The following is a 576,716-nucleotide window of genomic DNA, read 5'->3' as shown; positions in this document are numbered from 1 at the left end:
ACGGACGCAGCTGTAAGAAAATCTGTAGACAAGTCACTAAAACCAGGACAAATATCAAGCACTCCTGCTATAAGTGAATACTTTTCTACCCTCTCCAAGAAAAAGTTTCTTTCCCCAAACTCTAATGATGATCAAAATAAGTTGGTTGAACCTGATCCGTTACATTTTTCTGACCAGAAATCCAACAAACAAGGTCAAATAACAATAGAGAGTAATTTGGCAAATTACTCTCCTTCGGAAGAATGTCAAAAATCTCGTCTAGTTGTGTCTCAAATAACAACTATAACACCTATAAAAAATCAGGACAACGACTTATTTTTCGACGTATCCGCAAATCATAATTCAAAGACCGAAGAAGAAAATAAAGAAATATTGCTAAGTCAAAGACATCCCCAAACCAGTTCGCCAGAAAAATCACCTAACCTTTTTTCTAATCTGACCAATCTATCAGACCCAAATTTTATAAACCAAAACTCTGGAAATACTGCCTCTCCCATATCAAAAGCACTCTTCTCACTGCAAGAAATTCTGGATTCAGTACTAACACATCTTGGACACATTTTAGCTAACTCAGACGATACTTTAGACGTACAAATAGGAATACTTAAATTCCTGGTTGAAGAAAAAAAGAAAAAAGATCTAACTAAAGTCTCATCAAAACAAACCGGAGAAGTCGAATCACAACAAACAGATGAATTTCATAAAAATGGAAGTGCCACCCCAAAACAACAGGAAGCAAGCACACAAACGAACGACGTACTAATAATCAACAATAAAACTAATGGATCAAAAAACAAAGAAAAACCTCCTATCACATATTCACTTAAAAAACTGTTCAATGAAGAATTGGAAACCAAAACTGGAAATAATACCAAACACTATCCGATTTTTTCGAATAAAGTATCCGATAACAATCGCGATCAGATTATCGGAAAAAATAAAACTGAGCTATCGGGTGTTACTGCTGAACAGGACTTCAACCAAAGAGAACAGTCTGAAAAAAGTAATACTAGGGAAAAAGTAAAGGGGAAGAAGAAGAGAAAACCTATGAGGAGAATACAGAGGAAAAAAGGGAATAGGCTCAAATTCCAAAAATTTAATCCTGTAAACCTGGTGAACACTCCAGTAATTCAAAAAACATCATCAGAAAAACCCTTAAATCCTGAAGCAGATGAATTTTGTCCTCCGTTAGAAAATAGACCTACATTGCAAAATAACATGGACATAAAAGATCCATATGACAATAATTTCCAATCATGGGAAATAAATCCATCCAAACACATAACTATTGAAGAGCTATTTCCCTCAGATAAGGAGCCGTTTAATCGCGGTAAAATCATCAATCTATTACAAGAAATTCCATCCTTGAATTCTCTGACCAGCAAAGAAATTGACTTAGTTCTGTTTCCAATAAAAGAAAATAACAAACTAGTACAGGTATCCTTTTATTCACCGGTTTTGCCTGGAATAATAATCAGAGAGAAGGAAATTCTTCACAAAAATGGCTATGATGTAATCTCGGTGGAAGATTTCAAAACCAACAACTCAAATAATGGTATAATAGGACAAACCCACAGAAGAAAAGAAAACAACAGTTCTAATTGGGGAGACCTAGCATCAAGTACTATGAGGAAAGATCTACTTAAAATACAAGTAATTCAAGGAGAGAGGTCAGTCTGGTCTCGGAATCCCACCTTTAGCAACACTGAGAACTCAATAAAATCATGGGCATGGTTATCAGAAACCTTAAACAGCAAAAAAATGGTAAATTCACAACAACGCAAAGTTTAGCAAAGGTCTGACGCTATTGTCCTGGAACCTGGCAGGGAAAACTGATATAAAAATGAAACATTCAATTAAAAATTCCCCTGATATCATCGCCCTCCAGGAAACATGGTTAATCAATACCTTTACTCAAAGAGGATACTATGTATACGAAACATTGGCAAAAAGATCAAGAAGGGGACACGCCAAGGGTGGTCTGGCAATATTATTAAAAGAAGATCACTCTTGGTCACAGGAAATAATTAACACAAACACAGACAATCTACAATGTTTAAAAGTATCCCTTAGAACCCATGCCTCTGCCAAACTAGAAAAAATATTACTTTTCAATATTTACGCACCTCCCAGTAGTAATAATAATGATTTGCTGTTTGACCGCCTAATGGAAATTATCACTCATATAATTGATGATCAATCTCACTTGCCATACCTCATAATGGGGGACTTGAATGCTAAAATTTCTAACTGCGAGATAAAGACATGGGCTCGTCTCCTCAAAGAGGAATCTCTGGAATCATCACTCCCTGAATTCCCAAAAGGAACTAAATCGGATAAGAGGGGACGCGCACTACTAGCTTTCCTCTCTGGCATTAATGGGATTATATTAAACGGTAACATCAATGGTGATATACCAGCAACATACACACGGCAAGGAAATGGAACTCCTTCAACTATTGATTACTTTATATGCGTGATCGAAGGAAAAGAACAAATGAGTCAACTTTCGATAATATTCACTGCAGAAAGTGATCACGCTCTTTTAAACCTTTCAACCCACTGGATTGCATAGTCCTCTTTTTATAACCAGCCACTATTTCTTACAGAAAAAACGGAAGTAAACACAACTAGGCGTCGCATTTACTGGGGGACAGAAAATCTGGAATATCTGCGGCAACTAATTACTGAAACCAATATATTGACCAACATATATTCAGATGATCCTGTAAAGAACTTTGAACATCTAACGAATAATCTCAAACAAGCTCTGCAAAGTAAGCTAGAATACCACAGACCAGCAAAAAGAAAATGGAAAAACAAGAATAAAAACTGGAATCAACCAGTCGTAAAACAAATCAATAGACTGATACGCGCCCAGTATCTGGAATTCTCGTCAGTAAACAAAAAGGAAATCAATAGATTAAAGAATCAAATACGACGAGAAAAAACTAAACAGAAAAAACTGAAGCAGGACTTTAATTGGACTGAAATCCAGCTAGCAGCTAAACATAATAATCAACGTAAATATTGGTCACTGATCGCAACAATGACAGGATCCAAAAAAAAAGCTGGAGGCTACACCAGTATCAGAAGAAAACTGGGACATATACCTACGTGAGCTATACAAACAGAATGAATATATTAAAAATGAAGAAGTGGGAGGAGAAAACGTGGAAACTAAAGATATTAAGATTAATAAAACGTCGGCAGTGTCAGTCTCTATGAATATCAGGAAGGCAAGGAGTACAGGTGCATCTGGCCCCGATCAGATTCCTGTCAAGGTCTACCAAATAGACCATAAAGAGTGGGGAACGGTGCTCTCGCCGCTATTTAACTATGTATTCGACAGTGGTCAAATGCCAAATTCCTGGAAAGGAAGTATCATAATCCCGATTTTCAAAAAAGGAAAATGAAACACACCGGGAAATTATAGGCAAATTGCCCTCATGGACGCTGCTGGGAAGATTTTTGCAGCAGAAATCCTGGATAGGCTGAAAAATTGGGCTTTCTCATTAGGTCTAATTCCTAAATTTCAGTACGGATTTCGCCCACACCACTCTGTCACTGACAACGTAGCAATCTTCCAAACTATATTAGATAAGTACGCAACAGGGAAAAAACAAACTATTTACGCAGCGTTCATTGATTACTCGACAGCCTTCGATCGAGTGGATAGACCGACCCTGTGGTCAAAATTGAGAATAATGGGGATCCCGGAGCAGCTATTACATCTGATAGTGAATCTACACAGTGACACCTGGTGCCGCGTCCAAATGGGAAGTGACAAGGGCCTATCGAAGGTAATACGAACATCAAATGGCCTGAAACAAGGGTGCCTCTTGGCTCCAATTTTATTCTCACTGTATTTAAGTGACCTACCTTCCCAACTGCAGCAAGGGATATGTAATCCTCCTAAGATAGCCACTGAATATATCCATTCCCTGCTGTATGCAGACGATATAGTCATGTTTGACCTAACACCTTTCGGACTACAAAATCTTTTAGATATTTTATATAAGTATTCAAGGAAAAATTACCTAATCCCAAATACGAACAAAACAAAAGTGGTTGCCTTTTCAAATCAGAAGAAAAGGGTACGGTACGAATGGAAGCTGGGAGGTGAGAAACTAGAACAAGTAAAGGAGTATACATATCTGGGTAGAATTTTCTCACAAAACATGAGCAACATCAATCAAATCAACCACCTGAAAAGGAAAAGTGATCTGCATGCTGGGGCCTTGTCCCGCTTATATTCGGCCACTGGACATAGACATTTCTCTGCACTGATTCAAGTCTATCGAGCTAAAATCACACCGGTCCTGTCCTATGCATCGGAATATATACCTCTAAATCAATGGTCATATATGGATTTAACAGAAGGAAGAATATTGAAAAAACTATTGAAGATTTCAACATCTACCCCAGTACAGGCATTGAGACTGGAATGTACCATCACGAGCGCATATGCTACAGCTATAGCGAGCATCATAAGGTGGGCCCATAATCTTCTTCTTTCAAAAGAAGGTACCTTAAGAAGATTGTTAAAAGTAGAGACATTCGAGAGCAGCTCTACTCATACTACCTTTACTAAAAATATGCGAGAAGCTCTACAGCTTGCAAAAGTCAATGTGGAAATTTTGTCTACGTGGTCACCAGCTCAACTCAAACTTTTTCTAAAAAACTTCACTCCCAAATTGAGCTACGAGATTGATCACTCTCATTGTAATAGACTATCGTCATATAAATTTTATGTAGCCTTGCAGGAATACAAACAACGTCAGCCTTACCTAGAGTATACTCTTCAACATGGCGCAAGGCGTGCAATTATGATGTTGCGCCTTGGAACACTTCCTGTACAAACCTTTACTTCCTCTTGGAGGCCCGACAGCTCTGCCCTTTGTACCCTTTGTCAAGGAGGCAACCAAAATTTGGAACACTTATTTTTTATATGCCCTAATGCAGAAATTGTAAATGCAAGGTCAACATGTCTTAAGCCCATCTACCGGTCCTGCAGGATCACTAGCTCACAAGACTTTTTATCACTATGTAAAAGCCCCCCTAATGAATTCGTTTGTTACAGAATTTTTAAGTTTTTGAAAATCTCATTGAAAATGTATTAATATGGAATGTATAAATGTATATTTTATTTGTGGTCCTCGTAAGAGTACCGTAACAAAAATAAAAACTTTGAACTTCACTCCTAAATGTGGACTCACAGCTTTTCACAGGGGTATTGGTGGCTCGATTGGTGCCTCTGCTATGGAGATTAATTGGGCCAAATCAAGCGGGATTCATCCCACATAGTCAATGCTCGGACACTACCAAGAGAATACTACACCTGATAGATAAAGCCTCCCGCTTTCCACAAGAGACAATGCTTTTCTGTCAAGTCCCTAGAAGCCTTACCGTCTGCCTGTAGAGTAGTCTCGCAGGGGTGACATGAATACCCTCACCCGTCTCCACCCTGCTCCCTTGTCCTACCTCAATATTACCAGACCGGGGCGTGGTGACAGCCGGGGGAAGGAATCCTGGTAGGGATGTGCTTGAAGGTATGGAGAAACAATAACGGACCCTCCTGGGTGATATGTCTTCCTGCCTTGAACCTGAAGGAAGGATAACCCACAACAATCACTAGCTGTAAAAATCAGCACGCACACTCATTCTCGTGCGTTCGCTAAACAGGAAGATATACTGAAACAATAGTCACCTGAAGGAAGGGAAGAGTCCAGGTATTTCCTGATTGTGGTAGGAAGAAAGTAACAACGCGCTCCTGCGCTTGGTATCCGGTATAAAGGCAAGGAAGTATAGGTGAAGCGCCCCTGCGCTCACTGTGATGAAACAATCAGGGCAAGAAACGGTAACACGCTCCTGAGCTTACCGGGGGAAAACAGGGCTAAGAATGGTGACGCGCTCCTGCGCTCACCAGAAGTAAACAGAAATGCAAATGTGCAGTGTTGCGCTCCTGCGCTCACCGTGAGGTCTGAAGAGAAGGAGAAGTGGTAACGCACTTCAGGGCTTACCAGGGGAAAGCAGGGCTAGGGATGATGACACGCTCCTGCGCTCACCATGGGAAACACTACAGGGCAAAGCTACGGTGTTGCACTCCAGCGCTCACCGTGACGTCTGAACAACAAGAAAGGAACGGTAACGCGCTCCTGGCTTACCCTGGAAGTCTCGGGAAACAGAGCGTGCGTCGGCACCAGCAGAGCTCCTCAGCGTCCGAAGCAGTATCAGAAGCGCCGGCGTGAGGAAGTCATCGGGTTTTAATGGTGTCAACCGGAGGTGGTCGAGTGGTGACCTGCGATTCTGCGTTGCTGCATAGCGCTAGACCGCCAACCTGCCGCGTGCATTCCTCGTTTGTTCGAGGACGTGACATTTCCTCTATCGACTCCAAAAAAGCGCTTGATCGAGTGCATTGGCCTTACCTAGCTGAGATGATGAAACGTTTTGGTATTGGGGATCGCTTCTGTTCCTGGATCCTGGCTATGGCACTCCGATTGCAATAGTCTGAGTGAATGGCACAAACTCCAAACGCTTCCCGATATGGAGGGGCACGTGGCAGGGGTGCCCGCTTTCCCCCCTTTTGTTTGCTCTCTATATGGAGCCCTTTGCACAAAGAGTTCGGGATGGTGATGAGATTACGGGCATACGGTTTGGAGGGGAGGAGCACTTGATAACGCGTCATGCTGATGATGTGATAGTGGCCTTAAAACACCCAAGGGATACCCTCTCGGCTTTTCTGGTGATGTTTCTGGCTTCTGCACCAATCTGGCTAAATTCCAGGCAATGAGCCTTACAACGACACCAAACACTAAAGAACTTTCAACTCTAGACCACTCCACATGCAGGGCACCAGGCCCCGTCACAGATCTGGGCATCCAGCTGGCCCTCTCCACACGGGAGATTGCCTCTTTTAACTATCAAGAGCTACTTGGGAGAGTCCAATTGGACTTAGCGCGCTGACAGCGCTATCCACTCTCATGGATGGGCGGGATAGCGGCACTGAAGACGACGGCCCTCCCCAGAATCTTGTAAAGATTTCAAATCTTGTCGATACGACCTACAGGGTACACTTGAGACCCTACAGAGGGCTCTCCCAAATTTTGTGTGGGTGGGTAGGCAGCCTCAGACGAGTCGAGGCCATAGCTGGCGGCCCCGGAGGAGGGAGGTTTGGGCATCCCATGCGTTGCCCAGTATTTCCAAGGGTCACAACTTAGATATTTGGTGGAGCGGTCCAGGCCTGAATCTGAGAGGGGATGGTTATTCATGGATAGGGCTCTAGCTCACACGGCGCTGTGGAAGGTTTCCTTTCTTGCCAGCCCCCTCCACCAGACGAATCTTTATTAATAGTTTTGGCAGTGCCCACTTTAAGGGTCAGGGACACGGTGGCAACTTCCTTTCTGTCCCCCCTCACGCCAAAGTGGAAAACAGAGAGTTTACCCCAGGGGTGGATAGTACTGCATTCTCTGTAAGGTGGACCAGGAAGGGCTCAAGACATTCAAGGATTTGAAAGAGGATCCCGGAGAGGGGATACCAGGAAGGGCTCAAGACATTCAAGGATTTGAAAGAGGATCCCGGAGAAGGAATTCCAGGAAGGGCTCAAGACATTCAAGGATTTGAAAAAGGATCCCGGAGAGGGGATACCAGGAAGGGCTCAAGACATTCAAGGATTTGAAACAGGATCCCGGAGAGGGGATGCTTCAGATACACTCAGATAGGACACTGGGTCAGGCAACCGATGGTGAGGGAGGCGGCACAGCGACATCTTACTGGCTTCCAGAAGTGGTTTCTCCTGAAAGATTCAGACAGACGTCTGACCTCAGAGCTGTATGGACATTTGGGTGGTGGGGGGTCTGGAGGCTAAGTCTCCCTCACAGCTCCTTTGGGAGGGAGAGCTGAGAAGATCACTCTCCCAGAAAGAGTGGAGGGATATATACTACAGAGCGAGGCACCCCCCAAATGTAGCCATTATAGAACCAGCAACGAAGTGGGCCACATATTGGTATAGTACCCGGTACGCTTTAAGAAGGGGAACCCGGGGAGGGATGACAGATGCTGGCGGGGGTGCGATGGACAGGGAAACCTGGTGCACATTCTGTGGGAGTCTCCCCGATTCGATGGGTTTTTGTATCAAATCTTATCAGACATTGACACGCAATGCAACACCCAACTCCCTAAGTTCCCCTCATTTGTGATACTGGGCCTCCCCAACCCACCACCTACCCCATAAATCCCAACGAGGCGAGCATATAGCGCTAGCATTGGGGGCAACTCATCGATCGATCGTGGCACTCTGGTCCCCACTCGTGGGCAGTGGATCCATTGAGGGCAGCTCATCGATCGATCGTGGCGCTCTGGTCCCCACTCGTGGGCAGTGGATCCATTGGGGCCAGCTCATCGATCGATCGTGGCGCTCTGGTCCCCACTCGTGGGCAGTGGATCCATTGGGGCCAGCTCATCGATCGATCGTGGCGCTCTGGTCCCCACTCGTGGGCAGTGGATCCATTGTCCATGGCATCTGTTGGTGAAGGAAAGGCTCTCAGCTGCTCCTAACCAGCAGAAAGACACATTCAGAGAGGCCTGCAATCCATTTATAGATCGACATTCCCAGGAATGTACTGAATGGACTCGCCCTAAATACTTACGAATATTGAGATTAACCGACCGACTGCTTGACAGAGAAGTCTCACCCCGACGAAGGAACCGTGGATTGTTCACTAGAAGTATTTAATGACCCAATTCCTAAATAACCCAACACCCCCCCTCCCCAGTCCCTCCCTCATCCCTTGGACCCCAGGGAGCAAGAGGGGGAAGGGAGGGTCCAATTGGGTGTGGGGGGATCCTGGGAGAGGCAGGTGGGGGTTTGGTATGGCACAGGAGGTGTGTGGTGGCATGAATCAGAAGTACAGAGGAGATCGTAAGCGAGTGTAAAGTCGTGGGCCTTAGGCCCACATACTTTGGAAATAAGCATACAGACACTTAGTTTAGAGTACTGGAGCTGGCCATGGGCACGTGCACGTGCCCCCAGGCCCTTTTATTCACAGGCTCGCGTCACTCGTGATGCCTGTAATGGATGGGTGTGGGGTGCATGTGTGCCCACTCCCCCAAGGGAGTGGTTAACAAACTCAATGTCTGCTGAAACACCAGAACGTGCCCAGCAAGACATAACATTCCTCCCAAATTGTAATGAGAACAAAATAATCACTAGTCCAACTAGTGGGGGTAAACAACAATTAACTATACACCACAGGGTCCATCCGCTTCTTGTGGCAGGCAGCAGGAAGACTGCAGACAGGGGCCGGTGTCTCTGACTGCAGCAGGACGATCTCGGCAGGCAAACATAATTTAACCTGAGTGCTTCAGGACACGAACGCTGGCTTGGAGACATCAGCTGCACTCTCGTACCATGCCGGTGGAAACAATGTCTTTTGGCCAGAGGTGACTCCCCTTCGCTGACGTTTAGGATGGTCTGTGGTGGGTAATAACAGTTCATTAAACTGAGGGCGTCAAGAGCATGGTTGGAGTCCATGGTGAAAGTTCACAAAAGTGGTGCGGAATCGACTGATGCCCCTGTTAGACTATCTTGCTGTATCCAGTAACCTGTCGGTGGGGCAATGTCTCGTCCAACTCTCCCGCCTGGGCAGGCCCCTTGTCGGGTTTGCTATGGGACTGCTGTTGAGCTGCGCTGGGGTTGCTTGTGTGCTGACGTGGGGGCAACTGCAAGACCACTGAGGAGCCAGTACCTAGTCGCTCACACAAACCTCAGGGGTGGATCATTCTTAGTCAAGACGTGCTCTCGCTGCCACAGTTTAGGTGTAAGCCAGGTTAGCAGGTAGTCGCTGGGTCTCCTTGTCGGCTGGGTTAGCAACGGTGTAGGACTCCAGTCCATCGTACTCTAGGGATGGTAGTGTTTAACGCATTCGATGAGGACTGGCGTGATGGCATTGCCAGCCGTGTGGTGAATCTGGACAACGGTTGGTGATGACTTGCCGTGATGTTTGCAGACCATCAGTCGAGAGTCGATCACCTGGAGCGGGGGTGGCCAGGTGCCTCCATTTTCTTTGGGAAGGCAGTTACATCTGTCCACTTGGACTTCTTGGGCAACTAGGGCGTTGGTGTATTTTATTACAGTTTGCAATTGCTCTTTATTACAATGTTTTTACATATACTATACAGTTTTGATGGTTGCTTGTACCATTTCTTCCTTTGCTGTTATTCACTTTAGCATAGTTTTGTTATAACATATTTTTTATTCCCTCCCTCCCCCTTTCCCCTCCCCTTCTTTTTTCCTTGAAAATCCCATAAAATGCTTTTCTTATTTAGTTTTACATTAGCGCTGTTATGACTTTATTCTGATTCATTAGGTCGAGGACCAGTAGGCTGCGCTTGTGCAGTCTCAATCCGAGATTTAATGTTTTCTAGAAGTGGAGCTTGAACCCGCCCCTCTTCTCCATTGGCTGGCTTCCTAAACGGAGGCCAGCCATTTGAGGAGAGGGGCATCACTCCGTTCAACCCCGTCTTTTTCAGATTCGGGAGGCGTCTTTTTTCACTTCTTTCTTGTTTTCTTTTTCTCCTCCTCCCATTGGCTGGAATTTTACATTCCAGCCAATGGGAAGAGGAGAGAACGAAAACCACGCCCCCGAATCTGAAAATCACGGGTCGTTTCTCCGCAGCATTTCTGCTTCGCCTCGGAGAAACGTTGTAGTGTTCGACTGCCCTCCTGACGGCTTGTTTTCTCAGGGACAGGCCTGTGGCGTTTTGTTTTATTTTTTTGCTGTGGCTTCATTAGAAAATATTTTTTTGAAAAACATGATGATTTTGCATGTTTGTTGTTAACTGCATTGGAATACTCGGAGCAGGAGGACTGCAAGTACAAGACGACAAGGCCCGAGGATTGAGGGCATCGAAGGCTCTGGAGATGCCAAACTATGTGTTTGTGAAACCTTGGGAACAGATGAATGAAGATAAACACACACGCCCCTTGAGACCCGAGAACCAAAAGGTTCAACTTCGCCCACTGGCCCCTCACCTCCGACACGCTCTTTAAACCTTGGGCTATCCCTCTGGCGTGCATGGCTGCGACATCTTCAATCTGACCTGGCAGCCACCGCCATCTGTTAATGACCCTTGTGAACAGCTTTAAACATCTCTCGCTCCTCAATGCCCTGATCTGTGCGTCGCCCCCAGGTCCCCCAGTCTTCCATAAAGTGCACTCCATCTTTCCTCTCTTTCGTGTGCTTTGAGGGGCAAACGGAAGCGATCGGAGCGCCAAAGAGCCGGAGCTCATGAATAATGCATGCCCCCCCCATGCGAGAGTCCGTTACCCGCGGCGGCAGCTTTAGGGATTTAGATGCCTCGCTAATGACTCGAGGCATGCATTTATCCCCCTGTCTTGCCATGCGATTAATTGGGCTAGCAGGATCTCACAGTGAACAGCCATATACCATCGACCCCCCCGCCCCCCTGCGGACACTGACCAGCTCATTGCCTAGATAGACTGTAAGTAATAAAATGATCATTGCTGGCTATCATGGAAACAGAAGGTTGCTACAATTCTTGTTCCATTTGAGTACCAACTGCTTAAATGGGAATATTGAGGCATGAAAATCCTCTTTGCGCAGTTTAATTTCTCAGTTTTGAAGTTTTTTGCTCATTACCACCCGTGAACATCAGAGTTTCCTCTGTGCTGTACATTTTAACTAGAGTCGAGACAGGCGCGGCACCGCATTCGTCAGGGTGGAAAAGGCCCGTGGGTAGAGAGTTACCAACGTCCCGGAGTGCCAGGGGCTTCTGGCATCGGGAGGCGGTGAGACCGTGCCCTCAGAAGGACTCTTGGCGGAAGAGACAGGCCAGTCATTTTCCTGTCCAACCCCTCTGATGTCTTCCATTAAAGATTTAGGCTCCCAATTTTATCTGCACCGCCGCCCCTCGCACAACCACCCGCAGGGGCTGTTGGCTTTAAAAGGTGAGGGGAGGCAGAAGCTTCACAGCGATTAGGGCGGGTGTATCCTTTGAACTTGTTTGTGCACCTGAAAATGATTTTTTTTATTAGGGTCCGGGGAGTGCTCCAGCTGCGAAATGCTATTTTCTACCATCACAATGACTACCTGTGGGTCCTGACAGTTCCCTCTCATCCTTTGAATAGGGAGTCTTTATAACCTTTGACGTTAAAAATACACCTCCTCCTGTCACCAATTTTCGGCCGCTTTGCAGCACTTTTAGACCCGCATCAGCGGCGCGGCAGCTTGTCTAAAAATGTCCGATGTGGCATTTTACAAGTAGTGTTTTACACAACAACTTTCTTTTCATTTAGTCTGTTTTCTGTAACACTTGTAATGCTTACTCTTTTGTTGTGCGTTTTGTCACTTCATCACTCAACTTGTACGTTATTTTACTACTGTTTTTCTTGCCAAATTTACATTTGTTTATTATTTTTCATCCAGTTTATGTTTTCTGCCATTTAGGGTCCGATGTAGGTAATTCCATTTTACCGATTCATAAATACCGATTGATACCGAATCGGTATTTATGAATCGGAAAAGAGTATGTAGGTAAAAAATGGTAAAAAATTACTGATTCGGTAACAGTCGGAATCCTGACTCGCTAAATATCGAATCAGTAATGTCCGAATCGGTATTTACCGAATCGGTATCTCCCATTCATCCCTATGGGCCTCCATGCCCTTAGGAATGAATGGGAGATACCGAATCGGTAAATACCGAATCTGACATTACCGATTCGGTATTTACCGAATCGGTAAAAGCCGATCTCGAAAACTCGAATGGAAGACATGTGAGCCACTCAACCAATCAGGGACACCCATCACACCCCACAACAAAGGCAATGTGAAATCAACCAATCAGAAGCAAGTACCACAGCCAGTACCTGGAGTTGGCCACACCCATGTAGGTGCAGAGCCACAGAACTGTTTGGAGAGCTGGAGGGGAGACAGAGGAGCAGGCTGCACTGAGCCCAGCAGAGCATCACCATGGAGTCCCAGGAAGCCCAGGAGGAAGGTGTGGACCGAAAAAGGAAAATCAAATTCAGCACAACTGAGCTCCAGGTGCTGGTGGAGGAGGTAGTGCAGCATTACAGCCAGCTCTTTGGGAGACAGTCCCTGCAGGTGGCAGAGTATGTAAAAAGAACCACCTGGCTGGCCATCCAGAGCAAAGTCAATGCCCTGGGAATCACACATTTATTTTATTTATTTATTTATTTATTTATTAATCTTATAAAGCGCGACAGCTACCCGTAAGGGTTTCCCGGCGCTGATTGACAGTGATAGCAGAATAAATCCAAGGGGAAAGTTATTGGGCAAAAAGCCAGGTCTTTACGGCTTTACGGAAGCGGAGATGACAGTGCTCCACACGTAAGTCCAGGGGAAGAGAATTCCAGAGTTTGGGTCCTAAAGTAGCAAAAGAGCGACCACCCACTCTGGAAAGCCTGAACTTAGGCACACAGAACAGATGTTGGGAAGAAGAATGGAGAGAACGTGCAGGTACATAAGGTTTAACGAGGGATTGGAGATAAATGGGGGCGGCTCCAATTTTAATCTTATGCATAAAGCATAATGCCTTAAATTTTACCCGGTTGTCAAGATTGAGCCAATGCAGTTCCTTGATGCGTTCTGTAATTGGATCGTATTTCCGGCAACCACAGAGAAGCCGTGCGGCGGCATTCTGAACTAGTTGGAGACGGCGCATGACCGCCCTGGTAGCCCCCAGATAGAGCACGTTCCCGTAGTCCAATCTAGAGGTCACCAGGGCCGTCACGACAGATCTCTGGGTGTCGGAAGGCAGAATCCAGAAGATTTTTCTCAGCCATCTTAGAATAGTAAAACAGGTGGCTGCGACTTTATTGGCCTGATCTTTCATCGATAGATCCCTATCGATAAGAACCCCAAGATTTCGCGCTCGCTCAGAAGGAATGGGTAAGTCGCCCATGGTCGAAGGCCAGTGTCTCGAACTCCATAGATCAGGCTTGTTATAAAAGACAAGCACCTCCGTCTTGTCGCTGTTTAGCTTGAGAAAGTTGCGGCTCATCCAACGAGAGATATCACTAAGACCTGTTTGCAAAGATGAAGGTGAGGAAGGATCTGCTTGGGATAGGGAAAACGGATCTATGACAGAATTTCGACCTACAAGAATATCGAGTCAACAATATCGAGGGCAAAAATATCGACATCCTATCTACAACATGGTAAGTACAACAATATCGAAAAAATAATATCGTTGTAAAAAATATCGATGTTAAAAATATCGTTTTTTTTTTAATATATATATAAATGTAAAAGTAAGTATATAACACTAATAAATAAAATATACATATTTAAAAGTATCTAATAATGTTTAAAATTAATAAATAAAACATATATATTAATAATACATTAATTAAATATATACAGTAAAGATATAATATATATGTACTGAACAATAAGTATTAATAATAATTTACTAATTTCTAAATTAATGAAATATATTCTAATTTACTAATACATGTACAAACATAAAATAATAACATACATAAAATGTAAGTAATATAAAAAATAAAATAAACATGTGATATTTTAACAATTAATTATATAAATCGTTGGATAGCGTAAGGGTAAAAATTACTATTCCTACTCCAGAGAGTGGAACAGTAGGGAAAGCGTTTGATAGCGTAGGGATAAAATTACTATTCCCACTCCAGAGAGTGCAACAGTCGAGAAAACTGACCCTGAACCCAAAAACCACCCCTTTACCCACGAACTGAAAACTGACCCTGAACCCTAAAAATACCCCTTTACCCAAAAACTGAAAACTGACCCTGAACCCTAAAAATACCCCTTTACCCAAAAACTGAAAACTGACCCTGAACCCTAAAAATACCCCTTTACCCAAAAACTGAAAACTGACCCTGAACCCTAAAAATACCCCTTTACCCAAAAACTGAAAACTGACCCTGAACCCTAAAAATACCCCTTTACCCAAGAACTGAAAACTGACCCTGAACCCTAAAAATACCCCTTTACCCAAAAACTGAAAACTGACCCTGAACCCTAAAAATACCCCTTTACCCATGAACTGAAAACTGACCCTGAACCCTAAAAATACCCCTTTACCCAAAAACTGAAAACTGACCCTGAACCCTAAAAATACCCCTTTACCCAAAAACTGAAAACTGACCCTAAACACTCAAAATACCCCTTTACCCAAAAACCCAAAAATGACCCTGAACCCTAAAAATACTCCTTAACCCAAAGTTAAATAATATGATTTAATTAGCAATTAATAATTAATTAACAATAACAATAAAGTAAATATATTAGCACATAAGCTGTAATTAATATAATTTAATAATTAATATCATTTTTCCCCAATTAATTAATTAACAGTAACTAAAAATTATATATATAAATAAATTACTCTAATAATGTAATTAACTAACTAATATTATTTAATTACCAATTAATTACTAATTTAAAATATGTGCAAAATTATATTAATTAATTAACTAATTAATATTAATTATTTGCCAATTAATTAGTTATAAATATTTAAAAACATATATTAATTAATTAATTATTATTAAATTACTCCCCACCCTATTCCCCTATAAACCCACATCCCGCTACAGAAAATATATATCAATTAATCAATTAATTATTTCCCAATTAATCAATATTAATTAGCAAATAATTATAATTAATTAATTAATCCTACTAATTATTAATCAACTTACCATAATTAAATTACTTCCCACCCTATTCCCCTATAAACCCACAACCCGCTCCGGTACTAAAACATCAAATTTCCTTATAAATTTCTATATTATTATAGAAAATGTATACACATATAATAGTAATTATTTTAAATACTTAAATTAAACATATAACACATACATAATAAAAAACTATAAAATAATACAAATATCGATATTAGTGTCATCGAAATTATTAACATCGATATATATGCTATCGATATTACTAACTTCGATATTACTTACATCGATATTAAGTAATTCGATATTACTTACCTTGGGTCGATATTCTGTCCTACGATATTCTTGCCTTCGATATTATGCTCCTTCGATATTTCAGACTCGATATTATGGTAGGTCGATATTTCCAACTCGATATTTTGACTGTCTACCAGGGAAAACACAATCTGGGAGTCATCAGCGTAAGTAAAGAGATTAAGACCAGAGTGATGTGCAATATGAGCCAGAGGAACAACATAGAGATTGAAAAGAAGAGGACTAAGGATAGAACCCTGGGGCACACCATGTGGAGAAAGGTAGGTGTTGGAAGTGGATGTGTTAGAAAAGATTTGAAAAGTCCGGTCAGTGAGAAAAGACGAGAACCAGTGTAAGGCTTTATCACATATGCCAAAAGAGGCAAGGTTACTGAGAAGGATACTGTGCGAGACAGTATCAAAGGCTGCACTGAGATCAAGCAGTATCAGTTCAGCGGTTTCACCTCGGTCAAGTAGTAGGCGAAGATTCTCAGTTACTCCTAGTAGAGTGGCTTCAGTGGAGAAGCCTTGACGAAAGCCTGACTGGGAGGGGTGAAGAAGATTGTTAGTGGTAACAAAGCGTGATAGATGTAAATGAATGTGCCTTTCCAGAATTTTTGAAAAAGCCGGCAACAGTGAAATAGGACGAAAATTGGAAGCGACATTGGGATCCGCAGTAGGTTTCTTAAGTAGCGGAGTCACCATTGCATGCTTCCAGCAGTTGGGAACCGTGGCTGAGTCAAGAGAAGAATTAAGTAAGGTACAGATCACACTGAGTTGTGGGAGCTCGAGCTTACGTAAGATAGAAATAGGTAGGGGGTCCATGGGGGAACCCGATTTAATATTGTTTAGAATTTCCAAAAGGGTAGCAGGTACGAGATCGGGCCAAGTCGTCAATGAGGCCGAGGGTGGACAAGAAGTAGTGGGGGATGGACAAAGAATGGCACCAGTATGCATGGTCGAAGATGAAGTAATAAGAATATCAGATTTATCATGGGCTGCTATGTCTTGGTAGATTTTATCAATTTTGGATGTGAAGTACTGGGCAAGTTCGTCACATTTCTTGCTAGAAAGAGGTGGGGGTATAGCAGTGGTCTGTGAACCAGCAAGATCTTTTACTACATTAAATAAGACATTGGACTTATTCATGGCTTCAGTGATCAGGTTATTGACATAAGCGGCTCTGGTATGAGCACAAGCCTTGTGATAAAGTTTCAGTTCTGTTCTGTACGTAAGTCCAGCAGTGATGGAGTAGTCTTTCCTCCAGGCACGCTCTAGTCTTTTGCATTGAGATTTATGTGAACGAAGGGTTTCATTGGACCAAGGGGCAGGAGATTTATGAACATTATTCTTCTTATTTGTGAGAGGGAGGCAAGTGTTTATAGCCTCAAGAAGCCAGGAGTTCACAGAGTTTGCAGCTGCATCTATGTCATCCAGGTTGAGTGGATATTTAGGCATGAGATCGCCCAGGTTTTTATTAAATGCTGCGATGTCCAACTTTTTCCAAACTCGCTTCTTGATATTCCTAGAAGGAGTGGATATGGTCTGTGTTTTATTATTTGTTACAGTGAATTTAACAAGGTAATGATCAGACCAAGAGACTGGCAAGGCAGGAAAACATATTATTTGTAAGGAATTAGAAAAAATAGGATCTAAAAGATGCCCACCCTTGTGGGTTGGACCCTTGTTGTGTAAGATTAGATTCATAGCGGTAAGATCAGCAATGCAATTTCTTGCCAGATTATCATTTGGGTTATCCAAGTGTAAATTTAGGTCTCCAATAATAAAGAAATTGCTAGATGAAATGAGCACCGATGCGATATAATCCAAGAATTGGGTATACCAAGAGTTTACAGTGCCCGGGGGACAATACACTAGGAGCCCTGTAAGGGTGTTATTGGGATTTAGAGTAAGCTTGAAATGCAGAGCATCACATCCGCTCAAAATGACAGGGTCCGAGTGACATTGATATTTTTTATTAAATATAATCGCCACACCACCCCCCGTCCTTCTAGGACGGTCATTTCTGACGATAGCATAATCAGTAGGCAAAGCTTCGGCGATATCAGGGCCGGAGCTGTCATGAAGCCAGGATTCTGTGATGAATAGCGCATCCGGCGCTTCATCAATAAGCAAGTCAAAGATGTTACGTTTATGTTTGGGCAGAGAGCGACAATTGTGACTTATAAATACAAATCCAGGAGGAGAAGGAATAGTAGTTTGTTGTTGTTGACTGTTGCAAAGGAGAGGAGTATCCAACGAAAATGGGCAGTCAGGGCAGTGCTGAGGAAAACGGTCGAGCATGTCAAGAGAAGGCATGACATGCGTGCTAGACGGTCTTAAATCAAGTAATTGTTTGGCAGTGTATGAGCGATGTACCGCAGGGGAAGGACCAGGGGTTCTGGCCCCTGGGCCCGGTTGGGCGCGGACGGGCGCAGACGGGCACGCCTTTGGCGCGCCTTCGGCGCGCCAACGGCGCGCCCGCTGCGCGGACGGGAAATGACACACATTTATACAGGAGGAGGATGGGAGGGTCTGAAAGCCTAGACCGCGATCCCTGCACCTCCCTAAGATGGCGGCTGACCCCCGGCTCAAGCCGCGACAGCGTTGAATTGGCTGTGCGGTCCGAGGTGGTAAGCGGAAATGATGTGCAAATGTGCAATATAGCAAGATTAAAATCAGGAGGTTAAAAAACACAGGTTAACACACTATACAATTCGCCTAAATTTCCCGGCTTTCCGCCTCAGGAAAAACACGCTGGTATCAATCACCGAGCAGTGTCAAAATGCAGTTTAAATACCCGGGAGGGCGGGAGGGTCTGAAAGCCTAGACCGCGACCCCTGCACCTCCCTAAGATGGCGGCTGACCCCCGGCTCAAGCCGCGACAGCGTTGAATCGGCTGTGCGGTCCGAGGTGGTAAGCGGAAATGATGTGCAAATGTGCAATATAGCAAGATTAAAATCAGGAGGTTAAAAAACACAGGTTAACACACTATACAATTCGCCTAAATTTCCCGGCTTTCCGCCTCAGGAAAAAGACGCTGGTATCAATCACCGAGCAGTGTCAAAATGCAGTTTAAATACCCGGGAGGGCGGGAGGGTCTGAAAGCCTGGACCGCGATCCCTGCACCTCCCTAAGATGGCGGCTGACCCCCGGCTCAAGCCGCGACAGCGTTGAATCGGCTGTGCGGTCCGAGGTGGTAAGCTGAAATGATGTGCAAATGTGCAATATAGCAAGATTAAAATCAGGAGGTTAAAAAACACAGGTTAACACACTATACAATTCGCCTAAATTTCCCGCCTTTCCGCCTCAGGAAAAACACGCTGGTATCAATCACCGAGCAGTGTCAAAATGCAGTTTAAATACCCGGGAGGGCGGGAGTGTCTGAAAGCCTAGACCGCGATCCCTGCACCTCCCTAAGATGGCGGCTGACCCCCGGCTCAAGCCGCGACAGCGTTGAATCGGCTGTGCGGTCCGAGGTGGTAAGCGGAAAGGATGTGCAAATGTGCAACATAGCAAGATTAAAATCAGGAGGTGAAAAAACACAGGTTAACACACTATACAATTCGCCTAAATTTCCCGGCTTTCCGCCTCAGGAAAAACACGCTGGTATCAATCACCGAGCAGTGTCAAAATGCAGTTTAAATACCCGGGAGGGCGGGGGGGTCTGAAAGCCTAGACCGCGATCCCTGCACCTCCCTAAGATGGCGGCTGACCCCCGGCTCAAGCCGCGACAGCGTTGAATCGGCTGTGCGGTCCGAGGTGGTAAGCGGAAATGATGTGCAAATGTACAATATAGCAAGATTAAAATCAGAAGGTTAAAAAACACAGGTTAACACACTATACAATTCGCCTAAATTTCCCGCCTTTCCGCCTCAGGAAAAACACGCTGGTATCAATCACCGAGCAGTGTCAAAATGCAGTTTAAATACCCGGGAGGGCGGGAGGGTCTGAAAGCCTAGACCGCGATCCCTGCACCTCCCTAAGATGGCGGCTGACCCCCGGCTCAAGCCGCGACTTCGTTGAATCGGCTGTGCGGTCCGAGGTGGTAAGCGGAAATGATGTGCAAATGTGCAATATAGCAAGATTAAAATCAGGAGGTTAAAAAACACAGGTTAACACACTATACAATTCGCCTAAATTTCCCGGCTTTCCGCCTCAGGAAAAACACGCTGGTATCAATCACCGAGCAGTGTCAAAATGCAGTTTAAATACCCGGGAGGGCGGGAGGGTCTGAAAGCCATGACCGCGATCCCTGCACCTCCCTAAGATGGCGGCTGACCCCCGGCTCAAGCCGCAACAGCGTTGAATCGGCTGTGCGGTCCGAGGTGGTAAGCGGAAATGATGTGCAAATGTGCAATATAGCAAGATTAAAATCAGGAGGTTAAAAAACACAGGTTAACACACTATACAATTCGCCTAAATTTCCCGGCTTTCCGCCTCAGGAAAAACACGCTGGTATCACATCGTGAAATAGAAGACATTAAAAAATGTTGGTATGATCTGAGGATCACCACCAAAAAAAAGATAGCAAGCCAGAGGAAGGAAAGTGCAGCCACAGGTGGAGGGAAGAACCGTGCACCAAGCCTCACAGAACTGGAGCAGATGGTGGAATCCACAATGGAGCCCGAAAGCATACACGGGATTGGGGATGCTGACAGCTCAGCCAGAGCTGCAAGAAAGAAAGGTAAGATGCATGGACATGAATCCCCACCCATTCCCTGGGCCCTTCCCCAATGTGGGTTCCACATGCACAATCCATAACACATGTCAGTACTCACCAGCAATGCATCATGGTAGTTGTAGTCATAGGATCACTCATGCATGCAGCCAACACAGAACACTGCATGCCATGCCACACTCCCCATACACAAGCAGTTGCAGCTCAGGAAACTGTGTGACAGGAACATGTCCAATGGAAACACACAGGTGATCATTGTCCATGTCTTCCCACAGGAGAGTCATCGCGCAGTGCAGAGCAGGGAGGGGAGGCAAGTGCACCAGCAACAGCTGCGAGGGAGAAGCCCACTGACAAAGCAGGACCCAGCACTGTCCCTGAGGACACTTACACTGCGCAGGCACCCCCAGCAATGGAGGAAGACACCACAGCACAGCACAGTCACCCCTGCTGTTTGAGACACAGACTACGGCAGTACCTGCAGGTGCCACAACACCAAGCTCAGGGTCCTCTGTGCATGTGAGGCCAGGGAGGCTGGGCATACCACCACTCAGGATCCTGGAGAGCAGTGATGAGGAAAAGGTGGGGGATCAGACACCTAGCAATCAAGCACTGCCTGGGACCGCAGGACAACAGGGATCAACAGGATCTGGGCGTGCAAGTGCCCGTGTTTGTAGGGCACGTGAGCAAGAGGAGGGACATGAAATGCAGGGGGTCTTTGCCGGGTTGGAAAGCACCATGGTGAGGATTCAGAGCATGCAGGCCAAGGGTATCATGGCAGTGCACAGACAGGTGCGCATCCTCAATAGCAGGATGTCTAACATTGATAGGGGGATAAGCTCCATGGCCAAAGGAATGGAGTCCATGGCAGAGGTGGTGAGGGGCAGGGGTGTGCGCATGGGGACCCTCTGTGACAGGCTGGAGAGTGACCAGACGGAAAGGCGCAGGAATAGGCACGAACTCAAACAGCTTAACAAATCCATCAACCAGCAGCACAGGTTGAAGGGGTAACAAGGTCACAAATCCTTAATAACCAATTTTAATGAGCTCCCAATCTGTTTGAATTTCAGCCCTCAGCAGGGGGACACCCCTCACCCCCTCGTTTGAATAGAGAATAGAAAAGGTTGTGCTAGGGCTTGAAGATTTTAATCTTTTCTTCTTTGGAATAATTCCAATAAAATCACATGAGTTGGTGCAGAGCGTGTTTATTAGCACATCAGAGTGAACAGCCAACACGTGTTCCGCCCCTAAGCGGCCAACAGGCCTGGGGCTTCTTCAGGGCGATATTGTTATACTTATATAATACTTATTTAATTCCAACTTGTAGTAAGTTCATCAAGGAAAACGGTTATTCAGGTAGTCACGGCGCAGTGCTTAGTTACTCCTCTATCGAGTCGGATAGCAAGTAGGTCCTTGTAGCTTAACAAATCCATCAACCGCCTGGCAACTGCAACGACCCTGCTATGCCGCCGGTCTGTAAACATGCAGACAGACATTGTGCACTGCTGCACTGACTTGTCCAGGGGGATGGGGAGGGTGACCTCTGCTATGGAGGTACTGCTGACACAGCAGACTGCCACTGCTGGTGACACGGGTGTCGTGGACACGGAGGAGTCCACAAGCAGGAGTGGATCCAGCACGCCTGTCCAGGATGTTCGCCGGAGCACCAGGCTACATGCTGATGACCCAGGCACCACTGCGCAAGTTGGCCCCCTGCCCCGTGGCTCCCACAACATCATGCGTAAACGCAAACATTAACATTTCATCCATAACACAGGACAGGTCACAGTGAAGTGAACTTTGGCCACCCAGTATGACAAGTGGAATTTATTTTGTACATGTGCCATTCAATATTTGGAGTCCGGTTGTGCAAATTAAACAGAGTGCTCCAAGAAGTAATACTGCCTGTGATTCATCAGTCTATTAGAAATATCTGTTTGTGATTTCTGCGCGTCTCAGTCTGCCATCTCTTGCTGGTGCTGCACTGCTGCATTGTCATCGGCTTGTTCTGTGCCATCATCCATGTCTTCATGATATGTGAGTTCTTCCTCTGTGCCCTCCTTGGTGGCAAGATTGTGCAGCATGGTGCAGGTAGCAATTATTTTGCAACAGATCACTGGCGTGTACTGCCGTGCACCTCCACTCTTATGGAGGCACCTAAATCTGCTTTTCAGCAGTCCAAAAGTGTGTTCCACAACGCAACGTGTTGTTCTGTGTGTCACGTTGTAGCGCCTTTCGCTCTTGGTGGATGGATTCAGGTAGGGTGTGAGTACAAATGAACGCAGGGCATATGCACTGTCACCTGGGTGGAAAAGGAAATTTTGTTTAGTCACATTCTCATGTTTGTTCCTTATGCATCGACTATCAGGGTGTCTCACACATACTCACCTAGCAGATATCCATCCCCCAAATCACCAGCCACGAGGCGTCTGTATATCCCACTGTTCTGGAATATGTAGGAGTCGTGGGTACTCCCTGGAAATTTCGCTGCAATGTCCGTAATCATGTTGGCAGCATTGCAGATCACCTGCACATTGATAGAATGCGTAGATTTTCGGTTTCTATATATGTGTTCAGTTGTTGCTGGTGGGCATAGTGGGATGTGTGTCCCATCAATACAGCCTATGATGTGCGGGAACTGAGCTCGGTGATAGAAATCGGTTTTTGTCTTTGCTAGTTCAGCAGGTGTGTCAGGGAACTCTATGTAGTGTTCCATCCTCTGCATCATGGCGTCAAAGAATTTTCTAAAGAAACGTGACAGGCAGCTCTGGACACCCCACCTATCGCAGCAATCACATGCTGGTAGCTACCAGAAGCAAGAAGATGTAGGCAGCACAGCACCTGCACATGGGGTGGGATAGCGTGTGCTCTTGGGGTTGGGTGTTCCAGATATGGGTGGAGGTCCCTGATCAAGTCCAGGATGGTTCTGGGGTGGAGTCTGTACATTTGCAGGATTTCAGGTTCAGTCAGTTGGAAGAGGGTGATCTTCTGCCTATACACCTGCTCCTCCCTTAGCCAGACCCTCTCTCCTGCAGCCTGTATCCGTAGCCGCCTTGCAATGACATAGAAAGCCACCATTGTGGTTGCAGTGTTGCATTTTGGGACCTTCTTTTGTAACCTGTACCTGCTTTCAATCCATGGTAATTACCGACTCTTAAATACCGATTTTCATGAAATTCAGTATTTTTTAAGTTTTCTACATCTCGATATGCCTTTTTTACCATTTCTTATTTACCGATTCAGTAAATGAGGAATCGGTAAGTTCCGAATCGGTAAATTACTGTTTCGTGTTTACCGAATCGGAAAATGGAAATTCGGTATTTTACGAATCGTCAAATTCTGAATCGGTATTTTACAAACAGGATTTTACCGATTCGGTACATTTGTGGTCACATACATCTCGATTCTCTTATACCGGTCGGTAAGGGTCGATTTTACCGATTTTCAGCCATTACTGACCGGCATTTGGCTACCTACATCGGGCCTTAGTCTGTTATTTCACTCCTCTGCTGCTAGCTAATTTGACTATATTTCTCCCAATTTGTACGCAGTATTTTTTTGCTTCTTGTGTATTTTGATGTGTGGGGGCTCTGTGTGTGGGGAGGGCTCTGTGTGTGTATGTGGGGGGCTCTGTGTGTGTGTGGGGGCTCTGTGTGTGTGGGGGGACTCTGTGTGTGAGGGAGCTCTGTATGTGTGGGGTGCTCTGTGTGGCTCTGTGTGTGGGGCTCTGTGTGTGTGTGTGTGTGTGTGCGTGGGGCTCTGTGTGTGTTGGGGGCTGTGTGTGCGGAGCTCTGTGTGTATGTGGGGGCTCTGTGTGTGTGTGTGTGTGAGGGGGGCTCTGTGTGTGTGTGTGCGGGCTGTGTGTGTGTGTGTGGGGGGGGGGGCTCTGTGTGTGTGGGGGAGCTCTGTGTGTGTGGGGGGCTCTGTGTGTGCGTGTGTGGGGGGCTCTGTCTGTGTGTGTGTGGGGCTCTGTGTGTGTGTGTGTGGGCTCTGTGTGTGTGTGTGTGGGCTCTGTGTGTGTTTGTGGGCTCTGTGTGTGTGTGTGTTGGGGGCTCTGTCTGTGTGTGTGGGGCTCTGTGTGTGTGTTGGGCTCTGTGTGTGTGTGTTGGGCTCTGTGTGTGTGTGATGTGCTGTGTGTGTGGGGGTGGCTCTTTATGGTTGTGTTGGGCTCTGTGTGTGTGTTGGGCTCTGTGTGTGTGTGTGTGTTGGGCTCTGTGTGTGTTGGGCTCTGTGTGTGTGGCTCTATATGGGTAGCTTTTTTGTAGGTGGGTCTGTGTGAGGGTGGCTCTGTGTGTGTGTAGGTGGCTCTATGTGGGTGGTTCTGTGTGTGTGGGTGGCTCTATGTGAATGACTGTGTGGGTGGCTCTGTGTGGGTGGCTCTGTATGTGTGTGTGGGTGGCTTGGTGTGTGTGGCTCTGTGTGTGGGTGCAAATGCAATAGGTCTCCCATTTGCGAGAGATTAAGCTAATGGCATTGTAAATGACAATGCCATTTATTTATATGTTTTAAAAACAAAAACATAAATAAAAATAATGTCATGAGCAATGCCAATAGCTCTAACTTTAACAATGCAAAGACCATTGCATTGTAAATGCTTGTTATATATATATAATCTTCTTTGCTGATGTCAATTTGTTGTGCTTATATTATTCTTAATAAAGCTTTTCAAACAGAAAAAAAACTAGGGCGTTGGTGACAGTGGCGTGATTGACACACTGATAAACGTGAGGCATGAGACTCTGTTCTAGCAGGCTTACAGCTTACTCTGGGTCTCCCGCTGGGCGGTCGCCAGTTCATTCTCTGGTTGTCACCCCCTTCACTTGCTGTTGGTGTGTCGGGATGCGCTCCTTTAGCATCTCGGGTTCTCTTCACAGTCCGGCCTGGCCACTCACGACTTCCCCTCCTGAACTTGGTCGGTTGTCCATTTCTTGGTGTAGACCCTCCGGTCACACTTCCACCTTTCCTGCTGAGTGCGGTGTCATGCATGTGGCAATAATGACGTAGTTGCCATTGGACCCGGATGACAGGTGGTGGCGATCTTCTAGGAGAGGCGGCTTCTGAAGCTGCATGTCTCTACCTTGCTGAAGCTGTTCTTTCACCGCTGGCATCTGTGGTCAGGAGATGGGATGCCATCCAACTTCAACTGCTGACACTCGGGAATGGACGGTCACACTGGGAAGCTTTGGGGAGAGATGTTTGGTTCTCCCAGGGGGCTGTCCTCAGGGACGTCGTTCCGCCTTGGTGGCTGTCTGGTGTCTCTGGGTGTTTCCCCTCTTGTTTTCCTTAGCGCACCTGTGTTTGTCCAGCTCTTGCTGAAGAAAGGAGTGTCACTCTTCTATTCGATTCTTCTTTCCGGGTGCATTCGCATGCACCATGTTTCAAAAAGGCCAACAGGGCTTATCAACTTCAAAGGTCTCTGGACCATGCAGGCGAGACTTCTGTCGCTCTTTTCTGCTGCATGGTGAGCAGCCACTTGTCTCGGTGCTCCTTCTTCAGGCAGCTCCTTGAAGCTCCTACTCCGGGTGCTCCCTCTTCTAGAATGACTCCCACGGGCACTAGGGAGCTGTGGTAGTGGCTGGCCACTTGGGAAGGAGTGTGCGACTCCTCTTGCCTTTATTGGGCCGATGTGCGGAAGTCTTAAGGTAGTGTTGGTGGCACCCCCTGAATAGTCTCTGGCAGGGCAGTGGAGATGGGTAATCACCCATTACTACGGAGGCTTTGCTCCGCATACCATTACTTTGCAAGCGTTAAATTGCATGCGATGTAACAACGTGTTGCCTTTACTACGCAAGTTGTTACATTGCATGCGTTGTCACTACGCATGCGTTTTAATGGATAAACAACGGCGCACCCGAAGCAACGCTGTACAGGCAGACCCGGATGAGCGCACACAGAAACCCACCATCCACCCTCGATTCAAGGCCTGTTCTGCCAGCTCCGACTCCTGGGCTCAGGGCCTAAAATGAGAACTTCACGCTTGTGGACCCCTTCAGGGCGAAAGACAGACCTCATCAGTCTTGAATGCTGACTACGCTGGATGGGACATGCTGGAACATTGAGAGACATAGGGAGCATCGAGGTGAAGGTAAGGGCACTTGTGTTAATCACCCCCCCCCCCATACGTCCTCCTGTTCTGCCAGCTCCTATGCAACTTCCGAAACCCGGGCTCAGGGATAGGGAGAGCAGCCCTCTGTCGTCATAGAGTGAGGGGGTCATGGGCACCACGGAGTCCCCCTTAGGGTTCCTCACCTACGAGGAGGACGTCAGGAGAGGTAAGCTGGGGGCGCTGTCCTAGGGGGAGGGACGTGCAGGGGGTAGTTTTTTAGGTTTTAGGGTAGTGCAGTTGTGTTTGTGTAGTGTGAAGAGTAGTATATTTGGGTTTAGGGTAGTGTTGGGGGTCATGAAGGGTATTGTGTGGGAGTAGGGGCAGGACTGGGGGTTGGGGCAGGGTCGTGTTTTAGGTTTTAGGGTAGCGTAGTTGTGTTTGTGTAGTGTTGTGTATTTGGGTTTAGGGTAGTGTCGGAGGGGTGTGAAGGGTAGTATTTCAGTGTAGGGAACAGACTGGGGGTAGGGGCATGGTTGTGCTGGGGTAGTGTTTTAGGGTTTAGGTTAGTGTTGGTGGGTCGTGCAGTGTAGTGTTTGAGTGTAGGGAGCGGGCTGGGGGAAGGAGGAAGGTGGTCCATGGGGTAGTGAGTTAGGGTAGTGTTGTTGTGTATGTGTAGTGTTTAGGGGTTTGGGTAGTGTTTTAGAGTTTGATATGTGTAGGGTAGTGTATTTAAATTTGGTATTTAGTGTAGTCTTGGGGTAAATATCTGTTTTCATTACTAGGCAAGTTTTTAGTTTGCATATATTAACACTTGCAATGTAAAGGTTTGCAAACTTAAAACGTGCGTAGTAATGGTAATTGCTAAGTAAAAACTTTGTAGTAAAAAGCTGCGAAGTAATGGTATGCGATATCCCGAGTCATATTCATGGAGATGTACAGGCTCTCCCTCCTGCACCCGGGCCATGCTAGGCCTTTCCGTTCCTCTTGTCTCTGTGGAGCGCTGGGATGTGTGTGGGGCCGATGGCAGGCAGCTCCTTACTTGTCTTGTGGGAAACAGTGCCAGTCTTCTTCCTTATGGCATCAGCGGCAGCGTCCCTCCTGCAGGCACCAGGCAGGCAACCAAACCCTTTCTGCAACTGGCATTGTCTCTTTAGGGATGCCCTCAGCTGGCTCCCTGTGCGTCTGCGTCTTGTTTTCTTCCCTTGCAGAGGCAGCAGACAGCCGCTAGGGGGCGTGCGTGGTACTCTCCTCGCCCTTCTAGACTTTCTTTGTGCTGAAGGTACCTGGGTCTGGTGGGGTAGTACTTGCAGCCTCCTCTCTGGGCCTGTCTTATTTCCTTTGTCTCACATACTTTGGGCCAGGGCCGGACTGGGAACCACAACCGGCTCTGGCAAAGTGCTCGGCCGGCCCCCCTCCCCACTTTGGGAGGGGGGGATTGGGGTGGTTGGAGGTGCCGCCGAGCTCTTTGACGAGGCCGGTTTTCGGCCGATTTTGGTACAGGGCCGATTTCGCAGCTATGCTGCAAAAACGGCCCTGTACCAAAAAGACCCCCAGGGGCCCGAAACTGGCCCCCACCCATGTGGCGCACCGGGGGATTGCCCGGTGCCCGCTATGGCCAGTCCGGCCCTGCTTTAGGCACACCTTCTGTCTGGATGTTCTTGGTGCTGCGCTGGTGCCTTTTGCCGAACTCTGGCTGCTCCCGGTGGGGCAGTGCCTGCTGGGTTTGACAGTCTATGTTTAGACATTCCTGCTCTGGTTGGGGGGAATGGGGCAGCCTTGCTGATGCCTCTGTGGGCTGCGCTGCAGCCTGTGGTTCGTTGACTCACGCTGTCTGGCTCCTTTTCCTCCTCTGGGGGTGCAGTCTTCAGGCTAAGTCTTGAAGGAGTGTAAAGCAGCATGCTTTACCAGATTAGACACCAAATGAAAGGACACCACACAAGGTATATATCAAATATATATGTATTTATTACTAACACAACCCCTCTGCACTCTTTATGAGGTCAAAGTTCGAGATAGGTTACAAGTTACTCATTAAGCATACTATAAGTTGCACAGATACAACTCTTCCCTAGGGGCCTCACGAACCATATACTAAGTAAGTGGTATAAGAGCCACTTCAGGAAAGGTGAATAGGCCTAGGGCCTAGGGAATCGCCTAAATGTCTAAATGAAAGGAGAACCACATCAGGTATATATATAAAATATATGTATTTATTCTAAACACACCCTACTAGTCCTTTTATGAGGCTAGAGGGAAAAGTACACAAGGAAAACTTAATAGCACACAGTAAATTAGCACAATATACGTTGAGCCCTAGGGGCGTACCAAACCATATATTAAGAAAGTGGTATAAGAACCGTGACTTGCATAGATATAAGATCTAGAGCCTATAGAACCGCTAGGGCCACCAGGAACCACACAAGGTAGTGACACAGGGGACCCAGGGGGGGTGCATGCAGTGTCTAAACACAGACGCAAATCACCATTAACTTCTAAGGGGGGTGTCGCGGTTGGAATTTTAAAGATTAAGGACACTTAGAAGAGGACTTGGAGCAAACCCCTTTAGAACTAGGAGGTTCTAGAGTAAATACCCCCGGGAGCACCAGAGTACTTGAGTTACCTCACCTAGAAAAGCCGGGTGCATAGGTGTCTTTTCGTGTCGGTTTCGTCGTCGTTTTCAATGGTGATCTGCTGCAAAGTGCTGCTGGCGTTCAAGTGGAAAGTGTCTGGAGGGATCCAAGTCTGGATCCGAGATGTGAAGAACCTGAAAGCAGAGGGGACAGAGTCTGGGTCACTTGCCAGTAACCAGGAAGGTGATAAGCGGATGCCCACCGATGTCGGGTGATTTCAGATGAAGGAGGTGAAACTTGATGTTGGAGAGTAGGGCCTGCTTCCTATGGTCACCCACACTTTTTGTTGTGATTTTCTGGTTTTTCGACGTTAGTGTGGCTGTGGGCCTGCTAATCAGACCCACAGTCCAGCTGTTCTCTCTCTAAATTGATACCATGTACTTTAGGTACATACCTGATTAGGGATTGAGTCACCTTGTGAGCCCCTGTATATTGTACCAAAGGTACCCAGGGCATAGGTGCATCCAAGGCCTACCAGGGGCTGCAGCATGTATTGTGCCACCCCTGGCTGACCATCTAAACTGACACGACAGGCTGCACGACAGCTGGGGCAAGATGGTGTAATCACCCCTTGCTTAGATATAGTATACCTATATCTAACCTTATATCTAGACAGATATACTCCTATATGACACTCCTATGGCAGGCCTTAACAATCCTGGAGGCAGAGTGCTTGGTTCTATCTGAGATGAGGCTCTAGCATGAGATGAGCCCCTCTGCAGCTTTCGGAACCATGTCCTTATAGCTGTTCTATGATATAGCCATACCATATACTCTTAAGTGCATTATAATCCTCGCGGTTAATGCTAACTTTGGTTTGGCTTTATCAAAACATGTCGTGTAAGGTGTCAAACACTTTGGAATACTACCCCCCCCCCCCACCCCCACCAATTCTGGTGGCAGGGGTAGCATTTCACCCTTCTAGAGGGAGAAGACATGTAGTTACTGCTTTACCCGGTTAAAGTTAAACAGAGCCTCAGCATCACAAAATAGATGCTGCTGCTACAGACACGAGTTTGACCTCCTGCTGCTGGACGAAACTCCGGCAGGGGATGTCTGGACAATAGGTTTCCTGCCTTGGGAGTTGCTACCACCTCTCCAGGCAGGCGTTTAGTGTATTGGCGCAGGGAGGGCTGCAAAATGAGACACTGCCTGGGGCACACAAGGTGCTCCATGCATAGCCTGGATCAAACCAGTTGCTGGGGCACTCCAGCCCCAGCTCTGGCACAAAACTGGACAAAGACAAAGGGGTGTACCACCCCCTTCTCAGGGTTCACTCATAGGAGGGACCTAGCAGGTAATCCAGACCCTTAGTTTGGTACAAAGTTAGGAGCTGTGTCTAGAGACATCAGATTACCCTGGAAAGATACTACGACACGAAACTCTTGGACTTCGACATTCTATGCTGACTAGAAGACTGAAGAAGATCTCCCTTGTGGTCAAGGAGTGACCACCCTGTTCAAACAGGCACCACCAGTAACTTGCCGGTTTGCTTTGTCGGCGCTCCCGACGACTCAGCTACTCAGGACTGGACTTCCAGACTTCTTGGACTCCGACCCACATCCACAGCAAAGCTGCGACCCATGGCGGACACGAGAGACGTGGGACCGGACTCCTGGACATCCTGCAAATTGCTAACTGCATCGACTGCTGAGGTAACTCACAGTTGTGCCTTGGGGCACGAGAAGCCCCAGACCCGAGCAACATCTGCACCACAGCTCAGCCCTCCACACTCCACGAGTGCCGCGTGGGGCCGGCTCCTGCATTGCAGCTCAACGCGTCTTCCCGGTTGCTAGCCCGTTGGCTAGTGAGCCCCCTGAAGATGATCCTTTGAATTTCCAGTGCTTGCCTGGTTGCTCTGGGCTTGCTCCAGCTTCCTTCCAAAAGAGAAGCTCCTCAGACCTTGCTGGTCTGAACTGAAGCGAATCTTCATATCTTGCGTGGGTTGCGGTTACCAAGGCTTGTTGAGTCCGATCCGGATACCAACACTGCAGTCAACTAGAGCCTTCGTGTGACAGCTCGACTTCAGCTCCTGGTCATCGTCGACACCTCCTGGTCCTCGTGGCTGCAGAGACAAGCTTCACCTCTTCACCTGTTTGCATCGCGACATCACCTGGTTCCATCCTGGTTCCCTCCTGGTCACTGGCTAGTGACCCAGACTCTGTCCCCTCTGCTTTCCGGTTCTTCAGCTCTTCGATCCACCCTTGGATCCACCTGGACACTCTTCCTTCGGCCGCCTGCCGCACTTCTTTTGCAGGTCTCCATTGAAAGCATTGACGAAACCCGACACGAAAAGACACCTATGCACCCGGCTTCCCTGGGTGAGGTAACTCGAGTACTCTGGTGCTCCTGTGGGTATTGACTATCCAAGTGTCCTAGTTTAAAGGGGTTTCACCGTAGTCCACCCGGAAGTGTTCCTAATCAGTAACTTTGTGACTTCTTCATTCTCCATTGTAAGTCAATGGTAGCTCGCGACTGTGTTCCCACACTGCACGCGTCTCCCGTGGGTCTCCTACTTCCACACCTTTGGCCCTGTAGTGTACCCCCAGCAATTCCCTAGGCCCTAGGCCTATTCACCTTTTCGGAAGTGGCTCTTATACCACTTACTTAGTATATGGTTCGTGAGGCCCCTAGGGCAGAATTGTATTTGTGCAACTTATAGTATGCTTAATGAGAAACTTGTAACCTATCTCGAACTTTGACCTCATAAAGAGTGCAGAGGAGTTGTGTTAGTAATAAATACATATATATTTGATATATACCTTGTGTGGTGTCCTTTCATTTGGTATTCAAGGGATTATAATTGGTAAAACAGCGTGCTTTACATGCTCTCTGAAGTTTTAGCCTAAGACTGCTGGTCCATGCTACCACTAGGATAGCTTGTCTATAAGGTTGACTTTACAACCATCACCATAAGGGTCGTTTGGACTGGTGCAGGGTGCCCACTAGAATAGTGGACATCATATACCAGGCCAACTTCTCACATTTGACTCTTCAGCCACGAGGTCCCGGAGACGTTGAAGGCAACCAGGAGCTGGATTCGAGCTGTCCCACGAAGGATGTCGAGTGCTGCAGTGTCGGTGCCCGGATTAGACCCAAAGAGCCTTGGCAACAGCAGCCCACGCAGAAAGCAGAGATAGGCTTCGGTGCAGACCAGCAAGGTCTGGGTGTCTCACCACTTGGTAGGGAGTCAGGGTACGCCTGGAGCAATCAGGGAAGCCCAAGGAAAAGTAGAGTTGCCTTCGAGGAGACACACCAGTCTCCTCGAAGGATCGGGAAGGAGCCTCAAGCGGAACTACAAGAAGCAGGCTCACGGAACACTCGTGGAGTGTAGGCCCACAATCTTCGGTGCAGATGATGCTCGGGGCTTGGGCTACAAGTAACCCAAAGCACAACTTCAGGAAAGATCGAGAAGTCAATGCACTTAGCAAATGTGCACGTGTCAGGAGTTCCAATTCCACATCACTCGTGAAGGCTGCGGGTCTCAGCTTTGCTGGGGACTGGGGTCGGCCTTCCAGAAGTCTGGAAAGTTTCTTCCTGGGCTACAAGTACTTCGGAGTCCGGCGGGAGATGCTTTGTTGGTGCCTGTTTGAACAGGGGAATCACTCCTTGACCCCAAGGGAGATTCTTCCATCCTCTAATCGTTAGCAGAGTGTCGAAGTTCCAGGATTCAGTTTCAGAGTTTCGTCCAGGTGTAAACTAAAGTCCTGTTGCCAGGGGTCCCTTACTTATACTAAGATAGGGGGTTGGACATACTCTGGGGACCCACCTTTGGGAGGGTTTGGAAAGAGGGGTGGCTACACCCATTTCCTTTGTCCAGTTTCGCACCAGAGCAGGGGCTGAGTGCCCCTGCAACCGGTTTTGTACTGGACTATGCACAGGGACACCAAGTGTGCCCCCAGTGCAGACTGCAAGGTACTCTCACTCAGCCCCAATACACTAAACCCTGTCTGGGAGGTGGTTACACCTCCCTGTGACAGGAAACCTATTGTCCAGGCCTCCCCTGCCGGAGTTTCATCCGGCAGCAGAGGCCAGACTCGTGTCTGTGGCTGCAGCATCCATTTCCTGATGCTGAGGCTCTTTTAAACTAATACTGGTTAGACCAGTGTGTACATGTCCCTCCCTCTAGAAGGGTGGAATTCTACCCCTGCCACCAGGACTGGTGGGGGGAGGATTCCAAAGTGTTTGGCACAAACACAACATGTTTACAAGCAGCCATCCCAAAGTTAGCATTTACCGCGTTATAATGCACTTAAGAGTATATGGTTTGGCTGCATCACAGAACAGCCTCAGAGAATAGACTCAAGCTGCAGAGGGGCCCAGCTCATGCTTGGGCACCCTCTCACACAAAACCAAGCCCTCTGCCTTCAGGATTGATAAGGCCTGCCTTAGGAGTGACTGATAGGTTTATATGTGTCAGTGATTGAAGGTAGATATAGGTAACCTGTATTTTAGTAATGGGTGCATGCACCACCTTACCCAGACTGCAAAAGCAGACCTGTGGTGCCATTTTGGAAGGCTTCCCAGGGGTGGCATAATACATGCTTCAGCCCCTGGTAGGCCTCTGGAGTACCTATGCCCTTAGTACCTAAGGTACCATATACTAGGGACTCACAAGGGAGACCCAGTAACGAATCAGGAGTGTACCTAAAGTACATGGTATCAATTTAGAGAGGAAGCAGCTAGTCTGGGGCCCTGGTTAGCAGAGCCCCAGCCAGACTAAAGTTGAAAAACAGTGAAACACCAGCAAAAAGTGGGGGTAACCATAGTGAGCAGATCCTACTCTCCTACAGTGGTGAGGTAATATGAATTTTTATGCTCAATTGTGTCCCCTACTACGTACCCCAACGGCTACATGTATGTGCTTCAAATGCATGTAATTTCCCTCTACAATTGAATCTGAAGACGCAAATACATATGCGTCCACCGTTAACATGTCCTCTTTCAGATCCGCCATGAATGGATCGACAATTCAGTTCCTAAGTATGCCTACCCAACGTCTCTATATGGTGCATGTATGGTCAAATTGCACCCGTTTCTAAGGCTCCGCAAGGCCCAGATGCAAGTCCAGGCCTCAAGCCTCCTGAAACGCTCCGAAGCTGCAGCCCCCACCTGCATCTCTGAACTCTGCCTTCCTTCCTGCCAAGCAGCGCGGGGCCTGGCTCAGTCCGGCCTGCCTGCCAAGATGGTATTTTGCCTTTATGTTATCAGTTCTGCTCCGTGAATCCACATTCCTAGCTAACGAGTAGGATAAACATATCCTGCCTGCAATAGATACAGTCCAGTCTTTCCGTCTCCATGCAAGTGTATTACTGTACCAATTTCCATAGAAAACTCCAGTTACTTAAAGAAATATATGCATCTCCTAGCCTTAGTGACAAGTATCCTCTGTCCCGATACCCTTTAGTTTCCAGCAACATGTACTCCAAACACAAGATACCAGATATGATTTAGGAACAAGTTGATCTGACCCACCAGACTTCTGTCTCTAATCCTAGCGCTAAATGCCAAGTCCCCTGCACCCTCCAGTTTCACGTCAATCACACGTCATGCAGCTGCGCGCGCATCCATGCCATAGTTTCTGCTGACACTGCAAGATTCTGCTATGTATCCACCCACTTGTGACACTTTTATGTGACGTTTCTAGTACACACCCCCGTGTACGCCCTAGTGCACGCCTTCTGATTACGTATTGCTACGCACATGTTTCCTATCTCGCTTCTCTCAGCTGTTACGCCTTCTGCATGAATGAACTATAAATATTGTACCTTGTTAATAAAGCATTGCTCTGTCCCTTCCTGAACCCCAGTGGTGAAAGGAACATGATATCCTGGTCCGGACCATACAATTCCATTTTATGGAATAAAACCCCTTAAAACTCAGATGCCACGGACTCTGTGTCTCTTATTTTGATTGAGCTATTTTATTGAATTTTACCGCATAGAAATTAAGTACTAGGTAATTTTATTTACCACAGTGGGGTGCCACAATCAGCTATAGTCAGCAGACAGGATGGCTGTCCATTGCCTATGCCCTGAGCCTTTGCTTCTTGAGCACCTGCTGGTCTTGTCCTGAGTGTGTGCTGTGATGTGGTGCTGCCGCCCTCTCGTGGCGTTTGCTGGTATTGCCTGCCTCTCTGTCCACAGCAGCTCTGCTCCCTCGGGCTTGCAGGGTTTCAGGGGTTCCCGGTCATGCTTCTTGGGGCCCAGGGACATCTTAGGGGTTTGGGGGGCCCTGGGCCATACATATTTTTGGGGCTCCTGTTCAGAACAGCTTTGAATTCATGATCCAGCTTCAGCTCTTTCATGCCCGCTTTGGCCAGGTCTCTGACACTGCACAGGCACACTTGGTTCAAACTCTAAATGTATTTGCATCTCATTTTCAGGGAGAGTAGGATGTGTTTACAATATTGTAACACGTCAGCAGCTCACTAATATTACTGCAAATAAACTCTGCGACACTCCCATTTCGCATATGCGAGAGCCTGTTTTGATCAAAAAGCAACTATTTTGCATGAAACCTAAAAACAACTTTTTTTCCGTAAAAGTGCTGTTTTTATTCATTTGTATTTATTTATTTATGCGTTTTTATATAGCGTGGACTTTACACGAAGGTGTCAGAGCGCTTCACAATAGGAGCAGTAGCGGAACATGAGGAAAATTGACAAGTCAGCAAATTACAAGAGCAGACGTTACATTACAAGGCAACAGTGCCAAGTGCGCAGGTGTCAAGAGCAAACATAATACAAGAGGTAGCAAACGAGACGTTACAAGAGGAAAAAAGTGACATGTGTGAAGGTTACAAAAGTGTACAAAGTACAAATAGAGGTATAATACTGCACTAAATGGCAGACACTCCAGCACAAGAACAAACATTACGTTACATGAGGCAATGGTGGCACTTGTGCATGTATCAAAAGTAAACAAAATACAAGAGGTAGCAAATGGTGCGTCACCAGAGGGAAAGTGACGTGTGCATGTTACAAAGTAGAAGTATAATACTGTAATAAATGGCAGACTCTCAAACCACAAGAACACACTGGGAAGGCACTTTTATAGTCATGTAGAACAGAATTTCCTAAAAAGGAGGGGCTTCCTTCAGATAATAGAGAGGGTAGAATTAAGTTTGGAAGTGTTTTTGAAGGCGGAGAGCTTTGAGGTCAGTTTTGAAGGACCGAGAAGAGGTGGTGGTCCGGAGCCGAGGCGGGAGTGAGTTCCAGATTCTCACTGCGTTGCCTGAAAAGGATTGGGCCATCGTTCTTTCCTTCTCGAAAGTGGGAGGTTCAAACAGTAGATTTTCCGCTTTACGTGATGGTCTAGAGCCTCCAGAGGGTTTCAGTTTATTCGACAGGTAGCGAGAAGAGGAGGAGTGCAAGGCTTTGTGGGTGATACAGGCAGTCTTGTAGATAGATCTTGCCTTGATGGGGAGCTAGCGGAGGGTGGATAAAATGGGTGTGATGTGGTCGCTTCTTTTAGCCCATAAATGAAACGAGCTGCTGAATGGAGAACAGATTTAAGGGGGGACAGGTGGGATTTGGGGAGGCTAGCAAGAAGAGAGTTGCAGTAGTTCAGTCTGGAGAGAACCAGCGATTGCACAAGGGTTTTAAGGTCCTGCTCCGGGAAGAAGCGGCGGATTCCCCAAAGAAGGCGCAGTTGGTATCGGGCAGACTTTGCAATCGAATTAATGTGGGAGAGTAGATTAAGTTTTGTGCTGTTGACAATGATGGGTTTATTGTTAAGTAGATTCATCTGGTCCATCCATGATTGAACCGGGGGAGGAGAGAGTGAGGAGGAGAGGAGGAGGGATTCAGTTTTGGAGGGATTCAGAATCAGTTGATGAGTTGATATCCAGTTTTGAATGGAGTCGAGAGTAGAGCTTAGGATGGAGAGATTGTGAGTGAAGGCAACCTTGAGGTAGATGTGAGGGTCGCCCGCATAGAGATGATAGTGGATCCCGGATTTACTTAAGAGGTCTAATAGCCTCTCACACATCACCCATATTACAAATAAATTAAAGAAAAACGTAATTTACAACAATCTGCTGCCGAGCTGTAGGCGTCTCATGTGTGCACGCAGCTGGGTGGCACAGCAGGCTCTGAAGATCGACGGGTTCGGGTGTGGGGGCTCCCTGGACGGGTTCGGGTGTGGTGGCTCCCTGGACGGGTTCGGGTGTGGGGGCTCCCTGGACGGGTTTGGGTGTGGGGGCTCCCTGGACGGGTTCGGGTGTGGGGGCTCCCTGGACGGGTTCGGGTGTGGGGGCTCCCTGGACGGGTTTGGGTGTGGGGGCTCCCTGATGAGTTCTGGTGTTTGGGCTCCCTGGACGGGTGTGGGGGTCCTGGACGTTGTTCCTCTTGCTTGTGGGCGCTGCAGAAGCAGTCTTTGCGCCAGGCTGCTGCCAGGCCCCCGTCCCCTGCTTGCAGCACCGGTGCTTCGTAGGTATATGTACCTCAGGGATTCAGTATATGTGTCTATGCTTGGGGCAAGGTAGCAGGGCACTCTAGACCGGTGATGCAAGGCGGCCAATACTCACTCCACAGATGTCCCCTCCTCCGGTGGGGCTGCTGCTGCATGGACCAGGCGAGGCTTCGCCGCCTCCATGCTGCTCTTCGTGCAGCTGGACTGATGCCCTCTGACCCTGAGGGGTTCTGCCTTTTCTCCAGGGTGGAGTCTCACAGCAGGCGGGGGGCAGCATGTCTACTGAGCTGCTTGAGGTGATCACCCTTTCCTCCTCCTCGAACATGGAGAGGCGGCACCCTCATATGGCGACGACGTGTTTGTGTCGCAGCAGCACATACACAGCTGGTCAGGCGCAGCACGTGGGGTCACACCTCCCGTTGCCATTGTAAACTCCTGGGCCCAAGTCCTCTGGAAATAAGTGGCCCTTTTATTAACAGGCTAACGTCACTCGATAACGTCACTCGTGACGCCTGTGTAAATGTAAATCCGTATTTGTAAAGCTCAACTACTCACTTTTACGGGGTTCATGGAAATTAAGTGAGCTATTGCACAGGGTCACATGGTGCTTGGCTGAGGTGCCTCTGGAGCCTGGAATCGAACCGTGAACCCCGTGTTGCGAAGTCAGCTGCCCTGGCCCCTGCGCCACACTCTCTGGGTGAGGTGCATGTGTGCCCCTGTGTCTGCTGAGACACAACAGCCAGATGGCAGCAATGCTGACAATAATCTCTATGTGCAGCGCTCAGGGAGGCCTGGTGAGCATAGATTGTGTCATAATTGTGGATTGGTGAATACCATTGTGCTGGGGGTGAACGGGAGAAGAATAGTATGTTTTGTTAAATTAGGAATAAAACAGACTAAGTATATAAATAGAGCATAATATACAAATTTGTACAATTAATATTTGTGGTCTCAGTGATGCGGGCAGAGACAGCAACAACCTTAAAACATCTGGCCTGTGCGCAGGAGGTATTATCAGATCATAAGCCTCTAATGAGCTGACTTTTAGGAAGGGCCTCAAAACTTGGCTTTTTGCCCCTTAGTTCGCTCCTCTTTATTTCTGCTGGTCCGCTTTTTTTTTTACTGTGTTGTGTTACTCTGCGACTGGTTTTCAATAAAAGCGCCGGGACACTCTATGGAGTAGCCGTGCGCTATAAAAGACAAAATTAACATAACATAACATAACATAACATAATCCTTGAATCCCGGAGCGGCCGAGCGAAGACCAAGGAGGGGGGGGGGGCTGGGGGGGGTGTCACATTTAACATGAAGTTATGACTCAATCCAGAATATCTGGAGCACATGAAGGAACATGGGGGCATATTATCAACGGCCAGCGATAATCATCGCTGGCCGTGCTTAGCGATAAGTTAATTATCGCAGGCTGTCTCTGGAATTTATCGCCCTTTATTAACAATGCGTTACTCCAGGGCGATAAAAATTCCAGAGATGGCGAGGTTATCACCCTTTTGCAGGGAACATCACTGGTTTTATGGCAATATTCCCTGAAAAACGGCGATAACCTTGCTGATACATCCCACAGGGTCTTATCAGCATAATACACCCCCCATGTTGGGGATAGTTTTTGGAGAAAACAGCGGTTTTCTCCAAAAACTAACGTGTGCTAAAATGCTGGTGCAGCCTTGTAAATATCACAATGTGAACATCAGCGATATTTGCATGGGTGTCCACCTGGGGTACGCCCAGTGATGCCCACTTTGCATCTCATTGGAGATGCAAAGGGTGCTAACATGCAGTTATGCATGCGCACCCTCTTGTAAATAGGGTGATAGTGGAGATAAAGCCCTTGTAAATATGCCCCCAATAAACCTATTCATGGTGATAAATTGGGGACCCCGGCAGCAGAGATTGTTTGGGAATCGATGAAAGCAGCGAGCCCCTCCCCCCCCCCCCCCACCCCCTTTGATCGCTTCCCGAACAATCCCAGTTGCCGATTTTATGAGTCCCTGGATCAAGAACACCTGGAAAATCCCGAAAATAGGTCTGGCACCTTCTTTCAGGGCCTGCAAAGGGGAGTTCTCAGTAAAGGTGATCACGAGGCCTTGGGTCTCCCCATCTCTCTGGGGGGTCTCCCAAGCTCTAAACTCCTCATCTATTGAGACGGCTGCGGCCCGCTGCGCTCCCATTGGACCTTTTCAAAGTGTTCTGTCGCGGACTGAAGCAGGATATGTTGTCAACCTTTTTAGAAGCGCAGCGGGGTTCGGCTCCCCCTTTTGGGCAGAGGACAATATTGTAGTTTTAAAAAAAAGATAAACCACCTCTTTTACCTGGCCCATTTAGACCCATTTTACTCCTGAATTGCAATCGGATGCTCTATGAGAATATTAGAGTCAAACTACAAGAAAACCAGATTTAAGGTCTTAGAAGCCGCTAATAAAATGTGGTCTTATCTTAGACGACAACTGCCGGTTCCTAAAAAAAACTTTTATACTCCAGTCTCTGCCACCGCCAACTACCTTCTATTTTTCAATAATCAGTGATGGATGTGGAGACAGAAAGGTATCGAGACAATGAGACTCAACAATGCTCATTCACAGAATTACAGGAGAGGCTCGACCTGCCAAAGAGAGATTTTTTAAAATTCCTACAGATGAGGAATTTTCTTTTAAAAAAAGAAGCATGGATTCTGCATAATAGAGAAGATCCCTATCGCTGACACAGCTGGATACAGCTGCAGGATAAGGGCCAGATATGGTCTTTTCTATCCTTTAGAGGCTCAAGACTCTAAGTGGAGGACCAGGCTCGACAGACGACAATATGTCTCAGGAGTCGCTTGAGACGATTCTACGAACAGCAAATCAAAGAGTCCGTTCTTTAAGGCCATCTCCAGTTTGACGATACTCCTGCTAAAGTGTCTCAATGGGGTCCTAAACGAGGTGGAGCCGATCAAGCTGAGATTGTGCATATGTTTTACTCATGCCTTGAGCTATTGCCCTTTATTAAAGGCATAGAGGCTTTTTTGAGCCATTTCACAAAAAATGTAATAAAATTCACTTTGACAACAATGTAATTAGAACTGGTAGATAGTACAGGATCTGACATCAGGCTCAGGAAGGAATGTACCTGATTTTTGTGGCTGCAGAGGTTGCACCTTTATGTATCGCCTCGGATTGGCAGAACCTGACCCTCCAACACTTGTATTGTGAAGGAATAGATGTATGTCGATCAATAAAATGGAGGTTAGCTGATTGTGATCGGGTGTAGTGGGGAGGGGTTACCCGGTGGTATGAGAATTGGTTCCAGGTCAGGACTGCTGGGCAAACCCGGTAGAGAATCAGAAACTGGATGGACAGCAGGTCTTGGAAGTAAAGAGGGTTTATTGGTATTGTACGTTTAGGGTTTGGTTGCACAGTTCTCCGGGTCCTAAACGTAAGTCTCTCCCTAGCAAATTGACCGGGATCCATCTTTGGACCGGGGTGGTCTCCTTCTCTCGGGTCTTTGGTCTTCCGGTCTTGGCCTCAAGGTCTGGTCAAGGAGGTGTCTCGTCACTCCGGAGCCCATGAAAAGGAAGACCAACAGAGAGGGAACCGTTAGTTCTACAGTCTTTTTGGGGAACTGCACCTTGGGGCCGTGTGAAGTGGGGGAAGGAGGGCACCAGTGTTGAACTTGCTGCTATTCAATCGGTGACATGAGGAGGGTACAGAAAGTGAGGGATAAACACGGGGTAATGAACACAAGAGGTAGGGGAATACGAGGAAACACGAACGGGGTTTGCTGTACACTATTTACATGCACGCCGTCTCCCCACCCACACCGCCATACGCTCCCGTACCTGGGATAGCCACGCTCCTCCCCCGGGAGAGTGGCACGGCGGCTCACAGGGTCGTTGGCCTCCTGGCTCTCCGTGTGGCTCGTCTCTTCCGGCCTGTTCTTTGGAATTCCTTCGGTGTCCTTCTTTACCGACTTCTCCGCTTCTTTCCAACTGCTCTCCGACGCCGCTCCTCGCCTTCTCCTCCTCCAGGGTGATGTCACACGCTTCCTGCAGTACTTCCTGCTCTTTATCCAATCCGAGCTTGCAGACGTATACAGGAGGAGTGGTCACCTCCTCCTCTGAGTACGCCCAATTAAAGGCGCCGCGCTCCTCATCTAAGTCGTCCAGTCCTGTATCCCAGGGGTCAGTCTGTAAGGAAGGAGGCATGACAGGGTCAGTTATGAAAGTCCACCATTCCTCGGTAGCACTCCGCCTCGCACTGTTACACTGATACAAACTAAAAGGACATAAAAAGAAAAACTGGGCGAGATGATATGGGCCGCAGTTACAAACTGGGTGGCAGGGCGTTTATTCGAGCTAGAGTCAGCAGCTCTAACTGTTATAAATGAGATAATAACCGAAGGATCACGAGCAGCATTCAAGCTACCATGCGCCAGGACCCCACATCAAGGTCCATTCCTGAGATTACCTCTGTCGCCCATAGTGGATTATACCGCCGCCAGCCATTGCGTGATTGCAAGCAATTGACTGGATTCCTATTGAGGAAGCCAGCCCCTGAAGTTATCCCTTCGGTTATTAATCCGTTGATCTAGGCAGGACAATTGATTTACCTTGCCTTGTGACTACTCACTTACAAATAACGATTCGTAAATTGCTGCTAAAGGTTCTCAGAGAAGAATTATGTACTGTCTTGAGCACAAAGTATACAGGCATGAATTATCTAATGTCCTGAAGATGATCCCTTTATACTGACATAGGGGTCGAAACGCCGCCAATGATTTGTACACCATATGCATGTTAATACACTGTATACCTTCCCCAGCAATGGTGTCTCCATGCTATTTAAGTCTACTACATTTTTAAATTCACAGACTTTCTCGCTTTGCCTGAACCTTTTTCCCTTAACCGTTTTGTCCGAAAGTGCTAGTAGGACTCAGGTTGTGTCCCGCTTGAATTCTGTATGAATGTTGCTCTACGTACTTACTGAATATTAAATTCTGTCCGGCTGGACAAAGAATATAGAACCTATTTAATCTATATTTACTACTTGCAATATCTAGAAGTTGTCTAGGTACCTCTGTCTTTAGAAACTATATATGTACCCAAGGTCCCTGACCAATTGCATATTGGGTTTCCCTTGCCCTATGAAAAATGCTAAATGCTGAAAGGCATTTGACAGGGTAGACTGGATGTTTCTCTTCTCTACCCTTCACCTCTCCGGACTACGGGGTAACTACCTGTCGATGATTCAAGCTAACTATGCTAACCACCGCTCGAGGGTCATGGTCAATGGGACAGTCTCTGAATCGTTCTCCCTAGCAAGGAGTACATGGCAGGGGCGCCCACCCCTCCTTTGATTTTGCTTTAAGCATAAAAACCTTAGCAGCAAACATAAGGGCCAACCAAATTTATCTGGCAAAATTGTAGGGCCCATATTTCTAATAAACTACTAAGACTTCCTAAACAGGAAGGGGGGTCTCGCACTCCTGAATTTCGCAGCCTACTATAGAGCAGCACAACTCCAGGTGATTTCTAAATGGCGCAGTCCGACTATGTTGTACGTCTAACGTAAGGGATTTCTGCGAGAAGGAGGAGGGCAGCCCGGAGACGCCGCGGTAATGGTAAGTGCGCTTTTATTTACCTTAATTGTAATTTTTCTGAGATACATAGTAATTGAGGAAAGGCGGGAGGCGGGAGTGTCCGGGGCTGAACTCCGCTCTGCTGTGGAGTCGAAAGTGTTGCAGGAACTTCATGTTCTCCGCGGAACGCAGAGTATGAAAAAATTCGCAAACTCCCCGGGTGTTTCGTTTTTAGAAATATCTTGTTTGGTAGGTACCCCTGGGTACCGGCTGAACTAGGGCCTGAAAGCTGTAGCTATCAAAGTTGCACAAAAGATGCGGGGTTTGAGCAGGACGATTGGATGTGTCCAGCAGAGCGGAGTTCGTAGCCCAGGGTTAATATTTTACCCACATTACTGTGAAGAAAAGTTCTGGAATCTATGGGGAGCTACAGCTTTACCTAAGCACAGTATTCACACATGCCTCCCAATAAAAATTGTGTGCCACTTGTGTGTGTGGGCCTACCACCCACAACAGGAAAAGGCCCAAAATGCACCAGGGACACATCACATTGTCCCACTCAAACCAAGCACCTTTTTTGAAATTTGGATTGTACTTGTATGGATCTCAACCAATTTTTTTTTACCCAGAAGCCGATGTAAACCTCCAAGTTTTGGCTAAAAACAAATATTTTGCTCACATTTCTGTGAAGAATAGTGCCGTAATCTGCAGGTACCCACAAATTTCCTTCAACCCACCATTCCCACAATCTCTTGATAAAACCGGTCTCCACTGTATGATAGGGCCTAGCGCCCACAGCACCGAAGGATGCAAAACGCAATGTGGAGTCGTCAGCAATGGCGATAACTGCAATAATTGGGCCAGGGCTCAGCCACCACCCGGGGAAACCTACCCAACCCAAACACTTCTGAAAACTAGATATCCCAGGGGAGTCCAGGGTGGTGTGCCTAATCTGGACCCCACTATATTTTCTTAATCCGCACAGGGTGACTCTAATTGACACTGATTTGATCCAAACTTGTCGCGATCTCCAGGCTCAGCCACACAAGTAGGGCAGCATTATTATCATGACAAGTGGTGGGACTGTGACTGGTAGGAATATTGCGGATCCGTGCAGATTCCAGGAGATTACGTCACATAAATACAAGGAAAATTAGTGCAATCATAACACCCTTCACATAGGGCCACAGCCCTCAACAAGGAACAGCTCATTACGCTGCAATCATAAGGACCCTTCACATATGGCCACAGCCCTCACCAAGGAACAGCTCCTTACGCTGCAATCATACACCCTTCGCATATGGCCACAGCCCTCAACAAGGAACAGCTCATTACGCTGCAATCATAAGGACCCTTCACATATGGCCACAGCCCTCACCAAGGAACAGCTCCTTACGAGGCAATCATACACCCTTCGCATATGGCCACTGCGGTCACCAAGGAACAGCTCCTTACACTGCGATCATAACACCCTTCACATATGGCCACAGCCCTCACCAAGGAACAGCTCCTTACGCTGCAATCATAAGGACCCTTCACATATGGCCACAGCCCTCACTGAGGAACAGCTCCTTACGCTGCAATCATAAGGACCCTTCACATATGGCCACAGCCCTCACCGAGGAACAGCTCCTTACGCTGCGATCATAACACCCTTCGCATATGGCCACAGCCCTCACAGAGGAACAGCTCCAGACGCTGCAATCATAACACCCTTCACATATGGCCACAGCCCTCACCAACGACCAGCTCCAGACGCTGCAATCATACACCCTTCGCATATGGCCACAGCCCTCACCAAGGAACAGATCCAGACGCTGCAATCATAACACCCTTCACATATGGCCACAGCCCTCACCAAGGAACAGCTCCAGACGCTGCAATCATAACACCCTTCACATCTGGCCACTGCGGTCACCAAGGAACAGCTCCATACACTGCAATCATACACCCTTCACATATGGCCACAGCCCTCACCAAGGAACAGCTCCTTACGCAGTAATCATAACACCCTTCACATATGGCCGCAGCCCTCACCAAGGAACAGCTCCTTACGCTTCAATCATACACCCTTCGCATATGGCCACAGCCCTCACCATGGAACAGCTCCTTGCGCTGCAATCATACACCCTTCGCATATGGCCACAGCCCTCACCAACGACCAGCTCCTTACGAGGTAATCATACACCCTTCACATATGGCCGCAGCCCTCACCAAGGAACAGCTCCTTACGCTGCAATCATGCACCCTTCACATATGGCCACTGCGGTCACCAAGGAACAGCTCCAGACGCTGCAATCATACACCCTTCACATATGGCCACAGCCCTCACCAAGGAACAGCTCCTTACGCTGCAATCATAAGGACCCTTCACATATGGCCACAGCCTTCACCAAGGAACAGCTCCTTACGAGGCAATCATACACCCTTCGCATATGGCCACAGCCCTCACCAAGGAACAGCTCCTTACGCTGCAATCATACACCCTTCGCATATGGCCACAGCCCTCACCAAGGAACAGCTCCTTTGGCTGCAATCATACACCCTTCGCATATGGCCACAGCCCTCACCAAGGAAAAGCTCCAGACACTTCAATCATACACCCTTCACATATGGCCACAGCCCTCACCAAGGAACAGCTCCTTATGAGGCAATCATAACAACCTTCACATATGGCCACAGCCCTCACCAAGGAACAGCTCCAGATGCTGCAATCATAACACCCTTCACATCTGGCCACTGCGGTCACCAAGGAACAGCTCCTTACACTGCAATCATACACCCTTCGCATCTGGCCACAGCCCTCACTAAGAAACAGCTCCTTACGCTGCAATCATAACACCCTTCGCATCTGGCCACAGCCCTCACCGAGGAACAGCTCTTTACACTGCAATCATACATCCTTCACGTATGGCCACAGCCCTCACCAAGGAACAGCTCCTTACGCTGCAATCATACACCCTTCACATATGGCCACAGCCCTCAACAAGGAACAGCTCCTTACGCTGCAATCATACCCCCTTCACATATGGCCACAGCCCTCACCAAAGAACAGATACCTTACGCTGCAATCATACACCCTTCACATATGGCCACAGCCCTCACCAAGGAACAGCTCCTTATGAGGCAATCATAACACACTTCACATCTGGCCACAGACCTCACCAAGGAACAGCTCCAGACGCTGCAATCATACACCCTTCACATATGGCCACAGCCCTCACCAAGGAACAGCTCCTTACGCTGCAATCATACACCCTTCACATATGGCCACAGCCCTCACCAAGGAACAGCTCCAGACGCTGCAATCATACACCCTTCACATATGGCCACAGCCCTCACCAAGGAACAGCTCCTTACGAGGCAATCATAACACACTTCACATATGGCCACAGCCCTCACCAAGGAACAGCTCCTTATGAGGCAATCATAACACACTTCACATCTGGCCACAGCCCTCACCAAGGAACAGCTCCTTACGCTGCAATCATACACCCTTCACATATGGCCACAGCCCTCACCAAGGAACAGCTCCAGACACTGCAATCATACACCCTTCACATATGGCCGCAGCCCTCACCAAGGAACAGCTCCTTACGCTGCGATCATAACACCCTTCGCATATGGCGACAGACCTCACCAAGGAACAGCTCCATACACTGCGATCATAACACCCTTCACATATGGCCACAGCCCTCACCAAGGAACAGCTCCTTACGCTGCAATCATAAGGACCCTTCACATATGGCCACAGCCCTCACCGAGGAACAGCTCCTTACGCTGCAATCATAAGGACCCTTCACATATGGCCACAGCCCTCACCGAGGAACAGCTCCTTACGCTGCGATCATAACACCCTTCGCATATGGCCACAGCCCTCACAGAGGAACAGCTCCAGACGCTGCAATCATAACACCCTTCACATATGGCCACAGCCCTCACCAACGACCAGCTCCAGACGCTGCAATCATACACCCTTCGCATATGGCCACAGCCCTCACCAAGGAACAGCTCCAGACGCTGCAATCATAACACCCTTCACATATGGCCACAGCCCTCACCAAGGAACAGCTCCAGACGCTGCAATCATAACACCCTTCACATCTGGCCACTGCGGTCACCAAGGAACAGCTCCATACACTGCAATCATACACCCTTCACATATGGCCACAGCCCTCACCAAGGAACAGCTCCTTACGCAGTAATCATAACACCCTTCACATATGGCCGCAGCCCTCACCAAGGAACAGCTCCTTACGCTTCAATCATACACCCTTCGCATATGGCCACAGCCCTCACCATGGAACAGCTCCTTGCGCTGCAATCATACACCCTTCGCATATGGCCACAGCCCTCATCAACGACCAGCTCCTTACGAGGTAATCATACACCCTTCACATATGGCCGCAGCCCTCACCAAGGAACAGCTCCTTACGCTGCAATCATGCACCCTTCACATATGGCCACTGCGGTCACCAAGGAACAGCTCCAGACGCTGCAATCATACACCCTTCACATATGGCCACAGCCCTCACCAAGGAACAGCTCCTTACGCTGCAATCATAAGGACCCTTCACATATGGCCACAGCCTTCACCAAGGAACAGCTCCTTACGAGGCAATCATACACCCTTCGCATATGGCCACAGCCCTCACCAAGGAACAGCTCCTTACGCTGCAATCATACACCCTTCGCATATGGCCACAGCCCTCACCAAGGAACAGCTCCTTTGGCTGCAATCATACACCCTTCGCATATGGCCACAGCCCTCACCAAGGAAAAGCTCCAGACACTTCAATCATACACCCTTCACATATGGCCACAGCCCTCACCAAGGAACAGCTCCTTATGAGGCAATCATAACAACCTTCACATATGGCCACAGCCCTCACCAAGGAACAGCTCCAGATGCTGCAATCATAACACCCTTCACATCTGGCCACTGCGGTCACCAAGGAACAGCTCCTTACACTGCAATCATACACCCTTCGCATCTGGCCACAGCCCTCACTAAGAAACAGCTCCTTACGCTGCAATCATAACACCCTTCGCATCTGGCCACAGCCCTCACCGAGGAACAGCTCTTTACACTGCAATCATACATCCTTCACATATGCCCACAGCCCTCACCAAGGAACAGCTCCTTACGCTGCAATCATACACCCTTCACATATGGCCACAGCCCTCAACAAGGAACAGCTCCTTACGCTGCAATCATACCCCCTTCACATATGGCCACAGCCCTCACCAAAGAACAGATACCTTACGCTGCAATCATACACCCTTCACATATGGCCACAGCCCTCACCAAGGAACAGCTCCTTATGAGGCAATCATAACACACTTCACATCTGGCCACAGACCTCACCAAGGAACAGCTCCAGACGCTGCAATCATACACCCTTCACATATGGCCACAGCCCTCACCAAGGAACAGCTCCTTACGCTGCAATCATACACCCTTCACATATGGCCACAGCCCTCACCAAGGAACAGCTCCAGACGCTGCAATCATACACCCTTCACATATGGCCACAGCCCTCACCAAGGAACAGCTCCTTACGAGGCAATCATAACACACTTCACATATGGCCACAGCCCTCACCAAGGAACAGCTCCTTATGAGGCAATCATAACACACTTCACATCTGGCCACAGCCCTCACCAAGGAACAGCTCCTTACGCTGCAATCATACACCCTTCACATATGGCCACAGCCCTCACCAAGGAACAGCTCCAGACGCTGCAATCATACACCCTTCACATATGGCCACAGCCCTCACCAAGGAACAGCTCCTTACGCTGCAATCATACACCCTTCACATATGGCCGCAGCCCTCACCAAGGACCAGCTCCTTACGCTGCAATCATACACCCTTCACATATGGCCATAGCCCTCACCAAGGAACAGCTCCTTACGCTGCAATCATACACCCTTCACATATGGCCACAGCCCTCACCGAGGAACAGCTCCAGACGCTGCAATCATACACCCTTCACATATGGCCACAGCCCTCACCAAGGAACAGCTCCTCACGCTGCAATCAAACACCCTTCACATATGGCCACAGCCCTCACCAAGGAACAGCTCCTTACGCTGCAATCATACACCCTTCACATATGGCCACAGCCCTCACCAAGGAACAGCTCCATACGCTGCAATCATACACCCTTCACATATGGCCGCAGCCCTCACCAAGGAACAGCTCCTTACGCTGCAATCATACACCCTTCGCATATGGCCACAGCCTTCACCAAGGAACAGCTCCTTACACTGCAATCATAACACCCTTCACATCTGGCCACTGCGGTCACCAAGGAACAGCTCCATACACTGCAATCATAAGGACCCTTCACATATGGCCACAGCCCTCACCAAGGAACAGCTCCTTACGCTGCAATCATAACACCCTTCGCATATGGCCACAGCCCTCACACAGGAACAGCTCCTTATGAGGCAATCATAACACCCTTCACATATGGCCACAGCCCTCACAAAGGAACAGCTCCTTATTAGGCAATCATAACACCTTTCGCATATGGCCACAGCCCTCACCAAGGAACAGCTCCTTACTCTGCAATCATAACACCCTTCATATCTGGCCACAGCCCTCACCAAGGAACAGCTCCTTACGCTGCAATCATACACCCTTCACATATGCCCACAACCCTCACCAAGGAACAGCTCCTTACGCTGCAATCATACACCCTTCGCATCTGGCCACAGACCTCACCAAGGAACAGCTCCAGTCCAGACGCTGCAATCATAACACCCTTCGCATATAGCCACAGCCCTCACCAAGGACCAGCTCCAGACACTGCAATCATACACCCTTCGCATATGGCCGCAGCCCTCACCAAGGAACAGCTCCTTACGCTGCAATCATACACCCTTCGCATATGGCCACAGCCTTCACCAAGGAACAGCTCCTTACACTGCAATCATAACACCCTTCACATCTGGCCACTGCGGTCACCAAGGAACAGCTCAATACACTGCAATCATAAGGACCCTTCACATATGGCCACAACCCTCACCAAGGAACAGCTCCTTACGCTGCAATCATAAACCTTTCGCATATGGCCACAGCCCTCACCAAGGAACAGCTCCTTATGAGGCAATCATAACACCCTTCACATATGGCCACTGCGGTCACCAAGGAACAGCTCCATACACTGCAATCATACACCCTTCACATCTGGCCACTGCGGTCACCAAAGAACAGCTCCATACACTGCAATCATACACCCTTCGCACATGGCCGCTGCCCTCACCAAGGAACAGCTCCTTACGCTGCAATCAAACACCCTTCACATATGGCCACAGCCCTCACCAAGGAACAGCTCCTTACGCTGCAATCATACACCCTTCACATATGGCCGCAGCCCTCACCAAGGAACAGCTCCTTATGAGGCAATCATAACACCCTTCACATATGGCCACAGCCCTCACCAAGGAACAGCTCCTTACGCTGCAATCATACACCCTTCACATATGGCCACAGCCCTCACCAAGGAACAGCTCCATACGCTGCAATCATACACCCTTCACATATGGCCGCAGCCCTCACCAAGGAACAGCTCCTTACGCTGCAATCATACACCCTTCGCATATGGCCACAGCCTTCACCAAGGAACAGCTCCTTACACTGCAATCATAACACCCTTCACATCTGGCCACTGCGGTCACCAAGGAACAGCTCCATACACTGCAATCATAAGGACCCTTCACATATGGCCACAGCCCTCACCAAGGAACAGCTCCTTACGCTGCAATCATAACACCCTTCGCATATGGCCACAGCCCTCACACAGGAACAGCTCCTTATGAGGCAATCATAACACCCTTCACATATGGCCACAGCCCTCACAAAGGAACAGCTCCTTATTAGGCAATCATAACACCTTTCGCATATGGCCACAGCCCTCACCAAGGAACAGCTCCTTACTCTGCAATCATAACACCCTTCATATCTGGCCACAGCCCTCACCAAGGAACAGCTCCTTACGCTGCAATCATACACCCTTCACATATGCCCACAACCCTCACCAAGGAACAGCTCCTTACGCTGCAATCATACACCCTTCGCATCTGGCCACAGACCTCACCAAGGAACAGCTCCAGTCCAGACGCTGCAATCATAACACCCTTCGCATATAGCCACAGCCCTCACCAAGGACCAGCTCCAGACACTGCAATCATACACCCTTCGCATATGGCCGCAGCCCTCACCAAGGAACAGCTCCTTACGCTGCAATCATACACCCTTCGCATATGGCCACAGCCTTCACCAAGGAACAGCTCCTTACACTGCAATCATAACACCCTTCACATCTGGCCACTGCGGTCACCAAGGAACAGCTCAATACACTGCAATCATAAGGACCCTTCACATATGGCCACAACCCTCACCAAGGAACAGCTCCTTACGCTGCAATCATAAACCTTTCGCATATGGCCACAGCCCTCACCAAGGAACAGCTCCTTATGAGGCAATCATAACACCCTTCACATATGGCCACTGCGGTCACCAAGGAACAGCTCCATACACTGCAATCATACACCCTTCACATATGGCCACAGCCCTCACCAAGGAACAGCTCATTATGAGGCAATCATAACACCCTTCACATATGGCCGCAGCCCTCACCAAGGAACAGCTCCTTACGCTGCAATCATACACCCTTCACATATGGCCACAGCCCTCATGAAGGAACAGCTCCAGACGCTGCAATCATCCACCCTTCGCATATGGCCACAGCCCTCACCAAGGAACAGCTCCTTACGAGGCAATCATACACCCTTCACATAAGGCCACAGCCCTCACCAAGGAACAGCTCCTTACTCTGCAATCATAACACCCTTCACATCTGGCCACAGCCCTCACCAAGGAACAGCTCCTTACGCTGCAATCATACACCCTTCGCATATGGCCAAAGCATTCACCAAGGAACAGCTCCTTATGAGGCAATCATAACACCCTTCACATATGGCCACTGCGGTCACCAAGGAACAGCTCCATACACTGCAATCATACACCCTTCACATATGGCCCCAGCCCTCACCAAGGAACAGCTCCTTATGAGGCAATCATAACACCCTTCACATATGGCCACAGTCCTCACCAAGGAACAGCTCCTTACGCTGCAATCAGACACCCTTCACATATGGCCACAGCCCTCACCAACGACCAGCTCCTTACGAGGCAATCATACACCCTTCACATATGGCCGCAGCCCTCACCAAGGAACAGCTCCTTACGCTGCAATCATGCACCCTTCACATATGGCCACTGCGGTCACCAAGGAACAGCTCCATACACTGCAATCATACACCCTTCACATATGGCCACAGCTCTCACCAAGGAACAGCTCCTTACGCTGCAATCATACACCCTTCGCATATGGCCACAGCCCTTACCAAGGAACAGCTCCTTACGCTGCAATCATAAGGACCCTTCACATATGGCCACAGCCCTCACCAACGACCAGCTCCTTACGAGGCAATCATACACCCTTCGCATATGGCCACAGCCCTCACCAAGGAACAGCTCCTTATGAGGCAATCATAACACACTCCACATATGGCAACAGCCCTCACCAAGGAACAGCTCCTTATGAGGCAATCATAACACACTTCACATCTGGCCACAGCCCTCACCAAGGAACAGCTCCTTACGCTGCAATCATACACCCTTCACATATGGCCACAGCCCTCACCAAGGAACAGCTCCAGACGCTGCAATCATACACCCTTCACATATGGCCACAGCCCTCACCAAGGAACAGCTCCTTACGCTGCAATCATACACCCTTCACATATGGCCGCAGCCCTCACCAAGGACCAGCTCCTTACGCTGCAATCATACACCCTTCACATATGGCCACAGCCCTCACCAAGGAACAGCTCCTTACGCTGCAATCATACACCCTTCACATATGGCCACAGCCCTCACCGAGGAACAGCTCCAGACGCTGCAATCATACACCCTTCACATATGGCCACAGCCCTCACCAAGGAACAGCTCCTCACGCTGCATTCATACACCCTTCACATATGGCCACAGCCCTCACCAAGGAACAGCTCCTTACGCTGCAATCATACACCCTTAACATATGGCCACAGCCCTCACCAAGGAACAGCTCCTTACGCTGCAATCATACACCCTTCACATATGGCCGCAGCCCTCACCAAGGAACAGCTCCTTACGCTGCAATCATAAGGACCCTTCACATATGGCCACAGCCTTCACCAAGGAACAGCTCCTTACGCTGCAATCATACACCCTTCACATATGGCCACAGCCCTCACCAAGGAACAGCTCCTTACGCTGCAATCATAAGGACCCTTCACATATGGCCACAGCCCTCACCAAGGAACAGCTCCTTACGCTGCAATCATACACCCTTCGCATATGGCCACAGCCCTCACCAAGGAACAGCTCCTTACACTGCAATCATACACCCTTCGCATATGGCCGCAGCCCTCACCAAGGAACAGCTCCTTACGCTGCAATCATACACCCTTCGCATATGGCCACAGCCCTCACCAAGGAACAGCTCCTTACGCTGCAATCATAACACCCTTTGCATATGGCCACAGCCCTCACCAAGGAACAGCTCCTTATGAGGCAATCATAACACCCTTCACATATGGCCGCTGCGGTCACCAAGGAACAGCTCCATACACTGCAATCATACACCCATCACATATGGCCACAGCCCTCACCAAGGAACAGCTCCTTATGAGGCAATCATAACAACCTTCGCATATGGCCACAGCCCTCACCAAGGAACAGCTCCTTACTCTGCAATCATAACACCCTTCACATCTGGCCACAGCCCTCACCAAGGACCAGCTCCTTACGCTGCAATCATACACCCTTCACATATGCCCACAGCCCTCACCAAGGAACAGCTCCTTATGAGGCAATCATAACACCCTTCGCATATAGCCACAGCCCTCACCAAGGACCAGCTCCAGACGCAGCAATCATACACCCTTCACATATGGCCACAGCCCTCACCAAGGAACAGCTCCTTACGCTGCAATCATACACCCTTCGCATATGGCAGCAGCCCTCACCAAGGAACAGCTCCTTACGCTGCAATCATACACCCTTCGCATATGGCCACAGCCTTCACCAAGAAACAGCTCCTTACACTGCAATCATAACACCCTTCACATCTGGCCACTGCGGTCACCAAGGAACAGCTCCATACACTGCAATCATACACCCTTCGCATATGGCCGCAGCCCTCACCAAGGAACAGCTCCTTACGCTGCAATCATACACCCTTCACATATGGCCACAGCCCTCACAGAGGAACAGCTCCAGACGCTGCAATCATAACACCCTTCACATATGGCCACAGCCCTCACCAACGACCAGCTCCAGACGCTGCAATCATACACCCTTCGCATATGGCCACAGCCCTCACCAAGGAACAGCTCCAGACGCTGCAATCATAACACCCTTCACATATGGCCACAGCCCTCACCAAGGAACAGCTCCAGACGCTGCAATCATAACACCCTTCACATCTGGCCACTGCGGTCACCAAGGAACAGCTCCATACACTGCAATCATACACCCTTCACATATGGCCACAGCCCTCACCAAGGAACAGCTCCTTACGCAGTAATCATAACACCCTTCACATATGGCCGCAGCCCTCACCAAGGAACAGCTCCTTACGCTTCAATCATACACCCTTCGCATATGGCCACAGCCCTCACCATGGAACAGCTCCTTGCGCTGCAATCATACACCCTTCGCATATGGCCACAGCCCTCACCAACGACCAGCTCCTTACGAGGTAATCATACACCCTTCACATATGGCCGCAGCCCTCACCAAGGAACAGCTCCTTACGCTGCAATCATGCACCCTTCACATATGGCCACTGCGGTCACCAAGGAACAGCTCCAGACGCTGCAATCATACACCCTTCACATATGGCCACAGCCCTCACCAAGGAACAGCTCCTTACGCTGCAATCATAAGGACCCTTCACATATGGCCACAGCCTTCACCAAGGAACAGCTCCTTACGAGGCAATCATACACCCTTCGCATATGGCCACAGCCCTCACCAAGGAACAGCTCCTTACGCTGCAATCATACACCCTTCGCATATGGCCACAGCCCTCACCAAGGAACAGCTCCTTTGGCTGCAATCATACACCCTTCGCATATGGCCACAGCCCTCACCAAGGAAAAGCTCCAGACACTTCAATCATACACCCTTCACATATGGCCACAGCCCTCACCAAGGAACAGCTCCTTATGAGGCAATCATAACAACCTTCACATATGGCCACAGCCCTCACCAAGGAACAGCTCCAGATGCTGCAATCATAACACCCTTCACATCTGGCCACTGCGGTCACCAAGGAACAGCTCCTTACACTGCAATCATACACCCTTCGCATCTGGCCACAGCCCTCACTAAGAAACAGCTCCTTACGCTGCAATCATAACACCCTTCGCATCTGGCCACAGCCCTCACCAAGGAACAGCTCCTTATGAGGCAATCATAACACACTTCACATCTGGCCACAGACCTCACCAAGGAACAGCTCCAGACGCTGCAATCATACACCCTTCACATATGGCCACAGCCCTCAACAAGGAACAGCTCTTTACACTGCAATCATACATCCTTCACATATGCCCACAGCCCTCACCAAGGAACAGCTCCTTACGCTGCAATCATACACCCTTCACATATGGCCACAGCCCTCAACAAGGAACAGCTCCTTACGCTGCAATCATACCCCCTTCACATATGGCCACAGCCCTCACCAAAGAACAGATACCTTACGCTGCAATCATACACCCTTCACATATGGCCACAGCCCTCACCAAGGAACAGCTCCTTATGAGGCAATCATAACACACTTCACATCTGGCCACAGACCTCACCAAGGAACAGCTCCAGACGCTGCAATCATACACCCTTCACATATGGCCACAGCCCTCACCAAGGAACAGCTCCTTACGCTGCAATCATACACCCTTCACATATGGCCACAGCCCTCACCAAGGAACAGCTCCAGACGCTGCAATCATACACCCTTCACATATGGCCACAGCCCTCACCAAGGAACAGCTCCTTACGAGGCAATCATAACACACTTCACATATGGCCACAGCCCTCACCAAGGAACAGCTCCTTATGAGGCAATCATAACACACTTCACATCTGGCCACAGCCCTCACCAAGGAACAGCTCCTTACGCTGCAATCATACACCCTTCACATATGGCCACAGCCCTCACCAAGGAACAGCTCCAGATGCTGCAATCATACACCCTTCACATATGGCCGCAGCCCTCACCAAGGACCAGCTCCTTACGCTGCAATCATACACCCTTCACATATGGCCATAGCCCTCACCAAGGAACAGCTCCTTACGCTGCAATCATACACCCTTCACATATGGCCACAGCCCTCACCGAGGAACAGCTCCAGACGCTGCAATCATACACCCTTCACATATGGCCACAGCCCTCACCAAGGAACAGCTCCTCACGCTGCAATCATACACCCTTCACATCTGGCCACTGCGGTCACCAAAGAACAGCTCCATACACTGCAATCATACACCCTTCGCACATGGCCGCTGCCCTCACCAAGGAACAGCTCCTTACGCTGCAATCAAACACCCTTCACATATGGCCACAGCCCTCACCAAGGAACAGCTCCTTACGCTGCAATCATACACCCTTCACATATGGCCGCAGCCCTCACCAAGGAACAGCTCCTTATGAGGCAATCATAACACCCTTCACATATGGCCACAGCCCTCACCAAGGAACAGCTCCTTACGCTGCAATCATACACCCTTCACATATGGCCACAGCCCTCACCAAGGAACAGCTCCATACGCTGCAATCATACACCCTTCACATATGGCCGCAGCCCTCACCAAGGAACAGCTCCTTACGCTGCAATCATACACCCTTCGCATATGGCCACAGCCTTCACCAAGGAACAGCTCCTTACACTGCAATCATAACACCCTTCACATCTGGCCACTGCGGTCACCAAGGAACAGCTCCATACACTGCAATCATAAGGACCCTTCACATATGGCCACAGCCCTCACCAAGGAACAGCTCCTTACGCTGCAATCATAACACCCTTCGCATATGGCCACAGCCCTCACACAGGAACAGCTCCTTATGAGGCAATCATAACACCCTTCACATATGGCCACAGCCCTCACAAAGGAACAGCTCCTTATGAGGCAATCATAACACCTTTCGCATATGGCCACAGCCCTCACCAAGGAACAGCTCCTTACTCTGCAATCATAACACCCTTCATATCTGGCCACAGCCCTCACCAAGGAACAGCTCCTTACGCTGCAATCATACACCCTTCACATATGCCCACAACCCTCACCAAGGAACAGCTCCTTACGCTGCAATCATACACCCTTCGCATCTGGCCACAGACCTCACCAAGGAACAGCTCCAGTCCAGACGCTGCAATCATAACACCCTTCGCATATAGCCACAGCCCTCACCAAGGACCAGCTCCAGACACTGCAATCATACACCCTTCGCATATGGCCGCAGCCCTCACCAAGGAACAGCTCCTTACGCTGCAATCATACACCCTTCGCATATGGCCACAGCCTTCACCAAGGAACAGCTCCTTACACTGCAATCATAACACCCTTCACATCTGGCCACTGCGGTCACCAAGGAACAGCTCAATACACTGCAATCATAAGGACCCTTCACATATGGCCACAACCCTCACCAAGGAACAGCTCCTTACGCTGCAATCATAAACCTTTCGCATATGGCCACAGCCCTCACCAAGGAACAGCTCCTTATGAGGCAATCATAACACCCTTCACATATGGCCACTGCGGTCACCAAGGAACAGCTCCATACACTGCAATCATACACCCTTCACATATGGCCACAGCCCTCACCAAGGAACAGCTCATTATGAGGCAATCATAACACCCTTCACATATGGCCGCAGCCCTCACCAAGGAACAGCTCCTTACGCTGCAATCATACACCCTTCACATATGGCCACAGCCCTCATGAAGGAACAGCTCCAGACGCTGCAATCATCCACCCTTCGCATATGGCCACAGCCCTCACCAAGGAACAGCTCCTTACGAGGCAATCATACACCCTTCACATAAGGCCACAGCCCTCACCAAGGAACAGCTCCTTACTCTGCAATCATAACACCCTTCACATCTGGCCACAGCCCTCACCAAGGAACAGCTCCTTACGCTGCAATCATACACCCTTCGCATATGGCCAAAGCATTCACCAAGGAACAGCTCCTTATGAGGCAATCATAACACCCTTCACATATGGCCACTGCGGTCACCAAGGAACAGCTCCATACACTGCAATCATACACCCTTCACATATGGCCCCAGCCCTCACCAAGGAACAGCTCCTTATGAGGCAATCATAACACCCTTCACATATGGCCACAGTCCTCACCAAGGAACAGCTCCTTACGCTGCAATCAGACACCCTTCACATATGGCCACAGCCCTCACCAACGACCAGCTCCTTACGAGGCAATCATACACCCTTCACATATGGCCGCAGCCCTCACCAAGGAACAGCTCCTTACGCTGCAATCATGCACCCTTCACATATGGCCACTGCGGTCACCAAGGAACAGCTCCATACACTGCAATCATACACCCTTCACATATGGCCACAGCTCTCACCAAGGAACAGCTCCTTACGCTGCAATCATACACCCTTCGCATATGGCCACAGCCCTTACCAAGGAACAGCTCCTTACGCTGCAATCATAAGGACCCTTCACATATGGCCACAGCCCTCACCAACGACCAGCTCCTTACGAGGCAATCATACACCCTTCGCATATGGCCACAGCCCTCACCAAGGAACAGCTCCTTATGAGGCAATCATAACACACTCCACATATGGCAACAGCCCTCACCAAGGAACAGCTCCTTATGAGGCAATCATAACACACTTCACATCTGGCCACAGCCCTCACCAAGGAACAGCTCCTTACGCTGCAATCATACACCCTTCACATATGGCCACAGCCCTCACCAAGGAACAGCTCCAGACGCTGCAATCATACACCCTTCACATATGGCCACAGCCCTCACCAAGGAACAGCTCCTTACGCTGCAATCATACACCCTTCACATATGGCCGCAGCCCTCACCAAGGACCAGCTCCTTACGCTGCAATCATACACCCTTCACATATGGCCACAGCCCTCACCAAGGAACAGCTCCTTACGCTGCAATCATACACCCTTCACATATGGCCACAGCCCTCACCGAGGAACAGCTCCAGACGCTGCAATCATACACCCTTCACATATGGCCACAGCCCTCACCAAGGAACAGCTCCTCACGCTGCATTCATACACCCTTCACATATGGCCACAGCCCTCACCAAGGAACAGCTCCTTACGCTGCAATCATACACCCTTAACATATGGCCACAGCCCTCACCAAGGAACAGCTCCTTACGCTGCAATCATACACCCTTCACATATGGCCGCAGCCCTCACCAAGGAACAGCTCCTTACGCTGCAATCATAAGGACCCTTCACATATGGCCACAGCCTTCACCAAGGAACAGCTCCTTACGCTGCAATCATACACCCTTCACATATGGCCACAGCCCTCACCAAGGAACAGCTCCTTACGCTGCAATCATAAGGACCCTTCACATATGGCCACAGCCCTCACCAAGGAACAGCTCCTTACGCTGCAATCATACACCCTTCGCATATGGCCACAGCCCTCACCAAGGAACAGCTCCTTACACTGCAATCATACACCCTTCGCATATGGCCGCAGCCCTCACCAAGGAACAGCTCCTTACGCTGCAATCATACACCCTTCGCATATGGCCACAGCCCTCACCAAGGAACAGCTCCTTACGCTGCAATCATAACACCCTTTGCATATGGCCACAGCCCTCACCAAGGAACAGCTCCTTATGAGGCAATCATAACACCCTTCACATATGGCCGCTGCGGTCACCAAGGAACAGCTCCATACACTGCAATCATACACCCATCACATATGGCCACAGCCCTCACCAAGGAACAGCTCCTTATGAGGCAATCATAACAACCTTCGCATATGGCCACAGCCCTCACCAAGGAACAGCTCCTTACTCTGCAATCATAACACCCTTCACATCTGGCCACAGCCCTCACCAAGGACCAGCTCCTTACGCTGCAATCATACACCCTTCACATATGCCCACAGCCCTCACCAAGGACCAGCTCCTTATGAGGCAATCATAACACCCTTCGCATATAGCCACAGCCCTCACCAAGGACCAGCTCCAGACGCAGCAATCATACACCCTTCACATATGGCCACAGCCCTCACCAAGGAACAGCTCCTTACGCTGCAATCATACACCCTTCGCATATGGCAGCAGCCCTCACCAAGGAACAGCTCCTTACGCTGCAATCATACACCCTTCGCATATGGCCACAGCCTTCACCAAGAAACAGCTCCTTACACTGCAATCATAACACCCTTCACATCTGGCCACTGCGGTCACCAAGGAACAGCTCCATACACTGCAATCATACACCCTTCGCATATGGCCGCAGCCCTCACCAAGGAACAGCTCCTTACGCTGCAATCATACACCCTTCGCATATGGCCACAGCCTTCACCAAGAAACAGCTCCTTACACTGCAATCATAACACCCTTCACATCTGGCTACTGCGGTCACCAAGGAACAGCTCCTTACGCTGCAATCATACACCCTTCGCATATGGCCACAGCCTTCACCAAGAAACAGCTCCTTACACTGCAATCATAACACCCTTCACATCTGGCCACTGCGGTCACCAAGGAACAGCTCCTTACAAGGCAATCATACACCCTTCACATATGGCCACAGCCTTCACCAAGGAACAGCTCCTTACGCTGCAATCATAACACCCTTCGCATATGGCCACAGCCCTCACCAAGGAACAGCTCCTTACGCTGCAATCATAACACCCTTCACATATGGCCGCTGCGGTCACCAAGGAACAGCTCCATACACTGCAATCATACACCCTTCACATATGGCCACAGCCCTCACCAAGGAACAGCTCCTTATGAGGCAATCATAACAACCTTCGCATATGGCCACAGCCCTCACCAAGGAACAGCTCCTTACTCTGCAATCATAACACCCTTCACATCTGGCCACAGCCCTCACCAAGGAACAGCTCCTTACGCTGCAATCATACACCCTTCACATATGCCCACAGCCCTCACCAAGGAACAGCTCCTTATGAGGCAATCATAACACCCTTCGCATATAGCCACAGCCCTCACCAAGGAACAGCTCCTTACGCTGCAATCATAAGGACCCTTCACATATGGCCGCAGCCCTCACCAAGGAACAGCTCCTTACGCTGCAATCATAACACGCTTCACATCTGGCCACAGCCCTCACCAAGGAACAGCTCCTTACACTGCAATCATACACCCTTCGCATATGGCCACAGCCCTCACCAAGGAACAGCTCCATACACTGCAATCATACACCCTTCACATCTGGCCACAATCCTCACCAAGGAACAGCTCCTTACGCTGCAATCATAAGGACCCTTCACATATGGCCGCAGCCCTCACCAAGGAACAGCTCCTTACGCTGCAATCATAACACCCTTCACATCTGGCCACAGCCCTCACCAAGGAACAGCTCCTTACGCTGCAATCATACACCCTTCGCATATGGCTGCAGCCCTCACCAAGGAACAGCTCCTTACGCTGCAATCATACACCCTTCGCATATGGCCACAGCCCTCACCAAGGAACAGCTCCTTACGCTGCAATCATACACCCTTCGCATATGGCCGCAGCCCTCACCAAGGAACAGCTCCTTACGCTGCAATCATACACCCTTCGCATATGGCCACAGCCTTCACCAAGGAACAGCTCCTTACACTGCAATCATAACACCCTTCACATCTGGCCACTGCGGTCACCAAGGAACAGCTCCATACACTGCAATCATAAGGACCCTTCACATATGGCCACAGCCCTCACCAAGGAACAGCTCCTTACGCTGCAATCATAACACCCTTCGCATATGGCCACAGCCCTCACACAGGAACAGCTCCTTATGAGGCAATCATAACACCCTTCACATATGGCCACAGCCCTCACAAAGGAACAGCTCCTTATGAGGCAATCATAACACCTTTCGCATATGGCCACAGCCCTCACCAAGGAACAGCTCCTTACTCTGCAATCATAACACCCTTCATATCTGGCCACAGCCCTCACCAAGGAACAGCTCCTTACGCTGCAATCATACACCCTTCACATATGCCCACAACCCTCACCAAGGAACAGCTCCTTACGCTGCAATCATACACCCTTCGCATCTGGCCACAGACCTCACCAAGGAACAGCTCCAGTCCAGACGCTGCAATCATAACACCCTTCGCATATAGCCACAGCCCTCACCAAGGACCAGCTCCAGACACTGCAATCATACACCCTTCGCATATGGCCGCAGCCCTCACCAAGGAACAGCTCCTTACGCTGCAATCATACACCCTTCGCATATGGCCACAGCCTTCACCAAGGAACAGCTCCTTACACTGCAATCATAACACCCTTCACATCTGGCCACTGCGGTCACCAAGGAACAGCTCCATACACTGCAATCATAAGGACCCTTCACATATGGCCACAGCCCTCACCAAGGAACAGCTCCTTACGCTGCAATCATAAACCTTTCGCATATGGCCACAGCCCTCACCAAGGAACAGCTCCTTATGAGGCAATCATAACACCCTTCACATATGGCCACTGCGGTCACCAAGGAACAGCTCCATACACTGCAATCATACACCCTTCACATATGGCCACAGCCCTCACCAAGGAACAGCTCATTATGAGGCAATCATAACACCCTTCACATATGGCCGCAGCCCTCACCAAGGAACAGCTCCTTACGCTGCAATCATACACCCTTCACATATGGCCACAGCCCTCATGAAGGAACAGCTCCAGACGCTGCAATCATACACCCTTCGCATATGGCCACAGCCCTCACCAAGGAACAGCTCCTTACGAGGCAATCATACACCCTTCACATAAGGCCACAGCCCTCACCAAGGAACAGCTCCAGACGCTGCAATCATACACCCTTCACATATGGCCACAGCCCTCACCAAGGAACAGCTCCTTACGCTGCAATCATACACCCTTCACATATGGCCGCAGCCCTCACCAAGGACCAGCTCCTTACGCTGCAATCATACACCCTTCACATATGGCCATAGCCCTCACCAAGGAACAGCTCCTTACGCTGCAATCATACACCCTTCACATATGGCCACAGCCCTCACCGAGGAACAGCTCCAGACGCTGCAATCATACACCCTTCACATATGGCCACAGCCCTCACCAAGGAACAGCTCCTCACGCTGCAATCATACACCCTTCACATCTGGCCACTGCGGTCACCAAAGAACAGCTCCATACACTGCAATCATACACCCTTCGCACATGGCCGCTGCCCTCACCAAGGAACAGCTCCTTACGCTGCAATCAAACACCCTTCACATATGGCCACAGCCCTCACCAAGGAACAGCTCCTTACGCTGCAATCATACACCCTTCACATATGGCCGCAGCCCTCACCAAGGAACAGCTCCTTATGAGGCAATCATAACACCCTTCACATATGGCCACAGCCCTCACCAAGGAACAGCTCCTTACGCTGCAATCATACACCCTTCACATATGGCCACAGCCCTCACCAAGGAACAGCTCCATACGCTGCAATCATACACCCTTCACATATGGCCGCAGCCCTCACCAAGGAACAGCTCCTTACGCTGCAATCATACACCCTTCGCATATGGCCACAGCCTTCACCAAGGAACAGCTCCTTACACTGCAATCATAACACCCTTCACATCTGGCCACTGCGGTCACCAAGGAACAGCTCCATACACTGCAATCATAAGGACCCTTCACATATGGCCACAGCCCTCACCAAGGAACAGCTCCTTACGCTGCAATCATAACACCCTTCGCATATGGCCACAGCCCTCACACAGGAACAGCTCCTTATGAGGCAATCATAACACCCTTCACATATGGCCACAGCCCTCACAAAGGAACAGCTCCTTATGAGGCAATCATAACACCTTTCGCATATGGCCACAGCCCTCACCAAGGAACAGCTCCTTACTCTGCAATCATAACACCCTTCATATCTGGCCACAGCCCTCACCAAGGAACAGCTCCTTACGCTGCAATCATACACCCTTCACATATGCCCACAACCCTCACCAAGGAACAGCTCCTTACGCTGCAATCATACACCCTTCGCATCTGGCCACAGACCTCACCAAGGAACAGCTCCAGTCCAGACGCTGCAATCATAACACCCTTCGCATATAGCCACAGCCCTCACCAAGGACCAGCTCCAGACACTGCAATCATACACCCTTCGCATATGGCCGCAGCCCTCACCAAGGAACAGCTCCTTACGCTGCAATCATACACCCTTCGCATATGGCCACAGCCTTCACCAAGGAACAGCTCCTTACACTGCAATCATAACACCCTTCACATCTGGCCACTGCGGTCACCAAGGAACAGCTCAATACACTGCAATCATAAGGACCCTTCACATATGGCCACAACCCTCACCAAGGAACAGCTCCTTACGCTGCAATCATAAACCTTTCGCATATGGCCACAGCCCTCACCAAGGAACAGCTCCTTATGAGGCAATCATAACACCCTTCACATATGGCCACTGCGGTCACCAAGGAACAGCTCCATACACTGCAATCATACACCCTTCACATATGGCCACAGCCCTCACCAAGGAACAGCTCATTATGAGGCAATCATAACACCCTTCACATATGGCCGCAGCCCTCACCAAGGAACAGCTCCTTACGCTGCAATCATACACCCTTCACATATGGCCACAGCCCTCATGAAGGAACAGCTCCAGACGCTGCAATCATCCACCCTTCGCATATGGCCACAGCCCTCACCAAGGAACAGCTCCTTACGAGGCAATCATACACCCTTCACATAAGGCCACAGCCCTCACCAAGGAACAGCTCCTTACTCTGCAATCATAACACCCTTCACATCTGGCCACAGCCCTCACCAAGGAACAGCTCCTTACGCTGCAATCATACACCCTTCGCATATGGCCAAAGCATTCACCAAGGAACAGCTCCTTATGAGGCAATCATAACACCCTTCACATATGGCCACTGCGGTCACCAAGGAACAGCTCCATACACTGCAATCATACACCCTTCACATATGGCCCCAGCCCTCACCAAGGAACAGCTCCTTATGAGGCAATCATAACACCCTTCACATATGGCCACAGTCCTCACCAAGGAACAGCTCCTTACGCTGCAATCAGACACCCTTCACATATGGCCACAGCCCTCACCAACGACCAGCTCCTTACGAGGCAATCATACACCCTTCACATATGGCCGCAGCCCTCACCAAGGAACAGCTCCTTACGCTGCAATCATGCACCCTTCACATATGGCCACTGCGGTCACCAAGGAACAGCTCCATACACTGCAATCATACACCCTTCACATATGGCCACAGCTCTCACCAAGGAACAGCTCCTTACGCTGCAATCATACACCCTTCGCATATGGCCACAGCCCTTACCAAGGAACAGCTCCTTACGCTGCAATCATAAGGACCCTTCACATATGGCCACAGCCCTCACCAACGACCAGCTCCTTACGAGGCAATCATACACCCTTCGCATATGGCCACAGCCCTCACCAAGGAACAGCTCCTTATGAGGCAATCATAACACACTCCACATATGGCAACAGCCCTCACCAAGGAACAGCTCCTTATGAGGCAATCATAACACACTTCACATCTGGCCACAGCCCTCACCAAGGAACAGCTCCTTACGCTGCAATCATACACCCTTCACATATGGCCACAGCCCTCACCAAGGAACAGCTCCAGACGCTGCAATCATACACCCTTCACATATGGCCACAGCCCTCACCAAGGAACAGCTCCTTACGCTGCAATCATACACCCTTCACATATGGCCGCAGCCCTCACCAAGGACCAGCTCCTTACGCTGCAATCATACACCCTTCACATATGGCCACAGCCCTCACCAAGGAACAGCTCCTTACGCTGCAATCATACACCCTTCACATATGGCCACAGCCCTCACCGAGGAACAGCTCCAGACGCTGCAATCATACACCCTTCACATATGGCCACAGCCCTCACCAAGGAACAGCTCCTCACGCTGCATTCATACACCCTTCACATATGGCCACAGCCCTCACCAAGGAACAGCTCCTTACGCTGCAATCATACACCCTTAACATATGGCCACAGCCCTCACCAAGGAACAGCTCCTCACGCTGCAATCATACACCCTTCACATATGGCCGCAGCCCTCACCAAGGAACAGCTCCTTACGCTGCAATCATAAGGACCCTTCACATATGGCCACAGCCTTCACCAAGGAACAGCTCCTTACGCTGCAATCATACACCCTTCACATATGGCCACAGCCCTCACCAAGGAACAGCTCCTTACGCTGCAATCATAAGGACCCTTCACATATGGCCACAGCCCTCACCAAGGAACAGCTCCTTACGCTGCAATCATACACCCTTCGCATATGGCCACAGCCCTCACCAAGGAACAGCTCCTTACACTGCAATCATACACCCTTCGCATATGGCCGCAGCCCTCACCAAGGAACAGCTCCTTACGCTGCAATCATACACCCTTCGCATATGGCCACAGCCCTCACCAAGGAACAGCTCCTTACGCTGCAATCATAACACCCTTTGCATATGGCCACAGCCCTCACCAAGGAACAGCTCCTTATGAGGCAATCATAACACCCTTCACATATGGCCGCTGCGGTCACCAAGGAACAGCTCCATACACTGCAATCATACACCCATCACATATGGCCACAGCCCTCACCAAGGAACAGCTCCTTATGAGGCAATCATAACAACCTTCGCATATGGCCACAGCCCTCACCAAGGAACAGCTCCTTACTCTGCAATCATAACACCCTTCACATCTGGCCACAGCCCTCACCAAGGACCAGCTCCTTACGCTGCAATCATACACCCTTCACATATGCCCACAGCCCTCACCAAGGACCAGCTCCTTATGAGGCAATCATAACACCCTTCGCATATAGCCACAGCCCTCACCAAGGACCAGCTCCAGACGCAGCAATCATACACCCTTCACATATGGCCACAGCCCTCACCAAGGAACAGCTCCTTACGCTGCAATCATACACCCTTCGCATATGGCAGCAGCCCTCACCAAGGAACAGCTCCTTACGCTGCAATCATACACCCTTCGCATATGGCCACAGCCTTCACCAAGAAACAGCTCCTTACACTGCAATCATAACACCCTTCACATCTGGCCACTGCGGTCACCAAGGAACAGCTCCATACACTGCAATCATACACCCTTCGCATATGGCCGCAGCCCTCACCAAGGAACAGCTCCTTACGCTGCAATCATACACCCTTCGCATATGGCCACAGCCTTCACCAAGAAACAGCTCCTTACACTGCAATCATAACACCCTTCACATCTGGCTACTGCGGTCACCAAGGAACAGCTCCTTACGCTGCAATCATACACCCTTCGCATATGGCCACAGCCTTCACCAAGAAACAGCTCCTTACACTGCAATCATAACACCCTTCACATCTGGCCACTGCGGTCACCAAGGAACAGCTCCTTACAAGGCAATCATACACCCTTCACATATGGCCACAGCCTTCACCAAGGAACAGCTCCTTACGCTGCAATCATAACACCCTTCGCATATGGCCACAGCCCTCACCAAGGAACAGCTCCTTACGCTGCAATCATAACACCCTTCACATATGGCCGCTGCGGTCACCAAGGAACAGCTCCATACACTGCAATCATACACCCTTCACATATGGCCACAGCCCTCACCAAGGAACAGCTCCTTATGAGGCAATCATAACAACCTTCGCATATGGCCACAGCCCTCACCAAGGAACAGCTCCTTACTCTGCAATCATAACACCCTTCACATCTGGCCACAGCCCTCACCAAGGAACAGCTCCTTACGCTGCAATCATACACCCTTCACATATGCCCACAGCCCTCACCAAGGAACAGCTCCTTATGAGGCAATCATAACACCCTTCGCATATAGCCACAGCCCTCACCAAGGAACAGCTCCTTACGCTGCAATCATAAGGACCCTTCACATATGGCCGCAGCCCTCACCAAGGAACAGCTCCTTACGCTGCAATCATAACACGCTTCACATCTGGCCACAGCCCTCACCAAGGAACAGCTCCTTACACTGCAATCATACACCCTTCGCATATGGCCACAGCCCTCACCAAGGAACAGCTCCATACACTGCAATCATACACCCTTCACATCTGGCCACAATCCTCACCAAGGAACAGCTCCTTACGCTGCAATCATAAGGACCCTTCACATATGGCCGCAGCCCTCACCAAGGAACAGCTCCTTACGCTGCAATCATAACACCCTTCACATCTGGCCACAGCCCTCACCAAGGAACAGCTCCTTACGCTGCAATCATACACCCTTCGCATATGGCCGCAGCCCTCACCAAGGAACAGCTCCTTACGCTGCAATCATACACCCTTCGCATATGGCCACAGCCCTCACCAAGGAACAGCTCCTTACGCTGCAATCATACACCCTTCGCATATGGCCGCAGCCCTCACCAAGGAACAGCTCCTTACGCTGCAATCATACACCCTTCGCATATGGCCACAGCCTTCACCAAGGAACAGCTCCTTACACTGCAATCATAACACCCTTCACATCTGGCCACTGCGGTCACCAAGGAACAGCTCCATACACTGCAATCATAAGGACCCTTCACATATGGCCACAGCCCTCACCAAGGAACAGCTCCTTACGCTGCAATCATAACACCCTTCGCATATGGCCACAGCCCTCACACAGGAACAGCTCCTTATGAGGCAATCATAACACCCTTCACATATGGCCACAGCCCTCACAAAGGAACAGCTCCTTATGAGGCAATCATAACACCTTTCGCATATGGCCACAGCCCTCACCAAGGAACAGCTCCTTACTCTGCAATCATAACACCCTTCATATCTGGCCACAGCCCTCACCAAGGAACAGCTCCTTACGCTGCAATCATACACCCTTCACATATGCCCACAACCCTCACCAAGGAACAGCTCCTTACGCTGCAATCATACACCCTTCGCATCTGGCCACAGACCTCACCAAGGAACAGCTCCAGTCCAGACGCTGCAATCATAACACCCTTCGCATATAGCCACAGCCCTCACCAAGGACCAGCTCCAGACACTGCAATCATACACCCTTCGCATATGGCCGCAGCCCTCACCAAGGAACAGCTCCTTACGCTGCAATCATACACCCTTCGCATATGGCCACAGCCTTCACCAAGGAACAGCTCCTTACACTGCAATCATAACACCCTTCACATCTGGCCACTGCGGTCACCAAGGAACAGCTCCATACACTGCAATCATAAGGACCCTTCACATATGGCCACAGCCCTCACCAAGGAACAGCTCCTTACGCTGCAATCATAAACCTTTCGCATATGGCCACAGCCCTCACCAAGGAACAGCTCCTTATGAGGCAATCATAACACCCTTCACATATGGCCACTGCGGTCACCAAGGAACAGCTCCATACACTGCAATCATACACCCTTCACATATGGCCACAGCCCTCACCAAGGAACAGCTCATTATGAGGCAATCATAACACCCTTCACATATGGCCGCAGCCCTCACCAAGGAACAGCTCCTTACGCTGCAATCATACACCCTTCACATATGGCCACAGCCCTCATGAAGGAACAGCTCCAGACGCTGCAATCATACACCCTTCGCATATGGCCACAGCCCTCACCAAGGAACAGCTCCTTACGAGGCAATCATACACCCTTCACATAAGGCCACAGCCCTCACCAAGGAACAGCTCCTTACTCTGCAATCATAACACCCTTCACATCTGGCCACAGCCCTCACCAAGGAACAGCTCCTTACGCTGCAATCATACACCCTTCGCATCTGGCCACAGACCTCACCAGGGAACAGCTCCAGACGCTGCAATCATAACACCCTTCGCATATGGCCACAGCCCTCACCAAGGAACAGCTCCTTATGAGGCAATCATAACACCCTTCGCATATAGCCACAGCCCTCACCAACGACCAGCTCCTTACGAGGCAATCATAACACCCTTCACATATGGCCAAAGCATTCACCAAGGAACAGCTCCTTATGAGGCAATCATAACACCCTTCACATATGGCCACTGCGGTCACCAAGGAACAGCTCCATACACTGCAATCATACACCCTTCACATATGGCCCCAGCCCTCACCAAGGAACAGCTCCTTATGAGGCAATCATAACACCCTTCACATATGGGCACAGTCTTCACCAAGGAACAGCTCCTTACGCTGCAATCATAAGGACCCTTCACATATGGCCGCAGCCCTCACCAAGGAACAGCTCCTTACGCTGCAATCATAACACCCTTCACATCTGGCCACAGCCCTCACCAAGGAACAGCTCCTTACACTGCAATCATACACCCTTCACATATGGCCACAGCCCTCACCAAGGAACAGCTCCTTACGAGGCAATCATACACCCTTCACATATGGCCACAGCCCTCACCAAGGAACAGCTCCAGACGCTGCAATCATACACCGTTCACATATGGCCACAGCCCTCACCAAGGAACAGCTCCTTACGCTGCAATCATACACCCTTCCCATATGGCCGCAGCCCTCACCAAGGAACAGCTCCTCACGCTGCAATCATACACCCTTCACATATGGCCACAGCCCTCACCAAGGAACAGCTCCTTACGCTGCAATCAGACACCCTTCACATATGGCCACAGCCCTCACCAACGACCAGCTCCTTACGAGGCAATCATACACCCTTCACATATGGCCGCAGCCCTCACCAAGGAACAGCTCCTTACGCTGCAATCATGCACCCTTCACATATGGCCACTGCGGTCACCAAGGAACAGCTCCATACACTGCAATCATACACCCTACACATATGGCCACAGCCCTCACCAAGGAACAGCTCCATACACTGCAATCATACACCCTTCGCATATGGCCACAGCCCTTACCAAGGAACAGCTCCTTACGCTGCAATCATACACCCTTCGCATATGGCCACAGCCCTCACCAAGGAACAGCTCCTTACGCTGCAATCATACACCCTTCACATATGGCCGCAGCCCTCACCAAGGAACAGCTCCTTACGCTGCAATCATACACCCTTCACATATGGCCACAGCCCTCACCAAGGAACAGCTCCTCACGCTGCAATCATACACCCTTCACATATGGCCACAGCCCTCACCAAGGAACAGCTCCTTACGCTGCAATCATACACCCTTCGCATATGGCCACAGCCCTCACCAAGGAACAGCTCCTTACACTGCAATCATAACACCCTTCACATCTGGCCACTGCGGTCACCAAGGAACAGCTCCATACACTGCAATCATACACCCTTCGCATATGGCCACAGCCCTCACCAAGGAACAGCTCCTTACGCTGCAATCATACACCCTTTGCATATGGCCGCAGCCCTCACCAAGGAACAGCTCCTTACGCTGCAATCATACACCCTTCACATATGGCCACAGCCCTCACCAAGGAACAGCTCCTTACGCTGCAATCATACGCCCTTCACATATGGCCACAGCCCTCACCGAGGAACAGCTCCAGACGCTTCAATCATACACCCTTCACCATTGGCCACAGCCCTCACCAAGGAACAGCTCCTTATGCTGCAATCATAACACCCTTCGCATATGGCCACAGCCCTCACCAAGGAACAGCTCCTTATGCTGCAATCATACACCCTTCACATATGGCCGCAGCCCTCACCAAGGAACAGCTCCTTACGCTGCAATCATAAGGACCCTTCACATATGGCCGCAGCCCTCACCAAGGAACAGCTCCTTACGCTGCAATCATACACCCTTCGCATATGGCTGCAGCCCTCGCCAAGGAACAGCTCCTTACGCTGCAATCATACACCCTTCACATATGGCCGCAGCCCTCACCAAGGAACAGCTCCTTACGCTGCAATCATACACCCTTCGCATATGGCCACAGCCCTCACCAAGGAACAGCTCCAGACGCTGCAATCATAACACCCTTCGCATATGGCCACAGCCCTCACCAAGGAACAACTCCTTACGCTGCAATCATACACCCTTCACATATGGCCGCAGCCCTCACCAAGGAACAGCTCCTTACGCTGCAATCATACACCCTTCGCATATGGCCACAGCCCTCACCAAGGAACAGCTCCAGACGCTGCAATCATAACACCCTTCGCATATGGCCACAGCCCTCGCCAAGGAACAGCTCCTTACGCTGCAATCGTACACCCTTCACATATTGCCACAGCCCTCACCAAGAAACAGCTCATTACGCTGCAATCATACACCCTTCACATCTGGCCACTGCGGTCACCAAGGAACAGCTCCATACACTGCAATCATACACCCTTCGCACATGGCCGCAGCCCTCACCAAGGAACAGCTCCTTACGCTGCAATCAAACACCCTTCACATATGGCCACAGCCCTCACCAAGGAACAGCTCCTTACGCTGCAATCATACACCCTTCACATATGGCCACAGACCTCACCAAGGAACAGCTCCTTACGCTGCAATCATACACCCTTCACATATGGCCACAGCCCTCACCAAGGAACAGCTCCTTACGCTGCAATCATACACCCTTCACATATGGCCACAGCCCTCACCAAGGAACAGCTTCTTACGCTGCAATCATACACCCTTCACATATGGCCACAGCCCTCACCAAGGAACAGCTCCTTACGCTGCAATCATACACCCTTCACATATGGCCACAGCCCTCACCAAGGAACAGCTCCTTACGCAGCAACCATACACCCTTCACATATGGCTGCAGTCAAGTCAAGTCAAGTCAGGGACATTTGTATAGCGCACAAATCACATCCTAGGAGTCTCATGGCGCTTGCAGCAGTCTCTGACAGAGAAGATGGAGCAATTAGTTTGCAAAAAGCCAGGTCTTTAACCTTTTATGGAAACAGCCATGTTCAGGGGTGCTACGGAGATGAAAGGGCATTTTGTACCATAAAGCAGGAGCCCAAAACTAGAATGCACGACCACCGTTTCTGGAGGTTCGAATTCTTAAGGGCGTCAGCAAAAGTTCGTTTCTGGATCTAAGTTCCCTTTGGGGCTGATATCATACCATCTAAGTTTTTTGGACCAATATTTAAGGCCTTTATCATACATCTGTCTATGGGCCAGGCACAGCATTTTTAAGAGAATACGTTTTTTTACCGGCAGCCAGTGGAGGCTTTTTAAACAGGCAGCAGAGGGAGTTTTTCGCGGGAGGTTGAGAACCAACCGGGCTGCAGTGTTCTGGAGAACCTGAAGCCTCCTCAGATGATGTTCATTTATGGAAACAATCAATCAATGGGGGGAGGTAGAGTGCTGATCCATTCAGTCTCCTGTTGGTTATTCAAGAATCATGGGGGAAGGATCACTTGTCCTGCATAACCAGGGTATGCAGGTCGGTATGGGGTGTCTCCCAAATAAAAGACCCTCATGCACGTGTAAATTAGGATCTCGTAGCGGTATATGTTGTCTCCCCGCTCTTGTTAACACGTGTATGCATAATCCTTGGGTCAGTATTTATGCAGCCTCCGCCAGGAGGTATTTACCCTTAGTTAAAACAGTAGTGATCGTGAATAATGGGTGATAAGTGCTCAAGGGAAGTTTTAAGATACCCGAATAAACAGACTGAAACTTTAATTGGTCTGGGTTCGAGTAAACTGAATTGAAAAATTGGTGTGCAGCTATGGAATGATAAGGGATTCAAGGGCACTGATATAGTGATTTAAAATACGGTCGACATGTTTCAGCCCTGTTCGCCTATATAGGTCAGTGGGCTTTCTTCAGGACCGGTGCAGGGTAGTGAAAAAAGTGAAAAAATAGGTAATTATGACCTGTTTCTTCAGTGAATGGGAGGTCGCATTGTACCTGTAAGGAAAACATATACGTACAAAACAGATAGGGGCCAGTACCACAAGGCAGTGAATCGAGGGAGCCCCAATGTACTCCAAAAGCGGAACACTCTGCACCTGCAACCTGGCTCGACCAAAAAGGAAGGGAGGGCAGTTTAGGCCAAGCAGGGGCTGGTGACAGCGCGCCAGCCAAACTGGGACACATTCGCCTGCATTTCTCAGTTTCCAGAGGGCAGGCTGTTGGCCCCTCAGGACAACTTTGGGACACCCTAGACTGTAAACAAACCCAGGTGGAAGAAGTTATCACTCACCTTCTTGTTGACGGGGTGCCAGCTTCGGCCTAATGGACCACTCTCTCCTCACCCCGCCTAAGAGGACTCTGGGGCAAAGATCTGCAGGCCTCATTCAAGTGCACTCAGCTGTAAAAGCATTGCATTTTAAGCAAAACTTGGATTTTCAAAACGCCCGACACATTTCTTTGTCAAAGAGAAATGTAAAACTACAGCTTTTTACAGTAGCTATCAACTTACATGATCCACGCATGTTTGCACAACTGTATTTTTTCACGAGGATTAGCTGTGAGTAACTGCTTTTTACTAGGTTAGTGGCCTTCTATTTCTGTTGTGTTACAACTGTTTTAAGATATTAGAGTTTCTCGTTCCTCAAAAGAATGTAATTTCTTATATTTAAATGTTTCTCTCATCTTTATGCTTTATTTTGTTTTTGAGGAAATGTCACACATAATTGTTGAAATGTTACTCATAATTAAACTGAAATTATGAAAAGGTCACACGTGGCAATCTGAAACCTTGGCAGGTATGGGCAGTGGCCCTATGGTTAGACACGTTATATATTAGGGTATCATGGGAAATGTTTTAAGTTTATTGTTATTGGCTGCTGTGTAAAGTAGTAAAGAATGGAGAAGCATAATCTAAGCCTCCGGTTTTGACATAGAATCCGTGTAACAGCAAAATAGGTGAAGAAAAGGCACTTATCAGAAGCTGCATGAGCATCATGTGATGGGCTGTAAAGCGCTCACGCATGCTTACGCACCACTGCCGCATAAATTAGACACGGGACACCGCACTGTGGTTCCGCGTGGTCCCGACTGACTCTGTTGGCCACACCTCCTTTATTTATTTCCAGTGCGCGTGACGTCACGCGTCAACGCTGGCGTGCCCCGCCCGGTCGGCGCGGGTAGACTGGACCGCTACCCGGCGCCCCAGGACACTACATTCCTTCTAACCTTTAATAATGAAAAATTGTGGATCTGTTACCAGTCTCTTGTTCATTGTCCTTGGATCATCACACCAGGAAGTCCGCCAGTTGGGAGGATGGCACTGGATTCTCTCGCAAACCATACCGGGATAGTGCTCCTCTGGAAGGGGGCATCCGCGGTGTTGCCTGTGGGGGTGTGCTACTTCCCCGGCTGGTGGCCGGAGAGTTTGGCATGCTCTCCCCGGGAGTTGTCGATGGTGATTGGATTGCGTGGTCCATCAGGTCCTCCACTTCGGGGGTGTACTGCTCCGGCAGCTCTAATTCGTCAGTGTCCCTGGTTTGATTTTGACTTGTTTTCAAACGGTCAGATCCCTGGGGAGGGGGCGTACCTGGGTGCACCTTCTTGAAGAACGAAATGTTGCGAGTGACGGTTTCAGCTCCCCTCTGAGCTGTCACCATGGTGCCAGTTCGGCGGAGGACAGTCCACAGCCTATGCTCGAACGGGAGTCGGAATTTGCTCCCCGGATATCGATCTTTGACGTAGACCTGGTCTCTTGCCTGGATATCAGATTCTTTGGCTCCGCGCCGATGACTGGCCTGATTATTGGAGTGAGTTTGATTAGCCAGGATCCATTCCGCGTCCACTTGGGCTGGGGTCCAGGTTGGGTGATTCGAGATAGTGTCTCTGACCACTCGGCCCATGGTCGCTGGGCCCGGCGCTGCTTCAGTCGTGAGATGTGGGGTCAACGGTACTCCTGCAGGAAACTGTAGATGGCCCTCTCCAGCAGTGACCCGTCTGCGTGTGCAATGCGTATTGCTTTGTTCAGCGTGCGTGTTAGAAATGGGATCCCTGGCTGGCCAGGGCTCGCTCCAAAGTCAGTGAGAGACCATCATTCCTAAGTCAGGGCAAGGGAGTTACACGCCAAGATAACCCCGGCTCACCCTCTAGGTAACGTGACGCGAGCAGCAAGGCTAAACATGGAGGCTATATAGGTTAAGTGTTTGCGCACGCACCCAGCAACAACACCCAAGGCCCACCACAAAGGAAACTCCACACAAGGTTATATATAAAAATAGCCTTTGTATTATACCAAAACACATTAGATAAAAACACATTAGGTATTAACACCAGAACTGTCCCAAATGTCAGGGGCCAAACATAGCAGCTGCCCACTAAGTGCTGGGCAGCTATAGAGACACTGATGGGGCCAACGTTGGAGCCTCGCAGGCTCTGAACGCAGCACTTGTGTCCCCCAAAAGCCTTGTGGCTCTAAACAAACAGAATGGCACTCCAGAGCCTCTTTTGGCTCTTAAGAACAAAGAAAACGCCCCCACGAGCCTCTCTGGGCTCGCAACTTTAAGGAATGCCTCCACGAGCCTCTTGTGGGCTCTAACACAACTGTGGGGCCCTGGAGCCTCGGGGCTACGAATTACCAATGCCCCCGGGGAGCCTTCGTGGCTCTCAATCAACAAATGCCCAGGAGGAGCCTCCGCTGCTCTAAATTGCAAATGCCCTGAGCCTCTCCGGCTCTTAAACAAGGTGATGCCTCGTCGTTGGAGTCCCCCTCCTGGGGACTCGAGATAGAACGGTGCCTCCTTTAGGCACTCAGGCTCACGCACAGAACTCCCCCCAGCCGGGTCACTCATCGGGCTGTTCTCTCCGGGGACTTCGCTTCTCTTCGGAGCTCCGCTCTTCCTCTCTCGGCGGCGGCTCCTACCGGCGACTCGGGCTCTCTCTCCTGGGCTGCGGGGGCTCTGCCCTCACTAGGGGAGCCCCGGGAGATGATGCCACACTCCTCCTTGGAGCACAGGAGCGCGGGGTGAGCTCCCGTCCGCTGCCTGTTTGCAGCGTCTGCACTTCCGGCTGCACTTCCGTCTCGCGGGCCCACCCACAGTCAGGCACCCTAATTTACTTCCTGCTCCTCTGGCTGCTGCGCTGATTTCGAGGGGTAGGCTCCCTCTCTAATTTAAAGATAAAGCGAGGTGGGCACTCGCTCGGGCAACCAAAGTCAGCAAAAGTGCGGCAATGAGCGGGGTGGGCACCCGCGCCGCTAAGCCCCGCAAAACACGTGGAAAATGCTGGGTGGGCACCGGCTTTGGCAGATGAAGCGCTCCCTGCGCTATAAGTAAAAGACAGCGCTCCCAGGCGCTATAAGCAAAACAAAGTGCTCCCAAGCGCTACGGCAAGGTCCAGTAAAAGTAAAGCTCTTTAGGCAGGCAGGGGGGCAAGGCTGGGCCCAGGGGCCAGCTCACTGGCCCTCCAGCCAGGGAGGCAGTCCAAGTGGCGGTTCCTCCTGGCGCCCAGCAGCAGCAGCCCCCCTCAGACAGGGTCCTGGAAGAGAACAGTTTGTGTGGGGACACGGCCTCTTTTTATATTGATAAATCCTTTGTCTGGCTTCAGGGTGAGGCGAAAAACCAGTTGCAGCTGGTTTGTGAGCACTCTTGATGTGCTCAGCCCCTCACTCTATTCACTGGCAGGGCTAGGGACATTAGACATACCACAGGGGGCGGAGACAGCATTGTGTGGGGAACGCCTAGCCCTATTCAGGACCCAGGTGCACCCCTCCCTCACATCAGCATGCTAATCTCTCCACTCACCACCGGGCAGACCCATCCAGACTCATGGAGCCAGGCTCACCAGCCAGCTCCAGCCAATCACACGCCAGCACACTCACTGCACATGCACACCCATGTCTAGAAGTGGCACTTCCAGACTAGACACATACACGCCGCATACATCATTGCGCAGCATTCAATCACACGAGTCTGCACATACCAGACTCGAGCCTGCACACCTCTCGCATCAGGAACTACCAGGGACACAGACATTCCCTATGCATTCCTATGGAAGGGCAGGCCAATCTTACTCCACGCACTCAGAGGCGCTCGCACTTTCCACTGGGACACAGTGAAAGTGCGCAGAAACCAAAAATCACTACCACCAATTCACATTCAAAAAGTTCAGGGGTGAACCTGCCAGAAGGGCCAAGTCCAACAGTGCGCATAAATCTTTCCATTTCCCCATTGGCTTGGGGCCAGCGAGGAGTCACTTTACGGTGGTGGATCCCCCAGCTCTTTAGGTAGTCTGCAAATTCCTGCCCCTGGAAGGGGGGACCTTTGTCCGTCTTGACTACTTCGAAGATCCCATATGTGGTTATTGTCTTCTCAAACTTGGCGATGACCTCCATGGCTGTCTGGCTTTCGACAATTTCTACCTCCGGATACTTTTTGAAGTTGTCAATGAAAACCAAGGCGTAGCGTACATCCGGAAGGTGCCCAAAATCTGCGCTCACGCACTCCCATGGTCTCTGTGGGTTGTCTTCCGTGATGACAGGGTGAGGGCGATCTGGTTGCCCCGCTGCTTTGCACCAGGTGCACGTTCTGACGGTCTGTTCCACCATCGTGTCCATTCCGGGAAACCACACCTTGGCTCTTAGTCGGCTCTTGGTTTTCACCATGCCCTGGTGACCTCTGTGTGCCAGCTCTACTGCCTGTTGTGTCAGGCTGGCGAGCATTGTGAGAAGGTGGCCTGATATGCAGTGCTCACTATTCTAGTGATCACTATGTATCAGTCCAACAACCCTTATTGATGATTGGTTGTAAGTCAACCTTATAGACCAGCTATCCTAGTAGCGTGGATACGAGCAGCCTTCGGGCTAAACTCTAGAGGGCGTGTTAAGCCAGCTGTTATACCATCACATATACCCCTTGAACACCAAGTGAAAGGACACCACACAAGTGTTATGAAAATAAACAGTGTATTTATTTAGATCACAACAGCCATGTACCCCTTATGAGGTCAGGGTACTAAGCACACAACAAAACTCTTACGAAAATACTTGAGTTCGCACAATTTACACAAATGCCCGAGGGGCACGGAAAACCATATACTACAAAAGTGGAATGCGAAATTACTAACAGGTAAGTACTGTACTAATAGGCTTTGGAATCGCTAGGACTTGACAACTGAACCTTCAGATTACTAGTAGGAGGCCTAGGGGACTCGGGTGCAGAGTGTGCACTCTCACGCGGGATGCGGGACAAAGTCTATGGGAGCTAGTAAAAGCAAAAGTTAGTGTTCTCGGGCGAACCCGACCTGGTAGGAGAAAAACGAAAGTGGATCTGGACCCTTAGATAGTGAGGCTATGCTGGGGCACCGAAATGCCGAAGTTACCTAGCCCAGGGCCTGCAGCTGCATAGGTCTGAAAAGACATCGGGAATCCTCGTTGACGAACCAGGAGCCTGAAGAAAAGAAGTTGCTGGCAGGCGACCAGTGAAGAGAGTTCGAGTAATCCAAGCCTGGATCGATGATGGATGACACCTGAAAGTAGAGGGGACCAAGTTCGTGACTACTAGCCAGTAGTCAGGTGGCACCAGGAGGGCACCGGATGGTAGTCACCTCGACTAGGTGAGTGGGTGACGCTGGGCTCTGCAGTCTCACGGACCAGGAGGCGTTGTCGGCGACCAGGATGGAGGTGCGAGCTGTCCCACGATGGATGATGCTGTCGACGTCGCTGGACCCAGGATTGGGCAACAAGTCTTGGCAAATTCAAGCCCACGCGGTGGACTCAAAATGGCGTCTGGAGTGGACCAGAAGGGTCCGGGGTGCTCCTCTTTTGGAAGGGAGCAAGGGCCAGTCTGGAGCAACCAGACCAGCAGCAGTGATGTCGTTGGGCGTCGTTAGGAAGGCCACGAGCCAGCGGGCTAGTAGCCAAACAACGCGGTGAGCAGCAAACAGCAGAAGGGCCCCACGCAGATCGTGGAGATGCTGGGGGGCTGAACTTCGGTGCTGGAGCTGCTCAGGGTCGGGGCTTCTCGGACCCCAAAGCACTCGCCAGAGGATCCCTCGGCGGTCGTGCTGGAAAGAAGTTGTGCAGTCTTGAAGATGGCCGGTCCCTCGAGGTCTCGTCGCACCCACGGTTCTCAGCTTAGCTGTAGAGGTGGGTAGAGGTCAGAGGTGCCAGGGAAGCCGGGTCTCGTCGAGCTGGTCAGTCGGATTCCGGAGGAAGGACTTGCAGCAGACCGCAGTGTTCTTTAGATGGTGCCTGCGGGTGCATGGTGACTACTCCTTAGCCACAAGGGAGAAATCTTGAGAAGAGTCTTGAGTTCCTTTCGTAGAAAGTAGTTCTTGATTCAAAGATGATCTAATTTGGAAGGGGGCCCGCTCCTAACTTTATACTAGGAAAAGGGGCTGACCCGGTGACTAGGTCCTGCCTATGGGTGGGAATAGGAGGGGGGTGGTTACACCCCTCCCCCATGCCGGACTTTCCCCAGGCCAGGGGCTGGTGTGCCCCTGGAACTGGTTCTAGCCGGCAGATGCGTAGTGAGCACCGGGGTGCCACTCTGCAGTCACCTTCCTGTAAAGCCCTGCCTACCCAGGATACACAAAACCCTGTCTGGGATGGTGCTAGCACCGCCCCTGACAGGAAACCCTTTGTCCAAGCTCTCCTCGCTGGAAGGACTCCCAGAAGCAGGAGGTCAGACTCGTGTCTGTGGTGGCAGCATCCATTTTGTGGAGCTGAGGCTTCAGTTAACTTTAACCGGGGTTCACAGTTACATACATGTCGTGTCCCTCTAGAAGGGTGGAATGCTAACCCCGTCACCAGAATTGGCGAGGGGTTAGTATTCCAATTCGTATGACACCTTACTCGACATGTTTTGATAAAGCAATACCAGAGATAGCATTTAACCACGAGGATTATAATGCACTTAAGAGTATATGGTACGCGTTATCATGGAACAGCTATTAGGACTTGGTTCCACAAGTGCAAACGGGCTCAGCTCATGCCAGAGCACCATTTCACACGATTCCAGGCACTCTGCCTTCAGGATTGTCAAGGCCTGCCATAGGAGTGACTGATAGGAATCTGTGTGTCCATTTCTAGGGTTAGATGTGTAAATGTAAATGTAAATGTGCTGGACTTGTAAAGCACACAGCTGCCCGTAAGCGTCCCGGTGCTTGCTTAGGGAACCCGTCCTGGTATTCCCCTGTGAGAAACCACGGCAGGGTGTCCACAAGGTGAAAGCCAGGCATCCCGCCGCGAGGGGCCGTAGTGGAGATTAAGCAAGCTATTGCCCAGAGTCGCAGAGTGTGACCCCGTGAGTTGAGTAGGCACCAGAGCGAGAATTGTCGAGTCCGTGGAATTTTGAGCCCGAGACCCGCCGAGGCGGGGAATCGAACCCTGGTCCATGGTCGATCTCAGCTTCCGGGTCTGCCGCCTCTAACCACTGAGCCACGCTTCTCCACTATAGATATAGGTATACTATATCTAAAGCAAAGGGTGATTACACCACCTTGCCCCAGCTGTCGTGCAGACAGTTGTGTCAGATTTAGATGGCCAGCCAGGGGTGGCATAATACATGCTGCAGCCCCTGGTAGGCCCTGGGTACACCTATGCCCTGAGTTACAGGGTCTGATAAGGTGGCCCAGTACCAATTGGATATGTACCTAGGGTACATGGAATCCATTTTACAGAGAGAGCAGTAGGCCTGGGGCCCTGATTGGCAGGGTCCCAGGCCAACTAAGTCGGAAAACCAGCAAAACACCAGGCAAAAAAGTTGGGGGTAACCATAGTCAGGTATCTACCATCCTACACAACCCCTCCCCCCCCCCCCCCCCAAACGAAAGGAGATAAGGCTATCCTTGACCAGGTAAGCCTATATTGCCTGAGTGGCCATATGAGGTGGTACATGCACTGGCATGGTTATCCCCTGTATCATGGTCCACTAAGCAACCCCTCACCCTAAGGGTATCTGAGGGTTTCCACCATAGGGAATCACTACCTGTGGTGTGCTTTGGCAAAGTAAAAGGCTGGTGTGGGAATGGAGTACTGAAGTGAGACTCCACTACTGTTGGGCTCAACTTCCTCCAATCACTATCCACCATATGTGCCTTTCTTTCCAGTACTGAGTTGCTATGAGCTCTCAGGGTCAACCTCTGGCTACCTAAAGCTGGAGGCTGAGTCCCTCTGTTTGGCTTACTGGAGGGACAGGTCAGGTTTGGGGTTTTTAGGCCCCAGGTTTGGCTGTGCCCAGCAGTGTCCAGCTGTGGGAGTTCCCTAACTAAGTTTAAAGGGGATCCCTCAGGAGTGTGTTTTATTTTCACTTGGCTAGGACTACTAGCTTCAGTGATCCTAATCGGCTGATTGGGGATTTTTGGACAGGGAGCCCTTTGGGGTCCACCACTGGCCTCCCTGACCTCTACAGCCCTGGGCTGACTGAGGCAGGGTTGAGAGGTGCAGGCTACCTGCTCCAGACTGGATCCCACCTGGGAAGGGTCCACTGCCATCAGGGGCTCTGCCAGGCTAGGCCTGACTACCTCTGGGGCAGTTCCTTCACCAGGGGTAGAGTCAGTTCCCTGAGGAGGCTGGCTCTCACCTAGTGTCTGGGAGGGGGAAGACTTTTCTTCCTCCTCAATGCTCTCAGTTTGGGTGGAGTGATTCATTGTTTCAGGCTTCACAACCCCACTATCTGTCTGAGTAGAGGCTGAGACCATTTCAACCTTACCAACCTTTTCAGGAGGGCACTCAGTCTGTGTTTGGGCTGTGACTATCACAGCCCTCCTATCCTGTTCAGGAAAGTCTGTCTGAGCCTGGGCAGTGGCTACCACTGCTCTTCCAACCTTTTCAGGGAGGAATGGTGCTTGGACTGGGGCTGTAGCTATTACTGCCCCACTAACCTTTCTGGGTAGGCCTATCATTCTGGAGTGAGTTTCTTGCTCCACCTCAGCCCATGCTGAGAGTTCCAGGTCATTCCCCAGTAAGCAATCTACAGGTAGGTTATCTGTCACTGCCACTCTCATGGGCCCTGTGACATTACCCCAGCTGAGCTCGACTACTGCCATGGGATGCCTTCTTTTCACTCCATGAACGTCTGTCACCTGATAAAGGAAACCAGGGGTCAGTTGAGCAGAGGGGACCAGATGGTCAATCACCATGGTGATGCTGGCCCCTGTGTCTCTGTAAGCCTCAACTTTCTGACCATTGATAAAGGGCTCTTGTCTATACTTTCCCAAAATGTGGGAACCAGTAGTGAAGTTGGCAAACCCCATGCCAGTCTCACAGACAAGAGTGTTGTTAGGGGACCTGGCTAGGCCATAGTCCACCTGGTTACCCAAAGTAATGCCCACCACATTCTTGGGGGCACTCCCACCACCTGGGGGATTACCACTAGTGGTAACAGGAGGTCTGGGAGTATTACCTGGGGGTATGTTCTCCTTATTGTTGTTGGCCTTGGGACAACTGCTGTCAGTTTTGTAATGGCCTACCTGTTTGCAGGTATGACAATAAGGTTTCTTTTGGGTTTTGGGAGAAGTTTGGGACCCACCCTTTTCAGAGGAATTTTGGGGCCCTGTGGTTTGATCAGAAGATTTATTCCCACCCTTCTCTTGAGGCTTGGTTGATTCCTTCTTTTGGTCACCACCCTGGTTCTTAGGCCTGACCCTGGTTCTGACCCATTTGTCTGCCCTCTTACCCAATTCTTGTGGAGAGGTCATATCAGAGTCTACCAGGTGTTGGTGTAATAACTGGTTCTGACAATTACTTAAGATTTGCTCTATCATAATTAGATTGTACAATCCTTTAAAATCAGTAACCTTACTTCCCAGTAGCCAGCCTTCAAAAGCCTTAGTGGCACAATCAACAAAGTCAGTCCAATCCTGAGGCTGAGTTTTCTGGGTGTCTCTGAACATCAAACTGTACTGTTCAGTGGTTAAACCAAACCCATCAACCAGTGTATTCTTCAGGACTTGGTAATTGTTAGCATCCTCAACTCTAGTAGTGAGGAGCTTATCTCTACCTTTGCCTTCAAAGGAGAGCCACAAGATAGCTGCCCACTGACTCTGGGGGACACACTGTACAATGCAAGCCCTCTCCAAAGCAGTCATCCATTTGTGGATGTCATCCCCTTGTTTAAAGGGGGGCACTATCTTACTCAGGTGTCTAGTGTCTAAACTCCTGTCTTTTTCTCTTGGGAGAATGCTGCCACCAGTGGAATCTTGTCCACTCAACTTTTGCTCTCTAGCAAAGGCAAGTCTCTCTTTGGCCAGGGCAAGTTCTTCCCTTTCAATCCTCAGATTGACTTCCCTTACTTTGGCTTCAAACACTCTCCTCTGAGGGGATGTCATCCCTCTTTGAGAAGAGCCCTGAGAGCCATTGGTTCGAATAGATCTGTTAGAGCCTCTGGATAGAGACCTAACTCGTCCATTCCCAATGTTATTCTGGCCTGAGAGGGGTCCCAGGGGTCTCCTAGTACCATTCTCATGCCTGCTTAAGTTGTCCCTAGTTAGCTGACTAACTACTTCTGGACCTTTGTCTGCCTCATCCTCAGATGGCTCTAGATCCTCATCCTCCTCTTCACCTTCTGCAGAGAGATGGATAAGGTCAGGGCCACCTGAGGTACCCTCTAGGGGAGGCATGTTCCCATCTGGATGAGAAGGTTCTGTGTTACCAGCCCTCCTTGTATCATAAGTCTCTAAGAGACCAATCAGAAAAGGAATTGTAGGGTTAGAACCATGTTTTAGCTTCCTGGAGGTACACACTTGTCTCATCTCCTGGAAGCTAAGAGCAGCATATCTGGAAGTGACCTGTGGAAGGTCCACTGACACAAGGGTACACTCAGAGTTTACTCCTTTGTCTGACATGCTGATTCTAGTGTGGTGTAAGTGATGCACCTACCTACACTATTTGTTTGCCTACTGATCCCTTGCTAAGAGTTGTAGCCAAGGTGTGCTAAGCCTTGAGGAGCTACAACAGCTGGTTCAGTAGAACTCAGAGTATTCTAAGCTAAGTTATATGTACCTGGAGTACTTATGTGATCTTTCACAAGATATTCTTAGGATACGTGTGGTAAAACAACAGCAAGCTCAAATCCCACCGCTGCCACCAATGTGAGAAGGTGGCCTGATATGCAGTGCTCACTATTCTAGTGATCACTATGTATCAGTCCAACAACCCTTATTGATGATTGGTTGTAAGTAAACCTTATAGACCAGCTATCCTAGTAGCGTGGATACGAGCAGTCTTCGGGCTAAACTCTAGAGGGCGTGTTAAGCCAGCTGTTATACCATCACATATACCCCTTGAACACCAAGTGAAAGGACACCACACAAGTGTTATGAAAATAAACAGTGTATTTATTTAGATCACAACAGCCCTGTACTCTTTATGAGGACAGGGTACTAAGCACACAACAAAACTCTTACGAAAATACTTGAGTTCGCACAATTTACACAAATGCCCGAGGGGCACGGAAAACCATATACTACAAAAGTGGAATGCGAAATTACTAGCAGGTAAGTACTGTACTAATAGGCTTTGGAATCGCTAGGACTTGACTACTAAACCTTCAGATTACTAATAGGAGACCTAGGGGACTCGGGTGCAGAGTGTGCACTCTCACGCGGGATACGGGACAAAGTCTATGGGAGCTAGTAAAAGCAAAAGTTAGTGTTCTCGGGCGAACCCGACCTGGTAGGAGAAAAACGAAAGTGGATCTGGACCCTTAGATAGTGAGGCTATGCTGGGGCACCGAAATGCCGAAGTTACCTAGCCCAGGGGCTGCAGCTGCATAGGTCTGAAAAGACGTCGGGAATCCTCGTTGACGAACCAGGAGCCTGAAGAAAAGAAGTTGCTGGCAGGCGACCAGTGAAGAGAGTTCGAGTGATCCAAGCCTGGATCGATGATGGATGACACCTGAAAGCAGAGGGGACCAAGTTCGTGACTACTAGCCAGTAGTCAGGTGGCACCAGGAGGGCACCGGATGGTAGTCACCTCGACTAGGTGAGTGGGCGACGCTGGGCTCTGCAGTCTCACGGACCAGGAGGCGTTGTCGGCGACCAGGATGGAGGTGCGAGCTGTCCCACGATGGATGATGCTGTCGACGTCGCTGGACCCAGGATTGGGCAACAAGTCTTGGCAAATTCAAGCCCACGCGGTGGACTCAAAATGGCGTCTGGAGTGGACCAGGAGGGTCCGGGGTGCTCCTCTTTTGGAAGGGAGCAAGGGCCAGTCTGGAGCAACCAGACCAGCAGCAGTGATGTCGTCGGGCGTCGTTAGGAAGGCCACGAGCCAGCGGGCTAGTAGCCAAACAACGCGGTGAGCAGCAAACAGCAGAAGGGCCCCACGCAGATCGTGGAGATGCTGGGGGGCTGAACTTCGGTGCTGGAGCTGCTCAGGGTCGGGGCTTCTCGGACCCCAAAGCACTCGCCAGAGGATCCCTCGGCGGTCGTGCTGGAAAGAAGTCGTGCAGTCTTGAAGATTGCCGGTCCCTCGAGGTCTCGTCGCACACACGGTTCTCAGCTTAGCTGTAGAGGTGGGTAGAGGTCAGAGGTGCCAGGGAAGCCGGGTCTCGTCGAGCTGGTCAGTCGGATTCCGGAGGAAGGACTTGCAGCAGACCGCAGTGTTCTTTAGATGGTGCCTGCGGGTGCAGGGTGACTACTCCTTAGCCACAAGGGAGAAATCTTGAGAAGAGTCTTGAGTTCCTTTCGTAGAAAGTAGTTCTTGATTCAAAGATGATCTAATTTGGAAGGGGGCCCGCTCCTAACTTTATACTAGGAAAAGGGGCTGACCCGGTGACTAGGTCCTGCCTATGGGTGGGACTAGGAGGGGGGTGGTTACACCCATCTCCCATGCCGGACTTTTCCCAGGCCAGGGGCTGGTGTGCCCCTGGAACTGGTTCTAGCCGGCCTATGCGTAGTGAGCACCGGGGTGCCACTCTGCAGTCACCTTCCTGTAAAGCCCTGCCTACCCAGAATACACAAAACCCTGTCTGGGATGGTGCTAGCACCGCCCCTGACAGGAAACCCTTTGTCCAAGCTCTCCTCGCTGGAAGGAATCCCAGCAGCAGGAGGTCAGACTCGTGTCTGTGGTGGCAGCATCCATTTGGTGGAGCTGAGGCTTCAGTTAACTTTAACCGGGGTTCACAGTTACATACATGTCGTGTCCCTCTAGAAGGGTGAAATGCTAACCCCGTCGCCAGAATTGGCGAGGGGTTAGTATTCCAATTCGTATGACACCTTACTCGACATATTTTGATAAAGCAATACCAGAGATAGCATTTAACCGCGAGGATTATAATGCACTTAAGAGTATATGGTACGCGTTATCATGGAACAGCTATTAGGACTTGGTTCCGCAAGCTGCAAATGGGCTCAGCTCATGCCAGAGCACCATTTCACACGATTCCAGGCACTCTGCCTTCAGGATTGTCAAGGCCTGCCATAGGAGTGACTGATAGGAATCTGTGTGTCCATTTCTAGGGTTAGATATAGGTATACTATATCTAAAGCAAAGGGTGATTACACCACCTTGCCCCAGCTGTCGTGCCGCCAGTTGTGTCAGATTTAGATGGCCAGCCAGGGGTGGCATAATACATGCTGCAGCCCCTGGTAGGCCCTGGGTACACCTATGCCCTGAGTTACAGGGTCTGATAAGGTGGCCCAGTACCAATTGGATATGTACCTAGGGTACATGGAATCCATTTTACAGAGAGAGCAGTAGGCCTGGGGTCCTGATTGGCAGGGTCCCAGGCCAACTAAGTCGGAAACACCAGGCAAAAAAGTTGGGGGTAACCATAGTCAGGTATCTACCTTCCTACAGGCATGACTAGTCTCGGTCCTCGTGGTAGGCATCCTTGGCTGTCGAGAGACCCTCATTAATGGACTCTAGTGTTGCCCTGGCTTGCTGTGTCCTTTTGCTCAGAGTGGCTTGAATGGGGCGTCAGTCATTAGATCGGACGGCATCTGCCGCCAATTGTAGGCATTCATCACTCTGGGTGGCTGCCACGATCGTCTCTAGACTCATGGGTAGAGGCCGTGACCTTTCTATCACCATTCAAACGTATTCCTCGGTATCCTCCGCCTCTTCTTTCTCCGCTTTTGTGGCCGCTCGGGGGTGCCTTGAGAGGTAATCTGCGAGATTCGTTGATCCGGGTCTGTACTCCACCTTGTAATCATACCCTTGCAGTTGAAGTATCCACTTCTCTCTTCTCGGTGGCGGCTTTGATACTGAACCTTGAAACAGGGGTATGAGAGCCGTGTGATCTGTACATACCGTGAAGGGATGGCCATATACGTAGACATGGAAGTGCCGGCAGGTCCAGTGAATTGCGATCGCTTCCCGCTCTATTTGCAAGTATCTCTGCTCTGTGTCCGTTAGGGAGCGGCTGGCGTAGGCAATGGGTGTCCATTCTCCATTGCTTTAAATCTGAGTTAGCACTGCCCCTAGCCCGTAGGGGCTGGCGTCCACGGCGACATTGGTGGATCTGGTGGGGTCAAAGTAGGATAATGTCATATCCGCTGACAGGGCGGCCTTTGTGGCTTTGAATGCATGTTCCTGCTGCTGGCCCCATTGCCACGTGTTGGTGGACTTCGTCAGTTCCCTGAGGGGTTTTGTGAGGTTGGATAAGTCGGGTACGAAACGCCCGCAAAAGTTTACCATGCCCAGGAAACTTCTCATTTCCGAGATGTTGGATGGGGCTGGGGCTTCTTGAACGTCCTTTACCTTATCAGGGTCCAGTGCTATCCCTTGGTCCGAGAAGGTGTAACCGAAGAAGCAGATTTTGTTCTGTAGGAACTGGCATTTCTCGCGGTGTAGGGTCAGACCGGAGTCTTTGATTCTTTGAAGGACTCCCCTCAGTCTCTGGTGGTGTTCTTCTATTGATGAGGCATAGCTCAACAGGTCATCGCTCACGTTTAGGACTCCTGGTAGTCCACTGAAGACTTCTCGGATGGTATTCTGAAATACCTCCGCGGCACTTGAGATTCCGAAATTTAGGCGCCGGTATCGTCTGAGGCCTATGTGCGTGGAGAAGGTGGTTAGGTAGTGGGAATCAGGGTAGAGTGGTAGTTGATGATAACCGGAGCGAAGGTCCATCTTCGAGAACCATCTTGCGCCGTTCAACTCTGCCAGGATGTCGTCTATGGTGGGGGTCAGGTGTCGTTCCCTCTTCAATGCTGCGTTAGGGAGGCGCATATCCACGCAGATACGAACTTGCCCAGGCTGCTTCGGCTTGTGGGCTACCACGATCAGGGACACCCACGGGGTGGGCCCGCTGACCTTCTCGATGATACCTTGCTTTTCTAACGTCTCTAGTTCTTCTTTGACTTTTTTTAGGTCTCGCCTGTCAATGCGCATACGCATTGAGCTTGCGACACTATAGGGGCTTAAACAGACTTTAACTAGACTGGCGATTTGATGCAGTGCATGTGCGCTTTTAGCTCAATGCGCAAGCGCAATGAGTTAAAATGCGCGTGCACAGCATGAAATCGCCAGCCATCTGTTGCCCAGCTTGGTGCCGCCAGCAGCTCTTCCCGCTCCACCCCCTGCTGCATCAAAGGCTTTCACGTCAGTCCGGCTGTGCTTTCAGTTTCACGGCCGCCAGGCCGTGTCTCCTTATTTAACTTGTGCCGCCAGCAGCTCTTCCCGCTCCACCCCCTGCTGCATCAAAGGCTTTCACGGCCGGCCGGCCGTGATTTCAGTTTCACGGCCGCCAGGCTGTGTCTCCTTATTTAACTTGTTTCTTCCATTTTTATCAGAAGCTAAGGTCTGGCCCCAACAGGTAACTTAGTCCTTAATTTCTGTTTCATTTATCCTTGTACGTTTTTATTTCTCAATGTCAAAGTAAAAATAAAAAAGTGTGAAGATCCTGAAACTCGCAATTTGAAGAAATTCTGTAAGTCGTTCCATAGGTCAATGATGCAGTGCAGGCTTGGGTGTCAGCATATTTCTTCACGTCACCTCTGCTCTTCCACCCTACCAGGCCAGGGTTTGATATGTAACACAGTCCCTTTATTACCATCACTGAAAGCGTTTGCAGAGTAATTATTTTGAGGACAGCAGGTCTGCGTTTGCAAGGTTTGTACTTACTTTGATATAAAAGTGCGCAGTTTTGAAGATTAGGTTGCGACCGATTCCAGGGTTGCGGCCCCAGCTCATCCATTCTCGTCCCAGAAAAAGGACCTGGTGCGTACTCAGGTCATTTGTTTGCATTAATCTACCCTCCTTCCTGTTTCTTTTCCTTAAGCGCATGCTGCTTCCTCCAAGGTGCTTCGAGGGCCATGACACCCACGTTAAAACATTGCACCGCCGGGCGATATTCGACGCAGCAAGTATTCTACAGAGTACTCGATTGCCAAATTGCTGATAGTACAGAGACCTCGACTTGGGATGTATGAAACATGAGAAAGGTTTTTGGGATCTCACAGACCAGTAGAGCTCTAGACTGACTGCTGATCTCCCATGGGGTTAACTTTAGGGGTGGGCAAAACTGCAAAATTGTGTGCGTGTGAAATATGCGTATTTCATTCATGACAATTTGGATTATTACTCGAAGTGTGCTCCGGGTTGTCTGTCCATGTGAATATTTGCTCAAGGCTTGCTGGTGGGTGCAAAAGTGATGCGAGTAATTTCCATGCAGTTTCTTCACGTACTCAGTGAATATTGCTAGCGGCGTGCATGTAGCTGCAGTTCATACGCCATTGCACAGCTACTACACGACTGTTTTTGATCGAACCAGTCTCCCGGCGAAAGCATTATGCAAAACAAAATCGTAAGCAGAAGAAAATCAAAAAGCTCCCGAAATATGAAACCCAATAATTGTTGTTGGACAGGCCACGTGAAGGGCTTGCTCCCTCCCCGCATGACAGGGCCCGAGCCCCGGCCCTCCAGGTGTTACCCACGGAAGCGACCCGCACCCCGTCCCCTACGGGACTCCTGACCCCGGACATCTCCGTATCATGGGGCCGAGCCACTACCAGCTTCATCGCCCGGCCCGGCCGCCATCTTGGACACTGCACCACGAGGCCACGTGGCCTCAGCTCGACCCTAACCCTGGGCCTGACCAGGCCCCGACATCCCGGCACCACCATCCACCCAGGAGGTGAACGGACCACTTGGCAGGTCAATGGGAGAAAGAAGTGTCGATGGCTCTCCCCCGCCAGGTGCCGATCGCCCCCCAGCTCCCCCGGGCGCTGGCTCCACCCCCCCTGCTGGGTGTCTGGACTCCCTCATCCCGGACCTCCCGACCTCCAAGTGCGAGGGTCCGGACATCAAAGGGCACCAGACCTATAACTGGGGCAGCTTCAGAGCAGGAAGGCAGTTGTATCCTGGAGTCGAGAGACACCGTGACGAACTCATCCTTGACGGACTACTGGCGCTGCCGTAGCCCTGCCTTGTGAACTATTGTCCTGCCTGCTGGCGCTGCCGCAACCTACTGCATCCTTCATCCACGTCGGGACCTGCTGGCGCTGCCGCGGACCGTTGCAACTACCACCTTCACCGGGACCTGCTGGCGCCGCCGCGGACCGTCGCTACCTACGATCATCTCGGGACCTGCCGGCGCTGCCGCGGCCCGTCCACCTAAGAACGCCGAGCTCGAGGATTGTGAGCTATCCATCATATCATCGCATCTACCAGATTGGTAACAAGACTGTCCCGCTACCCCCTTTCCCATCTAAGAGACTAGAATCAAGGGGACCCCTGAGTCCTGACCTTCTTGTACCATCCTATCGTACCTAAAGATTGCTGATAAAGAACGTTAAACCTTATCTTTGTGTGGTGTCCATCTGTGGGGGGGAAGTTACTTGTCTGTACGATCGCTGGAGACGGCTCTCCCTGGAGACCTCTCCCCTTGTCCTCGGCCGACCCTCCCGGTCCGTCTAACAATTGTGAATAGACCATTTAACACTTTCTATATAAAAAAAGGTTCCTTTGGCCTAACTAAAATTTGAGCTAGCATGCTTCCCCTGCACAGTCCCACTCAAAACAGTTTCAACCTCTTTTGTCGAGAACCATTATCCCCTATTAGCCATGGCCACATCTGGGGGGTCTCCCCACAACCCCACACACACCCACAGCACCCTACACACAACCCCCCACACACAACCTGTTGTAATTTGACGGTGATCGGGTTAGCGTTAAGCTTTGCTACACAAATTTCCCCTTAACTTGACTATGGTATTCGGAAGCCATTTTGGAAACACTGGCGTCCATTTTATATGAACGCGTTGCCTCGTGGTCAGCATGCCCTTTTGTCCTTTCTCTGTACCACTGACCACTTAAACTTGCCCAGCAACAGGCTATTTTTAGTACTGGTCAAGCTCGCACATGCACAGTTAAACCCTCTGTACTAGTGGACAGTCATCGCTTAGGAATGTTCTCCAAACTGACAAGTGGTGTTGTAACTCCTCCCATAAGCTGGCTGTGTTCCAAAAATGCCCTTATATGTACCTAAACTGAGCAAATGTGTTCCGCCTACTCTTTTTATTACTGTAAAACTGTATAAAAGAGGTCTCACATCGATGTTCGGTGTGATACTTCTTGCATTACCGAAGGGTGCTGTAGGAATGTACCACCACCCCATGGGGTCCTAATAAACTTGTCTTTTGCATTTCCAGTTTCCGTGCCAACGTCTGTTTTATGGTGTAGCGGGTTTTGCGGAATATGTAGGCCTGAAGAACCCAATACCACAAACCCACACCCCCATCCCACACACACACACACACAACCCCCCACACACACCCACCCCCCCACACACACACCCACACACACAACCCCACACACACAACCCCCCACAAACACAATCCCACACACACACAACCCCCACACACAACCCCCACTCACACAACCGCACTCACCCCCCACATACCCACCCCACCCCCACACACACACACACCCCAAACACACCCAACACACCCACACCCCCTACCCCCATACCTCCACACACACCCACCCACCACATCACTATGCGCTACCACAGCATCACTGAACGCTACAGCATCACTCGCCACCACAACAACTGGCACTTCTTGGGTTGCCTTGTCCTACAGCTAAATTCGAACTGTTCTGAACTAGAGTCTCATAATTTTCACAATTTTGCAGTAAAACGATCAAAGAGGTACTAACTTAATTTCGACATCATTATTGAAGTGCAGTTTATCTTGTCTTCCTCAGTACTTCGTACATCTCTCTAGAGATGTGGCCTAACGACCAGAGCTGCCATCTAAGTCACGTACATACAAAACATGTTGCATTACAAATGCTATAGGCGTCATATTCGTGAAAGTTATAACTATTGGCATTGTAAATGACAAAGCTATCAATTTAGCTATTTTAAAAACCAACACATAAATAAAATATTTGTCATTTACAAGACCAATAGCTCCAACTTTTCTAATGCAACACCTATTACATTTCCAATGCTTGTTCTCAAGTGGAATGCAATGCGCCTATGCCTCAGTGCCACAGGTTGGACCGATGGGTCGATATGGAGGGAGACTTCCTTCTCTTTCAGGCATCCGATACCTTTGAATACTTCGCCAAACTCTTCCATGATGGTGTCTAGTTCTTCTTCTAGCACAGCCATGGCGAACGATATTAGCTTCAATTCTTCTGCTGACTGCCCACTGATTAGCATGCCACTGCCCTCTTTGGTGACATATACAGTGGTGGGTACTTTCAGCTCTTGGTGCTGTAGCTCTGTCTTGAAACATCCTATGAGTGGAATAGGCGTCTTCTGTCCGTACGCAAACACTCTGATTCTGGCTTCGCGTAGGGGAGGCCGGGCACTTAGCTGGTTGTACACATTGGCGGCCATCAGCTCAATGGATGCTCCTGTGTCAATGGTGGCTCTCACTTCTTGCTGATGGATCTTGATGCAGCATTTAGGGAGGCGTAGCTTTTTCCGTTGTGGCTGGTCGATTGTGAATACGTAGTGGACCGGGTAATCACTTGTGTCGTCGTCCATATCTTCGCTGTCACGTTCTTCCACCACAGAATGTGCCGCTTCCCTCTTGGCTTTCGTCTTTCGTCGATCTGCATACCGCTGCAAAGTGGTTCATCCACCCACATGCGCTGCACTTCTTCCCTTTTGCCGGGCAGTCCTGCATGCGGTGGGGCTGGCCCCCGCAGTATCCACACTCCTTGCGCTTGTCCTGCTGTTTCCTGTTCGCGTATTGGCGCGCTTTTGGCCGCACGACGTGCGCTTTCTCCGCCATGTTGACCTGCTCCTTTTTGATGGAGCTGGGAAGGGCTGCTTCCATGTGGGATGCTCTGGCCTGCGACAGTTCTTTGGAGCTCCCCAGCTTGAGGATGTCCGCTAGCGGCTTGCCGTTTTCCTGGAGGATGGTGACCCTAAGTTTGGAAGAGTAACACCCTTAGATTATCTGCCCTCGAATTTCTTCCTGCTCGTCGGGGAATCCACACGTGCTGGCCAGCTCCTTCAATCTCCTGTGGAATGCGTCCAGTGATTCCTCAGCCTCCTGCTTAGCTTGACGGAAAATGAATCTCTCATAGTCTTTGCTCGCCATAGGTTCTAAGTGCGCGTTCAAAGCGTTGAGGAGGGTGAGGTATGTTTTTGGTGTGGCTTCCACTAGCGTTTTATAGATTCTGTGGATATCTTTACCTCCGAGATGGGGGAGCAGGGCTCTGTGTCTTTCCCTGGCGGTGCCCGCCCCTTCAAAATAGATCTGCAGGCGATCTGTCCAATCTTTCCATCGTGGGGCTAGGGATGACGGGGCCCCGTCAACTATGAACGGTTCTATGGCGGGAATTGACGCCATTTTGATATGTGTGTAAACCCTCTTTGAGGCACGTGCGCAGCCGCTTCTTTGGTGCACCTAACGGGGTTGTCCCAGGTGTCAAAATGGTGTTGGGGGCTCCTCTATAGTCGGCCTTCTTTCCCTCTTCTTCCACTGATCGTCCGTCTGGCTGCACAGACTTGTGCTTTGCCGCAGGCTCGTGTGGTTTTCGGTTGTGGGCCAGCGTACTCTTTCCCCTCCTCACTGGACGATAGTTCGGTCACTCTGACCTGTATGCTGATGCAGGTTCATGGGGTACCAGGACGTGGGTACGTTCTTCGGCGCGGTGGGGTTCGTCTTTGTGCTTCACGCCACACCTCTTCCTCATTCAGGCCTTAGCAGAGGCTCTGGGGGTCAACTCTTGCCGGCACCACTCAACTGGAGACACTCCCTCTGCTGGTGTACTGCCAGTGCGATCTCCAGGGGCTCATGAGGGCCGGTACATTGAGGGTGGTTTTAGCGGTGGGGGCGGGGGTGTCAGGGCACACCATGGGTTCTTTTAGCCGTCGTCGGCAGTGTGATGCGCTCGCGCATGCTTACGCGGCGCCGCCGCATAAATTAGACACAGGACACCGCACTGTGATTCCGCGTGGTCCCGACTGACTCTGTCGGCCACGCCTCCTTTATTTATTTCCAGTGCGCGTGACGTCACGCGTCAACGCTGGCGTGCCCCGGTTGGCGCAGTTAGACTGGACTGCTACCCGGCGCCCCAGGACACTACACATCACAGAGGACTAGCAGAGGATGCAGCCCTGTTATATACTGCTGTGGGCATTATTATTGGCTGAAGGAATCAGGTGTTATGGTTTTACATGGTTGACATGATGGGTGACCACCAAAAGCTGGTTATTAAAACCCTTGTCAGTAAATACTTCAAACAGTGAATGTTAGAGGGAACGCTTTAAATGTGTCCAGTTCCCTAAGGAGCCCTGACTGATAATGAAGGCAAACAGAGCCAGGGAGGCCATGTTAAGTGCAGACACTGGAGGTGCAGAGTGCCTGTGGGGCTCCAGGGGGCGCTGCAGTGGCCCCCATGCTCCTGCATGTGTCCATTCCAACGTCTTCACGCGCACGTCTGACGTCACTGCTGCTGGGACGCAGGACTCGTCCTACTTCTGTTTCTATGACGCCTGTGAGCGTCGCCGCAGCCGCGCGTCACCGTGACTGTCTCTGGTCCTTCGTCAGTGTCTACGCCCCGCAGGTCAGCCTGACGTCACGGCTCACGGACCCTCCTCTGTTTCCGCGCTCGGCCTCTGCTGTTGTCAGTCTTCGCTGCAGCTGCTGGGTAGGACGCGGAGCTCGAGACACCGACGCCGCCTGGACGTACTGTGCGCGAGCCTTCGCTGCAGCTGAGGACGCTGAGCGCGAGCCGCCGCCGCTGGACGTACTGTGCGCGAGCCGCTGTGAGCCTTCGCTGCAGCTGAGGACGCTGAGCGCGAGCCGCCGCCGCTGGACGTACTGTGCGCGAGCCGCCCCGACGCAGAGGGCGCGAGCCGCTGCTGTTGCCAGAGCCTTCGCTGCAGCTGAGGACGCTGAGCGCGAGCCCCCCTGACGCAGACGGCGCGAGCCCCCCAGTGACCCGGATGGACGCTGCCCGCGGGCTGTGATGGCGCCGAGCTGTGCTGGACAGAGCTAGAGACCGGAGCCCCCTCCCCCGAGACGGAGCGCGAGCCCTGCCGGTGAGAGGGGCCCCGGGGGAGGGGAAGGGGGCGGGGCTGCCACGACCCCGGGGCTTTTTAAAGCAGGCCTCTGCTACCGTCCCGGTGCATTCTGGAACTTGTAGTTTTGTATGTCATCTCATGCGTGGGTGCAGGTCATTGGCCGGGCTGGGTAGGGAGCTCCTGGGAGTGTCATGGGTAGGACTGAGGTCCGCAGGGGGTGGGGGGGCAGCCTGGATCGTTTTGTACTCGCTCACACGGTGCATTCTGGGACTTGTAGTTTTGTATGTGCGATGCATGGGTGGGTGCAGGTGTCTTTGGCAGGGGACGGGAGGTGGGTAGGGAGCTCCTGGGGGTGTCAGTGGTGGGGGTGAGCTGCAAGGGGGGGTTCAGTATTAGGAGTGAGATTCTTTCGTTGAGGTATTTGGGTCTGATGTTGGAGGGATTGGTAGGTGTGGGTGAGTAGCTTGAAGGTTACTCTCTCCTCGTCATGGTGCTAGTGGCGGTCTTGCAGGTGCGGGGTCCTGCACTTGTGTCGTGGGGCTCCGAGAACGAGTCTGGTAGGTGCTGGGTCGTGCGCTTGTGTCGTGGGGCTCCGAGGAAGAGTCTGGTAGGTGTTGGGTCGTGCACTCTTGTCGTGGGGCTCCGAGGACGAGTCTGGTAGGTGTTGGGTCGTGCACTCTTGTTGTGGGGCTCCGTGGAAGAGTCTGGTAGGTGTTGGGTCGTGCACTCTTGTCGTGGGGCTCCGAGGACGAGTCTGGTAGGTGTTGGGTCGTGCACTCTTGTCGTGGGGCTCCGAGGACGAGTCTGGTAGGTGTTGGGTCGTGCACTCTTGTTGTGGGGCTCCGTGGAAGAGTCTGGTAGGTGTTGGGTCGTGCACTCTTGTCGTGGAGCTCTGAGGACGAGTCTGGTAGGTGTTGGGTCGTGCACTCTTGTCGTGGGGCTCCGAGGACGAGTCTGGTAGGTGTTGGGTCGTGCACTCTTGTTGTGGGGCTCAGAGGACGAGTCTGGTAGGTGCTGGGTCGTGCGCTTGTGTCGTGGGGCTCAGAGGAAGAGTCTGGTAGGTGTTGGGTCGTGCACTCTTGTCGTGGGGCTCCGAGGACGAGTCTGGTAGGTGTTGGGTCGTGCACTCTTGTCGTGGGGCTCCGAGGACGAGTCTGGTAGGTGTTGGGTCGTGCGCTTGTGTCGTGGGGCTCCGAGGAAGAGTCTGGTAGGTGTTGAGTCGTGCACTCGTGTCGTGGGGCTCCGAGGACAAGCTTGGTAGGTGCTGGGTCGTGCGCTGTGTGGGGCTCCGAGGACGAGCTTGGTAGGTGCTGGGTCGTGCACTTGTGTCGCGGGGCTCCGAGGACGAGCCTGGTGGGTGTTGGGTCGTGCGCTTGTGTCATGGGGCTCCGAGGACGAGCCTGGTGGGTGTTGGGACGTGCGCTTGTGTCGTGGGGCTCCGAGGAAGAGTCTGGTGGGTGTTGGGTCGTGTGCTTGTGTCGTGGGTGCTCCGAGGAAGAGTCTGGTGGGTGTTGGGTCGTGTGCTTGTGTCGTGGGTGCTCCAAGGACGAGTCTGGTTGTGGTGTTCTGGATGGTTTGGAGCTTGTGTGGCAGGGTTCTGTTTGTTCCGGCGTAGAGGGCGTTACCGTAGTCCAATCTGCTGGTTATGGGTGCGTGGCTGGCGTATTTTCTGGCTACGGGTGGGATCCACTTGAAGGTCTTGCAGAGGGAGTTGACATAGGCGGAGGTGGCGTTGTTGACCTTGCGAGCCATGGTGAGAGAGGAATCTAGAATGATGTAGAGTTTCCGGGCGTGGTCCGTTTGGGTGGGTGGGTTTCCGAGGGCGGAGGGCCACCAGAAGCTGTCCCGCTTGGTGAGGGAGGGTCCAAGGACGAAGACCTCTGTCTTCTAGTTGAGCTTCAGGCAGCTGTTTTTTTCATCCAGGCGGCTACGTCTCTCATGCCTTCCTGGAAGCTGAGATTGGTGTCTTCGGGGTTCATCGTGAGGGAGAGGATGAGCTGGGTGTCTTTGGCGTAGGATACTATGCTGAGTCCATGCTGTCTGACGGGGACCATGTAGATGTTGAGGAGCGTGGTGCTGAGGATCCTTGGGGTACTTCGCAGTTGATCTCAGCGTTCGGAGAGGAAAGGAGGGAGTCTGATCCATTGGGTTGTGCTGGTGAGAACGGAGCAAATCCAGTCGAGGACGAGTCCTTGTATGCCAGAGTCGTGGGGTCTGGTTGCAAGTGTGCGGTGGGAGACCGTGTCGAAGGCAGCGGAGAGATCTAGCAGGATGAGGGCCGCAGTGTGTCCCTGGTCGAGTAGAATGCGTATGCGTTGGTGGCGGCTAGGAGGGCAGTCTCTGTGCTGTGGTTGCTGCAGAATGCGAACTCGGAGGTGTCTAGTATGGCGTTCTCTTCAATGAAGATGGTTAGCTGGGCGTTGACAAATTTCTTGGTGACCTTGGCTGCGAAGGGAACAAGAGATGGGCCAGTAGTTTTTCAGCCCTGTTGGGTCAGCCGAGGGTTTCTTGAGGAGAAGCTTGACCTCGGCCCGCTTCCAGTCGGGAAGATACCGTATTTGAAGGAGGGTTTGATGGTGCAGCATAGTTGGGGCGCAATGGCGGCTCTGTGGAAGATGTGCGGTGGGCAGGGGTTCGTGGGGGCTTCTTAGTGGGTGCTTTTCATGTTCTCAGTGGTTTTTTCGGTGGTGAACAGTTTCCATGTGTTGATAGTGGGCTAGCTGTCATTGCTGGAGGGGAGGGTGGTTTCTGTTCGCTGAAGTTGTAGAGGGTCTTGATCTTTAGGTGGAAGTAGGAGCTGAGCTTGTTGCAGAGGTCCTGGGACGGTGTGCTGTCCGTGGCTACCCTGGGGGAGTTTGGTGAACTGCTGGATGATGTTGAAGAGTTCCTTTGAGTTGCTAGCGTTGGTGAGGAGTTTGTTCCTGATGAAGGTCCTCTTGGTGGGTCTTAGGAGTTGGTGGTATTCGGTCATGGCGTGCTTTTAGGTTGACTGGTCTTCGGTTGTTTTGCTGTTTCTCCATCGTTTTTCGAGGCGTCTGCAGGAGCGTGTGGCTGCTTGGAGGTTGGTGGTGCACCAAGCGGCCTTCAGAGGGCGTTGTCTGTTGGGGCATCGGAGGGGAGCAAGCTTGTCTGCGCAGCTGGAGATCCAGCGGTGTAGTTCTGTGGCTGCAAAGTTGACGTCGGCCGTGGCAGAGGGGGGCTTGTGGACGAGGGTAGCACAGAGGTGTTCCTCTGTGACCTTGCTACTGTTCCTTCATGGTGGGGAGGGCATGTGTGCGGTGTTACTGCTGATGGAGAAGTGGTGGGAGTGAGCTGCAGCGGGAGGGATGTCAGTGGTGGGAGTGAGCTTAAGCGGGTGAGAAATGTCAGTGGTTGGAGTGAGCTTAAGCGGGGGGAAATGTCAGTGGTGGGAGTGAGCTTCAGCGGGGGAAATGTCAGTGGTGAGAGTGCGCTTCAGCGGGGGATATGTCAGTGGTGGGAGTGAGCTTTAGCAGGGTAAATGTCAGTGGTGGGAGTGAACTTCAGCGGGGGGAAATGTCAGTGGTGGGAGTGAACTTCAGCGGGGGGAAATGTCAGTGGTGGGAGTGAGTTGCAGCGGGGGGATGTCAGTGGTGGGAGTGAGCTGTAGCGGGGGGATGTCAGTGGTGGGAGTAAGCTGCAGCGGGGGGATGTCAGTGGTGGGAGTGAGTTGCAGCGGGGGGGATGTCAGTGGTGGGAGTGAGCTGTAGCGGGGGGATATCAGTGGTGGGAGTGAGCTGCAGCGGGGGGATGTCAGTGGTGGGTGTGAGCTGCAGCGGGGGGATGTCAGTGGTGGGAGTGAGCTACAGCGGGGGGATGTCAGTGGTGGGAGTGAGCTTCAGCAGGGGAAATGTCAGTGGTGGGAGTGAGCTGCAGCGGGGGGATGTCAGTGGTGGGAGTGAGCTTAAGCGGGGGGAAATGTCAGTGGTGGGAGTGAGTTGCAGCGGGGGGGATGTCAGTGGTGGGAGTGAGCTGTAGCGGGGGGATGTCAGTGGTGGGAGTGAGCTGTAGCGGGGGGATGTCAGTGGTGGGAGTGAGCTGCAGCGGGGGGATGTCAGTGGTGGGAGTGAGCTTCAGCGGGGCAAATGTCAGTGGTGGGAGTGAGCTTCAGCGGGGGGAAATGTTAGTGGTGGGAGTGAGCTTCAGCGGGGGGGAAATGTCAGTGGTGGGAGTGAGCTGCAGCGGGGGGATGTCAGTGGTGGGAGTGAGTTGCAGCGGGGGGGATGTCAGTGGTGGGAGTGAGCTGTAGCGGGGGGATGTCAGTGGTGGGAGTGAGCTGCAGCGGGGGGATGTCAGTGGTGGGAGTGAGCTGCAGCGGGGGGGATGTCAGTGGTGGGAGTGAGCTGTAGCGGGGGGATGTCAGTGGTGGGAGTAAGCTGCAGCGGGGGGATGTCAGTGGTGGGAGTGAGTTGCAGCGGGGGGGATGTCAGTGGTGGGAGTGAGCTGTAGCGGGGGGATGTCAGTGGTGGGAGTGAGTTGCAGCGGGGGGGATGTCAGTGGTGGGAGTGAGCTGTGGCGGGGGGATGTCAGTGGTGGGAGTGAGCTGTAGCGGGGGGATGTCAGTGGTGGGAGTGAGCTGTAGCGGGGGGATGTCAGTGGTGGGAGTGAGCTTCAGCAGGGGAAATGTCAGTGGTGGGAGTGAGCTTCAACAGGGGAAATGTCAGTGGTGGGAGTGAGCTGCAGCGGGGGGATGTCAGTGGTGGGAGTGAGTTGCAGCGGGGGGGATGTCAGTGGTGGGAGTGAGTTGCAGCGGGGGATGTCAGTGGTGGGAGTGAGTTGCAGCGGGAGGGATGTCAGTGGTGGGAGTGAGCTGCAGCGGGGGAAATGTCAGTGGTGAGAGTGAGCTTCAGCGGGGGAAATGTCAGTGGTGGGAGTGAGCTTCAGCGGGGGGGAAATGTCAGTGGTGGGAGTGAGCTTCAGCGGGGGGGATGTCAGTGGTGGGAGTGAGCTTCAGCGGGGGGATGTCAGTGGTGGGAGTGAGCTTCAGCGGGGGGGTGTCAGTGGTGGGAGTGAGCTTCAGCGGGGGGATGTCAGTGGTGGGAGTGAGCTGCAGCGGGGGGATGTCAGTGGTGGGAGTGAGTTGCAGCGGGGGGGATGTCAGTGGTGGGAGTGAGCTGTGGCGGGGGGATGTCAGTGGTGGGAGTGAGCTGTAGCGGGGGGATGTCAGTGGTGGGAGTGAGCTGTAGCGGGGGGATGTCAGTGGTGGGAGTGAGCTTCAGCAGGGGAAATGTCAGTGGTGGGAGTGAGCTTCAACAGGGGAAATGTCAGTGGTGGGAGTGAGCTGCAGCGGGGGGATGTCAGTGGTGGGAGTGAGTTGCAGCGGGGGGGATGTCAGTGGTGGGAGTGAGTTGCAGCGGGGGATGTCAGTGGTGGGAGTGAGTTGCAGCGGGAGGGATGTCAGTGGTGGGAGTGAGCTGCAGCGGGGGAAATGTCAGTGGTGAGAGTGAGCTTCAGCGGGGGAAATGTCAGTGGTGGGAGTGAGCTTCAGCGGGGGGGAAATGTCAGTGGTGGGAGTGAGCTTCAGCGGGGGGGATGTCAGTGGTGGGAGTGAGCTTCAGCGGGGGGATGTCAGTGGTGGGAGTGAGCTTCAGCGGGGGGGTGTCAGTGGTGGGAGTGAGCTTCAGCGGGGGGATGTCAGTGGTGGGAGTGAGCTGCAGCGGGGGGATGTCAGTGGTGGGAGTGAGCTGCAGCGTGGGGAAATGTCAGTGGTGTTTAGTGAGCTGCAGCGGGGGGATGTCAGTGGTGTTTAGTGAGCTGCAGCGGGGGGATGTCAGTGGTGGGAGTGAGCTTCAGCGGGGGGGAAATGTCAGTGGTGGGAGTGAGCTTCAGCGGGGGGATGTCAGTGGTGGGAGTGAGCTTCAGCGGGGGGGTGTCAGTGGTGGGAGTGAGCTTCAGCGGGGGGATGTCAGTGGTGGGAGTGAGCTGCAGCGGGGGGATGTCAGTGGTGTTTAGTGAGCTGCAGCGGGGGATGTCAGTGGTGGGAGTGAGCTGCAGCGGGGGGAAATGTCAGTGGTGGGAGTGAGCTGCAGCATGGGGAAATGTCAGTGGTGGGAGTGAGCTGCAGCATGGGGAAATGTCAGTGGTGGGAGTGAGCTGCAGCGGGGGGAAATGTCAGTGGTGGGAGTGAGCTGCAGCGGGGGGAAATGTCAGTGGTGGGAGTGAGCTGCAGCGGGGAAATGTCAGTGGTGGGAGTGAGCTGCAGCGGGGGGAAATGTCAGTGGTGGGAGTGAGCTGCAGCGGGGAAATGTCAGTGGTGGGAGTGAGCTGCAGCGGGGGATGTCAGTGGTGGGAGTGAGCTGCAGCGGGGGGAAATGTCAGTGGTGGGAGTGAGCTGCAGCATGGGGAAATGTCAGTGGTGGGAGTGAGCTGCAGCATGGGGAAATGTCAGTGGTGGGAGTGAGCTGCAGCGGGGGGAAATGTCAGTGGTGGGAGTGAGCTGCAGCGGGGGGAAATGTCAGTGGTGGGAGTGAGCTGCAGCGGGGGGAAATGTCAGTGGTGGGAGTGAGCTGCAGCGGGGAAATGTCAGTGGTGGGAGTGAGCTGCAGCGGGGAAATGTCAGTGGTGGGAGTGAGCTGCAGCGGGGGGATGTCAGTGGTGGGAGTGAGTTGTAGCGGGGGGATGTCAGTGGTGGGAGTGAGCTGCAGCGGGGGGATGTCAGTGGTGGGAGTGAGCTGCAGCGGGGGGGATGTCAGTGGTGGGAGTGAGCTGTAGCGGGGGGATGTCAGTGGTGGGAGTAAGCTGCAGCGGGGGGATGTCAGTGGTGGGAGTGAGCTTAAGCGGGGGGAAATGTCAGTGGTGGGAGTGAGTTGCAGCGGGGGGGATGTCAGTGGTGGGAGTGAGCTTCAGCAGGGGAAATGTCAGTGGTGTTTAGTGAGCTGCAGCGGGGGGATGTCAGTGGTGTTTAGTGAGCTGCAGCGGGGGGATGTCAGTGGTGTTTAGTGAGCTGCAGCGGGGGATGTCAGTGGTGGGAGTGAGCTGCAGCGGGGGGAAATGTCAGTGGTGGGAGTGAGCTGCAGCATGGGGAAATGTCAGTGGTGGGAGTGAGCTTCAGCGGGGGGGATGCCAGTGGTGGGAGTGAGCTTCAGCGGGGGGATGTCAGTGGTGGGAGTGAGCTGCAGCGGGGGGATGTCAGTGGTGGGAATGAGCTGCAGCGGGGGGAAATGTCAGTGGTGGGAGTGAGCTGCAGCGGGGGGATGTCAGTGGTGGGAGTGAGCTGCAGCGGGGGGATGTCAGTGGTGGGAGTGAGCTGCAGCGGGGGGGATGTCAGTGGTGGGAGTGAGCTGCAGCGGGGGGATGTCAGTGGTGGGAGTGAGCTGCAGCGGGGGGATGTCAGTGGTGGGAGTGAGCTTCAGCGGGGGGGATGTCAGTGGTGGGAGTGAGCTGCAGCGGGGGGAAATGTCAGTGGTGGGAGTGAGCTGCAGCGGGGAAATGTCAGTGGTGGGAGTGAGCTGCAGCGGGGAAATGTCAGTGGTGGGAGTGAGCTGCAGCGGGGGGAAATGTCAGTGGTGGGAGTGAGCTGCATCAGTAGAGGGAAGGGAGCTCCCGGGAGGGGGGGGGGGTTAGTGGTGGAAGTGAGCAGCATCAGGAGATGGCTCTGTATCGGGAGGTTGACTCGCAGTTTATTTTTTACATTAAAAGTGAATTAACAGTAATTAAAAACATAACAATATTAAGGTTTAAGAATTTTAGAGCCGGGATCCGGTTACTTCATTTTTTGAGGGATCCGGTTACTTCATTTTTTGATTCTTGTGCCCTTCGCTCTCTGCCTAAATCTCCCTTTCAACAAGAAGTTGCTAAACCTCCTTGAGTTCCTTTTCTTATATTGTCTTTTTTTATTTTTTTTCTCTTTTTCATAATATTCACAAAATTGCTATGTTGTTTAATATTATATTTCATAGTATTGTATTACTCTTTATCTCCTAGCTGGTATTTTTCTTTTTAACCTTTTGTATTTATCTCATATGAACTGTTTTTTCTTATCTATTTTGGATTTTTTATTCTTGTTCTCATGTTTCATTTATTCTTTCTGTATCAATTTTATGCATTCGTGTATTTAAATTGTTTATCTGACTTTTTCAAAACTTTCAATAAAGCTTATTTTGAACTTAAAAAAAAAAGAATTTTAGAGCCACGTACACGTCTTCCTTGCACTTTGTATCAACTTGTACAGTTTGTATTAATCAAAGATGAAATTACCTCGTAAAGATTGTCCCATGCAAGCCAAGGGCCCCTACTTTGTCCAAGTGCGTTTACTCTGCAACTCATTAAGTGTGTTGTCACTAGTGAAGCTAGGTCGGCTGATCGGAGGTGTCTCTTGGGTGCGAGAGATGGTGGCCAGAGAGGGGTGCGTGGGATGGTGGCCAGAGATGCCGGCTGATCTGAGGTGTCTCTTGGGTGCGTGGGATGGTGGCCAGAGAGGTCGGCTGATCGGGGGTGCGTGGGATGGTGGCCAGAGAGGTCGGCTGATCGGAGGTGTCTCTTGGGTGCGAGGGATGGTGGCCAGAGAGGTTGGCTGATCGGAGGTGTTTCTTGGGTGCGAGGGATGGTGGCCAGAGAGGTCGGCTGATCGGAGGTGTTTCTTGGGTGCGAGGGATGGTGGCCAGAGAGGTCGGCTGATCGGAGGTGTCTCTTGGGTGCATGGGTTCTCTCGCATAACAAACTGGTTGGGTTATATCTAGTGCTAACAGTGACATAAAACCAGTCTCGAATCTCGTAACAGTGAGATTTGAAAATTATAAATTAAATTAGCAAATGAACTATGGAAACATTTTTTAAAGCAGTATTATTGTTTTAGAAGGGAAAACAATTGCACCGTAAAAAAACGCACATGGGAGCAATTGTAGTGTTTGTACATGTGATGTAAGTCTTGCATATCCACAATACATTTTGGAGAAATGATTGATTACATCGCAGACCGAGACACCTGATGGCAAAGTTACTAACATGTTACTGCCACTTTGGTTTATCGATTGCAACTCCCAAGTAAGTGTATTAGAAACATGTTCCCTAGTAGAACAGTCCATACCCAATTAAAATGCCGGTTTAGAATGCCACAAAAGGCTGAGTTTTTTGCTAAGTTACTCCTACGTCTGTTGGTCTTGTCATATTCTTAAACCTGTTGACTTGTTTCTGGGCTTCAGGGTTGGTTGCTCGGGGATTGTCTTCAGTGCCTCGGGTTTGGTTGATTGGTGACAGTCTTTGGCGCTTCAGGTTTGGTTGCTTGGTGATCGTCTTTGGCGCTTCAGGTTTGGTTGCTTGGTGATTGTCTTAGGTGCCTCAGGTTGGTATGTTTGCATCTCACTCATCAAGGCCACACCTCTTGGGTCACACATAGTGCAGGGTGTTTCTCTTTCTGACTAACTTGTTTTGCCAATCAGTTTTCATAAATCACATGTGAAACACATTCCATTAATGGGACAAAATACTTGTTCTTTTACTATAATCCTGTGGATTTTATAGACCAGTTCAGTCTACATGGAACGCTACAGGACTAAAGGCATGAATTTAGACACCTTGCTAAGCAGGCTACTTTTGTTTGGACTAAAACAGCGCAAGACAGCCTCCGAGTCTGTCCTTGCCCCATTCTGTGATGGTTGGCTTATGATACTTAGTTCTTAGGTCTCACTCTACGTGTGAAAAGTACAGTATGCCATCACTAGAAACTATTTCCATCTGACATTAGGAGACACTGCAGTAAAGGTGACATTGCTGTCTTCTAGTGTCGCTCAATTTGTGAAATGGGTAAATATAGCATCCTATAAAATAATAATTACATTTGAGGTTATGTGTATCAATCAATCAGGGGTTTATCAAGCATGCATTCACCAGTGAGGGTCTCAAGGTGCTGAGGGGCCGGGGGGTGCAGCTCCGGATTAGTTGAGGAGCCAGGTCTTGAGTCTCCTGAAGGTGTGCAGAGTTGGGGAGTGTCTGATGCTGACTGGGAGTTCATTCCAGGTCTTTACTGTGATGTAGGAGAAGGCTCCCCCGACGGTTCTGCGGATGCGTGGCGTCTCTGCCAGGGCAAGGTCCACGGAGCGGAGGTTCCTTTTGGGTATGTGGACGGAGTCTCTCGTTAAGGTATTTGGGTCCACTGTTGTGGAGAGATTTGTAGGCGTAGGTGAGAAGCTTGAATGTTACTCTCTTCTCGATGGGGAGGCAGTGGAGGTCTTGTATGTGCTGGGTCATGTGCTCGTGTCGTGGGGTTCCGAGGACGAGTCTGGCTGCGGTGTTATGGATAGATTGGAGCTTGTGTAGCAGGGTTTTGTTGATTCCGGCGTAGAGGGTGTTACTGTAGTGCAGTCTGCTGAGTGCGTGGGTGACTGTCTTTCTGCGTTCGGAGGGTATCCACTTGAAGGTCTTACGGAGGATGTGGAGGGAGTTGAAGCAGGTTGAGGCGACATCGTTGGTCTGGCGGTTCATGGTGAGCGAGGAGTCTAGAATGATGCAGCTGTTCCAGGCGTGGTCTGTCAGGGTGGGTGGGTTTCTGAGCGCAGGGGGCCGCAGTAGATGCTTTTACATACCTTGACCGGTGTAAGAGTGAGGGCACTCTAACTTGAACAGCGATTGTTCATGAAGTAAAAATACTGTGTAGCCATGAATCCTGTAAATACATTCAAACTGGTTCATGGTAGGAATCCACCTGGTTAAAGACCAGATGAAAACTGGCTGATATTGCGCACATCACCCGACTACAAATTTACCATACTCACCCGGGCCCATAATCCTTTCCACATTTACTTAATCAGGTAACCTTCGCTCTACTACCAGATATTTTATTCTACTAGGTCCTATACCCATGACTTACCAATCCTTGTCACTGGTACCTATAACCTATTGGATCAGGGAGTTAGAATAATAGGTAGCAAATAACATATGCACTCATATAATAACCACAGACTCGGGAAAGTTTAAACTCTTTATCTAAATTTCATCATAAGTCATGATCCAGAGATTAAAAGCAACAAGACTGTCAATAACCAAGATTAGAAACGGTGTATAACTATGCAAAATATATATTATGCCAATAATTTAGCAATGTAAAGGGAAGGTAAAAATAAGGAACATGCTATTTAATTCAGACAGACTTGCACAATTTGTCTAAGGGTAGGTAAACAAATGGAACTTACTAAATTACACCGCTTTAAGCAAGTTATCAAAGGGTGGGTAAAAGAGGGATTGTGATATGCAATAACTAAAACAATTTGAGCATAAGACTATAGGGAAGGTAAGAAAAGGAACACACTATTAATATAAAGACGATTTAATCATTGAAAGGGAAGGGTAAGAAAAAGGAACATATGAAAATCAAGGCTTCATCGATTTAAGGAAGGTAAAGAAAAGGACACACAGAAATATAATGAAAAATACCCACTCAGATTTATATTTACCTAGAATGGTGTGAAGACCAACCCTGGCCACGGGTCAGTTGAAAGGACAGAAACCCCGAAAGTTTCCGTTGGCAGTAGGCCAGCAGGTGCAGATCAGAATCCGGACAGGATAAGCCAGATTTGGATCAGGACCGGACCACCAAAGGTTAAGACCAGCACCCGCAGTTCAGTTGCAACGCCTGCGCTACTCCCTCTCTGCAAGGAATCAGTCAAAACCCTGATTGGGTTACAGCATATACCAGCAAAGCGCTTCATCAGCACTTCAGCTTCCCAGAACCCCGATTGGGTCAGCGAATCTTCTGGCAGAGTGCTCCGCAGCCCTCTGCTCTTAATCACCTATTGAGTGCGTTGGGTCAGTGACAGGTCAGCTACTCGGACAAGTCAGACAATTTCTCTAGCTAAACCTAGGCTAGTTATACTGTTTTCCAGGTCAGTGTACCACCCCCCAATGCTGTAAGTATAAGGATCCCCAATTTCGATTTGCCAAAAGAGGGGGAGAGGTCATCACACCATACCAAATTGTAGAACTTTGCCGTCTCTTATTCAAATTTACGTTCCCGCCCATCAAATTCAGGTTCTCATGCTGGTTTATTCCACCCAACAATGGATGTTCTATTGAAAAATACACTGTTTATACATTGTATAATTTTGAGTTCATAGGGCCAAGTTCCCAGGAGCATCTTCTAGTCAGTCAGCTCCTTGGCTGCAGTCCAAAGGTCAATGTTCCAGAGACTTGCGATTCTCGCGCAGTCACAGTACAGTACGAGACAGGACAGTTTTCAAAGTGTAACATGAAATGGAAAAAAACAGTTTTAGAACACAGAATAACTGAATAAACTGTATACCATGTATTTCTACTCTATACACATTATCTTAATTTTAACTATAGCATTAGGATTAGGCAAAACTAACAGCTCGGCAAAAGCAACAGTGCAAGCTTCTCGCACGTGAGAACATAGAGCAGCCATCTTAGCCCTAGTGCGCAGAAGCGACAGCTTCCCTCCAAATAACGAATACGTCATATCACACGAGTATGACAGATGCATGCGCAATAGAAACCTTCGCGTAGCAGCAGCCATGTTAACTGCAAGCGTATTAGGATTAGTAAAACACATTAGCAAGCTTCACTCGGACACCCCGTGTAAATGTAAAATATGCAAAATTAGTAAAACAAACAAGTTGGTTACTTTATTAACGTTATTCGAGGTTCATGAGTACAAGCAAGTCGCTTCATGTGCAAATTCTTGCTCCATCAAGAGGCCTGACAATTTGCGGATTTTTCCTGATCTGCAGGGATTTCATTGCTTCAGTAGCGTGGAATTCTTTCCACAATGTTGACCTAACGGTGGGTAATCCAATCTTGACCATTTCCAGGATTGTAGACTTGAGGTAACTCACTGGTTCTGAGCTTTGTTTACCGAAGGCTGTACATTTCCCATGGAAATGACAGAATCCAGATTGCTGACCCTTTCACCTGTTCAAATGTCTACCAATAATAACGTGAATGACTCTGTCTTGGCAACTATGGGACCTCTGTATTCAGAACATTGCTTTGGATCAGAAGAACCATGAAGTTTTTGCAGCAAACATCCAATTGGATTCAAACAGGTTTGTCCTCGTTAATGACGGAGTTTCTAGAGGTCTGTCTAGGTCAATAAGCAATACTGCTTAGGATTGGTGAAGCTAGAATCGTTTTTAACTAGAGATTTTAAAAAATCCCTGCATATCATTTAACTTTATCAATTCTTGTAAGGACAAAATCCCACCATTGGGGGCTTTGATCAAGAACGCAGTTCAACAAAACAAAACTTAAGACCAAGTAATTAAAATCAGCTCAATTAAACCTCTATTTTGGAAAGTTTTTCTCTAGTTCAATGCGGCGCATCAGCGATACTGAAAAATAGGTGCCCTGCATGTCTGTGAGTCTTGTATGTACATTGGCTTCTAGTTGTAAATTTGATATCTAATCTGTTGCTTTAAATCTGCAGGATTTCATATCAAAAGCTGCGTCGTCAGGATTTTAAAAATTAAGTGTCTTGCAGGTTCAAACTCCATAATATTTGGATGTGTCTTAAAATAGCCTTAAGGCAAGTCCAAGACTTGGTTGTAGTAAGCAGCAGGACACACCCTGTCAGAAGCCTTCAGATGAGTTTATTCCTATGTAATTCCCTACTTTGAATCTTAAATCTGTCGTGGATTACACATCTTGGTTTGTTCCATTCAAACATTCCCGGAACATACTCCTGGTGGTTGGTCTCGGTGCCATACGAGCTGAACCAACTCTAGAGCGACTCCTCCAGACGCATGAGCTGCTGGTAATTGAAATTGAAGGGATGGGTCCAGTGGCTGCTGATCCATCAGAACTGAGGTCTGATGGAAGGTTCCATTGCCAGTTCATACTACAGATCATTGGAACATTCCAACTCCGATGGACACTAATTCCTGTCTCAAAGGAGGCTATTCAGTTTCTCCAGCTGTTGGGGAGTGCACGCGCTGCTCTGCAAGACATGCAGTATTGAGGTATGGAATAAAAGCTCTGCCCATTTCCCACCCATCTTTTCAATTGGCTCCTCTTACAGTCTTTTCAAAATTGTTGCTTTTCATTTGTGAATAGGCTTAGTAGTCCCTCCATGGTACCGCCTCGTCTGCATTTAAAACCTCCCTTGAGAACTGCACAGTTTACTTGTGGTCTTACACAATCTACTTTATCTAGTCCGTGAGGACTAATTTCTTCAATGTCTCTTCTAGCAGCCGCAACAGGCTCTCCCTAACCCACCGTATTTCCTGACAGCGCTGCGCACGATCATGGACGCTGAGGATTATTTTAAAAATGCTCTCTGCACTGCGCGTCACATTTGCATGCGCTGTGCTGCTTAACAAATGCTTTATTATTTATTTGACGCATCAGTTGCAATGCTTTCACTTTAGGATCATCCACGCACCTTTCTTTACACAAGCCCTGTCTAAAGGAAGGGGCGTGGCCAACATTAAAGTGAAAGCACAGCATGGGGCGCTTTAACCCCCCCAAAAAATGTTTGCCACTTTCTAGGTGACTTTGTTTCACCCAGCACGTTTTCTGATGATTGGAACTTTGAGGCTATTAATAGTATGATGTTAGATTTAGAGATGTCTGCAAAATTCACAAAACATGAATACTTGGAAGGTTCATCAGATTATGCACAAATGTATTGTTATAATCATTATGGCCATCATTATTTGTACAAATCTGCGGACCCTAGAAATGGTTATACCTTCAATCAATGGGAACATTGTCCAACGCCCCCAAAAGGTAGCTCAAAAACATTCTATGAAAAATGTCCATACTTCTCAGGTTTAAAATACCACAAATCCGGAACCGTTTTACTTTAAAAATGTTAATAAGACAGGAATGAAAAGTATGTTGACTAATACAATGCAAATTTATTCAGCAGCCTTTTATACCCAGCTGTCCCCGTTAGGTTTTGACTTTTGAAGTGACCACATAGAAACAAAAACTGTCTGGGGCTCAAAAGACTGGCAAGTGCAGGGAATAGAATCTTTATTTCGAGCCTGCATTATCCCTGAACAAATAATGTTTTGGAACGACACTGTGCAACAGACATCCTGTCTTGGCCTAGTCAAGATAAAAGATTTGAACAAACCGTCCGTACCTACACCTGATAGCAAAAACATTTCAGTAGGAGGTTCTACACATAAAAACTATTTTATTTAAAAACAGAACTAATCCTGATTGGAAATAATGGTTGATCTGGCCCACAGACACGAATAACTGTCAAGGTAGATTCCTGAACAAAACACAAGGGTTTACAGTATCAAGGCCAGATCCAAGATATGTCCACAGACCACATGCAGGGATAGTAACAACTTAGTGGCTACAAAAATCCACACTTATAGAGGTTAAACAACACTTATCTTTACTTAAAGATGGCGTTGATTTAAGGGACTTCTTATCAGGTCCAGCAAAACGACATCATAAACGCAGGTATGTATGCCATTTATAATTAAGCTTGGAAAGCGACACAGGCAGAGACTGCAGAAAGAATACGAGAAACTGATCGTATTAATTTAGAGAAAGCACTCTCTGTAGTTGACAATGGGTTAACGACTCTGTCATCCAGAAAGTATACTTCGGACAGCATAGTATCCTCTGCCATTGACATAATGGAACAGGACTTGCTCATGCTGCAGCATGGACAGTCGCAATTACGTTCTATAATGCTTTTAGGCTGGATGTTGCAAAATCTTCGTTCTGGATATGTGCCATGGCGTCTAATCAACACAACGTCATTGTTTTCTGTATTTAACCCTATAGATAAACAAATAACTCTGGCACAAAGAGGAGCAGACTATACTGTGCTAAGCCACATTGACTGTTTCAGAAAACCCTGCAACAGAATGGATAATGCACGGGATAATCACTCTGCCTGTCACAATTTTCAATACTGTTTAAAACATATACCAGTGGCCGTGTATGAAAGGTTGGGTAAGGAATACATAAAGTCAACCTGGGAATTACCATACACACACAAATGTTGGAGTGGGGGAAAATAAGTATTCCTTAGTGGTGGTACACAATGTAAGAGCGCACCAAGCGGTACACTTTTATGCCAGGGTATTAATTTACCTGGAGCCTGTGAAGGTTCTTCGAACAACTTATCCTCCACCTACAAGGTTCTCCAGCAGCAGTGATAGATCCAATTTTTAGGCAGCTGTTAGAAATGGGATTTCCGCTTGGCTGAGGGTTGCGCCAAAGCCAGGCAGACACCACCACCACTCTAGTCAGAGCAAGGGAGTTACATGCCAAAGATAACCCCTGCTCACCCTCTAGGCAACGTGACGCGAGCAGTAAGGCTTATCCCGGAGGCAACGCAAGTTAATATTTGCGCACGCACCCCCAGCAACAACATCCAAGGCCCACCACAAAGGAAACTCCACACAAGGTTATTTATAAAAATAGCCTTTGTATTATAGCAAACACATCAGATAAAAACACACACTTTACAATGTGCCAACAGGCACGGGCAGACTTTACAGGGGATGTATGTACAGCACAGAGCCACATGGACCACTGTCAGGAATAAGCACCTTTAGAACTAGAATACTTGTTAGAAATAGCACTTTGTAGAACATAGAATACTAATAACTGTAGCACAAAATAGCAAATGTAGCACACAACCAGTAACCACTGGTAAGAGGTAAGTACCACCTACGCAACCCTAACCACCTTAGGAGAATATCACGCAGGGAATCATGAACTCACTAGCATCACTATACAAGGCAGAACTACCTCCTAAGCATCACAATACATTCAGAGGTATAGGCACAAAGACATTACACATGATGCAGCAATGACATTAGGCAGGTATCACGATTGCGCAAAGATCACATAGGGCCAAGGACATGTACCCCACGCAAGGGCACATCACCAGAACTGTCCCCCAGACCAACTGGCCTCTCAGGGGCTACAAACGCCCTTTGTCCAGAAAAGTCAGGGCAGGCAGCCAAAGGAAGGTGCACCAGGGGCCTAAACGTAGCAGCTGCCCACTAAGTGCTGAATTTACAAAAAAATTGGTACCTTGGTGTAAGGGTTGCGACTGCTGGGTTTAGCAAGCAATGAGGCAAAACCACAGAGGAGTGTATAGTGGTACTGAGGGATTTATTAAAGTTCATAAGACAACAGAACTGTAGGTTGAATATAAAGTAGTTTCCTCCGTCAGGCCAGGGTTCCCGGATGGTACGTCTGTAGGAGGATCTTCTTACTCCCAGGGGGCGTGGCGCGGAAAGGAAAAGAAAGAAAGAAAACGCCACATTACTGGACTGCGTTGTTTATCCGATACGTGCAAAAGGGTAGGGTAGGGGAGTGAGGGGGACACCAGGGACAATCACCTTTTGTTGTGTTTCTCTACCAAGGCGGCACCTTATGCACTCCCGTCCCTGAGTCACTCTCACCCGCCCCTTAACCGTTTCCTCCCTCCGACTGAAAGAGTCCCCATATACGAGCTCGTACCTTGCGGTGCCACACTTCTCCAGGTGAAGTGTGGCTGGGCGAAGCGTGGTTCCGTTGGCCTCCTGGCTCTCCTGCTGTCGGTCTCTCCCCGTCTCCTGCTGCAGTCTCCTTGAGCAATCCGGTTCCGGGTTCCTTCCGTCCAGCGGCGAAGACGTCCGATGCTTCCTGTGCTGCTCCGGCGTTCGCGCCCTCCTGTTCGAAACCTCGCGTTATCAACACCGTCGTGGAAGATGATTGGGCATCAGGGTACGACGTCACCGATGAAGGCCCCGCCTCCGGGTAAGCCCAGGCGGCCGTGGAAGGTGCATGAACATCCTGTGTGTGCCGAGGCGGAAACGAAGAGGGACAAACATCAGCAGCAGAGTTGTGGCAGGTAGAAACCCCCTGACACATCCCCCCCCCCCCCCCCCAGGATTTCCCCGATCGGGGGAAAGAGGAAACCGGGACAAGAAGTCAGCGTTGCCCTGATCACGACCCTTGCGGTGTCGAACTTCAATCTGAAAGGGCTGGAGAGCAAGAAACCACCGAAGGATGCGGTCATTATGGCCACGGTTGCGTTGCAGCCAAGTCAAAGGGGCATGGTCCGTATACAGGACAAAAGGACGGCCCTCCAGATAGTACCGGAGTTTTTCCACACTCCAGCGGACAGCCAAACATTCTTTTTCAATGGTGGAGTAAGCCTGTTCTCTGGGAAAGAGTTTGCGACTGATGAAAAGAATCGGTCTCTCGAGTCCATCAGAATCCTCCTGGGAAAGGACAGCCCCTATACCCACCCCAGAGGCATCAGTCTGAAGAATGAAAGGCTTCCTATAGTTAGGCGAAACCAGAACGGGCGAAGTCGTAAGGACAGTTTGTAAGGCCTGAAAGGCGGCCGACTCCTTAGGTCCAGGGGCCGGTAGCCTTGGGGACGACTGCGTCTTCTTCAACAAGTCCGTGAGAGGACCAGCCACTTCAGCGAACTGTGGAATGAAGCGCCTGTAGTAGCCCACTAAACCCAAGAAAGCCCTCAACTCCCTCTTGGTTTTGGGATAGGAAAGGTCCAGGATAGCCCTTACTTTCTCAGTCTGGGGCTCAATCAGTCCATTGCCGAGCACGTACCCCAAGTACTTAACCTTTTTGAAGGCTACTCGGGCTTTCTTGGCATTGATGTGAAACCTGTGGTGCGTAGACTAGAGAGTATGTTCTCAAGGTGTTCTTTGTGTTCTTCCCATGTTTTACTAAAGACAACAATGTCGTCCAAATAAGCGGAAGAATACTGCTGGTGTGAAGAAAGTACTGTGTCCATTGCTCTTTGGAATGTGGCCGGTGCTCCATGGAGGCCAAAAGGAAGAACAGTGAAGTGAAAATGGCCTGAGGGGGTGGAGAAGGCCGTTTTCTCCTGATCTGCTGGGTGTAGGGGAATCTGCCAATAGCCCTTGGTGAGATCAATAGTTGTAATGTATTGTGCCTCACCAAGACGCTCCAGCAGTTCATCCACACGAGGTAGCGGAAAAGCATCCTGTTTTGAGACCCTATTGACAGCTCGAAAGTCAATACAAAAACGGATACTACCATCCGGTTTGGGGACAAGAACAACCGGAGAACACCAGTTGCTTTTCGAGGGTACAATAACTCCAGAACGTAACATCTGGTCGATTGCGTCCTGAAAGGCCTGTCTTCGGGCTTCCGGAATTCTATGAGGTTTTTGTTTCACTACAGTCCCCTGGGGAGTGGGAATCGTGTGAACCGCTATGTTGGTTTCCCGGGCTGGTCAGAAAAGATGTCCTTATAACGGAGAAGTAGGGCCAATATCTCTTCTCTTTGAGTCTCCGTTATTTCAGGGTTGACAGGGGTGTTGTGCACTGTATGAGGAACGGTCTCAACAGTTTGTACCGACTGGGGAGGTTTTCCCAACCATTTTTTTAGGAGGTTGATTTGGTACATTTGGGTCTTATTCCCTTTTACACGCAACAGATAGGTGGTCTTCCCTATTTTCCTGAGAATCTCAAAAGGTCCTTGCCACTCTTTCTTGAGCTTGTGTGTAGAGGATGGCAACAATACTAAAGCCCAGTCGCCCACATCTAATTCCCTCCACTTCTTTCCCCTATCGTAAAAGGTCTTTTGCTTCTTTTGGGCTACAGCTAGATGTTCATGGGCCAGCGTTCCTACTTTGTGGGGTCTCGACTGGAGTTGTCGTGTATAATCCAAGAGAGCCTCGGCCTCTTGAACTCCCTCTTTTTCCCAACTGTCCTTCGTAATCTTCAGTAATGTCCTGGGAGCACGACCGAATAGCAACTCAAACGGGGATGTACCCAGGCTAGCTTGTTTTTGGCTACGAAGGACAAAAAGGGCTAATGGCAACAACTGGTCCCAATTCTTACCATCCCCTGACAGAAGTTTCTTTAGTGTAAGTTTTAGACTACCATTATATCGCTCGACTAAGCCATCTGTCTGGGGATGGTATACAGAGGTTTTGATATGCTTGACTCCCAGTTGTTTACATACTTGGGCCATGAGTCGTGATACAAAGGGGGTTCCTTGGTCAGTAATGATTTCCCGAGGAAAGCCCATTCGGGAAAAGACTTCTACCAACTTCTGAGCGATGGCTGTAGAAGTGGCTGCTCTGAGAGGGAAAGCCTCGGGGTACCGAGTAGCATAGTCGACTAAGACTAGGGCATACAAATGTCCCCGTGTCGACTTCGGTAAGGGCCCAATAAGGTCCATTCCTACCCTATCAAACGGCTTTCCGATGATGGGTAGGGGGTTCAATGGAACCGGTGGGGGAACATAAGGATTTCTTCGCTGGCAAATTTGACACTCCTGGCAATAACGTTGTATCTGTGCATATACTCCAGGCCAAAAGAAGTGTTTTAGAATAGCCTGCCCTGTCTTTTCTGCCCCTGAGTGGCCTGCCAACAAATGTGCATGTGCGAAAAACAGTATTTGGTCTCTGAAGTCGACAGGAACTAAGAGTTGTGGGGTGTCATCGGGTTTGGCTAACCTATACAACAACCCGTTTTTCTCAATAAAAGTGGGGAAGGTTCTCTGTGAAGGGTCTTGACTGGACCGGGCGATTTGCCAAGCATTGGAAAGCGTAGCGTCATTCAACTGCGCTGTTCGAAAGTGTGTATCTCTGGCCCAGGGCTCGGGAACAAGCAGCGCATTTCGTGGATCAGTCTGCAAGGCATCCTTTAACAAGGCAGAGAATCCAGGGTTGTCAGTGCCTATGATCACGGGTTCCGGCAGAGAAGGCATTACTCCCACCACTACCTCCGTTACAGTTCCTGCAGCAGTACACAAACTAACAGTGGCTAGGGGGTATTCCCTAACGTCCCCATGAACACAGCGTATATGTACAGTTTTTCCCGCCATTAAACACGAGGGAGGTACTAGTTCTTGGCGGACTACCGAGTGTTTACACCCAGAGTCTAGTAGGGCCCTTACTATCTTCCCATGTATGGTGACACTTACGTAAAACACCAGTCCAGTTTCTTCCGCAAAGAGAAGAGAATACGGTGCATAACTGACATCCATGGGCTCTTCCTCCCTTTCTTTTGGTTTTTTTTCTACAAAACCTCGCTATATGTCCCCACTCTCCGCAATCGTAGCATTGAGGACCGGGAGTAGGTTGTACCTCAGGCTTGGGATAGCGTGGTCGCTGAGGTTCAAACAGAGGTTTTACGTACTTTTTCTCGACTCTCACTGGTACGGGTTTCAGAGGCTTTTCCGGTTCTTTTACCGGGGGTCGACCCTGAGCACGGGCATAAGAGGTGGCCATTTCAATGGCATGTTCGAGAGTTAGTCCTGCGTGCTGTTTCAACCAGCGTTGTGTGCCGTAAGGGAGTGCCTCTAAAAATTGTTTGAGGTAAATTTTATTCATTACATCGTCTATGTTACCTTCCTGCGGTTTCAACCAGAGGTCTGCGGCTGCTTTTAGTTTGTAAAACAGAGTTTTAGGAAGGTCTCCGGGGGCGCCACGTTCTTGTCGGAATTTGAGTCTGTGAGTCTCTTCATCAACACCCAGCCGATCCAAAATATACTTCTTCACGACGGCATATACTGCAGTGCCGTCTCTGTTAACCGTTTGGTAAGCGGATTGGGCTTCACCAGTTAGCAAAGGTGCAAGGTAGAATGGCCACCTATCCCCCGGCCAAGCACTGGCTCTGGCAGCTCTTTCAAAGTTGAGGAAGAAAGCCAAAGGATCGTCACCCGGAGTGAACTTTTGTAGCGGAACAACGGGACCGGGGGCGTTTGTTCTACCTTGTCCCAACACAGCTAATAGTTGATTCTGTCCCTCAGCCAGCTTCACCAGATTATCAACTTGAGCCTGTATGGCGTTGGAGAACGTTGTGCGGTCAGTGTCAGCCTGGGTAGCGGTCTGACCTTGTTGCAGGGTTTCCGTTCTCCCACAGAACTGTGCATAGAGATCTAGAACCTCAGTGAGTTAGGATGATCCAAAAACTCATCTCAGTGTCAGAAATCTCGTTACCTAGCTAGCTACAGTGTCTCATGGATCATTATGGAATGATCCATGTATTAGACAAACCAGAACATGATCTTTAGAATACCTCAGGAGTCGTGGAACACATGAACACTCTTTCGTTATATAATCATTTCAAACCAAAACTGAGAGTCAAAGAACACAAGTGCAAGTTTGAAATATTTATTATTCAATGCATAGTTCTCAAACGCAGTATCTTGTATAATACCAAAATGCAGATTATAAAAATCAGAGTCAGCAGCATAGTCACTAATCCATAGTAAGCAAAAGGTGCTAGCATGTTATAATGCAATTTCTATAGAAATCTGTATCACCTATATTTCGCGCACCCTATCTAGCATATTATATTATATCTAAGAAGGTCTCATTCGGGTTTTAGCAGGGCGGCCCCATACCTCTCAATGTCAGTAGGAGCAGTTCACATCAACCGCTACCAGCTCTCTTCATGCGCAGCACCAAGTGTCTGCGTTTATTCCGTGTAACTCTATCTTAAACCCGCGTAGAGCCCAAAATGTTAGCATCAACATTATTTGTGTTATGTCTAATGTCTAATGTGGTGCGAGGATCAGACTTCCCAGCAACCTTGTGTTAGGTTAATCTTAGAGTGTGCAGCTCTCTGTGTGCAGACAGTTGTACCAAGTGTACAAGGCAAAGCTGATAGCATAGGAATAACATATTATTCTCAAATAAAACACCTCACCACTTCTAGGCTGAAAGCTACAACAACAAGTACGTGTCGTGTGCAAAACTGAAGCCTGAAGGCAAAACGGCTGTTTAAACATGTAATACACTCATGCTAACTTAACGCAATATATGTAATGAAGTATCCATATGACACCCCCCCATTGGTCCGAGCACCGCCAATCATAAGGGAAAAGGCAATACTAAATCAGATACACAATTTGAAAGCAAAATTCAATAGTTTTGAGCTAAAATAAGCTAAAAATATGTATGAATGAATATGTATGAATGAATATGTATGAATGCCTACAGTGGCATCAAATCTAAAAAATATCAAAAGTCTTGAACCAAAAGTCTTCCGCCCGGTTCAAAAAATTATGAAATGTATGACCAGGTCGCATCCTTTCAAATGTTTGTAAGAGAAAAAACCAAGGCACTCATCCGATATCCAAAGTCATGTGCCACTTAGACGTTATCTCCAGCAACATCACGTGAGCGAACTCTCCATCAGCTGAACATAGTCCATCCCTCCAATTCAGCGAGGGGAAAGTTATATTTCACAACAAAGCATTCCTTCCAGGCATCTCACGATTGGAAAGTATATGCAAAGAAAGTTGCAACAGCCTCCAGTATGAAATCACTGCCATCATCCGAAAATAGTTCAGCCATCCAATTTAGCAATGGGAAAGAACATACGTGCTCCTCCAGCATCGGATCCTCCTGCAACGTCAGAGGACAACTCGGTGGGTTCACCAGAACGCTGTGTGTCAGAAAGGCATTCGCCGCTGCAGAGATCTCCCATTGGCCCAGAACTCCATTTATCGCTGCCAAGGCCATAACTCTCTCGCCAGAACAGATCAGCTCGTGAGCCACAACGGGACGCATTAGCTGATCAAAATCGACGTCAGGAGCAGTCCTCAAGCATAGGCACAAATCAATGGCCCAATCGAACTCGCAGTTCAGGCAGTGAAACACAGGTTGGACACACGTGAAGTCGGTGAACCGAAATGACAATCTATAGGCCGTGCTTAATGCTGCAAGCGGCAAACTTCCATAGTAATTGAGCATCCGATTACGGCACAGTGTCAGGAGGCGTTGAACGGCGTCTTGTGCAGGATGGGCATCCATGTTTTATGAAGAAAAACACCAACAGAAAGCCTGCGGCCACAGCCAGCAATACAGGTATTCCACCAAACAAACTCCCAAAAATAGTGTGGAAAAACGTGGGAATGATACCAAAAACTTTTTCAAACGTAGTCACGAGGCCACTGCTTACTAGTTTAAAAAAATGTGCCAGCCCAGTCGTTGAAGAAGCATTAAAAATCTGGTGTACCAGCTCGCAGAAATGAAATGGCAAATCAGTGTTTAAAAGCGCCTGCACCTCTGTGCGGGTGTTAGCTATGTGAAGGACATAAGTTTCCCGGGCCGAACTCAGGGTCACTTGTTTTTGAGACAAAAGAGCCCTTATTCTGCTTAAACCATTGAATTTCGCTTCCAAGGTTGGGATCCGAGGCCAGATGGAGACATCTAAAGAGCCATGCGTGGGTGGGTATAGAACATTCTTGCAGCACACTACACGCTCTGATACAGTAACTATATAAGCCACACCAATTAATAAACCACAACATAATTCGTTGTTTAAAAGCAAATAACTACCATTAGCTAATAATGTAAATGTGGGCACTACTGCTGGAACTGGCGTGCCTTTTAAAACACATGCTAAATTTGGGCGGTCCTGATTACAAGAACCGTGTAACTGAATGTGTCTGCATATTAATGAATGGTCAGGTGACTGTGTGCATTCCTCACCATTAAGATTCACTTCTTTTCCATCTTTCAGACATCTGTATGTGTATGGTAATGACCATGCCTCATGTAGGAATGCATTGCCTAGTGGCTCATATCGTCCTATAGCAATATACCGCATACAGTTAGTAAATTTATATAAGGGAAATGGTAATGTAATTAAACCATGAATAAGCCACGTGGCAGTGGTGGTTTCAGCAACAGAAAAAGGTAAGGATTCTAGCTTCTCAATATGTAACATAGAAAACGATGCATCACGCATTGAAAGCATGCGCTGTTTATCAGTAAGATTAAAAGGGGCAAAAAGTGATGAAACGTTCAATGAGGTCCAGGGAACTCGACCAGCCTTAATTGTCTGTAGAGTCCAGGCAAACTGCATTACAGAACGTAATTGATTTTGACCATGGTATAACGTGGACACTTCATCATGTACAATATCGACAACAGAAGAAACAATATTATCCAATGTGTAAATTCTGGAAGAAAGCGTGTTAATACTATTATCGACCACTGCAAGCACTTTTTCCAAATTGGCTTGATCAATAGCCCTCAGGCGTTTAGCTGCTTCGACTCTTGAAAATTTCCAAATTTCATTGTAAATAGCATAAATAAAGCGTTTAGACCTACCCATAGTTGGGCCTTTTATAAAATCATTTAACTCTATGTTTTCATTCAACTGGGACAGATGCAGTTTAACTGCAGCTAAAGTGGAATGTTGTAACCAGTTCTGACACAATTTGCCTACTGAATAAGTTGTAACAGTGTGATCTTGGTCAAACCTGGGATCTGGCCTGATGCGTGTAAAACCCTCAGACAAACCCAAAAAACGACTTTGGCAAGAATCAGAGCTTCTTTGCCATAAAAGCCACCCATCCGGATCAAAACTGGAAATATTAAAGGAGGAATTCTGCAAAAGTGCTTGTATCTCACTTATGGACAATGTAGTGAAATTACTCCAACCTGAATATTCTTCCAAATCAGGGATAGTAGGGGTATTTAATTTTTTAGATGTAGCCAATCCAAAACATGTTGTTTGGGAAATAGTCGAATTTAAAAACAACATGTGATTTGGGATGAGACATGCACGATGCAAAGCCTCAGTGCCTTGTACCTGCCAATCTTTGGTACCCCAAACCGATTTAAGGTCAATAACATCCTTCCATAACTCATAGCCATCCACAGATAACCTTTCTAGAAAGGACTTTGAATAAAACAATTTTGTGTCAGTCAGTCTAACTTTTGGCATTGATTTCTGTTTCACCTTGAAGTAAAAAGACTCAGGATTTGATTGATTAAAATCTGTAAAGTAAGAGTATTTTCCCAAAAAAGTACTTGAGCTCCCCTGTAAAGGAGCAGGGCAATGTTCCCACTGAGTGTAATTCACAGGAACCCGCCTGGAACTTGTCTTGTGCAAGAAATGATTTCCATAATGTTGGTAACAAAATAAATCACCATAATTGACAGAATCTAAATACAAATCCTCATCATCAAAGGCCGCATAATATTTCAAATCAGAGAACAATGCTTCTACTGCCTGAAGATCCCAATCATCAGAACGAATATTTTGCTTAATCACATCTCCCATGTTTACTCTAAGCACATTAGGAACATTAATAACTTCTGTGGGGCCATGTATCTGAAACCTAACCGCATCCCACACAATCCCATCAAGGACAGGCCAAGCAGTAATTTGTACTGAATGTAAGTCTCTCTTTAGTCTGTGTGCTGAATGCGAGGAGGAGTGAGGGGCCAATGTTCCATTAAGGTACCGAATTCCTGTTCTTTCTTTCACATAATGGCCATCAATCAGGCGGAAAAAATAAAACACAAAACCAATTGACATAAAAAGATAAAACGAAAATAGTATCAGCCAAACGTATGTCCAAGGCGGAATTAAAAAATGTTTTTTAAACAACGTGGCATATTTTGCAATAGTTGATGGTTTCTTTGAAAGTTCCGAAACAGAGTCAAAAGAGAATCTGGACTGGTTAGCCAAACGTGCATGTAAATCGGACATGGATAAATCAGCAGGATCTGCATAGGTCACCTCATCAATGTTAGTAATAGGAATAGTATTTAATAAAGGACTTGATATGGCAGGCATCTCGAGGGACACCTCCTGATCTGCACCGGATGTAATAGCCAGCACAGAGTGCCTCACCATGGAAGGACAGGATACAGCCGGTGTCATGCTATGAAGAATCGGCCACCCTGTGTGTCTTGACATTGTCAATAGAAATAAATCTGTTTTCTTTACGACCTGGAAGTGGTGGTAAAATGACTGTTCTTGTGCCCTTCACTCCAAGGACCCGAACTGGCGCTCGATATGAGGGACCAAATTCCTTTTTGTTATCGATCTTCTCTCGAACCAGTTCTCCAACTTGGGGTAGCCAGCCAACTACCGGGATCTGCAACGCATCATCCGACGTGGAGGGCAAGTGTTCCTTTGCAAGACTGTCTCTGGTCTTTTGTAGATCCTGTAAAACATTGCAATGTTCATCTACGTCAAAGGCCGCGGCCTGGGCCTGGCAGTCTGCACCATCAAGGTCAGGGACGTACATCTTGATACCAAAGAGCATTTCGTATGGGGTCCGCCCACCCAGAGACCTTCTAGGGAGATTATTAAGCGCACGCTGCACGCCATAGAGGTGGGTCAGCCAGTTTCTACCAGTGCCTATAACTCGGGCTGTCAAAGATTGCTTTAAGTCGCGGTTCATTCTTTCTACCACAGAATTGCCCTCAGGCCTGTAGGGGCTTGAAAACTTCACCTGTACTCCCAACGAAACCATAGCATCCTTATACGCCTTAGAGGCGAAAGCCGGACCCTGGTCCGAATGGAAAGCACCACAAGCAAAGATTCCCACAAAGACACGCACATCCTTAATGACAGTCCGTGAATCAGCGCTGCGATGCGGCCATAACCACACAAAGCGTGTGCATGAGTCAACTGCTACTAAGATGTATTTATACGCAGTATCAGAAGAGAAAGGACCGCAGTGATCCAAATAAACACAACCAAGCGGTTTATTAGAAATGTACAACTTTGTCTGAGGCGGACGCGCAGCAGTAGAAGGCTTAATCTGCTGACAAATGTCACACATAAGGACATAATCGCGCGTCTGTTTGTACAGTCCCCGCCACCAGAACCTCTGTTGTAGCTGTGATACAGTGGCTGAGACGCCCGCATGCGCAGACGCCACACCTTCATGAGCCGCTGTAATCAGAGAAGCTCTGCGATCCGAGTTGGGAATTAGACGCTCTCCAACTTCAGGAATTTTCACATAAGGAACCTTATCGGGACTTAAGTGGTATGTGTATTTCGAAGGGAACCCCGCAGGATATTTACCTCCCTTCGCCGTGGCAGCAACAGCCGCCAAGATGTCGTCATCTATTTTGCTCTTGGACCTCGTGACCGCTGCAACTAAGTATTTTGATACCGCAGACTTCGCTGCCTCATCAGCAAGCGAATTGCCAACAGCGTGGACTCCCACGCGCTGGTGGCCGAGAGTATGAATCACAAACACGAGCGGCAGCTTTTCTTTAAGTTCCGCCACTCGGACCCAGATCATTTTATGTTTTATTGTGCTACCTTTGGAATCACGAAAATCATTCTGAATCCAAAAGAACAAGTTCTCATTGTAAGACTGGACACAGTAGTAAGAATCACTTACGATTAAAGTTGTCACACTAGGATCTGCGTACTCCAATGCGAGCATAAGAGCACGGAGCTCTGCTAATTGTGCGGTGCAGTCTCCAAGTGTCTGCGTGTGCACGACACTGGACTTGAACTCATCGTTCACCATGGCACCGACCACAATGGCGCAAGCGGAAACGTAGGCATGTTTAGAGCCATGCGCAACCTGCGCCGAACCATCCGTGTAAATGATACAGTGGAAATCCTCCAACGGCCGCATTGCTAAAGGAGCAGGATGAACAAATTCATACTGTAAATACTCCTGTGACCGTAAAGCGGCGTCAAAAATAAACGTGACATCCTGAGATGTCAAGGATGTAGCCCACTGAATCCACCGAGGGTGCAAAGCTTTAGAATTCGGTACACTGGCTTTCGTGACCGCCTCCAATGCAGGACACGGGGTAACAACCAACATGCGCTTTCCCTGCGACAGGGCACGTTCTTTAAGAATTGCCATCTGCACAGCCGTTAACACTTTCTCCACAGTGGAAAAACGCAGTTCAGCTGAAGTGTACAAGTGTGACTTGTAAGCAATAGGTACAGTATCCCCCTCATTAAAAGTCAGGTACGTGAAACCCACCGTCCCAGGGATTATTCTTATCACCAGGTTGGTCTGGTTATCACGGGTCTGTAAGTAGTCAGAAGTGAGCAAATCAGCCTGCAAGGACTGCAGAATGGCTGAATGTTCAGGCAGCCAGCAAGATTTGGAAAAAGATGGTTGTACCAAGGCATATAAAGGCTTGATACGCTGGGCATATTCCGGAATGTATGTCCTCCCGAAATTTAAAAAACCCAGTAAAGACTGTAATTTTTTCAGTGTTGTCGGAGAGCGCAACTGCGCGCACTTCTCCAGGAAGTGAGGAGCCAATCCCTTTCCTTCATGGTTAAGTTCATAACCTAGAAACAACACTGTGTACTCCGCAATGTGTGATTTTGCAAAGTTAAACTTGTAACCCATGTCTGCAAAGTTACAAATTATGCTGTTTACTCGACACAGATGCACCCAAAGCTCGTCGTCTGTGAGATAAATGTCATCCACATACGAACATGCAACTGGATCGAAACTCTCCAAAAGAGAGACAATGCGGGCGGAAAACACTCCAGGACTATTTTTATATCCCATTGGGAGTCGTTTAAACATTTTTTGTACGCCGCCGCATGTAAAACTGGTCCATTGGGAACTTAGACCATCTAATCTATGTGCATAAAAACCATTGGAAATGTCAAGCGTGGTTTTGAACCGTTTACGCTCAAGACTATTCACTAGGGCAGAGCCGTGAGTATTCTGTACCGCACAGTTACGGCAATGCGAGTTCAAATGCCGGTAATCCAAAACTAGACGATAAGAGCCGTCCGGCTTGTTAACAGTAAAAAGGGGATTATTCATTGGTGACACACGTTTCAATTACACCTTGATATTCCAATTGTTCAAGGATAGCCGCGACCGAAGCTTTAGCTTCACGCCGTATGGGGTACTGGGGTTGTGGCTGAGGCTGTGACCGTAAAGGAATCTCATGGCTAGGGGACAATTTATCCCAGCCACACTGATTTCGGTACACAGCCGGCGCAAGCGCCAGAGCCCACTCTTCTGCAAAATGCAGCGCTTCCACTCTCGGTACAGTGTGCGCAAAACTGGGGAGGATTACCTCCTCCCCTCGCGGAGCTGCGAGAACAAAAGGTGGGGGCCAGTCAGCCTCCGAAAGCAAAATGTCATACGTATCTGAAAGGTTTTCCCAGAATACCCCTTTTACAGTTCGCTGCATGTCACCTTCAATTAACAGGACAATTTCAAAAAGTCTTTCAGGGGGAGCAACATGTGTATCAGCTGTTTCGATTACAACATAAGTGTCAGTCGCTGTCACCTTCAACAGTGGACGGAGGGCCTCTCTCACTATGGTAATCTCCGCCGCGCTGTCCAGCAAGGTCAGAGCCCACGTCAGATTCCGAAGCCGCGTTCTCACTATCTGGGGCATATCGATGCGCCGTTAAGGCTGCGACTTTCTTCTTGGCAAACTGCGGTCTCTTTGGCGTAGAGTCGTCCCGCTGGTCCCCTTCACTTCGCGTGCGGGGCTGGCCACGTCCTTGCTGACCACCCCTGCCCCTGCCGCCCCCTCCACCACCGGTTGACGGAGCCGATGAGTCCTGAAAGGAACGAGGAGAGCGTTGGTCAGATGCCTGATATCTGTCAGGCGATTTAATCGTAGCGCGATCGCGCAATTCATAAACTCGCTCTGACTGCGCAGGTTGTGAAGGCGCCGGACTAGAGACCAGTGTCTGTTGTTGTTGTTGCTTACCCTTATTCTGCTTTTTAGGCCAAGTTTGTTTTTTGGACTTGGGCTGTCCTCCTGTTTCCGAAGACTGCCCCTGGGGTTGCTTCTTTTCTTTTTCAAGAAAAACCTTCGCACCCCTTGAATTGCGGCCAACCGTTTTATAAGCCGCCACAATAATTTTTGCCAGCTGACGGGGTTTCTCGGCATCGGGTACTAACGCCAGACCATTGGCCACCTGAAAGTTCATTGCATCCCCTTTTACATTGGCAAGGATAATACCGCAAACTGTCTCAAATGAACCGTTCAGGCGCATACCCAACTCAACCGCCGACTCAGGTCCGTGATCATCCTGAACACGCTTGAGGATCGCAGACAGGTTCGAAACTGACGGTGTGCCAAAGCACCTCGAGTAAACCGCTGCAAAAGTCTTACCCCATGTCTCACAGTCAGCAAGGTCCGGGGCTATTTCCTTCGGTAAACTAAGCGTAAGAATCCGGTGTTTTTCACTCGGAGTCGTATTAGGAAACACAGCCTCTAACTGGTCGAATTTCTCGGCAAGCCAGTAAGGAAATTCATCCGTACAATCTGGCTTTCTGCCCATAACGGAATTCACCAAGACAGGACTGATTTTCAAACCAGCCTGTTCTGCTCGAAGCTGCGCACCTGCGGGGGCTGCGCCTTGAACATTACGACTAATGTAATGAACAAGCGCTCTAATCACACCAACCGAGACCTCATGAAGACGTCTCAGGTCGGCTACGTTACACGTGGCGCGATTAGGATGAGGAGTAAATCCACCCAAGGCGGGCCAATTTGTGCCCGGAATGGACAAAGGACCTAACCTCGTAGCGTTCAAAGTATGGGGTAGGGCGCCACCAAACCAAACACCGTGCTGCCATGCGTCAATAGGTACTTCCAGTGCCCTGTACGGAGCATAAGCTGCCGGTACTGCTGAGGCAGTGTATGAATGATAGACACCCGAATTAGCGTCTACTTCCGGAAATGTCACCCAGGAATAAAACAATTCGTACGGGTACGCATGTTCCGCACTCACAACTAGAACCACAGCTAAGCCTTCCGCGGGTACATTATATCCCCGCAAGTGATCGCGAACCGCGACGCGGCTATGCTGCGCTATTTCCACTGCCATGTTAGCACAGGAAGAAGAAAAACCAGACAAAGAACTGTGTGTAGCACAACTGGGTAGTGATTCAAAGAAACCGTTTTTTGAAGAATTCAAGCTTGAAAACACCTATCACATAAATAGGTAGGTTTTTCCGACACCACCGTTTTCCGGAAACGGGAATGAAGGTGTCAAGGTTTGAATGATATACTACTCGAGTGTCATGAAATACGGCCAACCAATCCGTTGGGCGCCATGTTGCAGGGTTTCCGTTCTCCCACAGAACTGTGCATAGAGATCTAGAACCTCAGTGAGTTAGGATGATCCAAAAACTCATCTCAGTGTCAGAAATCTCGTTACCTAGCTAGCTACAGTGTCTCATGGATCATTATGGAATGATCCATGTATTAGACAAACCAGAACATGATCTTTAGAATACCTCAGGAGTCGTGGAACACATGAACACTCTTTCGTTATATAATCATTTCAAACCAAAACTGAGAGTCAAAGAACACAAGTGCAAGTTTGAAATATTTATTATTCAATGCATAGTTCTCAAACGCAGTATCTTGTATAATACCAAAATGCAGATTATAAAAATCAGAGTCAGCAGCATAGTCACTAATCCATAGTAAGCAAAAGGTGCTAGCATGTTATAATGCAATTTCTATAGAAATCTGTATCACCTATATTTCGCGCACCCTATCTAGCATATTATATTATATCTAAGAAGGTCTCATTCGGGTTTTAGCAGGGCGGCCCCATACCTCTCAATGTCAGTAGGAGCAGTTCACATCAACCGCTACCAGCTCTCTTCATGCGCAGCACCAAGTGTCTGCGTTTATTCCGTGTAACTCTATCTTAAACCCGCGTAGAGCCCAAAATGTTAGCATCAACATTATTTGTGTTATGTCTAATGTCTAATGTGGTGCGAGGATCAGACTTCCCAGCAACCTTGTGTTAGGTTAATCTTAGAGTGTGCAGCTCTCTGTGTGCAGACAGTTGTACCAAGTGTACAAGGCAAAGCTGATAGCATAGGAATAACATATTATTCTCAAATAAAACACCTCACCACTTCTAGGCTGAAAGCTACAACAACAAGTACGTGTCGTGTGCAAAACTGAAGCCTGAAGGCAAAACGGCTGTTTAAACATGTAATACACTCATGCTAACTTAACGCAATATATGTAATGAAGTATCCATATGACAACCTATTGCCCATTAAAGTTTAGTTTGAGCCTCTTTCATTTGTTGAATTAAAGCTTCCATCTTGTATCAGAGGGCGGTTCAAAGGGGGATCCGAGTCACGGCACCACTTGTAAGGGTTGCGACTGCTGGGTTTAGCAAGCAATGAGGCAAAACCACAGAGGAGTGTATAGTGGTACTGAGGGATTTATTAAAGTTCATAAGACAACAGAACTGTAGGTTGAATATAAAGTAGTTTCCTCCGTCAGGCCAGGGTTCCCGGATGGTACGTCTGTAGGAGGATCTTCTTACTCCCAGGGGGCGTGGCGCGGAAAGGAAAAGAAAGAAAGAAAACGCCACATTACTGGACTGCGTTGTTTATCCGATACGTGCAAAAGGGTAGGGGCGTGAGGGGGACACCAGGGACCATCACCTTTTGTTGTGTTTCTCTACCAAGGCAGCACCTTATGCACTCCCGTCCCTGAGTCACTCTCACCCGCCCCTTAACCGTTTCCTCCCTCCGACTGAAAGAGTCCCCGTATACGAGCTCGTACCTTGCGGTGCCACACTTCTCCAGGTGAAGTGTGGCTGGGCGAAGCGTGGTTCCGTTGGCCTCCTGGCTCTCCTGCTGTCGGTCTCTCCCAGTCTCCTGCTGCAGTCTCCTTGAGCAATCCGGTTCCGGGTTCCTTCCGTCCAGCGGCGAAGACGTCCGATGCTTCCTGTGCTGCTCCGGCGTTCGCGCCCTCCTGTTCGAAACCTCGCGTTATCAGCGCCGTCGTGGAAGATGATTGGGCATCAGGGTACGACGTCACCGATGAAGGCCCCGCCTCCGGGTAAGCCCAGGCGGCCGTGGAAGGTGCATGAACATCCTGTGTGTGCCGAGGCGGAAACGAAGAGGGACAAACATCAGCAGCAGAGTCGTGGCAGGTAGAAACCCCCTGACACATGGCTCTACAGTTTATATTCTTAATTGCAGTAATAAGGAATAAAGACACAGTATTCCCTATTCAGTATTCATATTACTGTGACCACACTTTATATATTTTTTCTTACAATCTCCTGTCTCATCATGAACCACACCACGTCTTAGAATTTCACTAAATGATTCTTTATTTTATCCAATGAAGCGATTTTTTTACTTTATATATTTCATTTTCAATTTCAAACACATTTGTATATACATATGTTCTTTAGATATATACAAGAAAAGCCCTTCGTTTCCAAGCTAGGATGTCTCACTGAAAAAATAAACAAGACATTCCTATAGAGATCTACCAGACTTTAAAGAGACACCAGATTTTTAAAAAAAACTTGATTTATTTAAATAATTTGTTGTGGGATTCAAAAGATACTGGGTTTGAATAATATATACCTGTGGTTCCCTCACACAAATCTGGTAGATCTCAACGCGCAACTGATCCAAAAACCTTCGGTATTTGTACCTACCTTGTTCAATGTCTGTCTCCTCTCTGGCCCCAGTCATCCGCTCCCATGGGTTTGAACTTACATCGTACGCAGATGACACACAGATTGTGGTGTCACTGCTACCAGGGAGGGAGACCGATGTGGCCAGCAAGTTCCAGGAGTGCATGAAGGCTGTGAACAAATGGATGGCTAGAAACTGTTTAAAACTCAATTCGGCTAAAACCGAAGTGATACTGTTTGGCTCTATGGTCAATTTTTGGGGCCAGAGTTGGTGGCCAGAAGAGATGGGAAGTCTTCCCGTTCCAGTCAATAAGGTCAAGAACCTGGGGGTCATTATAGATGATAGACTCTCCTATGGACCCCAGGTAAATGCCTTGGCTTCATCTATCCATTGGACACTGAAAATCCTCCGGAAGGTTCTTCCGTTCCTCCCGGGGGAATGCAAAAAAACAGTCGTGACGGCTTGGTGCTCTCACGATTGGATTACTGCAACACTTTGCTCCTAGAAGCCCAGCAGGGAATACTTGACAAATTACAGATACTGCAGAATGCAGCAGCGCGCCTACTCACAGGCCTGCCTAAGTTTGCATCCATCTCCCATGAACTGGTGAAACTACATTGGTTGCCAGTAAGGAAGCGGATCCTATTCAAAAGCATGTGTATTGTCTATAAGGCGACCCATGGTATAGGCCCAGCATTCCTGGGGCAACATTTTCCCCTTTATAAACCAGGTAGACTATTGAGGTCAGCCAATTTGGGACTGATCAAGACCCCCACGCATCAGGAAAGTTTGTTGGGGAGGCAGGAGTTTTAGCCGAGGGGCGGCAGTGGCCTGGAACGCTCTTCCTGTGGCACTCCGATTGTGCCCTGAGCTGATGACCTTTCGGAGAAAGCTAACAGATCTCTACGTTCCAAGGGAACAGGTCTGCTCAAAACAACGTTCCCTAAAAAAGCTAGATTGGGAGGCAGGTCCTTCCGCACTCTTGCAGCTAAAAAGTGGAATACCCTCCCCATGAACATCAGACAAGATAACAAGCATTGGAAATGCAATAGGTCTCGCACCATTAGAGTTAGTGCTTTTAGAATTGTTTATGGGTTTTTTTTGTAAATGTTTAGCATTTTTGTTTCCTGTAGCCAATGCTAAAGTATTACAAATAAAAAAAAGCCATAAACATTTCTAAAAGCTCTAACTGAAATGGTCTGAGAACTATTGCACTGTGTGAGGGTGAGGGTGAGGGTGAGTGTGAGGGTGAGTGAGGGTGAGGGTGAGTGAGGGTGAGGGGTTGAGGGTGAGGTGTTGAGGGTGAGGGTGAGTGAGGTGTTGAGGGTGAGTGAGGGTGAGGGTGAGTGAGGGTGAGGGGTTTTGGGTGAGTGAGGGTGAGGGGGAGTAGTTGAGGCTGAGTGAGTGAGAGTGAGGGTGAGTGAGAGTGAGGGGTTGAGGGTGAGGGGTTGAGGGTGAGTGAGGATGAGTGAGAGTGAGGGTGAGTGAGGGGTTGAGGGTGATGTTCGCGCTATAAAAGTCGCATTAAATAAATAAATAAAAACGCCATTCGATCGCTACTCTAAAGAAAGTCTCTCTTCTCTGACCACGGCACCTCGCTCCATGGTTCATGTGAGTCTGTCTTTTGTGTCTATGACGGCAATCTCTAGCCCGGAAGCGTTACCAAGGAGACGATGGAAGTTTGTTCCTAGAAATGGAGAAGTACGAGCGGATCCGGGTAGTGGGCCGCGGGGCTTTCGGGTGAGGAGAGCTAAACTTGACGGGCGGGTGACTGAACCAATCGGCGGGAGGGATACTCTATGCTATTTGGAGCAGGGTTACGGACATTGGGTTGAAAGGGTGTTCTTTTCTGCCCTAGGGCGCTCTATTTCTGACAACACCTTGACCCCGCCCTGTTCTTTAATGTGTTGTGTACATCTGACGACGGTAAAATTATTATTTGTTGAGGGATGGGTGAGACCGTAACATTATAGTACACAATATTTCAGAGTATACATTTCCCAAGTATGGTGACATTGGCCGAGGGGAGAGACCGAGAGTAAAGCTGTGATGGTATTTTGTCATCAAAATTCTACCTCCTAACGCGCTCTTTGTATCAGATGATACTATGTCATGGCATGGTTTCTCTGTTTGCCAGCTCAATACGCCGTATGACTATACAATCCATGCAGAACTACTAGTGGCAGTAAAAGGTAAGCTAGATGTAGTGACTGGAATGCAGGGTAAGAGATCACACGGACAACATTACAATACTAAGTTAAGCTTTATTATACTTGCCCTTGCTTTTACATGTCCTCTGCTGCCACAGGCTGCTAAAGGCCAGTAAATGGAGGGAGAGCGGGCTTTAGCACGGCGTCAGTGTTGGCATTGATGGGGGGTAGGGGGGAAGTGGGGATTTAAAAAAAAATGCGACACGGCGGGCAGGGAAGGGGCGGAGCGGGTGATATAAACAAACGAGACGGAGGGAAGAGAGGGGAGGAGAAATGCGACACGGCGGGAAGGGGAGGGGGCGGAGCGGGTTAAATTAAACAAACAAGACGGACGGAGGAGAGGGGAGGGGGGATGAGAAATGCGACACGGCGGGAAGGGGAGGGGGCGGAGCGGGTAAAACAAGACGGACGTGCACGCGCTTTTAAGCTCAATGCGCATGCGCATTGAGCTTAAAAGTCACGGGCACTGCAAGGAATCGCCACGATTCCTTGCAGTGGATAAAGAGTGGATAAGCCCCCATAGTCTCGCTTGCTCGATGCGCATGCGCATCAACAGGCGAGACCTAAAAATGAGGCATCCTTCAGAAAATAGTTAAAAACTTATCTCTTTACTCTTTAAATTGCTTGTCTTTGTGGCTCCACCCTACTAAAACTCTCTCTCCACAGCGCGGGGACACGCCGGGAGGCGTCACCAGGCGCTTTACAAACCCCTATAATAATAATAATAATAATAAAAACGTGGCTTTTTGTAAACTAGTTCCGGGGATATAGTTTAGGAGTTATCAGGATAGCGCCAGGACACCGTAAGGTAACAGTGCGCTCTACAAATGTCACAAATAAATAAATAAATATCTTGTACCTGTGTCAGCCAGGGTCACTTGTTGTATGCAAGTATTGTTTCCTAAAGCTTAGACAGACGGGGAGTCGCCGTTATGGCCTTCACTGAACATCTCTTCTATTCGAATTGATACTTTAACCCCTTCGATGCTGATGACGAGCTCAGTTCGTCGTCAGCTACGGGGGGGGGGGGGGCGTGTGCGGATGACGAGCTGAGCTCGTCATCTAATGCGGCTTTTTGAAAAAAGCCGCGTAGCGTAAAAATTACCGCCGCAGCGATGCGGTTAAGCAGAATGAAAGCCATTCTTTTACAAAAAACTGTACCACTGACCTCGTCCAAAGAGACGTATGAACTACAAGTTGCAAGGTCCTCTGCAGAGATGCATGCCCTTTTATACACAATTAATTTTAAAATACAGCAATAGCTAGTGCCAAAGGATTTTTAGACTGAGAAACCTCATTAAAATAGAGCATTCTGATTGTCTAAAACCCTGAGACCGGTTCTGCGGGCCAGAGTGCTATGATTGGCTGACCGCAAGATAAAGAGAAATGTTGCGACCACCATTACAGTAGACTGCGAGTCCCAAGAATACATTTTATGAAAGGATATAACTGGGCAGAGGAGAGACACCCTGCCTCACTCACCCATTCTCTTGGTGGGAGGGTCCTGTAACGACCGGGTTCTCGGACCAGATGGGATCAGCTCCTGAGAGCCCCTCCAACCCAGCCGGAACGTAACCACCTCCCTCCTCAGGACCCATCTATCCAGGCACCTGGGTACCTACCTGAGGATGGGGAACTTAGCAATATACAAGCTCATATCATCAGAAACACTACTAAATCTATTGGGTTACTAGGAATACTCACTGATTACTAAGGACATCCATGCCCTACACCACACTCATACCTCATAGTCTCGCGACCACATGGGTCCAGACTAATCAACCCTGGGGCAGTTCTGATTATCTACCATTACACACTGATCTCCCTCAGTGCTCACTCGACACGCAATCCGGCGTGTCTACACACTGGGCTGCAGCCCCAGTGCTCTGTTTATCCGGTCCACAATCCGGCGGACCTACACACCGTATCCTCCCGGTGCTCGCTCACTTACAACATGATCCACAATCCGGCGGATCTACACACTGACTACCCTCAGTGCTCACTCAAGCCGCAATCTTGCGGGTATAACACCACTTACCAATGACGACCACTTTCCTATGAATACCTTCAGCTCTCTCTCTATGTTGGGAAGTCTCTCTCACTATTCACTAAGGGTTCGCTACTACAATAATATTATGGGGTGGCCGAATCACTTAGTGTCAATAATTCCCTAGCTCAAGGGCTCCTCTCTCTCCCTAATTATTCAGGCTACTTACCGGATCAGGGGCAGCATCTGTTCTGGCTGTAACACCTGACTAGAAGAAAAGGTTACCTGTGCTTTAAGAATGATAGACACTCACTGTATGCAGGAGTAAAAACGCTCTCGATCATAAGAACAACACATGCACACTAGTTCACTAAGAACTGGTGTATCTTTATTACAATAATCATAAAATACACATACACAGATCTGCGGGGTCTCTAACTAACAGGAACTTTAACACACCGCTGAAAGAAAAGGGATTAGACATACAATAGCCTAGGGAATAAAGACAATTAAGGTGTAAGTGTAAAGCAGACTAGTTCAGACTACCTCACCTATTAGAAGGAAGATTTCTCTCTCTCTGGTGGGATCAGGACTCTCTCTGTCTCTCCCTCCGTCACCACAGCTACACGCCTCTGGCTCAATTACTTCAGCTGACAGCCTCAACTCCTCCATCTGCTTTAATGCGTTCTGATAGTCTCTCTCTCCAGCATCTGCCTTCGTTCTCCATTCCAGAAAACCAATAGAACCGCACTGCACTCGGCAGCTCCAGCAGACATCCTACTCCACTCTTCAAGAGCCAAACTGACCACTCCTCCTCTTCTGCACTTCGCTGATATGGATTCCTCTCTCCTCATGGAAATTTCCAACAGAGGGCTGCCTCCCACCGAATTCCTGTGCTAGCTCCAGAATTCCACACAACCGCAGTGCGCATCTGCATGTTACGTCTGGGCCCAAGAGACAAACACATTCCTCGGATAAGAACCAGTCCTGGCTGGTTTTCCTCTAGCACACAACAGCCTTAACTATAAACATTCCTTTCCCCTTCAAGCATCTCAGCTCTGCAGGGATAGAAAGCAAAATGGAGTCTCTCTAGTTCTGGCCTTGTAGGCCTGACAAGGATGAAATAACCCTTAGCTCTGTCAGAGTACCTACACAAACCATAAGATAAAGTCAGGACCACAGGATCCACCCTCTACTATAGGCAAAATAATGAAAGGCAAAGCCAATAGGCAATAGATGGATTAGAGTAAGGGATCTATCATCATATAAAGCAGCTATCCTCTTCTAGGTCTGGAAGAAAGGGCTTAAAAGAGCCAACACAAGCTAAGAATACATATAATGGATGTGAGCAAGTTTATAGTCTTTATCACTCCGAAATAGAGCCAAAAAAGCCTGTCAAGACAGGTCCCCCCCCCCAAAAAATGGAGTCCTCACAATTCCGTGGCAGCCTGCATGGCGCAGGAGTTCTACTGTACCAGACGAAAAAGGTCTTTCCCGCGGTTGTAGGCTGCGGAATTACTTTAATAAAATCTTACTTTCTGTCAAACATTGAAATTTACTGAAAACCTAGGTTAAAATATAGTTATATGTAGGTCTTCTGATATTAAACAACAACACTGCCTTGTTAGATCCAAAAGAAATCGATATTTCACCAGTCTTGGTGTGTGAGACTGGTATTGTCTGGTGCAACTCATCACTGAGCATCCAACGTCCTCGGATTGCCTGGGTGGGTCTTGGATCGACATGTTGGGGCTCAGTGCCTTTCCTCTCGAGAGACTTCCCCACTACCTTCCCCATTCATCGCTTGTTCGTTTTGGACCCTCAGTTCATCGGAACAATTTCCCTCTCCTCACCGGGCCCGACTAATTTGTGCGGCAAGGTATTTTTGCCCGGATTTCCCTCAAGCAACATGCCAACCAGGTGGTGGGATCCTGCTTCCACATAATCGGCATGCTACGTAAAATCTTCCCCCTCCTGCCAGATGCCAGTAGAAGGACACTGGTTCAAGCCCTAGTCATGAGTCGTCTAGACTATTGTAACGGCCTGCTGCTGGCTGCCAATGAGGGAGTCATGACAAGACTGCAGGTAGTCCAGAATACGGCTGCCCGTCTGGTCCTAAATGCGCCCCCCCGTTCACCCTCTAAACCCCTACTGGAAAAACTCCATTGGCTACCTGTCAGACAGAGGGCTAAATTTAAGGTATGCTGTACCATAAATAAAAGTCTTAATAGTATGGGTCCTGCATATCTGGCCACCAAATTTGTCCCCTACAAACCCTCCCGTTCACTTTGCTCGAGCGAACAGGGCCTTCTAGAAGTACCCAGGGCAAAGAAGGCAAGACAGGGCAGCAAAGCTCTCTCAATAGCAGGCCCGTCTCTCTGGAACAGTCTTCCAAACACTCTGAGGCTATGTACTGAATACCTTCCTTTCAGGAAAATGCTAACGACACTCCTTTTCAGTTCCTAGACAGCTTACGTTCTCCTGATCGCAATGTGGCAGATGTCAAAAGCGCGGAGATGCTCCTATGGGAGTCGACGCCAGTGCTATACAAGCCTGTAAAATAAATACATAAATAAATAAATAAATAAATTGGGCCTGGGAAGTGAGAGTGGCTGACCGGGTCAAAGGGGCACTTCTGAGAATGATTGGAAGTAGATCAAGAGACTGCATGTCGACCTCACCCACCCCTCCTTGCAGAGCTTGGCTGGTACAAGAAGGCCTCTGTGGAACCCTTTTGAGTGCCAAACTTTTGCCCTCATTCTGCTCTGCATTCTGTTTGTGAACTTCTCGAGAGGTGAGTAATGCCCCCCCCCCCATCCCCTCTTGATGACTGCCTCCTAATTAGTCCTGCTACCTACCCCAACCTTCTTCCCTGAGACCCTGAACTAAGTGGGACTTCGGCCGCGAGTGGCTGAGTATTCAGGGAGAGTCTGTGGGTGTTTGTGCAGTCGGGTGAGTTGGACAGGAGGTTTGGGCCATGGGGGTCTCTGCAGTGTGTTACCACTCGACCGGCAGGACATCAGTTGCACCGCATTATGCTACTGTGTGCGTATGCGTTCAAGGGCGTTTCACGCAAACTTGCCTGATATCTGTTGCACCGCATATCTCTGCTAAGTGAGTATGCGTGGGAGTGACAGTCTGAGGACCACCTGTGATTGATGACACTGGCCGTCGGTGCTGCGTTACATGTTCCTTTCTTGACAGAAGAACACTATGTTTGACATTGTGTTTACCTGTGCGACCTCTTCCTACGGTGCTGCCAAAAAGTGTTATAATTTCTTGTATATACATATTTCCGATATTGTGACCTAGGGTGCACCCTATAACTGTGTGGTGTTGAATTATACGAGTTACACGGGTGGGCCTAGGTTTGATCATGTGTTGGGCGACATAATTGTGTGTTGGGAGGTAAAGGGGGGGGGGGGGGGCAGTGTAGGGTATTTACCAAGTGTGCATAGTACTGAGGTCATTTCAACACTGTTAGGCATAGTATTGTTGGTTATATTTCCAAGTGTGATTATGCTCAGAAGTACATTGTTAATGTAGTGTTGACTGTTTTCAATATAAATATTATTTACATACATTGTGTGAAGTCTTGTTCGTGTCGCTCCGTATATTTATTGTGAGTGAGTGCTGTGCCAATACTTTACACATTGCCTCTGTGATAAGCCTGACTGCTCAGTGCCACGCTACCCAAGGGTGAGCACAGGTTCTAAAGTGAGTGTAATCACCCACAGTTCTGCCTGGTTAGGGCCTTGCCTCAGCTAACCAGAATGTGCCAGTTCCAACGGGCTCAGTACTTTTCATATGGTTTTCTGGGGTATTTGGGGTGCCTTAGAGTGTGTGTGGGCTGATTGACGGTGCAGTGTGAAAGGTTTTGGTTGGCTAGCTTGAACACTAGTTCTGCAGGAGTCCAGCTGTGTGCTTGATTGTTCTCTAGTAGCCCCAGAGAGGCAGACGCAGGGTGAACCTCCTTCGAACGTTTCATTAGAAGGCACTTCATTCCAAAGGTTTGCATTGGTTTTTAACATTGAACCCTTGTTTTCCAGATTACCTGCTGAAGTGCTGTCCAAGGTTCACGCTTCTTCAATGAGGAACTACCGGCTCATCTTTTGCCACAATCTCAAACAACCATAAATGCCGAGAGCATGCTTGCTGACTGAGGGGAGCTGGCACACAAACCTTTCTTTCACATTGGTCTTCAGACTCCGGTAAGTCTCCTCAACCCACACGTGCAACTGGCAGTGCGTACTTGCGTCTGGTGTTGGACTTAGTTTAATCAGCCTGATCTGGCACCACTTGATGGGTCAGCTTGAATGGTGCTCTGTCTTGGCTGTGTTTTATTTTTTTGTGTGTTTTTTTTTTTGGGGTTGCATCATGGCCACAGGGACCAAAAAATGGCTCAAACACTGGCCCTGTAAGACTGGCCTGTGTGGCCGTACCAGACTGAGCAGCCAGTCCACCTCTCCTTTTGTCAAGTTTTAAAAATCAGTTTCTGGGTAATTTGAAACTTCACTCATTCTCGTATTTGCTGCATGTTTTCCATTCCAAACGGTCATGACTGAGACCTTTTTTTTTCCATGACTAATGGGAGTTCTTCCGCTTTTGAAACGTTTTTTTCTTTTTGTTGCAGGACTCCACAAGTGTGCATGTGTTTTGAGGATGTTTCCCTCCCTGTGCTGCTTTCCATTTCTGCTTTCACCCACCCCCTCCTGTCCCGCTGCTTGCCCCTTAGTGTGTTGTTGGCCTCCCGTCTAGTTGTTTGCCCCTCATACACTCCTATTCTTCTTGTTGTAGTTGCTACTCACTTCCTCCCCCCCCCCCCCCATCCCTCTTCGTCCTGTTGTTAAGGTCTACATTTCAACAAAGACATCAAAGCTCGGTTCCATGTCCACCGTTTGAAACCAGCATTGGGAAAGCCAACATGTTAAGTCTGCACATTATTGGCTTTGGCAATGCTTTTTTGAGTGGCTGCTGTGCCGCACGGCTGAACGTTGACTCTACCCGCACTGGCCATGTCATAACACTTTTTAAAAATTGGCAGAAGGTCAGGGTGGTTCTGAGCCACTTGACTGAAACATTGCCAAAGCCGATAAGTTGCCTAGGCATGACTTATTGCCTTTGTCAATGCTTGTTTTATTTTTTACTTTATTCACATTCTCCGTCGGAAAGTGCCCCTTTTTGCAGCGTTGCCCCCAACTTTTTTGCCTGATGTTGATTCTCTTTGACTAAGTGTGCCCTGAGTTCCTGCTAAGCAGGTACCCAGGGCCTATGTTTATTCCCTAAAACTGTACCTTTGTATCCAATCTCTGGTCACATGTCAGCCCCCTGTAAAATGTACTATGGGTACCAAGGGCACTATGACCAGGGATTGCCTCTAAGGGCTGCAGCACTCATTGTGCCATCCTTGGAGGCCCTGTACCTTTACACTCACTCACTGCCTTTACGAACTGCCTGTCCTGGTGCAGAACAAAGTGAAGTCAACATCCCTGTGTGCCATGCCCACAAACCATGCCTATGGTATAGGTCAGTCACCCCTCCAGCTGGGTGCCCTATACCAGTGGTGAGGGTACAGGTGCATGAGCCCTGTACCCCTACAGTGTCTAAGTCCATTCTTAGACATTGTAAGTCCAGTGCTGCCATTAAGAGTATATGGTGCTGGGAGCTTGTCTTTACGAACTCCACAGCACCATAATGACAACATTGAAAACTGGGAAGTTTGGTATCAAACTTCTCGGCCTATTAAACCCACACTGATGCCAGTGATTCCAGCAACTGGCCCTCTCCGGTTCTTACCCCCCACTTTGGATGGGAGAACCGGTGGGAAAATCACAATCTGAGGAGAGGTGTGCCCACCTTTGCCAAACCCACACCTCCGATGGGGGAGGCGAGGTGAAGCACAACTCTGCCCCACCATCATGAAGATGAGGGTGGGGGGGGGGGGGGGGGGGGGTGGCCCAGCCAACCAACCAGAGTGAGGCTAATGCCACCCTACCAAAATAGTGGTTGTACCCACCCCACGGGAGGGAACAATTGGTCACAGCTTGTACCTACCTGAAACACCCCTAAATGTAGTGTTTAGGGGCAACTCCAAACCTTTCCTCAGACAAGCAAGGAGGAGGACTGAAGAGATGTGCTGAAGGAAGTAGAGGACACCAACTGCCTTGGCCCCAGCCCTTCTAGCCTGTCCTGACCTCCACCTACTCCAGCAGCCCCCAGCACCCGGAGGACCTGCCCTGCCTTCCCTACAAAGACTTTGACTCCTGTGTACACTGGATTTGGTCAAGAACCACACTCTGGCCCAATCTGTGAGTCTGCACCTGACGCCTACGGCCCGCTGCCCGAGTTCGAGTGGCCCAACACCGCGAGGAGATTCCCCCCCACCAGTGATCCTGACCTGGGCCCTGGTGATCCCTGATCTACCACAAGCCTCCCAACGACGCCTACAGCCTCCATTTGGAGGGTCCCAACGTCTCTACCAAGGGTCTCTACCGGAACTGGTGAGGAAAACCCAATGCATCAAGGCACCCATCTACCCGGCGCCCCACAGCCTTGTGTTGCCCAAACTACTGTGTCCAGGCAACCCCCAGCATCCCAACTTACTTCTCCAAATGGTGGTCACCTCCTGGAAGCCTCCTTGCTTGAACCTGTAGTGTTTGTTCCAACCGGAGATCTCCTCATGTAAACAGAGCCCCTGACGCCGATCATGCACGCCCCTGTGGGTGCACCTTGTGTGCTAACTAGGATTCCCCCTTTACCCTCAGTTTAACCCTAGGAGCTTTGCTCCCTTAACCTTGTGGCTTGCTTGAGAGCAGCCACAAACTGATGGCCCTAGAGTCCCACAGGCTACTGTTGGGCCTCCGCACCCGGCCACCCTAGTGCCGCTCAGGATGTAACAAGAGTGCATCCTTGGCCCTGGGGGAACCCTTGTTCTAACCCAGGAAACTGAACACCCAAGACCGTTTACTTACCTGCAAACCTCATTTTTTCTCCTTAAGATTGTATTGACTGTTTTCCTCTGCAAAACCTTTAACTAAACTGTTGCGAGTGTTTGCATAAACGCCTAAAACTGTGTGTTAAGTGTTTTAACTGCCTTTTATCAGGGGAGTGCTCCAGTGTGATATGTAGGCATATGACTGAGCAGAAAAAGTAATTCAAGTCGTTCTTGTTGATCATTCTGTCTTAAAAAGTACCTTTCTATTTACATGTACCAAGTACTGATTGATTCCAAAAAATAAAATACAACTAAAGAAATATGTTTAATACAAACACTTGATCAGGGTTCAGTCTTTGAGTGTGTGCAATCCTTTCTCACCTGCGTGTGTGCAACAAATGCTTAACACTGTCCTCTGATAAAGCCTTACTGCTCGACCACTCTACCAGAAATGGAGAGTGAGGTGCTATCTAACGTTACCTCTGCTGACCTTTGTGGTTCCACTGGCCTCTGTGCACACTATACCTCACTTTGGTACAGTATATACAGAGCCAGCTGCCTCCAGATACCCCTCTTGTGAAGGACCTTGAATGAAAGAGCAAACTCTGTTAAGTACATTTTTGCACTTGTACGATCTCTGTAAATCCATTTCACAACCAATTAAGTTAAAGTATGAACATGTGCTTTCCAAAACTCACCAACTAAATCAGTCAGGCCCCCACCCTGAAACTCCTCTGGCCCTTAGCCGTTCTAGAGCCTTGTCTGAACCTCCGTGTATTTTGTCTTGTCCCTATATGCTTTGTGAGTTTCCAGATGAGATCTTGATTTTAGATAAATCTCAAACCTTCCTGGGTCCTGTAACTGGTTATTTCTCTTTCCAAAGTGAGAAGTATTTTTATTTAGAAGGTACTTATCTTATTGTGAAGATCTTGATCTTAAAATGCGAAGTATTTTCTAAGGTTGGTCTGGAACTCCTTAGGTCATGTGTCCACTATTGATCACTGCTGTGCAATGTCTTGCGCTCCTCTGTTAGGCCTAAGGCTGCTCGCCCACACTCCCACTAATAGAGCACTTTGGGTTTTACATGAAGCACCGGGCACTTTTGGGAAACCCCTGCGTAAGAAACTGGCTCTATATACACTGCACCAAAGTGAGGTACAGCGTGTATTGAGTCCAAGGGTCTCCGGAGGTTTGGCAGAGGCTGAAGTTAGATATATCCTTTCTCTCTAAAGTGGTAGCTGGGCCGAGCAGTAAGGCAGTATCAGAGGACAGTGTAAAGCATTTGTTGTACACACTCAGTCAGCAAAAGGTTTCACACACTCCAGAACTGAGCTCTAGGCCAATTGTTTTGTATAAAAAAATACTGTTTTTTTTCTAGAACCAAGAAGCCTGGTTCAGGTAAGCATAAAAATACTTTTCAGTAGTAAATTACTTGTATGAACACAGTTCATAATTGCAGTGTAACTTGTACTGGTTTTGGTTACATTTCTAAGAAAGCAGTTTGCAACACCTTGCAGGCAGGTATAGTATATTCAATTGAATGGGCTTTTTAAGTAAAATGCAGTTAATTACTTTTCAGATTACTTTGGCTAACACAGGACTGGATCCTAGATTCAGCCCTGGGACATTTCCTGAAAACAGGTGAGTAAATGCGTTTTAGTTAGAGGTACGATTTTTAAAGAATATTATTGCATTTCAAAAATTGACACTTAAAAACTTTTTCACATAGAATCACCAATGTTCTCCTAAGGGAGGAAATTCACTTAGCAGGTAAGTTAGGTTATTGTTACTTTTTCTTACTCAGTGCTGGGTCCTGGATTCAGCACTGGGACATTTCCTGAAAACAGTTGAGAACATGCGTTTTGGTTATTAGGCTGATTTTTAAGGCATACTTGTAGTTTTCAAAAGTCGACACTTAGAAACTTTTTGGGAGAAAAGTGTCAATGTTATTCTATGAGGAAAAAGGTTATCGGCTTCAAGGTAAGTAACGGTCTTTTGAGGTAGGGTTCTGGGGTTAGACTCGGGGTCTCCCAGGGTCGGTGATGCACAGTTGTTGCACCCTCAGCGGTGCTCGGGTGGCCGGGTGCTATGGAGGATAGGGGTCTCCGGTTAGTGGCGGCTGGCAAGCAGGCCACAGGGTTGTGGGAGCAAAGCTCCTAGGGTTTAGCTCCGGGCAAGTTGGGTCCAAGTTAGCACCAAAGGGGCACCCTCAGCGGCACTAGGGCGGTTGGGTGCAGGGTGCTGTTTTGAGGTCGGGTGCCCTGTTGTTTGCAATGGAGATTCTCCGGGACAAAGAAACACTGCAGGCTCGGGGACCAGTATCTTCCTGGAGTGACTACCACTTCAAGGGGTAAGTTGGGATGTCGAGGGATGGTTGGGCATCGCTGGGTTGGACATACAAGGCCGTGGGGCGTCTGGTGCAGGGGTCCCTTTGGACGTTGGATTTACTTACCCGCTCTGGTTGCAGTAGGGGGGTCCTCTGGATTGAGGCTGCAGGTGTTGTCTGAAGGCCTCAGGCAAGTCAGGTGTCTCTGGATCGCAGGTCAGGATCGACGGGGGGGACGGACCTCCTTGTAGTGTTTTTCCACTCAAACTCTGGCCTGACACAGAGTGGGCTAGATTCATAGTTTCTGGCTGGCACCAGAAGCTGCAGTTCAAACCAGTCCGGTGTTCACGGAAGAACCAGCTTGGAAAGTGAATGCAGACCAGTCCTCTGGGGTTTTTGAGGTTGCTCTCTGCTGGACACGCCGGGGTTTTGCAGTAGCAGGTTTGAGGGGAGACCGGCCTGGGTCCAAGTCAGTGGGCATCGTCCTCTTGTTAGCTCTGCACGGCTCTTTGTCCTTCTAACCTTCTTTTCTTGTTGTAGGACCTGAGGAAGGAAGGTTCAGGGTTCCCCCTAAATACTACATTTAGGGGTGTTACAGGTAGGTAAGGGGAAGGGATCAAGGGGTCCCTTCCTTGGGGTGGGTACACCCTCTATTCTGCCACTCTCCAGTGGGAGGGGGGCAGGAGCCTGTCCCTGGTTGGCTGGATTTCCCCCCCATCCTCAAGATGGCAGGGACTCTAGTTGTGCTTCACCTTGGCTCCCCCACCTTACGGGTGGAGTTGGCAGAGGTGGGCACACCTCTTTTCCTCACTTTGTATTTCCCGCTGGGTCTCCCGCCCAAAATGGGGGGTAGAACTAGTGGGAACCAGTTGCTGAGTACAGCGAGTGGTCTGGAGAGGCTCACAAAGGAAGTGTGCCTTTGAAGCTTCTCCTTCTTGAACCCTGCCCATCCTGGGGGAGGAGGCTTGGCACCTTGTCCCAGGATGTGCATTGTTTCAGGCCCCCGAGAGTGGCAAGCTCTTGACCCAGGGGTCCAGAAACATGTCTGGTGGTGGCAGCCTAGGCAGCCACTCAGTCCGGTCACTGGAAGTTGGTCGAGTTTCAGGGGGCATCTCGAAGATGCCCTTTGTGGTGCATTTTACATTAAATCCCACACTGGCTTCAGTGTGGGTTTAATGTGCGGAGAAATTTGATACCAAACTTCCCAGTCTTCAGTGTTGCCATCATGGTGCTGTGGAGTTCGTAATGATAACCTCCCAGCACCATATACTCTTAATGGCATCACCGCACTTACAGTGCCTAGGAATATAGGTAGGGGTACAGGGCTCATGCACCTGTACCCTCACCACTGGTATAGAGCACCCAGCTAGAGGGGTGAGTGATCTATGCCAGGGCAGTGGGTTGTAGGCATGGCACACAGGGATGTGTGCCTTGTCGACTCTTCACTTTGTTCTGCACCAAGGCACGCAGCCTGCCAAGGCAGTGTGTGAGTGTCAGGGTACAGGGCCTCTAAGGGTGGCACAATAAGTGCTGCAGCCCTTAGGAGTCTTCTCTGGTCACAATGCCTTGGGTACCTGTGGTACCATTTACCAGGGGCTGACATGTGGCCAGAGATCCCAATTGGGTTTAGGCTTCAATGCAGTTTTAGGGAAGGAACACCGGCCCTGTGTATCTGATTGGCAGGATAGTGCCCTGGGCAGGACCCCAGGGCACACTCAGTCAAAGACCATCAGCAATTCAGCAAAAAGTGGAGGCAACCATGCAGAAAGTGGGCACTTTTTCACATCCTGGACTCATAACCACTAGGTGGTAATACCATATACAGAGCCAGCTTCCTACATTGGTGGCATCCTGAAATTCTTCAGACAGATTTTTTTATTGATTTTCAAATTGTTCAAAATTTATTAAAAATCGTATTAGTGCCTTTGGTTAAATCCCTCACTGTTATCAAACTTTCAGCTATAAAGAAGTTGGCCCATAGAAATACCTAATTTATTTAAATCTCTAATACGACCCCAGCTGCTTTAAACACCATGACTCATACTGCAGGGACCAGCCAGGAGCTCAACCTAGGGGCCCGTGCACATCTTAAAGTTTATCACCTTAAATATTCGTGCAAAGCCTGGAGTCTTGCCTAAACCCACAAAAGCCCATCTGCAGCAGTTGCTGGCATATGACATGACCCTGGCATGTCATTTGGACCCCTGTGGGGTGAAGGTAGAGGAGCAGGTGGGGTGGGAGTACACTGACTCCATCACTACCCCCACAGATAGCCCTAGAAGCTAAACTCTTGACCATAGAAAAAGAAAGAGCTGAGATGGGCCCAGGGCCCATCTCTGGTGCAGCAAAATAATAGGGAGGTAGACTTCTCTGACTCCAAAATCCCCAGAGGGATTCTCCCTAAATACTTTGAGGGTGATGATATCACTAGAGACATTCATTGCATTTGAGAGGGCTTGTCTTGGTAGACAGACCCACAAGACGCTCTATTTTACCATCCTGTGGGTAATATTCTCAGGAAAGTGCAGGGATAGACTCCTGATACTCTGAGAACGATGCTCCATCCTATGACCTCATGAAGGGTACCGGGCCTGGGTGCTTTGGATTCAGCATTGAGGGATCTTGGACCAGATTTGGGAAGGCCAAAAAACCCAAGGCCAATCCTGGGTCGATTTTGTAGACTCCTCAGTGGAAACACTCGGAGGTTGGTTGAATGGTAATCATGTACATGATTATGAAGGGCTGAATAACTTAGTGACAATTACTTAAAAGGTGCTCCTTCATAACCAAGAGAAACAGCTGCACTAGTGGACCTAGTCTACCAGGAAGTGATGCAGAGGGTGTAACAAGAGTGCACTCTTGACCTTGAGGGAACCCTGGTTCGAACCCCAGGATACCAGCTCCCACAAATAAGTACTTACCTGCAAACCGTTGACTTCATTTCCTTCAATAGGATTGCATTGACTGTTTTTCCTTGAATTCTTCTAAATGTGAACTTTGTTTGAAACATTGAAAAACTGCAAATGTACTAAAGAACAAGTTACTTACCTTCGGTAACGCTTTTTCTGGTAGATACAATATCTGCCTGTGGATTCCTCACCTTGTGAATATCCCCCTGCGTCAGCAACATTCGGAAATTCTTTTGTAGCTTCGCGCCGACGTGGACCCACGCCGGCGTGATGACATCAGTTCCGCCCTTTTTTCCGTGCCTTCGAGGCACACGGACGGACCAATGACAGTAGACATAAACACAGTATACGCAGTACCAATATCAAGGTAACACACACAGTGTGAAGTAAATGCAATAAAACATTTGACAATAAAATAAATACATAATAGAAACACTGGCATAGAAGAGTGGACAACGGGGAGGCGGGTGGGTCAGTGAGGAATCCACAGGCAGATATTGTATCTACCAGGAAAAGCGTTACCGAAGGTAAGTAACTTGTTCTTCTGATAGATACATCTGCCGTGTGGATTCCTCACCTTGTGAATAGAATCCCACAGCAGTCCCCACTCCCGGAGGAGGGTGTCCACTCCTCTAAACCAGGAAATCCTGAAGGACAGAGTGCGCAAAGTGGCCGTCCCTCCTCACTTCGGTATCCAAGCAGTAATGCTTCGCGAAAGTGTGGAGGGAAGACCAAGTCGTCGCCCTACAAATATCCTCCACAGGAACACCTCTAGCCAATGCAGAGGGTGACGACTTAGCTCTTGTAGAATGAGCCCTTATACCCTCTGGAGGTTCATTACCGGCCAAAGAGCAGCAGATCTTATACAGAGGACAATCCATCTTGATAAAGTTCTTTTATGGACCGCTCTTCCTTTCTTGCAGCCAGCAAAGCCAATGAAGAGCTGGTCATCCAATCGACAGTCTTTAGATCTGTCCAAATAAAAGGACACTGCCCTCTTGGGGTCCAGATGGTGCAACCTCTCCTCCTCCTTGGAAGGGTGTGGGGGAGGATAAAAGGGGAGGATAAAAGGTAGGGAGGGTAGGGAGGGTAACAGATTGACCAAGGTGGAAAGGAGTTACCACCTTAGGCAGAAAAGCAGCCCTGCTCCTAAGAACCATTCTATCAGCATGAATGGACAGGAATGGGGGCTTGGAACTAAGAGCTTGAAGCTCACTTACCCTCCTTGCCGAGGTTATTGCAACGAGGAAAACTGTCTTAAAAGTCAAAAGCCTCATAGGACATTTGTGAAGAGGCTCAAAGGTCAAGACAAGATTTAAGTTCCACTGAGGCACAATAAAAGGAGTAGGAGGGAACTTATTCGTGAGGCCCTTCAAAAACCTAAGAACAACAGGAGACTTAAAAAGAGACGGCTGGTCAGGCATGCAGAGAAATGCCGACAGTGCAGAAAGATAGCCCTTCGCTGTGGCAACAGCAAGCCCTTGCCGCGCCAGAGAAAGAGCGAACTGGAGAACATCAGGCAAATGAGCTCTCAAAGGATCTATAGACTTCTCTCCACACCAAGTGACAAATTTAGACCACCTATAAGAATAAATGGACTTAGTGGAGTCACGCCTGGCTGACAAGATGACATCCACCACGTCAGGCGGGAGAGAAAAAGAACTCAGGTTGCCCCGTTCAGTCTCCAGGCATGAAGGTGTAAGGTCTGGAGGTGGGGGTGTAGAACCTGCCCCTCCATCTGGGAGAGGAGATCTGCCCTGTGAGGGAGACGGAGCGGCGGGTGAGAGGAGAGGTGGAGAAGGTCTGAGTACCACACCCATCTTGGCCAATCCGGGGCGATCAATATGACTTGGGCCCGGTCTTGCCTAATTTTCCTCAGAACCCGAGGAATCAAGGGTATGGGAGGAAACGCGTAAAGGAGCTTAGAGTCCCAACTCAACTGAAACGCGTCCCCCAAAGCTCCTCGCATCGGATACTGGAGACTGCAGAATGACAGGCAGTGAGCATTCTCGCGAGTGGCGAACAGGTCCACCCGAGGAGTCCCCCACATCTGAAAGATGTCGAACAACCTCCGGGTGAAGCCTCCACTCGTGGCCAAGGCCAATCCTGGGTCGATTTTGTAGACTCCTCAGTGGCCTGAGAACGTTCTGAACTCCGGCCAGATTATTTGCCATCAGACAAATCCGATGGTCCTGAACCCAGGACCAGAGACGTAGAGCCTCTCTGCAGAGACACTGCGACCCCACTCCTCCCTGCTTGTTGATGTACCACATCGCGGTCGTGTTCTCCGTCATGACTTGAACCGACTGACCGCAAAGGGAAGGGAGGAAGGCCTTGAACGCCAGACGTATCGCCCGCAACTCTAGAAGGTTGATGTGAAGCAACCTTTCCTCTGGAGACCAAAGACCCTTGACCTCCAGGCCCCCCAGATGAGCACCCCACCCCAGAGTGGATGCATCCGATATTACTGTGGCCACCGGATGAAGCAGCTGAAAAGGTTTCCCTTGAGACATGTTGCATCTACGCTCCACCAAGATAGATCCGCAGCAGTTTCTCTGGAGATCCTCACTGACTCCCTGAGATCCCCGTTGTGCTGATACCACTGCCTGCGGAGGCACCACTGGAGTGCCCTCATGTGCCAGCGTGCATGGTTGACCAACAGAATGCAAGAAGCCATCAGACCGAGCAGACGTAAGACCTTCAGGACTGGAACAACCGCTCCATTGAAGAATAAAGGAATCATTTACTGAATGTCGCGAATCCTTTGAGGAGGAGGGAATGCGCGACATACAGTAGTGTCCAGTACCGCACCTATGAACAGTTTGCGCTGGGAGGGCACCAGGTGAGACTTGGGTACATTTATCGAAAAACCCAACCTGTGCAACAACTGAGTTGTCTCTTGCAGATGATGGAGCACTATCTCCGGAGATTCCGCTTTGATCAGCCAATCGTCCAGATACGGGAATACAGGTATCCCTGACCTTCTTAGATGTGCTGCCACCACAGCCATCACCTTGGTGAAGACTCGAGGCGCAGTAGTAAGACCAAACGGAAGGACCGCAAACTGGTAGTGTTGCGACCCAACCGTGAAACGGCGATACTTTCTGTGCGACTTCAGGATTGAAGAACCTGAGCAAGGGTGAGCATCTTGGAACTTCTCCTGTTTTCAGGTAAAGGTTCAAGATCCTGAGATCCAGAATCGGCCGAAGACTGCCGTCCTTTTTGGGGATCAGGAAATACCGGGAGTAGCATCCCTGACTCCTCTCCTGCTCCGGAACCACCTCTATCGCACCTTTTCGAAACAGTGCCAGGACTTCTTCCTGCAGGAGAAGCAGGTGGTCCTCCGAACAATAACCCTGGCAAGGAGGATAATTTGGGGGAAACTCCCGAAAGGGAAGAGCATACCCATTCTCTACAAGATTGAGAACCCAAAGATCCGATGTTATCAATTTCCAATCTTGAAGAAAATGGGTAAGCAAGCCCCCCACTGGGCCCACATGAACCGGAATGGCGGATCTAGGGCTGCTTTGCTGCGGAGGCTGGGGGCTGGGAAGGGGAAGAGGAGGACGAAGAGGATGCGTTACGGCCCGAGCCCGGGACCTCTGCTTGCCTCGAAGATCTATTCTATACAATGTGTTTTGCTGTTGCTGCGGCTGCTGCTGGGTTGTCTTATAGGTTCGAAAAGAAGATCTGCTAAATCCTCCTGAACGTCTACCAAAAGTGCCCCTGGACTGAAGGTCCAACGACTTCGCAGTCGCCCTGCTGTCTTTAAAGCGCTCCAAAGCAGTGTCCGCTTTTTTCCGAAATAATCCAGACCCGTCAAATGGAAGATCTATCAATGCCGCCTGGACATTTGTGGAAAACTCACTTGACTTCAGCCATGCAGCTCTTCTTGTGGCTACGGGAGATCCCATGACCCTAGCCACAGAGTCTGCCGTGTCTAATCCACTTTGAATGACCTGCCTTGCTGCAGCTCGAGTATCAGAGATAACCTCTTGGAAGTCTTTTCTATTCTCCTCAGGCACCTTGGGCACCAACTGCTTCACAGTGTCCATAAGGGCGTGGATATAACGCCCCATCAAGCAGGTAGCATTAGTGGATTTCAAAGCCATTCTGGCAGAAGAGAAAACTTTCTTAGCAGCCTGATCCTGCTTTCTCGACTCCTTTTTCGCTGGGACCTGCGGAAAAGCACCCGTAGATCTTTTGGAACAGGCAGCCTGCACCACCAAACTCTCTGGTAGAGGATGAGAGGTTAAAAACTCCGGGTCTTCAGGAGCTGCCCTATACCTCCTAGCTACAGCCCTAGATACAGCAGGAGCCGATACAGGTTTTTTCCAAATCTCAAATTGGATCCTTTAAGGCATCATTAATAGGCAGCAACGGTTCAGTCACTGAAGAAGAATGAAGGACCTCCGTGAGCAGATTAGCTTTAAATTCCGCAGTTGGTAGAGCAATGTTCAACAAACCTGCAGCCTTCTTTATCACTACATGATAAAGCGTCACATTCCTTGAGGGTTCATCAGAAACTGAAGTAAGGTCCCAATCAGGTGACAGTTCCAGGCCACTAGCCACAGACAGGTCCTCAAAAGGGTCCTCAGAATCCTGTAGTTCGCCTTCCTCACAAAATCTTTCCTCCTCCATCAACCTCTGGGCCTCACGCCTTGATCTTTGCTTCACATTTGAAGCCGACGGATCCGCAATCGACTCCGAAGGAGCCGGAGCCGGCGTCGAACCAGACGTCGGACAAAGAGAACCACGACGTCGATCAGGGTTCGGCTTCAAAGTTGGTGGGACTGGCGTCGACTGAATCGGAGACGCCGACCTCGGCGTCGAAGGCTTCGGAGTCGAAGGCCTCGCCGGAATCGGATAATGCCAATGCGGCATCGGAGCCGGCATAAAGGGCATAAAGGGAGCAGGTGCATAGGATTGAGGAACACCCAGACCATATGCCATCGGACCCATGGGACCAGCAGGAGCCCCAGAGGGATACATAGGCCTTGAATAAATTCTGAACATCGCATTCAGGAAATGCGAAGGATCCTGACCTGGACCTGGGAAGGCTGGATACGAACCCCCAGGCGGATCTCGAGGGCGCGGAGTCGAAGCGGCGTCGACCTCCTCTTCAGGCTGGTGCACCGGAGTCGACTGACCTTCAGGCAACGGAGCCTCTCCCTCTCCAACCACCTCCTCCTCACCTTCATCCTCCCGACCTGAAGGATGGGATGGGTCCGGAGATGGAACAGCTTTCTGCTTCGGCGAACTCGGTGAATTTGCATGCGACGCCTCAGCCTCGGCATCCTGTTCCTCTGAAGCCGAAGATACCACCACCTTCTCGACCAGCTTCACCTGCGACTTCGGCTTGGAACCAGACTCCTTTCTCGGTCGATGTTGGGATTCATGGGTTCTCTTTTTATGCTTCTTTCTCGAAGACCTCGAAGCATGGGCTGAGGACTAATCCGATCGCGACCTCGAGTGAGACCTTGACCTCGAGCATCGAGTCCGCGATCTTGATTTCTTCTTTTCCTTTCCTTCTTTAAACTTGGCAACCAGAAGTTTTGCTTCCCTTTCCCGTAGGGCCTTTGGTGTCCTCTTCCTGCAGGATTGGCAGTCCTCGACGTCGTGGTCGGAGCTCAGACACCACAAACAGCATTCATGTGGATCTGTGATGGACATCACCTTATTACATTCCCCGCAGGCCTTAAACCCGGTCTTCTTCGAGGACATGTCGAAAGAAAGTGAAGACAAAGAGACTAGAAACAAATAGCAAGTAACAAAGTTACAGCCAAGGCTACAGACGATCCCAGAAAACAGTTAGCGTCGACGACGCGGAAAAAAGGTAACTGATGTCATCACGCCGGCGTGGGCCTGTTATAGGCGTCTGTGACGTCAGCGGAGTCGCGAGCGATGCCGTGCCTCTATGACGTCTGGGTCCACGTCGGCGCGAAGCTACAAAAGAATTTCCGAATGTTGCTGACGCAGGGGGATATTCACAAGGTGAGGAATCCACACGGCAGATGTATCTATCAGAAAAATAATTACTGGCCTTTTGTCTAGGAAATGTATGTGTGATATCTAGGCCATTCATACTGATTAGCAAAAGTAACGTGCACAGTAAACTGAAAAGTAATTTCAAACTGTTGACTTCACTGCAATTCAACCAACTGCATTGCACCTGCATTCAACTTTAAATCACTGCATAAGATTTTGTAAAGTATTATTTCACTTAACTGCACCAGGCATGACTTTGTTTTTTGTTCTAGAAATAAAATAAATATTTTTGATACAAACAAATGGGTCTGAGTTAAGAATGAGTGTGAATCCATTTGCTGACTGAGTGTGTACATCAAATGCTTACACCGTCCTCTGATACTGCCTTACTGCTCGCCCGCACTACTCCAAATAGAGTGAGGTTCTATCTAACATTACCTCTGCCGACCTTTGGGGTTCCACTGGACTCTGTGTACACTATACCTCACTATGGTATTGTATGTAAAGAGCCAGCTTTCCTACACCCCCTCCATCCCTCCCAGGGCAGTAACACCGGACACTTAAACTCTTACCCTTACTGCCTTCTTGTACCCATAGAACGGCCTAGTCTAAACTGTACACTGCCTTTCTGAGGGCTCGAGAGGTTCTCTGTGTTTTTTGCTGTTTAGTTGGATTTTGTCTTTGGCTTTATACTGATTACTTGTTTTTGCTTTACTACCCCAGCAGCGTGTAAAGCAGTACGTCTCCACGCACTGCACCGCTCACTGTTCCCAATGAAGCGCCACGCCAGGACGCGGCACTAAGCAACGTCCCTTCAAGTAGAAGAACACTTGGGTAAGTTGAACAGTCGTTTGTTTGATTCCAGCCATCCACAGGTTGGTCTGTATGATGTTATTGTGGGGCAGTGCTTGCTGGGACCTCTTGTTTGCATTTGCTTGCTGCTAATTTCTTTGTTCAGGGGAATCCCAATCCCATTGTGTGACCAGAGTACATGGGAGTTAACGTACATTCCTTTGCTTGTCTTGTGAATAGTGTACCAGTGCCTTCTCTAAAGAATGAGGCATGTCCTCTTGTGCCATGAGACAAAACACTCAAGCTCTTACTTGTGTGTACATTGGAGGAGGCAGGACGCAGGCGGGTCATTGTGATCATGAGTGGGAAATAGTGGCATTTTTAGGTCTCGCTGAGCCAGCGCGCATGCGCTGATCGCAAGACATTTAGTAAATGGGTTTTCAGAGTGCTACCGCTGGCATAGAGCTACAGTGCATGAGGCGTTCACTACAGTTCACGTGCGCAAAGCAGCCATATGGCTTTACGTGGTTCCCCCTCAGAGCCTCCTCTACGCCCCCTTCCCTGCTCCTTTTTCGATTTTGCAGCCCCGTGCTTGAGTGCATGATGGCGTGCATGTGCACAGCTGCTGCTCTCATCGCACTCCCTCTTCCCTTCTTCCCCCTCCCTTTTTGTCCGCTTTAATCCGGCTCCTCTGCTGCTGGCATTCCCCCCTCCCTTCTCACCCAGTCCTTCTTGACACCTCGTGTGCACTCACCCCTCTTTCTTCCCTTTCGGCAGCTTTGATGTTCTCAATGAGCCACGCGGCCAATGCTTGTTTTATTTAAGTTTTCGCCCAGTTGTCTGCTTTTTTATCACCCCCACACCACCACCTTTAGAATCTAATTACTTTACTCTTTCTGCGGCACACATGCTGTGTCTTGTTTACTTCTTTCTGCCGTGCTGTTCTTCTCATATTGACCCGCCCTTTTCTCTCTGTTTTCCTTCCGTCCTCTCACCTGCACCAATATTATTTTTTTTGCCAGAACCCCATGAAGTGCCTCATCTAATTTCCCTATTCCTCGTATAGCTCAGTGGCAGCGTCCGCCTGCTGCAGTCGCGTGTAACAGTTTGAGAGTGCTGACTGATAGCATCACTTCACTGGTTTAACCACATGGCTGCTGGGCGTTTTCCCCCCCAGTGCTGGAAAATGCCATTTTAGTGGCACTATGACGAGCTCAGCTCGTCATCAGCACACGACACCCGTGGGTGATGACGAGCTGAGCTCGTCATCAGCATCGACAGGGTTAAATGAAGGTGGGACTGGCTCAGCATTTAATTTCATTCTTTTGAGGTGGATAAAATGAGAATCCTTTTGGTGGCAATACCAGCAACGGCCAGTAAAGCATCAGAAGCACCGCGCAGTGTCCTCTACATCATTCTTTAAAATTATTATATTTACTCCTGGCCCATAACACTCCGACCCAAATACACTAGACATTATCAATGTAAGCACCGGGTTTAGGCATTAGCAAATATAGTTGAAACATATTGTTAGACAGCGGACAAAAATATATGTGCTGCAGAAATCTGGAAAACCAACGCAGTGGTTGTGACAGCCTCACCCCAATAAAATGCAAGCACAACCGTGTTTTAAAGAGACCATAATTGTGTGCAGTTTTATTTTTGGTGGATTTGACTGTTTAAATTTCCAGGGTTTTTTGCGCTTCCTATAAATTTCCTCCAGTGGTTGAACTAAATTGAGAGCATGCGGGGGCACACGATTTTAAGTTACCTACGAAGCACACAAGGACAAGTGTAATTAGCCCAATAACACTGCGAAATCTGGTTGCATGGTGAAGAAAACAGGATCTTCCAAACACCGCTAGTGCAGGGATTCTCTGTACAAAATCGAACTCGAGGACTAAAACACACTCTGGCACAGGGAAATGCGTGTGTAACACACACATCTGGGATTCGCTTATGCGCAGCCGGACAGGGGAACCGTGCTTGTACCACAGATACCAGATAATAGGAAACTCAAAAGACCCAGCGAACCTGCACGTTTAACGCAAACTTCAGCAAATAACAAAAAAAACTGGGCAGAAGAAACAGTGTACGTAACACAAATACCACAAACTAAAAAACAACAGAACAAGGGCAACTGTGTGTACAGCAAATACAAAACAAGCAATGGCATAGCTAAAATGTACCCAATGACAATGTCTTAGTTGGCTACAGTTTGTTGCAGGGGATTACCATTGGGTGTCCCGGTGCACTTCTGGTCCTAATTCTGTGCACAAGGTACTAGCACCAGGAAGAAATGGAGCAGCCGGGGTACTGCAGAAATCAGTATAGCAACATGGCACCCCAGAAATCAAGATGTTTGTTTTGGTCGATGGGCATATCCTGTGACGTAAAACCCTTTTAAACTAGTTGGCATTGGAACATTTTTTTCTAGCATTAATCTAGGATCTCTTCGATGTAATGCATTGTGAGCTTTCTGATAAGTTATCCTGAAAACAGCTCACCATGACAACTCCCTTGCCCTGCCGCTGGTCTCCTTGCTAGGGGTTCCCTTCACTAAACCATCCCCTTCTGCATCGGGTTGCTGTGACTGCTGCACTCTGTACTCACTCGCTGACCTTTCTAATGAACGACCATACGCACTGCTCTCCTGTCCTCACTTGCTGACCTTTTTACTGCACCACCATATGCACTGCACTCCTGTCCTCACTCGCTGACCTTTCTACTGCGCCACCATACGCACTGCACTCCTGCACTCACTCGCTGACCTTTCTACTGCGCCACCATACGCACTGCACTCCTGTCCTCACTGGCTAAGCGTTCTACTGCACCACCATACGCACTGCACTCACTGGCTGACCTTTCTACTGCACCACCATAGGCACTGCACTCCTGTCCTCACTGGCTGACCTTTCTACTTCACCACCATACGCACTGCACTCCTGTCCTCACTCGCTGACCTTTGTACTGCGCCACCATATGCACTGCACTCCTGTCCTCACTCGCTGACCTTTGTACTGCACCACCATATGCACTGCACTCCTGTCCTCACTCGCTGACCTTTGTACTGCACCACCATATGCACTGCACTCCTGTCCTCACTGGCTGACCTTTCTACTGTGCCACCATACGAACTGCACTCCTGTCCTCACTGGCTGACCTTTCTACTGCGCCACCATACTCATTGCACTCCTGTCCTCACTCGCTGACCTTTCTACTTCACCACCATACGCACTGCACTCCTGTCCTCACTCGCTGACCTTTCTACTGCGCCACCATACACACTGCACTACTGTACTCACTGTCTGACCTTTCTACTGCACCACCATATGCACTGCACTCCTGTCCTCACTGGCTGACCTTTCTAGTACACCACCATACGCACTGCACTCCTGTCGTCACTGGCTGACCTTTCTACTGCACCACCATACGCACTGCACTCCTGCCCTTACTCGCTGACCTTTCTACTTCCTCACCCGACACCCTGCACTCCTGTCCTCACTCGCTGACCTTTGTACTGCACCACCATATGCACTGCACTTCTGTCCTCATTGGCTGACCTTTCTACTGCGCCACCATACGCACTGCACTCCTGTCCTCACTCGCTTACCTTTCTACTTCACCACCATACGCACTGCACTCCTGTCCTCACTCGCTGACCTTTGTACTGCACCACCATATGCACTGCACTCCTGCACTCACTCACTGACCTTTCTACTGCGCCACCATACGCACTGCACTCCTGTCCTCACTGGCTGACCTTTCTACTGCGCCACTATACTCACTGCACTCCTGTCCTCACTCGCTGACCTTGCTACTGCGCCACCATACTCACTGCACTCCTGTCCTCACTCGCTGACCTTTGTACTGCGCCACCATACGCACTGCACTCCTGTCCTCACTCGCTGACCTTTCTACTTCACCACCATTCGCGCTGCACTCCTGTCCTCACTGGCTGACCCTTGTACTGCACCACCATACGCACTGCACTCCTGTACTCACTGGCTGATCTTTCAACTACGCCACCATACGCACTGCACTCCTGCCCTTACTCGCTGACCTTTCTACTTCCTCACCCGACACCCTGCACTCCTGTCCTCATTCGCTGACCTTTATCCTGCACCACCATATGCACTGCACGCCTGTCCTCACTGGCTGACCTTTCTACTGCGCCACCATACGCACTGCACTCCTGTCCTCACTCGCTTACCTTTCTACTTCACCACCATACGCACTGCACTCCTGTCCTCACTCGCTGACCTTTCTACTTCCTCACCCGACACCCTGCACTCTTGTCCTCATTCGCTGACCTTTGTACTGCACCACCATATGCACTGCACTCCTGTCCTCATTGGCTGACCTTTCTACTGCGCCACCATACGCACTGCACTCCTGTCCTCACTCGCTGACCTTTGTACTGCACCACCATATGCACTGCACTTCTGTCCTCACTCGCTGAACTCTCTACTGCGCCACCATATGCACTGCACGCCTGTCCTCACTGGCTGGCCTTTCTACTGCGCCACCATACGCACTGCACTCCTGTCCTCACTCGCTGACCTTTGTACTGCACCACCATATGCACTGCACTTCTGTCCTCACTCGCTGAACTCTCTACTGCGCCACCATATGCACTGCACGCCTGTCCTCACTGGCTGGCCTTTCTACTGCGCCACCATACGCACTGCACTCCTGTCCTCACTCGCTGACCTTTCTACTTCACCACCATACGCGCTGCACTCCTGTCCTCACTGGCTGACCCTTGTACTGCACCACCATACGCACTGCACTCCTGTACTCACTGGCTGATCTTTCAACTACGCCACCATACGCACTGCACTCCTGCCCTTACTCGCTGACCTTTCTACTTCCTCACCCGACACCCTGCACTCCTGTCCTCATTCGCTGACCTTTATACTGCACCACCATATGCACTGCACGCCTGTCCTCACTGGCTGACCTTTCTACTGCGCCACCATACGCACTGCACTCCTGTCCTCACTCGCTTACCTTTCTACTTCACCACCATACGCACTGCACTCCTGTCCTCACTCGCTGACCTTTCTACTTCCTCACCCGACACCCTGCACTCTTGTCCTCATTCGCTGACCTTTGTACTGCACCACCATATGCACTGCACTCCTGTCCTCATTGGCTGACCTTTCTACTGCACCACCATACGCACTGCACTCCTGTCCTCACTCGCTGACCTTTGTACTGCACCACCATATGCACTGCACTTCTGTCCTCACTCGCTGAACTCTCTACTGCGCCACCATATGCACTGCACGCCTGTCCTCACTGGCTGGCCTTTCTACTGCGCCACCATACGCACTGCACTCCTGTCCTCACTCGCTGACCTTTGTACTGCACCACCATACGCACTGCACTCCTGTCCTCACTCGCTGACCTTTCTACTGCGCCACCATATGCACTGCACGCCTGTCCTCACTGGCTGGCCTTTCTACTGCGCCACCATACGCACTGCACTCCTGTACTCACTGGCTGATCTTTCAACTACGCCACCATACGCACTGCACTCCTGTACTCACTCGCTGACCCTTCTACAGTAAGGTCTCCTTGGCGCTAGCTGGATCCTGCGCCCTTGGTAGAAGTTACTTGAAGAGAGGGGGGGGGGGGGTGGTGGTGAGTTGAAGGCTTGTCCAGTTTCCTCAGTAAATCACTTCAGGTGGTCCCTGGGTTCCCCTCCCGCTGGGCCAGATCAGTGGGCTAGTTCAGTGTTCCTCACACAGCTTGGTGGGCAGCGCCTAAGCCCTGTCACCCCCAGTGGCATAGGTTCCGGACTAGGCCCTACCGCCTAAGTCTCCTGCGTAGGTTCCCCCAGGTCAGTGATGCCCCAACTACTCTCTCTCAGGAAAGTTTTCCTCCCTTTCCTTATATAGCGGCAGTTGACAGTGGCAGTTGGTGTCACCTCCCCTGTTCTGGAAGGTTCCAGGAGCTTCCCTCATTCTAGCTATGGCAGGCTAGCATTGCAACATTGTTTAAGGGTTCCAGCCAGCTCCTGGCTACTAGAGTGTGCCTAAATGGTGGTTTCACTCGGAGGTGGCCCGTGATTTCACTTGGGGGGGGGGGGGTTCTGAAAGATCACGCATGACAGGGCCCAAGTCATGCTAGTGGCTCCCGATTGGGCGAGGAGATTGTGCTTCCCTGTAGTACTGTCAGGTGCGAACCTTGGTAATATGATGCGGGGGGTTGAGCTTCAGATTTCCCAAATATCACTCTGGGATGTTTTGTTAAAACACAATATGAGCAGCAGGACATGAGGAATGCTTAACGAGCAGTGGAAAGAGAAAGGAGGGTGTTTTTATGGGCTTCAAAATGGAGACGTGTTTGTCAATGTGGTCATGTAAAAGTCTCTGGTGAAATCAGACACTTCACCATACACAACTGAAAGCACTTGTAACCAACTATTTATAACTGAATACATTTGGGGGGGTGAGGGGGTAACGCTCCCTGAAACTACCTTCCTTTCACAGCAGCCGGCAGGGTCCTGCACCTCCGTGATTGGAGATTCAGCAGCATTCGCTGATGGCTTTCAGTCTCCCTCTCAAAGTAGTTGGTTTGATCTTCGCCACCAGGCGTCCTCCCACCAAAATGGTTTTTGTGGCCTCTGGAAGCAGTCTGCTGTAGGGTATTTTTCCTGCAGCCCCCAGTCTCTACAGGCGCAGTTTGTGTGACGTAAAATTTCGGCTTTCGATAGCCCAGCAACACCTTGCTATGGCTGCAGATAAAGGTTACTTATCATTGTTCCGTCGACCCGATCAGCCATAGTTATTCAAATCATCTATTGTGATTCATTTTTTGGAAGAGCTGATCGGCATGTTCCAGCCAACACTTTGTGATGCCTCGGTGGGATCTTAATGTGCCCCTTACTTACCTCACTTGGGCCCCTTTTGTACCAATGCACTGCTGTTCATAGGTATCACCTCGGCTCGTCAGTGAGTGAGTTACAAATGCGGTCTGTTCAGCTGCTTTACATCACTTTCTTTCCCAACAAACTTGTATTGAGGATCCCAAGAAAGCCTTGAGCTTCTACATCGATAGCATCAGAGTACATCGGGAAGATGATCAGCTTGCTGTGGTTTTATTCTGGAGAAAGCTGTACTGAAGATGATCTCTAGATGGATTGTCTTCTGCATCAATATTTATTGCGGACTGGCTAAAAAACATCCTCCGGAAGGTGTACAGCTCATGCCATCCATGCAAACGATTCTACCACTGCGTTGGAGCGCGGTGTCTCACTCTTATCTGCCAGGCAGCTGTGTGAGCATCAATTCATAAGTTACCAAAGCGCTACTGCCTGGATAGCCTGGTCTGGTAGAAAGGGCGGGTAGCTCGTTCTATCCTGCAGGATTTCTTTGGATGAGTCATTCCACAGACCTGCTGCCTAAACAGGTACTGATTTGGTATCTATTCACAAGGTGAGGAATCAATGGTTAGCATCTATCGGAAGAAAGTTACCTTCCGTAACGCCTTTTCTTGTGGATACCCTAACCCCAGATCCTTTGCTGGCTCGAGCTCCTCCCCATTCTGTCTAATGGAATCATTTTAATAAGATTCCAATCTATAAATCCGATTGCTGGTGGAGTCCGATTTTTAAGGACTTCACATCCGACATATCTGAAGGGCTTGATGTCACTTCTGTGGCGTGGCGGACCTGATGCCAAACCTACCGACTCGCTAGAGTTCCGGTGAAAATCTTCCTATTCAGTCTTGTGACGAGGGTGTTCACAAGATGAGGACTCTGCACCAAAAAGAGCGTTACCAGAGGTAAGTAACTTTCTTCTGCACTACTGGTCTGTCCATGCAGTGGTATAGTGCTGTGATCAGCTGTGTGCACCGAACGCGGCACCTCACGAGCTCATCTGTATGCTGCTGATCTGCTGTCAGTGCACCGTTGTGTGATGCACGTTGTGGTCTGTAATGTTCTAAATGTACGGTTTGTGTGCTCTGTTTTACAGAAAAGGCAGCTGTGACTTCGTGCGGCAGCAGAGATATGAGGAAGAGCTCCTCCCCTTCCTCTGGTAACGTTAATGCCGGCAAGATCTTTGGGATTCCGCTCGATGAGCTTCAGCAAGAACGACAGGCCGACAATGAGGTTCCATTCATTATCCGACACATTGTGGACTATATTGAGGAACACGGTAGGACACACATATTAAATCATTTCAAACTTTAAACGTATCCCCTGCAATAGGAATTCGATCCCACAATATGGGATGGACCCATGTGGTGCAAAATCAACAAATGTTAAACGAGACACCGTCCCTTTTTACCTTTGCAATGCGGGAGCGGATGGAAAGAATTATTAATGCATCTTTGTCGCCTCTTTCAGCCTCATTAGTTCCCGGTACCCTCCGCCAGGCCTCATGTGAGGCTATCCTTTTCGCCTCCTCCAGGCCTCATGTGAGGCTGTCCTTGTCGCCTCTTTCAGCCTCATTAGTTCCCTCCTCCAGGCCTCATGTGAGGCTATCCTTGTCGCCTCCTCCAGGCCTCATGTGAGGCTATCCTTGTCGCCTCCTCCAGGCCTCATGTGAGGCTATCCTTGTCTCCTCCGCCAGGCCTCAAGTGAGGCTATCCTTGTCGCCTCCGCCAGGCCTCAAGTGAGGCTATCCTTGTCGCCTCCGCCAGGCCTCAATTGAGGCTGTCCTTGTCGCCTCCGCCAGGCCTCAATTGAGGCTGTCCTTGTCGCCTCCGCCTGGCCTCAATTGAGGCTGTCCTTGTCGCCTCCGCCAGGCCTCACGTGAGGCTGTCCTTGTTGCCTCCGCCAGGTCTCACGTGAGGCTGTCCTTGACGCCTCTGCCAGGCCTCACGTGAGGCTGTCCTTGTCTCCTCTGCCAGGCCTCACGTGAGGCTGTCCTTGTCTCCTCTGCCAGGCCTCACGTGAGGCTGTCCTTGTCGCCTCCGCCAGAACTCAAGTGAGGCTGTCCTTGTCGCCTCCGCCAGGCCTCAAGTGAGGCTGTTCTTGTCGCCTCCGCCAGGCCTCAAGTGAGGCTATCCTTGTCGCCTCCGCCAGGCCTCAAGTGAGGCTGTCCTTGTCGCCTCTTTCAGCCTCATTAGTTCCCTCCTCCAGCCTCATGTGAGGCTATCCTTGTCGCCTCCTCCAGGCCTCATGTGTGGCTATCCTTGTTGCCTCCTCCAGGCCTCTAGTGAGGCTATCCTTGTCTCCTCCGCCAGGCCTCTAGTGAGGCTATCCTTGTCGCCTCCGCCAGGCCTCTAGTGAGGCTATCCTTGTCGCCTCCGCCAGGCCTCTAGTGAGGCTATCCTTGTCGCCTCCGCCAGGCCTCTAGTGAGGCTATCCTTGTCGCCTCCGCCAGGCCTCTAGTGAGGCTATCCTTGTCGCCTCCGCCAGGCCTCTAGTGAGGCTATCCTTGTCGCCTCCGCCAGGCCTCTAGTGAGGCTATCCTTGTCGCCTCCGCCAGGCCTCTAGTGAGGCTGTCCTTGTCGCCTCCGCCAGGCCTCAAGTGAGGCTGTCCTTGTCGCCTCTGCCTGGCCTCACGTGAGGCTGTCCTTGTCGCCTCCGCCAGGCCTCACGTGAGGCTGTCCTTGTCACCTCCTTATTAGTTCCCGGCACCCTTCTCCTGGCCTCATGTGAGGCTATCCTTGTCGTCTGTTTCAGCCTCATTAGTTCCCAGTACCCTCCGCCAGACCTCATGTGAGGCTATCCTTGTCGTCTGTTTCAGCCTCAAGTGAGGCTATCCTTGTCACCTGTTTCAGCCTCATTAGTTCCCTGGATTAGTAAATTGGTCACAATTAACTTAGTGAATTATCTATGTATAAATACTGTTTTTTATTTTATTTTTCAGGTTGTTGCTTATTTTTTAACATAATTGCTTGTCCTGAAGAAGGTGGAGAGAATAGTCAAAACCACCGAAACGCCGAGCCGGCATTTTTTTGTGCTATAATTTAGATGTAATTTGATATTGAATATTTGTCTTACTGATTTTTAAATTATGAATGCATTTTAATGTTATAGAATGGTTAGATTAATGAATTAAACTGAATCCATGGTTTTATCTGTGAGGAAATTATATCTTCGAGAATTTGAATCAAGTAAGGATCTTTTTCTTTTAATTCAGCACAATATATATTGTATTTATATTTATGAAAGACAGTGTAATAAATCTGACTTTTACATGAATACAAGTATGAGTGTTCAGTGATACATTTTTTGTTTATTAGTGACAAAGACTTTCTTATGCCCATTAGCCATATGATGATATGAGCCAGTGAATGTGTACTAAGGAAAGGGAGATATGTTTTTATTGGCTAATCTACTCTGTGACCCTGTCCCTTTTCTTAACAATAGGGTCCCGCTCCCATTTCTGTGGATTGTCCTTTACAACGCCAATAGCTTAAACTCTAGGAAATGCGAGTCCTTTTGCATTGCAAATGCTTGTTCTATTTGAGTTCAATGTTCATGCTCGCAGTGTTGTCAGTCCAGTGCTGTGACCTGTTGAGAAGCAGCAATTTGAAAACGCCTTTTGCTTTGCAGTAGTCTCTGGTACACCAGGTTGAAGTATTATCTTTTCTCTAATTAGGACATCTGGACCAAGAGGGCCTGTTTCAAGTGAATGGAAATGCGGAGACGGTAGAGTGGCTTCGCCGTAGGTACGATAGTGGAGAAGAGGTGGACCTGGTCAAGGAAGCAGATGTTCCTTCAGCCATAAGTCTTCTTCGATATTTCCTTCAGGAACTTCCAGAACCTGTCATTCCCGCCACCCTGCACACCCACTTAATGCAGCTTTCACAAGGTATGCTTGGTATTTGGCTGTCGTCGTGCACGCCTGGTATTTATAGCATTGTGTTGGTGCAGACCAGGATCTATTGGGGACCTGCCAAGTTAGAGGGTGTATCCCTGGAAACCTATTACTTCAAGAATACTTGTGAAAAACGGAGCTTAACTGCTGGGGCTGCATTTCTTCTCTGAGCTGTCTTATGCAGCAAATTCACTGATGTGAGATAAAAGTATTGTTCTCCAGGTGTTTTATCTGCACAGGAAAACGTCATTCATTCAAAACTATATTATGGCAATAAAGGAACATTTAGGATAAGCTATTTAAAAGCAACTAATCTGCTTAAGTAATGAGAGGTAGACGTGTGTGAGGCAGAGTCAAACCCGTAGCCGAGCCAGATGGTATACACCTGTTACAACGCATTTGTTACAACGCAATACTGTTACAACGCGACTTTTACAACGCATACCATTACAACGCATTGCGCTGGGGGGCGCTCTAGGATAGGGAATAAGTATAATTTACTATCCAACACCTTCCCTAGGGTCCACGGGGACTGGAGTTAGAATAGTAAATTATACTTACCACTATCCAGCACCTCAAAGCGCTATGCGTTGTAATGGTATGCGTTGTAATGGTCGCGTTGTAACAGTAGGTAGTTGTAATGGTATGCGTTGTAACATGGTACATCCGAGCCAGATTCACGTCCACTAAGCTGTTCTTTCCTGCCCCCTGCCTCAATTGGTTCGTGGTCCTGGCCCGAGCTTGGTTGGTGTGCTGTGCCATGATGGAGAGTCTAAGATACTAGGGCTGGTTGACCAGTTCAAGCTTTCTTTCTCCTCCTCTCACTGTTTCTCTTTTTAATCTGTTGTAATGAGGAAACAAGCTACCAAGGACCGGTTTCAAGCAAGCCGGGCTGAAGACGGCTGAAATACCAGAAACCAGTCCTCTGAAGCTTGTTTCCGGTCCAGGGAAGGCATGGCTTGGCAGTTCGGGCTGGACTGTTCCCATGAGGCACAGGGTCAGACTGATTTGCATATGGCCTTATCCGAACTGGGGTGGCAGAGTGGACTGATGAACAGTGATGGATTAAACCCAGATCTGTTGACTGGGTGTGAGTGTTTGATTGGTTCAGATGCTCTGTCCATCTCCACCCCCTTTTGTACCACTTTGTTCACCATAAGATGGCAGGGTATACTCAGACGTGAGTCCCTTGCTCACTTTGCCACTGGATTCAAGCAAGCCGGGCCGAAGACGGCTGAAATACCAGAAACCGGTCCTCGGAAGCTTGTTTCCGGTCCAGGGAAGGCATGACTTGGCAGTTCGGGCTGGACTGTTCCCATGAGGCACAGGGTCAGACTGATTTGCATATGGCCTTGTCCGAACTGGGGTGGCAGAGTGGGCTAAAGAACGGTGATGGATTAAACCCAGATCTGTAGACTGGGTGTGAGTGTTTGATTGGTTCAGATGCTCCGTCCATCACCACCCCCTTTTGTACCACGTGGTATAGCATGGAGCATGCCACTAATTAGTGGGTGAGGGCAGTATTTACAACCTTTTGGGTTTTCCGAAGAGATTCTCTCTTTAATTCCTATGCTATACCCTTTTTTCTTTTTTCCCCCTTATCCATTTGGGGCCAACAGTCCCAATTTTAGTGGGCGATTGATAATTTCTTTATCCCATGTTCGGGGTCCTTCTCGTAAAGTGAGTTCTATAGATTTGTTGGGAGAACGAGGGAAGGCATAATCTCTCAACCCTTCTGTTTGTGGATTTACCCCCTACTTTTTGCCTGATATCTGATGCACTTTGACTGAAAGTTCACGGGGTCCCTGCCAATCAGGTTCCCAGTGCCGGTGTTCTTTTCCCAAACTGTAAATTTGTTTCCACAATTGGCACACTTCTAGCCCACATTTAATTCCCCTGTAAAAGGTGCCATTGGTACCAAGAGTCTTGTGACCAGAGAGGGCCTCTGAGGGCTGCAGCATGTATTGTGCCACCCTCAGAGACCCCTTACCTAACACATACACACTGCCATTGCAGACTGTTTTGGTGCAGACAAAACCTAAGTGAGAGGGTGTTGGTAGAGGCACACGGCCATGAAACCGCTGGGTAAAAGTGCGCTGAATAAATGTTTTTAAATTCAAATACACCTAAGGCTTAAACTGTGGTTCAGAAATTTAAGTTGAGATTCTGTGTGCCACCAGGTAATCACTTGACTGATCACCGGCATAATCGAAATGAACTGAGAAAGCGTTCTCACCAGGTAACGTCCCCTGTATGCACAGCCAAACCCCTGAAGGAGCTTCATCCAATCTTGATCAGCGAATACACAGCAGGTGGTAGTCAAATGATGTTTATTTTACAAGATATTGAAGATCAATTTCAAATTCTTTCAGGTCACAGACGAACCAGACTGCGTAAACAAAGAAACAGAAACAAGAATAGACCCCTTGTCCTCCAAGAGAATAACCAGGAGCCAACTAACCTAACAAAGCAAGAATTAGTCATCAATATTTCCTCTTATCCCTGGAGTCCAGCAGAAATCCGTACTCTCCAAAGGGCGCATCATTTGTCCCTTCCTTTCAATTTAACCCACTTGAAATGGAAGTCTGCTCCAAGTTCATGCGTACCCTCCGCCTCCATCAACCACGCCAAGAACAAGGAACACTCAAAGTGTGGTAAATAAAATTACCAGGACTATTTTTCTATACATTAATAACAATAAGAATAGCTCATAAAATGAGAGGCAGAGTCCGTGGTATCTGAGTCATACGGGCTTTAATTAAAATGACTCGAGTCAACGAGAATCGGGTTCCATCACCACTAAGGTTCAGGAAGGGATATCTAACGTTTTATTAACATCACACATTATATATAGTAAAATCGTACAATTGCAATGAATACAGTAGGCGTAACAAGTGAAAGTAGAGAGAGATCAGGACATATGGGCGTAAAAGAAGGCGGGTAAGGAGGCGTACACGGAGGTGTGTACCAGATGAGTCACAGAGGTGTCATAGGTGGGTGGATGCATAGAGAAAATCTGCAGGGTCAGCAGAAACCTTTTCCCTACATGTGCGCGCAACTGAACATGACGTGAGATTGACGTGTAACTGGGGAGAGCTGGGGGGTTTGACATTAGCACTAGTAGAGGAGACTGGAGTCTGGGATGTCAGAACGACCTGCACCTTTGGCATATCTGATATCTTGTGTTTGGAGGATGTATTATCTGGAGTAAAAGGTCTCTCGGGCAGAGGCTGTTCATCACTGAATGCTAGTGAGTGCATATATTTCTTCGTGCAATGAAAGGGCCGTATGCCTACTATGGCAACGGGTTCAGTAAATCACTTGCATGGAGACAGGAAGGCTGGGCCCTATGCTCTGCAGGCGGAAATATGTTTACCTATTTCACTAGACTGGAATGTGTTTTTGCGGAGGCTGAGCAGATAACTGTAGGCAAAATACCGTCTTGGCAGGCAGGCCAGGCCGGGCCGGGCACCGCTCGACTGGGCAGGGAGTAAGGTAGAGTTCAGGGATCCATACCTAAACTGCAGCTTTCAGAGACAGAAGAGGCTCGGAGCCTGAATTCAGGACCTGGCTCGGCTGAGCTACAAAAACGTGTGTTTCTCGATGTTAAAACGTGTACCATGTGAATGCATTGGCAACGTAGGTTTTAAGGCTGAATTATCGTTTCGTTCATGGAGGACCTGGTAGATGACATGTTAACGTTGGACGCAAATGCTAATGCGTCTTCATTTCGGCCATAGAGGGAAAGTGCATGGGTGTCATGCATATATACTACACGTTGGGGTACACGGAGGGGATACATATATCATATAAAATTCCATTTTCCTCATTCCCTCCTTGTCCCCTACGTTCCCTTCAGGATATATCTATCTTCATGAGACCGTCTATTTGTTCATACAGCATCATTTGCTCGTCCCTTTTTATTCGAGCACGGGAACTGGGAATACAGGCAGTGGCGCACAAGCCGCAAATCGCTGGACCACATTGCAGACAGAGACAGCAACTGAATACTATGAGCAGTATTATTCCTAGGAAGCAGGGCTCTTTTTCGAGGAGGGGGGCAGGCACCGACCACGTACCTCGATGCCCCCTCCTCTCTCACGACGAGGGGCCCGGGACTTAAAGGCACCCTCTGCGAGGCTTCAGGCACAAACGGGGCTCTCTCCAGAGCACAGGGGGCCCCGCACCGGTGCCTCCTCAGCTTCACCTGGGCCCCTCCTCTTCCTCACGGGAACCCGGGGCTTCTGTCGGCCTCCTCCGGCGGGGGCACTCACCGGCGGGGTGGGCACCCGCTCCGGTTCACGGGCACAATCGGGGATCCCCCTCGACCACGGGGACCCCGCACCGGCGCTTCACCCGGGTCCCCCTCCCTCACAGGGACCCAGGGCATTGGGTCGGCTCCTCTTCTCTGGCTGCCGGCCGGCAGCCAATCGCTGCGCGGCCTTTCCGGGCACGGCCGCGCGTGCCAATCCGTGCTTGGCGGGGGCTGGCCGATGACGTGGCCGAGCCCCCGTCACGTGATGCGGGTGACGGGGGGCCTCAGGGCCTAACTCGGCCCTTTCTTCACTTTGGCGGCCCTCTCCTGGCACCAGGGGCTGCGACGATAACCACCCCAGTGGGGGGTCCCCACGACAGCGCCGGGCCGCGGCTGTGATTTTCAACAATCTACCACCGGCGCAAGGCAGCGCCAACACTCCTCGGCGGCAATAAGGGGTAGGCTCCCTTCTATTTAATTATTTATATGGCGCTATTCACAGCGCACCGCTCCTCCCTTGGCCCACATAGTTCTCAGGGCCAACAGCACTTCGGGGGCCACACCAGTCACAGGGCATAGTGCCACAGTCCCTCGGGGGCACAATCCCCCCCGGGCAGCTCCACAGGCAGCAACAGTCTTTGGACCCACAGCGCTTAGGGGCAATATCGCAGTTTATGCCAGTCAGCCATCCACAGTCCCTCGGGGGCACAATCCTCCCCGGGCAGCTCCTCACGACCCAGCACTCTTCCACAGGGCCACAGCTTCACAAGAGGGGGTAGACAGTCCCACTCCTCACCTCCTGGGCGCTTCTTCCACGCAACGCTGGCGTCGTACCCGGGCCAAACAGCATCAGTGACCTGGGTAGGGGCCCTCCTTTGTCAGGGGACCGGGGGACAGCAGAGGGGGGGGGGTGCAGGGCCCAGCTCACGGGCCCAGCTCACAGGCCCATGTGGCGGTAGCACCTCACCTCATGGGCCTGTGAGCTGGGCCCTGCACCCCTAAACACCCCCCTAACCCCCCCTCTGCTGTCCCCTAGGCCCCTGAAGGAGGAGGGCCCACCTAGGTCCCTGTCACTATTGGGACCTATTGGGACCTTGAACCACGCCAGGTGAGGAGTGTGCCCCAGTGGCTGGCTGTGGAACTGTTCGCCCCCTGTGAGGTGTGCCTGCCAGACGCTGTGCTGCGAAGCGCTGTATGGGGAGGATTGTTCCCCCAAGAAGCTGTGCTGTGAGGAGCTGACTGTTAAGCGCTATAGCTTCGAAGCGCTAGAGAAGTGAAGTGCTGCTGGCCTTTCAATTGCGATGTGATCGGCCTTCCAAGCGCTGTCCTGAGCGCTGTGCTGCGTGGGACTTTCCTGCTCCACCCCGCGCTGTGATCCCTTGAAGCGCTGGGGCTGTGTGGCCTGAAGGAACTGTGAGGAGGATAGCGCCACGGGAGCCTACCACCTAGCATTCAGAAAGCAACTTAAAACCTGGATATTTGACAAGTAATCCCCCACCCTTCCTCAAGCGCCTTGAGACCCTCTGGGTATGTAGCGCGCTATATAAATTATTTGACTTTGACTTTGTTTTGGCGCGCTTTTGACCCGTGAACAGGGCGAGTGTCACCCCGCAAGATAAATAATTAAATAAAAGGGAGCCTACCCCTTATTGTAGCCGAAAATCACCTCCGTGGCCCGGCGCTGTCGAGGGGACCCCCCGCTGTGGTGGGCATCGTTACGGCGGCCCCCGGTACCAGGAGAGGGCCGCCGAAGTGAAGGGAGGGCTGCGCTAGGCCCCGAAGCCAGCGCGGCCAGCATCACGTGGCGGGGGCGCCGGTGACGTCACCCGCCACACCCCCGGCCCGCCACGCACGGATTGGCCCGAGCGGCCGTGCCCCCGGAAGGCCGCACAGGGATTGGCTGCCGGCCGGGCAGCCTAACTAGGCCGGAAGAAGCTCAGTCAGAGCTGCGGGGCTCCCGTGGTGAAGAGGGAGCCCCGTTTGTGGTGGAAGAGATGCCTGCAGCCTCTCGGAGGCTGCCTTAAAGTCCCGTGTGCTTGGGAGGAAGGAGGGGCCCGGCTGTTGCGAGGATGGGGCATCGAGGCACGGGTTCGGTGCCTGCCCCGCCTCTGCCTCAGAATCCCGGTGAAGCGCTGCTGCTGGCGGGGCTCTCCTGAGCTGAAGAGAGCCCCGCGCGCCCAAGCCGGCTGCAAGACTGCCCTGTCTGTCTGTGCTCCGCGAGGAGGAGCAGCACCGGAGGAAAGCCTCGGCAGTGGGGAGGCCAGAGCCCCTGACGTCGGCAGAGCCTCGGGACAGCCCGGCGATGGTATGCTGTGTGGAGCGTGGAGACGCCAACGGGACACAGGGTTGGTGTCCGCAGCCACCCAATACCCCCCCCCCCCCCCCCCCACCTCCCACCACCTGGTTAACTGATAAGGGCCCGAGTACCCAGAACACAGGTAAAGGCCGGCCCCGTTTGTGCTGGAAGTACTTTGCACTGGGCTAGGATACTACCTAGGCCCCACTGAACTGCCTACAGAGACCCCGGTTCATCATAAATGCCACATGGGAAATGTTTGATGCACATGGCCAGGTGATATGCCTAATGAAATGCACATTTTTACCTGTTGCCTGATGTTGCCTGAAATGTTTAGGCCTGATGATGGCGTAAACCTGTATGTACCCTTTTAGTACAGGTGTCCTGCCCCTTGGCTGTCCTGACGGGTTATTCCAAGCCCCATGTTATATCCCATGTTAAAGAGCAAGCCTTGCTGCGTTATTACAGGTGCTCCTGTCTGTGTTATCGTGCTGTGGTGACCTGCCTACGGTTATGCCTAAGCTAGGGGGATTGATGCCCCAGGTGCAATGGGAATCAGGCCTGGTCTAACTTAGGGGTAGCCCCTGAAGCTAATGTTATTGATGCCAATGTACTGCCTGATGTTGTGTTGCGGGTTGGGGGCTAAGGAGTCGTGCTCCCCAGGTCTTTTCCCTAAGGCTACAGCACTGGGGTTCTGCATGCCCTGTAGATCTTGCGAAGGCGGCCTAATGGTCCTTTGGTTATACCCGCCTGCTATTAGATGCTGGGATGCCATGATGTCTTTCCTTACAGGGGATATGCTGAAGTTATAATGCCTGATGGGGGGGTTATGTATGATGTTGTATTTTGTAATTTCAGCCTCCTACCAAGGAGTAAGGCCTGAGCTGGCCCTGCCTGACGCGTACTTCCCATAGGTGGATGGTTGAAGAAACCTTGTTGTGTTCTATTACAGGTGTTCCTGCCTGATGTTAATGCAGGGTGATTCCTATTCTTTTTGCAGGAGTCGCCAATGCCAGCTATTTTGGGTTCTTACCCCTAATGTTTGATGTCATGCTTAATGGGCGTCCACGGCAAGTGTTTTCTTCCCTCATATTGATGTCGCTGATGTCACATGCCAAGTGTAACCTTTTTATATTTCAGCTAGACACTATGGACTTATTTACAGTTTCAGTCTTGTTCCCAATTACCTTGTAAATAATCCCCCGGGCATACACTGCCCTGGCGCTCGCTAGCGCCTTGTTGTGATCGCGGCCTATGTTATGTTTACCCTTGCAGGTTGGAGTCCATAGAGAACTTACTAATTTTCCAACTCAAGCTGGTGTCGTGCCTCTTTTGTGGTGTGCCTGGTGTGTCTGTCTGTGGGTACTACGTGAGTGCTTCCCATGTCCTCCGAAGTTTGGCCTGCCCGCTTGGTTCCGTGCTACCCCCCTGGAGATTTGGTAACCCCATTTCTTACAGATTGCAATTGTAAATGTACTTTGATTTGATAATAGTAGAGTTACTGATAATGCAATGCTTTTCAAGTATAGTATATACTTTGAATGAGCTTTTGAGTAAAATTACAGGTATGTAGCCTTGGTTGTGAAAAAAAAAAATTACAGGTATGTAACTTTTGAGATTACTTTTCTACACTGGGACATTTCATGCAAACAGGTAAGTAAAATCGTTTTTGTTAGTACAATTTTACAGAATTTCCCTAGGTTCCAACTCCACACTTAGAAACTTTTCATAGAAAAACAGTCAACGTTCTCCTATGGAGGAAAATGGTGTTATTCGTTTTAAGTTTTACTTTGTTGTAGGAATTGGTATTCTGGGGTTAGACTCCAGGGTCCCCTAGGGTCAAGGATGCACTCTTGTTACACCCTCAGCGGCACTAGGGCGGCCGGGTTTAGAGTTCTGAGGCCCAATGTTATCCAATAAGGGATAGGGAGCCTCCGGTTGGTGGCTGCTGACTAGCAGGCCACAGGACTGTGGGAGCAAAGCCCCTGGACTTAAGTTCATCTTGTAAACCACCCTTTAATTTTAGAAATCCATGAGATTACAATTGTTCTAATCATTCATTTTGTGCGTCTTTGGTCAGACATTTAATCGTTTAGGACACTGACAATGTATAATATATATATATATATATATTCCCTAATACGAAGTATGAATGTATGGATGAATGATTGTACTTAGAATGTTGTATAGCTCTTGTTCTGTGATCTAACAAAATGTCTTTAAATATATATTGCAATAAATAATTTTGTATTTTCCTATCCCTAATGTCACTACTTTCATTTTATATAAAGTTGCTTAGATTGAAGTAGCCTTAGGAACTTCACTGCATGTAGTTCCCTGCCTAGGTGTACTTCTTACTAGTTTCAGGAGACCCCTAGTCTTTACACTTTTTTACGAGCAGCGCATCAAACCATTTCACTGTTTGACAAACTTGCAGCCTAAATCCATCGCTGTGCTGCGTGACCCACATCAGGACTTCCGACTGGCTTATTGGGGGTGGTCTTGAAGGAATGTCCCACAGTGACACAATTATATTAAGTTCATAAGAATCCATTCTCAAATGCAACTTTTTTTGCAAGGTTCTAAATGTGTTTCATAGGATTTCAGTTTTAAGCTCTTAATAATTTAATGTCCTTCCTTGTAGATTTTACTAATGAAGATGAGTTTGGGAAGAAGTTAAAGTACCTCCTTCTGCAGCTTCCAGCCCAAAACTTTAGTTTGCTGAAGTTTCTGTGCCGATTTCTCTCCAACGTGGTGTCTCAGAATGAAGAAGTGTGGTCTCCGAGTGCGGTGGCAGCGGTCTTCGGTCCAGATGTCTTCCGGTAAGGAGGTTTCCCACTTGTTGTTTGGTTCTTTACACAATGAGGTATAAGGAAGGATTAAAGTTTGAAATTGTGAACCGCTGGTAAAACAAGTAATCCAATCATTCATTCTTGGGGACACTTGAAACATGAGAACTGTGCCTCTAGGTGAGCCGCCAACTGCTGGAAATTGGACCTCTGCACGCCTGGTTGTGGGAAGGTTTGTATGCTGCCGCCTCCCTCTGCATAGGGGGTGAGTGCCTGTGCCTTTTGTTCTCCTGCAGGATTGATCCTTGAACACAGAGAGGCAATATTAAGCCAGCGCTTCACAAAACAAACATGCGACATTGGATCTTACGACAAATGTCAGCATTTTTAAAAAACTTTGCCTCGTCAACTTGTTATTCATGTGCAGAGGATCTAAATTCTCACCTCCCTTCTCCAAGAAGACCCATTTCACGAATCCTAAGGAATTTGAAAACCTATCCTAGCGCTGCTGTAACCTGGCCATGCTTCCAGAAGTACGTGCAGACATGTTTAGGGAATTCTTAATCACGCTTGCATGGTTGTACGTCGTGTACGATTGTACACAAAGGTGGCCTCACATTATTAAAACAATCAAAACAAGGGTAGCAAGTCCAGTCGTAGGCCTACCTAATATTTTGCAGTGACCACCCAAAAACCACATTTATAAATTAAATATACATATTTATTGTTCATCTGTACACAATACAATTTAAAAAAATCAACCTACTCCACACACCGTGTGTACATAGTGGACTATTCAAAAACAACAGTTGATGGACAGAATGCAGAACAATGCCATACATTCACCCCAGTACAGAGATCTGGGCCTAAATCCATCGCTTTTTTGCTCACCATGCCACTGGAGTCCAGCTATCCTGGCTGAAGACGGCTGATAGCCAGAAACCGGTCCTTGGATGCTTGATTACGATCCAGGGAAGACATGGCTTGGCAGTTTGGGCTGGACTGTTCCTATGAGGCAAAGGGTCAAGACTGATTTGCATATGGCCATATCTGAACTGGGGTGGCTTGGTGAGCAAAATAACGATGGATTACACCCAGATCTGTGACTGGGGGTGAATGTTTTGCCTTTGTGCAACATTCCGTCCATCACCTTGTGTGTTTTTCCATAGTGGACTATTCTCCTGCTCAGCATATGAGCCAAATCAAAGTCGATTTTATAATTTAAAAAAAGACAATCTTTTGAGTTTGCGCCCTGTTTCTGTCTACAACCGTTCATTTACATTTTTAAGATGAGCTAAGTTCGAACATATTTAAACATGAGCCGATCCAAAAGTTACATGAGCCGGCTCATGTTTCACGGTACCCGCCGCTTTTAGTGCGAATGCAGATCCTTTCATTTAATATTTTTATACATTCCTCAATATTTAAAATCTGTAGCAGAGGGAGGGACAGAAAGTGCATTTTTATTTTCATTATACACTAACTAGCCGTGCCACATTTTCATTCTGTCCCAATACTCCTCCACGCAGATGATGCGGTGTTCAGAGCAAGAACTGATGGACCTGCACAGACCAGCCGTGGAGTTTACAAGATTTATCTATAATTTGGACCTACGGGTCAATGAATGGTGACATACGCACTTCCAAAGAAGCTCCCAAATTTTAGATTGGGTTTATGTAGTATGAAGGTTGTAGACGCCTTCTCCTACCTGGATATCTTGTTTGACAGAAAGTACTCCAGGAAAAAAACATGTTAACCAGTAGAATACTCCAACTGGAGAGGAATAGAACATCCATTTTATCTTTCTTTTTTTTTTTTAAAGCTGGGATCTAAACTCATTCCTAGACCTTTGCACTATACGGCTACGGCTATTTCAGTAGCCACAAATGGGGCAAGGGTATGTTGAAATCTCACCCCTGTAGCGAGAAGATGCCTTTTTTGAAAAGCTGTTGGCTCTTCAAGCAGTTGCTCACACTACACCGGTTACACAGAGCTAGAGGCCCCATCTCTTTCTGATACGCTCCACCTCTCACCCATATTCTTGCGGTGTTCTATGTGGCTCAGGACGATGCTTAGCCTGAAACAGGATATTCTGATGGATTTCCTAGAGTGTCTGAAGTATGTGAAGCATACTCTTAGAGTTCTACGTCTGCTAGATTTGTACGAGAACCCTTCTGATGGTGTGTTCATCTCTAAAGCTTGTATCAAATACATTTTCCTTCAGAAAACAGTTTGGTAGAAGTGATGTTAACGGCAACAAAGTAACAGTGAAGCTGCATCGATTGTCCCCCCTAAATCCCTCGATTATCTACTTAGTTGGCTACTGTGTCTAATCCTCAGCACAAGTTCATTCTATCGAGGTTTCATTTAAAATATGTTCCTTTGATTTCGGGATATCCCAGCAATGTGTATCCTGCCGATGACTTTCCCTTCTGCCCTTGTGATGTGATGTCTTCACACACAGACCTGCACATACTCTTTTTCTGCTCCCTCTATACTGTTCAGAGGAAGAGATTTATAATCCCCATCTTGCTCAGATTTAATTATGGGAGTTGTAGGCCTGCCTGGACCTCTTTCAAATGATGGGAGATCCTGAGGAGTTTGTCATTGTTGTAAATTCCTTTCGCAGATTTGTAGAAAATGCGAGCTCAGTTACTTCATTTCACTAGCTTGAATCCTTCCCCATCGCCAAAATGGGATTCCCTGGTATATCAAAATAGCAATGCAAAGCTAGTTCAAACTGGAAAACCTGGGCCGAGGCCCATTTCAGTTTAACACCCCTCTCTCCAAAAGAAGTCCTTGGTGTGAGAAAATGCCCTCTTTCTTCATGGTTGTCCCCATTCTTTGATGGATTGCTGATGTACTTTGACTGAGTGTAACCTCGGCTCCGGCTAATCGGGTACCCAGTGGCTTTGGTTCTTTCCCTAAAAACTACATTGAAGCCTAAACCCAATTGGCATCTCTGGCCACAGGTCAGCCCCTGGTAAATGGTACCACAGGTACCCAGGGCACTGTGACCAGAGAAGACCCCTAAAGGCTGCAGCACTTATTGTGCCACCCTTAGAAGCCACCCTTAGAAGCCCTGTGCCCTGACACACACACACACTGCCTTTGCAGGCTGCGTGTCTTGGTGCCGAACAAAGTGAAGTCAACCTCCCTGTGTGCCATGCCTACAACCCACTGCCCTGGCATACATCAGTCACCCCTCTAGCTGTGTGCACTATACCAGTGATGAGGGTACAGGTGATTGAGCCCTGTACCCCTACAGTGTCCAAGTCAATTCTTCGACACTATAAATGCAGTGCTGCCATTAAGAGAATATGGGGCTGGGAGTGTGTCATTATGAACTCCACAGCACCATAATGGCCACACTGAAAACTGAGACGTTTGGTATCGAACTTATCAGCACATTAAACCCACACTGATGCCAGTGTGGGATTTAATGAAAAATGCACACAGAGGACATCTTAGAGATGCCCCCTGAAAAACACCCTAACACTAGTGTCGGGGCTGAGTGGCTGCTTTCAGCTGCCACCACCAGATATGTTTGTGGACCCCTGGGTCGAGATCCTGCTGCTCTAGGAGGCCTGAAACAATGCACATCCTGGGACAAGGTGCCAAGCCTCCTTCCTCCAGGATGGGCAGGGTCCATGACATACCTGTAACACCCCTAAATATAGTATTCAGGAGCAACCTTGAACCGTGCCTCTTCAGACAAGAATCAACCAGAAGAAGAAAAGGCACAAAGAAGCTGGGCTGAACTAAGAGGACAACCCCCACTGACTTTGCCCACACCCCTACTGGCCTGTCCCCACCTCAAACCTGTTCCCGCGATATTTCGGTCCTGCCGCCAGCAATCTCGAGAACCTGGAGGAACTGCCTGCCTTCTATACCAAAGACTTTATCTCCCATTAGCACTGGATTTGCTCACCCACAGACTCCGGCCCCAGCCGAAACCACAAGTCTGCACCACTCTGCACCCGATGCCCACAGCCTGAGTTCGAGTGGCCTATGGCCACGAGTTGGTCTCCCTGGTGATCCTGACCTGGGATGTTGAGATCCATGACCTGCCTTGAATCTCCAATCGACGCCTGCAACCCCTTTCTGGAGGATCCCCCTGAGCACGACCGGAGTCGGTAAGAAAAACCAGATGCCTAAAGACCACTCTGCACCAGACATCCCACTACCTTGGGTGGCCCAACCGACGGTGTCCCGTCATTCCAACTTAACTCTCCAACCGGTGGTAACCTCCAGAAGATCTCCGTCCCGGAGCCTGCAGTCTTTGTTGGAACCAGGGAATCCCCATTGAAAACAGGGCACCCGACGCCAAAATAGCACCCTGCACCCAGCCGCCCCGCTGCGGGTGCACCATGTGTGCTAACTCGGATTCTCCTTTGCCCTGATTTAAACCCCAGGAGCTTTGCTCCCACAACCCAGTTGCCTGCTCGTAAGCAGCCACCAACCAGAGGCCCCTATCCCCCATTGGATAAAATTGGGACTCGGCACCCGGCCGCCCTAGTGCAGCTGAGGGTGCTTTGAGAGTGCATCCGTGACCCTGGGGGCACCCTCGTTCTAACCCCAGAATACCAACTCTCACAACAAAGTACTTACCTGTTAATCGAAAACCTCATTTTCTCCATAGGAATACATTGACTGTTTTTCCTTGAAAATTAAAGTGTGGAGTTGGTTTTGTATGAGAATTTGAAAAACTACAAATAAATTAAAACGGACTATGGGCTTCCAGTGACCTAAAGATAATGGAGGTGAATGATTAATTATGTCGACCCATGCCATGAAGAAATCAAGGGGACATGTTCGTTATAAAGGAGCATCTTTCCTGGTGATTTTCAGGAAGAAACAGAAGTAATCAGTGGTTTCAAGGATGAGTCATCGCAGTTGTGTGAATCTAAATATAAAACCTGTGGGTCGAGTGAGTCCAGTTTAATTTGAGGGACAAAGTAAAAGGTCAGAGGAGCGGGCAAATTAAAACAAATGGGTCAACGGGGACCTGGCTTACCTCGATCGAGTAGACACACAGGCGGCCGTGATTAGCCGAGGGATAAAGCAAAACCAAATTGAGTTCCCCAGAAGCGTGCTGGTCACAAATCCTGCAAATGACAAGGCGTAATTAAATTAAACCCTCAAAAGGAGAAGAGTGAGTTCTGGGAGGCCAGGAAGCTATCCCACGTACCTGACAACGTTTCTTCGTGTCGCTGCAGTCTTGAATGAGATTGCCCAGCTCCTGGTTAATTAAGGGACCGATTCCGTCTGATGTATGACAACGCGCACGGGCAGCGTGCACAGCGTGTGGCTGCATCTTTAGGTCACTGGAAGCCCATAGTCAACTAGGCCATTCAAGGGGAATTCACCCCCATGATAGATGAGTAGCTCTGGTCCGCTATCCTTTTCATTTGGTACCTTTGATTGGTTTGAACACTCCTTCTGTAGTAGGGGATCTCTGTGTATAGTCATAATCTAGTGAATAGTCCCGCTCATGAGCGTGGACCCCGGAGCAATCAAAAATCTCTTAAGCTGTCTAAAAATGCAGTCCTGCACAGACACTCAAGAGAGAATTTAAAGACCTATAATGCAACCTATATCCACAGGCTACACTGTCCAGTACTTCAGCTAGACATTCCACATTCCACCAAAAAACCACAACCAGCACAGCTTGCCAAGTTTTCTTCACAGAGAAAAACTTACCCTTTTACCAGTAAAGCCTCAGGAATGATAGAGCGGAAGGGGAGGACAGACAAGCCCCATAGGCTGCTATTATGTGGCTCAAAAAGGGATACCGTGCCTTTAAGAAAACATTCTAGAACTTTCTCCGTATCCCAGAATGCCCTGCAGGTCCCATTTACTGTCAGTTCTTTTTTCCGGCTCCTGCTAGCAGGACCCTGGAGCATTGAGCTCTCCCTTTTTTGGGTGTATTACAGAATTTTTTTGCACTTTTAAAGTGAGTTAGTGTCTACATTCGACGTATTTTGGTGCCCTCTTCCTCTTCTAGTGTTCTGAGCAGTTCTTTTATCAAAAATGCCTGCATTATTTGATAAATGCCCGGAGTGCTCGAGGAAGAAGGCCAAGTCGGACCCACACTCTGTGTGTATCCTGTGCCTCCCTTCTACTCATCTCCCTGAGAAGTGTGAGATTTGCCAGACCTTTCCCCCCAGGACCCTGAGAGACAGAAAGATGATCAGGCTCCAAGGACTGGAAGAAAGAAGACTACAGGGTCAAGGTAGGTCTGGGCAGGCTGGATCTGCTTCCTCTGCCCATGCTGAGGCCTCTGGGGGGCTCCCCAGCATCAAGAAGGCCAGAAAGCGTCGCCGTTCTCCGTCGACATCGATACCATCATCAACGACGGCGTCGAGAGGCATGACGGCGGTCTGCTCCCCTTCTCCCCAGGGATCTGGGTTGAGGCGGCGTCGACGTTTGGCGTCGAGGGGATTGACGAGACTGCCGTCTAGGTCGCAGACTTAAGACGTCGTCATCATCATCATCATCATCATCATCATCGGCGTCGTCGTCGTCGACACATCGACGTCGTGAGGACTCCAGACGGCGTCGGTGCTCGCCGTCGAAGCAACACCGCCGTTCACCCTAGACGTCGACTCGACGTTCAGCGTCGAAGGAGACGTTCGGCGTCAAGGCGCAGATCTTCAGCGTCGAGGCGGCGAAGCCCGCCGTCGGGGTATAGGTCGTCGACGCCGAGACGGCGTTCGTCGGCGTAGAGGGGCGTTCACCGCCGCCGAAGAGGCGCTCTGCGCCTAAGAGGAAGAGATCAGCTTCCAGGAGGCGTTCTGGAGCCAGAAGGACTTCCAGATTCTCAGGGGCACGACAGCGATGTCGGTCACCGACAGGGGGCGCTGCCTCTCGATCGCCTACGCCGAGGAAGATGATGAGGGAGTCACCGGGCTCGGTGTACTCTGTGGTGTACTCTCCTCGCAAGCCGAAGTCACCTCCTCCTTAACTGCCGAAGGAGCCGCCTCCGCACACTCCTCCGCCACTACCTCCTCCTGTTCCTCCACACGCACCGCCACGGCCTCCGAGGTCGGTCTTCTTGATGCACCGCCCTACGCCACCTAAGGGGGCACCTAGGCCGAGGTCCTCTGTCAGGCCGCTGCCGCAGGTGCCGTCGCAAGCACCCAGGGAACGTCCAAAGCCTAGAAGACCCAGATCTCGCTCCGGACGGAGAGGAAGGTCAAGGAGTCGCCGGCGCTCCTCGACGAGATCCAGACGACACCGTAGGAAGGGTCGGTCTAAGTACAGCACTGATTCGTCCAGCGCAAGAGATTATTCCCCAACGCTTTCAGAATCTCCTCGGACGAGGGTATTCCCTGTGGACGACGTGGTCTCCTTTCAGGAAGTCTTGCTGAGGGGTGCGGCCAAGCTGGGCATCCAACTGACTATGCCTACGCCTACGACCTCCGTAATATTTGAAACTCTCCACAAGAAACACCTATCTAGGCCTCTGTTGCCCTTGGTGCCTGGCTTATTGGAGCCCGCCATGGAACTCTTTCTCACTCAGGCGGTGACGAAAGCAGCCCCCTCCAGGCTACTTAAGAAGTACAAAGCTCCTGAGGCGGACCTGGCTTTCCTCCGATTGGATCCAACCCCGGATTCCGTGATTGGGACTGCAGCGAGGAAGCAACACGCCACCACCCCGTCCTCCAATGTGCCTCCAGACAAGTAGTCGCTGGTTGGATTCAGCGGGCAGGAAGGTGTGCGGGACGGCCGCTACATCTATGAAGGCTGCCAGTGCATTGGCACTGTTGGGGCGCTATGATCGGGCACTGTGGGAGTCCCTCCAGCAGTACGCAGACCTCCTCCCACGGGAAAAGGAGGAGGATTTCATGGGGATCCTGAATGAGGGATTGCTGGTGTCCAACCAGCTGATCAGCGCAGCTGCAGACTCGTCGCTCCTGGCAGCCCACGGGTACTGCCATGGAGTTAATCAGAGGCGGCACGCTTGGCTCAGATTGACGTCACTGAAGCCCAGCAGAGGGTGGCCAACCTGCCCTTCTCGGGCGAGACCCTATTCGGGAAACACGCCGACGATGAGATGGCCCGCATGAAGGCGGAGGCAGAGACTCTCACGGCTGTGGGCTTGGAGAAGCCCAAGGACCAGAAGAACTACCGCCTGTTCCAGAGACGGTACGGGGCGCAGGGCGCAGGGTGTGGTCAACAGTCTGGACAGCAGCAACAGTTCCAGAGGAAGCCCTTCCAGAAACGTCAGAGGGGCAGGGGTGGACAGCAGTCTGCCGCCGCGACCAAAGGCCCGGCTGGGGATAGGCCCTGAGCGATTACTTCCCCGTCATCCGTTACCCGCTGCGGTGGGGGGAAGCGTTCAATATTTTCTGGCAGAGTGGAGAAAAATAACTCAGGACAAGTGGGTGCTGAATATTGTTTGCAATGGATACAGTCTTCGGTTCATCAGCCCGCCTCCAGCGATTCCACCGGTTCGCTCGCAGTTTCAGCTGCGCGAGCTGCCGATACCCTGTTAAGGAAAAGGGCGATAGAAGACGTCCCTCTGTCCCAAAGGGGAAGAGGTCTGTACTCGCGGTTCTTTCTAGTCTGCAAAAAGGACAAGAACGAGTTCAGGCCTAGTCTGGATTTGAGACAAGCAAACAAGTGGATTCGCAGCGAAAAGTTTCGCATGCTGTCCTTACACCAGATTGCCCCTTAACTGCAAATGGGAGACTGGCTGTGCGCGATAGACCTGCAAGATGCATACTTCCACGTGCCCATTGCACAGAAACACCGAAAGTTCCTGCGATTCCAAGTCGGCACCAATCACTATCAATACACAGTGTTGCCGTTCGGGCTGAAGTCAGCGCCCAGGACCTTTTTCAAATGCATGGCAGTGGTAGCAGCACACCTGAGAAAGAACAAGGTGTTTGTCTACCCGTACCTGGACGATTGGTTGATCAAAGCATCCTCCTTCGCGGAAGCACAAGTGCATTTCCAGAAGAGGTCCGTTCTCTTGAGCAAGCTGGGGTTCCACATCAACATGTCCAAGTCTGTCCCGACTCCGGTCCAATGCCTACAGTACTTGGGAGCATCCATCAATACGCTGTCTGCAAGCGTGTCTCCTTCTGAGGAAAGACGTTTATCACTCCTTTAGAAGGCTCAGGATCTTATGACCTCCCATCTACAACAGGGAGGACGGTGTCTTCTCTACTGGGGTCGATGGCCTCTTGTATCTTCCTCACGCGCGGCTACACATGAGACCGCTGCAGGAGTGTCTGGAGGATCAATGGGACCAGAGGAGAGGAAACTGGGACGACAAGATAAGACTGTCTCTACATGCTCTACAGTCTCTGAAATGGTGGTGGTCAGCGGAGAATCTCCTCAAGGGGGTTCCCTTCCACAACGACACTCCCACTCAGACCATCGTGACGGATGCCTCTCTCCACGGCTGGGGAGCGCATTCCGGAGAGTTACAGATACACGGGACGTGATCCCCGCCGGAGTAAACGTATCCTATCAATTTCCTGGAACCGAGAGCGTTTCACTTGGCACTGAAGGCCTTTCATCCGTCCTTCCAGACCAACTTTCTGCTTGTACAGACGGACAATACGACCACGGTGTATTACCTCAACAAGCTGGGGGGCTCGAGATCGCGCACCCTGTCGCAGGAGGCGCAGGCGATCTGCAACTGGCTTCTTGCCAGAGGACTGGCGATAACAGCTACTCATCTGCCAGGTGTGCAGAATGTTGAGGCGGACGCACTGAGCAGGCTGATCCAGGAAAACCACGAATGAGTCATAAACGACGAAGTACTCGGAGACATCTTCGACAGGTGGTGCACTCCAGACGTGGATTTGTTCGCCACAGCCGAAAACGGCAAATGCCGAAACTTCGCATCCAGGTACTTCCAGCAGGGAACGCTGGGGAATGCGCTATGGATCGACTGGTCGAACAGCTTTCTGTACGCTTTTCCACCCATTCTCCTGATTCCGGCGGTGATCATCAAGCTAGCCCAGTCCAGGGCGCGGATGATCTTGATTGCTCCGGAATGGCCCAGGCAGTGATGGTTCACGGACCTGCTTCACCGGTCTCTCCTTCCTCACATTTGGCTGCCGTGCCGGCAGGACCTTCTCACGAAGTTCGGGGGCGGATGGTGCACCCCAACCTCTCGTCTTTGAGTTTGGCGGCATGGCTCCTGAGATAGTGCAATATGGCCATCTGAATCTCCCTGCAGATTGTATGGACATACTGAAGGAAGCCAAGAGATCTTCCACTAGGACCTCTTATGCGTACAAGTGGAAGAGATTTTGCATCTGGTGCAAGTCCAAGAACTTTGATCCAACGACATGTAAGGAAGAGGTCATCCTTCCATACCTTTTTACATTTGGCGCAGGCTGGCCTTAACTGTCATTCCATTAAGGTTCCTCTCGCCGTGCTTACTGCCTACAGGAAATGCCCTTCAGAGACTTCCTTCTTCCATATCCCGGTGATCAAAGATTCTTTGGAAGGCTTGTTGAAAGTGTTTCCTCCTGTCCGGCGTCCTTCGCCTTCATGGGAATTGAATGTGGTGCTGTCCAGACTGATGAAGGAACCTTTTGAACCTATTCATAAGGCTTCGCTACAACACCTGTCCTGGAAGGCGGCGTTCCTCGTGGCCATTACATCGGCCCGCAGGGTGAGTGAAATTCAGGCGTTGTGTTGCCAAGAACCTTGTACAGTATTTCATGCTGCTAAGGTTGTTATCCGTACTCACCCTAAATTTCTTCCTAAGGTTATCTCTTATTTCCATGTTAACCAGGCCATAACTTTGCCTATGTTTTTCAGAATCCTTCTTCACCAGCGGAAAGGTCTCTTCCTTCCCTGGATGTCAGGAGGGTGTTGAAATTTTATCTGGATAAAACCAAGGATATTCGTAGGTCAGACCAATTGTTTATCAACTATGGGTCAGTCAGGACAGGTCTTGCGACCTCGAAGCAGTCCATTTCGAGTTGGATTGTGTCCTGTATTGTGTTATCAAAAGGCTAATAAGACCTTAGGGGTTAAAACTGAGGCTTATTCCACCAGAGGCAAAGCGGCCACGACTGCTTTGCTACGTAATTTTCCCATTGCAGAAATCTGCAGGGCCGCCACGTGGAAGTCGGTCTATACCTCTGCTAAGCATTACTGTCTGGACACTGATTCCAGGGCAGATACTCGGGTTGGGCAGGCTTCGATGCGAAATCTGTTCGCACAGTAGTGGTGTTGTACTCTTTTTCTCCCCCGCTGCTATGGTGCGGGATGGGCTTGCCATTCTATTCACTAGATTATGACTATACACAGAGATCCCCTACTACAGAAGGAGTAGTTTCTGTCCTGTAACTCCAGTTCTGTAGTAGGGGTATCTCTGTTATAGTCATAAGCGCCCTCCTTCCTCCCCGGTGGAGACAAATGTTTATGTTCGGAATGCTACAGGTGTGGCGTTATACGCCTTCAAAAAGAACTGAAAGTAAATGGGACCTGCAGGGCATTCTGGGATACTGAGAAAGTTCTAGAATGTTTTCTTAAAGGCACGGTATCCCTTTTTGAGCCACTTAATAGCAGCCTATGGGGCTTGTCTGTCCTCCCCTTCCTCTCTATCATTCCTGAGGCTTTACTGGTAAAAGGGGAAGTTTTTCTCTGTGAAGAAAACTTGGCAAGCTGTGCTGGTTGTGGTTTTTTGGTGGAATGTGGAATGTCTAGCTGAAGTACTGGACAGTGTAGCCTGTGGCTATAGGCTGCATTATGTCTTTAAATTCTCTCTTAAGTGTCTTTGCAGGACTGCATTTTTAGACCGCTTAAGAGATTATTTTTGATTGCTCTGGGGTCCACGCTCATGAGCGGGACTATTCACTAGATTATGACTAACAGAGATACCCCTACTACAGAACTGGAGTTACAGGACAAACTACTCCTTTTGACACATCCCTCTCGTTTTCAGGCTGTCCTCTTTGTCTGTAGTCCTGATGAAGACACGCTTTGACATTTACATAACAATGCTGTTGTCAGGGTCGAAACATCGACAATAGGATTTGGCTCAGCTATACCTAGTCTCTCGGTCCTAAATGATAAACAATTGTGCTATTCACCGGAGACATGATCTTTTACATTGTTCTGACCGCTTTTTTCATTCGAATACCTTTTGATTACTTGTACATATTCCACTTTCACACTTGTATATAAGACACTCATGGAACCACAGTCACTGAGCACTTCTTTTCACTGTGCTACTTCACTATGATTTTGCATTAATTAATGACTGCCTTGTAAATGCATATTAAGATTGTCCTGCTTAACAATTATGTTGGACAGGCCACATGAAGGGCCGCTCTCCCCCAGCCCAACCAGGCCCGAGCCCGGTCACGCAAGTACCACACCCCACCATTGCACGTCCTCCGTCCCCTCAGGGACCCCTGCCCTCGAGCATGTCGACCTCGTGGGGCCGATCCACTGCCGGCCCACGCGCCCATCCTGGGGCGCCATCTTGGACACTCCACCACGAGGCCGCCTGGCCCCCGATCGACCTCAACCCTGGGCCTGGCCCGGCCTCAGACATCCCGGCACCACCATCCACCCAGGAGGTGAGCGGGCTACTTGGCAAGTCAATGGGAGAAAGAGGTGTCGATGGCTCTCCCCCGCCAAGTGCCGCTCGCCCATCGCCTCCCCGGGCGCTGGCTCCACCCCCCTGCTGGGTGTCTGGACTCCCTCATCCCGGACCTCCCGACCTCCAAGTGCGAGGGTCCGGACATCAAAGCCCACCAGCCCTATAACTGGGGCAGCTCCAGAGCAGGAAGGCAGTTGTATCTTGGAGTCGAGAGACGCAAAGAGGAACTCATCCTAGACGGACTACTGGCGCTGCCGTAGCTCTGTCTTGTGCACCATCGTCCTGCCTGCTGGCGCTGCCGCAACCTTCGCAACCTTCATATCCTTCATCGTCGTCGGGACCTGCTGGCGTGGCCGCGGACCGTTTGTAACCATCATCTTCACCGGGACCTGCTGGCTCCGCCGCGGACCGTCGTTTCCTTCGTCCATCTCGGGACCTGCTGGCTCCGCCGCGGCCCGATCATCTAGAACGCCGAGCTCGAGGATTGAGAGCTATATCCATCTTTTGGTAACAAGACTGTCCCGCTACCCCTTCTTCCCAAACCAGAGACCAGAATCGAGGGGACCCCTGAGTCCAGACCTCCTTGTATCATTTCATCGTAACTTAAAGAATTGCCTATAAAGTCTCGTTGAACTTTAACCTTGTGTGGTGTCCGTCTGTGGGGGGGAAGTTACTTGTCTGTACGGTCGCTGGAGACGGCTCTCCCCGGAGACCTCTCCCCTTACTCTCGGCCGACCCTCCCGGTCCGTCCAACAAATTAGAAACTGTTTTTTGTTTTTTTTAGAAGCACATACTTGTCTGTGTTTCTACCATATTGCATATGTATAATACTTTATGATTTATCTATTTTCCGTGAAAAAATTGTTTATTCCCAACAGAACCATTGTAAGACTGGTTTTTGAAGGCAGGCTCGACCGAAGAAGTTCCCTCCCACCTCCAGACTATGGCTGACTTCATGAATTCGTCCGGGTTCACTATCAACGTGCCACAGTCACACCCGACTCCCTCTCAGACGCTCCCTTTCGTTGGAGCTGTACTGGACCAAGTGCAGTTCAGGCCTATCCCCCTGGGCAACGAGCCTTGGCTATTCAGGCTATGATGATGCTGATGTTTCAGCCTTATCCTGAACTTCGGTGAGACGGACTCTGCAGTTGCTGGGCCTCATGGCCTCCTGCATTCTACTGGTGAATCATGCCTGATGGGACATGCGGGCTCTGCAGTGGGGCCTGAAGTTCCAGTGGCTCAGCATCAGGGAAGTCTTATCGACCCGGTACAGATCTCCACAGGTTCTGCGAACGATCTGCAGTGGTGGGTGACACCGTGTTGGGTAAGAGGCAGACCCCCCTCGCTTCAGCAACCAGATCTCACAGTAGTGACATATGCGTCACTTCTGGGATGGGGCCGCAATCTGGGATCAGATCAGAGGACTCTGCTCTCCGCGGAAGTCAAGCTCCTCATCAACTTGTTGGACGTTCATGCGAACTGATTGGCACTGGAAACCTTCTTACCATCTCTCAAGGGGAGGCTAGTTCGGGTGTTCACACACAACACCACCGCCATGTGATCCTGCAACAAACAAGGTGGGGTGAGGTCGTGGATCCTTTGTCAGGAGGCCCTCCACCTCTGGGCTTGGCTGGAACTGGGCATTTTCTTGGTGATTCAACACCTGGCCGGTTCCCTGAATGCCAGTGTGGACAAACTCAGCCACCGGTGCCGAGTTGATCACGAATGGCATCTCCATCCAGAGGTGGCGCAAGGTCTTTCAGCAGTGGGGAGGGCCTTGGTTAGATCTACTCCGCTCCTAACAGAATGTGCAGTGTCAGCAGTTTTGTGTGTTGTTTCCAAGGCGGCTAGCGCTCTGCGGCGCTTTTCGTCTTTAGTGGAGCGTAGGCCTCCTGAATGTTTTTCTGCCCATACCAATCCTATCCATAGTGCTGAAGATCAAGAACGACCTTGCTCAAGGAATTCTTGTGGCTCCGGACTGGTCAGAGTTTAGTATCCCTAGCTTCAACAGATGATCATCGAACCTCCGATCAGGTTCCCCTTTCAGGAGGACGTTCTGTTGCAGCAGCAGGAGAGGGTGCTCCACCCGAACCTGTCCACCCTCCGCCTCCTTGATTGGAGTTTGTGCGGCGGCAGTTGACAGCTTTTGACCATTCCTCCTGGAGGCTGTAAATCTATTCTGGCAGCCATCTCTCGGGTTATCCTCTGCATAAAAATTAGGTCCACTTTGGCCAAGAAACAGCCTCCTGAAGGCCTTAGAGCTCATTCCACTAGACATAAGGCAGCTACCATGGCTCTCCAGCGTGGTGTTCCAGTGCTTGATACCTGCCAGGTGGCCACGCTGGCACCTCTGCACAGATATTCCAAACAATATTGCCTGTATAATCAGGCCCATAGGGAATACCTCTTTGGCCGTTCGCTCCTACAGGACTTTCTGGTCTAACACTTTTCCGCAGTTCTTCCTTGGGGGTGGCATTGCTTGGGTTTCTTTTCTAAGGTAAGGGGTCTGCGGCTAGATGTCTATCAGATGGGCAAGTTACTTATCTCCGGTAACTCCTTATTTGGTAAAGACTTGATCTAGCTCCAGATTCCTTACCGATTCACCCATCCTCCCTGCATTGCGGATCAGTTTTTAGTGTCCGGGCTGTTCCCCTTCAGGGCGCTATTTTTATTTTTTCTTTAACACCCCATGGTCACTTCATCGCTCTGCGCTTCTGGCGTGTAAAGTCGTGGAAAATAAGGACGTAAGCATGCCAAGATGGGCCTATATAGACGACGCAGACGTCATGACGACTAGGCAGATGCCTACAACGTCAAGCAGAGTCTACCGACGCCACCTATCAGCGCACAGGGGAACTGCTATGAAATCTTCCGGCTCAAGCCTGATGCCTGAAAGTTCTAAGGTAAGGTATCTGCGGCTAGACCATGTCTTTACCAGATAAGGCAATACCAAATGTAAGTAACTTGTCCTTTAGGGCACCTATTAACAGAATTTTTCTATGGTCGATGACTAAAGCGGACATGGAGTCTGCAGGGAGTAGTGGGAAGTGTTGTACATGGCCTAGGGGTCTATACACCACCGAGCAGATGAGGGGAGGAGTCAGTCAACCAGAGGGTTAACAAATGGTAGAAGGCTTTAGAACCTATGATGCTTTTTAATTATAGCAGCTACTACTACTCCTATTTCATCTGTGGGCATGTTCATTTGGATAAGGTAATAACGTTCAGGAAGAGCTGCTAGGATCTCTGGGGTATATTCGTCTGTTAGCCAGGCTTCCGTTAACCATAAAATGTCCGGGGATTCAGTCGAGTTGGTGAAAGATTTCGATCTGGTGGTTGACTATGGTTCTGGTGTGGAGGTACCTGCCCCTGATTTCATCCATTTTAGGTTTGGGAGGAGTGGGGTTCATAGATGAACCTTTGATCGATTCAGTCCGCTGAATCCAATCTCAAGCGACAATCTTATCATGTGGGAGGTTTAGCTTTTGCGGCTTAGCCGGAGTATAGGGGGCTAATTGATTGCTTATTGAGTACAGCTTTTTAAGCACCACTGAGGAGTGCATGGTGACTGGCCCCTGGCCACGGATTGGCACAGACTGGCTTGGCTTTGGCGTGCCCTCTGCGCACGCACATTACTGCCGGCATGAAATAGGCTACGAGCTCTAACAGTCTCTGCCCCCTTCTCTCCTGAATCCAATCAGCAAGGTCAATGGCCGTAAACATCCTCCACCCCCGTCCCTGAACAGGTCTGCACATCTTCCCCACAAGTTTGGCGATGAGATGCTCAATTGTTTGTTAAAAAGGTGCTCAAAGTATTAAGACCTGTACAAGGAGCGCAATTACAGTCTTATTTACAGTTTTATTTGTTATTGTTTCTGTAACTTCTTTTTTAATAATTTCATGTATATGCTTTTATGGCCTTAAGCCAAATAAATAAATGTGACTAATGTGCAGCAGGGCGGCCCCATACTGAGAGGGACTTCTCATTTACCTGCAGCAAGGCAGCCTGCAGGAACCGAGAAAAGAACATTTTCTTGGTGATGGCAGAGTGCCTATGTTGTCATTGTACACTGAACGGCCAGTTGATTGCATTCTGTTTTTGTTTTAGCATATACACAGATGTGGAAGATGTGAACGAGCAAGATGCAGTTAGCAGGATAGTGGGATGGCTCCTGGAAAGCTACTTTGAGTTCTTTGAAGCGGAAGAGGATGAGTTTTCATCTACTAATGATTTAAGTTCGATCACTGAACAGGTGAGGTTTACCTTTTGTATGTGTGATGCTTAAGCTTGTTGGCTGACCTGTGTTGAGCTAAACGTGCAGTCATGGCTTGTAATCCTGATTTTAAAAAAAACAAACATTTTTTAAACTTATTTTCTGCATTGAACTCTACAAATACTGAAGCTCGCATGAAGGGGTAAATTGAGTCTTCGGTTCCTTGTAAGAGATGTCCTCGGACTAGGGAATACCTAAAGTGCACTCTCAATGCTGGCCGTGCTTCACCGGGCAGCAGTCTTAGTTAAGGGAAAATCCTTTTTTGTTGTGACTCCATCAGAGAGACTGCCTATTGCCGGTAGAGTCCTCTAATCCACTGTGCTGCGTTTCTTACGTTTGTGTCACGGGCATGTTTGAAATGCAGTTGGGTTGGCCCACGTGCTGTATGTGCTCAAACGTGAGGCTGTTAACAGGAGGAAGCTGCAGCCTGGACTGTTTTTGGTGACATTGGGGGTGTGCTAATCTGGCATTGTGTAGCACTGCACCATATATGCTTTGGAGAGACGTTCTGGTTTAACACTGCTGTTCCTTTTCAGATCGATGACTTGCTAGAAGAAGACGAGGATGACAAGATTGAGTGCACTGATGAACTTCCCGAGGATGTCGTTGGCCAATCCAATGAAATGCAGGAGGTGCTCAACCAGGGAATGAACGATGATCTTTTGGAAAGCAGCAGGTAACAGTCACTCCATCGTCTCTATGAGGAGGTTTGCTTAGGTTCCCTATGTTCAAAAACAGAACACTGTGTGCTGTCGGTTTTTATGTCCATCGTTCCTTCTGTTTGGATTCCAACATAACCTTTTTGGTTCTTGTATTTTGGTGCATTTGACTCTGAAATCTTATGTCCTCGCTTGTTTTGGAGGTCCACCCTGCGAGGTGGTGTGATCCCTCCTGCAGTCCTAGTAGAGCATTCTGCGTATGGTGATGCAATGCTTTCTTTGTATCTGTTCTACTCAGGTGAGTCTTAAGCGCAACTAGGACTTGTCTAAAGTGCGACTGTTTAGGAAGCTGGCTCTTCATATGATGCATCAATAGTCTGGTATACCGTGTAGTGTCCAGTGGTTCCCTTATGAATGGACGGGGCTTGCGATACAATCCCATAGGGTTCTATTAGTGTGTAGCGTGGTCGAGCATCCTGAGGCTTAACACAGGAGTGCAAGACATTTGCAAATCCACACAATGATCAACAAATGTCACACACGACTCTAGGAGGAAATCCGCACTGTAGGAAGGTTGGCTCCTGCTAGCACGGTTACCCCCACGTTTTGCTTGGGGTCCGTGTTTTTGACTACTCGTACATTTGATATTAATTTTTTTTTTTTTAACATGTATTTTTATTTACCTGATCAATTGTTTTCTTACTCTGCCATTCGATACTTTGACTAATGAAATGAATGGTTCAAAATCTCAATTACGGATTTGCACATAAAATGTTGTTGATATTAAGGATATAATTTTTAATATATTCCTTGGGGTTTGCTCTTCATGTACCTATTTTGTTGTATTGACAATAGTGTACAACCTTCGTGTTCCTCTACACTATATTGGATGTTGACATGCTATTTCAGACAATGTGATTACTATCATTTTCACAATCAATGTATATATTTAACTCCATATGTGTTCAGTATACTTACCCTTACGATGAACATTATATTGTTTCGGTTATTTGTTTGAATTTTGTCATCATGGTCTTACCTATGTTTTTTTTCTCATTTACTTGCACCTAATATTTTCATGTTATTTATACATTCCAAGTATTATTTTTAGCTTTTGCTTCTGTATGCATTATCCTTGGATAAAGCCCCAGGCCTGCGCGACGCTAAAGCGGCGAAACACGTGTTGGCTGTATCTTCGGATCTAGTGATTCTAACTCTATAAGAATCACGTTGGAGCTTTGATTTACCTTTTAAATTAAAGGCTCTAACATTACATTGCCTGTGACTACATTAACTATTCAGGATTAGAAGGAAAACAATTAAAATGCTCTCCTCTCCTGGTTCATATTCATCCTGCCAAGTACATTGTCCTCCCTGCATCCTCTGCACTGTGGACCTTCCTACTTTGTGAGCTGCTCGGGGTCCTCTTGCAACTCCTGTGCCTTCAGCCTGTGGGTCCTCTTGAGGGTCTTCTCCTCCTGTGGGCTCCCCTGCTTGCTCGGGCCTTCTGACTCTTGCTTGTGGTGAGTCTCTTGGACCCTCCTGGTCCCAAACCTTGCCCCTTCTCTTTTCTTCACACCATAGTCACACTATGCTGTGCATTATTCCGCCATCAAGTGGTTTGGTCCAGAATTGTAGTATTTCGTCTTTTTTTTTTTCTCTCTTTTTTTTTTTGCTGTTCGTGGGCATCAACGACATAGTACCATTTGGTGCCCTTCTGTGACGTTGAGGGACTTCCTCCGGAAGCTCCCACCTAAGGCATCTTAAGATTCTTTTTTTCCGCCTTTGGGTCTGAATCGATACTGAGAAGCTCCGAAGATTGGAGAGAAGAATCATGAATAATCGGGGGGAAAAAAACAGCAGAACAGTGTTAACACTTCCAACTTTAAATCTACGACTACCATAGTTCGACGAAGGGAAGAAATAAAGAACTTCGTCGACAAGCGGAGTATGCACATGCAGGGGGCTCCCTGGGCGCAGTAATAAACAAGACCCTGTTCAAGTTCTGTAAAAACTGCCACCACAAATACGCTCAAAAGGATCAGCACCCGGTCTGTAACCTGTGCCTGCCGCTGGATCATCAAAGCGACAACTGTAACGCCTGCTCAGTCTTCACCCCAAAGACGTTTGGGGTAAGAGAAAGGCAGCGACGAGCCAATTACAACAGGCTAGGCCATGCACTACAGCCATCGCTGCGAGACCTGGGAGCTTCAAGTGAGGAGGAAGATAACATCGCTGAAGGACCAGAAGTCTTGGTCGTGGAAGTAGAGGAGACTTCAAAGGAGGTAAGATTTGTCAACCTAAAAAAAAACTAGTCTAGAAAATCAGGCTCTAGACCTTCAAAGGGATCCTTTGCGTCAAAGCATTCGACGACCGTAGCTGCAAACAAACAAAAACAGACGGTTGGATCCTTGGATAAGGACTCTGGAACGGCAAAGGTCATCAAATAAACAACTACGTTGAAAGACAGTCTAGGAAAGGACGCCTCGGCCGAAGAGACTGATACAAACCTCAACGACCGGTTCGGCGTCGTAAGCCAAAAAACGGAATCTCTATGTTGCCACACACGAGGCTGAGATTGAGAAAAAGAGAAGGCTCGAAGCCGAAATGACTAATACCCTGAAGCGCAAAAAAGACTTCAAAAGCTTGAAGCAATTCAAGATACCGTCACAACCCAGGGAAACGGAAGCCAAAAGGGTTGTCGAAGAACAATGGCGCCAAGAACCCCCGAACAGATCGAAGAGGAAGGTTTGTTCTTCTGAGAAGACGTCGAGGGAGACTAACTAGCATACGCAGGATCGTCGAAGTCAGAGAATCGAGAGCTCCAATGGCAAGATCTCAAGGCTGAATCACCGGAGGAGGCTGAGGAATCCTATCCTTCGAGGCCCTAAATGAAATTGGCATGTATAATCAGATGGTCAAAAAAGCTGCAGAAACTTATGGGGTTCAGCTAGAGCATGAAAAACCTCAGTCATGTTTTTTATTAGAGACTCTGATGCCTACACAATCTAGGAATCCATTCCTACCAATGCTGCCTAGTGTCTTAGACCAGGGGAAAGGCATTCAAGGAGCCTGCTGCATGCAAGGCTATGACACCAAGGGCAGGAAAGAAGTATAAACACTCCTCGAAAGACCCTACATGCATCAGGGAAAAGAGGCATTCAAGGAGCCTGCTGCATGAAGGCTATGACACCAAGGACAGAGAAGAAGTGTAAACACTCCCCTAAAGACCCTACATACATCAGGGGAAAGAGTCATTCAAGGAGCCTGCTGCATGCAAGGCTATGACACCAAGGGCAGAGAAGAAGTGTAAACACTCCCCTAAAGACCCTACATACATCAGGGGAAAGAGGCATTCAAGGAGCCTGCTGCATGCAAGGCTATGACACCAAGGACAGAGAAGAAGTGTAAACACTCCCCTAAAGACCCTACATACATCAGGGGAAAGAGGCATTCAAGGAGCCTGCTGCATGCAAGGCTATGACACCAAGGACAGAGAAGAAGTGTAAACACTCCTCTAAAGACCCTACATACATCAGGGGAAAGAGGCAGTCAAGGAGCCTGCTGCATGCAAGGCTATGACACCAAGGGCAGGAAAGAAGTGTAAACACTCCTCTAAAGACCCTACATACATCAGGGGAAAGAGGCATTCAAGGAGCCTGCTGCATGAAGGCTATGACACCAAGGGCAGGAAAGAAGTATAAACACTCCTCTAAAGACCCTACATACATCAGGGGAAAGAGGCCTTCAAGGAGCCTGCTGCATGAAGGCTATGACACCAAGGACAGAGAAGAAGTGTAAACACTCCTCTAAAGACCCTACATACATCAGGGGAAAGAGGCATTCAAGGAGCCTGCTGCATGCAAGGCTATGACACCAAGGACAGAGAAGAAGTGTAAACACTCCCCTAAAGACCCTACATACATCAGGGGAAAGAGGCATTCAAGGAGCCTGCTGCATGCAAGGCTAGAACACCAAGGGCAGAGAAGAAGTATAAACACTCCTCTAAAGACCCCACATACATCAGGGAAAAGAGGCATTCAAGGAGCCTGCTGCATGCAAGGCTATGACATCAAGGGCAGAGAAGAAGTGTAAACACTCCTCGAAAGACCCTACATACATCAGGGGAAAGAGGCATTCAAGGAGCCCTGCTGCATGCAAGGCTATGACATCAAGGGCAGAGAAGAAGTGTAAACACTCCTCTAAAGACTGTACATACATCGGGGGAAAGAGGCATTCAAGGAGCCTGCTGCATGCAAGGCTATGACACCAAGGACAGAGAAGAAGTGTAAACACTCCTCTAAAGACCCTACATAAATCAGGGGAAAGAGGCATTCAAGGAGCCTGCTGCATGCGAGGCTATGACACCAAGGGCAGGAAAGAAGTATAAACACTCCTCTAAAGACCCTACATACATCAGGGGAAAGAGGCATTCAAGGAGCCTGCTGCATGCAAGGCTATGACATCAAGGGCAGAGAAGAAGTGTAAACACTCCTCTAAAGACTGTACATACATCGGGGGAAAGAGGCATTCAAGGAGCCTGCTGCATGCAAGGCTATGACACCAAGGACAGAGAAGAAGTGTAAACACTCCCCTAAAGACCCTACATACATCAGGGGAAAGAGGCATTCAAGGAGCCTGCTGCTTGCAAGGCTATGACACCAAGGGCAGGAAAGAAGTATAAACACTCCCCTAAAGACCCTACATACATAAGGGGAAAGAGGCATTCAAGGAGCCTGCTGCATGCAGGCTATGACACCAAGGACAGAGAAGAAGTGTAAACACTCCTCTAAAGACCCTACATACATCAGGGGAAAGAGGCATTCAAGGAGCCTGCTGCATGCGAGGCTATGACACCAAGGGCAGAGAAGAAGTGTAAACACTCCTCTAAAGACCCTACATACATCAGGGGAAAGAGGCATTCAAGGAGCCTGCTGCATGCGAGGCTATGACACCAAGGGCAGGAAAGAAGTATAAACACTCCCCTAAAGACCCTACATACATCAGGGGAAAGACGCATTAAAGGAGCCTGCTGCATGAAGGCTATGACACCAAGGGCAGAGAAGAAGTGTAAACACTCCTCTAAAGACCCTACATAAATCAGGGAAGAGGCATTCAAGGAGCCTGCTGCATTGCCTTTCCTGTCTAAAATCCTGGAGGCACATGTTACTACTTGCCTCTCGCAATTTATCGAGGAGTCCAACTTCCTGGAAATAAACCAGGCCGGCTTTAGACCAGCCCATTCCACTGAGGCTGTGATTCTCGCCGTGCTGGACAACCTCAGAAGCAATGCTGACAGAGGACTCCCCCAGGCATTAGTCCTACTAGACTTATCGGCGGCATTCGACACGGTGGATCATAACATCTTACTCCACCGTGTCGAGGCCGCCGGAGTCTGTGGGCCTGCCTTGTCCTGGGTCAAATCTTTCCTAGAGGGTAGATCTCAAGCAGTGAGCTTGGGTCCCTTTAGCGCCACCAGTGTTCCTTCATCCTGCGGGGTTCCCCAGGGATCTTCTCTGTCCCCCCTCCTTTTTAATTTATACCTTCAACCTCTCCTTCACTCCCTAGGTAGGTGGGACGTCACAGTGTTCAATTACGCGGACGATTTACAAATTATTTTCCCCCTCACCTCCCCTGACGCTGTCACCAACTTCCAGGCGGTCATGACACACATCCAATACTGGATGAACCAAAATCAATTAAAGCTCAATCCTGGCAAAACTGAGCTTCTCCTCCCTGGGAGAAGTGCCCCCCATTGGGGCCCTCAGTACTGGCCAACTGAGCTTGGGTCACCTCCCTCTCCCGCTTGCTGCGTAAAGAGTCTCGGGGTCATTATTGACTCTGAGCTCACTCTCAAGGCCCAGGTGAGTGCTGTAACATCCTCCTGTATGTTCCAGCTATACAGGATACGGAAAGTTGCCCATCTTCTGACTTCCGAAGCCCTGCTACAAGTCTTAATAGCTTTGGTGCTGTCCCGTTTGGACTTCTCTAACGCCCTATACCATGGCCTCCCCAAATCCCAGCTGGCTAGGCTACAGATCATCCAGAACCAGGCTGCCAGACTGGCATTTAAAATCCCTAGATGGCAGTCGGCCAAACCTCTGTTACATCAACTACACTGGCTACCAGTCAGTGAAAGAATAGCCTTCAAGGTCTGTTGCCTGGTCTTCAAAGCCTTAACTGGTCCCTTCCCTGCTTTCCTGAAGTCCCTGATCACCCCTTACCGTCCTCCCCGCACCTTGAGGTCCACCCACCTTCAGCTTCTAGTTATCCCCCGGTTTAAACTCACTAAATCTGGCGGCCGCAGCTTCTCTCACCTGGCTCCCAAGCTATGGAATTCTCTTCCACTGTCACTCAAGACCTCTTGCTCCCTCCTATCTTTTAGGAAATCTTTAAAAACACTGCTCTTTTCATATCCCCACTAAACTCCTCTTGCTCAACCTCAGTGTCCTATCAGCGCCAGGAAACTCATGGTGACAGTGCGCTCAATAAATTTCCCTTAACATTAACATTAACATTAACATTAACATGCAAGGCTATGACACCAAGGGCAGGGAAGAAGTGTAAACACTCCTCTAAAGACCCTACATACATCAGGGGAAAGAGGCATTCAAGGAGCCTCCTGCATGAAGGCTATGACACCAAGGGCAGAGAAGAAGTGTAAACACTCCCCTAAAGACCCTACATACATCGGGGGAAAGAGGCCTTCAAGGAGCCTGCTGCATGCAAGGCTATGACACCAAGGGCAGAGAAGAAGTGTAAACACTCCTCTAATGATCCTACATACATCAGGGGGAAGAGGCATTCAAAGAGCCTGCTGCATGAAGGCTATGACACCAAGGACAGAGAAGAAGTGTAAACACTCCTCTAAAGACCCTACATACATCAGGGGAAAGAGGCATTCAAGGAGCCTGCTGCATGCAAGGCTATGACACCAAGGGCAGAGAAGAAGTGTAAACACTCCTCTAATGATCCTACATACATCAGGGGAAAGAGGCATTCAAGGAGCCTGCTGCATGAAGGCTATGACACCAAGGACAGAGAAGACGTGTAAACACTCCTCTAATGATCCTACATACATCAGGGGAAAGAGGCATTCAAGGAGCCTGCTGCATGCAAGGCTATGACACCAAGGGCAGAGAAGAAGTGTAAACACTCCTCTAATGACCCAACATACATCAGGGGAAAGAGGCATTCAAGGAGCCTGCTGCATGCAGGCTATGACACCAAGGACAGAGAAGAAGTGTAAACACTCCTCTAAAGACCCTACATACATCAGGGGAAAGAGGCATTCAAGGAGCCTGCTGCATGAAGGCTATGACACCAAGGGCAGGGAAGAAGTGTAAACACTCCTCTAATGATCCTACATACATCAGGGGAAAGAGGCATTCAAGGAGCCTGCTGCATGCAAGGCTATGACATCAAGGGCAGAGAAGAAGTGTAAACACTCCTCTAAAGACTGTACATACATCAGGGGAAAGAGGCATTCAAGGAGCCTGCTGCATGCAAGGCTATGACATCAAGGGCAGAGAAGAAGTGTAAACACTCCTCTAATGACCCAACATACATCAGGGGAAAGAGGCATTCAAGGAGCCTGCTGCATGCAGGCTATGACACCAAGGACAGAGAAGAAGTGTAAACACTCCTCTAAAGACCCTACATACATCAGGGGAAAGAGGCATTCAAGGAGCCTCCTGCATGAAGGCTATGACACCAAGGACCGAGAAGAAGTGTAAACACTCCTCTAAAGACCCTACAATCATCGGGGGAAAGAGGCATTCAAGGAGCCTGCTGCATGCAAGGCTATGACACCAAGGGCAGGAAAGAAGTATAAACACTCCTCTAAAGACCCTACATACATCAGGCGAAAGAGGCATTCAAGGAGCCTGCTGCATGAAGGCTATGACATCAAGGGCAGAGAAGAAGTGTAAACACTCATCGAAAGACCCTACATAAATCAGGGGAAAGAGGCATTCAAGGAGCCTGCTGCATGCAAGGCTATAACACCAAGGGCAGAGAAGAAGTATAAACACTCCTCTAAAGACCCTACATACATCAGGGGAAAGAGGCATTCAAGGAGCCTGCTGCATGCAAGGCTATGACATCAAGGGCAGAGAAGAAGTGTAAACACTCCTCTAAAGACTGTACATACATCGGGGGGAAAGAGGCATTCAAGGAGCCTGCTGCATGCAAGGCTATGACACCAAGGGCAGAGAAGAAGTGTAAACACTCCTCTAAAGACCCTACATACATCAGGGGAAAGAGGCATTAAAGGAGCCTGCTGCATGCACGGCTATGACACCAAGGGCAGGAAAGGAGTATAAACACTCCTCTAAAGACCCTACATACATCAGGGGAAAGAGGCATTCAAGGAGCCTGCTGCATGAAGGCTATGACACCAAGGGCAGGAAAGAAGTATAAACACTCCTCTAAAGACCCTACATACATCAGGGGAAAGAGGCATTCAAGGAGCCTGCTGCATGAAGGCTATAACACCAAGGGCAGAGAAGAAGTATAAACACTCCTCTAAAGACCCTACATACATCAGGGGAAAGAGGCATTCAAGGAGCCTGCTGCATGCAAGGCTATGGCACCAAGGACAGAGAAGAAGTGTAAACACTCCTCTAAAGACCCTACATACATCAGGGGAAAGAGGCATTCAAGGAGCCTGCTGCATGCAAGGCTATGACACCAAGGACAGAGAAGAAGTGTAAACACTCCTCTAAAGACCCTACATACATCAGGGGAAAGAGGCATTCAAGGAGCCTGCTGCATGCAAGGCTATGACATCAAGGGCAGAGAAGAAGTGTAAACACTCCTCTAATGACCCAACATACATCAGGGGAAAGAGGCAGTCAAGGAGCCTGCTGCATGCAGGCTATGACACCAAGGACAGAGAAGAAGTGTAAACACTCCTCTAAAGACCCTACATACATCAGGGGAAAGAGGCATTCAAGGAGCCTCCTGCATGAAGGCTATGACACCAAGGACAGAGAAGAAGTGTAAACACTCCTCTAAAGACCCTACATACATCAGGGGAAAGAGGCATTCAAGGAGCCTCCTGCATGAAGGCTATGACACCAAGGACCGAGAAGAAGTGTAAACACTCCTCTAAAGACCCTACAGTCATCGGGGGAAAGAGGCATTCAAGGAGCCTGCTGCATGCAAGGCTATGACACCAAGGGCAGGAAAGAAGTATAAACACTCCTCTAAAGACCCTACATACATCAGGGGAAAGAGGCATTCAAGGAGCCTGCTGCATGAAGGCTATGACACCAAGGGCAGAGAAGAAGTGTAAACACTCCTCGAAAGACCCTACATAAATCAGGGGAAAGAGGCATTCAAGGAGCCTGCTGCATGCAAGGCTATAACACCAAGGGCAGAGAAGAAGTATAAACACTCCTCTAAAGACCCTACATACATCAGGGGAAAGAGGCATTCAAGGAGCCTGCTGCATGCAAGGCTATGACATCAAGGGCAGAGAAGAAGTGTAAACACTCCTCTAAAGACTGTACATACATCAGGGGAAAGAGTCATTCAAGGAGCCTGCTGCATGCAAGGCTATGACATCAAGGGCAGAGAAGAAGTGTAAACACTCCTCTAAAGACTGTACATACATCGGGGGAAAGAGGCATTCAAGGAGCCTGCTGCATGCAAGGCTATGACACCAAGGGCAGAGAAGAAGTGTAAACACTCCTCTAAAGACCCTACATACATCAGGGGAAAGAGGCATTCAAGGAGCCTGCTGCATGCAAGGCTATGACACCAAGGGCAGGAAAGGAGTGTAAACACTCCCCTAAAGACCCTACATACATCAGGGGAAAGAGGCATTCAAGGAGCCTGCTGCATGAAGGCTATGACACCAAGGGCAGGAAAGAAGTATAAACACTCCTCTAAAGACCCTACATACATCAGGGGAAAGAGGCATTCAAGGAGCCTGCTGCATGAAGGCTATAACACCAAGGGCAGAGAAGAAGTATAAACACTCCTCTAAAGACCCTACATACATCAGGGGAAAGAGGCATTCAAGGAGCCTGCTGCATGCAAGGCTATGACACCAAGGACAGAGAAGAAGTGTAAACACTCCTCTAAAGACCCTACATACATCACGGGAAAGAGGCATTCAAGGAGCCTGCTGCATGCAAGGCTATGACACCAAGGACAGAGAAGAAGTGTAAACACTCCTCTAAAGACCCTACATACATCAAGGGAAAGAGGCATTCAAGGAGCCTCCTGCATGAAGGCTATGACACCAAGGACAGAGAAGAAGTGTAAACGCTCCTCTAATGATCCTACATACATCGGGGGAAAGAGGCATTCAAGGAGCCTGCTGCATGAAGGCTATGACACCAAGGGCAGGAAAGAAGTATAAACACTCCTCTAAAGACCCTACATACATCGGGGGAAAGAGGCATTCAAGGAGCCTGCTGCATGAAGGCTATGACACCAAGGGCAGGAAAGAAGTATAAACACTCCTCTAAAGACCCTACATACATCTGGGGAAAGAGGCATTCAAGGAGCCTGCTGCATGAAGGCTATGACACCAAGGGCAGGAAAGAAGTATAAACACTCCTCTAAAGACCCTACATACATCTGGGGAAAGAGGCATTCAAGGAGCCTGCTGCATGAAGGCTATGACACCAAGGGCAGATAAGAAGTGTAAACACTCCTCCAAAGACCCTACATACATCAGGGGAAAGAGGCATTCAAGGAGCCTGCTGCATGCAAGGCTGACACCGATGGCATAAAAGAAGTGTAAACACTCCTCCAAAGACCCTACATACATCAGGGGAAAGAGGCATTCAAGGAGCCTGCTGCATGAAGGCTATGACATCAAGGGCAGAGAAGAAGTGTAAACACTCCTCTAAAGACCCTACATACATCGGGGGAAAGAGGCATTCAAGGAGCCTGCTGCATGCAAGGCTATGACACCAAGGGCAGGAAAGAAGTATAAACACTCCTCTAAAGACCCTACATACATCAGGGGAAAGAGGCATTCAAGGAGCCTGGTGCATGCAAGGCTGACACCGATGGCAGGAAAGAAGTGTAAACACTCCTCTAAAGACCCTACATACATCAGGGGATCAGTGACAGCCGACTCCATCATTGCCTCAACAGCAAGAAAAAGAACAAATGTACTGACTACAGTGGGACCACCTCCAGACAAGAGGATGGACCTCGTAGGAAGGAAGGTGGAGAGAAGTGCAGCTAATCAATGGCGCATAGACCTGCTTACCAACATTGGGAGGAGGTAGGAGAACAATTTCAGAGAAGAGCTAGCCACCGGGTGAAAGTGGGTAAAAACATTGGTAATACATGTTTAAAATCAGCCCTTGATGCTGCTGAAACGTCAAGCAGGCAAATGATGATTGGCATCACTGAACGGAGGAACGCGTGGCTTAGAATCTCAGCCTTCAAGCCAGAAGTGCAAATAATTCACCATTCAATGGAGAACAGTTGTTTGGAACGGTGGTTGATGATAAAGCTAAATCGACTAAAGGACAACGACACCACAAGATCCATGGGGGCTTTGCAGTTCAGAGGCATGCGTAGAGGCACACCAACAAGAAGACACGCCGACCTACTACCTCACATCAAGGTTACCAGCAGACATACCAAGCTGGAAACCAGGGCACACAACAGGACAGCAACAAAGCTGGCAATATCAAGGAAGAGGATCCTTTCGAGGGTGTTCCCGTAGCAGAGGTCAGCCACAAAGAGGTGGACAACAAACCTCTACCAAGTGACTGCACTCACAAGGAGGTACACTCACAAACCGCAGCAGTCAGAGTACACACCAAAAAGAAGCAGTTACCAAAACAAGAGAACTAGTTTACAGTTCCTCCAACATAGTACTCCAGTTGGAGGCAGACTAGGACTCTTACAACAAAAGTGGAGAGAAATAACCAGAGACAAGTGGGTTTTAAACATAATGCAGTACAGTTACTGCATAGAGTTAACAAGACCACCTCAATACAGGAAGCCAAAGCCAAGGACCCATTCAAAAGAAGAATTATCTCACCTACTCGGAGGTGAAAGAACTGCAGGAAAAACATGCACTAGAACACGTTCCACACAGGGACAAGAACAACCATGTTCCTAATTCCAAAAGTGGATGGAACATTACAGCCAATAGTAGACCTAAGTTTTCTAAACAAGTTTATAAAAACTTAAAGATTCAAGATGACTACACTACAAGAGGTGCCACCTCCGTTGCAAAAGGGAGATTTGTTGTTAACAAACACTATTAGTTCAAAGGGCTCGCTTTCCATCTAAAATCAGCAGCAAGGGTGTTCACAAAGTGCCTGACGGCAGTAGCAGCACATCTCAGAAGGCAGGGGATTCATGTTTACCCCTACTTAGACGACTGGTAAGTAAGAGCAAACGCATACAACCTATGCCAACAGCATATACAACATGTGATAGACACTAGTTCAGCAGGGCTGCTCCATACAGGGGGAACACTCCTCAATAGAACCAGAACTCATAAAGGTCTTCTTGGGCGCAGAGATACAGTGTGTTTGGGAAAGCATTCCCGAGCGAGAAAAGGAAATCAGCGTTATTGAAGGGAATCACCTGCACCAGAAGCGGCATCATCTGACCCTGAGGACACGGGGGAAACTACTAGGAATTATGGCCTCCTGCATTCATTTAGGTCCCAATATTCCTCTGCACATGGGACCGTTCCAAGAATGGCTGCTGATGTGGTCACAGGCTACAGGGAGTTGGGAGGATCTAGTGGTTGTCAGAGTTCATCAAGAGATGGCATGGTGGAACAAAGCAAACCTAGCACAAGCAAGACCTTTCACATATACAAGGCGGCCAGAGAGAGCGCAGAACACTTACGCTCCAAGGGCACACCAGGCCATCGGAAAACCAACAGCACCCATGCGCATTGACACAGCTCGCCCCTAATAAGGAGTGCAACTCATGATGGCTGCAACAGAAAACATTGAAAACCACCAAAAGAAACATCTAAAGAATCACCCAATCATTTACTAACAACAATGAATTACTTCCTAGAAATAAAAAGCAGGTTGAAGGGGAAATGAATCATATAGGAGCAATATTGGGCTGTTATCATTCTCTCATATTGACTGTTCAGGAATTAATAATTTGTTAATCAAGGCAGATTATTTTGTTTCAAACCCCTCATCAAGTGTATAATCCGAGAAGCATTTGAGAGCTCTTGTTTTGTACGATGCACACGGGGAAAGTCGCCCTCCTACTCTTGCTGTCCGTATCCATCAGCTGAAGTTCACTTTGTTGGTGATGTTTGTTGATTTTGGTTTCTAGGGAGGCGTTAGCGGGAGGTGTCAACACTGGGCAGGACAGCACTCGGAGGGTGACGCGCAGTGAAGGTGTAAAGGAGGAACCAGAGGAGCCAGAGAACAGGAGACCACAACAGGTGAGAGCCTAACTTCATCATTTCATGGTCCTTTCACACCCTGAGCGTCGTGTCACCTGGGAAGGGCCCAATTTAGGAAATAATTGTACGCTTTGTCTGTGTTCATACTGCATGGATTTGAAGTGAACTTTTCTGTCATTTTCCTCCTGGTGTCCTTTCCAGAGGGTTGAATCCTGCAGCATGTCCTGCCCTACCCCATCGGACTGCCCTGAGTTGTCCTTCCCCTCCCATTGGATTCTGTCCTGGGGTATGTTTTCCCCCTCCATGCCTGCATATACCTCCAGGGGGGATTCTGTCCTGAGGGATCACCACCCCTCAGTGTATCCTGTCTAGAAGTGTGAGCTTCCTCTCTGCCCTCCTTTAAAGATTTTCGTGAGGGTCCAATCCTCCCCCCCCCCCCCTTTTTTGGAGGGGGCAACTTGCGCTCCCTGTTGGGGTCTTTTGCCCTAGAGAATTTTCTCCTGCTCTAAAGGGAGATAATTGTGAGAAAGTGCCCTGTTTCTTGCATGGTATGCCCCACTTTTTGTTGAATTGCTGATGTTCTTTGACTGAGTGTGCCCTGGGCTCCTGCCAATCGGGTGCTCAGGGCCTGTGTTCCTTCCCTAAAACTGCATTGAAACCTAAACCCAATTTGCATCTCTGGTCACATGTCAGCCCCTGGTAAATGGTACCATAGGCACCCAGGGCATGGTGACCAGAGAAGACCTCTAAGGGCTGCAGCACTTATTGTGCCACCCTTAGGTGCCCTGTACCCTGACAGACGCACTGCCTTTGCAGGCTGCGTGACTTGGTGCAAGACTAAACCGTCGACATGGCACACATCCCTGTGTGCCATTCCCACAAACTCACTGCCCTGGCATTCCTCAGTCACCCCTCTAGCTGGGTGCACTATGACAGTGGTGTGGGCACATGTGCTTGAGCCCTGTGCCCCTACAGTACCCAGGGCCACCATTGGGCACTGTAAGTGCAGTGAGGCCATTAAGAGTATATGCTGCTGGGAGGTTGTCATTATGAACTTCACAGCACCATAATGGCTACACTGAAGACTGACCACTTTGATATCAAACTTCTCAGCACATTGAACCCACACTGATGCCAGTGTTGGGATTTAATGTAAAATGCACTACATCTCATCTTAGAGATGCCCCCTGAAACCTAAACTACAATCCACGTCTTGTCTGAGAGGCTGCCTAGGCTGCCACAAAGCAGACATATTGCTGGACCCTGGGTGGAGAACCCCCCGCTCTCCTGGGCCTGTAACAATGCACATCCTAGGACGAGGAGCTAGGTCTCCTCCCCCAGGATGGGCAGGGGAAAGCTCCAAAGGATGCCGCCTTTGTGAGCTTCTCCAGGCCACTTGCTGTACTCAGCAACTGTCCCCCACCGGTTATGACCCCCACTCTGGCGGGAAACCCTAAGTGAGGAAAAGGGGTCTGCCAGCCTGTACCAACCCCACCCCTCAGGTGGGGGAGGCGAGGTGAAGCACAACTCCAGGCTCCGGCCATCTTGAGGATGTGGAGCCCTGCCCAATCAGAGATGGGCTCCTGACCCTCTCCCATAGGAGAAGAGCAGAATAGGGGTGTACTCACCCCAGGACAGGGACCCATTGGTCCCAGCCCTTCCCCTACCTGTAACACCCCTAAATTTAGTATTTAGGGGCACCCTGAACCTTCCTTCCTCAGATCCCGATTTGAAAACAAGAAAGAAGATCAAGAAGACCTGCCGTGCAGCTGCTAAGAAGAGGACGACACCAACTGACTTGGCCCCAGCCCTACAGGCCTGTGATCCTTGAACCTGCTCCTGCTAAATCCCGGCGTCTCCTGCAGACAGCAACCTCGAGAAACCCGGAGGACCTGCCTGCCTTGACCCTCTTAGAGACTGGGACTCCCACGAGCAGTGGTTCGGCTCCCAGCAATACCCCTGATGCCAGCTAGGAACCGCAAATCCAGCCCATTCTGCACCCGTCGAGCCCAGCCTCTGCCCGAGTGGACAAAGACCCTGAGGATGTCCCTCGGAGATTGTGACCTGAAATCCAATCCTCAAAAACCCTCCTTGACAACGCCTGCAGACTCAGAACCAGGGACCCCTCCAACCGCAACCAGCAGAGGGTAAGATTTCCGGAAGTAAAAAAAAACACTCCTGCACCCGGTGCCTCCCCGTGCCCCTGTGCCCAACTCCTGGGTGCCTACCTATCCTCAAAGATCCCAACCTTGGGCGTCCGCAGACATTTTCCAGGGGGAGGCAAAATGTTAACATCATCACCATCCTCCGACATGATGTGTGCCAGGTGGGGCACAAACACTGGGGCGCAGAACTGGGATCGACTCAATTAAATGCCAGGAATCCAGGACATGTGACTGACCCTGCCACAGGCCAACAAACACCACCTGTAGGGAAAACGCTAAACTTTCTGACAAGGTGCTTTATTTCTGTCTCCTAGGTGTGCAGACTTCCGGGTCCTCGATCCAACACCAATCAAGGCTGTCTTCAGCACGATTCGATTTTTATCAGAATACTTTGAAACAGCCTATGATTAAAGCACCAGATAAAATATACTGTCTGCACAGTGTATGTAAAGGATTATTTGTAGCACACATATTTACCAATATTGGCTTCTTGGTGCTAGAATTCATGATAACTCAAACATATCAAAAGTTAATATAAAATGTGACTTGTGTTACTGCGGAGTGGATGGCCTATTGTAAAGGTTGACTGGTCACCTTTCTCACTGCTGCGTTTGTATGTTACACTGGTACTAATAAGGCAAAATCTTTCCAGAGACTGTGTACACACAGATGTATGACGGTACAACGCAGTAGAAAACACTGCAGACCATCACAACGCAGGTTTTACAACTCAAGTCGTTACCGCGACTTGCGCTGTAGGGTGCTGGACTTAGGAATAGTAAGATTTACTATTCCAACACCAGCTTACGTACAGTAGGGAAGGTGCTGGAATAGTAAATCTACTATTCCTTATCCTAGAGCGCCCTCCAGCGCAAGTCCTGGTAACGACTTGCGCTGTGAAACCCGCGTTGTAATGGCACTGCTGTGTCATTACCGCGTTGTAAAGGATGTTCCCCGTACACAAGTCAAAATAATAAAATATCTGAAAATATATTGCATTACGCTGCATCCTTTTTTTAATGCATAATTTAGTCAACACTACAGCATAATGTTGTCATCCCTTGCGGCATAATGAATTCCAGTGGCCCCACAGCAGGCAGCACATGTTAAAAGTGCTTGTGAATGAAGCCGGGTGACTGTAAGTTTGCAAACTTAGTTTGGTGTGCGTGCAAGTGCTGCATTGCCAATACCTGGTGAGATGCAGCTACTGCTGCTGAAACCAGGCCAATGGAGGTACCTTTAGGTGAGGCAGACTGGCCTCAAGGGCAGGGCCAGCCATAGCACTAGTGGTGTCCTGTGCATTAATGTTTGTTAGTGCCCCCCAATGACAACCTCTGCCATGGATTCCCTCACTACCACCCTTTAACTGTGCCCCCAAGTTTCCATAACCACTCTCTCGCAGATGCATTTAATTTGATTTACAGCGCCACTTATACCATTGTAGGGTGTCAGAGCCCTTTACATCACACACAATACACTGAGACAATCTATATGTGTGTAAATCACTGTATAGAAAATGTTACATAAGACTAAGGACTACAAGGTGTAGGAGTCACATGACAGCCATACTAGTAGCCCGTATAGTTTTATAGTGATTGGTCTGGAGAAACACAATACCAGGAATTTAAAACGTGATACCATGGTTGGGGGTTCTCCTTAATAATCAGAATTGATTTCTGTCCTAAAGAACACTTTTTGGGACATTAGGATAATCAAAGACTGGGGTGTGTGTGTGGGGGGGGGTGGGGTGGTAGGGGGGGATGGGGACATAACGCTCTAATTTATACCTTGCCGTTTGTATGCAGCTCTTAGATGATGGTTAATAGCTCACTGTTCCAAGTTAGGATTTTAAATTATAAACTGCAAGTAACAAAAGGATCTCTGACAAAAGCAGTACCCACTGACCTATTTACATTATGTGCACTTTGTGATCTGCATGGCGCATGTTCTTTGCAGCCGGTACATTAACTCTCTGAGCTACCTTTCCAGGAGTCAAAACTTCCACTAGACAAAATTCTGATCTCTCTCTAGGAAGAACATTAATCACCAGAGTCATCACAACATTTTTATTGTTGCCGAAAATTGCTGGAGGCCAGGAATGAGGCAGCAAGCGTTTTTAAAACCATAATATACTTGCAAACATGATGCCTCCACCTAAAGTCAGCACCCGGTGCAGTCACACTGGTTGCACCGCCCTAGAGCTGGCCCTTCTCAAGGGTCCTGTGACCTCGGTGACTGTTGTTCTAGGGCGTGCTGCTTCATAGGCCTGCCCGCAAGACTGGAGGTGAACTTCAGTATGGATAGTGGTGGACAAGCCTTGAAGGTTAACCTACACTTGTCATTCTAGGGTCCACCTGCTGGTGCGAAGACACCAGGGCTCCTAAGGTGTTGCGAAGCCTTCTAAGGTCTAGCATGTGATTGTGCTCTCGCAGGAGAGTGGTCTGGTGGGCTGCTTATTAAGGCTGAACCTGGTTCCCAGTTCCAAATTCAGCAGCTCTGACCATAGTGCCACATCCTCTCCCCCACTGAACACCGTACTGCCCCACTGAGAAAAACTCCCACTGTCTTCAACTACAACCCAATTGTTGCCTCTATAAACACCTGGATGCGGCTCAATTTAAATTACGCACTAGACAAGAGCAATATGCGGCCTACAAAAAAAAAAAGTTACAACATCCTGGAAAAAGCAAACACTTATAGGGAATGCAAAATTTAGCAAACCTTGGGAAATGTAAGCAGGAACAACATGGTTACCTTAATGCTTTTACACTCACTATTCAGAAATCAGTGAGTGCTTTTGCCTGAAAAGTTAAGGACATGACTACAGGGCCCTGAATGGACCCATTTCAATATCTATTGCTTATACCCTTACAAAAGGTAAGAAGTATGGTAAAAAGACCACATCCCTGGACGCAGAGCCGCAGTACACATTTTGTTTTCCAATTCACACATTGCAGTACCTCCAGGATTGGTGCACCAGTTCCAAGTCCAGGGAAAACAAAGACAAGAAAACAAAAATAGCGCTTCACTGGCAAACTCTGTATAAGTGGCGCTAATGTGTTTCAGTCTGAATAAAATCAGTTTGGCCAGTTTGCTACCACTCTGTCTTACTTTATTTAGTTTTTTATTTATTTTTCATATTTTTAGCCTTTTATTCCTAATGCTGCACTTTGGAATTAAAATGTCAGAAAAATATGACATTTCCAGCAAAAGCGTCTTTCTTTTTTAGATACATTTCACAGGGAAGCAAATAAAAGAAAGGAGAGGAAAGAGAGTGAGAACCCCGTCTTGAAGTCACGGTTTTCATGGGCATCCGCAGGGGGGGGGCAAGGAGGGTTGCTCCGCAGGGGGGAGGGGGGGGGGCAAGCGCCCCTTCTTGCCCCCCCTGCGGACGCCCATGATCACAACTTACCCCTCGAAGTGTTGATCGCTCCTGAAGAGTCTCCGTCCCTGAGCCTGCAGCCTGTGTTCACCTTCTAAGATCTCCATTGACTAACATTGAGCGCCTGACTGCTCAAAAGCACCCTGCCCCCTGTAGGAAGGTACATCCTGACTATGGTTGCCCCCAACTTTTTGCCCTGTGTTTTAGCTGGTTTTTGACATAGTCGACCTGGGATCCTGCCAATCAGGACCCCAGGCCTACTGCTCTCTCTTTAAAATGGATTCCATGTACCCTAGGTACATTTCCAATTGGGACTGGGCCACCTTATCAGACCCTGTAACTCAGGGCATAGGTGTACCCAGGGCCTACCAGGGGCTGAAGCATGTATTATGCCACCCCTGGCTGGCCTCCTAAATTTGACATGACAGCTGGGGCAAAGTCGTGTAATCACCCTTTGCTGTAGATATAGTATACCTATATCTAACCCTAAAATGGACACACAGATTCCTATCAGTCACTCCTATGGCAGGCCTTAACAATCCTGGAGGTAGAGTGCTTGGAATCGTGTGAGATGGTGCTCTGGCATGAGCTGAGCCTGTCTGCAGCTTGCGGAATCAAGTCCTAATAGCTGTTCCATGATATCGCATACCATATACTCTTAAGTGCATTATAATCCTCGCGGTTAAATGCTATCTTTGGTATTGCTTTATCAAAACATGTCGAGTAAGGTGTCATACGAATTGGAATACTAACCCCTCACCAATTCTGGCGACGGGGTTAGCATTCCACCCTTCTAGAGGGACACGACATGTATGTAACTGTGAACCCCGGTTAAAGTTAAACGAAGCCTCAGCTCCACAAAATGGATGCTGCCACCACAGACACGAGTCTGACCCCCTGCAGCTGGGAGTCCTTCCAGCGAGGGGAGCCTGGACAAAGGGTTTCCTGTCAGGGGCGGTGCTAGCACCGTCCCAGACATGGTTTTGTGTATCCTGGGTAGGCAGGGCTTTACAGGAAGGTGACTGCTGAGTGGCACCCCGGTGCTCACTACGCACAGGCCGGTCAGAACCAGTTCCAGGGGCACACCAGCCCCTGGCCTGGCGAAAGTCCGGCATGGCAGAGGGGTGTAACCACCCCCCTCCTAGTCCCACCCATAGGCAGGACCTAGTCACCGGGTCAGCCCCCTTTTTTTTAGTATAAAGATGGGAGCGGGCCCCCTGTTCAAATTAGATCATCTTTGGAATCAAAACACGACTTTCTACGAAAGGCATCAAGATTTCCTTCTTCAAGATTCTCCCTTGTGGCTAAGGAGTAGTCACCCTGCATCCGCAGACACCATCCTAAGAACACTGCGGTCTGCTGCAAGTCCTTCTTCACGAATCCGACGACCCAGCTCGACGAGACCCGGCTTCCCTGGCACCTCTGACCTCTACTCACCTCTACAGCAAAGCTGAGAACTGTGAGTGCGACGAGACCTCGAGGGACCGACGATCGCCAAGACTGCACGACTTCTTTGCAACAAGCCCACCGTGTGCTCCACTGGTGAGTGCTTTGGGGTCCGAGAAGCCCCAACCCTGAGCAGCTCCAGCACCGAAGATCAGCCCTCCAGCATCTCCACGATCTGCGTGGGGCCCTTCTGCTTTTGCGTGCTCACCGCGCTGTGTGGCTACTAGCCGGCTGGCTTGTGGCCTTCTTCACGACGCCCGACGACATCACTGCTGCTGGTCTGGTTGCTCCAGACTGGCCCTTGCTTCCTTCTTCAAGAGAGGCACCCCGGACCCTCCTGGTCCACTCCAGACGCCATTTTGAGTCCACCGCGTGGGCTTGAATTTGCCAAGGCTTTGTTGCCCAATCCTGGGTCCAGCGACGCCGACAGCTTCATCCATCGTGGGACAGCTCGCTCCTCCATCCTGGTCGCCGACAACGCCTCCTGGTCCGTGAGATCTGCGAGCACAGCGTCACCCACTCACCTAGTCGAGGTGGCTACCATCCGGTGCCCTCCTGGTGCCCACTGACTACTGGCTAGTAGTCTCGAACTTGGACCCCTCTGCTTTCAGGTGTCATCTTCCTTCGATCCAGGCTTGGATCCATCGAACTTTCTTCACTGGTCGACTGCCAGCAACTTCTTTCTTCCAGGCTCCTGGTCCGTCAACGAGGATTCCCGACGTCCTTTGAGTCCTATGCAGCTGCAGCCCCTGGGCTAGGTAACTTCGGCATTTCGGTGCCCCAGCATAGCCTCAGTATCCAAGGGTCAGAATCAACTTTCGTTTTCTTCCTACCAGGTCGGGTTCGCCCGAGAACACTAACTTTGTCATTACTAGCTACCATAGACTGTCCCGCATCACGCGTGAGAGTGCGCACTCTGCACCCGAGTCCCCTAGGCCTCCTAGAAGTAATCTGAAGATTCTATAGTCAAGACCTAGCGATTCCAAAGCCTATTAGTACTGTACTTACCTGCTAGTAATTTCGCATTCCACTTTCAGAGTATATGGTTTTCCGTGCCCCTCGGGCATTTGTATATACTGTGCTAACTTAAGTATTTTCGTAAGAGTTTTGTTTTGTGCTTAGTACCCTGTCCTCATAAAGAGTACAGGGCTGTTGTGATTCTTAATAAATATCTTGTTTATTTTCATAACACTTGTGTGGTGTCCTTTCACTTGGTATTCAAGGGGTATATGTGTGGTAAACAGCTGGCTTAACACGCCCTCTCGAGTCTTTAGCCTTAGACTGCTCGTATCCATGCTACTAGGATAGCTGGTCTATAAGGTTGACTTACAACCAATCATCAATAAGGGTTGCTGGACTGATACATAGTGTTCACTAGAATAGTGAGCACTGCAGATCAGGCCACCTTCTCACACCCCCCGCCGGCCGAGTGCCCCTGGCAGTGCAACCTTTGTCCTAATCTACTTCCCCATTTGCCCTGAGCAAGTGACCAGGAGCCCAGCTCCCACAGCCTGTGGCCTGCTAGCCAGCAGCCACCACCGAAGGCCCCCTGCCTCTCATTGGATGACATTGGGCCGAATTACCTCTGCACCCGACCGCCTCTGTGCCGCTGAGGGTGCAGCAACCTGTACCTTTCCGACCCTGGGAGACCCCCGAGTCTATTTCCCAAAACCTTAACTTCACCAGTCGAGTACTCCCCTAAAATCTGATAACTCACTTTCCTTCCATAGGCTAACATTGACTGGTTTCACTTGGAAATTCTTCTAAGTGTGGAGTTTTGAAACTTGAAAATATTCAGAACCCAGTGCTGCATCTTTCAGCCCAGCACTGACCCTGAAAAGTAATTTTAACATAACTTGTATTTCCTTCCCTAGGAGCCCATTGCCTGGTTTTCACCAGAAAAGGTTCTAAGTGTCGATTTTCACAAATTACAAATATTCCTCAAAAATCGCCTGTATGACTGAAACGCATTCTTTCAACTGTTCACAGGAGATGCATCAGTGCTGGGTCCAGAATCCACCACTGAGTAAGAAAAAGTAACGATAACACTCTGTGCTCAGTGAATTTCCTCCCATAGGAGAACATTGGGGATTCTATGTGATAACGTTTCCAAGTATCAGCTTTTAAAATCCAATAATATTCCTTAAAAATCATGACTGTAACCAAAACGCTTTCACTCAACTGTTTACAGCTCATGTCCCAGGACTGAATCTAGGATCCAGTCCTGTGGTTAGAAAAGTAATCCATAAAGTAACTAGTTACATTTAACTAGAAATGTCCATTGAGCTCAATGTTGCATTGTGTTTAAAATTGTGTTGCCCATTGCAACAACTGTAAGTACTGTACTTAAAGTCTATTGCCTATTACCAAAGTATTTAAACTAAATTAACTCATTCTGAGAAAGTATATTTTGATACCTATTGTTGGTTCTAAAGTAAAACACCTATATATATTTTTATATACAAAAACAATTGGCCTAGAGTTCAGTTCTTGAGTGTGTGAGACCATTTGCTGACTGAGTGTGAACAACAAATGCTTTACACTTTCCTCAGGTACAGCCTTACTGCTCGACCAATTTACCACTTTGGAGAGTAAGGTTATATCTAACATTAGCCTCTGCCAAACCTCTGGGGACTGTGGACTCTGTGTACTCTGTGCACACTACCTTACTTTGGTCCAGTATATACAGAGCCACTTTCTTACAATAGTGTACGAAGCTGGCTCTGTATATACAATACCAATATAATGTATAGTGTGCTCAGAGTCCAGGGGATCCCCACAGGTATAGCAGAGGTTACATTAGACCTCGAACAGCTCTTTGTGGTAGTCTGGGCGAGCACTTGGGCTTATCCAGAGTGGGTTAAGCATTTATTGTATTCACTCAATCAAGGATGATGGCACACTCTCGCAGAGCAGACCATTAGGTATGTATAAAAAGATATAAGTGTATTTTATTTCTAGAACCAAGCAGGACTTAGCACGGGTAAGTGAAATATACTCTCAAATGCAAGACTTTACGAGGGAATGGAGTTGTGTTTGAATTTGCAATCATTCCAGGTTTGTATTTGATTTTGGAACAGTTTAAAATACATAGATTACTTTGGAATAGTTTGTTTACTATTAGATTACATTGACTACTCGGCATGATATGCCTGGATATCACTCGGTGGATCCTTCAATACAAAGATAAGTAAGACACGTTTTGATTTAAAGCAGAGTTACTTTTCTTTCATACAAAATACCGGTTAACACAGATGTTTTTAGGAACAAACTTGTAACATTGGTTTCTATGGGAAAAATAATGTTAACGGTTTACAGAGAAGCACTTGACCTTGGTCCGAACCTTTGGGAGTTCGGACCAAGGTCCAGTTAGGCACTCAAATTGCACCACCAACGGCACTGGGGCGGCCGGGTGCAAATTGCAGGGGCCCAATGTTAGCCATTGGGTCTAAGGGGCCCTTTGTGTCATAATTTTGGTCAGGGGCTTCTTGCGAGCAGGCCACTCGGGTGTGGGAGCAGAGCTTCTGGGGCTGGACTCAGCACTGCAGAGGCAAAGAATCCGCACAGGAGCTGCACCATCAGCAGCACAGAAGCGGCTGGGTGCAGAATGCCAAGAAGACGACGTGGTTTACAATAGAGATCTCCGGTTAAGGAAAGGCTGCAGGCTCGGTCAGGAGGCGACCACCGGCAAGCTGGGTTCTTGGGGGATGCCTGGACTGTCGGTTGGACCACCCGAGACTGAGGCATCGGGTGCAGGGCCCTTTTGGCATTGGAATTTTCTTACCAGCTTCAATCGGAGGGGACCCTTCAAGTTTAGGCTTCAGGTGTCTGCTTGAAGCTCAAGGTAGGCTGGGGATCACCAGATCCCTGGTCGGGATCGCTGACTGGTGCCTAACCGTGGAGCTGCCTGGGTCCGGGTTCTGTGTTGGAGTCTTTGTTGAAGAAATCCAGTGCTCACGGGTGACAGTCTTTAAGGTGAGTGCAGGGCAGGTCCTCCGGGTTCCGGGGGCTGCTGCATACACTGGGATTTCCTCTAGGCAGGTTGGATTGGGGCCGAAGCAGTGGGCGTCCTCTTCTTCATTGATCAGCACGGATCTTCGGACCTTCTTTCTTCCTTTAATCTGAGGAGGCAATGTTCAAGGTTGCGCTTTAATACTAAATTAAGGTGGGTGACAGGGTTGTGCAGGTTTGGACCAATAGGTCCCTTCCTCGGAGTGAGTACAACTCCCCATTATGTTGCCCTGCAGTGGGAGGGGGCATGAGCCTCTCCCTGATTGGCTGCGCCCCTCATCTTCAAGATGGAGGGGACTGAGATGTGTGCTTTGCCTCCCTCAACTGATGGGTGGGGTTGCCAAAGGTGGGCACACCTCTCCTCCCGATTCTCCCACCCAAAGCGGGAGTCAGAACCAGTGTTGGCCAGTTGCTTCAGGCAGAAAAAGGCAGGGACCGCTTACAAAGGCAGCAAACCTTTGAAGCTTCCCCTTTGTGGACCCAGCCCATCCTGGGGAAGGAGGCATGACCGCTCTGCCCAGGATGGGCTTTGTTTCTGGGTACCAGAGAACAGAGTCCCTCTACCCAGGGGTCCAGAAAGCTGTCTGGTGGTGGCAAATGGCGGGCAGCCATTCAGGAACCACATCAGGGCTGATTGTTTTTCAAGAGGCATCTCTAAGATGCCCTCTGAGTGCATTTTACATTACATCCCGCGCTGGCATCAGTGTGGGTTTAATGTGCTGAGAAGTTTGATACCAAACTTCCTAAGTTCAGTAAAGCCATTATGGAGCTGTGGAGTTTGTAATGACAAACTCCCAGCACCATACACTCTGGGTTTACTGCTCTTACAATGTCTAAGAATGGACTTAGACACTGTAGGGGTACCGGGCACATGAATCTGTACCCTCAGCTAGGGGCTAGCCCACCCTGCTAGAGGGGGGACTTACCCAGACCCCAGACAGTGGATTACAGGCATGGCACACAGGGATGTGTGCCATGTCGACTCTTCACTTTTCTCCCCACAAAAACACGCAGCCTGCAATGACAGTGTGTGGGTGTTAGGGTGCTAGGGTGCAGTGTCCCTAAGGATAGCGCAATAAGTGCTTCAGCTCTTAGAGGCCTTCCCTGGTCACAGTGCCCTTGGTACCCATGGTACCTTTTACAACGGGCTGACCTGGGGTCGGATGCGCCAATTGTGGGTACAAAGGTAGAGTTTTGGGAAAGAACACAGGCTCTTGGAACCTAATTGCCAGGGACCCAGGGCACATCAAAGGCCATCAGATGTGAGGCATAAAGTGTGTGTGGGGGTAACCATGCAAAAAGGGGCACTTTCCTCCACATTGCATTAGGTGAGCACACGAGTCTGGGAATGCCGCCGGTGTTGTAGTGTTACTAGGTGGTATCTCCTGTTTCTAGATTTGTGCTCTAGAGGCAGGAGTTCAGTGGGTGAGCACACGGTCTATTTTAAAATGGTTCTGGTGTCCTGGGATGTTCCTAGGTGGTACTACACTCCAGATCAGCTTCAGTGACTAACATGTCACAGTCCTTGCACCTGGAGGTGAGTGCTGCTTGCTGAGGAAGTCCTAACTAGGGCGACCGGGAGCAGTCCTCTTTACATCCAAAACCCCGCTCCTTCACTAGTGTGAGACAGTACCGTATCTGGGTAAACTCTGGAGTCGGTAGCATGTGTAAACAAACCGCTTTGACATCCTCCCCTTCACCACAAGCTAAAAAAAAACACAAACAAGGTTTATGTGAGAGCAGCTGTGAGTGAACCCCAGGAGGATCCTCAACCTGGGAATTATAATCTACTTAACGAAGGACTCTCGTCTGTAATTAAATCCTGCATCCCGTGGAGTCACTCGTCAACATTGCATGGTTTCATCATATGTTTCTAGGCAGGTCAGTTTGTAACCTCAGGCTCCCTTGTTACTGAGTGAGGGCAGCTGCTTGTGTACAGCAATGCTATCAGATTTGGGGCAAGATTGTGGCTACACAGAGCAGCGCTGTATGTTCTCTTCAGGGGACCGTCCTCAATAGCCATAAGCACTGAATATTCCCGCCCACGTGCGGGGACCCTGGAAATAATATAAAATGATATATGGAAATCACATATCTAGCTCCACATATATGTATGTACATATATCACTTTTTCTCACACCAATGCAGCCCCAAAACTGAGGCTAAACAATGTAATTACCCATACATGGAATGTATTAGCAAGCATATAAAACACACATTAGGTCAAATAGCACTTGAACTCTGTTTTAATGAGCACAACACTCATAAATCTTGAAAATTGCTAATAAATAGACAGTCAGCCCACAGGCTGCATTGTAAAGCAATAGCATAGAAAATGGAAGCATTCTCAACAAAAACTGGCACCGTGCCTTTAAGGCAGCCATGATATGATATGATATGAATAGGCTTTTGTAAAGCACGACTTACACTCCATGGAGCATATTGGAGCTAGTCAGATCGTGTCCAGAGGGGAAGATAGGGAGAAAAACATACAGCCAGGAGAGGAGGAAAATTAGTGGATCTGAAAGGGTTTCAGGGGTGTAGGGGTTAAATAAGCGCTAGACAGAAGGTGTCTGAGGCATTAAAAATCCAGGTTTTAAGGGCCTTTCGAAACCGGTTCTCTGAGGGGATCAGACGCATGTGGGCTGGGAGCTTGTTCCAGGCTCTGGCTCCCAACACTCCTAGGGATTTTCCTCCCTTTGTGGTGAGTCTGAACCTGGGGACCACTAATAGGTTTAGGTTGGAAGATCTGAGTGAGCGGGAGGAGTATATCTTCCAAACCTTTGGGACAGGTATGTGGGGCCCGACTGGTGGTAGGCCCTGAAAGTGATTAGTAGGACTTTAAATAATACTCTCTTGTGGATAGGTAGCCAGTGCAGGGCTCTAAGTGCTGCCGAGGCAGATGACTTCCTAGGCAGTCTCAGCACTAGGCGGGCGGCGGCGTTCTGAACCATCTGCAGTTTGTGCAGAACAGCCTTGTTGGAACCTGCATAGATGCTGTTACAATAATCTAGACGGGATGTGATGAGGGCCACTGCTACCGTCTTTCTAGCTGTCAGGGGGAGGATGTCAAAGAACCTTTTGAGGCCCTTGATAATGTTGAAGCAGGACCCTGCCACAGTACCTGCTTGTTGTTTGAAAGATAGGGCTTCATCAAACCTTATCCCGAGGTTGCGGGCCGACTTGATGGTGTTCGGCGGGACTTCGGCGTCTTGGGGCCACCAGATTTTGGGGGAGAAGAGATTGTCTCGGCCAAAAGGAAGGATTTCAGTTTTGCCTGAGTTGCACTTGAGGTGGTGGGTTCTCATCCATTCAAAGGTTGCGGTAAGGCAGTCCCTCAGATTTTCTTCTGCTTTAGTCGTGTTGTTGTCCAGAACAAGGATGAGCGGAGTATCGTCAGCGTAGGATATCGTGCTGATGTTGAAGGATGTAATGAGCTCAATCAGGGGGGTCATATACAAGTTAAAAAAAATTGGGCTCAGACTGGAGCCCTGTGGCACCCCTGTGTTTAGTGCTTTTTCGTCTGAACAGTGGCTTCCTAGTATGGTAACTTGTTTCCTATGGCTGAGGAAGTTTTTCAGCCATTTGAAGGCAGTTCCTGTTAGTCCCGATTCTACCAGGCGGCCAGTTAATACGGGGTGTGAGACCGTATCAAAGGCCGCCGAAAGCCATGACCCCTGGCTTCCCATCATGCCTCAGGGGTGACAGTTAGTTCAGTTGTTCTTTCCGGCTCCTTCAGTCAGGACTCTGGTTTTACAGCTCCTACCTTTTTTGACTTTGCTGTTGCTGCCTTTTTTGTTCTTCAGAAAAGGTTTATTTTTGTCAAAATGCCTTTATTTTTCGATCCTTGCCCCTCCTGTGGCAAAACGGAGGCCAGGACTGACACTCACCCTGTGTGTATCCTTTGTCTCCCTGAGACTCATAATGCAGACAGCTGTCAGCATTGTAAGAACTTATCAAGGAGAACCCTCAAGGACCGAGAGAGAATCAGAATTTATAGCCTCTCTGAAAGAGGTAGGTCTCCTAAAAGGCAGCAGAAGAGGAGAACGCGGTCGTAGAGAGAAGTCCCGACCTGTTCTCCATCTGGATCGGCATTGAAGTGCCTGCGACCGCAAAAACCTCTTCAAAGACGCATTCTTCGAAGGAGAAGACTTCGGCGAAGACTCGGGTACCTCCGTTGACGTCAACTAGGCAGCATTCAACATTGAGAAACAGGCCTCTGTCGTCGCCCGGGTGGGCATACGATGTCGAGGCAGATCACTCAGTCGTCGCCACATCGATCGACGTCGAGACCCAGCGCTCTGTCGTCGCACCAGCGATCGATGTTGAGGCAGAGCACTCCGCCAAAGCATCAGCGTTCGACGTCGAGGCATAGGCGTTCGCCGTCGAGGCACGCTTTGTCGACGCCTCATCACCGGCGTTCGACGTTGGGACACTCTTTGTCGACGCCGCATCACCGGAATTCGACGTCGAAGCATGTTGCTCCGTCTGCATCTCAACGGCGTTCGACGTTGAGCCACAGGTCTCCGCCAAGGATGGGTCTTCAGTCCCCGGCATCGAGACACCAGCTGCCACCTCCAGTGTCGAGACTGGCGTTGGGCCCAATGTCGACACAGAAGACCCCTGTAAGGTCGACATCTAGTTTGCGATCTCCGTCACAGGCCAGCGTCGATGCAGAGATCTCCAAAGTAGACGCAGAGAAAGAGGCGTTCCAAGTCAAGTGGACGTTCTGCCATACTTTCGAGCCCACCTTAAAAAACAGAAGAGTATTTCTCTATGGCAGTCTCCGCCAAGACACCAGGCATCAGAGTCGCTCCAGATCTTGCTCTAGATGTCCTTCAGGAGACGTCTCTCCTGCGTTGAGCCGATCGTCCTCTCCCTCAGGCTCTCATGTCTCCCACCGGGAATCAGCATCTAATACCTCGGATGTTGTGATCTATTCTTCTGATACTGCATCAGAGCATTTACCGGCTAGATCGCGACACGAAGAGGTGGAACCATCTCCGCCAGCACGTTCTCCGGAGAGGAGAGCAAGGCAAAAGTTGCCTTCTATCAGGCTGTCTCCTAGGTGGTACAGACCATTACACCACTGGGCCCCCGACAAAGACACAGCCGCTCGATTACCGCAGCAGGTGGATCGGGATCATCCTCCTTCCAGGCCCAGAGAGCGAACGCGCACCCCAGTGCGCTCAAGCAGGCGAAGATCCAGGTCAAGAAGCAGGAAAAGGGAGCGCAGATCTCCTACCTATTCATCTCCTACTCCATCTCATAGAGACTATTCTCCCACACTGACAGCCCACCGTCGAGAATCTCTCAAATGGACGACCTCTTCACTTTCCAGGACATCTTAAACAGAGGGGTGCTTAAGCTTGGGATTCCCATGACAGCGCGCCAGACCAAGTCTTCCGTGATTTTTGAAACGCTGCATCATAAGACAGCGGCCAAACCTCTGCTTCCCTTAGTTCCAGGGATAATAGAACCAGTCATGGACGTATTCCTCACGCCTGCGACCATAAAGTCAGTACCGCCGAGGATTCTTAAAATATATCGGTCTCGAGAGGAGGATCCACTATTCCTCAGAGCCAACCCTCCTCCGGATTCAGTAATCATCGCAGCGGCAAGAAAGACCCATGCCGTGGCATCTTCTCCACTGTCCCTCCAGACAAGGAGAGCAAGACTCCTGGCTACGAAGAGTATGTGGCACCTCAGCCTCCTGCCTGAGGCGCCATTGGGCCGCTATGATAGATCGCTGTGGGATTCCCTGCAGCACTTCGTGAAAAACTCCCTCAGGAAGATTGAAGGGATTTCAAAGAGATCCTTACGGAGGGCAGCCAAGTCTCCAACCAGATTATTAGTGCTGCAGCGGATGGGGCTACCCTGTCGGCGCATGGATATGCTCAAGGGGTATGCGCAAGGATGTCTTCGTGGTTGCGCCTTACCGCCCTGAAGCCAGAAGCTCAGAACCTGTCTTTCTCTGGAATATCTTTATTCGGATCACACACAATGAGGAAATGCAGCGTATGAAGACTGAATTAGACACGCTAAAAGCCTTGGGGCTTGAAAAGAAAAAATAATTCCGTAAAAGGTTCCGCCCCTACAATAAGCAATCCTCCCAACAGAGGGTTCAAACCCCTCAGTGGCAGAAGGGTCAAGATCAACAGGGCAGCAAAATCCCAGTACGAAGTTTTGCATGTTGGCGCTTCATCAAATATATCCACATCTCAGGCAGGGGTATTGAATGTGTTTGCTGGACCTACAAGATGCATACTTTCATGTACCAATAGCTCACAGTCACAGGAAATTCCTCAGTTTCCGGGTAGGGGCCTCTCATTACCAGTTCAAAGTCCTCCCATTCGGGTTGAAGTCAGCTCCCCGGGTGTTCACAAAGTGCATTGCAGTGGTAGCGGCCGCACTACGCTGCAGGGGTGTCTTCGTGTACCCATATCTGAACGATTGACTGTTGAAAGGTCCTTCATCAGATGGTGTAAGGAACCATTTTCTGAGCTGCATCGATCTATGCCATTGGTTGGGTCTGCATGTGCATTTCAACAAGTCATCTACACAGCCGACGCAGCAAATACAATTCCTAGGAGCTCTGCTAGACTCCGAGGCAGGAAAAGTGTTTCCTTCGGTGAAGAGTCTTTCATCACTCAAAAATGCCAACTTGTTCTCCGGAAGGATTGCCTCCCTGCTAGGGTCGATGGCATCCTGCATTTTTCTGGTCCCCAATGCCAGACTAAGGATGCGTCCTCTTCAGCAGGATCTGGATAACAAGTGGGACCAGCAGTCAGCTCGCTGGGCCGACAAGATAACTTTGTCAAGCACAGCGCGAGCGTGCATACCTTGGTGGATGGAAAGGCGAAATATGCAAATCGGCATTCCGTTCCATCAACCTCCGCCTGCCCAGACAGTGATAACAGATGCCTCTCTACAAGGTTGGTGGGCTCACATGGGTCATCTCCAGATGCAAGGACTGGTATCCCAAAGAGCGGTCCTACCACATCAACATGTTGGAGCTGAGGGCAGTCCATCTAGCCCTCAAAGCTTTCCTGCCCTCGATTCAAACATCATCAGTGTTAGTACAAACGGACACCACCACCACCATGTACTACCTGAACAAACCGGGAGGAACACGCTCACGTACCCTCTCACTGGAAGCACAAAATCTGTGGCATTGGCTCCTGGCTCGGAATCTGTCAGTCACAGCAGTCCACCTCCCAGGAGAACAAACGTGAGAGCGGACACCCTAAGCCGGCATCTCAAAGACAAAGAGGACTGGGTTTTCACTGACGAGGTAGTCGAAAGCATCGTCCCACAATAGATCTCTTTGCGGACGATGAAAACACCAAATGCAGAGACTTTGCCTCAAGATTCTGCCGACCAGGATCGAAAGGGATTGCCCTTTTGATAGACTGGTCAGGGGAATTTGTGTATGCCTTTCCACCCCTTCCGCTGATCATGACGGTGGGGAGCAAGCTGACTCACTCGCACACAAGGATGATCCTCATTGCCCCGATTGGCCGAGACAGTGGTGGTACATCTGTCAGTGTCTTCACAAGAGTCTGCCGTGCAGGCCGGACCTGCTATCCAAGATAAACTGGAGGATTCATCATCCCAACCTTCTGTCACTGAACTTGGCAGCATGGCTCCTGAGGTCATACAATACGGCCACCTAGGACTGCCACAGGACTGCATGTCCATTTTGAAAGAGGCGAGACGGCCTTGCACAAGGCATTCATATCCATGCAAGTGGAAGCGTTTCTACATGTGGTGTATGCAGAACAATTGTCATCCTATCAAGGGTCAGGAAGAGGTCATTCTCCCTTACCTATTACATCTGGCTAAAGCAGGGTTGAAATTTAATTCCATAAAGGTGCACTTAGCAGCTATAACAGCTTATAGGCGCTCACCTTCCCAACCTTCTTTTTTTTCCAGTTACAGGCTGTGAAAGATTTTCTACAGGGCTTGAAGGAGGTCTACCCTCCGTTACGCCCTCCGTCAGCCCCCTGGGAGTTGAACCTGGTGCTATCGAAATTGATGGGTTCCCCTTTCGAACCCATTCATAAAGCAACCTTGCAGCATATTTCTTGGAAGGCTGCTTTTTTGGTGAGTCACGTCAGCTCGCAGAGTGAGCGAGATTCAAGCACTCTGTTCCAAAGAGCCTTACACAGTGTTCCATCTAAATAGGGTGGTGTTGAGGACACATCCCTCTTTTCTACCCAAGGTGGTGTCAGAGTTCCATGTAAACCAGACCATCTCTTTACCCACCTTTTTTCCCGATCCCTCCACTCCAGCTGAGAGGGCATTGCATTCTTTGGACCTGAAAAGGGTTTTAAAATTCTATCTTGATAGGTTCAAATCTATACGCAAGTCTGATCAACTGTTTGTCAACTATGGTTCGATGCAGCCTCGAAACGTTCCATCTCAAGGTGGATAGTTTCTTGTATCAAACTTGCCTTTCAATTGGCGCAGAAGACCCTAGGGTTTTCTTCCAAAGCACATTCCACCAGAGGGAAAGCGGCTACTACAGCTTTTCTTCATAATGTGCCCATGTCTAAGATTTGTAAGGCGGCGACCTGGAGGTCCGTCCATACATTTACCAGACATTACTGTCTAGATTCTGACACTAGAGCAGATACCCAGGTAGGCCAGGCCTCCTTGCGGAATCTGTTTAATGGCTGATTTTTCGGCTGTTACAATCTTTGGTTGGGTCATGTACTTCTCATTTACCTGCAGGTGGTGTTTGGGCTTGCTATTCTATTCCGTGCTTATGACTATTGATGAGGATCCCCTGGAAGAGAAGGATAAGTTACTTACCTGTAATCCTAGTTCTCTTCCAGGGGTATCCTCATCAAAGTCATAAGCAACCCACCCGCCTCCCCAGGTAAATGAGATGTGGTCAACAAGTTTATAGTTTATTGTTGAGCCCTGACTTCAGGGTTATGCAAAGAACAACTAACCTAACTGTCACTCCTGAGGCATGATGGGAAGCCAGGGGTCATGGCTGCCTTAAAGGCACGGTGACGGTTTTTGTTGAGAATGCTTCCATTTTCTATGCTATTGCTTTACAATGCAGCCTGTGGGCTGACTGTCTATTTATTAGCAATTTTCAAGATTTATGAGTTCAAGTGCTATTTGACCTAATGTGTGTTTTATATGCTTGCTAATACATTCCATGTATGGGTAATTACATTGTTTAGCCTCAGTTTTGGGGCTGCATTGGTGTGAGAAAAAGTGATATATGTACATACATATATGTGGAGCTAGATATGTGATTTCCATATATCATTTTATATTATTTCCAGGGTCCCCGCACGTGGGCGGGAATATTCAGTGCTTATGACTTTGATGAGTTTACCCCTGGAAGAGAACTAGGATTACAGGTAAGGAGCACAGCTGAACCCAGCAGTGCTATCCAACATAGGGTAAGAGTGTGCCTCCACACCCCCACAGGGCAGGGGCGGGTAGAAAGATGGCACACAGTGGCAGAGCTGAAAAGAAGTTGGGGTGGGTAAGTGTAAGAGTGTGTGTGTGTGGTCACGTGTGGTCACTACGTGTCTGTATCAGAGCACCTCTAAGGGAAAGGAACCCCGCCTGAAGAATTGGTCAGTGTGTGGCTGCAAGAAAATTGGTTGTGGGAGTGGTCCGTGTCCTTGCAGGAGCGCTCCCTAAGGACAATGTCAATGTGTGACTGCAGGGCAGTGCCTGGGGACTGATAAATGCATGGCTGAGGGAGGGGTCAGCGTCTGGCTGTGCTGGACCCCAGCCCTCCATGAGGGAGGGGTCAGCGTCTGGCTGTGCTGGACCCAAGCCCTCCATGAGGGAGGGGTCAGCGTCTGGCTGTGCTGGACCCCAGCCCACCATGAGGGAGGGGTCAGCGTCTGGCTGTGCTGGACCCCAGCCCACCATGAGGGAGGGGTCAGCGTCTGGCTGTGCTGGACCCCAGCCCTCCATGAGGGAGGGGTCAGCGTCTGGCTGTGCTGGACCCCAGCCCACCATGAGGGAGGGGTCAGCGTCTGGCTGTGCTGGACCCCAGCCCTCCATGAGGGAGGGGTCAGCGTCTGGCTGTGCTGGACCCCAGCCCACCATGAGGGAGGGGGTCAGCGTCTGGCTGTGCTGGACCCCAGCTCTCCATGAGGGAGGGGTCCACGTGTGGCTGTGCTGGACCCCAGCCCTCCATGAGGGAGGGGTCAGCGTCTGGCTGTGCTGGACCCCGGCCCTCCATGAGGGAGGGGTCAGCGTCTGGCTGTGCAGGACCCCAGCCCTCCATGAGGGAGGGGTCAGCGTCTGGCTGTGCTGGACCCCAGCCCTCCATGAGGGAGAGGTCAGCGTCTGGCTGTGCTGGACCCCAGCCCTCCATGAGGGAGGGGGTCAGCGTCTGGCTGTGCTGGACCCCAGCCCACCATGAGGGAGGGGTCAGCGTCTGGCTGTGCTGGACCCCAGCCCTCCATGAGGGAGAGGTCAGCGTCTGGCTGTGCTGGACCCCAGCCCTCCATGAGGGAGGGGTCAGCGTCTGGCTGTGCAGGACCCCAGCTCTCCATGAGGGTGGGGTCAGCGTCTGGCTCTGCAGGACCCCTGCCCTCCATGAGGGAGGGGTCAGCGTCTGTCTGTGCTGGACCCCAGCCCTCCATGAGGGAGGGGTCAGCGTCTGGCTGTGCAGGACCCCAGCCCTCCATGAGGGAGGGGGTCCACGTGTGGCTGTGCTGGACCCCAGCCCTCCATGAGGGAGGGGTCAGCGTCTGGCTGTGCTGGACCCCGGCCCTCCATGAGGGAGGGGTCAGCGTCTGGCTGTGCAGGAGCCCTAGGGAGCGGTTTGCGTGTGGCCTAGAGTTCAGTTCTTGAGTAGGTGAATTCATTTTCTGACTGAGTGTGCACAGAAAATGCTTTACACTGTCCTCTGATACTGCCTTACTTCTCGACCACTCTACCACTTTAGAGAGTAAGGTTCTATCTAACTTTAACCCCTGCCTACCTCTGGGGTCACCTGGACTCTATACACACTGTACCTCATTTTGGTGTAGTATATATAGAGCCAGTTTCCTACACACCCTCCCCAGCTCACAGTTAGCTCAGAGCATCTAGAGATGGACCATCCCTTGCAAAGTATATGTCCTTGAGGAACACCTTCCAGGAGTAAACAACCAGATTGCAGATCTGCTCAGTCGTCAACAACAACAGATCCACGAATGAACTCCACCCTCGGGTTCTCCTCCCGTTCTTTCCGATGTGATGCTTCCCAGACCTAGATCTGTCCACTACCCACTTAAGGCCAAAATGCCCAAACTTTGCATCCAGGTGAAAAATGAAATGAAAATGAATTTGTACAGCGCGATTGCTGCCCTGGGGCGTTCAAGCGCTAAAGGAACCAGAAGGAGGTGTAGTGAGGATGACAGAACTGGGAGAAGGGGAAAGGGGCTGAATTGTTTACGGGGATTTGAACAGATGTGTTTTAAGTTGCTTGCGGAAGGAGGCGAGGTATCCACACCCATTGTCTAAAGACCATGCACTATGGAAAAACTGGTCAGGGATATTTGCTTACGCTTTTCCGCCTCTCCCACTCTTTCCATAAGTGGTTCGTAAGCTCAGGCAGGCATCCCTGACACTAATCCTAGTTGCTCCCACATGGGCCCGGCAACCATGGTTCACAACCCTCTTGGAGTTGTCAGTAGTTTTGCAGGGTGAGTCTTTCTGGATTCGTTATGCTGTGCATTATTAGTAGTTCCCCACCAAAAACTACACCTTCCTCCTTATCTTCTCACTCAGAACCATGGAGAGATGAGATCTCCAGAGCCCAGTCATCTCAACCTTGCGTCTTGCACCTGAAATCCTAGTTTGGCTACCTTAATCTTCCCCCAGATTGTATGATTATCATTAAGGAGGCTCGGCGTCCTACTACAAGAGCATGCTATGCAGCAAAATGGAATCAGTTTGTGGTTTTACTGCAATAACAATCAAATCAATCCGCTTAACGCTTCGATCCAAAACATCATTTGTTATCTATGACCTCTACAGCGTTCCAATTTAGCGTATACATCCATACGCTTACATCTTGCTGCGATAGCTGCATATCTGCAGAACTGACATTTGTCTGTTTTTAGAGTTCCAGCAATTAAGGCTTTCATGGAAGGACTCTAGTCATTCCCCCCCAGACTTCCACCTGCTCCAGTGTGGAATCTCAACATCGTTCTTACAAGACTCATGGGTCCGCCTTTTGAGCCATTGCACAGATGTGAACTGCAATTTCTCACTTGGAAGGTAGCTATCCTCATAGTTATCACATCACTGAGGAGAGTGGGTGAGCTTCAGGCACTAACATTAGAAGAACACTTTTTGCAAATATCCCAAAACAAAGTGGTTCTTGGGACTAACCCCAAATGTTTACCTAAAGTCATTTCTGCCTTTCATATCAACCAATCTGTTGAGTTGCCTGTGTTCTTCCCTCAACCAGATTGTGGCAGAACCTGCTCTTTACACCTTAGATGTAAAAAGAGCGGTAATATATTCCACCAAAAGAACAAAACCTTTTAGAAAGACTAAGCAACTTTTTGTCGCTTTTGCTTCACCACATAAAGTCAATCCAATATCAAAATCGGGTATTGCAAGGTGGATAGTTAAGTGCGTTCAAATATGCAACAGTTCGGCTAGAACACATTATAGACTTAAACTAGGGGCTTCTATGGCATTCTTCGGGAACATACCCATAGATGACATATGTAAAACTGCAACATAGTCTACACCTCACACATTCACTCAACACTATTGTGTCGATGTGTTAGCAAGACAACAAGCTAGTGTGGGCCAGGCAGTTTTAAGTACACTATTTCAAACCACTGCAACAGCTACAGGTTAGCCACCGTTTTGGTAGAAACTGCTATATAGTCTGTGCACAGCATGTGAACTACAGCTCATATGCCTTGAACGTAAAATTCTACTTACCCAGTATGCATCTGTTCTTTTCATATAGAGCTGTAGAGTCCTATGCGCCCACCCGCCTCAACGGGTACCTTTACCTGTTGCAGTAACATCTTATTTAGCTACTATATACTATATGGGCTTCTCTCTTTACTACTCTTACTAACTCCATTATCACCCTCTGTGGGAAAACAATGGAGTCGATGCCCATGCGCACGGTCACCGAAAAGAGAAGTGACCTAACTCATGACCGGAAAGACAAAGTGCAAACATCCGGACCCAACACTAGATGGCGATCTATGCATAGCATATGACTCCACAGCTCTATATGAGAAGAACAGATGCTTAGCGGATAAGTAGCATTTCCCTTATAAATGCAGACTGAATCCTCGCGTATTGGCACAGTGATTAATGGCCTCAAGGGGGCTTTTGGCCCAAAGGGCATTCACAAACGTCCTACTGCTACGCAGTTTAAAGGAACACAAAAAGTACGTCAGTGGCAGAACAGAGGAACACAGGTCCAACTGCCCTGAACATACGACACCAGGATTCCAAGCTAAAATCTCCGAAGGCAATCTAGAACTATGCAGCAATAGCAGAGGCCGCACAATCGTATCATTCCAGTGGCCCTTTATACAACCCACCTAGGACTTGAAGAGTAATCCCACGTCACTAATCCAGCTCTCAGAGCAGATTCTGGAACTTGTCTTTACTATGGACAGACCTAGGCCTTGATTCACACCCTAGATTAGCGTGTTTACTGGGCAATTTAAAAAGTCGGGATACCACTTTCACTCGGTGCAAGGGCATACAGCCATTTCCATGCAAGGTATATTCTGGTCTTGGCACCAGTGGTGTCCATCTGTCTAGGGGCTGCCTTGCAGGGCAGACACTGTGCACTGTGACCATGTGTCTTTGTGGGTACAAATGAACTTTACAAGTGGTTTTGTTTTTGAATTTACAATTTTCAAACAAAGTATTCCATCAGTTGGGAATATTGTAAACCTTGAGACTCAACAGTTTATACTTTGACCCACAGGAGGAAGATATTTTGCTGGAACTCACAAATGTGGATACAGATAAAGATGCAGAAAACAATGTTAAAATTAAAAGGTAAGTGTCACAGCATCGTTTGCAAAATCCAGTTAATTGTCCAGTGGGCTGTTAATATTGTACTAAGCGCTTCAATCTTTCAAAGACTTACAGCGAAACCTCGTAGTCCATAGGGGGCATCATTCTTGCTTACTTATTTTCTTTAAAGAAATTCCTGAAAACACTACTGATTTGGTCTTTAATCCTCTTCTGGAATTGTGACCTGTGTTTGACTGCTCTGGCGCAGGATTTGTGCCCCCAACAAATCTCAAAATCAAACCATTGCATGGGATGTCAAAACACATTTAAAGACGCCTTCCGTAGATGTGTGGCGTGAAAAAAATGTGGATTCCTCAAATAACCCTTTATGTACTTGGGAACAAAACACATACACAGGTATATATCACCCCATTGCGATACGTTGGCAGTTAATCAAAGAGCAATAGATTAAATAATCCCTAGTACATGTGACTGAATCAAGCTCAAATGACTTCACCTGCTTCATACAAGCGTTGCCTTTCGAACCAGGAACTGTAATAATCTTCACAATATATTCATATTATTCAATGGAATTTATATGTTGATTACACATTTAATTGTAAACAGATGCATTTCCTGCGTGGGTATGCAAGAAGTCAAAGTGAGACTCGTCTGTCTCACCAGGGATCTGCCGCTTGGTGCACTCTGTGTCTGACTGAGCCTTTCAGAGGCTCGTCTGAGTGCCCTGAGTTCATCAGCCTGACGTCCATCCCACGGAAGATGGAGGCCTCATGAAAGAGCATGCTGCAAATGTTCAGGACATTTCCTATTTCTTCTGGAGCTCCCTCAGGCCCCATGCATTCCTGGCCGCCCACACTACCACCACCAAGAGAGTTTGAGATGAATTTAAGCCAATAAGAGTCATGTAGACTTTCTACATAGTATACCTCATGTTGGCACACTACATAAAAATTCAGCTTGCTACACTGTAGAAAAGGACGTGTGATAGGGGGGGGGGGGAAGGGGGCTGATACAGCCTGTGCACTTCCTCAGCCGGCATGATGTTCCTGTTGATCTCATATTCTGCCGGAGTCCTTCGAGCTGTCCTCATGTAGGACTTCTGCCCAGCTCCCTGTTTTCTTGGCGGACACTCCTTTAAGAAGCCAGATGAGTATTATTTGAAGTATACGGTGGCAACGAACCTCATGTATACTCTATAGCAGGGGTCTCCAACCCGGTCCTGCAGGGTCGGATCCATGCCAGATACATGTATCTCAATGGGGATATCCAAAAAAGCTGGAATGATCCGGCCCTCCAGGACCTGTTTGGAGACCCCTGCTCTATAGGATGAGAGGGACTTTGAGGCTCCGCTGGAGTGACCCGATGGAGGCGCTGCACATCGCCAAGCACTGCTTTAAATAACGCTCAAGTTAGTGTTGGTTATTTACCATGGCTTTTTAAATTAATGTATGTTGCTTTTGCTGAATGTTACTTCTCCACTTGAGCCTTAAAGCTGTAGATTTATTCATTCACAGATTTAATCTTTATTTTTAGAAAGCCAAATGGATGTTCGGTGGATCGTGACACGTTTTCTTCCCGTCTGATTCTGGTAAGAACTTTCTCATCTGTTATTGTCGCACTGTGAAATTGATTCATACTTTTGGCTCAATATTGAAACGTAACCTGTGCAAGCTCACACCCTCTCTGCCAGGTATACCTTTGGACATGCCCACACCCTCTCCGTGCCCACACCCTCTCCGTCCCCAGACCCCCAGCGCCTTGAGAACTTCATGGGTGAGTAGCGTGCTGTTCGAGGCATGTGGGCTGCTGAATTCATATCTGTGCATAGATCGCACCCTAGTGTTGGGTCCGGATGATTGCACATTGTTGTCCTGGAAAAGTCTTCGAAGTATCACGAGATAGGTGGCTCCTCCCCTGAACTACAGTGCGCATGGGCATCCTCTCCATCCTCAGATTGTTTTTTTCCGCCATTGGGTTCGGATGTACTTACTCGACTCTAGTTCAGAAACTTTGTATTACCCATTTCCTAAGGCCAAAAGGCCTTTGAAGAGTCGGTATTGTCTCGTTCGGTGCCTGTTAATTTCCAGTTCCTTGAACCGGACGTCGAAAGCTGATTCTCGACTTCGGCACCAGGCCCAGACTACGACGATGATAGACCGGAGCCCATTTAAACGATGCCCCGTCTGTAATTCCAAATACCCCCACATAGATGTGCACCCAGTGTGCAATAAATGTTTGTCCCCCGAACATGACGAGGCCAGCTGTATGGCCTGCTCGAAGTTCCGCTCCAAGAAGACGCTTAAACTTTGGCGCGCAGCGAGGCAGTCGGTGCAACAGTCGGCACTAGAGCCGGTCAACATCTTCGAGGCCGGTGACGAGGAAGGCGTCGAAGATGAAGAAGTAGAAGAAGAGGTTCCCGAAGAACGGGCGGAACCTGCGTCGGAGCATGACTCCAACTTCAAGATGGACGAGCAAGGCGAAGGATACGTCCACGAAGACATCGTCGAGGTAGGGGACGACGAAGGGGCCATCGGAGCCGTCGATGACGACTCCAGCGATGAGCCTGGCCCAACCGCAGTAGCGGGCCTATTACTGACATTACGCTCCCTTCGGCTCAGGTCGAGGCATCGCCGAAAGGCCTTAGCCAAGATCTTTCTACCCATTCTGTAGCCCCGCATCCAAGCCAGGCTAAGAACACATCAAAGGAGCCATCGGTCGATTCCTCAAAATCGAAACCGAAACCATCGGAGCAGAAATCGAAACCGAAACTACTCAAAATGGTGGTCGGTTCGGCGTCGACGTCAAAGACTATCGACGACCCTTCGGCGTCGAAAGTGCCTGTCGCCTCGAAGGCTGGAGCGTCGAAGCCAAGCTCAACCAGCAAACACATCACCTCGACGACATCGGCATAGACGCCGACGTCTACGCACAAACATGGCGACAGGGCCAAAGGCCTCCAGGAGAAGAAGGCCGTCGAGCCGAAAATCTCTGGACTCAAGCCGCTGCTCAGCAAGCACCTCGAGCCGAAGGCCGAAGCCGACCCAAAGCAGCAAGTCTTGTCGACGGCCAAGGCTGCAGATGCTCCACACCAGGAGCTAGGGTCGACGCCATCAAGCAAGCGTCCTCCTCCAGTGCTAAAGCAGCCTGAGTCGACTACCTCATCAAGCTCCAAGACCGTCGAAGCCCCGATTAAGTTCGGTCTTCCGCCAACGGCTCGAGCAAAGCAGCTCGAACTCCATAAAGGCGCCAAACCTTCCAAGACATCGTCGACTCCTTCGAAGCCCGCCACAGAAGGGGTGGTTTTCCACGAACCCTCTTACGACAACCAGTCAACTTTTTATCGACGCGGAATCAGGCAGATTCACTATCCACAAGCGGAAGATCGCGCCTGAACGTCCCTTGGAGAGTTACAAAATTCCTCTCAAGCGGAAAAAGGACTCGGCCACCTCACCAGTTCTCTTCGAGCACGTTCAGGACTATTCACAGCAAATGTCATATTCTCCAGCACAGAGTGAGGAGGACATGGGTGATGACTATGGTCAAGCGGCCTACGCTTATACTGCGGACGCTGATCAGGATGAACCACAACAGTTGTCTGAGGCTATAGATCATTCTGTGGACCCTGATAATCCACATGCTGCACCGGACGCTCAGTCCTATAACGTCAAAACATCGCCTACAGAGGACACTGCGGCGTTAAACGCTTTGATTGAAAGGGCGTATGTATTATAAAACCGGGTTAAACCCAGAAGTCAAAGGGACCTGGGTAGTTAATTGTTATAAACAGAGGGGTCCCCCACTTATATGGAGTTGGTAAGAAAAAAGGAAAATCAACAAATATTTCAAAAGGTTAAAGAGAAAACAATCAAAAAGGTTCTGGAAATGCATTGTTTTATTCACTATGCATCCATATCGTCACAAATACTATGGAACAGATCTGAAATCAGTTTCAGGTTTCAGATCTGTTCCATAGTATTTAACCGCCATGTTGGCAGGTTCATGCTAATTATCTCAATTCAACTTCTTAACTGTCGGAATGTCCAATGTAGTAACTTATATATCTGTCAGATATTCGACCATTAGTGTGTTATCGTATTTTATTTGACTTTACCATCAAATCCAATATAATGAAGTGACCCAACCTTTGATCATGCATTTGACCGCCTTGTCGGCAGGTCCATGCAAATAAGGGGTAATTGAGTCATATGTCCTACTCGCTTTAGCGAATACAATGTACATTATGAATACACATGGTGTCTGAGATCAATACTTTCGCTGTATGGCATGCTAAATCATGGACTTCGTTTATATGCATTATGTTGAGAATACACATATTATCATTATCCATACAATGTTCAGTGCGTTGGTCCGCTATTTGTTTACACTAAGACGGTTGCTAGGTTACTTATTTTAAGTCCTTCCTTTACCTTGCTAACTCCGTATATATTGAGTTGCCACGCCCCCCGCCAGGACACTTCCTGGTTACGGAGCTGTGCCTGTCCGCGAGGTATCCCGGTCACTGCAGAGAGAATTGCACTAAGAGGTAAATGCTCTAAACAATCACGCTTCCATGAGGAGCCCCTTGGTTAATTTAATTAAATCTAACCGCTGATTCACTTTACCGATTCAGATACAACGGCGAAGTTACTCGAGACCGCCCCACCCCCGCCCCCTCCAGGCTCGAACACTTTGGAGACGCACTCAGAGGTAAATGCTTTAAAACTATCACGCTCTCTCAAAAAACCCCTGTTTACTTTAATATTAACCGCCGATTCACTCTACTGACTCAGATACGACGGCGAAGTCATTCAAGCCCGACCCACCCCCGACCCCTCCAGGCACGAGCACTTTGGAGACGCTCTTCTGAGACACCCGTCCCACGCTGAAGGACCGGTTCTCATGGGTAAGACACCCCCCTATTTCTTTGGACATCTGCCACCATTATAGTATTCACGGTGGGGCAGTCCATTTATCAAATCAGTCCCCCGTGTTCTCTTTATTTTAGATACGGTCCTTTGTTTTACGGACTCGGAAATTAGTTGAGCCGTTTTTGAAACACAAAGGTAGTTCCTCTCTGCACTACTTGAAACTTCTAACTAAGGTATGACCGGATATAATTGGATAAGAGTGAATAGCATGGTTTGTTGCTCTTAGACAAGAGTGAATAGCACTGTGTGTTGCTCTAAGTGGTGATCATTTTTTTAAAAATTCTTATGTTCCTCTTCAGATATGGATCTTACTATACCGATTTAATTCTGATACCCACAAACCGTAACCCTACGACTTGTTTATGACCGTGCTGGTCATACTCTGACCTGCAATACACAGCAGGTAATAGTCCTTACAGACAACCTCTATAGTCCTCAGTATGTTTTTAACGTTGTTCCCGGGCGGCCTGTCACTTTCCCCGCTACGGTTATCTTAGGTACATATTGCCCTACATAAAGTAAAGTCTGACTCTGTTCTCCTTTAACCCTAGGAGGTTTGCCCACCCCCCCACCCCCGTATGTCCTGAAGAAGACCCTCCCTGTAAGGACCAACTATCCTACATCGATTCCTGGGTCGAAACGTAGACTGTTCCTCTACCCACCTTCAACTCCTAGTACCAGCATGATATACACGGCTTTATAGGAGCTTGAACTTTTCTGAACAAGTACCAGACATTGTGGACATTGTATATGACCCTGTTGTGGATAGGGATCATTTAGAATTCATACATGAATTTCAATGTAATTTTGTTTCTATTAAATGTATAGTGAGTCACAATTCTATGCTAACTTTACTACCTTCCTTTCCCTTTTCCTTCTCCCTATGGGCACATAAACTCATGACAATTAAGTGTGTATTCTGATATTCACAAATGAATTACGTGACTGTGACGATATGGATGCATAGTGAATAAAACAATGCATTTCCAGAACCTTTTTGATTCTGTTTTCTCTTTAACCTTTTGAAATATTTGTTGATTTTCCTTTTTTCTTACCAACTCCATATAAGTGGGGGACCCCTCTGTTGATTGAAAGGGCAGCACTCAACCAGGACGTGGACGTGGAGATGCATGCGGAGCCAGCTGACGAAGATTTCTTGTTTGACACCATCTCCACCTCTGAACGTTTCACTAAGACTTTGCCTATGCTTAAAGGGGTCCTCAAGCATGCTGCGGACATCTTCAAGGAACCCACGAAAGCTAGGGTTATTAACCCCCGTATTGCTCCAGTGGATCCCACCTACATCAAAGGCCAGCTCCCCTTGGACTCACTTGTAGTGGCCAATGCCCGCAAGAGGGCAAATTCACAAACCAGTGGTGACGCTCCGCCTCCGGACAAGGAATCAAAGATTCTGGAGGCGTCGGGGATACACAGGCCCTGTTGGCTAGATACGACAGGGCACGCTACGACACCCTAGAACAGTTGTTGCAACACCTGCCTGATATGTACGAGGAGGGAGCAGAGATGATTATACAAGAAGGAAAACTGATCTCTAATGCGTCCATCAAGTGCGCACTGGACGCAGCAGACACAGCGGCTAGGGCCATAAACACTAGTGTGATGCTAAGACGTCACGCATGGCTCCGCATCTCTGGTTTCAAGCCAGAAATTCAAACTACTCTGCTTAATCAGCCGGTTAACCCGGACTTCCTTTTTGGTCCCGAGGTAGACACCACACTCGAGAAAATAAAGAGACACTGAGACAGCCAAATCCATGGGGGCTCTGCAATCTCAGCAGTTTCGGGGCAGTTCCTTTCGTCGCTCCGGTAATAGGGGAGCCTCGAGAGGACAGGCTTTGCAGCAGGCGCAGTACACCAAAGGCAGCACGCAATCCACCTACACAAAGAATACCAGGAGTGGATACCGTGGGAACTGCGCCAAGGGCAGGGGACGTGGCAATAACCACGCCAGATCCTCCGCCCCCAACAAACAGTGACACCCTGTCACTGCCCCCCGACCATCTAACACCTGTTGGGGGGAGACTCCAGCAGTTCCTGCCAGTCTGGGAAAGCATTACCACGGACAGGTGGGTGAGACAACTTATCCGTTAGGGCTATTGTCTAGAACTAACCTCAACCCCCCAACATTCCCCCAAGGCACCGTCCTATGTCCGCAGAGCACACGCACTTCTTGCAGCAAGAAGTACTCGCCATGCTGCAAAAAGGGGCAATAGAACTCGTGCCTGCAGAAGAGCGAGGTACAGGGATGTACTCGCTGTACTTCTTGATCCCAAAGAAGGACGGATCCCTGCGGCCCATTCTAGACCTCAGACCCCTCAACCAATACATCCTTTCAGAACACTTTCATATGTTAACCTTACAGCAGGTCCTGCCGTTGCTCAGTCAGGGCCACTACCTAGCGACCCTGGACCTCAAGGATGCATATTTCCACATTCCCTTTCACCCAAGTCACAAGAAGTATCTACGGTTCACCATCAACAATCGGCATTACAGATTCAAGGTTCTGCCTTTTGGGGTCACCACTGCCCCCAGAGTGTTCACCAAGTGCTTAGCGACCGTGGCTGCGCACCTTCGCAGACAACATATTCACGTCTATCCCTACCTGGACGACTGGCTCGTTCAGGCCAAGTCAGCCCAGCAGTGTGCCAGCTACATGTCACGCACAATTTATCTCCTTCACAGTCTGGGGTTCTCACTCAACTACACAGTCACACCTGCAGCCAGACCACGTGCGACAGTACCTAGGGGCAACCTTGAACACTCTGACGGCGACAGCGCAGCCGACCTCTGCCAGGGTCGACAGCATGCAGCTGCTCATTCGGAGGTTCCAACCTAAGCGATCCCTCCCAGTGCAAGTTTTCATGCAACTGATCGGCATGATGGCATCCTGCATATTCATTGTCCCGCACGCAAGGCTGCACATGCGACCCCTTCAAAAATGCTTAGCCCGTCAGTGGAACCAGGCTCATGGCCATCTAAAAGACCTAGTGTTGGTGACCGGTCGTGCTTACAACTCTCTGCATTGGTGGAACCCACAAAACCTTTGCAGGGGACGACCGTTCCAAGAGCCTGTCCCACAGATAGTGCTAACGACGGACGCATCTCTCCAGGGTTGGGGAGCGCATGTCCTCCACTACACAGTGCAGGGACTATGGACAGCACAACAGCAGAGGATGCACATCAATCTGTTGGAACTGATGGCGATCTTCATGGCACTGAAGGCATTCAAGTTGCACCTGTGCAACAAGGTCGTGTTAGTCCGGACGGACAACATGACTGCCATGTATTACATCCAGAAACAGGGAGGCACACACTCCCCGCAGCTATCTCACCTAGCACAGAGCATATGGAAGTGAGCCATTCAGAGGAACATCTTCCTCATGGCAGAGCATCTCCCGGGAGTAGACAACCAGATGGCGGACCTGCTCAGCCGGCACAGTCATCAGATGCACGAGTGGGAAATCCACCCCTCCGTACTCCAGCCATACTTCCAGCAGTGGGGTCATCCAGAGATAGACCTGTTCGCCACAAAAGAGAACGCAAAATGCCAAAGCTTCGCTGCCAGGTTCCCACACCCGCAGTCTCAGGGCAATGCGATATGGATGAACTGGTCAGGCAGATTTGCGTACGCTTTTCCCCCAGCCCCACTCATACCGCTGGTGGCGCGCAAACTGCGGCAGCACTCCATGACGCTCATCCTGGTTGCTCCAACGTGGGCACGGCAGGCTTGGTACACCACGTTCTTGGAACTTTCAGTGGTGCCTCACCAGCGGCTGCGCCTTACTCCCAGCCTCCTCACTCAGAGCCATGGAGACGTTCAGCACCCAGATCCTCAACAGTTGAGCCTAGCGATTTGGCTCCTGAGGTCATAGTTTGGCTACCTCAACTTGCCCCCTGAGTGTATGAACATCATCAAGGAGGCAAGGCGGCCTACAACCAGGGCGTGCTATGCGGCCAAATGGAAACGATTTGTAATTTACTGTTCCAACAATTACATTAATCCGCTGGATGCATCCAGGCAGAACATCATGTTACCTACTGCACCTGTACCAATGCAACCTAGCATATAGTTCCATCAGGATACATTTGGCTGCTATAGCCGCTTATCTTCAGAACAGACAGCACCTTTCACTTTTCAGAGTGCCTACCATCAAAGCCTTTTTGGAGGGGCTTAAAAGAGTAATCCCTCCCAGACACCCTCCTTCGGCTGTCTGGAATCTAAATATCGTTCTCACCAGGCTCATGGGACCCCCCTTTGAGCTTCTCCATTCTTGTGAGATACAGTTTCTAACTTGGAAAGTGGCTTTTCTGATAGCCATCACATCGCTGCGAAGAGTCAGCGAGCTTCATGCCCTCATAATTCAAGAGCCCTACCTTCAAATTCATGCTAATAGGGTGGTGCTGCGCACCAACCCCAAGTTCATGCCAAAAGTTATCTTGCAGTTCCACATTAATCAAAACATTGAACTGCCTGTTTTCTTTCCAAACCCTGACTCAGTGGCAGACCGAGCACTGCACACTTTAGATGTCAAAAGAGCTCTCCTGTATTATATCGACCGGACAAAGGACTTTCGCAAAACTAAACAACTGTTTGTTGCCTTCTCCCCACAACATAGTTCAAGTTCGTGGATTTATATAGCGCACTACTCACCCAGAGGGTCTCAAGGCGCTTGGGGAAGGGGGGGGTTCAATTTTTGTCGAATAGCCAGGTTTTAAGTTCTTTTCTGAAGGAGATGTGATTCTGAGTGAGATGGAGGTGGGTGGGGAGTGAGTTCCTGGTCTTGGCCGCCAGGAAGGAGAAGGATCTGCCACCCATGGTGGATATTCGGATGCCCGGGACTGCGGCGAGGGCTTGATTGGACGACCTGAGTTGGAGGGAGGGTGTGTAGGACAGTTGAGTGCTGAGGCATTCGGGTCCTAGTTTGTAGAGGGCCTTGTGTGCGTGGGTGAGAAGACGGAATGTAATTCTCTTGTTGACGGGAAGCCAGTGGAGGTTTTGAGGTGTCCGGTGATGTGATCTTGACGAGGGATGTCCAGTATGAGTCTCGCTGATGCGTTTTGGATGCGTTGGAGTTTTTTCTGTAATTTTGCTGTGATTCCGGCGTATAGTGTTACCATAATGCAGTCGACTCGTGACTAGTGCGTGGGTGACAGTCTTTCTTGTTTCGAGGTTGATCCAGCGGAAGATCTTTTTGAGAATACGAAGTACGTTGAAGCAGGAGGATGAGACTGCGTTGACTTGTCTGGACATCGAGAGAGAGGAGTCTAGGATGAAGCCCAGGTTGCGAGCGTGGTCTGTGGGTGTGGGTGCTGTGCCCAGGGCGGAAGGCCACCAAGAGTCGTCCCAGGCAGAGGGAGAAGATCCTAGGATGAGCACCTCCGTTTTGTCTGAGTTGAGTTTTAGGCGGCTATGCTTCATCCATTCGGCTACTTCTTTCATGCCTTCGTGAAGATTGGTTTTGGCGGTGTTAGGGTCTTTGGTGAGGGAAAGGATTAACTGGGTGTCGTCGGCGTAAGAGATGATGTTAAGGTTGTGTTGACGCGCGATGGAGGCGAGTGGGCTCATGTAAACGTTGAAGAGGGTGGGACTGAGTGATGATCCTTGTATTCCACAGATGACTTCCGTGGCCTCTGAGTTGAATGGGGGAAGTCGGAATCTTTGAGTTCTCCCAGCGAGGAATGAGATGATCCAGTCCAAGGCTTTTCCTTGTATGCCGATGTTGCTGAGGCGTTGTATAAGGGTGCTGTGGCAGACTGTGTCGAAAGCGGCGGAGAGGTAGAGTAGAATGAGGGCCACTGTTTCTCCGTTGTCCAGTAGTGTTCGGATGTCGTCTGTCGCTGCAATGAGGGCGGTTTCGGTGCTGTGTTTGGCTCGAAATCCGGACTGAGAGGGATCGAGGGACTTGTTGGATTCAAGGAAGGCGGCGAGCTGTCTGTTGACGGCTTTCCCAATGACTTTGGCGGGGAAGGGGAGGAGGGATATGGGTCGGTAGTTTTTAAGTTCAGAGGGGTCTGCTGTGGGTTTCTTTAAGAGGGCGCTGAGCGCGGCGTGTTTCCAGCTTTCTGGGAAGGTGGCAGAGTTGAACGAGCAGTTGATGATATCACGGAGATGGGGTGCGATGATGGAGTCTGCTTTGTTGAAGATGTGGTGGGGACAGGGGTCGGTTGGCGAGCCAGAGTGGATTGAATTCATTAGGCGGATGGTGTCTTCAGTGGTGATTGGGTTCAAGGCGCTGAGGTTAGTTGGTGCTGTATGGTCTGAGGGGGGTGGGGAGGGTTGTTCGCAGGGAGTGTTCTTGAAGCTGTTGTGAATGTCGGCAATTTTGTTGTAGAAGGAGGATAACGCATCGCAGAGGTCTTGGGAGGGAGTGATGCCGTTAGATGCTGCGGCGGGGTTGGTGAATTCTTTGACAATGTTGAAAAGTTCCTTGCTGTTGTGGGCGTTGTTGTTGAGACGTTCCTTGAATGCTGATTTCTTGGTGGATCGAATCAGTTGGTGATGTTTGCGGGTGGCTGCCTTGAAGGTGGCCATGTTTACGGTGGTTGGGTTTTTTCTCCATGTTTTCTCTAAGGTTCGGCAAAGCTTCTTGGATTTTTTAAGGTCATCATTGAACCAGGGAGCTTTTTTGCTGTCTGAATTGATCTGGTGCTTTTTCAGGGGTGCTAATTCGTCAGCGCTGTGGGTGATCCATTGCTTGAGTTTGGTGGCCGCTTGGTTTGGGTCCAATGAGGGGGTGGGAGGGTTTTGGTTGAGTGATGTGAGGAGTGGGTCGGAGGTGATTTTGTTCCAGTTTCTCTGAGGAATAGGTTGTGAGCGGTTGTGGGTCAAGGTGGTTTTGTAGCTGAAGTGAACACAGCTGTGGTCCGTCCAATGGAGAGCTGTGGTACGGTCGAAGGAAATGTGGTTGCTGGAGGTGAAGATAGGGTCGAGCGTGTGTCCGGCTACATGGGTGGGGGTGTCAACAAGTTGTTTGAGTCCGAGATTAGCCAGGTTGTCCAGAAGGGAGTTGGTGTTACTGTCGTGTTTGTTTTCAAGGTGGAAGTTGAGGTCTCCTAATAGAATGTAGTTCTCGGAGGCGAGGGCATGTGGGCTGACGTTGGCTCCCCGTCAACAAAAGAATCACCTTCCGTCTCCTCACCCACGCACACAAAGCCCTACACGATCAAGGCCTGAGCTACCTCAACAACCGCACCAACTTCTACGCTCCCAAACGTCATCTATGATCAGCCAGCCACGCCCTCGCCGCCGTCCCCCGCATCCGAAGAACGACAACAGGAGGAAGGTCCTTCTCCTACCTGGCCGCCAAGACCTGGAACTCCCTCCCTCCCGACCTGCGCCTGACCCAAGACCACCTCTCCTTCAGAAAGAAGCTCAAGACCTGGCTATTCGAGCAGTAGCAGCACCCCCCCCCCCCCCCCCCACCCCCCAAGCGCCTTGAGACCCTCCGGGTAAGTAGTGCGCTCTATAAATGTCTGTGATTGATTGATTGTTTGAAATCCAACTCCACCCTCCAAATCCAACTCCAGCCTCCAACTCCACCTTCCAAATCAAAATGCTAATCTGCTGCTCTCTTCCACCCCACCTCCTTCTTTAACTCTGTTCTTTTCTCCTGTGCTAATCTGCTGCTCTCTTTCACCCCTGCCTCCTTTCTTTAACTCACTATTTTCTTCTCCTGTGCTAAACTTCTGTTCTCTTCCACCCACCTCTTTCTCTAACTCCCTGTTCTCTTCTCCTGTGCCGATCTGCTGTTCTCTTCCCCTACACATCCTTATTTAAATCAGTGTTCCCTTCTCCTGTGCTGATCTGCTGCTCTTTTCCACCCTGCCCCCTTCTCCAAAAACCTGTTCTCTTCTCCCTTGCTGATCTGCTGTTCCCTTCCACCGCCTACTTCTCTAACTCCCTGTTCTCTTCTCTTCTCCTGTGCTGATCTGCTGCTCTCTTCCACCCGCCTCCTTCTTTAACTCCCTGTTCTGTTCTCCCATCCTGATCTGCTGCTCTCTTCCACCCCGGACACCTTCTCTAAAACCCTGTTCTATTCTCCCTTGCTGATCTGCTGTTCCCTTCCACCGCCTACTTCTCTAACTCCCTGTTCTCTTCTCTTCTCCTGTGCTAATCTGCTGCTCTCTTCCACATACATCCTTCTGTAACCCCACACTCACATACATACAACCATGCACGCACACACATACAACACACAAACAACCACACACATCTATCGCCCTCACTCCATCTGTCTATCGCACAACAACAGCATCACTCAGGGGCACCACAACATCACTATGCGCTACCACAGCATCACTGAACGCCACGGCATCACTTACCACCATAACATCACTCTGCACCACCACAGTATCAATCTGTGCAAACATTCAACAACAACTGGTTCAAATATGTTATCTCAATATTTGAATCTTTATTACAAATGTCACAAAAAAAATTGATATTTCACTTCTGTTCTTATATTTTAGTCATGATAAAATACACTGAACATAATCTTCACAAAAGTTATTTACAAAAGTTAATGCTATTGCCATTATAATTTACAATAACTTTTATTTAAGTATTAATTATTTAAAAAAAAACATTATTTGTAAAATCAATACTTCTAAGTCATGTAAGTACAAAACATGTTGCATTAAAAATGCTATAGGTGTCACGTTGTCAAAAAATAAAAGTATTAGCATTGTAAAGGACAAAGCTATTAATTTCACAATTTTCAAAACCAACACATAAATAACAAATTTGGCATGTACAGGACAAATAACTCAAACTTTCCTAATGCGAGACCTATTGCATTGCAAATGCTTGTTGAATCATGCTGCTCTTCTCTGAATCATTGGAGCAGTGCACCGAAGGAGTCTCTGCTGCTGCTCCTCTTTTGAATCATCGGAGGAGTGCAGCTAATATTAGTCTCCACTGCTCTTCTCTGATCAGTGCCCTCCTGCGCAAGTTCCACTAAACTACCGGTCGGGGGTAGGTTGAGGAAATCTTGAGGGAAACTTTGTGTAAACGTTTAAAAAAAAAAAAAATCCCTCTCTAACACAATTTCCTTTGACATCTAGGACTCGTACAGTGAAGTTTGTGATCTCAACGCTAATCCCGAGTCAGACATGCGTGCCGGGAGCAGTCTCTACATGGATGAAGATGCCGTCCGCATTCAGATTCCACATTTAGAGCTGAGGAGCGTTTCCAATGATGAAAGCTGGGAAGGTAATTTCAATCCAATTTAAATGTGCTTTCTGTTGATGTTTTCTTTAAATTCGCAGGAAGTAAATACTTAACACTTCTCCTTTCTGCTTGGGTGTCGGGGGGAGGGGAGGGGGTATTGTAGTAGCATTTTGCTACTTCAGTTGTTTTCGGTAAAAAAGAATGAGACACAAGAGATGGGCTTTCGATCTTGCCACATGGAAGTAGGCGCAGTCACTCTGGTGCTACTATACCGTCCCCCCCACCCCATGCCCTCCTTCCCTTCTTCTTTTATCGATCAGCTGACCAATATTGCTACCTGCTCCCCCCGTATTGTCATCGTCGGTGACTTTAATTATTGGTTCCAGCATGAGGACGCCGGCTCACATGCTATCGAACTATTCGAGGGTCTCTCGAGCCTGAATTTTACCCAACTAATCAGGTCAGCCACCCATAAGGGTGGCCACATCCTCGACCATATCTGGACCCATGGAGTCACATCCTCCCGCCCACTTATAACTCCCTGTGTGTGGTCAGACCATCTTTTGATCGACACCACATTCTCAGCGGTTGGTCAGATTAGAGCACCCCTACGGGAGGGTGGCATGGCTCGCAAGTGGAAGGCTGTCGACCCCCCCCAAACTATTGGATCATCTCTCCCAAACGCCCCCCCTGCTACCCGATGACACGGGCACCGACGAGCTATGCAGACTCGTGACAGACTGGCTCACCACAGCCAGTGACATTTTTGCTCCCCTTACTAAGTTTCCCCAATCCCGCCACTGCCATTCTCACAAATGGTTTACTCCCCTTCTAAAAACCCTTCACTTAGAACTCCGCCAGTCTGAACGCAAGTGGAGGAGGGACTACTGCTCCACAAGCAGAGTCGCCTATGTATCTGCACGCAATAGGTATAAACGTGCCATCCTGGATGCCAAAAAAACCTATGCTTCTGGAAAAATTCTGTCTGCCCCCTGTCAGTCTAAGGAAATCTTTAAGGTGCTTACCGAATTCACTTCCGACCCCAGAACGCTCCCCACTCAGGCCCCCACACAGGAAGCATGTAACACTCTCAGCACCTTCTTTATCGATAAAATCGTATCAATCAAGGACACCATACCCATTATGATTCCTGGCGCTGGATCTGTCTCCCCTCCTCACAATTCTTCCTCTTTCACTCAATTTCCTCTCTTAGATTCTACATCTCTGGCGACTCTTGCCACCCGCGTCAAGTCGGGATCTCCAGACGACTGCTGCCCTCCCTCCATACTCCGGGACATCTGCCATTCTTTACCCGACTGCATCCTCCCTCTGTTAAACTCTTCTCTTTCTTCTGGTATGGTGCCGGGTTCCTTCAAGGAGGCCGTGCTGGTGCCCCTCCTGAAGAAACCGGGGGCTGACCCCGCTGTCCCGGCAAACTACCGCCCTATCTCTCTCTTGCCTTTCTTTTCAAAGATCCTGGAAGCCCACGTCACCTCCTGTCTCTCCCTGTTCATCGAGAAATCCAACTTCCTCGAGACCAACCAGGCAGGCTTCAGACCCGGCCACTCTACGGAGACAGTGATCTTGGCCGTGCTGGATGCCCTGAGAGACGGTGTGGACAAGGCTGCTCCCCAGGCCCTGGTATTATTAGACCTGTCAGCCGCCTTCGACACGGTGGACCACAACATCCTTCTCCACCGTGTCGAACAGGCTGGCATCCAGGGCCTGGCGCTGGCCTGGGTCAGATCCTTTCTGACAGGCAGGTCCCAGATCCTCAGCCTGGGCTCCTTTAGAGCTCCCAGAGAGCATTCGCTCTGCGGGGTTCCCCAGGGTTCTTCTCTGTCCCCTCTTCTTTTCAATCTCTATCTTCGCCCCCTTCTTTTTTCTTTGAGGCAGTGGGACGTTACCGTGTTCAACTACGCGGACGACCTGCAACTCATCTTTTCTCTTAACTCCCCTTCTGCTATCCCCAACTTCCAAGCAGTTATGTCCCACATTCTCCAGTGGATTGGCCACAATCAGTTAAAACTGAACCCCGGAAAGACGGAGCCTATTCTCCCCGGCAAGAGTGCCTCCTTCTGGGGGCCTCAATTCTGGCCGGTGGATATGGGCCCCCCTCCCACCCCTGCAGCTTCGGTGAAGAGTCTGGGGGTCACCATTGACTCCGCCTTATCCCTAGGGCCGCAGGTAGGGACCGTGGTCTCGTCCTGCATCTACCAACTGCGCAGGATCAGGAAAGTGGCATACCTCTTCACACCTGATGCCCTCCTGCACGTCATCATGGCCCTCGTCCTCTCCCGCCTAGATTTTTCCAATTCAATCTACCACGGCCTGTCCAAAACATCGATGGCTAGACTACAAGTGGTCCAAAACCAGGCGGCGAGACTAGCTTTAGGGATCCCGAAGTGGCAATCTGCCAGGCCCCTCCTTGTCAAGCTCCACTGGCTCCCTGTCGTCTCCAGGGCAGCCTTCAAGACCGGCTGCCTTGTCTTTAAGTCACTACTCGGCCCCTGCCCTGCTTTTGTCAAATCCCTCATCAGTCCCTACTGTCCATCCCGTACCCTGAGATCTTCTCACCTTCATCTTCTGACTGTCCCTTCCTTCAAGCTCTGTAGATCTGGAGGCCGGAGATTTGCTTACCTGGCCCCCAAGCTTTGGAACTCTTTCCCTCTCCCCCTCAAAATCTCCAACTCTCTAACCCTCTTTCGCAAGTCTTTAAAAACCTGGCTCTTCCCCCAATCTGTCTAGTCTCTCTGTCTTCTGTACTCTCTACCAGCGCCAGGAAACCCATGGTGTCAGCGCGCTTTATAAGTTCCCCCTACGATACGATACGATACGATGGAATTGCTGTGGCCTCTCCTTCCTTCCCATCCCTTTTGTTCTCCATGCCACTCCAAACAAGGACCAGTCAAGTGGAGCTTGGGCTCAGTCCTGACTGAACTGCCAAGCCAGATGCTCGCTCAACTGGGACCCAAACTCCCAAGCTCGAGGCCTATTCAGGCTTTATAAGGCCTCACGAGAGGTGTTTGAGTCCTGTGATTGAATGAGCATGGGACCCAAGCTTAGTTCTAACGTCTTACACAAGGTGGTGTTTGTACTTTTCCTGCGTACATCTTTTCTGGATTCACATGCTTTGCATTATTCTGCCATCTAGTGGTTGGGTCTGGAATTCTCCAGTGTACTAGTAGTTCTTCCCCTTAATTTGTTTTTTTGTTGAGCAACTGTCCCACCATTTAGTGTTTAATCCAGCCTTTCCTGATGTCATTCTCGCCATCTTCAGATGGTTCTTCAAGCTTAGATGAAGGCTCTCCAGTCTACGAAAAGAGGCTGTCTTGAGAAAACACTGAGGAAGTCCACCGAAAAGAGGTACAAAATAAGAATTTATTGAATTTAAACACTGAGGGCAAATCGGAGCATTCCTGTGACAGGGGCCCCCCTGTCCTGTGTGATAGAGTAGAGACTTTTCCAATTTTGCCCAAAGGGCCACCCTAAATATGCTCAAAGACAACCATCAGATGTGCAAGAGAGGAGTGACTGATAGGAATCTGTGTGTCCATTTTTAGGGTTAGATATAGGTATACTATATCGAAAGCAAAGGGTGATTACACCACCTTGCCCCAGCTGTCGTTCAGCCAGTTGTGTCAGATTTAGATGGCCATTCAGGGGTGGCATAATACATGCTTCAGCCCCTGGTAGGCCCTGGGTACATCTATGCATTCCACCCTTCTAGAGGGACACGACATGTATGTAACTGTGAACCCCGGTTAAAGTTAACTGAAGCCTCAGCTCCACAAAATGGATGCTGCCACCACAGACACGAGTCTGACCTCCTGCTGCTGGGAGTCCTTCCAGCGAGGAGAGCTTGGACAAAGGGTTTCCTGTCAGGGGCGGTGCTAGCACCATCCCAGACAGGGTTTTGTGTATCCTGGGTAGGCAGGGCTTTACAGGAAGGTGACTGCAAGTGGCACCCCGGTGCTCACTACGCATCTGCGGGCTAGAACCAGTTCCAGGGGCGCGCAGCCCCTGACCTGGGGAAAGTCCAGCAGGGGGAGAGGGGTGTAACTACCCCCCTTCCTGGTCCCACCCCTAGGGCAGGACCTAGTCGCGTACCCACCCCTTTCTTAAGGATAAAGGCAGGAGCGGGGACCCTTCCAAATTAGATAATCTTTGAATCAAGAAACTACTTTCTACGAAAGGAACTCTCGACTTCTTCTCAAGATTTCTCCCTTGTGGCTAAGAAGTAGTCACCCTGCATCCGCAGGCACCATCTAAGAACTCTGCGGTTTGCTGCACGTCCTTCCTCCGGAATCCGACTGCCCAGCTCGACGAGACCCGGCTTCCCTGGCACCTCTGACCTCTAGCTACCTCTACAGCTAAGCTGAGCACCGTAGGTGCGACGAGAACTCGAGGGACCGGCCATCATCAGAACTGCACGACTTATATCCAGCACGACCGCCGAGGGATCCTCTGGTGAGTGCTTTGGGGTCCGAGAAGCCCCGACCCTGAGCAGCTCCAGCACCGAAGTCCAGCCCCCCAGCATCTCCACAATCTGCGTGGGGCCCTTCTGCTTTTTTTGCTGCTCACCGCGTTGTTTGGTTACTAGCCCGCTGGCTTGTGGCCTTCCTGCCGACGCCCGACGACATCACCACTGCTGGTCTGGTTGCTCCAGATGGCCCTTGCTCCCTTCCAAAAGAGGAGCACCCCGGACCCTCCTGGTCCACTCCAGACGCCATTTTGAATCCACCGCGTGGGCTTGAACTTGCCAAGACTTGTTGCCCCAATCCTGGGTCCAGCGAGGTCGACAGCATCAACCATCGTGGGACAGCTCGCACCTCCATCCTGGTCGCCGACAACGCCTCCTGGTCCGTGAGACTGCAGAGCCCAGCGTCGCCCACTCACCTAGTCGAGGTGACTACCATCTGGTGCCATCTGATCACTGGCTAGTGGTCACGAATTTGGTCCCCTCTGCTTTCAGGTGTCATCCATCTTCGATCCAGGCTTGGATCACTTCGAACTATCTTCACTGGTCGCCTGCCAGCAACTTCTTTCTTCAGGCTCCTGGTCCGTCAACGAGGATTCCTGACGTCTTTTGAGACCTATGCAGCTGCAGCCCCTGGGCTAGGTAACTTTGGCATTTCGGTGCCCCAGCATAGCCTCACTATCCAAGGGTCAAGAGTCACTGTCGTTTTCGACCTACCTTATTGGGTTCGCCCGAGAACACTAACTTTGCTTTTACAAGCTCCCATAGACTTTGTCCCGCATCCCGCGTGAGAGTGCACACTCTGCACCCGAGTCCCCTAGGCCTCCTACTAGTAATCTGAAGGTTCAGTAACGTAGTCCTAGCGATTCCAAAGCCTATTAGTACAGTACTTACCTGCTAGTAATTTCGCATTCCACTTTCATAGTATATGGTTTTTCGTGCCCCTCGGGCATTTGTGTAAATTGTGCAACTTAAAGTATTTTCGTAAGAGTTTTGTTGTGTGCTTAGTACCCTGTCCTCATAAAGAGTACAGGGCTGTTGTGATCCTAATAAATACACTGTTTATTTTCATAACACTTGTGTGGTGTCCTTTCACTTGGTGTTCAAGGGGTATATGTGATGGTATAACAGCTGGCTTAACACGCCCTCTAGAGTTTAGCCCGAAGACTGCTTGTATCCACGCTACTAGGATAGCTGGTCTAAGGTTGACTTACAACCAATCACCATAAGGATTGTTTGGACCGATGCATAGTGATCACTAGAGTAGTGAGCACTGCATATCAGGCCAACTTCTCACAGTTGTTATTACCTATTTAAGTTGGATGCGAGGAGTTACCTCCGCCCACTCGTGCCTTGCGCTGTTGTTTTCTTTTTCTCCATAGGGTTCATGGGTCGTGTAAGGGGGTGTTTGGGGTGGAGGTATGGAGAACTGCATTGCATGAGGCCATGTTGGGGGCGGTCTGCTGTGGTTGGGGGGGGGGGGGGGGAGGGGGGGAGGAGGTTGTGCCACAGGGGAGGGCATGGTGTGGATGTTTGTTCTGGGGAGGTTTGATGCAGCACGGTACATCTACGTCCCATAGTTCACAATTTGCTTCATACACGCAAAACACTACAAACGGCAGATGCGCAACTTGAGGTTCGGGGACGGGGTGGAGAGCTAAGGTCCTTGTCCTGGAACGTTGGGGGACTCAATGACCTCTGGAAAGTTTTGAGCTACTTTAACAGGCAGAATGTAGATTTGGCCCTGCTGCAGGAGACTCATCTCCCTCAATTGAGTCCCTATGTTAAAATATAGGGGGCTGGCGGGTAAGGTCAACTCGGCCGGTTTTACCACGCATGCTAGGGGTGTCCTGAACTGGGTTAACCCCAGATCTTCGCTCACACTCGCGCACCTTAAAGGGGGTCCAGAAGGTAGATATGTCGTCTCCAAATGTGCGGGCAGGGGTTAGACTTGCTTATAGTTAATGTTTATGTCCCGAACTTTGACTGCCCTGAATTCTTTAAGGTTATAGCTGTGATTGATGCCCAGTGGGGGGATGCTAAGATCCTTTGAGGAGGAGACTTTAACTTGGTCAGAGACCTGGACAGGACCATATCTGCCGGACCTCTTAGGAGGCCATCGGCGGCCGCCAAGAAGCTTGATGAGGTATTGTACATTTAGATGTGTGTGACGTATGGTGTGAAAGGAATGCAGAGAAGGGGGTCTACGCTCATTACTCGGCATATCACAACATACATACTCTGATAGATTATTGGATGGTTACCAATGCACTGATACATAAGGAGCGGCACTGCATAGTGCTGCCATGCACGTTCTCGGATCACTCCCCGTTATTGTTGGTGTTAGAGATCTCGGGTAGGCGTCCGCCTCCATTTACGCGGAGGTTTCCTCCTTACTCCCTACTAGATCCGGTGTTCAGGGAGGAGATGGCAGACGCCATTGACACTTTCTTCGACACAAACACTGGCTCTGTAGACGATTTCCAAACACTATGGGAGGCGTTTAACCCCTTCGATGCGGCCGCGATTCCCCTGGTGTGCTGTAAACAGCACGAACAGGGGCGGGCCGTGACGAACCCCAGCTGTCATCAGCACACGAGCACCGTAGTGCATGACGGCTGGGGTTCGTCATCAGCATGGAAGGGGTTAAGGTTTACGTCCGAGGGGTTGCCATGGCTAAACATTCGGGGGTCCTTAGAGCATTACGCAAGACAGTGACGGATCTAGAGGCGAAACTAAAAGATCTAGAGCAGCAACGACTTGTAGGGGGTGGTGAGCTACTTGACGAGGAAATTAAAGTGGTGCTGACGGAATACCATGCAGCAGCGGATAGTGAGGTGAACCATCTAGGCAAGTACTCTACTGTGCGTGTGTGTACGGAGAAAGGGGGGGGGCCGAGATCTGTCTTGGCCCGATTAATGAAGGCGAGAAGAGGCAAAACGCTAGTCATTGAGCCTGATAGTGGGGAGCATTTGACAGAAGAAGCGGAGGTGGCTGAACGCTTCCGTCAATATTACACAGAGTTATACAGTTCACAATCGACTGAAACTGATGAGCAAATAATGGAGTATCTGGAGCATAAGCAGCTTCCCTTTCTTCCAAATGCACACAGGGAGCTGCTAATGCACCCAATAGAAAGGGACGAGATAATTGAAGCAGTGGGTAGTCTGAAGGCGGTCGGATGGTTTAATAGTAGCCTTTTATAAGGCATTTCTGGAACAATTGCTCCCGTATCTTGCAATCCTATTTGATGACATGTGTGAAAAGGGCACACTGCTTCCAACTATGAGGGAGGCCATGCTGATGGCTATTCCAAAACCGGGTAAACCGTTGGATGAGTGCGGTTCGTTTTGTCCGTTGTCTCTCCTTAACGTTTATGTTAAAATATTCGCTAAGGTCATGTCTACTAGGCTGGCTCTGATGGCACATCTTTTGGTTGCTCCCGAACAGGCGGGATTTATTCCATCCAGGAATTTAACATATAATCTCCGTACAATCTTTGGAGTAATGCAGCATACCCGACAGGACAAAAAGGCGGTAGCAGTTTTTCCTAGATATGGAAAAGGCGTTCGATTCCGTGGAATGGTCCTTTTTAATGCGAGTGCTGCAAAGAATGGGGCTGGGGGGTAGGGGGATTTACAAATGCTAGGGACACTCTATCACAAGCCAAAGGCCAGGGTGCGATTTGGGGATACGGTCACGGCCCCTTTTAATCTCTCCAGAGGTACCAGACAGGGCTGCCCGCTGTCACCACTGGTGTACGCTCTAGTGGCGGAGCCATTGGCTTGTGCTTTGAAGGAGTATTATGGGAATGAAGGCATCGGATTTCCAGCGTACAGAATAGTAGTATCCACATACGCTGATGATACACTGTTGTACGTAAGGGACCCGGAAAACAACTTAGCTCCGATCATTAGGGAGGTAATCCGATTTGGTGCATTGTCTGGACTTCGGGTGAACTGGGGTAAATCTCTGGTGTTTCCATTGACGCCAATCACTACAGAATTTGACATGGAATACCCATTATTGTGGACTACGGACTCTGTTGGATATTTAGGCGTGAGACTACACACAGATGCGGATATAGTCTTAAGAGAAAATTATGGCACGGCCATTTCTCGGTTAGAAGACGAGGTTGACTTGTGGTGCCATCTGCCATTGTCTCTGATGGGGCGAATCTCCATTATGAAAATGGTGGTGCTGCCCCGCCTCTTGTTTTTCTTCACGAATATCCCGCTGGTATTGCTGCGCATATTCTTTCATAAACTAAGGCAATTGATGTTCAAGTTGGCATGGGGAGAAAGGCAGGCTAGGGTGAAGTGGGGAGTGCTAGTGCTGCCATATAATTCAAGGGGTCTGGGTGTGCCCGATTTCTAATTGTATTACAGAGCGGCCCAGGGAGCGCAGCTGGATTCACGGTGCTGCAGATGTCCCGTATTTGCGACTAGAGAGGCTCTTTGCTGATCCAATCCCACTGCCAGCTACTATTATGGAGCCTGTGGATCGTAGAAAGGGCATTTTAGATTCAATAAATACTACTCTGCACGCGTGGAATTGCCTTGTACAGAATCAGGAGGGTGCATTGCTCTACTCTCCGATCATGCCTTTAGAGTGGATGAGATGGATAGGACCCTGCACTGAACGGGGTGTCGTACAAGCATTAAGTGACCTTCAAGCTGGGGTGGCTGGTGATCTGTTCCGCGATGGAGTAGCACGCACGTTGGAGCAGGTGAGGGGCGACACAGAAGAACCCTCCCTGTTGACTAGATTCCAATTCCATATAGTCCGTAGGGCGCTTAGAGCACAATTGGGTGACAGCATGGAAGAGCCAGCGGAGGCTCTCGAGCTGACGCATGTTATCAAAAGCGTTTCACCCCGGAAGCTTATTAAGTCTATCTGTAAGATTGCAATTTCTCATAGATCCCACAAATACCCTGCAGCTAGACTTGCATGGCAACGTGACTTGAAAGTACAATTGGAAGATGACAAGTGGTTTTATTGCTGACTAACACTAGGAAAGTGTCACTACATGGACGGCATAGATTAGTGCATTTTAAGTTTTTTAACAGAATCTACTATATTCCTGAACGGTTGTGCTGATACGGCTTATGTGACAATGCCAGGTGTGAGAGGTGTGATGCGCCAGTAGCAGACTTTATGCACTTGGCATGGACGTGCCCGGGAGTTCATACTTACTGGGAAAGTGTGTTTGAGGAATTGAGTAGAGTGGTCGACCTGAGTCTCACACTGGACCCCCTGATGGCGCTCTTGGGATATACCAAGGCGCTGCCCAAGGCGGTGCGCAGATTGGTTGATATGGGGCTACTGGTATCCAAAAGGCGAGTGGCGTTGTATTGGATGAGGGGGCCTCCCCAGACGCTGCGGCAATGGTCCCGAGGTATGATTTACTGCTCCACACAGTCGGAGGTATATAGTGAGCTTCTGCCCCCCAGAAGTAGACCAAAAAACTTTTGGGGTCTTTATCTCACTTACATGCAGCTTGAGGAAAGGAACGCAGATGTCAAGATGGACGGCTTAAATGTCGAAAGGCCGGAGAATGTGCATGAGCCAGCGGGGATTGGCTGAGGCATTGATGATCTCGTAGGGTGATGTTGGGGGGTGATAGTGCAGTGATGGGTAGGTGTTGGTATTGTGCGAGGCTCATGGGGTGGGTGGTTCTGACTCTGGGGTGTGTGGGGAAGGTGATTGCTAAGATCTTGGGGCCGACGGAAAGACCTGCAAGCTCAACTTTAGAGGGTTCTTCTCCTCATGCGGCACTGGGTTCAACTGACTGCTTGCTCATTTGTGTGGTTCCCTGGCCCCTATCCCCCTGATTTGCTGAAAGGTGCCGCCTGCCCAAGTAGGGTTGTTGGCTAAAAGGCTGTGTAAACCTGATAACTGTGTGTATTGCAAAAAGCAGGAAAGCGGCAGCGGGCCTTTAGATGCCGCACCTTGGTCCCAGTTCAACAAATGAGTTGGAGAGTTTCGTGAACACAACCCCTGCCCTGCGTCAGCTGCTGAGTGACACAACAGAGCTTCAGATCACTTAGATATTTGAAAGTTTGGTTGGGGGTGCACGTAATAAGAAAAGAAGAGTAGTATTTGTATGCAAAAAGTATCTTACTTATTCAAATTTTTTTGTTTTTCAAAAAGTTCCACATTTGTCAAAAAACATCAGCCAACGTGTTTCTCTCCCTCACTGGGAGCTTCCTCAGGGCAATTGTATTTGTAACGAGCCTTCAGAGTTGAAAATGCTTGTAGTTAATTGAAAGTCTAAGCGGACGTATTCTTTGCCCGGAATTTGGTAGGTGTCAACCAGCCGAGATCTTTGGCTCGGTAATTTACTAATGCTTTTGGACTGTGCAGCGATACGTATTTCTTCTCAGTCAGCGGTTTGTCGATTCCTTTTGTTCAAGGTCAGGACCCAGACGTTACCATACGACACGCCGCTCGGAAGACCGCTGATCTTGAAACTCGGTTCGTATATATGGGACCGGGTTGGAGACAACCTACGCACACATTGGAAGAATTACGAGGCGGCATCCTGTTGGATCCCTTGTAACCAAGAACTGACCTCTTTTGAATAAATTTTACTGTCAGTCATCTACAGTAGACTGACCTTGAACAAACGAACCCCCAACCAAACTTTCAAATAACTGTGTGTATTGCATCTAATCTGTTATACTGGACTAAATGTGGGACGACGTGCTGTGTCATTGTTAAATATTGAATTTGAAATAATAAAAACATTTAAACAATAATTTTTTTTTTTAATTGAGGAAGTGATGGGGAGGACACCGACTAGAAGAGCACCCCCAGGGTCAGTACTTCATGATAGATGGTTGAGGTAGTGATGGGGAGGACGCCGACTAGAAGAGTACCCCCAGGGTCAGTACTTTATGATGTTAGCTGGTTGAGGTAGTGATGGGGAGGACGCCGACTAGAAGAGTACCCCCAGGGTCAGTACTTTATGATGTTAGCTGGTTGAGGTAGTGATGGGGAGGACGCCGACTAGAAGAGTACCCCCAGGGTCAGTACTTTATGATGTTAGCTGGTTGAGGTAGTGATGGGGAGGACGCCGACTAGAAGAGTACCCCCTGGTTCAGTACTTTATGATGTTAGATGATTGAGGAAGTGATGGGGAGGACGCAGACTAGAAGAGTACCCCCAGGGTCAGTACTTTATGATGTTAGCTGGTTGAGGTAGTGATGGGGAGGGCGCAGACTAGAAGAGTACCCCCACGGTCAGTACTTTATGATGTTAGCTGGTTGAGGTAGTGATGGGGAGGACGCAGACTAGAAGAGTACCCCCAGGGTCAGTACTTTATGATGTTAGCTGGTTGAGGTAGTGATGGGGAGGACGCAGACTAGAAGAGCACCCCCAGGGTCAGTACTTTATGATGTTAGCTGGTTGAGGTAGTGATGGGGAGGACGCAGACTAGAAGAGCACCCCCAGGGTCAGTACTTTATGATGTTAGCTGGTTGAGGTAGTGATGGGGAGGACGCAGACTAGAAGAGTACCCCCAGGGTCAGTACTTTATGATGTTAGATGGTTGAGGTAGTGATGGGGAGGACGTCGACTAGAAGAGTACCCCCAGGGTCAGTACTTTATGATGTTAGCTGGTTGAGGTAGTGATGGGGAGCACGCAGACTAGAAGAGTACCCCCAGGGTCAGTACTTTATGATGTTAGCTGGTTGAGGTAGTGATGGGGAGCACGCAGACTAGAAGAGTACTCCCAGGGTCAGTACTTTATGATGTTAGCTGGTTGAGGTAGTGATGGGGAGGACGCAGACTAGAAGAGTACCCCCAGGGTCAGTACTTTATGATGTTAGCTGGTTGAGGTAGTGATGGGGAGGACGCAGACTAGAAGAGTACCCCCAGGGTCAGTACTTTATGATGTTAGCTGGTTGAGGTAGTGATGGGGAGGACGCCGACTAGAAGAGTACCCCCAGGGTCAGTACTTTATGATAGATGGTTGAGGTAGTGATGGGGAGGACGCCGACTAGAAGAGTACCCCCAGGGTCAGTACTTTATGATGTTAGCTGGTTGAGGTAGTGATGGGGAGGACGCCGACTAGAAGAGTACCCCCAGGGTCAGTACTTTATGATGTTAGCTGGTTGAGGTAGTGATGGGGAGGACGTCGACTAGAAGAGTACCCCCAGGGTCAGTACTTTATGATGTTAGCTGGTTGAGGTAGTGATGGGGAGGACGCCGACTAGAAGAGTACCCCCAGGGTCAGTACTTTATGATGTTAGCTGGTTGAGGTAGTGATGGGGAGGACGTCGACTAGAAGAGTACCCCCAGGGTCAGTACTTTATGATGTTAGCTGGTTGAGGTAGTGATGGGGAGGACGCCGACTAGAAGAGTACCCCCAGGGTCAGTACTTTATGATGTTAGCTGGTTGAGGAAGTGATGGGGACGACGCAGACAAGAAGAGTACCCCCAGGGTCAGTACTTCATGATAGCTGGTTAAGGTAGTGATGGGGAGGACGCCGACTAGAAGAGCACCCCCAGGGTCAGTACTTTATGATGTTAGATGGTTGAGGTAGTGATGGGGAGGACGCAGACTAGAAGAGTACCCCCAGGGTCAGTACTTTATGATGTTAGCTGGTTGAGGTAGTGATGGGGAGCACGCAGACTAGAAGAGTACCCCCAGGGTCAGTACTTGATGATAGATGGTTGAGGTAGTGATGGGGAGGACGCAGACTAGAAGAGTACCCCCATGGTCAGTACTTTATGATGTTAGCTGGTTGAGGTAGTGATGGGGAGGACGCAGACTAGAAGAGTACCCCCAGGGTCAGTACTGGATGATAGATGATTGAGGAAGTGATGGGGAGGACGCAGACTAGAAGAGTACCCCCAGGGTCAGTACTTTATGATGTTAGCTGGTTGAGGTAGTGATGGGGAGGACGCCGACTAGAAGAGTACCCCCAGGGTCAGTACTTTATGATAGATGATTGAGGAAGTGATGGGGAGGACGCAGACTAGAAGAGTACCCCCAGGGTCAGTACTTTATGATGTTGGCTGGTTGAGGAAGTGATGGGGAGGACGCAGACTAGAAGAGCACCCCCAGGGTCAGTACTTTATGATGTTGGCTGGTTGAGGTAGTGATGGGGAGGACGCAGACTAGAAGAGCACCCCCAGGGTCAGTACTTTATGATGTTGGCTGGTTGAGGAAGTGATGGGGAGGACGCTGACTAGAAGAGTACCCCCAGGGTCAGTACTTTATGATGTTGGCTGGTTGAGGTAGTGATGGGGAGGACGCAGACTAGAAGAGCACCCCCAGGGTCAGTACTTTATGATGTTAGCTGGTTGAGGTAGTGATGGGGAGCACGCAGACTAGAAGAGTACCCCCAGGGTCAGTACTTGATGATAGATGGTTGAGGTAGTGATGGGGAGGACGCAGACTAGAAGAGCACCCCCAGGGTCAGTACTTTATGATGTTAGATGGTTGAGGTAGTGATGGGGAGGACGCAGACTAGAAGAGTACCCCCAGGGTCAGTACTTTATGATGTTGGCTGGTTGAGGTAGTGATGGGGAGCACGCAGACTAGAAGAGTACCCCCAGGGTCAGTACTTTATGATGTTAGCTGGTTGAGGTAGTGATGGGGAGGACGCAGACTAGAAGAGTACCCCCAGGGTCAGTACTTTATGATGTTAGCTGGTTGAGGTAGTGATGGGGAGGACGCAGACTAGAAGAGTACCCCCAGGGTCAGTACTTTATGATGTTAGCTGGTTGAGGTAGTGATGGGGAGGACGCCGACTAGAAGAGTACCCCCAGGGTCAGTACTTTATGATAGATGGTTGAGGTAGTGATGGGGAGGACGCCGACTAGAAGAGTACCCCCAGGGTCAGTACTTTATGATGTTAGCTGGTTGAGGTAGTGATGGGGAGGACGCCGACTAGAAGAGTACCCCCAGGGTCAGTACTTTATGATGTTAGCTGGTTGAGGTAGTGATGGGGAGGACGTCGACTAGAAGAGTACCCCCAGGGTCAGTACTTTATGATGTTAGCTGGTTGAGGTAGTGATGGGGAGGACGCCGACTAGAAGAGTACCCCCAGGGTCAGTACTTTATGATGTTAGCTGGTTGAGGTAGTGATGGGGAGGACGTCGACTAGAAGAGTACCCCCAGGGTCAGTACTTTATGATGTTAGCTGGTTGAGGTAGTGATGGGGAGGACGCCGACTAGAAGAGTACCCCCAGGGTCAGTACTTTATGATGTTAGCTGGTTGAGGAAGTGATGGGGACGACGCAGACAAGAAGAGTACCCCCAGGGTCAGTACTTCATGATAGCTGGTTAAGGTAGTGATGGGGAGGACGCCGACTAGAAGAGCACCCCCAGGGTCAGTACTTTATGATGTTAGATGGTTGAGGTAGTGATGGGGAGGACGCAGACTAGAAGAGTACCCCCAGGGTCAGTACTTTATGATGTTAGCTGGTTGAGGTAGTGATGGGGAGCACGCAGACTAGAAGAGTACCCCCAGGGTCAGTACTTGATGATAGATGGTTGAGGTAGTGATGGGGAGGACGCAGACTAGAAGAGTACCCCCATGGTCAGTACTTTATGATGTTAGCTGGTTGAGGTAGTGATGGGGAGGACGCAGACTAGAAGAGTACCCCCAGGGTCAGTACTGGATGATAGATGATTGAGGAAGTGATGGGGAGGACGCAGACTAGAAGAGTACCCCCAGGGTCAGTACTTTATGATGTTAGCTGGTTGAGGTAGTGATGGGGAGGACGCCGACTAGAAGAGTACCCCCAGGGTCAGTACTTTATGATAGATGATTGAGGAAGTGATGGGGAGGACGCAGACTAGAAGAGTACCCCCAGGGTCAGTACTTTATGATGTTGGCTGGTTGAGGAAGTGATGGGGAGGACGCAGACTAGAAGAGCACCCCCAGGGTCAGTACTTTATGATGTTGGCTGGTTGAGGTAGTGATGGGGAGGACGCAGACTAGAAGAGCACCCCCAGGGTCAGTACTTTATGATGTTGGCTGGTTGAGGAAGTGATGGGGAGGACGCTGACTAGAAGAGTACCCCCAGGGTCAGTACTTTATGATGTTGGCTGGTTGAGGTAGTGATGGGGAGGACGCAGACTAGAAGAGCACCCCCAGGGTCAGTACTTTATGATGTTAGCTGGTTGAGGTAGTGATGGGGAGCACGCAGACTAGAAGAGTACCCCCAGGGTCAGTACTTGATGATAGATGGTTGAGGTAGTGATGGGGAGGACGCAGACTAGAAGAGCACCCCCAGGGTCAGTACTTTATGATGTTAGATGGTTGAGGTAGTGATGGGGAGGACGCAGACTAGAAGAGTACCCCCAGGGTCAGTACTTTATGATGTTGGCTGGTTGAGGTAGTGATGGGGAGCACGCAGACTAGAAGAGTACCCCCAGGGTCAGTACTTTATGATGTTAGCTGGTTGAGGTAGTGATGGGGAGCACGCAGACTAGAAGAGTACCCCCAGGGTCAGTACTTGATGATAGATGGTTGAGGTAGTGATGGGGAGGACGCAGACTAGAAGAGTACCCCCATGGTCAGTACTTTATGATGTTAGCTGGTTGAGGTAGTGATGGGGAGGACGCAGACTAGAAGAGTACCCCCAGGGTCAGTACTTGATGATAGATGATTGAGGAAGTGATGGGGAGGACGCAGACTAGAAGAGTACCCCCAGGGTCAGTACTTTATGATGTTAGCTGGTTGAGGTAGTGATGGGGAGCACGCAGACTAGAAGAGTACCCCCAGGGTCAGTACTTTATGATGTTAGCTGGTTGAGGTAGTGATGGGGAGGACGCCGACTAGAAGAGCACCCCCAGGGTAATTACTTTATGATGATAGATGGTTGAGGTAGTGATGGGGTGCACGCAGACTAGAATAGCACCCCCTGGTTTAGTACTTTGATAGATAATCGAGGAAGTGATTAGAATCCATGCGACGGTGGAGTACGTCTGGCCCGTACAGAACGATTGGGGTTGTCTTTGAGATCACAAAGGCCAGTTGAGCCCACAGTGGTGATATTTTATGTTCTAATATTGGGGAAGCGTTCGCAGACTCCTGGAAAGCAGCAGACTGGTTCCTAGGTTTCTTCTGGTTGAAACTTGTGCCTGACATGTAGGTCATTAAAGGAGTTTAATATCTTTTTAGAAAAAAAGTTACACAGTGACTTTGCACTGTTTACATACTGCAGACTACTCAACAAAGAGGTTATTAACATCTGGTGTGAGGATTCAAGACTAGAACTTGAAACCAGAGCATCAGAGCAGGTGACTCCTGGAAGAAGCTCAACCCGGCATGGCCTCCGCCCTTGGGTGATATGCGACTGTAGCACGAGTAAGACATGGTGATCCCGTAGGTGGGGAGACACGGCTGGCCGCCTTGAGCGAGGAGATGCAGTTCCACTTTGGCACCACATTTCCCTATTGTTTATTAAGACTTTCCAGCTGTATGAACATCTTGCTTCCTGAGTCTTATTTGAGGAAGATGAGCAAGTTGTGCTGTGTGCGGTTTGAGGCTTCGGTTTTATGGGATTCTCATAGTGCAGTACATTTTTATGAGTGCTGATGTCATGTAGCTTTCCATTGGTTGAATCTGTGGTTATGTTTGCGTCTTCTGCATTTGTGGTGATTCCTGCCAAATGTTACAATTGGTCTTGTCTTGTTTGTATTTTCTAGAACCATTTCCTGCTTTTAAAACCTGGCAAGGGGATACAGAAACGGGCGAGGCTCAGCTGTCCCCGCAGGCTGCTCGACTGAAGCACTCGATGGAGGAGGATGTTTTCCCAATGCTATCCCATCGCTGCTTGGATTTTGGGCAGAGCCAGCGATTTCTGCATGATCCCGAAGTGGCAGATTCATCAAAAGCTCTATCATTTGTTAGGTAAAGATTCCTGCCTTCCATCTTTATTACAGCAAGTGACTTCTCTGGTAAACCCTGCCACGCATTCCTCGTGTCCCTATTCATTGGTTACTCCGCTGAGCCTCCATGAAGCCTCTCCTTTTACAATTTGATTACTGAGGCACTTACCTTGACCCTTATCAGTGCCTCTCCTCATTCTTCTGTTTGGCTTGTTGTGTTTCAAGTGCCCATTGTTTTAATGAGATTGATGCCTCTTCACGAAAGAAGCGCACATGTCTTGGGTTACAGATGGCAATGGCCCCCATGTCCTCATGCTGTTTTTCTTCTTTGCATCTTGATTCATAATCATAATCAATTTCAAAAAAACTTTGTTTGATTAAAAAATGTCAATTATAAAAGCACAATACATTACAAAACATTTAAAAAACACATTAAAAATGTGCAATAAATCATAAAAAAGCTATAATTCATTTGTTACCTACATTTTAGTAATGACTTCTGCCACAACACTTAGAATATTAGCCAGTGCACATTAAAAGACATGCAGTGATTTGTAGATTTATAGAGGGAAGCTTTACATAGTTTTCTACAGCGCAGAACTCCTTTCAAGAACTTGGCTATGTGATCGATGACTCTTTCATCATCTAGAAGTTGTAATTTGCAGAAGGCTGGTCGGCATAGTCTAAGGCCTAGCACTTTTAAAATAATCAGGATCCACCTTTTCCTTAATAAGGAGTAAAATGTACAACAAATCATTGTGAATAGTGGTCTGAGCAGATAGATCATCAGATGGGCACGTGCACGACCAGTCGTTCAGTTAGGAATGTGACCATGGTATGACAATTGCCCAGTCAAAATAGTGTCAGTAACATCCTTCCGTAACTCCCTTGTGTAAACGTTAGTTATGGCTGTATCTCTACTTGCGTCAGAAACAGTTGGTTTTCTATGACCGAGATTTTGTTGTTGTTACTTTGGAATCTATCTGTCTCCAAGAGCTTTGCGCAAGCTGTCTTGAGGTCTTTCGTGGTAATGGATCCCATGGACACTGAATTACTGAAATATTCCGAGGAGCCTGGCTTGGACACAAGATCTTTAACAGGGTTCAGCCAAGGGATGCGGTTTGCCCGCTGCATATTAAGGCAATCGTTGATTATTTCCCGGTTAAGACCGGTGGCTGTACTGGTCCATATTTTATACCACAAAAGCACAGGTTGCATTTTGATCGTCTGTCAGATAAGGCATTCCCAGCTCAGCGTGGTAAATATACGTCGCCGTACTGTTTGGGGCTGCCAGCAGGTATATCAAGAACTACAGCCAAATTGGCATCTCTGGTCACAGGTCAGCCCCTGGTAAACCGTCGGTCAGCCCCTGGTAAATGGTACCTAGGTACCCAGGGCACTGTGACCAGGGAAGACCCCTTTGCTTTGCAGGCTGAGTGTTCTGGTGCAGAACTAAACAAAGAGTCGACATGGCACACATCCCTGTGTGCCATGCCCACAAACCCACTGCCCTGGCATACCTCAGTCACCCCTCTAGCTGCGTGCCCTATGCAAGTGGTGTGCGCACAGGTGCATGAACCATGTGCCCCTACAGTACCCAAGGCCATTCCTGGGCACTGTTAGTGCAGTAATGCCATTAAAAGTATATGGTGCTGGCAGGTAGTCATTTCAAACTCCACAGCACCATGATGGCTACACTGAAGACTGAGAAGTTTGGTATCAAACTTCTGAGCACATTAAACCCACACTGATTGCAGTGTGGGATTTAATGCCAAATGCACGACAGAGGGCATCCTAGAGATGCCCCCTGAAACTCGACCAACTCCCAGTGTATTGACTGCGTGGCTACTGAGGCTGCCACCACCAGACATGTTTCTGGACCCCTGGGTCGAGGGCTTGTTGCTCTCGGGGGCCTGAAACAATGCACATCCTGGGACGAGGTGCTAGGTCTCCTCCCCCAGGTTGGGCAGGGGAAGCTTCAAAGGCACGCCGCCTTTTGGGAGCTTCTCCAGGCCACTTTCTGTACTCAGCAACTAACCTCCCCCGGTTCTGACCCCCCACTCTGATGGGAAGACTGGTGGGAAACCCTAAGTGAGGAAAGGGGGTGTTCCAGCCTCTGCCAGCCCCACCCCTCAGGTGGGAGAGGCGAGGTGAAGTACAACTCCAGGCTCTGGCCATCTTGAGGATCGGGAGCCCTGCCCAATCAGAGATAGGCTCCTGCCCATCTTCCACAGGAGAGGAGCAGGATAGGGGGTGTACCAACTCCAGGACAGGGACCTATTGGTCCATGCCCTTGCCCTACCTGTAACACCCCTAAATTTAGTCTTTAGGGGCACCCGTAACCTTCCTTCCTCAGATCCCGATTTTGAAACAAGAAGACCTGCCGTGCTGCTGCTAACAAGAGGACAACGCCAACTGGCTTAGCCCCAGCCCTATAGACCTGTCGATCCTTGAACCTGCTCCTGCTAAAACCCTGGGGTCTCCTGTGATCAGCAACCTCAAACCCCGGAGGACCTGACTCCCATGCTCAACTAGAGACTAGGACTCCCACGACCAGTGGTTCTGCTCAAACCGCAACAACCCCTGGTGCATAGTGCCGCTGAGGGTGCTTCGAGAGTGCACCCTCGAACCTGGGAGATAGACCCCCCCCCCCCCCCCCCCCCCCCCCCCCACCGAGTCCAACCACGGAAACCGAACTTCCACAATAAAATACTTACCTCTGAAACAATAACACTATGTTCAAGGCATATGAGCGGCAGGTTCTACACTTTGCATTAGATCGCCACCTAGTGTTGGGCTCGGATGATTGCATGTTGTTGTCGTCTTGGAAGAAGTCTTTGTAGTCACGAGATAGGTGATTCCTCCCTTGGACGATAGTGCGCATGGGCCTCAGCTCCATTGTTAGATTGTTTTTTTCCTCCACTGAGTTCGGATGTAACTTATCCGCTCCGGTTTGAAATCTACCTTTAATAGTAGTTTGATGCAAAAAAACGGTACAAAACAACTTCTGAAATCAACAAACATTGATTCGACTTCATCAGCTCGAATCCGGTTGTCGACGTGGGCCATTGGGCCTATCCACACCGTGAGGCCTACAACTCATAGAAAGGACGCCATTCAAAAGATGCCCAGAGTGTGACGCAAAGTTTCCACACCGTGACCATCACGAGGTCTGTAACCTGCGCTTATCACCAGAACACAACGAGTCAAGCTGTAAAGCCTGTGCATCCTTTCGATCTAAAAAGACTATTCGAGATCAGAGGGCCCGTCGACACGACATGCCGAGATCGGCTCCGGAACTGGTGGATAGCTTCTGGGACGAGTGGGACTTATTCGTCGAAGAAGATTCAGACGATCTCCAGATCGTATCTGAGGCAGATGACTCCATACCATTGGGTCAACGCGTGAGTACTACTGCCCCTGCCCTATACCCAGCACCTAAATCAAAGGCAAAGATTAACACTCCACCTCCGGGGCCTAGTCACGACTGAAAGAATACTTCGAAAGCCCAGCCATCGAGCCTGGCTCCGAAGAAAAGCTCCATACCGAGCAAACCGCATGTGCCGATATCTCCAGCTCCCTCTGCACCAAAGCCGAAAGAAGTCCCGGTTCCGAAACAGTCTACTTTGAAAGACAAAACGGCTCCAATGAAGCCTGCTTCTGACGCTTCGTACCCGACTAAACCAGCTTCCACTCTGAAGCCAATATCTTTGGTACCGAAACCTACAAGGCCTGATTCCGTTGCTCTCAAGCCCATGAAACAGCCTTCGGCTCCAAAGACAATACCTTTGGTGCCGAAATATACGCCAAAGGACCCTATCCGCTCCTAAGGCTAAAGACAAGCAACAACCACGCCTGGAACCGGACAAATTGTCGCCAGCAGTGGTTCCGCAAGGAGAAGACCTTTTCCAACCTGATCCTCTACAAAAGATCTACATTGATCCAAAGACAGGTCATGTATCCAGTACACCACACAGGAAGATGAAGTCAGACACAGCACCTATACCTCCAGTGCCTGTCAAGAAGGACTCTGCCACATCTCCTAAGCACCCTTCTTCTGCTGTACTTCCTTCTCCTTCACTTCCTCCTCCTCCTAACATTTCACCTCCAATTTCTCCTCAAAATTCTCCTCCTCATTCTTCACCACATACACCTCAGAATGATGATTAGTATAGCATAGGGTGAGGGATAGACCCCGATGAGCCTTTTCCCTACCCAGGTGATGATCCAGACCGGGAGTACCCAGACCTGCAGGATGCGCCAGATATTCCAAGCCTTCTCCTCCAGATGACAATGTTGGGTTTGGACACTTACTTAATAGGGCTGCCATCTATCATGGGGTCACCAAGCATTCAGATGAGGCAGAGGAAGACTTTTTATTAGATACTTTTGAACAATCACAAAAGTCTGTTCAAATACTACCCATGATTAAGGGGGTCATTTTCCAGAAGTATTTAAATATCCTGTACATACTAAATGTAAAAAAAAAATGTAAATTGATACTTGTATAGCGCACTACTCACCCGCAAGGGTCTCAAGGCGCTTGTGCGAATACCGCTGTGGAACCCATCCTGGCTTTTCCCTGTCAGGCGTCCACTCCTGGGCACCCCCAAGGTGGAGGCCAGGCATCCTTAGCGTTGTGGGGGCCGTTGTGGAGATTAAGCCAGCTATTGCCCAGAGTTGCAGAGTGGGACTCCATGATTGGAATAGGCACGAGGCGAGAATTATCAGGTCCGAGCTCAGCTCGTCAAGGCCGTTGGAACGTTCGCACGCGGGGCTAATTTCCCCGCTGTGCTGAACGTTCCAAAAACGGGTGCGGCCGTGATGAGCTGAGCTCGTCATGAGGACAGCTCCGCTGTACTCGGTGACGAGCTGAGCTCGTCACCAGCATGCGGGCGCTGCGCGCGGCCCCCTCCCCTCGCAGCGAAGGGGTTAAGGGACAGCTACCCTTAGATTCCTTAGCGTTGTCAAACCCTAGGAAAAGGGCAAACTCACAAACATCAGGCGAAGCACCACTGCCTGATAAAGAATCTAAAGTAATCGATGCTTCAGGCAAGAGAATAGCTGCTCAAGCTAGCAATACATGGCGTATAGCTAACACACAAACCCTCCTCGCAAGATGCGACAGGGCTCACTATGATCAGTTAGAAACACTACTACAACATCTACCTGACCAATATAAAGAGCAGGCAAACAACCTTATACAAGAAGGCAAGCTAATTTCAAATGACTCAATCAAATGTGCACTTGATGTAGCAGACACTGCAGCTAGAGCTATAAACACTAGTGTCCTACTTATACGTCACGCATGGCTACGCATTTCCGGATTTAAGCAAGAGGTGCAAACTACTATCTTAAATCAGCCATTCAACCAACAACAACTGTTTGGCCCAGAGGTAGAGACAGCACTTGAAAAAATGAAAAAGCCACTGACACAGCCAAATCTATGGGAACACAACAATCCACCCAAGCTAGAGGCTCTTTTCGTCACTCCTTTTATAGAGGAGGCTCCGAACAAGCTCGAGCAGACAATTCAGCTTCTTTTAAATCTATTACACAAACATCCTCCAATAGAGGATGTTTTAGAGGAGGCTACAGAGGGAACAATAATACGGGTAGAGGACGAGGAAATAACAATAGTCGAACCTCCCCCACCACAAAACAGTGACTTTCTTCTGCTCCCCCAACAGCATTCCACTCCTGTGGGGGGCAGACTAACACAGCTCCTACCTGTCTGGAATTCCATCACAACAGACAAGTGGGTAAGACAGATTATCCAGTATGGCTGCTGCATGGAAATTACAGTTACCTCTCCACACATACCACCCAGGCAGCGTCCAATGTCTGCAGAACATCTTACACTGCTCTAACAAGAAGTCCTATCACTACTTCAGAAAGACGCAATAGAAATTGTTCCCTTACAAGATCAAGGAACAGGGGTTTACTCACTGTGTTTCCTAATACCCAAAAAGGACGGGACACCAAGACCAATTGCGATTCTCCTATTAACATGACCAGAGAATCTGGATTTCATTAAAGACACGGAGGCTGACATTATGCATTAATCCTTTAAAGCAACTCACAAACAGCTGCTTACATCATAAAGATAAGAACTAGAATGTGATGACAACATGGCAACAATATAAGGCATGAGCAAGAGCAGAGCTGCCTCTTTTAAATGCAATGAAGCAAGGAGAAAGTCAGCAAAATCGAGGTGCAACTTGGACCAGAAAGCGATGAAGGAGGTGAAAAGCAAGGAAGGAAATGAAGGCAGATCCATGAAGATCCGTTAGGTCGAATCATCTTAAAATAAAACCAAAAAATTAAAAGGTTGAAAGAACCTTGCAAAGAAAAAGCAAATTGTAAACGTGAATATGACCAAATAACGAAAAACCAAAGGAAATGATGGACGGAGCGTTGACAATACAAGCACTCTCCCCCAGTCTACAGATCTGGGTTTAATCCATCACCGTTCTTTAGCCCACTCTGTCACCCCAGTTCGGACAAGGCCATATGCAAATCAGTCTGACCCTGTGCCTCATGGGAACAGTCCAGCCCGAACTGCCAAGCCATGTCTTCCCTGGACCGGAAACAAGCTTCCGAGGACCGGTTTCTGGCATTCCAGCCGTCTTCAGCCCGGCTTGCTTGAATCCAGTGGCAAAGTGAGCAAGGGAATCAAACGTCTGAGCATACCCGCAGAGTATGCTCAGACGTGAGTCAACACGTGCACTATCAACATATGTGCTGCTAGGGATACCCGCCAATTTTGTGCCTCTAGGGACACCCATCCTAGTTGTGCCGCGAGGGGCACCAATATCTTTTGAGGCGTAGGGGCCTCCCATAGAGCAAGAGGTGCTAGGACTTCCGAGGTCAAGTGAGGTATCGCGACCTCCAGTAGTGCCTTGACAGTGTGTGACTTTTTTGGAAGATTTTAAGCATACAGCTTCAGGATCACGAGAAGTGACGTCATCTTGTAAGAAGGATCTCTTATGTGACATGACTTCCTTCAGCGTGTCCAGCATGCAGGATCTCATCTCTTTCTGTAGGAATATTTTAAAAGAATCATTGGTTGGGGGAACTAGCGACAGCGTCATCTGACTCCATGTCAGACATGACAGGTAAGTATATAGTAAGTGGATAGATTAAGGGAATTTTTTTGTTAAAATGATCACTTTTTTAAAAAAAAATTTTTTTTACATTTATATGTAAATTCAATCAAATTCCACCTTTTTTTATATCTAAGCAAAGGATTATGGGGTCTAGAAATATTTAGATACATAAAAAGGTAAGTTAATGAGTTTTTGTAAAGATATGGGCTAAAGAAAAACAGTAAGTTTGATTGAATGGGTCCAAAAAAGTCAGTAAGGACCCAGAGGAAGTAGAAACCGGTGATCGGTAATCCGGAGCGGCTGAGAAGCGCAACTGACTCGCCCGAGAAAGTCGTTCTCTCAAGACTAGAGGAATGGACCTTAGGAGGTAGGTCAATTCCTCGGCGTTGAAAAGGGGAGACGCGGTCGTGCGGCATAAGCGAGCGCATCCAAGGTTCTGCGAGCGCGCCCAAGGTTTAGCCAAAATAGGGAGGCGGTATGTAGATAGCAGACATCCTGGGCCATCAATGGAACCGGCCATCCAAGGGGAAGGGCACCTTCAGACCATTTCTTGACGTCAGGCCCCACAATCACTATATACACTCAGATCATTTTCATATGATCACTTTACAACAGGGGCTCCCATTGCTGCAACAAGGCGACTTCCTTACTGCACTAGATCTAAAGGATGCCTACTTCCACATTCCTATACATACTTCTCACAGGAAGGACAGCATTATCAGTTCAAAGTCCTTCCATTCAGGGTCGCAACTGCAACAAGAGTGTTTACAAAGTGCCTAGCAGTAGTAGCAGCACATCTCAGAAGACAACACATTCATGTCTTCCCATACTTAGACAATTGGCTCATAAAAGCCAAGTCATGCAATCAGTGTGTCCAACACACACATCAGACAATTCAAACATTGCACGACTTAGGGTTCACAATCAACTACACCAAGTCGCATCTCCAGCCGTCTCATGTACACCAATACCTAGGAGCTACAATAAACACTTCTACAGCTCTAGCGTATCCCAGTCCAGCCAGGATAGAGCATTCAAGCCTTAGTCACAAACTTCCAACATCAACACTCTCTCCAAGCCAGAGTGTTCATGAGACTAATAGGCATGATGGCATCTTGCATCTTCATTGTGCCATATGCAAGACTGCAGATGAGTCCGTTACAGGAATGTCTAGCACAACTGTGGAATCAGGCTCAAGGGCAACTAACAGACCTGGTGTTGGTAGACAGCCGCACACATCGCTCTCTGCAGTGGTGGAGCACCAAAAGTGTGTCCAGAGGGCGGCAGTTCCTCGAACCTGTTCCACAAATAATACTTACAACAGACTCATTGTTCGCAGGATGGGGAGCCCATCTCTTACACCATAGAACTCAGGGAAGTTGGACCACTCAACAAAGCTCGCTCCATATCAATCACCTAGAGCTGCTAGCAATATTCTTAGCGCTCAAGTCTTTCCAAGTACAAGTACAAAACAAAGCTGTCTTAATCCGGACAGACAACATGACAGCCATGTACTATATACAAAAACTGGGGGGGGACACATTCTCTACAACTGTCCCAGCTCGCACAGAACATTTGGAGATGGACCATTCCACAAAAGATATATCTACTAGCAGAACACCTTCCAGGAGTTGACACTCAGAAAGCAGATCTGTTAGGTCGACAGACACACAGATTCACGAATGGGAACTACATCCAGATGTTCTTCTACCATTCTTTCCCAAGTGGGGTCATCCAGACATAGATCTGTTCGCCACACACGAAAATGCAAAATGCCCAATCTTCGCCGCCAGGTTTCCACACCCGCTGTCCAAGAGCAATGCAATATGGATGAACTGGGCGGGCAGATTTGTGTACGCTTTCCCACCAATCCCACTAATACCACTAGTGGCACGCAAGCTCCGACAACCGTCTCTCAAACTAATCCTAGTAGCTCCCACATGTGCACGCCAACTGCGGTTCACCACACTGCTAGAGCTCTCTCTAGTTCCACACCAAAAACTATCTCGGACGCCATCCATGCTAACGCAGAACCATGGAGACATCAGGCATCCAGATCCAAGTCAACTGAATCTGGTGATCTGGCTCCTGAAGTCTTAGAGTTTGGTTATCTTAACCTGCCACCAGACTGTATGAATATCATTAAAGAGGCCAGGAGACCTACTACTAGAGCTTGCTATGCTGCTAAATGGAAAAGATTTGCCATTTACTGCAACCATAACCAAATTGAACCCTTAGATGCTTCCATCCAAAATATTATCTGTTACCTTCTCCATTTACAGAGATGTAATATAGCATATTCATCTATACACTTACATCTTTATTTATTTATTTATTCAAGAGTTTTATATAGCGCTGGCTAGACCCGGAGGTATCGGAGCGCTTTACATGAGGTTCCACAAAAATTACGTTACAAGATTAAATCACTTCCAATTTACATCAGTTGCTAGACAAACAATAACAAGAGCATAGGAGATGAGATAATTGAGGTGTACAGGGGAAGTGGTAAGCGTAAAGGGGTGGGAGGGTGAAGTGGCAGAGAGACTAAAGGAAAGTCTGTCCAAGGTCCGGCTGGGTAGGTGACGGTCTAGGGGGGGAAGTCCCAAAACCCATCTCCTCTATAGCTACAGGTAGCTCCACCGGGCATTGGCCAAATAGCTCGGTCTCAGTGGTAAAAATATTTAATGAGATGTGGAGGGCAAAATAGATGGAGGGTAGAGGGGAGGGGAAATGGAAGTAGAGAAAGGGGGGATAGGGGAAGAGACAACAAGTGGAGACTAAAGAAGTCTGTCTAAGGGCCGGCTGGGTACGATCAAGGAGGTATTCCAAGGCCCATCTCCACTATAGCTAAACCTGGTAGCTCCATCGGGCAGTAGACAAAATAGTTCAGTCTCAGTCCATTGAGAGAGGAGAGAAGGAGAGACAAAAATAGGGAGAGGGTGCGGGAAGGGGGCGACAGGAGAGATGAAAAGAAGTCTGGCTAAAGACAGACTGGGTAGGTGACTTCCAAGGAGGAGATCCGCGACCTGTCTCCCCTATAGCTAAACCAGGTAGCTCCATCGGACTTCAGGCAGAATAGCTAGATCTCTGATGGCGAGGGAAAATTCTCAGTTAAACCAGTTGGGGGCTAAGGGCCAGGACAGGCGAAGGCAGAGGTCAGTAGCAGGAAAGCGGAGAGGAGTAGAGCTGGGAGGGGTAGGGGAAGGGTAGTCCGGTGAAAAGTTCTCATGGATCAGGTGGGCTATCGTTGCCAGCTTAGCCAATGTGCGGGTACTCTGCAGATTCTCCGGTGCCGTCTCAGGTACAGTCAGGTTCTGCATGATTTTTGATTTCCCCATTCTGTAGGCTGGAGTGGTTCTTTGCGTGCGGGGTGTTGCCGGTGTCCGGGATATGCATAGGTTATCTGTGCTGAAGCAGAATGGGTGCCATTTTGTGGCTAGGGGGCTTACACAGGGGTCGCATAGATGGTGGTAAAGACGATCGTGGCGCTTCGGTGAACCCGCACCAGGATTAAGAGAGCAGCAATTTATTATCCCCTCTAGAGCAGCACCTGGTAAGTTGTAGGAATGGGGTCGCGAGTTTCAGTGCATTCATGGTTTTCAATAAATAATTGGCATGGAGAAGTGCTCGACAGTTCCCCTGTGAGGTAGCTTGCATTTTGGATACCTCCACCATGATGAGTGTTGAGTCAGATTCTTTCTGGCAAATCTTTATGCAGCCTATGTTGTAACTGCAGAGAAAGTAGCATTATCCAGTATTAGGGGTGTCTTTCATAGATTCACATGCCTGAATCATTCCCCGTCGTCGAGACGGGAGCCTCCGGTACATAGAAAAGTAATGTCCCATAGACATACATATAGAAAATAGGCCTAAGGGCCTCACCTTAGTAGCCTATCCTTGTCCTTATGTAAAAAGGACCAAACTTTTAGACCCAGCCAATCAGCTATGACCTCCCTCTAGAACCTTCCTGGCAGAGCCTCAGTCCCTCAGATTTTCTACCGCGCGTTGTGCTAGGGAGTCTCCAGCCTGAGTTCTCCTCAGGATCTCTTCAAAACCAGCTACTTCACTTTTAAAAGTGATTTCTTCAGTCTACATCTCGTCAAGACTTACTTCAGTCCACTTATTTCTGCAGTAAGTGCTTTCTTCCTGCCACTTTCTACAATGTCTGAGTCCCAGAAGAAAGCCCTTTTCAGGGCCTGCTCTTCATGTGGGAAGAAAAGGCTCCATGTGGAGGATAAGCATGCCTTGTGCTTATATTGCCTTTATCCAGACCACGTCCCTAAAGACTGCAAAATATGTAGGTCTTTCCCCAACAAAACCTTGAGGGACAGAGAAGGTTGCCTGCTCATCTGGCTTGACAGGCTTAAGGAGAGAGACAATCTTGAATCTTCGGAGGGTAGCGTTTCAAAGACCTCAGAAGTCTCTCTAAAGAGGCCAAGGGTAACTTCCCCTGGCCCCTCAGACATCCTCCTAGGAAGGCGCTAAAGAAGTCTTCAGAGGCAAGATCTACGACATCTTCAGTGTCTGCCAAAGATACCCAGACTTTTAAGAAGCCTGCTCAGTCATCTAGCAGGCATGCGCAAAGGATTACCACAGCGACGACGACTGTGTCGACGACAGCGTCGTCGGCTTCTCCAATGACGACAACAACTCCCTCATCGTCGTCGGCAGGTAAACCTATTACGTTTATTATCCTGCTGAAGCCGTCGTCGACGTCGAAAACCTCGTCGACGAAGATCACACCGTCGACTACGGCGGCGTCGATGAAGAGCCCGCCGTCGACGTCGAAGACGTCGACGAAGGCATCGACGACGAAGACACTAACAACGAAAGCGTCGACGACGAAGACGCCGACGACAAACTTCGACGACTAGCTTGCCGTCGACGAGAAATGACGCGCCGACGACCGCACCAACGACTAGCGCACCAACGTCAAGGACGTCGTCGACTATCAAAATACCGTCTATGGAAAAACTGTCGACGACTACTTTACCGTCGACGGAGGACTCGTCGTCGACACTGGCCTTTTCTGAGCCGTGGAAGAAATCCAAGCTAGTAGAGATGTCATCTCTAACACTGCCACCGTCGACGACTCCAGCAACGACAGCACAAGCTTCTACAACAAGTTTTACGTCTGGCAAAATTGCCAAACAGCAAATTACGCCAGAAACGACGTCTCCGAGTAAAGTGCAAACTCACTTGCCTACAGAAATCTTCCAGAGCGAAGAATCTGAGGAAGAGGACCTCCTGGATCCTGCAACTTCCATTTCAGACCTTAATGTCAAATGCCAGAGCACAGATGAGAAACAGGAGGACATAACTTACCAGGAACACTCGATCCACACCAGTGTTCGCACGGAGGTCACCCCGATGGTATGCCTGCCGGTTTCTATTGTCAATGACCTGAAATATCTAATACAGGATTACAAGCAACGCTTCCCGGAAACACCGGCAACGGAAAGTGGGAATCAGACGCCTGCAGCAAACAATCCAGCGTCAGCCCCAAAACAGTCTCGACCTCTCCCTCAGGCCCACAATGAGAGAATACAACCTCAGGTGGTAGTATCGTCAGACTATGATGATGATGAGGAATTGGAAGAAGGAGAGGTCCAGGAAATCCACTCGGCACATGATGAGGAGGATGAATATATAGCATCTTCCCCAGCTTCACCCCAACCACGCCAAGCAGATTCACCACCTGTGGATATTGGCGGCTTCCATAAAATTGTGGAAAGGGCGGCAAAGCGATTCCATATGGTTATGGAATCAACTGAAACTGAATGCTTCTTACACGATTTGAAGGAGCAAACGCAGAAGTCAACGAAATCTATTCCAATAATAGAATTCCTGTGGGAGCAGGGCAAGAAACTAATGCTGACACCCGCTTCTGTACCTGCGGTTGTTCCACGCCTGGACAAAAAATATAAAGCCCCACTTACAGCGGCAGCTTGCCTAAATGGACACCCGAAACCAGATTCAGTAGTTACCCAGGCGGCCCAGAAGAACTGCTGCAACCCTTCCTTCCCTCTGTCAGCACCTCCGGACAAAGAAGGCAGGAAGTTGGACACCATCGGGAAAAGATTTACGACAACATCGGCCATGACCATCAAAGTGGCCAATTCCATAGCTCTGTTGGGGCGCTATAATCGCCAACTCTGGGAAGACATAGTCCCCTATTTAGCAGAACTGCCTGACACAGTTCAGGGTGAAGTCAAGGCACTGCTTACGGAGGGTCAAACCTCAGCAGCGGAAATAATTGATTGTGCCATTGATGCAGCCATGACAGGTTTTCGTCAACTTGCTGGAGCAGCAGTCCTACGCCGTCAAGGATGGCTTAAAGCAACGTCGTTCCGACAGGAAGTGCAATCAAAAGTGCTAGACATGCCCTTCGACGGCCAGCACCTTTTTGGGGACAAGATCGATGAGGCACTACAAACCATAAAGAAGGACACCGATACGGCCAGAGCACTGGGTACCTTGCAGGCGCGGAACCAGTCCTTTCGAGGCAACAGATCCAGGGGACAATCCTCTTACAGAGGTTCCTATCAGAATAGGTCCTCGTATTCCTACCAAAACAAAAATCAATACCAGAAGAAAAACCAACAGTCGTCAGTCTTCATATGGAAGATCAAGCTTCAGGGGCAAAAACCAGAAGAGGGGCACTGGCGGCCGCCAGTGACCTATTACTCCAGCCAGTCCAGCCACCCTCTCCCTCATTACAAATTGGAGGAAAATTGACCCATTTCCTAACAAATTGGCAACTCATCACCACGGACCGGTGGGTTCTCCAAATAAGATTCGGCCATTCCCTGGAATTCACCACCATCCCTCCTACAACACCTCCCCGCAGACGGCCACACAAACATCTACGCCTGCTTCTCCAAGAAATTTCTGTGATGCTAAAAAAAGGGGCAATCGAACGAGTTCCATCACCTCTGAAAGGAAAAGGCTTCTATTCCCACTTCTTTCTTGTACGCCAGAAGGAGAAAAAATGGAGGCCCATTCTGGACCTCCGAGCGCTCAACGCTTTCCTACGGAGCCAATCATTCAGGATGGTGACGATTCAAGAAATACTAGGCATGCTGGAAAAAAGAGATTTCATGACATCATTTGATCTCCAAGATGCCTACTACCATATCCCCATCCGCAAGTGTCACAGAAAATTCCTGAGGTTCGAAGTCGCAGGACAACATTACCAATTCAAGGTCCTGCCGTTTGGCCTCAAGTCCGCGCCGCGGATTTTCACAAAGTGCCTTGCACCGGTGGCAGCTTTTCTGCGTCAAATGGGTCACCAAGTCTTCCCCTACCTAGACGACTGGCTGGTGAAGGCACCCTCCGCTATCGGCGTGACCGAATCCTCCAACGCCTGCACCAATCTTTTTCAGAATCTAGGATTAACTCTCAATCTCAAGAAATCCTACATGATCCCTACATCAAACATCACCTTCCTCGGGGCGACCTTGGACACGGAGCGCGCAAGGGCCTTCCCCTTGATGGAAAGGACAAACAAGATAATATCTCTGGCCACGGCTGTGGCGTCAAGGAAGACCCTAAAAGTACAGACCTACAAGTCTCTCCTGGGCATGATGTCTTCCTGTATACTCCTCATCCCTCACTGCAGACTCAGGATGCGCCCATTGCAGGAGGCCCTCACGAACCAATGGACACAGAGTACAGGTTCTTTCGAGGACATTGTAAAAAATAACACCAAAAATATCCAAGAATCTGAACTGGTGGAGGTGTCGCAAGAACCTATCTATAGGGCTGCCATTTCTACTTCCGGCAACACCTCTGGTGATCACCACGGACGCCTCCCTGGAAGGATGGGGCGCTGTCCTCCAAGACCTTCGAATAAGCGGCAAGTGGACCACTCAGGAAAAACAGCTCCACATAAACCTTTTGGAGCGGAGGGCTGTATATCTGGCACTGCAAGCATTTTTACCATGCATCCAGAACTCCCAGGTGCTCGTCAAAACGGACAACACCACGACGATGCACTATCTCAACAAACCGGGAGGAACGCGTTCGCTCACTCTATCACGCGAATCGCAGAAGATCTGGAACTGGCTAGTGCTACATGGAATCACGCTCAGGGAGGACTATGTACCAGGCAAGGACAATACCATTGCGGACGCCCTAAGCAGGCAAAGATCCCTCTCCCACGAGTGGGAACTGAACGAAAGCGCACGGACTCACATATTCTCACAATGGGGAGTACCAGGAATCGACCTGTTTGCCACCAGGGGAAACGCCAAATGCCCAAACTACGCAAGCTGGCATCCCCAACAAGGGTCACTCGGAAATGCATTTTCCATCGGTTGGTTCGGCGTGTTTGCGTGCGCTTTTCCTCCGTTTCCGATGATCCCAAGGGTCCTCAGGAAGATGAAGGCGGAACCTTGTACCCTGATCCTAATTGCCCCGTTCTGGCCGAGGCAGCACTGGTTCTCGGATCTTCTTCGCCTCTCCATCAGGACACCGATTCGTCTGCAGCAGCACCCGAACCTGCTAACAATGTCCAACGGGCAAGTACAACACCCGAACGTGCCATCGCTCAGGTTATCGGCCTGGCTCCTGAGCACAGAGAGTTCTGTAGCCTGAACATCCCGCAGGACTGCAGAGACGTATTGGCAAAAGCGAGAGCAGACAGTACCAACAAAACCTACACTCTCAAATGGAAAAGATTCTGCATTTAGTGTTCAGAGCAAGGCCTGCGACCGCTGCATATCACACCCGAACAGATATTGCCATATCTCCTGCATTTGGCACAGTCAGGACAGGCGCATGCATCCATTAAGGTTCGCCTGGCGGCTATCTCACGGTTCACCAGAACTTTCACAGGACCCTCTCTGTGGTCCAGTAGACTGGTAAAGCAGTTCCTAAAGGGACTTTATAGATCCTTCCTGAGACCTTGGAAGGTCCCTCCGACATGGCATCTCAACCTAGTCCTCAACCAACTCATGAGGCATCCATTTGAGCCCATTCATCGAGCATCCATCAAGTAAATCTCATGGAAAACTGCTCTCTTACTCGCTCTAACATCTGCCAGGAGAGTGAGCGAGCTACAGGCTCTGTCCATCCAGGAACCATTCATGCAGTTCAAACAGGACAGGGTGGTGCTGAGACCTAATCCTAAATTCATACCGAAAGTGCCTTCAGACTTTCATCTCAATGAACTGATAGTCCTTCGGTCTTTCTTTGCGAATCCTTCCACCGCAGCAGAAAGAACACTACATTCTTTGGATCTCAAGAGGTGTCTAAAGTTCTACATTGACAAAACTAAGACTTTCAGAAAATCATCCCAACTCTTTGTGGCCTACAGCAGACCGAGAATGGGTCTGCCTCTCACGAAACAAAGCATCTCAAGGTGGATCTCCTCAGCGATTTCATTCTGCCATGACAAGGCCGGACGGCCTTTGGGTGATCATGTCACTGCACATTCCACCAGGGCGATGTCCACATCGGCAGCACTGTTTGCTGGAGTGCCGATTTTGGATATATGCAGTGCGGCGACCTGGAAATCGCCACACACTTTCTCCAGACACTACTGCCTGGATCTCGAACTTCAGAAGGATGCAGCAGTGGGCCAGGCAGTGCTTCGCCATCTATTCCAGTGAGGTGAGCCTTCCTACATCCCGCGATCCGGGTATGCCTATTCCTTGTCTTTGATATTCTGCTTTATGCTATCATTCCAATGTTATATGATGATATGTGTATTGTCGAACATGCCTGTAAGGCAACATTACATCAGAAATGTGCATAATGTATTGCTAACTACTCTGATTCAGGCATGTGAATCTATGAAAGACACCCCTAATACTGGATAAGAAATGCGTTACTTACCTGTAACAGCAGTTATCCAGTATTGGTGTCTTTCATAGATTCACATGCAACCCTCCCGCCTCCACTGGAAGGACTCGCATCTCTCTCTCTAACTAACTAACTAACTACGTCTACCTAGCTGGGTGCGTACGAAAATCTGAGGGACTGAGGCTCCTGCCAGGAAGGTTCTAGAGGGAGGTCATAGCTGATTGGCTGGCTCTAAAAGGACAAGGATAGGCTACTAAGGTGAGGCCCTTAGGCCTATTTTCTATATGTATGTCTATGGGACATTACTTTTCTATGTACCGGAGGCTCCCGTCTCGACGACGGGGAATGATTCAGGCATGTGAATCTATGAAAGACACCAATACTGGTAACTGCTGTTACAGGTAAGTAACGCATTTCTTAACAAACAACACTGAGGTTAAGTTAATGTGGCGACTGTAAATTTCCTAGGATATGTTTGGCAGTGGGAGTGTAGGACACAGGCTAAGTTCGCTCTGGGGAGCAGTGGTATGCCTTTAATTTCCAATCCTGTGGCTGCATGCCACACTCTGCAGAAGCCTACCATAAAGATGTCCAGTGCATAAGATCCCATAAAGAAGAACAGGACGCGCTTTACCGCACAGTCTTCGTGAACCACAAAGGTTTTACGGGGAGGCTGCAAGGTGCTTTGGAATCTGATTGCTCCGCGCCCAACTAACAGATGTGGTATGGGGCAAGTAAAGCAATGATGAGGCCAGGCCGGGATTGGAAAGGTCTGCCAGAGTGAGGTAGAAGAACACTTGTCCTGAGAGGACGTGAGATCCATCATGTACACTGAAACAGTGAAACATACAGATTCTGGCAATTCTCAGAGCAAGACTTGACACACGTTCCTTGATGGTAGTTATGGCTTCAGCAAGACTCATCCGCACGGCGAAACTCCTATGACTCATGTCAAAAGATTGGATTCTCTGCACACGTTCCACGATGTCTAATAATAAATAAAGCAAGTGAGAAGAAGGGGTAGATACTCGTACACATTCATCTAAGTCTACTATAAATGATTCTGGTTAGGAAATTGCAGGTGGGTGGGGTCAGTGGCTTTCTACATTAACCAGCAGTTTCCTTGACACCCTGCACCTCCACCTTCTTACACATAGAACGCCACAACACACTCAAACCCGCATGGTCAGACTCATTTAATGGGCTTGGGGCTAAGATGGTAGTATCTTCAGTAAATACTGAATGCATTAGAACAAACGACGCTCCGTGAAATCACTACTCAAATGTTGATAGAGCAGATGTACGGAATGGATTTTCAGTCAGTGAACCTTGAGTTTGCAAACTGCATTCTTTGAATCTTTTTTTTCTTTTTTTACAAGGCTTCGCTCTTAGTTTTAGAGAGCGCAGCCCTGGGAATTAAGAAAAAAATTGTCTAACTTAAACTTGCAGAACATCTTCCTGCATTCAACGTAATTGTATGTCGGTCACACACACCAGAGGTGACAGAATAAATAAATCTTTCCAAAAATCACCTGGTGTAAGATTCTAACTTTTCTTTTCACCCACTGTGCCACTCCAGACAAAGGCCCACCGTATGCACGTCCGCAACCCCCCTGCTCCTTATTGGAAGAGCTCATCCTTGTTGCGCCTCATCGGTGAGGTAGAGGTGGGATCCTATTGGACAGTGAACTTGGGACATCTGGGCATTAAATCACACAGAATGTGATAGTGGGAATGACTGCCAAAAGTCTACTCTAGCCACTTTAGTGTTTCCGGGGTGTAAACGTGTATGTATATATATTGTAATTGAATAAAACAGAGCATCTCCCGGTAAAAGAAGCACTGGAGATGTATATATATATCCAAGGTTTCTTTTACAGTGAGATATCTGGTTTTATCCAATTGCAATATAATGCTTGTTATACAGACTTCTGGTGAGGATTTGCTTCTTCCACGGCTCATCTCTTCGATTACTGTGCATTTGTTCTCGTTTTTCATGTCATTTGTTATTGTCCAACTAATCCTACAGTAAAGTTGAACTGCGCTCTATCCACCGGCCCTTCTCGCATCCCCTGGTATGCGACTCATCCAACCCCATCCATTACACACCCAGCGTAACAATGCTTCCCTCTGACACTGCACCACTCTCAGACGTACTCGCACTAGATCCCCTGGTATGCGGCTCATCCAACCCCATCCATTACACACCCAGCGTAACAATGCAGCCCTCTGACACTGCACCACTCTTTCAGAAGTACTCGCACTAGATCCCCTGGTATGCGGCTCATCCAACCCCATCCATTACACACCCAGCGTAACAATGCAGCCCACTGACACTGCACCACTCTTTCAGAAGTACTCGCACTAGATCCCCTGGTATGCGACTCATCCAACCCCATCCATTACACACCCAGCGTAACAATGCAGCCCACTGACACTGCACCACTCTTTCAGAAGTACTCGCACTAGATCCCCTGGCATGCGACTCATCCAACCCCATCCATTACACACCCAGCGTAACAATGCAGCCCACTGACACTGCACCACTCTTTCAGAAGTACTCGCACTAGATCCCCTGGTATGCGACTCATCCAACCCCATCCATTACACACCCAGCGTAACAATGCAGCCCACTGACACTGCACCACTCTTTCAGAAGTACTCGCACTAGATCCCCTGGTATGCGACTCATCCAACCCCATCCATTACACACCCAGCGTACAATGCTGCCCGCTGACACTGCACCACTCTTTCAGAAGTACTCGCACTAGATCCCCTGGTATGTGACTCATCCAACCCCATCCATTACACACCCAGCGTAACAATGCAGCCCACTGACACTGCACCACTCTTTCAGAAGTACTCGCACTAGATCCCCTGGTATGCGGCTCATCCAACCCCACCCATTACACACCCAGCGTACAATGCAGCCCGCTGACACCGCACCACTCTTTCAGAAGTACTCGCACTAGATCCCCTGGCATGCGACTCATCCAACCCCATCCATTACACACCCAGCGTAACAATGCAGCCCACTGACACCGCACCACTCTTTCAGAAGTACTCGCACTAGATCCCCTGGTATGCGACTCATCCAACCCCATCCATTACACACCCAGCGTACAATGCAGCCCGCTGACACCGCACCACTCTCTCAGAAGTACTCGCACTAGATCCCCTGGTAAGCGACTCATCCAACCCCATCCATTACACACCCAGCGTACAATGCAGCCCGCTGACACCGCACCACTCTCTCAGAAGTACTCGCACTAGATCCCCTGGTATGCGACTCATCCAACCCCATCCATTACACACCCAGCGTACAATGCAGCCCGCTGACACCGCACCACTCTCTCAGAAGTACTCGCACTAGATCCCCTGGTATGCGACTCATCCAACCCCATCCATTACACACCCAGCGTACAATGCAGCCCGCTGACACCGCACCACTCTCTCAGAAGTACTCGCACTAGATCCCCTGGTAAGCGACTCATCCAACCCCATCCATTACACACCCAGCGTAACAATGCAGCCCTCTGACACTGCACCACTCTTTCAGAAGTACTCGCACTAGATCCCCTGGTATGCGGCTCATCCAACCCCACCCATTACACACCCAGCGTAACAATGCAGCCCACTGACACTGCACCACTCTTTCAGAAGTACTCGCACTAGATCCCCTGGTATGCGACTCATCCAACCCCATCCATTACACATCCAGCGTAACAATGCAGCCCACTGACACCGCACCACTCTTTCAGAAGTACTCGCACTAGATCCCCTGGTATGCGACTCATCCAACCCCATCCATTACACACCCACCGTACAATGCAGCCCACTGACACCGCACCACTCTTTCAGAAGTACTCGCACTAGATCCCCTGGTATGCGACTCATCCAACCCCATCCATTACACACCCAGCGTAACAATGCAGCCCTCTGACACTGCACCACTCTTTCAGAAGTACTCGCGCTAGATCCCCTGGTATGCGACTCATCCAACCCCATCCATTACACACCCAGCGTAACAATGCAGCCCACTGACGCTGCACCACTCTTTCTGACGTACTCGCACTAGATCCCCTGGTATGCGACTCATCCAACCCCATCCATTACACACCCAGCGTAACAATGCAGCCCACTGACGCTGCACCACTCTTTCAGACGTACTCGCACTAGATCCCCTGGTATGCGACTCATCCAACCCCATCCATTACACACCCAGCGTAACAATGCAGCCCACTGACACTGCACCACTCTTTCAGACGTACTCGCACTAGATCCCCTGGTATGCGACTCATCCAACCCCATCCATTACACACCCAGCGTAACAATGCAGCCCACTGACACCGCACCACTCTTTCAGAAGTACTCGCACTAGATCCCCTGGTATGCGACTCATCCAACCCCATCCATTACACATCCAGCGTAACAATGCAGCCCACTGACACCGCACCACTCTTTCAGAAGTACTCGCACTAGATCCCCTGGTATGCGACTCATCCAACCCCATCCATTACACACCCAGCGTAACAATGCAGCCCACTGACACTGCACCACTCTTTCAGAAGTACTCGCACTAGATCCCCTGGTATGCGACTCATCCAACCCCATCCATTATACACCCAGCGTAACAATGCAGCCCACTGACACTGCACCACTCTTTCAGAAGTACTCGCACTAGATCCCCTGGTATGCGACTCATCCAACCCCATCCATTACACACCCAGCGTAACCATGCATCCCACTGACACTGCACCACTCTTTCAGAAGTACTCGCACTAGATCCCCTGGTATGCGGCTCATCCAACCCCATCCATTACACACCCAGCGTACAATGCAGCCCACTGACACCACACCACTCTTTCAGAAGTACTCGCACTAGATCCCCTGGCATGCGACTCATCCAACCCCATCCATTACACACCCAGCGTAACAATGCTGCCCACTGACACTGCACCACTCTTTCAGACGTACTCGCACTAGATCCCCTGGTATGCGACTCATCCAACCCCATCCATTACACACCCAGCGTAACAATGCAGCCCTCTGACACTGCACCACTCTTTCAGAAGTACTCGCACTAGATCCCCTGGTATGCGGTTCATCCAACCCCATCCATTACACACCCAGCGTAACAATGCAGCCCACTGACACCGCACCACTCTTTCAGAAGTACTCGCACTAGATCCCCTGGTATGCGGCTCATCCAACCCCATCCATTACACATCCGGCGTAACAATGCAGCCCACTGACACTGCACCACTCTTTCAGACGTACTCGCACTAGATCCCCTGGTATGCGACTCATCCAACCCCATCCATTACACACCCAGCGTAACAATGCAGCCCACTGACACTGCACCACTCTTTCAGACGTACTCGCACTAGATCCCCTGGTATGCGACTCATCCAACCCCATCCATTACACACCCAGCGTAACAATGCAGCCCTCTGACACTGCACCACTCTTTCAGAAGTACTCTCACTAGATCCCCTGGTATGCGACTCATCCAACCCCACCCATTACACACCCAGCGTACAATGCAGCCCGCTGACACCGCACCACTCTTTCAGAAGTACTCGCACTAGATCCCCTGGTATGGGACTCATCCAACCCCATCCATTACACACCCAGCGTAACAATGCAGCCCACTGACACCGCACCACTCTTTCAGAAGTACTCGCACTAGATCCCCTGGTATGCGACTCATCCAACCCTATCCATTACACACCCAGCGTACAATGCAGCCCTCTGACACTGCACCACTCTTTCAGAAGTACTCGCACTAGATCCCCTGGTGTGCGACTCATCCAACCCCATCCATTACACACCCAGCGTAACAATGCAGCCCTCTGACACTGCACCACTCTTTCAGAAGTACTCGCACTAGATCCCCTGGCATGCGACTCATCCAACCCCATCCATTACACACCCAGCGTAACAATGCAGCCCACTGACACTGCACCACTCTTTCAAAAGTACTCGCACTAGATCCCCTCGTATGCGACTCATCCAACCCCATCCATTACACACCCAGCGTAACAATGCAGCCCACTGACACCGCACCACTCTTTCAGAAGTACTCGCACTAGATCCCCTGGTATGCGACTCATCCAACCCCATCCATTACACACCCAGCGTAACAATGCAGCCCACTGACACCGCACCACTCTTTCAGAAGTACTCGCACTAGATCCCCTGGTATGCGACTCATCCAACCCCATCCATTACACATCCAGCGTAACAATGCAGCCCACTGACACCGCACCACTCTTTCAGAAGTACTCGCACTCGATCCCCTGGTATGCGACTCATCCAACCCCATCCATTACACACCCAGCGTACAATGCAGTCCACTGACACCGCACCACTCTTTCAGAAGTACTCGCACTAGATCCCCTGGTATGCGACTCATCCAACCCCATCCATTACACACCCAGCGTACAATGCAGCCCACTGACACCGCACCACTCTTTCAGAAGTACTCGCACTAGATCCCCTGGTATGCGACTCATCCAACCCCATCCATTACACACCCAGCGTAACAATGCAGCCCTCTGACACTGCACCACTCTTTCAGAAGTACTCGCGCTAGATCCCCTGGTATGCGACTCATCCAACCCCATCCATTACACACCCAGCGTACAATGCAGCCCGCTGACACCGCACCACTCTTTCAGAAGTACTCGCACTAGATCCCCTGGTATGGGACTCATCCAACCCCATCCATTACACACCCAGCGTAACAATGCAGCCCACTGACACCGCACCACTCTTTCAGAAGTACTCGCACTAGATCCCCTGGTATGCGACTCATCCAACCCTATCCATTACACACCCAGCGTACAATGCAGCCCTCTGACACTGCACCACTCTTTCAGAAGTACTCGCACTAGATCCCCTGGTGTGCGACTCATCCAACCCCATCCATTACACACCCAGCGTAACAATGCAGCCCTCTGACACTGCACCACTCTTTCAGAAGTACTCGCACTAGATCCCCTGGTATGCGACTCATCCAACCCCATCCATTACACACCCAGCGTAACAATGCAGCCCACTGACACTGCACCACTCTTTCAGAAGTACTCGCACTAGATCCCCTGGTATGCGGCTCATCCAACCCCATCCATTACACACCCAGCGTAACCATGCAGCCCACTGACACTGCACCACTCTTTCAGAAGTACTCGCACTAGATCCGCTGGTATGCGACTCATCCAACCCCATCCATTACACACCCAGCGTAACAATGCAGCCCACTGACACTGCACCACTCTTTCAGAAGTACTCGCACTAGATCCCCTGGCATGCGACTCATCCAACCCCATCCATTACACACCCAGCGTACAATGCAGCCCGCTGACACTGCACCACTCTTTCAGAAGTACTCGCACTAGATCCCCTGGTGTGCGACTCATCCAACCCCATCCATTACACACCCAGCGTAACAATGCAGCCCACTGACACCGCACCACTATTTCAGAAGTACTCGCACTAGATCCCCTGGTATGCGACTCATCCAACCCCATCCATTACACACCCAGCGTAACAATGCAGCCCACTGACACTGCACCACTCTTTCAGAAGTACTCGCACTAGATCCCCTGGTATGCGACTCATCCAACCCCATCCATTACACATCCGGCGTAACAATGCAGCCCACTGACACTGCACCACTCTTTCAGACGTACTCGCACTAGATCCCCTGGTATGCGGCTCATCCAACCCCATCCATTACACACCCAGCGTAACAATGCAGCCCACTGACACTGCACCACTCTTTCAGAAGTACTCGCACTAGATCCCCTGGTATGCGGCTCATCCAACCCCATCCATTACACACCCAGCGTAACAATGCAGCCCTCTGACACTGCACCACTCTTTCAGAAGTACTCGCACTAGATCCCCTGGTATGCGACTCATCCAACCCCATCCATTACACACCCAGCGTAACAATGCAGCCCTCTGACACTGCACCACTCTTTCAGAAGTACTCGCACTAGATCCCCTGGTATGCGACTCATCCAACCCCATCCATTACACACCCAGCGTAACAATGCAGCCCACTGACACTGCACCACTCTTTCAGAAGTACTTGCACTAGATCCCCTGGTATGCGACTCATCCAACCCCATCCATTACACACCCAGCGTAACAATGCAGCCCACTGACACTGCACCACTCTTTCAAAAGTACTCGCACTAGATCCCCTGGTATGCGACTCATCCAACCCCATCCATTACACACCCAGCGTAACAATGCGGCCCACTGACACTGCACCACTCTTTCAGAAGTACTCGCACTAGATCCCCTGGTATGCGACTCATCCAACCCCATCCATTACACACCCAGCGTAACCATGCAGCCCACTGACACTGCACCACTCTTTCAGAAGTACTCGCACTAGATCCCCTGGTATGGGACTCATCCAACCCCATCCATTACACACCCAGCGTAACAATGCAGCCCACTGACACTGCACCACTCTTTCAGAAGTACTCGCACTAGATCCCCTGGTATGCGACTCATCCAACCCCATCCATTACACACCCAGCGTAACAATGCAGCCCACTGACACTGCACCACTCTTTCAGAAGTACTCGCACTAGATCCCCTGGTATGCGGCTCATCCAACCCCATCCATTACACACCCAGCGTAACAATGCAGCCCACTGACACTGCACCACTCTTTCAGAAGTACTCGCACTAGATCCCCTGGTATGCGACTCATCCAACCCCATCCATTACCCACCCAGCGTAACAATGCAGCCCACTGACACTGCACCACTCTTTCAGAAGTACTCGCACTTGATCCCCTGGTATGCGACTCATCGAACCCCATCCATTACACACCCAGCGTACAATGCAGCCCACTGACACGGCACCACTCTTTCAGAAGTACTCGCACTAGATCCCCTGGTATGCGACTCATCCAACCCCATCCATTACACACCCAGCGTAACAATGCAGCCCTCTGACAGTGCACCACTCTTTCAGAAGTACTCGCACTAGTCTTCCTTCCCCTGGTGTGCAGCACTGCATGGCCGCAGCACACAGCGCACTCAGCCTTACCCGAAGAAGCCATTGCGGCATATCTGTGGTTGTTTAGAGTACCAGCAATAAAAGCTTTTATGGAAGGATTAAAAATAATTATTCCTCCCAGGTTACCACCCTCTCCAGGGTGGAACCTAAACATTGTTCTTACCAGGCTCATGAGACCCCCCTTTGAACCTCTACACAAATGTGAACTGCAATTTCTCACATGGAAAACTTCTTTCCTTATTGCTATTACCTCTCTTAGAAAAGTAAGTGAGATTCAAGCTTTCACTATACAGGAACCATTCTTACAATTACACCGTAACAAAGTAGTTCTAAGGACTAATCCTAAATTCCTTCCTAAAGTGATTACTCCTTTTCATCTAAATCAATCTGTAGAGTTACCAGCGTTTTTTTAAAACCCAAACTCTGTAGCAGAGAGCTCTAGACACTAGATGTCACAAGTTATTACATCGATAGGACCAAATCCTTTCGCAAAACAAAGCATCTATTTGTAGATTTCTCTCCACCACATAAAGTCAACACCATTTCTAAATCTGGAATTGCAAGCTGGATTGTAAATTGTATCCGTTCTAAAAACTCTTTCAAACTTCTGCAACGGATACAAGCGACCACCGCTAGGGGATACACTGCTGCACAATCGATGCAAAGTGTATAATCTGCAGCTCCTATGCCTCGAACGGAAAATGCTACTTACCAGTACGCATCTGTTCTTGGCATGTAGAGCTGCAGATTACTTCACGCCCTCCCGTCTCTCCGGGACCTGTATCGGTTCCAGTTTTATCTTAATTAGATGCACACGCATGGACATCCTTTTCTTTACTTCTGCTAACTCCATCATTTCCCATCATGGCGAAAAACAATCTAAGGATGGAGCCGATGCCCATGCGCAGTATTGTCCCAGGGAGGAGTCACTTATCTCGTGATTACATAGACTTCTTCCAAGACGACAACATGCGATCCTCCGAGCCCAACACCAGGTGGCGATCTAATGCAAAGTGTAGAAATCTGCAGCTCTACATGCCAAGGACAGATGCGTACTGGTAAGTAGCATTTTCCTTTCTCCCATGGGATAACATTGACTGTTTTTGTATGTAAAATTTTCTAAGTGTGGATTTGGAAAATCTATACATGTCTCTAAAACTGTAACCAAATAACCAAAACGCTTTTCCTTCCCTGTTTACAGGAAATGTCCTAGTGCAGTATCCAGCTACACTGCACTGCGCAAGAAAAGCAATCTGTAAAGCAATGTACTTGACATCCCATTGAAAAGTCAATACAAAGTATATGTACAATATCTTACAGTATTGCATTATCAGATATTATACTATATACCAAAGTATATATACAACTGCAATTCCAAACTGTATTACTGCAAAGTATACATCTCGTATCTGTGCCAGGCTTGCTTGGTTCTAGGAAATAAAACACTGTCCTCTGACAGTGCCTTACTGCTCGACCACGCTACCAATTTAGAGTGTAAGGTTCTATCTAACTTAAACCTCTGCCAAACCTGTGCACACTGTACCTCACTTTGAAATGAAATGAAGGAGCATTTATAAAGTGCATGGTTACCATGGGGCCTCCTAGTGCCACTTTGGTATAGTATATACAGAGCCAGCTTCCTACAGACCCCCGGCTCGCTGCTGGGACTGGGACAGAAGCACTCTACTGGCCATGTCTTAGGTTGTTGGGAGAGCCAGCTTCCTACAGACCCCCAGCTCGGTGCTGGGACTGGGACAGAAGCACTCTACTGGCCATGTCTTAGGTTGTTGGGAGAGCCAGCTTCCTACAGACCCCCAGCTCGGTGCTGGGACTGGGACAGAAGCACACTACTGGCCATGTCTTAGGTTGTTGGGTTTCCCAGGCTCCTGAAGCTGCCGCTCACCTTTTCCAGAAGATGATCCATGCGAGAGAGCAATGAACGGAGTCCAAAATGTCTCGTCATTGACTCCCCTGGCAGGCTTCTTTGGAAGTGGTCTCACTATGGCTGCCTTCGAAGCGCTAGAGAAATGCCTTCAGTCAGTCGGCGCATCTGACATGTCTTAAAGGAATGGCCTTAGAGCGTTGCTGGGCACAATCATTTGTGGAGCCTGAAGGCAGCCGTTACTTGTGGTCTGCAAGAGTTTGTGTGTTGTATGTGTGAACGATTCTAGACCTTCCGGTCTGCAAAATAACTGTAAATGGGTAATCGGACAAACCAATGGGATTGTTGGTCGTGGATAGTAGGGGTTTTCTCTGAGCGGGTAAAGAGGAAGATTGTCACACAGGGCAGGTCATGACGGTGTCTCCGAGTTTATTGCTGCACTATTTTGACGTTCATACACCACGTGGAGAGTTCTTTCGATGTTGAATTGTTTTGTGTGAGATCATTCCTGCGTGATGCACCAGCCTGTCTGATGCTGAATAAACCAGCCCTTCTCCTGAAAGCTCTCCCAGCTTCCGGGTAGTTTTTACTGCATCTACTGGCAGTCTTTCATTCAGGGTTGCAAAGAGTGAAGAGTTGAAGGATGAAGCCGGGTATTAGACCTCGAGTCCATGGGTGCTGCGCCTAGTATGATGTATGTGATATTTCTGGAGCAAGACCTGAGCCAATAGGCCTCCATGCTTGTGTTTGATCATGTACAGCGCTTCAAGTCACGAGTGATGGGGGGGGGGGGGTGGGGGGGGGGAGCTGGGCTGTGGGTGGACACTCATTGTAATGTAGTCTTCTTTAGAGGCAAGTCTTAAACTCTTTCCAACATTGGAGCAGCAGCAGTGGGGCGTTCCTGATTTTCAGAACCTGGGTCCTGTTGGCCCTTCCTGGGCCTAAGGTTTAATTCTGCTGCATCTTGGTGTGGGGTGACGAGCTTCCAGCTGCTGCGCCTCCTGTGGGACACTGAGGGGTTAGGGGTACCAATGGGATTCTGTGGCTTTATTTAGAGTGCAATTCCAAAGAGGAAACGCCCGATTAGGAGGTGGTTTTATGCTCTGTAGTTAAATCATCTCAGACCAAAAGGACATTCAGCGCGTGGCCTACAGGGGCTCGTGGGCCTCTGGTTTAGTCATGAGCGTGCCATGATCTGAAGTTTGCCACATCCACTCCTTTCTGGCCGATGCTCCGGTGGTGCTCTCTCTGGCTCGAACCCCAGAACCCCTTTAAGACACCCCGGGCTGAAGTCGGCATCGCACCAGGCCTGTCTCACTGCTGGATCACCAAAGCCTAGCCCGGACTGTGGACGAGCCCAGGCTCTGCGTTGTTCAATCCTCTGCTTCATTCGCCCTCCTTGGGATGAATGTGCCCAACAGATCCTTGCTGAGCCTTTCATTGTGGGATGTGGCCGTTTACGAGCTTGCTTGCTGATATAATCTGGCGGGAGGCGTCTAGAAAGATGTGCATTACCTCCTCGTTAGTCTTTCTCGCCACATGACTTACATAGTGAGCTTCAGCTCCACACCAGAACCCTCCAAAGCAAAAAGTCAGCCTCCCATGCCTCCCATCCCTTCCCAAGATGGCCGACCCATTACCACCTGACCTCTATAAGAGGCGGGCGGGCCCAACCCTTCAGCCTGAAACAACCAAGCACAAACATGAAGCCGATAGCCAGACAGGGAGGGAGGGATGGGAACTCATGTGGCGAGGAAGACTATACTCGGAGTAATGAAGATTACCGGTAAGTAACCGGAGCATTATCCTTGCAAGCAAGTCTGGAACATTAATCAGAAGAAAACACTTTGTGTTTAACATCAGAGTATGATTCGGGTTGGTTGTTGATTTTCGTTCAAGTTTAACCCATATTGGGGAGCAGGTGTATTCTGGGCCTGAAAAATGTTTCCCTGCAATACTACTTTACCTTTAGTGAATTCCTTTCTCAAGTGTTTCTCTGAATGTTGAATTTATTCATGATAAACGTTTTGTTTTTATATACCTTATTTGTTGTCTTCTCGTTCAGCGATAGCTTAATGAAAAAACGTATTTTTCTTCATAAAGAACTAGAAGAGCTTCTTTTAGCTCGAAAGATGAAAGGAAGGATGACAAGACCCCTCATCAGCTGGTCAAGAAGTTACAGAAAAAAATGAGGCAGTTTGAAGAGCAGTTTGAAAGAGAAAACAAAACCAAAGTAAGTTATCTACTTGCAATATTCCACTTTGAGAGCATGGCTCAGTTTAGTCCTGAGTTCGTCGCCATGTTTGTAATGCACACGGTTTCCTCTGCAGAGTCTTAGAACTACCCCGAGAAACATTCCACGCGTTGCAACAGCGCTTGGTCATGGCACCTCTGCACATGTATTGCTCTAACATTCCTCCATGCTGACTGGGTCTAATGTCAGAGTACATAAATGCACAGCCTCTCCCAAGCCCTTCAGTTCCTTTCACCCTTGTGCCTAGGTGCCCAGGAGCCTGGATTGGTGGCCAAGTGTCTGAGTTCTGTTAGGTTCATTTTGTTCACACTTTGGTTCTGCTCACCTCGCCGTAGTCCAAAGACTTAGTCTGCTTATGAGCCTGTGAGAAGTTGGCCTGATATTCAGTGTTCACTATTCTAGTGATCACTATGTATCAGTCCAAACAACCCTTTTGGTGATTGGTTGTAAGTCAACCGATAGACCAGCTATCCTAGTAGCATGGACAAGAGCAGTCTTCGGGCTAAACTCTAGAGGGCGTATTAAGCCAGCTGGTTCGAGGCATGTGGGCTGCTGAATTCATATCTGTGCATAGATCGCCGCCTAGTGTTGGGGCGGGATGATTGCACATTGTTGTCCTGAAAGAGTCTTCGAAGTATCACGAGATAGGTGGCTCCTCCCCTGGACTACAGTGCGCATGGGCATCGACTCCATCCCCAGATTGTTTTTTTCCGCCATTGGGTTCGGATGTGTTTCGGTTCCCTCTGTCGGAATCGATAGTTGTTTAACTTACTTTGCTCGAGACCAAAAGGTCTTTAGGACTCGCGTCGGTATTGTCTATCGTTCGGGTTCGTTTGTTTCATCGGCTCCGAACAAACACTGCCCTTCCGCGTGCTTTCGGCGCGGACTGGCCTACACGACGCTCCAACCTACTTTCATCATGGAACGAAGTCCATTTAAACGGTGCCTGGTGTGTGCCTCGAAGTACCCACATATCGACGTGCACCCGGTGTGCAATAAGTGTTTGTCGCCGGACCACGACGAGGCCAAGTGTATGGCCTGCTCCAAGTTCCGGTCAAAGAAGACACTCAAGCTCCGCCGAGCTGCGCGACTGCAGGCCCAGCGATCGGCACCCCCTCCGGCAGACATCTTCGACACGGAGGATGTCGGCGACGACACTATCCAGGAGATCACAGAATCTAACCCGGCGTCGGAGGTCGAGGACGACTACGACGCGGAAGACGAGGATTTCGATGAAGTCGTCGAGGAGGTAGGGGACGACGACGGGGCCCTTGCCACCGTAGAGGATAGCTCGGACGAGGAGCTTCCTCAAACTGACTCCGGGGCCAGCCACCATTCTAAGGCCCAGGCCGAGGGATCGCCTTCGGGCCTTACCCAAAGCCTTGATTTCCATCCCACGGCTCCGCCTTCCGGCCCGGCCACGGACATTGATACGGCACCACTCACGGTACAAAAACCGAAAGTGAAACCATCGATCTCGACGCCAGACGTATCGAAACCAAAAGCGCTAGTCGCGCTGGTCGGGTTGAAGACTTCGGAGGCCTCGGCGCCGAAGAAATCCAAGATGGCCGTCGAGCTCAAGGGCCACGCCAAAATGGCCGACCTGAAGACTACGGTATCGAAGCCGAAGGTTAAAAAGACCGACGCGACTGCGTCGGCGCCGAAGACAGTCGACGCACATAAGAGTCGACTCGATCCCATCAAGGCCGACGACCATAAGAAGGCCACTCTCGACCCGAGGAAGCGGCAGGACAACCCCAAGTCTCTCACTGCCTCGCTTACACTCGACAAGGCCAAGGGGGCGACTGCGTCGGCTCCGAAGACTCCGTCATTGGTCGCCATCCCAAAACCAGCTTCAGAAGACTCTCTCGAGCCGGTGCGTCCCTCCGCCTCGTTCACTAAGAAGGTTACGGAGTCCCTTCAACGTATTAGGGAGGGGGCCGCAGCAGTCGAGCCTAAGGACCCTGTGCCGCCCAAGCCTCTTCAAAAACCGGCAAAGACGCCAACGCCGATTCTGTTCACGTTGCCGCCGAAGACGGCGCCGAAGGCTTTTACAGCTAAACCTGGGGCCGGAGTGCCCGTGAAGATATCTTCGATGCCGAAGGCATCGTTAGTGGTTCCAAGCCCACGGCACCAACCGCTGGCAGAAGAGGAGCGTCGAGAAGTGATCATCGACGCCAACACAGGCAAACTCTCTCTCCTTAAAAGAAAGATCACCCCTGAACCACAATTGGAGCATTTCCAAATTCCACTTAAGAAAAAGATGGACTCTGCTGGTGCCTCTGCCCTTATGGAGCCCGTATCACCACAAGCACATGAACTTTCACCCACTCATTCTAATGTGGAGGAGGGTGATGGCAACAACGAGGATGAGTAGTCCTATCCAGTCTACTCAGACCCAGAAGATGTAACTGAGCCATGGTCTGCTGGGGGCGATCCTGGGGACCCGCATTCAGGGCAGGAGCCTCAGCTTTTTTCAGCCAAGACTTCCCCAACAGAAGACTCTGCAGCTTTCAATGCACTAATTGAAAGGGCGGCAGCCAATCATGACGTCGATCTCCATGCTGACCCAGTAGACGTCGACTTTCTCTTTGACACCTTTTCTGTCGCTGAAAAAACTGTTAAGACTTTGCCAATGCTAAAAGGGGTGTTGAAACATGCGGCTGAGGTCTTCAAGGAGCCCACCCGAGCAAGAGTCGTCAACCCACGTATCGACAAGAAGTACAAGGATCCTACTTATATCAAGGGACAGTTGCCTCTGGATTCCCTGGTTGTCTCCAATGCACGCAAAAGGGCCGACTCACAAACTACGGGTGATGCTCCTCCCCCAGACAAGGAATCAAAAGTGTTTGAGGCTTCGGGGAAAAGGGTGGCTGCGCAGGCAGCCAACATATGGCGCATATCCAACACACAGGCGCTACTGGCGCGTTATGACAGGGCACACTATGTATGACACTCTAGAGACCCTTTTACAGCACTTACCCGATCAATATGAGGAAGCAGCAGAAATGTTGATACACAGGAGGGGAAGCTTATCACCAATGCTTCAATTAAGTGCGCTCTGGATGTGGCTGACACCGCCTCAAGAGCAATTAACACTAGCGTTCTGCTTCGTAGACATGCATGGCTCAGGATATCCGGTTTCAAACCAGACATTCAAACTACCATCTTGAACCAAACAGTCAACCCAGACCACCTGTTTGGCCCAGAGGTTGATACCACCCTCGAGAAGATGAAGAAGGACACCGACACTGCGAAGTCTATGGGTGCCTTGCAGTCCAAGCAGTTTCGGGGTGGTTCCTTTCGTCGCTCCAATAATAGAGGCACCTCGAGGGGTCAACTGTCAGTCGACGCAATTCAACAAGAGCAACACCCAACCTTCCTATACCAACAAGGGTCGGGGTGGATACCGTGGCAACAACGTCAAAGGCAGAGGACGTGGAAATAACAGCTCCAGGTCCTCCACCGTCAACAAACAGTGACGCCTTGTCACTGCCCCCCGACCACGCAACACCGGTCGGGGGGAGACTCCAGCAGTTCCTGCCCGTGTGGAAGTCCATCACCACGGACAGGTGGGTCAGATCTCTTATCCAATACGGTTATTGTCTGGAGCACTGTTAGACGGACCGGGAGGGTCGGCCGAGATTACGGGGAGAGGTCTCCAGGGAGAGCCGTCTCCAACGACTGTACAGATAAGTAACTTCCCCCCCACAGACGGACACCACACAAGATTGAAGGTTAACGAGACTTTATATGCACTTCTTAGGTTACGTTGATATAATACAAGGAGGTCTGGACTCAGGGGTCCCCTCGGTTCTGATCTCTGGTTGAGGAAAAGGGTAGCGGGACAGTCTTAGTTACCAATGAGTTCAATAGCTCTCAATCCTCGAGCTCGGCGTGGTTGCTGATCGGGCCGTGGAGGAGCCAAGCAGGTCCCGAGATGGATGAAGGGTGGTCGGCGGGCCGTGGAGAAGCCAAGCAGGTCCCGATATGGATGAAGGATGGTCGACGGGCCGTGGAGAAGCCAAGCAGGTCCCGATGCAGATGACAGTTACAACGGTCCGCGGCCTCGCCAGCAGATCCGGACGACGGTGAAGGATGAAGGTTACGACGGCTGTGGCAGCGCCAACAGGCAGGATGATGGTGCACAGGACAGAGCTACGGCAGCGCCAGTAGTCCGTCCAGGATGAGTTCTTCTTTCGTCTCTCGACTCCAAGATACAACTGCCTTCCTGTTCTGGAGCTGCCCCAGTTATAGGGCTGGCGTGCTTTGATGTCCGGACCCTCGCACTTGGAGGTCGGGAGGTCCGGGATGAGGGAGTCCAGACACCCAGCAGGGGGGTGGAGCCAGCGCCCGGGGAGGCGATGGGCGAGCGGCACTGGCCGGGGGAGAACCATCGACACCTCTTTCTCCCATTGACTGGCCAAGTAGCTCGCTCGCCTCCTGGGTGGAGGGTGGTGCCGGAATGTCTGAGGCCGGGCTAGGCCCAGGGTTGAGGTCGATCGGGGGCCAGGCGGCCTCGTGGCGAAGTGTCCAAGATGGCGGCCCGGGCTGGGCGCGTGGGTCGGCCGTGGATCGGACCCACGAGGTTATCATGCTCGAGGGCAGGTGTCCCTGAGGGGACGTAGGACGTGCAATGGTGGTGTGTGGTGCTTGTATGACTGGCTCGGGCTTGGTCGAGCCGGGGGAGAGCGGCCCGTCATGTGGCCTGTCCAACATGCGTCCCCCCCAGCTGAAGGCGGGGAGAGTTACCCATCCTCTTGGGGACTCTCTTCGTCGAGGCGGAAAAACCGGGACAGGCCATCCGCGTTGGCGTGGTCAGACCCAGGCCGGTGTTCAACGGTAAAGTCCATACCTTGCAAGGAGATGGACCAGCGTAGCAGTTTTGGGTTTTCCCCCCGCATATGCATCAACCACTGCAGGGGTCGGTGGTCAGTCTGCACCCGGAAGTGGGTGCCAAAAAGGTAGGGTCGGAGCTTCTTGAGGGCCCATACCACAGCGAAGGCTTCCCTCTCTATGGTGCTCCAGCGTTGCTCCCGTGGTAGGAGTCTCCGGCTGATGAAGGCCACCGGTTGATCAAGGCCTTCGGTGTTCACCTGGGACAGGACCGCCCCAATGCCCTGGTCGGAGGCATCCGTCTGGACGACGAACTCCCGGCTGTAGTCTGGGGCCTGGAGTACAGGAGCGGAACACATGGCGGCCTTTAGCTGTTCGAAGGCCGCTTGACACTCTGGGGTCCAGTTCACCTTCTTGGGCTGATTTTTCGACGTGAGTTCGGTGAGAGGCCCCACGATGGTACCATAGTCTTTCACGAACCTTCGGTAGTAGCCCGTGAGGCCCAGGAAGGCTCGCACCTCAGTTTGAGTGTTAGGGGGTTGCCAGTTCTGGATGGCGGCAATTTTCAGTTGAAGAGGGGCCACTAGACCGCTTCCCACTTGGTGTCCGAGGTAGGTCACTGACCCTTGTCCAATTTGACATTTGCTGGCCTTGATCGTGAGGCCAGCTCGCTGAAGGGCTTGCAACACTGCTTGGAGGTGGTGGAGGTGCTCGGTCCAGTGGTGGCTGTACACAGCGATGTCGTCCAGGTAGGCGGCGCTGAACTCTTCGAGCCCCGCCAGGACCTGATTGACGAGCCGTTGGAACGTCGCTGGGGCATTTTTCATGCCGAAGGGCATGACCGTGAAGTGATAGTGGCCATCGGGGGTGGAGAAGGCAGAACGTTCTTGTGCTCGGGGTGTGAGGCCGATCTGCCAATATCCTGCCGTTAGATCGAAGATGCTGAGGTAGCGGGCAGCGCCCATTCGGTCGACCAGTTCATCTGCCCGGGGGATGGGGTGTGCGTCCGTTCTGGTGACTTCATTCAGGCCCCGGTAGTCGACACAGAACCGGAGTTCGGGTGTGGTTCCGGGGGCGGCTGCTTTGGGGACCAGTACGACCGGGCTGGCCCATGGACTGTCGGAGGGCTCGATGACCCCGAGCGTGAGCATCTTAGTTACTTCCGCCTGGATGCAGGCCCGTACCCGATCAGGTACGCGGTAGGCCCGGTGGCGGATAGGAGGGCTGTCTCCGGTGTCCACATCGTGCACACACCAGGAAGTGACACCTGGGGTGAGGGAGAACAGGCTGGCAAACCGTGATAGGAGGGCTTGGCACTCTTGGCGTTGTTCCTGGGAGAGGGTCTCCGAGAGTCGGACCCCATCCACGGAGCCGTCTTGCTCCTGGGTCCGCAAGAGGTCAGGGAGAGGCTCGGAGTCGTCCTCAACCCCGTTGTCTGTGGCCATCAAGAGGCTGAGTTCTGTTCGTGCAAAGTGGGGTTTCAGTCTGTTGGTGTGGAGGACTCGGAGCGGATTCCGGGCGGACTCCATATCGATCAGATAGGTGGCGGGTCCCTTGCGCTCGATTACTTTGAAGGGTCCCGTCCATTTGTCTTGGAGAGCGCACGGTTCTGTGGGGGACATTACCCAGACCTGTTGCCCCGGCTCGAATTCAATAGATGAGGCGTTCTGGTCATACCATCTCTTCATGTCCTCTTGACTGGCCTCTAGGTTGGCTTTCGCTAGGTCTCTGAACCGCTGGGACTGGTTGCGGAGGGTGAGGAGGTACCGGAAGACATCTGGAGGACTCTTGGCCGGAGGCAACTCCCAGCCTTCTTTGATCAGGCTGAGTGGCCCCCGTACTGGGTGCCCATAGAGCAGCTCGAATGGGCTGAAGCCTAGGGACTTCTGTGGGACCTCCCGGTAGGCGAAGAGGAGGCACGGCAGCAGCACGTCCCACTGGCGACGGAGGGGTTCTTCCAATCCCCCGATCATCCCTTTTAGAGTGCGATTGAACCGCTCAACAAGTCCGTTTCCTTGGGGGTGATAGGGGGTCGTGAAGCGGTAGGTGACCCCACACTGTTGCCAGAGGGACTTCATGTATTTGGAAATAAAGTTCGTGCCTCTGTCACTGACGACTTCTCGGGGGAACCCCACACGGGAGAAGATCCCCATCAGGGCCCTGCCGACCACTGGGGCTGTGACGGTCCGGAGAGGAATAGCCTCAGGGTAGCGGGTGGCGTGGTCCACTAGTACTAGGATGAAGCGATGGCCTTGTTTGGTACGTGGGTCTAGGGGTCCCACAATGTCTATTCCGACCCTCTCAAATGGGGTCGTGACTACGGGAAAGGGTTGCAGGGGGGCCTTTAATTTGCGGCCGCTCTTCCCACTGGCTTGGCACGTGGGGCAAGATCGGCAATGCTGGTGCACATCGTTTCTCATTTTTGGCCAGAAGAAGTGGGTCACTAGGCGGCTGTAGGTTTTATCTTGTCCCAGGTGCCCTGCCAGGGGGACATCGTGGGCCAGATTTAGCAGGAAGTCTCTAAAGCGGAGTGGCACCACTAGTACTCGGTTGGCCCCCAGCTCGGCGATTCGTTGCTCGCTGTACAGTAGGTCATTGTCCCAGTAGACCCAATGAGTTCCGGAGGTATCCCCTGCGCTTTGGGCGAGCGCTTGTTGTCGGAGTCCCTCAAGGGAGGGACAGGTTTTCTGCTCCTGACGAAATTGTTCTTGTGTGGGCCCCCCTTCTTGAGCCCACTGGTCGAGATTAGCAAGGTCGGAAGGTTGAGCAGGTTCGAGGGGGATGCCCTGGTCGGGGGTCTCGGCGGGGGCGACCGGAGGCGGAGGCGCCGGCCATTCTGGTTCTTCCGGGTGATGGTTGGCACGGGCGGCCATAGACCGGGTGGTGACGCACGCCCAGTCTGGGACGCCCAACATCCCCAAGTGTTCTTTTCGCTCCACGGCTGCCCACGGGGAGCTTTCCAGGTCATTTCCGAGGAGGCAGTCCACGGGGGCGTCGTCTCGGACCGTTACTTTCAACATGCCGGAGACCCCTCCCCACTCAAAGGGGACGCAGGCCATCCGACACAGACTCTCCGAGTTGTCGGCTGATCGTACAGGGCAGAGAATGTTCGGTAGATATTGTTCTGGGGTCACCAGATGACAGCGGACGGCTGTCACACTGGCCCCGGTGTCTCGAAGGGCTTCGGCCCGTTGTCCATTGATGCTCACCCATTGGCTGTACTTCTGGGTGTTAGCGGGTAGGGGGACCCGCGGGACCATGTCTCTTCCCCCTAAGCACGCGAGAGTCATGGCGGCTGGCTCCCACCCTTGATACTCTTGCTCGTCTGTTTCTGGTTCCTCGGAGATCTGTTCTTCCCCTAGTGCCGCGGCGGCCACCTGGCGGGGTCTTGGGCTCGGATACTGCGGGCAGCTTGGGTCATTTGCATAGTGGCCTACTCGTTGGCATCGGTGACATGTAACATTGGCTCTGTATCCCGGTCGCGCCGGGGTGCTGCCCCGGTTGGCCGGGGGGGTGGTGCTGGTAGTGGGGGCGGCCGGAGTGTTGTCTCTTCCTCGTCCTTGGCCCCCTCCTCCTCCTCTGGATCGGTGGTGACCATTGTTGTTCCTGTTCTGCTCGTAGGACCCATTCCGGCCCACTCGGGTGATCTCCCACCGGTCAGCTTCGGCTGCGAGCTGCCGGGGATCGGTTAACTTGCTGTCGAGGAGGTGTTGGCGTAGTTCAATGAAGCAGTTGTTGGACAGATGCTCCCATACCATCAGATTGAACAACTGCTCGTAGGTCGTGACGTTGTTCCCTCTGATCCAGCCTTCGAAGGCTCGGCTGAAGTACGTTACATAGTCCACCCAAGTTGTACCTGGAATGCGTGTGCAGTCTCGGAACCTCTGACGGTACATCTCGGGCGTGAGGCCATAGCGAGTGAGGAGGGCCGCTTTCATATGGTCGTAGGAGGTCATCTGGTGGTCTGGGAGCTGTAACAGAGTATCGCGGCCCTCATTGAGGAATTTGCCCCATAGGCCGGCTCCCCAGTCGGCTCTATCGATCCGGTGCGCAGTCATCGCGATTTCATATGCCTTAAACCATTGCTGGATGTCGTCTTCTCGAAAATATTCTCGGACCACATCCTTGGGGATGTGCACTTTTTTGTCCGTGGTCCCGGGGGTGGACGGTCTGTCGGGCACCCCTAATTCTTTATTCTGTTTGCGCAGGTTGATCTCGGCTAGGTTCCGCTCGTGCTCGTACGTTAGTCTTTTTTCCTCGAGCTCCCTTTGCCTCTGTTTCTCCTCTCTTTCTTCTCGGAGGCGAAGGTGCTCTAAGTTTATTTTTTGCTCGGCCAATTTGAGTTCTATGTCCATCTTGAGTCGGGCCATTTCAAGTTCGTGTAGTCGGGCTTTTTCTCTTTCTTGGATCTCGTCTTGCGAGAGACCCGTTCTTTGCTCTTCAGGGGCCGTGTTGGTCTTTTTCGCGGTGCTTTGCTCCGGGGCTTCGACATCCCCGGTCTCTGCCCAAGATTCTAGGGCATGCTTAAAATCGTCCTTGGTACTTAGTCCGGTGGTAGCGATACCTAGTTCGATGCAGAACTGCTTTAGTTCACGATGGCTGTATTCCTCTAGCTTTTCCATTTGGAACTTCTCAGTTGATCCGCTCTCTTTAGTCGACATTGTTGTTCGTTGTGGGGTGAGCTACTCTCTGTACGTTATGCGGTGATTCGGATCGCGCCGCTGGCCACCAATGTTAGACGGACCGGGAGGGTCGGCCGAGATTACGGGGAGAGGTCTCCAGGGAGAGCCGTCTCCAACGACTGTACAGATAAGTAACTTCCCCCCCACAGACGGACACCACACAAGATTGAAGGTTAACGAGACTTTATATGCACTTCTTAGGTTACGTTGATATAATACAAGGAGGTCTGGACTCAGGGGTCCCCTCGGTTCTGATCTCTGGTTGAGGAAAAGGGTAGCGGGACAGTCTTAGTTACCAATGAGTTCAATAGCTCTCAATCCTCGAGCTCGGCGTGGTTGCTGATCGGGCCGTGGAGGAGCCAAGCAGGTCCCGAGATGGATGAAGGGTGGTCGGCGGGCCGTGGAGAAGCCAAGCAGGTCCCGATATGGATGAAGGATGGTCGACGGGCCGTGGAGAAGCCAAGCAGGTCCCGATGCAGATGACAGTTACAACGGTCCGCGGCCTCGCCAGCAGATCCGGACGACGGTGAAGGATGAAGGTTACGACGGCTGTGGCAGCGCCAACAGGCAGGATGATGGTGCACAGGACAGAGCTACGGCAGCGCCAGTAGTCCGTCCAGGATGAGTTCTTCTTTCGTCTCTCGACTCCAAGATACAACTGCCTTCCTGTTCTGGAGCTGCCCCAGTTATAGGGCTGGCGTGCTTTGATGTCCGGACCCTCGCACTTGGAGGTCGGGAGGTCCGGGATGAGGGAGTCCAGACACCCAGCAGGGGGGTGGAGCCAGCGCCCGGGGAGGCGATGGGCGAGCGGCACTGGCCGGGGGAGAACCATCGACACCTCTTTCTCCCATTGACTGGCCAAGTAGCTCGCTCGCCTCCTGGGTGGAGGGTGGTGCCGGAATGTCTGAGGCCGGGCTAGGCCCAGGGTTGAGGTCGATCGGGGGCCAGGCGGCCTCGTGGCGAAGTGTCCAAGATGGCGGCCCGGGCTGGGCGCGTGGGTCGGCCGTGGATCGGACCCACGAGGTTATCATGCTCGAGGGCAGGTGTCCCTGAGGGGACGTAGGACGTGCAATGGTGGTGTGTGGTGCTTGTATGACTGGCTCGGGCTTGGTCGAGCCGGGGGAGAGCGGCCCGTCATGTGGCCTGTCCAACAAGCACACATCCACTCCGCCCAACATACCCCCAAAGAGCCGTCCCATGTCCGGCGAGCACTTGCACTTGTTGCAGCAGGAAGTCAACGTCCTGCTGCAAAAAGGAGCAATAGAGCTCGTGCCCCTGCAGGAAAGAGGTACAGGAGTTTACTCCCTGTACTTTCTGATTCCAAAGAAGGACGGATCCCTCAGGCCCATCCTAGACCTCAGACCTCTCAACTTTTACATTCTGTCAGAACATTTCCATATGCTCACGCTGCAGCAGGTTCTCCCACTGCTTCGGCAAGGGGACTTCCTAGCAACTCTGGACCTCAAGGATGCGTACTTCCACATTCCACTGCATCCTTCACACATTCACAACCAGCACTACCAGTTCAAGGTTTTGCCTTTTGGGGTCACCACAGCGCCCAGGGTTTTCACAAAGTGCCTGGCGACGGTGGCGGCACATCTGAGACGTCAAAACATCCACGTCTACCCCTATCTGGACGACTGGCTCATTCAGACGAAGTCGGCCCAGCAGTGCGCCAACCACGTGTCCCACACATTCACCTTCTGCACGATCTGGGGTTCTCACTGAATTACCCAAAATCCCATCTCCAGCCCGCCCACATACGGCAGTATCTGGGTGCGACCATAAACACTCTGGCGGCCACAGCACAGCCGAATTCAGTGAGAGTCAACAGCATTCAGTCGCTGATCCAAAGATTCAGACCTCAACACTCGCTTCCAGCAAGAGTGTTCATGCAGTTGATAGGCATGATGGCCTCCTGCATCTCCATAGTCCCACACGCGAGACTACATATGCGTCCGCTTCAGGAGTGCTTAGCACGTCAGTGGACTCAGGCTCACGGGCAGTTGAAAGACCTAGTGTTGGTGAGCGTTCGGGCATACAACTCTCTGCATTGGTGGAATCCACTAAACCTTTGCAAGGGCCGACCGTTTCAAGAGCCTGTGCCGCAGATTGTCCTGACAACGGACGCTTCTCTCCAGGGATGGGGAGCGCATGTACTCCATTACACTGCGCAGGGACTATGGACACCACAGCAAAGGAAGATGCACATCAATGTGCTAGAACTGATGGCAATCTTCATGGCCTTGAAGGCATTCAAAGTACATCTGTGCAACAAGGTCGTGTTGATCCGGACGGACAACATGACGGCCATGTACTACATTAAAAAACAGGGAGGCACACACTCTCCGCAGCTGTCTCATCTGGCTCGGAGCATGTGGAAGTGGGCCATTCAGAGGAACATTTTCCTCATGGCAGAACATCTCCCAGGCAAGGACAATCAAATGGCGGACCTGCTCAGCAGGCACAGCCACCAAATGCACGAGTGGGAGATACATCCATCAGTACTCCAACCGTACTTCCACAGGTGGGGTCATCCAGAGATCGACCTGTTCGCCACAAGGGAGAACGCAAAATGCCAAAGCTTCGCTGCCAGGTTTCCACACCCGCAATCGCAGGGCAATGCGATATGGATGAACTGGTCAGGCAGATTTGCGTACGCTTTTCCCCCAGCACCTCTGATAACGCTGGTGGCGCGCAAGCTCAGGCAGCACTCAATGACCCTCATCCTAGTTGCTCCAACGTGGGCTCGCCAACCATGGTACACCACGTTTCTGGAACTTTCCGTGGTACCGCATCAAAGGCTTCATCTCACACCCAGCCTTCTGACGCAGATCCAAGGTGACATTCAGCACCCAGATCCGCAACAGCTCAACCTGGCGATCTGGCTCCTAAAGTCCTAGAATTCGGCTACCTCAACCTTCCTCCCAATTGCATGGACATCATTCGGGAGGCTAGAAAGCCCACTACTAGAGCATGTTATGCGGCAAAATGGAAACGGTTTGTCATCTATTGCTCAAACCACAACATTGATCCATTAGATGCTTCTATTCAGAACATCATCTGTTACCTGTTCCATCTATACAGGTGTAATCTGGCATATACTTCCATTCGCATTCACCTGTCTGCAATGGCGCATTACTAGTAGGAGGCCTAGGGGACTCGGGTGCAGAGTGTGCACTCTCAAGCGGGATGCGGGACAAAGTCTATGGAGGCTAGTAAAAGCAAAGTTAGTGTTCTCGGGCAAACCCGATAAGGTAGGTTGAAAACGAAAGTGGATCTGGACCCTTGGATAGTGAGGCTATGCTGGGGCACCGAAATGCCGAAGTTACCTAGCCCAGGGGCTGCGGCTGCATAGGTCTGAAAAGACGTCGGGAATCCTCGTTGACGAACCAGGAGCCTGAAGAAAGAGTTGCTGGCAGGCGACCAGTGAAGATTGTTCGGGGTGATCCAAGCCTGGATCGAAGATGGATGACATCTGAAAGCAGAGGGGACCAAGTTCTTAATCACTAGCCAGTGATCAGATGGGCACTAGGATGGCACCGGATGGTAGTCACCTCGACCAGGTGAGTGGGCGACGCTGGGCTGTGCAGTCTCACGGACCAGGAGGCGTTGTCGGCGACCAGGATGGAGGTGCGAGCTGTCCCACGATGGTTGATGCTGTCGACGTTCCTGGACCCAGGATTGGGGCAACAAGTCTTGGCAAATTCAAGCCCACGCGGTGGACCTAAAATGGCGTCTGGAGTGGAGCAGGAGGGTCCGGGGTGCTCCTCTTTTGGAAGGGAGCAAGGGCCAGTCTGGAGCAACCAGACCAGCAGTGGTGATGTCGTCGTTTGTCGTCAGGAAGGCCACAAGCCAGCGGGCTAGTAGCCAGACAACGCGGTGAGCAGCAAAAAGCAGAAGGGCCCCACGCAGATCTCGTGGATGCTGGGGGGCTGGACTTCGGTGCTGGAGCTGCTCAGGGTCGGGGCTTCTCGGACCCCAAATCACTCACTCGAGGATCCCTCGGCGGTCGTGCTGGATAGAAGTCGTGCAGTTCTGATGATGGCCGGTCCTTCGGTCTCGTCGCACCTACGGTTCTCAGCTTAGCTGTAGAGGTAGATAGAGGTCAGAGGTGCCAGGGAAGCCGGGTCTCGTCGAGCTGGTCAGTCGGATTCCGGAGGAAGGACGTGCAGCAAACCGCAGAGTTCTTAGATGGTGCCTGCGGATGCAGGGTGACTACTCCTTAGCCACAAGGGAGAAATCTTGAGAAGAAGTCGAGAGTTCCTTTCGTAGAAAGTAGTTTCTTGATTCAAAGATGATCTAATTTGGAAGGGTCCCCGCTCCTGCCTTTATCCTAAAGAAAGGGGTGGGTACGCGACTAGGTCCTGCCCTAGGGGTGGGACCAGGAAGGGGGGTTGTTACACCCCTCTCCCATGCCGGACTTTCCCCAGGCCAGGGGCTGGTGTGCCCCTGGAACTGGTTCTAGCCGGCAGATGCGTAGTGAGCACCGGGAGGCCACTTGCAGTCACCTTCCTGTAAAGCCCTGCCTACCCAGGATACACAAAACCCTGTCTGGGATGGTGCTAGCACCGCCCCTGACAGGAAACTCTTTGTCCAAGCTCCCCTCGCTGGAAGGACTCCCAGCTGCAGGGGGTCAGACTCGTGTCTGTGGTGGCAGCATCCATTTTGTGATGCTGAGGCTCGAGTTAACTTTAACCGGGGTTCACAGTTACATACATGTCGTGTCCCTCTAGAAGGGTGGAATGCTAACCCCGTCGCCAGAATTGGCGTGGGGTTAGTATTCCAATTCGTATGACACCTTACTCGACATGTTTTGATAAAGCAATACCAAAGTTAGCATTTAACCGCGAGGATTATAATGCACTTAAGAGCATATGGTATGCGTAATCATGGAACAGCTATTAGGTCTTTGTTCCGCAAGCTGCAAACGGGCTCAGCTCATGCCAGAGCACCATCTCACACGATTCCAAGCACTCTGCCTTCAGGATTGTCAAGGCCTGCCATAGGAGTGACTGATAGGAATCTGTGTGTCCATTTTTAGGGTTAGATATAGGTATACTATATCTAAAGCAAAGGGTGATTACACCACCTTGCCCCAGCTGTCGTGCAGCCAGTTGTGTCAGATTTAGATGGCCAGCCAGGGGTGGCATAATACATGCTTCAGCCCCTGGTAGGCCCTGGGTACACCTATGCCCTGAGTTACAGGGTCTGATAAGGTGGCCCAGTACCAATTGGTAAATGCACCTAGGGTACACGTTGTAATTTAGTGAGAGAACAGCCAGGCTGGGGGTCTGATTAGCAGGCCCACAGCCAGAGAAAGTCGTAAACCAGTGAAACAAAAGCAAAAAATCTGGGTGATCATAGGATTGCAGACCCTACTCTCCTACATGACCCCCCCCCCCCCCCCCCCCCAAACTTTGGGACAATAAACTAACCTTGACCAGGTGAGTCTTCTTGCTCTAAGTGGAAGTACCTGGAGAGCCCATCTGCATTGCCATGATCAGTGCCAGGTCTATGCTCCACTGTGAAGTCCATCCCCTGTAGGGAAATGGACCACCAAAGCAGTTTAGGGTTTTCACCCTTCATCTGATTTAGCCATAAGAGGGCCTTATGGTCGGTCTGAATCTTGAAATGAGTGCCAAACAAGTATGGCCTCAGTTTCTTCAGGGCCCAAACCACAGCAAAGGCCTCCCTCTCAATAGCTGACCAATTTTTCTCTCTCTGGGTCAGCCTTCTGCTTATAAAAGCAATGGGCTGGTCATGACCATCAATATTCAGTTGAGATAGAACAGCTCCCACACCCAACTCAGAAGCATCTGTTTGGACAATGAATGGTTTGGAGTAGTCTGGACTCTTGAGGATAGGTGCTGTGCACATGGCCTGCTTTAGGTCATCGAATGCTTTTTGACAGCCTGCTGTCCACTGAACTTTCTTTGTCATCTTTTTACTTGTCAGTTCATTAAGTGCAGTCACAATTGATCCATAATTCCTGACAAACTTTCTGTAGTAACCAGTCAGGCCCAAGAAAGCTCGAACCTGAGTCTGGGTGGTTGGAGGAGCCCAGTCCCTGATTGACTGTATCTTGCTCTCCAGTGGCTGAACTTGGCCTCCACCTACAAGGTGGCCCAAGTATACAACCTGTGTCTGCCCTATCTGGCACTTTGTGGCCTTGATAGTGAGACCTGCTGCTTGCAGTGCCTCTAACACTTTCCTTAGGTGGACAGGTGATCCTCCCAGGTGGAGCTAAAGACAGCTATATCATCAAGATATGCTGCACAGAAGTCTTCCAGCCCAGTGAGAACATGATTCACCAGCCTTTGGAAGGTGGCAGGTGCATTTTTCAGACCAAAGGGCATTACCACAAATTGATAATGTCCACCAGGGGTTTAAAATGCTGTCTTGGGCTTGGCATCCTCAGCTAACCTGATTTGCCAATACCCAGCTGTCAGGTCAAATGTACTTAAGTAGTTGGCAGAAGCCAATCTATCTATAAGTTCATCTGCCCTTGGTATCGGGTGGGCATCAGTCTTAGTGACTGCATCGAGACCTCTGTAGTCTACGCAGAACCTCATCTCTCTCTTACCATCTTGGGTGTGAGGTTTTGGCACTAGAACTACTGGACTAGCCCAAGGGCTATCTGAGGGTTCAATGACTCCCAACTCCAACATTTTCTGCACTTCAGTTTTGATGCAGTCTCTAACATGATCAGGCTGCCTGTAGATTTTACTCTTGACTGGCAAGCTGTCACCAGTGTCAACCTCATGGGTACACCAATTGGTTTGACTGGGTGTTAGAGAGAACATAAGCCTGAAGGATTGAAGAACTTGTTTGCAATCCTTCTGTTGATGTTCAGAGAGGCTGCCACAAAAGACAACACCATCTACTGATCCATCATCAGGATTCTGAGTGAGCAGGTCTGGGAGAGGGTCACTCTCTTCCTCCTGTCCCTCAACTATGGCCATGAGCAAGCTCATGTCCTTTCTGTCGACATATGCTTTGAGCCTATTCACATGGAGCACCCTGAGGGGGCTCCTGGGAGTTCCAAGGTCCACCAGGTAGGTGACCTCTCCCTTTTGCTCAAGGATTGTGTGGGGCCCAGACCATTTGTCTTTGAGTGCTGCTGGGGCCACTGGCTCCAACACCCACACCTTCTGTCCAGGCCTGTTCACAGTCAGGACAGCCTTTTGGTCATGCCAAGCTTTTTGGAGTTTTTGGCTTGCCTCAAGGTTTTTAGAAGCCTTTTCCATATACTCAGCCATCCTGGAGCGGAGACCAAGTCCACTATGTTGGTTGCAGGCTTTTTGAGAGGTCTCTCCCATCCTTCCTTCACCAAACACAGGGATCCCCTTACAGGATGCCCATACAGAAGTTCAAAAGGGCTGAAGCCAACCCCCTTCTGTGGGACCTCTCTGTAAGCAAACAAAAGGCAGGGAATCAGGACATCCCATCTACGCCTGAGCTTTTCAGGTAGTCCATGAATCATCCCTTTTAGGGTCCTGTTGAACCTTTCAACAAGCCCATTGCATTGTGGGTGATAGGGTGTGGTGAACTTGTAGTTGACACCACATTCCTTCCACATAGCAGTTAAGTAGCTTGACATGAAGTTTGCACCTCTGTCAGAGACAACCTCCTTAGGGAAGCCCACTCTGGAGAACACTCCAACTAGGGCTCTTGCCACAACAGGTGCTGTAGTGGTCCTAAGGGGAATAGCTTCAGGATACCTGGTGGCATGGTCCACCACTACCAGTATAAACTTGTGCCCTGATGCTGTCTGGGGTTCCATTGGTCCAACAATGTCAATCCCCGCCCTTTCAAAGGGCACCCCAGGCATTGGTATAAGGGGGGCCTTTGTTGTGCCACCTGACTTACCACTGGCTTGGCAAGTGACACAGGAGCGACAAAACTCCTTGGTATCTTCATTCATGTGGGGCCAGTGAAAGTGTGAGACAATTCTGTCCCAAGTCTTGTTCTGGCCTAAGTGACCTGCAAGGGGAATCTCATGGGCCAAGGTGAGAAGGAAACCTCTCAGAGACAAGGGGATGACCAGCCTCCTGGTTGCACCAGGCTTGGGGTCTCTTGACTCAGAGTATAGGAGTCCATCTTCCCAGTATACCTTGTGGGCACCTGTGGCGCTCCCTGCAGCCTCAGCAGCAGCAGCTTGCTGTCTGAGGGGTTCAAGAGAAGGGCAGGCTAACTGTTCCTTCCCCAGGTCTGCTCTGGAGGGTCCCCCTGAGCCCAGAAATTCAACTTTATCAAGTTCAAATTCTTTAGGCTCAGTTTCCCTCAGTTCCTGTAGGTCAGCCTCCTCTGAGACTTGATCCTCAACCTGGGGCAAGGGGGAAGGCAATGCCTTAACCCGACTGCTCTTCTTCTTGGGAGGTGTCTGGTCCATTGTTCCAGGATCCAGCACCTGTTCAGTGGGGCATTTTCTGGCCTGTGACCTAGTCACAGCAAGCACATGTGCTGGCAAGCCTAACATCTCCATGTGAGTCCTCTGCTCCACTTCTGACCATTGTGATGACTCCAAATCATTGCCCAACAAACAATCCACTGGGAGGTCTGAACTAACTACAACCTTCTTTTGGCCATTTACCCCTCCCCAGGAGAAAGCAACAATCGCCATACTATGACTGGTAGTGACGTTGCTGGCATTGGTCACCAGGAAATCTGTACCTGGCATGATCTGTCCAGGGTCCACAAAGTTAGGTGTCACCATTGTGACACTGGCACAAGTGTCCCTATAGGCCTGAGCCATTTTGCCATTTATCAAAGGTGTCTGCCTGTATTTGCCCAAAGTATTGAGACTGACATCAGGGGATATATCCACATCCCCTGTACAGAGAAGGACAGCCTGAGTGAGTGTGCCAACTAAGTTGTCATACCCCTCAGAACCCAAGGTTAACCCAACTAATCCCTTGGGAGGTGCACTACCACTGCTGACTGTACTAGGGGGCACAGGTGCCTTAGGGGCTGCAGTGGCAGGAGTCTGCCCTCCTTTCTTGGTGCACTCACTAAACCAGTGAGTTTTACTTTTACAGTACTGGCACCATCTTTTGGATTGGCCTTCTTTCTTCTTTTGGGGAGCCTGACCCCCACCCTCTTTGGGTTGTTGGGGACCTGTCGAAGACTTCTGGTCATTTTGTTCCCCCTTAGAATCTTTACCCTTCTGGTCTGCTTTCTTCTGACCACCTTGATTCTGGCCCTGGTTCTGCTTAACCCTTGTTCTGACCCATCTGTCTGCCTTCTTTCCCAATTCTTGGGGAGAGGTCAGATCTGAGTCAACAAGATGCTGATGCAACAACTGGTTCTGACAATTGTTTAAAATCTGTTCCCTCATGATCAGATTGTACAATCCTGTATAATCAGTAACCTTACTGCCCAGCAACCAGCCCTCCAAAGCCTTAGTGGCACAATCGACAAAGTCAGACCAATCTTGAGACTGCGTTTTCTGGGTATCCCTGAACAGCAACCTGTACTGCTCAGTGGTTAAGCCAAACCCATCTATCAGTGTATTCTTCAGGACTTGGTAATTGTTAGCATCCTCAGCTCTAGTAGTGAGGAGCTTATCTCTATCTTTACCTTCAAAGGAGAGCCACAAGATAGCTGCCCACTGACTCTGGGGGACACACTGTACAGTGCAGGCTCTCTCCACAGCAGTCATCCATTTGTGGATGTCATCCCCTTGTTTATAGGGGGGCACTATCTTACTCAGGTGTCTAGTATCTAAACTCCTGTCTTTTTCTCTTGGGAGAATGCTGCCACCAGTGAGATCTAACCCACTTAATTTCTGCTCTCTAGCAAAGGCAAGCCTCTCTTTGGCCAGGGCAAGTTCTTCCCTTTCAATCCTCAGATTGGCTTCCCTCATCTTAGCTTCATGCTCCCTTCTCTTAGGGTATGACATCCCTCTATGAGAAGAGGTCTGAGAGCCATTGGTTTGAATGGATCTGTTAGAGCCTCTGGACAGAGACCTAACTCGCCCACTCCCAATGTTAAGTCTGCCTGAGAGTGGCCCTGGGGGTCCCCCAAATCCATTCTCATGCCTACTTAAGTTGGTTCTAGTGAGTCTTCTGACTTCTACCTGACCTGTTTCTGCCTCATCCCCAGATAACTCATCTTCCTCCCCCTCCTCAGCACTGTCTGCTGCCTGGAGGTGTCGGTCAGGGTCACCCTGGGTTCCCTCAAGGGGAGGCATGTTCCCATCTGGATGAGAAGGATCTGTGTTAGCAGACCTCCTAGCATCATAAGTCTCCAAGAGACCAATCAGAAAGGGAATGGTAGGGTTAGAACCCTGTTTTAGCTTCCTGGATGTACAGATTTGTCTCATCTCCTGGAAGCTAAGAGCAGCATATCTGGAAGTGACCTGTGGAGGGTCCACAACCACAAGAGGGGTCTCTGAAGACTCTCCGTGGTTAGACATGCTTCTAGTGTGGTGTAAGTGATGCACCTACCTACACTATGTGTTTGCCTTCTGATCTGCTAAGAGTTGTAGTCAAGGTGTGCTAAGCCTTGAGGAGCTGCAACAGCTGGTTCAGTAGAACTCAGAGTATTCTAAGCTTAGTTATATGTACCTTGGTACTTATGTGATCTTTCACAAAGATATTCTTAGGATACGTGTGGTAAAACAGCAAGCTCAAATCCCAACCGCTGCTCACCAATGTGAGAAGTTGGCCTGATATTCAGTGTTCACTATTCTAGTGATCACTATGTATCAGTCCAAACAACCCTTATGGTGATTGGTTGTAAGTCAACCAATAGACCAGCTATCCTAGTAGCATGGACAAGAGCAGTCTTCGGGCTAAACTCTAGAGGGCGTGTTAAGCCAGCTGTTTTACCATCACATATACCCCTTGAACACCAAGTGAAAGGACACCACACAAGTGTTATGAAAATAAACAGTGTATTTATTAGAATCACAACAGCCCTGTACTCTTTATGAGGACAGGTTACTAAGAACAGAACAAAACTCTTACGAAAATACTTTAAGTTGCACAATTTACACAAATGCTTGAGGGGCACGAAAAACCATATACTATGGAAGTGGAATGCGAAATTACTAGCAGGTAAGTACTGGACTAATAGGCTTTGGAATCGCTAGGACTACATTACTGAACCTTCAGATTACTAGTAGGAGGCCTAGGGGACTCGGTGCAGAGTGTGCACTCTCACGCGGGATGCGGGACAAAGTCTATGGGAGCTAGTAAAAGCAAAGTTAGTGTTCTCGGGCAAACCCGATAAGGTAGGTTGAAAACGAAAGTGGATCTGGACCCTTGGATAGTGAGGCTATGCTGGGGCACCGAAATGCCGAAGTTACCTAGCCCAGGGGCTGCGGCTGCATAGGTCTGAAAAGACGTCGGGAATCCTCGTTGACGAACCAGGAGCCTGAAGAAAGAGTTGCTGGCAGGCGACCAGTGAAGATTGCTCGAGGTGATCCAAGCCTGGATCGAAGATGGATGACACCTGAAAGCAGAGGGGACCAAGTTCTTAATCACTAGCCAGTGATCAGATGGGCACCAGGATGGCACCGGATGGTAGTCACCTCGACCAGGTGAGTGGGCGACGCTGGGCTCTGCAGTCTCACGGACCAGGAGGCGTTGTCGGCGACCAGGATGGAGGTGCGAGCTGTCCCACGATGGTTGATGCTGTTGACGTCGCTGGACCCAGGATTGGGGCAACAAGTCTTGGCAAATTCAAGCCCACGCGGTGGACCTAAAATGGCGTCCGGAGTGGACCAGGAGGGTCCGGGGTGCTCCTCTTTTGGAAGGGAGCAAGGGCCAGTCTGGAGCAACCAGACCAGCAGTGTTGTCGTCGGTCGTCGTCGGGAAGGCCACAAGTCTGCGGGCTAGTAGCCAGACAATGCGGTGAGCAGCCGAAAAGCAGAAGGGCCCCACGCAGATCTCGTGGATGCTGGGGGGCTGGTCTTCGGTGCTGGAGCTGCTCAGGGTCGGGGCTTCTCGGACCCCAAAGCACTCACCAGAGGATCCCTCGGCGGTCGTGCTGGATAGAAGTCGTGCAGTTCTGATGATGGCCGGTCCTTCGGTCTCGTCGCACCTACGGTTCTCAGCTTAGCTGTAGAGGTAGATAGAGGTCAGAGGTGCCAGGGAAGCCGGGTCTCGTCGAGCTGGTCAGTCGGATTCCGGAGGAAGGACGTGCAGCAAACCGCAGAGTTCTTAGATGGTGCCTGCGGATGCAGGGTGACTACTCCTTAGCCACAAGGGAGAAATCTTGAGAAGAAGTCGAGAGTTCCTTTCGTAGAAAGTAGTTTCTTGATTCAAAAATGATCTAATTTGGAAGGGTCCCCGCACCTGCCTTTATCCTAAAGAAAGGGGTGGGTACGCGACTAGGTCCTGCCCTAGGGGTGGGACCAGGAAGGGGGGTGGTTACACCCCTCTCCCATGCCGGACTTTCCCCAGGCCAGGGGCTGGTGTTCCCCTGGAACAGGTTCTAGCCGGCAGATGCGTAGTGAGCACCGGGGTGCCACTTGCAGTCACCTTCCTGTAAAGCCCTGCCTACCCAGGATACACAAAACCCTGTCTGGGATGGTGCTAGCACCGCCCCTGACAGGAAACCCTTTGTCCAAGCTCCCCTCGCTGGAAGGACTCCCAGCTGCAGGGGGTCAGACTCGTGTCTGTGGTGGCAATATCCATTTTGTGATGCTGAGGCTCGAGTTAACTTTAACCGGGGTTCACAGTTACATACATGTCGTGTCCCTCTAGAAGGGTGGAATGCTAACCCCGTCGCCAGAATTGGCGAGGGGTTAGTATTCCAATTCGTATGACACCTTACTCGACATGTTTTGATAAAGCGATACCAGAGATAGCATATAACCGCGAGGATTATAATGCACTTAAGAGTATATGGTATGCGTTATCATGGAACAGCTATTAGCACTTGGTTCCGCAAGCTGCAAACGGGCTCAGCTCATGCCAGAGCACCATCTCACACGATTCCAAGCACTCTGCCTTCAGGATTGTCAAGGCCTGCCATAGGAGTGACTGATAGGACTCTGTGTGTCCATTTTTAGGGTTAGATAAAGGTATACTATATCTAAAGCAAAGGGTGATTACACCACCTTGCCCCAGCTGTCGTGCAGCCAGTTGTGTCAGATTTAGATGGCCAGCCAGGGGTGGCATAATACATGCTGCAGCCCCTGGTAGGCCCTGGGTACACCTATGCCCTGAGTTACAGGGTCTGATAAGGTGGCCCAGTACCAATTGGTAAATGCACCTAAGGTACACGTGTCAATTTAGAGAGAGAACAGCCAGGCTGTGGGTCTGATTGGCAGGCCCACAGCCAGAGAAAGTCGTAAACCAGTGAAACAAAAGCAAAAAATCTGGGTGATCATAGGATTGCAGACCCTACTCTCCTACAGAGCCTTTGGCTATTGCAACAGGTGTTCACCTTTATCGAGCATATTTTGCACTTTTAACTATTGCGCATGTTATGCCTACTGTATATGTTTCTACAAAAAGTAAAAGCAAAAAAATTAAGTTGGTCTTAAGAAGGTCAGGCCTAGTGGCTTTGCCAGGGTTTATTTTTTAATTGTAACTTTTCTCAACATGAGTAGCCTTAGTTTCATAACATGCAGCACTTCTGGCAAGTAATGTCGCCTTCAGAGAAGCAACTGGCGTTCATTCTGTTGGAGCCGGGATGAAACGCACGCCAGTCATTAAGAGTGACACCGGCTTCAGGTCTAGAGAAGGGAACGATGGCTCTGGTGGCATTGATCTGAGAGGGCTCCAGAGAGCAAGCTCGCTTGACTGGGACCCACCTCTTCAGAAAGGGTGAGGCCTCGAGCAAGCCGCAGCCTTCAGACCCATCTCCAGGCTCGCCACAAAGAGACCAGTGCGTGTGAGCCCAAATCCGATGACCTGCTCCAGGCCCAGGACCTACTTCCTGAATCTTCTAAGCCTCAGTTGGCAGCTTTGATAACACAGACTTGCTTTTTATGTGGCACTACTGTTCGTGCTGCCCACTGTTCCGGTGTTTGATTTACCACCAGTGGAAGGGCGAGTCTGCCGGGACCTGCAGTTATCCGCTCCTCCAGGATGAATCACCGCGCAGCCCGCAGGCTTTCATTCCAGGGTGGCCTTCGAAGAAGAGGGTATTGATGGCTCGAGGGCTGCGCGCAGTTGTCCTCCTCCTGTGCCTGTCCACAGCCGAGATCAAGAGAGGGGGAGGCTGCAGTGAGCCGGAAGATGTGAACCCGCCTCGACTCACTGTTGAAGAGGCAGTGGACCATTACCTTCTGGACATGGCTCGCAGAGGCAACTCTCTTCCACCTGTGGTGCTGGAGGGGAAACATCCTAAACAACGAAGAATCACCTACCACGAAGAATCACATACCACGAAGAATCACCTACCACGAAGAATCACCTACCACGAAGAATCACCTACCACGAAGAATCACCTACCACGAAGAATCACCTACCACGAAGAATCACCTACCACGAAGAATCACCTACCACGAAGAATCTCATACCACGAAGTCCAGAACCACGACTTTGCGGAACAACGACTTAGAATATTTGAAATGTTCAGAATGAATTTACCTTTTAAAGCCAGTAGAGGGCACTGTTGGTTACCATTTCACTATGGCAAAGCCTTTCTCTTCCCGACGCGAGTAAAAACTCAATGGCTGACACATTTGAAATGGCATCAAGGAGAAGCAAGCATGGAATTCTCGAACATTGAAATGATTTTTAAAATACTTATAATTAAGTTTAAGAGTATTATTTAAAAAAAGAGATGTTTAACATTTGGATTTGATTTGAAGTAAAAACACTAACATATAAACACGCTAATAAGAGATTATTGGGGGATGTGGGGGGGTGGGGGGGGTTCCCCCCCAAAAAATAAAGACTAAGGAAAGGAATTTCGTTGTACAGTAAGTCGTTGAAAAAGAAGTCGTTGAAAAGAAAAGATCGTTGTTTAAACTTTAGTGGTTTAGGAGGTCGTGGTTCAGGCAGTCGTGGTTCAGGAAGTAGTAATTTAATCATACAACCGTACTGGAGAGCAAGCCTTGCGACTCCTACCTGTGGTGCTGGAGAGCTAGCCTTGCGTGCACCGACTCCTACCTGTGGTGTTGGAGAGCTTGCCTTGCATGCACCGACTCCTACCTGTGGTGCTGGAGAGCTAGCCCTGCGTGCACGGACTCCTACCTGAGGTGCTGGAGAGCTAGCCCTACGTGCACCGTCTCCTACCTGTGGCGCTCGAGAGCTAGCCTTGCGTGCCTCGACTCCTACCTGAGGTGCTGGAGAGCTAGCCTTGCGTGCACGGACTCCTACCTGTGGTGCTGGAGAGCTAGCCTTGCGTGCACGGACTCCTACCTGTGGTGCTGGAGAGCTTGCCTTGCATGCACCGACTCCTACCTGTGGTGCTGGAGAGCTAGCCTTGCGTGCACCGACTCCTACCTGTGGTGCTGGAGAGCTAGCCTTGCGTGCACAGACTCCTACCTGAGGTGCTGGAGAGCTAGCCTTGCGTGCACCGACTCCTACCTGTGGTGCTGGAGAGCTAGCCTTGCGTGCACGGACTCCTACCTGTGGTGCTGGAGAGCTTGCCTTGCATGCACCGACTCCTACCTGTGGTGCTGGAGAGCTAGCCGTGCGTGCACGGACTCCTACCTGTGGTGCTGGAGAGCTAGCCTTGCGTGCACGGACTCCTACCTGTGGTGCAGGAGAGCTAGCCTTGCGTGCACTGACTACTACCTGTGGTGCTGGAGACCTAGCCGTGCGACTCCTACCTGTGGTGCTGGAGAGCTAGCCTTGCGTGCACTGACTCCTACCTGAGGTGCTGGAGAGCTAGCCCTGCGTGCACGGACTCCTACCTGTGGTGCTGGAGAGCTAGCCCTGCGTGCACTGACTCCTACCTGTGGCGCTGGAGGGCTAGCCTTGCATGCACTGACTCCTACCTGTGGTGCTGGAGAGTTAGCCCTACGTCAACCGTCTCCAACCTGTGGCGGTGGAGAGCTAGCCTTGCGTGCCTCGACTCCTACCTGTGGTGCTGGAGAGCTTGCCTTGCGTGCCTCGACTCCTACCTGTGGTGCAGGAGAGCTAGCCTTGCGTGTACTGACTCCTACCTGTGGTGCTGGAGAGCTTGCCTTGCGTGCCTCGACTCCTACCTGTGGTGCAGGAGAGCTAGCCTTGCGACTCCTACCTGTGGTGCTGGAGAGCTAGCCTTGCGTGCCTCGACTCCTACCTGGGGTGCTGGAGAGCTTGCCTTGCGTGCCTCGACTCCTACCTGTGGTGCAGGAGAGCTAGCCTTGCGACTCCTACCTGTGGTGCTGGAGAGCTAGCCTTGCGTGCACCGACTCCTACCTGTGGTGCTGGAGAGCTAGCCTTGCGTGCACTGACTCCTACCTGTGGTGCTGGAGAGCTAGCCCTGCGTGCACGGACTCCTACCTGTGGTGCTGGAGAGCTAGCCCTGCGTGCACAGACTCCTACCTGTGGTGCTGGAGAGCTTGCCTTGCGTGCACCGACTCCTACCTGTGGTGCTGGAGAGCTAGCCCTGCGTGCACGGACTCCTACCTGTGGTGCTGGAGGGCTTGCCTTGCATGCACCGACTCCTACCTGTGGTGCTGGAGAGCTAGCCTTGCGTGCACGGACTCCTACCTGTGGTGCTGGAGAGCTTGCCCTGCGTGCACGGACTCCTACCTGTGGTGCTGGAGAGCTAGCCTTGCGTGCACGGACTCCTACCTGTGGTGCTGGAGAGCTTGCCTTGCATGCACCGACTCCTACCTGTGGCGGTGGAGAGCTAGCCTTGCGTGCCTCGACTCCTACCTGTGGTGCTGGAGAGCTAGCCTTGCGTGCACGGACTCCTACCTGTGGTGCTGGAGAGCTAGCCTTGCGTGCACGGACTCCTACCTGTGGTGCTGGAGAGCTTGCCTTGCATGCACCGACTCCTACCTGTGGTGCTGGAGAGCTAGCCTTGCGTGCACCGACTCCTACCTGTGGTGCTGGAGAGCTAGCCTTGCGTGCACGGACTCCTACCTGAGGTGCTGGAGAGCTAGCCTTGCGTGCACCGACTCCTACCTGTGGTGCTGGAGAGCTAGCCTTGCGTGCACGGACTCCTACCTGTGGTGCTGGAGAGCTTGCCTTGCATGCACCGACTCCTACCTGTGGTGCTGGAGAGCTAGCCTTGCGTGCACGGACTCCTACCTGTGGTGCTGGAGAGCTAGCCTTGCGTGCACGGACTCCTACCTGTGGTGCAGGAGAGCTAGCCTTGGTGCACTGACTACTACCTGTGGTGCTGGAGACCTAGCTGTGCGACTCCTACCTGTGGTGCTGGAGAGCTAGCCTTGCGTGCACTGACTCCTACCTGAGGTGCTGGAGAGCTAGCCCTGCGTGCACGGACTCCTACCTGTGGTGCTGGAGAGCTAGCCCTGCATGCACTGACTCCTACCTGTGGTGCTGGAGAGTTAGCCCTACGTCAACCGTCTCCAACCTGTGGCGGTGGAGAGCTAGCCTTGCGTGCCTCGACTCCTACCTCCTGTGGTGCAGGAGAGCTAGCCTTGCGTGTACTGACTCCTACCTGTGGTGCTGGAGAGCTTGCCTTGCGTGCCTCGACTCCTACCTGTGGTGCAGGAGAGCTAGCCTTGCGTGTACTGACTCCTACCTGTGGTGCTGGAGAGCTAGCCTTGCGTGCCTCGACTCCTACCTGGGGTGCTGGAGAGCTTGCCTTGCGTGCCTCGACTCCTACCTGTGGTGCAGGAGAGCTAGCCTTGCGACTGCTACCTGTGGTGCTGGAGAGCTAGCCTTGCGTGCACCGACTCCTACCTGTGGTGCTGGAGAGCTTGCCTTGCGTGCCTCGACTCCTACCTGTGGTGCAGGAGAGCTAGCCTTGCGACTCCTACCTGTGGTGCTGGAGAGCTAGCCTTGCGTGCCTCGACTCCTACCTGGGGTGCTGGAGAGCTAGCCTTGCGTGCACTGACTCCTACCTGTGGTGCTGGAGAGTTAGCCCTACGTCAACCGTCTCCAACCTGTGGCGGTGGAGAGCTAGCCTTGCGTGCCTCGACTCCTACCTGTGGTGCAGGAGAGCTAGCCTTGCGACTCCTACCTGTGGTGCTGGAGAGCTAGCCTTGCGTGCCTCGACTCCTACCTGGGGTGCTGGAGAGCTTGCCTTGCGTGCCTCGACTCCTACCTGTGGTGCAGGAGAGCTAGCCTTGCGACTGCTACCTGTGGTGCTGGAGAGCTAGCCTTGCGTGCACCGACTAGTACCTGTGGTGCTGGCGAGCTAGCCTTGCGTGCACTGACTCCTACCTGTGGTGCTGGAGAGCTAGCCCTGCGTGCACGGACTCCTACCTGTGGTGCTGGAGAGCTAGCCCTGCGTGCACAGACTCCTACCTGTGGTGCTGGAGAGCTTGCCTTGCGTGCACCGACTCCTACCTGTGGTGCTGGAGAGCTAGCCCTACATGCACCGACTCCTACCTGTGGCGGTGGAGAACTAGCCTTGCATGCACGGACTCCTACCTGTGGTGCAGGAGAGCTAGCCTTGCTTGCACTGACTACTACCTGTGGCGCTGGAGAGCTAGCCTTGCTTGCACTGACTACTACCTGTGGTGCTGGAGAGCTAGCCCTGCGTGCTAGCTCTCCAGCACCACAGGACTCTTTAGGAGGCAGGAGTGTAGGTGCAGAGTTCAGGGCCTCTTTGAGGTCTCTGACAAGACAGTCCAGCTCCGGTAAGGGCAGAAGTCTTATGTGGGTCCGAGGTGGCATGCCCAGTCCCAATTTCCCCCTCGGCCAGCAGTTGCTGCACCACTTGTTAACCATCCCTGTCATACTCCCCAACTCTGCCAGCAAGCTGTACCCTCTCACCAGGCTTGTCGGCAGGCTGCCAGCCGAAGGATAACAGCATGGTCCAGAGAAAGGCGGTCAGCATAGGACTCCAATGCACCCCCGGAGCAGGCCATGCCACAACACTTACTCGCCCCAGAAGGTTGCTCTGCTGGAAGTTGTTCGTCTCCGCGTCAAGACAGGCCCCGGAAAGTATCAGTGCAAGCCCAACGGGGCCGGTCAATCTTCCAGCGTGAATCCACCTCTGGTTAGGGGATCTTACGGATTGAGCCGGCTTTTTTTCTCAACTGGCAGAGCAGTGTTCGGAAGCAGCCATCTTACTGTGCGACTCTGGCAGCCCCACATCTCTGTTAACATTAAGTATATACTTTGTTGAACCCCATTTGCATGGTCCCCACTTTCTCACTACTAGCCACTCCATACTTTCAATTCCCTGCTGTGTGGGGGAAACAATTTTACAACAGAGTCCGTTCCCATCTGCATCCCCTACTAAGGAAGGAGTCCCTGCATACCTTGTAACTCGAATTCTTCAAAGAAAAACAGCTTGCAAAGTCCAAGCCAACCCGTAGATGGCAGGAGCATGCACTGCATCTGAATCTACAGCTGTACAAACTACGGGTCGATGCTTACAGGGTAAGTAACCTATTCCTACCGCTTTATTGTGATCCCCAAGGGTGCTGTTGGATGCATACGTTGATCGTTCACCTTTTAATATGTGGAGATAAAATGTTTGTTTTTGTTTTGTATCCTTGCAGCCGTCCTACAGCGATCTAGCAGCCAACCCCAAGGTTTTAAAGTGGATGACGGACCTCACGAAGCTGAGGAAGCAAATCAAAGGTATGATAGTTAACTTATTCTTGACAATTTAAAGAAGGAATTAAAAAATATAAACTTGACTACCATCGGATGTCATACAAAAATTTAGTCAAATTGTAGTCTGGTCGTAAAGTGCAGATCATGAACAGCAAATGGTAAACTAGTTAACACTGAGTGAAGATCAGTGGTTTGCAGATGGATGCTGTGTGCGCCCCGCCGGCCACTGCGCCATGAAGTCTGTGCTCCAGTTTAGCTGAAGTACATCCCCATGAGCCCGAGTCTGGGTGCATAAAATAATCCCTCCCGTTAAATGCACCATAAAGTAGTAAGTTTAGGTACGTCGGACTATTTGAATTATATAATTACAGGCATCCTTGGCCACACGAGCCTCCAATGCAATTCTTGCCACTTCACCGCTGCAAGCCCGAGTTGCACTCAAGGAAAACAATACTCACCTACCACTTCTCCCCTCACGATTCTTCATCTCAATGTCAGGTCGCTCATCAAACATCATCTTGAGGTTAACTCCCTCATACTGGATGAGAACCCTGATATTCTCTTCCTTTGTGAAACCGGCTGCGGGACGGCACGCCTGCCATTCCCAACCTCACGCTCCCAGACGACTACCACATGTCAACTCTAAATCGTGATGCGAGAGGCGGTGGCATCGCGGTAATTTATAAAAAGTATTTCGCTTGCTCATTCACTAAAGAAGCTCTTCCTGGCTGTGAATGTGCCCGCTTTAAAATCACAACTAGCCCACACTTTACAATGTCTGGCCTTTACATCTATCGCCCACCTGGTCCTGCTTCCAGGTTTATTGAAGCCCTTCTTGAGTTGGCAACTGCTCTTGTGACCAAATCTGCTAATTTTACCATTCTAGGCGACCTCAACCTTCATTTTGATCTATCTAACGACTCCACTATTAAAAATCTCCTTGCCGATCTCTCTGCCCTACAACTTAATTCCCTTATTCAGGCTCCAACTCACTTAGCCGGGCATACTCTAGACCCGGTCTTTACCAACATTCAAGAGGTCACTACAGAGATGCCTATACCAATGGGATGGACGGACCACTACCTCATTAAACTGACTATCCTAGTCTATGGACGTGCGCATAAAACTGAATCAACCCGCCGCCTTAAAAGACCATGGCACAAACTATCCACCGCTGACTTCCACGACACCCTAGGGGAATTCCATCGGGGAGCCAACCAAGACATCAATACGACCTACAGCGCCTTTAATGACTGGATTACGGGAGGACTTGACACTCTCATTCCAGCTAAATGGACCAAAGGGCTTACCACACCCTCCAACCCTTGGTACAATGACACCCTTAAATCCATGCGCAAGGAATGTAAAAAAGCAGAGCGTCTCTGGAGAAGAGAATTTGACAGTGAGGACAAAACTAATTATATATCGAAACTAAAATCGTACCACAAAGCTATCCGCACGGCTCGCGCAGCTTTCTATGCTGACAAAATCAATTCAAGACCCAACCCTGCAAAAATAATCTTCAAACTAGTCAAAGAACTTCAGAGCACCAGGTCACCCTCCCCCAATATTGCGTCCGCTGAACAATGTGAGGAACTCGCTACATACTTCATAGAGAAAGTTCAAAATATTTACAAAACTTTTTCTCAGCAACCCCTCAACCCTATCAAACCCACCCATTCCACCTCTGACTACACCCCTCTAACTCAAATCCCTGACATTTCCCCTGACGATCTTATCAAACTGTGCAGAAAGGTGAAATCAGGCTCCCCTGCGGATCCTATGAGCCCTACTCATTTCATGGACTCGCTCGATTTCTTCCTGCCTCCCATGACTGCTATACTCAACCTCTCCTTCTCCTCTGCGAATGTTCCGACAGCCTGGAAACAAGCATGGGTGTCGCCCATTATCAAAAAAACCACCCTAGACCCATCTAAGCCGGAAAACTTCCCACCCATATCTCTGCTCCCTTGGCTGTCCAAAATTGCAGAGGCCCACGTAAACAGCGCCCTGTCCAAACATTTGGACCTGAATAACATCCTGGACCCATCCCAAAATGGGTTCAGACCGGGCCACAGTACGGAGTCTGCCCTACTGGCCACCTCCGAATATCTCCGGGCGATCTTAGATTCCGGTCAGAGTGCTGCGCTGATCCTTCTCGACCTCAGCGCAGCCTTTGACACGGTATCCCACGACATCCTTCTTAAGCGTCTGGAGATGACCGGAGTTTCTGGCCTCGCTCTGACCTGGTTCCGCTCCTTCCTTGAGGACAGATCCTTCCGGGAGTCAGCTCCCCCATTTCTATCCAAACCCCGCCCCATTGCACAGGGAATCACTCAGGGCTCAGCGTTGAGCCCTTCCCTCTTAAACCTTTACGTGCAGCCTCTTGCTGCAGTGGCCAAAGAGTGGGGGGGAACGTTGGTGTCGTATGCCGACGACACCTAGCTGATCATCACCCTCACGGAAAGCCCCTCCATCGCGGCCTCCAGTTTCGGGAATGGCCTTGCAGCGGTGGCCCAATGGATGACGGATAACTATTTACAACTTAACGCGGGAAAAACGGAAGTGCTACTCCTTGGCAAAACACCAGCCTCTGGAATGAGCACTGGTGGCAGTCATCCCTAGGCTCCATTCCCCCCCCCGCCCCTCCCCCCCCTAAGTCTCTAGTAAAAAATCTAGAAGTCTGGATGGACGCTTCACTCAGCTATCAGACTCACACCAAGAAGGTGGCCGCCACTTGTATAGGTCTATTGAGAAGTCTCAGCTCTATACTTGGCTTTTTCGACTCGAAGGTCTGCCAGCTGATCGCCCAAGCAACTATCCTTTCTCGCTTGGACTACGCTAATGTCCTCCTAGGCGCGAACAAAGGAGAAATTGTAAGACTCCAACGCGTGCAAAATGCGGCGGCAAGAGCTTTGGTCGGCCTCCCCAGCAGATGCTCAGCCAGAGCTACCATCCGCAAACTGCACTGGCTACCCGTTGACTCCTACTCTCCTACAAAATCTCCTCATTCCCTACGGAGTGGTGTGGCTCACTGGTTAGAGGCGGCAACCTGGAAGCAGAGGACGGCCCGGGACCAGGGTTCAATTCCCGACACGGCAGGGTCGTGAACCAGGCTCAGCGGACTCGATAATTCTCGCCTCGGGGCCTACTCTAACCAGGGATCACACTCGGCAACTCTGGGCATTAGCTTGCCTCATCTCCACAACGGCCCCACACAAACGCCGGGGATGCCTGGTTTCACCTTGGAGATACCCAGGAGGGAACATCTCAAAGGGAAAGCCAGGACGGGTTCCCCAGCGGTCTATAGCGCCAGGACGCCTCCGGGAAGCAGTGCGCTTTACAAGACACACACATTTACATTTACGTTCCTGGACGTGATCTGCGCTCCTCCAACCAGTACCTCTTGAGCGTTCTGAAGGACTGGGTTTTCTAAGACCCAGCGGTGCCAGGGCACAACACCTGAAACCTTCGTGGGTAACCTGCTCCGGCGTACGAATCACAGAGACACGGGACACTTCCTTCGGCGTCAAAGATTCAAGGTTTATTTGCTGCAGGGAACACAGAAGTCACGACAAGTACACCACGTGCAACTTGGGGAGACTGCTTCAAATTGGTTCTGTGAATCGCTCCTTTTATACAGTTTTTACTCATAGAGTTGCATTGAACACAAAAGTTTACAACCCGGTTCCCACCATTATCCCCCAGAGGGGTCGCTTTGGTCACTTTGATACACGTGAGGTCCGGAACATAAATGCGAAAACATTTGGTGGTTCCCAACTGTAAAAACCATCTTCCCACCATTAGTACATTCCAATCGGCAGTAAAACAGATCGAAAATAGGAACAAGGACAGGTGCAGAGGAAGACGGAGACAGTGGGGAGATCGGAAAGGGTGTAAAAGGGGAGGTATCGGGAAACACGAGATACAGGCATCAAAGGGACGTGCCTAATGAGATGCACGGCTGAGACAATAAGTCCGTGCGGCAAGATGAGCCTCGAGCGGCGCCATCTGCTTTACAGTAGCATCCCCCTCGTCATAAAGACACGTACAAAGAACATGTGTCTTCCGCAAATATCTTGGAAGTCCCAGGGTCGCGAAGCGAACAGCGTCCGTTCGCTGGCTACTTGAGGGCAAGAGACAAAATGGATGCCGTATCTAAGATGGAACCCGTGGGTACAGATGAAAAACCCACATAACAAACGAACGGTTTAGGTTAGCACAGCGAAACTGCGCACACTTACTAAACTCGTCATTTGCGGTTCATAGATACCAGACTCGACCATATTCGTGCGAGTCGAGAACACCACTTACAATTGTCACGGAACCTCAGTTCCCTGCACAAAGCTTTGCCGCATCGGAGGCCGCTCCTTTAGGGTCTTAGGACCTAAGCTTTGGAATGCTCTGCCTCCTAACATCCGTTCCCTAGAAAGCCTCCCAACTTTCCGAGAAGCCATTAAGACCCTCCTGTTCTCCTCTGGTAGTTCTTCACTCTCCCCTTCCCCCTGCTGGGTAGGTTTCTGTGACTCTTCTTAGCGCCGGGACGTCTCTTCGCTGGGGCAGCTGTTGCGCTTTACCAAACCTTAGAATAGAATAAGTCGTCCAGGGTTTCTTCACGGACCAATGTCCATCCAAGTTTATTTCGAGCAGCTCCTGATATGCTGCATACGTGGGCAGTGATCTGGCCAAAGCAAGGCTGTTATTAGAAAGGCCACAGGAGCAGCTTCTTTGCTTCAATCCTGAGCTCTGCTTTAATAAACAGGATTACAGAGGGAGGGCTTTTGGGGTTGGCAGATGCTGTCTGTAGGACGCTGGCTCTGTATATTCTATACCAAAGTGAGGTATAGTGTGCATGGAGTCCAGTGGAACCCCAAAGGTAGGCAGAGGTAAAGTTAGATAGAACCTCACTCTCGATTTGTGGTAGCTTGGTCGAGCAGCAAGGCTTTATCAGAGGACAGTGTGAAGCATTTGTTTTACACACTCAGTCAGCAAATGAATTCACACACTCAAGAACTGAACTCTAGGCCAATTGTTTTGCTATCAAAAACAATTCTTTATTACTTTTTTTTCCTAGAACCAAACAAACCTGGCCCAGGTAAGTGATATGTACTTTCCAGTAAATATATAAATTGTAACACAGTTTGGATAGAAATTGTAAATATACTTCGATTGTATTATAGTAGTGTTACTAATAATGCAATGCTTTTCAAATACAGTACATATGCTTAGTATAGGATTTTTGAGTGAAATTACAGGCAAGTTACTTTTGAGATTACTTTGCTTACACAGTGTTGTAAACAGGTGAGAAATTGTTTTCGTTAATGTTCGAGGCATGTGGGCTGCTGAATTCATATCTGTGCATAGATCGCACTCTAGTGTTGGGTCCGGATGATTGCACATTGTTGTCCTGGAAAAGTCTTCGAAGTATCACGAGATAGGTGGCTCCTCCCCTGGACTACAGTGCGCATGGGCATCCTCTCCATCCTCAGATTGTTTTTTTCCGCCATTGGGTTCGGATGTACTTTCTTAACTCAAGTTCGGAATCGATAAACACTTTTTCACAAGGCCAAAAGGCCTTTGGGGCGTCGGTATTGTCTTTCGTTTGGTGCCACGTACTTGTTCCAGTTCTTTGAACTGGACGTCGAAGGCCTTTGCCTTTTTTGACACCAAAGGCCCCATCAACGATCGATGGAACGGAGCCCGTTCAAACGATGCCCCGTTTGCAACTCTAAATACCCTCACATCGACGTGCACCCGGTGTGCAATAAATGCCTATCCCCGGACCACGACGAGGCCAGCTGCATGGCCTGTTCTTGGTCCAGGTCGAAAAAAACACTTTGGCTTCGATGCGCCGCTAGACAGTCGGCACGGGAAACGGCGCCCGACCCGGAGAACATCTTCGAGGCTGAAGACTAAGAAGGCGTCGATGAAGAGGATCCTGAACAACAGTCGGATCCTGCGTCGGAGCACAAGTCTAACTATGACGAGGACGAAGAAGAAGACTACGTCCATGATGAAGACTTCGTCGAGGTAGGGGACGACGCACAAGCCATCGGAGCAGTCGATGACGACTCGAGCGATGAGCAAGGCCCAACCGCAGTCGCGGGGCCCGATAATGACACTGTACTTTCAACGGCTCAGGTCGAGGCATCGCCGGAAGGCCTTAGCCAAGATCTTAATCCACATTCTATAGCCCTGTGTCAAGGCCCGGCTAAGAATATTTCTAAAGAGCCATCGGTCGATCAACCACAATCAGCGGTGAAATCGAAACCAACAGATGCCAAATCGAAACCGAAACTGCTAAAGACAGTCCTCGGATCGACGACTTCGGATTCATCGGATCCAATCAAATTGAATATGTCATCGACCCTTCGGGGACGCAAGGGGGTGTTGGCCCGAAGATCGGGGCGCCGAAGCCTGTCTCTAAGGTCAAGTAGTCGCACTGACGCCGTTGACGTCCAAATATGGCGACACTAATAAAGAACTCCAGGCTCAAAAGACTCTTGATCCGAAGCTTCCAGCCTCCAAGCCACTGGTGGTCAAGGCCTTCGAGTCGAAGACCAAAATCGACCTGAAAGAGCATGTCAAGTCGAAGCAGAAGAGCTTCCCTTTTGCGCACCAAGAGCTCAAGTCGACGCAAGGCCACAAACTAACTGGTGATAACACGAAGTCTGTCGGATCGAAGACGCCGCAACCCTCGAAGAAGGCCAGTCCGTCTTCAATGCTTCCACAGCCAATAAAGTACGGACTACCCCCGACCGCACGACCTAAGGCGTTCGAACCACAAAAAAGCACCGACACAGCCAAAAAGGTGTCGGTAGCCTCAAGACATCAGCCCACAGAAGAGGACGTTGTGTTCCAAGCGCCCTCCTATGATAATCAGTCAAAACTATTCTTCGACTCGGACTCTGGCAGACTCACTTTATAAAAGAAAGATCATTCCAGAGAATCCTATGGAGTCGTACAAGATCCCACTCAAAAAGAAGAGGGACTCTGCCACCTAACCTGTTCTTTTTGAGCCTGTGGAGTCCTATGGACAGGGATACGCCTATTCTCCCACACGTACCAATGAGGATGTGGGGGAAGGTTACAATGAGGAGGAATTTAATTATCCTGTTGACACAGATCAAGAGGAGTCTCAACCCTGGACTGACCCTGTTGACCCTGGTGAGCCACACACCACGCCTGACACTCAGTCCTATACAGTCAAAACCTTGCCAACTGAAGATACAGCTGTGTTTAACGCATTGATTGAAAGGGCAGCACATAATAATGATGTAGAAATGCACGCTGACCCGGTAGAGGAAGACTTTTTGTTTGACACTTTCTCAACTTCAGAAAGATCAGTAAAGACATTGCCAATGCTGAAGGGTGTCCTTAAACACGCTGGTGACATCTTCAAAGAAACCGCAAGGGTTGTGAACCCAAGAATTGAAAGGAAATACCGGCCTGCGCCTGTAAACCCTACGTATATCAGAGGCCAGCTCCCATTGGACTCCTTAGTAGTGGCTAATGCTCGTAAGAGAGCGAACTCTCAAACAAGTGGTGATGCTCCTCCTCCGGACAAAGAATCCAAAATCTTGGAAGTTTCTGGCAAACGAGTAGCGGCTCAAGCGGCAAATATTTGGAGAATCTCAAATACACAGGCCCTATTAGCCAGATATGATAGGGCTCATTACGACACGTTAGAGCAGCTACTACAACACCTGCCTGATGCTTACAAGGAGGGTGCAAAAATGCTAATACAGGAAGGGAAGCTGATTTCAAATGCATCCATTAAATGTGCGCTAGATGCAGCAGACACAGCAGCTAGGGCCATCAATACAAGTGTGATGCTCAGAAGGCATGCCTGGCTCCGCATCTCTGGTTTCAAGCCAGTGATCCAAACAACTTTGCTCAATCAGCCGGTTAACCCTGACTTTCTATTTGGTCCCGATGTAGACACAACCCTAGAAAAAATTAAGAAAGACACTGACCGCCAAATCCATGGGAGCTCTAAAGTCACAACAGTTCAGGGGCGGTTCCTTTCGTCGCTCCGGTAACAGGGGAGCCTCTAGAGGTCAAGCGTCACAGCAAGCCCGATACAACAAAGGAGGCACACAGACCACCTATAACAAGCATAACAGGGGTGGATACCGTGGGAACAGCACCAGAGGAAGAGGAAATAATAATGCCAGAACCTCCGCCACCAATAAACAGTGACGTTTTGTCACTGCCCCCAGACCATATAACACCGGTCGGGGGAAGACTTCAACAGTTCCTGCCAGTCTGGGAAGGCATTACCACAGACAGGTGGGTGAGACAACTTATCCAATACGGCTATTGTCTAGAACTAACCTCCACTCCACCCAACATACCCCCAAGGCACCGTCCTATGTCCGCAGAGCACATGCACTTATTGCAGAAAGAAGTCATCTGCATGCTGCAAAAAGGGGCCATAGAACTGGTGCCTTTAGAACACTCACATATTTCCCCTGACCTAAAATCCTTGAACTGGCTGCCTTTTGAAGCCAGAATACATTTGAAAATTGCCTGCATGACACACAGAGCTCTACACCACAACTCACCCGGCTACCTCACCAGAAGATGACAATATCTGGTGGCTCAAGAACTACTAGAAGTACAAAGAATCTTCTTCTGAAACCTCATAGATTTCGGAAGGAAGAAACATATAAACGCTCCTTTTCAGGAATGGCACCCCGGATCTGGAATTCACTCCCTCCAGAAACCAGACTTATCACCTCCACCACATTCTTTAAGTAAGAAGTGAAAGCTATCCTCATGACTAAATTCACCTGAACTTTTACTTTGGAACTATTTGAGACTCTGCACCTATTTGTACTATTTGTTTTTCTGATTGTCGATTTGTATCATTGGTGTTAGCTGATCGACTATGCTCCCCCATGCACCTACCATATTTTGCTACCCACTTATTACCTACAACTATTCTTTTCTCAAAAGTTAATCACTGTTAATCACTCTCTTGTTTTCTTACCCCCTGTTTTTGTAAAGCGCTCTGATATCTGCAAAGATCTTGTTCGCGCTATCTAAAACTCTCAAAATAAATAAATAAAAATAAACAGGGTACAGGGGTGTACTCACTGTACTTCTTAATCCCAAAGGACGGGTCTCTCAGGCCCATTCTAGACCTCGGACCCCTGAACCAATACATCTTGTCAGAGCATTTTCACATGCTCACTTTGCAGCAAATTCTACCGTTGCTCAGTCAGGGAGATTTCCTAGCAACCCTAGACCTGAAGGACGCATATTTCCACATTCCAATTCACCCAGGACACAGGAAATATCTCGGGTTCACCATAAACAACCAGCATTACCAATTCAAGGTCCTGCCTTTCGGGGTCACTACAGCCCCCAGAGTGTTTACCAAGTGCTTGGCGACAGTAGCTGCGCACCTTCGGAGAAAACAAATCCATGTCTCCCCTTATCTGGACGACTGGCTTGTCCAAGCAAAGTCAGCCTAGCAATGTGCCAGCCACATGTTCTGCACAATTCACCTCCTACACAGTCTAGGATTTTCACTGAATTACCCAAAATCTCATCTACAGCCCGCACATGTACAACAGTACCTAGGAGTGCAAATAGACACTCTGGCAGCAACAGCACAGCCAAACTCAGCAAGAATCAACAGCATGCAATTGCTGATTCAGAAATTCAGACCCCAACACTCACTCCCAGCCCAAGTGTTTATGCAGCTGATAGGCATGAGGGCCTCCTGCATCTTCATAGTCCCTCACGCGAGGCTACACATGCGTCTGCTTCCCGAGTGCTTGGCACAACAGTGGAATCAGGCTCAGGGACATCTAAAAGACCTAGTGTTGGTGACCGGTCGTGCTTACAACTCTCTGCATTGGTGGAACACACAAAACCTTTGCAGGGGACGACCGTTCCAAGAGCCTGGGCCACAGATAGTGCTGACGACGGACGCATCTCTCCAGGGCTGGGGAGCCCATGTCCTCCATTATACAGTGCAGGGACTATGGACGGTGCAGAAGCAAAAGATGCTCCAACGTTGGCGAGGCAAGCATGGTACACCACGTTCCTAGAACTATCCGTGGTGCCTCATCAAAGACTGCGACTCACACCCAGTCTCCTCACGCAGAGCCATGGAGACATTCAGCACCCAGATCCGCAGCAGTTGAGCCTTGCAATATGGCTCCTGAGGTCATAGTTTGGCTACCTGAACCTGCCCCCTGACTGTATGAACGTTATCAGGGAGGCTAGAAGACCTACAACAAGGGTGTGCTATGCGGCCAAATGGAAGCGGTTTGTCATTTATTGTTCCAATAATTACATAAATCTGCTTGATGCGTCAACGCAAAACATTGTTATTTGTTGCATCTACACAGATGCAATCTGGCATATAGTTCCATAAGGATACATTTGGCTGCGATGGCAGCTTATCTTCAAAAGAGACAGCACCTTTCCCTCTTCAGAGTGCCAGCCATTAAAGCTTTTATGGAGGGACTCAAAAGAGTAATTCCTCCCAGGCACCCGCCTTCACCGGTCTGGAATCTAAACATAGTCCTCACCAGACTGATGGGGCCACCTTTTGAATCTCTTCACTCTTGTGAGATACGGTTTCTGACATGGAAGGTGGCCTTTCTAGTGGCGATCACATCGCTAAGACGAGTTAGTGAGATTTAAGCCCTAACTATTTAAGAGCCTTTCATACAGATTCATGCTAATAGGGTAGTGCTACGTGTAGGAAGGTGGATATCGGACTATGGTTACCCCCAACTTTTTGCCTGGTGTTTTGCTTGTTTTTCGACTTAGTTGACCTGGGACCCTGCTATTCAGGGCCCCAGGCCTACTGCTCTCTGTAAAATGGATTCCATGTACCTTAGGTACATATCTAATTGGATACTGAGTCACCTTATCAGTCCCTGTACAGTGTACCTTAGGTACCCAGGGCATAGGTGTACCCAGGGCCTACCAGGGGCTGCAGCATGAATTATGCCACCCCTGGCTGGCCATCCAAATCTGACACAACTGGCTGCACGACAGCTGGGGCAAGGTGGTGTAATCACCCTTTGCTTTAGATATAGTATTCCTATATCTAACCCTAAAACGGACACATATATTCCTATCAGTCACTCCTATGGCAGGCCTTATCAATCCTGAAGGCAGAGTGCTTGGAATTATGTGAGATGGTGCTCTGGCATGAGCTGAGCCCGTTTGCAGCTTGCGGAACCAAGTCCTAATAGCTGTTCCATGATAACACGTACCATATACTCTTAAGTGCCTTATAATCCTCGCGGGTATTTGCCAACTTTGGTATCGCTTTATCAAAACATGTCAAGTAAGGTTTCATACGAATTGGAATACTAACCCCTCGCCAATTCTGGCGACGGGGTTAGCATTCCACCCTTCTAGAGGGACACTACATGTATGTAACTGTGAACCCCGGTTAAAGCTAACTCGAACCTCAGCATCACAAAATGGATGCTGCCACTACAGACACAAGTCTGACCTCCTGCTGCTGGGAGTCCTTCCAGCGAGGAGAGCTTGGACAAAGGGTTTCCTGTCAGGGGCGGTGCTAGCACCTACCCAGATAGGGTTTTGTGTATCCCAGGTAGGCAGGGCTGAGAGGAAGGTGACTGCAAGTGGCACCCCGGTGCTCACTGTGCATATGCCGGCTTAAACCAGTTCCAGGGGCACACCAGCCCCTGCGATGGGGAATGTCCGGACAAGGGAGAGGGGTGTAACCACCCCCCTCCTGGTCCCACCCATGGGCAGGGCCTAGTCGCGTGCCAGCCCCTTTTCTTAGAATAAAGGTAGGAGCGGGCCCCCTTCCCAAATTAGATAATTCTGAATCTTGACTACTTTCCACGAAAGGACTCTTGACTTTTTCTGAAGACTCTCCCTTGTGGCTAAGGAGTAGCCACCCTGCACCAGCGGGCACCATCTAAGCGCTTGCAGTTTGCTGTAAGTCCATCCTCCGGATCAAGACTGCCCAGCTCGACGAGACCCGGATTCCCTGGCATCTTTGACCTCTACCTGCATCATCAGCCCAGCTGAGATTCGTGGGTGTGACGAGACCTGAGGGACCGGCCATCTTCAAAATCAGCACGACACTTATCCAGCACGACCGCCGAGGGATCCCCGAGTGAGTGCTTTGGGGTTTGAGAAGCCCTAACCCTGAGCAGCGCCGGCACCGAAGTCCAGCCCCCCAGCATCCACGAGATCTGCGTGGGGCCCTTCTGCTCTTTGCTGCTCACCGCGTTGTCCGGTCACTTGCCTGCTGGCTAGGGCCCTCCTGACGACGAACCACGACGATTACACCGCTGGTCTGGTTGCTCCAGACTGGCCCTTGCTCCCTTCCAAAAGAGGAGCACCCCGGACCCTCCTGGTCCACTCCAGACGCCATCTTGACTCCACCGCGTGGGCTTGACTTTGCCAAGGTTTGTTGCCCCAATCCTGGGTCTAGCATCGCTGACAGCAGACACCTTCGTGGGGCAGCTCGCACCTCCATCCTGGTCGCCGACAACGCCTCCTGGTCCGAGGGACAGCAGAGTCCAGCGGTGCCCACTCACCTGGTCGAGGTGACTACCATCCGGTGCCATCCTGGTGCCCACCTAATCACTGGCTAGTGATTAAGAACTGAGTCCCCTCTGCTTTCAGGTTGTCTCCATCATCGATCCAGGCTTGGATCCCTCAGAATATCTTCACTGGTCGCCTGCCAGCAACTCCTTCTTTCAGGCTCCATAGACTTCAACGAGGATTCCCGACGTCTTTTGAACCCTATGCAGCCGCAGCCCCTGGGCTAGGTAACCCGAGCATTTCGGTGCTCCAACATAGGTTCACTATCCAAGTGTCCAGATCCTTTGTCGTTTTCAGTCTAGCTAGTCGGATTTGTCCGATAACAGTAACTTTACAAATACTAGCATCCATAGACTTTGTCCCGCATCCCGCGTGAGAGTGCACACTCTGCACCCGATCTCCATAGGACTCCTGCTCCTAACCTTAGAGTTCAGTAGTGTAGTCCTAGCGGTCCTGAAGCCTCTGGACCGTGTACCTCACCTGCTAGTATTTCGCATTCCACTTTTAGAGTATATGGTTTTTCGTGCCCCTCGGGCATTTGTGTAAATTGTGCAACTTAAAGTATTTTCGTAAGAGTTTTGTATTGTGCTTAGCTCCCTGACTCATAAAGAGTTCAGGGTAGACTTGTTATAAATAAATATCCTTTTATTTTCATAACAACTTGTGTGGTGTTCTTTCACTTGGTGTTCAAGGGGTATATGTGATGGTATAACAGCTGGCTTAACACGCCCTCTAGAGTTTAGCCTAAAGACTGCTTTTGTCCACGCTACTAGGATAGCTGGTCTATAAGGTTGACTTACAACCAATCATCAATAAGGGTTGTTTGGAATGATACACAGTGATCACTGGAATAGTGAGAACTATATTTCAGGCCAACTTCTCACACTACGTACCAACCATAAATTTATGCCTAAGGTGGTGTCACAGTTCCACATTAATCAAACCATAGAACTGCCAGTATTCTTCCCAAATCCAGATTCAGTGGCAGACCGAGCACTGCACACACTAGATGTTAAAAGAGCTCTCCTGTATTACATAGACAGGACAAAAGATTTCAGAAAAACTAAGCAACTGTTTGTTGCCTTCTCTCCACAGCACAAAGGCAACCCCATTTCCAAATCTGGTAAAGCAGATGGATTGTTGAGTGCATACAGATCTGTTATCAAAAGGCTAAACGCACGTTAACAGTTCCCCCAAGAGCGCATTCCACACGCAAGTTAGGGGCATCCATGGCTTTCCTAGGTAACATTGCCCTAGAGGATATATGTAGAGCAGCCACATGGACCACCATACATACATTTACAAAACACTACTGCATAGATGTACACTCCAAACAGCAAGCTGCTGTAGGTCAGGCTGTTCTCAGAACTCTTTTTCAGACTGCTGCAGCTGGCACGGGCAACCACTGCTAAGGAGGAAACTGCTATTTATTCTATGCACAGATATGAATTCAGCAGCCCACATGCCTCGAACGGAATATGCTACTTACCAGTATGCATTTGTTCTTTGCATGTAGGGCTGCTGACGTTCATATCGCCCGCCCTCCTCCCGGTGCCTGTAGTGGCTGTAGCACTCAGAATCATTCTCAGGCATGGTCATCACTTACTGTATTACACTCCATCTCTGCCACAATGGTGAAAAACTATCTGAGGATGGAGAGGATGCCCATGCGCACTGTAGTCCAGGGGAGGAGCCACCTATCTCGTGATACTTCGAAGACTCTTCCAGGACAACAATGTGCAATCATCCGGACCCAACACTAGGCGGCGATCTATGCACAGATATGAATGTCAGCAGCTCTACATGCCAAGAACAGATGCATACTGGTAAGTAGCATATTTCTTTAAAGAATTTCTTTAGGGTTTCCAACTCCACACTTCTAAATATCTCATGGAAACAGTCAGTGTTATCCTATGGGAGAAAATAGTGTTATCGGTTTAGAGGTAAATACTTTGTGTGGGAGTTGGTATTCTGGGGTTAGACTCAGCAGTCCCCAGGGTCAGTGATGCACTAGGGCGGTCTGGTGTAGAATGTTGGGGCCCGATATTATCCATTGGGGGATAGGGGGCCTCTGGTTGGTGGCTGATGACGAGCAGGCCACTTGGTTGTGGGAGCTAAGCTCCAGGACTTAAGCTCAGGGCAAATGGAAGTTTAGGCCAGCACAAAAGATCCACCCTCAGCGGCACTTGGGTGGCTGGGTGCAGAGTGCTGTTTTGGCGTCGGAAACCCTGTAGCTTTCAATGGGGAGTCTCCCGTTTGCAACAGCACTGCAGGCTCAGGGACGAAGGTCTTCTGGGTGCGACCACCACTTTGAGAGGCAAGTTGGGATGTTGGGGGTTGGCTAAATACCGTCGGTTGGGCCACCCAAGGCAGTGGGGTGTTGGGTACAGGTGTGCCTTTTAGGGTTAAATCTTCTTACGAGCTCCTGGTCACTGTTCGGGGGATCTTCCAGATTTAGGCTGTAGACTGTGGGTGCAGAGTGGTGCAGATTTGCGGTTTCTGGCAGGGGCCAGAGGTTGTCGTTGAGCAACTCTGGTGTTCACAGGAGACAGTCTTTGTGGTTGAAGGCAAGCAGGTCCTCTGGGGTTTTCGAGGGTGCTGGCTGCAGGACACACCAGGATTTTGCAGGATTGAAGTGGAGACAGGCCGGTAGGACTGGGGCCAAGTCCATGGGAGTCTTCCTCTTAGCTTCGGCACAGTTTTTCGGTCCTTCTTCTTGTAGTCTTAGGAAGCAAGGTTCAGGGGTGCCCCTAATACTAGATGGGTCCTTTCCCTGGGGTGGGTACAACCCCGATTATCCCACCCTCCAGTGGGAGGAGGGAATAAGCATTTTCCTGGTTGGCCGAGTCCCCCCATCTGCAAGGTGGCGGGGACTGGGAGTTGTGCTTCACCTAGTCTCCCCCACCTGAGGGGTGGAGTTTATTTTATTTATTTTATTTTGAAAGTTTTATATAGCGCGGACAAGATCCTTGCAGATATCAGAGCACTTTACAAAGAGAAGTACATGTGGGAGCATGGTTAAAAAGATAAAACAATAGGTCAATAAGTACAAATTGGTGGCAGCTAAGCCCAACATTAGTACAGAGTAATACAAATATGCGGTTACAGAGCCAACCTGTGAGTAATAAACAGTTAATACAAATAAGCAAAAGGGTCAAACATGTAGTATGGATCGGTGCAGAGTACGAACAGTGATCAAGATAGTGGTTCAGGTGTATTTAGCCATGAGGATAGCTTTTACTTCATTTTTAAAGAGTGTGGTGGAAGAGATAAGCCTGGTTTCGGCCGGGAGAGAATTCCAGATCCTAGGCGCCATTCCTGAGAAGGAGCGCTTATGTTTTTTCCTTCCGGAATCTTCGAGGTTTCAGCAGAAGATTGTTTGTGCCTCTGGTGTTTCTAGCTCCTCCCGAGATTGTCAGTTTCTGAGCGAGGTATCCTGGTGAGTTTAGATGTACCGCCTTGTGTGTCATGCAGGCGATTTTCAGCTGTATTCTGGCTTCAAATGGCAGCCAGTTCAGGGCTTTCAAGTCAGGGGTAATATGGGAGTGTTTTTTTGACCCAGTGATGAGTCTCGCTGCAGCGTTTAGCGAAGCTCTTAGGGGTGCGGTTGTAGTTAGGGGGAGTCCGCAGAGGGCGATGCTGCCGTATTCAATTCGAGGGATGACTAGAGCTTGTACTGCGGTTTGGAAGTCTTTGGCTGGGAGGTAAGGTTTAAGTTTCCTCAGAATGTTGATCTGGAAGTTTGCTCCCTTTGTTGCCTTGCTGATATGTTGCTGCATGTTCAGATTGGTGTAGAGTGTTATGCCTAGGGATTTAGCTGAGTCCACAATGGTGGGTTGGACATTGAGTGCAGTTAGGTCTTTAAGCCAAATTTGAGTGGTGGAGACCTTCGCTGGAGGTGAGATCAGAAGGAACTCTGTTTTCAGGGCATTGAGTTTGAGATGATTATCGGCCAGCCAGGATTGGGTGCTTCTGATCGTTGAATTCAGGAGCAAGATGTCCTTGGGGGACTGTAATTTGAGATAAAGTTGGGTGTCATCTGCGTACATGTGGAAGTGTACATTGGATGCTTGTAGCAAGGTAGTGAGCGGTTCCATGACTAGGTTGAACAGGGTTGGGGAAAGAGAGGTTTTGCAGCGTGAATCTTTCTGGATTCACTATGCTGTGCATTATTCCGCGATCTGATGGTTGGGTCCGGATTCGTAGTCTTTTTCTCTTTTTTTGTTGTTGTTTTTTTTGTAGCCCAGGTGGGCGTCGATGTCCCACCATTTGGTGCACTTTCGTGACGTCGGCACGCTTCCTGCGGAAGCTCCCACCCTTGGGCGCCATCTTCAGATTCTTTTTTCCGCCGTTGGGTCTGGATCGTCGCATCAAGCTCCGGAGAAGTTTCAGGAGAAAAGAAGGAAATACACCAAGTTTTTGAGGAAAAAGGACCAAGGGAAGTCGGAGAAGAAGACCTCCTAGAGCCAGGACGAAGGAAGAGGAAAAATCCTCGTGGTACTCGACGGCCAAGGAGAAAGCGCGCGCAGGGGGCCCCCTGAGCGAGCACATGGACAACACCCCATTCAAGTTCTGCCGTAATTGCCACCACAAGTACGCGCAGAAGGACCAGCATCCGGTCTGCAACCTCTGCCTGCCGATCGACCACTCCACCGAGGATTGCAACGCCTGTTCAATCTTCACTCCGAAGACTCTGAGAGTTCGAGAGAGACAGAGGGTGGCCCACCACACAATGCAAGGGAAAGGGACCACGCCAAGCCTCTACCAGCTGGGTGCCTCCTCCGAAGAAGAGGAGAACATCGCCGAGGGACCAGATGACTTCACGGTCGTAGAGACCGATGTGAGACCTTCAAAAAAGGTAGGAGAGTCTACGACCCCGAAAACCCAGACAGGGCCGAAAAAGCCTGAGGGAGAACCCCGAAAAGCAGAGGCTAAGTCCTCGAAAGGAGCGCCGGCGACGAAAGTTTCGACGTCCGAAGCCGCATCCTCCGAAAGGCCCAGCGGATCCTTCGAAAAGGACTCCCAGATGGCAAAGACCAGCGAAAAGCAAAGGTCGTCGAAGCAGGCCCTCGAGAAGGGACCCTCGAGCGAGAAGACGCTCAGAACGGCCTCGACGTCGAAGGTACCGTCGAAGAGACCTGCGAAAAGCTCGACGCCGAGCAAGCGGCTGAGATGGAGAAAAAGAGAAGAAGGCTCGAGGCTGAAATGGAGAGTATGCTCCAGAGGAAGAGAGCCTTCGAGGAAACAATGAAGAACTATACGATTCCCTCGAAGACCTACTCGACTCCCTCGAAGACCGCTGCGATCGCCGAAGAGGTAGAGGTGCAGGAGGACTTCGAAGCCGAGGAGCTGCCGAAAACTCCAAACCCCGCAGATGAGGGAGAAGAGGAGGATTTCTACCGCTCGGAAGGAGATTACCTCCGCGAGAGCTACTACTCAGAATCCTCGGCGTCGCTAGAGGAAGAATGGCAGGATCTCGAGGCCGATAACCCCGAGGAACCTGTGGAGACATACCCTTTGAGGCCTTCGCCGCCAGACGACATCGGGGCTTACTATGAGGTCGTTAAGAAGGCTGCAGCAGTCTACAATGTGAAGTTGGTGGAGGAACAGACAAAAGCTGACTTCCTGCTAGAGACTTTGCTCCCCTCACAGACGAAAAGCAGCTTCCTGCCCATGCTGAAGAGCGTCAAGGCCCAAGGGACTGAAGCCTTCAAGGAACCGACCACATGCAGGTCAGTGACCCCGAGGACGGAGAAGAAATAAAAGTTCTCCGAGGACCCCCCTTATATCCAGGGCACCGTGGCAGCTGACTCCATAATCGCGGCAACGGCCAGAAGAAGGGCCAACGTGCCAACCACATCTGGGCCACCACCTGATAAGGAGAGCAGGAGGATGGACCTCACTGGAAGGAAAATTGAAAGAAATGCCGCTATGCATTGGAGGATGGCAAACTCCAATGCACTCCTGAATAGACACCAATATCTGCACTGGGATGAGATGAGCCAGTTGCTGAAACACATGCCTGAGGAGTACAGGCAGAGGGCAGCCCACCTCGTGGAGGGGGGAAAGGACATAGCAAACGCATGCCTGAAGACAGCCCTAGATGGGGCAGAAACATCTAGCAGGCTGATGGCCATAGGCATCACTGAGAGAAGGCAAGCCTGGCTCAGAATATCAGGCTTCAAGGCAGAAGTGCAAAATAACATCCTGAACACCCCCTTCAACGGGGAGACGTTGTTCGGGGCTTTAGCAGATGACAAACTGGCTCAGCTGAAGGACAATGAGACAGCCAAATCGATGGGAGCCCTACAATTCAGGGGGATGCGGAGAGGCACCCCCACAAGGAGACCAAATTGTAGAGGGGGAAACCAGCAATCACATTCGCAACAGTCGCACCACCATGGTCAACAGAGCTACAACCAATGGCACCAGGGTCAACGGAGGCAGAATTGGAACTCCCAGAATAGGGGCCAGTCCTTTTGAGGGAGAGGAAACGGACGGGGCCAGAGACGGAGAGGTGGTGATCAACCCCCCCAAAAGTGACTCCGTGAAGGAGGCGCTCACCCACCCAAAGCCTCAGGGGGGAGAGCACCAACAGCCAAGGGGAGGCTCACACGGACACGGCTCAAGAGAACACACAACACCAGTAGGGGGAAGGTTGAGATTTTTTCTACACGAATGGAGAAAAATAACCACAGACAAGTGGATACTAAACTTTATACAGCACGGATACTGCATAGAGTTGGAAAAATATCCACCAAGCAGAAAACCAAAGAGAAGGGGTCACAAGGGCAAAGAACTGCAGTTGCTTCTAGAGGAAGCTCAAGAACTGCTCCTCAAAGAGGCCATAGAACAAGTCCCGCACAGAGAACGGAACAAGGGGGTGTACTAAAACTACTTCCTAGTACCAAAGGCGGACGAAAGCCTAAGACCCATCTTGGACCTACGCTTCCTGAACACCTACGTAAAAACTCAAAAGTTCAAGAAGACTTCCCTGCAAGAGGTCATCCCACAAATGAGGCCCGGGGACTACTTATCCACAATAGACCTAAAAGACGCATACCTGCACATCCCCATGAACAGGAAACACAAACACATGTTAAGATTCAAGGTGAACAAAGACCCCTACCAGTTCACAACCCTGGCTTTCGGGCTCAAGTCAGCGCCAAGGGTCTTTACCAAATGCCTTGCGGCGGTGGCCGCACACCTACGAAGGGAGGGTATACACGTGTACCCCTACCTGGACGACTGGCTCGTGAAAGCAAGCTCTTACACGAGATGCAAAGCCCACGCAGAACAGGTCACAAGAACGCTCACGAACCTGGGCTTCTCCATCCACTGGAGGAAGTGCTCCATGGACCCAGAACAAGTGAAAATCTTCCTGGGAGCCCTGATCAACACGGTCGAATGCAAAGTGACACCCAGCGAGAAGAGAACACTCAGCCTGCTGAGGGAGAAACGTCACTACCAGAAGGGGCAAGTTCTGACAGTGAGGACGGTGAGCAAGATGTTGGGGATGATGGCGTCATGCATCCACCTGGTCCCCAATGTTCGGCTAAAGATGAGACCACTACAGGAGTGGCTGCAACAGCAATGGTCACTGTGAGAAGGTGGCCTGATATGCAGTGCTCACTATTCTAGTGAACACTATGTATCAGTCCAGCAACCCTTATTGATGATTGGTTGTAAGTCAACCTTATAGACCAGCTATCCTAGTAGCGTGGATACGAGCAGTCTAAGGCTAAAGACTCGAGAGGGCGTGTTAAGCCAGCTGTTTACCACACATATACCCCTTGAATACCAAGTGAAAGGACACCACACAAGTGTTATGAAAATAAACAGTTATTTATTTAAAGATCACAACAGCCCTGTACTCTTTATGAGGACAGGGTACTTAGCACAAACCAAAACTCTTACAAAAATACTTAAGTTAGCACAGTATATACAAATGCCCGAGGGGCACGGAAAACCATATACTCTGAAAGTGGAATGCGAAATTCCTAGCAGGTAAGTACAGTACTAATAGCTTTTGGAATCGCTAGGACTTGACTAGGGAATCGTCAGATTACTTCTAGGAGGCCTAGGGGACTCGGGTGCAGTGTGTGCACTCTCACGCGAGATGCGGACAAAAGTCTATGGTAGCTAGGAATTAGAAAGTTAGTGTTCTCGGGCGAACCCGACCTGGTAGGGAGAAAACGAAAGTAGATTCTGACCCTTGGATAGTGAGGCTATGCTGGGGCACCGAAATGCCGAAGTTACCTAGCCCAGGGGCTGCAGCTGCATAGGTCTGAAAAGACGTCGGGAATCCTCGTAGACGGACCAGGAGCCGGAAGAAAAGATGCTGGCCGGTGACCAGTGAAGAAAGTTCAGTTGGATCCAAGCCTGGATCTCGAAGATAGATGACACCTGAAAGCAGAGGGGACCAAGTTCGAGACTACTAGCCAGTAGTCAGTGGGCACCAGGAGGCACCGGATGGTAGCCACCTCGACTAGGTGAGTGGGTGACGCTTGACTCGAAGATCTCACGGACCAGGAGGCGTTGTCGGCGCCCAGGATGGAGGATCGAGCTGTCCCACGAAGATGGAAGCTGTCGGCGTCGCTGGACCCAGGATTGGGCAACAAAGCCTTGGCAAATTCAAGCCCACGCGGTGGACCTAAAATGGCGTCTGGAGTGGACCAGGAGGGTCCGGGGTGCCTCTCTTGAACAAGGAAGCAAGGGCCAGCCTGGAGCAACCAGACCAGCAGTCGTGAAGTCGTTGGGCGTCGTTCAGAAGGCCACAAGCCAGCCGGCTAGTAGCCAAACAACGCGGTGCACAGCAAACAGCAGAAGGGCCCCACGCCGATCGTGGAGATGCAGGGGGGCTGATCTTGGGTGCTGGAGCTGCGCAGGGTCGGGGCTTCTCGGACCCCAAAGCACTCACCAGTGGAGGACACGGTGGGCTTGCAGTAAAGATGTCGTGCAGTCTTGGCGATCGTCGGTCCCTTGAGGTCTCGTCGCACTCACGGTTCTCAGCTTGGCTGTAGAGGTGAGTAGAGGTCAGAGGTGCCAGGGAAGCCGGGTCTCGTCGAGCTGGGTCGTCGGATTCGTGATGAAGGACTTGCAGCAGACCGCAGTGTTCTTTAGGATGGTGCCCGCTTGATGCAGGGTGACTACTCCTTAGCCACAAGGGAGAATCTTGAAGAAGAAATCGTGAAGTCCTTTCGAAGAAAGTGGTATCTTGATTCCAAAGATGATCTAATTTTAACAGGGGGCCCGCTCCCATCTTTATACTAAAAAAAGGGGGCTGACCCGGTGACTAGGTCCTGCCTATGGGTGGGACTAGGTGGGGGGTGGTTACACCCCTCAGCCATGCCGGACTTCCCCAGGCCAGGGGCTGGTGTGCCCCTGGAACTGGTTCAGACCGGCCTATGCGTAGTGAGCACCGGGGTGCCACTCAGCAGTCACCTTCCTGTAAAGCCCTGCCTACCCAGGATACACAAAACCATGTCTGGGACGGTGCTAGCACCGCCCCTGACAGGAAACCCTTTGTCCAGGCTCCCCTCACTGGAAGGACTCCCAGCTGCAGGGGGTCAGACTCGTGTCTGTGGTGGCAGCATCCATTTTGTGGAGCTGAGGCTTCAGTTAACTTTAACCGGGGTTCACAGTTACATACATGTCGTGTCCCTCTAGAAGGGTGGAATGCTAACCCCGTCGCCAGAATTGGCGAGGGGTTAGTATTCCAGTTCGTATGACACCTTACTCGACATGTTTTGATAAAGCAATACCAAAGATAGCATTTAACCGCGAGGATTATAATGCACTTAAGAGTATATGGTATGCGATATCATGGAACAGCTATTAGGACTTGATTCCGCAAGCTGCAGACAGGCTCAGCTCATGCCAGAGCACCATCTCACATGATTCCAAGCACTCTGCTTTCAGGATTGTCAAGGCCTGCCATAGGAGTGACTGATAGGAATCTGTGTGTCCATTTTAGGGTTAGGTATAGGTATACTACACCTACAGCAAAGGGTGATTACACGACTTTGCCCCAGCTGTCATGCAGCCAGTTGTGTCAAATTTAGGAGGCCAGCCAGGGGTGGCATAATACATGCTGCAGCCCCTGGCAGCCCTGGGTACACCCATGCCCTGAGTTACAGGGTCTGATAGGGTGGCCCAGTACCAATTGGAAATGCACCTAGGGTACATGGAATCCATTTTAAAGAGAGAGCAGTAGGCCTGGGGTCCTGATTGGCAGGGTCCCAGGTCGACTATGTCCAAAACCAGCTAAAACACAGGGCAAAAAGTTGGGGGCAACCATAGTCAGGATGTACCTTCCTACAGTCACAAGCAGAAGGAAGTTGAGAAGATCTAGTGGTTGTTACGCACAATGTGCAGGAGGAGATGAAATGGTGGACGAAGGAGAATATAACGATGGGGAAGCCTCGAACGCCACCGGACCCAACTGTGACCATCACCACAGATGCATCCCAGAAAGGATGGGGCGCACATATGAACAGGCTCGGAGTGAGGGGTCTGTGGAACCCAGGAGATGCGGTCAAGCACATCAACTACCTGGAACTGAAAACAGTGTTGCTGGCCCTCAAGGCCTTCCAAAAGCACCTTTACAACAAAAGGGTGATGATACAGACAGACAACACCACAACGATGTTTTACATCAACAAGCAAGGGGGGACTCAGTCATTCCCTCTGTCGAGCTTGGCTCAAGAAATATGGAGATGGGCGATCCCACTCAGGATAGACCTGCTTGCCATACACCTGCCAGGGAAGGACAATGTGGAAGCGGATTGGCTCAGCAGGCAAGCATCGGTGTCCCACGAATGGGAACTGAACAACCAAGAAACAGAGAACCTGTTCAGGAGGTGGGGCACACCAACAATAGACCTGTTTGCAACACGCCAGAATGCAAAATGCCAACACTTTGCATTGAGGGAACAGGAACCAATGTCCCATGGGAATGCCCTATGGATAAGCTGGTAAAAGAAATTTGCCTACGCTTTTCCACCGACGCCACTGATCCCCAGAGTCCTGAACAAGTGCAGGTCGAGCAACATGGCTCTCATCCTGGTGGCTCCCCAATGGGCGAGGCAGACGTGGTACTCTCAGATTATGGAGATGTCACAGGGCAGAGCACACAAGTTCCCAAAAAGAAGAGACCTTCTCTCCATGGAAGGGGGACAAGTTCTACACCCAGAACCAGAAAGCCTCTGCCTGTCAGCGTGGCTCCTGAGGACTTAGAGTTCGCACATCTAAAACTACCAGAGAACACACTTCGGGTGCTGAGAGAAGCAAGGAGACCCAGCACGCGGAAGTGCTATGGGGAGAAATGGAAGAGGTTCACGCAGTGGTGCCATAGGAAAAACCTGGAGAGAAAACTGACTAGAGAGTCTACAGTACTCAGATACCTCACGCACCTGATCAAAGCCAAACTAAGTTCGTCCTCGCTGAGGGTTCACCTGGCAGCGATTGTGGCATACACAAGAGGAGAAACAGGGAGAAGTTTCTTCACTTCCAGAGTAGTGAAAATGTTCTTGGAAGGAGCGAAGAGAATAGCGCCACCCAAGAGGATGCCGCCGCCGGCATGGAACTTGAACGTGGTACTGACGGAACTCATGAAGCCACCGTTTGAACCCATCCATAAAGCGTCACTACAAATGCTGACAATGAAGACAGCATTTCTAGTAGCAATAACATCGCTACGCAGAGTGAGCAAGCTACAAGCTATGACGCTGCAAGAACCGTACATACAAATACACAGTGACAGGGTCGTGATGAGGACAGACCCGCATTTCATGCCCAAGGTAGTATCTAAATTCCACATGAACCAAAGTATCCAGATTCCTAGCTTCTTCCAGAAGCCCACATCAAACGCGGAGAGGGCGCTCCACACTCTGGATGCAAGGCGGGCAGTAATGCACTATATAGAAAGGACGAAAGAACACAGGAAGACAAAACAATTCTTTGTGTCCTTCGCAAGGAGTCTCCTGGGTAGACCAGTGACTAAGAACACCATAGCAAGATGGATTGCCAAAACAATACAGCTCTGCCACATGCAAGCTGGTGAAGAGCTCACGGAGGGGCCACGAGCCCACTCAACCAGAAAGAAAGGGGCAACGATCGCCTTCCTGGCAAACACGCCCATCCAAGACATATGCCTGGCGGCAACATGGGCTTCAGTGCACACTTTCACTAAACACTATTGCGTAGATGTGCAGATGAACAAGGAAGCACAAGTGGGCCAAAGAGTGCTTCAACATATCTTGAACAACCAACGCTCATCTTCCACCCAGCCGCCACATGAGTGACAAAACCGCTACGAAATCTATGCACAGCATAGTGAATCCAGAAAGATTCACGCTGCAAAACGAATAGTTTCTTACCTGTCGGTGTAGTTTTGCAGCTTGAAGATCTTTCTGGATTCACTAGCGAACCCCCCCACCTCCGCCAGAAAGATGAGGCTGGAGAAGGTGGAAGGACATGGAGCAAGATAGGAACGTTTAACAAAGACATATATACGTGAAGAAGTTTACGTTGAAGGAAAGTTTAATACACATAGCCATGGATTCACCACAAAGGAGAAAAGAAAAAAGAATCCGAAGATGGCGCCCAAGGGTGGGAGCTTCCGCAGGAAGCGTGCCGACGTCACGAAGGTGCACCAAATGGTGGGACATCGACGCCCACCTGGGCTACAAAAAAAAAAAGAGAAAAAAGACTACGAATCCGGACCCAACCACCAGATCGCGGAATAATGCACAGCATAGTGAATCAAGAAAGATCTTCAAGCTGCAAAACTACACCGACAGGTAAGAAACTATTCGATCCTTGGGGGACACCTAGTGTTACGGGTATTGGCGAGGACATCAGGTTGTTGCTCTTGAATTTCTGCGCCCTGTTGTGAAGAAAGGAGGTGAACCACTTGAGAACAGTTCCAGATAAGCCCATTCTTGTGTTTAGAAGCTCTAGTAGATTCTCATGTTTAACAGTATGAAATGCCGAAGAGAGATCAAGGAAGATGAGGAGGCAGGTGTCATTTTGGTCTAGCATTTGAAGCGTGTCGTCAATTATGTGAGTCATAGCCGTTTCTGTACTGTGCCCTGCTCGGAAGCCTGACTGGTGCGGGTTGAGGAGCTCGAATTGTTCAATGTGTTTAGTCATTTGTAGTTTTGCGCATTTTTCCAGCAGTTTGGCGAGAGTGGGAATATTGGTAATGGGACGGTAATTGTTGAGATCAGAAGGGTCGGCTGTAGGTTTCTTTAGGAGAGGTGTGACCTGACCAACTTTTAGTGAGTCAGGTATGCTTCCTTGTTGGAGAGAGCTGTTGATAATTTTAGTCCAGAGAGGGATAAGCACGGGGGTGAAGTCTTTTACTGCTGCAGCAGGGAGGGGGTCCGTGAGGTGATTGGATGGTTTCAGGGTGCTGAGCAGTTTGCCAATTTCTTCTTCTGAGTATGTGCCAAAGGTTGACCATGTGGCATTGTTTTTAGGTTCAGTGGCTGCTAGGCACTGTGGTTTGGAGTAGAGGCTTGCGTCAATGAGGAGATCGCTCTTTATGTTGTCGGTTTTTTGAGAAAAGAAAGCAGCGAAGTCTTCACAGGTTGGTGCCTCACGCGCAGTGATGAGTGGTTGGGGTTGATCCTTGGATTGTGATCTGATTAGCTCAAACAGTTTTCTCGGACGGTTTTTTGCTTGGTCGAGCTGGAGGCTGAAGAAGCATGCTTTTGAGCGTTTTATTTTCCTGAAGTAGTCGTTTCTCTTTCTCTTCAGATCTTTTAGGTGCATTGCCGAGGGATTTGATCTCCAGGTACGCTCTGCCATTCGCATGTCTCGTCTATCTTCATTGAGTCTCCCGTCGTACCATGGATTGGAAATTTTAGTAGAGGCTCTTTTTAGCTGCAAAGGTGCAGCCTCATTAATTATAGAGGTCATAGCGTTGAGATAATGATCAGTCAGTGTTTGAACATCCGTATCGCCTGTCGGTGGCAGTAAGACATTGCACCTGTTAGGGGACAGAGAGACTTTAGGCTTGGATACTTGAGCCGGGTTAGGGGGCAGAGAGCTTGGGTTGAGTTTTTTCAAGTCTCTTTTCCAGACTTTAGGCTTGGATACTTGAGCCGGGTTAACTTGAACTTTTTCATTGATAAAGAATGTGACAGTATGATGATCTGACCAGTCACAGGGTTGGATGGAGTCGAGTTGGATAGATTCCTCTTTGGAGATGACCAGGTCGAGGATAGATCCTTTCTCGTGGGTCGGGCTGTTGCATATTTGGGTGAGGTTGAGGGCATCGAGGAAGTTTTTAAGACTATTTACCACCGCGTCCTTGCCATCGTTCCAGTGGAGGTTGAAGTCACCAAGGTATATTTGGGTGAGCTGCCGTCCGGAGTTGGTTGAGATCAAATCCATGATTTGTTGGGAAAAGTTGGAGTTGTCCCTGGGTGGGTGGTAGATGCTGTGAAGAGAACATATCGGTTTGCCCTCACTGATAATGTCAAGGCAGATGTATTCCCAGGTTGTTGGGGATGGTATGGAGGTAGAATTGACTTTCTGAACAGAGAGGTTGTTCCTGTAGATGTATGCGATTCCACCACCTAGTTTGCCTGCTCTGTCAAGCCTGATAATGTGGTAATTGGGAGGAACCAGAATGTCCATTATAGGTGTCGAGGATTCAGTTAGCCATGTTTCGGTCAGGATGATTAGGTCAAGGTCCGTTGATAAGAGGAGATCAGCAATAGCGGCAGAGTGTTTCGAGGCCGATCTACAGTTGAGGAGAGTGCATTTGAGATGAGGTGTGTTGAGGGTGGTGGATGGTTCTACAGAAAGAGGGACTTTTCTAAGGTTATTGGGGATGGAGAGTCTGCTGTTTAGTGTGGGGGGTCTAAGGGGATTTGAGTGTATCGTGACAGATGTGGGCACACCTCTCTTTCTCACTTGTTTTTCCTGCTGGTTCTCCTGCCCAAAGTGGGGGTCAGTTGCTGAAAGCAGCAAGTGGTCTGGAGAGGCTCACAAATGCGGTATTCCTTTGAAGTGTTCTCTTCATGGACCCTGCCCATCCTGGGGAGGAGGCTTGGCACCTCATCCCAGGATGTGCATTGTTTCAGGCCCCCAAGAGCAGCAGGCTCTCGACCCAGGGGGTCCAGAAACATGTCTGGTGGTGGCAGCTGAAAGCAACCACTCAGCCTGGACACTAGTGTTAGGTTAGTTTTAAGGGGGCATCCCTAAGGTGCCCTCTGTGTTCATTTTTCATTACATCCCACACTGGCATCAATGTGGGTTTAATGTGCTGACAAGTTTGATTCCAAAGTTCCCAGTAAAGCCATTATGCTGTTGTGGAGTTTTTAATGACAACCTCCCAGCACCATATTCTCTTAATGGCATCACTGCACTTACGGGGCCCAGGAATGGACTTGGGCACTGTAGGGGTAGATTGCACATGCACCTGTGCCCTCACCACTGGCATAGGGCACCCAGCTGGAGGGGTGACTGATCTATTCCAGGGCAGTGGGTTGTAGGCATGGCACACAGGAATGTGTGCCATGTCGACTCTTCACTTTGTTCTGCACCAAGACACACAGCCTGCAAAGGCAGTGTGTGAGTGTTAGGGTACAGGGCCTCTAAGGGTGGCACAATAAGTGCTGCAGACCTTAGAGGCCTTCTCTGGTCACAGTGCCCTGGGCACCTAGGGTACAATTTACCAGGGGCTGACATGTGCCAGAGTTGCCAATTGGGTTTAGGCTTCAATGCAGTTTTAGGGAAGGACCACATGCCCTGGGTACCTGATTTGCAGGAGCCCAGGGCACACTCGGTCAAAGAACATCAGCAATTTAGCAAAAAGTGGGGGCATACCATGCAAGAAGGAGGGCACTTTCTCAACATGCACCAAACATGTGCAGTGCACAACACTACATCTACTTCTAGTGAGGTAAAGCTCCATGTTCTGTTGAGCAGTGTGGATCTTGGATTGGGCAGACTGGCTGTTCCCTCCTTTATTAGGAATCCTGCTGACTATTGTTCAGCTGTTGCCAGTTGCACCCCTCCCGCCTCGTATGTGACGTGTGCAGCTGAAGACACAGTTTGTATTTTATCAGCTCACCGATAAATCAATAATAAAAAAATGTGAGGGTGTCATCGAAAATAAGCAGTACAACAGGAAACCTATCCATTTTCTAGTGGTCGAGAATCCAAAGGTCACTGACAATTAGTGTCTTTTTTTTCTGAAGTATTTGTATTTTTGGCTGTTAGTAGTTCTCGGTATTTGCTTCAGGCAGCTGACATGTTGTCCGAAGCGTGGTGAACTAATGCACTTTTCTTGTTTTCTGAAATCAAGATGCAAAGCATAAAAGCCCAGAAAGCGATTTGGACCCTCAGACTCGCCCTCGAAGTAATACGCTTCCCAAAAGCTTTGGTTCATCTTTGGATCACGAAGATGATGACAATGCGGAGGAAGCACTAGTTGAAAAGAAACCAACCTGTGAAGACACCCTGGAGCTCATTTTGAAAAAACTGAAGGAAAAGCGGGCAGAGCAAGGCCTTCCGGAAGAGATGAAGGTTTGTAGCAGAGGGTTGCATTTGCCACACTTTTCCCGCATGGACCTCTCCATTGTTTCTCATATTCCTTGCACCGTCTAACTCTGCTCCAGGAAGAACCCTGCTGTGCGTCGAACCAGTGTATACTTTCATTAGTTCTGAGGCAGTTGCAATCTTGGTTTTGCCATACATTTACTTGTGAATATTACTGTACCCCATCTAGATGTTTATAACGTTCCAAAAATTGTCACAGATTTCGGCATTACTCTTTTTTAAGGATCATTGTTTCCTGTTAACCCTGCATAGGTTTGATAATGTCAAACACTTAAGATTTTATTTCATAACCTGCTAGTTTATTAAAGGTACAGTAAAAAAAAGTGTCTTCTATTTGCAGACTTGGTAACATAGGTCTTGGTTTGTGCTCTTTATAGATCATGACTAAAGACAATTTGGCTGAAGAGAAAACGTCCCTGCAGAAGAGTCTACTTTACTATGAAAGCCTACACGGCCGGCCGGTGAGGTTTCATTTCTGTTTCTTTGCCATGGACTTCTATAACAGCATAAATGTACACAGCTCTGATATGGGTGGTCAGTTTCGATGTTTTCTATTGTGTAGATTAAGCATGGGCGAATTTTGCGAATCTGGCGTTCGCGAATTTGAGTATTTGCGAATTCGCAATACGCAAAATCCGCGAACTCTCGCGAATTTGCGGTTTTTGGGGTTTTTTTGTGTTCGCAAGGGTTTCTGCCAGTTCGCGAGGGTTTTGTACCAGTTCGCAATTGCGAACTTACTTGTCGGCTCGCAACGGTCGCAACTTTGTTGTTTCTACGTCTGGTTCTAAGTCACAGGTTCACAGCACCCTCTGTTACATCACTGCAACCCTCTGATTCATCACTGTAGATTATGGGGAGAAAAAGCAAGCACACCTGCCCTGCTTCAACTGACATGAATTAATGTTCGAGGCATGTGGGCTGCTGAATTCATATCTGTGCATAGATCGCCGCCTAGTGTTGGGTCCGGATGATTGCACATTGTTGTCCTGGAAGAGTCTTCGAAGTATCACGAGATAGGTGGCTCCTCCCCTGGACTACAGTGCGCATGGGCATCCTCTCCATCCTCAGATTGTTTTTTTCCGCCATTGGGTTCGGATGTCTTTGAATTCCCTCTTGTCGGAATCAATAGAAAACTTTCCTGAGACCAAAAGGTCTTTAGTCTAATACGTCGGTATAGTCTTGCGTTCGGTCTTAGTTCTTTCAGCTCTGTTCCGAGCCGGATTCTCTAAACCCGCGTTCTATCGGCGCGGAAGGCCCAGTCGACGCTTCAGAAATATCGACCGTCCATCATGGACCGAAGTCCATTCAAGAGATGTCTCGTCTGCAACTCGAAGTATCCCCACATCGACGTCTACCCGGTGTGCAACAAGTGTCTGTCGCCAGACCACGATGAAGCCAAGTGTATGGCTTGTTCACGCTTCAGGTCCAAGGAGACGCTTAAGCTTCGACGAGCTGCGTGCCAGGAGGCCCAGCATGCTGCACCGGCGCCTGTGGACATCTTCGATGCAGGGGATGTCGAGGACGAATCTATCCAGGACATTACTGAGTCAAACCCTGCGTCGGACGTAGACTACGACTACGACGCGGATGCAGAGATGTTCGAGGCCGAAGAAGTCGTTGACGAGGTAGGAGACGACGACGGGGCCCTCGGGGCCATGGAGGATAGCTCGGACGAGGAGCTTCCTCAAACTGACTCTGGGGCCGTGCCAATTCATAAGGCTCAGGTCGAGGGATCGCCTTCGGGCCTTACCCGAGGTCTTATTATGGGTTCTACGGCCCGCCTTCGGGCTCGGCCACGGACATTGCTGTTGAGCCACACCCTGGCAAAACGAAACCAAAAGTGAAACCTACGGTCTTGACTCCAGACACTGCGCAGGTGCCGTCCTCGAAACCGAAAGTGCGCATCTCTTTGGTCGGCTCCAAGGCCTCGGAGCCCTCGGCGCCGAAGAAACTGAAGGTTGCTGTCGAGCCGAAGGCTCAAGTCAAGGGCGTCGAGACGAAGTCTGCCGCGCCAAAGACTAAAGTGAAGGTGGTCGAGCCGAGCGCTTCAGTGCCGAAGACGGTCGACGCCGACAAAGGCCTCAGCGACCCAAAGAAGGCGATCGGCGACCCGAAGAAAGCTCTCGGTGACCCGAAGAAACGACTGGATGACCCAAATGTTCTTGCGACTCCGCGTCAGCAGGACAAGGCCAAGGGCACCGCACCCCGACAGTCAACTTCAGGTGAGGCCTCGAGGGATTCCATTGAACCGGCGCGCCCATCCGCCGCGTTCACCAAGAAGGTGACGGACTCCCTGCAGCGCATCAGGGACGGGACCGCGTCGGTCGGTCCGAAGGATCCTCCGCCTACAAAGCCGGTGGAGAAACCACTTAAGGTGTCCACGCCCATCCATTTCACGTTGCCGCCAAAGACGGCGCCGAAGGCTTTCGCTCCTAAGGCGGTCACCAGCGTGCCCGAGAAGGTCTCCTCGGCGCCGAAGTTGTCAGCGGTGGTCCCCGGCCCACAACCTCGACGACCTTCAGTGGACGAGCATCAGGATCACTTCATCGATGCCGAAACGGGCAGGCTTTCCCTCCACAAGCGGAAAATCGCTCCAGAATGCCCAATGGAGTCCCACAAGATGCTTCTCAAGAAAATGAAGGACTCTGCTTTCACTCCCGTCTTGGTGGAACCACTTTCCCCACATACTCGTAATGTTTCGCCCACTTACTCTGATGTGGACGCTGGAGAGGGGGATGATGAGGATGAGTACAGTTATCCTGTCTATACAGACCCTGAGGATACCAACGAACCCTGGGCCGCTGGTGGTGACCCTGGTGATCCTCAATCAGGACAAGACCCTCAACTATTTTCTGCAAAAACGTCCCCTACAGAAGACTCTGCAGCTTTCAATGCCCTCATTGAGCGGGCAGCTAACAATCACAACGTACAGCTCCATGCTGACCCTGTGGATGTCGACTTCCTTTTGATACCTTCTCTGTATCAGAAAAAACTGTTAAGACTCTGCCTATGCTGAAATGTGTTTTAAAACATGCTGCCGAGATCTTTAAAGAACCTACCAGGGCGAGGGTGATAAACCCGAGGATTGAGAAAAAATACAAGTCAGCTCCTACTGATCCTACCTACATCAAAGGACAGTTGCCTCTGGACTCCCTTGTCGTCTCGAATGCCCGGAAGAGGGCTAATTCTCAGACTACGGGTGATGCTCCTCCCCCAGACAAAGAATCCAAGGTCTTTGAGGCATTGGGGAAGAGGGTAGCAGCACAGGCAGCCAACATCTGGCGCATTTCTAACACACAAGCGCTTCTGGCGAGGTATGACGGGGCACAATACGACTCACTGGAGACCCTGTTGCAGCACCTGCCTGATGAATAAAAGGAGGCGGCAGAGATTCTGATTCAGGAAGGGAAGTTGATCTCGAACGCTTCGATTAAGTGCGCTCTGGACGCGGCTGATACCGCTGCCAGGGCTATAAACACTAGTGTTATGCTACGGCGACATGCCTGGCTGAGAATCTCTGGATTTAAGCCAGAAATCCAAACCACCATCCTTAACCAAACAGTCAACCCAGATCACCTGTTTGGCCCGGAGGTTGACACCACCCTAGAAAAAATTAAAAAGGACACGGAGACTGCGAAATCCATGGGTGCCTTACAGTCCCAGCAGTTTCGGGGTGGGTCTTTTCGTCGCTCAAGCACTAGAGGCGTTTCCAGAGGCCAGCTCTCCCAGTCCACGCAGTACTACAAGGGCAACACTCAGTCCACATACACCAACAAGACTCGAGGTGGATATTGTGGTAACAGCGCCAAGGGCAGGGGTCGTGGAAACAACAGCTCCAGATCCTCTGCCACCAGCAAACTGTGACGTCTTGTCACTGCCCCCCGACCACACAACACCGGTCGGGGGGGGACTCCAGCAGTTCCTGCCGGTCTGGAAGTCCATCACCACAGACAGGTGGGTCAGGAAACTTGTCCAATATGGTTATTGTCTGGAGTTAACGTCCACTCCACCCAACATGCCCCCAAGAAACCGTCCTATGTCGGCCGAGCATTTGTACTTATTGCAGCAGGAAGTCACCGTTATGCTGCAAAAAGGAGCAATAGAGCTCGTGCCTGTGCGAGAAAGAGGCACAGGGGTCTACTCCCTGTACTTCTTGATACCAAAAAAGGACGGGTCCCTCAGGCCCATCCTGGACCTCAGGCCACTCAACCATTACATCCTGTCGGAGCACTTCCATATGCTGACCCTGCAGCAAGTGCTCCCGTTGCTCAGTCAGGGGGATTTTCTTTCAACTTTAGACCTAAAGGATGTGTACTTTCACATTCCACTGCACCCTTCACACAGGAAGTACCTCCGGTTCACCATACAAAACCAGCACTACCAGTTCAAGGTTTTGCCTTTCGATGTCACCACGGCACCCAGGGTGTTCACAAAGTGCCTGGCGACAGTGGCGGCGCACCTCAGGAGACGGAACATCCACGTCTACCCTTATCTGGACGACTGGCTCATCCAGGCAAAGTCAGCCCAACAGTGTGCCGCCCACATGTCCCACACCATTCACCTCCTGCACGATCTGGGATTCTCACTGAATTACCCAAAATCCCACCTCCAGCCCGCCCACATACGGCAGTATATGGGTGCGACTATAAGCACTCTGGCGGCCACAGCACAGCCGAATTCAGTGAGAGTCAGCAGCATTCAATCGCTGATACAGAAATTCAGACCTCAACACTCGCTTCCAGCAAGAGTGTTCATGCAGTTGATAGGCATGATGGCCTCCTGCATCTCCATAGTCCCGCACGCGAGACTACATATGCGCCCGCTTCTGGAGTGCTTAGCACGTCAGTGGACTCAGGCTCACGGGCAGTTGAAAGACCTAGTGTTGGTGAGCGGTCGGGCATTCAACTCTGCATTGGTGGAATCCACAAAACCTTTGCAAGGGCCGACCGTTCCAAGAGCCTGTGCCACAGATCATCCTGACAACGGACACCTCTCTCCAGGGATGGGGAGCTCATGTACTCCATTACACAGTCCAGGGACTATGGACGCAACAGCAACGGAAGATGCACATCAATCTTCTCGAACTGGTGGCGATCTTCATGGCACTCGAAGCCTTCAAAGTACATCTGTGCAACAAGGTCGTGTTGATCCAGACGGACAACATGACAGCCATGTACTACATTCAAAAGCAGGGAGGAAAACTCTCCGCAGCTGTCTCATCTGGCTCAGAGCATGTGAAAGTGGGCCATTCAGAGGAACATCTTCCTCATGGCAGAACACCTCCCGGGCAAGGACAACCAGATGGCGGACCTGCTCAGCATGCACAGCCACCAAATGCACGAGTGGGAGATACATCCATCAGTACTCCAGCCGTACTTCCGAAGGTGGGGTCATCCAGAGATAGACCTGTTCGCCACAAGGGAGAACGCAAAATGCCAAAGCTTCGCCGCCAGGTTCCCACACCCACAGTCGCAGGGCAATGCGATATGGATGAACTGGTCAGGCAAATTTGCGTACGCTTTTCCCCCCAGCACCTCTGATACCGCTGGTGGCACGCAAGCTCAGGCAGCACTCGATGACTCTCATCCTGGTTGCTCCAACGTGGGCTCGCCAACCATGGTACACCATGTTTCTAGAACTGTCCGTGGTACCGCATCAGAGGCTACGCCTCACACCCAGCCTTCTGACGTAGAGCCATGGCGACATTCAGCATCCAGATCCGCAACAGCTCAACCTGGCGATCTGGCTCCTGAAGTCTTAGAGTTTGGCTACCTGCACTTGCCTTCTGACTGTATAGACATCATCAGGGAAGCAAGGACGCCCACCACCAGAGCATGCTATGCGGCAAAATGGAAGCGGTTTGTCATTTATTGTGCAGACCACAACATCAACCCGCTGGACGCATCTACTTAAAACATCATTTATCTGTTACATGTAATCTGGCCTATGCTTCCATTCGCATACATCTATCTGCAATGGCCGCTTATCTCCAGAACAGGCAGCACCTCTCACTTTTCAGGGTGCCTGCCATTAAGGCCTTTCTAGAAGGACTCAAACGAGTCATTCCTCCGCGGACTCCACCAGCTCTGGAGTGGAACCTCAATGTGGTCCTCACCCGGCTGATGGGTCCTCCCTTTGAACCACTGCATTCCTGCGAGATTCAATTCTTGACTTGGAAAGTGGCTTTCCTCATTGCGATTACATCGCTGCGGCGAGTTGTGAACTACAAGCACTAACTATCCAAGAGCCATTTATTCAAATTCATTCTAACAGGGTAGTGCTTCGCACTAACCCTAAATTCCTTCCTAAAGTTGTCTCCATTCCATATTAACCAAACTATTGAATTTCCTGTTTTCTTCCAAAATCCTGAGTCATTGGCGGAGAGAATGCTCCACACCCTTGACGTCAAGAGGGCCCTGATGTATTACATCGATAGGACCAAGGATTTTAGGAAAACTAAACATTTCTTTTTTGCCTTTGCACCACGAAGGTAACCCCATTTCCAAGGCTGGTGTAGCTAGGTGGATCGTTAAATGTATCCAGATCTGCTATCTGAAAGCCAAGCGTACTCTCACCATTCCACCAAGGGCCCACTCCACCAGAAAGTTGGGGGCCTCTATGGCATTCCTTGGAAAAATTCCTTTGGAAGACATATGTAGAGCAGCCACATGGTCTACCATACACACATTTACAAAGCATTATTGTGTTGATGTGCACTCCAAACAGCAGGCAGCTGTAGGGCAGGCTGTTCTAAAAACACTTTTCCAAACTGCTGCAGCTGGCACAGGCGGCCGCCGTTAATGGAGGGACTGCTATGTATTCTATGCACAGATATGAATTCAGCAGCCCACATGCCTCGAACCCAATATGCTACTTACCAGTATGCATCTGTTCTTGGCATGTAGGGCTGCTGACATTCATATCGCCCACCCGCCTCCCCGGCACCTGTAGCGGCTGCAGCACTCAGAAATACTCTTAGCATGGTCATCATTCACGAAGTTACACTCCATCTTGGCCACAATGGCTAAAAACAATCTGAGGATGGAGGCGATGCCCATGCGCACTGTAGTCCAGGGGAGGAGCCACCTATCTCGTGCTACTTCGAAGACTCTTCCAGGACAACAATGTGCAATCATCCGGACCCAACACTAGGCGGCGATCTATGCACAGATATGAATGTCAGCAGCCCTACATGCCAAGAACAGATGCATACTGGTAAGTAGCATATTCTTTCTGTTTCATCACTGTAGATTATGGGGGGGGGAAAGCAAGCACACCTGCCCTGCTTCAACTGACATGAATTAATTTCTGATTCATCACTGTAGATTATGGGGGCGGGGGGAAGCAAGCACACCTGCCCTGCTTCAACTGACATGAATTAATTTGGGGTTGATTAATGTGTCACTGAATTTAAACTTCCTGTTTGGCACCTGCTTCCTTATCTGTAATTTGCTTTCTGTTGCAGTGCAATTTTTTTTTCCAGGACCTTTGTGGCCTACTTGTAGCTATTCTATGAGCCTGCTGTGAGGGTCAGAGCAGGGTCCTAGAATAGTTGCAAGTAGGCAACTGAACTCTGGAGGGGCCCCTCAGGAAGCACTACAGGGAATGGTTACTAATGATGAGTTTGAACTTTTGCACCTGCTGAGTGCTTTTTGCAAAACTTGTTTTTCTGTGGGGCACTTCCTCCCCCCCCCTCCCCCAACCCCCCCCCCCCCCCCCCCCAAATGGACTCCTTGCAAAAAAAAATGCAGGCAAATGTCAACCTGAGGAGTTATTCTGATAAAAATCATCATTTTCAGAAGGTTTATGCTGCTTGCTGGTGGATTTCTTGTGCAGAATTGCAAATTTTGTAAATTCGTGAGTGCCAGATTGTTGCTGCCCGCCGCATCTACATGTTCGCAATTGCGAACTCTCGCGATGCGTCGCCAAACTCCCGCGGGATCCCGCAGCAAGATCCAAAATGGCGCAGCACTCGCAAAATATCGAGAAAAACAACTCTGCAAACGCTGAATGACGGTAAGTGAACGCCGCACGCAGCAATATTGTATCACCAAGCAAAAAAATCCGCTGCATGCGAATTTGCGGATTTTCGGTAAATTCGCGAGAGTTTGCGGATTGCGAATTTCCCAAAAATCCGCGAGCGGAACGGATTTTCCGCCCATGCTTAGTGTAGATGTTATGGTGCCCATTTCTGCAGCCACTGTCTGGAAGCAATAGAGGTGTGGCAGGTGGGGTGCCTCGGTGGGGCAGGTGGGGTGCCTCGGTGGGGCAGGTGGGGTGCCTCGGTGGGGCGCCTCGGTGGGGCAGGTGGGGTGCCTCTGTGGATAGACACCACCCCAGGGCTCCATCTGCAGCCTCATGTTCATTCTTCCTGGACCGCACAAGCCAAACCAGGAGCTCCAGTGTTCAGGTCTGGTCCTTGCAGCCAGTGTGATTGTCTTCACTTTAGCGCTTCTTTCGATTACTCGCAGAGCAGATCAGCTTTGGGATTATGCTACAGTGATTGGTTTCGGAGTAGTCGGATTGGCTGAAGCCCGGTCTGCATTTCTTTACTAACTGTGTACACAGAGGCGGTGCCTTGTGTAAAATGGTGTCCAGTGGAAGTAGGGAAGTAAATCCAAGTGCGACCAAAACGTGGTATTCCTCCATGTCATGCTGAAAGTTTTGGAGGCATGCAAGTTCATTCTATCCGATGCGCCGAGATGAGATGAGCTGTGCGGAGGAGGATGCTGGATCTCTATCCGGGGGAAGGGAAAAGGCTTGGATCCTGTCACTGACTGGCCTGGACCACTCAAATTCAATAAACAACATCAATGGCCAGACCGGTTTGATTTCATACGTTACCACACCTAGTATACAAATTACTAGATTGGACGACTATTAGATTTAGTCATTTGTACTTTATCAAAACTTTTTTAGAATTATTTTATATGTCAAAGAAAAAACACACAATTACTAACACATACAAACATTCCAAAAATTTTCAAAAAAGTGATACATAATATACAAAATACCTGTGACAAATTACTATACATATCAAATGGACAACTATACACTGCCTCAAATTACTTCATTGTGAGGCGCCAGTCCTTCATATTATATATATATATATATATATATATATATATATATATATATATATATATATATATATATATATATATATGCGGACATTGAATTTAATGCGAAAAGCCTTCTTGTCTAAAAGAGCCAGAGACTGTTCTAATCAAAGGGGTCTGTTTCTAGGGGAAATGAACTTGATGAATTTTTGTTGTTTTCTAGATGCGCCCCTTCTTTTTGTCTCGGGCTCAGAGTCCACGTATTTCGAACCTCTGTGTTATTTACGGGTTCTCCTCAGGACACGGACTGGGAGTGGCTGTCACTGTGAACAATAGTAATAGTAATGGAAATGGTATTAATATCTGTAAACTTTAGATATATTCGCTTACTCTTAGACCCTTCTACTAATATCTGCGATTACCTTTTGAAAACTTCGCCAGACACCAAGGTCGAGAAATTTGTCAAAACTGTGGGAATTCTGTAGGTGAACAAAAAAGAAATCAAAGACCTACTCTCAGTTCACCATTGAATACTGTGTTGGAATTACCTTTTAACTCCTGTGTGAGGCAGCCTACCTTAATGTGTTGGCAAAATAGGAGGGAGGAAGGGACACCGTACTTTACTTCAGCACTCGTTTTTCTTTTAACACTGTTGGTGACTGGTTCCCCGGAGATGCTGTGGGGGAACGGGCAATGCTGTTACTGGCCTATTTAGTCAATATACAGGAACGCATTTGTGAAAGGAAGGAACATCCTACCTTATCGTGGATGCGTGCCGCCGCAACTGCGTGCTAGGTCTCCCTGTTTTTTCAAGCGAGCCGCAATACTTTTATCTTGGCTGCAACAAACGGCATAGATTAAGCAATGTGCCGCCTGCATGTGCTTTACGTAGAACAGTTTTGAACAAAGACGGGCAATATGCTTACTTGAAAGAGGGACTATTCTCTCCTATCCGCCGCTATAAGTTTCCTCACTCAGAACGTCAAGCGTGTTGACGCCGGAAGGGTTTGTATTCGGGTTTAAAGGGGCCGCGGTTGTGTGGGCTCGTTTATAACATCATGTGTGTATGCTGGGACTTGTAGTTTTGCTTCGGTCAGCCCGGGCAGGGAAAGCCCGGAGCAGCTGGCTGTTACAGAAACCCAGTTAGGAGGTTTTTATTATAGATTGCTTATCTCGTTGAATTCGTTTCACCCTGTTAAATCAAATTTGAGGATCCAGTATGCTTCTTTTTGTGAGAGGCGGCATCTGGATCTCCTCATCCTCCGACAGGGCTTTTTATTACTGCAAGGATTGTCCATTTGAAATCATTCACCAAATGATTTTCTTGTAGAAAATGAGAAAGAAGTGGTGCCGTGAGTACTTTGTTGTTAATTCTTGATCGGTGCTGTATTATCCGTTGCCGGACCTCCTGTGTGGTTTTACCCACATAGACTTTTTTGCACAGACACACAATAGCATAAACTGCGTATTTTGTTTTGCAGTTGGTGAAGTCATCATGACGCCAATATTTCTTGCCATCAGTAAACAATGAGCCTTCCATTGTTAGACTACACACAGAGCAAGTTCCACATTTGTGGTGTCCCTTGACTGGACTGAGACTAAAAAGAGAATTCTGTGTGTCTTTCTTAATTGCAGGACGTGTAGAAGTGATCTGCTGTCCTATGCTCCGATTCTTTTTGAGCACAAACAATGGGGAACCAATGTTCGGGATGGCTTCTTCCACTAGGTGCCAACTGTTGCGGATGATTTTTTGCACTGAATGCGTGTGGGGTCCAAAGGTGGATACACATACTATACGTTGTGTAGGTGTCTTATACTTCTTTTGCAACAAATGCTCCCTTGGTGTCCATCTCGCTCTCTTCATGGAATGTTTGAGGAGCTTGCGTGGGTACCCTCTTTCCTGAAGTTTATGGACCAATGCTTGTCCATGTGTTTCAAAGTCTTGTAGTCTTGAACAATTCCGTCTCCCCCTAAGGAATTGACCATAGGGGAGATTGTTTTTAAGACTTCTCGGATGGTAACGACTGAAGTGCAGGGCATCGTTTTTATCAATTTTCTTAAGAAAGAGGGAAGACCTGAGTCCCTCCGCTGTAGATTTGATCTCAACATCTAAAAAAGATAGAGATTTTGAATCATACGTCAAGCTGAACTTGATGTCCGGGTTTCGATTATTAAGCCAGCTGTGAAATTCTTCCAGACTGAGGTGTACCATCCCAGATGCACCACACGTCATCAATACACCTTAGCCACTGCTTAATATGTGCCCTGTATGGATTGTTGTTGTACACATATTTTTCTTCGTATTGAGCCATGTACAAAACGGCCATTTCTGGCGCAAATGGGCATCACATCGCTGTCCCCTTAACCTGAAGGAACAGCTCGTCCTCGAACATAAAAAAAATCTTTTTTTTTTTTTATTTCAAAAGTTTTTTTTGGTTGTTTCAGCATATACATATAAAAAGCAAATCCATTAGCGTAATATGAGTCATAAATTTACGAATCAAAATTACTGTACGCTACAATATATCATAGTAAATGTCAGTACAAAAGTACATGGCTGGCATCTAGCCTAGAACAGTAGAGCACGTATCTCATACCCAATAACAATCTAGCAACAGACATTGTATTTCAACAGCATTTCACTCATTCATTAAGGCCAATTTTCTACGGTAGTCAATAGTGCAATGAAGGCAGTCGGGGAGCATATGTTGGTGGGTCGTGGACGGTGTGTGGGCCGATCTAAGGTGGTTTATGTGACGTGAAGTAGTTATGAAGAGTCGACCATAGTTTTCTCGTGGGAGGGCGCCACGGTGTCTGAAGGAGTGTAATATTGTCTGCTCCACGTAAGCTGATTATCCAATTCAGCCACCCTGCGTAATTGGCCTTGTTGGTATCTTTCCAGTTGTTGAGGACTGTCTTAACCGCCGCCGAGAGGAGGAGGTCAAGTAATGCCCTATCATCTGCATCAAGGGATGGGTCCTGGGTGAACCCGAAAACTAGGTAAGGGAGCTCTTTTACCGGTGAGATGTGGAATAGCTTTGAGATCAAGTCGAATATCTTACCCCAGAATTGCGCCACGCAGTCGCATTCTAGGATGATGTGTGACAAGTCACCCTCAGCGCGTTTGCAATTCCAGCAAAAGGCATCTGGTGTGAGGTTGTGTGCAAATAATCGCGCAGGGGTCCAGAAGGCTTTATGTAAGAGCCAGTATTTTGTCTGTGATAGCGTAGGGCTGATTTTGTGTCTCGTGCAAGATATCCATGCGTTGGTCCAATCGGAGTCTGTGATTGGCCTGGAAGAAAGGTTATTCCAGAATTGTGTAATTGGGGCAGTAAGGCCAGATTGTTGGGGACGGCTGAGTCTATAGAGAAAGGAAAGCTGGTGTCCTAGTCTGTTTAGTCTGGCAAGGTATGGCGGGAGTGAGGGTGGTGACGGGGAGAGTTTGGTTTTGGACAAAGCCATTTTTACGTTTAGGAAGGTATAGAATTCAATTGGTGCAAGATCGTATTGGATTTGTAGGTCACTGAAGGGAATAGGGTATGCCCCCGCGTACAGCTGGTGTGGGAACAGTATGCCTTTTTTGATCCAGGTCTCGTTGTGCATGGGTTTACCCTTGTACATAATGTTACGGTTGTCCCAAAGGGATTCCCATCGTGAGCCCCGGATGTTGTTTTCTAGGATTCTATCAAACTTCAGGAGAGCAGATTTTGTGTTATGAAATATTGATTTAGAGTGGGTCAGCTTGTTCAGGTTAGATGAGAGGGTCGCGCTAGGGGAGATACCGTCAAGAATTTCCTCCTCAATTTCCAGCCATACTGGGGTATAGTCAGGTGAGGGAGCGAGCCAGTGGGCTCCTTGTTTGGCTAGGAATGCAGCCTCATACCTTTTAAAGTCTGGCAAATTGACCCCACCCGCTGGTTTTGTCTAAGCGAAGTTTTTTTATGCTGATTCTTGCCCTTTTCCCTTTCCATAGGAAATTAGAGATAGCCATGTCTAATTTGTGATAGAAGTCAGATGTGAGGGTTAGTGGGAGCATAGATATGAGGTAATTAACTAGAGGTGAAATCATCATCTTGATGGTTTCCACCCTACCCCACCAAGTAATGAAACGGGGGGACCACCCCTCTAGTTGCGTCTTGATTTTATTTAAAGTGAATTTTTCATTTCGATGGAGGGTCTCCATGAGGGAGTCACCGAACTCGATACCTAGGTATTTCACAAACTCTGGTTGCCAACATAGCCCTGAGTCCCCCAGCACCTCTTTGGTGGTCAAAATATTGAGTGGTTTGACCTCAGATTTATCCCGGTTGAGTTTGTATCCCGAATGGGAAGAATCGTTATCTATGGTGGTCATTAGTGCAGTGATGGAAGATTCTGGTCATTCCGTTACAATCAGTATATCGTCCGCATAGGCGGCAAGTTTGACGCACTTATCTCCGAATTTCACACCTTTGATGTTTTCATTTTTTTTTATATGTGCAATTAGGGTTTCCATTGCCAGGAGGAAAAGTGAGGGGGAGAGGGGGCAGCCCTGTCTTGTCCCTTGTTCTAAGGGAAAGGGGTCCGACAATGAACCATTTATAGCAATGCGTGCGGAAGGTGAACGGTACAGGGCCATAACCAAATCAGTGAATGGTTCTCCCAGGTTAAAGGTGGACATGCAGCTCTTGAGGAAATACCAGGAGACTCTGTCAAACGCCTTCTCTGCGTCGAGGGTAATGGCTACGGCCGGGGCTGCGAGTATTCTGGCTTTTTCAATGTCATGACAGAGGATCCTCGTATTATCGTTAGACATGCGCTGTTTCATGAAGCCTACTTGTGATGTACTGATTAGCTTTGGGAGTTGTAAATTTAGACGTGTGGCGAGGATCTTTGTGTAAATTTTGCAATCTAAGTTAATTAGGGAGATTGGCCTGTAATTTTTGGTTAGCAGAGGGTCCTTCCCATCTTTAGGTATGACTATGATGGTAGCTTCACTCATGGAATTGGTAATACTTTTTGTTACGCTAAAGGATTGGAATAGTTTCAGGAGAGTCGGGCTCAGGGAGTTGGTGAGTTCTTTATAGAAGCTGGCTGAGAATCAGTCAGGACCCGGTGCTTTCTTACATTTAAGCGTTTTAATGGACGCTGATACTTCCTGTAGGGTAATCGGAGAGTTCAGTGTGTCCTTGTCAGTATCGTTGAGTTTAGGAAGATCCAGTGAGGTTAGGTATCTGTTACACTCTTCCGAGTCAAAGTCTAGGTTATTTTTGTACAAGTCTTGGTAAAAATGATTTAAATGTATTAAGAATTAGGTTCTGCCTTGTTTGGATGACATTGTTGCTATCTTTAACTGAGGCAATGTTGAATTGCTTATTTTTATGTTTTAGATATGACGCTAAGATCTTCCCAGCGTTGTTGCCCTCACATGTTCTTAGAGCCTTAAACTTATTGACCCAGACCCCCGCCCTTCTACGGAGTATCGAGTTGTATTCATATTTGAGTTTGGTGAGGTTGTTTAAAATCATCGAGTTTTGGAGATCTGCCATATGGGCGGTTTCCAGCTATTTGATGTTACCTTCCAGAGTGGACAAGTCTTTGTTTAATTTTTTGTTAGCTTGAGCTCGGATACCTATTATTACTCCTCTCAGTGGCTTTGAGAGCCTCCCAAACATTCGCTATGTCTGAGTCGGGGGTGTCATTAAATTTGAGGTAGTCTAGGATGGCATCCTCGATCTTTCGTTTGTTTTCCGGCTCGGAAAATATTTCGTCATTGAATCTCCATCTTTTAGGGGGGAGAATGGAACTGGAACCCACTAGTTTGGTCTGTATGCTTGAGTGGTCGGAAATCAGTTTAGGGGCAATACTGGTTTCTTCGATGAGGTGAGTGAAGGGGCTATTAATGAGGATATAATCTATCCTCGCGTAGGAATTGTGAGGAGGCGAATAGAAGGTGTAATCACGGCCGTCAGGGTGTTGGAGTCTCCATGAGTCGTGTATGTTGAATCTGGAGCATAGGCGGTGTAAACTAGTATGTGAGCGTGTGGGGTGGTAGGCGCAATTGGAGTGCCGATCGGTGATTGGGTCTAGTGGCAGGTTGAAATCACCTCCCATAATTAGTAGTTCTCCCTGGGGGATACAATCTAGGGTCGGGGCTAGTGAATCCCAAAACTCCTGATCGTCATTGTTTGGGCCATATACGTTCAAGACATGGATATCATCTTCGTTTCTCTGAAGGTGTGCCATGACGATGCGGCCGTTATCATCGTGAGTATGTGAAACTAGGGAGATGTTGGATTTCTTAGCTATTAGTGTGAGAACCCCCCTTTTTTTGCTAACCGCTGGAGAGCAAAGATTGTGAGATATCCAATGTTGGTTTATAAAGTCAGCGTCATCTTTCGTCAGTTTAGTCTCTTTTTTAATGCTAATGACGCAAATTCAATAATTAGCTCTGTCTGCACTCTGTAAGGACGTGGTCTTTTGTCGTGATAGATTTCAATTGCGTCCAATCAGTCTTGTTGGGGGATTTGCGTATAAAGTGAAGCAACGTCCATTGTCACTAGGAGTTGCGGCGACATTGGGTTAAATTGGAATCCCTCCACCTTATTGATGAACTCAATCGTGTCGCACAGGTAAGATGGCACCTCCATAACAAATGGTTTTAAAAACACGTCTACAAACTTGGAGACTGGTTCCAGAGCTAAATTGCACCCCGACACGATGGGGCGGCCCAATGGTGTCAAGGGATCTTTGTGTACTTTCGGAAGAAAGTATAAATGGGGGACCCGGGGATGTCTTTTCACCAGGTATTCGGCACAGTATTCACAGTTCTTTAGCCCACTCTGCCACCCCAGTGAACTGGGGTGGCAGGGTGAGCTAAAGAACGGTGATGGATTAAATCCAGATCTGTTGACTGGGTGTGAGTGTTTGATTGGTTCAGATGCTCCGTCCATCACCACCCCCTTTTGTACCACAGGGTGGACAGTGTGCAGCGGTGGGGTCAGACCTGGATGCAAAGGAGGGGGATGGGGCATAATGCAGACCAGAAACTGACATGGTAGAGTGGGAGCGCAAGGCATGATACTGTGTGAGAATTATGTGGCGCAGGAGAGCGTGGGGCATTGTGGCACATGAGAGCATGGCTGAGGGTAGACAGTGCCGTGGGAGGTGCCAGGCATATTGTTGATACCAGGAGGGATAGGGTGGTTAATAACACCTGAGGTAGAGTGTCATAGCACCATGGGTCTAAGTTGGTTACAGGGTTCGAGGCATGTGGGCTGCTGAATTCATATCTGTGCATAGATAGCCGCCTAGTGTTGGGTCCGGATGATTGCACATTGTTGTCCTGGAAGAGTCTTCGAAGTATCACAAGATAGGTGGCTCCTCCCCTGGACTACAGTGCGCATGGGCATCCTCTCCATCCTCAGATTGTTTTTTTCCGCCATTGGGTTCGGATGTTACTATCTTAGCTCAAGTTAGGAAAACTTTCTACAAAGCCAAAAGGCTTTCGATAGCGTCTGTATCGTTTCGTTCGGTATCGGTGCCTTTGCTTCTAGAGGACATCGAGGACTCAACAGGTTTTTTCTTTCCACACTCTACCCGATCTTAGATCTGAAATGGAAAGAAGTCCATTCAAGCGGTGTCCCCTTTGCAATGCAAAATACCTACACATCGATGTCCACCCGGTGTGCAACACGTGCCTGTCCCCAGACCATAACAAAGCCAACTGTATGGCCTGTGCCCGGTTCTGGTCGAAGAAAACCCTCAAGATTCGACGCACGGCTCGATTGGAGTTGAAGAAGTCTGCGCCTGTTCCCGTGAACATCTTCGGGACCGAAGACAAGGAGGTCGTTGATCTGGAGGATCAGGAACACTGCTCCGATCCGGCTTCGGGCCATGACTCAGAGTATGACGCCGAAGACGAGGAGGTACAAGACGAAGACGAGAACGTGGTCGATGAGGTAGGAGACGACGTGGAGGCCCTTCGGGCCGTAGAAGATAGCTCGGGCGAAGAGCTAGGCCAACCCGGCTACACGGGGGCCGAAGATAACGCACTCAATAAGGCTCAGGTCGAGGAAACGCCACTAGGCCTTACCCAAGATCCACAATCTCGTTCTACAGCCCCGCATAAAGGCCCGGCTTCGAACATTTCTAAAGAGCCTGCGGTTTCGAAACCGCCATCGGTTGATACAAAGAAATCGAAACCGACAGCATCTTTGCAGAAACCGAAACCGAAAGTGCTTGTGCCTCTCGTCGGCTCCAAGGCCTCAAACCCCTCGGAGCCGAAGAAAAAGAAAATGGCCGTCGATGCCGGAAAACTCAAGAAGGTCGTCGAGCCAATGGTTGGGGCGCTGAAGACCAAGGTCAAGGTCGTCGACCCACTGAAGCCGACGCCGAAGGGTGTCGATTCGCACAAAAGGCTCGAACCGAAAGACTGGATCGATCCTCGGTCGAAGCCTACGGACAAGTCGAAGACTGGCTCCAGGGACCCTGTCGAGTCGACGCGACCCAGTCCGTTCATAGCCAAAGAGGTGTCGGAGTCGCTCCAACGCATCAAGGATAAGGCTGCATCGGTCGGACAGAAGAAGGCCCCGATGCCGAAGCTGGTCGGACAAGTTCAGACCGCGTCGACACCTATCAAATTTGGGCTACCACCCTCGGTGCGTCCGAAGATGTTCGAGCCAAAACAATCTATCGGTGCCACTAAACAAGTGTCGACGGAAATGGAGGCTGCGGAAGAGCCTGAAGACCAAGAGCCGAGACAATTCATCGACTCGGAAACTGGGAGACTGTCCATATACAAAAGAAAGTTAATGCCAGAGACTCCCATGGAATCATATAGGATTCCCTTGAAGAAAAAGAGACTTTCTACAACTTCTCCAGCTCTTGTGGAACCCCTCCATCACTATGGACAGGAACCTCAAAATTTTTCCCCAACATACTCAGATGTGGAGACGGGGGATAATGAGGATGACCTCCATCATGTGGACACTGATCCTGATGATCTAGACCAACAATGGACGGACCCTGCTGACTCAAGGGATCCGCAGACTGGCCCGGACACTCATGTGTACAGTGTGAAAACGTCTTCTACTGAGGACACAACTGCTTTTAACGCCCTTATTGAGAGGGCAGCCAGTAATCATGACGTCGAGCTACATGCTGACCCTGTGGACGAAGACTTTCTGGTCGACCTTTTTTCAACTTCAGAAAGGGCAGTCAAAACCCTACCCATGCTCAAAGGGGTCCTGAAGCATGCTGCTGACATTTTTAAAGATACCACTAGGGCCAGGGTGTTAAACCCAAGGATTGAGAAGAAATGTAGGCCGGCCCCTGTGGACCCTCCTTATATAAGGGGACAGTTGCCATTTGATTCATTGGTAGTTTCTAATGCACGTAAGAGAGCAAACCCCCAGACTACAGGTGATGCTCCTCCTCCTGACAGAGTCAAAGGTTATGGAAACTTCAGGAAAAAGAGTAGCTGCGCAGGCGGCTAACATCTGGTGCATTGCCAACACTCAGGCACTCTTGGCCAGATATGACGGGGCCCATTATGATACCCTTGAGACACTATTGCAACACCTACCAGATCAGTACAAGGAGGGGGCAGGGCTACTCATCCAGGAGAGGAAACTCATAACCAATGCTTCTATCAAGTGCGCTCTAGACGCAGCTGACACTGCAGCCAGGGCCATCAACACTAGTGTTATGTTAAGACGACACGCCTGGTTGAGGATTTCAGGATTCAAACCTGAAATTCAAACTTCTATCCTCAATCAGCCAGTTAACCCAGACTTCTTATTCGGACCTGAGGTTGAAACCACCCTTGAGAAACTTAAAAAGGACACAGAGACTGCAAAGTCTAAGGGGGCTCTGCAGTCACAGCAGTTTCGGGGTGGCTCCTTTCGTCGCTGCAGTACTAGAGGCCCCTCAAGAGGCCAGTCAACGCAACAGACACAATTTAATAAGGGAGGTACACAATCCACCTACAATAAGAACAACCGAGGTGGATATCAGGGAAACAACATCAAGGGCAGAGGCAGAGGAAACAGTTCCAGATCTTCTGCCAATACGCCCTGTCACTGCCCCCGACCATATAACACCTGTCGGGGGGAGACTACAACAGTTCCTGCCGGTCTGGAAGTCCATCACCACAGACAGGTGGGTGAGAAACATTGTACAGTACGGGTATTGTCTGGAATTAACGTCCACTCCACCCAACATCCCACCAAGACACCGTCCTATGTCCGCAGAGCACTTACACTTATTGCAGCAGGAGGTAGTCAGCATGCTGCAAAAAGGGGCCATAGAGCTCGTGCCTGTAGAAGACCAAGGGTCAGGGGTGTACTCTCTCTACTTTCTAATACCCAAAAAGGACGCGTCTCTCAGACCTATACTGGACCTCAGGCCTCTAAACAGTTACATTCTGTCAGAGCATTTTCATATGCTCACCTTGCAACAGGTTCTGCCGTTACTCAGTCAGGGAGACTTCCTCGCAACGCTGGATCTAAAAGATGCGAATTTCCATATACCCATACACCCATCACACAGACAGTATCTCAGGTTCACTATTCAACATCAACACTATCAGTTCAAAGTCCTCCCTTTCGGAGTAACGACGGCACCCAGGGTGTTCACAAAGTGCCTGGCGACAGTAGCAGCACACCTAAGGAGACAGCACATACATGTCTACCCTTATCTGGACAACTGGCTTATTCAAGCAAAGACGGCCCAGCAGTGTGCCAGCCACATGTCCCACACCATTCATCTTCTTCAAAGTCTGGGATTCTCACTGAAGTTCGAGGCATGTGGGCTGCTGAATTCATATCTGTGCATAGATCGCCGCCTAGTGTTGGGTCCGGATGATTGCACATTGTTGTCCTGGAAGAGTCTTCGAAGTATCACAAGATAGGTGGCTCCTCCCCTGGACTACAGTGCGCATGGGCATCGCCTCCATCCCCAGATTGTTTTTTTCCGCCATTGGGTTCGGATGTGTTTCGGTTCCCTCTGTCGGAATCGATAGTTGTTTAATTTTCCTAACTTGAGACCAAAAGGTCTTTAGGCTTGGCGTCGGTATTGTCTTTCGTTCGGGTTGTCTGTTCAGCTCCAAACTCTTGCTGCCCTTCCGCGTGCTGTCGGCGCAGACATGGAACGAACTCCGTTCAAGAGGTGCCCGGTCTGCACCTCAAAGTATTCTCACCTCGACGTGCACCCAGTGTGCAACAAATGTTTGTCGCCGGACCATGATGAGGCCAGGTGTATGACCTGCTCAAAGTTCCGGTGTAAGAAGACTCTCAAGCTTCGTCGGGCCGCTAGACTCCAGGCCCAGTTATCGGCGCCCCCGCCAGACAACATCTTCGAAGAAGACGTTGGAGACGACAATGTCTTTCAAGTTTCGGACTCTAGCCCGGCGTCGGAGGAAGAAAACTACGACGCGGGAGACGAGGAGTTTGATGAAGTCGTCGGTGAGGTAGGGGACGACGATGGGGCCATTGCCACCGTGGAGGATAGCTCGGAGGAGGAGCATCCTCAAACTGACTCAGGGGTCAACCCCCACTATATGGCCCAGGTCGACGGATCGCCTTCGGGCCTTACCCAAGACCTCATTAATCGTCCCACGGCCCCGCCTCCGGGCCCGGTCACGGACATTTCTGATGCGCCACTCCCGTTGAAGAAAACGAAAGTGAAACCATCGGGGTCCACACCAACGGTTTCGAAACCGAAAGTGAAAGTCGCACTGGTGGGACAGAAGGCTCCAGAGGCCTCAATGTCTAAAAAATTCAAAATGGCCGACATCAAGAGCCACGCCAAGGTGGCCGACCCGAAGACCCCGGTGTCGAAGGCGAAGACGACCGACGCGGCCGCGGTCGATGACCCGAAGAAAGCTTCGAAGAAGCGTCAGGACGACTCTAAAGCTCTGGCTGTGCCGACTCCGGCCGTCAAGGCCAAGGATGGTGATGTGTCGGCTCCTAAGACCGTGCCTTTCGCCGACCCGACTCCGGACTCGGGGAAATCGCTCGAGCCGGTACAGCCCTCCCCGGCCTTAACAAAAAAGGTCGTGGAGTCCCTGCAGCGGATTCGGAAGGACGCTGTGGCTCCCGAACCGAAGGAGGTGGCGCCGAAGCCTACACCAAAGCCGGCGAAGGCGCAGACGCCTATCCACTTCACGCTGCCGCCGAAGACGACGCCGAAGGCTTTCGCTCCGAGGCATGGGGCCGGGGTGCCCTTGAAGGTGGTGTCAACGCCCAAGGCGTCATTGGTAGTGCCGAAGCCTCTTCTCCAGCCGCTCGCAGATGAGGAGCGTCGAGAGGTTGTCATCGACGCCAACACCGGGAAGCTCTCTCTCCTTAAAAGGAAGATCACCACGGAGCCGGTGTTGGAACATTTTCGTATTCCACTCAAGAACAAAAAGGACTCTGCGGGTACTTCTGCCCCTATAGAGCCTGCATCTCCACATAATTTGGAACTTTCACCGACGCATTCTAACGCTGGGGAAGGTGACGGAGATGAGGAGGACGAGTACAATTATCCAGCATACTCGGATCCAGAGGAGGTACATGAACCTTGGTCTGCCGGAGGCGACCCTGAGGACCCTCAGTCGGGTCATGAACCGCAGCTTTTTGCAGCGAAGACTTCTCCAACAGAGGACTCTGCAGCCTTCAACGCTCTGATTGAGAGAGCTGCAGCTAATCATGATGTCGACCTACATGCAGATCCTGTGGATGTCGATTTTCTGTTTGACACTTTCTCAGTGGCTGAAAAGTCAGTCAAGACATTGCCTATGCTCAAGGGAGTGCTGAAGCACGCGCCAGAGGTTTTCAGAGAGCCCACTCGGGCGCGAGTCATCAATCCTCGTATTGACAAAAAATACAAGGCAGCGCCCTCGGATCCAACGTACATCAAGGGACACTTGCCGCTGGATTCTTTGGTTGTATCCAACGCACGTAAGCGGGCGAATTCGCAGACCACGGGTGACGCTCCTCCCCCAGACAAAGAGTCAAAAATATTTGAAGCCTCAGGGAAACGAATTGCTGCGCAGGCAGCTAATATTTGGCGCATTTCAAACATGCAGGCCCTACTTGCACGCTACGATAGGGCGCACTAAGACACCCTAGAAACACTTCTGCAGCACTTACCTGATCAGTACAAGGAGGCAGGTGAAATGTTGATTCAGGAGGGGAAGCTGATCACCAACGCTTCCATCAAATGTGCGCTGGACGTGGCTGATACCGCCTCCAGGGCGATAAACACTAGCGTGTTGCTGCGGAGACATGCATGGCTTAGAATATCAGGCTTCAAACCAGATATACAGACAACCATCTTGAACCAAACAGTTAATCCAGACCACCTGTTTGGCCCCGAGGTGGATGCGACCCTTGAAAAAATGAAGAAAGACACGGACACTGCTAAGTCTATGGGGGCCCTCCAGTCTCAGCAGTTTCGGAGTGGTTCCTTTCGCCGCTCCAACAACAGAGGCACCTCAAGGGGTCAGGCATCACAATCCACGCAGTACTATAAGAGCAACACCCAAACCTCATACACCAACAAAGGTAGAGGTGGTTACAGGGGCAACAACGTCAAAGGCTGGGGACGTGGAAACAGCTCCAGGTCCTCCTCCACCAACAAACAGTGACGCCTTGTCACTGCCCCCCGACCACACAACACCGGTCGGGGGAGACTCCAGCAGTTCCTGCCCGCGTGGAAATCCATCACCACGGACAGGTGGGTCAAATCTCTTATCCAGTACGGTTACTGTCTGGAACTTACTTCCACTCCACCAAACATACCTCCAAGAAACCGTCCTATGTCCGGCGAGCACTTGCACTTGTTGCAGCAGGAAGTTCAAGTCATGCTGCAAAAAGGGGCAATAGAGCTCGTTCCACTGCAAGAAAGGGGAACAGGAGTTTACTCTCTGTACTTTCTAATCCCCAAAAAGGACGGATCCCTCAGGCCCATCCTGGACCTCAGGCCCCTCAACTGGTACATTCTGTCGGAGCACTTCCATATGCTCACGTTGCAGCAGGTCCTCCCTCTGCTTCGACAGGGGGACTTCCTGGCTACGCTGGATCTCAAGGATGCATACTTTCATATTCCCCTGCATCCTTCACACAGGAAGTACCTCAGATTCACGATTCAAGACCAGCACTACCAGTTCAGGGTTCTGCCTTTCGGGGTCACCACAGCGCCAAGAGTCTTTACAAAGTGCCTGGCGACTGTGGCGGCGCATCTACGACGCCAGAACGTCCACGTCTATCCCTATCTGGACGACTGGCTCATTCAGGCGAAGTCAGAACAGCAGTGCGCCGACCACATGTCCCGCACCATTCATCTCCTGCACGATCTGGGATTCTCGCTGAACTATCCAAAATCCCATCTCCAACCCGCCCATATACGGCAGTACCTGGGCGCGACAATAGACACTCTGGCAGCCACTGCGCAGCCAAATTCAGTGAGAATCGCCAGTATCCAAACGCTGATCCAACGATTCAGACCTCAGCACTCGCTTCCAGCGAAGGTGTGCATGCAGTTGATAGGCATGATGGCCTCCTGCATCTCCATCGTCCCGCACGCGAGGCTACATATGCGTCTGCTTCAGGAGTGCCTAGCACGTCCGTGGACTCAGGCTCATGGGCAACTGACAGACCTAGTGTTGGTGAGCGGTCGGGCATACAACTCTCTGCATTGGTGGAATCCACAAAACCTTTGCAAGGGCCGACCGTTCCAGGAGCCTGTGCCACAGATTGTCCTGACAACGGACGCTTCTCTCCAAGGATGGGGAGCGCATGTACTCCACTACACAGTGCAGGGACTATGGACACTACAGGAAAGGAAGATGCACATCAACGTTTTGGAACTGATGGCAATCTTCATGGCCTTGAAGGCATTCAAAGTACATCTGTGCAACAAGGTTGTGTTGATCCGGACGGACAACATGACGGCCATGTACTACATTCAGAAGCAGGGGGGCACACACTCTCCGCAGCTGTCTCATCTGGCTCAGAGCATGTGGAAGTGGGCCATTCAGAGGAACATCTTCCTCATGGCGGAGCATCTCCCGGGCAAAGACAACCAGATGGCGGACCTGCTCAGCAGGCACAGCCACCAAATGCACGAGTGGGAGATACATCCATCAGTACTCCAACCGTACTTCCAAAGGTGGGGTCATCCAGAGATAGACCTGTTCGCCACAAAGGAGAACGCAAAATGCCAAAGCTTCGCCGCCAGGTTCCCACACCCGCAATCGCATGGCAATGCGATGTGGATGAACTGGTCAGGCAGATTTGCGTACGCTTTTCCCCCAGCACCTCTGATACCGCTGGTGGCACGCAAACTCAGGCAGCACTCGATGACTCTCATCCTGGTTGCTCCAACGTGGGCTCGCCAACCATGGTACACCACGTTTCTGGAACTCTCCGTGGTACCGCATCAAAGGCTTCATCTCACACCCAGCCTTCTGACGCACAGCCATGGCGACATTCAGCACCCAGATCCGCAACAGCTCAACCTGGCGATCTGGCTCCTGAAGTCCTAGAGTTTGGCTACCTCAATCTTCCCCCCGATTGCATGGACATCATTCGGGAGGCAAGGAAGCCCACTACTAGAGCATGTTATGCGGCTAAATGGAAGCGGTTTGTCATCTACTGTGTAAACCACGATATTGACCCGCTGGATGCTTCCATTCAGAACATCATTTGTTACCTGTTCCACCTGTACCAATGCAATTTAGCGTATTCTTCCATCCGCATTCACCTGTCTGCTATGGCAGCATACCTCCAGAATAGGCAACACCTGTCACTTTTTAAGGTCCCTGCTATCAAGGCTTTTCTGGAAGGACTCAAAAGGGTCATTCCACCACGGACACCACCAGCTCCAGAATGGAACCTCAATGTGGTTCTTACGAGGCTGATGGGTCCTCCCTTTGAGCCACTGCACTCTTGTGAGCTTCAGTTTCTGACTTGGAAGGTTGCTTTCTTAGTAGCAATTACATCGCTACGGAGGGTTAGCGAGCTGCAGGCGCTCACCATCCAAGAACCTTTCTTCCAAGTGCACGCTAACAGGGTGGTGCTCCGCACTAACCCTAAATTCTTACCCAAGGTTGTATCTCAATTCCACATGAACCAGACAATTGAGTTGCCAGTGTTTTTTCAAAACCCAGAGTCGCTGGCGGAGCGGATGCTCCACACCCTTGACGTTAAAAGAGCCTTAATGTACTACTTTGACAGGACAAAGGATTTTCGTAAGACCAAGCAACTTTTCGTTGCATTTGCCTCACACCACAAGGGAAACGCTATCTCCAAAGCTGGTATCGCTAGGTGGATCGTGAAATGCATTCAGATCTGTTACGCTAAGGCTAAACGCACTCTCACAATTCCACCAAGAGCCCACTCCACCAGAAAGTTGGGGGCCTCTATGGCTTTCCTAGGTAACATTCCCTTAGAAGATATCTGTAGAGCAGCCACATGGTCTACCACACATACTTTCACTAAACATTACTGTGTAGACGTGCACTCCAAACAGCAGGCAGCTGTTGGTCAGGCTGTTCTCAAGACACTTTTTCAGACTGCTGCAGCTGGCACGGGTGGCCGCCAATAATAGGAGGACTGCTATGTATTCTATGCACAGATATGAATTCAGCAGCCCACATGCCTCGAACTGCAAATGCTACTTACCAGTATGCATCTGTTCTTGGCATGTAGGGCTGCTGACATTCATATCGCCCACCCTCCTCCCCGGCGCCTGTAGCAGCTGCAGTATTCATATATATATATGCTCATAGCATGGTCATCACTCACATACTTCACTCCATCTCTGCCAATGGCTAAAAACAATCTGGGGATGGAGGCGATGCCCATGCGCACTGTAGTCCAGGGGAGGAGCCACCTATCTCGTGATACTTCGAAGACTCTTCCAGGACAACAATGTGCAATCATCCGGACCCAACACTAGGCGGCGATCTATGCACAGATATGAATGTCAGCAGCCCTACATGCCAAGAACAGATGCATACTGGTAAGTAGCATTTGCATTATCCGAAGTCACACCTTCAGCCCGCCCACGTGCGACAGTACCTGGGTGCGACGGCAGCCAAAGCGCAGCCAAATTCAGTGAGAATAAACAGCATGCAATTGCTGATACAGAAATTCAGACCTCAACGCTCGCTTCCAGCGAAGGTGTTCATGCAGTTGATAGGCATGATGGCCTCCTGCATTTTCATAGTCCCGCACGCGAGACTACACATGCGTCCGCTTCAGGAGTGCTTAGCGCGTCAGTGGAATCAGGCTCAAGGACAGTTAAAAGTCCTAGTGTTAGTGAGCGGTCGGGCATTCAACTCTCTGCATTGGTGTAACCCACGAAACCTTTGCAAGGGCCGACCGTTCCAAGAGCCTGTTCCACAAATTGTACTGATGGCGGACGAGTCTCTCCAGGGATGGGGAGCTCATGTACTCCACTACACGGTGCAGGGACTATGGAAGGCACAGCAAAAGAAGATGCACATCAAGCTTCTGGTACTGATGGCAATCTTCATGGCGATGAAAGCTTTCAAGGTACGCTTGTGCAACAAGGTTGTGTTGATCCGGACGGACAACATGACTGCCATGTACTACATACAGAAGCAGGGAGGAACGCACTCTCCACAGTTGTCTCATCTGGCTCAGAGCATGTGTAAGTGGGCCATTCAGAGGAACATCTTCCTCATGGCGGAACACCTCCCGGGCAAAGACAACCAGATGGCGGATCTGCTCAGCAGACACAGCCACCAGATGCACGAGTGGGAGATACATCCATCAGTACTCCAACAGTACTTCCAGCAGTGGGGTCATCCACAGATCGACCTGTTCGCCACAAGGGAAAACGCAAAATGCCAAAGCTTCGCAAGCAGGTTCCCACACCCACAGTCGCAGGGCAATGCGATATGGATGAACTGGTCAGGCAAATTTGCGTACGCTTTTCCCCCAGCACCTTTGATACCACTGGTGGCACGCAAACTATGGCAACCCTCATCCTGGTTGCTCCAATGTGGGCACGCCAACCATGGTACACCACGTTTCTAGAACTATCCTTGGTACCGCATCAACGGCTACGCCTCACTGTAGGAGAGTAGGGTCTGCAATCCCATGATCACCCAGATTTTTTGCTTTTGTTTCACTGGTTTACGACTTTCTCTGGCTGTGGGCCTGCTAATCAGACCCACAGCCTGGCTGTTCTCTTTCTAAATTACAACATGTACCCTAGGTGCATTTACTAATTGGTACTGGGCCACCTTATCAGACCCCGTAACGCAGGGCATAGGTGTACCCAGGGCCGCCCGGGGCTGCAGCATGTATTATGCCACCCCTGGCTGGCCTCCTAAATTTGACACAACTGGCTGCATGACAGCTGGGGCAAAGTCGTGTACTCACCCTTTGCTTTAGGTATAGTAGCCCTATATCTAACCGTACAATGGACGCACGAGTTCCTATCAGTCACTCCTATGGCAGGCCTTGACAATCCTGAAGGCAGAGTGCGTGGGCTCGTGTGAACTAGGCTCTGGCCCGAGCCGAGCCCGGTGGCAGCTTGCGGGACAAAGACCCAATGGCTGTTCCATGATAACGCGTACCACATCGGTAACTTCGGTGTCGCGTTATCAAGACATGTCGAGTAAGGTGTCATACGAATCGGGATGCTGCCCCCTCACCAATTCTGGCGACGAGGTTAGCATTCCGCCCTTCTAGAGGGACACGACATGTACGTAACTGTGAACCCCGGTTAAAGTTAACTAAAGCCTCAGCTCCACAAAATGGATGCTGCCACCACAGACACGAGTCTGACCTCCTGCTGCTGGGAGTCCTTCCAGCGAGGAGCGCTTGGACAAAGGGTTTCCTGTCGAGGGCGGTGTTCGCACCGTCCCAGACAGGGTTTGTGTATTCTGGGTAGGTAGGGCTTTTGCGGGAAGGTGACTGCGGAGTGGCACCCCGGTGCTCACTACGCATCTGCCGGTTAGAACCAGTTCCAGGGGCGCCAGCCCTGGCCTGGGGAAAGTCCGGCAGGGGAGAGGGGTGTAACTACCCCCCTTCCTGGTCCCACCCTTAGGGCAGGACCTAGTCATGTACCCACCCCTTTCTTTAGGATAAAGACCGGAGCGGGGACCCTTCCAAATTAGATCATCTTTGAATCAAGAACTACTTTCTACGAAAGGACATTCGAGACTCTTCTCAAGATTTCTCCCTTGTGACTAAGGAGTAGTCACCCTGCATCAGCGGGCACCATCTAAGAACTCTGCGGTTTGCTGTAAGTCCTTCCTCAAGGAATCCGACGGCCCAGCTCGACGAGAACCGGCTTCCCTGGCACCTCTGACCTCTACCCACGTCATCAGCTCAGCTGTGATCTGTGGGTGCGACGAGACCTCGAGGGACCGGCCATCATCAAAACCTGCACGCTCTTAACCAGCACAACCATCGAAGCAATTCCCTGGTGAGTGCTCTGGGGTCCGAGAAGCCCCGACCCTGAGCCGCTCCAGCACCGAAGTGCAGTCTCCCAGCATCTCCACGATCTGCGTGGGGCCCTTCTGCTCGCTGCTCAGCACGTTGTCTGGTCACTAGCCGCTGGCTTGGGCCCTTCTGTGACGACATCCGACAATCAACGCTGCTGGTCTGGTTGCTCCAGACCGGCCCTTGCTCCCCTTTTCCGAGAGGATCACCCCGGACCCTCCTGGTCCATTCAAGACGCCATCTTAGGCCTACCACGTGGCCCTGAGATCTGCCAAGGCTTGTTGCCCCAATCCTGGGCCCAGCGACGCCGACAGCATCATCCTTCGTGGGACAGCTCGCACCTCCATCCTGGTCGCCGACAACGCCTCCTGGTCCGTGAGACTGCAGAGCCTAGCGTCGCCCACTCACCTAGTCGAGGTGACGGCCAACCGGTGCCCTCCTGGTACCCTCTGACTACTGGCTAGTAGTACGAACTTGGTCCCCTCTGCTTTCAGGTATCAACGATCTCTGATCCAGGCTTGGATCTCTACGAACTATTCATCACTGGTCGCCGGCCAGCAACTCCTTTTCTTCCGGCTCCTGGCTCGTCAGCGAAGACCCCAACGCCTGTAAGACTTGTGCAGCCGCAGCCCTCGTGGCTAGGTAACTCGGCATTCCGGTGCCTGCATAGCCTCTTTACTCTAGGGTCCAGAGTCCCTCGCTTCCGACTTGCCTTATCGGGTCCGCCCGAGACCTCCAAACTTTCCGTGTCCTCGGACACTTGTTTTAATTGTGCATTTGAAGTATTTTCCTAAGAGATTTGGTTTGTGCTTAGTACCCTGTCCTCATAAAGAGTACAGGGCTGTTGTGAATCTTAATAAATATCCTGTTTATTTTCATAACACTTGTGTGGTGTCCTTTCACTTGGTGTTCAAGGGGTACATGTGTGGTAAACAGCTGGCTTAACACGCCCTCTCGAGTCTTTAGCCTTAGACTGCTCGTATCCACGCTACTAGGATAGCTGGTCTTTAGGTTGACTTACAACCAATCATCATAAGGGTCGTTTGGAACGATACATAGCGGTCGCTAGAATAGCGAACGCTGCATATCGGGCCAACTTCTCACACTCACACCCAGGCTTTTGACGCAGAGCCATGGAGACATTCAGCATCCAGATCCGCTACAGCTCAACCTGACGATCTGGCTCCGGAAGTCCTAGAATTTGGCTACCTCAACTTGCCGCCAGAATGTATGAATATCATCAAGGAGGCAAGACGGCCCACAACCAGAGCATGCTATGCGGCTAAATGGAAAAGGTTTGTCATATATTGTACCAACAATGACATTAACCAACTGGATGCATCTATTCAAAACATTATCTGTTATTTGTTGCATTTATACAGATGTAATCTAGCGTACAGTTCCATTCGTATACATTTATCCGCCATAGCAGCCTATCTTCAGAACACCATTAAAGAAATGGGGTAACCCAAAAAGTACTGGACCTGGGTATTAAATTGGTATAAACAAACAATGGTCCGAGACCTATATCTTTCTAGAGGAACAATAAATCAGAACTTATTCAGTTAGAGAGCATATATTATTAACAGTTTGACTGATCACCATAGTCGGATCTTTTTTAAGAAGCTTGTAATTGCCCTCAACTTGTAATTGGGATAGTATCTCACTCTTATATTTGTCAACATTTTGGATTACAATCGCCCCACCCTTATCAGCCGGCTTCACTACAATATTGGTGTTATTTCTCAAATTATAGAGAGCGGTTTTCTCTTGTTTGATCATATTATATGGAACATACTGTCTGGTAGTTAGAATCTGTTCCACATCCCGTGTAACCACCTGTTCGTAAGCTAGAATTTTACTATCCACCATATGTGAAGGCGGATTGAACTTAGAAGGAGGTCTCAGTCCACTAGCAGAAAAGGTTGGGTTGTGTGGGACCTTCTGGAAATAATGTTTAAGTCGAACCTTCCTGAAAAATTGTTGTAGTTCAATCTTCAGATTGAAATCGTTGGGCATGAATGTCGGGACAAAAGACAGCCTTTTAGAAAGCACACTTTGTTCATCCTGAGTCAAAACATAATCTGACAGATTTATAACCGGATTCTCTGGTCTATGTACTACCATCTGTAGTGTTGGCGTCTCGTTTTGATCTCGCCATGGGAGTCCGACTGATATGTTTTCTTCCCTCTGCCTGTCCCTCGATTCCATGTCACTCCCTGTGTTCCCCTGGGTCGTCCCCGTCTAATATGTCCTGAAGAAGACTCGCATGGCCCAGGCATAATCGACCGCAAGGCCGCAAGACGAGTCGAAACGTCGACACCTATCTAATACCTGGACCACCATCTATATCCCTCTCCTTGTGATACAGTGCAGACAATTATCACATTCTATGTCTGAAAATAATATTAGAGAGCCCCCTTGGACTATCTGAAGTGGTCAGGTTTTTTGTCCAGCATTCATTGGCTGGTTTTGTTTGAAGCTATTGAAAATTGTTTTTATAAATTTTGTGTGATTCCTTTTCCTTTCATCCTTATCACTTTTCACTATCTTTTACACCCTTTGCTATACTGCACGCTCTATACGGGGCAATAAAATATAAAATATAAATATATAAAGAAAAAATATACACAAACAAATTGTGATTGGTGTTTCGAATTTTGAAATATGACAATAGATTAAAATATGGTTTTCAAAGGGAGGGAGGCGAAAGGACACTATTTACCACTCGAGGTGGTGGAAGGTCCAATAGATTAAAATATTGCATATAATTTGGACCTTGCTTGCTGTTGCCGTTTATTATGTTTATCATTAATTAAGAGCTGCTTTAAATAATATATGCTCTCTAACTGAATAAGTTCTGATTTATTGTTCCTCTAGAAAGATATAGGTCTCGGACCATTGTTTATCTTCAGAACAGGCAGCACCTCTCATTATTCAGAGTGACTGCCATTAAAGCTTTTCTGGAAGGACTTAAGAGTGATCCCTCCCAGACACCCACCGTCACCAGTCTGGAACCTGAATGTGGTACTCACCAGATTGATGGGACCACCTTTTGAACCTCTACACTCTTGTGAGATTCAATTTCTGACCTGGAAAATTGCTTTCCTAGTGGCCATTACCTCACTGAGGAGAGTTAGTGAACTCCAGGCACTAACCGTTCAAGAGCCATTCATCCAGGTCCACGCAAATAGGGTGGTATTACGCACCAACCCTACATTTATGCCTAAGGTGATTTCGCAGTTCCACATGAACCAGACCATAGAACTGCCAGTTTTCTTTCCTAATCCGGAAAATGTCGCGGAGAGATCCCTACACATGTTAGATGTCAAAAGGGCTCTAATGTACTATATAGACAGAACAAAGGATTTCAGGAAAACAAAACAGCTTTTTGTTGCCTTTTCTCCACAACACAAAGGCAACCCCATTTCCAAAGCAGGGATAGCCCGGTGGATCGTTAAATGTATACAGATTTGCAATGCCAAGGCTAAACGCACACTAACCATTCCACCACGAGCACACTCCACACGGGAATATTCCTTTAGAAGAGATATGTAAGGCAGCCACTTGGTCCACCACACATACATTTGCGAAACACTACTGCGTAGATGTGCATTCTAAACACCAGGCAGCTGTAGGACAGGCTGTTCTCAAAACTCTTTTTCAGACTGCTGCAGCTGGCACGGGCTGCCGCCGCTAACAGGAGGGACTGCTATGTAATCTATGCACAGATATGAATTCAGCAGCCCACATGCCTCGAACCAAGCTTAGTATCTAGTGATACAGATGCTATAAACCTCAGGACGCTTATAGTCCATAGGGGAACCTACAACCAAACAAACGAGAGGATTCACCATTCATCCAAACATAAACTAGGAAATATCACTGATCTGCTTATTGATCAAGTACCCCCCCAGCTCGCCCCAATTAGTATTAAGCAACTTACCTGGGGGGATCGATGTTCTAACTAATGACAGGGGAGACGAGCAAGCTTTACTTGATGGTAACCCAAACAATTTTGTAGCCCAAGGAGCTAGTGCAAGAAATAATGGGAGTATAATCCAGACAAGAACGGGGTTAAGTCGAAAAGACTCAAGGGATAGTGTGACCATTGTAACTTGGAATATTGTGGGACTTTCTAAGAAAGCCGTAGACCCAGCCTTTTTGACCTGTGGTAAATAAAGGTTTAACCATGCGGAATTTTATGCGGTAAAGTTCAATAAAAATAGCTCAATCAGAAATGAGATGCAGAGTCCGTGGAATCTGAGTTTTATAGGGGTTTTATTCCATGGAATGGAATGGTTCGAACCAGGTATCATGTTCCATCACCACGAAGGTTCAGGAAGGGATAGACAATGCTTTATTGACAGAGTACAATATATATAGTCAATGCATACAATGGTGATGGATACAAAAGGCGTAACAGCTGAGAGAAACGAGATAAGAACACATGTACGTAACAGAAGGCGTGCACAAGGGCGTACACGGAGGTGTGTGCTAGAGACGTCACATGAAAGTGTCACGAGTGGGTGGATTCATAGAGGAATCCTGCAGTGTCAGCAGAAATATATGGCTGGATGCGCGCGCAGGCAACATGACGTGTGATTGACGTGGAACTGGAGGGTGAAGGGGACTTGACATTTAGCTCCGAGAGAGGAGACAGAAGTCTGGCGTGTCAGGACAATCTAAACCCAATCATATCTGATATCTTGTGTTTGCGGAACTGTATTATCTAGAAGGAAAGGTCTCTTGGGCAAAGGCTATTCTATACTGACTGTTAGTGTGTGCACAAGCGTCTATGTGTCTGCGTGTAGTGCGAGGGGCCCTGGGCCTACCATGGTAACAGGAGCAGTGAGTTACTTGCATGGAGACAGTGAGGCCGGGCCCTTTGCTCTGCAGCTGGAAGGATGTTTACCTAAATCACTAGACAGGAATGTATTTTCGAGGAGCGGAGCAGATAACTTGAAGGCTGAATACAGTCTTGGCAGGCAGGCCGAGCCGGGCACCGCTCGCCGCGCAGGGAGTAAGGCAGAGGTCATGGATACAGATCCAGGCTGCAGCTTTCAGAGGCAGAAGGCAGGAAGGCAGAAAGGGCTCGATGGCAGAAATCAGGGCCTAACTCAACAGAGCCAGGAAAACGTGAAAGTGCACCATGTAAAGACGGTGGCAAGGCATACTTAGGAACTGAATTATTGATCCATTCATGGTGCATCTGAAAGAGGACATGTTAACGTTGGACGCAAATGTATTTGCGTCTTCATAGCTGGTCATGGAGGGAAATTACATGTACTTGAAGCATGTACATGGAGCCGTTGGGGTCTACGTTAGGGGACACAATTGACCATAAAATTCAAATTACCTCATTCCCTCTTGTCCCCTACGGACCCTTCATGATATATCGATCTTCATTAGTCTGTCTATTTGTTCATGTAACACCATTTGCTCTTCCTTTTTCAGGCGGGATTTAGAACGTGGACTTGGATGAGGAATACATGATGTGGCGCACAAGCCGCAAATCGCTGGCCCACACTGTATACATAGGCAACAACTGAATACTATGAGAAGGGCTATTCCGAGGAAGGATAGGACTTTCCAACCCCAGGCTGATAACACGCTCCAGAACCAACCGGACCATGTCCAGGTGCCTGGATTCTGGTGTGTCTGACTTGCAATCTTATGGAGACGTGTTATAGCTCTATATACTGACGGTGCGTTTTCTGGAATGAAAACACAGCAACTCGATCCGATGACTCTACAAGCTCCGCCCCTATCGGCCAGGATGACGTCAAGAACAAGACGATTTTGAAGGACAACAAGTCTCATAGCAGACTGTTCCTCTGTTAAGTTGCCTAGGGCGGAAGTAGTTTCATTCACTACTGCTTCGAGGGTTCTGGTCAAGTGACGTATTGATTTGCTATTGAAGACAGCTCCTAAATAGGGAAAGAAACCTTTATTGAAATCTGTGTATTGTTCCCATGCCGTTTCAGTATAGTCGACAATCGGGAGTTCTCTCTTGGGTCTATTAGGCACTAGACGGGAGTTCTTATGATAATCAGGTGGAGCTAGAAAAACAGGTGGCAGAAGGAATGCAATGTAACATGTCCCATCCCAATCTAGTGGCAAACGTATATAGGCTGTCAGACCACAAATGAAATAGGAATGGCGGGTAGCTTTGAATGTAGACTTGCCTTTATCACTGAATTCGATCACAGTATTACATTCACTATGACCTAGGTGTACTGAACCATTCTTTCTGACACATAATTCACCTTTAACTGGTAACACTGACATAGAGGGTAAGTCTGGTCTGGTATCGGCTTGGACATTTAGAATCATGAGGTTAAGTGTATATTTACCTAATCCATATACTTCGTTTTCTAGATCGGTCCCTGTCCTTTGTGGAAGACCCTCCTTGTTAGGGTAGCATGCGTTATGCATAACTACGTTCAGATTTCCCCAGACCCAATCTCCCTGATAAATTATGGCATCAGAATCTAAAGAATTTATTAAACTAAACCATGCACCACAGGAACCATTGTGTGTAAACGGGTACGGAAAGAGGGGCAGAACTCCCTTGTATTTCTGATAGGGGGGGAGTCGGCCACATATCCAACAATTTGTAGCGTTGCTGGTCTGATGAGAATGATGTAACATACTAATGAAGGTATTGTTGCGCAGCGCAAGTCGGTATGACAACTCGTGAGGGGGCAATTCACTGAAAGTATGCTCGACAGTGTCATTTGAGGAAGAATGTGCACGTGTAAAAATAGGAAGGTACATGTGTAGCAATAAACCTGCAGCAATAATCATAAGACTCAGAAAAGACATAATCAATAATGCAACAATGCAATAGCTGCGGAGAGATTTACAATATTTCTTTTTCTTGATCTGTTTCTGTCTATCTCTCTCTCTATTGGGATCTAACTTATACATGTCAGGAACCTGTCTAACTGCTTCACCTAGGGGAGGACTTAAACAATTAAACTGTCTGACTTGCTAGATCTCAACTTTAGCTTATACTCCTCTTGAGGAGTTTTCTCTGCCAGGGGGAGTTTAGTATCAGTCACTGGAATGGGGCCGGGCTGGGAGTCTATGTTTGGCGGCAGTCCATGAAATTTTTTTATGTGGCTGGAGTGGAGCCACCCTTTTCGGCCCTCCACCTTCACTGCGGTCCTCGTGGTCAACAGAACAAGCTTCGGCTCCTGCCAGCGGGGCTCCAGCGGACTCTTCCGATCAAAGTTCCTGATAAAGACAAGGTCCCCCGGAATGATCTCATGTGGCTTCACCTCGGTGTTGTCGGGAAAGGCTGCAGCTACCTGTGAACGACAAGATTGTAGTGCAGACATCAAGGAGGCAAGGTAATCTGTCAGAATATTAGTCAACATCTGTGATCTTACGAGGCAGAGGCGTCCCCCACATATTTGGTGGTCTGCCAAAGACCACCTCGTACGGGGATAGCCCTGTTCTTGAATGAGCTACCATTCTCATGTAAAAGAGTGCAACTGGCAATGCAACTATCCAGTCTACGCCTTTCTCGGCACAAATCTTGGCAAGGCGCGTTTTCAGTGTCTGGTTATGTCTCTCTACGAGACCTGCTGCTTCGGGATGTCGGACACAATGGAACTTCCACTGATATCCTAGCAGGAGTGATACCTGCTTCATAAGCTCGGACGAGAAGGGCTGATCGTTATCTGAGTACACGGGGCAAACCATACCGTGGGAAAAATTCACGTACCAGCTGTTTGGCAGTGGTCGGAGCAGTGTAATCTGGAACTGGATATGCTTCTGTCCATCGGGAAAGTGCACATACAACTACGAGGACATACTTGAATCCTCGACAACGTTCCATATGGATATAATCCATCTGGAGGACTTCAAAAGGGTAATCGGGAGCATGAAATCCACCTTGCTCTACGGGAATGCCTTTACCTGGGTTGAACTGACAACAGATCATGCAAGTACGCACTTTCTGTTTTGCTGCTGCTCGTAAATGCTTATTGAACCAAAGGTTTTGAATACTGTCTAACATGGCTTTTTCTCCTAAATGTGCAGGACTATGTGCTGTATTAATGATAACTTGAACCATAGAGTCGGGGAGAAACCATGTGGCTTTTCCCTTCGTCATCCATCCTTGTTCTGTCTGTATCCCTCCTAGTTCAGTCCATTTCTTGATTTCGTCTGGTGTAGCATGTGTCTGTATGTCAATTACATCTAGGGCGGGATCCCTAACTGTCATTCAATGTGTCGGTGTCGGGACTATTGTCTTTGTCATATCAGTTGTGTGAGTATGAGTCTGAGCTGTATTCTTGGCTGTCCGATCTGCCAGGTCGTTACCCTGGGAAATGGTATCTGTGACTTTCGTATGTGCTTTACACTTCATGATGGCTATGGCTGAAGGCAAATGTATTGCTTCTAACAGAGCTTGAATGAGGGGTCCGTGCTGGATTTTGGCACCGTGAGAAGTTAGGAAACCTCTCTCTTGCCAGAGAACTCCGAAGTCGTGTACAACTCCGAAGGCATAACGAGAATCTGTGTATATATTAACTTTCTTATTCTTGGCTTGAATGCAGGCTTGGGTCAGAGCGATGAGCTCTGCTGCTTGAGCTGACAGGGTGTCAATGCGGTGTGTTTCTATGACTTCAGTTTCTGTCGTGACTGCATATGCAGCCACTAACTCTCCTGTACTTGATCTCATACATGAACCATCCACATAAAGTGTCAGGTCTGGATCTGGTAATGCGATGTCTGTCAAGTCTTGTCTGGGTTTCGTCGTAATGGTAATGACTTCAACACAATCATGTGCCAAAGGGCCTGTCTCACTTAATGGCAAAAGTGAAGCAGGATTCAGTTTATTACAGCGTCTGATTTCTATGTGTGGCTGAAACAATGTCAATTCATAACCTGTCAGTCGTGCTATAGTCAAGTGCTGGGTCTGTGTTCGATTCAAAAGAACTTCCACGGCATGTGGAACTTGTACTGTCAGTTGGTGTCCTAACACTATGGAATCACTTTGTCTAATTGCTAGAGCTGTTGCCGCTACAGATTTCAAGCACGCAGGCAGAGCCTGGGCTACTGGATCTAGTGTACTAGAAAAATAAGCACACGGTTTGTGTGAACCTGCTTGATCCTGGGTGAGTACTGACAATGCAGTACCTTCGCGTTCTGTGACAAAAAGTGTAAAAGGCTTGCTGTAACATGGTGTCGCTAAAACAGGTGCTTGGCATAAGGCTTTCTTTAAGTCTTCAAAAGCTTGTGTATGTTCCTGAGTCCAAGGGAGGACAGTCGATGTCGCTGCCTCCTGGGTTGTCAACTGTATGAGTGGCTTGGCTAGAAATGCGTACTGAGGGATCCATTGTCTGCAGTAAGAAGTGAGGCCTATGAAGTCCCGTACCTCCTTTTGTGTCGTGGGTTGTGGCATGTTTACAATTAACTGGATACGGTCAGGTGTTAGCTGTCTCCCCCCTTTGGACAGCAAGTGCCCAAGGTACACCACTTGCTGAACACAGAATTGTAGCTTTGAAGGAGACACTTTGTGTCCCTTGTCAGCCAAGAAATGCAAAACCGTCAGTGATGCTTGTTCACATTCAGGTTCGCTACGGGCGATGATCATTAGATCGACGTACTGAAGCAGAGCAGTGTTGTCAGGCATGTGAATACTGTCAAGTTGTCTTTTCAATGCTTGGCTATAGATGCTGGGGCTTTCTGTGAATCCTTGAGGTGCGCGTGCAAATTTGAAGCTTCGGCCATTTAAACAGAATCCGAAGAGATATTGGCTTTCCGGATCAATGGGGACACTAAAGAAGGCGTTCTTGAGGTCAATTACAGTAAAGAACGTTGCTTCAGAATCAATACCAGTTAATAAAGACGAAATGTCTGGGACCACAGGATATTGTGGTACAATGCATTTATTCAGTTCTCGTAAATCGATAACTAATCGATAAACTGGGGGTGCATTTGGGTCTGTACGTTTAAGAATTGGAATGATGGGGGAATTACAGAGATTTGAGTCTGTTTCTACAACCACTCCTTGTGCAATGAGCTCGTCAATGATTTTCAGTAAAGCCCCTACAGCATCTGGTGGTAACTTGTATTGTCGAATGCGTGGTAGTACTACTCCTGGCTTGAGTGTAACACGGTATGGAGTAATGTGCATACAACCTACATCAGTGGGGCCTTGTGCCCACAAATGTGCAGGAACATTCTGTAATTGGGAATCAATATCTCTCAACACATAGTGACCCTTAAAGTCACGCAGAAACAATCTTACTCCTTCCGGAGAACAGCAAATTACAGTTCCTAGAGCTTTCAGAGTCTTGATACCTAACAAGTTTTCTGGACATGATTTTGTGAGTAATAAATCTGTAGTACGTGTCAATGGACCAACTGCAAGGGGAAGTGGTTTCGATACTTCATTAACAATAGGCTTTCCTGAAAATTCAAGGGACACATTCTGTGAGCCTGAGAGGGGTGCCCCTGGAACCTCGTCGTGACGTATTGTCGTCCTGCTTGCCCCTGTATCAATCAAAAACTTTCTATCTTTCCCTAATACCTGACTATGTACATAAGGACCCTCTTGATCTACAGGAACCTCAATAAGAGGCAAGCCAACCTCCCTCTCTAGGCTATTTCATGTGTATCGCTGGTAATCGGGGTAATCAGTTTGTGCATATTGGTACATCTGCTGTGTTGCATGTTGTGTTGCGGTAATCGGTTGTGGCGGTGGTACCGCTACGGTCTGTACTGTCTGTTGTGGAGCATGCATAGGCTGTATATTCAGTGGTACTTGTTGTTGGACCTGGTCTTGTCTAGGTTGACGTGGTCTCTCTTTAGTTTTGCCTGTGGAGATAGTGTTTCAAAACTGCACAATCGTTTATATAGTGACCTGGCTGTTTACAATAGTTGCATGTCCCTTTTACAGGAGCTGCCGAATTACTGGACTGTGTCATACCCTTTTTATTACCGTCAGTTGGGACTGACTGAGCAACTAGCATTTTCATTTTTGTGTCTTTCATACGTCTTTGTTCGTGATCATGTTCTTCCCTAATTCTGTTCTGGTGGTACTGTAACATCTGTAACATTTGTGAAGGCGAATTAGCTTGCCATGTGCTCTCGACTTTTAGTACACGGTTCTTAACCTGGGGCAGTGAATTCTCGACTAATTTGGATACAAAAAGATGTGGGTATGACTCACTACTTGCTTTCAGGCCACTATTAATAATAAAACATTTCTCAAATCGGGAATAAAAATCAGTGTCTTCATCGGGTTTCTGTTTGCAGGCTGAGATTGCATCCCAGTCCTCCTTTTTAGTTGCTAACAAACGTGACAAAACCTGTACTAACAATCCTGGTAATGCTTTCGTTTTATCCCCAAGACCTAAACCTGGGGTTCGAGTCGCTTCTTCATTTTCTAATGCAGCCCAATCTATCTTTTTATCTCCCACCTCCCATTCTTTTTCTTTGAGTTTCTCGTAAATACCGGCAGGCAGTAATACTTTCAATATTTTCATAATGTCAGGATAGGTGTAATCTCCCATGAGTAACATGTCTTTAATTTCACGGTGAAAACCTGCTGGGTCTTTATCATGACTAGGCACTATTGCCTATTCCCGGGCGGAAACACCATTCTTCATTTCCAATAGTTCCATTTTATTTATGGGCGTGTACACAAACACACGTCTAAGGGTATTATCATCATTCCTGACTGGGTGCACTTCTCGTAAGGGATTCTGTCTGTCTATGTAAAACATTTTTCTTTCTGGGGGTGGAGCTGGAACAAACTGTGGATTCAGGAAAGCACTATATCGGTGTCGATGTTCTAAAATTACTTTAATTAAATCGGTACCTAGGCCTCTCCATTTATTCATGAGTAATTCTACTAGTATATCAGGTAGGGGACCTGGATCAGAATGTTGGCTTTTATACAATATAAGGAGGTGCTGTATCATGTACATACCAGCTAGTCTCTGTTCGTCTGGGGAAAGATTCAAAAAGGTTTGCGCTACTGCGTCATCATTATATTTATCGGAATTGTCAGCCCATTGTACTACTGACCTGGCTAATTCTTGTTCATCCATGGAATCGAGTACATGGTACCCCATTCGTTCCTGAAGTATTTTATCGGTAGCCTGAAACAAATGTTCAGGAGTCCTGGGGTTTGACATGGCAGAGTGAAAAAGTCTCTTGCTTTCTGGGCGTAACGTTTTATTAAAGGGTCTACCCTTTCCTACATATGCTATCATTCCTTTATCTTCTGGCTCATCCTCCTCTGAGGATTTATTCTCGTCTGATTCTGCTTCCCTTTCAGCTTTCTCTTTTGCATGGAATACTGTTATTTCTTTACGTATTTTTCTGTACATGGCCTCTATACATTTTTGTTTATCATGTTTTCCGTCTGCAATATTTTGACCCTATGTAGTTAGTACCTCCATCTCTTCTTTATTTACACCAGGCCGGTCTCGTTCTCTTATGAAACAGTTTATGAGGAATCTTAATAGTACACTTAGAGTGTCTACTTTCTGGTGCGCCATGGCCTCGTGAATACATTCCTGACCCTCCCCCGTCTGAACAAAATGATATATCCTGTCTAGATAATCTGTCATTCCTGGAAATAGAACTAAAAAGTTTGCAGCACGTCTTATACGTATTGAGGCTAGTATCCTGCAACCATCTTTGCCTGGTACGGGGTCATATCTACAGTCTGTGATAAACTCTTTAAGCTTTTCAATTGTGATCGGTTTCGGAGTACGTTGCATTGCTAGTTCTCAAGTAGTTAATCGATGTACTGGTGGCGGGGTATGGTAACCTCCTAATGCACCTCCTGAAGCGGAGGCTTGGGCATAATCTGTCTGTGCCTGCGGTAACTGGATTCCAAAAGGATTAAGCGGATTAGTAGGGGGTGCAGGAAGTGGTGGAGGAGGGGTCTGCTATTGGGGAAGACGATCAGTGGGTGGTATAGGTGCAGGTGGAACATTGGTATATTCGGGAGCTACGTCGTCTAAATAGGAAGAAAGGAAAATATCTGCTGCGGTCTTGTGACGTAATTTAGTCGGAACCAATGGAGGGGGCAGATTTTTCGGTGTTTCCGGGGTCGCCTTGGGCAGGCCCTCGGCCAGGACTGGATACAGTCCTGTCATAATGGCATTACTCTTTCTGTCGTGTTCTATTCTGACTCGTTCCCCTTCTTCTAGTAGTTCCTTTTCTTTGGCTTTTTCGGAATCCTCTTTACTTTTCTCTGCTTTTCTGAGTGCTTTCTCTGTTCGTCTATGTGATTCTTTACGCCATAATTCAATGGCATCTTTCTGTGACTGTCTGGCTTTCTTTTTCCATAATGCTTCCTCTACCCTCATGATGCACTCGGCATCCCATGTCCTGTAGCGGGCCATCTCTGATTCTCTGCTAAGTCCTTGGTGTAATCCACCCACAAGTCGAGGTATAATACGGCATCTAAGCCGTGCTTGTGGTACATAAAATGTCCGGGAGTGTCCCTGGGTGGGATGGGAACAGCTTCCTCAAGTATCCCTTTTCTAGTTCCTATCTGTCTTAGTTTAGAGAATAAAGGCATTCTGAGCCTTGATACTTACTCGAACTTAAACACAATTAACACAGTAATGAAGATCAAAACAATCACTCATACCACGACATTAAAACACATTTAAACATTTCGAAAAACGAACAACAATAATTAGAATAACTAGATAACTGGATACTGGATATACTGCTAAACAGTACAGATACACTGCTAAAACAGTGCAGACCGGGTCTGTGTACCCAAACCCGTCTTGACCGGACACAAATTAATGCACCCGTCTTGATGCATCCCCAGCAACGGTACTCACCGGGAAGCACGGAACGGAAGGCCTCGGAAACTCGAAACTGGACTGGACCGGACTGGACTTGACTAGACTCGTGACGTAGGTACTTCGGAACTGGTGGGCCTCTAGACACCTCGGACCTTGCTCTCTCGGCTGGGCTCTGGTCGGGATCCTCCGCACTCCTCACCGCCTCGTCTGGGTGTCGATCGCAGTCTCAGTCACCTCCGTTGGCCTGAAGGAGATACAGGAAATCCTGCGGGTACGCGTAATTGTCCGTCACGGCTGTGGCAGGGGGCCAGGCCTGCAACGCACCGCCGGCGTGTAAGGTGGGGGAGGGGTCCCTATTCGGGCGCCAAATTATGTGGTAAATAAAGGTTTACCTATGCGGAATTTTATGCGGTAAAGTTCAATAAAAATAGCTCAATCAGAAATGAGAGGCAGAGTCCGTGGAATCTGATTTTTATAGGGGTTTTATTCCATGTAATGGAATGGTTCGAACCAGGTATCATGTTCCATCACCACGAAGGTTCAGGAAGGGATAGACAATGCTTTATTGACAGAGTACAATATATATAGTCAATGCATACAATGGTGATGGATACAAAAGGCGTAACAGCTGAGAGAAACGAGATAAGAACACATGTACGTAACAGAAGGCGTGCACAAAGGCGTACACGGAGGTGTGTGCTAGAGACGTCACATGAAAGTGTCACGAGTGGGTGGATTCATAGAGGAATCCTGCAGGGTCAGCAGAAATATATGGCTGGATGCGCGCGCAGGCAACATGACGTGTGATTGACGTGGAACTGGAGGGTGAAGGGGACTTGACATTTAGCTCCGAGAGAGGAGACAGAAGTCTGGCGTGTCAGGACAATCTAAACCCAATCATATCTGATATCTTGTGTTTGCGGAACTGTATTATCTAGAAGGAAAGGTCTCTTGGGCAAAGGCTATTCTATACTGACTGTTAGTGTGTGCACAAGCGTCTATGTGTCTGCGTGTAGTGCGAGGGGCCCTGGGCCTACCATGGTAACAGGAGCAGTGAATTACTTGCACGGAGACAGTGAGGCCGGGCCCTTTGCTCTGCAGCTGGAAGGATGTTTACCTAAATCACTAGACAGGAATGTATTTTCGAGGAGCGGAGCAGATAACTTGAAGGCTGAATACAGTCTTGGCAGGCAAGCAGGCCGAGCCGGGCACCGCTCGCCGCGCAGGGAGTAAGGCAGAGGTCATGGATACAGATCCAGGCTGCAGCTTTCAGAGGCAGAAGGCAGAAAGGGCTCGATGGCAGAAATCAGGGCCTAACTCAACAGAGCCAGGAAAAGGTGAAAGTGCACCATGTAAAGACGGTGGCACGGCATACTTAGGAACTGAATTATTGATCCATTCATGGTGCATCTGAAAGAGGACATGTTAACGTTGGACGCAAATGTATTTGCGTCTTCATAGCTGGTCATGGAGGGAAATTACATGTACTTGAAGCATGTACATGGAGCCGTTGGGGTCTACGTTAGGGGACACAATTGACCATAAAATTCAAATTACCTCCGGGGTAAAGTTAGTGCTAAAACCGTCTAAATGGGTGGCCTCCTGATCCCAACACTCATGAAGACATATTAAGTCGAAATTATTAACAAAGGTCTTTGTTAATAATTTCGACTTAATATGTCTTCATGAGTGTTGGGATCAGGAGGCCACCCATTTAGACGGTTTTAGCACTAACTTTACCCCGACTTTACAGACTGGTAAAGGTAGGAGCTCAGGTGGTCTCTGCATGTATGTTTCAAATATGGCAAAGATGACAGTAGAGAGAATAGATCTTGAGCGGGATAAGAATAAGAATAAAAATAAAAACAATAAAATCAGGCACTCAATCCAGGTATTCAGTGTGAAAGGGACAGGGGCCCAGAGCTTCCTGCTGATTAACTTATACAACAATATTGTGAGGGATGATCAAATAGAATATATGGATGAGATATCGCATGCCCTGAGCTGGGGAGTTGGAAGGGACAAAGTGGAAAGATGTGCTTTAGTGGTGGGTGATTTTAATTGCCATTTATGCCCGCACAGTGGACTGAATGTTTGTGACATAACAAGCCTCAAAGGCGAACCAAGCACACATTTTGAACATACTCACTTTGGAAACTTAATGAACAAATGAATGCACGACTGGGACTTAGGTTTTGTCAATGAGCTCAGTGAGCCAATGGTCAATTTTCAACCCACTTTCCACGGGCGGGGACAAGCTCTATAATCGACTTTATGCTGATGTCCAATAGCCACCACCAAAGTGCCAAGGCTTTTAAAACTGAGGATATCGCTATGAGCGATCATTACCCGATCAGTGCAAAATTAGATGCAGGTCCTAGGGCCAGTCGGATATTGGATCTGACGGAAACTTTATACTGTCATTAGATTTCACTGGCACGTACAAACGGATATTCTATAAAGTGGTCTAAGGTAAAACCAATTTTTTTTTTGAAAGATCTGATTATGGAGGATCTTGATCAATTTATGATATGCCTCGAAGAACCTCTCAATCCATGTACAGTAAAAACGGCCTTCGGAAAAATAGCATCCACAATTAAGAAAAATTTGACAAGGAAGCAAAGAGACGATGATGGGGATAAGATGCTGGGTTGGTTTAACTCTGAATGCTCTAAAGCCCATAATACCCTTAGACACATTAAAAAGGGTACCCAAAGACTTATTAGAACAGCTCGATTGGCATACAGACATTCAATTAAGAAACGAAAAAGGGAATTGAAAGATGCTGCCTGGGAGGCGTTACTAAAAGCTAGCACCTTGAGGGATAATACGGCCTTTTGGAGGGAAGTGAATGCTCCCTTTTTTATAGAGAGGAAGACAGACCTTTTAGAGGTTGCTATAACAGAGGATGTCTGGGTTAGTCACTTTACAGATTTATATAAAAAAGATGACTTGGATAAACCAAATAATCCCGACCCCTGGCTGATAAATGAGACTGACTGGGAGAGACCCTCGGTAGATACATTCCCTCTACAGATACATTTTTCACTTCCAGAAGTAGAATAGGCCATACAGGAAAGTGCAAACTCTAAAGCCCCTGGGCCGGATGGCATCCCGATCGAAATATTTAAAGATAACATTTCTTTGTGGGCCCCACTCCTTACAAATGTTCTTAATTGTTACAGCCTAGAAGGTTTTCTAACAACATGGCAGGAAGCTATTGTAATTCCTATATTTAAAAAAGGAGACAGAACGGACCCAAAATGCTACAGGCCAATCTCCCTACTTGACTCGTTGATGAAGGTAGCTGGAAGAGTTCTGTTGAACAAACTACAAACCTGGGCAAAAGAAAAGGGAGTCCTTTCTAAATTCCAATATGGATTTGTAGCGGGGCTAGGCACAGTAGAGCAATGTCTTAACCTGGCCTTGATTACAAGTAAATGCACGGTGGCAAAAAAAAGCAATCTATACATGATTTTTGTTGACTTAAGTTCAGCATTTGATTGCCTAAGCCACAGAATGTTATGGAGCACCCCTATAGACTTAGGAATTGACCCAAATATTCTTGACTTCATAAAAGAATTATACAGAGGGGCGGGGGCAATGGTCCGATATGGGAAAAATGGAAAATGCACTAAGAAATTTCCAATGAAAAAAGTGTCCGCCAAGGATGCATCCTTGCCCCGTTTCTTTTTAATTTATATATAAACGATGTGGCAGATCATTTGACTAAGCTGGATGTAGACTACCCCAAAATCAATGGCATGGCAGTGCCTATATTACTTTATGCAGACGACGCTGTCATGTCAAGAAAACAGCTAGGTCTGCAGAAAGCTCCAACCGGATTTTCCTCATTTATGGGCTCAAGAGGACTTAGGATAAATGTGGGAAAAACCTTTACTATGTGTTGTACGTCAAAAAACAAAGTAGATTGTAATACTTTTTTAAATCAAACAAAGATAAGCTTGACGAAGACGTTTACCTATTTGGGCATTATTTTTAACAGCAGGGGATCATGGAGCACAGCCATTAATACACGCAACCTGGCCTTCTGTCGAGAAATAGGCGCGGTAAAGAAATTCGCAAAACAAATTGGGCAAAAAGCCGGTCCAGATTCTGCTCAACATCTATGCAGCGAAATGCGTTTCTACCGCGACCTACGGTGCAGGAATTTGGGGAATGGCAGATTGTCGAGAGATCCAAATTCATGAGAACGCTTTTCTGAGTTATTTATTAGCAGTGCCCAGATCAATTTCTACTACTATTTGCCACAAGGAACTTGCTCGGGTCCATATCACTGATGTAATTAAGATAAGTCCAATAATGCTTTGGCACAAGATATGGACCTCAAGTGAAACAGTGTTTAGCAGGGACGTTATTAGAGACTGCATGGACCTGGCAGCCTCTAGAAATATAGTGTTTCCTATGTTATTAAATTTTTAACTTCTATAGGCCATTCAGAACTGTTTGAAAATCCTATTTCTTGTTCTCTAATCTCAAAAAAAGCTCTCAAAGAATGCTGTTTAGGTTTGTTGGAAGCAAGGCGATCTTATTTAGAGGGAAATAAGTTAAGTATTTCCCACCACGCCTACTGTTGTATGGAGTAGGTTTACAACCATACCTATCACCACTACACTCTACCTACACAAGACTATTATTAACTAGGATGAGAACACTACTGCTTCTTCAGGCTGATATCATTTCCAATTGTAAACGATTGGTCTGCCAAATTGATTAACTGCCCGTGTGACGATATTTCAAACCAGTCAAATATTCATTGCATTCTATTTTGTAAATATTATGAATGGGGAAGAAAGAGACACCTGGTCCCGTTGCTAAAAATGTGGGGACTAAGGCAATGCAGACCAGCCCTGATCAAACTGTATATGTTACAAGATGAAGTCACTGTGGTAGCAGTATCTAAGTTCCTGAAGTATGTAGTAAAATGTAGAGCTTCGATGAATTGAACATTTTTAACCTATTACATATTATATATATTACTTTCTGGAATTACCTTATAGGTATTTTATCAAATTATATAAATTTTAAACGTATGCATAATGTACAAATGTAAGGAAATGTTTTTAAATTGTATTTAAAATGTGCTTTTATGGTTTTTTTATATCAAAAATCGAATAAAGCTCTTTGAATTGAAATTTAATTGAACAATAGAAAAGATGTATCAATCTGTGAAATGCTGTGGGTTGATGCCAAGACCCGAGAAGGTCCCAGGAAGCGAGTGCCTGAAGGAGGCTGACCTAAAGTCTCGTTTGTACATTGTGTTATCTGTGTTGTGTGCAGGCAATAGGAATTACCAGCCAGATAAAGCTGTCTTAGCCAGACCTAAAGATTGTGGCTGCATTACGTTTCAACGATGGGGTAGCGAAAGGGCTAATGCGCATGGTCTAGTGCTTTAAACCCCAATTTGTGACTTGTGCTGTGCTGGTGGTTAGCATCCTCTGGCAGTCACTGGATAATTGCTGAATCTCTCTTCTGCAGGTTACGAGAGAAGAAAGGCAAGTCGTGAAGCCTCTGTACGACCGCTATCGCCTTGTGAAGCAGATGCTGACGAGGGCCAGTATTACTCCGATTCTGGTAAATTGTCTTAGTCTTGCATTTTATCATCTCCTTTTAAAAAGAAATAAGAGCCTGTACCTATCAGCAGAGGAAAACATTCCTGTAAAGGAAAATGGGTATTTAAGATGACTGTGTTTGTAGAAAGCCTAAATGCAATATGTGGTTTTGTAAGAAAGTATTTTCTGCAGGTAGTAAAGGGAATGCCAACACTTTAGGAGAGGTGGATGTTGTACGGACCAACCTTCATTTTCGGGTGCTACTGGAACCAAACTCTTTCAAAGCCCAATAAAGGTGGCATTACACAGACCTGAAGCCCAGCGTGTGCTGCTCCTGGTCGAAGGTTCTCTTGTTCCAAGAGAGGGGGCATTAGTCGTTGTGCCATGGAGAAAGCACTGTAGGATCAGGGCAGGAAGGTGTCATCGAATAAGCAAGAGGGGTTAAGAACTGCGGCTTGGGAACCCCTCCTGCCCTTTTCTAAAGAGATGGCTGTCTGATGCACATGAGTTCTGTTGCTTTTGCCAGCCCCAAAGTGAAACTGATTAAGGACACATCACTGCAAACTACTGGACACTGACACTTGGAGGAGTCATTTCCTCATAACCTCATCATGACTTTAAGGCATCTTTGAACTTTGCCTTCAATCTACTGCAGCTTCCTTGAGTCTGTTTTCTCTCCTCTGGTGCTGCTCGTCTATGTCTCTACTGCAGCTTCCTTGAGTCTGTTTTCTCTCCTCTGGTGCTGCTCGTCTATGTCTCTACTGCAGCTTCCTTGAGTCTGTTTTCTCTCATCTGGTGCTGCTCGTCTATGGCACTGCTGCTTCCTTGAGTCTGTTTTGCAGCGTGAATCTTTCTGGATTCACTATGCTGTGCGTTATTCCGCGGTCTTGTGGTTGGATCCGGAACCGTAGTCTTTTCTTTTTTTTTTTTTTTTTTTGTAGCCCAGTTGGGCGTCGACGTCCCACCTTTTGGTGTATTTCCGGTGACGTCGGCACGCTTCCTGCGGAAGCACCCACTCTTGGGCGCCATCTTCAGATTCTTTCTTTCACAGTTGGGTCTGGATCGTTCCCGAGAGGGCTCCAGACATTTTTGGAGAAAGAAGAAGAAAACAGTTTTTGGACGGAAAACATTGGAGAAGACTTCAGGAGACTAAATCATCGAGAAGATCGACGAAGGAGGAAAGGAAGTTCAAGAACTTCGAATTCCATTGAGGAATGCGAGCGCAGAGGGCCCCCTGAACGCATGAGATGTACAAGACTCCTTTCAAGTTCTTCGCAAATTGCCAACACAAGTACGCGCAGAAGGACCAGCACCAGGTTTGCAACCTCTGCCTACAGGTAGACCACGAGAGCAGCGACTGCTCCGCCTTTACGCCGAAGACTCTTCGAGTTCGAGCAAGACAGAGAGTAGCCAACGCCACGATGCAGGGCAAGGGCCAGCCTCCATCCCTTCGTGACCTGGGGCTATCTTTAGACAAAGAAGACAACAACGCCGCCGAAGACAACGGCTACACGGTCGTAGAGACCGATATTACGAAGACTCCAAAGAAGGTAGGAGACTCTACGGCCCCTTAAGCCTCGAGAGACCCTGAGTCTCGAAAGATTGAGGGAAAAACCCTGAAAGCGCCAGCGCTGAAAGCTTCGGCGCCCGCACCTAAACCCAGGCCCAGTGGATCCTCTGAGAAGGAGTCCCCGTCGCCGAGAGCTGAAGAACAGCAAAAGCCGTTGAAAAACGTCTCCGAAAAGGAACGTCCGACGCCAAGGGAGAAGGATGCCGAAAATAAGCTCGGCGCCGAAACCTTCGATGCCGAAAATAGGTTCGGCGCCTAATTTACCGCCAAAGAGACCGGCTGAACCATTGGACGCAGATCTGGCTGCCGAAATGGAGAAGAGGCGGCGTCTCAAAGCCCAGATGGAAAACATTCTGCAACGAACGAAGGATTTCGACGCCAGGATGAAAGACTTCATAATCTCGATGAAGCCCAAGCCACAGGTGCACGAGGTGGTCGAGGAGGAAGAGGATGAAGTAGAGGAACAGCCGGAGAATGTCGAAGCATTCGACGAACCGGACGAAGACGTCGCCGTCTTCGACTACTATGAGGAGGTCGACGACCGCAGGACGCTCCTCGGTTCGGCGACCTCGGAAACTCAGGAGATAGACTGGCAAGAAGTCGACACAGAGTCCTGAAGAAAGCATCAGCACGTATCCTTCGAGGCCTTCGCTGCCAGATGGCATTGGAGTGTACAACAGTCATCAGGAATGCAGCAGCTGTCTTCAAGGTGAAACTCGACGAAGAGCAGCAGAAGGCTGACTTCCTTCTCGAGACATTGCTCCCCACACAGACCAGGAAGCCAGTACCTGCCAATGCTGGAAAGTATCATGGCTCAAGGGAAAGAAGCCTTCAAGGAGCCGGCAACATGCAAGGCAGTCACCCCAAGGACTGAAAAGAAGTATAAACATTCATCCAAGGACCCACCCTATATCCAAGGCACGGTCTCAGCTGACTCAATCATTGCTGCTACAGCAAGGAAAAGGGCTAATGTGCCGACTACCTCAGGGCCACCTCCAGACAAGGAGAGCAAGAGGATGGACTTGAACGGAATGCCGCGATGCACTGGCGAATGGCCAATTCCAACGCACTACTAAAGAGGCATTAGTACCAGATCCTGGAGGAACTGGGCCAGTCAGGATTTCAGGGACAGAGCGGAAAACCTAGTCGAAGAGGGGAAGAATGTGGCAAACTCTTGCATCAAGACAGCTCTAGACGGAGCGGACACCTCCAGTAGGCTCATGATGGGCATCACAGAAAGGAGACAAGCCTGGCTCCGGGGGTCTGGCTTCAAGCCAGAAGTACAACACAGCATCCTGAACACCCCGTTCAACGGACAGACCTTGTTCGGGGCCCCAGTAGACGAAAAGCTCAGTCAACTAAAGAAAGATAATGAGACAGCAAGGTCCATGGGGGCATTGCAGTTCAGAGGGTCGAAAAAGGCCCAACAGCAGGGGTGGTAACCAGCCAGGAACATCGCACCAGGCGTTCCAACAATCCCACCAGACGGAGATCCAAGCGCAGCAAGGACAGCAGAAGCAGTCCTGGCAATACCAGCAATGGGGCCAGTCCTTTCGCGGGAGAGGCAATGGACGTGGCCAAATAAGAACTCCCAGGGTGAGGCACAAGGACAACACACAAGGGTCAAGCACACTGAACACCTGCAAACATGTGAGACCAGTGGGAGGAAGACTAAAACATTACTTCCAGGAGTGGAAGGCTATAACGTCGGACAAATGGGTTCTAAACATCATGAAGTTAGGATACTGCATAGAACTGGAAAGGACTCCCAACAAGCAGAAAGCCACAGAGAAGGAAGCTAGCAAGGAAAGAGCTGCAGCTACTTCAAGAGGAAGCAAGAGAGCTCCTGCAAAAACAAGCCATAGAAGCAGTACCTTACAGAGAAAGGAACAGGGGAGCATATTCAACATACTTCCTGGTGCCAAAGGTAGACGGTGCTGCTCGTCTATGGCTCTGCTGCTGCTTCCTTGAGTATGTTTCCTCTCCTCCGGTGTTGCTGCTGCTTCCTTGAGTATGTTTTCTCTCCTCTGGTGCTGCTCGCCTCCGGTTCTGCTGCAGCTTCCTTGAGTATGTTTTCTCTCCTCTGGTGCTGCTCGCCTCCGGTTCTGCTGCAGCTTCCTTGAGTCTGTTTCATCTCCTCTGGTGTTGCTCGCCTCCGGATCTGCTGCAGCTTCCTTGAGTATGTTTCCTCTCCTCCGGTGTTGCTGCTGCTTCCTTGAGTATGTTTTCTCTCCTCTGGTGCTGCTCGCCTCCGGTTCTGCTGCTGCTTCCTTGAGTATGTTTTCTCTCCTCTGGTGCTGCTCGCCTCCGGTTCTGCTGCAGCTTCCTTGAGTATGTTTTCTCTCCTCTGGTGCTGCTCGCCTCCGGTTCTGCTGCAGCTTCCTTGAGTATGTTTTCTCTCCTCTGGTGCTGCTCGCCTCCGGTTCTGCTGCAGCTTCCTTGAGTCTGTTTCATCTCCTCTGGTGTTGCTTGTCTCCAGCTCTTTTACAGTCTGTAATGAGCCTGGCAGCCAAGTTGAGCACAGCTCTGAGGGGTGCCAGGTGGACTTTAGGGGTTCCAGTGAGCATAGCATTGCCGTTTTCCAGTTTGGAGAGTACTAATGATTGTACTACACATTTGAAGTCTTCTTGAGTGATGAAGGGTTTGATTTTCTTGAGGAGCCTGAGTGAAATGTGCTCCTTTGGCAGTTATTTATGTTTTTTCAGTACCAAATTTGTCAAGAATGAAACCCAGGGATTTTGCCTAGTTAGATAGGTTGAGCGGACAGTTGAGGGCGTTAAGGTCGGAGAACTAGTCTTGTACAGGGAGACGGTTGTTTGTAGGAGAGAAAAGAATAATTTCAGTTTTGTTAGGGTTGAGTTTAAGATGGTTGGAGTAAAACCAGGATTGAATCTTGCTCAGAGTATTTTTTAAATGAAGTGCATCAGTATGTGATTTGATTTTATAGTAGAGTTGGGTGTCGGCATAGTGGTGATAGTTGATCCCGGCTTGTTTCAAAATGAGAGAAAGGGGTTCCATGAAGAGGTTGAAGATAGAGGGGGATAGAATTGAGCCCTGAGGGAGACGAGGGTAGGATTGGAGAGACAGGAGTTGATATTTATTTGATATGTTCGGTGCTGAAGGTAGGAAGTGAATCATTTAAGGTCCATTACATTAAGTACAGAGTGAGCTTTAAGAGATACCAGTAGGGAAGAAAATGATTAACTTTGGAATGCTGCCGAGAGGTCAAAGAGGATAAGAAGGCAAGCCTCCCCATTCTCTGGAGAATGATGAATGTCATCGGCAATGTTCAGCATGGCGGTTTCTGTACTACAACCTTGGAAGGAGTCAGGAAAGTTGTATTTGCCTATGTGGTTGTTGAGTTGAAGTCATGCACATTTCTCCAAGGTTTTAGCAAGCAGTGGGAGGTTGGAGATGGGACGGCGGTTGTTAAGATCGTTTGGGTCAGCATTTAGGTTTTTCAGAATGAGAGTGATTTCCCTGAGTTGGACGAAGTCGGGGACGCACTCAGTGGCAAAAGAGGTGGTTCGAGGCATGTAGGCTGCTGAATTCATATCTGTGCATAGATCGCCGCGTGGTGTTGGGTCCGGATGATCGCACATTGTTGTCCTGGAAGAGTCTTCGAAGTATCACGAGATAGGTGGCTCCTCCCATGGACTACAGTGCGCATGGGCATCGACTCCATCCTCAGATTGTTTTTTTCCGCCATTGGGTTCGGATGCATATTGATTCACTTAAGTCGGAATTGATAAAGTTTCTTTAGGCCAAAAGGCCTTAAGTTTTTTCGTCGGTATTGTCTTGCGATCGGTGCCCAGTTCTGTTCCAGCTCAGTTCCCGAGCCGGATATCCAGAAGAGCCGCCTGCTTTTCGACGCTGAAGGCCTGGTCGACGCCAGAGGCAGTATCGACGAACCATCATGAAACTGAGCCCGTTCAAGAGATGTCCCGTGCGCAACTCAAAATATCCCCACATCGACGTCCACCCGATGTGCAACAAGTGCCTGTCGCCGGATCATGATGAAGCCAGCTGTTATGGCTTGTTCCCGTTTTCGATCCAAGAAGACACTTCTGCATCGGCGCGCTGCACGCGAGGAAGCCCAGCAGACGGCACCTGAACCGGTGGACATATTTGATGCCAGGGATGATGAAGGAGCAGAGCGGGAGGTTCGAGAAAACCTGTCGGATCCCGCATCGGAGGTCGACTCCAGCTACGACGCTTATGTTGAGATGCTCGATGCGGAAGACGTAGTCGACAAGGTAGGAGACGACGATGGGGCCTTTGGGACCATGGAAGATAGCTCGAGCGAGGAGCTAGGCCCACAAACTGATACTGGGGCCAAAACACTTCATAAGGCTCAGGTCGAGGGATCGCCACAGGGCCTTACCCAAGATCTTCCAATAAGTTCTACGGCCCCGCCTTCGGGCTCGGCTTCGGACAGGTCTAAGGAGCCGCAAGTTGCGAAACCGAAAGTGAAAGCTCCGGTGTCGACGCAACCAAAAGCACTCGAGGCTAAATCGAAAATGAAAGTGTGTATTGCTTTGGTCGGCTCGAAGTCCTCGGATCTATCGGCACCGACTAAGCAGAAGAGCGTTATCAACCCGAAGAGGCCGCTAAAGGGCGCCTAGCCAAAGTCTGGCACGCCGAAGGCAAAGGTCAAGGCCGTCGACCTGAACAATAGTCGACACCGACAAAGGACTCTGTGATCAGAAGGTTCTCGAGCCTCTGCGTCGGCCGGACAAGGCCAAGAGCAGTACAACCCCCGAGTCCACACCTGGTGGTGCCTCGAAGGATTCCATTGAGTCGACGCAGCCGTCCGCCTCCTTCTCAAAGCAGGTGGCAGAATCCCTGAAGCGCATCAAGGACAAGGCTTCGGCTGTCGGGCCTAAGGATCCTCCACCTTCGAAGCCTGCAGAGAAGCCTCAAAAGAAGTCGGCGCCCATCCACTTCAAGCTGCCACCGAAAGTGGTGCTGAAGGCTTTCGTTCCTAAAATGGCTGTCGACGTGCCCAAGAAGGGGTCCACGGTGCCGAAGCCAACAACTGTGGTCCCAGCCACAAAGCATCGACAGTCCTTGCTTGAAGAGCAACAGGAACAGTTTGTCGATGCCGAGACAGGCAGACTTTCTATTTATAAACGGAAGATCCGCCCGGAACAGCCAATGGAGTCCTATAAAATCCCACTAAAAAAGGATTCTACTACAACACCTGTTCTTGTAGAACCTGTATCTCGACGTGGCCAAGATGTCTCGCCCGCTTATTCAGATGTGGAAACTGGGGAAGGTGATAATGACGAATACAGCTATCCTGTCGACACTGATCCAGATGATACTAATGAACCTTGGGCAGATGCTGCTGACCCTGGAGATCCACACACTGCTCCAGACACTCATGTGTATGCTGTAAAAACCTCGCCTACTGAGGCTTCAGCGGCGTTTAATGCACTAATTGAAAGGGCAGCCAAGAATCATGACGTCCAGCTCCATGCTGACCCTATTTAAGTAGACTTTCTGTTCAACACCTTTTCCACCTCAGAGAGGACTGTCAAGACTCTGCCTATGTTGAAGGGTGTCTTGAAACATGCTGAGGAAATATTTAAGGAGCCCACAAGGGCCAGGGTAATAAACCCCAGGATTGAAAAGAAGTACAAACCGGCTTCTTGGGACCCTACCTACATTAAGGGACAGTTGCTGTTGGACTCTCTTGTTGTTTCTAATGCCCGGAAGAGGGCTAATTCACAAACAACGGACGATGCTCCTCCCCCAGATAAAGAATCTAAGGTGCTAGAGGCATCAGGGAAAAGGGTGGCAGCTCAAGCGGCCAATATCTGGCTCATTTCAAACACTCAGGCAATCTTAGCCAGGTATGACAGGGCCCATTACGACACACTGGTGACCCTGTTACAGCACCTGCCAGATGAATATAAGGAGGCAGCTGAGCTGCTCATACAGGAAGGGAAGCTCCTATCAAATGCTTCTGTCAAATGTGCACTGGACGCAGCAGACACCGCGGCCAGAGCCGTTAACACTAGTGTCATGTTGAGACGACATGCCTGGCTCAGAATCTCCGGGTTCAAGCCAGAGATACAGACCACCATTCTAAATCAGCCAGTAAACCCTGATAATCTATTTGGCCCAGAGGTGGGCACCACCTTGGAGAAAATCAAGAAGGACACTGAGACTGCAAAGTCTATGGGGGCTCTACAGTCGCAGCAGTTCAGGGGTGGTTCTTTTCGTCGCTCAGGCAATAGAGGTGTTTCCAGAGGCCAGCTGTCCCAGCAAACACAGTACAATAAAGGTGGCGCGCAAACCACATACACCAAACAAAGTAGAGGTGGTTATCGTGGAAACAGCACCAAGGGCAGAGGTCGTGGAAACAACAGCTCCAGGTCCTCCGCCACTAACAAACAGTGACGCCTTGTCACTGCCCCCCGACCATACAACACCTGTCAGGGGAGACTTCAACAGTTCCTGCCAGTCTGGAAGTCCATCACAACAGACAGGTGGGTCACAAAGCTTATCCAGTACGGTTATTGTTTGGAGTGAACATCCACTCGACCCAACATACCCCCAAGACACCGTCCTATCTCCACAGAGCATTTGCACTTATTGCAGCAGGAGGTACTCGTCATGCTGCAAAAAGGAGCAATCGAGCTCGTGCCTGTGGAAGAAAGAGGCACAGGAGTTTACTCACTGTACTTCTTGATACCAAAAAAGGACGGGTCCCTCAGACCCATACTGGACCTCAGACCCCTCAATCAGTACATTCTATCAGAGCACTTTCACATGCTAACACTGCAGCAAGTCCTACCGTTGCTCAGTCAGGGAGATTTTCTCGCAACATTAGATCTGAAGGATGCGTATTTTCATATTCCACTGCACCCGTCACACAGAAAATACCTCAGGTTCACCATCCAAAATCAACATTACCAGTTCAAGGTCCTATCTTTCGGAGTGACCACGGCACCCATGGTGTTTACGAAGTGCCTGGCGACGGTAGCAGCACACTTACGGAGACGGAACATTCATGTCTACCCTTATCTGGACGACTGGCTTATCCAGGCAAAGTCGGCCAAGCAGTGTGCTGCCCACATGTCCCACACCATTCACCTTCACAATCTGGGATTCTCACTGAATTACCTAAAGTCCCACCTGCAACCCGCCCACATACGGCAGTATCTGGGTGCGACCATCGACACTTTGGCAGCCAAAGCACAGCCAAATTCAGTGGGGATCAGCAGCATTCAATCGCTGATACAAAAATTCAGACCGCAACACTTGCTTCCGGCACGAGTGTTCATGCAGTTGATAGGCATGATGGACTCCTGCATCTTCATAGTCCCACATGCGAGACTACATATGTGTCCGCTTCAGGAGTGCTTAGCACCTCAGTGGAAGCAGGCTCACGGACAGTTGAAAGACCTAGTGTTGGTAACTGGTCGTGCATACAACTCTCTGCATTGGTGGAATCCACAAAACCTTTGCAAGGGACGACCGTTCCAGGAGCCTGTGACAACGGACGCATCTCTCCAGGGTTGGGGAGCTCATGTACTCCTTTACACAGTGCAGGGTCTATGGACGACGCAGCAAAAGAAGATGCACATCAACCTTCTAGAACTGATGGCGATCTTCATGGCGATGAAAGCATTCAAAGTACATCTGTGCAACAAGGTCGTGTTGATCCGGACGGACAACATGACGGCTATGTACTACATACAGAAGCAGGGAGGAACACACTCTCCACAGTTGTCTCATCTGGCTCGGAGCATGTGGAAGTGGGCCATTCACAGGAACATCTTCCTCATGGCGGAACACCTCCCGGGCGAGGACAATCAGATGGCGGACCTGCTCAGCAGGCACAGCCACCAAATGCACGAGTGGGAGATACATCCCTCGGTACTACAACCGTACTTCCAAAGGTGGGGTCATCCAGAGATAGACCTGTTTGCCACAAAGGAAAACGCCAAATGCCGAAGCTTTGCCGCCAGGTTTCCACACCCACAGTCGCAGGGCAAAGCGATATGGATGAACTGGTCAGGCAAATTTGCGTATGCTTTTCCCCCAGCACCTCTAATACCGCTGGTGGCACGCAAGCTGAAGCAGCACTCTATGACTCTCATCCTGGTTGCTCCGACGTGGGCACGCCAACCATGGTACACCACGTTTCTAGAACTATCCGTGGTACTGCATCAAAGGCTGCGCCTCACGCCCAGGCTTTTGACGCAGAACCATGGCGACATTCAGCATCCAGATTCGCAACAGCTCAACCTGGCGATCTGGCTCCTGAGGTCTTAGAGTTTGGCTACCTCAACCTGCCTCCCGACTGTATGGACATCATCAGGGAAGCAAGGACGCCCACCACCAGAGCATGCTATGCGGCAAAATGGAAGCGGTTTGTCATTTATTGTGCAGACCACAACATCAACCCGCTGGACGCATCTACTTAAAACATCATTTATCTGTTACATCTATACAAATGTAATCTGGCCTATGCTTCCATTCGTATACATTTATCCGCAATAGCTGCTTATCTCCAAAACAGGCAGCATCTCTCCCTTTTCAGAGTGCCTGCCATCAAAGCTTTTCTGGAGGGACTCAAACAAGTCATTCCTCTCCGGACCCCACCAGCTCCTAAATGGAACCTAAATGTGGTCCTCACAAGACTGATGGGTCCACCTTTTGAGCCACTGCATTCATGCGAGATTCAGTTCTTAACATGGAAAGTGGCTTTACTGATATTTTATTTATTTATTTATTTATTATGACATTTATAAAGCGCAAAACGAAGGCCCGTGGGCATCTCGGCGCTAAGTAACTGCAATGTTTGGCCAACAGGGGACAAGGAGATCATTGATTAAAAAGCCAAGTTTTGATGTTTTTTCGAAAAGACCATAAGGACGTACTGGCCTTGATCGATTGAGGTAGTGTGTTCCAAAGTTTTGGAGCAGCCACAAGGAATCTTCTGTCACCCCAGTTGACAGATTTAGTTCGGGGGATCACCAAGTCCAGGGAACTGGACGAGCGCAATGCTCTGGATGGACAGTAGGGGGTGAGATTCTGAGTGAAGAACGCTGGGACAGCGTTGTGTAAAGCCTTATATACCAGGCATAAGGCTTTAAACTTAATCCTGTTCCTCACTGGAAGCCAATGGAGTTGTTTTATGGTGGGTGAGACTGGATGAAATTTAGGGATACGCCCCAGGAGCCTGGCAGCCGCGTTCTGAATAGACTGCATTTTTGTTAACACTCTCTCCTGGGCCCCTAGAAACAAAGCGTTACAGTAATCTAGGGTGGAGAGCACCAGGGAGCTTACCAGCGTTTTTGCCATGTTCTCAGGTAAGTAGGGCAGAATTTTTTTGATGAGCCTGAGTTTATGAAAGGCTGAAGAGGATATCTGATTGGCGTGAGGAAGGAAGTTCAGACGGTTGTCAAACATGACTCCCAGATTCCTCACTTTGACGACTGGGACTGGGGGCTGGCCCATGGATGAAGGCCTCCAAAGGGGGGACCACTCCGGAGAGAGATTGCCGAAAATTACAACCTCTGATTTGTCAGAGTTTAGCTTCAGACAATTATGTGACATCCAGTTCCCGATAGCCGACATACCCTGGTTGAACATGTTGGCTTTCTGGAGCCCGTCATTTTTGACGGCAAGGACCAGTTGAGTGTCATCAGCGTATGAAGTGAGGCTCATCCCGTGTGCCCTGATGACATTGGCAAGGTCCGACACATAGATGTTGAATAGTGTCGGACTGAGGGATGAGCCTTGGGGAACTCCACACGGTAGTGACAGGGGGGAGGATTCAAAAGGTCCCACAGTGACGACCTGGGTCCTGTTGTCGAGGAAAGAGGCAAGCAGCTTTTTGATAGCGATTATGCACTAACTATCCAAGAGCCATTCATACAGATTCATTCCAACCGGGTGGTGCTTCGCACTAACCCTAAGTTCCTTCCTAAGGTGGTTTCACAGTTCCATATCAACCGGACTATAGAACTGCCTGTGTTCTTCTAAAATCCTGAGTCAGTTGCGGAGAGAATGCTCCACACGCTTGACGTCAAGAGAGCCTTGATGTACTACATTGATAGGACCAAAGATTTTCGGAAGACGAAACAACTATTTGTTGCCTTTTCGCCACAACACAAAGGCAATCCCATTTCCAAGGCTTGTATAGCCAGGTGGATCGTTAAGTGTATTCAGATCTGCTATCAGAAAGCCAAGCGCACTCTAACGATCCCCCCGCGGGCCCACTCCACCCGGAAGTTGGGGGCCTCCATGGCTTTCCTTGGAAATATTCCTTTAGGTGACATATGTAGAGCAGCGACATGGTCTACCACATACACATTTACGAAACACTACTGTGTAGATGTGCACTCCAAACAGCAGGCAGCTGTTGGTCAGGCTGTTCTAAAAAAAACTTTTCCAAACTGCTGCAGCTGGCACAGGCGGCCGCCGCTAATGGAGGGACTGCTATGTAATCTATGCACAGATATGAATTCAGCAGCCCACATGCCTCGAACCGAATATGCTACTTACCAGTATGCATTTGTTCTTTGCATGTAGGGCTGCTGACATTCATATCGCCCGCCCTCCTCCCCGGCGCCTGTAGCGGCTGCAGCACTCAGAAATACTCTTAGCATGGTCATCATTCACGAAGTTACACTCCATCTTGGCCATAATGGCTAAAAACAATCTGGAGAAGGAGTCGATGCCCATGCGCACTGTAGTCCAGGGAAGGAGCCACCTATCTCGTGATACTTCGAAGACTCTTCCAGGACAACAATGTGCGATCATCAGGACCCAACACTAGGCGGCGATCTATGCACAGATATGAATGTCAGCAGCCCTACATGCCAAGAACAGATGCATACTGGTAAGTAGCATATTCGTTAATGATGTTTGTCCAACATGGGACAATGATGTGGTTAAGGGTATGAACTAGCTTGGATGGGAGCAGGTTTTTGATGTGAGGCCGGTTTCAATTTTGCAATGATTTAAAGACTTCGAGCTCAGTCAAAGGATTTAAATTTCACCAGGAGGCGTTATTTTTCAATTGAAAGTTTGAAAAGATGTCACCAGAACTACTAGTAGGAGTAGATAGATGAGTGGGCGGAATAGGAGGCAGGGACGGTGCAGAAAAAGGAGGTACGTCTACAGAAATTTGGGGGCTAGGCAGGGCCAACATTGTGGGAAGGATTGATTAATTTTAGCAATTTTTTTCAGAGAAGTTGGCAATCTCCTCACATCTTTCTATTGAGGCTGTCCACTCTGGAGAGGCAGATAACTTTTGCCTTCTGACAATGTTAGAGTTCTCTGGGCCTGTGTTTGGCACGATCCAGTTGGGTACGAAAGAAAAAGGCTTTTTTTTAAGAAAATGTGCTTCTTATATTTTGATCTTGCAGATCTGAGGAGGGCGAGGGGTGTTGTCTCCATGTTCTTTCTGCTAGTCTAAGTTGTCTTCTTTCCTTATTGAGTTCAGGATTGAGCCAAGATTTGGATTGAATTGTTCCTTGTTTTTTTAGTTTAAGCGGTGCGACTTGATCCAGGACATCACTAATGGCCTTATGGAAATATTCATTGAGCTTTTTATTTTTATTTATTTTTATTTTGAAGGTTTTATATAGCGCGAACCAGACTCTTGCGAGTATCAGAGCACTTTTCATGACAAGTAGAAATATATACAGAATATATTACGATATAGTGAGTCACGCAATAAGTAAGTACTAGATACATCTAGAACAAGACAAGGCAGTGCGATGCTATTGCAAAATGGCAAAGATAAAACCGAAGGACTAATATAAGTGAGGAAAAGCAAGTAATAAAGTACAGCAAGTAGAACAAAGTTCACGTGGATTGAGCCATGAGGATACCTTTCACTTCTTTTGAAGGAAGCCGGGGAAGGGTTCATACTAGTTTCACAGGGCAGAGAGTTCCATATCCTTGGAGCCATACCGGAGAAGGACCGGTTGTAGGTTTTTTTCTTGGCAAATCGTTGAGGTTGTAGGAGAAGAGTCTTGGCACTCCTGGAAGCTCCACTGCCCGCTGAGAGCACCAATTTCTGAGCTAGGTATTGTGGGGTGTTGTGGTAGAGAGCCTTGTGTGTCATACAAGCGATTTTTAAATGAATTCTGGTTTCAAACAGTAGCCAGTTGAGGGCTTTCCGGTCTGGGGAAATGTGGGCGTTTTTCTTAGAGCCTGTAATGAATCTCGCAGCTGAGTTGATCGTGGCTCTTAGCGGGGCAGTTGAAGACCTCGGGAGTACGCATAAGGTTACTGCTCCGTATTCCAGGCGAGGGATAACTAAGGCTTGAACAGCTTGTTTGAAATCGAAGGCGGGCAGATAAGGTTTCAGTTTTCGCAGGGTCTTTAGGTGGAAGTTGGCTCCCTTTGTTGAGGCATTGACGTGATTCAGCATTTTGAGGTTCTTGTCCAGCGTTACCCCTAGAGATTTTGCTGAGTCGACTATGAGCGGTTGTCCATTGAGAGCTGTTAGATGCTTCATCCAGTCTGTGATAGTTTGAGTTTTGTTAGGGGGAGGCGATTACAAGGAATTCCGTTTTGAGGGAGTTTAGTTTCATATGGTTTTCGGCCAGCCAGATTTGGGTTTTTTGTAGAGTGGAGTTGAGTGATTTGATGTCTTCCAGTGAGTGAATTTTGATGTATATTTGGGTATCGTCCGCATACATGTGGAATTATATCTTGGTGAGGCTGAGAAGGTCGGTGAGGGGTTCCTTGAAGAGGTTGAAAAGGGTGGGAGAGAGGGAGGAGCCTTTTGGAACTCCCAGATGACAGACTAGGGGGAGGACAGGGATTGGTTGACCTTGAATCTTTGGGATCTGTTTTGGAGGAAAGCGGCAAAACAGTTAAATACACTTCCAAACATACCCATTCTGTGTTTCAAGAGTTACTACAAGTTCCGAAATGCACCACTTTAACCGTCAAAATTACACCATGTATCAGTGAAGGAGTCTATGTTCGAAAGGAAATAGTCCAAATAAGAGAACGCGGAGTCCAAAATTGCAAGCAAGTGTTCAGGATTCTTTTAATTTTCAAATCGAAAAGCCAGCCAACGCGTTTCGTTCCTTCAAGAGGAACTTCTTCAGGGCAGTGATGATAGATGGCAAGTGTAACGATTTCCTGAGCCGGGATCAAGAGTTAACCATAGATATCTGTATCCTATGTCTGGATGTCGGTGAATATATGAGATCACCAGATGTCAATTTCAGAAAGGTAGTTGCCTTTTATCTTCCAAAGGGAATGCACCTTGTGAAAGCCTTCCTGCAGATTTTTCTATTTTCTCTATTTCTTATTTTTTATTATTTTTCGTCAGTAGTAACCGTGAGCCGTGCAGTTTCTTGCTGAATTATAACCTTAAAATATTTTGAAGGTTCGTATTATTCACTGTCACTCGTTTGAATTTGAAGATCCCTAATCGGCTCTGGCGAGGTAGTCACATTCAGGTAGTTACCTGTGGGGGTCCCATTCGATATCCCCAGTCGGCGTTTCCTCGATACTCGCGCCTAATCCGCTCCGGCCAAAGGATTGGGACATAGGATACAGATATCTATGGTTAACTCTTGATCCCGGCTCAGGAAATCGTTACACTTGCCATCTATCATCACTGCCCTGAAGAAGTTCCTCTTGAAGGAACGAAACGCGTTGGCTGGCTTTTCGATTTGAAAATTAAAAGAATCCTGAACACTTGCTTGCAATTTTGGACTCAGCGTTCTCTTATTTGGACTATTTCCTTTCGAACATAGACTCCTTCACTGATACATGGTGTAATTTTGACGGTTAAAGTGGTGCATTTCGGAACTTGTAGTAAATCTTGTGTTTACCCAAAGCTGTTGGGTTATACTCTCTGGACAGGGAGTATTCCGAACATTGCACACGATCTGAAAGACAATTCAAATGCAAATATTGGAAACAGTTGGATTGGTGCTTGTAGGGTGTTAAAAGTGGTCTGTCCACATTGTGTTTTTAAAAAATCTGTGTTTCAAGAGATTCAGCAGGTTTTCGTGTTTGACGGTTTCAAAAGCTGATGGCAGGTCGAGTAGGATTAACAGACAAGCTTCATTTTGGTGGAGGATTTTTAGAGCGTCATGTAATACATGTATCTGAAAGAGACACGTTAGTGATAGATTCCTTACCTTAGAATATCCCCAGGCGTCAGACTGGATCCGGAAAGTTTTGCGTAGCAGTACCCTTGCGCGTCGGCAGGCGTCGTCTGCGGCTCCGCGTCCGTCGTCAGCGACGTGGGCGCCGTGATGACGTCGTCGGAGTACTTAGACGCCGCCTCCGCGTGCTGACGTCAGTTCTTCTTTTTTCCGCGCCAGCCAGCGCAGATCTGGAAAGAGCAGTAACCCTTAGTCAATTTTTGACTAAACTTTTTTGTGATCTTTTGATCCCTTTTCGAAGTCTTCACGACTCCGACGGTGCCGTTAGGGATGCCCGGGTTCAAGAATTGCGAGGAGTGCGACCGTACCATGTCGGTTACGGATCCCCACCGCTTGTGCCTGATGTGTTTGGGCGTCGACCATGACGACGAGGCCTGTTCCGACTGTCGGGCCCTGTCGAGGAAGGCCAGGCAGGAGCGGTCCCGCAGGCGACTAGAGATCTGCCAGTCGGCCCCGCGCCGTGTGAGGTCCCGGTCCCACGGGAGGTCGAGGGACAGGTCGCAGGGACGGAGCCGTCACAGCTCCGGGAGTCGGCGCCACTCCTCTGGGTCCAAGTCGTCAGGTAAGAAACACAAGAAGTCGAAGAGACGTCATCACTCTTCTGGCTCCCCCCGACGCTCGCGCGATGCGGCCGGGTGTTCGGGTGACACCGCCCACGCGGCTACTCGGGAGTCGCGGGCGCCGCGTTCGGCTCCATACCCCCCGGTCCCTGGGCTGAACGCGACGCCGGAGGAGATTGAGCGTTTCCTCATGGCCATGAGGTCCCTTTCTTCTCCGACGGGTTCCACGGCGCCTGCGGGCCCAGTGAACCCGTCTGGGGGCCCTAGTGGGTCGGGGGGTTCGACCCCGACGCCGCCGGGTGCTTCGGCCTCGACGCCGCCGGCGCCTTTGGGCTCGGCGCCACAGGGCCCCAGGATCCCGACACCGCCGGTGCCCTCGGGCACGGCGCCGCAGGGTGCAGCGGTCCCGGCGTCGTCGGAGCCTTCGGGCTCGACGCCGCAGGGCGCCGCTGGGCCCTCCTCGGGCGTCGGATCGTCACCGGTGGACCTTACGACCCCCCCGGCGTCGGTCCCTATGGTGTCCCCGTCGGCGTCGACCGGCGCCGCCCCCGATGCCTCCTCTCACTTGGTTCCGACGTCGGGACGATGCCTATCGGCGCCGATCTCGACGCCGTTTGGGGACTTTCAGTTCTATGAACCGTCTGTGAGAAGGTGGCCTGATATGCAGTGCTCACTATTCTAGTGAACACTATGTATCAGTCCAGCAACCTTTATTGATGATTGGTTGTAAGTCAACCTTATAGACCAGCTATCCTAGTAGCGTGGATACGAGCAGTCTAAGGCTAAAGACTCGAGAGGGCGTGTTAAGCCAGCTGTTTACCACACATATACCCCTTGAATACCCAGTGAAAGGACACCACACAAGTGTTATGAAAATAAACAGTGTATTTATTTAAATCACAACAGCCCTGTACTCTTTATGAGGACAGGGTACTTAGCACAAAACAAAACTCTTATCAAAATACTTAAGTTAGCACAGTATATACAAATGCCCGAGGGGCACGGAAAACCATATACTCTGAAAGTGGAATGCGAAATTACTAGCAGGTAAGTACAGTACTAATAGGCTTTGGAATCGCTAGATCTTGACTATAGAATCTTCAGATTACTTCTAGGAGACCCAGGGGACTCGGGTGCAGAGTGTGCACTCTCACGCGTGATGCGGGACAAAGTCTATGGTAGCTAGAAATTGCAAAGTTAGTGTTCTCGGGCGAACCCGACCTGGTAGGAGGAAAACGAAAGTGGATTCTGACCCTTGGATAGTGAGGCTATGCTGGGGCACCGAAATGCCGAAGTTACCTAGCCCAGGGGCTGCAGCTGCATAGGACTCAAAGGACGTCGGGAATCCTCGTAGACGGACCAGGAGCCTGGAAGAAAGAAGTTGCTGGCAGGCGACCAGTGAAGAAAGTTCGGTGGATCCAAGCCTGGATCGATGGAAGATGATACCTGAAAGCAGAGGGGACCAAGTTCGAGACTACTAGCCAGTAGTCAGTTGGCACCAGGAGGGCACTGGATGGTAGCCACCTCGACTAGGTGAGTGGGTGACGCTGTGCTCGAAGATCTCACGGACCAGGAGGCGTTGTCGGTGACCAGGATGGAGGAGCGAGCTGTCCCACGATGATTGAAGCTGTCGGCGTCGCTGGACCCAGGATTGGGCAACAAAGCCTTGGCAAATTCAAGCCCACGCGGTGGACCTAAAATGGCGTCTGGAGTGGACCAGGAGGGTCCGGGGTGCCTCTCTTGAAGAAGGAAGCAAGGGCCAGTCTGGAGCAACCAGACCAGCAGCAGTGATGTCGTCGGGCGTCGTGTAGAAGGCCACAAGCCAGCCGGCTAGTAGCCACACAGCGCGGTGAGCACGCAAAAGCAGAAGGGCCCCACGCAGATCGTGGAGATGCTGGAGGGCAGATCTTCGGTGCTGGAGCTGCTCAGGGTTGGGGCTTCTCGGACCCCAAAGCACTCACCAGTGGAAGACTCGGTGGGCTTGTTACAAAGAAGTCGTGCAGTCTTGGCGATCGTCGGTCCCTCGAGGTCTCGTCGCACTCACGGTTCTCAGCTTTGCTGTAGAGGTGAGTAGAGGTCAGAGGTGCCAGGGAAGCCGGGTCTCGTCGAGCTGGGTCGTCTGATTCGTGAAGAAGGACTTGCAGCAGACCGCAGTGTTCTTAGGATGGTGCCCGCTTGATGCAGGGTGACTACTCCTTAGCCACAAGGGAGAATCTTGAAGAAGAAATCTTGATGTCCTTTCGCAGAAAGTCGTGTCTTGATTCCAAAGATGATCTAATTTGAACAGGGGGCCCGCTCCTATCTTTATACTAAAAAAGGGGGCTGACCCGGTGACTAGGTCCTGCCTATGGGTGGGACCAGGAGGGGGGTGGTTACACCCCTCTCCCCTGCCGGACTTCCCCAGGCCAGGGGCTGGTGTGCCCCTGGAACTGGTTCTGACTGGCCTATGCGTAGTGAGCACCGGGGTGCCACTCAGCAGTCACCTTCCTGAAAAGCCCTGCCTACCCAGGATACACAAAACCATGTCTGGGATGGTGCTAGCACCGCCCCGGACAGGAAACCCTTTGTCCAAGCCTCCCTCGCTGGAAGGACTCCCAGCAGCAGGAGGTCAGACTCGTGTCTGTGGTGGCAGCATCCATTTTGTGGAGCTGAGGCTTTAGTTAACTTTAACCGGGGTTCACAGTTACATACATGTCGTGTCCCTCTAGAAGGGTGGAATGCTAACCCCGTCGCCAGAATTGGCGAGGGGTTAGTATTCCAATTCGTATGACACCTTACTCGACATGTTTTGATAAAACAATACCTAAGTTAGCATTTAACCGCGAGGATTATAATGCACTTAAGAGTATATGGTATGCGATATCATGGAACAGCTATTAGGACTTGGTTCCGCAAGCTGCAGACAGGCTCAGCTCATGCCAGAGCACCATCTCACACGATTCCAAGCACTCTGCCTTCAGGATTGTCAAGGCCTGCCATAGGAGTGACTGATAGGAATCTGTGTGTCCATTTTAGGGTTAGGTATAGGTATACTACACCTATAGCAAAGGGTGATTACACGACTTTGCCCCAGCTGTCATGCAGCCAGTTGTGTCAAATTTAGGAGGCCAGCCAGGGGTGGCATAATACATGCTGCCGCCCTGGGTACACCTATGCCCTGAGTTACAGGGTCTGATAAGGTGGCCCAGTACCAATTGGTAAATGCACCTAGGCACATGTTGTAATTTAGAGAGAGAACAGCCAGGCTGTGGGTCTGATTGGCAGGCCCACAGCCAGAGAAAGTCGTAAACCAGTGAAACAAAAGCAAAAAATCTGGGTGATCATAGGATTGCAGACCCTACTCTCCTACATGACCCCCCCCCCCCCAAACTTTGGGACAATAAGCTAACCTTGACCAGGTGAGTCTTCTTGTTCTAAGTGGAAATATCTGGAGAGCCCATCGGCATTGCCATGATCAGTACCAGGTCTATGTTCCACTGTAAAGTCCATCCCCTGTAGGGAAATGGACCACCTAAGCAGTTTGGGGTTTTCACCCTTCATCTGATTTAGCCACAAGAGGGGCTTATGGTCGGTCTGAATCTTGAAGTGAGTGCCAAACAAGTATGGCCTCAGCTTCTTCAGGGCCCAAACCACAGCAAAGGCCTCCCTCTCAATAGCTGACCAATTCTTCTCTCTGGGGGTCAGCCTTCTGCTTATAAAAGCAATGGGCTGGTCTTGACCATCAAAATTCAGTTGAGAAAGAACAGCTCCCACACCCAACTCAGAAGCATCTGTTTGGACAATGAATGGTTTGGAGTAGTCTGGACTCTTAAGGATAGGTGCTGTGCACATGGCCTGCTTTAGGTCATCAAATGCTTTTTGACAGCCTGCTGTCCACTGAACCTTTTTGGCATTTTCTTACTTGTCAGTTCATTTAATGGTGTCACAATTGAACCATAGTTCCTGACAAACTTTCTGTAGTATCCAGTCAGGCCCAAGAAAGCTCGAACCTGAGTCTGGGTGGTTGGAGGAGCCCAGTCCCTGATTGGCTGTATTTTGCTCTCCAGTGGCTGAACCTGGCCTCCACCTACAAGGTGGCCCAGGTATACAACCTGTGTCTGCCCTATCTGGCACTTGGTGGCCTTGATAGTGAGGCCTGCTGCTTGCAGAGCCTCTAACACTTTCCTCAGGTGGACCAGGTGATCCTCCCAGGTGGAGCTAAAGACAGCAATATCATCTAGATATGCTGCACAGAAGTCATCCAGCCCAGTAAGGACTTGATTCACCAACCTTTGGAAGGTGGCAGGTGCATTTTTCAGACCAAAGGGCATTACCACAAATTGATAATGCCCACCAGGGGTTGAAAAAGCTGTCTTTGGCTTGGCATCCTCAGCTAACCTGATTTGCCAATACCCAGCTGTTAAGTCAAATGTACTTAAGTAGCTGGCAGAAGCCAATCTATCTATAAGTTAATCTGCCCTTGGTATTGGGTGGGCATCAGTCTTAGTGACTGCATTGAGACCCCTGTAGTCTACGCAGAACCTCATCTCTCTCTTACCATCTTGGGTGTGAGGTTTTGGCACTAGAACTACTGGACTAGCCCAAGGGCTATCTGAGGGTTCAATGACTCCCAACTCCAACATTTTCTGCACTTCAGTTTTTATGCAGTCTCTAACATGATCAGGCTGCCTGTAGATTTTACTCTTGACTGGCAGGCTGTCACCAGTGTCAACCTCATGGGTGCACCAATTGGTCTGACTGGGTGTCAGAGAGAACATATGTCTGAAAGACTGAAGAACCTGTTTACAGTCTTTCTGCTGATGCTCAGAGAGGCTGCCACAAAAGACAACACCATCTACTGACCCATCATCAGGATTCTGAGTGAGCAGGTCTGGAAGAGGGTCACTCTCTTCCTCCTGTCCCTCATCTATGGCCATGAGCAAGCTCATGTCCTTCCTGTCGACATATGCTTTGAGCCTGTTGACATGGAGTACCCTGTGGGGGCTCCTGGGAGTTCCAAGGTCCACCAGGTAGGTGACCTCTCCCTTTTGCTCAAGAATTGTGTGGGGCCCAGACCATTTGTCTTTGAGTGCTGCTGGGGCCACTGGCTCCAACACCCACACCTTCTGTCCAGGCTGGTAAACAGTCAGGACAGCCTTTTGGTCATGCCAAGCTTTTTGAAGTTCTTGACTGGCCTTAAGGTTTTCAGATGCCTTCTCCATATACTCAGCCATCCTGGAGCGGAGACCAAGTACATAGTCCACTATGTTGGTTGCAGGCTTTTTGAGAGGTCTCTCCCATCCTTCCTTCACCAAACACAGGGGGCCTCTCACAGGATGCCCATACAAAAGTTCAAAAGGGCTGTAGCCAACCCCCTTTTGTGGGACCTCTCTGTAAGCAAACAGAAGGCAGGGAATCAGGACATCCCATCTAGGCCTGAGCTTTTCAGGTAGTCCATGAATCATCCCTTTTAGGGTCCTGTTGAACCTTTCAACAAGCCCATTGCATTGTGGATGATAGGGTGTAGTGAACTTGTAGTTGACACCACATTCCTTCCACATAGCAGTTAAGTAGCTTGACATGAAGTTTGCACCTCTGTCAGACACAACCTCCTTAGGGAAGCCCACTCTGGAGAACACTCCAACTAGGGCCCTTGCCACCACAGGTGCTGTGGTGGTCCTAAGTGGAATAGCTTCAGGATACCTGGTGGCATGATCCACTACCACCAGTATAAACTTGTGCCCTGATGCTGTCTGGGGTTCCATTGGACCAACAATGTCAATCCCCACTCTTTCAAAGGGCACCCCCACCACGGGCATTGGTATAAGGGGGGCCTTTGTTGTGCCACCTGACTTACCACTGGCTTGGCAAGTGACACAGGAGCGACAAAACTCCTTGGTATCCTCATTCATGTGAGGCCAGTGAAAGTGTGAGACAAGCCTGTCCCAAGTCTTTGTCTGGCCTTAGTGACCTGCTAAGGGAATCTCATGGGCCAAGGTAAGTAGGAAACCTCTCTGAGACAAGGGTACAACCAGCCTCCTGGTCATGCCAGGCTTGGGGTCTCTTGCTTCAGTGTACAGGAGTCCATCTTCCCAGTATACCTTGTGGGTACCTGTGGCGTTCCCAGCAGCCTCAGCAGCAGCCTGCTGTCTGAGGGGTTCAAGAGAAGGGCAGTCTAACTGGTCCTTCCCCAGGTCTTCCCTTGAGGGTCCCCCTGAACCCAAGAATTCAACTTGATCAAGTTCAAACTCTCTAGGCTCAGTTTCCCTCAATTCCTGTAGGTCAGCCTCCTCTGAGACTTGATCCTCAACCTGGGGCAAGGGGGAAGGCAATGCCTTAACCCGACTGCTCTTTTTCTTGGAAGGTGTCTGGTCCATTGTTCCAGGATCCAGCACCTGTTCAGTGGGGCATTTCCTGACCTGTGACCTAGTCACAGCAAACACATGTGCTGGCAAACCTAACATTTCCATGTGAGTCCTCTGCTCCACTTCTGACCATTGTGATGACTCCAAATCATTGCCCAACAAACAATCCACTGGGAGGTCTGGACTAACTACAACCTTCTTTTGGCCAGTTACCCCTCCCCAGGAGAAAGCTACAATTGCCATACTGTGATTGGTAGTGACATTGCTTGCATTGGTCACCAGGAATTCTGTACCTGGCATGATCTGTCCAGGGTCCACAAAGTTAGGTGTCACCATTGTGACACTGGCACAAGTGTCCCTATAGGCCTGAGCCATTTTTCCATTAATGAAAGGTGTCTGTCTGTATTTGCCCAAAGTATTGGGACTTATATCAGGGGACATATCCACATCCCCTGTACAAACAAGGACAGCCTGAGTGAGTGTGCCAACTAAGTTGTCACTCCCCTCAGAACCCAGGGTTAACCCTACTAAACCCTTGGGAGGTGCACTACCACTGCTGACTGTACTAGGGGGCACAGGTGCCTTAGGGGCTGCAGTGGCAGGAGTCTGTCCTCCTCCTTTCTTGGTGCACTCACTAAACCAGTGAGTTTTACTTTTGCAGTATTGGCACCACCTCTTAGATTGGCCTTCTTTTGGGGAGCCTGACCCCCACCCTCTTTGTGTTGTTGGGGACCTGTCGAAGACTTCTGGTCATTTTGTTCCCCCTTAAAATCTTTACCCTTCTGGTCTGCTTTCTTCTGACCACCTTGATTCTGGCCCTGGTTCTGTTTAACTCTTGTTCTAACCCATCTGTCTGCCTTCTTTCCCAATTCTTGGGGAGAGGTCAGATCCGAGTCGACAAGATGCTGATGCAACAACTGGTTCTGACAATTGTTTAAAATTTGTTCTCTCATCATCAAATTATACAATCCTTTATAATCAGTAACCTTACTGCCCAGCAACCAGCCCTCAAAAGCCTTAGTGGCACAATCTACAAAGTTAGACCAATCTTGAGACTGAGTTTTCTGGGTATCCCTGAACAGCACTCTGTACTGCTCAGTGGTTAGGCCAAACCCTTCAACCAGTGTGTTTTTCAAGACTTGGTAATTGTTAGCATCCTCCAGGAGCTTATCTCTACCTTTTCCTTCAAAGGAGAGCCACAAGATAGCTGCCCACTGACTCTGGGGAATACCCTGCACAGTGCAGGCCCTCTCCAGAGCAGTAATCCATTTGTGGATGTCATCCCCTTGTTTAAAGGGGGGCACTATCTTACCTAGGTGTTTTGTATCAAAACTCCTTTCCCTATTGCTAGGTACAATGCTGCCACCAGTGGGGACTACCCCACTTAACTGTTGCTCTCTAGCAAAGGCAAGCCTTTCTTTGGCCAGGGCAAGTTCTTCCCTTTCAATCCTCAGATTGGCTGCCCTTTCTTTAGCTTCATACACTCTCCTCTGAGGGGAAGTCGTCCCTCTTTGAGAAGAGTTGTGAGAGCCATTGGTTTGAAGGGATCTGCCAGAGCCTCTTGATAGAGATCTGGCTCGTCCATTCCCAATGTTAAGCTGACCTGAGAGTGGCCCCAGGGGTCCCCCAGTACCACTGTCATGTTTGCTTAAGTTGGACCTGGTTAGTCTGCTGACTTCTATCTGTCCCTTATCTGCCTCATCCCCTGACAACTGGTCCTCATCCTCATCCTCATCCTCAGCATCATCTGCTTCCTGGAGGGGATGTTCCTGGCTATCAAAGGGTCCCTGTAAGGGGGGGCATATTCCCATCTGGATTAGAAGGGTCTGGGTTACCAGCCCTCCTGGCATCATAAGTCTCTAAGAGACCAATCAGAAAGGAAGTGGTGGGGTTAGACCCCTGTCTTATCTTCCTGGAGGTACACACCTGTCTCAACTCCCTGAAGCTAAGAACAGCATATCTGGAAGGGATGACCTGTGGAGGGTCCACTGACACAAGGGGAGACTCAGTTTCCTCCTTTGTCTGACATGCTGTTTCTAGTGTGGTGTAAGTGATGCACCTACCTACACTATGTGTTTGCCTACTGATCCCTTGCTAAGAGTTGCAGCCAAGGTGTGCTAAGCCTTGAGGAGCTGCAACAGCTGGTTCAGTAGAACTCAGAGTATTCTAAGCTAAGTTATATGTACCTAACAGTACTTATGTGATCTTTCAACAAGATATTCTTAGGATACGTGTGGTAAAACAACAGCAAGCTCAAATCCCAACCGCTGCTCACCAATGTGAGAAGGTGGCCTGATATGTAGTGCTCACTATTCTAGTGAACACTATGTATCAGTCCAGCAACCCTTATTGATGATTGGTTGTAAGTCAACCTTATAGACCAGCTATCCTAGTAGCGTGGATACGAGCAGTCTAAGGCTAAAGACTCGAGAGGGCGTGTTAAGCCAGCTGTTTACCACACATATACCCCTTGAATACCCAGTGAAAGGACACCACACAAGTGTTATGAAAATAAACAGTGTATTTATTTAAATCACAACAGCCCTGTACTCTTTATGAGGACAGGGTACTTAGCACAAAACTCTTATCAAAATACTTAAGTTAGCACAGTATATACAAATGCCCGAGGGGCACGGAAAACCATATACTCTGAAAGTGGAATGCGAAATTACTAGCAGGTAAGTACAGTACTAATAGGCTTTGGAATCGCTAGATCTTGACTATAGAATCTTCAGATTACTTCTAGGAGACCCAGGGGACTCGGGTGCAGAGTGTGCACTCTCACGCGTGATGCGGGACAAAGTCTATGGTAGCTAGGAATTGCAAAGTTAGTGTTCTCGGGTGAACCCGACCTGGTAGGAGGAAAACGAAAGTGGATTCTGACCCTTGGATAGTGAGGCTATGCTGGGGCACCGAAATGCCGAAGTTACCTAGCCCAGGGGCTGCAGCTGCATAGGACTCAAAGGACGTCGGGAATCCTCGTAGACGGACCAGGAGCCTGGAAGAAAGAAGTTGCTGGCAGGCGACCAGTGAAGAAAGTTCGGTGGATCCAAGCCTGGATCGATGGAAGATGATACCTGAAAGCAGAGGGGACCAAGTTCGAGACTACTAGCCAGTAGTCAGTTGGCACCAGGAGGGCACCGGATGGTAGCCACCTCGACTAGGTGAGTGGGTGACGCTGTGCTCGAAGATCTCACGGACCAGGAGGCGTTGTCGGGGACCAGGATGGAGGAGCGAGCTGTCCCACGATGATTGAAGCTGTCGGCGTCGCTGGACCCAGGATTGGGCAACAAAGCCTTGGCAAATTCAAGCCCACGCGGTGGACCTAAAATGGCGTCTGGAGTGGACCAGGAGGGTCCGGGGTGCCTCTCTTGAAGAAGGAAGCAAGGGCCAGTCTGGAGCAACCAGACCAGCAGCAGTGATGTCGTCGGGCGTCGTGTAGAAGGCCACAAGCCAGCCGGCTAGTAGCCACACAGCGCGGTGAGCACGCAAAAGCAGAAGGGCCCCACGCAGATCGTGGAGATGCTGGAGGGCAGATCTTCGGTGCTGGAGCTGCTCAGGGTTGGGGCTTCTCGGACCCCAAAGCACTCACCAGTGGAAGACTCGGTGGGCTTGTTACAAAGAAGTCGTGCAGTCTTGGCGATCGTCGGTCCCTCGGTCTCGTCGCACTCACGGTTCTCAGCTTTGCTGTAGAGGTGAGTAGAGGTCAGAGGTGCCAGGGAAGCCGGGTCTCGTCGAGCTGGGTCGTCTGATTCGTGAAGAAGGACTTGCAGCAGACCGCAGTGTTCTTAGGATGGTGCCCGCTTGATGCAGGGTGACTACTCCTTAGCCACAAGGGAGAATCTTGAAGAAGAAATCTTGATGTCCTTTCGCAGAAAGTCGTGTCTTGATTCCAAAGATGATCTAATTTGAACAGGGGGCCCGCTCCTATCTTTATACTAAAAAAGGGGGCTGACCCGGTGACTAGGTCCTGCCTATGGGTGGGACCAGGAGGGGGGTGGTTACACCCCTCTCCCCTCCCGGACTTCCCCAGGCCAGGGGCTGGTGTGCCCCTGGAACTGGTTCTGACTGGCCTATGCGTAGTGAGCACCGGGGTGCCACTCAGCAGTCACCTTCCTGAAAAGCCCTGCCTACCCAGGATACACAAAACCATGTCTGGGATGGTGCTAGCACCGCCCCGGACAGGAAACCCTTTGTCCAAACCTCCCTCGCTGGAAGGACTCCCAGCAGCAGGAGGTCAGACTCGTGTCTGTGGTGGCAGCATCCATTTTGTGGAGCTGAGGCTTTAGTTAACTTTAACCGGGGTTCACAGTTACATACATGTCGTGTCCCTCTAGAAGGGTGGAATGCTAACCCCGTCGCCAGAATTGGCGAGGGGTTAGTATTCCAATTCGTATGACACCTTACTCGACATGTTTTGATAAAGCAATACCAAAGTTAGCATTTAACCGCGAGGATTATAATGCACTTAAGAGTATATGGTATGCGATATCATGGAACAGCTATTAGGACTTGGTTCCGCAAGCTGCAGACAGGCTCAGCTCATGCCAGAGCACCATCTCACACGATTCCAAGCACTCTGCCTTCAGGATTGTCAAGGCCTGCCATAGGAGTGACTGATAGGAATCTGTGTGTCCATTTTAGGGTTAGGTATAGGTATACTACACCTATAGCAAAGGGTGATTACACGACTTTGCCCCAGCTGTCATGCAGCCAGTTGTGTCAAATTTAGGAGGCCAGCCAGGGGTGGCATAATACATGCTGCAGCCCCTGGCAGCCCTGGGTACACCTATGCCCTGAGTTACAGGGTCTGATAAGGTGGCCCAGTACCAATTGGTAAATGCACCTAGGCACATGTTGTAATTTAGAGAGAGAACAGCCAGGCTGTGGGTCTGATTGGCAGGCCCACAGCCAGAGAAAGTCGTAAACCAGTGAAACAAAAGCAAAAAATCTGGGTGATCATAGGATTGCAGACCCTACTCTCCTACACCGTCCTCATTCGCTCATGACCCGGAGTCTCAGGAGATGGGGGACGAGGAGGATTGGGAGGGGTCTGAGGACCCTCTGACAAGGGAATGTCAGTCTAACATGGACTGGGCAGGCGATCTTGGGGAGGCCAGTGGCCTGGACACCTCTCCAGACACTGGATTCGTCTCTCCTCTTACCGTGGCTTCGGAGGAGGGGGCGATTTATAGTGTGGTGCTGACGAGGGCTGCCAAGGCTTTGGGCCTTGAGCTCCCCGTCGCGGCCGTGAGGACTAACCTCCTCACTGAGGTCCTTAAGCCGCAGTCATGCTCCGCAGAGCCTCTGCTGCCGTTTAATGAGGCCTTGACGGACGTTCTTTTGGGCACTTGGTCCAGGCCGTCTACAGGTTCGCCTGTAGATAGGAACGTGGCCAGACGCCACCGCCCGGCTCCGGGCGACCCCAGTTTCCTGTCCACCCACCCCACCCCTGAGAGTCTGGTTATCCAGGCCTCTAACTCCCAGACCGCATTCCCGACGGCTCCCCCCGATCGGGAATCCAAGAGGTACGAGGTACGAGGCATATGGCAAGAAAGTGTTCTCGTCCCTTAGCTGTGGACTGCGGTCTTCCAACACCGCATGCCTCTTGGGCCGTTACACCCACTCTCTGTGGGAAACTGTTGCGGAAGTGCTGCCAGAGTGCCCGTTGGAGGTGCGGGCCAAACTCGGCCAAGCCCTAGTGGAGGGCCGGGACGCAGCGAAGTATTCTATCAGGTGCGGACTGGATACGACTGACTCGCTGGGTAGAGCGATGGCTACTACGGTGGCGATACGACGCCACGCCTGGCTGAGATCCGCCAACTTCTCGGCAGACGTCCAGAATACCCTCATGGACATGCCGTTTGATGGCCGTCGCCTCTTTGGCGACAAGGCAGACCATGCGCTTGAGCGCTTTAAGGACTCCAGGGCTACGGCCAAGTCCTTGGGCTTCTCGGCCCGCGCCAGCAAATGGGTGCCTTTCGCTCCTTTCGTGGCCAAGGAAGGGGCGTCCCCACACGTGCCGCCAGCCATTCGCCGCAAACTGCCGTCCAGCGCGGCGGCGGCCGTGGTAACCGCCGTGGAGGCGGTCGAGGGGCCAAGCGGGGCCAGTCCACACCTGCCCCCGCAGCATCCGCCTCAAAACCCTCCTAGTCCGTGCTTTTCGGCTCATGTGACGCCAGTGGGAGGCAGGGTCCGCCATCACCTTTCTCACTGGCGCACAGTCACTTCGGACAGGTGGGTGCTGCAGATCGTCCAAAGGGGCTACTCCCTCCCCTTCGAGACGACCCCTCAGGCCATGCCACCGCAACACCACCATGTGTCGGGGGATCATTTGCGGCTCCTGCGGGAGGAAGTTTCGGCCCTCTTGGCCAAGGGGGCCATCGAGCGCGTTCCTGGGCCAGAAGTAGGTCGTGGTTGCTATTCCCACTACTTTCTGGTACCCAAGAAGGGCAAAGGGGGCCTACGCCCTATCTTGGATCTGAGGAACATCAACGGCTTCCTCCGAAAGGAGAAGTTCAAAATGCTAACACTGGCTCAGGTCTTGGCTGCCCTAGACCCAGAAGACTGGATGGTAGCGTTGGACTTGCAGGACGCATACTTCCACATCCCCGTCGGCCCACCGGCGTTACCTGCGGTTCACGGTAGGCCACGAGCACTTTCAGTTTACCGTGCTCCCCTTTGGCCTTACCAGCGCCCCACGGGTGTTTACGAAGGTGATGGCGGTGGTCGCAGCTCATCTGCGCAGGTTAGGAGTGTCAGTCTTCCCCTACCTCGACGACTGGTTGTTGAAGGCGGGCTCGCCCCAGACAGTCGTCAGACACCTCCAGACTACGGCGGATCTCCTGCACTTGCTAGGATTTTCCATCAATGTGCCGAAGTCACACCTGTGCCCCTCTCAGAAGCTCGTTTTCATCGGAGCGTTTCTCGACTCGGCGCAGTTTCGCGTTTACCCGCCCGAACAGCGGGTCCGGGATATACAGGCTCTGATTCCGGTCTTCCAGCCGTTATCCCGGGTTTCGGTCAGGTTGACGCTGCGGCTTCTGGGGCTGATGGCCTCCTGCATCCTTCTGGTGCATCACGCACGGTGGCGGATGCGGGCTCTGCAGTGGGACCTGAAGTTTCAGTGGGCCCAGCACCGGGGCAACCTGTCCGACCATGTCCTGATCTCGGAGGGCACTGCGAGACAGCTGCAGTGGTGGCTCACGGACCGCGATTGGGTCAACGGCAGATCCCTCGCCCTTCCCCAACCGGAGCATATGGTTGTGACGGACGCGTCCCTCCAGGGCTGGGGAGGCAACTTGGGAGAGGCGGAGATCAGAGGACTCTGGTCTCCGGCGGAGTCCCGGCTCCATATCAATCTGTTGGAGCTGAGGGCGATTCGTCTAGCACTGAAAGCATTCCTTCCGTCTGTCTGAGGGAGTGCAGTGCAGGTGTTCACCGACAACACCACCGCCATGTGGTACTGCAACAAACAAGGCGGAGTGGGGTCGTGGACCCTTTGCCAGGAGGCTCTGCGTCTCTGGCAATGGCTGGAACATCAGGGCGTGACTCTGGTGGTTCAACACCTGGCCGGTTCTCTGAACGCCAGGGCGGACGAACTCAGCCGTCTGTGCTCGATGGATCACGAATGGCGTCTGAGCTCGGACGTGGCGCAAGGCCTCTTTCTGCAATGGGGAGAGCCTTGGTTAGATCTATTCGCCACCGAAGAGAAGGCGCAATGTCATCAATTCTGCGCGTTGGAATTTCCAAGGTATTTACAACAAGGGGTGGTGAGGGACAGAGTCTCTGAATTAAGCAGAAAGCTCTCACCCAGTCAAGAGATCAGGGCTAGATCCAACACCGTTTTTTAGCTCACTGCACCATCCCAGTTTCAGAACCTGGCTGTATGCAAATTAGTCTGTTCCTGTCCCAGTGCATGATGGGAACAGGGCAAACCAAACTACAAAAGCCAATTCTTACACTGAGAAGGAAACAAGCTCCCGGGGACCGGTTTCTGGCATTACAGCCGTCTTCGGCCCGGTTTGCTTGAATCCTGATGGTGCAATGAGCAAGGGTCTCACATCTGAGAATACCCTTCCACGCTTGGGGTGGACAAAAATATTTACAACAAGGGGTGGTGAGGGACAGAGTCTCTGAATTAAGCAGAAAGCTCTCACCCAGTCAAGAGATCAGGGCTAGATCCAACACCGAAGACGGCTGAAATGCCAGAAACCGGTCCCCGGTAGCTTGTCTCCTTTCTGGTGAAGAATTGGCTTGGTAGTTTAGTCTGCCCTGTTCCCATGATGCACTGGGCCAGGGACAGACTGATTTGCATATAGCCAGGTTCTGAGCTGGGATGGTGCAGTGAGATAAATAACGGTGATGGATCAAGCCCTGATCTTTGGACTGGGTAAGAGTGGTCTGCTTAATTCAGACACTCTGTTCATCACCACCCCCTTTTCTGAATCGGAATTTCCAAGGTGGCACTCGCTCGGAGACGCTTTTCGTCGCGAATGGAGCTGCGGTCTGTTGTACGCCTTTCCGCCTATACCACTTCTGCCCAGAGTGCTGAAGAAGATCAAGCGCGACCGGGCACAAGTCATCCTTGTGGCTCCGGACTGGGCTCGTAGGTACTGGTATCCCGAGCTACTCAGCATGTCAGTCGATCCCCCGATTAGTCTGCCTCTTCAGGAGGACCTTCTGTCGCAGCAGCAGGGGACGGTCCTCCACCCGAACCTGTCCAGTCTCCACCTCCATGCATGGAGATTGAGCGGCGACAGTTGAGGCCATTTGGCTTGCCTCCTGAAGTTTGCAACATCATTCTGGCAGCCAGGCGTCCCTCCACGAAAACGGTATACGCCTGCAGGTGGAACAGATTTGTGGCATGGTGCACAGCAAAGGCTGTGGATCCTCTCAATGCCCCTCTCTCTGAGATTCTTCTCTTCCTTCTTTCTCTTGCCCAGCAGGGCTCTGCTCTGGGCACTATCAAGGGCTATCTTTCGGCTCTTTCAGCCTTTCTGAGGCTGCCTGACCAACCTTCTTTGTTCAAGTCCCCTATAGTAAACAGATTTCTGAAAGGCATCACTCATACCTTTCCTCCTGTTCCTTTCGTGATGCCTCAGTGGGACTTGAACCTGGTTCTAACATTTCTGATGTGCGCTCCCTTTGAGCCACTTCATAACTGTCCACTTCGCCTTCTTTCTTTGAAGACTGCCTTCCTTGTAGCCATCACCTCTGCCAGGAGAGTGAGTGAGCTCCAGGCCCTCTCTTGTAAGCCTACTTTCCTTTCAGTCCATCCGGACAAGGTTGTTTTGAGGACTAGGCCCTCCTTCTTGCCTAAGGTGGTCACGGCCTTCCACATGGGGCAGTCCATCACATTGCCCACCTTCTTTCCGCCTCCGCACCCCTCGAGAGAGGAGGAGAGGCTCCACCGTCTGGACCCAAAACGTGCGCTCTCGTTCTATCTGGATCGCACACGCCAGTTCCGGGTGGATGATCAACTCTTTGTTGGGTACGCGGGCGCTAAGAAAGGGAAAGTGGTGCACAAGAGGACCATCTCTCGATGGATTATCATGTGCATCCAAGCGTGTTACTCCTTGGCTAAGAAGGAACCACCTGTTGGGCTGCGGGCTCATTCCACTCGAGCCACGGCCACTACAACTGCCTTGGGCCGAGGTGTGCCCTTGCAGGACATTTGCCAGGCAGCTACGTGGGCCTCGTTGCACACGTTTGCGAGGCACTACTGCCTGGATAGTCAAGTCCGGAGAGACGGCTACTTTGGCCGCTCGGTTCTCCAGGACTTTCTGGTGTAAATATTGGTTCGCAGACCCACCACCACGGGGATGGTATTGCTGGGGTATCTATTCTAAGGTAAGGAATCTATCACTAACGTGTCTCTTTCAGATGCACAAGTTACTACTTGTGTAACGATATATCTGTAAGAGACATTAGTTAGTGATAGATTCCTTACCGACCCACCCATCCTCCCCGTTCTGCGAACCGATATCTAGGGTTAAGGTCATCCCCTTTCAGGGTCCTAGTTTCTTGGCACCAGTGTCGGTTTTTGTCATGGCTCTGCGCTCCTGGCGCGGAAAAGCTGTGGCTAAGAACTGACGTCAGCACGCTGAGGCGGCTTCTAAGTACTCCGACAACGTCATCACGACGCCGACGACGGACGCGGAGCCGCAGACGACGCCTGCCGAACAGCAAGGGTACTGCTACGCAAAACTTTCCGGATCCAGTCTGACGCCTGGGGATATTCTAAGGTAAGGAATCTATCACTAACTAATGTCTCTTACAGATATATCGTTACACAAGTAGTAACTTGTGCGTCATGGCTGACTCTGTGCTGCGACCTGCTCTGAAACCAGATTGATCGTTTCAACCTGCTGAACCAATTTCAATGTGACTGTTCTGTTGTATGTTAACGCATTTTTCCAGGAGTTTAGCTAACATAGGGATGTTGGAGATCGGGCGGTAGTTATTAGGGTCCGTGGTGTCCGCTGTGGGTTTCTTTAGGATAGGAGAGACCTGCCCCGTTTTCAAGGTGTCTGGAATGGCTCCTTGCAGAAGGGAAGTATTAATAATCTTGGTCCAGAGGGGAAGTAAGAGAGGAGTGAAGTCTTTTATGTAGTTTGCCGGGAGCGGGTTAGAGAAGTGTTTGGAGGGTTACAACGCGTTTAGCGTTTTTAATATGGTATCTTCACTGTAAGTGTTAAAAGTGGGACCAGGATGCATTGTTCTTTAGTTTGAATAGTGGGAGATCATTAGCTGGGGCAGCAGCAAGGGACAGTGATGGGCTCTCTATCAGGCTGGATATAAGGTCCTTGAGTAGACCTTATTTAATGGATTCTGTCCTAGAAGCGAAGAAGGAGGCAAATTCATCACAAGTGGGAGTAGCGACAGGGTTGTGTTGAGGACCTTAGGTGGCTCTTGGTTTGGGCTTTGATAAGATCGAAGAGTTTTTTGGGGCGGTTCTTAGCTAGGTCAAGTTGAGACCTGAAGAAATATTTTTTAGATTTTCTGATTTTTCTAAAGTAAGTGTTCCTGGAGGTCCTGAGAAGTTTGAGGAGGTCAGTTGAGGGTGTAGCTCTCCAGCGTCGTTCGATTATTCTAAGAGAGCGTCTGTCATCATTTAGCCTCCCATCGTACCATGGTTGGGAATCTTTAGAGGAGGTTCTCTTCAGTTGCAATGGGGCAATTTTGTCTAGGAGGTTGTTCATGGAGTGAAAGTATTGATTTGTCAGTTCCTGAACTTCAGCGAGGTCTTCTGGGGGACTAAGAGGGTTTGAGTTATCTAGGGCTGAGAGGGCAGATCCTACGTTGTTAAGGTTTCTTTTCCAGATTTTGGTTCTCAGGGGTGGAGTAGGGAATAGAGTAATGGTTTCGGAGATTTGGAATGTAATGATATGGTGGTCAGACCAGTGGCATGGGAGTATCGAGTGGAGCTGGGTAGATTCAGCTTTGGATATTATTAGGTCGAGAGTTGCACCCTTGTCATGTGTTGGGATGAGATTGAGGTCTGTGAGGAAGGCTTTGAGGCTGTTTACCCCTGGGTCGTTCTGGTCGTTCCAGTGAAGGTTGAAATCCTCTAAGAAAATTTGCTTAGATTGTGGATGTCATTTGAAGCTAGAATGTCCATGAAGTGTTCTATAAAAGTGAGGTGATCTCCCGGAGGATGGTAGAAGGTGTGAAGAGAGCAGATTTGTTTGTTGTTGTTGGCAATATTTAAGCATAGGTATTCGCACGATGATATAGCAGGGGCATTGGCATTGCGTTTTGGGAGTGCGGAAGGAGCTGTAGTTGAGCTTGAAATTTAGACTCTAGTTCGCTAGCGGGGACTTGTTTAAGGTTTCTGGTCCACGTCTTGGGTTTGTTATTAACTGCTGGGGGGAGTAAGGCGCAGGTTGAGATGTTGAACAGAATGAGATGGTGGTCGGACCAGTCGATGGGGGCGTTGTCAGCAAGGGGGACCAGTTCAGTGCTAGAGATGATTGCGTCAAGTGAGGCCCCTTTGATGTGGGTTGGCTTGTTGCAGAGTTGCTTAAGGTCATTCATCTCAAGAAGGTTAACGAGGCGCTTAACAGTGGGGTCAGCTGCATTATTCCAATGGATGTTGTATTCTCCTAAAAACAGATTTTTTAGGTAGAAAGGGTTAAGTGAGTGAGAAGGTCGGATAATTTGTCAGCAAAGGGGAGGGGCTCACCCGGAGAGTGGTAGATGTTATGCAGTGTAATCGGAGGAGAGCCTTTGAGAAACTAACCGTGAACGCACCTTCATCCTTTCCTTACCTCGAACACTAACTTAACCTAGCGCAAGCCTAAACCGAGCACACACCCTTAACATGTCCGGTTTATAACCCATGCCACTGTCCTACTGCTAAACGTAACTCTTGCACAAAGCCAATTTGAATCTTTTTTTATATTTTCAAACGTTTTGTTCGCCCTGCCTGATTTTGATTTTTACATTTGCACTTCTTTTTGTTAACTAGGGTTTCGAGATTACTACTTTCTTGACTTTATTTGAACCTTGAACATGCTAACGTTTACGGAGCTGCCCATGTTGGCTTACCTCATCTTTTTCCACACCACAGAGGACATTTTGTGTAATCTGTGGTCATTATATTTTTTACTGACTATTGGTAAATGGTACCAAAAGATCATGTTTGGGATACCTGCACAGGCGCGCTTTATGGTGCAAGAGGTCTTGATCATGAGTCTAGATTCCGCTTCCTTCAGAATATTTTCTGTGACCTATGCCCGTCTGTGTGACAAGTCTGCGCAGGCGCTGTATGCACTGCCTATGTCCTGGTCAGGAGTCTAGGATCGGCTTGCTTCAGTCACATGCAGTGTGTCACAGATCTACACAGGTGTTGTGTGCATTGCTCTGGCCCCGATCATGACAATAGGTAAGAAGCTGCTGTCTTCACTTTCTTCAGCTTCTTTCTTCATACGTTGCCTGGGAATCCCACATCTACACAGGTGCTGTGTGCATTGCTCTGGCCCCGATCATGACAATAGGTAAGAAGCTGCTGTCTTCACTTTCTTCAGCTTCTTTCTTCATACGTTGCCTGTGAATCCCACATCTTAACAGGATGCTGTATGCCACGCCCTGGTCCTGATCATGACAATAGGTAAGAAGCTGCTGTCTTCACTTTCTTCAGCTTCTTTCTTCATACGTTGCCTGTGAATCCCACATCTACACAGGATGCTGTATGCCACGCCCTGGTACTGATCATGACAATAGGTAAGAAGCTGCTGTCTTCACTTTCTTCAGCTTCTTTCTTCATACGTTGCCTGTGAATCCCACATTTACACAGGATGCTGTATGCCACGCCCTGGTCCTGATCATGACTATCGGTAAGAAGCTGCTGTCTTCACTTTCTTTATCTTCTTTCTTCATACGTTGCCTGTGAATCCCACATCTACACAGGATGCTGTATGTCACGCTCTGGCCCGATCATGACAATAGGTAAGAAGCTGCTGTCTTCACTTTCTTCATCTTCTTTATTCATACGTTGCCTGTGAATCCCACATCTACACAGGATGCTGTATGCCACGCCCTGGTCCTGATCATGACAATAGGTAAGAAGCTGCTGTCTTCACTTTCTTCAGCTTCTTTCTTCATACGTTGCCCATGAATCCCAGATCTACACAGGATGCTGTATGCCACGCCCTGGTCCTGATCATGACAATAGGTAAGAAGCTGCTGTCTTCACTTTCTTCAGCTTCTTTCCTTATACGATGCCCATGAATCCCAGATCTACACAGGTGCTGTATGCCACGCCCTGGTCCTGATCATGACTATCGGTAAGAAGCTGCTGTCTTCACTTTCTTCAGTCTTGCCTGTGGCGATGCCCTTGCGTCTGTGACAGGTCTGTGCAGGTGCTGTGTACTGCACTGGTCCTGACCATGATGATGGGTAAGAAGCTGCTGTCTTTACTTCCTTCAGTCTTGCCTGAGGTGATCCCCGTTTATCTACAAAGGGTGCTGTATGCCAAGCCCTGGCCCTGATAATGATGTGTAAGAAGCTGTTCTCTTCACTTTTCTTCAGCTCTACACTGGTTACTGCTTGAACTGCCTGGGTTCTACTAATCGGATTTACACACAAAAAAGAAGGGAGAGAGAAACTGCTCCTTTTCCATCCTCAGTGTAAATATCAACCTATCAATACAAAATGGGGAAAAGGAGGGAGAGACGCGCGATGCAAGACACACCTGTCTCTTCACAACTTTTATAAGGAGACTTACAGTTTCTTAAAAAAACTGTCCTCACCCACTAGGTAGTGGCATGTTTTATCATAGGGCTGCTACAAAATCTACACGGAGCGGTGAGAGGCTCTGACAGAAGTGGCATCCGAACCCTTGATGAAAGTGTGACTGCAGGGGGATGATGCCCCTGCTTGCGCTCCACTGCGAGCAACCACACAGATGAAACTTGTAACACACATGTACACAGAAAATGACAAGCCAGGTTACTATTTGTAATTTCACTTACCACATTAAATCACAAACATTCCCTTGAAGATTACGTAAATGACCAGGAAAGAGAGTGCCACACTCCAGGGATTCGCTACTCCTGAGGAAGGCTGGTACATCCTTGTTTGGGTGACTAAGACGGCTGAAACATGTCGACATAAAAGCAGTACAGGAGAAGGGGCCCCATAACCTTCTCCGCCTATTTACATTTTAAAACCTAATCAAGGAACCTTGGAATAAACTTTGATAGAAGGTATCTGAGTTAGCTTTTAGACTTCACATTTCACAATCTCATGTTGACTACACAGACCCTAACACATTTGTTTGTTTTGCCTTCCCCCTCCCTTTGCTCCATCCCAGCTGTTGGTGAGCACGGGGATGTTGTAGCAGCCCTATGATAAAGCATGCCACTACCTAGTGGGTGAGGGCAGTTGTTTAAGAAACTTTGTTTCCCTATAAATGTTGTGAAGACGGGTTTCTTGTACCGCCTGTCTCTCCCTCCTTTTCCCATTTTGTGGTCTACTCATGGCACTTTCTCCACAGCTGCTTTATCTGCATCTTTTTCAGTCATGTCTGCCAATCAGACACTCGCAGCTGGCAGCCTCATACTACCAATCAGATGCCTTTCAAGTCACGCAGCGGACGCGCTTAAGGAAGGTATTTTGTTCATTTTGCAAAAAGGAGCGCAGGAAAAGGCTCGCTCTCACCTTTTTAGAACTGTCCTTTTATAAAACTTGTACTTAAAAAAAAAAAACACAATTCGTTCTTTTTAAAACAGAGTCTTGCACTATTTGTTCTTTGCATCTTCCTACCTGTCCCTGATCCCCGGTCCACCGCCAATCATTTGGTTTGAGTGGAGGGACGCAGGACGAGATCTGGGCTCCGGAAGTGAATTACAACTTCCGGGTCCAACTGCCAATCAGACACTCGCAGCTGGCAGCCCTCACACTACAAATCAGATGCCTCTCAAGTCGCGCAGCGGACGTGCGCAGCGGGCGCGATGAAGGCGGGCCAAAGGCAAGCCCGTCTACGCCAGTCCGTGCCAGACCGGGCCCAGGGGCATTATCCCTGGTAGTTCATTGAGGCATCCTCACTTATGGCGCCCTGACACTACGGAGCCTGGCAGGCCCCATGGACCCTAAATGCATGCACTCAATAGACACTGCAACCAGCCCCCTGTCTGCTCCTACTGCCACTTCCAGTTCAGAAACTATTCAGCCCCTTCCCCTCCCCTAAAACGTTATCTACTGAACTGTTGCTCCATGTCCAAACACTCAACTGAACTCTCACTGTTAATAGAAGATCTCAGTCCTGACGCATTATTTCTCACTGAGACCTGGCTTCAGGCTGAATCTGACTCAGTTGTCACTCAAACCCTGCCCCCAGGTTCCCTGATTCACAGAGCGGATCGCAAAACTGGCAGAGGGGGAGGGTTAGCGATAATCTTTAAGGACCAGTTTCAACTCCGGTCCTCTATTGAGGACCTCCCAGACTTTGAAAATATGAATTTTTCATTAAAATTATTGCCCACCACCACGTTCTCTGGCCTACTGCTTTACCGCCCCCCAGGACCCCCGGGCCAATTTCTCGGTGCGCTCCCAACCATGGTCGCCAACCTAGCTCTCTCCCCATCCAACTACACGATTCTAGGGGATCTCAATATTCACCTCGATGACCCCGCTCACAACATGACGAGTGACCCTGTATCCAGTTTGTCAGCTTTACAAATCGCCCAGAAAGGCTTTGCGCCAACTCACATTAAAGGTCATCTTCTAGACGCAGTGTTTAGTAACTCACGGCACCTCCAGAGTGATTCTCCCATCCTCCTCCCTTGGACCGACAACGCATTAATCCCGCTCATCTGGACAATCCCAGCCTGCATTTCCCCCAAGAGCATCACTAAGTCACAAGACAGGAAATGGTCGAACCTCTCCGCTAGCCAATGGTCCAATCTTTTAGAGAACTCCCTACCACACCCTAGCCCAGACCCGGAGAGGGCGAACAACAACTTCAACCTTTGGAACCAAAGTTCATCAGACACGCTAGCCCCCACACAATCTATTCTTAAAAGATCTAACCGTAGACCTGCACCATGGATCTGAAAGAAACACGTTAGTATTAGATTCCTTACCTTAGAATATCCCCAGGCGTCCGTCTGGATCCGGAAACTTTTGCGTAGCAGTACCCCTGCGCGTTGGTAGGCGTCGTCTGCAGGCGTCCCCTGCGGCTCCGCGTCCGTCGTCGGCGTCGTGCGCCGTGATGACGTCGCTGGAGTATATAGACGCCGCCTCCGCGCGCTGACGTCAGTTCTTCTTTTTTCCGCACCAGTAAGCGCAGATCCGAAGAGCAGTACTCCGGTCTTCTGACCAAGTTTTGTAAACTTCTTTATACTTTTTTGGTGCCGGTAGGATGCCCGGTTTCAAGAATTGTGACGGTTGTGACCGCACGATGTCGGTCACGGACCATCACCGACTCTGCCTCCGGTGCCTGGGCCCCGACCACGACGTGGACGCCTGCGTCGATTGCTGGGCCTTGACTAATAAAGCTAGACTGGAGCGGTCCCGCAAGCTGCTCGAGCTCCGGGTGTCGGCCCGCGTCGAGAGCGGTCCCGGTCCGGCTGGAGGTCCAGGGAGTGTTCGAGGGAGCGGTCGCGGAGCCGTGCCGAGCGCTCCGGAAGTCGTCACCATTCGTCTGGTTCCTCCGGTAGGAAGCACAAGAAGTCGGGGCGTCGTCATCGTACCTCCGACTCCCCCCCCCCCCCCCCCCCCCCACCGGAGGAACCGGCCGGGGGTTCGGGTGACCCTACCCCCGCGGCTCCGCGAGAGTCGCCGGCGCGGCCTGCTCCATACCCTCCGGTCCCTGGGCTAGGCGCGACGCCCGAGGAGATTGAGGCGTTCCTCATGGCCATGAGGGCGCTCACGCCTCCGACGGAGTCTACGGCGCCTTCGGGCCCAGTGCTACCGTCCGGGGGCCCTGGCGGTTCGGGTGTCCCTGCCTCGACGCCATCGGGTGCTCCGGCCCTGGTGCCGCCGACGGCTCCGACCCCGGCGCCGCAGGGGCCTTCGGGGTCGACGCCGGCTGGTCTTCCGGCCTCTCCGGCGCCGATTCCATCGGGGTTACCCCCGACGCCGTGCCCGCGCGGCGCCGGTTCTCCGGTGCCGGCTCCGGGCGGCGTCGTCCCCATGCCCTCCCCGAATCCGGACGCGGAGTCGGACCGGCGTCGCTCGACGCCGGGCTCGACGCCGATGGGGCCTGTGAACCCCGAGGAGCCGGTCTACATTGTTGACTCCGAATATGGAGTTGATGTAGAGTACGGAGAGGGTTGGGAGGGGTCTGAGGACCCTCTGTCACGTGAGTGTCAGTACGACGTGGACTGGACAGGTGATTTGGGTGATGCCAGTGGTCTGGACGACTCTCCTAACCCTGGCTTTGTCTCGCCTCCTTCCGTGGCATCGGAGGAGGGGGCTGCTTATTCAGTGGTGTTAATGAGGGCTGCCAAGGCCTTACACCTTGAGCTCCCCGTCGCGGCCGTGAGGCCTAACATCCTCACTAAGGTCTTCAAACCGCAGTCATGCCCATAGGAGCCACTGCTGCCGTTTAACGAAGCCTTGTCAGACGTTCTTTTGGGCACGTGGTCCAGGCCCTCTTCAGGTTCGCCTGTTGATAGGAACGTGGCCAGACGCCACCGTCCGTGCCCGGACGACCCCAAGTTCCGGTCCACCCATCCCACCCCTGAGAGTCTGGTGATCCAGGCCTCGACTTCCCAGACCGCATTCCCGTCGGCCCCGCCCGCCCGGGAATCTAAGAGGTATGACCAGTATGGCAAGAAGGTCTTCTCGTCCCTGAGTTTGGGACTGCGGTCTTGCAATACCGCTTGCCTCTTGGGCCACTACACCCACTCTGTGTGGGATACGATCGCGGAACTGCTGCCAGAATGCCCCTTGGAGGTGCGGGCGAAACTCGGCAAGGCTGTGGCTGAGGGCCGAGACGCAGCAAAATATTCCATACGGTGTGGTGTTGATACAACGGACTCGCTGGGCAGAGCGATGTCCACGATGGTGGCGATTCGTCGCCACGCCTGGCTGAGATCTGCCAACTTTTCGGCAGATGTCCAGAATGCCTTGATGGACATGCCGTTTGATGGCTGTCGCCTGTTTGGTGACAAGGCGGACCACGCGCTGGAGCGCTTCAAGGACTCCAGGGTCACGGCCAAGTCCTTGGGTCTCTCGATCCAGCGCCAGCAAACTGGTTCGTTTCGCTCCTTTCGTGGCCAAGGAAGGGGCGTCCCCACACGTGCTGCCAGCCACGCGCCGCAACAATCTTATCAACGCGGTGGCGGCCGTGGAAACCGCCTTGGAGGCGGTCGGGGTCAACGGCGGGGTCAGGCCACACCTCCCCCCGCAGCATCAGCCTCCAAATCCTCCTAGTCCTTGCTTTCAGGCCCATGTGACGCCAGTGGGTGGCAGGGTTCGCCATCACCACGCCCGCTGGCGCGCAATCACATCGGACAGGTGGGTGCTGCAACTCGTCCGAAGGGGCTACTCCCTCCCCTTCGAGACCAATCCTCCAGCCATGCCACTGCAGAACCACCGTGTGTCGGGGGACCACTTGGCACGTCTGCAGGAGGAAGTTACGGCCCTCTTGGCCAAGGGGGCCATCGAGCGCGTTCCTGGGCCAGAAGTAGGGCGTGGTTGCTATTCCCACTACTTTCTGGTGCCCAAGAAGGACAAAGGGGGCCTACGTCCTATCTTGGATCTACGGAACGTCAACGGCTTCCTCCGGAAGGAGAAGTTCAAGATGTTGACATTAGCTCAGGTCTTGGCTGCTCTAGACCCGCAAGACTGGATGGTAGCGTTGGACTTGCAGGATGCGTATTTTCACATTCCCGTCCTGCCGGCCCACCGGCGTTACCTGCGGTTCACGGTAGGCCAGGAGCACTTTCAGTTTATCGTGCTCCCCTTCGGCCTTACCAGCGCCCCACGGGTGTTCACAAAGGTGTTGGCGGTGGTCGCAGCCCATCTGCGCAGGTTAGGGGTTTCAGTCTTCCCCTACCTAGACGACTGGTTGTTGAAGGTGGGCTCGCCCCAGACAGTCGTCCACCACCTTCAGATGACGGCAGACCTCTTGCACGAGCTGGGGTTCTCCATCAATGTGCCGAAATCACACCTGTGTCCCTCTCAAAAGCTCCTTTTCATCGGAGCGGTTCTGGACTCGGCGCAGTTTCGGGTTTATCCTCCGGAACGGCGGGTCCGGGATATACAGGCTTTGATTCCCATCTTTCAGCCGCTATCCCGGGTTTCGGTCAGGTTGACGCTGCGGCTGCTGGGGCTGATGGCTTCCTGCATCCTTCTGGTGCATCACGCCCGGTGGCCGATGCGGGCTCTGCAGTGGGACCTGAAGTTTCAGTGGGCCCAGCATCAGGGCAACTTGTCCGACCATGTCTTGATCTCGGAGGGCACTGCGAGACAACTGCAGTGGTGGCTTACGGACCGCGATTGGGTCAGAGGCAGATCCCTCTCCCTTCCCCAACCGGAGCACGTTGTCGTGACGGACGCGTCCCTCCAGGGCTGGGGAGGCCACTTGGGAGAGGAGGAGATCAGAGGCATCTGGTCTCCGGCGGAGTCCCGGCTCCATATCAACCTGTTGGAGCTACGGGCGATTCGTCTAGCACTGAAGGCATTCCTCCCCTTTGTCAACGGGAGTGTAGTGCAGGTGTTCACGGACAACACCACCGCCATGTGGTACTGCAACAAACAGGGCGGGGTGGGGTCGTGGACCCTTTGCCAGGAGGCTCTGCGCCTCTGGCAGTGGCTGGAACGTCGGGGCGTGACTTTGACGGTTCAACACCTGGCAGGTTCTCTGAACGCCAGGGCGGAAGAACTCAGCCGTCGGTGCTCGATGGATCACGAATGGCGTCTGAACTCTGACGTGGCGCAAGGCCTCTTTCTGCAATGGGGAGAGCCTTGGTTAGATCTATTCGCCACAGAAGAGAACGCGCAATGTCATCAGTTCTGCGCGTTAGAGTTTCCAAGACGGCACTCGCACGGCGACGCCTTTCGGCGCGAGTGGAGTTGCGGTCTGTTATACGCCTTTCCGCCTATACCACTTCTGCCCAGAGTTCTGAAGAAGATCAGGCGCGACCGGGCCCAAGTTATCCTTGTGGCTCCGGACTGGGCTCGAAGGTACTGGTATCCCGAGCTACTCAGCATGTCAGTCGGTCCCCCGATCCGCCTGCCCCTTCAGGAGGACCTTCTGTCGCAGCAGCAGGGGACGGTCCTCCACCCGAACCTGTCCAGTCTCCACCTCCATGCTTGGAGATTGAGCGGCGGCAGTTGAGGCCATTTGACTTGCCTCCTGAAGTCTGTGATGTAATTCTGGCAGCCAGGCGTCCCTCCACAAAGTCGGTATACGCCTGTCGGTGGAACAGATTTGTGGCATGGTGCACAGCAAAGGCTGTGGATCCTCTTTCTGTCCCTCTTTCCGAGGTTCTTCTTTTTCTTCTCTCTTGCCCAGCAGGGCTCTGCTCTGGGCACTATCAAGGGCTACCTTTCGGCCCTTTCATCCTTTCTAAGGCTTCCTGATCAGCCTTCTTTGTTCAAGTCCCCAATCGTAACGAGATTCTTGAAGGGCATCACACACATGTATCCACCTGTTCCGTTTGTGATGCCTCAGTGGGACTTGAACCTGGTTCTAACCTTTTTGATGTGTGCTCAAATTCAAATTCAAAATTAACTTTATTCGGATTTCAATATGAAAGCCACAAAAGTACAAATTTATACTGTAAAAAAAAACACTGATTAAAAAGGAGACGTTTAAAAAGTACATGATATATATTAAAAAATTAGATCACTGTATACTGTACAATGCATTTACTAGAGACTATGTTAAGACTGGTTTTCAGGATGCTCATAAGTTCGTACGGTGTTTAAGGCACACTCTAAGGTAGTGTGCCACGGATCTTGAGACTAGTGGATTGTCCAAGAGCTGCAATGCCAGGAATGCTGGACGACATCTTCTGACCTTCATTGCTTTTAGGATTGGTAATATCCATCTCTTCCGGAATGGAGTGTAAAAGGTACAGAAGAAGAGAACATGGATTGTGGACTGGGAAGAATGAGAGTCACAGGGGCACGCTGTTGTAATATATGTCCAGTTGTTTTGGGTGGGGAATGAAACCATGATGTGGAAAAGATTGAACCTGAAACGGGTTAACAGTAGCTTTTCAAAATGTGTCAGGTCTTCCTGTAGATATGGTTGTATGGATGGTACAGTTTGTATCATGAGGCTATGTTGTACCGATGATTTACCTATTTCTGTCATCAGTCTTAGTTGGTTTAAGTGGGACAGACATTTCTTTTTTAGTTCTTTTTTTGCTATGTCTGTGACTGACTGTGGGTCATTGAAAAACCTCAGTAGGCCAATATCTGTGAGGAAGGTTTTTACGTAGTGAAGCCACTTAATCTTTTCCATGTGCTCTAGGTTCATGCAGTCCTCAATAATTGCTCTAGTGAGTGTGCATTCTTCCGTTGCCCATATTCTGCGCCATACCATTATGGGTTGGATCTTGATAAGATCTGAGATATATTCTAGTCCAAGTTCTAAATGGCATCCAAAGGTGGTCGTACTCTTAGGGACTGCTAGTAAAAATTTGAGGAAGGTGTTTTCGATCTTTTGGATTTGTTCAGCATTTGCCGTTCCCCAGACTCCTGCTCCAAAGATAGCCGTAGTAATGCACTTTGCATTATAAATCTTTAACATCTCTGCCAGGGGTTTTTTCCCTAGGCGGAGAGAAAAGGCTTTTAGAGCGCCGACTGTTCGTATGAGCGATAACTTGCGGGAGTTAATTGCGTCTTTCCATTTGAACTTCTTGTCGATGGTAATTCCAAGATATGGGTAGGTTTTTGTTGTTTCGAGTGGTGTGTTATCTACTAAGATTGTTTTCGTCCTTTTCCCTTTACTGCCGACATGCATCACGAAAGTTTTCTTTATATTAACTTTCAGATTGAGATTGGTCATGAAGGTACAGTAGTTGTTTACGGCTTTTTGTAACTGTATTGGAGTTCGGGCAAGATTCACCGCATCGTCGGCGTATAGCAATGCTGGGATTGGTCGCCGTCCTGCTGTTGGAAAGTCTTTTGTACCCTGCAGCATTGCTGCCTCTAGTCCGTTTGTATACAGTGTGAATAAGAAGGGGGCCAGTACACACCCCTGCCTGACCCCCTTCCGTATTGGGAAGCTGTCTGTGAGTTGTCCTTCCAGCCCGTATCTTACCTTGCCTGTGGCATCAGAGTATAACTCACGTAAAAAATCTACGATTGGGGGGTCAATCCCCATGTCCAGCATTATTAGCCATAGCTTTGTATGTACCACACAGTCAAACGCTGCCGTAAGGTCAACGTAGACCAGGTGGAGACTAGTTTTTTTGACAGTTGTGTATTTTGCGGCCAGTAGAGTTAGGTTCAGAACTTGGTCCACGGTACTCAGGCCAGCCCTGAACCCGTACTGAAGGTCTGAGAGGACCCCGTGTTCCTTGGACCACTCCTGTAGACGATCGAGAAGGATCCTTCCTGCCATCTTACCCACAGAGTCCAGAAGTGAGATGGGTCGGTAGCAAGAAGGACTGTCTCTGTTACCTTTCTTGAAGATGGGAATCAAGATTGATGTTGACCAAGATTTAGGGAGGGTGCTTTCCTTAGCTGCGTTCAGTACTTTTGTTAAGAGTGGGGACCAGAGGTCGGGAAGAAATTTATAGAGGTCCATTGGAACGGAGTCTGGGCCTGGCGCTTTACCGTTTTTTGCCGAGTTAATGGCTTTCTGTGTCTCGTTGATGGTAAAGTGTATATCTAATGGGTACTTCACCGCTGGGAGCGCAGGTCCAGTGGGTGGAACTCCGGTTTTTGCCTCTCCAAAGACTACTGAAAAATACATCACCCAGTCTTCCGCATTGATTGCGACGTCTAGGGGTGGGCCCTCCTTATACCCGGCTAGGAAAGGAGTCTTGACTATTCTCCAGAATGCTATGTTGTCTTTTTGCAAACTACTATTTAAAAGCTGAGTCCAGAGATTAAGTTGTATCTCTTTTTTCCGTTCTTTAAGTGCTTGCGCATAACTTTTCCGTAGTTTGGCTATCTCTTCCCTGTTTCGTTCTTTCTTTGCTAGGGCTTTCTTTAGGGTAGAGTAGGCTTTTGTACACTTGGTGTTAAACCATCCTTTTCTTTGTGTGTTGTTTTGTTTTCTAGGCTTGGTTAATTCATTTCCTATGGTTTTCACTATTCTGTCGTAGTCGTTCAGGATTTCGTCAGCACCTGCTGAAGGATTTAGACAGTTTTCAATAAGTGGCCTGCATTTGTCCACTATTCTTTTGGTGGTAAGTTCTTGATCTAGGGTGCCCCATTTTAAGGTGAAGCCATTCAACCTGTTTAGCATGAGATTGTCTTGTTGTAATAGAGTATGGTTGTCTTTTACTCGATTCTTGTGGTGATCAGGTTCAAGGTATGTTAATTTGAGGGGATAGTGGTCACTAAGTACGTTGTTAACCACTTCAAACTGCTTTATAGAATCTGCATTGATGGTAGAAACCAGGATATAGTCAATTAATGTTTGAGCCCCTCTTCCGTGAAAGGTTGACTTGAATGGGGTTGTTGGTGACATTATCATATTTGCAAACCCTAGATCTAACTCGAACATAGTAGCTTGTGTATTATTTCCTTCTTCCGTATGTACAAAATGAGTTAGTGGATTATCATGTTCGTCAGTGATCCCACAGGTGGGTGCATTACTTTGGCCGCAGATGTGTACATTAAAGTCTCCTCCCCAGATTATTGAGTGTGTAGTTTTTGCAAATTTGATTTTTTGCATATTTATTGCTTCAGTTATTTCACTTAGTGTTTTGGTTAGGTCCTCTGAGCTCATGTTATAGAAATTTATTATTGTATAGGAAATATAGATAGTTACTTTGATATTGATTATTTGATAGTTCTGATGAAGAACTATAGGTGTTATGTCCTGACAGGGCCAAAGATTCGAGATGTATGTTATTAGGCCTCCTTTGCTTCTCCCTGATTGCGATTTTGTAGCTTTCGAGAAATATGTTCTGTATCCCACTAGATGGACTGGGTCATTCAGCCATGTCTCCTGTAGACATATTAAATCTTGTGTATGGGCCAGTTCCAAGAAGGCTTTTTCTTGCTGCTTTGTTGCAAGACCCGCCACGTTCCAGAACAGCAGGTTTCGCTCAACTTTGTTTATATTGTCTGTGAGATGATTCTTAGGGGGGACGGATTTTTCTTGTGCCATTAAGTTTGGATGATCAGCTATCTGATTTGTTTTAGGCAAACGCTTTTTTAAAGGTGATGATGACAGATTCTGCGAACCCGGGACCAAATTACCATGTTGTTGTCTGATTTCAGTCTGACGGGCTCCGTTTGGTTTTCCCTGTTTTAAGGTATCGTCATTTAGTCTTAGCTTTGTTACAGACTGAGTTTTTCCTGTGGTAATTATTTTAGAAGCAGTAGGTGACAAGAATAGTAGCGTGGTGGTTTTATGCGGGAGACTTGGAGAATGGGACTGAGATGGTGGTCAGTCGACCATATCTAGACAGCTGAAATGGTTAAATGTCGGAATTCCCGACCATGGTTTGTTATACATTTGATGGTGTGGTCTTCTGCCGGAATTCCAGTCACCTCGGTCGCTGGATTCGTATCCCCAGTCCCCCTGCGGATGGAACCTCTGGCTATATCCTTGTCCCCTATTTCCCTGGTGCCAATTTCTTGGTCCTTGCTCGGGTTGGCTCCAGGACCAATTTGATGGCCAAGTGGGGTCCTCGGAGCGATGGGATTGTCGGGGGTAGAAAAAGGATAGGCGTTTGACACTTATTCCTTCGTTGTGTTCTGGAGTATCCCAGGAGCAAGTGTAGTCGACTGCCCGTGGATTTTCAGAATTTACGATTATGCAGTCTCCTGGGATTGTTTTAGGCTGGTGGCCGATCCACGAGACCCTTCTTACCGTGGTTATTCTGGAAATGTTATGGTGGTTGGGCCTGTTGATATTTAACCAGTATCGTACTTTGTTTAGTAGGGACCATGTAGGTTCGTCTGAGTCTCTGCCTGAACACCCGTTAGTATGGCTACAAAAGGAGTTGCCTCTGGAGGGAGATTTACTACCTTTCTCCATCTCTTATTAGGTTGTCCTGTTTTGCTGTTGTGGGTCTGTGTTTGTTCGGGTCTTGGAGTTGTTGCGGTTGGTGGGTTAGAAGGTTTATTTATCTGTGCAGCATTTGCTGAATTGGAATCTGCGTTTGGTTGGTTTTGAGTACCTGAGTTGAGTATTGGTTTATTTTGATCAGTCTTTGTTTTTACGGTGTTGGTTTGATTGGTAGATTTGTTTTCTGGTTCTTTCACTGTTTTCATTGTAGTTTTTGTGGTGGTGGTGGTGTGGACTGGTTTGTTGGCTGTTTGTTTTGAAGGGATAGTTGCACTTCTTTTACCTGAGTCAATGGCAGCGCCTATAGGAACAGGAAGATCGTTTTTCCTTGAGTTGGTGGTTGTTTTTGCAGAGGCTATTAATATGGCCACTTGTTTTTCTATTACCTCAAGGCTTTTTTGTAAAGGTTGTAGTTGGTGTTTTATTATTTCCGAGATTTTGTTTAACAGAGATATGTCTACTTTAGAGTGACTTGTGCCTTTTTCTGCGCGAGGAATTGGTTTATCTTGACGATTCTTATTGGAACTAGATCTATTTGCGTGGTCTTCGACTATGAGGACATCGGATAAGATATTCTTAGAGGAATCTGTGATAACGATGTTCTCCTGAATTTGTTGATTAGCAGTGTCTGAGTTAGTGGCACTTATGTGATCTGGACTATTAGATCGTAATTGTAAGGGGTTCTGTTTTGGGATTGCTCCTTCCCTTATGCCTCTTAGTTCTGGTTGCGTTGGATCATTGATTGTTGGTTGTTGGCTTGCAAAGATATCGGGGGTCAGTTCAAGATCCTGTGAAGATTGTGAGTTTGACAGTTGTGACAATTTTGTGGTTACCGATAGGTCGACGGTATTAGGTAAGGCGTGTATTTCAACATTTGTATCTATGGTTCATTTATTTAGAGGTATCGCATTTGGGGTTTGAGCCTGTGCCAAGATACCCATTGATGAGCGCCGTGCTTGGTCTAGCTCATATGATACACGGTGGTCAATCAATCAATCAATCAGTGACACTTATAAAGCGCGCTACATACCCGTAGGGTCTCAAGGCGCTGGGGGGTGGGGGGGGTGGGGGGGGGTGCCGCTACTGCTCGAACAGCCAGGTCTTCAGCTTCTTCCTGAAGGAGAGGTGGTCTTGGGTCAGGCGTAGGTCGGTCGGGAGGGAGTTCCAGGTCTTGGCGGCCAGGTAGGAGAAGGACCTTCCTCCTGTAGTCGCTCTTCGGATGCGGGGGACGGCGGCGAGGGCGTGGTTGGCTGATCGGAGGTGGCGTTTGGGAGCGTAGAAGTTGACTCTGCTGTTGAGGTAGCTCGGGCCTTGGTCGTGTAGCGCTTTGTGTGCGTGGGTGAGGAGGCGGAAGGTGATTCTTTTGTTGACGGGGAGCCAGTGAAGGTCTCTCAGATGTCCGGAGATGTGGCTGGTTCGTGGGATGTCGAGGATGAGTCTGGCTGAGGCGTTCTGGATCCGCTGGAGTCTCTTCTGGAGCTTGGCGGTGGTACCGGCGTAGAGGGCGTTGCCGTAGTCCAGTCGGCTGGTGACGAGGGCCTGGGTGACGGTCTTCCTGGTCTCGGTGGGGATCCACCAGAAGATCTTCTGTAGCATGCGTAGGATGTTGAAGCACGCCGAGGAGACGTTGTTGACTTGCCTGGTCATGGAGAGGGAGGAGTCCAGGATGAAGCCCAGGTTGCGTGCATGGTCTGTCGGTTTGGGTGCGGTGCCCAGGGCGGGAGGCCACCAGGAGTCGTCCCAGGCGGAGGGTGAGGAGCCCAGGATGAGGACCTCCGTCTTGTCCGAGTTCAGTTTCAGGCGGCTGGTCGTCATCCACTCGGCTACCTCTTTCATCCCTTCGTGCAGGTTGGCTCTGGCGGCGGCGGGGTCGTTGGTCAGGGAGAGGATCAGCTGGGTGTCGTCGGCGTAGGAGATTATGCTGAGGTTGTGTTTGCGTACGATGGCCGCGAGGGGGCTCATGTAGACGTTGAAGAGGGTGGGGCTCAGAGATGATCCTTGGGGGACGCCGCAGATGACTTCGGAGGCCTCTGACTCTCTGTGTTCTTCCGTCGAGGAAGGAGATGATCCATTCCAGCGCCTTGTCCTGGATTCCGATGTTGCTGAGGCGCCGTGCTAGGGTGCGGTGGCAGACCGTGTCGAATGCCGCGGAGAGGTCTAGGAGGATGAGGGCCGCTGTTTCTCTATTGTCCATCAGGGCTCGGATGTCATCGGTGGCGGCGATGAGGGCGGTCTCGGTGCTGTGGTTGGCTCGGAAGCCGGACTGTGAGGGGTCGAGGGATCCGTTCGTCTCGAGGAAGGCGGCCAGCTGCTTGTTGACGGTCTTCTCGATGACTTTGGCTGGAAACGGGAGGAGCGAGATGGGGCGGTAATTCTTGAGGTCGGTGGGGTCCGCTGTTGGTTTCTTGAGTAGAGCGCTGAGTTCGGCGTGTTTCCAGCTCTCAGGGAAGATGGTGGTGTCGAAGGATGTGTTGATGATGTATCGCAGGTGGGGTGCGATGACAGCGTCGGCCTTGTTGAAGACGTGGTGAGGGCAGGGGTCGGTCGGTGATCCGGAGTGGATGGAGTTCATCGTGCGGATGGTGTCTTCGGTGCTGATCGGGGTCCAGGCGTGGAGGGTGGTGGTGGGGGGTGGTTGTTCGGTCATGGTGTGCGTTGGTTGGTTGTTGAAGCTGTTGTGTATGTCCGCGATCTTGTTGTGGAAGTATGAAGCGAGGGAGTTGCAGAGGTCTTGCGATGGGGTGATGTCGTTGTTTCCTGCGCTGGGGTTGGAAAGCTCTTTCACGATGTTGAAGAGTTCCTTGCAGTTGTGTGCGTTGTTGTCCAACCGGTCCTTGAATGCTGTTTTCTTGGCGGCGCGGATCAGCTGGTGGTGTTTCCGGGTGGCAAGTTTGAAGGAGGTCCTGTTGTCCGGTGTCTGTTCCCTTCTCCAGACTTTCTCGAGGGCTCGGCAGTTCTTCTTGGAGCTCTTGAGTTCGTCGGTGAACCATGGGGCCTTCTTGCTGCCGGGTCAATCAACAGTACTGTTTGATCTATGGTTTCATTTACTTTATGTAGGAATTGTTCAATTGGACCGACAGTTGTTGTTATGTTTTTTTTCATGGTTTTGCTTCTGGAGCCTCTCGTGGTCATTGTATGTTTGTTGACCAGGTATGGAGCAGAGGAAGTAACCTTGGTTGATTTTGGTTCGAAGGGAGGAGTGCTTATACTTCTTATTGAGGAGCCTTTCCTCGGTGATTTACCTTTACTTAGTTGTTAGGGGGGTGCGCCCGGCCCGGTCTCCTCCGGTCTGTGACGGGCTTAGACGGGCCCACCCTTGGCCCAGGCTTCGCCCAGCGTCCCGCTCGCGTCCCGCGAGGGGGGGCGGTGACGCCCTTTATGCGCCTCCTAGCGCGTCGTGAAGGGGGTGTGGCTGGAGACCTCGAGGGCTGCCGGGAGTTGTAGGCAGCCCCTCGCCTCGCTCCACTCGGCGGCCCCGCTGTCAGATGGCAACAAACAGCAGGACGGCGGTAGAGAGGCGGTGGGGGGTCTCAACAGCGCGGGAGTCCGTGACGGTGGCAGAGCCTTCCTCGCTCGCTCTGCTGGAGTACAGGTCATGCCAAGAAAACAGCTGGGCTACTTTGGCGAAACAGCGTGTGTCAATTTCCTTGTGGGGATGACGCCCTTTATGCGCCTCCTAGCGCTTTGTGAAGGGGGTGTGGCTGGAGACCTCGAGGGCTGCCGGGAGTTGTAGGCAGCCCCTCGCCTCGCTCCACTCGGCGGCCCCGCTGTCAGATGGCAACAAACAGCAGGACGGCGGTAGAGAGGCGGTGGGGGGGTCTCAACAGCGCGGGAGTCCGTGACGGTGGCAGAGCTTTCCTCGCTCGCTCTGCTGGAGTACAGGTCAGGCCAAGAAAACAGCTGGGCTACTTTGGCGAAACAGCGAAACAGCTCCCTTTGAGCCCCTTCATTCTTGTCCTCTCCGTCTCCTGACTTTAAAGACGGCTTTCCTGGTTGCCATCACCTCTGCCAGGAGGGTGAGTGAGCTCCAGGCTCTTTCTGTCAAACCTCCTTTCCTGTCCATTCATCCTGACAAGGTGGTTCTAAGGACTAGACCTTCTTTCCTGCCCAAAGTAGTTTCTGCTTTTCACATCGGGCAGTCCATCACCCTCCCCTCCTTCTTCCCGCCTCCGCATCCTTCAAAGGATGAAGAGCGGCTCCATCGTCTGGACCCAAAACGTGCGCTTTCATTTTATATGGATCGCACACGCCAGTTCCGGGTGGATGACCAACTGTTTGTTGGCTACGTGGGTGCGAAGAAGGGACGGGCGGTACATAAACGGACCATCTCTCGGTGGGTCGTTCTGTGCATCAAAGCGTGCTACTCTTTGGCTCGGAAGGAGCCTCCTGTTGGGCTGAGGGCCCATTCCACTCGGGCCACGGCGGCTACTACTGCCCTGGGCCGGGGAGTCCCCTTGCAGGACATTTGCCAGGCGGCTACGTGGGCCTCGCTGCACACCTTTGCGAGGCACTACTGCCTGGGCAGTCAAGTCCGGAGGGATGGCTTCTTTGGCCGTTCTGTCCTCCAGGACTTTCTGGTGTAGGAATGTATTGGTTCGCAGACCCACCACCGGGGTTGGTATTGCTGGGGTATCTATTCTAAGGTAAGGAATCTAATACTAACGTGTTTCTTTCAGATGAACAAGTTACTTACGTTCGGTAACGATATATCTGTAAGGAACATTAGTTAGTATTAGATTCCTTACCGAACCCACCCATCCTCCCCGTTCTGCGAACTGATACCTAGGGTTAAGGACATCCCTTTCAGGGCCCTAGTTTCAAATGGCACCAGTGTTGGTTCTCACATGGCTCTGCGTGTTCTGGTGCGGAAAAGCTGTGTACAAAGAACTGACGTCAGCGCGCGGAGGCGGCGTCTATATACTCCAGCGACGTCATCACGGCGCCCGACGACGGACGCGGAGCCGCAGGGGATGCCTGCAGACGACGCCTACCGACTCGCAGGGGTACTGCTACGCAAAAGTTTCCGGATCCAGACTGACGCCTGGGGATATTCTAAGGTAAGGAATCTAATACTAACTAATGCTTCTTACAGATATATAGTTACCGAAGGTAAGTAACTTGTTCTTCTCCACAAATCTAAAAGACCTCAAACAAATTTGTAGGAAGTTAGAAAGGAGCTGGAGACTGAACACTACAGAAGGGAAATCAATCTACAGAGAGGCAATAAGGAAATATAAGGCAGAAATAAAAACCGCCCAATCCTCCTTCTACGAGGAGAAGATCTGTGTGGCAGCAAACTCCCCTAAGGAGATTTTTTGCATTGCTAAATCCTTGATCACTATCCCTCAAAAAAAACCCAAATCAGGAAGATGCACTCCCCCGTTGCAATGCTCTCGCAGAATTTTTCCACCAAAAAATCGAACTCCTTGCCCGCTCCTTCCCTCCATCCCAGAACGACTCTTTTGAGTCAGACACAAGGAGCGCCCCACCCCCCCCCATTCCCCGCTCCTCCCTTGAAGAATTCCCCCTATTAGATGAAGACTCCCTAAAAGCAATCATGCCTAGAGTGACCTCGGGTTCTACACTTGACCCTGGCCCTCCCCGATACCTTCCCCCAGTCGCCAACATCAGATGCCCAGTCATCCTGGAAATTATAAACGCCTCCATTTCAGCAAGCATGGTTCCCCGTGCCTGGAAGTGCGCCCAGGTAAAGGCCCTGCTGAAAAAACCCAGCCTGGACCCCTCCAACCTGGCAAACTACCGACCTATATCCCTCCTCCCCTGGTTAAGTAACCTAACCGAGAGACACAAACTCCGTTCTAGTGCAACACCTAGAACTTACCAATCTCCTTCACATATCACAAACAGGTTTCCGACCCAGACTAGGGGCGGAGACAGCCCTTTTGGCCGTAACTGAAGAGGCCTGTAGACTCATGGACCAGGGTGGCTCAGCAACTATTATATTGTTAGACCTCAGTGCCGCTTTCGACACTGTAGACCACAAGATCCTGCTGAGCCGGCTAAAAAATCTAGGAGTGACCCACTCAGCTCTCTCCTGGCTACAATCATTCCTCAAAGACCAGGTTTTTCAGGTCTTCGAAGGTAATGCCTACTCCGACTGTTGGCCGCTTAGTTGTGGAGTCCCTCAGGGCTCCTCCCTGAGCCCCACACTTTTTAATACTTACATGGCACCCTTAGCTGAAGTTGTCCTTCCTTTCGGCATTCCAATCATAACATACGCTGATGACACCCAGTTGGTGGTATCCCTGAACCACCCAGAGGGCTCATCGTGCTCCCTCGGCAGCTGCCTAGAGGCTGTAGCCGACTGGATGAAACTTTCCCACCTAAAACTAAACGGCGACAAGACTGAGCTCATGTTCTTGGGAAAACAGCCATCCCCCTCGTCTTCACATCTATGGCCGACCTGTCTCAATCCAATGCCTGCTCCAAAACAGCAGACCAAGAGCCTCTGCATTTGGCTTGACAGATCTCTGTGCTTTGGCCACCAGGCTACTAAGCTAGCAGCAGCCTGCTATGGCCTGCTTAGGATGCTTAGAAAAGTTTATTTTATTTTAGAGGTTTTATATAGTGCTGGCTGGACCCGGGGGCATCAGAGCGCTTTACATTTTGTGAGCCAGACGGTCAAACAGGACCCCAAAACATAACAGTATAGCATATACACAACATAGAAGTCAACATATGGGGGGCTTCAGGAAGATAAATATGGAAAGACAAAAAACACCATACTATGGAGAAAGTGATAATTATAATTACATGAGGCACAAGATTAAGAAGAGCGCTGGGAAAATAGGGCAGTCAGGAAAGGGAAGATAGTGGGCAGTTAGGTTGATAAGGAAAGGGAGGGCAGGGCAGTAGGTGGAGGGAGTTGGAGAGGGATGATGAGGGCTGAGGGTTGACGACGGACGGGGGGTGCAAGGGAATGCGAGGGTGGTAGACAGGGAGGGGATGTGATGAGAGGAAGGGCGGGTAGGGCTGGTCGGGGGGGGGGGGGGCGGAAGCATCTACGGTTGGACAGAAGTGGCCGGTGTAGGGGAGCAGATAGGGGTTAGGGTCCCCAGTATTTATTGAGGAGATGTAGTTTGAGTTCTTTCTTGAAGCTAGAATAGGAAGGATTGCATCGAAGGTTAGTGGGAAGGGCATTCCATATGCAGGGAGCATTGCCGGAAAAGGATCGAGACTGAGTGGTTTTCTTTTTCAGAAGGGGGGGGGGAGGGGGTAAGAAGGGAAGGGGTTAGTGCTTCTCAGGGATCAGGAGCAGCCGGCTTTACTAAGTTTGTTAGTGAGGTAGGATGGTGTAGGATGGTGTGTTCTGATGGAGAGTTTTGCAGTCGTTTTGTAAGTGGACCTCCCCCTGCTGCCTTTCAAGGCCAGAAGGCTCATGGTACAGGCCCTGATCCTATCTCGCCTTGACTTTGGGAACGCTTTGTATCTGGGCGCCCCACAGGCAACCCTACAAAGACTCCAGGTTTCAGAGAACAGCGCAGCCCGCCTTTTGCTCCAAATCCCCCGTAGACAATCGGCTAAACCTGCCCTAAGGACGCTGCACTGGCTCCCCATCCGGCAAGAATCCAGTTTAAATCCATGTGTCTGGCTCATAGAGCCATGTGGAAAACCGGACCAGCCATCTCACTCTCCCTTATCACGCCCTATCTACCCTCAAGAAACCTCCGGTCCAGCTCAGCCTTTCTCGCCACCACCAGGAAAGTCCGCCGTGCCAAGTGGGGTGGACGCTCTTTCTCTCTCAACGCCTCGAATCTATGGAATTCCCTGCCCGCCCCTCTGTGCAGCGAACCAAACATACTGGCCTTCCGTAAGCCCCTTAAAACCCACCTTTTCCGAAATGTGCACTAATTATCTTGTTGTTCCCTAAGCAGTCCACAAGCGCTACGAGGCCTTAGGGTAGAATGCGCTATATAAATACTATTTCATTCATTCATTCATTCATGTTTGTCGGCCAACTGGTGATGCAGCAGCTTCCCTTCAGTGCCTTCGTCCCCCGTGCTCTGCCGGTTCTAACGAAATGTGTCTAAGAGGGGCGCTTACTTATGAAACAGATTCTGAGGATTTCTTTTATATTCCTTATGCTTTTGGAGGTTTTGTGGACTTTGACTAAAGGGAGTATTTAGGCAGCAGGATTGTGCCTTTTCTCTACTTTTGCTCGACTTAGGAAAAGATGGTCTATTCATCTCAGGGTTGTTCCCAAAGAAAACTACTGGTTTAAAATCACGTGAAGCTTGTCACAGGCAGATGTCTGACAGATCCACACCTACTTTGTCTGTGGTGCTTGGAGAGGGATCATGACTTCAGGCCCTGCGAGCACTGCCACGCCATGCACCCAGAGATGTAGAGGGCGCGTTCCCTCAAGCTCCTCGCTGCTTGACGTTGAATGTCCCTGCAACGTTAACGATAGTGTTAGCATGGAAGGTCGAGGCACCATTCACAGAGCCTCTTCAGCAGGCTCTTCTGTTCAAGCATTGGGGGAGGGTTCTGCACCTCTAAGTGGAGCATGACCTTTGGCCTCTTCAGCAGGCTCTTCTTTTCGAGTGTCTGGGGAGTGTTCTGCACCTGAACCTGCAACAGTTTACTGCTTTCGATCTTCTTCCTCCTGAAGTCTGTGATGTTGTTCTGGCAGCCAGGTGTCCCTCAACTACACGAATTGGACACTTGAAAAAGGTTTCCAAGAAGAAACTTAGTTGAGTGTCAATGCGGTCGGAGGTACTCGTGGCGACCACTTCCAGCTTGGAGCTAATCACAGGGACCAGCAAGGTCCTTAAGTAGAGTTACCTTCACAGAAGAAGCAGTCCTTCATTAGTTCCAGGCACTTACTCCACGTTGCAGTGAGTTCCTATAGAGTGGTCCTGATGAAAGGGATGAAGGTTGCTGAGGATGCTCTAAAGATGCTGTGGATGTGATCAATGAGTTCTTCCTGCAGGGATTCCTCAGTCCAAAAAGATGGCAAAGGGGTTCTAGTTGCAGGGTTGATGCCCAGCGAAGTCCTCTCCGGTCGGGCCCAAGTCCAGACGCCCGTTGTTGCGGTTGTTGCGGTCAACCCTTCCTGGGTCAATAACCTTCCATCTGAGGGTCTCTGTAATCCTCTGACGGCGCTCCCGGGCTTGGCGAACTGGGGTAAAACTCTGTGTGTCAGGTCTTGTTCCTCGGTGCTGCACAGCAACTGTGGTATCACCTTAAATACTTTGGGCTGCCATATTGCCCCAGCAGGCTTTTTCTGCTGTTGTGGCCCCCTGTGCTGCAAGCAGGAGGCCTTTCAGCTGGCCCCTGGAGTCTCTTGGCTTGATTGGGCTCTGGAGACAACTTCTACTTGAGCAGGGCACAACAGGAACAGTCTGTCTTCACTTACCACCAAGTGTGGTCTTCTATGGGTGCAGCCTTTCTCTACTGGTCCCTCAGTACCGCAGGGCAGTCCTCTTTCAGTACTTGGTATAAGTCGGTTGAGATCTGGGTGCCAGGGGGTGCCCCCTTTATGCTCTGAAAGTGCCCTCAGGGCAGGATGCGGTTGGTAGCCAATGGGCTATCTGTTTTCCTCCTACCTGGTGACTACTTCCTGTGGAGTTTGGCATTTGGCTATCCCAGGATGCACTGTTCAGTCCATATCACTTGGATACCCCTCAGGGTGATTAGCCCGCTCTACAAATGCTGATTGATTGACTCCCAAGATGCCCAGACACATCTTTCGGCATTCATACGTCCCTAGCCATACCTGGGGGTTTGGCTACCTCTGGGTTGGGGAAACTGGCTTCTATCAACCAATCGGGAGGTTTAGAGCACAGCGTCTGTAGTAGGGGATCTCTGTGTATAGTCGTAATCTAGTGAATCGTCCAGCCCATGTGCGTGGACCCCGGAGCAATCAAAAATCTCTTAAGTTGTCAAAAAATGCAGACCTGCACAGACACTTGAGAGATAATTTAAATACAGAAAATGCAGCCTATATCCACAGGGTACACTGTCCAGTACTTCCAACTAGAAATTCCACCAAAAACCCACAAAAAGCGCGGAATGATGATCCTGATTGCCCCGGAATGGCCCAGGCAGTGGTGGTTCACGGACCTGCTTCACCGGTCTCTCCTTCCTCACATACAGCTGCCTTGCCGGCCGGACCTTCTCACGAAGTTCGGGGGGTAGGTGGTGCACCCCAACCTCTCGTCTTTGAGTTTGGCGGCATGGCTCCTGAGATAGTGTAATATGGCCATTTGAATCTACCAGATGATTGCATGGACATACTGAAGGAGGCTAAGCGGCTTTCCACTAGGACTTCTTATGCTTACAAGTGGAAGAGATATTGCATCTGGTGCAAGTCCAAGAACTATGTTCCAACGACATGTAAGGAAGATGTCATCCTTCCGTATCTTCTACATTTGGCGCAGTCTGGCCTTCATTTCCATTCCATTAAGGTTCATCTAGCTGCTCTGACTGACTACAGGAAATGCCCTTCACAGACCTCCTTCTTCCAAATCCCTGTGATCAAGGACTTTTTGGAAGGCTTGAAGAAAGTGTTCCATCCTGTCCGGCTTCCTTCGCCTTCATGGGAATTGAATGTGGTGCTGTCCAGATTGATGAAGGAGCCTTTTGAACCTATTCATAAGGCTTCGCTGCAGCACCTGTCCTGGAAGGCGGCGTTCCTCGTGGCCATTACATCGGCCCGCAGGGTGAGTGAAATTCAGGCGTTGTTGCCAAGAACCTTGTACTGTATTTCATGGTTGTTATGCGTACTCGCCCTAAATTTCTTCCAAAGGTTATCTCTTATTTCCATGTTAACCAGACCATAATGTTACCTATGTTTTTTTCAGAATCCTTTGTCTCCAGCGGAAAGGTCTCTGCATTCCCTGGATGTTAGAAGGGTGTTGAAATGTTATCTGGATAAAACCAATGATATCCGTAGGTCAGACCAATTTTTTATCAATTATGGATCAGTCAGGACCGGTCTTGCTACCTCAAAATAGTTGATCTCGAGGTAGATTGTGTCCTGTATACAATTGTTACCAGAAGGCTAATAAGACCTTAGGGAGTAAACCTAAGGCTCATTCCACCAGGGGCAAAGCTGCCACGACTGCTTTGCTATGTAATGTTCCTATTGCAGAAATCTGCAAGCCCGCCACTTGGAAGTCGGTTAACTTCGGCATTTCGGTGCCCCAGCATAGCCTCACTATCAAAGGGTCCAGATCCACTGTCGTTTTCGACCTACCTTATCGGGTTCGCCCGAGAACACCAACTTTGCTTTTACAAGCTCCCATAGACTTTGTCCCGCATCCCGCGTGAGAGTGCACACTCTGCACCGAGTCCCCTAGGCCTCCTACTAGTAATCTGAAGGTTCAGTAACGTAGTCCTAGCGATTCCAAAGCCTATTAGTCCAGTACTTACCTGCTAGTAATTTCGCATTCCACTTTCATAGTATATGGTTTTTCGTGCCCCTCGGGCATTTGTGTAAATTGTGCAACTTAAAGTATTTTCGTAAGAGTTTTGTTGTGTGCTTAGTACCCTGTCCTCATAAAGATTACAGGGCTGTTGTGATCTAAATAAATACACTGTTTATTTTCATAACACTTGTGTGGTGTCCCTTCACTTGATGTTCAAGGGGTATGTGATGGTATAACAGCTGGCTTAACACGCCCTCTAGTGTTTAGCCCGAAGACTGCTCTTATCCATGCTACTAGGATAGCTGGTCTATTGGTTGACTTACAACCAATCACCATAAGGGTTGTTTGGACTGATACATAGTGATCACTAGAATAGTGAACACTGAATATCAGGCCAACTTCTCACAGCGGTCTCGAGGAACAGGCTCCATGTGTGCCCGGGAAGGCGCAGAAGTTTTAAAGGTACACTGCAACAATTTACATTAATTTCAACCTGAGATACCAGTCTGGCTTAATGTAACGAGTTTTGATGCCTTGGAGTGCCTACATTGATTGCGCCATTCAGGAGTTAGCACACCTGAGGGGGTCGACGTGTAACCCTGTAGTCGCCAATTGGGCGCCAAGTTGTTCCACAGTAATAACGGTGGTCGACCCCTGAAGGATTGGGCCATGACTCCATACCAGGAGACTGGGAGTCCAGTGATGGCTGGAATTCTGCCAGCACTAAGGACTTTGAGGGACGTTGACCCTGTGATCAGGACTGCCTCACCTCCTTCATTGACCGAGGCGTAGTCGCAGCAAGCCCCACTTTGATCGCATCCTTTGAGCCTCTTCAGCATCCTTCATCCCTTGCATCAGAACCACTTGAAAGTGCCGGGAGCTAACTGAAGACTCCTTCATCTACTGAGGTAACTGTTTCTGTGGCCCTGGCTGGTGCCCCTGACTGGCTCCCTCCTGGAGTTAGTCGCCTAAAGTGACTCTAAGTGACAGCCTTCAAACCAGCTCAAGCTCTTTGGTGAGAAAGTTTCAAAGTGTCAAAATTATTGAATTTACCAGTGCTGGTTTGCGGTTGAGTGAAATGAATATATTTATTCTACTTTGTAAATCCTATATATCCGGAACTCTCTGGTGGCTCACTTTCATTGTGGTGTCTAAAATCGTCTATTTTTATAAATTGGGTCCAATTTCTTTGGCATCTTGTCGATTTCTTCAATTGTTTTCGTGCTGTACCCTTGTTCCTTTGTGTAAGTCTTGCTGCTCCGTGTCACAGCTACCCAGGGTTGAGCTGAAGGTTTGGCCAACAAAACCCAAGGGGCCTAAAGGGGCTGGTAAGTGCATTATACAGTTAGGTTGCACCCTATTTCCTAACCATACGAGGATCCTGAGGAGATATGATGGTGTTCGGACAGGCTTATAGGCCAAAGGCTAACTGTCTTGGATTTGCATTTTATGCTTTAATGAGTTTTTTGTTGCCAATGCTAGAGGTGTGTCTTGTTAATTGTTGAATGCTGTCACTGTTTGTGCTAGGCTATGTCAAGGTCAACTTAACATTGTTTACATAAATCCTCTGTAACCCTTGCACTGATGTCTGAATCTATGCAGTCTGTGTACAGCATTGTAGTGTCTCTGTAGTGATTTGTAACTGAGAGCCATACAAAATGTGAAAATTACAGGGCTCGCCATCCACCAAGCGAAGAGGACAGATGTTGCAGCCTATTATAGAAGGAGAAACGGCACATTTCTTTGAAGAAATCAAGGTACTGTGTTTCCATAACTCTCAATGTTTAATAGTAGTAATGACTTGTCCTGGGCTGACTTGACACATGAAATGTTTCCCCTCGTCCATCTAGGAGGAAGATGAGGAAGGTATGAGTATGTCATCCGAGAGCAGCGATACGGTTAGTCCCGCTGTCCAGACAGAATTCATTCAAAGCCAGGAGATCTCTGAATCAGCCGGGGTTGAGGAGTATCCGCAAAAGACGGCTCTGGACATTCGGTTATCAAGTTCTCGAGCGTCTTCCATGTACGTACTGCATTCTGTTTTTATTTTCACACGCATTGTAGGGCTCATCACAACTGGTTATCTCAATTAGTCCCTGAAAGTGTTTACCGGTATTCAGTAATAGCATCATCCTGATGACAGAATTGATAAAAGTGCCTGAGCTGAAGTGCATGTTTTAAACTAAATGGCTGTTTAAATCCCTTTATTTGTGTGCTTCCCGGTCCTATTTTCCCATGTATTTATCCTCCCTGCCTCAACCTTCATTCTGTTCTTTTGTGTCTGCCTTACTGTGCATTGTCCTCAATGTCAATCTTGCAACTTTACTTCATTTTGGTATTTAATCATACTGCGCAATTTTTCATTAGAGATGGTCCTTGTGGTCAATTTGGATGTGTTTCTATGGCATTTCTGCTGTCCGATTCAGTGAGGCGTGTTCTCACATGTGTTGTTGAGATGGAGCCACGTGATGCGTTTCCATAGGATCTCTGCTGTCAGATACAGTGAGGCGTGTTCTCATGTGTGTTGTTGAGATGGAGCCATGTGATGCGTTTCCATAGGATCTCTGCTGTCAGATACAGTGAGGCGTGTTCTCATGTGTGTTGTTGAGATGGAGCCACGTGATGCGTTTCCATAGGATCTCTGCTGTCAGATACAGTGAGGCGTGTTCTCATGTGTGTTGTTGCGATATGGAGCTATGTGATGTTTCTGTAGGATCTCTGCTGTCCGATTCAGTGAGGCGTGTTCTCACATGTGTTGTTGAGATGGAGCCATGTGATGCGTTTCCATAGGATCTCTGCTGTCAGATACAGTGAGGCGTGTTCTCATGTGTGTTGTTGAGATGGAGCCACGTGATGCGTTTCCATAGGATCTCTGCTGTCAGATACAGTGAGGCGTGTTCTCATGTGTGTTGTTGCGATATGGAGCTATGTGATGTTTCTGTAGGATCTCTGCTGTCCGATTCAGTGAGGCGTGTTCTCACATGTGTTGTTGAGATGGAGCCATGTGATGCGTTTCCATAGGATCTCTGCTGTCCGATACAGTGAGGCGTGTTCTCATGTGTGTTGTTGAGATGGAGCCACGTGATGCGTTTCCATAGGATCTCTGCTGTCAGATACAGTGAGGCGTGTTCTCATGTGTGTTGCGATATGGAGCCATGTGATGCGTTTCCATAGGATCTCTGCTGTCCGATTCAGTGAGGCGTGTTCTCACATGTGTTGTTGAGATGGAGCCATGTGATGCGTTTCCATAGGATCTCTGCTGTCAGATACAGTGAGGCGTGTTCTCACATGTGTTGTTGAGATGGAGCCATGTGATGCGTTTCCATAGGATCTCTGCTGTCAGATACAGTGAGGCGTGTTCTCATGTGTGTTGTTGCGATATGGAGCCATGTGATGCGTTTCCATAGGATCTCTGCTGTCCGATACAGTGAGGCGTGTTCTCATGTGTGTTGTTGAGATGGAGCCACGTGATGCGTTTCCATAGGATCTCTGCTGTCAGATACAGTGAGGCGTGTTCTCATGTGTGTTGCGATATGGAGCCATGTGATGCGTTTCCATAGGATCTCTGCTGTCCGATTCAGTGAGGCGTGTTCTCACATGTGTTGTTGAGATGGAGCCATGTGATGCGTTTCCATAGGATCTCTGCTGTCAGATACAGTGAGGCGTGTTCTCACATGTGTTGTTGAGATGGAGCCATGTGATGCGTTTCCATAGGATCTCTGCTGTCAGATACAGTGAGGCGTGTTCTCATGTGTGTTGTTGCGATATGGAGCCATGTGATGCGTTTCCATAGGATCTCTGCTGTCCGATACAGTGAGGCGTGTTCTCATGTGTGTTGTTGAGATGGAGCCACGTGATGCGTTTCCATAGGATCTCTGCTGTCAGATACAGTGAGGCGTGTTCTCATGTGTGTTGCGATATGGAGCCATGTGATGCGTTTCCATAGGATCTCTGCTGTCCGATTCAGTGAGGCGTGTTCTCACATGTGTTGTTGAGATGGAGCCATGTGATGCGTTTCCATAGGATCTCTGCTGTCAGATACAGTGAGGCGTGTTCTCATGTGTGTTGTTGCGATGGAGCCATGTGATGCGTTTCCATAGGATCTCTGCTGTCAGATACAGTGAGGCGTGTTCTCATGTGTGTTGCGATATGGAGCCATGTGATGCGTTTCCATAGGATCTCTGCTGTCCGATTCAGTGAGGCGTGTTCTCACATGTGTTGTTGAGATGGAGCCATGTGATGCGTTTCCATAGGATCTCTGCTGTCAGATACAGTGAGGCGTGTTCTCACATGTGTTGTTGAGATGGAGCCATGTGATGCGTTTCCATAGGATCTCTGCTGTCAGATACAGTGAGGCGTGTTCTCATGTGTGTTGTTGCGATATGGAGCCATGTGATGCGTTTCCATAGGATCTCTGCTGTCCGATACAGTGAGGCGTGTTCTCATGTGTGTTGTTGAGATGGAGCCACGTGATGCGTTTCCATAGGATCTCTGCTGTCAGATACAGTGAGGCGTGTTCTCATGTGTGTTGCGATATGGAGCCATGTGATGCGTTTCCATAGGATCTCTGCTGTCCGATTCAGTGAGGCGTGTTCTCACATGTGTTGTTGAGATGGAGCCATGTGATGCGTTTCCATAGGATCTCTGCTGTCAGATACAGTGAGGCGTGTTCTCACATGTGTTGTTGAGATGGAGCCATGTGATGCGTTTCCATAGGATCTCTGCTGTCAGATACAGTGAGGCGTGTTCTCATGTGTGTTGTTGCGATATGGAGCCATGTGATGCGTTTCCATAGGATCTCTGCTGTCCGATACAGTGAGGCGTGTTCTCATGTGTGTTGTTGAGATGGAGCCACGTGATGCGTTTCCATAGGATCTCTGCTGTCAGATACAGTGAGGCGTGTTCTCATGTGTGTTGCGATATGGAGCCATGTGATGCGTTTCCATAGGATCTCTGCTGTCCGATTCAGTGAGGCGTGTTCTCACATGTGTTGTTGAGATGGAGCCATGTGATGCGTTTCCATAGGATCTCTGCTGTCAGATACAGTGAGGCGTGTTCTCATGTGTGTTGTTGCGATGGAGCCATGTGATGCGTTTCCATAGGATCTCTGCTGTCAGATACAGTGAGGCGTGTTCTCATGTGTGTTGTTGCGATGGAGCCATGTGATGCGTTTCCATAGGATCTCTGCTGTCAGATACAGTGAGGCGTGTTCTCATGTGTGTTGTTGCGATGGAGCCATGTGATGCGTTTCCATAGGATCTCTGCTGTCAGATACAGTGAGGCGTGTTCTCATGTGTGTTGTTGCGATATGGAGCCATGTGATGCGTTTCCATAGGATCTCTGCTGTCCGATTCAGTGAGGCGTGTTCTCACATGTGTTGTTGAGATGGAGCCATGTGATGCGTTTCCATAGGATCTCTGCTGTCAGATACAGTGAGGCGTGTTCTCATGTGTGTTGTTGCGATGGAGCCATGTGATGCGTTTCTGTAGGATCTCTGCTGTCCGATTCAGTGAGGCGTGTTCTCACATGTGTTGTTGAGATGGAGCCATGTGATGCGTTTCCATAGGATCTCTGCTGTCAGATACAGTGAGGCGTGTTCTCATGTGTGTTGTTGCGATGGAGCCATGTGATGCGTTTCCATAGGATCTCTGCTGTCCGATTCAGTGAGGCGTGTTCTCACATGTGTTGTTGAGATGGAGCCATGTGATGCGTTTCCATAGGATCTCTGCTGTCAGATACAGTGAGGCGTGTTCTCACATGTGTTGTTGAGATGGAGCCACGTGATGCGTTTCCATAGGATCTCTGCTGTCAGATACAGTGAGGCGTGTTCTCATGTGTGTTGTTGAGATGGAGCCACGTGATGCGTTTCCATAGGATCTCTGCTGTCAGATACAGTGAGGCGTGTTCTCATGTGTGTTGTTGAGATGGAGCCATGTGATGCGTTTCCATAGGATCTCTGCTGTCAGATACAGTGAGGCGTGTTCTCATGTGTGTTGTTGAGATGGAGCCATGTGATGCGTTTCCATAGGATCTCTGCTGTCAGATACAGTGAGGCGTGTTCTCACATGTGTTGTTGCGATATGGAGCTATGTGATGTTTCTGTAGGATCTCTGCTGTTCGATTCAGTGAGGCGTGTTCTCACATGTGTTGTTGCGATATGGAGCTATGTGATGTTTCTGTAGGATCGCTGCTGTCCGGTTCAGTGAGGCGTGTTCTCATGTGTGTTGTTGAGATGGAGCCATGTGATGCGTTTCCATAGGATCTCTGCTGTCAGATACAGTGAGGCGTGTTCTCACATGTGTTGTTGCGATGGAGCCATGTGATGCGTTTCCATAGGATCTCTGCTGTCAGATACAGTGAGGCGTGTTCTCATGTGTGTTGTTGCGATATGAAGCTATGTGATGTTTCTGTAGGATCTCTGCTGTCCGGTTCAGTGAGGCGTGTTCTCATGTGTGTTGTTGCGATATGGAGCTATGTGATGTTTCCATAGGATCTCTGCTGTCCGATTCAGTGAGGCGTGTTCTCACGTGTGTTGTTGCGATGGAGCCACGTGATGCGTTTCCATAGGATCTCTGCTGTCAGATACAGTGAGGCGTGTTCTCACATGTGTTGTTGAGATGGAGCCACGTGATGCGTTTCCATAGGATCTCTGCTGTCCGATTCAGTGAGGCCTGTTCTCATGTGTGTTGCGATATGGAGCTATGTGATGTTTCTGTAGGATCTCTGCTGTCCGGTTCAGTGAGGCCTGTTCTCATGTGTGTTGTTGCGATATGGAGCTATGTGATGTTTCCATAGGATCTCTGCTGTCCGATTCAGTGAGGCGTGTTCTCACGTGTGTTGTTGCGATGGAGCCACGTGATGCGTTTCCATAGGATCTCTGCTGTCAGATACAGTGAGGCGTGTTCTCACATGTGTTGTTGAGATGGAGCCACGTGATGCGTTTCCATAGGATCTCTGCTGTCCGATTCAGTGAGGCCTGTTCTCATGTGTGTTGCGATATGGAGCTATGTGATGTTTCTGTAGGATCTCTGCTGTCCGGTTCAGTGAGGCCTGTTCTCATGTGTGTTGTTGCGATATGGAGCTATGTGATGTTTCTGTAGGATCTCTGCTGTCCGATACAGTGAGGCGTGTTCTCATGTGTGTTGCGATATGGAGCTATGTGATGTTTCCGTAGGATCTCTGCTGTCCGATTCAGTGAGGCGTGTTCTCACATGTGTTGTTGCGATATGGAGCTATGTGATGTTTCTGTAGGATCTCTGCTGTCCGGTTCAGTGAGGCGTGTTCTCATGTGTGTTGCGATATGAAGCTATGTGATGTTTCTGTAGGATCTCTGCTGTCCGGTTCAGTGAGGCGTGTTCTCATGTGTGTTGCGATATGAAGCTATGTGATGTTTCTGTAGGATCTCTGCTGTCCGGTTCTGTTGGGTAGTGCCGTTGTTGTGTGTATAATATGTCATTTGAAGGCAGCAGATTCAATCCAGTTACTATCAATGAATGCGCACAATCATTTACCGTTCTGAACGCACCAAGCAGAGTTTATTACTCCTTTGTTATTCACAGGAAAAATTAATATGGCGGCGAAACAACGGTGACTGTTGTGAAAGCAGTGAGAAGTGCTGTCAATGGTGAAATATACACAAGACACACATAAGTGACATAAATGTATGCGGTACAAACATCCTGTCCCATCTATAAACTTGTTAAAATGAATCCAGGACCAAATAATAATTTGGCAGATACAGTCAAGGAGACTGTATGGACATGGATGGCATTAGCGTCTATGTTTCGACCCTCAAGATAGCGCAGGTTGTTGTGCGTCACAACGGGTCTTCATCAGGACAGTAAAAGGACAAGGCGAACAGCCTATAAGGTTAATTAAGAGGGTTCAGATGTGTTCTTAAAAAGTCATGACACTTGTGTTTACACAGTGGTAAGTAAAAACATGGCTCCCTCATGGACGATTCATTCAGTCAATAGATTGTGGAGGAAGTGACGATTCCACAAAGAAACACCGTTATTCCACCAGTGGTAATTTGTCATTCTTATTTGAAACCGCTAGTAAAAGAACTTGCCAACTGTCCCTGCTTACGAGTCAAGGAATAGACCAGATTCAAATAGCGGTATCCCAAGGTAAGGAGAAACGTATCCATATTTGTGGTCCGAAGTCTGAAAGATCTCCTCTATTCAGTAGGAGTCTAAAAATGTAATTCAACGACCTGTTACTCAATGTTCAAAATCTATTTAGGTCAAAGTGAAACTCAAAATATAGGAATCATACCTTTGTCTGAGAAATGATTGCACGACTGCAGTAGACCTCCACCAGCAGATTGGAGTCTAAGTAAACAAGCATTGGCATAGCCGATAGGTCTCACCTTTGGAATCGTATCAGTGTTTTGCCAGAGCTACTGGCTTTGTTAATGTGTTTAACCTATGTTGTGGAGCACTTGTGACTGCCTGTTTAGTTGTAAAATATTGCAATAGTTGGTGGTTAGAGAGGCTCCTAGAGCTTTGGGCCCTAGTGTCACTACACCTGCAGCACCATCTAAATAAAGCCTCTTTCAACTGTAAGGTAACTGCAATTTGACTGCCCGTTTAGTAGCAAAATATAGCAATATTAGGTGTTTGGAGGAGTTCTGACAACTTTTTGGCCTGGTGCCATTGCACCTGCTGCACTCTTCAAATATATATAAAAACAAGAGTTGTTATTACCCTGTTTAATAGTACACAATTTATTAACCTGAGAAAGATGAAAGGTGAAGATGGCCCACCAGATTTTGAACTTGCTTTCTGAATGAGGAAGTGGGAGAAAGAGTAAGGGACATGGCATTGAAAGAGGGCGAGAGAAAACTTGAGTATGCTTCAATAGAAAATTCTAGAACTTGCAAGAATTAGTAATGATCAGCCGAGGCAAAAGACACCAAAAATAACATTCTGAAGTAAGAACTTGTGCTTGACAATCACTCAACTTTTCATCGCTCAGGATCCCTTTCAGGGCCAGTGAATACATGATTGCTGAAAACATGTTTTAATCGAGGATGCTCCAAATTTCTACACTCGTGGAGAATCTCATCACGCGCAAAATGATTTAGCAGTCACTGTAGGCGCACCTGAGGAATCACATACCTGGTGCTGAGTGATTGAAGTCCGCAACACTGTGCTTCGCAGTATACGCAGAACTCGTCTGATTTTAGCAGCGTGTGGTCAATTGCAAAAGATTTGTTATTCTTCTGCAAAACGAGAAAGGGCTGCTCTGAAGCCAACACAAAGAATGCACACACATCAGGCAAAGATGTTCGGATGATATTACATTGATGGGTGTAGACAGTACTTTGGACTGCACTGACTTGTATTTTGTTTGGTCCTTTGTCGTCCAAATTCACTACTTTGAGCATAATAAGTGTCAGTCGAATGATGTGCCACTGCACCAGTGTAACCTACCTCCTTTACAACTCGACTTTAAAGAAAAGCATCACTGAGGCTTGGTAAAGGTTTGCACAACATGCAAAGACAAATAACATACCGCAACGGAGCTCGAAGTGGAGCGACTGAAAGAAACAAGCACATCACAAAAGTGAAAGCGGCGGCGAGACAGGCAAATGTAAACAAGCGTGGCCACGCTAATAAACCGATCCATACCTGGACTGTGCTGCTGATTGTAAAGGCTCTCTGTCAACGGCTCGCGGAACCCGCTCCGAGGGTCCCACTTCGGACTTCTCCCTCAGCTTGGCGCTTCTGTGGGGGTCTGAGAGGCTGCAGGGCTGCGAGTGGAACCCGGGACTCACACTCCCAAGAGTCCTGGTGTAAGCGGCCGTATCACCTGGCCCCGCTCTCCCTGGCCGCCCCGCCCCACTTTCACCAAACCCCGCCCATTGACCTTGGATCTAAAAAAATCCGGATACCAAACGCGCGGGAGCGACCGGGGCGAAGACCGGGCAAAGAGCGGGCCGTTTGAGGCCGTTCCAGGACTGAGCGGACTGGACTGGCCCACCCTCTTTCGCCCATTGTTCCTTACCACTGAGGACCACAAAGCTCAACTCTTCGCCCTCTATTCCGCACATTATTTGTTGACTGGCTTTGCCCCTCACTTAAGGTATGTGCACTAGAATAACTAGGAGTAAGGCCTCTAAAGGTGGTCATCCAATTAGTGGTCCAATGGATGACTTCATTACCCGCACCAATTTCGCCATTGATCAGGAAATATCTAAGCTCCAAACTCGGGTATCTCTTGAGTTGGCAGCTGCTAGAAGATTGTCTGAGGTTATTGCTACCTCCAAAAAATCCTCCTTGGGCCCCATAGCCGCGGCGGTTACTCCAGAGCGCCCTCCTATCCCCCATTGTATAATTTCACAGGCTGAGGTTCACCCGACCCCGCTCTCACTTGTCCCTTCTCCACACCATGTCCTACAACCCAATCTAGTGGAAGCGAGTGTACCTGCCACCTCTTGCACTCAGAATGTCACTACTATCCTTCCCCCTCCAGTGGTATTTAATGCCCCTAGTGCTACCCAACCAAATCGGAAGCCTCGCTCTCGCTCCGCTTATTCACGGAAGAAGGCGAAAGTCGCGGTGTCACAACACTTGGCACTGACGAAAGGCTCAACACCTACTACCAAAGGTGTCCGGCCTCTTGGGAAGCAGCCCCCAACGGAGGGAGGTGGGGCGGGGTCAACCATCGAGCCACCCGATATCACCCTATAAACTGAAGGTTTACAGATAGATGGTTTGGGCAACAACGATAGGGAATTTATAGATCTGGTATGGGAATCCCTTAAAAAGCTTCTTTCCCCTTTAGATCTCAGACTCTCACGAATCGAAAACAACCTACTCGAGATGGAAAAGAGCATTATTGCTCTGGCCACTCTCGGTTTGAGAAGTCTTGAGATCCAGGGCCTCCCTGTAGCTGATGCTACTCCTCCAGCTTCCACATCACAAGTACACCAAAGTCTGCCCACTATACCTAGCACTGCACACCCGGTCCCCAAACCGAGGACTGTGGCTGTGGACCAAATGTCAACTGCCACAATCCCTAAGGCCCCCAAACGGGCTTCCACCCACTTACCTGCTAACACTAAATCTGGTACAACTTCTAAACTCCAGCTTGGCGAGGCGACTATACCGCCTACCCAGGATCTCCAGGTAAAGAATAACTTTAGAGGGGGTTATATTGACCTTCCCCCGGAAGCCAACGACTTTGTAGTTGTGCTGACGGGAGTTCCTCAGATTAGCAGCGGCCAATATGAGAATCACTGGTCTTTGAAAAATAAAATAATGCATTGGCTTAATGTCAATAGACCTATTCCCAATGGCCGAAGAAGTAAAGTTCTGATGGTGCGCAGAACTTCCTGGGTGGGCCCAACTAGGAAAACGAATCCGGGGGATTGTATAGTTGTAACTTTTGATGATCCACACACGGCTCAGCATATATGTTCGTGGCCCTGCAGTGAAGGGTCCTCTGTCATCCCGAGGCCATTGTCCTTTTTCTATCCCCCACGCTCCATGTATAATCAGACGGACAACTGGTCATTAGTTCATCACCAACCAAGGAGAAACCGCCATAACCATCAGGTGGATCCTCTTTCACACTGGAATGGTTTCCCAATCTCAAATAGATTCGGAGGCCTGGAGGAAGTAGATTGACTCCCCAGGCACTCTGGTTCCCACACAGCGGGTAATGTACTATCTTTGCCAGCCCATGGGCGTTCCGATTCCCTTTGTGTAGGCATCGAATCCTTAGTCACTGTCCATCCCTCTGGCTTAGTAAGAACATCATATAGCTCTATTTCTGAGGGGGGGTCGATAGTTGCGAGCGGTGCAGATCTAGCTGATCTGACTGATCTGGGAGCTTTTAGCCCACAAGGTAGGGATGACCAGCTGACACCCTCCCACATCTTACCCAAGGCCCCCATCCAGGCCACACTATCTGTAGGAACCCAGCCTGAGGGAATTATGGTCCCTACAACCTCCCAAAAAATTTCCCAAAATGAGCCCTTAGAAAGGCTACCTTTAGTGGCTGTGCCTATACTATCTGCATCTGCTCACTCTCTCAGCCAATCTACCATAGTTGTACCCCCGTTAAAGATTGTAAGCTGGAACGTGGCAGGGCCAAATCGGAACTTTGATAACCCAGAATGGAATGTGTTCTTAGAGCCATTTGACATTTGTATCCTGCAAGAAACCTGGACTCGGGAACCAAAATATAGAGTAGGATTTACTACCTATTTTGTCCCAGCTCTCCAACAAAGTGGATCAAAGGGTCGCCCGTCTGGAGGCCTTCTAATATGGGTCAGCATTGCTCTGGGTCTAAAAGTGAGCCAAAGGCCCACACACTCTCCTGACCTGCAGAGGATCTCAATACACTGCCATGGGGGAAGGATGTTAGAGGTTTTCAACCTGTATCTGAGGGGCGCCAGGAGTGGGTCATCAAGCCTACCTCAGACAGGTCTTAGCAACGACCTAGCTGCTTGCAAGATCGACTCCTATATTCTCCTTGCAGGCGACTTTAATTGTTGTTTTGAACCCTTGGCAAAAGAAGATATTTTGGATTCCTTTGACGAAGACGCAAGAAGGGGAATCCCGATCCTGACCCTTGACCCGATTCCTAAATGGACACAAAGTGCGATAGACATCAATGCACTTTGTATGGAACATAACCTGAGGTCAGTGAATGGTCGATCAAAATCGGACCTTATGGGTGCTCATACTTATAACAGAACGGGCTACACCTCCAGAATTGATTTTATCATCTTGAATTATAATCTCTGGCCTTTTCACCTAGACATGGAGGTTGTAGCATCTTGCGATAGTGATCATAACCCCCTTTGCCTAACCCTCTCTTCCCTTTGGCAAACTAAGAAGTATGATAAGCAAGTCCATATCTGGAAGTCATCCCATGAAATTGTTCCGTCCAATTGTGGCAGGCGTTTGAAGTGTGCAAAAGTTAAAGCAGACGAGGCAAGGTTGGCGCAAGCCGGGACCATCTTGTCTGTGGTGGAGCCTCGGCTTGACGCTTTAAGTCCATCCAGTACAAAAGTTTTATCACTATTTTCAGAGACCATAGTAGCACTGAGCAAACTGTTTATCATTCCACATACTAAGCCCAGGGTGGTTTCCAAAAGTGACTCTATTGCTAGAGACAAATGGTATTCCCCTAAATGTCGTGCTGCTAAGGGGGAGCTCATTGCTGCGGTAAAGAGTAGGGACCCAGCCGCTATTAGTTCCGCAAGGAAATCCTACAAAAAAATAGTGGCTGAGGCAAAGGAGGCTCATGATTATCACTTCTGGTGTGACCTAACTGAAGCTAGTAGCATGAAGAATTCCAAAGGGTTTTGGGATCTCCTAAGAGCAAGGAATAAGCCCATCGACCAGCAAATAACCTGTAATATCTCGGGTGACGCTTGGTTTGCCCACTTCTCCAAGCTTTATTCTGCTGCACTGGGCTTGTCTCTTCCATGTCCGGGATCCTTGTCCAACACAATAGTTAATCCCCTTGCTATTGACGGCCCTTTCACTAGCCAGGAAGTTGAAAGGGCTATTAGGGGTATTGTCCCCAATAAGGCTCCAGGTCCTGACGGGATCCCAGGTGATTTACTGAAATCCTACCCAGCAGTGTGGAGCAGATTAATCGCTTCACTTCTAAATGAGGCTCTGCTAGGAGGATCTTTTCCTGACTCTTGGAGGGGCGCAGAAGTTGTGCCTATCTTCAAGAAAGGCAGCAGGGACGACCCAGCCAACTATCGCCCTATAAGTTTGTTGGATTCAACTCAGAAGGTTGCGGGGAAAGTGGTACTGGGTAGGATTTTGCAGTGGGCCGATGAGGAAAAGATCCTGTCCGATTTCCAGGCAGGCTTTAGAACAGGGACAGGCACCATCGAGCAAACATTCCGCCTTCTAATGTTATATTGGAAGGTGGTGGTGCTGGGAGGGGGCACGTTATATCTAGTCTTTATAGACTTGAGAACGGCCTTCGACCTGGTCCCGCGGGCACTATTATGGAATGTCCTTGATGGATAAGGGTTACCCACCTACCTGTTGTTCTTGCTTAAAAAATTCCATGAAGACAATTTCGCCCAGATCAGGTGGGGTGTTCAGGGAGAAAAAACATCTTCCATCCCAGTAGACAGGGGCGTCCGCCAGGGGTGTGTGCTTGCCCCCACTCTGTTTTCTCTCTATGTCAACGGAGTGGTGGAGCATCTGCTGCAACACCCTGCGGATGCACCTACTCTGGCGGGGAGAAAAGTCCCAACGCTCCTGTTTGCGGATGACACCCTCCTGATCTCGAAATCCCAAGCGGGTATTCAGAAATTGCTTTCTAGCTTTAAATCCTTTTGTGACACCAAGGGTTTGGCTATAAATATAAGCAAGACCAAATTCCTTGTCCTTAACCCCCCCAAGAAATCCGTCGCCCCACCTGTTTTAGACTCCATCCCTCTGGAGAGAGTCAAAGAATTTGATTACCTGGGAATACGTCTGTGTGACTCAATGAGTTGGAAGGCACACCACCAAAAGGTGTTTCTGACTCATAAACGGGTCACAGGAGCCTTGCTCAAGGAACAACAAGCCTCTTCCTTGAAACCAATTGGGGCAGTGCTAGATATCTACAGAGCAAGGGTTGTAAGCGCAGCTCTATATGGCGCAGAACTGTGGGGCACGCAGAGAGTCGATACCCTGGCCCATCTTGAAAACAACTTCCATAAAGATCTGATGAGGCTACCCCACAGTACTCCTACAATCCCTCTCTTGCTGGATGCAGGTACTCGCCCAATTTGTGAACAAGCAAAACTACGTCCCCTGCTACTTTGGACCCGGATATGGAATGTCCCAGAATTGTGTAGTTACGCTGACGCCCTGAAAGATCTGTTGTCCCTCCCAGGTTGCAATAAGGTACCCTGGTTCAGGGAGGTTAAACGACTGCTCTATGAGCTAGGTTTAGGAGACGCCTGGGTTAACAAAACAGCACCGCCCAAGCAGTTCCTAAAGAACGTTTACTGGTTATGGGTAAAAAACAACAGAATGCGTAATTCCAACCATTGCAAATCTGTTGCCCAGTTCTTACTAGTTAAGGAGCTCCCCCTCAGGGAACCTTATCTGGACCTAATTCACAACTCCGGAGACAGATCACTATACTTCAAATTCAGGGTGGGTGTTCTTCCCCTAGGATTGTTAACTTCCTCATGGAATCCTCCTTTCCAAACGGTCCCGTTTTGTCCGTTTTGTGATTCAAGGATTGAGTCTGTCGCCCACCTCTTGTTTGAGTGCAGTGTCTATGCAGCTCCTAGATTGAAATGGCTAAAGCCCTTGTTTAGGAGTCTAGGAACAAGATCACATCTAGAAGCCCTACGTATACTGCGCTCTGATGCCCGCCCATTCTTTGCATGCTGCATGGCAAAATTTCTAGGCTGGGCATGGCGTATAAGAACTGCAAGAAAACTATTGATCCAGTAGTGTGTTTTTTTGTGATCTGCTTTATATACTAGCGTAAATATCTTGAAGGATATCTTAAATGTGTAACTTGTGTCTCACTGATTTTATTACGATTCCCTACGGTATTTTTATTATGTACCTCTGTAATGCTTTTATTTGATGTTTTGTACTGCTTTTATGATATGTACCGTATCGAAATAAAGCTATATTACAAATATTACAAAATAAACCGATGGCCCCTGTGGGCCGCTGCTCGTTCCCGCAAGGTGGATGTCATGGGAGTCAACATTTTGAGAAAAAGGTGAGACATGTACCAGCTCTCGGCCAATTGCATGCTTTCTTTTCTGAAAGACAAACGCAAAGGCCAATACAATTACTGCAAAAAAAAGACACATGCACGAGTTTCAGAAAAGTGCAGACCGATTCCAAGAGGTAATCTCCTTGGTCAGCGCATGCGCGCTGTGCTAGGCTCGACCTAAAAATGAGCAAGGTACTGGTTTTAAAATTGGTTTTCAAGTTGTGCCTTGAACAGACACTCGTTGTTTGTCAAGAAGCATACCTTAAATAAGACCAAAAAGTCTCCACCAGACGGTAGGAGTCGTGAGTAGGTTGAATTAATTAGATCCCACCACAAAAGGGTTGGCTAAAGCAGAGTTAAAGATAAGCAGACACTCAGTGGAAAGGTCTTTCAACAGTACACGCAATCAAGATTACTTGCTAGTACGCATATTTGCTTTCTCTCACCTCGGCAGCTTGCCATGCGACTGAGAATTCCTTCAGGCGCAGCCGTGATGGAATTCACCAGCTTTTGACAAAGTGCTGACTTGATCGTCTGCACCTAACAGAGGGGTAACTTCTAGAGTGGAGAAAAAATATAAACCCTCTTCAAAGGAGCCAAAATATTTACAGGGAAACGTTGCCAGATTCCATCATCGTAACAGCCAGAAGGAGAGCTAATGCCGTTTCCAATACAGGACCTCCACCAGAAAAGGAGAGTAAAAGGATGGACTTGGTGGGCAGAAGAATGGAGAAAGCAGCAATGCAGTGGCGCATTGCAAACTCAAATGCCCTGCGGAACAGACACGGCCACCAACAGTGGAATGAAACGGAGGAAGACCAGAAAAGAGCAAGAGCGGTGGTCTGAGAGGGAAAACATGTAGCCAATACCTGCCTAAAATCTGCACTAGCTGCAGCAGACACTGCAAGCAGGCAAATATGCACAGGAACCATACTCCGATGACATGCCTGGTTCCAGATCTCTGGATTTAAACAAGAAGTCCAGGCATCAATTATCAACAGACCTCGTAACTGAAATGAGTTATTTGGCAATGAAGTGGATTAATTACTTCAACCGATCAAGAAGGATAATGAAACAGCCGGGGCAATGGCCCTACAACAAAGAGGATCTTTCAAGAGAAGAGGTTCCTCTAACAAAGACCACAGGAAGAGGCAGCTTTGGCCAAAACCAGCAGATGCCGCAACAATCGCAGGGGCAAAACACAAGCCAACAAATGCGTCAACAATCTGGTTACCAGGGCTGGCAACAACAGAAGCAGCCTTTTTGAGGGCGAGGAAACGGCAGAGCAAGAGGCCAAACCTCCAGAGGGAGGAGCCCTCACAAAACACCTGTGGGGGGGAAGAATATCCTATTTCCACAACCATGGGGATAGGATCACAACGGACAAATGGATAATAAATTTGGTACAACACGGATATTGCATAGAGCTAACAGACACCACCTGCAAATCCACCAAGAAAAGAAAATGATCCAAAACAGAACAAACACTGCTAAACGCTGAAATAAAAGAACTGTGCCAAAAACAGGCAATAGAAACAGTACCAAAACAGGAACGGCACAAAGCGAGAAGTGTGGCTCAATAGTGGAGAAGTGTGGCTCAATGGTTAGAGCAGCAGACCCTGATGCAGAGTCTGGCCTGGGACCAGGGTTCAATTCCCGCCTCGGCGGGTCTTGAGCTCTTAATTCCTCGGACCCGATTTCTCGCCTCAGTGCCTATTCTAATCATGGGTCCCACGCTGCAACTCTGGGCAATAGCTTGCTTAATCTCCGCAACGGCCCCAACAGCGCTAGGATGCCTGACTTCACCATGGGGATGCCCAGGAGGGGACATTTCACAGGGAAAAGCAAGGAAGGGTTCCTTAGCGGAATGAGTACCAGTGCCGGGAGCCCCGGTCCAGGTAGCTGTGCGGTATACAAGTACAAAAACATTTAACATTTACATTTACAAAGGAAACTACTCCCCATACTTCCTTGTACCAAAACAAGACTTAACCCTGGAACCAATCTTGGACTTGAGATTTATAAACAAGTTCTTATGGCCACAACACTTCAAGATGTGTACCCTTCAAGAAATAATCCCACAAATCCAAAAAAGAGATTTCCTAGCAGCAATAGACCTCAAAGACGCCTATTTACGTATTGCAATGAACAAGACACACAAAGTACCTAAGATTCCTACACAACGGAACACACTACCAATTCAAGGTACTTCTGTTCAGAATAAAATGCGCTCCACAGGTGTTCACAAAGTGTCTGGCTGATGTGGCCGCCTACCTAAGAAGAGAAAAGATCCTTGTGTGAGAAAGTGCCCTCTTTGTTGCATGGTATGCTAAATTGCTGATGTACTTTGGCTGAGTGTGCCCTGGGCTCCTGCCAATCAGGTACCCAGGGACTATGTTCCTTCCCTAAAACGGCATTGAAGCCTAAACCCAATTGGCATCTCTGGCCACATGTCAGCCCCTTGTAAATAGTACCCTTGGTACCCAGGGCATTGTGACTAGAGAAGGCCCCTAAGGGCTGCAGCACTTATTGTGCCCTGCACCCTGACACACACACACTGCCTTGGCAGGCTGCGTATCTTGATGCGGAATAAAACCGAGTCGACATGGCGCACATCCCTGTGTTTATAGAAATATATGTTAGAAAACCCGTGCACTGCTGTTGATGCAGTTCTCCAATTGATTTAAGTAGTGCTAGATGCTCTAAGGTGTCGCCCAACACCCAGGGCGATACTGGAACAATCGTAAACAATGTGTTATCAAAAGGACTTTGACATCCCTTAGGCACTCAAGTGGGTGTAATCCTCCAAATGATTCAGTAGAAGATAAGTATTTTCAACTTTGTTTATTTTTCATGTTTGTTTTTTTGATTGATGAAATTCAGTTTCAAAAGATATATTGGACTTCGTAATGCATATTAATATTCACATTCCATATAAATATTCCTGCTCCAATGCATTTCGGGCTACCAGCCCTTCATCGGGGAGCCTCTACAAACAAAAGACGAACATAATTGTAACATGTTGTCGACTATTTGTCAAGTGAGATAGAAATAGACCCTTAGTCCAAAGTAATCACCGGATAACGTGTAAAAAAACGAAGATTAACGTAAAAAATAAAGAAATATTGCCAAAGACCCGATGTTTAGATCAACCTCAAAGTGGCATGTAAATGACTTCAGTCGATTAGTCGGGGTGAAATTAGCAAAGCGTTAGACATTGAGACTTCAATAGAAACCTGTGATGTGAAAGGGTGATGTAAAGTAAAGAAAGGTTGACGAAGGTAAAATGCGTGCTGAGCAAGCAATGCTCGGAGTTCTAAAGTAGCAAAAACTTACTTGTGGCGAGGCTCGCAGCGTTTCAAAAAGCGCCGACCGCAGACCGGCATGTTAACCCGGAAGTGCGGTAGTAAGGTTAATGAACAATTGTGTATGGTTAGTGTGAGTCACGTGATCGCGAGCAGTGGAGAGTAAAAGAGGACTGAAAAAAGGTGTGTGATACAAATGTATGGAACAATAAATGACAAAGTAAAGTAAACACGACCAAGTCTCTAAACAAAAGTGTATAAGCAAGAGCTAACATGATGTGCAAAATACAGATTAAATTGACAAATGTCTATGCATGAAAAAACCACGATGCGGAGATCAGATCAGAACTGAGGGCACCCTCAGGTGCTGTCATTCAGTTTGTAATGTTACAGGTAGTATGAAAATTCGATCCGTTCATTTAAGCCAAAGGGCTTGATCGAATTTAGTTTATAAATCCAGAAATTTTCTCTCTGTAGTAACGCCCTGTTATTGTCTCTTCCTTCTGTTTTATGAACAATTTCCAGTGCCATGAATTTTAGCTGGGCTATGGTGTGGTTAGAATCCAAAAAATGTGTCGCTATGGATGATTTAAGATTCTTTGTTTGAATGTTCGATTTATGTTCATTGACGCGGGTTTTCAGCTTGCGCTCCGTTTTGCCCACATATACCTTCCCACATGGGCATTTGAGTAGGTAAATTAAGTTGTTCGAGTCACATGTAGCTGTGACTTTCAAGTTGATATTGTAACCTTTCATGGGGTGTGATAATTTGTTGCCTGTGATTACGTTGTGGCAATTATTGCAGTTATTGCATGGTCTGGTACCTTTGTAGATCACTGTTTGTTCTGTAGGATGTTTTAGAATTTCGCCCAGATTTTTGCCCCTTGTGTGGGCAAATATTGGTTTAGCTTCAAACATATTGTTAAAATCTGTCTCTAGCTGTAACATTGGCCAATGTCTTAGGACAATCCTTTTGTACGCTGAACTAGCATTGGAATATTTGGAAACAACGACCATCCGGTCATTTTCTTTTTTTCTTGCTTGATGGTAGTAAAAGTTCCTGTCTATGCAGATTTTTCACTTCATTTTTGGTTTTTTCCAGTAGGTCATCTGGGTATTCTCTCGCTTTGAAGCGATTGATCATTTCATCCATTCTGTTTTCCAGAACTGTAGGGTCTGAGGTGATTCGTTTTACCCTTAATAATTGGGATTTAGGTAGGTGGTTTTTTAGAGATGGCTGGTGAAAACTCGAATAATGTAACATATTATTACGGTCAGTTGATTTTCTGAAGATATCTGTCATAATTTGATCATCTTTTATAGTGATGCGAACATCCAAAAAGGTTATTGTAGTTGAGTCTATGGTCCAAGTAAACTGAATGCGCTGATTAACTGAGTTCAAGGTAGTTAATGCAAGTTCCAAATTAGCACGTGTATCTTTCCAAAGGATAAATAAATCATCTATGTAGCGTACATACATCTTTAAATGATTTTTCCATAATGGGTTCTGCCAGATGTTGTTGTTCTCAAACTCTCCCATAAAAATATTAGCGTATACTGGGGCAGCGGAATTTCCCATGCTGGTACCCACTAGTTGCAAGAACCAATTGTCTTTATAGGTAAAATAGCTGTGGTAAAGTGTAAACATTGTTAATTCCATCAGGAATAATTTCAAAGGTTCATCTACGTCCAGTTTCATAATGGCTTGCTCCATGGCATCTATACCTTCTTGGTGTCGGATAGAAGTGTATAATGAGCTGACATCAGCCGTACATAGCCATAGTTTCTCGTTGGAGTCTATTTGAATGTCTTGGAGTCTTCTCAAGAAGTCAGTGGTGTCGCGGATGTAGCTAGCCATCGATTGAACGACAGGTTGAAGGTGTCGGTCTAGATATTGGCCTATTGGTTGGTGTATGCTGCTGCATGTTGACACAATGGGTCTGATGGGGGGTTCATTAAGTCTTTGTGTATTTTTGGGACAGCATATATTAGAGGACTTTTAGGATAGGATTTCAATAAAAAGTTCTTGGTTTTCTGGTTGATCACGCCAGATGATTGTGCTTTATTGATAATTTCTTGTAATGTCCTCGTGAATTCTGTGGTTGGGTTACCAGCCAGTTGTAAGTATGTGGTCTCATCGGATAAATGATCGTTGATTTTTTGGTGATACATTGTCGAATTCATAACGACTAGAGCGCCGCCCTTATCTGCTTTAGTGCAAATTATATCATCGTTATTTGCAATTTTTTTGAGCATATCACAGTCCTTTTGTGTGATATTTTTGAAAGGGTTTTTCTTGAAATTGATAGTTAGCAGGTCTTTTTTGACCATTTGTTCAAATAGGTCGATGGTTTTATGACTCTGAGGAGCTTGAAAAGAGCTGGAGGTTCTCAGGCCCATGAGAGGGTCAGGTTCATTTTCTCCCAGTGATGGTGCTATGTTGGTAAAAAAATGACGTAGTCTTAACTTTCTGATCAGTTTGAATGTACTTATTTCCAGTTCTAAAAGATCGGTTCTGGTCGTTGGTACAAAAGAAGTTCCCTTCTGAAGTAATTTAGTCTCTTGTGTAGAAAAGGTATAGTCCGATATGTTAATCACTAACTGACATTCGGTTTCTTCTTGAGGTCTTTTTTCGGTTGAGTAGTGCTTCTTGTTTGTGGTGGTCCTGATTTTTGTTTTGCTCCTCCTGGATCGTCTGATTCTACGACCTGTTCTAAAAAATCAGTGTTGAGTGAGGAGTTTGATGTGCTTGGTGTTTGTTCACTAGTGGTAGTTTGCTTGGGTGGTATTCCTGGTTTTTTATAACGATTGGAAGCATCGCTATCCGAGGATGATGTTTCGGTGTTCTGGGTGTAGGGGCGGTTCCTTCTTTTTTGGGCATACACCTCTGCCCAGGTGTATACTTCCCCTAATTTATAATCCGTGGTGTCACGGCGAAATTTCCTCAATTTGCGTTCATTAATCTCATTAGTGTGTTTTTCCAATTGTTGTTTAATGTCGTTCAAGAAGGTATCTAGTTCTTCCGTTGTCATGGTTTTGCTAAGTTCCTCTGTTGTCTCTGATATTTCCTTTTCTAGGTCAATTAGTATTTGAGATAGTTCCTCTATGATTAGAAGTATCAAGTCTAGGCTACACTTGTTATGTATAGCGTACCAACGATCTTGGAAAGATTTTGAATTTTTGCAAAGTGAAGGCTTCAATGCAATTCGTAGGCCTCGGGGTATTCGCTGTGTTTTATGATATTTCACTAAGGTCTTTGCGTGTAATTTCTGGTTTATTCTGCGTTTCGATAGGTATAGAAGTTGTTTTATGTTCTGTTCCTTGCTCCTAATGGTGGAAGTTTGTGTTATGTCGTCTTGAATTAAAGCATATATTCTTCACGAGGACATTACAAGAAATTATCAATAAAGCACAATCATCTGGCGTGATCAACCAGAAAACCAAGAACTTTTTATTGAAATCCTATCCTAAAAGTCCTCTAATATATGCTGTCCCAAAAATACACAAAGACTTAATGAACCCCCCCGTCAGACCCATTTATTTATTTTATTTATTATTTTATTTTGAAAGTTTTATACAGCGCGAACAAGATCTTTGCAGATATCAGAGCGCTTGACAGTAATAGCATGTAGCATGTAGCAGTTGAGGTAGTTAGGTACAATATGCATAATTACATAGGTAGGTCAAAGAACAACCGGAGGTAGATCATAGGTGAGGTAGTGTCAGTACACGGTACATAGTCAAACCGTTGCGCCAATAATATAAAAGTACAAAAGTATGCATATACTTATTTAAACGTGCTGCAAGTGTTTTTGGAGATAACATAAAGGTGGGCATAGTTGAGGTAGGTGCGTGCAGGATGTAAAGTCACACAGGTGCATCAGTAGTACAAAAGTAGGGATGGTTGAGGTGGTGTAGGTACAGTGTGCAAGTCAGACAGGTGCGTCAATAGTACATCAAAATACAAAGAGGGAACATATACAATCAAATAAGTCATAATACCAGTGGTACAAGTAGTACAAAGAGGGAACATATACACTCAAGTAAGTCATAATACAAATAGTACTAGTAGACCAAGGGGTCAGGCCGGTATTATGGAGCGGATTCATGAGAGATGCAGGTTAATAGATCATGTGTATTTAGCCATGAGGATCGCTTTTACTTCTTTCTTAAACAGTTTGTTGGAGGAGATGAGCCTGGTTTCAGGAGGGAGTGAGTTCCAGATCCTGGGCGCCATTCCTGAAAAGCAGCGTTTATTGGTTTTTTCCTTTCTGAATCTTCGAGGTTTCAGCAGAAGATTGTTTGTGCTTCTAGTAGTTCTAGAGCCACCCGAGATTGTCAGCTTTTGAGTGAGGTAGGCGGGTGAGTTCATGTGTACAGCCCTGTGAGTCATGCAGGCGATTTTCAGATGTATTCTGGCTTCAAAAGGCAGGCAGTTCAGGGATTTAAAGTCAGGGGAAATATGCAAGTGTTTTTTTGAGCCAGTGATGAGTCTCGCTGCAGCGTTAAGGGACGCTCTAAGGGGTGCCGTAGTTGTTAGTGGGAGCCCGCAGAGGGCGGTGCTTCCGTATTCTATGTGCGGGATGACTATAGATTGTACTGCAGTTTGGAAGTCTTTGGCTGGAAGGAAGGCTTTAAGTTTCCTCAAGGTATTGATTTGGAAGTTCGCTCCTTTGGTTGCCTTGCTGATGTGCTGCTGCATGTTGAGATTGGCATCAAGTGTTATGCCTAAGGATTTTGCTGAGTCTACGACGGTAGGTTGTACATTTAAAGCTGTTAACTGCTTAAGCCATGTTTGAGCCGTGGAGATTTTTGCGGGAGGAGAGATCAGGAGGAACTCAGTCTTCAGGGCATTGAGTTTGAGGTGATTCTCTGCAAGCCAGGACTGGGTGTTTCTGATCGTGGTGTTCAGAAGCACGATGTCCTTGGGGGATTGTATTTTGAGATAGAGTTGGGTGTCGTCGGCATACATGTGGAAGTGAACATTGGATGTCTGTAGCAAAGTAGTGAGAGGTTCCATAACTAGGTTGGACAGAGTAGGGGAGAGGGAGGATCCTTGTGGGACGCCTAGCGATACAGGTACCGGAGAGATCAGGTTGTTGCTTTTGAATCTTTGTGAGCGGTTGTGTAGAAAGGAGGTGAACCACCTGAGAACAGTCCCTGATATGCCCATTCTTGTGTTTAACAGTTCGAGTAAGTTCTCATGTTTAACTGTGTCGAATGCTGAGGAGAGATCAAGAAGGATGAGGAGGCAGGGATCGTTTTGGTCTAGGATTTGGAGGGCGTCGTCCACTATGTGCGTCATGGCTGTTTCGGTACTGTGCCCTGCACGGAAGCCTGACTGATGAGCATTGAGGAGATCGAACTTGTCTATGTGTTTAGTCAGTTGTAGCTGTACGCATTTTTCCAACAGTTTGGCGAGAGGGGGAATATTTGTAATAGGACGGTAATTGTTTAGATCAGTGGGGTCTGCTGTTGGTTTTTTTAGTAGAGGTGTGACTTGTCCGACTTTAAGGGCATCAGGGATGGATCCTTGTTGAAGAGAGCTATTGATAATTTTAGTCCAAAGTGGGAGGAGCAAAGGGGTAAAGTCTTTTACAGCGTTAGCAGGAAGAGGGTCAGTGAGGTGATTGGATGGTTTCAGAGTGCTGAGCAGTCTGCCAATTTCTTCTTCGGAGTAGGTGCTAAAGGATGACCATGTAGCGTTGTTCTTTGGTACAGGCGCTGCTGTGAGTTGGGGGTTGGAGTAAAGGATTGCGTCATTGAGGAGATCGCTTCTTATGTTGTCGCTTTTTTGGTTAAAGAAAGCAGAGAATTCTTCACAGGAAGGTGTAATGTCCATGGTGCTGATTGTCTGGGGTTGTTCTTTGGATTGTGTTCTGATTAACTCAAACAATTTCCTTGGGCGGTTTTTCGCTTGGGCGAGCTGGAGGCTGAAGAAGTCTCTTTTTGAGCGTTTTATTTTCCTGAAGTAGGCATTTCTCTGCTTCTTCAGGCTTTCTAGGTGCAGTGTAGAGGGGTCTACATTGTGTCAACATGCGGCAGCATACACCAACCAATAGGCCAATATCTAGACCGACACCTTCAACCTGTCGTTCAATCGATGGCTAGCTACATCCGCGACACCACTGACTTCTTGAGAAGACTCCAAGACATTCAAATAGACTCCAACGAGAAACTATGGCTATGTACGGCTGATGTCAGCTCATTATACACTTCTATCCCACACCAAGAAGGTATAGATGCCATGGAGCAAGCCATTATGAAACTGGACGTAGATGAACCTTTGAAATTATTCCTGATGGAATTAACAATGTTTACACTTTACCACAGCTATTTTACCTATAAAGACAATTGGTTCTTGCAACTAGTGGGTACCAGCATGGGAAATTCCGCTGCCCCAGTATACGCTAATATTTTTATGGGAGAGTTTGAGAACAACAACATCTGGCAGAACCCATTATGGAAAAATCATTTAAAGATGTATGTACGCTACATAGATGATTTATTTATCCTTTGGAAAGATACACGTGCTAATTTGGAACTTGCATTAACTACCTTGAACTCAGTTAATCAGCGCATTCAGTTTACTTGGACCATAGACTCAACTACAATAACCTTTTTGGATGTTCGCATCACTATAAAAGATGATCAAATTATGACAGATATCTTCAGAAAATCAACTGACCGTAACAATATGTTACATTATTCGAGTTTTCACCAGCCATCTCTAAAAAACCACCTACCTAAATCCCAATTATTAAGGGTAAAACGAATCACCTCAGACCCTACAGTTCTGGAAAACAGAATGGATGAAATGATCAATCGCTTCAAAGCGAGAGAATACCCAGATGACCTACTGGAAAAAACCAAAAATGAAGTGAAAAATCTGCATAGACAGGAACTTTTACTACCATCAAGCAAGAAAAAAGAAAATGACCGGATGGTCGTTGTTTCCAAATATTCCAATGCTAGTTCAGCGTACAAAAGGATTGTCCTAAGACATTGGCCAATGTTACAGCTAGAGACAGATTTTAACAATATGTTTGAAGCTAAACCAATATTTGCCCACACAAGGGGCAAAAATCTGGGCGAAATTCTAAAACATCCTACAGAACAAACAGTGATCTACAAAGGTACCAGACCATGCAATAACTGCAATAATTGCCACAACGTAATCACAGGCAACAAATTATCACACCCCATGAAAGGTTACAATATCAACTTGAAAGTCACAGCTACATGTGACTCGAACAACTTAATTTACCTACTCAAATGCCCATGTGGGAAGGTATATGTGGGCAAAACGGAGCGCAAGCTGAAAACCCGCGTCAATGAACATAAATCGAACATTCGAACAAAGAATCTTAAATCATCCATAGCGACACATTTTTTGGATTCTAACCACACCATACCCCAGCTAAAATTCATGGCACTGGAAATTGTTCATAAAACAGAAGGAAGAGACAATAACAGGGCGTTACTACAGAGAGAAAATTTCTGGATTTATAAACTAAATTCGATCAAGCCCTTTGGCTTAAATGAACGGATCGAATTTTCATGCTACCTGTAACATTACAAACTGAATGACAGCACCTGAGGGTGCCCTCAGTTCTGATCTGATCTCCGCATCGTGGTTTTTTCATGCATAGACATTTGTCAATTTAATCTGTATTTTGCACATCATGTTAGCTCTTGCTTATACACTTTTGTTTAGAGACTTGGTCGTGTTTACTTTACTTTGTCATTTATTGTTCCATACATTTGTATCACACACCTTTTTTCAGTCCTCTTTTACTCTCCACTGCTCGCGATCACGTGACTCACACTAACCATACACAATTGTTCATTAACCTTACTACCGCACTTCCGGGTTAACATGCCGGTCTGCGGTCGGCGCTTTTTGAAACGCTGCGAGCCTCGCCACAAGTAAGTTTTTGCTACTTTAGAACTCCGAGCATTGCTTGCTCAGCACGCATTTTACCTTCGTCAACCTTTCTTTACTTTACATCACCCTTTCACATCACAGGTTTCTATTGAAGTCTCAATGTCTAACGCTTTGCTAATTTCACCCCGACTAATCGACTGAAGTCATTTACATGCCACTTTGAGGTTGATCTAAACATCGGGTCTTTGGCAATATTTCTTTATTTTTTACGTTAATCTTCGTTTTTTTACACGTTATCAGGTGATTACTTTGCACTAAGGGTCTATTTCTATCTCACTTGACAAATAGTCGACAACATGTTACAATTATGTTCGTCTTTTGTTTGTAGAGGCTCCCCGATGAAGGGCTGGTAGCCCGAAATGCATTGGAGCAGGAATATTTATATGGAATGTGAATATTAATATGCATTACGAAGTCCAATATATCTTTTGAAACTGAATTTCATCAATCAAAAAAACAAACATGAAAAATAAACAAAGTTGAAAATACTTATCTTCTACTGAATCTTTTGGAGGATTACACCCACTTGAGTGCCTAAGGGATGTCATCAATGTCCTTTTGATAACACATTGGCACATCCCTGTGTGCCATGCCCACAAACACACTGCCCTGGCATATATCAGTCACCCCTCTAGCTGGGTGCCCTATGCCAGTGGTGTGGGCACAGGTGCATGAGCCCTGTACCCCTACAGTACACAGGTCCATTCCTGGGCACTGTAAGTGCAGTGTTGCCACTAAGAGTATATGGTGCTGGGAGGTTGTCATTATGAACTCCACAGCACCATAATGGCTACACTGAAAACTGAGAAGTTTGGTATCAAACTTCTCAGCACATTAAACACACACTGATGCCAGTGCGGGATGTAATGTAAAATGCACGACAGATTGCATCTTATAGATGCCCCCTGAAACCCGACCAACTCCCAGTGACCTGACTGAGTGGCTGCCGAGGCTGCCACCCCCAGAAATGTTTCTGGACCCCTGGGTCGACAGCTTGCCCTACCGGCCTGTCTACCCTCGAACCTGCTCCTGCTAAACCCCGGCGTCTCCTGTGGTCAGCAACCTCGAAAGCCCCGGAGGACCGGACTGCCTTGCTCAACTAAAGATTGAGACTCCCATGAGCAGTGGTTCTGCTCAAACATCTGCAGCTCCTGGTGCCAGCCAGGAACTGCGAATCCAGCACACTCTGCACCCGCCAAGCCACGCCTGTGCCAGTGTGAACAAAGACCACGAGGACGTCCCCCGGCGACTGTGACCAAGAATCCAGCACCCAAGGACTCCCCTCGACGCTCCTGACGACGCCTGCAGCCTCAATTCCAGTTGCCCGGGATACCGAGGCCCCTATAGCGCCACAGCAATTTGTCATGGATGCAAGGGTAGGCAATGCCCACATTAATCATAGGACCTGGGGAAAAAAAAAAATGAACCAATACATCTTGTCAGAACATTTTCACATGCTCACTCTGCAGCAAGTTCTACCGTTGCTCAGTCAGGGAGATTTCCTAGCAACCCTAGACCTGAAGGACGCATATTTCCACATTCCAATTCACCCAGGACACAGGAAATATCTCGGGTTCACCATAAACAACCAGCATTACCAATTCAAGGTCCTGCCTTTCGGGGTCACTACAGCCCCCAGAGTGTTTACCAAGTGCTTGGCAACAGTAGCTGCGCACCTTCGGAGAAAACAAATCCATGTCTCCCCTTATCTGGACGACTGGCTTGTCCAAGCAAAGTCAGCCTAGCAATGTGCCAGCCACATGTTCTGCACAATTCACCTCCTACACAGTCTAGGATTTTCACTGAATTACCCAAAATCTCATCTACAGCCCGCACATGTACAACAGTACCTAGGAGCGCAAATAGACACTCTGGCAGCAACAGCACAGCCAAACTCAGCAAGAATCAACAGCATGCAATTGCTGATTCAGAAATTCAGACCCCAACACTCACTCCCAGCCCAAGTGTTTATGCAGCTGATAGGCATGAGGGCCTCCTGCGTCTTCATAGTCCCTCACGCGAGGCTACACATGCATCTGCTTCCGGAGTGCTTGGCACAACAGTGGAATCGGGCTCAGGGACATCTAAAAGACCTAGTGTTGGTGACCGGTCGTGCTTACAACTCTCTGCATTGGTGGAACACACAAAACCTTTGCAGGGGACGACCGTTCCAAGAGCCTGGGCCACAGATAGTGCTGACGACGGACGCATCTCTCCAGGGCTGGGGAGCCCATGTCCTCCATTATACAGTGCAGGGACTATGGACGGTGCAGAAGCAAAAGATGCTCCAACGTTGGCGAGGCAAGCATGGTACACCACGTTCCTAGAACTATCCGTGGTGCCTCATCAAAGACTGCGACTCACACCCAGTCTCCTCACGCAGAGCCATGGAGACATTCAGCACCCAGATCCGCAGCAGCTGAGCCTTGCAATATGGCTCCTGAGGTCATAGTTTGGCTACCTGAACCTGCCCCCTGACTGTATGAACATTATCAGGGAGGCTAGAAGACTCACAACAAGGGAGTGCTATGCGGCGAAATGGAAGCGGTTTGTCATTTATTGTTCCAATAATAACATAAACATTATATGTTATTTGTTGCATCTGCAAAGATGCAATCTAGCATATAGTTCCATCAGATTACATTTGGCTGCAATGGCAGCTTATCTTCAAAACAGACAGCACCGTTCCCTCTTCAGAGTGCCAGCCATTAAAGCTTTTATGGAGAGACTCAAAAGAGGGATTCCTTCCAGACACCCGCCTTCACCTGTCTGGAATCTAAACATAGTCCTCACCAGACTGATGGGGCCACCATTCGAACCCCTTCACTTTTGTGAGATATAGTTTCTGACATGGAAGGTGGTCTTTCTAGTAGCGATCACATCGCTAAGACGAGTTAGTCAGCTTCTAACCCTAACTATTCCAGAGCCTTTCATACAGATTCATTCTAATAGGGTAGTGCTACGTACCAACCCTAAATTCATGCCTAAAGTGGTGTCGCAGTTCCACATTAATCAAAACATTGAACTGCCAGTTTTCTTCCCCAATCCAGATTCTGTGGCAGAGCAAGCACTGCACACCTTAGATGTTAATAGAGCTCTCCTGTATTACATCGACGGGACAAAAGATTTCAGAAAGACTAAACAACTGTTTGTTGCCTTCTCTCCACAACGCAAAGGCAACCCCATTTCCAAATCAAGTATAGCCAGATGGACTGTTAAGTGCATACAAATCTGTTATCAAAAAGCTAAACGCACATTAACAGTTCCCCCAAGAGCGCATTCCACACGCAAGTTAGGGGCTTCCATGGCTTTCCTAGGTAACATTGCCCTAGAGGATATATGTAGAGCAGCCACATGGACCACCATACATACATTTACCAAACACTACTGCATAGATGTACACTCCAAGCAGCAAGCAGCTGTAGGTTAGGCTGTTCTCAGAACTCTTTTTCAGACTGCTGCAGCTGGCACGGGCAACCACCGCTAAGGAGGTAACTGCTATTTATTCTATGCACAGATATGAATTCAGCAGCCCACATGCCTCGAACGGAATATGCTACTTACCAGTATGCATCAGCTCTTGGCATGTAGGGCTGCTGACGTTCATATCGCCCGCCCTCCTCCCGGTGCCTGTAGTGGCTGTAGCACTCAGAATCATTCTCAGGCATGGTCATCACTTACTGTATTACACTCCATCTCTGCCACAATGGCGAAAAACAATCTGAGGATGGATAGGAAGCCCATGTGCACTGTAGTCCAGGGGAGGAGCCACCTATCTCGTGATACTTCGAAGACTCTTCCAGGACAACAATGTGCAATCATCCGGACCCAACACTAGGCGGCGATCTATGCACAGATATGAATGTCAGCAGCCCTACATGCCAAGAACAGATGCATACTGGTAAGTAGCATATTCCTTCAAGGCAAATGAGCTATAGATCGCCATCTGGTGTTGGGCTTGGATGTTTGCACTTTGTTTTTGTCTTGGAAGAAGTCTTTGTAGTCACGAGGTAGGTTACTCCTCCTTAGGACAATAGTGCGCATGGGCATCAAATCCATCTCCAGATTGTTTTTTTCCGACATTGGGTTCGGATGTGATTTGCTGCGCTCCGGGTCGGTGTCTGTTTCGAACCCCCCTTCGATGAGCAATCCCTCTCCACTCAACGGTATTGTCTTGATCGCGTTTCCTTTTCTATGCGCATCTTTAAAACAAACTCCTCTATCTCCGACGCGGGCCGTTAGGCCTATCCGCGCCAAGCACGCCAGCAGTCAATAGAAAGGACTCCTTTCAAAAAATGTCCCGGGTGTGGTGCTAAGTTCCCACACACAGACTTGCACTAGGTTTGTAATCTCTGCCTCTCCCCGTAGCACGAAGACAAGAACTGCAAGCCCTGTGCATCGTTCAGATCGAAGAACACCATCCGTGACCGTCTGGCTCGACGTCACAAAATGTCTCACGTAAGCAGCTTGATTCTGGACATCTTCGGAGTAGATCCCAATGTCCAGCCAGAGCAACAAGGTGATGAAGAAGACGCCTCAGTCTCTGAGGCAGACGACTCTAACGTCAAAGAGAAGACAGTCACCCCGGTGGTCCGTGAGTACCGAAACCCCCCTCCCAAAAGCCATACCTATGGCTCTGGGAACACTCTCGGGCTCAGGTCGACACCGGCAAAATGTCTCCGACGCCCCGCCCTCGAGCCTGGCTATAAAACCTAAAGACAAGCCTTCTGGCTCAGGCTCGAGCCCGCCCCATTCTGGTGTTGGAAAGTCACCTTCGGCACGGAAGCACAAGACCAAAGACGTGCCACGCCCCCCTTCATCAGCACCGAAGACCGCCTCAATGCCGAAGCCCTCTGCGTCAAAACATATCAACGACAAACAAGTCCAAGACCCCACAGAAAGCCTCAGAGCCTTGGTTCAAAGAACATTCTGACCTAAAATTTTCGGCATTGGAAAAAGACATTTTACCCACACAGTCAGTACCTGATTTTTTCAGATCTAAAACAAAAAACTCTTTTTATTGACCTAGAGACTGGCAAAGTCGTCGCCAAGCCTCCAAAAAGAGAAAACTGGACACTTCAGAGGAGTCTGAAATAACCTTGAAACGAAATAAGAGGAGTACTAACACCTCTCCACCTCCTTCTCCTCCTCCAGCTGATCCAAATCTTTTAATTTGTCCACCACACTCCCCACAACATACTTTTTCATCTCACACACTAGATGATGACTATCATACTGATGGGGGTGGGAATACAGATCTAGATAGGGATGATGATGCACATACCATCCCACATGACATAGACCCTTGGGATGACTACAACACAGATCCCGACCCACATAAGACCCGGACCTCTATCTATCTATCTAGGCCATCACCACCAGATGACAATATTGGGTTTGTGCAACTAATCAATAGGGTTGCTCAATACCACAGGGTACAGTTACGTTCTGATCCCTTAGAGGAAGAGTATTCACTTGAAACCTTTGCACCCTCGCAAAAGTCCATGCACACCCTCCCAATGTTAAAAGGCAAGCTCAAACCTGCCCCAGAAGTTTTTAAGGACCCTGTCAGAGCCAGGATACTCAACACCAGGGTAGGCAACGTATAAGGCTGCTCCCAATGACCCAGTGTACATCAGAGGTCAGGACCCTTTGGATTCTCTTGTAGCGTCTAATGCACGCAAGAGGGCAAACTCAGAGTACAGGCGACACCCTCCTCCTGATAAGGAATCCAAACTAATAGATGCATCTGGTAAACGTATTGCGTCACAGGCTGAACATCATTGGGGATTGCCAATGCCCAATCTTTATTGGCCAGGTACGACAGGACTCACTATGATGAGCTTGAAAAGCTCATGCAACACCTTCCTGACCAGTAAAAACAAAGCCAACAACCATATACAATTGGGGAAATTGAGCACAAACACCTCAATTAAATGTGTGCTCGAGGCGGCTGATACCGCATCCCGTGCCATTAACTCTAGCATTTAGTTGCGCAGGCACGCTTGGCTCAGAGTCTCCCGATTCAAGCAGGAGGTGCAATCTATTCTTAATCGGCCCTTTGATCAAGAGCATCTTTTCGGGCCCTCAGTTGACACCTTTAGAAAAGATGAAAAAAGATACCAACACTGCTAAGTCCATGATGATTACTTTCCCCACACATAGAGGTGGTCATACTCTTGACCCGTTCTTCACAAATCTAGAAGGATTCAGAGTTCTTGGTTCCTCCCAGTTGGTCTGGACAGACCACATGCTGGTGAAAACGGCATGCTCTTTGTCTGACTCTCCTTTTCTATCTCAGGACAGACTTGTTCTTAAACGACACTGGAACAAATTGAGACTGGAGGATTTTTACCATTTGCTCGAGGAGGTTCCTTTAGGTCCGCTCACCGACGTCGATTGTGGATACGACTCCTTCTGTGAGTGGATATCTGGTGCCCTCGATTCGCTGATTCCTATGTGTTGGTCCAAGTGTCATCGGAAGGAGCCGAGTCCTTGGTATGACACTTCCTTGGCATCTCTTAAGAGGGCTTGTAGACAGGCCGAAAGATTATGGAGGAAGTCGTACGACCCAGATCTGAAGATATGTTATCTGGCCAAGGTCAAGATCTACCACAGGGCAGTGTGTCAAACTTGTGCTTCCTTTTATGCTCAACAGTTTCAGAATCCTGCCAATCCATCGAAACTTATTTTTAAAGTATTAAAGGACCTGATAGCGAAGAGAGCAACTGCAGTGGAAATATGCTCGGACTCACATTGTGAGGTTTTGGCCTCTTTCTTCTATGAAAAAGTGCAAGCCATCTATCGCACTTTTCCAACGGGTTCCCTGATGCTAGAGCAGGTTGGTCGCACCTTAGGTGAGGGGGAATGTCTTTCTATCTTACCCCCCTTATCTTTGGAGGTGTTTGACTCTCTCAGCGCCAAAATCAAGTCTGGATCTCAGGCAGACCGCTGAAACCGGTTCAACTCAAGACCCTGGCGCCGGTTTGCCGCACCCCGGTGCTGTCCTTGATCAACCTGTCCCTCTCTTCTGGAGTGGTTCCCGTCAGATGGAAGCAGGCAGTAGTCACGCCAATTCTGAAGAAGGCGACCCTTGACCCCCTTAAACCTGAAAGCTACTGCCCTATCTTCCTTCTCCCTTGGGCCACGAAAATAGCGAAGGCCCATGTGAATGCAACTCTTGCAGACCATCTTGGTAGGCTTAACATTCTCGACCCTACCCAGAACGTGTTCCGTGCGGGTCACAGCACGGAGACGGCCCTTCTCTCGATGGTCGAGCATCTGCGTTCCGTGCTGGATTCCGGTTGGACGGCGGCACTATTGTTATTAGATCTCAGTGCCGCCTTCGACACGGTCTCGCACGGGATTCTGATTCGGCGTCTTGAGGAGGTGGGCGTTTCTGGCTCTGCCTTGCACTGGTTTCGATCCTTCCTTACGGATAGGTCATTCCAGGTGGCGATCCCGCCCTGTAAGTCGTCATCCTACCCGTTAGACCAGGGAGTCCCACAGGGGTCTTCACTGAGTCCCACCCTTTTCAATCTGTATGTGAGACCGTTGGATGCGGTCGTCAAGCAGTGGGGCCTGACCATGGTCTCTTACGCAGATGACACGCAGCTGGCGGTCACACTGAGTGGGGACTCAGACGTGGATGCTCCCAGGTTCTGTGATGGTCTGTGGGAAGTGGCTAACTGGATGAACTCCAACTGTCTCCAGTTAAACACCAAGAAGACAGAGATTATGGTGGTTGGTAAACAGGTGGCTTTGTGGGGTGACAAATGGTGGCCTTCGGAGTTGGGTGTGACTCCCCTCCCAGCGGCAGAGAGAAAAAAACCTGGGGATGTGGCTTGATCCTTCTCTGAGTTTCATCTGTCATACCAAGAAGGTGGCGGCTTCTTGCTATGGCATCATCAGAAGACTTCGACCCATCCTCAAATTCTTTGATGCACCCACAAGACCGCTGGTGGTCCAAGCATCAGTGCTGTCCAGGCTGGACTATGCCAGATCCCTACTGGCGGGGGTTAACCAATCAGAATTTCTGCGGCTCCAGCAGGTTCAAAACGCTGCGGCCCGACTGGTGACAGGTCTGCCTAGGCGGTGCTCAGTGTCCAATGCCCTGCGCTCTCTCCACTGGCTCCCTGTGCAGCAGAGGATTAGATTCAAGGTTCTCTGCCTTGCATTTAAAATCCTCAAGGGTACTTCCCCACAAATCTTGGAGAAACTGCTGATCCCCTATGTCCCCTCTCGCACTCTTAGATCGCTAGGCTAGAACTTAGCAGTGGTCCCGCGTTTTAAGTTGAGCAGAATTGGTGGCCGCTCCTTTCGAGTCCTGGCAGCGAGCTGGTGGAATTCTCTTCCTCCACAAATCCGGGCCATCGATGAGCTCCTTCAGTTTAGACGGGCTATCAAGACCTTTTTATTTGTTTAGCTCATCTGTTGTGTCTCTTCTCCTTTCTGCCTGCTTTTATTGCTGTGTTGTGTTTACCTTCTCAAAGCGCCAAGACGCCCCTTTGCTGAGGCAGATGTGCGCGGTACAAATAAAAATAACATGGCATAACATGAGGGTCTTACAATTGCCTTCCCCTAGAGGTTCTTTGCGCTGCTCCTTCTACAGGGCTGGCTGCGAAACCATTGGCTCAAAACCTCCCTCTTCTTCCTATAAGAGCCCCACTCAAACGTCCTTCAGGGGATACAGAGGCAACAATGGTAAGGGAAGAGGTCGCAGCAACAATATCCGCAACTTCCCTACCACTAAACAGTGACTTCCCTTCACTTCACCCCTGATCATCCCACTTCTGTCTGGGGACGTCTCTCACAGTTCCTACCTGTCTGGAATTCAATCACAACAGACAGGTGGGTAAGACCAATTATCCAGTATGGTTATTGCCTGGAACACACCTCTACTCACCCAAATATTCCTCACAGACAACGTCCAATGTCCACGGAACATCTGACACTTCTCAAACAAGAGATTCTCTCTCTATTACAAAAATATGCAATAAAACCAGGTCCCTTGCCTCATCAAGGCACAGGGGTTTACTTCCTCTATTTCCTAATTCCAAAAATGGGCGGCTCGGTCAGTCCCATATTGGACCTCAAACCGCTAAACCTCTACATTCAGTCGGATCACTTCCACATGATCACTCTCCAACAGCTTCAACATGGCGACTTTCCACTCAGGATTTAAAGGACACCTACTTTCATATTCCCATTCACCCCGCTCACAGGAAATATCTTAGGTTTGTGGTAGATGGTCCACACTACCACTTCAAAGCCCTCCCATTCGGGTTGACTCCAGCACCCAGAGTCCTCACCAAGAGGCTTGCAGTAGTTGGGGCCCACTTACGAAGACAGCACATTCATGTCTTCCTTTATCTGGACGACTGTTTCATAAAAGCCAAGTCACACAACAGCTGTGTGCAACACACACACACAAAACAATCCAACTGCTTCACGACTTGGGATTCACAGTAAACCTCACCAAATCCCACCTTCAACCGTCCAGCATACAACAATATCTAGGGGCTACGATAGAGCCTACAAAAGCTCTAGCATACCCCAACCCAATCAGGATAAGCACCCTACAAGCTCTAATAGCACAATTTCTGATAGATACATCTGCCGTGTGGATTCCTCACCTTGTGAATATCCCCTTGCGTCAGCAACATCCGGAAATTCTTTTCGTAGCCTCGCGCCGACGTGGACTTGGACGTCATAGAGACACGGCATTGCACGCGACTCTGCTGACATCACCGACACCTATAATAGGCCCACGCCGGCGTGATATCAGTTCCATTTTTTTCGCGTCGTCGACGATAACGGTTTCGGGAATCACAGTAGCCAACTGGTACTTTGTTGCCTTTTTGTTACCACTATCTGCTTCTTTGTTTCTTGTATCTTCGGCGATGTCGACAAAGAAGACCGGCTTCAAGCCCTGCAGGGAGTGCGGGAAGGTGATGTCCATTACTGACCCGCACGAGGACTGTATCTGGTGTTTGAGCTCTGATCACGATGTGGATGGATGTTCGTCTTGTCAGAAGATGAGCCCAAAGGCCCTGAGGGAAAGAGAGACCAAGCTCCTGGTAGCGAAGCTGAAGGCTGGAAAAGGAAAATCTTTGAGGTCTCGTTCCCGAAGGGCGAGGTCGAGGTTGAAGTCAAGATCCGGATCTCGAGAGGGGTCGTCTTCGAGGTCCGCTTCAGACCATGCTTCGAAGTCGAAGAGGAAACCTAAAAAGAGGAGGCATGAGTCCCAACGTCGTTCCGGTATGGAGTCGGGGTCGAGGTCACCGAAGAAGGTGCGTTCTAAGGTGGTTACGCTGGAAGTCTCGGAACCAGAAGGTGAGGCCTCGCCTACGGAGTCGCGGGAGCAGTCCCCGACTCCGGCTTCGAATCAGTCTCCGGCGCCGTCCCCGGCCCGAGATGAAGAAGAGGTTCAAGTGGATGTGGATTCTGCGCCTGCCGAAGAACCGAATCCAATCCCTCCTCAAGACCAGCCTGGGGGTTTACAGCCACCCTTTCCAACCCCAGGCCAGGACCCATCGGCGTTTCTGAACGCTATGTATGGCGTCTTTTCAAGGGCGTAGTACCCCTCTGGCGCACCTTCGTGTCCCATGAGTCTTCACTTTCAATCTAGGAGTCCCTCACTCCTATCCTCATGCTCCATTCATGCCCTACATGCCGGTTCCGACACCGCATTGGCAGTTTATGGCTCAGCCGAAGTCGACGCCGGTTCTGGCGTCGCCTGCTCCAGATCGGCCTCGAGAGCATCCCGCTGGGCCTTCGGATTCGTTGCCGACGTTGTTCCCGACTCAGTCGGAGCCGTTGGTGGATCCGGCTCCGAAGCGTGTGAAGGAGAGGTCCAGAAGGGAGGCTCAACACCTTTTTGAAGAAAGAAGGTATATGGAGTCACATCCAGATTTGGAGGAAGGTGAATTGGATGAGGACTATTTTGAGGATCTGGCTGACGCTGGTAGCCTGGATTTCTCTCCGGAGTGGGAGTTGCCTTCAGGCTCCGATGCACCTTCTAAGGATGTCCAGCCTTCTCGTATAGTGATGAGGAAGGCTGCAGAACTTTTGCAATTGGCTTTGCCTACGGTGGAGTTTAAGTCCAATCTTCTCACTAGTTCTGTGGTAGAACCGTTACTTCCGTTTGACTCCTTAACGGAGCCCATTTTGGAGGTGTGGAAGAAACCACTGTCAGCTCCTGCAGTATCTAAGAGTGTGGCTAGAAGGTACAGGGTTGCTCCTCAAGACCCAGCTTTTTTGATGTCTCATCCATCACCAGAGAGTGTAGTCATTCAAGCAGCCTGCTCCAAAAAGAATGTGAGTGCCTTTCCCCAGGTACCCTGTGAAAAAGAGGCAAAGAAGCAGGATCAGGTTGCTAAAAAGACCTTCTCCTCTGAGAGCATGGCATTGAAGTCTACTAATGCCACTTGTCTGATGGGGAGGTATGTGCATGCCCTTATGGATTCTTTGCATGTTCTAGCTCCTAAGATTCCTGATGCCAACAGGAAGGATTTTGAGAAGGTAATTTCGGATGCACAGGCAGCGGCGCGCCAAGTGATAGAGTGGTCTGGACACTGCAGACTCGGTGGCACGTATCATGAGCACTGCTGTCGCCACTAGGAGATCAGCTTGGCTGAAATCCTCACTTTTCAGCGGATGTTCAGGTGACTTTGCTGGATCTTCCTTTTGATGGATCTGGTCTCTTTGGGAAGAAAGCAGATACGGCCCTGGAGAGATTTAAAGACAGTAGGGCGACTGCTAAATCTTTAGGTCTCCAGGTCAGAGGCTCTTCGTCCAACAGGAGATTCAGGGGTTTTGGTCGCTCTTCCTTTCGGAATTTCCGACAAGGTCAGCAACAGCAGCCGCAACAGCAGCAGCAGCAAAATTCCATGTACAGGTCATACAGGGGCAAGCAAAGGGCACATCCTCGTGAACGTCCAGTCTCTTCCTCCTCCACTTTCTCCAACCCTCCAGCCTCTGAAAAGCAGTCCTAGATCTGCCATTCAGGATCATGTGGGTCCGGTGGGGGGTCGGCTTACCCATTTTCTACAGGATTGGGAATCGGTTACATCAGATCTTTGGGTTCTCAATCTTGTAGAAAATGGGTATGCTCTTCCCTTTCGGGAATTCCCTCCCAATTACCCTCCTTGCCAAGGTTATTGCACGGAGGAGCATCTGTTGCTTCTGCAGGAGGAAGTGCTGACTCTGTTAAACGGTGCAATAGAGGTGGTTCCAGAGCAGGAAAGGGGTCAGGGATGCTACTCCCGTTATTTCCTGATTCCCAAGAAGGATGGCAGACTTAGTCCAATTCTGGATCTCAGGGTCTTGAATCTCTATCTGAAACTAGAGAAATTCAAGATGCTCACCCTTGCTCAGGTTCTTCAAGCGGTGCTAGAAGAAGACTGGATGGTGTCGCTCGACTTACAGGATGCGTACTTTCACATCCCAATCCTGTCGCACAGGAAATATCTTCGTTTTACGGTGGGATCACAACACTGTCAGTTTGCGGTCCTTCCTTTTGGACTTACCACTGCGCCTCGAGTCTTCACCGAGGTGATGGCGGTGGTGGCGGCGCATCTCAGAAGGTCGGGGATTCCGGTTTTCCCCTATTTGGACGACTGGCTGATCAAAGCGGAGTCGTCAGAGAGAGTGCTCCATCATCTGCAGGAGACAACCCAGCTGTTGTACAGGTTGGGTTTTTCGATAAATGTACCCAAGTCTCACCTGGTGCCCTCCCAGCGCAACCTGCTCATAGGTGCTGTACTGGACACGACTGTATGCCGCGCATTCCCTCCTCCTCAAAGGATTTGCGACATACAGGAAATGATGCCTTTATTTTACAATGGAGTGGTCGTTCCAGTCCTGAAGGTCCTTCGTCTGCTCGGTCTGATGGCTTCCTGCATTCTGTTGGTCAACCATGCACGCTGGCACATGAGGGCGCTCCAGTGGTGCCTCCGCAGGCAGTGGTATCAACACAACGGAGATCTCAGGGAGTCACTGAGGATCTCCAGAGAAGCTGCGGCGGATCTGTCTTGGTGGGGTGTGGGAGCCAACCTGTCTCAAGGGGAAACCTTTTCATCTGCCTCCTCCGGTGGCCTCAGTGATAACGGATGCATCCACTCTAGGGTGGGGTGCTCATCTAGGGGATCTGGAGGTCAAGGGTCTTTGGTCTCCAGAGGAAAGGTTGCTTCATATCAACCTTCTAGAATTACGGGCGATACGTTTGGCGCTCAAGGCCTTCCTCCCTTTCCTTCGCGGTCGGTCGATCCAGGTCCTGACGGGCAACACGGCCGCGATGTGGTACATCAACAAGCAGGGAGGGGTGGGGTCGCAGTGTCTCTGCATAGAGGCTCTGCGTCTCTGATCCTGGTTCAGGACCATCAGATTTGTCTGATGGCAAATCATCTGGCCGGAGTTCTGAACGTTCGTGCGGACACTGTCGGCAGTTCTCGGCCGACCACGAATGGAGGCTCCATCCGGAGGTAGTTTCCCGACATCTTTCAGATGTGGGGAACTCCTAGAGTGGACCCGTTTGCCACTCACGATAATGCTCACTGCCCGTCATTCTGCAGTCTCCAGTATCCGATGCAAGGAGCCTTGGGGGACGCGTTTCAGGTGAGTTGGGGAAGACAACTCCTTTACGCGTTTCCTCCCATACCTTTGATTCCTCGGGTTCTGAGGAGGATTCGCCAAGACCGGGCCCAAGTCATTTTGGTCGCCCCGGATTGGCCAAGAAGGGTGTGGTACACAGATCTTCTCCACCTCTCCTCTCACCCGCCGCTCCGTCTCCCTCTCAGGGCAGACCTCCTCTCTCAGATGGAGGGGCAGGTTCTACACCCCCACCTCCAGACATTACACCTTCATGCCTGGAGATTGAACGGGGCAACCTGAATTCCTTTTCACTCCCGCCTGACGTGGTTGATGTCATCTTGTCAGCCAGGCGTGACTCCACTAAGTCCATTTATTCTTATAGGTGGTCTAAATTTGTCCCTTGGTGTGGAGAGAAGTCTATAGATCCTTTGAGAGCTCATTTGCCTGATGTTCTCCAGTTCGCTCTTTCTCTGGCGCGGCAAGGGCTTGCTGTTGCCACAGTGAAGGGCTATCTTTCTGCACTGTCGGCATTTCTCTGCATGCCTGACCAGCCGTCTCTTTTTAAGTCTCCTGTTGTTCTAAGGTTTTTGAAGGGCCTCACAAATAAGTTCCCTCCTACTCCTTTTATTGTGCCTCAGTGGGACTTAAATCTTGTCTTGACCTTTTTGATGGGTGCTCCCTTTGAGCCTCTCCACAAATGTCCTATGAGGCTTTTGACTCTTAAGACAGTCTTCCTCGTTGCAATAACCTCAGCAAGGAGGGTAAGTGAGCTTCAAGCTCTTAGTTCCAATCCCCCATTCCTGACCATTCATGCTGATCGATTGGTTCTTGGGACCAGGGCTGCTTTTCTGCCTAAGGTGGTGACTCCTTTCTCCTTGGTCAATCAGTTACCCTCCCTACCTTTTATCCTCCCCCCACACCCTTCCAAGGAGGAGTAGAGATTACACCGTCTGGACACCAAGAGGGCGGTGTCCTTTTACCTGGACAGATCTAAAGACTGTCGTTTGGATGACCAGCTCTTCGTTGGGTTTGCTGGTTGCAAGAGAGGAAGAGTGGTCCATAAGAGAACTTTGTCAAGATGGATCGTCCTCTGTATAAGATCTGCTACTCTTTGGCCGGTAAGGAACCTCCAGAGGGTATAAGAGCTTATTCTACAAGAGCTAAATCTTCATCCCCAGCATTGGCTAGAGGTGTTCCTGTGGAGGATATTTGTAGGGCGGCAACTTTGTCTTCCCTCCACACTTTCGCGAAGCATTACTGCTTGGATTCCGAAGTGAGGAGGGACGGACACTTTGCGCGCTCTGTCCTCAATGATTTCCTGGTTTAGAAGAGTGGACTCCCTCTTACGGGAGTGGGGACTGCTGTGGGACTCTATTCACAATGTGAGGAATCCACACGGCAGATGTATCTATCAGAAGAACAAGTTACTTACCTTCGGTAACGCTTTTTCTGGTAGATACAATATCTGCCTGTGGATTCCTCACTGACCCACCCGCCTCCCCGTTGTCCACTCTTCTATACCAGTATATCTGTTTTGTTTCTCATTGATATTGTGTTTATTTTGTGGTCATGAAAATTTGTTATTTCGAATGCTTGCTTTCATTAGCTTCACACTGTGTGTTATTTTGACTATCTTTGTACTGTGTATACTTTGTACATACATTACTGCTGTCATTGGTCCGTCCGTGTGCCTCGAAGGCACGGAAAAAAGGGCGGAACTGATGTCATCACGCCGGCGTGGGCCTATTATAGGCGTCGGTGACGTCAGCGGAGTCTCGTGCCATGACGTCCAAGTCCACGTTGGCGCAAGGCTACGAAAAGAATTTCCGGATGTTGCTGACGCAAGGGGATATTCACAAGGTGAGGAATCCACAGGCAGATATTGTATCTACCAGACAAAGCGTTACCGAAGGTAAGTAACTTGTTCTTCAGCCTCAACACTCACTACCCGCACACGTGTTCAAGCATCTAATCGGGATTATGACCGCCTGTATTCTCATTGTCCCTTATGCAAGACTCCAAATGCATCCCTTACGGCAGTGTTTGGCATGTCAGTGGAACCAGACTCCAGGTCAACTAACAGATCTGGTGTTGGTGGACGGCCGTACCCATCACTCTCTGCTGTGGTGGAACACACAAAACCTTTCCAAAGGGCGGCTGTTCCTCGACCCGGTTGCACAGATTGTCCTAACCACAGACTCATCGCTCACCGGCTAGGGAGCTCATCTTCAAAACCAGACCATTCAGGGCATGTGGACACCTCAGCAAAAACAATTCCACATACATTTTCTGGAATTGTTGGCGATCTTCCTAGCGTTATAATCTTTTCAACTCCACCTCGTGGGCAAAGCTGTCCTGGTCTGTACAGGCAACATGACAGCAATGTATTACATACAAAAACGGGGGTTCCTAGCGTTATAATCTTTTCAACTCCACCTCGTGGGCAAAGCTGTCCTGGTCTGTACAGGCAACATGACAGCAATGTATTACATACAAAAACGGGGGGGTGTGTTACACACCCTCTGCAGCTTTCACACCTAGCTCAAAGCATATGGAGGTTGGTCATTCTGCAAAACATATATCTCCTTGTAAAACACCTCCCGGGGGTACACAATCCGATTCCAGATCTGCTCAGTCATCAGAAACGGCAGATCCACAAATGGAAGCTTCATCCCCAAGTTCTGCTTGCATTCTTTCAAATGTGAGGCCACCCAGAAATAGACCTGTTCGCCACACACCAAAACGCTTAATGCCCAAGCTTTGCCCCCAGGTATCCACACCCATTGTCCAAAGGCAATGCGCTATGGATGAACTGGTCAGGCAAATTTGCATACACTTTTCTGCCCCTCCCGCTCATTCCACTAATGGTTCGGTAGCTCAAACAGCATTACTTCAGAATGATCCTGGTTGCTCCAACATGAGCCCGACTGCCATCGTTCACAACCCTCTTGGAACTATCAGTAGTTCCTCATCAAAAGCTAGACTGCTCACCCAAGCTTCTCGCTCAGAACCAGGGAGAGATAAGGCATCCAGACCCCAGTGAACTCAACCTTGCGATCTGACACCGGAAATCAGTGTGGCTACCTAACTCTCCCGCCAGACTGCATGAACATCATTAAAGAGGCTAGACGTCCTTACACTAGAGCTTGCTATGCCGCAAAGTAGAAAAGATTTTAATTTACTGTACAAATAACAAAATCAACCCACTAGATGCTTCTATTCAAAACATCTTCTGTTACCGCTTGTATCTACAGCAATGTAACCTGGCGTATACATCCATCAGACTACATATTGCGGCAATAGCAGCCTATCTCCAAAACAGACCACACTTGTCTTTGTTTAGGGTACCAGCTATCAAGGCATTTATGGAAGAACTTAAAGTAATAATTCCACCTAGAGTTCCACCCTCTCCACTATGAAACTTAAATGTGGTCCTTACCAGACTCATGGGTCCCCCATTTGAACATCTGCATAAAACCGAATTACATTTTCACACCTGGAAAGTAGCTTTCCTGGTTACGATCACATCTGAGTCAGTGAATTCCAGGCATTGCCCATACAAGAACCATTTCTGTAAATCCATCATAACGATGTGGTTCTTAGGACTAACCCGAAATTTCTACCTAAAGTCGTCTCTGCTTTCCACCTTAACCAGTCTGTAGAACTCCCAGTGTTTTTCCCTCTACCAGATTCAGTAGCAGAACGAGCTCTTCACACACTAGACGTAAAAGGAGCAATACTTTAATACATGGAAATAACAAAATCCTTTAGAAAGACTAAAGAACCTTTTGTGGCTTTCTCCCCACCTCATAAAGGCAATCCTATCTTAAAAACCGGGATTGAAAGGGGGATTGTTAAATGGATCCAAATATGCTATGCTAAAGCCAAGCGCATGTTAACCATTCCCTCTAGAGCTCACTCCACACGTAAACTAGGGGCTGCTATGGGATTCTTAGGGAACATTCCCCTAGATGACATCTGCAAAGCAGCAAATTGTTTTCACCCCCCATGTTTACAAAACACTATTGTGTAGACGTGCAAGCAAAACAAGCTAGTGTGGGCCAGGCTGTATTAAGAACACTTTTCCATACCACTGCAACAGATTCAGGTAGCCACTACTAAGGGGACAACTGCTGTATAGTCTATGCGCAAATATGCGATCTACAGCTCATATGCTTCAAACGGAAAATGCTACTTACCAGTATGCATCTGTTCTTGGCATGTAGAGCTGTAGATTTGTATACGCCTGCCCGCCTCCCCGGGTAACTCTATCTGTTCAAGTGTTATCTTACATAGATGCATCACGCATGGACATCTTTTCTATTTTTAACTTATCCATCATGACCCTCCGTGGCAAAACAATCTGGAGATTGAGCCGATGCCCATGCGCACTATCGTCCTAAGGAGGAGTCGTCTATCTCATGACTACAAAGACTTCTTCCAAGACAAAAACAAAGTGCAAACATCCGAGCCCAACACCAGATGGCGATCTATGCACAAGTATACAAATCTACAGCTCTACATGCCAAGAACAGATGCATACTGGTAAGTCGCATTTTCCATTCCTCCATAGGGCAACATTGACTGTTTTTCTGTGAAAAGTTTCTAAGTGTGGAGTTCGAAAACCTAAAAAAAATTTTTTAATTTGTACTAACAAAAATGCTTTTACTTACCTGTTTATAGGAAATGTCCCAGTGCAGTAATCTCAAAAGTAACTTACCTGTATTTTTACTAAAAGTCCTATTCAAAGTATATACTGTATTTACAAAGTATTGCATTTCTCAGTAACAATATTGTATGTCAAAACAAAGTGCATATACAATTACAATGCAAACTAACTGTATTACAACTGTATATTTACTGCAAAGTATTTATCCCTTACCTGTGCCAGGCTTGCTTGTTTCTATGAAATAAAATAATTTTTTATAGCAAACCAGTTGGTCTTAAGTTCAGTTCTTGAGTGTGTGAATTCATTTGCTGACTGGGTGTGTACAAGAAATGCTAAACACTGTCCTCTGATAAAGCCTTGCTGCTCGAACACACTACCACAAATAGAGTGAGGCTCTATCTAACTTTAACCTCTGCCTACCTTTGGGGTTCCACTGGACTCTGTGCACACTACACCTCACTTTGGTATTGTATATACAGAGCCAGCTTCCTACACCCTCCCACTCCAGACACCTCTGGGGAAATGTGAGTAGGGGTCTCTGAGAATAGCCCGACTGAACTACTCCGATTCTACTTTTAAATAAGTACCTTGTGGGTGAGCCTTTTCGGAGGCTGACCGGTGCAGGGGTTCGCCCTTCTTCGCGCACTGGTCCTTTAGACTGGCAAGATAGAGATTGGCACGGAAGTTGTAATATTAAAGGGAGATTTTATTAACACTCATGAGTGGAACAGCATCGATACATAACCCTCAGGCAATGTATGAGGCAGCACATGGAGTACAGAAACCATTGAGCTTATATACTGTGATAGTTGCAGTGTAAGCGTGGAGGTTCAAAAAGAGGCAGTACAAGTGCACACATGAATAGCTATTCACATATAAGGATACATGAGAATCACGTTCGAGGCATGTGGGCTGCTGAATTCATATCTGTGCATAGATCGCCGCCTAGTGTTGGGTCCGGATGAGTGCACATTGTTGTCCTGGAAGAGTCTTCGAAGTATCACAAGATAGGTGGCACCTCCCCTGGACTACAGTGCGCATGGGCATCCTCTCCATCCTCAGATTGTTTTTTCCGCCATTGGGTTCGGATGTATATTTGTTAACTCAAGTTCGCAATCGATAGAACTCGTTCCAGCTTGGTTCTCGAGCCGGACGTCAAGAAAAAGCCGCGTGGCTATTCAGCTCCAAAGGCCCGGTCGACGCCAGAGGCCTTATCGATCATCGATAATGGAACGGATCCCATTCAAGAGATGTCCCGTTTGCAACTCCAAGTATCCCCACATCGACGTCCACCCAGTGTGTAACAAGTTCCTGTCTCCGGATCACGATGAAGCCAGCTGTATGGCTTGTTCTGGGTTCCGGTCCAAGAAAACACTTCGCCTTCGACGCGCGGCGAGGAAGGAAGTTCAGCGGACCGCGCCTGACCCGGTGAACATCTTCGATGCTGAAGAAGATGAGGGGGTCGAGCAAGAAGTTCAAGAGATCCAGTCGGATCCTGCGTCGGAGATTGACTCCAGTTATGCCGCAGAAGATGAGGAGATGGTCGAAAATGACGACGTCGTCGATGAGGTAGGAGACGACGATGAGGCCTTTGGGGCCGTAGAAGATAGCTCGAGCGAGGAGCTAGGCCCACCCATTGGTATGGGGGCCGAAACTGAAAAACTCGATAAGGCTCAGGTCGAGGGATTGCCACAAGGCCTTACCCAAGATCAAGCGCATAGTTCTACAGCCTCGCTTCAAGGCCTGGCTACAGACCATTCTAAAGAGCCATCGGTTGATCGATCGAAACCAAAAACATCGGTGACCACAAAACCGAAAGCACCGGAAACAAGAAACAAAACCGAAAGTACAAGTTACTTTGATCGGATCGAAGGCTTCTGAACAGTCGGCTCCGACGAAACAAAAGAGTGCTATGGACTCTGAGAGGTCGCTAAAGGGTGTCCAGTCTAAATCCGGCGCACCGAAGAAAAAGGTCAAGGACATCGACCCGAAGAAGTTGGCGCCGAAGACCGCAGACACAAATAAAGGACAGTCAGCAAGGACCTTGAGCACAAAACACACAGTGGCTCTAAAGATCCCATCGAGTCGACACAACCATCCGCCTCTTTTTCAAAGCAAGTGTCGGACTCGATGCAGCGCATTGAGAAAAAAGCTATAGCTGTCGGACCAAAGGCCACTCCACCCCCAAAGACAGTCAGTAAGACTCCGAAGGCGTCGGCACCGATTAAGTTTATACTGCCGCCGCCAGTGACACCTAAGGCGTTCGCCCCGCACACGGGCATTGAAGCGGCCAAGAAGGTGTCCATGGGGCTAAAGCCTACAACTACTGAACAGGCCACAAAGCATCGATATCCTCTGCAAGAAGACCAGCTGAGGCAATTCATCGACGCTGACACTGGTAGACTTTCCATCCACAAGCGAAAGATCGTCCCAGAACAGCCAATGGAGTCGTATAAAATTCCATTAAAGAAAAAGAGGGATTCAGCGACATCACCTCTTCTTTTTGAACCTCTAAAAAACTATGGCCGAGAGCCTGCTCCTTCTTCACCCACACATTCAGATGTGGATGTAGAGGATGCTGACAATGAGGAATACAATTATCCTGTCGACACTGATCCAGAAGAACCCTGGACAGACGCTGTTGACCCAGGGGAGCCACAAAATGCCCCAACAGCAATATCTATTCGGTTAAAACCTCACCTACAGAAGACACAGCTGCGTTTTAAGCACTTATTGAGAGGGCAGCAAAAAATCACGATGTCCAACTCCATGCTGACCCTATTGAAGAGGACTTTTTATTTGACACCTTCTCAACCTCAGAGAGAACTGTCAAGACTCTATTCATGCTAAAAGGTGTCCTGAAACACGCTGGAGACATCTTTAAGGAGACCACAAGGGCAAGAGTGATAAACCCCAGGATTGAAAAAAAATACAAACCAGCACCTGTGGACCCTACATATATCAAGGGACAGTTGCCATTGGACTCGCTAGTTGTTTCAAAGGCTCGTAAAAGAGCGAACTCTCAAACCACGGGTGATGCTCCTCTCCCTGACAAGGAATCTAAGGTGCTAGAAGCCTCAGGGAAAAGGGTGGCAGCTTAAACGGCCAATGCCTGGCGAATCTCCAACACACAGGCACTCTTAGCCAGATACGACAGGGCTCATTATGATACACTTGAAACCCTGTTACAACACTTGCCAGATGAGTACAAGGAGGCAGCAGAAATGCTAATACAAGAAGGAAAACTTATTTCCAACGCGTCTATTAAGTGTGCGCTAGACGCAGCAGACACTGCAGCCAGGGCTATTAATACAAGCGTTATGTTACGTAGACACGCCTGGCTGAGAATCTCCGGTTTCAAGCCTGAGATACAAACCACCATACTCAATCAGCCAGTTAACCCCTATTACTTATTTGGCCCAGAAGTGGACACCACCTTGGAAAAAATTAAAAAGGACACAGACGGCAAAGTCTATAGGAGCGCTACAGTCCCAGCAGTTCAGGGATGGTTCTTTTCGTCGCTCCAACAATCAAGGAGCTTCCAGAGGCCAGGTGTCCCAGCAGACACAATATATAGAAAAGGAGGCACGCAGACCACCTACAACAAGAACAATAGGGGTGGCTATCGTGGAAACAGCACCAAGGGCAGGGGTCGTGGAAACAGCTCCCGATCCTCCGCCACCAACAAACAGTGACGTCTTGTCACTACCCCCGACCATATAACACCGGTCGGGGGGAGACTACAACAGTTCCTGCCGGTCTGGAAAACCATCCCTACAGACAGGTGGGTGAGGCAGCTTATCCAGTACGGTTATTGTCTGGAGTTAACATCCACTCCACCCAACATACTCCCAAGACATCGTCCTATGTCCGCAGAGCATATACAGTTATTGCAGCAAGAGGTGGTCAGCATGCTGCAAAAAGGAGCCATAGAGCTCGTGCCTGTGGAACAAAGAGGTACAGGGGTGTACTCGTTGTACTTCTTGATTCCAAAAAATTACGGATCCCTCAGACCCATACTGGACCTCAGGCCCCTAAACCAGTACATCCTGTCAACATTTTCACATGCTCACATTACAGCAGGTTCTACCGTTACTCAGTCAGGGAGATTTCCTCGCAACACTAGATCTAAAGGATGCATATTTCCATTTACCGGTACACCCGTCACACAGAAAATATCTCAGATTTACCATTCAGGATCAGCATTATCAGTTCAAGGTCCTCCCTTTTGGAGTGACGACAGCACCCAGGGTGTTTACCAAGTGCCTAGCGACAGTGGCTGCACACCTACGGAGACAGAACGTTCATGTCTACCCTTATCTGGACGACTGGCTTATCCAAGCAAAGTCGGCCCAGCAATGTGCCACCCACATGTCCCACACCATTCACCTACTTCACAGCCTGGAATTTTCACTGAATTATCCAAAGTCCCACCTTCAGCCCGCCCACGTACGGCAGTACTTGGGCGCGACAATAGACACACTGGCAGCCAAAGCACAGCCAAATTCAGTGAGGATCAACAGCATTCAATTGCTGATACAAAAATTGAGACCTCAACACTCGCTTCCAGCATGAGTGTTCATGCAGTTGATAGACATGATGGCCTCCTGCATCTTCATATTCCCGCACGCGAGACTACATATGCGTCCGCTTCAGGAGTGCTTAGCACGTCAGTGGAATCAGGCTCACAGACAATTGAAAGACCTAGTGTTGGTGACCGGTCGCGCATACAACTCTCTGCATTGGTGGAACCCACAAAACCTTTGCAGGGGCCGAACGTTCCAAAAGCCTGTACCACAGATAATACTGACAACGGACGCATCTCTCCAGGGATGGGGAGCTCATGTACTCCACTACACAGTGCAGGGACTATGGACGATACAGCAGAGAAAGATGCACATGAACCTTCTGGAACTGATGGCAATCTTCATGGCGATGAAAGCATTCAAAGTACATTTGTGCAACAAAGTAGTGTTGATCCAGACGGACAACATGACTGCCATGTACTACATACAGAAGCACGGAGGTACACACACACTCCACAGTTGTCTCATATGGCTCAGAGCATGTGGCAGTGGGCCATTCAGAGAAACATCATCCTCATGGCAGAACACCTCCCAAGAAAGGACAATCAGATGGCGGACCTGCTCAGCAGGCACAGCCACCAAATGCACGAGTGGGAGATACATCCATCAGTACTCCACCCATACTTCCAAAGGTGGGGTCATCCAGAGACAGACCTGTTCGCCAGAAAGGAGAACGCAAAATGCCGAAGCTTTGCCGCCAGGTTCCCACACCCACAGTCGCAGGAAAATGCGATATGGATGAACTGGTCAGGCAGATTTGCGTACGCTTTTCCCCCAGCACCGCTAATACCGCTGGTGGCACGCAAACTGAGGCAACACTCGATGACTCTCATCCTGGTTGCTCCAACGTGGGCACGCCAACCATGGCACACCACGTTTCTAGAACTCTCCGTGGTACCGCATCAAAGGCTGCACCTCACACCCAGACTCTTGACGCAGAACCATGGCGACATTCAGCATCCAGATCCGCAACAGCTCAACCTGGCGATCTGGCTCCTGAGGTCTTAGAATTTGGCTACCTCAACCTGCCTCCCGACTGCATGAATATCCTAAAGGAGGCACGGAGGCCCACAACTAGAGCATGTTATGCAGCCAAATGGAAGCGATTCGTCATTTATTGTGCCAATAATTACATTAATCCGCTAGATGCATCTACTCAAAACATCATCTGTTATCTATTACATCTATACAAATGCAATCTGGCCTACGCTTCCATTCGTATACATTTATCCGCAATAGCAGCTTATCTCCAAAACAGGCGGCATCTCTCACTTTTCAGAGTGCCTGCCATCAAAGCTTTTCTGGAAGGACTCAAACGAGTTATTCCTCCCAGACACCCACCAGCACCTGTATGGAACCTAAATGTGGTCCTTACCAGACTGATGGGTCCACCTTTTGAGCCTCTCCACTCATGCGAGATTCAATTCTTAACGTGGAAAGTGGTTTTCCTAATAGCAATCACATCGCTACGACGAGTTAGTGAACTTCAAGCACTAACTATCCAAGAGCCATTCATACAGATTCACTCCAACAGGGTGGTACTACGCACTAACCCTAAGTTTCTGCCTAAGGTGGTTTCACAGTTCCATATGAATCAAACTATAGAACTACCTGTGTTTTTCCAGAATCCAGATTCAGTGGCAGAGAGAATGCTCCACACACTAGATGTCAAAAGAGCTCTCATGTACTACATAGATAGGACAAAAGATTTCAGAAAGACAAAACAACTGTTTGTTGCCTTTTCACCACAGCACAAAGGCAACCCCATTTCAAAAGCAAGTATAGCCAGATGGTTCGTTAAGTGCATACAGATTTGCTATCAAAAGGCTAAGCGCACATTAACGATTCCCCCAAGAGCCCACTCAACACGAAAGTTAGGGGCATCCATGGCTTTCCTGGGAAACATTCCCTTAGAAGAAATATGTAGAGCAGCCACATGGTCTACCATACACACATTTACCAAACACTACTGCGTAGATGTGCACTCCAAACAGCAGGCAGCTGGCACGGGCGGCCGCCGCTAATGGAGGGACTGCTATGTATTCTATGCACAGATATGAATTCAGCAGCCCACATGCCTCGAACCGAATATGCTACTTACCAGTATTCATCTGTTCTTGGCATGTAGGGCTGCTGACATTCATATCGCCCGCCCTCCTCCCCGGCGCCTGTAGCGGCTGCAGCACTCAGAATTACTCTTAGCATGGTCATCACTTACTGTACTACACTCCATTTCTGTCACAATGGCGAAAAACAATCTGAGGATGGAGAGGATGCCCATGAGCACTGTAGTCCAGGGGAGGAGGCACCTATCTCGTGATACTTCGAAGCCTCTTCCAGGACAACAATGGGCAATCATCCGGACCCAACACTAGGCGGCGATGTATGCACAGATATGAATGTCAGCAGCCCTACATGCCAAGAACAGATGCATACTGGTAAGTAGCATATTCGTTAGTAATAGAGTGGGAGGAGTTACAAAGTTGCTGACATCAGTTAAATAGCCTGACAGTTAATTCTGTAACCGGTGCATTCCAGCAGCTACAGGCCTCTCTGAGCATGCGCAGTGCTCAGGCTCAGTGCTGAAGGAGTGAACTATAGATGATGACTCAGCACATGGCAAACACATGGCTAACTAAAATGGATGCCACAAACTAAATGGCTTCCGCTCATGCGAACAGTTGGCGGTGCCATGACATGTAGCTCCTATAAAACTGTACAGGATCTGCGTGTTCGGATATCATACAATGTATGATTGGTGTCAGACAGATTCTAAACACCCCCACTGGGTATGCTGGCCTTTTTGTATCAGCTCGCTCACAGTGCCACTAGAATCTCCTCTTACCAAGGAGAGAATAGTTCTTGGCAACCTTCGAACATGACAACCCAGATGCCCAGGACCATGGAAACAATGTCCTACTTTTCACTCAGTCATTCGTGCTCACTTAGTCTCAGAGAGATACGTAGAATTAACGGTCTGGAAGTTTTTCAATAAGCATTTATTGAACGGTCGTTATTCTAGTGTAAAGTAGATGAGCTGCAACAACCACTAGACAGTAACAGATCTAAATGATTAGAAGCAGTAGGAAATTAAAAGATGATAGCTCTACCATCTTGCAATAATCATGAGGACATACGAGTATATAAAATACATGATAATAAAAGTGCGTACTTCTACGATGCTTCCCTAACTAGATGTACCCAAGTGTACCTAGCATGTGTGTAGATGTTAAGCCAAGGATCCCTCTAGGATAAATTTAACCCTATTACCTTGATTAAGAGCCTGTGGGACCCCGTCCTGTTCTCAGGTTGGACACCCCGCAAGGAATGTTAGACCACTGTGAGCTGGAGTATCTCCATGCAGGAACCTCAGCGTCCCTGGTCAGTGTATGCAATGTAGGGGAGAATATAGGTGAAGTGTTATGTTGTCGGAGCCTATATCAGGGTACCTATATGGAATATAACCGTAAGGTGCCCATTGCCCCTCCCCAAAACTACCTTAAAAAAAGATCACCTTTTGATCCTTGTCCCCACTCCATATTAAAACAGATTCCGGTTCCGATTGCTTAATTTCTAGTTAACATCTTCAACGAGATGTTTACCACAAAATAGTGGAAGAACTGATCAACACACAACTTACGTCGTTTATTCAGGAAAATCATCTGCTGGATGCTTCTCAGTTCGGCTTTAGGGCTGAACATAGTACAAAGACGGCCTTAATAAAAAACCAATCTTGGACAAACGAGGCTCTGCAGCACTTGTTCTACTTGACCTGTCAGCGGCCTTCGACCTGGTCGATCATGTTACCCTTGTCGACGCCTCAAAAAATTGGGCATTGCTGATGAAACTCTTGCCCTACTCCAATCATTTCTAACAGACATAAGTCATTTAGTCATGCTGGAAAAAATGTTCATCCAATTACTTCTCTCTTCCATGCGGGGTTCCTCCGGGATCTTCGCTAAGCCCTCTAATCTTCAATATTTATGTTTCAGAGTTGTCCTCCCTAATTAGATCTTTTGGATTTTCCCCCCACATCTTATACAGACGATACTCAAATTGTTGTATCAGCCACCAACAATACAGAAGTCACTATCTCTTGGTTTCATAACTGTATGCGAGCGGTTAGTGAATGAATGGGAAGACATCGTCTCAAATGGAGCTCAGAGAAAACTGCGGTGATACTCTTTGGTAATAAATGTCAGCTTTGAAGCCCAGCATGCTGGCCAGCAGGGTTGGGAACTCTCCCAATCACAGTCCAAAAAGCAAAAAATGTAGGCATAACAATTGGTGACAATCTGACCTTTAATAAGCATATCCGCTCAGTTGTCCAGTCCACCTTCAACACTTTGAGAATCATCAGGCAGATTCTTCCATTTATTACTCTCAACTCAAGAAAAACATTAATTTCTTTACGAATACTTACGAAATTGGATTACTGCAACAGACTTTTTGTTAAACTTCAAAAACAATATGTGAAGTAACTCCAAAGCGTGCAGAATGCTGCGGCTGGGCTTATCTTTCATCTTCCCAAGTTGCATCCAGTTTCTGCCTCCATCAAAGAGTTTCACTGGCGTTCAGTAAAGATCCGTATTAATTTCAAGGGGCTGTGCCTCACCTATAAACCTTGATTGATCTAGGTCCTAGTTTCCTTAACGGTCCCTTTCTTGGTACATACCCAATAGAGACCTGCGATCAAAAAACTCCCTGGCGGTCTTGCGTCCCAGTTTTAAGAGACTCCAATGGGGAGGCAGTTTTTCTTCGGAAGCCCCGGCTCTCTGGAACAGTCTGCCTATAAATATTAAAGCAGCCCCCACATTACTGAGCTTTAGGAAACGAACACAAACCTAGCTTTTTAACCCTTAGTCCTCTGCTGATCTCATCTTCACTGCTATTCCCAACTAGAGCAAAGACACCCATGAGTATTCGAGTGCTTTAGAAACATTTTAACATAACCTTAATCTAGTATTTAGGGGACTCTCCTAGACATAGAAACTAGATCTGCGATGACCTAAGAAGAAAGATGACTCTGCTGAGAAGACTGCTGTGGCCCCAGCTCTACTGGCTTCTTGGAATTTGCAACCAGTCTTGCAGCCAGCGACCTCTGAAAACTCCGGACGGACAGTTTTCTTTGAAAAAGACTCCAATCTCCTGTGGACAGCAGACCTGTCCAAGAGGAAACTAGCTCCAAGGACCCCAGATCCAGGCAGATCTGCGTCTCTTCCACTTTGCACGACGCCCATGGCTCGAGTCTGAGTGGCTCACCTGTGCAGTGAAGTCTCCCCAGCGAGCATGACCCTCAGTCCAGCATTGGTTGACCTCTCCTGGTCTCCGTGGCAGTGCCTGCAATGTAAATACAGAGGCACCTCCAACCTCAACCGGCTCTGATAAGAAGATTCCGACTTCGAAAAGCATCCCTGCACCTGAAGCCCCTCTGCCTTGGTGAGCGGAATTGACGGTGCCCCTATGACCCTCTAAGTCGTTACTTACCTCTGCTATTGTTGGTCTCCCTCCTGCAACCTCAGGTGCCACGCTTGCAGCCTGTTTGCGAAAAGAAGAATCTCTGTAGGAAAGCATTGGGCACTCGATACTGATTTTGCATCCTGCAACCTGCCACCCCTGTGCCCCTAGTTGGGTATGTTTGGTGTTGCTTTTTGGCCCCTCCTGTGCTGGTGCTAACCCCCAAAGCCTGGACCCTGCAACAAATTTACCTTCCTCCAAGCTGTGTGGTTTCAGACACGCCCAGTCTCCATTGAAAAACATTGGGTCGATCTCCGATTTGGACCTCCACCCGGCCGCCCCTGTGCCGGTGGTGCAGTTTTGGTAATCAGCTGGCTCTTGCTGAATTTTGGTCCTGAAGACTGGAATAAGTGCATTACTTACCTGTTTAACCAAGATATTGTTTTCCACTTAGGATAACATTAAACTGTGCAGAAAATTTTCGATTTTTCAAAGTGAAAAGTATTTTTAATTAAAAACGTACTTACCTTATTGCAAAGATCTTGGTCTTCAAAATAAAATACAAAGTATAATTTTCTAAGGGGGGCGTGGCCTTGGCGGCGAGCGGAATGGCGGCTCCGCAGTGAAGCTCCTCCGAGCGGGCGCCCTGTAACGGCACACGGAGATGCAGACCGGGGCTCCTGAACACTCCTCAAGCCTGTAAATGCCTCCGGACGACAGCGGGCCACAGTAGAGCCATTTCCGAGCCGCTGGAGCGGCCGGACACAGAGATCACGGCGGAGGGGTCCTGAAGCCTCCGGGCGTCGGCACCATCTTCCCTCTGCGCTGGAGCGCCGGGTGAGTCCCGCTCTGCCTTAGCGGCCGCGGCTCCCTCCCCCTTCGGTAACACTCCCTGCTGGGTTGTTGTGGGTGCCGCTGCCGCTGCGCGGTCCCTGCTCCCTGGGTTCCCTGATCCCTGGCTGCGGTCGGGGCCTTCGGCCCGGGCGTGTAGGGTAGCCGGGGCCTGGGGTTGGGGCTCGCGCGGCTCGGGGGTGGTGCCTGCGGGGCCTTGCTGGGGCTGGGGGGGGTGGGTTGCACGGCTGCTGGGGGGGCTGGGAGCCTTATTCGGCGCTGCCCGGCAGCCCCGCTGCGCCTCTGTGTTTCACGCTACTGAGCTGCCTCTATTTGATATTTTGATATTTTTGGGTATTTGTAGAGCGCAGACATACGCTCCAGAAGGAGCATCTTGGCGCTAAGTTAGCAAGCAGCGGGTACATGAGAGATGGTATGTGGTGAGGAGACTAAAGCTAGATGGCTGCCAATACAGAGGTAGCTGATTGTTGGTAGACCCAGGTCTTTAGGAGTTTTCTGAAGGTGTTCTCCTTGTCGGTTAGTCTAAGATTGACAGGTAGATTGTTCCATGCCCTAGCTGCAAGGACGGTAAAGGTCCTCCCGCCCCTGGTTTTGCATTTGAATCTTGGAACGGTAATGAGATTTGTACCAGATGATCTCAAAACTCGTGAGGGGTTGTAGCGTGTGAAACGCTTTGCAAAGTAATGGGGCTTTGAGTTTTTCATAGTTTTAAAAACAGTAAGGAGAAGTTTAAAAAGAATCCTTTTGTGTAACGGTAGCCAATGGAGAGTGTTCAACGCCGTTGAAGCTGATGACCTTCTTTGAAGTCCCAACACCAATCTGGCAGCTGCATGTTGGATGCTCTGCAGCTTTTTAAGGGTGGACTTTTTTACTCCCGCCATTAAACCATTACAATAATCAAGTCGGGAGAGTATTAGAGCTACCGCGACTGATTTTCGGGCTGCAATGGGGAGGAAGTCAAAGAATTTTTTCAAAGACTTGATGTGTCCAAAACAGCGGCCAGCAGTGATCCTGACGTGGTCATCGAAAGAGAGGAATGAATCGAATTGCACGCCCAGGTTCCGTGCTGAGTGTACAGCGCTAGGTGGGGCCTCAGAGCCTGAGGGCCACCAGTCCTTCGGGCAGAAGGATATATCTTTGCTCAGCAGTATGATTTCGGTCTTGGCACTATTGCATCTTAGATGATTGTTGTTAAGCCACTGGAAGACATCGGAAAGACAATTTTGGAAACGCAGATCTGCGCTCGAACACTTTGTGTCGATCGTAACGACAAGTTGTGTGTCGTCAGCGTATGACGTGACGAGGATCCCATGGGATCCCATGGAGGATCCTCTAGGAGCTCCACCACATGTACCCGGTGTACACCCACGACTAAGGTGGCGACGCTCTGCACGTGGTGCCTGCTTGGAAGTGATCTGTTGACGTACCTGTGACTGACCTGTGCCTCCTTACACTCTTTCTCCTTACACTCTTTCTCCTGATCTGAGCCCACACTACTTGCCCGCTGCAGTTGCCCGGGTGGGGGTTATACCCGACCACCTGCACTACAATTGATCCCTGCTCTCCGCCATTGTCGCTGCGTCTGCGACCCCGCCACACAACTGCAGCCATGGGGTAGAAAGACCCGGCCCAGAGGACACTTCATTTTGATAAACCCCCACCGCCTACTGCGGATCCCCCTCCGGGCGCGGCATCGGGGGCACAGGGGGCACCAGATCCTGGTGACGCAACGTCCATGATGGTCGCCATGATGGGGGAGATGCGCGCCGGCTTTAAGGCGATGGACACTCGCTTTGATAGTTTAAAGAAGAAACTGGCTGACATCGGCTCCACGGTGCAGGCTCACGACCGGCGACTGGACCTAGCGGAATCAAGGGTATCTGATTTGGAGGACGGGTCATCCAAGGCTCTGAAGAGGCTGGAGCGAGTCAAGAAGATTCTCAAAGATGTGGCCATCAAGAATGAGGATTTGGAAGCTCGGAGCCGGCGCAATAATATCCGTATCCTTGGCGTGGCGGAGACAACAGCCACGGGCCGATTCGACACCTTTGTGGAGAAGCTCCTCATTGAACTGTTTGGCAAGGACACCTTCACGACCGGCTTCGTGGTGGAAAGGGCTCACAGGACTTTGGGGCCTAAGCCGAACCCGGGACTGCCTCCTCGGCCCATCATCGCCAGGATCATGAACTTTCCAGATCGCGACGTCGCCCTTCGGGCTGCACGAGAAATGGGAGATGTGCAGTGGCAAGGGAGTAAGCTGTCCTTTTTCCCGGACTACACTTTGATGGTGCAGGAAGCGCGTCGGAAGTACACCAGTGTTAAGGCGGCTCTCCGCAATCTCGGCCTAAAATACAGCATGCTGTACCCTGCCCGTCTAAAAGTGGACGTTCATGGCAGATTCCGTATCTTTGACTCTCCAGCTGTCGCTCAAGAATTCTGCTGCTCCTACAAACAGGGGCTGGGTTCGGCTTCTGGCTCTAGGCCTACATCTCCGCAGCAGCCGGACACACAAGCTAGCGCAGATTTATTTGCTGACTCTGGCCGAGGCTGATCACCTGTGACACTCCAGCTGAGGGTTTCTCTTTGTTAACCGGGGTGTGTTGTTTTATCCGGGTTTCCATGCTTGCTAATATCTCCAATTTTGTGCTGTGGGGTTGCCCGCTTGGGGGATGGCGTTGCCTCCCCCCATGGCATATGCCTACGTGTTTTGCTCTTTTTTCTGGGGCATATTACGCTTCAATTTGCAGAAATGTCCTGAAGCTTTGTATTACTGTTCATTGTTCTTCTGCACTGTTGCTCGAAAACTAGTTGGGTTCTGCCTCTCTTGTGGTGCGGGGAGGCTGGGTGGCGGGTGGGGGTGGGGGGAGGGGAATGTGTGTGTACTTTCTGGTCCCCTTTTAATTTTTTTTCATTATCATTATTGTCTTTTGCTTGCGAGGCACATATTGTTGGTTGGTTACATCACCGTTTATTGTTCGCGCCTTTGGATCTGTCACCATGGCCCGGGTAGGCTTACAGGTGGGTCCGTCGGGTCTGACATTGATGACATGGAATGTTAGAGGGCTTAATTCCACCCGTAAACGGAAACAGGTACTGCAATACGTTGAGAGGCATAGGACAGATGTCCTTTTGATACAGGAGACCCACATGACTCAGGCGGACACGTCATCCTTTGCTAGGGGCTGGGGTTCCCACAGAGTCTTTTCATGCTACAGCAGGTATGCGCGTGGGGTGGCAATTCTGATACATAAGCGGATTCCTTTTGTCTTCTTACATAGCAAAGCGGATAGCGAGGGCAGATATGCAATGATATCTGGACAGTTGCATGGCCATAAAATTGCTTTTGTGGTAGTCTATGGTCCGAATGTCGACTCCCCGGCCTGTTTTGAGGACCTGTACCTCTCCCTTTTACACTCTGACATAGACATGCTGGCGATGGGGGGGTGATTTCAACATGCTGATGGACTCCGGTAGGGATAGTACGTCCCCCTCCCCTGATCGCAAACGACTCGCCCGCGCAGCGGTGGCGTCCATATGCTCCCATTTCTCACTTCTGGACATTAAGGCCAAACTACACTCCACCTCTCCTGTTTTCACACATCACTCTGGCTACCATAATACCAGCACCAGAATAGATTACTGGCTACTTTCTCCGGGATTAGCGGGTTGGGTCACGGATCATTGCACTCTTCCCCGCACCCTTTCAGACCATTCCCCCGTTGTCCTGTCCCTTGCAGTTCCTCGATTGGGCGGCTACGAACGGCAGTGGAGGTTTCCTGGGAGGGCTTTAACAGACCCGGTATTTGCAGAGGAGGTGCGTGCCGCGATTGAGGACTATTTTGAACTGAATACTGGATCGGTGACCACCTGGGCCACACTATGGGAGGGGTTCAAGGCTACCATAAGGGGGGTATGCATCACTAAACATGTTGGGGCACTGCGAGAAATCCGTGCCACTCTGTCTCGCCTGGAGAAGGAGTTGTTGGCTGTCGAGCATGTGATCCTTACTAACCTCTCCCCGGGTCACGAGGCACATCGCCTCGAACTGCTCCTGGAGTTCAGAGACACGGCAGACAAGGAATTGAAATATTTAAGCAAATACCACACGGCGCGCCAGTACGGTGAGGGCGATCGACCGGGTAGATTGCTGGCTCAGCTCTTGCGCCCTCCCCGTCAAGCGACGTATATTACTGAGATAACTGATGCGCAAGGCGATCGCCATGTCACTACCCCCGCCATTTGTAGCACCTTTTTGGCCTACTATCGGCATCTTTACTCATCTGCCCTTACGGCGGAGTGTCGCGACCCGGGACCATACATTAATGAGATCGCTATGGTGTACCTGGAGAAATACATGCAGGATTTTTTGGCCCATCCCATCACGCCGGAATTGATCGCGGAAGCGACCGACTCCTTGAAGGGGTCCTCAACGCCTGGCCTTGATGGCTTCACAGCTGATTTTTATCAAGAATACAAGGAAGAACTAGTGCCCATTCTTATGGAAGTGTACGCAGAGGCCTTGGACTCTGGCATTCTTCCTCCGACTCTTCGCGAAGCGGTCATAGTTTTGTTGCCCAAACCAGGACGCGACCCCACGGTCTGCAGCTCCTATCGCCCACTTTCGCTTCTCAACCTGGACTATAAGATCTTGGCCAAAGTGTTGGCGATGCGGTTAGCGTTGCTGGTTAACACCATTATATCGCCGGCACAATCGGGCTTTGTCCCTCAGCGGTCAACATCGCTGAACCTACGCACGATTTTTTCGGTTCTCCACAGAATCGATCCAGCCACCCCTGCTGCTGCGGTCTTTTTGGACACCGAAAAGGCTTTCGATACGCTGGAATGGCCCTTTTTTCTAGATGTGATGCACAGGATGGGAATGCCCGCGATGTTTGTCGCGACAGTGGAACTGCTGTACACTGCCCCCGCGGCCCGCATTCGCATAAACTGAACCATTTCCGACAAATTTACTCTATCTAGAGGTACCCGTCAGGGATGCCCCTTGTCTCCCTTGCTTTTTATTTTGGCAATGGATCCCCTGGTGCGACACTTACAGGAAAAAACATCTCCACAGAGGGCTGCAGTTCCGCACGTGCCCTCTATTGGTCTCGCTCTATGCGGACGACATGGTCTTATATGTCCGCACTCCGGAGACCAATCTGCGACCCCTGCTATCTGAGATTGAACGCTTTGGCGAATACTCTGGCCTTAGGGTCAATTGGCACAAGTCAGTTATTTCCCCTCACCCCCGCCACCATGCAATGGCCCTGCTCCCTCCCACTGGAGTGGTGTGAGGACTCTGTCAAATATCTGGGGAAACACATACACCTTGATACCGTGTCCATTATACACTTAAACTATGGCCAAGCTCTTGATTTTCTGGAGGATAACACTGACAGATGGCTGCGTCTCCCTTTGTTAATGGCTGGGCGCATCGCCATTGTAAAGATGGTTGTTCTCCCCCGGTTTTTGTACCTCTTCAACAATATTCCGATTTCTCTTACCAAGGTTTTTTTTACGCGATTACGCACTGCATTGCTGAGATTGGTATGGGGGGGTAAACGCCCACGACTGGCTTGGCGCACGCTAACGCTACCGTACGAGCGGGGCGGCTTCGGGGTCCCGGATTTCCACCTTTACTTCCTGGCTGCCCAGTGCTCCTACGCACACTCTTGGTATCATCCTGATGCCAGGATTCCGCACTTGAGGCCTGAAGCTGACGCGGCGCTCCCGGTGAGCCTTGAGACGGTTCTTCCTAAGGGTCTCCCCCGTGAACAACAGGACATACTCCCACTCACCACAACGACTTGGGCCTGGGACAAACTTAGGCGCTTGCTTCGCATAGATGCACTGTACTCCTCCGCCCAACTCCCACTGGCTTCCTATAACGGGCGAAACGGTGGTCTGTAGAACGCTGGCGAAGTTCCAGTTACACACGATTGGTGACCTGTTCCCCAATGGCCACGTCTTCACTATCACTGAAGATCCCCGCTTCGCAGACCGCACATTCATGGACACATTCATTCTTACAAGAATGCGAGCGATGCTGAGAGCTACCTTCGACACATTTCCTCTCCCGACGGAAGATACTCCGGCCCTAACGCACATCATACAGAACACATCAGGGGCCCACATGGTGTCCAAACTTTACAAACTGTGCTTGCTTTCACTTCCCTCGTCGGACGAGGCGGTCCGTACCGCTTGGGAGCTATATCTAGGCACACAGATCACGGACGATCAGTGAGAAGCATGTTGTGCCATGACCAGGGAGGTCTCCATGAATGCCAGACACAAGCTTATACATTTTAAATTTCTCCGAAGACTGTACCACACACCAGCGCTTTCACTTAAGATCGACCCCACAACTGTCCTAAATGTGGCGCCCACCAGGTTGACTTTGCTCACCTTTCCTGGACTTGCCCGAAATTATACACCTACTGGGTTGAGATACACAGAACGTTGGGTGAAATACTGACACTATCACTGACTGTCATGCCTGAGATTGCACTGCTGGGGTATGTGTCCAATTTCCCTCGTAAAACCCGCAGATTGGCGTCCATTTGCTTCCTGCTGGCCAAGAGAGAAGTGGCGCTGCTTTGGTGCTCGCGACGCGCCCCCACGGTCGCGTCGTGGCTTAGGAGCGTGGCATACTGCAATATGAACAGCGTGGAATATTCGGAACAGCTTCCAACCTCCTCCCGCCCCGTGGATATCTGGGGCCCTTATCGCCATTATATAACTGAAAAGGCGGAGATAGCGCCCTCTCAATCCCTACATCCAAACACTCCGACCGGGGTGGGTTAGTTCGTGAGCTCTCCCTCCTTGCACCCGCTTTGAGATTGCCCCCGTGGCGGCACACTTACTTTCCTTGTGAATGATGGCCTGATTCAGGTGGGCCGGTGGTTCTTCTCCTTTCCTGGCTCTGGAGCCTATTCTTGCTGGAGCCGTGGGCAGTGGAGCGGCTATGATCCGGCCCGTGGTTTGTTCTGTCCCCTGTCACCTGTGTTGGCTCTTGCTGGGTGCTTGTACCCTTACAGGATGGTGCCGGTCATCATCGTTTTTTGTATTGCCCTAGGATGGTTGTCACCGATAGTTATGTGCATTGTCTTACTAACTGACTTAAGGTGCTGTTCTCGCAAGATATCCCGTATGATTTCTGTTTTTTTTTATACCTCTTTTTGTTATTTACGTGCATTTTGATTTACAGTGCATCCACACCTGTTGCCTTATTAGAAAAATAACACTACTGTATACATGTTATCCTGCTATGCAATCTTACTGGACAGATGCATGTTCAATTTGTTTTGTTGATACCGCCACTTGCTATTCCAGTATACATGATGTGTATCGAATTGCTGTCAATGTAGATTGCTTTACTGACCTCAATAAAGTGTTTACAAAAAAAAAGTATAATTTTCTAAAATTGGTCTTGCGTGCGTCCATTATTGATCACTGTTGTGCAATAAACATACACTCCTCTGTGTTCGGCGTAAGGCTGCTCGCCCGCACTCCCACTAATAGAGCACTTGGGGTTTTACATTGGGCCCTGTACACGTTTTGGGAAACCCCCGGACTCTGTGCTCGATATCATCACCTAGTGGTGATACCATACACAGAGCCAGCTTCATACACTGAACAGAAATCGCGTCCGCGAAACAAGGAATACACAAAATAAAGTACCATGCGACTAGGAAGACGTCACAAAAGCGATTTCTTTATATTGCTAAGCAATTTGTCTTGTTTTTAATCCATCTTAAACACATGAGTAAACTTAATATTTCTTTCAATGTGTAATTTCAGGCCAGAGTTGTTGGAGCAGCTTTGGAAAGCGAGGGCAGAGAAAAAAAAGTTGCGTAAAACCCTTCGAGAATTTGAAGAGGAGTTCTTTCAACAAAATGGAAGGTTTGTTTTTTGCTTTATCAATGGTTGAACTTGGTTCTGGTAGCATTATGCCTTCTAGCCAGTAATGAGCGTCTGTTTGCCAGTTTTGCCTCTGGTGGTCATTAAGTATTCAAAGCCTTTGGGTTAGGATGTGAATTTGAAGACACTTGCCCTTGCTGCTTATGTATGTGAAGGAACCTTTTTCCCAGGTGTTAGACTGGATCACAGTCATATCTGTACCCGTGACTCTTCCCTTGCACCAGGTGTCCGTGTTAGAAGCCGCTTCTGGATCTGTGTGGCTAATCTGACACCTTTTTATTCTCCTTTTCAACAATAATCGATCATTAAAAAAAACTGTTATTACTACAAAAATAAGTTTGGCTTTAACCCTCGCTGCAGGCAGTTCCTCTGATGCACACATTTTCCTTTGGTATCTGAGAAAGCAGCATGATGTTGCAGTGTGGTCTTGGATTTAATTCAAAGCATTTCTTTTCCAGCTGTTATCTAGTCCGTCTCTCCAAGAAAAAATTCAAGCCATTGGATCAAGATCCAATTTGTTGGGGAGAAGACCCAAAGCCGGACTCTTTCATAGTTTTACAAATGGAAAAAGGGAATGCTGCCTGACCTGAAATATCCATTCCACCTGGAAGGGAAAGCAAGTGAATTGGGGCGCTCTGAAAAGACTCACAGGGGCTAAGCTCTTCACCTACCTGTTCTCTACTGTGGACGCTGGTCTCCTCGGTCCCCCCTCCCGCTGCCGCAGTTCCATTCTTCGCGGCCGCCGAGCGGAGGAGGGGACTACTAATCCCAGGCTCCTCAGCGGCGGAAGCCGCCCTCGCCATTTCCGCGCCCGGAGGCGCATTTAATCGGAGGACAGCCCCCGCGTCGCGGGACCGCGCGCGGGTCGTGCCGGGCTAAGTCCGGGCCAAGGGCGGGCCCGTTTAGCCCGTTTAAGAACGTGCAAGGACGGGACGGGCCACCCCCCTTACATTTCGCCCGCGGTCCTGTTTCGTGGGTATATTGCACTTTGTCTATTACACTGACTTGTTGGCCCCTTAAGGAAGCCAAAGGAAGAGTGGTCACTGCTCATTGCTGAGCCTACCAAAGGGATTCTTTCTTGCTGTTTTTGCCCCGTGCTCGTGAATCCGCTCTCCCTCCGCCGCCGCACCTTGAAGTAAGTGAGAGCGAGACTGCTACTAAATATGTCCTCACGGGCGGGAAAAAATCATAATATCACGCTTGCCACTTCTAATGGGGTGGTGACTAGAACCATCGATCAGTTCTTTAAGAGAGTCTCTAATGTGCTGGAAAAGGAAATCGCTGACGTGGAGAGGCGTCTTTCTTTGGACTTAACCCCTTCCATGTTCATGACGAGCTCAGCTCGTCATGCAGTACATTGGTCGTGTGCTCATGACGAGCTGAGCTCGTCATGAAACAATGTATTCCATGGATCTGCAGCACAAAGGGGGAAATGCTGCAGCAGTGATAGTTAATAACGGGGAAGCGATCTTCTTTGGGGCAAATAGGGACTGTGGCTTCGCCATTACCTATAAATCATATAGTCGAAAAAACTAGGCAGGTGGATATAGAGGATGCAGAGGATATAAGAGAAGAGTTGGGCAGTTCTAGTAGTGTTTTATCTCTGCTGAGTCTGTCCACCAGTACCGATAACGATGGTCTATTAAATTCTCCTAGATTATCCCCCCAATACGAGTCAGAGGACACCGCCTAAGATTAAAATAACTAAAAAAGAGGGGGTGGTCCTTTAAAGACTCGCCAAGCCAAAATGCAAAAGAGGAGTACGACCTCGATAGTGTCAGATGCTGTTCAGCCCCCAATACCCCCCAGGGCCCCCTTAATATCAACTCATCGCCCATATTGTTTTAACGATGAGGGTGGCCTTCTGGAAAAAATTGAAACCCTGGTAAAATCACTGATCTTGCCTCTCTTAGAGAGAACAAGGATGATCAATACGCATTTAGCCCTGATCGATAAAAAAGTAGAAGGGAACACACTTTTATTATCTGACCTGGCAAAGGGACTGACCAGTATAAACGCCGGAGTAAATTCTGTAAATATTATGCCACCAACGAAACCATACCCTCCTTGTTCTACTCTCCCTATAAAACCAAACTACCGTATTTTCCGGCGTATAAGACGACCTTTTAACCCCTTAAAATTTTCTGGAAAGTCGGGGGTCGTCTTATACGCCGGGTACAAAATTTTATGGTATTTTTTCATGCGCTTTTTCATAGCGAGGACTTCACTCGAAGGTGTCAGACCGCTTCACAATACGAAATAACAAGAAACAACACACCTTATGTTAAAAAATACAGCCACCGACCCTGGCAACGTCCAAAAATACAGCCACCGACCCTGGCAACGTCCACACCCAGGCCCCGCGCCATGAATTGTGCAAGTATCGAAAGCGAGCGTGTTTTTGTCATAGCGAGGACTTCACTCGAAGGTGTCAGACCGCTTCACAATAGGAAATAACAGGAAACAACACACCTTATGTCAAAAAATACAGCCACCGACCCTGGCAACGTCCACACCCAGGCCCCGCGCCATGAAGTATCGAAAGCGAGCGTTTTTTTCATAGCAAGGACTTCACTCGAAGGTGTCAAACCGCTTCACAAGCGAGCAAATGGCGCCATGAGTCTTACCTCGACTGCCGCTGCCGCTGTACACGCGCCTCCAACCGCTTGCACATCCCCAGGCAGACGAGGCAGCAGGACGAGGCAGCAGGACGTCCGAAACACGGTACATGGTAATGGGCAGCCAACGCCGAAGATGGCAGCGCCCGGTGTGTTGACACGTTTGGCACGTTTGGCACGTTTTGGCACGCTCACCTCTCCCCTTGGCATGGGCGTGGCATAGAAAGGGGACTGTACAATGTTCCCGAATGTTCCCGAAGGCAGTAGAGCACTTGCCGTGATTGGCTGGTTGTTGCTAAGAGGAAAAACAGTCTCGTGACTAGATAGCGTATTTGCCGTACCGTACGTGTGGTGTTGAAGACAGTCTCTGCACCTGTCCATTCTGTACAGCACCAGTACCGTACATCGAGTGCAAATGGCTGACAGTCAAGAACCCGGCAAGGCTCCAGCAGCACATTCCGTGCAAATGGCAGACAGCGAAGAACCCGGCAAGGCTCCAGCAGCGCATCCAGAGCAAATGGCTGGCAGTCTAGAACTCAGCAAGGCTCCAGCAGTGGCAAGGAGAAGAAAATATGAAGCCAGCTACAAACTCAAAGTTGTGGCTTTTGCCACGGAACATAATAACTGTGCTGCTGCTAGGCAATATGGAGTGACAGAGAAGATGGTTCGGGCCTGGAGAGCAAATGAGCAAGCATTGCGGAGTATGCCAAGGGGCAAGTGTGCACTAAGAAGAGGCACCCCACATTGGCCAGAACTGGAAAAGCACGTAGCAGACATGGTGGCCGAGCATCGGCAAAGCGGGTATGTCGTGACCCGAAATAAAATCCGCTTGGTTGCACTTCAGTGGGCCAAATCTAATCCCGATCTCAGCCACAGATTTAAGGCCACTGTGTCCTGGTGTACCAGATTCTTGGGAAGGCATAATCTGGTATTGCGGCAAAAGACAAAAATTGCCCAGAAATTACCAGCGGATCTTGATGCCAAAATGCATAGCTTCCATCGCTACGTCATTAGGCTGCGCAATGAACATGTGTATGCGCTAAGTAGCATCGGAAACATGGATGAAACTCCGATGAATTTTGATATGATCGCCAACAAAACTGTCCATCAAAAAGGCGAAAAGACAATTTTAATAAAAACAACAGGACATGAGAAGTCCAGTTTCACTGTGGTACTTGCATGCACAGCTGATGGTGGCAAACTGAGGCCAATGGTTATTTTTAAAAGGAAAACAATGCCGAAACTCAAGTTTCCTGCTGGTTGTTTTGTGCATGTTAATGAGAAAGGATGGATGGATGAAGAAGGGGTAAAGCTATGGCTTGATAACGTATGGAGCAGGCGACCAGGTGGACTTCTACAAAGGCGTAGTCTACTGGTGTGGGATATGTTCAGGGCTCATTTAACTCCCAGCACCAAGCAAAGGCTGGCAAGACTGAAAACGGATGCTGCTGTTATACCTGGAGGACTGACATCGTTGGTGCAGCCACTGGATGTGTGCCTAAACAAGCCATTTAAAGATCGCATCCGAGAACAGTGGAATGAGTGGATGGTTAGCGGTGAAAAAACATTCACAAAAGGGGGAAACATGCGTGCGCCACAGTTGGATGTTTTGTGCAACTTTGTCATAAAGGCCTGGAACGACATCGATGCAGAAACAGTCATAAAGTCTTTCAAGAAGTGTGGCATATCGAACTCATTAGATGGTATGGAGGACGACTATCTGTGAGAAGGTGAAGAGGATGCCGAAGAAGACACCACATCATCTGATACGGAATTGGTACAAGATCCATACGATGACTACCTTACAGATGTACCACAAGATCTCATAGACTTACTTATGAGATCAGATGACGAAGAGGAGGATTTTGAAGGTTTTTAAAGGGAACGTTATAAATCCTGTAGAAATCGCTTGGATTTATGGGAAGTTATGGAACGTTTAATGCACTTGCACTGTTTCATGCACTACGTTATTTATGTTTGCCGTTATTCAGAAGTGACAGTTTTTGATATGGTTTTAAATAAAATGTTTCCGAGTAAAGCAAGATTGTTTCTACAACCAATTTCTTTGCGTTCAGTCTTTCAGTTTGTAAAATAAACACTTATAGGTACTGTTGGACCTGGGCCTCTTGGCAGGGTCATCCCTAAACTTTTTGCCTTCCTCCAATACTCTCTCTGACCTATTTTGTTTGGTTTAATGACTCTGGGCACTTTACCACTGCTGACCAGTGCTAAAGTGCATATGCTCTCCCTACTGAAAATTGTACATGTGATTGATGTCCATGATTGGTTCATTGGATTTACTGTTAGTCCCCAGTAAAGTGCACCAGGAGTGCCAGGGCTTGTAAATGCCAATACTGCTAGTGGGCCTGCAGCGCTGGTTGCGCCACCCACAGAAGCAGCCTTAAAATGTGTCTAGGGTCTGCCATTGCAGAACCTGCGTGCAGTCTGGTACTGTCATGCTAGCTGGGCAAGTGCACACACGTGCCCACCCCTAAACCTTCCCTTAACTTCATATTAGTCACCCCTATGGTAGGCCTGAGGGCAGGGTGCATTGTAAGTGCAAGGTAGGACATGCCCTGATGTGTGTGGCATGACCTAGTAGTGAATTACAACCAAATTCGTTTTTCACTATTGCAAGGCTACCTGCTCCCTTTAGGCCAGAATGGGCTGCTGGAATTATTACACTCTATAATCCTAGCAGGCTCAGGGAACATGGTAGAAATTAATGTTTAGTATGCCTGAACTCAGAATAATAAAATACTTCTTTTAGTAAAGTTTATTTTAATATCCTGGGTTTGCAAATGCTACTTTTAGAAAGTTAGCATTTGCTTGTCTAACCATTTCAGCCCGTCTCTGCTCTTGTGTGTATCTGACTGTCTGGGTGTGTGAGTGACAGGGCTGGGAGTTGACAGGTTGTGAATAGCAGGATGACACCTTAGTGGGTGGTGGGAGTTTCCCCTGAATGATGCATCAGGCTGTGCTCTGCCTCCACAATGCTGGCTCCGCCCTCCTGGGGAGCGACTGATGACTCAGCCTGCACCTGGACCAGGAAGGACCGAAGCTTGTCAACAAAGTGCTCAGGCTGCCCCTGTCTTCACAATGCCGGCTCCGCCCCCCTGGGGAGCGGCTGATGTGCCTGCCCTCACACTGAATGCAGAAGCAGAAGTACCCACCACAAGTGCTCAGGGGCTGAGAGCAGTTATGCAAAGGCCCCCCTGGCCTGTAAGAACAAAAGAAACTGGGTATAAAAGTAGGAGCCCTGCTCCTTGTAAATTAGATCCAGTTTGCGCAAAGAAGAAGCTCTGCCTGAAGAGGAGGACCCTGGAAGCTGCAAGGAGAAGTACTGACTCTGACCCCAAGAGACTGGCCTGTGGTGGGTGCCTTGCTGCTGAAGGAGAGCAGGAGAAGAAAGACTGAAAGACTTTGCTTTTATTCAACTTGTGCCAAACTTTTACCAAGATCTCCAAGGGCTTGCTGTGGAACTTGCCCCCTGACCTGCGCCCCAGGAACAGTGGGCGCTACCCCCCCCCTGGAAAGAGAAGCTGCCGTGAGAGCTGCATCTGCCTGGTAAATCCTCCTGAGGAAAAAGCGGAGCGCTGTGAAGGAATCACTGTGTCCTCTGAGAGGCCCTTGGCACCCCCGTCCCGTCGAGCAACGCATCTGCTTCCTGGCAGGCCCCAGCTGACATCGCCAGGACCAGCCTCGCTGGCCCCAGCACCGTGCCTGTCGCCTGCCTAACTGCGGACTGCACCGCAAGACCGGACTCTGCCTTTGCCCGCCTGCTCCTGAAGGAGAGAGTGCCTTGAAGCCCCAGCCGCCACCGTTCGTGTGCAGCAGCGGCGTGGGGAGAGAAGGAGCACTCCCTGTGCTTTGCCAAGGCTTGTTTTGTGCCTCACTTTGCTGCCCGGGGCGCCACCCCCTCTTTCCAGGACTCGAGGCGCTTTGTCTCTCTGGCCCGGCCCGCGCCGCAACGCCAACCTTCAAGCCCGAGCCGAGCCGCCGCTCTGACTGGCCCAGGAAGGAAGACACCGCGACGCAGGACACCGAGCCGACCTCGACCTTGCCGCCTCGACCCTCTTCTCATCACTCAAGGTACTGTGTGCCCCCGCGGTGTGAGCATCCTGCCCTTTGCAGCTCGCACCGCCCTCTGTGACCTTGTGTGCCCGGGAGCCCCCAGCTGCAGTCTGCACCTTGGCACGAGCCTCTCCTCTTCAGAGAGGCTCGCACCGCTCCTGGCTCCCCAAGGCCGCTCCTGGCTCCCCAAGGCCCCCCCTGACATTCCCTGGGCCGGCGCCCCCCTCTACAGCGAGGCCCACACAGCCTGTGACTCATCCTGAGAGCTTTGGCAGGCCGGGCCCGATTTTCAAGCAGGAGGTGCACAGAGGCGCTGGGAAGCACACAGAAGCGCTAGAAAGCACTATACTTGGCAGGAGCTGGGCAAAAGGCCCCAAAGAACACCTTTGAGAGACTAGAAGAAGCAGAATAAGAACTGTGGCCTATTAACAAATAGCTGGAACCATTTTTTTGTACCAAGACCGTATTTACAAGCCTGCGTTAAAATATATATAAAGAAGATATTTTTACAAAAATACAGTCTAGTGTCATTGTGTGGTGGGTTGGTGGTGTTTGGTGTGATACTGCAAATGTTTAACCCTATGTGCCCCAGAGATTAGCCTAGACTGCTTGTGCCACACTACCTAGAGGGTAAGCAGAGGTTGTTCTTGAAGGTAACCCTCAGCCCTGACGAGGAAGAGAGAGTCCCTGCTTGTCGCAGTGCTGCACTGCGCCAACTAGAGACTCCCCCTTCCTACAGGTACCCACTGCCCACTGATAAAGCCTTACTGCTCACCCACAGGGAGGAGGACTAGACTAATACGGTAAGTTCAAAATACCGGTACATACTCGGAATGGCTATGCTGCACTGGAAGTGGGGGGTCGTCTTATACGGCGAGTATAGCACTAAACCTAAAATTTTTCTGCCAAAGTCGGGGGTCGTCTTATACGCCGGGTCGTCTTATACGCCGGAAAATACGGTATGTAGGGAAAAAGCCAACTTGTAATAACCCCAAAAAAGCACAGACATCTTCTTCATTAGAGAATATGCCTGCACCTAAAGTACCAGCAGAACGCAAGGAAGGCGATCACAGGGGGGAAAAAACGATTCCGGGGAAAAGAGTAAAACTGCCACAAAGTAAGGTTGACAAGGATAATGGGACGAAGGACTTGCATAACATAAATCGTCAATCACACAGAAGAGTAGACCTCCCGCCAGAAGCTGCCCCTTATGCGATTATCATGGCAGGCGTTCCTGAGCTCCCTTTAGGTATTAAAACCATCGAGCCGTAAGAAATAAAGTTGTCTATTGGCTGTGTAACAATAGACCTTTGTCTGCCCACATTAATGGAGCAATGTTAAATGTTAGGCGTGCAATTTGGGATGGTTCACGACCAAAAGACAGGAAGGGGGATGGAATCATTGTAAATGTTAAAGATCCTAGAGCTGTGAGGCATATTGGGGACTGGTATGACACGAGAAGCAGTGATTCCATCTCCACACATTACCTTAGTTATTTTTATCCACAGACACCAGCCCTTTACTTAAAAGAATGTTCATTAGGAAGGCACTCCGTAAAAAGGTCAGGATTTGAACATTATGGACGTAATCAAACATTTTTTTCCCAACCACAGAGATTTACTGACTTCTACCCCAGGCTGACTCATCCTTCAATTCCAGGTCTGAACCTTAGAAACATTCATCTGTTGGGTAACAGAGGTAATGCATTAACTGCCTATAACATACCAACCCACAATCGGTTCGATTCACTTTCAGGCCTTGAATTTGTGGATTGACGCAAAAAGGATACTCCTCCCATTAATACTCTGGGAATACAGGAGAATCCTGATAAAATTAAGGGGAACTTCGAAGACCAAAGGCTGTGGGAGGGTAATGTAGACATTAATCTAACTGAAATTACGTCTGTAGAGGCCAATGGCCCCAACAATGAGGAAGGCCATAAGATTAATAGTAACCTTGAACAAAAGAAGGGGGAAAAATGTGGGGACGTTAGTTCCCCGACACGTAGAAAGGATTCGGGTAATGCGCCCTTGTGTGAGTACGCAGTGACTGAGAATAGGAAATCCTGCACTCTTTTGTTTTGGAACGTGGCAGGTTTGAGGCAGAAAATTAAAAACCCCTCCTGGGAAAGTATTATAAATGGTCTTGATAATTCTGCCTTTGCAAGAAACTTGGTCAATTGACCCAGTGCATATAAATGGTTATCGAAGTTTCTTTACTCCGGCAGTGGGGGGCGCACATGGGAGAGCAAAGGGCAGCTAATCATGTACCGCTCAAACCAGCTCAAGTATGAGCAGGTACGCTTCTCGTCAAAGTCCAGCTACTATCAGGTAGTAATGATAGATAACAGGAAGGGAACTAATTTTATTGTCATACATTTTTATAATAATATCCCGAAAAATGAAACTCTAACCACCTTAAAAATGCTGAGTGAGGATATACAACATGAAATAGATAAAAATGAAAGGGAAGTAATAATTTTTTGGGGGTGATTTTAATTGTCCACTTTGTAAAAAGGGCAAACAAGGCATCTGTGGTTTAATGTTAGAGCAGGACATTAACCTTACACACTTTGACCACTCCACGATCGGGGACTCACTAAATGATACGCTGTTCACTTATGACTTGGGATATGTAAATGAAATTGCCCAAAAACCAACTCCCTTTGTCCCGACATTTATTGGCAGAGGAGCTCTGACCACTATTGACTTCATTATTTCTTCAAACACTTATGGCCGCAAAATTAAGAAGCTTAGGACCATTGAGTGACCATCGGCCGCAAATAATGGAGATCGAAAACCCATTTTGTGAGCAGTATAACAGTGGGTCTCTTGCGCGTATAGCCGCTGATGTGATTCTTGCGAGGCAAAATGGGTATACTCTTAAATCGGGTAAGGTGGTCCCAGAGAAGTTCTTAGGAAAACTGTTGAAAAATTGTTCTGATATTTTCACGATTTGCTGGGGGAGCACTCTGACAGTGAGCAGATAATAGAACACTTTAACATCATAGCATCTGCTATTAGAAATAGTCTGTGGGTGGAGGCAAACAAACGGGCAAAAGGTAACAGGAGATAGTTCGACAACGCATGCACAAGGGCACTGACCGACCTGAAACATGCCATTTACAGGACACCCCAAGACCCTTTACAAATAAGAGGTCTAAGGAAAATATACAATGAGGCATTAAAAAATAGGAAAAATGTTATAAAAAGAGAGGCATGGGAAGTCCTATGTGCAGCGTCAGTCTAAAGATGCATCTGCATTTTGGAGGGTCGTAAACGCCCCTTTTATTTATAACACCAAGGCGCGCATAGAGATTGCGATCGCTGAGGACGACTGGGTCGAACATTTTTCCAATCTTTACAGATCCCAAGATGAAAGATCTATTATAGGTCCTAGTACATCATCCGATATAGGGGTAGGGGCCCAGAAGCTTGTGGTAACCCTGGAGGAAGTTCTGATGGGTCTGAAAGCAACAAAGGGGGGAAAGGCTGCAGGTCCTGATGGGATCCCAGCAGACTTGTACAAAGCAAACAGTGAGATCTGGGGCCCCATGCTGGTACAGCTTTTTAATGCCACGTTAGCGAGGGGATTAAATCCTTCATGGTTTACTTCGGTCATTGTCCCAATATTTAAGAAGGGAGATAGACAAAATTGTGCATGTTATAGACCAATCTCCCTTTTAGACTCCTCTATAAAAATCCTTGGAAGAGTCATCCTAACCAGACTTCAAAATTGGGCAGAGGACAACGGGATAATAAGTGACTTGCAATTTAGATTTCAGAAGGGCATAGGAACAATCGAACAGGGTTTACATTTATTTATTGTTCACCAAATATACACCAGGGGTAAAGAGTGAACGTCTGTACCTCACGTTTGTCGACCTTACATCGGTATTTGACTGTGTGTCCCATGGTAAATTATGGGCAATTTTAAAAAGGTTGGGTTTGGAAGATCCTATTTGCTTTTTAAGAGAATTATATTCAGGGGCCACAGCATTGGTTCGTTATGGAAAGGGGGGTGAATGTACCAGATCATTTGGGGTAGGACGTGGGGTACGCCAGGGCTGTGTCCTGGCTCCATTTTTAGGTTTTGCCTATTATCATTCGTTTACGAATGTAATAGGCGAAAATTCAAGGGCTTGATCGACTCATCAAACCACTGCGGTTTCTTCACAGTGCATGTGAGTCACGTGACCACACAAGCACACGCATCTCCCTAATCGCCTGCCACACTTCTCCTCCCCTCACTCGCATTCCCGCCCCCCCACCAGGCTCTCCCTCCTCATCCGGCTTCCCTCCGCGCATCTTCCTGCCACACTTCTCCTCCCCTCACTCGCATTCCCACCCCCCCCACCAGGCTCTCCCGCCCCCATCCGGCTTCCCTCCGCGCATCTGCCTGCCACACTTCTCCCCTCGCTCGCATTCCCGCCCCCCCACCAGGCTCTCCCGCCCCCATCCGGTGCCCGTTACAGAAACAGACGGCAAGCGATCCCTTTCACGTGACCGCAGAAAACAAGCTACACGATTGTCCATTTCACAATTCTCCTGCGGTGCCTTTAAGATTCATTTTCCTTTCTCTCGGTGCATGCTGCTATGGATACTTAAACCTGCCAAGGCAAGCCTGTACCTTTAAATATCTCTTACACGCACTCCCCTCCTCTCCCCTACTAGCCGCTTCTCCCTTCGCACAGAGCTATTTCCTGAAAGCTGCTTTCATCTGAATATGCATGCAATTATTAATGTATTCAATGTGTGCACAGGATAGACACTACAGGGTTGCAAATCGGGCATAAACATCAAACCAGGTCACCTAAAAGCAAATGCTTTCAGCGCGCTATTTGAAAAGCACCCATTGACGAAAGAACCCACATAAGGATTTTCGTGTTATTCCTTTAAACTCGGCTATGGCCTCTGAGGACAAGATGTCCGTTGGGAGCCTCTATGCGTTAAGGGTTAAGGACAGAGAAGGAGTAGTTTCTGTCCTGTAACTCCAGTTCTGTAGTAGGGGTATCTCTGTGTATAGTCATAATCTAGTGAATAGTCCCGCCCATGGGGTCCACGCACATGGGCGGGACTATTCACTAGATTATGACTATACACAGAGATCCCCTACTACAGAAAAGGAAAGACAGACAACGTGCTCTCAGGCGCACAGCCGTGTAACTTTAACCTCCTAACCACCATATTGATGCGCCGTTTCAGCAGCGACCAGGCTCCGTCCTCAGCGGACCACAAAGGCGACAATAATGCGAGCCCTAGAACCAGTCTGCCAATGGACAGAAAGCGAAATACTGGCAGTCAATTCGTACTGACATCGACATCCCTCCGCCCCCTTGTCTTCTCAAAACCTTTGTATTCAAAGAAACAAGCACTCACCTAGCAGCTTCCAGGAGTTCGTCCTTCTTGTATTCACCTAGGTGATTGCAAAATATCATGCTGTTAGCATCTGGTATTAAACGGATTAAGAAATGCAATTGCAGACAAATATGAGAATTGAACAGGGAGCTCGAGACAGATGAATGATAAAAAGCCCACACCCCACTGGATGATGGAGCCGTGATGTTCGGCAGCCTGTGAAGGCAGCATCGTCAGTGCCTTGGAGACGGGAACAAAATTGACGCAGCTCCTTGTCCAATCCACTCTTCAAATGGCTTTCTTCAGACAACCAATGAATGCTAAAACCTATGTCCAGAAGCACATTCGCTTTGATATCAGCGTGCCAGCTGAAGACAATGTCCCCTCCCCCTCCACGCGCAACCCTGCCCCTCGTACTACACTCGTAAAGCAGGAGGATCGCCGAGACAAAAACATGGCACGGGGAGGTTTTACCGAATTAAATCATTTTAAAACATGCACGATACCTACGTTTCGTAATTTCCGGAGCATATAATTAAATGCATGGGCAATAGAGCGGTTAATAGCGGAGGAACACGTCAAATTATAAACTGCTCTAGATATTTACATGTTTTAATGCAAACTATGTAGTATAAAGATACACAAGCTGCCCTAGAGAAATGGAAAGCGTGACCAGAAATCATAATAAAGCTCTTCGCCGTTTGTTCTTGGGCAACCGTGGTTAACAAGGGGTTATAATTGTAAAGCTATGTAGGCGCGCTTCGTTGCCCAACCTAAGAGAGAAGCATGTAAACAATAATTCACAGACTGGAGAAGAAATAAATACAGTGGCATACCTTTAATCTGTGACAAAAGTCGACAAAGCCAACATGACTACAGTCTTTAGGTCAATAATGTTTGTTGTGTTAAGAATGGAGGTAGACTTCACATCGCAGTGCTGTGGAAAAGGAAGGATGGTCCTCGCTGCCAAGACACAATCTGCGTTTGTGCCGCACGGAGCATTTCCAGTAACATTTGATCGTCTAGTGCAGCAAAGCAAGAGCCACTCATCAGAGAACCAGAACATGAACCAGTCACTTTAGTGGCAAGTCCAAAAGCGTAGCTATGAATAAGGGGTGTGAAGGGCAAACGGCATTCCCCAGTTACACTGGGTAATTGACAATGCCAATAACTATATTTAAATATAAAATGTCATTTACAAAACCAATAGCTCCAACTTTCCAAATGCGAAACCTATTGGCAACGCCAGTGCTTGTTACTTCTGGTCTATATAAATGGACTTGAGCTTGATCTGTTACATGAGTGCAGGGATATGCCCAGCGTTGGCAAAAGATCTATCCCTGCACTCTTGTACGCGGATGACGCAGTCCTAATGGCCAGGACCCCCTTGGCTCTACAGAATCTGATAACATCCTTTGATATGTTCATGTTGAGTTTGGATTTAAAAATGAACTGCAGTAAAACCTTCTCCATGAACTGTGGTACACGAACCAGGAAGCAAATGAAAAGAATGTTCATAAATGATATTCCCCTGGAAAACACCTCCACTTTCCCCTACCTTGGTATGTTGTTCCATGACACTGGGTCCTGGACAAGTGCTGTAAAGGCTAGAACTTTTTTGTTCTCAAAAACAATAATGGCCTTAAAGAATTTTATTAAAAAAATTGGGTAAGAAACCAATAAGAGAAATCCTAACTATATATAATGCCACGCGTTCATCAGTAGCTTTGTATGGCTCGGGTCTTTGGGGGTATACCAACATAAATTCAATTCCAATAGCCGAAAAGAAGTTCATGAGGCATATTCTGACAATCCCAGAAAGTGTTTCGACTTATATCTGCCATACTGAACTTGGACAACCACATACTTCAGATATAATTAGAACGCAGCCCATTCTCTTGTGGCATAGGGTATGGACAACAAATGAGTGTGCCGTGAACCGGGCTATGGTGCGGGATGTCTTAAAATTGGAAAATGTGAGTAGATTCAAATGGCTAAATTATGTTAAATGTTTTCTTATAGAAATCAATTGCCAACATTACTATGAGGATCCACTCACAATGGTTAACATACCCAGAAAATTGTTGAAAAAATTGTGTATGGAATACCTCGAGGAGAAAAGAATGCGAGAGGAAGTGAAGAAAAAGACAGTTACCTCGCATTTACTGTTATTAACTGGTGATAAATTACAGCCTTCCAAGGTATTCCCAAAGCCGTGCATTACGGTCAAATGACCGTGTCCAACTGGTCGTCCCACGAGCAAAAAAGGCACGCCTTGGCGGTCGTACCTTTTCAGCAAACGTCTCCGCTTTGTGGAACTCCCTACCTCAAGCAATCCAGCAGGCTCCATCTGAACCTTGCTTTAAGAGGATGCTAAAGACCTGGCTCTTCTCCCAGCCTCGCTAGGTCTCCCATCTCTGCCCCTGGACTTCTGTGGTTCTTCTAGCGCCGGGACACCTCCTCGTGAGGTAGCTGTTCGCGCTCTATAAAACACAGTATTATTATTATTATTATTTAACCCTGCCGATGTCAACTATGATCAATTTCTCTTGACCCGTTTTAGATTAAACATTGTTTTTAGACTTTTGTCCTTCCCAGAGATGGATTCATGGTTGCCTGAGTTGCCTCTGTGCCCGTGTGATGAATCTTCGTCTCAATCTGACATCCATGTTTTATTTTTTTGTAAATTTTATATTTTACCACATAGGAAATGTATTATCCCAATCCTCAAAGAAATTAATTTAAATAGATGTCGCCCAGCGTTTTTAGAACTTCAAAGAATGGACACTGTTTTAACTGTTGCAGTAGTTTTAGGTTTTTTTAAATATGTTTTTAAACTGCGGAAATCAATTGTTTTGGATGAATTTTAATCGCTTTCATTTAAATATTCCTGTGTAATTTGAAATTTCATGTTGTTGCTTTTATGGTTATTGTCTATTAACCGAATAAAGTACTTTTTGATGCGACTGGGCGTAAGGGGGGATGGGACACACACAGCCTTTGGGACTGCATTGTTGGGACAGTTTTACAGAGCATTGTAGGAGATATTCACCTCTTTTGCACATGACCTGCCAAGACACTGAAGACGGACTTCTTGGAATTCATACAAAATGACAAGTTGTGTCCAGTTAGGTCATCAGTGCTGCTATTGGTGCGACGTAACTGGCGGTCAGAGTTCTGTCATGTTATCTCCACCCGTCATGTGTCCTAGCGTCAACCAACAACTTAAGATTATGCATCTGCCATTCCCTGCAGTGGTCCTCTTCGGATCTCATACTAAAGTTGAGATGGAGAGGATAAACTCTAAAAGCAAAATGTTTGGAGGTGAAAGAAGTGCTCCTACTGTGCGGCTGAGGATACACATGCTCTGCATACTTCTGCCGTTTAATTATCCAGCCTTGAAAGTTTTTTTTCTAAGTCCATTTGTGTCCCAAGGTATGCTGTGACTCGTCGCTTAGTAGGGAATGGTCAGGGGCACCCTTTATTGTATTGTTTCTTTGCCGTCTGGTTCGCACCCATACTGACAAAGCTCCCTGACATGATGCTCGTTGCTGAGAGAAGCATTTAATCAACGACACCATACAAAAACTTGAAAGGAGCACCCGGACGGCAAGGACAGACTTCTCCACCATCGGGCACCCACGCACTGTCTGGGACTCTGAGACTAAGAACTATGAAGACTGATGGACCATAAGCCCTTTACAAATGCCCCAAGTGTGACTTAAAATATCCTGGGCCAATACTCAGAAGGCCTGTAACCGGTCTTTCACCTAACCACAATGAGCAGAGTGCGCCTTTTGTTTAGTGTTTTACTGAAAAAAGACTGAGGCAGCAAAGAGACAGACGCCTAGCACCACAACATAAAGCACCAATAGGTCGAAACCATGCCTGACATCTTATGCGAAGCCAACCAAACCCACCCCCACATCCCCCCTCCCTCCCTCCCTATGTACCTTGGGAGAGAGCAATAGGAGGATGTTAAGTCTCTGGGACTGTCAACACTAGTCCAGTGATAGTCACACCTGACTACCCTGAGCATGAGGAAACCTAACAGGAAGAGGCTCCCTCCACATCTTTCATGGAGCTCGAACAAAGTCCACATCAAGAGTCCGGAGTATCTATGCTCTTCAACTTAAACCATACACATGCACACACAGAGGCAGAGCACAGCCCCTCTAGGGGACGGGCATTTAACCCACAAGACTTTGACTCCTGCACGGCATCCTCAGCCTTCTTGTGCCATTCGGCACCGAGGAAAAGCATCAGACCAAAGAGGTTCTCAAACAAAAGCCTCAGTCCTCCGGCTCAAACCAACCCAAACAGCAATCGAAGCCGATAGACTTAACAGTGGCAACACCTCACTCTGACTCAAAAAAGTTCTCATGCCTGAAACCGGCATCGAAGCATGTAGGAAAGTGCCCCTGTTTGACAGTCACTCCCACTTTTTGCCTGTTAATTGATGCAATTTTGACAAAGTGCATTGGCTTCCTGCTATCAATGTCCCCAGTGCCACATCTTTGCCTAAAACTGTAAAATTGTTTCCTCAATTGGTAATACCTTTAGCACCTCTGTAAGTCCCAAGTAACTTATACCCCAGGTACCTATGCCATCGATACTCGGGAGCAAGGCCACTGACTTATTGTCAGAGAAATTGCTCTCCCACCCTTGCAGCTCGGCCATCAATTGAGGCGTGCCTCTGCACTCTCGAGTGTTGGTTTGAGGCTCTCCTTCCCCCTCAGGGTTTCCCTGCGCATCATCCCTAATGGTCAAGTGGACCTCTGTCTCCTTCCACTCGCTCCGCTTTTACTCGTGTTTTCTCTACCCTCATCTTTAATCCTTCTGCACTTTTCTGCATTTCTGCTGTTTTCTGCGTGTCACTTCTGCTTGATTTTTCCTTTTTTCCAATTTCCTTTTTCTTCCCTTTCCAGCCCGCTTTACCCGCTGCTGCTTCGCCAACCTAGCATGACTAGTGCGACCAATCCAGCTCCTCTCCTGCCTCCCAGCTGTCCACCCCTTCAAGACCCCTACTTAAAGGCGGCCGCTGCGCAAGCCCGTCTGCGTCCGACCGCGCCCAGCGCTAGGAACCCTGGACCTCCACCCCGCCAACGCTACGACCTAGCAGCACTTCACGCACTCAACGCAGGACGCAACAACAACTGCAAGCTAGCTTCGCCGGCCAACACCCACGGACCCTTCAGCCGTCACCGCTGCTGCCAAACCCACAGCACCGCCAGGATCACAGACCCAGCACAACCCAATGTCAAAAACACACCCGAACCGAAGATCTACAATGCATCCTCCTCAACGTCTGATCCCTCCGATAACACGCCACCGAAATCTAGGACCTCCTCGACAGCACTACCCTGGACGTAGCATTCTTAATTGAAACCTGGACGAACACCACCTCGGGACCAGATGTCGCCAACGCCATTCCCCAAAGATACAAGATCTCCAGGAAGGACCGCCCCACTCCCCCGGGAGGAGGATTCCCCATCGTCCACAAGTCCACCCTCCGCTTGAGCACACTCCCCGACAAGCCCACAGACCTGATGGAATACCTTCACTTCAAGATACTGGCCAGCCCTACCTCCACCCTCCGTGGAACCCCCAGATTTCATATATAGTCTTTGCGATTAAAAGGGGCGAGCGCAAGATGACTTAGGAAGCGCACAGGGATGCAGTAAAATGGCATCCACAAAAAAGAAAAGAAAACAGTTGGGGACGGAAGTGGGTCACTGGGGGTTTCTGTCCCCTCCAGGGGGTAAAGAGAGGGGGGTTGGTGAAGGGGTGTAGCAGGGGGGGGGAAGAGTTCATATTGTAGGAAGTTACATGGTCAGTTGGCTGTACAGGTACGGTATGGGAGAAGCTATTAGTATTAGTTCTTTGCACGTTAAGGCACTTTTTCTGCTCTCGAAGGCACTTGTAATTTATGTTGGCGGTCTTATTAATTGCCCTAATTGGAGCACTTTTGCACTTTAAGGCACTCTGCCTCTGCCAGATATTCAATGCCGATGTAGTTTGCACATGGTTGCTGAGTTTGCACATCTATAAATCCCTGGGTAAAGGAAGTTATATTCCCCAAAATAATTTAGAGCTTAGGCTTGTACACGATGCACTTTGGGAATTGTTCAAGATCCATACTACTTGCACTTTAAATGCTGACTTTGCACAATTTCTGCTCCTTTCTCTTCTTTGGAGTGGAGGTTTGCGCATTTTGCACGAAGGAGGTTGTCTCAACCCTTTGATTTTTGTATTTTTAACATTCTAACCTTTTAACCTTACACACATTGTTTGTACCGAGTTGCGTATTTTGCACATCGACAGTTGCCTATTCCATACGTCGACATAAGATTGGTTTAAATTAATTTCTTCATAATGTCTGTCCTGCAGGAGTATTCAGTTTGCATGAAAGATTTGAACATTAATGAGAAATAAGCTGAACTTTGTGTCTTTTAACGCAAATGGGTTGAATAATGTTCTAAAAAAAACGCAATAGAATGTTGGTTAAAACATCTTTGTCCAGATGTTATTTTTATGCAAGAAACTCATCACAGAACCCTGGCCGACTCCGATAAAATCCTAAAGGGCTGGGCAGGCTATAGAGTTTCGTCAGTGGCTGGACTGGCGCAGAGGGGGTAAGCATTCTAGTAGGGAAACATGCAGGGTTCATAGTGGAAGGGTCACATACAGATCATAGCGGCAGATGGGCATTTGAGTACGGCAAATTAAATCGGGTAAACACAATATTAGTTACAATATATGCACCGGTTATAGATGACCCTCTCCCAATTTTGCAACTTAAATAAGCACGAATGGGGATACCAGGGCAAATAATATGGGGAGGTGATTCTAATTGTTTACAAAATCCTACAATTGATTCATCCAAAAAAGATCGACGCCAAAATAAGCCCCAAGTAGCCATTGCTCTACAGAGTTGCAAAACAGATCTGGATATTTTTGATTGTTGGCGTTCCCAAAATCCATCTAATTGCGAATATTCTTGCCATTCTGCAAAATACAATTCAGCATCTAGGTTGGAATTCTTTTTAACATCCCATGGTCTAGAAGTTCGCAATTATGAACATCTACCTAACGCATTTTCAGACCATGCAAAAGGAATTAGTCTCTGACAACCGCATAAACTTGACACCTTTGTTTCTCTTAGTCGGAACAATATCTTCAGTCGTGGAAACAATAGATAACTATTTCACTCAGTCAATCACAGAGTGGCAGAGAAATATATAGGGCGTTTCATTAAAAAAAGGGAGACTTATTTCTCAAGCAAGAGATATGAACTGCTACAATTATCTGAAAGAAACACGTTAGTGTTAGATTCCTTACCTTAGAATATCCCCAGGCGTCAGTCTGGATCCGGAAACTTTTGCGTAGCAGTACCCCTGCGCGTCGGTAGGCGTCGTCTGCAGGCGTCCCCTGCGGCTCCGCGTCCGTCGTTGGCGTCGTGCGCCGTGATGACGTCGCTGGAGTACATAGACGCCGCCTCCGCGCGCTGACGTCAGTTCTTCTTTTTTCCGCGCCAGTGGACGCAGATCTGAAGAGCAGTACTCCGGTCTTTGACCAAGTTTTTTCGAGTTGTTATCACTTTTTGTGCCTATAGGATGCCTGGGTTCAAGCACTGTGATGACTGTGAGCGCACGATGTCGGTCACAGACCATCACCGCCTCTGTCTCCGGTGTCTGGGCCCCGACCACGACGTGGACTCCTGCGTCGACTGCCGGGCCCTCACCAGCAAAGCTAGACGGGAGCGGTCCCGCAAGCTACTGGAGCTCCGGGTGTCGGCCCCACGTCGGGACCGGGAGCGGTCCCGGTCCGGCCGGAGGCCGAGAGAGCGTTCGAGGGAGCGGTCGCGGGGCCGCGCCGAGCGTTCCGGAAGTCGACACCACTCGTCATCCTCGTCAGGTAAGAAGCACAAGAAGTCGGGGCGTCGTCATCGTACCCCGACTCCCCCCGACGCTCGCGCGATGCGGCCAGGGGTTCGGGTGACCCCAACCCCGCGGCTCCGCGAGAGTCGCCGGCGCGGCCTGCCCCATACCCTCAGGTCCCTGGGCACGGTGCGACGCCTGAGGAGATAGAGGCGTTCCTCATGGCCATGAGGGCCCTGTCTCCTCCGGCGGGTTCCACGGCGCCTACGGGCCCAGTGAACCCGTCCGGGGGCCCTAGCGGTTCTGGTGACCCTACCTCGACGCCGTCGGATGCTCCGATACCGGCGCCGCCGGCGGCGCCGATCCCGGCGCCGCTAGGGCCTTCGGGGTCGACGCCGGATGGACGCCCATCCAACCCGGCGCCGATTCCATCGGGGTTGCCCGCGGCTCCGCCTGACGCCGGTTCCTCGGTGCCGGCTTCGGGCGGCACTGGGGCTCCGGCGCCGGCTCCGGGCGGCGCCGTCCCCTTACCTTCACAGACGCCGGACGCGGGGCCGGACGGGCGTCGCTCGACGCCGGTCCCGGCGCCGATGGGGCCCATGAACCCCGAGGATCCGGTCTACATCGTTGACTCCGAATACGGAGAAGATGAAGAGTTCGGTGAAGGTTGGGAGGGGTCCGAGGACCCTCTGTCACGCGAGTGCCAGTATGACCCGGACTGGACAGGTGACTTGGGGGATGCCAGTGGTCTGGACGACTCTCCTAACCCTGGTTTGATCTCTCCTCCTTCCGTGGCATCGGTGGAGGGAGCTGCATATTCTGTGGTGCTGATGAGGGCTGCCAAGGCCTTACACCTTGAGCTCCCCGTCGCGGCCGTGAGGCCTAACATCCTCACCGAGGTCTTCAAACCGCAGTCATGCCCACAGGAGCCACTGCTGCCGTTTAATGAAGCCTTGTCGGACGTTCTGTTGGGCACGTGGTCCAGGCCCGCTTCAGGTGCGCCTGTCAATCGGAACGTGGCCAGGCGCCACCGTCCTTGTCCGGACGACCCCAAGTTCCTGTCTTCCCACCCCACCCCTGAGAGTCTGGTGATCCAGGCCTCGACCTCCCAGTCCGCATTCCCGTCGGCCCCGCCCGACCGGGAATCCAAGAGGTATGACCAATTTGGCAAGAAGGTCTTCTCGTCCATTAGTTTGGGCCTGCGGTCTTGCAACACCGCCTGCCTCTTGGGCCGCTACACCCACTCTGTGTGGGATACGGTCGCGGAACTGCTGCCAGAATGCCCCATGGAGGTGCGGGCAAAACTCGGTCAGGCTGTGGCTGAGGGCCGAGACGCAGCGAAATATTCAATACGGTGTGGTCTTGATACGACCGACTCGCTAGGCAGAGCTATGTCAACGACGGTGGCGATTCGTCGCCACGCCTGGCTGAGATCCGCCAATTTTTCGGCTGATGTCCAGAGTACATTGATGGACATGCCGTTTGATGGCTGTCACCTGTTCGGTGACAAGGCGGACCACGCGCTGGAACGCTTCAAGGACTCCAGGGTCACGGCCAAGTCCTTGGGTCTCTCGACCCAGCGTCAGCAACCGGGTTCGTTTCGCCCCTTTCGTGGCCAAGGAAGGGGCGCCCCCACACGTGCTGCCAGCCACGCGCCGCAACAATCCTTTCAACGCGGTGGCGGCCGTGGAAACCGCCGTGGTGGCTGTCGGGGACAACGGCGGGGTCAGACCACACCCTCCCCCGCAGCATCTACCCCAAAATCCTCCTAGTCCGTGCTTTCGGCCCCATGTGACGCCAGTGGGTGGCAGGGTTCGCCATCACCACGCTCACTGGCGCACGATCACTTCGGACAGGTGGGTGCTGCAAATTGTCCGAAGGGGCTACTCCCTCCCCTTCGAGACCTCTCCTCCAGCCATGCCACCACAGAACCACCGTGTGTCGGGGGACCACTTGACACTTCTGCAGGAGGAAGTTACGGCCCTCTTGGCCAAGGGGGCCATCGAGCGCGTTCCTGGGCCAGAAGTAGGGCGTGGTTGTTATTCCCACTACTTTCTGGTGCCCAAGAAGGACAAGGGGGGCCTACGTCCTATCTTGGATCTAAGGAACGTCAACGGCTTCCTCCGGAAGGAGAAGTTCAAGATGTTGACGTTAGCTCAGGTCTTGGCTGCTCTAGACCCACAAGACTGGATGGTAGCGTTGGACTTGCAGGACGCCTATTTTCACATCCCCGTCCTGCCGGCCCACCGGCGTTACCTGCGGTTCACGGTAGGCCTGGAGCACTTTCAGTTTATCGTGCTCCCCTTCGGCCTTACCAGCGCCCCACGGGTGTTCACAAAGGTGATGGCGGTGGTCGCAGCCCATCTGCGCAGGTTAGGGGTTTCAGTCTTCCCCTACCTAGACGACTAGTTGTTGAAGGCGGGCTCGCCCCAAACAGTCGTCCGCCACCTTCAGATGACGGCAGACCTCTTGCACGACCTGGGGTTCTCCATCAATGTGCCGAAATCACACCTGTGTCCCTCTCAAAAGCTCCTCTTCATCGGAGCGGTTCTGGACTCAGCGCAGTTTCGGGTTTATCCTCCGGAACGGCGGGTTCGGGATATTCAGGCTTTGATTCCCATCTTTCAGCCGCTATCCCGAGTTTCGGTCAGGTTGACGCTGCGGCTGCTGGGACTGATGGCTTCCTGCATCCTTCTGGTGCATCACGCCCGGTGGCGGATGCGGGCTCTACAGTGGGACCTGAAGTTTCAGTGGGCCCAGCATCAGGGCAACTTGTCCGACCACGTCTTGATCTCGGAGGGCACTGCGAGACAACTGCAGTGGTGGCTTACGGACCGCGATTGGGTCAGGGGCAAGTCCCTCTCCCTTCCCCAACCGGAGCACGTTGTCGTGACGGACGCGTCCCTCCAGGGCTGGGGTGGCCACTTGGGAGAGGCAGTGATCAGAGGCATCTGGTCTCCGGCGGAGTCCCGGCTCTATATCAACCTGTTGGAGCTGCGGGCGATTCGTCTGGCACTGAAGGCATTCCTCCCCTTTGTCAACGGGAGTGTAGTGCAGGTGTTCACGGACAACACCACCGCCATGTGGTACTGCAACAAACAGGGCGGAGTGGGGTCGTGGACCCTTTGCCAGGAGGCTCTGCGCCTCTGGCAATGGCTGGAACGTCAGGGCGTGACTCTGACGGTTCAACACCTGGCAGGTTCTCTGAACGCCAGGGCAGACGAACTCAGCCGTCGGTGCTCGATGGATCACGAATGGCGTCTGAACTCGGACGTGGCGCAAGACATCTTTCTGCAATGGGGAGAGCCTTGGTTAGATCTATTCGCCACAGAAGAGAACGCGCAATGTCATCAGTTCTGCGCGTTAGAGTTTCCAAGACGGCGCTCGCACGGCGACGCCTTTTGGCGCAAGTGGAGTTGCGGTCTGTTATACGCCTTTCCGCCTATACCACTTCTGCCCAGAGTGCTGAAGAAGATCAGGCGCGACCGGGCCCAAGTTATCCTTGTGGCTCCGGACTGGGCTCGAAGGTACTGGTATCCCGAGCTACTCAGCATGTCAGTCGGTCCCCCGATCCGCCTGCCTCTTCAGGAGGACCTTCTGTCGCAGCAGCAGGGGACGGTCCTCCACCCGAACCTGTCCAGTCTCCACCTCCATGCTTGGAGATTGAGCGGCGGCAGTTGAGGCCATTTGACTTGCCTCCTGAAGTCTGTGATGTTATTCTGGCAGCCAGGCGTCCCTCCACTAAGTCGGTATACGCCTGTCGGTGGAACAGATTTGTGGCATGGTGCACAGCAAAGGCTGTGGATCCTCTTTCTGCCCCTCTTTCGGAGGTTCTTCTGTTTCTTCTTTCTCTTGCCCAGCAGGGCTCTGCTCTGGGCACTATCAAGGGCTACCTTTCTGCCCTTTCAGCCTTTTTGAGGCTTCCTGATCAGCCTTCTTTGTTCAAATCCCCGATTGTAACTCGGTTCTTAAAAGGCATCACTCACATGTTTCCACCTGTTCCGTTTGTGATGCCTCAGTGGGATTTGAACCTGGTTCTGACCTTCCTGATGTGTGCTCCCTTTGAGCCCCTTCATTCTTGTCCTCTCCGTCTCCTGACTTTAAAGACGGCTTTCCTGGTTGCCATCACCTCTGCCAGGAGAGTGAGTGAGCTCCAGGCTCTTTCTGTCCAACCTCCTTTCCTGTCCATTCATCCTGATAAGGTGGTTCTGAGGACTAGACCTTCTTTCCTGCCCAAGGTTGTTTCGGCCTTTCACATCGGGCAGCCCATCACCCTCCCTTCCTTCTTCCCGCCTCCGCATCCTTCAAAGGATGAAGAGCGGCTCCACCGTCTGGACCCAAAACGTGCGCTTTCATTCTACATGGATCGCACACGCCAGTTCCGGGTGGATGACCAACTGTTTGTTGGCTACGTGGGTGCGAAGAAGGGACGGGCGGTTTGTAAGCGAACCATCTCTCGATGGGTCGTCCTCTGCATCAAAGCGTGCTACTCTTTGGCTCGGAAGGAGCCTCTTGTTGGGCTGAGGGCCCATTCCACTCGGGCCACGGCGGCTACTACTGCCCTGGGCCGGGGAGTCCCCTTGCAGGACATTTGCCAAGCGGCTACGTGGGCCTCGCTGCACACCTTTGCGAGGCACTACTGCCTGGACAGTCAAGTCCGGAGGGATGGCTTCTTTGGCCGTTCTGTCCTCCAGGACTTTCTGGTGTAGTATTGTATTGGTTCGCAGACCCACCACCGGGGTTGGTATTGCTGGGGTATGTATTCTAAGGTAAGGAATCTAACACTAACGTGTTTCTTTCAGATGAACAAGTTACTTACCTTTGGTAACGATATATCTGTAAGAAACATTAGTTAGTGTTAGATTCCTTACCGAACCCACCCATCCTCCCCGTTCTGCGAACTGATACCTAGGGTTAAGGTCATCCCTTTCAGGGCCCTAGTTTTTACATGGCACCAGTGTTGGTTCTCTCATGGCTCTGCGTCTCCTGGCGCGGAAATGCTGTGTGCAAAGAACTGACGTCAGCGCGCGGAGGCGGCGTCTATGTACTCCAGCGACGTCATCACGGCGCACGACGCCAACGACGGACGCGGAGCCGCAGGGGACGCCTGCAGACGACGCCTACCGACGCGCAGGGGTACTGCTACGCAAAAGTTTCCGGATCCAGACTGACGCCTGGGGATATTCTAAGGTAAGGAATCTAACACTAACTAATGTTTCTTACAGATATATCGTTACCGAAGGTAAGTAACTTGTTCGTTAGAATGAGAAGTATAATGCGTACAGTGCAAACAGTAATCTAAAATAATTCTGTAATAGCATGGTCAGTAGCTATGACCTATATAAATAAATCTGAAAGAGACACGTTAGTGATAGATTCCTTATCTTAGAATATCCCCAGGCGTCAGACTGGATCCGGAAAGTTTTGCGTAGCAGTACCCTTGCGTGTCGGTAGGCGTCGTCTGCGGCTCCGCGTCCGTCGTCGGCGTCGTGGGCACCGTGATGACGTCGTCAGAGTACTTAGACGCCGCCTCCGCGTGCTGACGTCAGTTCTTCTTTTTTCCGCGCCAGCCAGCGCAGATCTGGAAAAAGCAGTTCCCTAGTCATTTTTTGACTAACTTTTTGGATCTTTTGATCTATTTCGAAGTCTTCACGACTCCGACGGTGCCGTTAGGGATGCCCGGCTTCAAGCACTGCGACGAGTGCGAATGCCTCATGTCGATTACGGATCCGCACCGCCTGTGCCTGACGTGTTTGGGTGTCGACCATGACGACGAGGCCTGCTCTGACTGTCGGGCCCTCTCGAGGAAGGCCAGGCGTGAGCGGTACTGCAGGCGACTCGAGATCCGCCAGTCGGCCCCGCGCCGTGTGAGGTCCCGGTCCCACGGGAGGTCGAGGGACAGGTCGCGGGGGCGGAGCCGTCACAGCCCCGGGAGTCGGCGCCACTCCTCCGGGTCCAAGTCGTCAGGTAAGAAGCATAAGAAGTCGAAGAGACATCATCGCTCTTCCGACTCCCCCGACGCTCGCGCGATGCGGCCGGGGGTTCGGGTGACACCGCCCACGCGGCTCCTCAGGAGTCGCGGGCACCGCGTTTGGCTCCATACCCCCCGGTCCCTGGGCTGAACGCGACGCCGGAGGAGATAGAGCGCTTCCTCATGGCCATGAGTTCTCTTTCTTCTCCGACGGGTTCCGCGGCGCCTTCGGGCCCAGCGAACCCGTCTGGGGGGCCCTAGTGGGTCTGGGGCTGCGACCCCGACGCCGTCGGGTGCTTCAGCCTCGACGCCGCCGGCGCCGCAGGGCTCCACGATCCCGACGCCGCCGCTGCCCTCGGGCTCAGCGCCGCAGGGTTCAGCGGTCCCGGCGTCGTCGGTGCCTTCGGGCCCGACGCCGCAGGGTGCCGTTCGGCCCTCGTCGGGCGCTGGATCGTCCCCGGTGGACCTTACGAACCCAACCCCCAGCCCCCCCCCCCGGGGTCGGTCCGTGTGGTGTCCCCTCCGGCCCGTCCCCAATGCCTCCTCTCTATGGGTTCCGGCGTCGGGACGGAGCCTGTCGGCGCCTATCTCGACGCCGGTCGGGGAATTCCATCCCTATGATCCATCCTCATTCACTTACGACCCTGAGTCTCAGGAGATGGGGGAAGAGGAGGATTGGGAGGGGTCTGAGGACCCTCTGACAAGGGAATGTCAGTCTAACATGGACTGGACAGGAGACCTTGGGGAGGCCAGTAGCCTGGACACCTCTCCAGACCCTGGATTCGTCTCTCCTCCTTCCGTGGCTTCGGAGGAGGGCTCAACATATAGTGTGGTGTTGATGAGGGCTGCTAAGGCGTTGGGCCTTGAGCTCCCCGTCGCGGCCGTGAGGACTAACCTCCTCACTGAGGTCCTTAAGCCGCAGTCATGCTCCATGGAGCCTATGCTGCCGTTTAATGAGGCCTTGTCGGACGTTCTTTTGGGCACTTGGTCCAGGCCCGCTACAGGTTCGCCTGTAGATAGGAACGTGGCCAGACTCCACCGCCCGGCCCCGGGCGACCCATGTTTCCTGTCCACCCACCCCACCCCCTGGTTATCCAGGCCTTTAACTCCCAGACCGCCTTCCCGACGGCTCCCCCCGATCGGGAATCCAAGAGGTACGAGGCCTATGGCAAAAAGGTGTTCTCGTCCCTCAGCTTGGGACTGCGGTCTTCCAACACCGCATGCCTCTTGGGCCGTTACACCCATTCTATATGGGAAACGGTGGCGGAATTGCTGCCAGAGTGTCCGTTGAAGGTACGGGCCAAACTCGGCCAAGCCCTAGTGGAGGGCCGGGACGCAGCGAAGTATTCGATCAGGTGCGGACTGGATACAACTGACTCGCTGGGCAGAGCGATGGCTAAGACGGTGGCGATTCGACGCCACACCTGGCTCAGATGCGCCAACTTCTCGGCTGATGTCCAGAATACCCTCATGGACATGCCGTTCGATGGCCGTCGCCTCTTTGGCGACAAGGCAGACCACGCGCTTGAGCGCTTTAAGGACTCCAGGGCTACGGCCAAGTCCTTGGGCCTCTCGGCCCCGCGCCAGCAAGTGGGTGCCTTTCGCTCCTTTCGTGGCCAAGGAAGGGGCGTCCCCACGCGTGCCGCCAGCCACTCGCCGTAAACTGTCGTCCAGCGCGGCGGCGGCCGTGGAAACCGCCGTGGAGGCGGTCGGGGAGGCAAGCGGAGCCAGTCCACACCTGCCCCCGCAGCATCCGCCTCTAAACCTTCCTAGTCCGTGCTTTTCGGCCCATGTGACGCCAGTGGGGGGCAGGGTTCGCCATCACCACTCTCACTGGCGCACAGTCACTTCGGACAGGTGGGTGCTGCAGATCGTCCAAAGGGGCTACTCCCTCCCCTTCGAGACGACCCCTATAGCCATGCCACTGCAATCCACCGCGTATCGGGGGATCATTTGCGGATCCTGCAGGAGGAAGTTTCGGCCCTCTTGGCCAAGGGGGCCATCGAGCGCGTTCCTGGGCCAGAAGTAGGTCGTGGTTGCTACTCCCACTACTTCCTGGTACCCAAGAAGGGCAAAGGGGGCCTACGCCCTATCTTGGATCTGAGGAACGTCAACGGCTTCCTCCGGAAGGAGAAGTTCAAAATGCTGACACTGGCTCAGGTCTTGGCTGCCCTAGACCCAGGAGACTGGATGGTAGCGTTGGACTTGCAGGATGCGTATTTCCACATCCCCGTCCTGCCGGCCCACCGGCGTTACCTGCGGTTCACGGTAGGCCTCGAGCACTTTCAGTTTACCGTGCTCCCCTTCGGCCTTACCAGCGCCCCACGGGTGTTCACGAAGGTGATGGCGGTGGTCGCAGCTCACCTGCGCAGGTTAGGGGTTTCAGTCTTCCCCTACCTAGACGACTGGTTGTTCAAGGCGGGCTCGCCCCAGGCAGTCGTCAACCACCTCCAGACTACGGCGGATCTCCTGCACCGGCTGGGATTTTCCATCAATGTGCCGAAGTCACACCTGTGCCCCTCTCAGAAGCTCCTTTTCATCGGAGCAGTTCTCGACTCGGCGCAGTTTCGGGTTTATCCGCCCGAACAGCTGGTTCGGGATATACAGGCCCTGATTCCGATCTTCGGGCTGTTATCCCGGGTTTCGGTCAGGTTGACGCTGCGGCTTTCGGGGCTGATGGCCTCCTGCATCCTTCTGGTGCATCACGCACGGTGGCAGATGCGGGCTCTGCAGTGGGACCTGAAGTTTCAGTGGGCCCAGCACCGTGGCAACCTGTCCGACCATGTCCTGATCTCGGAGGGCACTGCGCGACAGCTGCAGCGGTGGCTCACGGACCGCGATTGGGTCAGCGGCAGATCCCTCTCCCTCCCCCAACCGGAGCACGTAGTTGTGACGGACGCGTCCCTCCAGGGCTGGGGTGGCCACTTGGGAGAGGCGGAGATCAGAGGACTCTGGTCTCCGGCGGAGTCCCGGCTCCATATCAATCTGTTGGAGCTGCGGGCAATTCGTCTGGCACTGAAAGCATTCCTCCCGTCTGTCCGAGGGAGTGCAGTGCAGGTGTTCACGGACAACACCACCGCCATGTGGTACTGCAACAAACAGGGCGGTGTGGGGTCGTGGACCCTATGCCAGGAGGCTCTGCGCCTCTGGCAATGGCTGGAACATCAGGGCGTGACTCTGGTGGTTCAACACCTGGCAGGTTCTCTGAACGCCAGGGCGGACGAACTCAGCCGTCGGTGCTCGATGGATCACGAATGGCGTCTGAACTCTGACGTGGCGCAAGGCCTCTTTCTGCGATGGGGAGAGCCTTGTTTAGATCTATTCGCCACCGAAGAGTACGCGCAATGTCATCAGTTCTGCGCGTTGGAATTTCCAAGGCGGCACTCGCTCGGAGACGCTTTTCGTCGCGAGTGGAGCTGCGGTCTGTTGTACGCCTTTCCGCCTATACCTCTTCTGCCCAGAGTGCTGAAGAAGATCAAGCGCGACCGGGCACAAGTCATCCTTGTGGCTCCGGACTGGGCACGAAGGTACTGGTATCCCGAGCTACTCAGTATGTCAGTCGATCCCCCGGTTCGTCTGCCTCTTCAGGAGGACCTTCTGTTGCAGCAGCAGGGGACGGTCCTCCACCCGAACCTGTCCAGTCTCCACCTCCATGCATGGAGATTGAGCGGTGACAGTTGAGGCCATTTGACTTGCCTCCTGAAGTTTGCAACATCATTCTGGCAGCCAGGCGTCCCTCCACGAAAACGGTATACGCCTGCAGGTTTGTGGCATGGTGCACAGCAAAGGCTGTGGATCCTCTCAATGCCCCTCTCTCTGAGATTCTTCTCTTCCTTCTTTCTCTTGCCCAGCAGGGCTCTGCTCTGGGCACTATCAAGGGCTATCTTTCGGCTCTTTCAGCCTTTCTGAGGCTGCCTGACCAACCTTCTTTGTTCAAGTCCCCTATAGTAAACAGATTTCTGAAAGGTATCACTCATACCTTTCCTCCTGTTCCTTTCGTGATGCCTCAGTGGGACTTGAACCTGGTTCTAACATTTCTGATGTGCGCTCCCTTTGAGCCACTTCATAACTGTCCACTTCGCCTTCTTTCTTTGAAGACTGCCTTCCTTGTAGCCATCACCTCTGCCAGGAGAGTGAGTGAGCTCCAGGCCCTCTCTTGTAAGCCTACTTTCCTTTCAGTCCATCCGGACAAGGTTGTTTTGAGGACTAGGCCCTCCTTCTTGCCTAAGGTGGTCACGGCCTTCCACATGGGGCAGTCCATCACATTGACCACCTTCTTTCCGCCTCCGCACCCCTCGAGAGAGGAGGAGAGGCTCCACCGTCTGGACCCAAAACGTGCGCTCTCGTTCTATCTGGATCGCACACGCCAGTTCCGGGTGGATGATCAACTCTTTGTTGGGTACGCGGGCGCTAAGAAAGGGAAAGCGGTGCACAAGAGGACCATTTCTCGATGGATTATCATGTGCATCCAGGCGTGTTACTCCTTGGCTAAGAAGGAACCACCTGTTGGGCTGCGGGCTCATTCCACTCGAGCCACGGCCACTACAACTGCCTTGGGCCGAGGTGTCCCCTTGCAGGACATTTGCCAGGCAGCAACGTGGGCTTCGTTGCACACGTGTGCGAGGCACTACTGCCTGGACAGTCAAGTCCGGAGAGACGGCTACTTTGGCCGCTCGGTTCTCCAGGACTTTCTGGTGTGAATATTGGTTCGCAGACCCACCACCACGGGGATGGTATTGCTGGGGTATCTATTCTAAGGTAAGGAATCTATCACTAACGTGTCTCTTTCAGATGCACAAGTTACTACTTGTGTAACAATATATCTGTAAGAGACATTAGTTAGTGATAGATTCCTTACCGACCCACCCATCCTCCCCGTTCTGCGAACCGATATCTAGGGTTAAGGTCCTCCCCTTTCAGGGTCCTAGTTTCTTGGCACCAGTGTCGGTTTTTGTCATGGCTCTGCGCTCCTGGCGCGGAAAAGCTGTGGCTAAGAACTGACGTCAGCACGCTGAGGCGGCGTCTAAGTACTCCGACAACGTCATCACGGCGCCCACGACGCCGACGACGGACGCGGAGCCGCAGACGACGCCTGCCGACGCGCAAGGGTACTGCTACGCAAAACTTTCCGGATCCAGTCTGACGCCTGGGGATATTCTAGGGTAAGGAATCTATCACTAACTAATGTCTCTTACAGATATAACGTTACACAAGTAGTAACTTGTGCAACAGGCTAAAATACTCAACTGGTGCTACTAAAGTAATCCTACCCCAGTGTATCTAACCTAGGTCTAGTACGAGGGAAGAAGTAGGTGCTGCTTTAGCATAAGTTTAGTTTTGCCAAGAATTGCCAAAAGTTTCTCTAGGTTCTAATCAGCTCCACACCTTAGAATGAGAGAAGTTGGTATCTCTTTCCCGGGACTCCATTTCGCAACACCCCGCAATGGGAGTCAGAAACACTAGAGCTGGATTCTCAGCAGGAAGGATGACAGCGTCTAGTCAGTGCGTCAGCTGGGGAGTTGGCTTCCTTCGGTATTTGCTATGGAGAGCTGCGTCGTGCAAGTGGGTAGTCGAACTGCACCTAACCACATCGTGCTTTTCCATAGCAAGTGAAGGTATATTTATACCTTGAATGTGTTTAGTCGGGTATATGAATGTCATGAATGAACCCCTAAGGAATAGATGTTCATGCGTAATGAGTTTTTGGAGAAATCAATATCCAAGCAAGGGGATGTCCCTAAAGGCTTAAGAGTCTGGTTTTCCAAGAAATAGTTGTGACGTAGATGAACAGATGGAAGCGGCCATGCCTATATTTGGGTAGCATGGGCTATGCCTAAATAAGGACTAGATTTCTATGCCTATATAAGGGCAATGTGAATTGTACCTATAAAAGGGCATGAATCGGGAAATGCATACAGAATCTAAATCGATACAAAACAGCAGGCTCGGGGACGAGGATCTTCTGGGTGCAACCATCACTTCGAGGGGTAAGTTGGGATGTAGAGGGTTGTTTAGGCTCTGCTGGGTTGGGCACACAAGGCCCCGAGGCATCGGGTGCAGGGGTGCCTTGGGATGTTGGATTTTCTTACCCTCTCTGGTCGCAATAGGGGTGGGTCCTCTGGATTGAATCTGCAGGCGTCATCTGGAGGTTTGAGGCAGGTCAGGGGTCATCGGATCCCAGGTCAGGATCACCGGGGGGACTGCCTCAAGGTGTTTTTCCACTCGTTCCGGGTTCGGCGGGTGCAGAGTGTGCTGGATTAGTGCTCTCTGGCTGGTACCAGAAACTGCAGTTTAAACAAGTCCAGTGTTCACAGGAGGTTTCAATCTTTGAACTGAAGGCAGGCAGGTCCTCTAGGGTTTTTGAGGTTGCTGGCTGGAGGACACACTGGGGTTTCGCTGGAGCAAGTTCGGGAGGAGACAGGCTGGTAGGGCTGGAGCGAAGTCAGTCTGCGTCGTCCTCTTGTTAGCTTTGCACGGATCTTCGGTCCTTCTTATTTTTTTTCTTGTTGCTGGATCTGAGGAAGGAGGGTTCTGGGTGCCCCCTAAATAATAAATAATGGGGCGATACAGGTAGGTAAAGGGCAGGGACAAATGGGTCCCTTCCCTGGGGTGGGTAAACCCCCTATTCTGCCACTCTCTAGTGGGAGGGGGGCAGGACCCTGTCCCTGGTTGGCTGTGTCCCCCCCCATCCTCAAGATGGCGCGGACTCAAGGTTGTGCTTCACCTCGCCTCCCCCACCTTAGGGGTGGAGTTGGCAGAGGTGGGCACACCTCTGTTCCTCACTTGTTTTTCGCGCCAGTTCTCCTGCCCAAATTGAGGTTGAGGTAGAGCCAGTGGGGACCATTTGCTGAAAGCAGCAAATGGTCTGGAGAGGCTCACAAAGGTGGCATGCCTTTGAAGCTTCTCCTTCCAGAACCCTGCCCATCCTGGGGGAGGAGGCTTGGCACCTTCTCCCAGGATGTGCCTTGTTTCAGGCCCCAGAGAGCAGCAGCTCCTGACCCAGGGGTCCAGAAACATGTCTGGTGGTGGCAGCCTAAGCAGCCAATCAGCCAGTTTACTTTAAGTTAGTGGAGTTTCAGGGGGCATCTTTAAGATGCCCTCTGTGGTGTATTTTACATTAAGTCCCACACTGGCATCAGTGTGGGTTTAATGTGCCCAGACGTTTGATACCAAACTTCCCAGTCTTCAGTGTACCCATGATGGTGTGGAGTTCGTAATGACAAACTCCCAGCACCATATACTCTTAATGTCCTCACTGCACTTACAGTGCCCAGGAATGGACCTGTGTACTCGAGGGGTACAGGGCTCATGCACCTGTACCCTCACCACTGGCATAGGGCACTCCGCTAGAGGGCTGTCTGATGTATGCCAAGTGTGCCAAGTCGACTCTTTACTTTGTTCTGCACCAAGACACTTAGCCTGCAAAGGCAGTATGTGTGGGTGCCATGGTACAGGGCCCCTAAGGGGGGCAAAATAAGTGCTGCAGCCCTTAGAGGCCTTCTCTGGTCAGTGCCCTGGGTACCTAGGGTACCATTTACCAGGGGCTGACATGTGGCCAGAGATGCCAATTGGGGTTTAGGCTTCAATGCGGTTTTAGGGAAGGAACAAAGGCCCTCGGTACCGGATTAGTGGGAGTCCAGGGCACACTCAGTCAAAGAACATCAGTATTTCAGCAAAAGGTGGAGGCAACCATGCAAGAAAGAGGGACCCGTTAACACACTCCTTCAAACCGTCATTGCAGGCCACGTGACATTGTGGAGACAAAAGGGAAAACACAATGTGGCACACTTCCTGTGTGCCATGCCTGCAGGCACTGCATACAGTATATGTAAGTCGCCCCTACAACATCATTTACAGCCTCAAGGCAGAGTGCACTAATACTGCATGTGTGGACATATCTGCATGAGCATATATGCCCCAGTGATGTCGAAGTCCATTCCTAGATATTGCAAATGAACAGGGAAGCCATTTTAAGAACATGTACTGGGCACTGGTCATTACGAGTTCCCCAGCTACATGATGACGTCACTGAAACCAAAAGTGTTTGGTATCAAACATCTCCTATTAATAAACCCACAGAGCTTAGTGGTTTTGCAAACATCATCCCACTACAAACTGTTGAAAACACCTTTCTAAGGTATATTCTTTCTGTACCCCCCAGTACCTCTTCGTATGCCTGCCAATTCTCTTGTGGCAGAGTCTGGTAAGGATCAGACTAAGTGAAACCGGGAGATCCTGCCAGACACCTTGAGGTTGGAGGATCTTTAATGATACTTTGTATTAGATGCGTCTGTGATTTCATGAACAATCTGGGTCATCCAGAATATTTTTCATACCCAACCTCCATGCTGGAGATTCCTAGAAAGACACTAAAGAACGAGCCTTAAATTACTGGAATCGATCAGAATGGCAGGGGAAATTTCAAAAACTAGTGTGAGGCAACATCAGTTACGTAGAACTCTGGGGGATGGAGCCTTACCTATCTTTCGTACCAGGAACTTTTGACACATTTCTTTTAACTAGGTTTAGATATGGAAATGTACTGGATTAGTGTCATTACCGAAAATTAAGGATTGGTCCCACGATTTGTTACTGTGTCCCTGGGACAAAATCTCAGAACAATCAACTATGCACTTTGCCTTGTTCTGTACATTTTATACTGAGTCAAGGAAAGTCTGGATTGTTCCATTTAAAAAAAAAAACAGGAGCTTAGGCAGTGTTGCCCAGCCATGTTTTTTACTCCAGCTACTGGGAAATGAGCATATAGCGTAAAGATTAGCAATGTTTTTAAAGAAGGCGCTTTAATAGAGGAAATGTTGTATCATTACTGAGTTGTAATTGGACTATCTTGTGTAAGAGGAGCTGAGTTTTTATTGTTGTGCTGCTGTAAATATTATGAAATGATAATGTTCTTTTTCTATGCGCTTTTATGTCTGTCTTAAAAAACAGCTGAATAAAGCTTTCCTTGACTTGACTTCAAACCCACACTGATGCCAGCGATGGATTTAATACTTGCACCCAGAGGGCACCTTATAGGTGTCCCCTGAAAACCTACCGACTGCCAGTGTCATGGGTGACCGGTGTAGACCACCCTGCCACCAGAGACCGGTTTCTGACCCCCCCTAGAGGTGATAGCCGACGCTGTCTGAGAGCAGAAACGATGCCTGCTCTGGCCGGAGGTGTTGTCACCTTCTCCAAGCAGGATGGCTAAGTAATTAACATATCAAGGCTGGAGGCTTCAAAGGCGTCTGCAGTTTTTGATATGTGGCTCTGGCTTCTCCCAGACAGGGGACATGCCACCGCCTGCTCAGACCCACATGGCTCCAGAACCAGCGGGGAAAATGAGCTAGTCACCAGGCGTGTTCCATACCAGGCTCGTTCCACCCCTAAGGGGGCTACCTGATGTGAACAGGAAAACCAGAATTCCACTGACTTGGTTTTGGGTGAAATTAGGTTTGCTGGGTCAGAGTTATTCCCACAGGAAGTGGTCATATGGGGGTGTAGGAACCCTAAAATTAAGTAGCCCATTGGTTACTACCCGTCACTCCCTTTAACACCCCAACATGAAGTATTTAGGAGACGCACCTGATTCCTCATGACAAAAACAAGGCATCCTTTTATGCTCAGCCGATGAACAACCCGTGGAAGGATTATGATGCAGACCGTCCAGGGCAGGGGTCTCCAAACCGGTCCTGGAGGGCCGGATCCATGCCAAATTTTTTGGATATCCCCATTGAGATACATGTAGTAATTTTAAAAATCTGGCATGGATCCGGCCCTCCAGGACCGGTTTGGAGACCCCTGCTCCAGGGGATGCAGACGTAGAGCCTGCTTCACCTAAGGCCTCTCCCCCTGACAACATGATGACCTACCACGGGGTCATTTAATGGGCTGCATTATACCTTGAGCTGGATATGCATACCTTTCCAGAGGATGAATACTACTTGTGGAAACATTAGCAAAGTCAGAGCGATTAGTGGCAGTTACTCACATTGCGTAAAGCCGATGCCTAAGTCCGGCTGAAACTTTTTTTTAAAGAACCCTTTAGAACCCAGGTGGTTACCCTTAGGGTAGAAAAAAGTAAACATCTCCCTCAGATCTGATCTACGTTACAGATTGTGTCTCCAGACTCCTTCATAGTGCACACTGCCTGGAAGTGGGATCTGCATGAGCCACAGGAAATTCCTGTCCACCAAAGGAGGAGGGCAAAAGGATAGACGCTGCTGGAAGGAAGGTTGCAGTGGGAGCCGCAACCTAGTGGCGGATGGGAAACTCCCTGGGCGTCGTGGCGGATGGGAAACTCCCTGGGCGTCGTGGCGGATGGGAAACTCCCTGGGCGTCGTGGCGGATGGGAAACTCCCAGGGCGTCGTGGCGGATGGGAAACTCCCTGGGCGTCGTGGCGGATGGGAAACTCCCTGGGCGTCGTGGCGGATGGGAAACTCCCTGGGCGTTGTGGCGGATCGCAACCTCCCTGGGAGTCGTGGCTTCCCACTGGAGGATGACCCATTGGTCCCAACCTTTACCTACCTGCAAAGCCCCTAAATCTAGTATTCAGGGACCACCCCAAACCTTGCCTCCTCAGACGAGAACTGACCAAGATGAGCACCAAAGAGCTGTGCTAAAGCTAAGAAGAGAAGGGCGCCCACCCACTTGTCCCCAAACCCACTGGCCTGTCCCAACCTCGAACCTGCACAAGCGAAATCCCAGTGTGTCCTGCAGCCAGCAACCTCAAACCTGACTCCCGTGAGCACTGGATTTGCTCACCCACAGACGTGGCCCCAGCCCTACCCGCCTGTCCAAACCTCGAACCTGCTCCAGAGAAATCCCAGTGTGTCCTGCAGCCAGCAGCCCCCAAGACGGTGGAAACTTGACTTCACATCAGTTTTTTGTTGTTGCAACTTCTCATGAACAACAAACTGCCATGTAGCATTGCCAAAAAAAGGATTGGGTGGGGTTCTGGCTCCAGTGTTAAGAAGCTAGTCACCTTTGGAGTTGGCTCGACCTTCGGGCATATCCCAGGTCATCGGCCACCTGGTGGGCCTTCTGAACACCAGGGCAGCTGAACTAAGCCAACAACTACCTACTGATCACGAAAGGTGACTCCATCCCAAGATAGCACAGAAAATCTTAAGAGGAGAACGTTGATTAGATGTTTTCCCTACTGTTGAGAATGCGCGTTGTCAAAACTTGTGTTTGCTAGAGTTCCTAATATGCAGTAATAAACTCTTATTGAGACCTACACACCATCTGGGAGTGACAGACCGACCTATTCACATATGGAAAGAGACACTTAGACTCGAGCTCAGTCACAGAGATGAACACAAAGAGATTGACGGGCACACTAAAGCACAATGTTTTGCTAGACTGAATGTTCCAATGATGTACTGTTGCTACAGACAATGGGGAAGCTTCCAGGTGGGGACAATTGAGGGTGCAGGTCCGTTCAGCAATTATATTGCAACAGCATTAAGGCTGCTTTCTTGGTGTGTTGGATTTACAAGTGATTTCCAGGGGCTCTGCATCGCTCAGGTTGTGCAGCATTACTGGGACGTGGTTGGTTCTGTGTAACTTTATGTGAGAGTAACATTACATAGCAAGCCATGTTTGTGGCCAACAGTTTAAAGAAGAAAAAATCCAATCTTTTATTCTAAACCCAATCAATATGTTAATTTATATTGCATCTATTACAATTAAGTATGTATCTTAAAGAAACACGTTTGTTATAGATTCCTTACCTTAGAATTACCCCTAGGCGCAGCCTGGATCCGGAATATTTTTCCTTCAGCAGTACCTATGCGCGTCAGTAGGTGGCGTAGGTCGACTCTGTGATCGTAGTCTGCGTCATGGTCATCGGGATGACGTCGCGGAAGCTACTTAGACGCCACCCTCGAGTGCTGACGTCAGTTCTTTCTTTTTCCGTTCCAGCATGCGCAGGTCCGGACAGAGCGGCACCCCCAATCAATTTTTTTTTTACTTTTTGCAACTTTTTGCCAAATCTTTTTAAAGTCTATATCGCCTCCCGGTGCACGAGGGATGCCTGGTTTCAAGTCCTGTGGTTCCTGTTCTCGACTGATGTTTGGAACTGATCCGCACCGCGTGTGCCTCTACTGTCTGGAGCGCGACCACGATCCCAAGTCGTGTTCCGACTGCCGGACCATGGCCTGAAGTCTTTGCGGGAGCGGTCCCGAAAGCTCCTCGAGGCCCGTCAGTCGGCTCCGCGTCGCTCGAGGTCCAGGTTGCGTGGAAAGTCCGAGGACCAATTGCGGAACCCCCATCACTCCTCGTCAAAGTCTTCTCACTCGTCTGGTAAGTTGAAGCATAAGAAGTCGAAGAAGAATTGTCACTCTTCAACTTTCGTGGCTCTGCGTGCAGAGCCTTCAGGGTCGACTCTGGCCTGACCGGGAGCGACCCCTGCCCAGCTTTGTCAATTTTATGAAGCCATGCCCGCCATCTTTGAGCAGCCCGACAGCCGGTGCGCCTTTGGGCCCCATGGGTCCGCTGGGGGGGCCTAGGCCTTCAATGCCAGCTACTTCGGCCCCGGCACCACAAGGCCCCCTTGGATCCAGGCCTGGATCTGGATCGGCGCAGGTCGACCATGTCCGCAGCCAATGCATGTTGGACCTCCAGCCGGCGTCGACCCCGGCTACTGCATCGATGTGGATACAGAGCCGGACTTCGAGCTACCTTCTGTGGCTGTCATGACTAATCTCCTGACAGAGCAGCGAGCTCTTCGGAGCCCCTGCTGCCCTTTATTTATGCCCTCACTGCCATCCTTTTGGGGACGTAGTCCCGGCCCAACACAGGGGCTCCTGTGGATAGGATGGTTGCCCAGTGCCACCGCCCGGCCGACCCCGCGTTCCTCTCCCAACACCTTTCCCCCATGAGCTTGAAAGTCCAAGCCTCTACGTCCCAGAGCGCATTCCCTAATGCACCACCGGACAGGGAATCCAGGAGGCTTGATCAGCTTGGGAGGAAAATGTTTTCTTCCTCCAGCTTAGGGCTGCGGTCGATGAACACTGCATGCCTCTTGGGCTGTTATTCCCACTCTGTGTGGGATACGGTGGCGCAGGTGCTGCCTCAGTGTCCAGAGAAGGCCCGGGCTGTGCTCTCCCTTGCTGTTGCTGAGGGAAGAGACACAGAAAAGTTTGCCATACAATGTGTTCTGGACACCACCGACTCACTGGGCAGGATCATTTCACCGTCTGTAGCGCTTCACCGTCACGCGCGGTTGAGGACGACTGGCTTTTCTGGGGATGTCCAGAACACCTCGATGGACATGCCCTTTGATGGCCGTCGCCTGTTTGGCGACAAGGCAGACCTTGTGCTAGAGCGTTTCAGGACTCTCTGGCTACGGCCAAGATCTTGGGCCTCTCCACCTCGCAACCTACACGGTCTGCTTTTCGCCCCTTTCGTGGCCACGGAAGGAGTGTCCCAACACATTCTTTTCAGAGCCACGGGCGGGCGCAAGCTCAACTTCCATGCGGCCGGCGACTTGGGAACCACAGGCGTGGTTCTGGGAGCCAGCGGGCAGGCCTGTCCACCTTCGCCCCCTATGCAGCAGCCTCCAAACCCTCCTAGTCCGACCTTTCAGGCCCATCAAAATCCAGTGGGCCCCAGGATTCGTCATCACTTCCCCCTACTGACACACCATCATGCAGGACAGGTGGGTTATTGAGATATTCTGAAGGGGCTACTCCACTACTCCTCCAGCCATGCCACCCCAGTATCATCGTATGTAGGGGGTTCATCTGGCGCTTCTCCAACTGGAAGTAATGGTTCTCTTGGCCAAGGGAGCCATTGAGCTCGTTCCTGCCCCAGAAGTAGGTTGTGGTGCTAATCCCACTGCTTTCTAGTGCCCAAGAAGGAAAAGGGCCCATGTCCTATCTGGGATTTCAGGAATGTCAACTGCTTCCTCTGGAAGAAGTTCAAAATGTTGACCCTGGCTCAGGTCCTGTCTGCTCTCGACCCCTCAAGACTGGGGGACAGTGTTGGGCTTGCAGGACACTTATTTTCACATCCCCGTCCTGCCGGCCCACCGGTGTTACCTGCGGTTCAAGTTCGGCCACGAGCATTTTTACTATGTTCACCTTTAGCTTACCAGCGCCCCTCAGGTGTTAACAAAAGTAATGGCGGTGGTCGCAGCTCATCTGCGCATATCTAGGGTTCCAGTCCTTCCCTATCTAGATATCTGATTGCTGAAGGCGGGCTCACCCCAGGCAGCTGTCTCCCACCTCTAGACTACGGCCAACCTCCTGCATTTGCTGGGGTTCTCCATCAACGTGCCAAAGTCACACCTGATTCCTTCCCAGAAGCTCCTCTTCATCGGAGCGGTTCTGTACTAGACGCAGTTTCGGGTTTATCCTCCCGAACAGAGAGTCCGGGATATTCAGGCTATGATCCCAATCTTTCATCCTCTATCCCGGGTTTTCGGTCAGAATGACAGCATGAGTTTGGGACCCCACTAATGTTAATTTATGACCAGGGAAAAGAGGACAACATCTTCAATAACATAATAAATTTCCCCCATGGCCTTATCATACTTTTTTATAAGGCATAGCTCATATATTCAATAAGCCTTCAGATTAACACAGGTACACAATTATTTTTTTCTAGTTTTTGATATTTTATTCATTTTTTCTGTAGTATATCAAAAAAGACTTTTTCTATGTTTACTATTTTACCATATGTATTCATCAATAGTACTTATAATCATATAAACATTACAATTCAATAAACAGTTCCTTTGTCTCTACAGTTCAATATATACATAAAAAGGAATTTTTATAGTAGAAAACAAGCACCCGGTCTACCACACACTTAACAACATTCACACCTGCTCATTCATACAATTACACACACTTCTTTTTACATCCCAAACAATTTCTGAGGTTGAGGTAACAGATATTAATCGTGAATCTCCACGCCAGGTTGACGCGCGTTTCGGTGGGCTCGTACCACCTTCCTCAGGACCAACAAAGAAAAAGTTTTTCTCTTCAGCGTGTGTACACAGGGTACCCTTAATCTAGATTTGACCAAATGTATTGTATATGGTTCTATTTGTTCACTTGTACAATTTGATCATGTAGTTTTAGTCATTCATGTAGATGGAATATATGTGCCCAGGGATGAGTCGAATCAACAGACTTAGTGGCTATACTTGTCAGCTTTCTTCATGCAGAAAATAAAGATTTTTTGGAAAGGCAACTTCATTTTTATTCCTTTTGTCCGTTGGTGGCTTCATCTCTGCAACTTCTAGTCTCCAATTTTGTCAGATATCTTTATTTGTTCATTTATTTCCACACCCATTTCTCAGTTACGACAATCTTTCTATTGATAGGTAAAATCATATAGCCAGCACACCCCGTACGATCCGGTCGTAAAACGCCGTTTCCGACCGGATCGTACGGGGTGTGCTGGCTATATGATCAGGACTCTTTCCTTCTATTCCTTTTGTTATACCTCAGTGGGACTTATTTTTATTTTATTTTGAAAGTTTTATATAGCGCGAACAAGATCTTTGCAGATATCAGAGCGCTTTACAGGGCGGGGAATACAAACATGAGGGTGCATAACAGGCCATTCGGTATAGCGCCATAGTAGACAATAAGTGGGGTGGGGTAGGTACATGAGGGAGCATGGTAAAGCCGATACATTGATAATGCAAATAGTACATAAGTGTGAGCATAGACAGTCAGGTAAGTAAATAAAACAAGTAATACGAATCATCGAAGGGATCGAGCAAATAATGCAGATCGGTGCAGAGACTTTAAGAATTCCCGTTAATGGATCAGGTGTATTTGGCTATGAGGATAGCTTTTACTTCTTTCTTAAAGAGTGCGATGGAGGAGATGAGTCTGGTTTCAGGAGGGAGTGAGTTCCATATCCTGGGTGCCATTCCTGAGAAGGAGCGTTTGTACGATTTTTTCCTTCCGGAATCTTTGAGGTTTTAGCAGAAGATTGTTTGTGCCTCTAGTCACTTTTGTTGAGGTATTGGGGTCCGGTGTTGTGGAGGGCTTTGTAGGTGTGTGAGCAGCTTGAAGGTCACTCTTTTTTCGAAGGGGAGCCAGTGGAGGTCCTGTCGGTGCTGGGTGATGTGGTCTTGTCGTGGGTGCTGAAGATGAGTCTGGCTGCGGCGTTCTGGACTGTCTGGAGTTTGTGGAGCAGAGATTTGTTGATTCCGGCTTAGAGAGCATTCCGGTAGTCCAGCCTGCTGGTAATGAGTGCATGGGTGACGGTCTTCCTAGATTCTGAAGGGATCCATTTAAATGTCTTGCGAAGTATGTGGATGGTGTTGAAGCATGTGTAGGCTACGGTGTTGGCCTATGGGTCTGTCACATGAACCATCTTTATCTACTTTAAATCTACCTAAGAAGGAGATTGGCCATGTTATATGCCCTACTCTATCAGTCACACCGTGTGTGAGATCAAAGAATAGTGGAAGCAGTAACCAGGGCTAACCGCCCAAAGTGTGTGACTGCAAGAACTAGACTAGAGTGAAAATGTGTTAGTTGGGAGCATGATCAACCAAAGAGCTGAGAGAACAGAGGATGCATCTAGGGCAGAGAAAATTAGAAGCATCATGTTCATTTTTGTGTGGGTGTGTGACATTGTGTCCTTCCCTAATAAACAGTGTTGGTTCCTTAAAGCTACTCCTAGTGTCAAGGGCTGACACATATGTATGCTGTCCCCATCATCTGACGCAATTGTGCTCGTTCATGGTATAATTGTGCCATTGCCATAATATTGCATCCTTTGCTATTTTGGGCATACAAGTCTAGTAATTACATACTTGCTGCCATCACTGACATATTAGGAGCATGACTGATCTGCTTTTAGCCATTCCTGACAGAGTGGCAACCGCTTCTCCCATAATAATGTCCATAACTGATATATGTTGGGCATCCAGCTGTGGCACAGTGGTAGCCCCAGTTTAATGGTGGGCATTTTTAGCATAACAGATGCATTAATAGTGTAATGGTGAGCATGCATGGCCTATGATTCCAATTCCTGGGTATTTGAAGCAGAATTTGTCCATCCCTGGCATTTTTACATGGCGGTACTCAATAAAAACGAAAAGCTGATGTTTAGGGAATGTGTATTTTCTAGCAATGAAAACTGGTTTGATTTTTAAAGGAACAAGTTATGCTTTTTCTGAAAAGGTTTTTCTTTTGGAAAATTGAGTTTGATTGCTGGAAAGTGGAAAGTGGTTTTGATAGAAAAATGTTTTTTTTTTTAAAACTAATATGCTAATGAAGACAAAATATTACAAATTCTAAAACACATTTAAAGTTGTTAGCTGAATGATAATTCAATTTGAGTTGGGGAGACTTACTGCTGTAGTAGTACCCTTTGTGGCACACAGCATGTGATGATCTTAATTTTACTTGATTATAAGCATTCAATATTGATAAACGTTTTCCTAGCATTCGGGTTATAACTGGAATACTTGGGTGGTGACTCCTGATAAATCTTTCTTAGGGTGATCATAGTGTAATGTTAATACATATCATCAGCATTTTACAGTGACAAAATATGCTAGAAGCTCGGCAGGAAATTCCTTGAGCAGAATTAGCTCTCACTACAGAAAAGGTTGGAGACCCCTGCTCTAGTGTTTCTAGAACCGCCAGAGATTGTCAGCTTCTGGGTGAGGTATCCGGGTGAGCTCAGGTGTACAGCCTTGTGAGTCATGCATGCGATTTTCAAATGTATTCTGGCTTCAAAAGGTAGCCAGTTCAGAGATTTCAAGTCAGGGGAGATATGAGAGTGCTTTTTTGATCCAGTGGTGAGTCTCGCTGCCGTGTTTAGAGAAGCTCTTAGGGGTGCAGTAGAAGTTAGAGGGAGCCCGCAGAGGGCTATGCTGCCGTATTCTATTCGAGGGAGGACTAGTGCTTGTACTGCAGTTTGGAAGTCTTTGGTTGGGAGGAAGGGTTTAAGTTTCCTCAGGGTATTGATTTGGTAGTTCGCTCCTTTAGTTGCCTTGCTGATATGTTGCTGCATGTTGAGATTGGTGTCGAGTGTTATGCCTAAAGATTTTGCTGAGTCCACAATGGTGGGTTGGACATTGAGCGCAGTTAGGTGTTTAAGCCAAGTTTGAGTGGTGGAGATCTTCGCGGGGGGTGAAATCAGAAGGAACTCTGTTTTCAGAGCATTGAGTTTGAGATGATTATCTGGAAGCCAGGATTGGGTGTTTCTGATCGTTGAGTTCAGGAGTACAATGTCTTTGGGGGATTGTAATTTGAGATATAGTTGGGTGTCATTGGCGTACATGTGGAAGAGTACATTGGATGCTTGTAGCAAGGTGGTGAGAGGTTCCATGACTAGGTTGAACAACGTTGGGGATAAGGAGGATCCTTGGGGGACACCTAACGATACAGGTATTGGCGAGGACATCAGGTTGTTGTTCTTGAATTTCTGCGTCCTGTTGTGTAGAAAGGAAGTGAACCACTTGAGAACAGCCCCAGAAAGACCCATTCTTGTGTTTAAAAGTTCAAGTAGCTTCTCATGTTTAACAGTGTCGAATGCTGAGGAGAGATCAAGAAGGATGAGGAGGCAGGTGTCATTTTGATCTAGGATTTGAAGGGCGTCGTCAATAATGTGAGTCATAGCAGTTTCTGTACTGTGCCCTGCTCGGAAGCCTGATTGATGAGGGTTGAGGAGATCAAACAGATCAATGTGTTTAGTCAATTGTAGCTGCGCGCATTTTTCCAGGAGTTTGGCTAGAGTGGGAATATTGGTAATGGGACGGTAGTTGTTTGGATCAGATGGGTCGGCTGTAGGTTTCTTTAGTAAAGGAGTGACTTGTCCAACTTTGAGGGAGTCCGGGATGGATCCTTGTTGAAGTGAGCTGTTGATGATTTTAGCCTAGAGTGGAAGGGCCAAGGGGTGAAGTCTTTGACAGCATTAGCAGGAAGGGGGTCCGTGAGGTGATTGGATGGTTTCAGGGTGCCGAGCAATTTGCCAATTTCTTCTTCAGAATAGGTGTCAAAGGATGACCATGTAGCATTGTTTTTTGATTCCGTGGGTGCTATGCAGTGAGATTTGGGGTAAAGGCTCGCATCAATGAGGAGATCACTTTATGTTGTCAGTTTTTTGGATAAAGAAAGCAGTGAAGTCTTCACAGGAGGGTGATTCATGCATAGTGTTGAGTGGTTGGGGTTGATCCTTGGATTGTGATCTGATTGGCTCAAACAGTTTTCTCAGACTTTTTTTGCTTGGTCGAGCTGGAGGCTGAAGAAGGCTGATTTTGAGCGCTTTATTTTCCTGAAGTAGCCGTTTCTCTTTTCCTTCAGGTTTTTTAGGTGCAGTGCAGAGGGAGATGATCTCCAGGTGCGCTCTGCCATTCGCATGGTTCGTCTATCCTCATTGAGACTCCCGTCGTACCATGGGTTGGAGATTTTAGCGGAGACTCTTTTTAACTGCATGGGTGCAGCCTCATTAATTATTGCGGTCATGGCGTTGAAATAGTGGTCAGTCAAGGATTGGACGTCCGTAGCGCCAGTAGGAGGGAGTAGGAGGTCGCAACTGTTCGGGGGTAGGGATTGTGGGTTGAGCTTTTTCAGGTCTCTTTTCCAGACTTTAGTCTTGGAGGATTAAACCGTGTTGACTTTGACTTTTTCATTGATGAAGAATGTGACAACATGATGGTCTGACCAGTCACAAGGTTGAATGGAATCAAGTTGGATAGCGTCCTCTTTGGAGATGATAAGGTCGAGGATAGAGCCTTTCTCATGGGTCGGGCTGTTGCAAAATTGTGTGAGGTCAAGGGCGTTGAGGAAAGTTTTGAGACTATTTACCACCGCATCATTGCGATCGTTCCAGTGGAGGTTGAAGTCACCAAGGTATATTTGGGTGAGCTGTCGTCCGGAGTTGGTAGAGATCATATCCATGATTTGTTGGGCGAAGGTGAGGTTGTCCCTGGGTGGATGGTAGATGCCGTGAAGAGAGCATATCGGTTTGCCCTCACTAACGATATCGAGGCAGATGTATTCACAGGAAGTTGGGGAGGGTAGGGAAGGTGCAGTGACTTTCAAAACAGAAAGGTTGTTCCTGTATATGCGTGCGATTCCACCACCTATCTTGCCAGACCTCTCAAGTCTAATGATGTGGAAGTTGGGGGGAACCAGAATGCCCATCATAGGTGTAGACGATTCCGTTAGCCAGGTTTCAGTTAAGATGATTAGGTCAAGGTCCAATGTTAAGATGAGATCAGCGATGGCGGAGGAGTGTCTAGAGGCCGATCTGCAGTTGAGGAGAGTGCATTTGAGACGGGGTGTGTCAGGGGAGGTAGAGGGTTCTAGAGTGAGAGAGACTTTTCTAAGGTTATTAGGGACGGAGATTCTGTTGCTTAGTGTGGGGGGTCTACGGGGATTTGAGTGTATCGTGGGAATGGAGAGGTGAGTGGTGGTTGTGTGGTTTAGGGGAGCAGGGTCGTATGAGCGGAGGAGGGTGAGTGTGTCGATGTCCGAAAGAGGGTTGCATGGGCGACGGGCGGTAGTTGCGATTGTGGACAGGGATCGCGGTCCAATGTGAGAGGTGTAGAGTGTGAGTCATCCGGAAGGGTGGGGGGCAAGTTGGGAGGGGGGGTGGTGGTGTGTGAGGGGTGTCTGGGATGAGAGAGGAGTAGTTCTTTGATGGTGTGAATGTCCTCTTTGATGCTGTGCATGTCTTCTTTGAACTGGAGCAAGGTGAGCATAATATTGTCCAGTGTGGGATAAGTGTTGGAGTTAGGGAAGGGTGAGTGACTGACCTGAGTATTAGCGTGCAGGTGAGGGGGTGGGTTGGTGTTCGTGCAGATCTCCGTGGCGTCGATGTACGGGTTGGTGTTAGAGAGGAGAGAGGGGTTGGGAGGAATGGTTGTGGATGAGGTAGGGAGGGTGTTAGTGGTGTAGATGAGGGCATTGGTGGCAGACAGACTTGAACGTAGGCTTGACTTTTTTAATGTGCGTTCCCTTTAATTTGCTTCACAACTGTCCTTTGAGACTTCTGACTCTTAAAACTGCATTCCTGGTTGCCATCACATCTGTCAGAAGAGTGAGTGAGCTCCAGGTTCTTTCATCTAAGCCTCCTTGCCTGTCTGTCCATCCGGACAAGGTAGTTCTCAGGACTCGTCCATCCTTTCTGCCCAAGGTTGTCACAGCCTTTCACATAGGACAGACCATTACTTTGCCTTCTTTCAGCATCCTTCGAAAGAGGAAGAGGCTCCACAGTCTGGACCCAAAACTTGCGCTCTCCTTTTATCTGGATTGCACCTCGCAGTTCCGGGTGGATGGCCAGCTCTTTATAGGCTACGTAGGCGCCAAGAAAGGTCGGGCCGTACACAAACAGACCATCTCTAGATGGGTCGTTTTGTGCATTAAAGCCTGCTATTCTCTAGTTAAAAAGGAGCCTCCAGTAGGGTTGCACGCCCTTTCCACCAGGGTGACGGCGGCCACTACTGCTTTGAGGTGGGAAGTCCCTCTAATGACCTCTGCAGGCAGCTACGTGGGCATCACTGAACACGTTCACCAAGCACTACTGCCAAGTCCGGAGAGAAAGCTTCTTTGGCCGTTCTGTTCTCCATGACTTTCTGGTGTGATCTTAGTTTGCAGACCCACCTCTGGTGTTGGTATTTCTGGGGTATCATTTCTAAGGTAAGGAATCTACAACTAACGTGTTTCTGTCAGATGAACCAGTTACTTACCTTCGGTAACGATATATCTGTAAGAAACATTCGCTAGTTATAGATTCCTTCGCGCCCCACCCATCCTCCCCATTCTGCAATCTGATTTCTAAGGTTAAGGGCCCTAGTTTTGTGCACCAGTGGTCAGTGTCTTGCATGGCTCTGCGTCCCTGTCGCGGAAAGTCGTGTACAAAACTGACCGCACGTGAGGACGGTGTCTAAGTAGCTTCTGCGACGTCATCCTAGCGACCACGACGCCGCCGACTGACGCGGAGTCGACTGACGCGCAGGTGTACTGCTGACAAAAACTTTTCGGATCCAGTCTGGCGCCTGGGGACAATTCTAAGGTAAGGAATCTATAACTAACTAATGTTTCTTACAGATATATCGTTACCGAAGATAAGTAACTTGTTCATTTTCATTTTGAAGCACTTTAAAGAATACCACATGTTTATTTACATAAAGAAAACATACTTTTTACAGTGTGCAGTTTCTCACTATGTTTAGATGCCTATTATCTGCTGAGTACTAAGTCCTTTTTTTCTCCTGCTTCTAGGAATGCACAGAAGGAGGACCGAGCTCAGCGGCTCGAAGATTACAGAGAATACAAGAAAATAAAAGCCAAGCTTCGACTTCTCGAGGTTCTCATCAGCAAACAAGATTCTTCTAAATCCATCTGAGCTCTACGACGCAAGGTGTCACTTCGGGTCAGTATCTGAGCGCTACGACTAAAGATGGCACCTCTGGCCGGTATCTGAGCGCCACGACTAAAAATGGCATGTGGGGTCGGTATCTGAGCGCTACAACTAACGATGGCACCTCGGGTCGGTACCTGAGCCCTGCAGGAGAAGATGGATCCTCAGCTTGTCACTGAAGAGTCCTTTGGGCTTGGGCTTCGCTCTCGCAGAAGTCCATTCTCTGCACTCAATTGTGGTGTCACATGAGAAAGGAACTGAAGTGCTTCTGTGCCTGGGTTGCTTGGCAAAAGAAACGTTCATAATGAACATGGACTGCGATTTAAGCACACTTTTTTCTTTTTTTTCCTTAAAATGTAGATGTATTTTGTTTGAAGATGCCTATAACTTTTGTTTTCAAGGTTCTGAAAACCTTTGCGATTTGTTAACATTTATTACTTAGTGTTTACTGCAGAATAAGCTAATGAAACTCCAGATGCCTTTTTGTAGTTTGGACTGGCAGCCGATTGAAAACACAGGTACACACACTCCTGGGACATCAAAACTCCTTCCAAAGGATCACTGTGGAACAGCTTTTCTGTGTAATATACAGTATTCCATATCACTTGCTGCTAGCATCTAAATTTGATGATTTTGTTTTTTCACAGTACACCACCTCTACAAAACGACAGATAAGCCCAAAGTGACCTTGCTTCTTGTCATTGTGCAGCTTGGAAAACAGAATATTTTAGATATCACATGCTGCCTCTGGGATGAATCAGCTGCTGTCATTCTGTCACCAGCCACCATCAACTAGGATGTGTATTGCAATGAAATCGGTCTGTCACCTATCTGAGCAGACGAATCCGTTGTGGCTCCTACTCACTTAGAAGATTTGTGCAGCTTGTTTAAGGTTCGTGTGCTCCAAGTTTGTAGCCGATTCTTGGTTCATGCACATATGAGACACTTCAAGGACTACTTTTGTTGTGTTCCGTTTCTAGCGGTGAGCAGTGTTTTGGTCTAAGATTATCTGTTGTGCAGGCCTCCTGGGCTTGTCTGAGTGCCTGTGGTGCACATAACTGTCTGCTCTATGCTTTGGCGTTCGGCTTCAGTTTTACCCCCTGAGTACCAACACTCCTCAGATCTTTTATTCTCTTTGACTATCCTAACATTGTAGTGAGGGCCTTGTAAACCGGCTTGCCATCAGCCTGGAGCCCGCGAGACCATTCACAATGTACAGCGTGTTCAAGAGCGTGGACGTTTTATCCATGCTCGAGTCTGCCCATTTGTTTTCAGTTTTTAAGTCTTGTTGGTTTTTAGACTAGCTGTCTGCAGCAACAAATGAAAGCTAGCACTGAGTGGGACCTGCCTTGAGGCATGTCTTTTTGCTTTTGTTTTCCTGTTAATGTGCTGTACATGTAGAGAAAGGGAAACCCTTAGTGTGTGCGCAGGAGCTGCCCTTCATTCTTGCTAGATTGTACCCTTGGTGGGAGCTATAAAGTTTGTTGGGTTCTTACTGTTCCAAGGTCTGGAGAACCTTCCCACTGCTACCAGTCCAGGGGTTACTTCCTCCGCCCAGATACTTTTTAACAAAGCGCCTCCATCTTTTTATATGAGCCCCTTGCAGTGACTGCTTTCCTTTTTTGTATATAGGAAGGTCTTCAAGTGTGTGCCTCTTCATTCTAGAGTCTTGATTTGATGTTGTGTGCCAACTATTAATCTCACTCTGTCAGCTGTACTCCTCAAATCCCTTTCATTAGGTTAGTCTGCTTAAGCTGTAAGTTTCTTTTTCGTCGTGCAATACCGTATTCTGTGTTGGTTCTGACAGTTAGACCGGACCCTGGTAGTTAAGGAAGGACAGGATCTGTAGACATTTAAATGTCACTTAAGCTTTGAAGTCTGTCTTCTCCACATGGAGTTCAGGTAGTAATATAAAATGCTAAGTTGGGATTCAACCTAGCTGAGTTTGAGTTGATCAGAGGTTAGCATCACCCACTGTATTTCAGAGGTGAATGATGGGTAAACTCTGCCCAGTTGAGCACCTTAGTTATAATGCTAATCTGAGCACTCCGACTGAGCTCTGCATCTTAAACATTGTCCGGGCTCAGGTGAATCTCGAGACCAGCAGCTGTGGAGTGCACCAGTAAAGGAGGCGGTGGCACCCAGCAGCAACACCGCAAATCTTGAGTTGTTTGTTTAACTTGATTTCTCACATTCCCTCAAGCCTGTTAGTTTTAAACTCTAGCAAAATGTCCCTGAGGATCATTGACAGACACCAGAGTCTCCTCTTCTCGAGAGTAGAGTTCTCAGTCTACGAAGAGATCCTTTGATGGAGCCTGACGGACCATCACACTCTCCGTGCACCAGGATACTACCTCTGACATTCCTACTCTCCCTCACTGAAAAGAACCACAACCACCAGCCAAGAGTGTCCTGATCCAGCTGGAGGCCAGGGCCAGCGAGTGATGTCACAGATACATTTGAGCCCTAAGAGGACCAATCACCTTCCTGGGCCAGGAAGAGCAGTCGTGAGAGCATTCCAAGAATTGGACGCCACACTGATAAAGTGAGAACAACCAGCTGATCGGGCCAAGACTTGTGCTGTGATCTCTGCCTCTTCTTAAGCCACTGAGGAAGGGCCTGCATCCTCTCTTGCACAAGTGCGGCATAGAGAATCCAGAAAACAAAGCAATGTTGCTGCCTGCTAGGTGCAATGGGACTTTATTCTAGTGTGGCAGTTTCCCGTCCTTTTATCCATGGGTTGACACCTGGTAACTCAGCTCTGATCTCCCTATTGTAAATCCGTCATTTTAGAAATGACAAACTGTTCACCTCCCATGTGCGTGTGGATGTAAAAAAAAGAAAAATGGCCGCCTCTCAGCAGTTCCCTGGAACCTGCGTTCCCATCAATGAAGAGCCTCGTATCCCACGGGGTATGCCGTGCACCTGCGTTCATCAATGGTGAAAAGCCTCGCCCCCCCAGGGTGTGCCGTGCACCTGCTTTGAGCCTCGCCTCCCACGGGGTGTGTCGTGCACCTGCTCTTCCATCAATGGTGAAAAGCCTCTCCTTCCACGGGGTGTGCCGTGCACCTGCTTTCCCATCAATAGTGAAGAGCCTCGTATCCCACGGGGTATGCCGTGCACCTGCGTTCATCAATGGTGAAAAGCCTCGCCCCCCCAGGGTGTGCCGTGCACCTGCGTTTGATCAATGGTGAAAAGCCTCGCCCCCCCAGGGTATGCCGTGCACCTGCGTTCATCAATGGTGAAAAGCCTCGCCCCCCAGGGTGTGCCGTGCTCCTGCTTTGAGCCTCGCCTCCCACGGGGTGTGCCGTGCACCTGCTTTCCCATCAATGGTGAAAAGCCTCGCCCCCCAAGTGGTGTGCCGTGCACCTGCGTTTGATCAATGGTGAAAAGCCTCGCCCCCCCAGGGTGTGCCGTGCTCCTGCTTTGAGCCTCGCCTCCCACGGGGTGTGCCGTGCACCTGCTTTCCCATCAATGGTGAAAAGCCTCGCCCCCCAAGTGGTGTGCCGTGCACCTGCGTTTGATCAATGGTGAAAAGCCTCGCCCCCCCAGGGTGTGCCGTGCTCCTGCTTTGAGCCTCGCCTCCCATGTGCGTGTGGATGTAAAAAAAAGAAAATGGCCTCGCCTCTCAGCATGTCCCTGGAACCTGCGTTCCCATCAATGATGAAAAGCCTCGCCCCCCAAGTGGTGTGCCGTGCACCTGCGTTTGATCAATGGTGAAAAGCCGTGTGTCGTGCACCTGCGTTTGATCAATGGTGAAAAGCCTCGCCCCCCCAGGGTGTGCCGTGCTCCTGCTTTGAGCCTCGCCTCCCACGGGGTGTGCCGTGCACCTGCTCTTCCATCAATGGTGAAAAGCCTCTCCTTCCACGGGGTGTGCAGTGCACCTGCTTTCCCATCAATAGTGAAGAGCCTCGTATCCCACGGGAGTGCCGTGCACCTGCGTTCATCAATGGTGAAAAGCCTCGCCCCCCCAGGGTGTGCCGTGCACCTGTTTTCCCATCAATGGTGAAGAGCCTCGCCTCCCACGGGGTGTGTCATGCACCTGCATTTCATCAATGGTGAAGAGCCACGCCTCCCACGGGGTGTGTCATGCACCTGCATTTCATCAATGGTGAAGAGCCTCGCCCCCCCAGGGTGTGCCGTGCACCTGATTTCCCATCAATGGTGAAGAGCCTCGCCTCCCACGGGGTGTGTCATGCACCTGCATTTCATCAATGGTGAAAAGCCTCGCCCCCCCAGGGTGTGCCGTGCACCTGATTTCCCATCAATGGTGAAGAGCCTCGTATCCCACAGGTGTGCCGTGCATCTGCGTTCATCAATGGTGAAAAGCGTCGCCCCCCCAGGGTCTGCTGTGCACCTGCATTTCATCAATGGTGAAAAGCCTCCCCCCCCCCCCCCCCCCCAATGGTAAAGATCCTCGCCTCCCACGGGGCGTGCTGTGCACCTGCGTCTCATCAATGGTGAAAAGCCGAGCCTCCCACGGGGTGTGCCGTGCACCTGCGTTTCATCAATGGTGAAGAGCCTCGCCTCCCACGGGGTGTGCCGTGCACCTGCTTTTCCATCAATGGTGAAGTCGAGCCTCCCACGGGGTGTGCCGTGCACCTGCTTTTCCATCAATGGTGAAGTCGAGCCTCCCACGGGGTGTGCCGTGCACCTGCTTTTCCATCAATGGTGAAGAGCCTCGCCTCCCACGGGGTGTGCCGTGCACCTGCTTTTCCATCAATGGTGAAGTCGAGCCTCCCACCGGGTGTGCCGTGCACCTGCTTTTCCATCAATGGTGAAGTCGAGCCTCCCACGGGGTGTGCCGTGCACCTGCTTTTCCATCAATGGTGAAGTCGAGCCTCCCACGGGGTGTGCCGTGCACCTGCTTTTCCATCAATGGTGAAGTCGAGCCTCCCACGGGGTGTGCCGTGCACCTGCTTTTCCATCAATGGTGAAGAGCCTCGCCTCCCACGGGGTGTGCCGTGCACCTGCTTTTCCATCAATGGTGAAGTCGAGCCTCCCACCGGGTGTGCCGTGCACCTGCTTTTCCATCAATGGTGAAGTCGAGCCTCCCACGGGGTGTGCCGTGCACCTGCTTTTCCATCAATGGTGAAGTCGAGCCTCCCACGGGGTGTGCTGTGCACCTGCTTTTCCATCAATGGTGAAGAGCCTCGCCTCCCACGGGGTGTGCCGTGCACCTGCTTTTCCATCAATGGTGAAGTCGAGCCTCCCACCGGGTGTGCCGTGCACCTGCTTTTCCATCAATGGTGAAGTCGAGCCTCCCACGGGGTGTGCCGTGCACCTGCTTTTCCATCAATGGTGAAGTCGAGCCTCCCACCGGGTGTGCCGTGCACCTGCTTTTCCATCAATGGTGAAGTCGAGCCTCCCACGGGGTGTGCCGTGCACCTGCTTTTCCATCAATGGTGAAGTCGAGCCTCCCACGGGGTGTGCTGTGCACCTGCTTTTCCATCAATGGTGAAGTTGAGCCTCCCACGGGGTGTGCCGTGCACCTGCTTTTCCATCAATGGTGAAGTCGAGCCTCCCACGGGGTGTGCCGTGCACCTGCTTTTCCATCAATGGTGAAGTCGAGCCTCCCACGGGGTGTGCCGTGCACCTGCTTTTCCATTAATGGTGAAGTTGAGCCTCCCAAGGGGTGTGCCGTGCACCTGCTTTTCCATCAATGGTGAAGTCGAGCCTCCCACGGGGTGTGCCGTGCACCTTCTGCTTATCCTTGATGATGGACCCTTGCCTTCTCTTTGGTTTTCATGACTCCTGTTTATCAGTGATGAAGGACCCTCACCACCTCTGTCCTGAGCATGATTCCTGCTTTTTATAAGTGGTGAAGGACCCTCGCATCCTGTGGGGTGCGATTGCACTTATTCTCTATCAGTGATGAAGAGCCTTTCCTTCTGTGGAGTGTGTACACCTGCCTCTCACGGGGTGCATACAACACATGCATTTTATCAGTGATGAAGGACCCTCTCATCCAACGGGATTGTGCATAGTGCCTGTTTTTTTATATCAATGACGACTCTCTCCTCCTCGGAGTGCACTGCGCCTTTAGTGAATGCTTCAGTGCTGCAGAATAGCACGTAGATCTGCTTTTCTTGATGTTGGGGTTGCATTGACTCTTCTGTCTGTCAGCTTAGATTTGTAGGTCTTTGTTTTATTGTGGAAGAATGGAACAGGAGATCAGAAGCTGTAGCCACTAGGGAATGCTTTCATGCTACAGATGGCCATCAAACAGCTAGGGTATGGTTTCATGCTACAGATGATGACCAGTACACGGCATGGGTATGCTTTCATGCTACAGTTGGCCTTTAAACCGGTAAGGAATCCCTTTAGATGCGGTTGTAGAAGCAGCAACAAACCCCTAACTGACTGCATCTCATGTGGATTTTAACTAAATGAGGTTGTAGAAGCGCCAGCTATTATCCGCCTCACTGACTCGGCACAGTGGCAGATATCCGAGTTTTCAGTTCTGATTCAACCCTGTATAGTCTTGGAGGTGAAGAGTTCGTGGTGCTCACTGCTACCTTTCGGCCCTCTTTCACTGCGGGTCCAATGCTCGCTCTATGGTCTATCACAGCCACAATCCTGTTTCCCGGACTCCACAAGTATGGCAGGTTCTTGGATTTACGCTGTTCAGCTTGTAAATGAATACACCTGCTGAACCGGATTAAAAAATATATATATATATATATATATATATATATATCTATATATCTATATATACACATATATATCTATATCTATATAAATAATAATGTAACTGTTACTATCATTTCATTACTCACCTCTTGCAGTTCTGCCGAACCTGTTCTGTAGAAGTCACAACCAAATAATGTGAAGGAAGAACCAGTTTGCT

General features: G+C 49.5%; 1 protein-coding gene across 4 annotated transcripts; it reads left to right on the top strand.

Moving 5' to 3' along the window:
- Positions 1-96,537: 96,537 nt before the first annotated feature.
- On the top strand, positions 96,538-572,712 carry FAM13B (family with sequence similarity 13 member B). 4 transcript variants are annotated; one of them, XM_086942255.1, is made up of 24 exons: positions 96,538-96,676; positions 96,743-96,952; positions 139,258-139,419; positions 154,092-154,199; positions 162,143-162,325; positions 164,723-164,935; positions 174,137-174,314; positions 190,979-191,123; positions 191,681-191,820; positions 205,100-205,211; positions 225,482-225,559; positions 230,128-230,201; positions 231,714-231,768; positions 244,192-244,339; positions 261,448-261,652; positions 291,580-291,709; positions 320,795-320,876; positions 349,738-349,958; positions 350,369-350,452; positions 397,797-397,892; positions 459,239-459,322; positions 459,416-459,588; positions 521,493-521,594; positions 569,728-572,712. In XM_086942255.1, the coding sequence occupies exons 5-24, from the start codon at positions 162,178-162,180 to the stop codon at positions 569,849-569,851; spliced, it is 2,592 nt and encodes an 863-aa protein (XP_086798381.1). In that variant the 5' UTR covers positions 96,538-96,676; positions 96,743-96,952; positions 139,258-139,419; positions 154,092-154,199; positions 162,143-162,177; the 3' UTR covers positions 569,852-572,712. The 4 variants fall into 4 exon arrangements, with proteins under 4 accessions (XP_086798381.1, XP_086798382.1, XP_086798380.1 ...); XM_086942256.1 differs by lacking the exon at positions 225,482-225,559 and having other exon boundaries at positions 154,089-154,199; XM_086942254.1 differs by lacking the exons at positions 96,538-96,676; positions 96,743-96,952 and having other exon boundaries at positions 139,283-139,419; positions 154,089-154,199; positions 569,728-572,241.
- Positions 572,713-576,716: the final 4,004 nt, after the last annotated feature.

This window comes from Lissotriton vulgaris, chromosome 10 (genome assembly GCF_964263255.1).
Source record: "Lissotriton vulgaris chromosome 10, aLisVul1.2, whole genome shotgun sequence".
In the NCBI taxonomy this organism is placed as follows: Eukaryota; Metazoa; Chordata; class Amphibia; order Caudata; family Salamandridae; genus Lissotriton; species Lissotriton vulgaris.
Note: the sequence above shows the minus strand (reverse complement) of the source record. Positions and strands in the feature narration are given on the sequence as shown.

Coding starts and splice junctions, on each gene's coding strand:
- FAM13B (XM_086942255.1), top strand. CDS start 162,178: ATGAGGAAGAGCTCCTCCCCTTCCTCTGGTAACGTTAATGCCGGCAAG. Junction 162,326..164,722: donor GGACTATATTGAGGAACACG/GTAGGACACACA, acceptor TTCTCTAATTAG/GACATCTGGACCAAGAGGGC. Junction 230,202..231,713: donor AACAATGTTAAAATTAAAAG/GTAAGTGTCACA, acceptor CTTTATTTTTAG/AAAGCCAAATGGATGTTCGG.